Below are 563,876 nucleotides of genomic sequence, written 5' to 3' on the forward strand. Positions count from 1 at the left end.
ACGGTCGATAAATAAGTATGTACCAAAATAGACTCTCAATGTAATTCTCAATAGGATGATAATTTATTTGAACTTTTGTATTTTTTTCTATAAATCTTCGACGACATTGCATTTCGCCAAAAAGAGACACTAAAGCGATAACATAAAATCATTTGAAAAAAGAAGACATCAACCCTCATGGATGCGGTATCTTAATCAAAAATCACCGAGTAAGGGTGCATTTTTACTGTTAACTCTCTATTGGAATGCAAATCCTTGACATTTGTTCAATTTTTACTTAGGGTATTTTTTGTATTCTTATTCAGATCAGGTACTCCTAATCTTTCTCTAAATTCATCCAAATTATGCACGTGAAAGTCAATTTGTAAGAATTTCCACTCACACTCACGTCGAAAGATTTTACTTTCCGATAATTATTCATTGGGGACAATAAAAATCAACATAATTTTACATGACAAGTGAATAAAAGAGGGAACAGCCACCAATAAACTTGAGTCTTATCAAGGTTTATTACATAATTTTTATCGCTCAGTAATTCATTGTAATCCCATGTAAAGTTTTAAAAAAGCTGAAAAGCAGTGAATACAGTATCTGCAATTTACTTTCACTGCCCAAACATGAAAAACGGACAATGAAATCAACAAAATAAACTCCCTGGAAAAATAAAAATGTGTCTAAATATTCGAGAATTCACAAAAGTTGTTCTTATTGATCAAGAAAAAGTTCATTTTGGCAGATTGACAACCGCATACGAATTGATTTTCCGCCTTTTGTATTTATTGCATTTCCACAAATTTTCAAGCAGAAGAGTATTGGAATGTTTCATTCGAATTAAATAAAAAAAAAAATACGAGAAGAAATGTGGAATGCACATTATAAGTTCAACAACAAAAAGTATTCGTTTATAATAGGAAACAATTAACGGAAAATGTATCTCTTTCATCAGACAGCAATACAGACATGAAGAAGAATAAGAAAAATGGGGAAAGTGATTCCATTATTAAAAAAGTTTCATAAAAACAATTTTTATATCTACTACTGATTGAATGAAAACTAAATTTTATTTAATACTAAACGATTTATTTTTGTCTAATTGAAGCTTATATTAATTAGTTAGGTACCTAATTTACTTTCATGTTTTAATAAAATATCAAACTTGTAATAAAAATAAAACGATTTTAAATTAAATGATTGAATGTCGTTTAAATAATAACCAAGCAAAAAATCCAAGGGATAATTCAATTTAATAAAACTACGCTTATTCAACTGAATTCATCGAATTATAATACAAGCGAACCAAATCATTTTAATTTTGATGAAGGTTCTTCGTGGTCTTAATGTGGTCTTTTTTTTCAATTTATATTTCAAATCTTATTTTTTTTTAATCGACCGTTGATAATTTTTCTAAAATTGGCTGCTAAATTTATTTTTAAAGGAACTCTACTTATAATGTAGTGTAAGAAATAATGCTTTTTTAAAGTGAAAATGACTGTAACAAAATTTTATAGCTCAGAGAATAATGAGAAACAGATCTAAGTAGGTTATCAAAGATATCTAATTGTATTCCTTTTGACAGCAGTCATTATGACACAGCACCGATGTCGATTCCGCAAAGAAAATGAAAAATCTTTCGAAGAAGTTCTTCCGTTTTCCACATTATTTCAAAAAATACATCGCATTTATCGTAAATTGACAGTTATATCTATTCAGCATCCAAAGACACAGAAATTCTTCAAATCCAGAAAAGCTGTGAATCAAGAGCGAAAACGACAAATTATAAAGTATTCTTTCTTTACAATCCATCCCATGTCCATCTTCCGAAAATATTGGGATATTCTATTATTCATATGTTTGATGTACATTATGATTGTTGTTCCATATGTGGTGGAATTTTTTGGCGAAATGTCTACTGATGATTGGGACACTCTTATAATAGTAGACATGATTTTTTGCGCTGGATTGTACATCGAAATTGCACTTAAGTTTTGTACTGGATACATCGGAACCGATGTTGGTGAAGTCGTGCTAAACAAAAAATCCATATTCAAAAAATATATGCGAGGAATGTTCTTTGTGGATTTTATTGGATCTCTACCCTACGCTTTGATTGTATCATTTTCCAAGTTCGATGCACATGTGGAATGCCTAGACGACGGCCAGAGTTGTTACTATATCTTAGCCCAACAGAAATGGCGTTTAATTTCTATCTTTTACCTTGTGAATGCTGTGCGATACAATCAACTAAATCAATACTTTGATGTTATACCTAAAATTCTTAATTGGTCAGAGAAAACAGGGATTTTTGTTCGTCTAGCATTCACTTCTTTTCTCTTTCTGCACTGGTTGGCCTGCTTTAGACTATACTTTCCTGATTTATGTTACATTCTTAACGACTCCGGTCTATACACAGCTGAAACTTCCATCACACCAGATTCAGTTCAAATTACTGTACGATCACTCATGCAACGATTGAGCGAAATTCAAGATAGAAACCAAACAATTTGTGAAATGTACATTCGCAGTTTCGCGATTACAACCAAAATGGCTCTAACGTGTGGCTTTGGCGCCGAAACTGATGATACAGATGTTGAGATGGCGATATCTGTAATCATAATTATTCTAGGCTACATATATTTTCGCTATTGTTTTGTTACTGTTATGCGTATGATCATTTCTACAGATGCATCGGAGAATCAGTATGAGATTTTATACAATGAAATTGGAGTATACTCTCGAGCGAAGCAAATTCCAGCGTATTTGAAAAAGAAGATATTATTATACTATTCAAACAAATACAAATACAACTATTTCAATGAAGAATTAATAATCAATACACTTTCAAAAAGATTAAAGGATGAAATTTTGACTCATACTTGCAAGGCACTCATCACAAATGTCTACCTTTTTCACGGTCTTCCGCACAATCTAATTCAAGACATTGTCAAGTCGCTTACACTGGAGATTTTTTTGCCACATGAAGTAATAATAGCTGCTGAAACAGAAGGACATTCCATGTTTTTCATGGCATCGGGCACGGCTGCTGTATTTTCACTTCAAGGAAAAGAAATTTGTCACTTGAAGGATGGCGATCATTTTGGTGAAATTTGTCTTCTTGAGCAAAATCGTAGACGCACGGCTGCCATAATTGCAATAGAAACTTGTGAAATTTACAAACTGGATCAAAAGGATTTTGCGAGAGTCATTAAACCACACACAGATTTGTATGAACGAATGCAAAGAGTGGCAAGCGAAAGAATGGGAAAACGATCCAGGAACAGAGAATCATTTAAAATAATCAAAAGTTTTATTAATTGAATATTATGATGAAATACACGTTGTTCCCGTGTTAGTTTTTGCTTGCAGGCACTGGTGTAGGGAGTTGTGAAGTTTTGTTCTTGTTCTTGAAATGAATGAATAAGAAAGTCACCAGGCCAATTAGTAACAATCCTCCAACAACAGATCCTACAACGATTGGAACTAATTGACTTGGTTCTGGTTCCTCCGGTTCCTCTGTAAATCAAGATAAAAAGGATAATTGATATTTTGGAGGTTGATTTTTTTTTCGTACGTACCAATTGGCTTTTTGTTTTCTTCTTCCAAGAATTCTCTCAATGGAGCAAAATATTCAAGAATAGCATCCGCTTTGATTTCTTCATCGCCAGTCATTTCTTTTAAGGCTACAGTCCAATGTTCACTCAATCCCAGTTTTAAGCCAGCACGCAACTTTTTACCAGCTTCTTTTGACTCATCAATATCGCAGTGATGTAAGGGAGCTTTTTTAGGATTTTGTGGATCGTATTCACCAGCAGCAATACAAAGTGCTCGATGCATCTGAAACTCTAAAATATGTGCAACAAAATATGCAATGTATTGGGAGTCAGCTGGAATATGGAACTTTGCTGCAGGATCAAAATCATCTTCAGTTCTTTCGACCGGTGGTTGAATTTTTTGATACTTTTTACGTAAGTTCCACCAATGTTCATTCCAATTCTCTTGCTTTACAGCACCACTAAAGACATCCCAACGCCATTTGTCTATCAAATATCCAAAGGGCAAGAAGGCAACACGTTCAAGTGCCATTTGATACAATGAATTAATGTCATTTTCATAGGAATCTTCGTAGTCAGTTAATAAGCCAATCTTTTTCAAATGTTTAGGAGTACTGACACTCAATGCAATTGTGTCTCCTACCGCTTCATGAAAACCTGGATTAGCTCCAGTTCGGAAAACATTGGGCTGTTCCTTATACAGTATAAAGTATTGGATGTGACCCATTTCATGATGAACTGTTATAAAATCTTCCATGTTCACTTTTGTGCACATTTTGATTCGGAAATCTTCGCCATCAGCAAAGTCCCAAGCACTCGCATGACAAGCAACTTCGCGATCCGATGGCTTTTCAATCATGGAATTTCCTGTGTAACTCATCTTATTAGATTCTAAACCCAAATTCTTGAAAAATTCATCAGACATTTCAAACATTTTTTTCGCAGTATAATTTTGCTCAACCATTGCATGTGAAACGTCTATCAAAGCACCATTAGCAAATGGCTTAGTCCTTTCGTACAAATTTCCCCATGATTGTGCCCACATATTACCCAGTAAATGTGCTGGTAAGAGAACATCTTCTGCGTTCATTTTGTCTTTGTATATGCTCATCAGTTTTCGCTGCATATACTTTTGCAGTTCATCATATAAACCTTCAACTTGTGTCCAAAGCTTTTCTATGTTTTCAATAAAGTTTTCGTCTTCATACATCTCACGCCACATTTCTCCATTGTCTGCATAATTGTTAGCCATAGCACCCTTATTCACCAAGTTAACATAATTCTCAAAATCTTTTCGAACACCAGATGATACACCAAATTTAGAATGCCACTGTTCCCATAGCCACTTTTGTTCTTCGTAGTCAGTGGATGTGGCCAATAGCTCTGTAATCTCTGGGTCTAAACTTAGTCCCTCTTCTTCCAAATTACATTCCTGTTTCTTATATGGACATATTTTTGCTGTATTATAGACGTTTTGCATACGATTCTTTGTTTCTGTAAGGTCTTTCAAGTCATTGTCATTTAAAATATCTAGTCCTAATTTTGTCAAATATTTCAATTGACGTTTTGTTTTTGGATTTTCATAGCTATCAATATCAACATTCGCAAAATACTTTTCAAACTTTTTACGAGCAAATTGAGCACTTTCCAATGTAGCTTCTGCTAGTTTTTTTTGTTTCTCAACATTATTGACATCAGTTGCAACATCCCAATCAGCTGTCACGAGTTTGTTCAGCATAATACTTGACTCAATATCATGTTCCTTAAGAATGGACTGCATTTGAGCTTCACGTCCTTTCTTGTTCTCTTGCACAAGGAAATCGTACAAAGGAGCAAAGTACTCCATTAAAGCATCTCCTGTTACTTCCGTTTCGTTTGTCATTGCTTTGAGAGCCTCGGACCAATGTTTACTCAACCCAAGTTCCAATCCGGCACTAAAGTTCAGATCAGTCATATATATTATTAAAAAAAAACTTAAAAAACTTACCGCAATCTCATTCCGGCTTCTTTACTATCATCAATATCACAGTGATGTAAAGGCGCTTCGATAGGATCCTTCGGGTCGTACTGACCCGCTGCAATACACAGGCCACGATGCATTTGGAATTCCAATATGTGTGCAATAAAGTACGCAATATACTGAGAATTTGCGGGGACATGGTACTTTGCTCCAGGATCAAAATATTCTTCGCCACGAGAAACTGGTGGTACTAATTTTTGATATTGCTTAACCAAGTTCCACCAATGTTCATTCCATTTCTGTTGTTCTACAGCACCACTAAAGACATCCCAACGCCATTTATCAATCAAATATCCAAACGGTAAAAATGCAACACGCTCAAGTGCCATCTTAAATAATGCATTGATGTCGTTCTCAAAAGAGGGCTCATATTCCTTAATTAAACCTTTAATTTTACCAAAAATACATGTTGATTTTAATTAAGTTTTACGATGGTTTGAATTGTAAATGTTACCTTCTTTTGTCAAATGTTGCGGAGTGCTAACACTTAAAGCTATAGTATCACCAACAGCTTCATGAAATGCTGGATTTGCTCCATTTCTGAGAACGTTAGGTTGATCTTTGTATAAGATAAAGTATTGAATGTGGCCCATTTCGTGGTGCACTGTAATGAGGTCAACCATGTTAATATTTGTGCACATTTTAATTCTAAAGTCCTTTCCATCACAAAAATCCCATGCACTGAAATATAAAAAAATATAAAGACTCAGACAGAAAAAGACCTTAAAGTTACCTTGCGTGACATTGAATTTCTCGATCTGATGGCTTTTCAATAATCGAAAGACCAGTGTAACTCATCTCATTTGACTCCAAACCTAATCCTTGGAAAAACTTGTCGGACATTTGGAACATTTCGAGCCGTGACATTCCTTGCATAGCCTCTGTAACGTCGATATCTGTGGCATTTTCAAATGGACGTATTTTCTCGTAAAGATTGACCCATGATTGGGCCCACATATTGCCAAGAAGGTGTGCTGGCATTGTATCATCAAGCACACTTACTTCGGAGTAAATTGCGGATAATTTTGTTTTTACATAAAAATGGAGTTCATCGTATAGAGGCTCCACTTGTTTCCACATGCGTTCAAGAGATGCAGTTAAATTATCGTATTCATAAGCTTCTCGCCAAAGTTCTCCATAATCATTGCGCTGATTTTTAGTTGCAGCTGCATTTACTAACTCTACATACTTTCCGTAGTCATCGCGCATAAGCTTACCTGAAGCTTCTCGCCAAGCCTGCCATATATATTTCATTTCATCAGCATCCGTTGATTCTGCTAGAATTTTGTACAAATCTGGATCCAATGATAGTTTTTCCTCTTCTTTGCAATTCGGTATTTTATATGGACATATTTTGGCTTGACCGTACGTCGTAGACATTTTGTCAATTACTTCTGTTAAGTTTTTCAAATCATTTTCATTTAAAGTATCAACTCCTAATGTATTAACTTGCATAATTTGACGCTTTACAGATAGGTCTTCATAGTCATCTGGATTTTGTCCTTTGAAATACCTCTCGTAATACTCTTTTTTAAGCTTTGCGTTTTCAAGCACAGCTTCTTCGTAAATTTTCTTCTTTTCGTCATTTGCTAAATCAGTTGTTTTATCCCAATCGGCATTTTGGACTTTATTGCACATTGCTGTAATCTTAGTATCATATTCTTCAAGAATTTCAGTCATTCGTTCTTCCTTAATTTTCTGATTTTCTTCTTGTAAGAATTTAAACAGTGGCTTGAAATATTCCAAAAGAGCTGAAGCGTTGATTTCGTCTTCGTTTGTCAAAGCTTTCAAAGCTACATGGGGATCATCAGATGAACCTAAGGACAACCCTTTTTTCAATCTGTCACCAGCCTTATGGTTTTTATAAAAGTCACATTTGTGTAACGGCTCTGACATAGGATTATTTGGATCATATTCTCCTGCATCAATACACAATGCTTTATACATTTGGAATTCCAAAAGATGCGCCATGAAATATGCAATGTACTGCGAGTTATTTGGAATATGATATTTAGATCCCGGATCGAAATCGTCTGTTTCACTTTTTACTGGTCGTGTGACCTTTTGATATTTTTCACGTAAATGCCACCAATGTGAGTTCCATTCATTTTCCGTAACAACATTACTGAAAACATCCCATCTCCATTTATCCACAAGAAGTCCGAAAGGTAAGAATGCAAGACGCTCCAAGGCCATACTAAAGAGGGCATTAATATTGTCTTCTTCCGAGTCCTCATAATCTGTTAAAAGTCCAATCGCCTGCAAATGTTTTGGCGAGCTAACACTCATGGCGATTGTATCACCTACAGCTTCGTGGAAAGCTGGAGTAGCGCCCGTTCGCAAAACTAACGGTTGATTTTTGTAGAGAATGTAATACATGATGTGACCCATTTCGTGGTGAACTGTTACAAAGTCTCCCATTGTTATTTCAGTACATTGCTTAATTCGAAAGTCTTCGGCATCGCAAAAATCCCAAGCGGAAGCATGACACACAATTACAACTCCTTCGGGATTCTCGATAACGGCCTTCTCACCATAACTCATGTTGCTCGTTGGAAGTCCGAGACTCATATAAAACTCATCGGACATTTGGAACATTTTTTTGGCAGTATAGCCTTGTTCTTTCATTTTTTGTGTCACATCTACCAAAGATGCATGTTTAAAAGGCTTCAGTTCCTGATATAGATTGCTCCAATCTTGTGCCCACATATTACCGAGTATATGTGCTGGAATCATTGGATCATCCTTATTCAAATGAGTTGAGTACATTTGACCCAATTTATGACGAACATATGTATGTAACTCATTGTATAATGGCTCAATATCATTCCATAAGCGATCAACCGTCTCCACAAGATTTGGATCTTCGTATTTATCTCTCCACATTTCGCCGGCATCAGTAAAATTATTTTCTTCAGCCGCTATATTCATCAAACGGACATACTGCTTGTACTCTTTTAACATGCGTTTGCCACTATTTGAGTGCCATTCATTCCATACATGAAGTAATTCATCATAATCACGTGAATCAGCAAGAATTTTTTCAATATCTAAATAAAGCATATATTTGAATATATTACTAAAATTTTGTGTAAAAGTTTTTTCTTTACCTGGATTCAATGCAAGTCTTTCGTCATCTTCACATACAGGCTTTTCTTTAGGACATATTGTTGCCGAGCTGTAAATTTGTGTCATTTGACCAACGACTTTATTGAACTCATCCAACTGATTTTCAGACAAGATTGATGTTCCAATGTTTTGAAGTTGTTTCAATTGACGTCTGTTCATCTTTCCAAAATTTTCTGGATTTGCATCTTTGAACACCTTTTCGAACCAATCCAATTGAAATTTCGCGTATTCAACATTAGCTGCGTCCTAAAATACAATTTTTGTTAAAAACAAATAAATTCCAATCGCAGCTACTTTCGATAAGATACAATTATTGAAAAATGTAGATTAAAAAACAATGGATTAGACAAAATGATAATTAATTTTAAATTCAATTCAATTTTTGAACTTTTTTATAAGTTTTTGATTTTATGAATTAATTTTTTTTTTCTTAATTTTTATTATGCATATGTATTGTACATACCGCCGCCTTTCGTTTTTCCTCATTTTCAACATCAGTTTGAAAATCCCAATCAGCTTTCACTTGCTTATTGCAATACTTTTGAGAGCTTTTATTGTAATCTTCCAGTACTTTTGTCATCTCATCCTCGGTGAGACAATGACCACGTGCGATCAAAATTAGACCACATATTAGTAATGTAAAGCTCTACGTCAATAAGTAATAAGAATTATGATAAAACTTTCGAGTATAAAAAAATAAATGAACTTGTTATCTTTTAAATTAAAAATACCTTCATATTGAAACTTGATGCATTTGCAATTTTTAAGCTTTTTATCGAAGAGTAGTTCGAACTAAATACTACGCACTGCTAAATATTTGTAATATTAAAAAATAATTTTGAGCACTTCAAATATTTAACATATCCAAATGACACCTGAAACAATATATTTATGCAACCGTGACGGTAGTTATTTATGATAGTTTTTTAACGTTCTTAGTATGAGAGTTGAACTTGAACTGAATCATTATTGGATTATCCGCTTGATATTTATAATGATACACAGACATTTAAAAAATTCATATCAGTCGTTATCAATTGCTATTAAAGATTTTATATATCGAAAAAATATATACATAGCCAAAAGGCACAAGACAAAAAGAAAATATACAAAAATTTTATGAAAATATATCATTGTGAAATAAAAAAAGCTATTGTATATTTATTTATTTTTTTACAATTTTTATATTTTTTAAATTAAGGGGTAAACTTAATTTTCCACAAAGCATGTAGTATGTATGTAAAAATTACATCCAAACATTTATATTGGATGAAATGAAACATGAGTCTTGTACAAGTTATTACCGAACAGCTGTTTCATTTGTTTATTAATTTTTCTTCGGGAATTTTGAATTCTGAAAAAAGTGGATTAACAGCTTTAGTCAAAATGATTTCTCATAAAATCACCAAAGCTTTAAAACAAAATTCACGGCCATTTTTTTCAATGTTCAAAAATAAGTAAGATTCATTATTGTGGTAACTAAAAGATCAATTTCTCAGACGTAACATTTCAGATACGATTTAGGAGAATGCCGCAATCTCATCACAGAGTTAGGTCAAGTCTCGGATGAGCGACCAGTCCCTGATTATATTCCTAAGCCTAGTTATTACTTCACACCAATGACTAAACCTGCCAAAACCCTCGGTCCTGTTGAACGAAAAAATCCTGAACAAATAAATGGAATGCGAGAAAGCTGCCGGCTAGCCGCAAATATTTTGCATTCAGTTCCCTCAATTCTACAGCCTGGCATTACTACTGATGACATTGATGCATTTGTTCACGACAAAATTATAAGTGCTGGAGCTTACCCATCAACGTTACGTTATTTGGGATTTCCTAAATCTATTTGTACAAGTGTTAATAACTGTGCTTGTCATGGAATACCTGATGACAGGAAACTATGTGATGGAGACATTATAAATGTTGATATCACTGTTTTCTTCAAGGGATTTCACGGAGACTGTTCTAAGACTTATCTCATAGGGAATGTTGACGACAGAGGAAAATTTTTGGTAGAGTCAACTGAGGAATGTCTAAATGCAGCAATTGATATATGCAAACCAAATAAAGCAATCAATGCGATAGGAACTGTAATTCAAGATTTGGCTCAAAAAAAGAATCTAAATGTTTTTCCTCATTTTACGGGGCATGGTATTGGTTCGTATTTTCATGGTCCTCCAGAGATTATTCCTGTAAAAAATAGTTACGGAGGCTTTATGCAACCAGGAATGACTTTTACAATTGAGCCAATTTTGACGTTAGGTGACATTGAATGCGAGTTATGGGAAGATGGCTGGACGATCGTTTCTCTTGATGGAGCGAGGAGTGCGCAGTTTGAACATACTATCCTTATAACTGATGAGGGCCATGAAATATTAACATTGCCCAATTAACGGTCGAAATAAAAGACAATAAAAATTAGATCTATAGATTTTATTTCGGTAATATGTTTTTCATTTTTATTAAATCTTATTTAAAATGTAGGACTATTTTAGCTTTAAAAGCTTACTTTAACTCTATGATTTGGAACATTTATTTATTTTTGTTTTGTTGTACCTTTTGAAGGTGGTTTATGTATTTACTATGTTATTATTATTGTATTAGTTTGATATTATTTAGTAACTGTTTCGTTTGTTTATATTTGTTCACATCAAGTTGTTTTTTTTATTAACCTTAAAATTTTTATCCGTAATTCTATAAATTAAATGGTAAGAAAGTCAACCAAAAATTTTTTTCGTCTTGCTTATTTAAAATTCAAAATTCATATTCTAATATGGCCTTTGTGCTTTTATAGTTTTAAATCATTTTCGGATTAAATAACTTTGGTTTTTTTTTTGTTACAAAAAATATATGAAAGTTTTTGATTGCTCTTGTATAATTTGTAATATAAGGAACGTTGAAAGACTTCATGGCATTCTGCTGATTAATTTCATGAAAATAAACTCAATTCGACTGATTCTTAAAAATAAGCTTAATTTCTAATATAGTAGCATGTGAATCTGATTTACTTCCTATTTTCATCATTATAAAAACCACACTTATAAAACATATTTTTTATTTTTAACATTTATACCATTATTAAATGCTCGACTACTTATGACTTAATTTAATTTTGTTTGTTTTTTTCTAATTTAATTTTAATTTTTGCAAATGTATGTAGATAATTTGAAAGAACTGGAATCAAAAGCTCACATATTTAACATGTATAATTGTATAAGTTATGTCATCTTATGGGCTTATACAAATTTATTTTGTATTTAATTCAATCGATTAATGTTATGTCACACAAATAAAATTTGGTAAAAACTTTTTTTTATGACTTTTAAAGTCCTTAACCTAACATATAGATAATATCTTCAAGGAATTTCATCGCTTATTCTAATAGAATTAGTAAATATATATTTATATATATGTATATTATTTCCTTAATTTGTAATATTTTACGCTTAGAATAATTAGAAAGACTTCAATCTTTGTTTTTTGTTTCTGCATTTTAAAAAAACATTTCCGTGTTATAATTAACGAATTGTACCAGTTCAAATTATTTTGAACACATTTTTTCTTTTAATAGACAACCTCATTACTATGCAATCGTTGTTCTTGCTCAACTTGTTCATTTGATGTACTTTGGATAATTGTAACAGGAATCGTTAGCTCATGTCTTCCAATAGTTTGGGAAGTAGATGAAATTAGTACGTCATTTGGTCCACGAATCACATGTATTTGCTGTTGTTGTTGTGATGTGGGAACGGTAGAGATTGAGTGTGGCGGAGATGTTACCAATGACGGCATATGGTGTTGTTGTAATAAGTTGTGCGACGTCCTGATTGTTTCTATCGATGGAATTTGATGAGGATGATGGATTTGTGAGTGTGGCGTGTATTGAATTGTTTGAATGGCATTACTCGCGTGTGTCGTGATTGAATCACTTGTTTGATTATGACTATTATTATCAATATTGTTTGATGAGGTAATAACAGGAATTGATGCGTTCACAACAACGGATGTTTGTTGCATTGGCACTGGTTCTGACTTAATACTAGTGCTTTCTATGCTAGATGTATTTGGTTGAGAAACTAAAGTAAGAAAAAGATATGACTAAAGTAAAAATTAACATAGAAATTACAAATCTTACCTTGTACTTTAATGATATTTGAGTGATGGGTCTTTGGTATGATTGGAAGGGGAATATTCGGATGATGTTTTTTCATATGTCGTATCATGTTGCCTCTTTCGCAAAACTTTTTAGTACATTCGGAGCAATTATAAGGACGTTCTCCAAAATGAGCTCGCCGATGCGACACCAAGTGACCTTATGTGAAAGTAACATGAAAACATCATTTGAAATTTGAAATAAATGAAAATCTTACCTTTACAAATGAAATCCTTTGGACACAAGTCACATCGAAAAGCTCGTTCTGCGTTCACCCCTTTATTGTGGCTTCTTTGGTGGAAAAGTAAGTTACCCTTCAACGGAAATGTTTTGCCACATTCTTCACACTTGAAAGGTCTCTGGCCAGTGTGAGATCGACTCATATGATTTATCAAGTGTTCTTTTCGAGTAAATGGCTTGTTACAAACATTACAACAGTGCTCCGTACTTCCATTATGTTGTTTCATATGATTTGTCAAGTGTTCCTATTAAACAATATTGAAAAGTTAAGTTCGTTCAGTTCAAACATTAATTAAAATCACAAAATCAAAAAGCTCACCTTTCGTGTAAAAGCTTTTCCGCATGTCTCGCATTTATGGGGAGAATCGCCGGTGTGTAAACGAACATGATTGTTCAAATGTTCGCGTCTAGAAAAGGGACCGATATTGAATAAGTACACCAATCCAACACGATTCGGATAACCGAAAGATTATAACAATAAAATTTATCGTTATATTGAATAAATGTATTATTCAAACCAGTATTAGGAAAATTTAATTTACATAAATTTCAAGGTGTTCAAATATCCATTCTTCCTGTTAAAGAATAGTCTTTTATACATATGAACTTAAAATATACTTATGCACTTAAAAATTAATATTGAACGTAACGTAATTATTATATTGTAACGTTTACTACATATGTAATAAATTTTTGAATATTTTCTGGATTACCGAAAATATAAGACTTGTACTGGGTTGAAAAATAATTTTTTTCGGTTATCTGTTTTGGCTCGGTGTAACGAACGGTGTAATATACATATTTACTTTACCTTGTAAACTGTTTCTGACAATACTGGCATTTATGCGGTGAATCGCCTGTATGCTGCCTTTTATGATTGACCAAATGTTCCTTACGAGTGAATTGTTTTTGACAATATTCACACCTAAACAAATAGCAAACATCAAGTTGTGATTAGACTTTTTTAAATGAAAATATCATACTTGAATGGACTTTCTCCCGTGTGTTGCCTGGTGTGGTTGACCAAATGATCCTTTCGAGAGAAGGCCTTGGGACAATACGTGCAGCTAAATGGTGTTTCGCCAGTATGTTGACGACGATGATTTACAAGATGCTCACGTCGCGTAAAAAGCTTTTCACAAAAATCGCATTTATGTGGAGATTCGCCTAGATTAAAATTTTAAAAATTAGCTGCCTTATTATTTGTCTCAAATTGAGCCTACCTGTATGTTGCCTGACATGATTTAATAAATGTTCCTTTCTGGTGAACGTTTTTGAACAAATGTCACAACGATGTGGTGTTTCACCTGTGTGCCAAAGTATGTGATTTGTAAAGTGCTCCTAAAATAAACAACATTTTATTTTAAAGTGACTATAACCAATAAACTTTGATTTTAATACCTTTCGAGTAAAATTTTTGCCGCAAGTTTGGCAGGAGAATGGTGTTTCGTGGGTGTGAATTCTTAAGTGGTTTGCTGCAAAATATTAGTATTTCAAAATATTAGAAACGAGATCATAAAGCACTTTTTAAAACGAACACCTTGAAACCAAAAACTAAAAGTCTTACCTAGATGTTCTTTGCGAGTATATTTCTTGTTGCAAATCGTGCAAATGTGCGGAGTTTGCCCAGAATGCCACATCATATGATTCGAAAAATGCTCCTTCCTCGTAAAAAATTTATTACACTGGGTGCAATGGTGTGGTGTATTTCCTGTGTGCTTTCGTTCGTGATTCACCATATGTTCTTTTCTTGTGAAATTTTTTCCACAAAATCTACACCTAAAATTATATAAACAAAAATTGTTAAGATGACATGATTTCGATTTTCCATCCAAAAGGATTTTACCGAAAAGGACAATCTCCTGTATGAGTCCGCTGATGATTTTCCAAGTGCTCACGACGATTAAAGGTTCTCATGCAAATGTTACAAAGGAACGGTTTATCTGATGAGTGGCGCTTGCTATGCCGTTCAAGGGATGTGTCATTGGGAAAAACGTGAAAGCAAACGTTGCAAATGTACATCTTGGACCCGCCAACATGTTTGCTTTTTCCGTGTAACGTCAATTCGGCCGAATTTTGAAAAGCTAATCCACAAACTTGGCACGTGAATGGTTTGCGTTCGTTGTGATATCGTCTATGGACGATAAGTTGATACTTGTATTGGAATAACTTGCCGCACAAATCACACGCATTATCTGATATGGCTCCAATCGCAGAGCCTGTTGTTGTGCCTAGCGTGTCACTCAAGTGTTGTTGTGTAGTTGTGACCGAAGTACCCGAAGAGGGAGGAACAGGATCAGTTGTCAGTTTCCCGAAGACCTCATGATAATTCAAAAATTGATTAAAATCATCGATATTGACTTTAAGCATTTCCAATGGTTTTGTATTAGTGTCGTTGTCTGCAGTGCTGTTTCGAACATCAATCGAATTCGTTTGCGGCTTTACATCATGTTTCAAGACTTGCAATGATTCAGAATAAGTGTCTGAATATGATTGAGTTGTTATTTGTTGTTGTTGTTGTTGCGTGTTGTGAGATTCATTGTTGGAATGCACATTTGACTCTACGAGCTGTAGGTGGATTGGCAGCGTCTCTTCTCCAATGACAGTGCAACTCGACTCAGATGGACCGACAGCTTGACCATTTAAAATGACATCACCGGCGTCACTTTTGATATTTTGTAGCTTTGGTATCGATGTATATATGTTCGAGCCTTGTTGAAAGAGGTTTGTCAAGACAAAATACTTGCCTAGTTGCGAGACATTGTGGAATGTTACGGGATTGAACCGGATGTCAGGATTGTCAACTGAAGGGGGTTGATTGGGGCCCGATTGTATACTCTGGTGCATCAGCCCTTCCTCTCCATTTACATGACTTACAACTTCAGTTTTGATGTGTATATCGGGATTCATTCCGGCAATTATTTACAAACAATACAGGCGAAAGGTGAAGGTGAAAAGAAGCGGCATTCACAATATCCTCTGATGTCTCTATTAGCCAATTGTAAAAACATTGTCACTTTTCGCACCAACAAAACTTAATGTAAAATTGAGTCTGTGACTCGCGCAATGTCTCCGGAATCCTTTATTTTTTTGAAAAATATGGATGGGGGACTTTGTACCAGCTAAGCGGTATTTTGTAAATTTATCGCAGTTTCACAGGTTTTCAACCAGATGTTGCGTTAAACGCAAGCTTTGCGAGATTTATCACAATTTTGCACTAAAACTACGCGGATTCGTGTAAGTTTACATCGAAAAATGATTTATTTTAACATTGGACGCATTATGTTGTTTGCTGCCTTTGGAAAATGGAATGACAAGAAGGTCCCATCCACTCATGATGCTCATGAAGACATTCAAACCGACGTCATAAATGGATGTCGTCGTAAACAAAAGAAAATAAAACGACGATGATATCACTTTTCTTAGTTTTTCTCGGTTTAGTGCAAATATCGTTGCAGGAATCTTGCCATTATGATACGACTGCTGGGACACTTGAACTGAAGAGCCTGGAGAGTTTTCCATCTTTTCAGAGTTATCAACAGTTCGATGAGCCCTTGAACAAAACTTGGACCACATATTTCTTTCATCCATGTACGGACACAAAGACTCCCGTAGGAAACGAGGGCTGCAAAGAAGGATTTTCCGTAAGATTCTTTAGAAAAACTTTCTATATACCTTTTTATCACATTTGTTTCAACAGCTTTGCAAAAAAGAAACCAACGTTACTGATACGAAAATCGAGTCAACTTATACAATTGTTGGAAAATCGTCCGATGGTGTGTTCAAAGTAGAGGCAAACAATTCGATTTTCCTAAAGTTCAATGAAAACTTAATTCAACTAGTTTGTACGGCTCTATTACCGTTGGAACAATCCAAATTGGTTCTAACGCCAGATAAGGTACTCTATAAATAGACTCGCTCAGAACCCATTGAGAACATTTGTTTTTCAGAATTTGATATTTTACTCATCAGCTGCATGTCTCATGGAACACGCTGAAATATCTCATAGCGTTGGTTCCATCTTGCTTCTCATTTTGGGAATCTTGATGATTGTCTATTTCATTGGCGGCTACTTATTCAAGTACATTATGCAAGGATCTCGGGGCTTTGAAGCCTTTCCTCATTACGAGTTCTGGACGGACTTGCCGTCATTGGTGAGAGATGGAATTCGGTTTTTACAAAACGGATGTCGTCCTGCTGCTGAAACGCAAGATTCGTACGAGTCCATTTAGTGTCTCGAAACAAACAAGTCGCCTGATGCCAAAAAGAAACAAACTTCTTACCCCAGATAAATTTAGTTAATAAATGAAAACCTGACGATTCTGTTTTAGAATTTGATATTTTATTTTTCGGCAGTTCATGTTTAAGAGCGCTCAAGACACTCAATCAATGTAACTTAAAAATTATTTACGAATACAAATACAAAAGCATAAATTAATTGTGTCGTCCAAAAAGATTTAGTAATGTGAAAAGATTAAAGATTTTTTGCCTGAAATGATAAAAAAAACAGAATTTATTACATTAGTTCAAAATATATGTATTTCTATTAACACTTACAGTTCTCCTTTTTCCGGTTTGATCTTGATACAACGGCCAAAATCATCTAAATATTCACCCTCAAAGCACGACGCATCTTCAGCAGGTCTTCTAGTTCTACGAGGACGTCTGGTTGTAGCATCCTCTGATGATTGTGCCACCAAATTATTAGGATTAGGTAGGTTTTGCAACGGTCTTGAAGGTAATCCGATAGCCAAATTTATAGAATCTTGCGGATTCGAAATTTCATCGTCTAATCTGTTGGGTACACCTTCAATAACGAATTCATTCAATACTCGTCTAGGCGCTATGCGATATTTGTGGGGACGCTTATAGACAGCCTTGAGTCTGAATGGAGCTTTTCTATTGTGTTTCTGATTACTTCGTAAAAGTTGGCGCAATATGGGATCCATTAGCGTTTCAAACGGAACTTTTTCATATTCAGTTGTCAGTTCATCTACAACTGTCTTCGTGGTTGTCTCCTCTTTTTGGACGTTATCTGGTTTAGATACCGTTACGATGGGCTTACTGGTAATTTCTACCACTGGAGACTCAGATGTAGTCTCTTTCTGATCTGTGAGACTTAAGAAAGCACCTTGCGGCTTTGCAGTTGTAGTAGTGGTTGTGGTAGTCGACGTAGTCGAAGAAGGGCTTATATCTGCACCAAGCATTGCCAAAATAGGATTAATTGTAAAGTGACTTGGGTCATAGTCATAATCTTCATAGTTGTCGAAAGAATCATCGTCCATTCCAGTATTAAACTCATCGCCGCGCACTGAGAAGAGTTGCACATCTTTTATGTTGAAATGCACGTTATATTTTCCCGTTTGACGTTGATCGTATGAAGTCAATGTATCGGGAGACCTTTCCTTCGCTAAGCCTGTGAGGACCTTCTTGTTGCTCAAAATTGGATCCTCGCCACCTGTTTTCGTTGATGCCAATACAATGCCAACAATTAAGGGCAGAAGTAGCAAATTAATTTTAATCATACCGAATTTCACTTTTGCGCCTATTCAGTTGGAAGAGTAACTCAAGACTGAATGGTATGCATAAAACAGACACGGTCGTGTTCTTCGTTTTCTTCTTTATTTCGCAATCTCTGAAATTCTTCGTATGTAAGAACAGAACAAGATCTCATTATCATCTCGTATTCTTTTCTATTCACATAGGTTTACGTTTTTTTTCTTGTAAATGATGTTTCTAAGATGTTGCAATATAAAATACGTCATAGGGATAACAGAATCCTCGAATTACTTGAGCCGTTAAGTTAGTACAAAACTATGATTTTTCAAAGAAATGAAAAACAAGCGCTCCAAAAATCTATTTCATTAAAAATATATTTTTTTATACGTGTTATTAAGCTCCACAACAAAATAAAAATCGAGATTTTTTCAATTTTATTCTAATTTCTTCTAAATGATGTTGATTTTTTTCGATTTTTTTAGAAATCCCTGTACAACAGATAAAAAAATTTACCAACATCATCCATCCCTAATAAATATAACATCTTGAATGTATTTATATTATGCAACAATAAATACGGATATGTAACTTCTTGTTCTTTCTTAAAGCAGGTTCTGTTGGCTATGTTCCTATTATAGAAAATGATATGTTAATTTATATGCATTCAAGAATTAACTCACGTCCTTGTCTAATAGAGTTATATCTCTTGCATTTTTTTTAAATAAGGCAAAAGAATAATAACAAATTACAACAACAACACAACATAAAAGTTCAATGTACTCTTTAAAAAAAGTTTCGGACGTAATCATGGTATAATTTTTTCTTGATACATATTGGATGTAGCATCACTTCATTTACATACAACATTGATACTTATGGGAATATTCAACGTTCTAATTAAAATCAAGAAGATCTGTCGGTTTCATTACAAGTATATTAGTACCAATGCAATAAAACACGAAATTAAAAAAAAAAAATGGGTATTAAAATATTTACAAGGTACTTTTTTGAATAAGAGTCTTTGTCCTGATCTGGATCGCGGTTTCGACTCGAAAAGCGCCTCTTTTATGAACGAGTTTTATTAGTTTTGCACCTAAGATTTTATTGAAGTGGTTTATACAGTAAGCACAAAAGCCGTTTAGATACCTACGTTCATTGACTTCTTCTATAGTGTTCTAAGGGTTTTCATACATACTTGAGTTTGATAATCGTTTCGTACAAAGCACTTCAAGTATTTTTTTTATAGATATATTCGTTATTAAATTCTAAATGTAAATAATATTTCACTTTTTTATTTCTTGAGTAAAGGCAAAAGTTGACAAATCCAAGTTCTCAATAGAGATTTTCTTGTAAATACCTAGCGAATTAATGCGATAGGTGTTGATGAGTTCACGAAGTGCCACATATCGATGAATCATGTCGGACCCAAAATCCTCCAATGGCCATTCGTCGTCGTGCAAATCCGACATAAAGTCACAAAAAACATAAAGTCCAGCATTATCGCCGTCCTTTAGCTTGTCGTAGCGCGTCGTGCAAATTTGTGATCTTTGCAGCAATGGAATTAAGTCATTTTCATCATCGTAAATACGGGAGCTAATGGGAGCTTGTTCTTTGCTCATAAGTTCGTGATTTTCCTGAAATTCTTTTTTCAATGCAGAAGAACGCTGCAATTCTGGCTCAATTTTTTCTAGCAAAGCCTCCATTTGTTGCAACGTCACTTTAAGTTCACGAAAGCACTTCATGCTTTTCTGTATGTATTCGACTTTATCGTAATAGATTGGATCGAGACTCCTTGCCGTCTCATAACATTCCATTGATTTGTTGAATTCGGACAACAAGAATAGTGCATTACCCATGGCAATTTGATTTTCCGCTACATTAGGCTCATGGTCCAGTGCAGCATTTATCACGACAAACGAATCATTGTAGTTCTTTGATCGCTGTAATATAACTCCGAGGCTTAATAGTGGAATATCTTTGTTTTGTCGCGATGCTAGTGCGATTCCGCGTCTCGCACATTCAATAGCTTCTGCTGCATTTCCCTTGTAACGCCAATAAATTGATCCTAGGCTATGCCATCTCCACGATGTTGGATTTTGCTTTAAATTATTGTGAAGCATACGAGCAAAGGTCGACGCTGATAAACCGATTCCCTGCCAAATTATCTCTTCGGGCTCCATTTTTACACTTTTACGATTCCGTATGGACTCCAAGTGGTCAAAATACATCGAAAAATCCAAATCTAGTACGTTCGAACACTTGGGACTCACGGCTTTATTGGAAGATTTTTCGCCGGATGTGGGTTCCCTCAGTCCTCCGGGCATTAAACGATTCCAGTAAGTGTGTGTCAAGGTAGTGGAAAAGAACTCGGATTCATCGAGGTAGTAGTTTAAAATACACGATGTCTTAGAACTCAAATCAGTCGTGATGGTGTCCAGTTCATTCATGTGTTTCAAGACTTCCTCCTTGATGACTGTGAACTCGTGGACAATTTCATCGATACGCTTTTTGAAATCCGATTGGTTAAGGAAAGCCATCAAGTTGCTGGGTTGTTTCAGGTAGAACGGCGATGTAAACTAATTGAAAAGACAGACATTTAAGGCATGATTGAAGAAAAATAAATTTCAGCATATTTACTTGAGGTTGTATCTTTTTGTTTTCATAATTCACTTTCCAATGAGTCGTGGCGTCCAAACTGCTCCAGAACTTTACGACAAGAAATAACAAAATAATCAACAATTTGTGCATGATCAATATTTAGTTGGAAGCTCTCAAGAGGATTTTATGAATTTAACAATTTTTGTTGCATTTCGCACAACGGTTTGTTATTGTTAAAAGAAATTTAATGGGTTCCAGATCGGAAAACAGTAGGGCATCATTCATATATAGCATCGTCTTAAAAAATACGTTAAAATTTAGAAATCCCATGAATTTTATTTAAATATAATTGAAAATGTTAAATTTATGTCAAATAAAATTAAATAAAAGTCGAGGATGGATTCCATCTTGCAAAATTCATAGGTAATTTACCAAGCACTCCCCCATCTGAAAAATAGTTTTGATGAATAACGCCTCAAAATAATGACAGCAAATTGTCACTTTTAACAAAATCTTTATTTTGATGCAATTACGATGGAAAATATGGAAAATTCAAGTGAAACGTCCAGCGACTTTGAAAGAATTGACAAAATCGATGTTTGTGAGATGAGCAGCAGTGAGAATGGTCGATTAAGCAACCATCCAAGTGAGCCGACAGAGTTAAGCTTTGAAAAACGTAAGTGCATTTATGATGCTTACTAATAAAAAGGAAGTTGACCTCCAGCAACAAATTTCGTCATTTCTATTTATGACTCATGTTTGATAATACTCTACTTAGATCCCGAAAATAAGGAAGAACGAGAAAAACGAGCGAAAATTGAGGAGGCTCTGGAAACGTACGCTGAGCAACCCATCAAAACTTGGCAGAATTTTGCCAAATCTGAATATGGACTCATAAACGACGATTTACGGAAACGCGTTTGGCCTCTCTTAGTAAATGTTGACCCGTGTAAATGTGAACCAGTCCCTTGTCTTGACGATCTACAAACACACCCGGAATACAACCAGGTTGTGTTAGATGTTAATCGGAGTCTGAAACGTTTCCCTCCCGGAATTCCATACGAACAAAGAGTAGCATTACAAGATCAATTGACAGTGCTTATTCTACGCGTCATTATCAAATATCCTCATCTGAAATACTATCAGGGGTATCATGATGTGGCCGTAACATTTTTACTCGTTGTCGGCGAAGAAGTTGCTTTTCATGTTATGGAAAAACTCTCGACGGAACATCTGTACGAATGCATGCAAGAAACAATGGAGCCAACACAAAAACGACTTATGTCCATTTATCCAATTATACGACGAACTAATAAGGCTTTGTGTGAATATCTGGAAAAGTAAGCTACATAATAAGGTCAATATAGCAAATAATGTAGCTAAATTTGAATTTTTCACAGATCGACAGTTGGGACACTTTTTGCATTGCCGTGGTTCCTCACCTGGTTCGGCCACAGTCTGAATAGCTACAGAAGCGTCGTGCGTCTTTACGACTATTTTTTAGCGTCCGAACCATTACTTCCATTATACGTTACAGCAGCCATCGTGCTATATAGAGAAAATGATATTTTTAAAGAAGATTGTGATATAGCAAGTTTACATTGTCTTTTGTCACAAGTAATTTCACATTTGAAATTGTAATTATTTTTATAATTTTATATTTTATATTGAAAATATTTTTAGTTACCGGAAGATTTGCCATTCGAGTACCTTTTGACGTATGCAGATACGTTGTATAAAAAATTTCCTCCAAAGATGATCGAAGCAGATGTAGAAAAGATGATCATAAAAGAGTAAGGAATCTTCTTTTTTGTTCCTATTAAATTACTTATACAATTTTCTCGTGTTACAGGAAACAACAACGTGCCCTTGAAGATGAAAGGATCCGAAAAGCTCAACTTGCTCGACGAATGAAAGGCAATAACAACAATGTACGCCCATTTAAGCATCCCTTCCTCAATTCCCTTATTCCATTTGCTCTCATGTCACGTCGTTCAATGATTGTAACTACCGCATTTTCGATATTTGTTGGCATCTGTGCATATTACTATCGGACACAAGCATTTAATGGCACCATCAGATAGGGACGCGCCATGTACTGGTTTCAAGGATTCACACAGTTGTATCAAAGAAAGTGATTGACCGAGATTTCTTTGATGTGAACGTTAATATTATGTTGATTCCTAATGAAATTAGTGCATATTGATCATGTGTATTTTTAAAGGACCATTTCCTTGTTGCGTTTCTTGTGTATAAAAAATGTGTGGATGTGATGTTTTGAAAAAATTGAATTCTGTTTCGTAGTATTTAAGGTTCGAGTCTCTAAAGTGTAAGTTAAATACCCCCAAATAATATCGTTAATTAAATAATTTAATAGATATATAAGAATGAAAAATATTAATGAAATCAATAAAGTAAATATATGCCATTCATAAACATATAACGGTCGTAAAATTTTTCTGATTTTCATATTCTGCTCTGTTCCCGATACAAACTTATTGTGCTCTCACACATTGCACAGTATTTCACACCCAGTGAAAATAATATTCGCTCGTGAACTTTTGTATTGCTTCGGTATTTTGCGCATTTATAAGATATAGATTCGCTCTTACTGTCTTTAATTACGTCTATCTGTCATGCTTCTTTAAAGTTTTTATTAAAAATATATTTTTTATCCAGGATTTTTCTAAAAATTTCAGAGGGAAAATTAAAAATATTTAGCAAAAAGAAAAATTTTATCATTTTATCACACTTTTTTAACACAAATAAGTCGCGTAAAGTGATTGCAACCATCATTATTTATTTTATGAATTGTAAATATGTTTAGTTTTACATTAAAACTTTAACAAATAATAAAAAAATGACATTTGAGAAACGAAGTTCATGAGTAAGAGACAGAAATGCGCTTAGGGCAAAAAAAAAAAGTATTGAAGGCTTTTCTATGTAATATTTCAATTTCTACAAAAATTATCGTGTTGTCGCAAGAAAAAGAAAATATTAAATTTTTTCGTTTATCCGCAAGTTATTTTTTAGTTTGTTGCTCAAACGAAATACTTAGTCACATTTTGTATTCGGAAGTGAGTTGTAAAGTGAACCACGGAGTGAAAAAGGATACAATAACAAAATATAAGAAGGATGAGCTCACGACCAATTCAAATTGTCGATGCAAGTGGCGATGAAGATCATTCATTTGTCTTAAATGAGGAGGCATTGAGTGAAATCTTGATGCGAAATGACGTCAAAGATCGCTCTATCGTGATAATATCCGTGGCAGGTGCCTTTAGGAAGGGCAAAAGTTTCATTCTGGACTTTTTCCTGCGTTATTTATATGCAAAGGTATGTATACGATACTTTGCTTACGTCGTCATTCGTCTTTGCTTTGTTTAGAGATAGTAATTTTGGGATCCGCGTTCAACTCTAAAATTATATCATCATGAAGATATATATAAATACCTTCTTTTTTACAACTACTTACTTACAGTTCAGCACTACGTCTACAATAATTATATTATTATTTTATTTTTTTATAAATTGTTGCAGATGAGTGCTTGATGTACGCGCTACGAACATTTTTTTGTGTGTATTATTGTGCCAATAATATTTTCTATTTTATGCGAATTTTTCAGTATGTTCACAAGAAGGAAGGACAAGACTGGGTTGGATCTGATGATGAACCACTTGTCGGGTTTTCATGGCGAGGTGGCTCTGAACGTGAGACCACTGGCATTTGGATGTGGTCAGAGCTCTTTTTGCACGACTTACCGAATGGAGAAAAAATTGCAATTGCATTAATGGACACACAGGGTGCTTTTGACAGTCAGAGTACGGTGAAAGAGTGTGCCACTGTTTTTGCACTGAGTACAATGTTGTCGTCCGTGCTCATTTTTAACGTGTCTCAAAACATCCAGGAAGACGACTTGCAACATTTGCAACTTTTTACGGAATACGGAAGACTAGCCTTAGCCGACAGCGGAAAGAAACCTTTTCAACGTTTGCAATTCTTAGTTCGTGATTGGAGTTTCCCCTATGAGGCTGATTATGGAGCGGACGGCGGAAGGAAAATTCTCCGTAATCGATTGGAAGTGTCGGACAAACAACATCCAGAATTGCAGTCTCTACGAAAACACATATCATCATGTTTCGATGAAATTGCGTGCTTTTTGATGCCACATCCTGGCTTAACTGTTGCTACTAACCCCAAATTCGATGGACGCCTGTCAGATGCAACGCCCGAATTCAGGACGGCATTGAAAGACTTGATTCCGATGCTTTTGGCACCCGACAACCTTATCATCAAAAAAATAAATGGACAAACGGTCAAGGCGAGAGATTTGGTCCAGTACTTTATGTCATACATGAACATCTACAAGGGAAACGAATTGCCGGAACCGAAGACGATGCTTGTCGCTACTGCTGAAGCAAATAACTTGACTGCGGTTGCTGGTAAGTTTTATTCGATAAAAAATTTAATGTAAAATCCTTTTATATTTATTCTATTGTCAATGCGAAAACAGCTGCCAAGGAACACTATATGCAACGAATGGAAGAAATTTGTGGAGGAACACAGCCATACTTAAATCAAGGTCACTTGGAGTCGGAACATTTGCGCATCAAGGACAAAGCAATCGAACAATTCAAAGCTAAACGCAAGATGGGCGGAGACGATTTCTCAGAAACGTATCGCGAACAACTCGAACAGGACCTCGAAGAAGCCTTCGTCAATTTCAAGTCTCACAACGAGAGTAAGAATATATTCAAAGCCGCCCGCACACCCGCGGTTTATTTCTCTATTGCCATTGTCGCGTACCTGTTGAGTGGCATTTTTGGCCTCTTTGGAATCTACACGTTTGCCAATTTCTGTAACCTCATTATGGGTATTGCCTTGCTAACATTAACTTTGTGGGCATATATTCGTTATAGCGGAGAGTTACGTGATTTGGGAACGACTCTGGACGATACGGCAAATCTTATTTGGGATCAATTCATAAAGCCCGTATATAAGGTGTTTGTGTCACAAGGCATTCAACATCTCGCCCAAAATCCCGAAATTCTCACCTCACCCATGGCCTCTGCTGCCGGCACTCGTGCCAACGGTAAAGTCAAGTCATCTTGAGAAAAGTTTTATAGTGCAATTCCTACAGCTTTGCTTTTGTTTCGAAAACGATCGTAATTTTGTTAGTGAGTGTTTTTTAATGATATTTTTTTTCTCGACGGTAAGCCAAACGTAGGTCATTGCAATAAAATTAAATTAATGAAATTTAAATATCAATCTCTTTAAAATCCCTGGTGATGGTTAACGGTGAATGACTTGTACAAACTTAAAATAAAGCATTTAATTGGATATCCCGTTTTTATATAAAAAAAAATAATAATAAACTGTACAAAAATAAAATAATTTTACAAAATTTCCCGCCTCATTATCTTACCGTGGTTTTATGTCAGTCTCTTGAAAAGACTGTTAAATATTTCTTGCAACTGTAAATATGTACTTTCAGAAATTGTTAGAAAAATATCGTAGCTCAAAATTGTACATTAAACAAAGAAAAAAGAATTTTATTACATATTAAAAATTATTGAAGACTTGCCAGCAGGATTCCTTTCTACTCTAAATTTTCTTTATTTTAATTAATTTTCATCTTTAATTTGACGCATTTAAAAATTTCCTTAATTATCAACAAAAAACCTTGACCTTAACACCTTTTTAAGTAAATATGTAGAACACATTTAATTAACATTCAATCAGTGAACTGGAACGTAATTTCAAAGATGATGATATAATTTTATTGAGTACTATTGTTTTTTCACATTAGGTAATCAAAATATGTATTTAAGTTTCATCGGAAAGAAGAGTAAAATAGTTAGAAATATGCAATTTTAACATATTATTTTTTTTGTTTTCCTTTTTATTTGAACAGTACAATTAAGAGTATATTAACTTGTTGTATCTTTATTAAAACAAAAAAATAACAAAATTAATAAAAAAGATAGCATTTTTTTTGTAATCTCTGCAAAACTGCGATAATAGGCTTCACATCATTTCTTGTCTTTGCTGTCTGGATAAGTTCCATGCATCACTTTTAAGTAATATCTTGGATTTTGGCAATTTTTTTATTTGAGACCTAATTGATAAGATTTAAAATCAATATCATTTTACATTAAAACAAACATAGTGAATTCAATAAATAATTCAAAAAAAATTGTATCAAAAATATTTGAACATTTTCCCTCTTTGGATATGACAAATCTGGCAACCCTAAAAATGTTAAGTGTCATTGGTTGTCGGTTAAATTCCATAACACCTATTTATTTCTAAACATAAAATGTCTCAATCACAATTCTCTGATTCTAAATACGTATGTAACTTTTGCTTGCGGCACGCTCACGTGAATTTGTACGTGTTTAGCATCAAAAAAACTATTTTATATGACGAATTCAAGAAGAAGAATATTTGCGACGATTGCTTCAAAGCACAATTGACGTCTTTATGGGAACGTCCGGATCCAAAGTACTTGGAACTCCGCGAAGTCGTAATCCGACGTATTCCACAGTTCTCTACAAATTACATCAACAGCACCGGCTCATTGCGTATTATGGGAAAATTGATTAAACTGAGCGAGCACATAGATGCTTCACATGATGGCGGTTCAGCACCGAAGAGGATCAAGTTAGATAGCACAAATGAAAGCGGAAACACTACAACTCTTGAGTCGTGTCGCGGAACTCTGGTTGGAGGAGGTAAAAAAACTTTTTTCTTAACGTTTTCCTGAAAAACCACGAGTTTTTACCCATTTTCAGGACCACCAGCTAAAACAAAACAAGTATTTTCACAACCAAGTGAAAGCGATTCTCAAAGCCAATCTCAGAGCCCATCCAGCTCTCGACTGAATACAAGCCGTGGAAATCGATCACACAACCAGACACCAGTTGCTCCAAATCCATTCGATTTTCCAGATGCAGAAAGTGATTCCAGTGACTATGACGAGGATCTGCCTGCAAGACCTTTACCGGCCTCAAATCAGAACCGGCGGCGCAAACCCGCACCTATTTCAGCTGGAATTGCACCTCGTCAAGTTCCCCGTCAGCGAACTCCACAACTTGATGGTCTACGAACCATTAGTGGTTAACCAAATAGTTCATGTTATTTTTTGCCATTCTCTAATCGAAAAAAGTCAATGTTATGGGAAAAAACAGAGAATCATCTACCAAAGTTACTGAGTAAACTTTCTTAAGATTCATAAATACTCTTTTTTTTTATCAATATTCCAATTTTATTTTACTTTTCTTGCAAAGTCAGTGTTTTTCTTTCTTAAATGAAAACGTTTCCCTCGTTGAGCCAGACAGTATTTGAAATAAAATAAAATGAGTTTTTAAGCTAATATGCAGATGTAAACATTTTTAATCATTTGTTTAAATTAAAATAGAAATTATATATAATAAAAAAAAAGTTTTATTTTTTATTCATATGCTGCGATTGTTTGATATTCAATTAGATCGCCACCCACGTTGTAATTAATGATTTACAATTTATCCAAGTATTGAGACAAGTCTGGCAATCCTTCTTTAAGACCCTTACGTTTACGGATATCTTGGACAACAGCATAAGGTTTGCTTTGTGGCTCAGCTGGATCTCCGGGGAAGATTTGCCAATGGTCAAACACGCATTGTGGGAAAGCTTGTCCACCGGTGTTAGATCTGTAAAATTAAATGATGGATTTTTGATTGGGTTCAAAGTTTTCTCTATGATTAATAACTCACCTCAAATCAGCAGTAAATCCAAATGATTCATTTACAGGTAAGTAAGCCTTGACAACGAACATGGGTGTTCCGGCAACTTGACATTCTTCAATGACATGACCACGACGTCTGTTCAATACACCATATATACCACCAACAGCAACTTCGGGACACTGGATTTCACACAAGTAGATAGGTTCCATAATACGTGGTGAGGCGGTGATGTATGAGGCATACAAGACACGACGAGCTGTTGGAATGATTTGACCACCACCACGATGGATAGCGTCAGCGTGTAAAGTGACGTCGTAGATGTTGAAACGGACACCTGTTATGGAAAACACAAAAAAAATCAATTAGTATTAGAGTTATTAAATTTTGCAAATTGTTTTCTATTTGAGAAACTTTCAGACCTGTTGAGCTTGAAATTGTTCATCAAATGATTTATGAAGTGAAGAATTGAAATCATCATTTTAAATATTTACTTATACCGTTTCAATTTTTTTTTTAATTTTTGTCCCTCATTTAACTTGCAAAATTTTGAAATCAACCGAAAATCAATGTAAAAAAATTTATAATAACAAAAATTAAAAATTTGTCAGTATTTTAAAACCTTTTTCATAAGGTAGTCAAACATTTTTGGGACAAGAAGTTTGAAGAAAAAAAAATGAAGCGGTCTAGATGTGTCAGATAATAAAAATTAAATTTACCTCGCATGTTTTCTTCAGCCATGACACCTTCTTTGACGGCCCATTGGAAACCAGCAACGACAGAGTCCTTAATCTCGTTCAAGTATTGGACACCCTTTGTGCAATCAACAATGATGTTGGGTCCAGTACCATCGGGACCAAAGCACCAGATTTTACGAGCTTCGGTAACGTCATATTCGTACTTTTCTGCCAAGTAACGGGCACGAACTTTGAAGTCGTCACGTGCTGAGACGTCTCCGTTGTCAATATCTTCGGGCAAACCGTCAGGCATGGGACAGGCTTTCAAGAACAAACGATTGTGCTTATTCGGTGATTTAGACAAGCACATTTGATCGGATTCATCGGAGACAGTTTCACGGTACGAGACGACGGGATCGGACTTCTTCAATGGGATACAAGCGTGATCTTCTTCCAAATCTTTCAAGCAAATTTCCAAATGCAATTCACCGGCACCAGCGATAATGTGCTCGCCAGACTCTTCAATGATACATTGGACCATAGGATCTGACTTGGCGAGACGTTTCAAACCTTCTACGAGTTTGGGCAAGTCAGCGGGGTTCTTGGGCTCGACAGCAACACGCACGACAGGTGAGACAGAGAATTTCATGACCTATGTGACACAAAAAAGAAAAATCAAAAAGCTTTATTAGTTTCTGTGTGTGAAGTTTTTCTTATGTCTGGATGCAAGTTTGTGTCAGGAAATCAAGTAACATCAAAATTGTCAGTACAGGTCCGTGATTTAGCAAATCATCATGAGAAACAACTTAGAAAAATGAATAACTATAGTAAAAATGTTGACTTACCTTCATGTTGTGAGCATCTTTGAAGGTGGTAATGGTACCGGTTTTAACCAAGAATTGATCGACACCAACCAATCCGCAAATGTTACCGCATGGAACATCTTCGATGGCTTCAACATAACGACCCATCATCAAGATGGTACGTTGAATAGCTTTTTCGTACAAATCTTCCTTCTTTCCGGGAGTGTAGTTGGGTCCCATGATACGGCACTTTTGTCCAGTGGCAACTTTGCCAGAGAAGACACGTCCGAAAGCGTAGAAACGACCCTTGTCAGTGGTAGGTACCATTTTTGAGACGTACATCATCAATGGACCATCGGGATCGCAATTTTTGACGGCAACTGCAGCTTCATCGTCGTGGGGCCCTTCGTATAACATTTCCATACGGTACTTTTGGGCGACGACGGGGGATGGGAGATGAATGGCTATCATTTGAAGCAAAGCCTCGCCAGCGGGCAACCAAGTACGCATGACGGTCTTCAACAATTTCTTGCCATCCAAATCCTTGTCTTCGTGCTTCAAGACAACGCCAATTTTCTCTAGCAAGACGGGGATCTCCTCCTTCTTGTAGTTCATGATGGCATCGAAGACCTTGTAGATGGGATCTAAGATGTACATGACGAACGAACGTTTGTTGTCGTCGTCCTTTTGCTTTGCCCATTTCTTGGTCTTGGCATTGAAGAAGTTCTCTCCCCACAAACGGTTCATTAGTTTGACAACGTCAATCTTGAATTTGTCGGCGTACATTTCGGAGAATTGTTTGAGGGTGAAAGCCCATCCGTGCAATCCTGAACCGAAACCGACGGAACCCTTTGAGGGATCGACACGAACCTCACCCATGGGACCGGAGTCGTCGTTGTAAGTGGCAATGATAACGTTGACGTTTTCGACGATACGTTGGAAAGTTTGGTACAACTCTTCGGGATCCAATTGCAATTCAAGCAAAGCGCGGTCCATCTTGTTCATGAACAAAACGGGCTTGATACGTTCGGCAATAGCTTGACGCAATACAGTCTCAGTTTGGACGCACACACCGGAGACGCAATCGACGACGACCAAAGCACCATCGGTGACACGCAAGGCAGCCGTTACTTCGGAGGAGAAATCAACGTGACCGGGTGAATCGATCAAGTTGATCAAGAAACCTTTCTCGTCCTTGTTACGTTGATCGGGATTCGTGATGAAGACCAAATCCTTATCCTCCAACTCGAAGTACATAGAGATGGCAGTCGACTTGATGGTAATGCAACGTTCTTGTTCATCCTTACGGGTATCCGTGAAACGTGTTTCTCCGGCCTTGGCACCAGCAATGATACCGGCTTTCGAAACCAAGGAATCGGTGAGCGTTGATTTTCCATGATCGACGTGAGCAATGACGGACATGTTACGGATGTTCCGTTTTTTGTCCATCATGGTACGAATTTCGTCTACCGTAAAGTTAACCTACAAACAGAGAAAAATAATAGAATAAAAAGACCATTAGTATCAGATGTTTCTAAAAATTACACATGCACATGTGTTGAAAGTGGACATGTATAGATGTAGTTATACTACATTTATACATATGCACACAAAGACAATGGCTGAGTACGTATGCACAAAGTGGGTTGAATGAGTTGGCACACGCGTTTTTGACAAAATGCATTAAACCCTCCAATAATTTTACAAAAAACGGAGTAATGCATCCAATTATGCTTGCTAGCACATTTGCTTTGTCTTTTTGTTCATTTTTCAGGGGATTCTTTCCGAGAATTTCCAAAAAATCTCATCAAAAATTGACCGACTGTCTGCAAATGGAAAATGGCGACAAAAATTATTTTTCGTCAATTTTCCATTAACCCACATATTTTTGCGGTCTTTTTCAACGCCAAGCCACTTTATACACTTTAAACTAGATTTTTGAGATGTTTTTCTTAATTTTAAGCAATATTTTTTACCATTTTGATTTAATTATGCTGTAGCCACGTTTCTACTCAAGGGACGTACAAGCGAAAAGAGAACGAGCATGTGAATTCTAGTTCCTTCAGTACCAAGGAGCAAGACAATTGACAATGACCCACGGCGAAAGGTTTCGCGCATACCACAAAGAAAATTTAAAGTACTGATTTGATTAAGTGTTTGAGTGCAAAAAGCTGCGTAAATTTACATTTTATTTCGATGAAATACATTTCGTTCTCCAGTATTTAGTAATTAATCACTGGAAAGTGGTATTTTCGTGTCTTTCACACTGGAAAAATGGCTTTCTCTCTCACTGGAGTCCGGTGAGACGAATGGCAATGATAAACAAACCCCAACGCACAATTGGTGTCTTGGCTCTGCCCCAGTTTGCACAAGACATGAACCGGAAAGCGTTTGTTCGACCGCTAAAATCAAAGTGAAACGAAAAAAGAATTGAAAAAACTCTTGTTTAGCTCAAGTAAATTCAGTGAAAATACAAGATGAGTGGCAAAGACATCTACTACAGTGACAAATATTACGATGATGAGTACGAATACAGGTAAGCTGAACTTGAATTCCTGCATACTTGAATTCCCTTTCTTTTGTGTCCTTTCTTTGAGCATCCAAGCCAGATGTTCTGCGATACTGCGAATGCAAATTCAACATTTTTCTCTCAAATTTCTTTTAGACATGTTGTGCTGCCAAAAGAACTTGTTCGCCTGGTGCCAAAAACACACTTGATGTCGGAGAGTGAATGGCGTGCGATTGGAGTTCAACAGAGTCGAGGATGGGTGCACTACATGATCCACCAGCCAGAGCCACACATTCTGCTATTCAGACGTCCCAAGACAGAACCAGTCCAGTAACGCTTGTTTGTCAACCTGTTTGTCCTCTCATGCCTTGTAAATAATGAACGTGTCTGTAAAGTGTAGACACTTCTTGGATATGAATGATAATTATTTTTCTATGTAATTTTATCACAACTTTATTTTTGCCCTTGTCTTTTAAGATGTTGAATGATTTTGCACAATTAAAATTAAACTACAACTGTATTATTGATTTGATTTAATTTCAACCGAAAAATTTTTTATTCAGTCCTTTTTATTCTATTATTATTCATCAGAACAAACAAAAAAAACCGCTTTAATGCCTTATGTATTAAATTCAAACATTTACATTTGGTCAAGACTTGGAGCACTATCATCACAGTGTTTATTTTTTATTTTTCACTATAACAATTTTTCAATAAAATTGAGCGATTATTTAGATTAGATTAATAAATATTATGTACAAAACTTGTGTTTCCAGTTAGTTAAAATTTTTCATTCAATATATTTTTTTCTTCCGTTTCAATAATATTGACACTCAGAACGAAACCAATTAAAAATTACTGACAACAAAATAACTTTATCATCTCCTTTTGATAATTTACACTTGTTGTCTTTCCCATCATCCTTCGATATTTTCTATAAAATCATTAAGCAGAGAAAATGAAGAATTGAAAAAGTATATGATTGTCATCAATAATTAGAGTAATTATATTTTTTCTTTCTCTATTGATGTCAAAAACATATTTCGAAATAAAATTAAAAGTTTTGACGTTATTTACTTTACTTGATAACAATATGAAATAATGCATGTACTATAAATAAGTAATAACGAAATATCAATACGAGTAGGTACATACAAAGCGAGGAAATTAATAGTTGTCGAAGTTTTCCCTTTTTTACAATTTAATTTCATTCCATTATTATTATTGTTGGGAAATGTGTATTCCTTATTTCGACTAAAGCTCTCTTATAGTATTATGTTCCAACTGTAAAAATAAAGTAATAAATTTTAGTTTTTTTGCAATATTTTACACTGTCAATGCCTGGAAGGGATTTTCCGTATTATGAGCTTAGAATCAGGTAAGTAAACGTACGTGTGGTGAAAACAGATTGAAAAACATGTTTACTTTCATTTTATTATTACAATCCTGTCGATTAAACTGTGTAAAGGAGGGATGTAATATCTTTTTAACATTTATCAGATGCTTTTTTTATTTTTTATAAAATTTAATCGAAATTATTTTAATTAATTTTTCTGTACAAAAAACATTGTTCATTTAGATACCGTTCGAAAGCTTTTGTTTTACTAATATCTATTTTTATTATTCTCTCTGATTTCATAAATTAATACTTGTCCTATTTTTCTTTTTCTGTCCTTCTTTTATTTCATTATTGTTTGCATTAAAGGAACTTCAATAAATAAATCTTTAGAATATCAAACAAAAAAAAAATCAAACATGTAAATTAGCTAAGTAAGTATCTATAATGCAATAATCTTCTAAGTATTTATAACAAGGATACAATTACCGTCTAACAATATGTTTAATTTTTCCAAATCAATTTAAAAGGGTTTAATTAAAGTGTAAAAATAGAAAGGTGATTAACATCAAATAAATTATTTACTAATCGGTTTTTATCAAATTTATCCTTTATTTATTAAAACTTTTTGTTTTTTATGTTTCATGAATATTTTTTTTAAATAAATGATGTAAAAATGTAAATTTTGAGAGTACCTAATTTTTTTTTTACTATTAATGTGCAAAATCACTGAAACACAATATGTACGTAAATTTGAAAACCAATTTCAACAAAAATCATCGCGCACAATAAAATTCTACATTTAAAATATACAAATATGTTTCATTCATTTCGTCGCTTTTCAGAAAACACACATACCTACAACATGAACCTAAATATTATCAGAATTCAAACTTCGAATAAGCATTATGTCACTCTTCATCTGCTATCATTTTTTTATCGCATTTCGGAGAAAAAAAAATGTATTGCCTTGCGATTGACGGTGGTTTGAAAATCTTTCAGAATACGTAATTTGAAGGTTTTTTGAGCACGAGGTTTGAAAATTTTTCTGGTCTCGTGGTTTAAAAAAAAATTACAAAACTTCGTGATTCAAAACTTTAAAACAACTTTAAAAAACAAAATTAGAAACTACCTAAAGCTAACGAAATCAAAATGCGATACCATCGTTGGTTGTTCAAAAAAACAATAACTTTATAGATATTTTTTTTAACTAAAATGTAGAATGGAAATTGAACATCATGACGAGTTTTTGAGTTTTTGTGTATCAGAATCGCTTCCTAAAACATTCAAAGTGGAGATACAAAGATTTGCATCAATTTTTAAAAACATGTTTCAATGGAAGAAGTATTCAATAAAAAAAAATCCTGTAGAAATAATAATCAAAGTAAATGTCAACCGGACTTCGGACAGAAGTACATAACTGACAATTATTTTAAAAGGTTCTATTGTCATGTTTCTTTTTAAAGTTGAAAACTGACTTCAATAACAAAGTCTGTACCATTAGTTTACAAAATGGTGTAAAAAAACGTAGGAGGCTGATGTTATTCTCTTCTTGTATTGCGAATGATTCGACCTTGGTTTAAAATCAAATTGTATGTTTATTGTTTACAAAACAAAGTTTTCAATAAAAAAAAGGAAGAAAAATATAAAATAGAAAAGGGATAAGAAAATACATGTTGCATCTACTTCCTGAAAAAGTCAGGTGCAAAATGGTCTTTTGTTAGATTATGCATTTTTCTTTCTAAAGTAATCAATGTGGAAAGTAGAGTCATGCGGAAAGTACTTTTTTAAATTAGAGTCGTAAAGTAAAGTACAAAGAAAATATATACATATAAAGAAAAAAATCAAAAAGGCAAAATTCATTTTAAATGAAAGTGTGGATGGCAATATTTCACTTTATTTCTTAGAACGTCATTCGATAATCTTATCAACTGTTACATAAATATATTATTCTAATAACGTTCACATCATATAGCATGTTAATACTATTTGCATATTGATTGCATTTTACTTCCTAACACACTATATGTTTGTTCGCAGCCCAATACCATACAAAACATAAATAAACAACAACAAATATTTTGTTTACCAGTGGACTTGGTGGAAGTGCGGTGCTCGAACAAGAGTTTGTAAGTCATGCCAATATATTTTTATGTCAAACAAATAAAACAGTGTACAAGAGTTTAAAAAAAACCTGAAAATTATTACGGAATTTAGTATTTTTTTAAAGGACACACTATATCTTTGAAGTGTTTTCCAAATAAATTAACCACGAAAATACTTCTCTTGAAAACATATTTTACTAGACAAGAATTTTCTTTGAAATTTATATTTTAATGTGCACTATCACTTTATGTAGTACTGCAGTTAGGTAAAAAAAAATATAAAGTATGTTGATATTTAATTACTTCCTTGCGTGAAATTTTAAATACAACGGAAAGGTCAGTTCCCACAGGTGATCATTTAACATGAAAAGTACATTTAAACTCATTTTATTTTATTTTGCAAATCATACTCGATTGTTTCGAAAATGGTAATTTTATGTATTTTTTTCTTTTGTCAGGAGAATAAAATATAAGTTTTATCTTGTCCTTTTCTGATAAATTCCCAACCACAAGCGAGTATTTTTCTTTCGGTCATGATATATTTACGGAGAATTTATTCTCCAAGAATTATAGTTATTTTTTTAAAGTTTTGTTGTAGTTACAAGGAAATCGTTTTATGTGACATCAGTTAGAATTATTAACTTCATAATTTGCATTTGGAAAAAAATTATACAATTGATAGGTTAAGTTTAAAATAAATGCATTTACACGCTGTAAAAGACATATTTGTTACCTCTTTACCAAACAGTGAGTATATTGGTTATAGTGAAGTTCGATTACGTGACAGTTGTATCCGAACGTCCATTAATTAAGAGAATACTTAAATGATAAAATAAACTCATTGAAAATTAAAACTCCTTGTATTATTAGAGAAAATATATAAAAATAACCACAAACACTTTAAATCAATTTTAATTAAGAATAAATGAGATAAATTTTGTCATAATTATTATTATATTTATATTTTTTTCTGAAATACAGCAGGAAATTAAATTAATTAAAACAGGTACTTTTAATTGGAAAAGTACAAAAGCATTGTTTTAATTGTCGAATTGTAATTGTTTAAACACTGCCATGTTTTGCTATATTGTACAATAATATCATGTTTTATAATTATTAACACAATTATCTATGAATTGGATACTGCGTTTTTTTTAGATAGGTAAACACAGTATTGAGTTAATTGATATAATATAATAGCAGTGGATTGAACAAAACGTTACCTTTTCGGTTAAAAATTTTTGATTACAATTGAAAAATTGTATTTACCTAATCTGCCCCATAACAGGTTGCAGGTGCAATCAAATTGAACAATCTAGTCATTCTCATCAATCTCGCTTTTAGATCTCTTTATTCCGTGCAACATATCCGCTTCTGACAAAACATTTGGAAGCCATAAAGGAAATCGTGACAAATTTTATTACATTTCTTGATTTATTCAATGAACATTGATCTCTTTCTATTTTTTTTAGAACCGTGTTTTTCACTCAGGGATGGCTCATCCGTACAAAAAATGCTTGTAACCTTTCAGCTATATATGGCATATTTTTTTTCAATTTCCCATAGGATGTAATATTACACGCACGCAGATGCTGATGATTTAGAAACGAGAAAAGTCATGAATTAGTATCAATGTGAAAAGATACAAATCAAAGATATTACGTTCATAACAATCGAAACAACAAATAACAATAAATTTCACCTGGCTTGAATGTTTCTGCGATTCTTTCTTCCATTTCAATACCTCAACCAACGTCATTGAAAACACACATATCGATAGCATAAAAATCATTGATCGTTAAGTGCTTGAAATGTATATGGAATGTGATGGAAAAAGCAATTTTAAAGAAGAATAAAAAAAAGAATCAGTATACATTTACAATCTAAGCTAGTCAATTGTTCATTGTATGTTTCACAATAAATTTATTTGTCGAACAATTTAAGATATATCTACGACATATAACGAGAAAATGAAATTTTGTGAAAAAGAAAACTAATCATAAACTATATATTTTTTTGAAATACGAAATAAAAAGGAAATTTTGAAAATTTTTTAAAAATGTCAGAAAAAAACATGATTTTGAATTTATATAAATGCAAGTGCAAAACTTGCGCGAGTCATAAGTTTACTGAACAAAAAAAAATAAAAAGCAAAGAATTTCAGAAAATCTCATTTTAATAAGATACTTGAATAGGTTGCTAGCGTGACATGTGTAGGGTATATCTTGTATCCTTCTTAACATTGTTGAAAAAACATTGTTAGTCGCTGTTTACTCTACGTTTTCTCTAGAATACTTGACGACAAAATTTTGAATATGCTACACAGCAAAAAATAGCAAAAGGTTGATGCAGAGAAAGAGATTTTTAATGAAAAATAAATATACATATATATACTTACCAATATGTTAAAATTGTATGTTGAAGACTGCAAAAAGAATGTATTATTAATGCGTAAGTTTGTTTTGATTTTACTTTTAAAAAATACTATTATGCGGCATGATGTTCTTATTATTATTAATCGAATAATTAGTTTTTTTGAGTAAAATTTATTGAATAAAAAATATGTTTGATGAATTTCTTCCAATCTTTATTGTGTATCGATCACATTAAAAACTTTAATATTGAAAATAAACACTGTTTTACAAATCAAATAAGCATTTTATATAATTTTTATATATATATAAATTAACTAATATTATATATATAATTATAATATATATAATATAATAATAATATAATAAATATTTTATATATATATATATATATATATGTATATGTTATACATGTATATTATTATATAGCGGAAGTCACATAGCTCTTTCCATAGAAAAGCTGGTACGGATATTTTTTTTAATGTTTACTTTCAAATAAAATCGGTCTCGTTGATGATAGAAGAGATTTTTGGATTTGTTAAACAGTGTCATGGTTATGTTTATTTAATATTCTTATTTTTTCTTTTCTTGCTCTGACTTAACAGTTGTATGCATTTTTATTTCATTTTATATTCAGAAACACTACTGGTTAACTCGTAAATTAGCTAAATTTCCTCTGGCTTTTTCTCACACCTAACTTTTATTTTTATCATCTTTAACTTCATCTACATACAAAAATCGTGTTTTTTAGATACGTGCTTAGCGTACAGCTACTTTACAATGTGTCGCTTCTAGATAAAACGACTCACCTTTAACCAGTCTACACAGAATGAAACGAAGGGATGTATTAGTGCAGACAGAACGTGCCGCAATTTTTTCACACATTCATCTTTAGTTTAGAGAACTGAATACTGAAAGATACACATAATGGAGAATCAAAACGACACATTGTGCATATTTTTTTGTGTCTCACGATTTTTTATTTTTTTTTTTTAACTGACAACCTCATATATGTACGAATACGCAACATATCTGAAACGTTAATCTAGTTAAGAATTTTTTTAGTTTTCATATGCTCATATTTAGTTTTCATTTTATCTCCTGAGATGCTGTTAGTCTTAAATTCCGATAAATTGCTACACTTGCAAAATTATCTCATCATGATAATAAGATTGAAAAAAAAAGTTTTAAATTTAGTTTACCTCAAATAGTAGTCCATGGCGTATAGAATAGCCTAAATTAAAACTACTCTAACATTTTATGCTCTAAAATAAACATTGTTTTGCATGAAATGTCCAACTGTTACCATTTTATTACCTCTTATTAGAATTTTAATTATTTCTAAAAAATGGTTTTTAATAGATACATATGTAATGATGACAACTTCTCTCATAAATGTAATTAAAATTTCAGTTGGTAGATAGCACGAAATTGGTCCGTTAATATTATTAGCAAAATATTTTCAATTTGTTCAAATATTTATGGCATGATAATAGTATATTTAGATAATACCTACTTATAACGTATCGGTAGCTAGTGTCATTTATGCAGCATTACAAAATGTGTTCTGAAAATTCAATTTTATTTTAAATATCCAAATTTTGTTGTTAAAAATGAGAGGATGACAGAGAAATGTGAGAAGAGCATAAAATACTTTTACTAATTAATACTAAACATAAAATAATGAACTAATTGTAATTATGTCGGGCTTCTATCTTTATAGCATCTGTAGTTTATATCGAAAATATTTTAAATTTCAAATAATGAAAACTATTATATTTTATCTTCATTATGTTTTTGTAAACTCAAATTAGTTTTGTTATATTTAAACAATGTAGCGCAAATGCAGCGAAATTTGATAGTAATTGAGACAAATGCTAATTTAATGTCATAAAGTTTGTCATTTTTGCTCTATAATTAATACAGATGAAGGTATTGTGTTGCTCTTTTTGATCAAAAACATTTCGCTTCAAACAAAAACGATTCAAGTTTCATTTATTTGTTTTTTATGTTAGTAGCTTCCACTTGACATCACCGTCTCGCAAATATATTTTAAAATTATATAAACTTAAGTTCACTCAAATTTCCCTGATGAATATGTACAAAATTCGTATGTGCATGTAGACTTAACAATTGGATTCATTATTGTACTGGCAAGTGACAGGCAAAAAAAATCATGCAGAAAAAACGGATATGCTTCCAATTACAGTCCTTGCAGCACTGCAACTGATGTCATGCTCTACATTTCCTGGAAGTTTCATGCAAATGTATATTGATGTCAAAAACGCTATAGCCGAAACTTTTTATTTTTTTACACTATTATTAAAAAAAACAATCGTTATAACTTCGTTTCCTCTTAATTGTTTTCATCAATATTTTATGAAATGAAGATAAGTTTGTTTACCCATAAAAAAGACACCTTTTTAGAAAAATAAATTTCTAATTTTGAACATTTTTGTTCTCCCCTTAGGACATACTTTTACCACATTTATCTAAATAAAAATTGCATTCGTATTTCCATTTTTGCCATAGTTTTTGCATTACCCGAAAGCATATTTACTTTCTCTATAGACTACCGATATTGCATTTTTGCCTTATTTACCTTTCATAGAAATGAGACTTTGTAAATGTTGATCCTGGAGGGATATAAGTTTTTTAGTTGGCAATTTATTCTTTTCAAAATGTTTTAGGATATGTAAGGCTCCTGATGACTAAACTAAGTACTCAATCTTAAGTAATCAATTTAAAAAAAGAAGGAACATAAATATAAAAATTAAAGCTGTGACAGTAAACTTAACAAATTTATTTTTTTTTTATTTTATTTTTTTCTAAATATTATAAATCATTTTTCATTTGCATTCTAAATTTATACATATTTTATTAATACTTTTCAACAAAAACAACGTCCATAGGATAATCGGCAGCGACATGATCGTATAACGAGATTCAATTAAAAGGCAATCTATTAGTGATAATGAATACCGATTTAATTGCCATAGGAATGTCAATGTACCTACATTGAAATAAATTTGATTAAAATATCATGCTTGACATGATTTCATATTTGCATTTGATTTGTATGAAAACATACGAAACTAATCCAACATGACAATTTTAGAATGGTTCAGAATTACGTTGATATGAAGTTAATAGTAATTATTATACCGAGTTTAGCAAATTATTGCTATATTAATTGAAGACCAAAAGAGATTATTATTTTATTAATATAATGATAGCTAAATGACCTTCGTCATTCAAAATTTGAATTGACCCTAGAGCCTAATTTGGTCGTTGGTCCGTTGAAGAACGTTTTTCATACGGAACTTTATTGTGCCACAATTAAGAAAATCGAAAATATCATCTCGAAATTTCTGAATAAGTAAATCAGACAGACTTAATATAAAATCAATACGGAGCTTAATGATTTTTTTCTTTCTTAGTACTATGGCTAAGATTTTCTTTACTGTCCATATTTTGTATAGAAGAAGATACTGTCAATATAGAACAAAGTAACATGACGGGAAAAAGATTCAAATTCATTGATACGTAAATTGTCTTCCATTATTTGTAATCATCATCTTGATTGTGTATTGTCCGGTTTTCCATACAGATGATAATTTTATTCATGTACATATTTTGAGCCACCAGTATTTTGAATAGAACGACATTGACATGTCTTTAGTAGGGTGACTTGTAGTTGTAACATCGCAACAGACACTGAGGACTCACCCTAAAAATAAGGATTTTAATGCATCGTTTCATTTTATAGTAAAACGTAATCTTTTGCTTCTAATGACAATGCAATTTAATGCAGTTTTCAAGATAAATAATGCACTGTTGCGTATGTTAGTGTAGTATAAGTATGTCCTCATGGGATAATATTTCCGCAACGTGAGCATGCAGTAAGGAGATAATGGGAGCTTTTGTGTAATAAAATGGAAATAGTTCAATGATTGTCATCATTATTTTTAGTATTAGCATTATCATCGCAGAAAATACTTTGTATGAGGCAACATTGATGAATAACAGTTGCTATATGTTATTCAAAGTTATTTATTATTTTTATACTGTTTTTACTAGCTCTTTGTTTTAATACATATTTTAAAAATGACAACGTCTGGTACTTTCTTATTCCTAAGCATTTTTTATTATCAGGTGTGAATTTATTGTTGCTACCTACTTCTGGAATAATTTTCAAATCAAAAAAAAAAACACGACCGTGTATCTCATAATTTACATCAAAAAAGACATCTATTCTGCTTTTCATTTCATATAATGCTGCATTATTCGTATGGTTAAGCCTAATATAATACGTGTAATCCCTGATTTATTATTATTATATAAAAAAGTAATAAAACGAGGAAGACAGTATGTTTTATATGACTAACACACACTTTTCAAGTTGAAAAATTTTCAAATCATGACTAAATCCAAAGCAGTTGAACAGGAAAAAGGATATTTTAACATTCATAAACACTTTCGATCCAGTTTAGTCCTTTTTTGATGATCATATTAGATTGAACCCTATAATTAAGCTATCAGAACCTTATACATTGACATGTTGACACAAAAAATTCTCAAGTCTCAAGTGGTGTTTCCTTAGATTAAAATTAGGAAAAGCCATTCTAGTGTTCCCTTATCCTTTTGACACTATTATGTTCATAGCCGTGTACATTTATAAAAGTGTTTGTTAGAGAAAAACTTTATTTGTTTGAGTGATTTTTCCTCCTTTTAAATGTTTTTGTCTTAACACCGCCCATACCTAATTTCTTTTTCATTATTGAACCACAAGAAAGATTATATTGTAAAATTTTAGAGTTTGAAATTAAAATTTTATTTTAACTAAATTTTAGTTAAGCGCTAGTTAGTTAGTTAATCTTTTCATAAAAACCCGCCGCATTTAGCGAACCTTTTAATTTATGCACTTAAAAGGCATAAATAAAAATGCACTTTTGATAATGATAGAGGAATAAAATTTTTCAACTTAATAAAAAATGAACAAAAAATTTTAAAAAATGTTCGTCAATAGAAGTAAATAAATAGATAGAAAAATTCAAAACAAAAAAAAAACAAAAATAGAAAAAAACAGTTAAGACATCGCATTTCAAAATTTATCCTCCTCCTCTCTTCGTCGTAAATTTGCTCTGTCAAAGCTTGACTGTAAAATAGGTTAAAAACTTTTACGTATAATCGATTTCAAAAGATTAGTCAGACAATTCTCTATCCAATAATAAGGAAACATACACATTAATAAATTGTTTGCATTCTATTAACATTATCAATCATTTTAGGCTTAATTAGGTATATTATAACGTTTGAATAGAAAATCAAAAAAATACATGTTCACCAACTGATCAATTTCAGTGATGAACTTCTATGTTAAAAATAATTGTATAAGCTTAAGAAAGCTATTTTGCCAAATAATATTTTTTAATTTCATTAAAAGTCAAACTCAAATACCAGAATGTTAACTGTGAAGCATCAGATATGCCTTAATATTATGATAATAATAATCTTAACTATTACTATTTCATTACAAAAGCCATAATCGATTATGTGCGACATACGTGCGTAGAAATTCTGTTATGATAATCACCATAATTAAGACAAAATAAATTGTGATACAATTACAATATACATATTTGTCTGTACGTAAGACATACTTTAAATTTAAAATTAAAGTAGCCAGAGTAATCAATCAAAGGCAACTTGATTTTTTGTTCACATATATTTATTTATGTGAAACTTATTTTTACTAAACGAAATGATTTATGTTGCTCCCTTTAGTCTACTTTTGGATTCAAATTAGTGACAATATGTATGTATATCTTAAAATGGGCATTACCATTATAAGAGGTCGTTCCTCTCAAAACGAAACAATTTTGATTTAAAGAATTTATTTTGTTCTATAGATTATTTTAGAAGTTTACGGCGAGAAACCAATTTTTCGAAATGTGTTAAAAATTTATACATATTGCAAAAAATTAAAGTTCTTTTGACGTAATTGATTTGAATTAAAAGTAAATCAGGTATAAATAATAGAAAGAGTGACCCTTTTCTGGAAATAGAATTTGAATTATAGCTGTTAGCAGAGCTACAGATCATAAACTATATTTTAAAGATTTTTTGTTGAATTGTTGTTCTCTAGACATTACAAATGTGGTTCGTGCCATCACGTGTTTGTTACAGTGTACATAGTACATATATGTTGAAAACGGTAAAGCAAAAATAAAATGTTGAAACTATCTCTGATGAATACACTTGACATTCGAAACTGCAGATGCTTGTAAATGCAAATAGATTTAAATTGTTCACCTTTTTATCTGTCTTTATTCTTCTATTCTGCATTAGTGTCTCCACTGTCTAAGATATATACAGAATAAATGTATGTAGGTGTATATGAAGTTAAAAAGAGTAGACATCAAGAAGAAACAAATCGTATTTTAAATAAACTCCCATTACATCAGTGAATTGTATAACATTCCAACCATAAGTTTTAGACAATAAAGCCTAAGCTGATATTTTTTCATGCTTTCATAATATTTAAAATAAAATTTAAAGCTACAAGCGAACATCTGAAATCATTTTGTACATTTAACTACTTTTGCATAAAGGAGCTGGTAAGAGAACGCAAGAAAAAATAATAATAGGATAAACGAGGACTTTTTATGTATTAATACAATGATACTAAAACAACAAACAACTACAAAATAATTTGAAAGTGGCTTTTAACTGCAATAAAAAGTACAAAATTTTAATTAATCAAAAATGAATTGTGCTAAAAATCTGATAATTTAATTTAAAAAATACATATGTTTATATGAAAATCGTTGAAAAAAAAAATTTAAAAAAAAAAGTTAACATGTACTTCTTCCTTAATGAAAAATTAACGTTCCATATTAGTTAATTACAAAAATTCAACTGTTTCAATTTTTTAATGTTTTCAATAAAGAATCTTTTTATATAGCTTGCATAACGGATTCAAATTCATATTTATCATAAGAATATAAAAACAAAAGTATTATAATAACGAGGAGATAAAATGAATTAAATTTTAATAATAAAGTTCTCAACATGTTGTTTGTCAACTTAGCAGGAGTTAGGTATATGTTATTACACCTACATAAGACATAAGAAATTTGAGAGAATGAGAATTGAAAATCATCTTTTTCTTTTCTTTCATCTTGAAAAGTCTTTCTCTTTATTTGTTTGTATTTTTCATCGTCCTGTTTCGAGTTAATTTTTATCTTCGTTGATAAGCCAAAGTCTGGAATTGCTACAATATGATTATACAATAACACATATTTTATGGTTTTTGTATATTTTACTCACTGTATCTATGTGAACAGCGCTTAAAAGAGATATAAATAATTTGAATGAATAATGTGTTCTAGAATGTTGAGAAGATCTCAATTTTTTCGTTATTCAATATTTAGTTTATAATTATGTTTAAAAATATGTAAATCAAAAAAACTTACCAAAACTCGACTTATTATTAAGTGATTGTTTAAAAATTATGATAATAAAATTATTTTTCAATCAAACTTACTAAAAAAACAAATGATTCTTGGAGTGCTCAAAATCATTTTCGTAAGTTTATTGTTCACAAAAGTATCGAATTCATCCGTAGATGAAGTAATATTTATTCCCACATCTCTATTTTCTTTTAAATGCAAATAGAATATCGTTTGGTTGACCAATGTTTATATTCAACTAAAATGCCTTTTTGAATGGGTCAATATATTTTCTACACATTCAAAACGGAAAGGAAGATTTTTTGAGAAATCAAGGAAATATTATTGATTTATGATGTTGAATTTTTATTATATCATTTACAATTTATCAGGATCTGCATTATAATGTGTTTTCAAAAAGGTAAGGAAATTGGACAAGGAAAAGAAATGATTTTTAAAGAAACTATATTTGGCTTGTGTCCAGAAAAATACTAATAATACATTTAGTGACAGAAATATGTTTTTTACGTCTTGTAAAATAATGACCATAATTTGATCCTCTCTTGCAATATCCTCTTATTTTCCATAGCTGTAGGCTAGATAAATACCTCATTTTCGATAAAAAAAATACTAAAGAAATCTTGAAATGGCTTTTTAATATGATTTATTCTATAGAAAACACTCAAAATATTGTTATACAATACATAGAAATAGGTTTTTTTAGAAAACGAAAGATATTCATTGCGATATAACAAGTATTTCTTGCAAATTTATTGATTGGCTTAATTTTATTTAAGTAACCTCTTGTATATTTTCTTTTACGTTTGAACAAAAATCTAACATGCTTCTGTTAAATTTTTGAAGTAGGTACTCAGAGCATATATGACAAAACTAATAATTGATTAGAATAAAAAAATTACCACATTTTGTTTGTTTGTTATTGATGACTTTTTCTCAAGTGTCTAACTAATGTTTAGAAAACTTTGTTAGATATGGAAAAAGTGTAAAACAGCTATTTATTTTTACATTCTTCATTCTTACAATCTATTTTTACATTGGACATTAATATTGAATATACAGTATAATCTCCCAAAATGGGCAGGTAAAAAAAATCTTTAATCGGGTATAACTCTGAAATTGAGCACTCCAATTTTAAGGATGGTTAAACCAAAAATTCAAGTTTTATATATATTTTGAATATTTCAAATAAAAAATCGTTTGAATGTCTCTAAAATGCCATAAAAATAAAGTAAAAGTTTGAATTTTGGGTGCCCATTTTGGGAGATTATACTGTACTTGCTTGAACTTTAAATTAAGTTGTTCTATCCTTGTTAAGCCTTTTTTGTAAAGCATCAACAAAAGGGATTTTTAATTTTTTTTCTTGAAAAACATCATCGTTAAGTTAGAACTTTAAAAAGATATTTTTCAAAACAACACAAAATGTTATTTTTCAAGTAATAACTAAATGTGTACCTACTTGATGGGAAAACCCACATTTTTTACCGCATTTCAATTTTTTTGAAAAAAATGCGGTATTGTGCTCGTGATGTCGTCCGTCCGTCCGTCCGTCTGTCCGTCCGTCCGTCCGTCTGTGTGGTGTGCCACTTTAACTTTGTTTGAATTAGCAGGTTTGGCGAATTCTTTTCAATTGACAGATTTGACAGCATATTTAAAAAAATTATCCGTTGGAAATTTAAATGAGTGTTCATCCGTTGGAAAATGTTGTCGATGAAAATTAGTGGAAAACTTCGGGAAAACTCGGAAAATTTATGGGAAATCGGAAAATCTTGAAAAATTTAAAAATTTTAAAATGTTTAGGGGAATGTCGTGAGTAACATGAAAAGTGAAAATTGATGAAAATTTTCGGGAAAACTCGGAAAATTCATGGAAAATCGGAAAATCTTGAAAATTTTCAAAATTTTAAAATGTTCAGGGGAGTCTCGCGAGTAACATGGAAAGTGAAAAATGATGAAAATTTTCGGGAAAATTCATGGAAAATCGGAAAATCTTGAAAAATTTCAAAATTTTAAAATGTTCAGGGGAGTCTCGTGAGTAACATGGAAAGTGAAAAATGATGAAAATTTTCGGGAAAACTCGGAAAATTCATGGAAAATCGGAAAATCTTGAAAAATTTTAAAATGTTCAGGGGAGTCTCGCGAGTAACATGAAAAGTGAAAATTGATGAAAATTTTCGGGAAAACTCGGAAAATTCATGGAAAATCGGAAAATCTTGTAATTTAAAAATTTTAAAATGTTCAAGGGATACTCGCGAGTAACATGAAAAGTGAAAATTGATAAATATCTTCGGGAAAACTCGAAAAATTTATGAAAAATCATGGAATTGAACACATTGAAATGCGGTCAAGTCATTCGTTTTATACACGAATGCAATTCATTCTCGTTTATTCAATAAGCTCTAAAAGTCGTTTTACCATTCGAAATGTATTAATTTTCCAAATTATTAATTACCTTAAATACCTATTCAATCAAATATAAATTGTCAACTTGTCAGTTAATTAAAAATTAAGAGCGACAGTTCGAATTTTTGATACAAAAAATTTTTTTCAGTCAATTCTTATGATCGATTCTCAAAATATAGATAAAAACAAGCAAAAGTACTGAAGAAACTTAATCTCTATCTAAAAACCATTGCTGAGATATTGGGCTTCAAAGTTGGGAACGCTCAACGTCAAATAATATTCACTTTTTCGAACTTAAAAGCCTTGTTTCAAAAGTCCTATTTTTTCAAATCTAATAATAAAATAAGCTTCAACATATGTTACTGAAATTTTCTCAGCTTTCTAATGGTGCTATCGGTTTTACCGTAACTTTATGTTTTTGCCCCGTTTTGAGGGGTTTTAGCGGTTTTTTGTGATAGGAGTCACAAAATTGTTTATAGCACAACCTCGTTCCTGAAAGTCGATGTAATATATTTTTTAGAAAGTAGAAAGTGTGTACTTTCAAATCCATATAGCGCTTTTTCTGGAGAGGCTTGTTGCCGGGAGATACAAGCCCTTGAAAATGGGCTTCATTTTAACCCATTATGGCTACGAACAGGTGAAGCACTATTTGATCCCAAAGTTTCATTGAGATTGGACAACAAACAAAAGAATTACATAGAGATCATCTTTTTAGGGGGGTCTCTCAGAGCCCAAATTTGAAGCCCCATGTCTCAGCAATGGTTTCAGATAGAGGTCAAGTTTCTTCAACATTGTTTCTTGTTTTTATCTACATTTTAAGAATCAATCATAAGATTTGACTGAAAAGATTTTTTTGTATCAAAAATTCGGACAGTCGCTCTTAAACGATATAGTATTGCTTTATATTCTTTAACTACAAGTCAAAAAAGTTTTTTTTTTATCTTTTTTCACTTTATTACAACTTATTCTAGGCACCGTTAAGCAACTGAATTATACTCTAGTAGTACCTAATATGACATGTTTTTAATCATGCAACGAAATATCCTCAAATGTTCCGATTTTTGCTGAAATAAAGGACACATACAAACAGCTAAATAAACATCAGAAAAAGGCACAACAATCATCTGATATTGTTGAAAGGTAGGTAAGTAGCATATTGACAGGACATTCGAGCATTATGTGAGCGAATTATGATTTTGAGGTCGAAAATGTTATTATTATTTATTCTATGTCATTTTTCATTTTTTCACGTTGCCGACAACATTTTTGTGCTTGACGTGTTATTTTAAAAATGAAAAAACCGTCAAAGAATTTATGCCGATTCGAACGGGTGTTTTCATTCCTGGTTGTTTGTGTATTTTTTTTTATCTCAAATATATCCAATTTTCATCACATGATAATGGTCGTTGATGCGGTAAACAATATATTTTTTAAAATATTTTTGTCACTAAAAATCTGATCAATATAAGGTAACACCTGATATAAAAAATGTGGACTTCTAAAAAAATAATATGATGACAACAATACTGAAAAAGTTTCGGAATATTTGGAATAAATGTTCATTAATGGCTTCTTAAAAGAACATAATATTTAGTTTTACTGAATATTAAAAATTATTCCTATTGTTCCGAAATTAAGTTAGCAAAGCATTCTGCGTCATAAATTTAATAAGCGTTAAATTATATTAATTTAAATAAGTATGTTCAATTTGATTTTCATTATGTGTATTTACAATGTTTGTTTGGGAAAACGCGATAAATATGATGATTATTCACGATCTTATTTCGTTTTATAATGAAGAAAAAAGTGCAAAAATATTTTTCGTTTTTAAAACGGCTGAAATAACAAATGCATTTAAATTAAATTGAAGAAAAACAACAAATATATAAAAATGTTTACTTCATTATCATATTCAAATTCATATTCAGAATTGACAAAAATATTTGCTTGAGTGTCAATTTAACGATTTCGCCTTTTTTGATTCTTGTCCTTCAATACAAGAGTTGCCTTTTTGTTCATAAGTTGGAAATAAATCAAGCTTACGTAAAATACCATTCTTTTACTCGTTAAGAAAAACGTGTATCATCTGACCATTTTCTCTATTCAAAGGTGACTGAATTCATTTTTTTTACGATATATATATCTGTTATTTTGTTCCATTTTAGAAGTGTTACCATCGCTATACAAGCATGCGTAGTTGTAAAAATTGCCTATTTTGAATGATTCTCCCTCTTTAATTTTCATCCCTTCAATTATCAACCCCTACTATGTTCATTTTGGTTTCCCCTCCAACATATATATTTTTGATTATTTTTCATTCAAATAAATAACAAATGTTTTTATTTAGATTAATAATATACATTTTAATTTTAATACATTAATATACAAAGTAAAGAAATATTTCATAAATCATGTAATAACAAAAAATATTAGTAAATAACAAAAAATGTGTTATGTTGTCATTAAAACTACTGACTATGTTGGTATATTAGTAGATAAATAACATTTAAAGAATTTATTTTAAATAAAAACAAATTATAATATTTTTAAGTGAAGTACAAAATAGATTAGATATTTTTTATGCAAATAAATGAAATGAAAAAAAACTCACTTTATTTAAACTTGTTTACACAAAAAGTTAGGTACACATTTTTATATAATATGAAATATGTTTGTGTAAACTAATATTGTATTTAAGTAAGATGAAAAGAGGAGAGATGAAATTTAACTTGATGATGAAAACAGTTTATTTATAAAATAACAAACCTTGCATTTAATTTTATTCTATATTTACCTTTTAACAAAAAACAGCTGCATGTAACTTTAAGAATGAAAAATTAAAATGCATGCTGTGCAAATATCAAAAATATGTTAATAAAAATAAAAAGTAGTTATCGAACAAATTACAAAGTGCTGTAATTAACTACATTACCATTAACATAATTTAATCAACCCGTGATTACATTAATCTAGTCTAAGTCATGAAAGAATTTTTTTCTATATGTTGATTTATTATTTTTTCTCACAATATCTTTTTTCAAGTAAAATGTAGCTATTTTAAGTTTTTCTTGTTTGATCAAGTTGCTTTTCATAATATTTATTTATGCTTCGACCAAGAAAAAAAGCACGACAAAAGAAAATTGACAAGCAACTATTATTAAACTTAAAGGAAAATATAGAAAGTGAGAAGAAGTTTGTGTTGGTAGGCTCAAAATTTATGGTTTTCATTTTAGCAAAACACTAGGTATATTCTGTTGTACAATCCGTGGTAAAACTTATGGATTTCAAGATCATTTATTTTAAGTTGAACTTGTTTTTTTTTATAGATGAATTGCTGTTCACAGACAGACATCAGTTTCATACAAAAACCAAACAGAATGAAAACCACACATGTCTTGGTTTGTAGAAAAGTTTTAGTGTACAATGAAAGATTAAATGCTTTCTATGTATAAACTTTTTATATATATGAAAAAAAAATTTGCTGATTTTGAAAGAATAAGTATAGGTATGTGTGCAGCAGATTTATTAAATGAATACGAGTTTCATTCGAATAAAAAAAGTTGCTCTTTAAGAAAATTCTATCGTTCAATTGAAAATTAAGTGTAAACTAAATATGACATAAAATAATTAGAGATTGTGATATTTTCCCATATGTCTTTGATCATCATAGCCGTTAATTGGATTGGATTATTTGGATTGTTCATCAAACATTATCAACAAGCTGATGAGACACATCAACAAATCGTTATTTTATTTATTTCGTTCAATTATTGTCTCAATTAACAATTTATTTTATTCTAATCAGTAAACATTGTTTAAAAAGCAAGGATAAAAAAGAAAAAGTGATTGTTGTTTGAAGTGCACAGATTTATTTATTTAAGTTTAGGTAGACTTTTTTGAAAAATGTTTTGGCCAGTAACACTGTAAATAATTTTTAAAAAAATGACAATTCGTCAAAAACTAGTAAAAATTTCTAAAAGAAACAAGTTCAGTTAAACTTGTTATTTTTTATGGAAGCATAAAAATTAGAAATAAATTTTGTTAATTGTACGTTAACATTTTTCCATGTGCAGTTCTTGTCAATTTTCAGGTATGTACATAAAAAAATACAATAGCAAAATATCTTTAGTGTCATTCAAGCACACTGAATTTCCTATTGATTTTTCTTCTATATGAAACTAAAAAAAGTTGAGTAAAATAAAATCTAAAAGCGATTATGAATAGATTTAGTTTATCTGTGTTCAAACTGAAACTATACATGCATACTCATAATCCAAAATTAATAGACAGACTACCAAGTATGAGAAAAATGAATTTTATGTATGCAAAACAAAGGTGCAAATTTTGTGCAACATATGGAAAGAAAGTCATTATCATACAAAGCATTAGGTATTTTATTTGATATTTTTTTTTGAAGGCAATCAGGATGTTGATTGGTGATTGAAATTAATTTTTTTTTTTATAAGAAAATTGTTTTGACACTGAAACAAGGTTAACAAAAAGTCAAATGTATCTTAACTTAAACAAAATAAGATGTGAAGTTCTTTCATCATTTACTCCTGCAAAAATATCGTGTTATTCGTTTCGTTATAGAAATAGCTCAGAAAAATTTATAACTACACAGTAAAAAAATCTACGACTCGCGCGGCGTCTCGCGGCGTGACGTGGCGTGAGACGTGGAAAATTAATATTTTTTACTTTTCTGAAGCAACGGTTTGCAGGCATATGTTTTTTTAGGTTTGGCATATGATATACTAAAAGCCAAAAATATCAATTTTCCACGTCTCGCGCACGTCTCGAAATAACTTAAACGGTGGATACAATAAAACGCTAATAAATAGTAATTGTTGGTACTGTGAATAAAATCCAAATAATAAAAAACTGACGACGCACTGATTCCAATTACCTAATTTTAAAATTTATGACATTTTATTTATGTACCTACTTTTTTAAACTTTTTTGTTTGTTTCTTGTTGTCATTTCCACAAACTTCATTCAGTTCCTTCAAACGAAGAAATAGATGAAAATACTGGAAGACATAATTTTTTTTTCCCAAAATGCGATGCTTACTTTGCTATCTCCAAATATGAACAACACTTTAACTTGACACGAAATTCTTATTCAACAGACAAAAGCTAGCAGGATATCATCATAATTTATCATCGTCAAAACGCTACAAAGAACATGACATGTGAGAACGAAGATTTTTTTAAAGCAACAAAAACGATACATGCGATTCTAAACTAAAAATAACTTCATGTCATCGTTTAAGTGCTCTGTCAAAAAACTGGGTTTAAAAGTGTAGGTATATCACAAAGCAAATTAACAAACTGTAAAATTACGTATATGGGATTAAGATAGACTTTTCTCATAAAATGTATATAACGTCATTAGCAGCTAATTTGGCAATTAAAAGTGACTGAAACAATAAAAATTAGTCAAATATCGTTAAACAAACAAATGGCAGAGAAAACAATCGTTCCGAAAAAAGGACGGTAAGTGTGTGAAAAAACATTGCACACAACAAAACTTGAAAAAGTTTATCTTTTGAACATGTGCTCAAATTTGCTTTGCTAATACCACACAAGACAGAGATATTTGTTTGCAACATAAAATGTGTTTTTTTCTCTTTTGTAGATAAAAAAACTCTTTATTTTTTGATTTTTTTAAATTGTCGCAGAATACAGAAAAATTACTTTTCATTGCAATTTAAATTTTAGTTCTCTACGGCATTTACGCAAATAAATATGAATTGTTGTGTTTTATAAAATATTTATGTATTATCAAAATATAGGAATTACATTACGAATCTTTATTAAAATTTACTATAAATTGACGGTAATTTCAACAATTTAAAGCAATAGAACGATTTTTCAACAAACCTCTCTCTAATGTTGAATTTTGTTAAATCAAGTGTTTCATCGTGTTTCTTGTTGAGGTCTAAGTTTTCTTATTTCAAAACCTTTATGTTATATTTTACCGTATTTGACAAGGATGGATAAATAAAGTTTTTCGTGAACTTTTCCTTTTCTTCCTTATAAACGTTATAACAATTTGCTTACTTAGCATTCTATTTGAATTGTGACATATTCAGCGAAAATTTAAAACGCTAATGTTGTTAGAAAACTAACTTTTTGCTATATATAAATGCATCAAAGTTTCACCTTCATTTGCAAAAGAACATTCATGTTAAATAGACGATCAGACGGTAATAAAAGTTTTCTCTATAGTCTTGAATGACATTTTTGTTCCTCATTTTAACATCCACAGCATGTCGTAAATTTAATGCATTTTCAAACAAAAAAAACTTAAGTTTTTTTAAACGAAAACAATTTTAATTTACCCAAATGTAATTTTTATTTTCTAATTGGGTTACCAGATTTTGGCAAAATAGTACTTTCTATATTTATTAAAATCTATATTTCTCGTGGTCAACTGTAAAGTTACTAATATTACCAAATATTTAGTAAAACTGACTCAATAATTGAATTTTAACTATTAAAAATCAGAGTACAGCTTGGAGGGGAGACTATTGGATATGAAAACGAAAGTCGCGGGTTCGAATCTCACTAAAAATCTTTAATTAAAAAAAAAAATTAAAAGTAATAAAAAAAAGTTAAAATTAAAAATGAATTTAATAAATTAAAAAAAAACATTAAAATTTTTTATAGATTATAATTTTCCAAAAAAAAGCTATCATCATTTGGTGATTTTATTTTATTAGTTTAAATATAATTTATAAAAATCATAACTCAATAAACTTAAGCTTAGGCTTAAAATATTATTTTTAAGTTTCTGAAAAAAAAATTCCAATTATTTATTAAACTTTTTTTTAAATGGTTCATCTAGTTTTGAAAATTGTGGCTCTAGTTCAACTGAAGTCAGGGTTAGATAATTGTATTGAAATTTTATGTTACCAGAGAAGAGCGTTTGAATAAGTATGAACTGAGAAAAGACAAACTTGTGTGTATTGTATATTTGACAAATTAGTGTCTGAAGATAACAGATAGAAAATAAAGATATAGGTGAATATAAATGGGTTTTTGTGTATTTAGGCAGTAGAGTAGAATCAGTCCATCGAAAAACTGTTTTTAGACATTGAGTTTATAATATTATGAGATTTTTTTGCATTGTTTGATTTTCCGAGCGAAATTCTCATTTTTTCATATACCTACCTATGAGAAATGTAATAAATATTGTTTCTAACACGTATTACATATTGTAATTTTTCGTTATTAATAACAATCTTTAGTTACAATCAGAATATAAATATACCCGTTTTAATGTTGAAAGTTATTCACTTTATTGTTCTTTTTGAACAAGCTCTTCTAAAAGTAAATTGATAAGAATACCCTCATCAATCAATAAAAGTGCGTAATATGTAAATGGAAAAAAATAATGAAAGATACATGCTAAAAATACTTAAATAACATAATATTTTTCAAGCTTTTGTTTCTTTGTAAATTTCAAGATAAATTTAATCTGCCTACTAGAGTTATATGCCAAAGTTTTATGTCTTACAAGATTTAATTGTGGCTTTTGTGGGTTTTTCATTGCAAATGTAAAATATGAAATATTTATTAGTAATATTTCAAATCTTGAATACCTATTTCTAGAAAAACTTTAATTTTTAATATATAAATTTTATTGAAGAATATTTATCATTCAGTGGGTTCAGTGACTTTTAGTTGCTCCTTAATGCATATTTCAATTTTTTTATCACCCAAAAGTGTTCAGTTCACTTTTAAAAAAGTTTACATTCACAGGAAAAAACGAAAAAATATGTTTCAAACCATTTTCACAAAAAAAATGAGTTGTCTCAAATGTTTTACGGGAATCTATGATTTTATTCAAGGATCGTTTGTTTCACAATAAGAGCCAAATTTGCAAACAAAAAACAAATGTAGTGCGTCTCAAATGTGTGAAGAGTAAAAACCTCCGAGAATAGTAAATCATATTTGTCAGCTTTCATGTGTAGGGTAGATAAATATTATTTGAATGGTACATTGCATGTAAAACTTTAATTTTTTAATCTATTAAAGTTATCCTAATAGAGAAGCTTGAATGGAACATACCAAAAAACCTCAGTCTTGCACATTCTTGTAATTTATTATCTTAATATTTGATTTGAGATGGAAACTAAATTTTAATTAAATCCTATTTTGAGGTAGAGACTTATTCGGTTGTAAATCATTTTTGGTTGAGGGAACATAGTGACATGAATTTTGTTAATGTTAAACACGATGACAATCAAAACTTAAGTGGGAGAGACATTCGTAAATCGAAACATTTTTGGATTTTATTTTTCCGATAAATTGAACATTTTGTAACAAAACTTGTTCGTCTTCTTTCTACATCCAATGGCAAATTGGCAATTGTCATTGTTCTTACGAAATATTTATCATTCTTGACCATTGTTATAATTTGCATTTCGTGCTAAATGTCTCGTTAAGATGTTACATATCCTCTATTTTGCCGAAATTCATTTTAAATACTTCATCTTATTTAAATTTAATTTAATAAAAAATAAAGATACAAAGTAGCTTCAAAGTACCTAGATATTAAAAACAAGGGGCCTTTTTTGTTCCTTTGTAAGAAAATTTACAAAACAATTTTTAATTCGTTTTGAAAAAAAAAATATGTACCTACATTTAAAAAAAGAATAAAAATATTTTTGATTGACATGAAATTTTCGTGTTTGTTTAAAAAAAAGTCAATAGTAGAGGAGAAAATTAATTTTAAAAGTAGAAGTATTTTTTAGTAAAGGAAATAAATACCATATCCAACAAATAAATCAACTTCATAATCATTGATGGACAACCAAACCGTTTTCGTTATTTTACCATCGATCATTTTTTTGTTCTCACTTTTTTTATATGTGACCTAAAAAGTTTATTTTTCTTAAATGAATGGTTACGAATACAAAAGAAGAAGAGAAAACGAAAAAATTTTCATACCTAAAAAAATATCGTTCTTAACATTTTGGTTTTTTTTTCTTATCAACAACTTCACTCCGTATAGGTACCAAATATACATCAGTGGTGTGTTAAATTGATTTCTGATTGTGTAAGATGTGTTTGAGAAAAAAAATACGTGAAACTAGAAGATCGACAGAAAATAGAAAATCAATTGAATTAAACGATGCTGACATAATAATAAAATAATATATATGTACTATACGTGTCTATTTTCCTCTTTTTGTCTTTTGTTTGTGATTTTGGACGTTAAATTATCTAAAAACCGGGTTATTCACCGTACTTTGCTTGTCGATTGCATCGTTGCGTACCGCAAACAATTTCGGACTATTTTAAGACTTCGTTCATTTCATATGAATCATCAATCAAAATAAATAGTGGGGGATTTAATGATGAATAATTATTGTCTAATTTTGAAAACATCCAGAAAACTAATTTGAAAATCATGCAAGTACTTTGATTGCTGAAGAGCATTCTATCTCTTGCAAATAAATACAAAGTGTTAAAAGTATGCCATGGGGGTATTTTCCTTATATTCCGTCATTAAGCGATTATTTCCAAATAATTAATATATTTACATATATATTAGGCCGCTCCAAATGAAACTCAATAGTTTTGTCCGATGCCCCATTTTAAATTCGAAAATCCAATGAGGCAAAATAAAAAAAAGGTAAAAATTTCATCAAAAATTACCGTTTTTTCATAATTTTTCAAGAAATTTTGAAGAAAATCTTTCAATTTTTAGTAATATGTTCATTGAAAATTGTATTTCGACATGAAATTTTCATTTAAAAATAATTTTCATAAAAATTACTGAATTTTTTTTTCAAAACAAATTTTGACCGTTATTTTTTATGATATTCAATTTTTATTTCAATTTGATTTAAATGTTTTTATATCAGTTTTCAATATCTAAATATCAATGTAAAAAACTCAAAAGAACAAAAATATTGATTACCGATCAAATTTTTTTTAAAATTGGCATTTTGTATGAAAAAAAGTATTTCAAAATTATTTATTTTTTTTGCCCCCCCCCCCATTTTTATTTCAAAAATTTTGGACAAAACTATTGAGTTTCATTTGGAACGGCCTTATATTTATAATGTATTATGATGACTGCATACCACCGCAGCTTAGTAATGTTATGAATGGACTGATTTTTATTTTGGAGCAGTTTTAGTACCAAACGGACATCCTATTAAAATTAAGATGGATAAGATTAAGAGGGTAATCAGGAAAGTGTAGAAAATGTTTTCATAAGATTTAATTTTTTTAGTCTAGACAATGCTTTTACGATAATAAACGATTCTCGCTCTACCAAAAGGCTTGATTATAAAGATCGTATAGTTTTTAGCTCATACTTTAGCATGAATATATACAAGCAAAGGAACTTTAGTTCATGCCATGTATAATTTTCACTAAATTTTATTAGAATTCTTTTTACAGGATTTTTTATGAAACTTTTATATTATAATTATATTAGAATCTCTATTATGGCAAAGACTATAAAATCTTTCATAAACTCAAAAGCTTAATACAAAAGTTCAAAAGAAAAAGATGTTGAATAGAAAATACTTTTAATTTAATGTGTCATGATAACGACTCAAACACTCACATAAAATAAAATCATAAAAACTATTCCGCTATGAATTTCAATTAATATTACATTAAAAATTGCATGATATATCTGAACATGTTTTTCATGGATTATATGAAGATTTTGTTGATCTTTAACTTTATTTATAATTAATCATTGCGCCATTTTTTTATTCAAAACAAAACATTAAAAAAATAAAAATATCTTCAAAATTAAAAATAAAGTAAAAAAAATCTGAAATTACCTACTTTGTTATATATCGTATCGACTAATTTTAAATAAAAAATAAAAAAAATAAAATAAAATAAAAAATAGTTGGTGCAGTTATTAATAATATCTTTTTATCTTCTTTATTATTTACCACTAAACGTCAGAGCAAAACTGATTGTTGAAGTAAACAAAGTAGGCTTAGTGACAGAATTTCAAGTCACAGCGAGCTGTTTATTTGCGTGGTCTATAGGACATAAAATGCTTTCAAAATGTAAATCATAGGAAAGATATTGTGGGACATTTTATGTCCTGTTGTTTCATACACCGAATTATTTTGTGCTGTTGAGTCTATTATAAAAAATAAAATAATGATCATGAGTATTGTGTGGTTTGTTTTTCTCTGCGAATAATGTCATGGCAATATTCACGTTAAATGACAGACTATTTATAAAAATTAAATAGAGTGAACGCCAAATGAAGAAAAATTTGTCGATTTTAGATTTCATTAGATATGAATCAACCAATCTTCTGACATTTTATTTCTAGAATGAACATAATAGAAAAAAGTTGATAAAAAGACTAAATAACAACCAAAGTCAATGTTATGATTTATAAAGAAAAACGTTGATGGGGAGATTTAAAATTTGAAAATTTGTTTTAAATACTCTTTTGAGCAAACAAAAAGTAAATTCTAAAAATATTCTTAACTTAAATTTATTTTTACCATGAATTTTAATGTTTGTGTCACAACATATTTGCGCGTGAAACAAATAGTTCTTTAGAGAGAAACATAAATTTTAAAAGCGCAAAAAAGAACAAAAGCCCACGTAACACTTTCAAACAAAAATAAAATAAAACGATAATGTGGCTGGTTTATATTTGGTGGTTAACATGTTGTGTCATCAGCAATGTGTCTATGACTATGAAAACCAGCAACAAACTCATCAACACCAGCCGGTCCTTGGCGATTTCATTTTAAAATTTGTGAAATTTATTATTGAAATAAAATTAGCATAAAATGCTAATTAATTTTATGTTCGCAGTGACGATAGCATGGACAAGGCGGAAAACCATGAAACTGATATAAGAAGAGCAAAAATGAAAAATCTTTGCAATCTACATATTCCGCTAAAAAAAACAATGACGTTGATTAATTTTTCAATTTTCTTCTATTGTTTACGTTTCTTTTTTTAAGTATATTCGCCACTGACTTGCATCTACTCTGACACACAGCAAATGGGAGACAACGACACCAATAACTAAACCAGTAGATTAATGCAAATCTCCGTGTATAATTTTGTTTCACGTTTTATCACTATTTTATTCTATATGAATTATACACTTGAACGGAGGAATAAAAAAGCACAATTTAATTCAAGATAAAGCTTATGAATATTCAGTTATCTTTATTTTTCTCGCCTTTGCCATAGACTACCAGCATTTTCGTCGCATTTGTGTTTTTCATCAAAAATTTACTTTAATTGCACATTTTCATTATAATTGCACATTTGAGATTTTTATTTATTGTATTAATTTATACAAGATTTACATTTTGAAAGCAAACTCAAAAATACTTTGTTATGCTACAAAACATACAACTGACCATATTTTCAATTTTAAACTAGAGAATTGATGTGCAACGGATATTGTTCATGAATCAACGTCTATCTTCTTGTTCTTCTTTTTTCTTCGTTTTATAAAAAAAATCTTCGCTTTTTGTCCGGAATTTTTTCCATTCATGACCGGTTTTCGACTATTAAGCAAGAAAAATTGCAAACATTTCCGACAACATTTCTTTGCTTTGCAAAGCAACTTACTCTTAATACAAATTTCATTCCTGTTATTTAACTCAGATTGTTTGTATGCTTTGCCTTCTTCTCTTCCTTTCTAGAGATGTAGAATAAATAATGCACAATGAAGTTGCTTTAGAGGTACTAATTACAGGCAACAAAGGAAACAAATAACGGCAGTAATAAAAAAATATGCGTAGTATCTACCTGTGAAAAGCAAAGGTATAGAAGGAAGCTAATTAAAATTCCGTAAATAACTGATTTATGAAGTTTTTTCGTAATTTAATATACTTGTTAGCACGTTTACGAGAGGAAAAATTATGAACATTACTACTATAAAAACACTATTTTTTTATTCGATTAAGGTTTAACAATTTTACGCTGTCTTTATTTAATATTACAAGAAATAGTTTTTCTTCCTTTGGCATTAGTTTTCAAATTACTATATCTTATATTACCTAATTTAACGATTCTTTTACAAAAAAAACATGATTTATTTTTCAAACCTTTTTGGATACAAGTGTTGGAAATGTGTTAAGCTAATTCCTGCTCAAAGTTTTCATAACTTTTATTTAAGATAAGTAATGTTTTTTTTTCAATACTTAAGCCAAAAAATAACATTTAAGGTTTAACCTGGAAGTGAATTTATGTTCATGATTCTTGTTCATTTGTGGTTTCATATTGATTAGTTTTCAAGTGGTATACCCACTTGAACTGAAAATATTATTTTATACAAACGTAATTTTTGTATTTTTCATTTTATTCGTAATAAATGTTGGAATGTTCAACCACAGATGTACACTATATTTTTTATTTGTGATGCGCATAAAGCGGGATTATAAGAGATGAGTAAACAATTGCAAAACAACATGGGTTTATCAAATCAGCACATTATTGAGAACAAAGCAATATACTATTTAGCACATATGGAATATGGATTGGAAACCGATATTGTTATTATTGCACATTTGAGTATGTACCAGATTGAAATTATGATCGAAAATATTTGTTTAAAATTGTTAATAATTTTCAATCTTCATGTATGTACATGATACTAAAATATTCATCTACCTTCTTTATTTTGCACAATATATTTCATATTGTAAGTAAATTTAACCTTTAATTAGTGCAGAATATGAGAATTTTGTGGATGGAGAAATACAAAAAATCATATTAATTTGATATGAAAATCTTATAATTACATTTTACATTCAATTACATCATATTTCTATTTCATCTTGAAAAAATTGGATTATTACTATTCATCTAAATATATCCATTCAATTTTTAATAAACGGCAACACTTCCTTTTTTACCATATTACTCATCTCATTTTTATAAATTCTGAATAAAACTACATAGTTTTATTTTAAAAAAATGTTTATGTATTTTGAAAGTGAATTCGTGCAAAGGACAAATTCAACAGAGCGTAAAAGAGAAAACTTTTAAATCGTTTTATAACTCCTGAGACTTTTCAAACAAGGGCCATGACACTTTGGAAACTTTTCTTCTGTAGTATTTGGAACGAACATCATTGTAGTGCAAAAAGAAACCGAAAAACCAAATTGTGATGGAACACCATTGCCATCAGGAAGAAAAAGTATTGTTGTGACAATTTTACAATTCACAACTTTATCCAAGATACATAATACATACACCTTTTGTTATTTAGGGAATTGGTGCATTTTTGTTTTATTATTAGAATTTTCGCTTTAGGAAAAACATACAAAGTTTGTACAACCAATTCGATAAATCAATATATATATATTTTTTTTTCCTACAAAATGTGACATTTTGTGTATTTGTACTGGGTACAATTGAAGAAAAACAATATAAGAACAAAAAGAAATGTACTTAAGATGACTTTGAAGCACGTTCACGAATTAGTATCTATGTTATTGAAAAAGTTTTTCAATAATATTTTATCACGAGTTTTATTTAAGACATGTAGTAATAATTTTGCAAGCAATTTACAAAGTCAATATGCGCATTTTGCTATTTTTATTCTTGGTGTTTATTCCTAGAAACTCATTTGACCAAAAAATTAAATAAATGAAAACTCTGACATAAAAAAGATATATGTACAATTATAATTGTTAATTAATTATTAATTAATAAATCGAGCAAATTTCTAATTTCACTGTCATGTTGGTTTAATATATGTATTTTTCAGTTGAACTTCAGTATTTTGTTACATTTTAGTTCAATAGAAATTCGGTCAGCAATAACAGACTTCAGACATTGTGCGAGTAAGAGTAGAAAATATGATTTTAGACATTTCTATTGTTATTAAAAAAAACATATCCTAAAACTGAAACGACTTAAGATTACCTATATGCAGGTAAAATGAAAGTCAAAAAAATTTTAATCAAACAAATAGATTTTGTCTTCATTCAGATAAAACACTAATTGATAGACACTTGGAATTTCATAAGAAAATAAAGATAAATTTCACTAAATCTTGTAGTCATTTATTGTTTATCCACTCTCTTTATCTATTAGTTTCGAGTACTGCAAATGTTACAATAGACTATTCTCCCTAACAACTGACTAGTAAAACAGCGCGTGACAAGAATTCCATATAACACATATTTTTATTGTCATTACAACGAAGACGGCAAAAATGTTTTCTACTGTTTTTTTGTGTTCCTCTAAGTTGTCACTTTGCAATTCTTTTTTAGTAGATGGACAATAGCTTATATAGCTAAAGAAGAAAAGAAAATCGGCCAGTCATGATTGTCATCCTTGGAGCAGAATTAAAGATGCTCTTTTTTTCCATATGTACAAAAACATTGCCTATCAAATAAAACTTTTCTTATTTGTCACGATTAGCACAACTTAGACACACAAAACACAATTGCGGTATGGAAAACTTTGACTTTTCATCTTGGTTATTTTTTTTCTCTATTTTTAACCATCATCCACTACACTGACAATGTTGATTAGACATGTCATTCATTTCTGTAATTGATTGATGGAAAATGACACACACTTGGTCCGTTTTTCTCATAAGGTCTTTTGTAGGACAAGTTTGGATTATTGTACATAAAATATTAATGTTCATTGTTTTAAACAGATAGCCAGACATTGGTTAGTTACTTTTCACGTTGAAAAGAATTTTTTAGTTGGAACGGTAGGCAAAGTGAGGCTGCTTCGCTAATTATTTATAATAAATTTCTGAGGTTGATTAAATTTCTTATGCAAGACTGCATGTATTTAGTGTGCCATCGAAGCACTATTTAACATGTAGATATCTTGGCATTTGCTATTGATAACTTTTTTTGTACTGAATAACCTGTCTCTTTTATATCTTTTAAATATTAAATTAATAAATTTACTCGCATTTTATATTACACGCAGAAAAAAAAGTTATCAGTTAACTAGTTGATTTCTAGTATTTCATACAAAAATCATCTCAAAATTAGTTAAAAAATAGTTGATTTGGCGTTTACTATTTATTAGTTAAAAACTGATAAATTATTAGTTAAATTCGTTTCGACTATTTGGTTACCAATAAACTAATAATTTTTACCAGTATTATAGTAAATTTAGTTTCTCATACATTTTTTTTTTAATTTTTCATACTTTTTTCGATTCTAGTATTCAAATTATATTTACATTTGAACAGAAAAATTAGATTTTATATATGTGATACATATTTCTAAAGTTGTAAATAAAGCAAACGAAATTTTATTTTTTTTAGTTATTTTTTATTTTAGTTTTTCATGAAATGAATAGATTAGTTTTAAGCACATTTTCACGCATAAAAACATTTTTTTATCAATCTTTATAACTGGAAATATATGTATTATTATTTGTAGGTACCTAATTAAATATGCTTGCTGCAAATGAAAAATCAAGCGATGTAACAAAATCTGAATGAAGTGGAGACGACTAGTACATTATTTAGTTTAATATATGTAATTCTCATAAATATTCAATATATAGAACTATTCAATTAATTAAGCAGTAAGAACACAATATTATATTACAATACATTAATACATATTTATATATTTTTTTTTATTTCCCAACCATTTCCTTAACCGACATAAATAACTACATACAAAAGGACATAAATGAATGGATAAATAAATACTGCAGCCACCTTTATTCATTCTTACATGAACCTAACCCATTAGTATACATACAAATGTTGGTGTATGTTTGTCTGCATCGCAAATAAATATCCATTGTGGAAAGATAAAACGTGAGATACGTACACTCGTACACTTGAATTGTAGAGCAACAACATGAAAAATTGTTACAACTTTACATGTTTTGTTTAACAAATGGCCAACTATTTGTCAAACAAAGTGAAAAGGGAGTCAGGACAGTTGCTATAGTTGACAGTTTGAGACAAAGACCTACATAAGCATCATCTTTGAAAAAATGTTTTCGAATGAAATATATGTATCGGCTTATGTCAATTGAATTGAAATTTTAATACTGACATTTTTTTCTAGTTTGAATGTGAATAACATTCATACAAATTATTGTTGAATTTGTACACCCTATTAATATTTTTTTTATTCGCATGGTGAAAATCTATGTAAATGTGTTTAAATATACAAATGTAACATGACTCAGTTGACAGGAGTTATGTGATGCATGAAAAAGTAAACTGTATGAGACATGGCAAATAAATTGTTGGAATGATGCAACTCGTTTATATGATAGAGTTGAGAGTACACGATCAGATAATTTGTAATACACTTGGAGAACTTCATAGAATGAATCTTTGAATCTCTAATGCCGTGTTGCATCCGTTTAAAAAAGTAAAAGAATATTTTAGTAATTAGGTATAGCTTTAAATCTCTAAATAAATGCTACTTCAATGAACATCATTGATGACCTACTTATATGAATTTTTATTTAAATTTTTGCGTACAACACACTAAATCTATTCTACGTACTCATCAAATTTCCACACATAATAAAAAGTGGAAGATTCTTCATAAAAATTTCATGGCAATCAGTTCTACTTAATTTAAAATGCATTGCTTGACACACAATTCTTTTCAAGTTTGCAAAGTACAGGAACATTGAATGAGGGGTTGTTGTTTCTTCATTTTGATAATATAAATTTGTAAAAATTTTATGTCATTTCCCTTTTTACCTGGCTAGATTTTTTAAAACATAGAACGCACAAAAAAACTCTTTACATTCAAGATATTCATCATTTTCTAAAAGACTAATTTTTAAAACTAGTTCGTATTCTTTGTGTAATAAATTATTTTTTTTGAAAAATCTTGACTGATTGAGTTTGTATAAACATACAAGATTAAGAAAAAAAAGTGGTAGGTAAATGGATAAAGCCTCAAACAGCTCATAAATGAATGAGCTGAAGTGTATACATATATAATAAAAAGAATCCTCATCAAAAGTATATGGCAAAGTAGGTGAGTAAGACCATCCTTCGAAAAGCGGTGATGAAAATCTTTAAATACAGATACATACGAACAATATACACTTAGGCGAATAAATTTAATATTTTCTTTTTTTGTCCTATGAAGACTTTCATGACGGTAAGGGGGAAATTATAAAAAATAAACGTTAAACTTTGATTCCTAACATTGAATTTTTTGTAGTATATGTTCTATATACAACTTTGTATTTACCGCACAAAAAGGGCCCATTTTGTGAAACGCCGGCCTTAAAACATCGAAAAATTGTCAGAATCAAAATTGTCGGAATCAAACGACAGTAATTCGAATTCAGGCATAAAATTTCCCGGCTTGAGCAAAAAAATCTAGAGCCCAAGCCTCAAAGTTGGAAAAAATGGCGAAAAAATTACATTTTTTGGGCAAAAAAATATCCTTATTTTTATAGCTGAGAAATTTTTGAAGAAAATTAAAATTTTTCAAAAAAAAAATTTTTTTTCTGGATTTCAACGGACCAAGGGCGGATCCAGAGAGTTATCAGAAGGCTCTTTTTTGTTAATTTTCTGGTCTTTTATATAATTTTTAGTACATTTTGAGTTGGAAAAGGGGGGACAAATCCCCCTTGTTTCCCCCTCTGGATCCTCACTATGTTTACTTAGCACATAAAGAATGTACAATAATTTCTCATGAACTAAATATCGACTCGTAACACAAAAGGACTTATGTAACAAACATATACTACAATTCGAATTTGCATTGTTAATTCAAGGTACTTTTTTTTTTGAAATATTATTTGTCTACATTTCAATGGGAAACGGCTTATTAAAGTGAATTTCTTTTTTCTAATGATTTTTTGTAAACAGATTTTTTTTCGTCGAATTCATTAATTTTTTATTAAAAAGTTCCAGAAAAAGTTCAAAAATATTAATTTAATTTTTCTTTTCCGCCTTAATTTTTTCAACAAAATCGGAGTGGAGCGATAAAAAATGGATATATTAAATTTATTCAAAATTGTACCAAAAATGTTTAATATAAGTATATTCAAATACATTCACTCATGATTAGGCGTTGACATGGAAATTAATGCACACATAATGATAGTATATGAATGTGTGACATGAAAATGATTTGAAGCTAATCACGAACACCTTTGCAATAAAAATATTATAATTCATATCCCAAAACGTGATTAAACTATGACAACTCTAACTCAAAATGTTCTGAGAAATGATTTTTCTGCTTCGACATTTTAAAGTAAGTATATGGGCAAAATTTGAAAGTATTTTTCAACTGGCAAATTAAAAATAAAAAGAAAATATACAAATACAAATTTTACTCAATTGAACTGCTTTCTTTACCTCTTTAGTTAGTTACTTAACCTATGTGTCAATAATATACGTTAATAAAGGTACTATTTTGAGACGTTCATTATTACATATATATTTAATAGTATCACGTATTTTTACTATAATTATTATGATATTCAATATCGAGAATAGTAATAATGTTGTCAGGATTAAGCTTCGTGTTTGAAATGAAATGTTTCTCTGTATTTATCTCTCAATATATGAATTTATTTAGATATGTATTTATTTCTGTATTATCTCTATGTATATTTTTTTTCGCATTCAAAGTTTGAAAAAATAAAAAAAGGATAACATCTTACTTTCTGAGTGAATTTTAAAGATTTCACTTTATTCATGGGGTTCAAATGTAAAGTGAATTTGAATGCACCTTCAAAGTGAATATTTAATTTCATTGAGTGTTAATTTTTAGCAAATTTAAGAAAATTAAACATAAATTATTGAAATTAGGCTCCCAACATGCAATGAAACTGAACAAACGCAGTACGAATACTGATCGTTTTTCTCTGCTTAAAATTAATTTAATTTAATTAATTTAATTTAATTTAATTAATTTATTGATAACAATTTCTGTTTTTTTTATATTCTGTTTTACATACGGAAAAAAACACATAAACGAAAACTCTTGCTTCGCAGATGTTTTGCTCATCTATAAGGAAATTGAACACAAGTTCAAGTACAAAAAAGATCTTTTGTTGATGTCTTTAAGTACTTTTTATTTGTAATATTTTTATGAAATAATTTAGGTTAGGTTCAAGGATACATCACCGCATGCATCGTATGAAATAATTTAATATGTTGTTTAATAATTTTGAATATTTCTTGAGTTTCTTGGAAAATAAAAGCTCAAAAACGTTAATTTTTTATAAAACGTAAAGCAGGGCTGCCAACTATAGTTTTTGATCTATTTGGCAACCCTATTTGAAAACTTGAACAAGAAACTTGAAACTAAGTAGTGATGTCAAATTCGTCAAAAATGGCCTTTTTACTTGATTTGCAAAGTACTCACTTTTAACATCACTATAAATGTCAGAGCCATTCAAGCTAAAAAGCAGAAACGTAGACAGCACATTTTTGATTTTTGCAGTCTTTGTAAGTCCTTAATCGAGTAATAAAACTTGCAAAATGGCTGAATCAGGAGACTTGACTATTCCGGAAATGCTCAAAACCATCGAACGGTATGAATATTTATATAAATACTCCTGCTTTCGGCTTAACCTCATTGCTCTTTTCAGATACAATCCCGAACATCTAAAAGTCTTTGAAGAGTATGTGGAGGAGCAAGCAAAGTCAAATGACTATGACTTAGAGGCTAATTTGGCTGTTTTGAAGTTGTATCAGTTCAATCCACATCTCTTAAACTTGGATATCACCTATACGATTTTACTGAAAGCCCTCACAAATTTTCCACACACTGACTTTGTCCTGTGCAAATGTTTGTTACTGCCTGCCCAAATGGCCGACGATAATGTCCGTGAGATAATCTACTTGGCCGACATTTTGGAACAATGCGACTTTTCAGTATTCTGGTCGAAGGTGGAGTCGAACCCAGATTTATTCAGAAAAATCACCGGATTTTACGATTCCATCAGAAAGTTCGTTTGTCATGTTGTTGGAATCACTTTTCAGACTATTGAAAAACAGTATTTGGCGGTTTTGCTGGGAAATGTTGATGGTATTTACATATTTGATGTTCATGTTGGAATATAATTAATTTTTTGATTTTTTTTTGTATTTTAGAAAAAACTGTACAAAACTGGGTGAAAAAGAATGGATGGAAAGACGAAAATGGATTAATATTCATCTCGAATCAAGATGACAACATCAAGACTAAAAACATTACTGAAAAAATTGAGTTTGAAAGTCTCGCTGGACTGATGGCCGCTTGTTTGAACTAAGTAGAGATGAGATTGGATCAGAATAAATTTACACTACAAATCTCTATAAAATAACTTAATTTATTTATTACTTTTCGCTTTTTCTCTAAAAAAAAGTTCTCACTACTGTTTCTTGAAACTTTTTAAAATCGGATAAATATTATCGAATGCGTCATAAATTTCTTGTCGAACTTTGGCGCCTGTCAAAACAACCTTTCCCGATACGAAAATCAATAGGACAATCCGAGGCTTGACCATACGATATATCAAACCAGGAAATAGTTCAGGCTCATACGAACTGAACTTTGCGTGTTGAAAAACAAGGCCTTCTAAACGAATTGGAAACTGGACGTCACAGCTACCCACCATATTTTGGATTTTGAAATCAACAAATTTGGCCTAAAATAAAAAAAAAAATACATGTACTGAAATGTGTTTTCCTATTGGGAATCCTAGTACGAATCCTATTACCGTGAATCCTAGTTTTTGGATGATTCGCGCGTATTTTCGTGCTGCCAATCTCGAATTCTCCTCACTTTTTGCGCCAGTGCAAACCATTTTACCTGACGAAAATATTAAAGCTGTAGTACGAGGCTCTCGAATGCGCATAATTACCGCAGCAAAACGCTTGGGATTGTACTCGGCATTTCTCGCATGCAGCGCAATTTTCTTTAAATCCAACTTGCAATTTAGGTTGACGGTCGATACGATGTTTTGTAGTTGCGGCAAAATTCCCGAATCTGCAGGTGTTTGGGGCTGCATTACACTCAAAGGCGTCTGTGGGATGTACGATGGAACCGAGGGAAGATTATCCGATATAGGGGTTTTGGAGCTCGCTGTGGTGTCTTGCATCGGAACCATTGGTGACATTAAACTTTGCTGTTTAAGTAATTTTTTTTTGTAATAAGCAAAAAAAAATAGTTGAATAAAAGTTAAGAAGCTCACCGGTGCTTGCGACATCATTTGCTGCGGTGTACTCGGAGCGTATGATGGGGCATACGTATGCGGTTTCAAAGGAGTTTGCTGCATTCCTGTACCCGTTGCCAAACTTCCATAAGGCGTCAAGTGTGGCATTCCCTGTGGCTGATTATTTGTCTGAGACATCTGTGTTGGAAAGGCATGTTCAAGAATTTGTTGATCAATTTCTGGATGATGGATTGGTGTAAACATGGCATCGCCAGTGGGACTAGGCAGCATTTGATTATCCATATTTGTTTATTTTATTCGCCTTTGTCGTAATAATGTATTGAAACAGCTTCAAAGATATGGTGCTTACGAAAACCTTTTAAAATTAGGTAGGTATTTTTCCATTCAACGTATGGCTACTTCGAGCTTCCTTTTAGGTCAACTATTTTATACGATCAAAAATTGTGCATTCTTTATTTTTATAATACAAATGTGTTTCTTGCCTACCTCGAGAGACCAATTTCTCGAATAGTGTATATTTATTCTCAAAATTCTAAGGCAAAATATGTATTTAAAAAAGAAAACACAATTTTTAAAAACTTTGAATTTCAGGTAAGATAACCAGATGCTCTCATGCTAAATCGGGGACATGTACGGGACACCCTAAATCATCAATTTTATTCGTCTCATACTTGAATTAACGGACCTTGTAAATTTCAATTTTTCCGTAACTTTTTGCCCTTTTTCATCCCTGAAAATTAACATGTTTATGCTTTTAAAAATTCAAATATTCGTATTCGTTTTTAAGTATCGTGTTTTAAGTAACTATCAATGAACACGTCTCATTGGACATTAAATACCTGCTGAGTTGCTGTTGAAGCGAAAAATTAACAGAGGGATTCAGAGCCACATTTTACGACAAAAACAACACAAACTTACAACTACAAAAGACTAAAAGAATAACTCCCGATAGAAGATAATTTTCAGACTTAATAAGAAGCATGATAAGTAAGAGGAGTTAATATTGGTAAAATAAAAGACAATAATCAAGTTTTTTTTCTATTAACTTCTTTATATATTTGATTTTTCTAAATTTTGTTTGTTTCATTTAAATCTTTTTAGTTTTGTTTCACCATTCTTCAGAGAAAATTTTTATGATTTATTATTTTTTTATTAATTGTGCTGGTAAATAGTTTGGAATTGGTTGGATATTTCTGAAATCCATCTTTTTATTTGATAATGTGTTTATTATTCATTTTTAAAACTTTAGATATATTTATCTCATATTATATCTCTGTACGTTAATGATATAGGTACGCTTTTTCGTATATTCTTTCTATGTCCTTTTGTGTAATTAAATAGGTAGTAAATTGTAGATTCTTCTTTTTTTAATTTTAATTATTTATTTTTACGACGAAAGAAATATGTAATAAAATTTGTTCGTGATCTATGTATTTCATTACTTTCATTAGATATTCAATGTGATTCACTATAATTCACATATTTTTTGAAATGATTAAGATATTACACTACACATCATTACGGGTTTTAAAAAATGTGTTAAACTGCTTTACAAAAGGAAAAAATATTTACATCGTTTTAGTTATGCATTAGAACATTTGACCATCGTTTATTTATTCATTTTTTTTACTAAAAATATTTTTTCATAAAAAAACAAATAGAATGGAACATGGTGCATCGATTAATATCTTATATCTGTGTCATGGGACTTTTTGTATACTTATATATATATTTTTTTTTTTCATATAATAAAAGTTTTATATCTTTAACAAACTGTCGTGGATTTTTATATTCGAATATATATCCTTTCTTTACACATTTATTTTTAAAAACTATTTTAGATTATTTGTTTGAGTTTTTTTTTGTTTTGAATTATTTTTTGTATGTTATTTATCAGAAATGTTAACTACACACTGTTTAAACACAGATGTATATTTTTTTGTTTTACGTAAGTTTCAAAAATGGTTTCTTGATCAAAAATATATTTTTGTTCTGTCAAAATAGACATATCTTACAAATATAAAGGTAAAGAGAGAATAAGACTGAGTGTGAATAATCTTGAAATTTTTATCACAAGAGACTAAGTGTTAAATTATGTTTTTCAATATTTTTTAAACATAATCAAATCACAATTCATATTTTTTTTTTGTATTTATTGCTTAAATATTTTACGTGACTATTATTTATAAGATACAATTAAAAGTAGAAGCCGCTAAATAACGGTTGAGCTTCCATCAATACTGATCGGAATATTCACGAGAACAATATTTCTTAAATATTCTCTACTTCGTATACAAAAAATAAACATATGGACTAACATGAAAAATAATGTTATCAATATGTCACAAAATACTTCTCGCAGCTTTCGGTTAATATTAATTTACCTTATTTAAATTATTTAGGATAATATGCAAAATAAATTCGTACAGAAATAATAATATTTTTCGAAAAAAATCATACCTAATTAATTATTTTATATGTATTCTACTATCTTTTGAAATGTGAGCAAAACTCTATCATGGTTATATAGTCTTTATAAATACCATAACATTAGAAATACATATTTTCGATAATGTTTTCTTATTTTTCTTTTTTCTGCTTTTGTTAAATATATTGTCTAAGTAGATACAACTATCTTTTAACTTTCCTTTAATAGAATTTCATTTTTATGAGCTAAGAAAAAAACTCTATTTCGACATTCTTTTCATAGGTATATTGTTAACGATTAAGTGAGCGAATTTTCAAAAATATTGTGTGTTTCTTCGTTATAATATAATAAATATAAATTAGAAAACGAATAAAAAGCAAAAAAAAAATTATATATGTATATATGTAATGTACGTTTCGATAAAGGACGGATGTTAAAAATAATAGAAAAACAAACAAAATGAAAGAACCTTTATGATTTTCTGCACTTTTCCGCTTTCACAAAATTTATATTTTCGTAGTATTGATAAATTGTATGGACTACTCTCAATATTACCTATATATATTATAATTAGGTTTATATATATTAAATTAAACATAAGTTCTACAAATTGAACCAGCCTTCCTTATTATATGTGTAACAATTGAGCGGTTGTTCGTAAGAAATTTGGCCAAAAATATTTAGATCTGAGAGAGAGAAAAGTGTTTCTTTTCCAAGGTGTATGCTAAATTCTTATTTATCATTAAAAATTGGAATCAAGAAGATTATATTTCATGAGTATCCTTTTTTATCTGCTTTCATATCTTGCGTCACAACCGCGCTACTAAGTCTTGCTTTTTCCTAAGTTTTTATAATTATTATTATTATTTTTTTTAATAAATAGGTATCCGTTATAATTTTTTATAATACTTTTTTGTGTGAGTTGCTTTCAGTGATTCCTTTAAACTTTTAAATCTATAATTGTTGTGGGATTAAGGAAATTTTGCCTCTGTGATGTATCCAAATTCGTGGATAGAGTTCGTCCCAATGCAGTGAATTTATCACGTTCATTGTCTTTGCGACAGCAAGCGTTATAAATGCAAACGCGTACCCTATAGACAAGATAACAGATGAAGTGTACGATGAATACAAAAATTAAGCCACCAACACTGATAGCTAGTGCTTTTCCGGGTCTACTCCAGTCCATTGGCTTATAAACAAACGGTTCATCGAGTCTGAAAATTTAAGATGATACGTTAAGCAAAATAACTTTTTATTAAAAAGTCATTAATTCAGATGAGTGAATCGCTCACTTATATTCTTTTTTCATTCATGTATTCTACTTTTAACAAATTATTTCGTCTATTTCATAAATAAGTTGACAGTTAAGTAAAAATATTGCATTGATACTCACCTATTTGTACCATCTAGAATGTAGTATGTTATGGTGAATATCATGTAAATAATACCTAAGCCTATCGTCTGATAAGCATGCTGAATTTTAATAGGATGTCCAACAACTATCAAGTCAATTAACATTAAAACCGAGTTCACAACGTGGCTCATCATATTTACAGCGTTTATTTTGTGGATTTCTGCGAGAAAAAATAAGGATTAACAATATGTAGATAGTATTTATGTGTATTTTTAAATTTATTACACACCAGGATCATATATAACTGTCCAATACATGACCGTAATTATCAAAGAGTAAATTGTGGCAATTGTATAAAAAAACCAATACGTTTTATGAATTATATTCTTTCTCGTTGGGTTATCCAGTTCTGTTGAAAAAAAAGTAAACAAAAATTGAGAAAAATTTTACATTTATATGTTTATTTAGTACACACGGCATGGCATAGACAAATATTTACATACCAAATTCCTCCTCTACAATCATAATCCCTCCAGTTACGATAAACGCTGCTAGCCATGCTTGGATAGCACACGCCAGAATACCCCAATTAGTTAAGTAAATGCACCATTTAGCATAATGATGTTCTGTTATTGGTTCCTATAAAAATATTTTAACTTTGTTAAATCATTGCAACAAAAAATAGAAAAAAAATGTTGACATTTGAATTTAAGTGAATTTTAAGTCATTTGCAATAAAATAAATCAATACTTACGGTTCTACCAATATCAAGGACTGTACAAACAACGATGGCAAGAAAGGATATTGCTACTAACCATCGGTAGAGCAAGTAGAAAAGGCTTACTTGTGTGTTTGTTTGCCACTGTAAAAAGTAAAATAAAGTTTAAAACGTAGGTATTTGAATTCTCAATTTAAATATATTTATTTTTGACTTACTTGACATAGATAAAAGTGATGTTTGTGTGTTTTAACTCTGCTTAAGACTATGTCAGCTGTTTGAACATTAGGATCATCAGATTTACAGGTATTCCACAGTTTGTTCACCATGTTTCTGCAAGAGATAAAGAAATCAAATTAAACTACATGACCGAGTGTTCGTCAATTTACTACAGTTTTGTAGACACTAAGAAAAAAACCCTAAATGTGGAACATTAAAAAAACTTAGAATAACTCTTACACAACAGAGCTATCGTCGGGGACCGGCCAAATACTGAAAAACAAAAATATCAAAAAAACAAAAATCAACACAGAGACACAGATACATATATTATAGACTAAAATGAGGATGTGGAACTCAATAGCAGCGGTGATTGATATTTTAAAGCATCGAGTTTTAATCGAAAAACCAAGCAAATAATTAAAGAACTGTAAATACAATAATTATTATGCATTCATAAAGCATACACATTTTACAGTCATTCAAAAATGATAACAACGGGAGCCTCAAAAAATCTAAAAAAAATCATAAATTTATCTATTTTCACATCACAGTTTCTAAGATTGTCGTTGTTTAAGCGGAAAAATTATTTTATGGTTTATTTATTTAATTAATGTTTTTATGATACAAATGCGTATTTTAATTGATTTTTTAGTAAATGGGTAATATTTTCATTTGATACAGCGAAATGTTCATACGTGAGAAAAAAAGGGAACTATGTATATTCAAAATTCTTCGTACACACATTTCACACACACACACACACACACTACAAAATATGATAAGTGAGAAAAACTAAAGAAGGTTATGTACAAGAATGAAAATATTAGATAAAGTACTTACGTCTCAACAGGACGAGAAGTATTATTTTCTGCATGCCTTGCCATACGAACTCATAAGTATAGACAGAGAGCTTATTTTTATGTTTTTGATGTATTCTTTTGTATATTTTAATACTGTTTTTTCTAACACACACAAACAGACACGAAATTGTAGTGTTGAAAATTACACTAATTTTAGAGTTTTTCTGCAAAAAAGCATCAATTCTGATTGAATCTTAGATGTTGCTTAAGACTGACTTGTGAGTGATACATCTGAAGAAAGAGAAATATGAAAAAAAAATAAAAAAAAGTCGGAACACATACTTTTTTAATCATTATTTACTAGGTTATATCCTAGATATAAAAATAATGAAAGTGATACTTTGAAGTGTAATTTTATTTGTGAGGTGATGTAGAAGAATGTATGTTAAAAAAAATAAGATTGTCTCTCTAATTAAAAGTGTCATCTTTAAAAAATATCTGTATTTATTTAATTGTTTTTGTTTATTTTTCTCGCGAAAACTTGACCTCCTTTTAAAAATTAAAAACAAAATAACAACCATTTGTGAAAACAGTGTGAGAATCTGAATTTTCCTTTCTCGGAAAATTTTTAAAACAAACTAAATTTTTACTCTTTTTTTTATTTTAGTTGTTTGTGTGTGTGTGTGTTTAAGTGAAGAGTAAGACTGGGATGGAAAAATTTACCGCAACTTGGTCATTTACATTTTTAAAAAGTTTCAGCATAAACTAAAAATTTTAGAAGAACGGTTAATTTTAGCCTTAAAACTGACTTTCTCGTTAAAAAACACCAATGCTCCCAAGGGCCAGTCCACCTCTTTTAAAGTGTCGAACAAATAAAAAACAATCTATGATTAAAAAAAAGGAAATAGAAAAAATAAGCATGCTACGAAAAAAATCGTAACAGAACTTCTATATCTAAAATTCAAATTCGTTTCAATCAAAATAGTTTTAATATTAAGTAAAATATGTGAGTTACAATAAATCATATGATATTTTTAAATACATATATTAATATTTTATTAAATAATATACAACCAACCAATAGGATGGAACACACCAACGAAACAAATGATCTAAGTAGTTTACATTGATTTAAAAAGTAATATTTTTATTGATTTTTTTATAGATCTTTTTATTAATTATTAACAAACAAACATGAAAGCATTTTAAACAATATTTTTTTTTATAAAATACAATATGTGACCACAAGACACTAGAATTATTAATATAGTCCCATTAGGAAATATAGGAGTAGTGTCGTTTTTAATCATAATCAAAACCCATAAATAATCAATGGCTGTATGATTCACTTAACACATTGTTATTATTATTTACTGCCTCCTTTCTACATTATAACAACATCACGCGTCCAATAACGTGTCAGTCATTCCGCTAATATAATATTCCAGAGAAAATATTGATTGTTGTGGGATCGGATGCAAATTGAGAAGCATATCCTGATTATATGTACAAAACGTAGCTACGAAATAATTACACAGCGGTATATGTGTCATGTCAAAACCATAATTTACGATTAAGGTGAAAGTACACAAATTTGGGGTTTTCTCAAAATCCATAATTCTTTCTGTCTGGACATGGTTATAGCTTAAAATTTTTACCCGGAAAAAAAGAAGAGTTGGTAAAATAAAAGCTCATTTATCTTTTAGTTAATAAAAACAGACAAATGAAAAATAAAAAATTGCAAACAATATGTCATATTATTCAGCTACTTAGAATTTGGTCTAACCGATCTAATTTAGTCCGTAAATGATAAATTGCCAGATTAATTACTAAATTTAAAAAAAAAAATTATTGAATACTGATAAAACATAGGGTATATGTATTTAAAAACAATGTTTTAAATTAGCTATGCAATATTTTATTGAAGTATATAGTATGTTAACATATAGTTTATTTTGATATGATAATTTGTTGGTTCTTTTTTAAGATTAAAAAAACAAAAATATTCTTTTTTGTTTGGAAAGTAGATTTTTTAAATCATTATGCATTATGCTAAAGTAATCATTATTTGGTATTATTAGTATGTATTATAGTTATGAAAATAGGCTACGTGAAATTTGTTTGTGCTTTAAAGTGCCAAGAAAGTTTATTATGAAATAGCAAAAACTCTTTGCTATGCACAAAAAACATACGTAACATCAAGTCAGTTTTATATACTTTTGATTATTATACATGAAGAAAAAAACACCCAGAAAAGAAGAGTATAATCATACCCTAATGCGCTAAATAAGGCGCCAAATAGTCTGCCTGACGGAATCACGTGAATCAATGGTGCAAACGTCTTCTTGAAGATGTTAGATATTTGTGATGCACGTTTTTGGTGGTCCATATTAATTTAAATATTTTTTTCGGGTGCTATGTAATTTAATTTGTTTCAAACATACAAACTTTATGAATTTCACATTATGAAGTACATGTATGTTTCATTCAATAAAAATATATTTATTAATAATCCAAAAATAATTACATTTTCTTATAAGCATGTAAATTAACCTAGTTTGCGTCAATCACGCAACAAAGAAAGTACAGGTCATTCAATTAAAATGTTTATTCATCCAAAATAAAAATAAAACGAACTAACGAAATTTCTGAAATGGTGATTAAGATTTGAAAAGACCTTTCACTTGGAATCGAACAATATTTAATGGACTTTTAACTTAAAAGTTTTAACGTTTTCAATTTTCTTTAATTTAAACCAAATATTTATAAGAATACACAAAATAACAGGATAACTTGTTCTTAAGATAAGATGACAACATTACATATATCACGAATTATCGATTAAGATATTAGTTGCACCTTGAGGAAACTTATTTTTAGTGTTTTTTTTAAATGTTGGAACGCATAATCGCATAATTAAATAAAAAAATCAGATGCACAAAATTGAAACTTTATTTGAAAGATGTAAATGTAATTAAAGAACTATTTAAAAGGTCAAATATTACATACACCTTCATAGATAAAATATATCGATATTATAGTATTGAAGCGAATAATGTCAAGATGATAGAGATGACAAGTATATTGGATTAGCACAATCAAACTTAATTAAATGGTGAAAATTATGGGTGCCATATACTGTGCTCACCATTTATTTGTTTTGAAATACACATATATTTCGTCCACGTGGAAATGTTAATGAGCTATTAGTCAAATTACAGTGCTTAGTTTAGACAGATATATGTATATAGATATATGTATATGTACATTAAATTTTCCCTAAAACAGTGTTGTCCTAAAACAGTTTGATGATAAATCAAATATTTTTTAAAACCTTTATGGAGATGTTCTTTGTTTTTTGTTAACATAAATTTATTTTTAAATGAAAATTATTAAACCCAACGTATTTGTATTTGAAAATATAGATATAAATAGATAAGGTCAACCAAAAAATGTTTCAATAAAAAAATTTCCACTCGTTAACTTTCAACCACCTTGAAATATTTTGCATCCTCACTTAAATAAAAAGGTCATTGGCGACTCATGACCTAAAAAATAATATACATGTATTTTATCACAATATTAAAAGTATTTTACTGCACAGTTCTTGCTCAAGATTATTTTTAACATTTTCTACAAATACCTAATCACATTAATATTGACTAATATCACTTCAAAATTATTTCGACAAGCATAACAAACATAAAAAGTGCAAAAAATGTTGGACAAAAAAGTGTAAATTTTTCAACATTTATCATGTTTAACAAATCAAGTTTGAATTTTTAGGATGAAGATTGTACACAAAAATTTAAAATATTTCGACACCATAGAAAAAGTAGAAGAAAAAGAGGAACATGCAAAGTCTAATGCATGGATTTATATTTCAACATAACAATCATCTAATAAATATAAAAAATGGTAAGATGTTTTCATCCTAAAGAACAATTAAATTACAAAACTTAAGATATTTAAATAATGTTCTGTGTCATGTATTTTTAGTTGATTTAAATGTGTGTACTTGGTTTTCATTATTTTTTTTAACAAATTATTTAAAAAAATTAATAAAAAGAGATCGCAAAATGATTACTTACCTTTGTTTCCTATGTATTGCAATCAGTGATTTTCAGAATAATTAATTTTTTATTATGGTCGTAAGTATGTAGTTTTTCTGTAGCACTTGCATTTAAAATAGATGAATGGTAATAATGTGACGTCAGAGTTTCACTCAGGTAGACTTTTCATTTGTAACTCCTTTTAACACAAAATAATATCGTTAATGAAATAAATACATGTAAGATATTTCAAATGGTATTAAAAACATCACTTATTATGTTATAATTTTGTTTAGTGATTGTGTGAGCACATTTGTTTTCAGATACTGTAGTTTATTTACTTAGATAAAGAGGAAGTAGTGCTTTTTATATTGAAAGTGTGAATAATGGTTTTCATTATCATTCATTTCTTTTATTCGTTGATTCGTTAAACGAATATATATGGAGATGATATACTATATAATCTTTTTCGAGTATTTTATAATGTTATCCGGGCCATTTAAAGAATAGATTTTTATATATTTCTGAGCAAGGCTAAAAAATGAGAAATTAAATAAATCAGTTCTTAAAAGGACAAAAAGTTTCTCGTGATAATATCGTAATCAAAATAATTTCATTATTGATCTCATATAAAATAAAATAAAGTTGCAAAATATTATAACAAGATGGGATATACTTGTGAATGATTAATGTTTCATCAATGTTATAGTGTGTATGGCTCTCATTTATTTTTAATTTTGCCAACGAAAGTAGTCTCAGGTGATTCCGATGTCATTTCTTCTTTTAATTTTCACACATCATACACACCCAAGGTACTCTCTTTTTCAACAGCACCATAAAAATGCACACATTTATGTTTAAATTATTCACAACTAATTTTTTCGCATTTTTATTCACTTTTTGTAACTAACGTTAATAACAATGAGTGTGATGTAATAAGCTTCTGTACATTCGTACGAGAATTCATTTAAAATTTCACAAAAAAAAAAATATTTTTTATGGGACTACTTAAGAAGAAAAATCACGTATACTTCCTTAAAATTTGTATTTGAGAAACATATTCCCTTATATTGCGAAATCTTTTATTTTTTGCACTAGAGCCGTTATCGACTTTTTATATTATTTATTTTTAATATGAGTGTTGGCAAAAAAAAATTATGACAAAATACCTTCAGCACGACACTAAAATTTGTGATGTTTAAACGGAGACTGCTTGGTACGTTCTGATATTGGTAAAAGTTTTTGAAGCTTTTCATATGCAATGATGATTATGATGACCGAGAATGTGTGTATGCATGCAATAGTAGCTAATATACCGGCAGCATATGCGACGAGGGGATTTTGCGCAAACTGATGAGAACAGAACATATACAAAAGAAAATGAATAAGATATATTCTTGGTGGATCAAAATGCGGCTTCAACTGCTTTATCAAAAGTGGTTCAATCGAGTTGATTTGAGAATTGGTTAACTCCATTAACATTCACTTCTTATTTATATCTGAGAGTCTAAAGTTTTTTTAATAAAAAATTTACGATCGAGTAAACAGTACGGTTCTCCAAATTTACCCTAGCATATCCCATAAACCGCATATGTCTGTTCACACAGAGAGGTGGTATTAAATTCACAGAAATCATACGATCGTTTGTTTTTTGTTGTAGTTTTTCAATTGTTATGTTGAAAAAGTGGCTGTCTCTGTTCTTTTCATAAAAATACTGATTATCGTTTCTTTTTATTCTTCCATCCATAATAATTGGTAGGTATACAAACATAATAATAAGCTTTAATAATACCTAATACATCATCTCGGCCATAACCTTTTCTCTTTTTTCAAAAATTCTTATAAAAATCAAATAAAAAAATCAAGAGGAACTAATTAGAACAGCATTAAGAATGGAATAAACATTTGTTACAAAAAGGCTCACGGAAAAACGTGTAGCATGACCTTCAAAAGGAGCTTTAAGTGAGTTTGCGCAAAACTAATCGGATGAAAATATAGTGGTTTCGGTTTCATCCGAAAAGCATATATACTTCGTTTCTAATGTCAATTAAAAATCCAGTTATAATTTTTTTGGCACACAAAAATTACATAGAAAGATGAACTCTAAAAAAAATTTAGGACTATTTTTTTGTTCAACATTATAAAATTCTTTTATATGTGTTTCTTTTTAATATTAATATAAAAAAAAAACATATTTTCTTACTGTTATTATAATTGATTCTTCTTCTTACTTTTCACTTTCTTACTTTTTTTAAATAATTTTCAAAAACAAAAGTACACTATATTGTTTGTACTTCATATTTACCTGACCTATATACTTTTTAATCACAATAATTAAAATTCAAACAACATTCAAACATTTGACAGACAAAACAGAGAGAATTTATTTTATCATTTCCTAAACGCTCTCGGGAAACAAATATTTTTCCACTCATCATTGTCTCACCGAGAAATACAGTACGCAGCTGATCGTCAAAGTGGACAGAAAGAATTTTTCACACGGAAATTGAATGAAAAAATATATGTCGTAAATCAGTGCGATAATTCGTTCAAGTGAGCTTCAAGTGTTCAAGAAAATGCAAAAATTATTATTTTTTTTAGATTAACGCGTAAAAATTAAATTTATTCACACAAAATATGAAACAGTCCAAAATGGTGGCCATTGGCTTAGTTTTTTTCCTTTTTTGGTTAAAATTACTAAAATGTGGCGTTAACAGTTCAATGGAAGGTGAAATGTGAGTGAAAATGTTGTGTCTCTTCTACATATTAGAATTTTAGATTTTTCAGAGTACTCTGAAGTCATAGAAAAGTTATTTTCAATAGTAAAATAATATGAATTAAAATGTATTTTTCTTGGTGAAAAATCTCTGGGAAAATGAGTGTCCAAGAGTCACTCAGAGAAAATACATGCTTTAATTTATACTCTCGAAAAATGTACCGGCTTTCTCTGTTTACGATTTTTTATTGAACGACCTGTGTGTTCAAATAAATAAATGTAAACAGAGAAAATATATCTCTTAGTGAGTACTCAATGAGTTACAAATTTTAGGATGAGCATTTGGGCTGAAAAGTTCGGCGATGAGCTATGGGATTTGGCAGAAAAAATGACCAAAGCACAAGAGATTCAAAAGGTAAACAGAATTTCATATTAAAAAAACATAAAGTATGGAAGAAAAATGGTGCTTACTTTTTACAGAAATATAAGCAATTGAACGCTCGTGTCGAAAAGAAAGACGGTGAACAGTTACTTGCTGATATTGCTGAAAACGTTGGACGTATGTTGCAGCGAAAAATGGACTCGATTAGGGTTTGAAATTTTCATTATAGTAATTAAATTTTCGCAAAATTTTAATTTTTCTCACCTTTTTAGTGTGTAGTGCAAGAAGCGGAGAACCTTGCTGAACAATTTGAAGCCAACGAGACATTTTCGGAAAATTTCAGCTATTACTCCAGCAAATATTCGCCAATACACGATATCGATGAGACACCAGATTTGCCAGATGGCGTATCTCAGAACAATAAAACTTATAAAACTATGTACTTCTATCAGGACACTCACTTTTTCAATAAATCCGTGAACACGTCACATAGCTCAGTGCAAGTACCATCTAATGTCTACGACCGTGGATTCAAAACGCTTAGTGCCATTCAATGGTCAGAGCAGCTTGACCAAATCTTTATACAAAATTACAATTCAGATCCAGCGTTATCATGGCAATATTTCGGATCAGATACGGGATTCCTCAGGCATTATCCAGCTAGTAATTATTTTTTTAAATTAGTCATTGATATTAATTTTATTAAATTAATTTTTCTTTTAAGTGTCTTGGAAAAGGGGTCCAAAAGAGGTCGACATTTACGATTGTCGAAAGAGGTCATGGTATATTGAGACCGCTACATGCTCCAAAGATGTTGTTATTTTACTGGATAATTCTGGAAGCATGACTGGCTATCGTAATTACATTGCTCAGTTAACGATTAAAAATCTTCTCGATACTTTTTCAAACAATGATTTTGTTAATATATTCAATTTTTCATCGGAAGTTAGCCAAATTGTGCCGTGCTTTGGGGTAAAATTTAAAATTCACCTAAGTATTTTGGGAAAATTTCAAAATTTCCTTCTTCAAAGGAAAAACTAGTGCAGGCAACACCTGAAAACATCAAAGTTTTTAATGAGGCAGTGCGAGAAATTGATCCAGAAGGACATGCCAATGTAGGAAAAGCTCTTACATTCGCTTTTGAACTCTTAGCCAAAGTAATGCGATTTTTTATTAGTTCTCATTTGTAAAAAGGTGTAACAAAATTATTTTATTTACAGTACCGTAAAATTCGAAACTGCCACGCTCAAGGATGCAATCAAGCTATTATGTTAATCACGGATGGCATCCCCTCGAACATGACTCAAATTTTTGATGAATACAACAATTTCGAAAATGGAACCCGAAAGCCTGTACGAATGTTTACATATTTGCTGGGAAAAGAAGTGACAAAAGTAAGAGAAATACAGTGGATGGCATGTCTTAATCGAGGCTTTTATTCTCATATTCAATCTTTGGACCAAGTATCGGAAGAAGTTTTGAAGTACGTTAGTGTAATTGCGATGCCCTTAGTCTTGCAGCAAGAAAAACATCCGCCTACTTGGACACATGCTTTCTTAGATCCTAATTGGAGTCCGGTAAATTAAAACTTTTTTTGTGCTATATTTAATGCTTAAGGGTGTTCCAAAAACGTTTTCTGTTTCGCGTTATATTTTGGAAATAAAAACCATGGGGGATATAGAAATGTTATAAAGATTAATAAAATTGTTCAATTTTGAATTATTTCCTATGATATTGTTTTTAAATTAGCGTTTTGACTTAATTTTTCTTTTCTAAAAATTATTTCTAAAATTAAAATTTTTCTAAAAATCTATATTTCAAAAAATTTAAAATTTTTTGATCGTTATTTTTTCTAAAAAATTAATTCTTGATTTTTTAATCATAAATAACATCTAAAATAGTTTAAAATGTCAAAATGGTTGAAAAGCAACTAAAAATTTGCTAAAAAAAAGCTAGCAAAACGTGATTTCTTAATTCATTTCATTAAATTCTTAATTCATATGAAAAAGTATTTCAAAATCTATATATAGTTTCTATATCCCCCATGGTCATTTTTCATAAAATGATGGGGAAGGAAACGCGAAACAAGACACGTTTTTGGAACACTCTAACAAGACTTTAATTAGGATGACGACTCATCGACGCAAGATCCGCCGCGATTGATGATTGCTGTTGGTGCTCCTGCTTTTGATCGGAAGCTCATGAATGATAACGACACAAAGGCCGCCAGATTACTTGGTGTTGCTGGCACAGATATTGCTGTAGAGGACTTAGATCGTCTAACGTTGCCCTACAAGTTAGGAGTAAATGCATATTCGTTTATCATCAGCAACAATGGCTACGTACTTTTACATCCAGAATTGAAGCCTGTTTACAAAGAGCATTTGAAGGAAAATTACAATAGCATTGATTTAGTTGAAATCGAACAATATAATGACGATAACCACACAGCTCGCAATCCTCATCCAAATATTTTGAATTTGCGACAAAGAATGATTGACTTTGAAACCGGAAAGCTTTTGAACGTACCAGTACGTTTTCATTACGATAATATGCGTCGAATATCACAGGAACGTCAAGATTATTACTTTGCACCGTTACCAAATACGCCATTCTCCCTGGCAATTGCTTTGCCTTCCGATTACGGAAGTACTTGGATAAAAGTTGGTGATGAAGTTAAGAGGAATCAACACATGGGCATCAATGTGTCAGACTTTTTTGTGGGAGAAAATTGGAAAATACATCCAGATTGGTAAGTTTTACAATTTATATTTTATTAAATATGCTCTAAATATCGAAATGTTCTTAGGGTTTATTGCAAGTATCATTATTTGGAGGGACATGAATTCAAAACACCCGAAGATGAATTAAGGCACTTCTTAACTAAATTAGGTGACCCAAACTGGTACTGGGCCGATCAATATGCCGTTGATCCTGATGATAACGACGAATTTGATTCAACTCGTAAGTATCTTACAACCATTTTAATCAAAATTTCTTGCATTTTGAAGGAAAAAAAATTGGACCGTGTTTGTGTTATACATTTATTTATAATTTCAATACTTAAGCTAATTGTGGACGCTCAACACTGGACGAAAACTCTTATTACTGTAACAAGGAACTCGTTCAACTACTAGTTTTCGATGCTAAGGTTACAAACGACAGTTATCAGACTTGGAAGTTTTCTAGTAAAGAAGAGCAATCATTGATTGAACGATACAACGCTAGCTTGCGTTTCGTAGCTACTATGAGCGGTCTAACTAGGTGGCAATTCATCTTTGGCGAAGTTGAGGTCGAAAATGATCGCGAATTCGGTGATTATCACACAAAAGCGATAGATGAGACGTGGTATCGCGCAGCCGTATTACAGCACAAACTCGATCCTCAAAGTTTCTTTTATTCAGTACAACATTCGGAAGACGAAAAAGAAGAAGGGGGCTTGAAAGTTACGGCCTCGATGGCCATATTTCCCAGGGATGGTGGCTTAGAAGCACCAGGCTGTGTAGTTGGTTTCCAATTCTCGCAGCCAACAATGTACGAACGATTTTTAGAAATTACATCCAAGACAAATGTATGTATTTTCAATGTTTCAAATTGTCTAATGCTATACTTATTTTGAATTTTTTCAATAAATTTCCGAATTTTTAAATAATTTTGGATCAAAACAGTAAAAATTTAGTTTAATGATCAAAAATATTTATAAATATATCATTTCTTACGATTTTTTTTTAAAAAAATGTAATCAAAACATTTAATTTTTACACTTATTTGATTTTGGGTGTTTTTAGTATATTCTTTTAGTGCGACAACTGCGTTCGAACCTGTGACGACGAAGAAGTCGACTGCTATGTTATAGATAATAATGGTTACATCATTCTGGCAGACAACGACACAAGCATTGGAGCTTTTTTGGGTGAAATCGAGGGAGAAATTATTCGGCACATGGTTGAAGAAGGTATTTTTAAAAAGATTGAGACCTACGATTTGCAGGCGTTGTGTGTGGAAATGCGAGTTGTCTCTAACGATGGTCCTCTTATGATAACGGTATAAGTAATTAATCGATACATTGTTCCAAAACTAAAATTTTATCACTTCCAGCCATTTAGACTTTTTACCGCCGCAATGCAATTGATTTTAGGAGAGATTATGCACTTTTTAGCCAGATTGCAATTGTTTATCGAAGGTGTTCCTTATGAAGATTTAATAAGTATATACAGTTTTATCGTTTACATTTTAGTTACGATTAATATAATTTTTTATTACATTATAGACAATTTTGATAATGATGATGAAATGGATTATAATAGTCTGGGAAATGGTGCAATTGACAAAAAGCCAAAGAAAGATGAACCATATGATGAAGAAGCCTTCTTCAAAACCAAAAAGCCACTTAAATATGAGCCAGTATATCATGCTTGCGACAATGCCTCCACACTTTATATATTGCAGCAAAACAATCCGAAACTAGGAAAAGGCAACAATTATTATCACAAAACTTCGACTGAGGGATCAAAGTATGCATCAACGGAATTGGGTTTCTGGAATATCTTTCTAAACATTTCCAAATATTTTTCAGGCCATACTTCATGAAACGTATCCCAAGATCAAACTTGCTTCTTGTCGTTGTCAATTCTTCGTACCCAGCTGACGATCCTTATTACAAAGAAACAACAGAACCAGTTACCATAATATATGATACACCATTTCCGTGCCACAAATTAAATCTGAATGATTTGCCTAGACGACGTCTTGAAGAGTGTTTTACGGAACATCCAGACGAAGAAGAATTCGCACGTTGCGGCAAGGGAACCAAAATAGAGTCAATTCAAATAGTAAAAATGATAGGGCTTGTCTTAGCACTCTACTTAGGAGTTACTCATCAACTCCTTTGATGTATTTTACACAAAAAAGACTAATTTAATCTCACAAAACGCACTTATTTTCATTAGTTTCTCAGTGATTATTGTTACATAGTTTAAAAGTGACACTTTTTGTAAATCCCACTCGAACTTGTTCCTTATACATTTTCAATGTCGAATAGACTTAAATTAAAATAAAGACGAAACATGTATCTTTATATTAAACACTAAAATTAGATTAAAAGTTACAAAAATCTCAATAACCACCAGAAAATATTTTACAGATGTTTTATACCAATTTCGATGGAATGTTATAATAGAATATTTAGATTAAAAAAAGAAGGTTATATACCTATAATTTTTTTGATCAATATTTATATAAACTTGTTGAAGAAATGTTTTAATAAAGATAATATCCATTTAAATAGAAAAAATACAGTTTTTTTTATGTTTCTAACAATTTTATTATACGTGTTTATAAATATTACAATAATTTATTAATTTTTGTACTCTTCAATCTTAAAATTTTATTCTAGAATTATTTTCATAAATCACAGACAACGATTCTTTGAAATGTTTAACATTTTTACATATTTCGATTTGCTTTAAAAATATACATTCATTGGATTCAATTCAAATTATATGATGTACTGTACGGTTTATATTATTTTCTTTTTTTTTGTAAAATGGCTGATGTCGTTTCTTATAAATATAGTATCACTGGAAGAAAATTCAATAAAAAACTGCCTAGGCTCATTTCGTATCTGAAAAAACGAGAATAAAGTAATGTTTCAAGGACCAATTTCAAAATTGAACTTACCAAATTCTAATTGTATCTGATGATTCATTTTTATTTTCATCAATTTGACTGAACTCTTCAATTAAATTTGATCTATCTTGATCCTCTTGAGCAAGCAGTGGTAATGGGTGTGATAAATCACTTGTAGCCCACAAATATAAATCTAGTGTTTTCTCTGTACAATCGGCAATAAATCGCATGAAGGGTCGAACATCGCCCTCGTTTGCTGCTTGCAAAAAGGAATAATATTTATGTCTTTGTTGTTTTTGAATAATAATGGGTGGATATCCATTTTTCATGAGAATTAAATTCATCAAGAGCCGAGATGTCCTTCCATTGCCGTCCGTAAATGGATGAATGTGAACTAACTTGTAATGTGCAAGAGCAGCATGACGCACTGGATGCAAGGATAGGGCATACTCAGAGTTGAGCCAATTCTCAAAGCGATCCATCAAAACACGTAGATTTTGGGGAGTAGGTGGTATATGACCGCCAACATACACCTGAGTTTCACGAAATACTCCGCCTTCGATGGGATCAACATGTCCAAGTACTCGTTTATGTATTTCTAAGATATCATTTAATGTTATAAGATCCAGCCTGTAAACAAAATTTATTTATTTTATTGTATAACTTTTTTGGTCAACAGATATATCAAACACTTACTTATTGACCAGTGACGCATTAATATACTTCATGGCCGAATCGAGACCAATGATTTCATTGTGTTCGTCGATACTTTTGCCATCGACTGCCATTTTCGTCTCGAGTACAGAACGCGTCTGAGCTAAAGTCATTGTATTGCCTTCGATTCCAACAGAATGATAGATGTGCTGAATATACGCTTCTTTTTTCGCCCTTCTCAAAGCTGGATTGGTTTCGTGAACCCCTAAAAGAGCATTCCGTTTCTCATCTAACCTCGATAGACGTTTCAAGTCCATCAATTCGACAATTTGTGATGTTCTTTTTCTGTTTTCCAAAGCTCTTTGGTGTCTCGGATCAACAATCAGAGCTTTAAAGTACATCTCATCAGCCGAAATTACATCTTTTTTGGTGTGTTCCAGGAATTCGCCGTACTTTGTAAGAATTTCTGGATGTTTGGGAGCCAGGGCAATAGCATGAAGAAACAGACGACTTGCTTTTTCTTCTTTTCCATCACTTTTCATGTCTAGAGCAACTTTTAGGGAACTCAGAGCTTCCAATTCATTCTTTGATACTAAAATTATTGTTATGTTTCAAAGATAAAGTAAAGTGTTCAACAAAAAAATTAAATTGAGTAAGTGAGACTCACCATCTAACAAATCTTTTTCTGTTTGCTGCAACTTTCGATTCACCACACCACTAAAAGACTCTTCATCGTCTTTGAACAGCATCGGAAATAAAGAAGCATCATCTCGTAATTGTAGAAAATTATTCTCCGCTGCGTGATAATGATTTATTTGAAATTTTCTAAGACTAATAACGAAATTATACAAGGAAAATAAAAATATTGAAAACAAAGCACCCGACACGAACACGAAAAAGAAACCTAAATTTGCGAATTTGGGCTTTGACGAGGACGATTTGTACATTTTTAATTCGAACTAATAAAACACATAGAATCTTCCACAAATTTTTACAGAACACATCAGTAGATTTTCTCGCGATGTGTGAGATAAACACGTAAGTAAATATATTTTAGACTGACCAGACTTTTTCGATGCTCTTAAAAAGTTATCCAGCGTTGTGAAATGTATTTCGTAGAGTTGCCAGCCATTCACTAAAAAAATCTTCTCAGATTTTTTTCTTTATTTCAAAAAATTCAACTAAACAAATTTTCATAATAAAAAAAAAACACTTTTTCACTTGTATCTCACTTAATCAGGGCTTAAACTGCTTCCGACTTTTGCTTTTGCTTTATTGCTATTGCTTTGACTTAAGCAAAAGTTTTTAAAAACAATTGCTTTTGCTTTTAGAAAAGCAATATTGTATTTTGCTTTTCACATTTGCTTTTGCTTAATTCGACTTTTTATTTGACTTTTTCATTTTTTTGCCCAATTTTTGTGTAAAATACCCTTTAATGCGAACAAAGTAAATTATTTTAGATTTCTTTTTCATTTTTTATATCAAAAACCATAAAAACTTTTGGAAAATAATTTGCTTTTATATTGCTTTTTTGTCGTCTTGTCGTCTGTGTGTCAGTGTGTGTGTGTGTTCCGGTGTGCCCCAAAATTTTTTTTTGTAATTCTTAGTTATTTGAGGACCCTGAAGGTCAGTGGGCAGTTCCTTGGGTTGTGAGGTGTACGGAATTGTGAAAGGGTCATGAGGAGTACGAAAATGTGAAATGAGGGGTATGGAAATGTAAAAAAAGGAGTACGAAATTGTAAAATGAGGAGTGCAAAAAAGCGAAGATATGCAACATCGAAATGCGGTTTAGTATGTCGTTCTTCAGACGACTACTTTCTCTATTTTTTGCTTTTGCTTTTGCTCAAGCAAAAGCAGAATTAAAAATTTTGCTTTAATTTTGCTTTAAAAGCAAAAGTCATATAACAATTGCTTTTGCTTGAGAAAAAGTCAAAAGCAAAATGAATTTGACTTTTTACAAAACTTTAGTTAAGTCCTGCACTTAATTTAATAAATTAAGCTGTTTCAGATTTATTTCAAATTTCTTTTTTTACCTTTCAATTTCCTTTTTTCAATTAAACAATAAATCTCAAAATTAATTTCTGCCTATGATTTCTTATTTCTGTACAGAATTTAAACAAAAAACAATTAAGGCCGCTCCAAATCAAACTTAATTGTTTTGTCCGATGCCCCATTTTAAAAGTCGAAAATTCAATGGTACAAAATAAAAAAAAAAATAAAAATTCCTTAAAAAATAAAAAAAAAATAAAAATTCCTTAAAAAATTACCGAATTTCGGTGTATTTTTATTATTTTTCAAGAAATTTCCAAGAAAATTTTCAATTTTCAGTAATTTTTGTATTGAAAATCGTATTTCGAAATTATTTTTTTTTAAATTATTGTTTTTTTTTCAAAAAAAAGTTGACAGTTAATTTTTTATGATTGTTATTTTCAATTTTAACTAAAATGTTCTTAAGTCAATTTCAAATGTACCAATGTAATATATCAATGTAAAAAAACTCAAAACAAAAATAAATTGATCAAAGGTTTTTAAAAATTTGGCATTTTGTATGAAAAAAGTATTTCAATTTTTTTATTTTTTTGACCATTTGAGTTTCATTTGAAGCGGCCTAAATAAATAAAATAAATTAATAAATAAATGTAAATATTTATAATTTTGAATAAAAAAAAGTGAATTACTTCGGAAGAGACAAATCTGGCAGCCCTTTGCCTAAATTTCAACTTGACACACGTCTAAATAAAATTTCGCGCAATTTCAATTTTTGTTGCTGTAACTCGTAAATTTTTGTTAATTTTCATCAATTTTGGTGATACTGTGAAACTATGCCTACTTATTTTGGTTTAGGTATGTAAATAAATTCGAATATCACTACTCAAGTTTCATTCATACTTTATCTTTCAGATGAGGCCGGTGTTAAAGCCTTTCACAAGTTCTACAAATCATTGGGAGATGTAAGTAAGATGACTTTATTTTTTACATATTTATATTTTTATGTCATATACAGATTTTAAACCAAAAGAAATTAGTTAACTCTTCTTTGTTGATCCTCTTGATAGTCCAAATCAACGTTTTCATATTCGTCCTCAGACATCAAATCAGGATTCTCGGGTTCTATTTCTTCAGACTCGTTTACCTGCTGTATGAAAAAATTAATTGTTATAAATAGAAAATTGATATAATTTTTATTGTGACTCACATGATCGTGCGAATATTGAGGATTTTTTGAACTTGCTGATTGTACCATTTCAACTTCATTATCCAAATTTTCTGCATGTTGATCTACGTGTTCATGGTGACTTGACGAGGAACCAAATTGATCATCAATTGATGTCTAAAATTAATTAGTTATTAAGTTCTGTCCCTATATGGGTATCGTGATTTTGTCTTACCAAAGAATGATGTCCTACAGGAACAACACGGCTCTGCGTTCGTTGGTGTTCGTAACGTCTGCGATATTCTGTGTAACCAGGACTATTGCTGTTCACCAGTGAATGTTCCTCTCGGTGCTCAGCTTTTGTTCTGTGACCAGATTCGTATTCATCTTGAGCAGGAATGGTACGACTGGGAAGCTCTATAATAGGCTCTGGAGGAGGCTCATAAGGTCCTATTCCGGGTTCTGTTTCAACATCTTCTTCAAATTCACGAGGCTATAATATTATTCTTCAATTAGTGCACATTTAAGATAAAATTTTAGCATTTTTTACTGGTTGATCTCCTCTGTCTTTGCTAATGACAGTTTTCTTTGGTTTTTCAGTGGTAGTTGTCGTTGTTGGAGGTGGTGGAGAAGGCAGCTCTTCTACTTTTGTTGAACCATAAACTTTTTTATCCAAATCATCCGTATGATGAACATCTGGCGATCCTGCTACTAAATGAGTTAGCTCAGCAGCCATATGTTCGACACCATCCCATGTCCATTGATAAGCACTGCCTCCTCTCATTCTGTCTAGGTCAAATGTCAACAAGTATTCTTCACGTGTGTATCTGTATTCATAAAGTCCACCTAAAAACACATAATAAAAGTTAAAACAAACTAACATTTTTTGTACAACAAACACAAATTCGAACCTCTTTCAATGAAGAATTGTTGGAAGTCGATTTTTTCACTCTCTGTTAATTCTCGTCCAAGATCCAATTTGCTAGCCATACATTGATTATAGTACTCGTTAAATATCCGCCTGTCACTTCTCGTTACAACAAATGAAGGATAGACCCATTGATAATCAGTTTGACCTCTCAATGTTTCATATTGACCTTTTGTGTGTCTGTCGTAGTACTCTACAAACTGCGATTCCTCTTCCTCCGTCAAAAGTCTTCCATAATCTTCAACAAAAACTTGATGCAAATAAAACTCGCGGAACATAGATCTGTCATATTCCGTTCGAAGCCACGAGGGGTAAGACAATCTCATGAACAAGGTCTCTTCCAAAACTTTTCTGGTATTACCACCACGATTTTTGTAATATTCCTCAAAATCTAAAAGTTCCTCGAATGTAAGTTCTCGTCCGTATTCTTCAGCTTTAACATGAAGGCGATAAAATTCTTCAAAAATTACTTTGTCAACTTGGGTAACAATCCACGACGGATAGTTAACTTTGTAGCTCAAATGACTCAAATCCTCGACAACTGCCTCGTGTTTTGTCGTTCCACCATGAGTCTTGTAAAATTCCTCAAATTCTACCATCTCTTCTTCCGTCAATTCTCGTCCGTAATTCTCTCCGGCCACCATTCTGTAATATTCTTCATAAATTGCACGATCTTCCGTTGTAATCACCCAATCGGGATAAGTGATGCGATAACCGGAATTATTAAAAGTCTCTACTTTGTGATCTGTTTGACCACCGTTTTCACTATAAAATATCTCGAATTCAACTTTCTCATCTTTCGTTAACTCGCGTCCATATTCGTTCTCTGGTACGTGGCTAAAGTAGTATTCTTCAAAGATTTTCTTGTCCGACTCCATTACCACCCAACTTGGGTAATGCAAATTATATGTTTTGGCTTTATAGACAGTTTCTTTTTCTTGTATGTTAGCAGCAAGTTTTTCCCTATAAAAGTCTTCGAATTCCTCTAACTCATAAGTCGTCAAGTTTCGAGTGGGTACAGTCATTCCTACGTGAGTAAGATAAAACTCTTCAAATATTTTTTTCTCATCTGTGGACAAAATATATGATGGATACACATAATGTTCCTCTAATGTCTCTTTCAATTCGTCCAACGTAGTGCCGCCTTGTTTTGTGTAGTAGTCATAAAAACGATTTTCCTCAGAGCGCGTCAGGTTTCGTCCATAATCTCGAGGAGTTACTGTTTGACGATAATATTCTTCGTAAATCAAACGATCACTTTGTTTTTGTACCCATGTAGGGAACACTATCCTTTGGAATTCACGATGCTCTTCTTCATTTTTCTTCTCGTATTGCTTGTTATAGTGATGTGTATCTTCATATTCAACTTCTTTAATGACATGTGTTACTGGGCGGTTGTAAACATGATCTTCTTCCTTATTTCGAACGGTGTGGTAGCTAGGAACAATTGGACGATGGAATTTATTTTCTTCGATTTTCTCAGTTTTTTTATAGTTTGTTACTGGTTGAGGTATGGGGACACTGCGTTGTGACGATTCTTCCAATTGATGTTTAGAATAAAATTGCGGGAAATGGTTTGCATGTTGACGATGTCTCTCTGCTTGACTTACGGAAAAATAGGAATTCCTGTGAACAGGGATTTGTTCTGCTGCTTGATGGGACTCGACACGTTGCGTTACATGTTTTTGCATCGGAATAACAACGCGATGCGTATTAGATTTGCGTTCTTCTATTTTCTTTTCCATCTTATATGTTACAGGTGGAGGCTGAATAATATTACGTCGTTCTTCTTCAAACTTCTTTTCGATTTTGTAAGTTACGGGCGGTGGCGGAGGTGCAACGTTTCTCCTTTCTTCTTCAAACTTTTTGGAAAAATGGGTTACAACTGGCGGTGGTTGATGCACTTGTTGCCTGTGTTCCTCCTCAAAGAATCGACTCATATGGCCACCGATTGGAACATGAGTTTCTCCGCGTCGTTCTTCGATTTCCTTGTTGAATCTATATGATGTTTCTGGTACAAGTTGTTGTTGCACATTTCGGCTAGATTCTTCGAATTTTCTCGAACGATGCACAAGAGAAGGTTGTGGAACAACATGTTGACGTTCCTCTACTTTGCGCATTGAGCTTGATTGATGTCCTTGTGTGCAGTCAGCTCCTTGTAAACCACTTGAAGAACTATGGTACTTTTTGTAGTGAGCACGAGTCATTCCACCATTACTGACTGCAGTATGAAATTGGTTACGAAATTGCTCTGCGCGACGTTGCATTTCTTCCCGTTGTTGCTGAATCCAAGTCGAACCACTTTCAGACATTCTACTGGACGTTTGACAATCGCCACAACTAGGTAGTAGAAATAAAAAAATAAAATATAAGGTCAAGATAATTGGGACAACAAGATGAGATTTTAAAATTAATTGGGTTAAACATTAATCAATCTGTAAATAAACAAAATTTAGTATAAAAATTGAGATTACCCGGCACCGCTACCACCACCACTATACGAACGTTGATATTCATACTGACGACGTTGCTCACTCATATGACCTCCTTGCGCGACAGTACTTGCTATCAGCAATGAAATGCAAAAAAGTATTTCTGGTCCAGTGGACCTCATTTTGAAACTGCAATTTAAAAAAGTATAAAAATCAAACATTGTAATAATTAGAACACAATTTACATTTTCAATATTAAGGAGGGTCAGTACAACTTATGTCTCATTTTTTTGAAACCATTATCTTATGAAATGCCTTTCTTGATTTAATGTCAAAATAAAAAATTGTTTTATGAAAAAAAAAACAATTCCAGAATTACCGAAAATTTTCAAGGAACTTCTCCCACAACATTATGACAAAACTTACACAATAATTAAAAGTCAAGAATATGAATAAGTGTATATTTTTCGCAACACTCAAATTTTTATAACAAAATTAAAACGTGAATCACGAGAGAAAATAACACGATTTTGTCACTTTTGATTTCAAGGAAAGATATTTCATGTCATGTCATAACAATTTCAGTGGACAGAAGCGAATGGAAAGACACAAACGCCTCCGCATTGAATCATCAGTTAATAACAACAACATTGATATTAAAGTTCACCTATACGTCAAATCTTAGTTTATTTTTAGTAAATTTTCATATTTATTCTGTTTTTTTTCTCTATCAATCGTCGAATTTATACCAATTTAATGAAAGTGCAAAGGTTATCATACACTTCACTTTAACAGCAAATTTTATACTTATGTTTTTTTTCATAATGTGAACATTAAAAAAATATGTTCTCTCAAATACTTGAATATTTTTTTACCTTCTTTAAGTCTTAATTAATATTTAAATGTAGAAAATTTATGATTAGTTTTTCTTTACTTCCGATCCGACAGAATAACAAACACGAACTGACGAGATAAATTGAACTTAAGTTCTTTTAAATATTTATATTTTCGACTCAAAATTCGCTCATTTCTCTTTTTTTTTCTCAGAAACCGAAAACGACCGTACGATTTTTCGACCGTTCCGAATTCTATACAGTACACGGGGAGGATGCCGAATTTGCCGCTAAAGTTGTTTTCAAGTCGACGGCCGCTCTTAAAAAAGCCGAGATCTCACCGGATGTTCTGCTCACATATGTCACGCTATCTAAAATGAACTTCGAAGAGTTTGCAAGACATTTGTTAATTGTTTTACATCATAGAGTGGAGGTTTATACTTCAAAAGGTGGCGCAAAGAATCAAGAATGGAATTTAGAATATCGTGGATCTCCTGGAAATTTATTACAATTTGAAGATTTGCTTTTTTCAAATCGGGAGATGGTTACCTCTTCATCATTGATATCGGTTTTCTTTAAACAATCAAATAATCAAAAGAACCTCGGAGTCGCCTGTCTAGATAACAACAGGATTTTTCACATAATGGAATTTGTGGACGATGATTTTTTCAGCGAACTTGAGGCAATTGCTGTTTTGTTGTCTCCAAAAGAATGCTTACTCCCTTCAACAGATGGAGATGTAAGTATTTTCTCTTTCTTTATCTAAGTAGTCATGTAAAACATATTTTTTCAGTATGCAAAGATCCAAATGATTCTTGAACGGAATGGGATACTGGTTACTCGTCGCAAAAGTTCAGATTTCAAGTTAGAGACAAATGTATGGACCGATTATATGAACAAATTACTTCATTTTGAAAAAGGACAGCAACAAAGCGTTTTTGCGTTGTCTGAATCTACTTTAAAATTAGCAATGTCCGCTTTGTGTGCCGCTATCATTTACATGGATCTGGTTAATGATACATCAAACCATGGAACATACCGCTTGGAAAAGATAAATTTGAATCGTTTTGTGCATTTAGATGGGGCAGGTGAGAAATTTTCCAATTCACTCGAGGCACGAATATTTTTTATGTGTGTATAAAAATATACATTGTTAGAAATACAGCATAATTTCTGACAAAATCACAATAAATAAGAGTATGATCAAGATTTATTGTGATTTTGTCAGAAATCCGTCAGAAACTACTGTTTTTGACGATGAAATTATGTGAAAAATATGGTTTTGACAAATTATTTTTTTTTGTAATTTTCAGTCAAATCTCTTATACTTTTACATTTGTAACAAATCCAATTTAGAATAATGTTGTATTATTTTAGCTGTCTCGGCTCTTAATCTTACCCCGAAAGTACAAGCCAAATCTTTCACGATGAAAACAAATCGATGGACAAGTGTTTTGGGAGTATTAGATTACTGCAAGACCCCACAAGGGCATCGACTTTTGCTACAATGGCTTAAGCAACCACTGCGTGATTTGAATGCTATTAAGGACAGACATGACATTGTTGAATGTTTTGTAAATGATCCAGTCTCTTGTCAGGATATAAGAGAATCCATTCTAAAGTACATTCCAGACGTTATGGTAAGCTTAATTTTATTTCATTTTTTCTTTAACTTAATGCTCTGTTTGTAGATGCTCGTTACAAAATTGCTTCGCAAAAAGGCGAATCTCGAAGACGTTTACAAACTCTATGTTGTCGCAACTCGGATACCGTCTCTTTTACAAATTCTTAAAGATTTAAGTAATTCAACAATTAATAGTATCTTATATGAGCCACTAAAGGATGTCAAAAACGATTTATCTGGTTTCAAACAAATGGTACTTCAAATCCTAGATATGGACGGTATCGATGAGGGACGGTACAATATTAAGGCAGAATTCGATCCAGAGCTCAAAAGCATGAAAGAAAAAATGGAAGCAATCGAGAATAAAATGCGTCGTTTGCTGTCAAAAGCAATGGATGATTTAGGTTTGCAAGACCAGATCAAACTGGATTTTGTATCACACATTGGTTACCACTTTCGTATTACACTTTCCAATGAAAAAAACCTGCGGAAACAGACACAATATCAAACGATCGATGTCGTTAAAGGCGGTGTACGATTCAAAACCACACGTTTAAGTGAGCTGAATTCTGATTATTGTGAGCTTAAAGAACAATACGAAGAACAACAGAAATCGATTGTAACGGAAGTAGTACGAATTGCTGCTGGATACAGGGTTCCATTTGCAACACTCAACTCTATCATTGCTCAAATCGATACATTTTGTTCATTTGCGAAAGCTGCCGTATCCGCGCCGATTCAATATGTACGTCCAAAAATATGTTCAGAGGGCTCCGGGCGTCTTTATTTAAAAAGAGTCCGTCATCCATGCATCGAAATGCAAGAAGACGTCAACTTTATCCCGAACGATATTGACTTTCAATCCAACGTAACAAACATGCAAATTATTACGGGACCTAATTGCGGCGGCAAAAGCACATATATCAGATCAGCTGGTGTAGCTGTCCTTTTGGCCTTAATCGGATCATTTGTTCCTTGTGATGAAGCTGAAATTCCGATAGTTGACAGTATCATGGCCAGAGTTGGAGCTGATGATAACATTCGAGGTCTCAGTACGTTTATGGTGGAAATGGTTGAAACAACAGGAATCATACGGGTAACATTTTTTTTGCAAAAAAAAAAATAATAATTTTTAAAGTTATCAATATAATTTTAGTCTGCAACCGAGAAATCCTTAGTGATTATTGATGAGCTAGGTCGCGGTACGAGTACATTTGAAGGATGTGGAATTGCTTTTGCCATAGCAGAGCACCTGGCTAAACATGTGAAGTGTATTACCTTATTTGCTACACACTTTCATGAAATTACAGAGTTAGCACAATCCGTTCCCACTGTCAAGAATTTCCATATGTTGGCCGTTACAGAAGATGATAGCTTTACATTGCTATATCAAGTAGCTCCAGGAGTAGTGGAAAAGAGTTTCGGGATTCAAGTAGCCAAATTGGCGGATTTTCCTGCGCAAGTTGTGAAAGATGCACAGACTTTGTATGAAGATATTGACGAAAGAGTCAATTTTACTGTCACTGATGCTGATTTGAAATCTGCTTTAGAAGAGATGCGTGGACAGTTGAGTGAAAATGAAATGGCATTTGTTTTGAAACAATTGTAAATCAAACGAAAGATTTTTGAAAAATGTAAAATATTATTTAAAGTTGATGTCTTTCCCAACAATGAATACATTTTTTTAATTCTAAAAAAATACATATATTGATATGATTTTTATTTCATAATATAAAGAAAATTATTAAACATTTTTCATTTTCTTTTTATACATTGCGATCCGATCTCGTTATCTTTTTTTTTCTTCAAATTTATGATTTATTTAATATTAATCCAGTAGGTTAACATATTTTTAAGGCTTTATTGGATTTTCAATATGTAAAACATAAATCAGAAAATAGCTTTGTAAGTGATTGTACTTACAACTTAATTTACATTAATTCAAGGCCGTTAACATAATCATTGATTGACAAAATCTTAGATTTTATGAAAAAATCATTGTCACTCATATTATAAATAGGCAGCTTAAAATTTTTTCTATTACTTGTATTAAATAGCTATTTTTTTTCTTTGCCTTGCAAATTTCATCTTAATCAACTTTCATAAATTTCAGATTTTTCTAATTGCACATGTACTCCTTCGCCTGTTTCGCTCAAGACACGATTTTTTAATTGCTCTATTTCATTCAGGAGTTCTTTCGTCTCTAGGTCAACAGAATCAACCTCCGATTTAAGTTGATCGTGATCCAGGTCCCATTCCATGGAATCTGGAGTTGATCGACGTGAAGAATTTCCACTTCGAGCCATGGAAATGGCATTAGGATTGACTTTCAGATTTTGATCTACTCGCCGAATCAGATTCGTACGGTTTTTAGCACTTTTATTCGAAAGTGCAGAGTAGTTGGAGGCTGTACCATCGTCACTTAAGTATTCCGAGTCTTTGTTAGGAAGCCTAAAAAGAAAAAAATTACCTGTATTTTCTAAAATGTATATAGACTTAAAATTGCAGCTAACCATTGATCTGTATTACTACCATATTCATGTTCCCATTCTAAATCTAATGAATTACTATAGTTAGACGTGCATTCAGATCCATTCAACTCTTGGCGGTATGCGAAATTTTTATCCTTGGCAATCATCATGAGGGAACGAGCATCTAAGCATTGTAAATTTATGCCAGATCTGTAAGTATACAATGTAATACAGCGCTACATTTTGAAAAATTTTCTATATTTACGAAGATGATGCTTGGTTTGACCGATTCAATCTCGAGTACAAAAGATTCTTTTTATTCCAAAATCTGTTTAGAAAACTGGAATGCCGCTTTGTTTTTATTTTTAATATTCGATAAACAAGTCCGTCTGAATCTCTCTCCTCATTAAACAAATGCTAAAAATATTTATATGTTTAAACTTATATATAATGTTAAAACAAAAAATGTACATACTTCTCTGTCATTTTCTATGCTGTTAAACAATTTTTTATAATAATATTTAATTGAATTTAGTTAATTTATATCAAGGTTTATATACTTACACCGAATCTTTTTTTCCAAAGCAACTGCTAAAGACTTTTCCCATACTAACTTTTTATCAGATTCTTATGATTTTAAAGTTTTGAAAGCTTTTATTGTACATTTCGAACAATTTTTGTCATAATACAAAAGCGCACCAACATTGAAACTTGCACTCAAAAATAAATTTTGAAATTTATCCTTAAAGAAGCTTAGCTGTTGTTTGATTAAAAAAAGTATTTTCTACATTTTAAATATTTTCAAGGATGTATTAATGTGTTGTATTTTTGATGAAAATTTTATTGATGCAGATAGAGGAAAATGTAATTTACATGACATTGACAGATGCGAAATACAGCTGTTTTGTCGAAAGAAAGGAGTGCGCATGTTCGAGTTTTGAATCCTTTGTTTATCAACAAACTGGACGAAATTTTTGTAAACAATGAGTCACGTGTCACTTTGTATAACAGTTTAACAGCATGTTTAATTAAATATTTTAAGATTACCTAAATTTTGAGTTAAAAACATGAAATAATTATGTGAAATAAATCAAGCTTTTCATTACTGTGCTATATGAGGTGATTTTCTTGAAATTTAGATTTTTCTTTTCGTATTTTTTTTTGAATTGCCTGCATAACCTTAATCGAGAAGAATCAGGTATTTACAAGAATCCGAGAGTAAATGTTTCTGCAATATTATTCTGGTTTCAAATGTATGTTTAGAAATAAAGACAATGATTTTATTTTCTGTTCATTCATAGATGAAAACAAAAATGATATTGGAATATGTTTAAAAATAAGAAATACGTGACTAAAATTTAAATAGAAATACATAATATTTAAGGTCATCAATATACATATGATTGCCTTTTTATGAAATATTTAAAGACAGTTTGAATAATATTTAGTTTGTTATATTTTACAAAAAAAAATGAACTAAGTAGTAGTAAAAGTAATTATTAACTTGAAAAAATATTACTTCAAAAATTAATCCTAATATTCTATTAGGCAACATTTATTTATTTAAATAAATAATATTCAATTATAAATATATAAAAAATTATTTCAAAAATATTTAATTAAAAAAAAAATAAAAAAACTAAACAAATGTTTCCAAACTTTATGTAAAAATTCGTAACAAAAAAATATCTTAAAAACTTTATTTTTATAATACTTTGTCATTTTATCAGAAGAAAAAAATTAAATCAATATAATTTTTACCATCACTATCACCAAAAAAGACATATCTTTAATATCACCTTGAAGTTTAACTTTTTCCAATATTTTTGGTTGTCTGTGCATGACGTCGAAGACACACAAGAATGTTGCTAAGTAGTATATAAACCCTACATAAAAATAAGTTACCACCCCACAGAAAAGTATATAAGAAATCGTTTGTATACATATTGAGACTTTACATTGTCTAAGACTTTTTCTCAGTTTTCTTGCTAAAAAAAAAGTGGTGACATCTATTAGTAGCTTGAAATACATTAAAGATTGTACGTGATGAGTCAGGTGCTGGAAAATAATATAGAATAAAAAAAACAAAAAAATAGATAAATCTTGAATATGAGCAAATAATAAATTTTAACACCCACTTCCTCTTAGACGTCTGTATTTTGTCTTTTGATTGGCGGAAAATTTCGAGAGAGAATTTATTTATCGTAATCGTATAAATAAAATTGAGGAAATGTGGAAACCCGTGAGTATGGGCACAGTGAAAAACTGTGTGAGATTTTTGTTCGTTTTATTTTCCCCTTCAGGAAAATTGGGAGAAAACATAAAGAGAGAATGAAAACGGAGAAGAGCGAGAGAGATACACCAAAGCCTACAGAATAAGAGTTAAGCAAAATAAAACCAAAAGAAACAATAATATCCTGAAAACTGATTTTGTACCCCTCTTATCCACAAACACATACAACAAAAAGCATCAATTCCACATGTGCACTCTTAGTGATTCGATAGCTTTACGCATTTATAAACATCGCATATGGCACGGTTCTCCCAAGAAGACGAACAACAAGAACTAAAAAACATTTTCATATGTTTCAAATCGTTGTTTTTCCCTAATCTATATCTGTTGAGGTGTATGTGTGCCTGTATGGACAGCAGCACAGCTGGCTGAAACATACAATTTCGTATACAACAGAAAAACATTTTTAGTACCGATTGGCATGCGGTGCAATGTGGACACACATATTTGAACGAAAAATAATTTTTAAAAAAATCTTAATCAAAACAGTGTTGTGGCATTAAAAATAATATGAATCAAACTTATATTATTTATTTAAAAAATCAAAACATACATTAAATAACAATGTGACTTTTCAAGAAAAATTGAAACAAAATAAAATATTTTATAATAAAGTCTGTGCAAAAACTTTTGTCTGCATTTTTACTCGAAGACTGCTTTAGACAAACAAAATATCGGAGTACGTTAGAATCACGTGTCATTATTGTCGTTGTTGCATATTAAACGTTATGAAAGTGTATATAAAATCTCTATATTTGTATACTGACAATGGAAATAAGAGTGTGAAATTATAAAAAAAGAAAGCATTTTGTCAACATAAATTTTCATTTTGCACTTGCTAGTGTCAATTCATAAAAACTCCAACAATAAATAATTGAAAATCAATTTAATTGGTGAATTTATTTATTTATAAAACAAATGTTTTAATATTATACCAACATAACGTCATTATGTGTGTTAACACGTGTTTCGTGTGTACAACATTATTAATATTATATTATATTATGTGAGATAACTGAGGTTGTGAATTTAAAATTAAACAATTATTTTATTATATAATAGTTGTGCGTGTGTTTATTAAACTGATATCAATAAATAATAAAGACAGTTATGCAAATTATTTAAGAATTGATGAATTGTTTTGATACAGAGAAAAATATATGTGTCAAAATAAGGATACATTTATTGTACTCAATTGAAGTATTATTAAGCTCAAACTGAATTATTAGTTTATTTATTATATGCATAGGTAAGTAGAGAAATGTTACCAACTTCTTAATCATAATTTTAATGTCTCTTCAAAATTCATCTATTTATATTACAGTAAGTTCTCCATAAATGACAAAATAACGTGATCAACATGTCTTCTGCAACAAACTACAGTTTTTACTTATGGGTAACACTAATCACGTTCGTAGTGAGTCTGCTCCAAAATGCTCAAACAACAACGAACACCGGAATTATAAATAATGGTAAGTACTACTACACAAAAAAAAGAATTATATTCAAAATTTATAATTAGAAAATTCAACTTGACGTCAAGTATTTTCAATTATTCTTGATGGCATCGTCTCCAAAAAAACTAGACGACAAAATGTGTAATGCTTTAATGAGAAAAGGTGCTCATTGCATTTAAATTACATGAAGTTTCATGATGTTGCAAAAAGTTGATTGTACAAAAAAGCAGAAATGAAACGCACAGAAATATTTCGGCTCCCTTTACCATACACGGACTTTATTTTGGCACTTGGTCAAGAGATGTGTAAGTGTTTCGTGCATGGAAAAAAAAGAAAAAAAGAGGAAAAGAAATAGGAAAAATACAGCAAAAAATGGGCAACAAATTAATTTTTCCGACTTTTTTTTTTGTTACGAATGTTTCTGCTGCTATAAACATGAACACATGCCGTACAAAAATAATGCATTGCTGTAGAATTATTATATAGTCAGCATGTCTAATGTCTATCTCAATTTCATATCAGTGTAGGTACGATACACTTTTAAATTAATGACTTTTTCTTCAGTTTCTCAGCGAATTAATGAGCTGACAAATTCTTGACAGACAGTGCAGTATTTTTTGGGCTAGGTGATTATGCAAACCCTTGTTTTATAAAACGGAAATTGTCATTATCTACTGCAATTAATTGTCGTTTGTCTTTTTGGAAAGATGTTGCAAGTGATTTTTTACACAAATTTTGATAATAACAGAAAAATAATTTAATTACCGTCAATCCTTGTTAAGTAGGAAAGTTTGTGTTTATACAACTGATGCTTACCTACTTGAGTAATGTCTAAGAATGGCTGATTAAAAGGGATAAAACTTTACAGTTTTGTTTGAATGGGAGAAAAACAGTTTTTTTTGTCATACTTTTACCGTGGCCGACAAACATCTAAAACTCGCAAAAGACCAGAATAAAAAAACAACGTTCCAATCAGATTATCTCGGGATATTTCTAATTTTCTTTATTCAAATAAAAACAAAAACAAAGCCTTCTCAATAATAAAAATGTTATTGTTTTGTTTTCAATCTTCTCTCAATAAGTGTCTTAGAAAAAATTGAATGAGTATTTGTTGTTAGCTCTTTGACAGTTTATCATAAGACTAGTTTTTAAATAAAATTACGAAGCTTCTTGTATAAAGCGATCAATAAAACAAGTGCAATTCAAAAATAATTTTATATTGTTTTAGATTTAAAAATATTAGGAATGTACAAAAAAAAATAGGAAAAAAAATAATTGTCAATCGTTTTTAGTCGATTTTTAGTTTTTATTTGACTCATAAGCTTTAATCAATAATATTTAGAAGAAAATTTATGGTTTTTTGGTCAACCTTTGGACAGTAATAAATTTCAAACAATTTTATTCGAAAGCAACTAAGAAATGATAAATAAAAATAAATTTATTATTAAATAAAATAATTTAAAACATAATATATTTTTTTTTTTGATATTAGAAAAAAAAACTTGGAAAATATTTTTATTCGGTTTCATGAATAATTTTTAAATAATTCTTATTATCATTATAAAATTATAATAAATTATTAAAAACTATTAAAACTAAATTATTAAAACTACAAATTATTAAATGATAAGTCACGTTAAAACGATACATTTTTATAATTTTATAATCATTTGTTCTTTTTTCCTAATTTCAATACTTTTCTACACGATTCTACAAGTTTAACCGAATGACAAGTGTAATTAAATAAAGAGAATATAATGTTGGACACAAATAAGAGAAAACATGTTGTTATTATTATTTCAATGCATTTGTTGACAAATGCAAACTGTAAAACATTTCCTATGTTTTATTATTCTAACCTTCGTATGTTTATGTTTTCCATCTTTTTCTCATTCAATAAAATACAGCGCTTGATGAAAAATGAAACAATTAGTAAATTAAAAATGAACGGTTTTGTTTGTGTTTTAATGAAAAAAACCATATTGTTGTCATAAAAAGTTAGGAAAATTACAAAAGTTATATTTTTAATTTCGTAATCCATAAATTTAATCAGAAAAGAACGCGTGTAACTTTTCGAAAACAAACCATCAAAATCATTAATAATGTGCATCCAATTACGAGCCGATTATCAACCGCATAAACAATCAGCTTACAAAATCATATTAACCTCAAACGCAAATTATTATTTTATTTTGTTTGTTTGGACGGCTATGTTGATATACAAAAGTGAAAATCAATCAACGTGTAAAATATTCGAGGATGGAGTTATAACTTTTCCATGTAGCAAACTTGAATATTTATCTCCTTTCGATTATATTCATTTACTAAACTGATACACAATGTAATGCTCAATAATATCATAATGATTTTGTAACGTCATGTGGAAAATATGAGCGGTTGAAATAAAAAAATAATGAAAACTTGCTTTCGAGTACTAATCTATGGAATACTGTTCATAGTTTATATATTTTTTTATTTTAACATTTACTTTAACTTCTAAAATTCTATGATTGGTTTACAGTTTAAATGCAGATATTTCGTATTTTAATTCAATGATTAATGCAGTGCTAATTTTTCATTTATTTTTATTTCTTGATTGCTCGGTCCTGGAAAAAGTGCGAAAACCTGGGAACCTCGTTCCCGGGAAGTTTACAAAAATCATAAAAAAATATTGAATTTTTAAGAGTAAAATGGGTATATTTTATAATTTAAAAATTAAAATTAGTAGAATTACTTAAAAAAATTTATAAAATTGACTTAATTTATGATTTTTTGCAATATCTTGGGGTAAATATAATTTTGGGAAATGAGATTGGTTCCCGGAAAAAAATAAACTTTTTCAATGTCTGTGATTGCTCAAATTTTAAGAAAATCAGATGTTTTATTACATTTTTACAACAACTGTTAGTTTAACACTTAATAAAAATTCATTTGATGATATGTGATAATTATGTGCGTTGACAAAATATTTCAAAAAGAAAAAAATGTCATCTGGAGACACAAACAAAAGTTGTTAATAAATGAAATGCATCTATAAAACATCAACACATCTAAATAAAATCACTAAGAAAAATATACAAAAAGAAAAGAACGCAAGGAAAACCAGATTTAAAAATTAAGAAAAATAAATAAATTAACAGACGAAACGCACGAGCATCTGCATAAGTTAATGACAGACATTTAACGATGTGACACTTCAAATAAGACGAAAACAAAACAAGTGCAAGTAATAATAATGTATTTTATACTTACATGGTCAGCCATAAATAATTTTTTCTAAAGACTTCTAGAAATTTGTAATATTATACTTTAATAATTTTATTACTTTTTCTGTCTTTTAATGAATCGCTTCAAGTTTTTTTTAAAAGCTTACTATATTGTCGAATCTGAACATTTTTATGTCAAGTACAAGGAAAATTTTTACATTTTTTAAAGTCAACAAGCAATTTCAATTCAAAAACTTCAAACTGTCAGGGAAAAAAGATTAACAAGTTTAACACAAATTCAGATTCTTTCATTGAGGTTGGTATCTACGTTTTTGAAAAAAAAAATGAATAGCATTTCAAAGTCAAGAGGGAATTAAAATTTAATATGTAAACTTACATTTTCGAGTGCATTTTTAACCTCATCTTATGTGTGCTCACCGCAAAATATTAAAGCAACATACGTCAAATAAAAATGTATGTATTGTATATAAATTTAATTTATTTTTCCCCTTTTTTAAATACTGTATGAGCGCATACTTTTCTCTTGTTAAGATAATAACAAGACTGTACTATATTAGTATACGTAGTACTCATATAATGAGCTTGAAAATGTTTCTTTTTGTGTATGCGTCGGTTATAAATTCACTTGTGCATATTGAATGAAACGTCATTCAAAAACACAGTGCTTCTTCTTCTGAATTTTACGCAAAAGAGAGTTAGTTTGATAATTCAGTATATGTATTTTTGAAAATCTTGAATGTACTAAGATTGTTAAAATTGTCAGAAATATGAACAAAAAAATTGTTATCAAAAAAATAGTGAAATCGGGTAAAAAAAAGTTGATGAACAAAAAAATACATATTTAAAATTTTATTATATATAGGTAATACTTTTTTTGTACGGAGATCTTTAAATTTTGAAAAATTCCGAATTTTGAGTTACATCGTTAATTTTCAACAAACTATTTTGAAAATCTTTCCCTTCAAATATCTAACCCCAAAAAAAACTTTCACATGTCTCTGCATAAAAATATGCAAAAATATAATATCCAATATGAGTGCACATTAAAACAACAATACAACATTTCCAAAACAGATGTATTGTACAGATGTTCTTTTGCCTCCTCTTCTTCCACCTCTCCGCATGTTGAACTATGTCTATTTATCATAATATTATGAAACAAGTGTATATTCGCTGTTGTTGTGCGTGAATATGCACAATATTGCTTTCATCATAAATGCATTGCACGTGGTGGTCTCTGCCCGGAGGAAAATATTTTAAAGTATTAATGTGTGTTTGCAATACTAAAAATTTAATGAAAATACGTATGACAAATTACGAAGCAAGAAATTGTTTCGCGTACTATTTTTTACATTTTTGGCTCTAAAAATCGACGATAGATAGGTTATGTACTCCTTGTTCAGCCAGCAGTCAAGTCTAGCCAATAATCTTTCACAGCACTATCGTTTTCTATGTCAGGGGTTATCATGAAAGCAATATGAATAAATCGAGTCTAGAATACATAATTTTTTTCCTCCCTTCATGCAACTACCTATCTGTACATTTGCAACATATTGAAGTAAAAATATTTGATGGTTTGCTTAAGCACTTTAGTTTAGGGGGTAGCACCTTTCTCAAAGCTATGGGGCACTGTTTATACAAACCGAGCATCATTTTATATCCATTAATACGATCGGAAATTGTATTTCGATTTTTTTCAAAAATAAAAACGACAAAATAAAAGTTTAGAATTTTATGAAAAATTACCCTAAGAGTTAAAAAAATAATTTTGAAGAAAGTTTTATGATCATATTTGCTTAAAAATTTTGTGTGCCACATTTTTTTCAATTGACTGAATAAATACTTCAAAATTTTGTTGAGTTGGAGATTCGTTTCGCGGTCTTTGAAGGAGTCCTATTCATACTAATCATTCGCTAGCTTCCTCTGAAAGCGCCGGGTATAGGGTCTCTTATCATTCTAGATAGGCGTCATCAGAATTCACTTAGCTTTTCTTAAAGGTCCCAAAGTTCTAGACTGACTAATTGTATTAGCTGACTAATTGAATATCTTGAATTAACGAAAATATAGATAAAAGGTGAAAAATTTTATCATTTAATATGAAAAATATATCAAATTTTTATTTCATTTTGTTTTTTTTGGAATAAAAACTTCGAAATAAAATTTCAGCGGCCTTATCTTATGAATAAAAAAATATTTGCAAACAAATGCATTCACCCTCAGTTCTTTCACTACGTAAAGTTCTTGCATACCTTCCATTTCATTATATTAATACAGTTTAGATAAAATCGATACTATTGAGAACGTTATGTTCTAAAAAAAGTGACACCTCACATGACAATTTTTTTGAATTTTTTTTGCTATTATTATTCGTTTATATTCTTTTCTCATAGCTTATTCATATTTTAACAATATAATAGTATACCTAAACGACTAATACACACCTTAAACCATTCCATTTTATTTATTTTAGCTAACTTGCGTGGTAGAGCAGTTGAAGGAGTGTGAGTTAGTCAAGTTCCACAAATATTATCGAACATGCACTATGCTTCATGATAAATTGCCTATGTGTGACAATCAGATAGATTAAAGATGTTACAAAAACTTTTCTTGAGAGGTGTTGTCGCTAAAATGTGCCGAGTAATATTCTAGTCGATTAAGGTTTTCCCTACGAATGACGATGATATTACTATGAAATTTTTTGATTTTTTTTTTGCTCAAGGGACGATCAATAAAAATTTTCATGAAATAAAATTGCATCATTAGCGAAGAAAACAACAATTAAATTTAAACATTTTTTATGTAAGCAAACGAACGATTCCTGAGGGGCGTATAAAATGTTAAGTTATATTTGACAAGAAAATCCTTTTTCATCTTACCTACAACAGATTTCCCGCCAGGAAAAATATTCGTAACAATTTTCTATTATTTCGTTCTTTAATTTATACACGCAAAATATACACATCAACATACATAGTTTAAATGTTTTATAATAGGTTTGTGCATGTTTTATATACATATATATGTACGTACCAGAGTGTTTGTATGAAGTTAAGTGTTTTTATGAAAAGCGCAAACAAGTTTTATCATTTTATAGACACATGCAACAGTTTTGAAACTATTAACATATTTATGGTTATTCAGCTTGCTTTTATGTGTCATTATACGTATAGCTCATGAACAAACGAACGAAAATTTATAGGTGACTGACAAGCACACAATATTAGCACGTTTTAGTGAGATTGTTTTGTGTGTTGTTAGCACATACCTATTTGCGGTGATGATGGTGAAGCTCACGCCACAAAATAAAAAATATCTTTGCGGTAAATTCCTCGCGTTTTAAAATGACATTCACTCCGTATACTTATTATAGATCAATAAGTCAATATTCATAAGACTACTTAAAAGAATGTTAATTCTAATAAAAAAACGTCAACAATCGATATTCGGTCTCGCTGTTAACTCGTTAAAGTAAATGTTTAAGACTCCCTTTCAAATTATATTAACGGTTGTCAATAGACATTAAGGAACAAATAATTTTTGTAGGGGTGATTTTGAGGGGGCCGAAAAGCATTATTACGAATGCAAAGCAAAATCTTTCTGCAAATTTTCATACAAAATATTAAAGGGCTAGTAACAAAATGATTTTTATGCAGAAAATAAAATTGTTATGAAAAATAGAGAAAGTAGTCGTCTAAAGAACGACATACTATACCGCATTTCGATGCTACCTGCCTACGCTCTTTTGCACTCCTCATTTTACAATTTCGTACTCCTCATTTCACAATTTCATACTCCACATTTAAGTTTTCCGAACTCTTTATCATTTATAGACTTTTCTATTAAAATTCATATATTTAACTATTTTGTACTCCTCACTTCACATTTTCGTACTCCTCACTTCACATTTTCGTACTCCTCACGACCCTTTCATAATTCCATACACCTCACAACCCAAGGGACTGTCTACAGGCCTTCAGGGTCCTCAAATAATTAAGAATTACAAAAAATAAAATTTTGGGACACACCGGAACACACACACACACATACGGACGATAAGTCGAGTATAATACCGCATTTTTTCCGAAATTCGGTAAAAATGCTTATTTATTTGCGTTTAGGCTACACTGAACAAAATTAAAAATATCGATGAAATTTTTCAAAAATTAAAAAATAATATTTCTATCAAACATATTCGTTCACAGGCGAACTACCGATTATAATAAAGATTTTTCGAAAATTCGTTTTTGGCCATACCCTCTCGCCCTTTTAATATCATAAAGAACGCAAAAAGGACAACACATGTTCAAGATTGTCAATTTATTAGAAAATAAAACAAAAACTTTTATCATACAATTTTATATTAATACTTATTACGACTCTTGTTTTATACTCTTGTAGATCTGTAGACACAAAAACAACATAGATGATCCCTAAACAAAACCAAATTAGACATTATTAGATAAATTTAATTCTAGTCGCATGCTTGTCTTGCATTTAGAAGGTGGCCGAATCCCTTGTACCCTTGAATGAATTTGTGTAAAGAAAAAAAAAAGATTGTACCAAAATAAATAAAAAATGGACGGAGTATCATCAAAAATCAGATATAAAAATCATTTCGAATCAGAGGATTTAAATTTTATGGATGATGTGAACCTCGAAGTACAAAACACGTGCACTAATCTCTATATTTGTTTCCGTCAACCACGTGATGTTTTGAGTAATATAATATGATGAAAAGTTTTTTAGGATTTTCGAATAATTTTTGTATAAATCTCGATAAAAACACCTAATGTTAAAGCTAGGATTATATATTCGAGGTTAGAACTTTTACTGAAACTTTCATTATGTTACAGTACATATCTCAAACTCCCCAATGTCTGTTTCTCTAATGAAAAAGTAAACAAAACTTCAGTCAAAAGCAATGGAATTGAGGTGATCCAAAAGTAATTTAATTTTTTCGTTCATTAAATATCCTCGAGCAATTGATGATGTCTGCAAGTTTATTATATTATTTATGAAACAAGGGTGCTTCAGTTGTGTTTTCGCTTTATGAACCACAGTATTTTTACACAAAACATTGTCGTAAAAAATATGTGAATTTCAAAGTTTTTCGCAAAACTTTATCATTACGAATGCATTAAGATTTTTTTGTATTCACATAAAAACAATTACAAAAGTATTTAATATTTGAATTTAATAATATGTATACCGCACTTTTTATTATTTTTTTAATTGTCGAAGCTAATCAACATATTTTATGAATAAATAAATAGATCAAAGAGTCTTATTTATATAATTCGTAAAAATAACTGGGTAATGCTACCGGCTCCTTTTTATTCTAATCATTTATTTAATAAATTCTGTTTCCGGTTCAACCTTTCTGCACAATTAAAACAAAATGACGCAACTTAAATTACAAGTTTTTCCGACGACTACCAAATAAAAATCGGGATACATTTCCAAATAAAAATCGGGATAAAATATTGCGGGATAAAATCAAAACTGGAAAATTATGTTCTTCCCCTAATCTAAACAGTGTACAGACAAATTTTGACGTTTCTCCAAAATTTTGGCATCATCATCATTATAATGTAACTTTTCCACCACCATCAGTTCGGTATAACAAATTTGTTGGACCGTGGGATGTTTCAAGATACACTGAATAAAATGAATAAAATCATTTTATGTATCCATTATGTTAAAAAGGTATAAATTTTTTTGCGGTAAAATTATCTTCTATTGATAGCATGCAACCGTAAAAAATTGTTATATTATACTGTTCTATGTATGTGAAGTGGGGAGCTTCTACTGAGGGACACTTGCTCCGTTGCTTTATGGCGAATGAAAATTTGTATATTTGCATGAAATTATTCTTTAATATTCATTGAATATTTTTCGAGGTGAGCACGAAACCCGTGACAGTAGTCATTTATCATAAAGTGAGTGACTTTTGTGCCCGAAGTAATTTTTGGTTGGTTTTATGGTTTTAAAGCAAGGTGACTTTTTATCATTTTAACTGTCACAAGCTCTGCTTTTAGATAAACAAAATAAAGTTTTTGTTTGGTTTTAGAGAAATCTATAAAGAGATGAATTGCTCAGAGAAAGAACCATATTTTCTGTTTTTGACTTTTAAAGGAATATTGATATCAAAATCAAAGGTTGAAATAAAAATTCCTTCACAAAAATATAGACAGACAGAGTACTTATTTGTTTTAAACTAAAATTGAAGAGTTATTTGCTAAAGGGAGCAGCAAACATTTTATTTCCAAACATATATTATGCATTGCACGTACAAAGACACTTCTGTTAGAGTTTCTTAAAAAAAAATACAGAAGAAATATCGCAGTAAGACAACACAAGATAGCTTGTATGTGATTTAGAGATAGTTTTGTTCGTAGACGAACTCCTGACTTTTCGATATTTACTCAACTCCTGTGTGTATATTATGAATGTGAAAAAACAGTGTTTGCTCTTGAAACTCAGTTTTTTATTCCCTCAACATTCCAATGAGACTTCTCTTATGTTTTTTTTCTCAAACTTCCTCTTATCTTTCTTTTCTTTAAGTTTTACATAAAAAAATAGCTAAACATAAATTCATGTTTGAATGAGTTTCACGCGTTTAAAAGTACGCTATTCAAGTACTATGCATTACCCATGCATTTTCGCTGGCGTGGTGTTGTCATCATTACTCGCTTCTCAGGTGATGTACTTTTTTTCAAAGAAAAAAAGTGAGCAACGATAAAAAGTTTTACCGTGAAAGCAAGCAAAAGCGGCAGTGCTAAGCAAATCGTTCAATATGATGAAGTAAAATTGAGATTGTTTGACTTTTGTGTGTGTAAAAATTTACAAAATGATTTACTTATATCATGCTTTGAATGAAAGGATCGTATAATGGATTTAAGCATTGCGGATTTTATTCTGGTGTATGCATTCACCATAAACACCACTTGTTAGTGTTTGTTTAGCACTGCAAATATAAATATGAACGAAATTTAAATTTATCATAGTTAAGTTTACGTAAATTTTACATTTTTATATTGCTTTTTTAATTTGATTTGCTATAAATTCGCTACAAAATAAAATAATAGATTTCCAATACTCGTATAACAACATTTTTGTTATTTTAAAATTATTTACATATAGATTTGCTCTTTTAAAAATCAATTTCAGCGCATTTTAAAAAATGAAAAAATTGAAAACTAAGTTCAGAAATTAAATAATTTTGTGAAAAGTAATTTTCGAAAATAGAGAGTATATTTTTACGAAAATTAAAAAACTTTTTTGATACAACATTATAATCGCCGTTTGAATTTTTTGGCTTTCCAAAACAGGTAAAATAATTTGAGCGGCTTTATTTATTTAAAAAAAAATTAAAGAAATTCGTTTCGTCTGTGACTTACAGTGCTTCCGCAATTCAAAGTCAAAATACACATTGTACGTTTAAAATGTTTTAAATGAAAAAAAATCTCAATTTACATTTCAATTCTCACCTGAATTCAATTTAAATTATTTTGCTTTTTCTGTAAGCTTCTATTTTTTCCTTAGTGCACATCAACCGACATTCAATTCATAAACACGTGAACCTTATTCAAAATAACAGTAGTCAGCACAGTAAAAAAAACTTTTACATTTATAATACCATGCTATACATACATAATGCCATACTGTGAAATGATAGTACTGTGCTTTTTTATCCATAATTTTTTTTGTGAAAGCTTCCGTTTACATGAAATTATTTGTATTACAACAAAACGTTTGTTATTATTGCGTTTTTCTCTGATTGATACGCTCTGGATTTAACGCAATCGTCAAATGTCAAGGCAGGCTGATTATTTTGTTCTGATAGAAAGTTGCTTACAAGTTGTGTAATTTAATTTCAAAAGAATTTCTCACTTTTTTGTGTATGTATCTTGCTCTTCTGCAATATAAAAATATTTTTCTGTGGTAACATTTTTTCGTATTTCGATTTCCTTCTGTCACAAGTGTCAAAACTAACTTCCGCTAAAGTTTTGCTAAATAAAAATATTTCAATGCAGAAGAAGGACCTGTATGTATTGTGATTCAATATTTATAAAAAAATATCCACTTTGGTTTTGTATATATGTATTTGTTTGAGAAAGGACATTTTCTGAAAACAAACTATGAAAAGCATTTGCTTGTCAATTTCTTTAACCATCCAATCGATTTTGCGATTTCCGACAAATTTTTAATTTTGGTTGTCGAAAAAAAGTTAATCCTCGTTTTTTTTTGCAATTTGTACCCAAACCGTCAACAAACATTTCTATTCATTGGTAGAAAAACATGTCTCAAAGATTGTATGCTATTTTTATATTATATGTTTTTATTTAGAAAGAAAAATTTAACAGACAGGTGAGATTATTAAATTGCATAAGAAGATTGGAGGAGTATCAATGTTGATTCAAAAAACGGAAAAGTAATAACAAGTAGAGACACATCGTGTGATATGATACAAAGTTGATTGTATTTTTAAGATGAATTACGGAAAATTAGATTGGCAGGTCTATTCATTCGTTTTTATTAGATTTTTCCACTAAAAAAGTCGCATAAATGGCGATTAATGTGATATTTTGAATAGAGATTTCTCAAAACATTTTGTTTTATGTGTGTTTGAAAAAAACGGAAATGATTGGTTGTCCTTTTTCATTGCTCATGCGGCAGTTTAAGCACATACTTGATATGGAAGACCTAAAAACATTGAAAGTTTCCTTTTCAACATAATTACATAGTCAAAAGAAATGTATTGCCGTATGCTTTGAGTGAGAGCATTTTTTACAGTACAGGGAGCTTTTCTTCAATTTTCATGAATAAATTCATGTAGTTGTCGAAAGATGTTTAAAGGTTGCACGTATGACCATATCAATTAACACTCCCTGTATATTTTCCCGATAGCTTCAAAGACAAGTGTGTTATAAGAAATCAAGACTAGAATAGCTAACACATCAGACATTTAGGAATTAAGAGCTAAAAGATGGTACTAATGTACATTGCTACTCCGTATCATATTAGAAAAAAGTAAATATGAAAACACACAGGAAGCATTTTTCCCTTCTTCTATTATATTATTACACTAGTTAGCTGTCTTACACGCTTACGCTAACAGCACATGCTAGTCTTTTATACCTTTTCTCTGTAATTTAATTACGAATACGACAACACACTACGAGAGTGCGAGAGATTCCGTTTGTTTTCTCTGTTTTCCCTTATAACAAAATTAATATAGAGACGTGATCAGAATGTATTTATAACTTTATTTTTACAATTACCTCGCTCTGAATCTAACGCCGACATCTCTTGTTACATACATACACATTCGTAGTAATCGCTCATCATGACGCTTCACACACTAAAATTCGTATGTTAATCAGAAAGCTTAATCAACAACTTTTTTTCTTTTTTAGCTGTCCAGGATGGTCCTGAATTCACAGATATAATTGAAAATATTACAGTTCCAGCCGGGAGAAACATAAAATTGGCTTGTTCAGTGAAGAATCTAGGAGTGTACAAGGTAAATAATTTTCAACCACAAAAATAAATGACTTTAAAAGAGAAAAAAATCATAGATTTAAAACAAAATGTAATGTTTGATTTGAAAAATTACAGGCAACATCAATTTATCATTATTTTCTTCTGAATAAATTAGAATAATTTCGTTTTTTTTTCGTCGCATATAAAATTTTCGAAAAATATTTTATTATTGTTCCTCTTCGAATGTTTTAGGGAAAAAAAATAACGCTAAGGCAGGAAAGAGGAGAGTTTTTAAACTTATTCAAATTGTGAAAATAAACGAACATCAAATGAATAATGAAATAAATTACCACTTTAGCACAATCATTTTAATCAAAATATTCTTGTGCTTGCCAATTTACAAATAAATTGCATCTTTCTGTACACAAGCAATCGATGTGATCGAATTGAAAATATATTACCATAGAGAATAGCGCATATTTAAATAAATGGCTTTAAAATTGTGTAGCGCACATCGAGATTAACAAAATCAAAGATTGACTCTTATATATGTATAGGACCGTGAGTGTAAGACAACAAAATATCTTTGAAGATTGAATAAAAATGGAAAATTTTGCATTGAAAAAGATATAAATGCTGAAAGATGATGATGAAAACTGGGTATTTAACATAAATGAACGAATTTTATATTATGTCGTCCTCCACACTGCTGTGTATATTATAATGAAAATAATTTTCTGATAAAAAAGAGACAAGAAGCAGAAAATGGAATTCAAGAACACGTTTTCCCTTCTATTGTACAAATATGTATGCATGTGCGTTTTGCTGTACCTACCAAGATTGCAGACGATTGTTTGTGATAAGGCATGATTCTGGTAGAAAAGAAAAAAACGTTTCTCGCAGCACTGCGAAGAATGAAAAATAGATGAAAATCCTGAACAATAAATATCTGAGTGATGACGATGTCCTTATCATCTAATAAATATTTTGACATTTAACACAAGTGTTCTTTTTTAATTATTCAAAAATTGAAAGAAATTTGTTAAGGTTTAAGAAAGTATAAAAACTTGAACCACAGTACGATTATTTTTTAAAAGTGAAACCAGGATTTGGTTTTAAACAAGATTTTTTTGCCCAGTTTTGCGGTATCTTCATTACCGTTTGATTGGAAGTAATATCAGCTTCCATCCTATTTATGCATTTAAAGTAAAAATCTGTAGGGCTGTAAGCAAAATATGGAAATTGTATGTATCATACCAGAATCAAGCATTTTTTGGCATGCAAAAACAACAAAATAGAACACAAAGAAGAAATACGTTCATAAAATTGTTTTCATTTTGTATTTCTGTCATAAAATGAAACTACTTGGTCTTTTGGATGATGCATTTTGAATTAGAGTTTTCCATTTTTTATGCGTTTTAAATCCACTGTGTTTTAAATTATCTTGAATTATTTATTTTTATTGTAATATTTTGACGACAACAAGCTCGTCTTATTTTTGCTATTTATAAACTTGTTAATTATTATTTTTTTTTCTATTCAAATAATTCCAAGAAACAACCAATATTCATTAAGATGCCGGTTTGAACAACAAGTTGCTACGACTCATAATGCTATTAAAATAATATGCCTGTTGTACCTACCCTTTCTCGAATTAATATAAAAACATAACATAATAATAATCTTATGAGATGCAACAGGCGTGTTTGATTTTAATATAATGCCATTACGTATACAAGGCATCTTTTTACTACAACACTCGGTCATGTTTTACACTATTCCAGACTAGCACTTGTTTGAAAAAGAAAACCCTACGTATGAAGGGGTAGTATGGCAAAAGACCTTTTTCATATAAAATATTTGGGTAATAAAATTATATCAGCTTAACATTTTACGGCTTCTGTTGAAATTATAGGAAAAAAGTGTTTCTGTGCTAAATTATTAGCATCATATCAAAATTAGTAAATTTAGACGTGGTTCTGATTATAGTTTTAGATTGTGTGAATAAATTAAACAAATCACGTTCAAATAAAATAAAAATGGTAATTATTTCAAAGCTTGATTTTTTTGCTCATAACGATTTCAAAGAACATTCACCAACGAATGCGTAAATTTGGAAATACTTACAAAGAAAATGATGGTAATGTACTGTTACTCCATTTATTCGCAATAATTTTAAATAAATTCAAAAGCGATCCCTATACGCAAGATAATCTACCATGTTTCTAGTGTCAAAGTACAAGAACAAGGAAAGTAATATACACACTTGACATTTGGATGGTATTTAAATTTTAGAAAACAAATAAAATAGGTGTACTACAAGGAGATAATAGAATTGAGAATCATTTAATTCGCTATCTGCGTTTTTGCTATTGTTAAAATAAACGAACTGAAAAGTAAAATAAACTGTGAATATTTTCTCTCTGCATTAAGCATTTAGGTGTACTTTCACGCGTTATCAACTCCGAATCACATTTATTTTATTTTAGCCGACAGTCTTTTTATTGTACAATTTTAACACAGCAAGCAGAAAATATTTGAAGTTTCGGGCTGTGTTATAAAATACTAGGTACATGAAATTACCTACTAAATAAATGAAAATATTGTAAGCCTTGTATGATATTAATTAAAATTTGTTATTTTACTCATATTTATTTTGACTTAAGCTATTTAGTGAAAAAGTAAATATAGATAATCGTCCGTAAAATTTAAAAATCAACTCCTTGTATCCTTCTGGAACTCCCGGGAAAAATCGTCTTAATTTATTTCGTTTTAAATACACTATATATAATATATACAGTGTGAATCGATATAATGTTCCTTCCTTCAAATCGAAAATAATTTCATTTACTTTTGTCGAATTCATTCTGTGAATAGCCCCATAAATTAGGAGCGGAAATACAACAGAGAATTGAATGAATTTGAATCAATTGTATACATTCCGGGTCTTATTAGATTTTCTTTTGATTTTTAAACTTCCGTTTCTAATGTATCGCAAACAATATTTTTCCTGTTTTCAAAATTTTTACCTCTAGAACAGAAGTAGGTTTGTGAAAAACTAGAAAAAAATATTGGCAGATTTTTAACATGAAAATATTATTTTTAAAAAAATTGTTTTAATGCAGCGGAAATGCTGTAGAACTTTCTTCACATGAACGACGAAAAAAATTAAAATTTTTATGAGAGGGTTTTATTTGAAAATTATACAATTTACAAATTTTCTTTAATGCGGATATTTGTTTCAATTGCTGGTCAACTGAATATATTTTGAACATTTCGATTTTTATTACAGATCTCTTTATGTTATTTATCTATAAGTGTATGTGGGTGACAACAAAGCGGCATGAAATTACCATTCAAAGCATGTTTTAAATTGATATTCATCGTGATTGAAAAAATGATTAAAGTGAATAATAAAATGAAATAAAAACGATCGAATTGCCAAATTATTTCCTGTTTATTAAAAAAATTGACTTTTTTACCAATTTTTTTTTTCAGGTTGCATGGATGCATTTCGAACAATCAGCAATACTGACGGTGCATAATCATGTGATCACTCGAAATCCACGTATCAGTGTAACGCATGATAAGCATGATAAACACAAAACATGGTTCTTGCATATTTCCAATGTACAAGAAGAGGATAAGGGTAGATATATGTGCCAAATTAATACGGTGACTGCTAAAACGCAGATTGGTTACCTTCATGTTGTTGGTATGTTTTTGAAATATATTTTATTATTATTATTCGATAAAGTTTGGTGTGTGGACGTTCATCGGATGTTGATGGATTAAACATCATGTTGAATAATACAATCTTTTGTATACAGCCACTCTTTTGTTTTATGTGTATTTTTGGCAAATGAACTTTCCCATCTTGTAATAATAAATTTCAATAGCAGTATCTAAATTTGATCCATCATAGTTGTTGGTTCAGTAAAATGAGAAAAATCTGTCTAAAGGCACGTCTAGCATCTGATATATTCTATCGGTTGAAAATGATATATTTTTGTGGAAAGTATCTAACCAAAGCTGATTTATAGAGATCTGCGTTCTTTTGAAGAAATAATACTTATCACAATATTTTGTAAACTCTGGAACCCTTTTTTAATTATTTCATCATCTTGTCAAAACAGATCCAAAAATTATTTCAATTTTTACAAATTAATGTATCAAACTCAATGAACACCCGAATAAATTAGAGTAAGTTTAAAATAAAAACTATTGCATGTTAGTTTTCAACTTGATTAACCAAACTCGATGTCCATTTTTACTTCATGAATGGCAAAGCTACCTGACTCATAGTTATGCAAATATACTTTATTGACAGATTTTACTTGAAAACCCAGTAATTACATTTTAACAATTTTGTTGTTGCGCTTTATACGTTATTTATCATCGACTACCATGGCATTGCGACTCAACAGACGCTTTTCACATATTCTCAAAACAAGTCTATTGTTATGCGCCTATCCATTATGTGTCAACAATATGCTTGTTTTCACAAAACCATCCGTTGTTAAATGTAGAAGTACCGACATGGATAGAGAATGAGAGACATAAATTGGTTAACGAACGCAGGGATGTAAGCTTCAAAAATTAAAATGACTGCATTCAAAAACAACTTGTTCAAAAGTTAGGTCTAATGCCCCATTTTGGAATAAAGAAACGAGTGGGAAAAATAGTTATAAAATTTTTGAATTAGAATAATTTTATTCATATTTAAAATAAAAAATGGTTTTTACTGTTATTCAATTTTACTTTTATTACAAAAAAGTGATTTTTCAAAAAATACTCACATTTTTTTCTAAAATTTTTACTTTGTTTCCAAAAGTTTTGTACAAAAATAATGTTTTTTTAATCTTTATGATTTACTCAGAAATTCATTTCGTTCAGATACAGATTTGGAACCAGCTATTTTTGAAATATTTTCCACAAAACATATTGAGAATTTTCCAAGCGACATACAGTAGGGTGTTTGTAATGCTGCTCATGTTTGCTCTCTTTTCATTCATCCATTATTGTTATTATTATTACCATAGCGCTCATGGACACACGTGCATAATGGATTCAGAGAATAATTTAATTTGAGTCATATTTTGATCAATTCTCCAATTATAATATGCATGTTTGTGTTGGAAATTCCAACAATACCATCCATGGAATAAATGACCATCAACGATAATAAAGATATCGATATTGTAGGTGCCAAATTAATACTTTCTCACTAATTGTGAACAGTTCTCGAATATCTAATATTAAATCCATCAATTATTTGCTTACACGCAGTGATAAAAACATGGATGTATTGAATACATTATACGGAAAATTGGATTAAACCATTACTATATTGGGTTGTATCTTTTTTTTTAATAATTAAAACTGATGAAGCTCTTATTCCATGAAAATGATGAAAATAAATCCACACACACAATATTTTGTTTCACAACATAATAACGATTTATTCTTTTCGACATAGTGCCACCAAATATTGATGATAATGAAACATCAAGTGATTTGACCGTAGATGATGGAGCTAATGTCACGCTCAAATGCAAAGCTACTGGGAGTCCAGAACCATCAATACGGTGGAAGCGAGACGACAACTCAAAAATTAAATTTAATGGGACATATGGTAAATTGAGATGTTCCTCTTATTCTTAAACACTGCTTTCAATCAATTCGATTTTTTTCAGTGTCGGATGTTGAGGGCGAAGTTCTGGAAATTCGTAAAGTGGGTCGCTTGGATATGGGTGCTTATTTGTGTATTGCCTCAAATGGTATTCCACCAAGTTTATCAAAACGAATTAAACTGGATGTTGATTGTAAGTCATTCTGGCTTTTTCAATTCAATTGAACGTTCCTTTTGTTGTTATTTTGTTGTTTTTTTGTTCAAAGGAGAAGCATACTTGAATAAAGTTTCATAGAATTTCTACTCCTAACCATAATTTCTAATAATTTCTTTATTGTTTACGGAAAAGCGACTAAACAAAAGAAGTTGAAAATAAATCAAAATATTTACACAGCAATTCAAAATTCAGAAATACACAAAGGTTCACGACATACATACCTATTCAGTTTGAAAGAACGTTTGTATTGGTAAATAAATTGAAACAAAAGTAGTTTTTGTTTGATTGTACAATGAAACCAACTGCAAATAAACATTTGTTTGGTACAATATAACTTGTTTTTGTCAAAAATGATATTAAAAAGCATTTGAAATGTACCAAAAAATATACTAATAAATGCAAACTGTAGAAATTTCGCTGTTAAGAATAATAAATTTTGCAAATCATAATAAAAAATAGAAAACATTTTTTTTTATTTGTTGAAAAATATACAAATATTTATGTTTACACTGAAAATGGTTTCAATTTTTTTTTCTAGTTCCGCCTCTTTTATGGGTTCCGCAGGTAAATTTGATTCGCTTTTCCGGTTTATTGTTATCTTACATTAATATGCTCTTTTACACAGCATTTAGTTGGCATTCCAATCAGTTATAACATTACTCTAAATTGTAGTATAGAAATGTATCCTACCTCAATTAATTACTGGGCACGAGAAAATGACTCGGAACATATTGTTGATTCAGAAAAGTATAAGTATGTGTATTTTTCATTATCCGACCTATAAGTGTCATTGTTATTTTGACCTCAATTCTTCTAAAAATTTAATTGTTTATCTAGGACTGAATTTGTTAATAACCTAAGATCATCGTACAAGTTTGAGATGCGACTTACTATATACAATGTACAACCAGAGGATTATGGTTTATACAGATGGTAAATTGATTTATCTATTTTGAGTGGCTCAAGAAACTTACAAATCTTTGTCTTTAATGCAGCTACGTGAAAAATTTAAAGGGTGAAGCAGATGGAGTCATTCGCTTATATTGTGAGTTTTTTTTTTTTTTTGTAAATTTGCACCTATATTTTCCCCCATTTTTTCTACATAAATGTTATAAAATTGTAAATTGAAGACAATATAAATAACCACACGTATGCAGTAAGCACCATCTGTTGATTTTGGAATTTATTGAATTCACTTCTACGCTTTTACATAAACCATGAAAGGGTCTTTTCTTTTTGGCTACTTTACTTGTACCTAGTCCAGTTCATTGATTTTATTTTATGACACATTAATCCCTCAAGTGTAGTTATAAAAATAACATTGAAAATTCAACATGTCATGGAAAATTGAGTTGTCCATATATTATGCGCCTGAATTACTTTAATTCAATAAGAAGGCTTTTAAAAAAAAATTAAATTAAAAAAATTAAAAAAAAAGAAAATTTGAGATATTCCTTAAAAAATTATTTAAAATCGTTTTGTTATATATATATAGAAAAATCATTTTCTTAAATGAAGTCACGATTTAGTCTAAACAATCTTCCTGGAAAAGATTATCCTAAAATAACTTTCCCTTTTACTACTGATATTATTTACACTTTATGTACATTCTACACTGATGAAAACTGAACATACATATTTGTTAAATTTTGATGATCCCTAAGGATATTTTGGTCATTTAATTTTATACAAACCACAAGCATATTATCACAGTTTTTGAACGCTTTTTCTCACGTAGATGGCCAATTTTAGTACAAATTAGGTAGGACATAACAATTTCACATATATATCCATCGGGTATTATTATCACGTAGCGTACCCTCCTCTTACATTCATGCATTGTGTCTTTTCGAATAAAACTGAATGTCCCCAAGGGACCACAATATGTGCATTAAGTATATCAGTTTTGTGGACTTTTTCATCTTATAATGCTTTTTTGTGAGATTCAATATCGAGTTTCTGTCCTTGACAACCTTTTTAGTAAGAGTTAATTACAATAATTTCTTTTTCGTTCAAGCAACATCACCGCCAACTACTCCAGCACCACCGACAACAGTTACCACAACTCGTCAAACGACATCGACAACACTCCGGTTTGATCCTACGATACCATATTTCGGTCAAACAAACAGTCCTACTGTGCACTTATTAGATAAAGGTAAGTTTTATTAAAAAATATTACACTGAGTGAGTTAATTTTACGCACACCCTTTTTTGCAACAGTAAAATATGTACTTTTTCTAATGTTACGAAGTGTTCCAAATTTTTGTCAACTAAATAGCGATCCCTCTGAATGTTTCTTATTTAGATCTTGTAAAAGATTTGTTCCTAATGATGAATTGAATAATGTGACATAAAGTATTAAGCACGTTATATCCTGACAATTTTTCATTTCATGTCGGTCTTTGTTACATTGCAGTAAGAGAAAAATCTTTGACATATCTCTTTTTCTTCTGTGTCTTTATTTTTTTTTTCACTCGCATCATATATCAAAAAATGTTACGAGATTCGAATCTAAACATCGGATGAAGGTTGTGCGTATAATTTGTCCACAACCACATTCACGTGAATTCATATTTCTTTTTTTTTTGCCTTGCAATTACAATCACTATGTATGACTGATTTCATATTGTCTATTCTCCAAAGTAATAAAATACGTGTAAAGCATGGTAAACGAGATCAGAGAAAAATTATTATTATGATTACATACCTACTGTTCGTTTATGTATGTAAAGTATCCTATTAATAATACGCCGAGGTTAATGTCATCTAAATGTGATAACAATACACAAAGTAGTGTCGTGTACATGCAAATCAAAATAAATGAGTTATGTCAAACATTATGTCATGAGTTTAATCAAAATTTCCGTATTTTTTTTCAGGTACAAAATATCAGTCATCAAATTTGAATGAAGTTGATCGATCTGAGCAAAAATCTTCTGGCGAAAGTTCAAAAAGTCTCGATTGGCCTCAAGAGGAACATAAACATAATAGAGGTTTGTTAGATAATAATCATCCACAATTTTTTATTATGCCTTGTTTACACATTCCGTTTCTCTTGGTCTTTCTTTTATGCTGAACTCCTGACATATTTTTATTATTTATTTACTCTCAATGTAAACGCTTATAATAACACAGATTTTTATTACCTTTTTCATTATTTATATTTTATGTCTTTTTTCCTCCGTGTTTTATTTTATTTTAAAATGCTTAAAATACAATAACAAATTATGCGATTACACATATTTCAAGGAGGGCTTATGAATAAATAAAATTCACACTGTTTTTTTCTCTTTACAAGGTTCAACACATTTTCCTTATTTATTACCACTCAATTTGGTTATGATTTGTGCAGTGGTAATGCAAATCAGCCAATGACCCAGTTGTGATTTATTAAATATTATTATTGTTAGATAAAGATTTTTTAAGAGAAATATATTAACTGTATAAAATGATAAATAGTTGTCGAAAATTCGCACATATTATGAACAGAAGGTATGAGTTTATAAGTCAAGACATTTTTATACGTGAAAACGAGCTTGATAAATATGTAACAGAAGATATGCTAAGCCTTTGTGACTTGAATATATCATTCAAATAACAAAAAATGGATAATGCAAAACATTCTGATTCTAACATAAAAATGACAAAATAAATAACAGTGTAATAATGGATATCTTGTTTAATAAAATTAAAATAGATGCACATACATACACCATATAAAACTTAGTTGACTGCACAATAATTATTTTTATGGAAATTACCTGTTAATTACTTATAAAATATCTAAAACACAAACTTCTATCAATATTCATTCGTATCGTACATACCATTTCAAGCTCTGAATAATAAAATTCACTATAGTATAAACATATGCATAACTAATTATTGCATTATTATATAAATATAATAATGATGGAAAAAAATGTTGAAACAATTTAAACCTTGTTGAATCAAAATTATTTGAATACGTCAAAGCTTTACAAGGAAAAGCTATATTAGTAAATAATGTTGAATTCTCTACACATTGATAAAAGTAAATTACTATTGATATCATCAATGATTAGATACTGAATTGCAAATGTAGCTTAAGTTGACAATTGTAAAATATTCAGAATCGTCTAACATACATCAAAAACCATTTATATTTTAAGAGTAGAAAAATCTTCTTCACTTCAGGGCAATTATGTATGTTAATACAAAATCATTTTCCAATTGCAAAAAAAAATATGATCATTTTATTCTAAGACATCCCAGAACCACAAGCATTAAGTAAATTATAAACATACATATTTCATCAAGTATAAATGTTAAATCCGGCATATAATAAAATAAAAAAAGGATGAAAAATCTTCAAGTTTTGATTAAAATTGAAATGCAAGGTGAAAACAATAATAAGATTTTTTTTTGCAATGAGATTTTAAAAACTATGCTGCTCGAAAAGTTCACTCACTTGTTAATGCTTGTGGTTTGTGATATTTAGAATGAAATGATCCTATAATAGAAAATAATAAAAATTGTTGTGCTGATATTAAATAAATACATAGAACAAAAAGATTATTAATGTAAAAACGAATTAAAATAAGTGAAATAAAAAAAGAATTGTACTTTTTGTATTCTTTTTAGCTAACAATTTCTAAGGTTTGTATTTATAAATATGTATAATTAAAAATAGATATACATACAATAATCGATAATTTAAAAAAAACTACAATTTCGTTTCAGAATAAAGTGAAAACCGCAATATTTGCAATGATGAGATGACATTTTTTTATTTATGTGAAGACAAATTACTGACTTCAAAATTACCGCATCCTTTTCATAACAGACAAGAAAAAGACATAACACAACTAATATAAAGTTTCTGTTGTTATTTGTTGAGTGAGACATTGCCGTATGTGTATATAAATCTAAAACATACAAAATTACCTATATACGGAAGTAGCATATTCCTCTAATTTGGTCCATGTCACGTACTTTCCTTCATACTTTGTATTGCACGGGATACGAAGTTGGCTTCGAGCAGCGCTTAAAAGATATTGTGAACAAGATGTGAATACGTATAAGTTTTTCTTCTCATTATATGAGCAATTCTTATATGATTATATTTTTATTTTATATACATATTTAGGCAAGCTTTCAACTACCTACCATTTTTTGCCTGACTCAAAAAAAAAAGAGACAACTCCAGAAAAAAACTTTTTTCTTTTTGTATTCTACTCATGTTTTTACTTTAACGAGACTAGACCTCTTATTATTATATTATTTTATTATGTTCGTTTTCAAGACTCGGTTTGACTTTTAAAGTGCTGTGTACTTACCGGTGTAATTTAATCGTTTTTCGTAACTTTATTGGAAATTTAACTAGTAAAATTATTTGCAACATGGCATTTATACTGTATATTTGTCCAAAGGGCAATACGGTAACTGATGATATCTTTAATAGAGATGACTTTTGTTTAATTAGTTTTCATGTAAAAATTGATGTTTTGCTCCATATCGTTAATAATGATACCATCATCATTTCGGGTAAAATTTAATTGTAATTTTTGATCAACTTTTGAAAGACAATAAAAGATAAGTTTTATCACTGATTTTTATCATTACTGGTAATATTCTTAAATGTATGAATTAGAAATATGTTAAAAGTTAAAATTATATTCTGCCACATTCTTGATATATACTTAATAGTTTTTCTGTTGTTTTATGTCTTATGTTGTACCACTAAAGTTTGTGTAGACAGCAGAGGGTCGTTGCCAAAGTTAAGGAGAAAAAACTTTTGAGCTATTAATATTGTTCTTGTTACAAACGCAACAACATTTGTTTATATTTGATGTAGGTAGGCATCACAAGAGAAGTTATGTCAGATAAGAGTTTTGAATTTAAAACTTCAAATGATAAATTTCTGCTGTTCCAACAAATCTCTTATCAGCGTTTTATATTTAAGTATATTTGAAATGAAACAACACACAAATATATATTGCGTTCAAAAATGTTAGACGTCCCCATGAAAATTATATTTACCTACGCAAAACAAAAAAAAAATGAATAAATAAATGTATAGGTACAAATTTTCAGCACAAACAATGCCAAATTTATTCACTGATAATTGGATAAAACAATTTATTTTTGCTTCTACATAACTGATCAAAGTAAAACTTATTCAAAAATAAACACGGTAACTGCAATTGATATAAATTGTAGTGATTGCACCTCTAGAAATAATATAGAAAAATATGCATATTTTTGCACAAAACGAGATTGTAGATTGTCGGACAGAAAAAAAGTTCAAACTTATTAGTTGTTCTTTTTGCGTAAAAGAGAGTGTGAGAAACTACTGTTACACTTTTGAACATTTTTTGCGTTTTGATGTTATTTCCGTAAAGTGTATTTTTGTTTTGTTAGTATCGAGGAAAGATAAGTGTATGTATACTTTACGGATTGAACAATAAGCCCAGACGATTTATGGCTTTGTTTACGAGAAAAATATTCCATAGTTAGAGTATAGTTTCGTCTTTCTACTCCTTCCTTTTTTTGGCAACTTGTTTTATTTTATGTTTTCACTTTGCTCCCAAAAACGATTCACTTTATTTTTGTCGTCAACGTTGTATGTTTATGTATGTATTTGGCAAACGTTGATGTCACCATATCACAAATTTTTGAATGATATGTGAAAAATTTCAAACGAGAAATGCTATAATTTCAAATATTGAATATTTCAAGATTGTCTCATTGCTTCAGATCAGTTGATATGTAGTGAAAGAATATAAAAGATTTGTAAAAATGAAAAGAATGTATATTCACATTTTTTTAAAAATGCAAGTAATAGATTCATTCTATTTTCGGAGACTGAATCTATGAGATGAAATTTTGTGTTTTATATTTCTTTTTTTTCTAGTAAGTTTGTGTGCACTGTATCCATAATCAAACAATCACGCCGCTCCCTTTTCCAAATAATACATATTTAATAAATATTCATTCAATTTACGTGATCTGATTTTACATAGTTTGAAAAGAACGAATTTTGTATGAACTTAAAATTTTATAGTTTGTTTGCAAATGTGAATTTTATGTTGAAACAACGTATGTTTACGAATTTCCAGATAATTTATGTTTTCTTTTGTATGGCAAAAGATCATCTAAATCGTATCACTTTTTCACCTTGTTGTCAAAAAAAGAAGTAAATCATTCTCTTAAATTCATATAAAAGAAACGGTAGCAAAAAGGTAGCATAAAGATCATAATAAAATTTATTTGATTTACAAAAATATTAACCCCAAAGAAAACACATATTTATTTCAAAACAGATGAAAATTGAATATAAATCAAAAGTAACTTTTCCCTAAGAGTAGACAAAATTGTATAAAAAAATTTGCCATAAACGTTAATAATTTATTAGACCACCTCTTGGTGAAATTTGCAATAGAAAGAAAAGTTCTAGCACAGATTGAAAAGAGAAGTATTATAAAGACATAAAAATTTATCCTTTTCTATTTTATGTGAGGGACATGTGTCGACCAAATAGTAATGTTTTTTTTTTAAAGATTGCTAGTACTTAGTTGTTTATTGTTATTGTTTGAAAAGTTTTTTTAAAGCAAATAAGGGTATTCCAAGACCGTTTTCTGTTTCGCGTTTCCTCCCCCATCAAAAATCACCATGGGGGATATAGAAATTTTATATAGATTTTGAAATACTTTTTCATACTAAATGACTTAAAAAATCAAGTTTTGCTAGCTTTTTTAGCGATAATTTAGCTATTTTTCAACAAGTTTGACATTTTACACTATTTAAGAGGTTATCAATGAACATTTTGATTAAGAAATCAAGAATTAATTTTTTACAAAAAATAATGATCAAAAATTTGAAAATTATTTTTTTAGAAAAATTTTTCAAAATAATTTTTGGAAAGGAAAAATTAAGTCAAAACGCTAATTTTATAACAATATCATAGAAAATAACTCAAAATTGAACAATTTCATTACTTTTCCATTATAAAAGGACTAAAAACGAAAATCTATATAACTTTATTTATTTCTTTATGAAAAAATATAATTACTCAAAGGCAAGGAAGGTAAATAAACAATGAAAAGTGACTTTTTTCATTTCATAATGAGCTCAAACTTGAATATGTTTAAACTAAATTAAAGGTCTGATGTTAATAACGATAATAATAATAAGAAGTATAAAAACAAACTCTTTTATTATTTTCATAATTTAAGGAAAAACATTATTTTTAACGATGATAATAGCACGAGGGGGATTGTTAACAGAAAGGTAGGTCATTATTAAAATTAGTTTAACGCTTTGTATGTACACTTTGTAAACTTTTATTTAATTTTTTTTTTCTAATGAAATTTACTAAAAGCTTCACCTTTTTTAATTTTCATCGCTCCCAAACATGGATGGAAGAAAAAGATAATAATTCATAAAAAAAATTAATGTATACCTTCTGATTTTATCAGACCAACGAGCTTATTCTTTCTTATTATCATTAATTTCTATAAACCAACAAAAACATATAAGGAAACAGTAAGGAAAGGGGACAGTTTTGTCATTATTAAAGAACCGTCATTAAGATTGCATCTTTTATTTTTTAGGTTTTAAACAAGAAACAATAACATGAAACAATAATGCTTCATATTCAAAAATTAAAATCGTAAGATCAATGGGGCCAGCGAAAAGTGGTCGGAACGAACTTTTTTTCATTTCTCGTAAAACAATAAGAACTGCAATGAAGTCAAACACTTGTGAAAATACACCTTGCACACGAACAGAACTCATATGTGTCATTTGCATCATTTGACGTTGAACAAAAAGTGTTTTTTTTTTTGTATTCACACTTTTTTCAAAAATAAGGCATTTTCATTAAAAATACGCAAACATTTTTCATACAAAAAGAGGTAAAATATTGTATGCTTACAAACTTTTTAAATTTATTGATTTGTTTACATTTAAAATGAACAAACGCTCTCTGCTGCAATCGAAGTGCAACTTTTTTCTCTAGGTAGTTAATCATATGAGAGGAACGGCTGTCACATTGTCAAACTTGAAATTTATTTCCACCTCGTTGATATGTTTTTTAAAAGTTCACACTTATTTTGCTAAAAAATCATTTTTCTAATTGAATCAGGAATGGTAATGTAAGGTCTTGTTTTTCGATTATTTGTTTGACATACGCAGTATCAAAACATGTACATATCTAAAATTATAAAAATGCAGCAGTTTTTTTTTTATAAGCAATGCACCATTTTGCTTCAATATTGCAAGTTTTCGGTATATTTTTGTTTTATAGGCACAAATTAAGTTATCAATATTGCTTAATTCTAATTTGATAATTATCGGGGGAAAACGCACAATATAATTTTTATTGATGTAGAAACTTTTTCCTGTTATCTAAAAAATCTGAAATAATCTATAGCTTCAATACAATTTACTATAACTATAAATGACAACGTGACTGCAATATAATAATTTTGGGAAATGCTCTGCCACTCGAAAAAAAAACATAATAATGTTTAAATCAAGTTTGTGCTGCGGTAGGTATGTTCCAGAAATATTTTTACTCTCAGTGCATCAAAATATTGTCGATTTGAACAGAACAAGCATTAGGTTGGTGAGTTATCAATTTTTTAACTGCATCATTTTTTTATGTTGTAGATATATATTTTTTCCCTATTCGTTAAGAAAAATTAAATTAAATGAAAGCGAACCAACAAAATGTGAAATAAAAAATAAACTTAGTTATTTATTGTAGTATAGAAAATTAAGAAAAAAAAATGTTCTTAATGAGCTATCATTGTGCTGCCATATTGTCTGCCTGAAAATTGATACTCTTAGACATATTCTAGAAAATTTCAAATACTTTTTTTCTCATTCAATTACTGTTTTTCACTGGTTGCATTAAAGTACGCGCAGATTTATTGAATGTACAAAAGAACCAACTTCATTCTTTACAAAAGTCAAGTACCTCATTAAAAATTTAAATGTGCAAAGTCACAAGTATATTTTTTAACCTACGTTATTTGATTATTTGGTTTGAATTTGAAAAGTACATACTTCTCTCGTCTTCTTTTGTGGATTTTAGGTTATTGCAGGCACTTTGAACATTATTTTTGACCTGTTTTTAAGTTTATAAACTTCGAGTGACAATAATCATCTTAGTTATTTAAACCATTTTTTTATTTTAAGATATATGGCTTAAATATATTAAATTTACTCTGTTAATGGATATTGGTTTCAGATTTTTCAAATGCAAATACATTATATCTTTTGACAAAAAAAATATTTTTTTTAATAAAAAAAAAACTAAAACGCTAGATGAAACCAAATATACCGTTAAGAACATATTCTATTCACAATAGAGAATTCCCATGAAGAACAAAACCTACTATACAAACGAAAAACGTATTTTTTAAGTATGCAAATTATTTACAAAAACCAGGACAATAGCACTAATTTTATACATCAAATCAGTACAACGAACAAAATATATTTTTATATTTATTTATGAAATATGATTTCGAAAAATTGAAAGTATTGAATTGGATTTGAAAAGAAATTGCTTTAGCATAAGAGGAGAGCGATTACACAATAGACCTCATAATCACATACTTTTCAAACTGGAGCACGACACACAAAAGTAGCTAAACAGATTTTTCCATGTATATGTTAATATTATTTATTTGAATGTAAATTCTAACCCTTATTGTAAAAGGTTATGCCGGTAACTGCAAACAAGATTTTTTTCCAGAAATCAACGTTGTTGAAAAGGTTCTTTTTCTGCTTTTTATAAAGAATATAAATCTAATATGTATAATATTTTCATTCAATATTAAATTGAATATATTACGATCCGTTGAAGAAAAACTGTAAAATTATGTTTTATAATAAAAAGATGCAACAAGCTCTTGCCTGTATTTAAAAAAAAAACATATTTTTTATATCACTCTCATTTTTTTTTATTTAGGTATATATCATTTTATATGATATGGAGTCCATAATTATGCATATTTTTTTAAGAATATTTCTTTTTGTTCAAATGAAATATGGAAAGCCCTGCGATTTTTCATCATAAAAATTTGCATAACCATTTATTTTTGTGCTAAGGTCAAACGAAAATTCTTTACTAAATTTATCATTACTACCGTTACGATCATTAATTTGCATAATGTTTTTCTTTATATTTTAAATCAAATAATCAACTAATGATATATGAAAAATATGATTTGTCTCTAAAAACATAAATCATATTGAGTTTTGGCAAAAGAAAAAATGAAAATATATATTTGCGTTACAATACTTCACTTTAAAATATAGAATATTAAAATGCAATAATTTTTTTTAAACAAAACACGGATGATTACAATATAATTTGAATACAAATAAGATTTTTAATCGAATTTTTTTCACTTCAAATTTAAATAAAAATTAATTTACTTCAAAATCAAAAACACACTTCAAATCATTTTCTATTTTCTTTCAAGCCATTGTAAGTAAGTCAAACCAGAATTCGTAAAATACGTTTTTCTCTCTCCACTTTCACATAAAAATGCGAAATAAATAAAAACAATATAATAAAAAAAAGAACAATAAAATCCTGTTTTGATAAGCAACTTATCATATCTTTCAGCACATATAGAGTGTATCAATATCGGTTTTTATCTATTTTTGTTCTCTGGTTTTTATACTAGCAAACAGCGAACACCACATCATATACAATTAAGACTTCAATCAACCCTCGCATTCCCATTTCTTTCATATATCTAATCCCCGAGTTTTAACATTATGTTATATTTTTGCATTGACAAAGACGTCGATGCTACTTCAATGGCATTGGTAGCCTTGTACTTGATGCTAAAAGTCGTCTGCCAAAAACTATTTGTGTTGTCTGAATATTTGATAGAATTTTAAATCCGACTGTTGGCTATTAAAGTGTATTTGTGTGTGCTAAACTATGCTATTCGAGGCTGAATCATTTTAATGCTTTGATGGTGAATTGGGGTACGCAAACATTATAGCAATAAAAAAATCTTGAGGAAAAAATAAGTGCACACAAATTTGTCTTATGCGCTTCTTTTTAACTTGTACATATTTATTTAATTTAGGAATAAGAGAAAAAAAAAGTTATTTGCTTTTTTACTTTTGAATGTACATTGATGAAAAGTTTACAAAAACTCATCTTATGCTTTGCGAGGTTTTACTTTTTTAAAAATTTAAAAAGAAAACAGAAAAAATGAAAAGAAATTAAACAAAAATGTTAGTGGTGGAAGAATACAGAACTATGGTAACGAACATAGGTACCAAAAAATCGACTGAGGGCAATTTGAAAAAGAAAAGTTTATATTTATCTTTCCTTAAAATTGACGCAGAAACTTTTTATTTTGCTTTATTAATGGCAGCAATCAAAACTTAATGATTTTAACTCGATATTTTCTTCGTTTATCCAAATCCTTTGATAATACATACGTATGATTATTAATTTTCAAAGTTTGAAAAAGGAATTCGCGCGTAATGATCGATATTAGCCTTTTCTCAAACATTTTTTTTTATTATAATAAAAAAATAACAGTAAGTATACAAAGGTTAACAAAAAACAGTAGTAGTACGTAAAGCTTAAATCGTACCCTCACTGAGTAACACCCGCAAATTATATTAACAAACTTTGTTTGTATTGTTCATACACCAAAAAAATCACCTAAGGCTAACCGCAGCAAAATGTTTTATAATAGAGCTTTGTCTTATCTTCATCACTTGATATTTTATGGCAGTCGTATAACATCACCTAGAGCCGCAACGCATTTAACTGGAGAAACCGCACTATTTTCTCTTACAGTAAAATATGATAATTTTTTTTTTGCGAACAAAAATTAAACCAGAAAACATGCTTATGAATTTCATTATGTGTCCGGGTTAATAGGATAGACTGCTTCCTAAATTGCTGTTCATTTTTAAACATTTGTTCTTAGATTAGGCGATCAAATAACGAAAAAAAATCACCAGGTCTTAAATAAAAAGCTTGAAGTAACACTATAAAACCAGCAAGGTCGAAATTGAATCAAAAATTCGCCCGTTTTCAATGAATATATTAAAATCAGCTTAAACAATGTTAATTTAAAATTATTTCCGGTAAATAAAATGTACAAAGCAGAAAACAATACTTCCTCAGAGCCGTACTTTTTGTAAAAAAAAATCCATTGAGAAATTCTTTAAAATCTCATTCAAACATTTGAAAAAGTACATCCTTTAAATTTTATTTCATTTGTTTTTTTTTTCACTCACTCATTTTTTGCTCTGCGCCCCTTAATCTATTTTTCAGTAGCATGTAAACGCTCTTCGTTTTATTTACGTAATAAAAGTAATAATAAAACATTTTGCTTTATCAAAATTTTATGGTATGGAAAATTTTACGTTCCTACGGACAAAGTTCAAACACAAAAATTTGCATATTTCCCATCAATTTTTATGTTTATTTACTTTATTTTTTTTTCTTTTCTTACCTGTGATTTTTCGTTATATTGTGCTTAAGTTTAGTTAAATTTTTTTTATCTATTCTCACCTTTTTTCTGTATAAATTCTCAATCGACGCATTTAGTAATAAAACCCATTGTTATACAAATCAAATAAATCAAATGTAATTTTTCAAAGTCAACTTATGTAACGCCAAGACTTATTTTTTTAATTTATATTTTCATAAGAATGAGACAACCAAAGTTGTAACAAACAATTTTTCAGGTAAATAGGTAAAATCGAAGAAAAATGTATGAATTTTGTGCGAAATAGAGACATTGAAGACAGATCCATTGTAGTCACATTGAATCATTGTCAAGTTAGTCTGCGAAACATATTCAATACCAAATCGAAAAGCGTATCAACAAGTCATTTCCATTTTCGATGTAATGAAACAACAAGCTACAGATGGAGATTACATTTTCCTGTTAGGTATTCGAAAAGATGGAGTTTTTTGAAATATCCAATTATAAAAAATTTTCTATTCCATTACATTCTCTTACTAGCATATTAAATTTGAAAACTTTTGAAAGTTAGCTCTCTTGTCATTTATAATTATCTTGATCACTAGGAATAAACATCTTTAAATGTGAATTAGATTTCACCAATATCTACATCAGAGCGTGCAGTAAAATAAAATTGATTTCAATTTAAAATAAAAATTAAATAATACCATTTAAATATTTTTACCAAATATTTTTTTTTTAAATCGTTAGTTTAATGTTTCTTAATCCCACTGATAATGTTTTTTCATGTGACTTTGATCAAAAGTAAAACTAGTGATCAGTTATCGAGCCGATGAACTGAAGCGCATTTACATTTTAGGTACAGTTTATGGGCTTAAGATTCGGAATGTGCTTTAGAGCATAGTTTTAGATTGTACATTGATTTCAGAAAATGCATTAAGGCAAAAATTTAGGATTTGCATTAGGGTAAAGTTTTAGATGGCTTATTTGTGCAAAGTGTTAAAGACACATCATAAATGTTCAAGAAATAACATAAATTGTTCGAAAGTCACAAGATTCGCTACGGACGAACGGACGGATACGCAACCAAGCACAATAGCGCCTTTCTTTTCTTCGAAAATGTAAAATCGCTAAAAAATAATTTTGGCTGATTTTAACTACTATTATTTGATTTTCATTAAAAATGGTAAATAATGTAAAAAATTAATAAAAAATCATCGATATACAGACAAACCGGCATAACAAACATAGCATGGAACATAGATATTAAACAAATTTTTTTAGTATACATTAAATACACTACTTTAAAATTGTCAGAATCAAAGGCGGTAAGGTGCTAAACGACAGTAAACTTTCCAAAGAATAAACTTTCCCGGCTTGAACAAAAACAAATCTAGAGCCCAGGCCTTAAATTTGGGAAAAAAATGACGAAAAAAATAATTTTTTTAGGCAAAATTTTTTTTTTTATTTTTCAATCAGAGGCGGACTGGGCAAAAAATCAACACCAGCGTTCTGTATTTTTACCGGCTTATTTTATGGTTTTGAAGGATTTTTCGACAAATCGGCCCAGAAATTCATATATTTTGCTGAAAATCCGCATATAGCCAGTCCGCCCAAGATATGAAGAATGAACAAAAACTTTAATATATGTATTTAAATTAGACACCTAAAGTTCACTATTACAATTCGAACTTGCTTTGTTAATTCAAGTTACTTATTTTTTCTTCCCCCTTCGCCTGATGCGTCAAAAAGTTAAATAATTAAATTTACAAGCCTAATTCAACTAATATTTTGCAAATATATTTGCGAACTCAATTTTTATTACATAGGTACTTACGTAAAGAAAATATTATAAAGAAGTATCGATGAGCCCTTACAACTTTCACCCTTGAGTCGAACGAAATATAGCATTGTTCATGTGCTAGCAAAATGATGTGATAAGTGCCAGGCAATATATTTTGAACGATTTTCTGCATGCCTAAATTTGTGTAAACAGATCAGACTCAATCTTACCTTTTTGTTCCTCTGTGTGAATGTCTGTTAAAGAGAAACAAAAAAAATTTAAAGCATTGTTTATATGCGTGAGTTTGTAAACACATGTCTGATATAATCCAGAGTGCGTGTACATAAAATATTAAGGGCTTAGATGTCAAAAAGTTTTTTTTTATTTTTCTTTATCCGTTTTTGTTAGAGTACCTTGAAGACAAATAGGATTCATACCTCATTGGAGATCACGCACGCAAACCATTGACAAAAAGTTGTGTTGTTGGGTGTGAAAAGTTTTATTCAAGAAAAACTGTTTAATTTATAGTGAGAGAAGTAAGTAATCCTTGATATATTCGTGAAAAGTTGATTAATGTTCAGATAGCGGTAGAAAAATATGGCAAAATCAGTTTTCATTATCATTGAGCTTACTCTAAAAAACTTTTCTTTTTTAACCAAAAAAAAGTTTAACCAAAAGTTTTTAAAGATTAGAAAAATGTTAGCGGTACATACATTCTTGTATAAATTCACACAGCAAAATAAATATTAACTTTTCTTCATTTTGAAAATCGCAACTTTGTAACCGATAAAAGTTTAAATACTGCGGACCTATTTTGGTGGAGTCGCCTAATATTTCACATTACAATAAAAGTATTCACATAGAATAAAAATGATATGTAGGTCAAACAGGCACATAAAATACAAAATTAATTTAGAGATGGTACTTAGTATTTTATCAAACATTTTACTTAGAGAAAGGTAAAACCCTTATTCCATTTAAACTGATTTTATCCATAATAAAAAATAAAATCGAAAGAAACTTTCTTTATTGACATCTGCTTACAACATGTATTAGTTTAGTTTTCGATGTTGTAAGAAAATTGATCTTCTTATAATTGATGTATAGTTTATTTTTGGCATTAATATCATTTAAAAAACATTTGTCACCCGAAATAAACTTTTATAATAAACGTTAATGCTAAGACTTTTTGTTGTTTTATATTAGGAGATGTTGAAAATGAGCTTTTTAAACATTATCAGAATGTGGTATACCATTAAGGATGACCAAAAAATTTATCTTTTTTCACGTTTCTTCACCCATTATTTGAATCAACAATTATATGTTATATGTATAAAATTATATTATTTTTTTTTTGTTTTTTTTAAGTTAAAATATAAATTAAATATGTATTTAAAAAAAAAATTAAAAATTGATTACTTTTTGAAGTTGTATCAAAAACGGCAACGGTAAAAATAATTAATTATTAATTATGTAAAAAGCATTTTTAGTTATTATTTAAAAACAATTTTACATATTACATATGAATTGAAATAAAAAATCAAAAACAAAATTTTTATAAATATTTATTCAAATAATAGTTATTTAAACCATATTTGACAAAAACGTGTCCATTGTCATTGTTTACAAATTAGAGACATCGAAGACATCCTTTCATGCCCAAAGTTAGTTTTGTACTAAAAATTCCGTTAAAAATCACATGTTGTTTTGGGTAACGATCATTTTTTGTTTTCACTTTTTATTATACATCCCCATTTTCCTCGAATTGTACTTTTATTTTGACAAGAGCTTTTAATTTTCTCCCTACAACTGTCGTGCCCGCTACGTATCAAACATACATTTTACCCAATCTTAGTTTTCCCCTCATGTGATTGGTCCAAATATCTTTCTCAATGAGCGCAAGCAAAGTGAGAGAGTTTCTCCCACCATAAATTTGAAAACCAGAGAGCTTTTCATACGAAAAATTGTGTGTCTTTTATCACGACACTAGATTTTCATACTCAGTTTTTGCTAAACTACGTTGCGTGTAACTTGAAAAACGAAAAACGAGTGATTTCAATTCAAAAAGTTTCCTTCTTTTTCTTGTGTTATACAATAAATACTAAAACTGCAAGAAAAGAGAAAAATATTTAAAAATTTAAATATTTACTGATATCGTTATAATTAACATAATTAAAGTGAGAATCAATTGCATTTGAATTAAAACTTATTTGCGTATATTTGATCAACAAAGCGGCATGTCGTGGACATGTCACAAAAATATTTATTGAATAAAATAGTGAAAACCAAAGAAATTATCACTTAGTTAAAGAAAAATTAAATAAATTTAATTTGGTGCATGGAAATAATTTTATGATAAAAACAAATAATGGAAAAAAAAATTAATGGATTTTTTTTCATTTGTTTAATATTTAAGTAATGATTTCATGATATTATTATAACTTTTATTGCTTGTGAAAACAAAATAATAAATATTGGATATAATATATTAAAATTTATTTTTAAAAATCAAAATCTCAAAAAAAAAACTAAAACATAGATATTTATTTTCAATACCTTATTAGCGACGGAATGCTTAGCATACATTTTTTGCATTAATTTTCTAATCGATTATTTTAATTAACATTTAACATCATAAAAAAAGTAATAAATATACCTTGAATGATAAAATCAATCAAATACCTTGATGTAATAAAATATTATACATTTTCATTTGAGATGCAAAGGGTTAAACAACTTTATTTAATTATGAACCTATTAAAAAGAGCTATAATAATAATAATAATATTAATTTAAACCAACAAATTGGAAAAATACATTTTAATATTAGGTATTGTTCAAACAAGTCCATAAGTATTTTATAATTATTGATAAACCGCAATTAAAAACAATTAGTAGTGAAAATCACCTTATTATTTAAATCATTTACATTATTACAATTTTTAATGTTAACTAAATGATAATTAAATTTATGTTTTTTTTTGTTTTCATGACAATTTCAGTTACACACAGTAAAAGTACAAATATAAACATTACAAAAAATTTTTAAAGAAGCAACAACCGATTAAATAATACAAAACTCAATCATATAATGAATACAAACCCAAAATATCACAGTTGATGAGCATCCTTCAAGTAATCGGGGCCCTCTTAATGCTTTCTGCATCAACGGGGAGTCCCACAACAACAACAGGAATATTCCAGCCAACAAATGGTAAGTTATCAAAATGGATACATTGATTAAATCTAATTGAAAAGTGTAATTTTTTAAATATATAAATATATGTCCTAAATGTAAATACGTATTTTAATATTTGAAATGTAAAACAAATGTGTAACAAAACTCTTACTTAGCTAAGTTTTATTAGTGCAAAAAATTAAGTCAAGTTGCTTTAAAATTAGTTTGAAAGAAAATTAAGAGCAACCTCAATTCTCCTCTTTTTATCCGTTAGTTTTTTCATTTTATTTAATCAAGACTTCAAAAAAATATAAATACATATGTAGTACCTAATCAAAAAATAATGTTGAAATCAATTTCTCTAAGAAAGATTAGGGATTAAAATTACTTAATGTATAATTTGTATCTAAAGGATGAACCCTAATTTTTACTGAGCCCCCATAAAACAGTCATTTAACCAGCTAAGTAATTTTTATAAGCTTGCGTTAGGCAATTTTTAGTTATGGAAATATTATGTTATATATTATAAACTTTTTATTTGATTAATTCATTTTTAGTTTTTGAAAATGTTTTAACTAAAATTTGAAAACTATTTTCTTTTGTAAAAAATACTCAAATTCATTTAAGAATTACAATTGTTTAAAATAGGTACGCGACAGTTGTTGTCGATTTATTATTACTTTTTGTTGTTCTGTTCATGCTCTTTTTTTCATTTTATTAAAACACTTAACATCACTCTTCTTGTACACAGATATGCAGAATAAAACAGTAAAATTTGGAAAAATACAATTCCCACTTTGCTACAACAACCTTTAAATAGTGTCAGTTCACAAAAGGAAAACTAATTGAATATTCAATGTGTGTTTTCACCTTTTTTGTTGTCATTTTATTTCAAAACCCACTACTTGGGAAGTGTTTTACAACGTGTGAAACGGCCGAAGGTATTATAGAAACTGGAGAACAATGCACCAGTTCAAATAAAAGATCTATTCTAATTATTTATGCAAATTTTGTTCACATTTTTTTGTGGATGACGCATAACATTTTTCATTTTTTTTTTTCGTATAAGGCCATTAAATTTAATTATTTTACTTTATGTCACCCCCCTCCCCTTCCGATTTTGCCGAAAAAATTCAGGGGGAAAAATAAAAATAATTAGAAAAAAGGAAAATTTTTGACATTTTTTGGTACTTTTTGATTGAAAAACGATAATGATGTCCAGTAAACATTAAATTTACATTCGATATGAACTTAACTTGCTTTAAAAACGCATTATATTTAGAAATTTAGATGAAAAATTGTTTGAGTCACGTGACCAATTTTTTTTATTTTTTCTTAAATTTACATTTTGTGAAATTTTATTAAAATTTTGACTTAAAATTTTGAAATAATGCAAATAAAAATTATTTTAATCAACGATTAAAAACGTCAAAAAAGTAGTAAAAAAATTTTTAAATGATAAGTAAAATAATTAAATTTAGTGGCCTAACTAACAATAAAAAGGACGTTTTTTAAAAAGCAAATTGAAAAGTCTAAAGAAAAATTTAAGAATAGAATTTTAGATAGTTTGAAGTCTACATCAAAAACTTTGCATGTAACTTTGTTATTAAAGCGTTTCATGTGTTTCAAAATTTTGTTGAACAATCAAATTTAACAATATGTACGTAGAAAATAAAATTTAATTTCATTAATTTTATTTTCGCTGTACGTCATTCACACAAAAGTTACGTACTTCCACGGATGAAAAATGTATAATAATGCAAATAATAAAATGGTCGCACCCTCACTTACTAGTTTCGTACGCTATAACAAAAATGAATAAATCTGCAGCTATTTATGTATTCAGAACCAGGACCAGCTTTGCGGACATAAAATAGATGAAAATCATAATTTAAAACCACTAATTTTATTGTATTGCCAGCGACGACTACGTGGCGAGCTTTGCACGATGCCTATAATTTAATTTAAAATATATTTTATCCAGTTGTTGCATACTTTGCTCGTTGTTTCGCGAATGTATATTACTGAATAAATTTATAATCAAATAATTCAATAAGTTAAATTCATACTTTATTATCAATTATATAAGTAGATAAAACTTGAAAAAAATATAGTTTTTCTGGTTTCGTGTCTGCTTTTAAAAAATCATCAAAACTATTCTAATTATTTTAAAGATTTTTTAAAGGTTAGACATCATTCAGGTGTTAATTTTTCGTAGTATTTAGACTATCCTTACATCTTTAGAAATGATTTATTACCTTGGGTTGTGTAAACAATAAAAAATGGTTTTTAAGATGTCATAACTTCACTTAACACAAAAGTGATCATAATAATATTTATGACTTTTCTAAAGAGAAAATTTCGCTGTAACATTTCTCAATGATGAATAGAACGTTAATGAGATGGAAAAGTACACGTTGTAAATACGAAGGTGTAACAAAATGCCAAAGTGCACCTTTATGGTCAAACATAAAAATATCTATACAATTCAATTAATTTAAAAAAAAATAATAATGATGCGATAAAATTTATATTTGAACTTCATAATAGTTTGCAATAATTTAATTAAATTATCTCATCTTTATATTTCATACATTGTTATTTTTTTCAGGGGACAAACCTTGTAAAAAAGAATTTCATTTAAATATCTTAATTCTGTTATAAAAAAAAAATTGATTCACAACACCGTTATTCATGTTGTCATAAAGTTTTCATAAAGATGTAGACAGAGTATAATTAATTTGTAATAATAACGTAATTATTAAATTATGAACTCAATTATAGAGTGGCAATCAAATGATGAGGAGGTGTGTAACCAACGTAGACATTGTGATAATTTGTTGAATTAAATAGCAACGTATACGTGCATGCGTAGAGTAAGGGGAGAAAATCATCAACTTGACATTCATTCAATTAACAAGGAATAACTTGGTGTTGAAGAGCACGTTTAACGACATTTCTTGTAAGGTGGAAAAGTGGCGTTTGTTTCAGTATACAAGAGTGTGCTGTTGTCTTAGAATGAAACATGATTTTTTTCTTACTATAAATGGGTACATACAAAATTAGAAAAATAAAAAAAAAACAAAAAAAGAACTTTATTAGGTATTAGGTGTTTCTTATTGTTTCTTGTTAGGAAAATTTTAATTAGCACTTTTATGTATTTTTCTTACAGTGGTTGTAGAAGAACCAGAATTCACAGAAGTAATAGAAAATGTCACTGTACCTGCTGGAAGAAATGTCAAATTAGCTTGCTCTGTAAAAAACTTAGGATCATATAAGGTAAGTAAGAACGTGCAGTATGGGTCAAAATGTTTCCATTCAAAATTGATTTAGGACTTTTTTTGTTAAGGACTTTTAATTAACACCACAAATTTTTACTTGACGTGCAGTGAAATGTTAACCCTTTATAATTTTTTAAATCTTTTATTATACAAGATAACACAATATAAATCAAAAGTAATAGAATTAATTAACATTATTATTACCTTAAGCCGTTTTATCTATGTAATTTATTTTCCGACTGTTAATTAAAATCATTATCCGTGTTTATAATTTCATTTCGTAAAAAAAACTACCTTGGTCGTATTTATTTTTTTATTGAAAGATACTCACTATTGTTTGTTTTAAAAGAAAGAGAAGTATATAAAAAGAAATAAGAAAAACCGTTTTGAATCTATCTGAAAGTATGTGATTCGAAGAAAAAAATTTAATAAAATCAGTGAAAAGACAAACAAACTCAATTATGATTTTCACATTCAATTTATCACAATCACACTCCCTCCAACCATTGTCGTCATGAGACGCGAAATACAAACATATTTGCTCACACAAAACATGATCTCATCTGACGGTGTATAAAAAACGAAAGAAGAAAAGAAAAATTGATATTGTACATATTTACAAAAGATGCTGCTACACATTTTTTATGTATACGAATAGGACACAGAAACAAAATAAAGTGTGACACCGCATGTAATGCAAAATACTTTGAATGACATCGTCTATCGTTTCATCGTATATTTCGCTTTAATATTATTCCCATAAGTTCGATTAGACTAAATGTACTTGAATGCCTTTTTGACGTGTTGACGTCGTGCAGACAAGTTTTTGTTGTTCAAGCATCCCCTAAATCCATAAAAATGTTGAATTAAATTGGATAACACGGTGTAATATTTCAAATTTTTTGAAACAGAAAACTACTACTGTAAAAAAATTAAAATCGTAATTTGTTAAAGGTGCTTCTCTTTAATTTTTAACAGTATTTTGTAAAATTTTTTAGTAGGTGCATGTCGTTGGCAAAAGTTAATTCACATTCTCAATGAACCACCCTGAATAAATCTCGCTTTGTTACGAGATTTTCTACCATTTTTCAAATATTTAACTTTACACGGTAGATTATTGCTGAAACAATTTACAATCTTGTATTCTCTTGTATCATAAGATGTATAAATTACTAACAACAGCATCAGAAAATAAAAAAAGAGAAGCAGACATCGAAAAAAAAACAATTTGATAAGACTTTCTGTGCTGATACACAATGCTTTATCCAATAAAAAATACAACATTCATTGTATCGGAATAGATATCAGAATTCGCGTTGCTCAATACAATATTCTATCACAAATAATATATTTCCGATGTTATTTTCCTCTTTTATTATGTCTCTTTTTATTCCTTTTTTTCATCATTCTTGTTGTTCCTTAGATTTTTTTCTTGTAAATATCCAGATAATATTCTAACCGACTGTTTCTTCTAAATGTACTTGAGTCCTCCGGAATTCTTATTGTTATCTATATGTTTGTGCACAATGTATGTACATGCATGAAGTCAATAATATGTGTAGTTTTTCATAGTATGTCGTGTTTTCACTAGACAGACAGGGGAATAGTATCTGACTCTCAATGAATGAATTAAATTGTTGTTACAAAAAATGAAGAGGCAACTTTTTTGTCGAGAAGCGGAGAGCAAAAAAAGAAGAAAGAAGAAGAAATTACAGTAGCACATGATGTACTATATTAACCTAACCCTGAATTCATGAGTTTCAGTGGAGCGTGTAATTTACCTTTTAATATCATGAATAAGAATGTGGTTTTGGCGGAACCTATGTTTGGTGCGTGATACCATGTTCCCTTAAAAACATGTATAACTTTATTAAAGAAAACAAAAGAATAGACAACTTTACCATTTTTGGCCACGGGGATTATAAAATGTGCGTGGATCTGAATATAAACGAGATGAAAAAATCGATCCAAGAAAAATTATTATTTTTATCATTCGGATAAGCTTTTAAAAAATAAAAATATACATGTATTATCAAATTCAAAATAAGTCTTAAAAGAACTTAAGACTATTAAAAGATGTTATAATGAAATTAATTTATATTTAAGGCTTAAAATTTTTTGAAAACCAAATGAAGGGGCAATACATAAAAAGTTTTGAAAAATATTTTTTTTGGAAAAATTTTTAGAGCAGAAAATTCATATAAAATTTCGTGTTTCAATACAAAATTTCTTAAAAATTGAAAAAAAAATCCTAAATTTCTTCAAAAAATACGAAAAAAGATAAAAAAAAACGATGATATTTTCAACTTTTTTTATTTTGCCCCATTGTATTTTTTACTTTCAAAATAGGGCATGGGACAAAAAGTTCAAAAAAAAAAAATGTGGAGCGGCCCTAATAAATAAGTAAAAATGCAAAAATTAACAAAAAAGTTTAAAAAATAGAGAAAGTAGTCGTCTAAAGAACGACATACTAAACCGCATTTCGATGTTGCATATGTATCATAGCTTTTCGTACTCCTTATTCCAAATTTTCGTACTCCTCATTTCACATTTTGATAGCCCTCATTTAACATTTTTGTCACATTTTTGAACTAATGGGAACTAGTATTGGAAACAAAAAAAAAATTTGGGGCACAGGTGACACACACACGGACGACAAGTCGAGTTTAATACCGCATTTTTTCTTCGAAATGCGGTAAAAATTATTTATTTTTTTTATGGTAAATTTGTTGAAGATTGTCCACATAAAATTATTTCGAATATTTTTTTTAGCTTTTTTGTCCCATTTATTTTTAGAATTTTAAATAAAACACTGGACTTTTAAAGTAAACATTTTTTTGAAGCACGCTTCATAATTTCCAAGCATATAAATTTTAAATTACTTAAGTCTTTTTTTATAAACCAAATCTTTCAAATTTAAGAACCAAAACTAAAAACTACCACAGAAAAACTTGAAAAAAAAATTATTTCGAACTTAGAGCTCCATAATCCTGTTTATGATAGAGCACATAAAAAACGAGGATTATACGAATAAACGAGTCAAAAAAAATGTTAAAAGGCATCAAAAACAGCATAAATATATCGATACAAATCTGTTTGTAGATTAATTATTCAAGCCACCAGTGTTCGTATATCTTAGCCAGAAAAGCATAAATAAATTTATATGCATGTATGTATGAGGATGAAGTGCATGCATTGAATTGATTTACATAGCAAAACGTTTTTTAATTACACTTTTTTGTAACTTTTAATGTTCTCTTTCCGTTAGCCTAGCGAAATAATATTATTATTGTATTTCAAGTATGTGAATTTTGTTGTTGATAGCTATTAAAGCAGTACACACCTACTACTAGAAAAACATCTGAATCAGCTACTGTTGCAATTGTCTCTGTATGGATTAACCCTAAAACATGAATACAATATGAAAATTTTTGCAAAATAACAGCAACAGATATAAATATAACAACATGACTTTTAATAGCAGCGTGTTTATGTGTAATTTTCACCCATTTAACGCCAGTTCTGGTTGGTGCACACAAACATCCACTCCACTATGTGCACACACAAACAATTGTAGAGAGGCGATAAAATGTGTTTGATGTGTGTTTTTATTACAACTACACATATACTGTGATGATGAGTGGATATCATTGATGGTTTGAGGTTTTTTGGTGATTGTTAATTTATCCACCAGTTGAGTTTTTGTTTGAATATTTAATTTATTAAATACATATTGTTCATTTAATGGTTGGTGATTGAATTGTCTGACAGTCGGTTGCTGACTAAAACAGAAACAGTTTGAGAAGTATGGTTTATCCATTGAAATTTCCACTATTGATGTATGTTTGACAAAAGCTATATTTCTTATTCAATACATTTTCTTCATTAATTACCAGTCACTCTTTTTTCTGATTGTATCTAATTATCTTTCCTTTTTCTCCCTAAACCGTAACCCAAAAACAGGTAGCGTGGATGCATTTTGAACAATCAGCAATTCTAACGGTACATAATCATGTGATTACCCGTAATCCACGTATTAGTGTGACGCATGATAAGCATGATAAACACCGAACATGGTTTCTACACATTTCGAATGTCCAGGAAGAAGATAAGGGTAGATATATGTGTCAAATTAATACGGTAACTGCTAAAACACAATTTGGCTACCTTCACGTTGTTGGTAAGAAAATTTCTCTTTTATATATGTTTCTTCTTTTTTTTTGTGGTACATCGATCGTCCTACTCTTGACTCCTCTTGACTTCTGTTTATTATTTATATTTGCGGTAATGATGTACTTGATAAAAATACAAAAGCCTTTTGCAGTAAAAATTTTCAAAAGAAACTTTATTTGTGTAGTTGGTTTGCATTTTGAAGAATTTTGCTTTCAAGTGTGTAAAAGATTTGTAGTACCCTGTTAGTAACTCCTTAAAAAGTTAGCCTTGTTATCTTTTTCTCTCTCGGACTATTATTTGATGAAAAATTGCTATTCAAAACTAGACAACCGTAAAATATTGTGCATAGTATACAGAAAATAAACCACTTATGACATTTAATTTTTCAACGATTGTTAGTAAATAACATTTTTTCCATGGACGAAACCTAAATTGAATTTAATGAAATTCGTTTGTATTGCAGTTCCTCCAAATATCGATGATTCTTTAAGTTCTAGTGATGTAATTGTCAGAGAAGGAACTAATGTTACTTTGCGGTGCAAAGCTACTGGAAGGTGAGTTCGTGAGATGTAAAATGAGGTAGAATGTTAAATTACTAAGCGATGTACAATTCTAGTCCTATGCCAACTGTCAAATGGAAAAGAGATGATAACTCGAAAATAGCAATAAATAAATCACTTAGTGGTAAGTATGTAGACAAATACACATACTCTGAAGCTCACTTTTCAAAATCAAAAGAAGAAATGCATTCACATTGTGCTAGAGAAAACGACTCAAAGTAAACCCAAAAATCATTTATAAATTATTCTTCTTGTATCAAAGGGCAAATTGAACGTTTCATATTTGAATAGAAATAGTGGTTGGTAGGTATCTCTTGTAACACATACCAAACCAGTGAGAAATAAAGTGAGATTCAGTAGATGTGTGTTTGAATTTTAAATTATTTTTGTCGATTTACCAATTCCTAACACATACTGACATTTCTTTTGATCCGTTTCCTTGCAGTTCTAGAGTGGGAAGGGGAAACGTTAGAAGTATCAAGGATATCTCGGTTGGATATGGGTGCTTATTTGTGTATTGGGAGCAACGGTGTGCCACCATCAATAAGCAAGAGGATAAAAGTTAGCGTTGACTGTGAGTATTTGTCACCTTTTTTCTATATATAATGTGAGTTCATCTCACCTGAAACAACGAAAAGTGTCAAATTAAACGAAAATATAGTGTCCCAGATTGAATAGGATTGAAGAAATTCCAGATATTAGCCGTCCTAAAATCAAAAAAGACTATTGAAGCAATTACCATCATATAGCGCCTCGTTTAAATTCATTTTGCATACAACACATTTGCTTTAACCAAAACAAATGGGTCTACTATAAAAATCTTCTCATTTTTTTTTCTTTCGAGGAAACTACACTTGTAATAGCCACACATGAACATAAAAAAATCTATCTACCATATAAAGGATGGAATATAAAAAACAAACAAAAAAACGTCCAATGTTTATACAATTTATACATAAAGCCAACTAAATGATGCAAAAAACTTTTTTATTCACTTTTCAAATCAAGAGGATGATCCCTAAATAATACCATATTGACCAATTTTGTTTAAATGATTTCAATGGTGTACCATGAAAATGGGAGAAAAAATCTCGGCAACAAGCGACATTTGCTCTGTATTTGCTTTTCACACAGCATCGGAATTTATATATATTTGATTAAATAAATCTGAGGGTGAGATTCGTATACGGCCAACATAAGATATGTGAGTTATATTTCAAAATGTATGAATGCGTAAAATGCTTGACATTTTTATGCAGATTGGATAGCTTATGAGAATGAATGAATCAGATTTTTTGTGTTGAATTTTTTATAGCGAGTTCAAGTAGAATGTGAAGCAAAATTAAAGTTCTTCTTAATACAGCGATGTGAAAAACTTTAAAACAAATCAGATTTTATTTTTTTTTTATTTTCAAGATCCGCTCAATATTAAAATGAATTTCGTTTTTTTAAAGACAATAATTTTTATTTTAAAAAATGTGAAAAATAAGTAGGTATAAAAAAAATAAATAAGGCCGTTTCAATTTTTTTTCGATGTTTTTGTCCTAAAAGAATTTTTTCAAAATGGAAAGGGGCAAAATATAAAAATGTTTTGAAATACTTTTTCATACAAAATGTCAAAATTTAAACAATTTTTGTCATTAATTTTGTTGTTTTTATAAAAATATTGTCAAAAATAATTTTTTGAAAATATTTTCAGAGAAGAAAATGAATGTTAAATTTTGTTTTTCAACACAAAAATTCTTGAAAATACTTTTAAAAAAATTGGGAAATTCTGATGAAATTTTCAACTTTTTTTTATTTTGCTCCTTTGTATTTTCAACTTTTGAAATGGGGCTAGGACAAAACATAGATTTGGAGCTTCCTAAGAATGATAAAATTGCACGTCCTGATGATAAAATTTACCTACACTGACTTGAAAAAATAGATTCAATAGATTCAATGTTAGCAAAGCCAAAGCATCATCTCAGAATAAAAGTTTAACTCATCTCGTGTTTGATCAAAGACTGCTTGCAGATAAATGTGTATGGTTTTTTTAAAGGCAAAAAGAATAAAGTGAAGATGAATGAAACAGCAAATCAGCTTATTACTGGCAGGTTGGGGTAGAAAAGATATTTAGAGTAGACAATTATGATGCATAAAAGATGTGACTGTGAGACAATGGCTCAGATAATTTGCCATTAAAAATTATATTGTAACATCGTGTTACAATAGAGGCGGAAGAAAAGTTTTTAAATGGTAAAATTGTGTATGTGTGTGTGTTACTAATGGGAAAAGTTTTAAGATATTAAAAGGCCGACCCTCGTTATTTTTTAGCCGTAAACCACATTTTTTAAAAATACGTTTTTGGCAAAGAACAATAATTTAAAGAAGAAGCAATGACGTTTCGCGCTCGTGTTTATTTCATTTTTGCTGCGTGTTGCTCATAACTCATATACCACATTCCATTCAATAAATTTTTAATCTACAATCCTTTAAAATGTAACTTTTGACATTTTTTCCATTATTATTGCAGAATCGACATGTATGTATGTAGGTATGTTGATTCTCTTCTGTTGGTCACAGATGTTTCATAACTTTTTCCAACAACAATAATCATCACATAATATTAAATTTTGTTGCTACTGCAGAGCAGCTTTGTCAAATTAAAATATATGAAAACAAATGGGACTGAGAGAACAATTGAAAGTGTCAATGGGTAGAGGATAAACGGAAATGGGAAATGTTCTACATACACACACAAAAAGTTTTAACCCGTTTAAATTATAAATATCATAAACAGCAATTATGAAAATGTTTGAAATAAAAAATAAAGGGAAGAAAAAATTAAGTGGATAAGATATTTATTTAAAATTATTTTTTCTATGCCTGCCTTCAATTGAAACTGCAATAAAAGAATTAAGAAAATGCCTCAGGAATGAAACAAAAGAAAGTTCCATTAAACTTTGTGTCTCATACAAATTAAGAGAATTTAGACATCATCATACGGCAAAACAGCTTGATTTTTTTTATTCTTAATCAAATCTAAATATTAAAACAAAAAGAATTGATACCATTTCTAATCAGTAGCCTCGATAGTCTTTCATGAGAAGATATAAATTTTTTCGATTTTTCAAAGCAAGATTTTGAACAAACCGTTTTTCAAATAATAAAGTATTTTATTTTATCTTCTCTTTTACTGCTACTGTGTGTAATTCCATTTGACTACTGCAGATCAACAGTAACTCTAGCATATAAAAAAAAATTAAGGGTTCGAAAGATTTTAGAACTAACATTTTTTTTTCGTGCTGGAATTGAATATTAAATTATAATTTTATGTTTTAGATACAGAGAATTGATTTGCAAAAAAATAAAATATGGAAGAAAATATTTATGAACCCTGTATCAAAGAAGGATATATTCATAATAATAATAATCATACGGTGAAAAGTGTATTTTTTTTACCGCCGCTTACATTTGAAAAGGTATTTTCTAAAAAAAAGAACCCTTCAAATGTTTAACTAAACTTTTCATATTCTCACTCTTTTTTCACCTTTTTATCCTTTTTATTGTTATTTTTTCGTTTTCTTGCTAAATCAAATAAAGCTTTACATGTTGTTACAAAGAACCCTCCTTGTAAAATGTCATGTCTTTTTCATCTCCAACCACAATAAGACGAAGAAGAAAAATACCCGAAACATCTTTCACCTTGATATTTTTCGTTACACACATTTCGAGTAACACATGTATTATTTTTTCAGCAAACATATTTTATCACCTTTTGCGGATTTTTGCTTTTTTTGTTTCATCCAGCAGATGAACGTCTAAATATATTATGTGAAAATGGTTTAACAATGTTATTTTGTGCATAAAGTTGAGACGAAACCGTAAAAGGTGTGAACTGAGCGTAGCTTATATGATAGTCACTTGACAAGTATTTAGCAACAGATTATTTGTAAAAGCTTTTTCTCCTCTGTTTCTGAATCGTTAGTTGCTCTTTTTTTATTGGAATAACGTCATTTTTATTTTAATGTATGTTTTTGCATTTTTAAAACACTTTATAACAAAATATAGGAACCTGAATAATGGAACCTGATAAAATACGAGAAAATTTAAATACACTAATTTAGAGTGTCATGACAAGGCAATTCGCGAAAGGCATTGTCAGAAAAGGAAGAAAAAAAATTCCTAGATACATCGACCAATGTATAAGTAAAACGCAAGCATTTGTACCCGGAACGAACGAGGAAAAGAAGAAAAAGTAAAAGAATAATTCGACACAAACCTATTGTAGGAACATAAACATTCCATTTAAAAATCAAAAGCTATTAAAATTCACTGCAGTGTCTTGTCTTTCGACTTCTATGTCTACGAGTTTTTTTTTATTATATTTTTCATCCTTTATAGGATCCTCTGTACAACGAGACATCACATTTAATACATGTGTCGTACCCTTTTAAATTTCTTTCCAATTTTTGTTCACTCGAAATGAATAATAAACACATTGCAATACGCTTTCCAACAACAGTTGTTAAAATATAAGTTTTTCACTGTGAAAAAGCGTACCACACAACTTATTTTTAGTTTTACTCTGAAAGGATGTAGGTAATAGTAATGTATATCGTTTTTGTTGTTTGCAATTCTGGAAAAGGATGTTGCATTGTAGAATACGAGATAGGTGAATTTCATTATTATTAGACTGCTGCTTCCTTTATATTACAAGACTAGTGAAAAAAGTTCGATGCGTACAATTCAAAATGATACATTGTAATTTCTTCTATCATGATTGTTCCTTGAAATAAATAAAAAAAACACCTTGAATTAGGAAGCAAATTCAATTGAAGTATATTATGTAGCTAGGCGATAACAATAATTCTAAATGCTTTAGGTTTCCTCCCACCTAATTTTTTCTAAAAAACCCATGTGGGATATCGAGTATCTAAAATGTGAGAAAAATTTAAAATTTTAGTATATTTTTGATCTAAATTCATTTGAAAATGATCAGTTGTAAAATGATCGTTGAAATCAGTTGGAAATTCGATATTTTCATACGTTTTCCAATTTTAAGTGAAAAATGATTAAAAAAGATCCCAGTTGCTGAGAAAATAGTGAATGCTGAGAATTTGAGTACTCAAATACTAAAATAGGTCATAATAAAAATAGTTACAATTATATTTTGGGTGTGAAGGATTACATTTACCTAATTTGAAGAATATTAAAATTGGTTTCTTAATATTAAAAATCAAAAATGGGTCAAATTTTGGTATTTTTTGACAATTCGCAAGATTTTTTATTAAAGATAAAAGTAAAGATAACTTTTTAAAGTGTATACTGTTATTGAAAAAAATTCTGTTGATCATTCCAATTTTTTGTGTGGTTAAAACAAAGTTGCATATGGAACATAACACGGTACTTACTTACTTACTACAAAAACGATGCTCAACTTTTATTTATAATGGTTCTGGTAAGAAAAGAATAAAAATACAAATTCTGTAGGTATGCAAGAAATGAGAAATTGTTTTACACAAAACAACTTTGAGTGTATGCCGAAACATTTTAAATTGTTGCATCGGCCTAAGTGACTGTTTTTGTCAAAACAAAAAAAAAATACTGAATTTAATGAAAAATTAAATATGTAGTATACCTACAAAAAACAAAACACAACAATCTATGAGACATCTTTCAGCAAATGCGAATCTTAAGTGGCTTATCACATCTCCATAAAATAAACAACCGTGAGCCGATTGACTTTAAACCTTGAAGGATTAAATCAAATAGGGATAACATGTTTTCCATTTTAAAAAATAAAATGAATTTCCTTGTACTCCATACAAAAGGATCTGTCCAATTCCAATGAAAGACCTGCAGAATAATAATAACTCTATCATTGCCTTCGAACATTTTTTTAGCTTGATACTTTAACAAGCGAAAGTTTTTTTCTTTTATTTCCGGCATAAGCAAAAGAATGCCAAATCATAGACGAACAGATATAGATTTCACAAATTCGTGAGCATGCTGAAAAATATAATTTTGCATTCATGAAGTGGGAATTGGGAATTGTTTCATGATGTTGAACAAACGACCTGCGCTATGGTGTACTCGTATCAAAAGACTATGATTTAAATCAAAGGCACATTATCACCTCGTACACTTAACAAAGGCGAAACGTAAATTTAGATTTAAAGTATTCATTTGGTTATTTCAGTTCCTCCAATGATTTGGGTGCCACATCAGTTACTAGGACTCCCATTTAACACAAATGTTACGTTAGAGTGTTTTACAGAGGCACATCCTACCTCTCTCAATTACTGGACACGTGACGACGGACACATGATTCATGATTCAAAAAAGTATCGGTGAGTAACTATAAAATATGAATGAAAGTGATTGTAATAAATCAATAAATTATTTAGAACTGAATCATTTGTTGGAACACCGAACTATAAGACTCACATGAAATTGCATATTTTTAACGTGCAACGTCCTGATTTTGGTTCCTACAAATGCGTTGCCAAAAATCCAAGGTGAGTAGTTTATTACAAAACAATCCATATGTTTTTCTAATAAAATGAGATCCACAAAAACAATCAGAAACAAAGCTATTTTATTTAAACATATCCGGTATTTAAGTTTTTTCGTATATCTAATGGAAAAAAAAATATTTTCACTTCCATGCAACCAAAAAACCTCATGTCTTCAACATGTCCGCAAATAACAACAACAATAACCATTGTATACCGACCACCACCACCGAACATTTTTTCACATGATGATGATGATATAAAACAACAACACTATAGAGGAGAGACAGATGGTACTATTCGAATTTATGGTAAGTTTATGACATTTATAATTTTGTACTCTCACTATGTTCCTTGTCTACATCTTTTGCAATCTCTGCTGTACCAATCACATGCCGTGCGATGATGGTGGTGAATGCTTGTGGCACATATTGCCGTTATATTAAAGCATTTCATATAAATATAACATAAACATACATGTTTGCTTTAAAACTTGACTTGTGTATACACTTACTAATAATATTATTAGAGTTTGTTTTCCAACCCTCACGAAAATTGCTTACTAGTCCGGTGCTCAGCCACATTCTATTCAAAGAAATATCTGGCTTAATTCATTTTTATGTGTGCTTTATTATTGTTTAGAGGGGAAACTATGAAAAAGGAGGTGCACAAAATACAAAAAGTTATGCAATTCACTGCAGAAAGAGCCACAGAAGGATGTTATGAAATAACTCCCTGCTTGCTTATGGTTATTATTGTAAAATGAAATGTGTTTATTATTCTATGTAATTAATTTTTTTTTTCTTTTCGGATTGTTACGACGTTGCGGAACTAAAATGAAGCAAATATGTGCGTATGACGTGTTGTTGTCATCACCTAGTCTGAGCCCGTGTCAAAATTCTGCGATAATTTAAACATTTTTGACGCGAACTACTTACGGCCTAGCTGTTTCTTTTCCCAAATGTTTACTTTGTGCTAAACATGAATAACTTGGAATTTTCTTACATTCAGCAATTAAGCTATTCTCGGTTTAAATGAATTGTATTTCTTTCACTGTTACGTGCACTGACTATCAATGCCTTTCTCATTTCTTATTCACACCATAGAATAATTGTTCATCATCATCATTATAATTAATAAGGTTGTAGACAGAAAAGGAAATATGTTTGACGTTGTGCCGTTATTGTTTTGTTGAGAGAATCCTTGGGGTTGTTGTTTTGACTTTCAAATAACAGGCGTAAGGGAACATTGTCTGAATTTCAACAAAGGAAACGATATAATCTCATTAATGACTTGTATTTAAAAAAAGAACAATAACACGAAAAGGTGGTAAGACAACATGAAGAGGCATTTAATGACACCACAGAAATTATGTAAAGTTTTTTGTGGCTTTTAATGAGACACTTGTGGTAATAATAGAAGGTGGGAATGTCAATTATGTTTATTATTCCGGTTTTATTGAAGAAAAAAAAAACGAATAATCGTAAATAAAATAATCTAAATTAAAAAGAAAAGACAATAAGCTCATATTTTCAATATAATCTAAACCCACCAAAATTTGCGAACGTAAACCTATCCAATATTCACTTTCTATTTTCGAAAGAAAAAAAGAGAAATCAGTAAAATATTACAGTAAAGAGTCAATTTATGAGCCTGAATAATTTCAGTTCATAAACTCTTAAGTTTGCACTTGAATAAGTAACATTAATTTTTTTTCTTTTTTTATTTAAAATTCCGAGGAGAGGGAGCATCATTGTATGAAATTCAGTAACCACGAAAGGTCATAAACCAAAAAAGGCACAATGAAAAATGATTATTATGAATAATGAATGTTATTGTTATTATGAAGAAAAAGAAAAAAAAAACTTCTTCGTACAAGAACATATTTTTTTTCAGAAAAAAAAACATAATCAATGATATATTTTTTTACTGAGAAAATTGTTGAGGGGAAATATTTTTAGTTAAAAAGAATTTAAATTAAAAGTGACAATAAACTCATCGAAATCAGGCAAAGCCTGAAAATGAAGTAAATTAAATCATTATTACTATTATTACAAACTTTGTAATAAAGTGGTTTTAAATTGTATATCATTTAATCCAGTCCACCTCAATTAAAACTATTAAACTGCAAAACCCAAAATAATCCCATAAAATCACCAAGTACATGAATCTATCTGTAAACTTTTATACTGTGGTCTCTATATAAAGAGAACAAATTCTATATTACAGCAAGTATATCAATACGATTCCGTCTTACCCAAAATGTAAGCCAAAAAAGTGGTTACTAAAACAAGATTTCGAAAATGGTACAACATGTGTATATAATGTTGATTATTATATGATGTGATGTTAAGAAGTTGTAAAGATACAAAGATGCTTGCTCTCTCCACAGTAAATTGCTAATAACCATAAGATGCTTTAACATTCCGCAATATTATGTTGTTATATGTAAGTATACATCTCAGTGTTTTTTCTATGTGTTGGCATATGATGATTTTCGGGTAAAACAATGCTTACACAAATTTTACCACAATGAAGCAACAGTACTTGTCAGACTCGGAACAAAAAAGAAAATATGTTACCAAAATCTACAAGTGTTGTTATTATTGTTATTAAAATACTTGAATTTAATTTTCATTGTGTACGCATCAGTCAGTCAGAGTCTCCCCAGTTCTTTCTTTTTTAACATCGTTCGGGCGGTTTACAAAATTGAACAGAAGATAACATCTTTCATCGAACCTTTTATGAAAATTTTGTTAACGTGCCCCATAATTCCCTTCTTTCTACTCGCCTTTTAAAGTAGATTAATGTCAAATATTTTGTTTACGTGTTATCTATCATATTTCATCATCTTTGGAGGACGTTGCGTGCTAAATGACTGTAAAATGAAATGGAAAATTTTAATATACTTTCTCTGATGATTGGTATTAAATGATAAGGTTAATTTTTGGCACGTCTTTGATTATTTATAAAAAGGGGAACAAATTAAAATATAAACTATTCATTTCACTTTTATCTTACAATAAAAAATATTCGTCTCACTAGGTATTTATTTTTTTTTAATAGAGCTTCCAATTTTTTTTCATCAATTACTAATTCATCATTCATCTACATTATTGAACTTATATCTCATTAACTGGCATTAACAGAAAAAACTGCATATAATTCTTTCTAATTCATCTGACTTTCTTATCCATCCTCACCATATTTATTGGTTCAAAATGTACATATTAAATAAATCATTTTACATAAAAATCAGAATGAACTCTAGTATGATTTTTTAACATATGATGGTTAAAATGGCTTTCAAAAAATCCCGAATGCATCGTTTTTATCATAAATGGAATTATTCGTATATTCGAATACCTTATATGGAATGTTGAAACGTTTGTCATATATGGTATTCATAATTTTTCACGAAAACACATTGAGAAATCGAAAAATGATTATTACTTTCTTCGTCATGCATTACAATATATTTACATTTCCTTCGATGAATTTTTCTCGCGTTCATCTCATTTATTACCCCGCAGCGGCAACAGTGGTGGTAAAATCAAGTGCCATATGTGCTCAAGCCACACCAAGAATAACGAATGAAAATATCATCATCATTATTATTATTATTGGAAAATAAAGTGTGTTAGAAGATGCTAGCTACAGACAAAAGCACTTCTTTTCACATGATATTACAGCAGAAAAACGCTAGCAGAATAAAGCAAAAACCCGATAAATTTCACATTCATTAATTAGTTGACAGTTCAAATTATAAATTTTATTAAAGACCATAAATTAAATGACGTTATAACGTTATTCAGTGAGAATATAATGTGCCACAATAAACACCTGTCATTGATTATGAATAAATTAGAAAACAATGGAGAAAATGATAACTGTGGTGTCGTATTTTCCGCATTTGTGCTCTCTCTATACTAACTATTGTTGTTATTAGAATGGTAGCACACAAAACAATAGAATTATACTTGAATTGAATTGAAACGGGATACGAATTATTGTATGATTCGAAATATAAGGAGCAATGTGACATTAGGATGTGCAAAATTTGTCATTGTTTTATGAATAAATCACCTATTATTGCTGTGGCAAAAGCATATTTTCACCATCTCTAATTCCCTGAATTTCCAATATGAACATAAAGATAACAATGAAAACAGTACAAACAATTATAACGCCAATAACATCTTTTTCGCATTGTCATCTTTCGGTACCATGGTGTAGCTTTAATGGCTTTTTATTCTTCTTATTATGTTCCATTCTGCGGCAATATAATAATCTGTTGTTGTAGTAGAGATTTAAGAGATTTGATAACTGCACACATATTAGTATTTTACAAAACATTCATCTTTTTTTCATTTTGGATTTGGCCTCATAAAAAAAGCTTTCCAAAAACAATTGGAAAATATTTCTTTCTTTTTGTCACTTTTGAGAAACAAAGATTGTACTAAAACTAAACTGATGGAAAAAACACAGTACGAACACCAATTCTAAGTTAGTATTTCAAGCTTTCTATAAGATGGATGCTTGTTCAGGTAATTTATGTAATTTGAGAAGATTACAAGTCAAGATTTAATCTTGGAGGAAAAAAAGAATATTTAAAATTCTTCTCTTGTCCTAAGACAGAGGGAAAAGAATTTTTTGTGCACAAGAAAAAAATCAGATAGCATTATGGAGAATGGTATTTTATTTTTAATTTCTGTATGCTTTTATGCTTAGAAATTAAATTTTTTTCGTCTTGGAATCGGAACAATCTCCGTTAATGTAGGAAAGTGAATAAATACATGATGATAAAAATAATGAAAAATGTATAACCCTCCTCAATCGATAAAAATCTTTGTTCGTGCTCTATGTTTTCTTTATTTTATTCTCTTTTTTTTTAGTTGAAAACGTTTCCAGGCAAAGTATATTTAGTTTAAATGTCCTTAATTTTAAATTTTTGTCTATATTTTATTATCACCTAGCATAAGTTTTGCATATCATTAGATATGATTCAAATATTTGCTAAATTACTCTGTTCAACAAATTTTCGAACTTGCTATAACGATTCTGAAGCGTCTTAAAAATAGTTCCAAAAAGTTTTGGACAAGCATTTTTTGTTTAGCTCTTTCTTTTACCTACGTATTTTTTTATTTGCACATTTGAATGTAAGGAAAAAGGCCATTCACTTGTCATCTTGATTTTAGGATAGAATGTGATTATTTATATTATTAACAATTTTGCTATTCCTGATCCTGTAGAAATTTTTCAAAAATGTGTATTTCAATTCAATTCAATTATGTGTATTTTCAATTTCTGTTGTTTTGTTCAAAAATATCTTTGATAACATTTCAGTCAAAAAATTTTTAAAGAAATATTGAATAAAATTGGGCCGATGTTGTTGGACAGTCTTATTATAAAAACACGCTTAAACATTTTTTAACTGGGTATGAAAACTTATTAGGAATTTCTGCTACCAACTATGTCGCAATATGGTTTGCCTTATTTTACCTGGAGAGTGTTCAATGTACGGCTCTTACAACCAAGACAACATCTTTTTATTATTACATCCTAAAGAAGAGTATAGCAAAGAAATAAATATACATTTTATTTATTTATATCATGGCAGCACAACCTTTAATTTTTTCAAAATTCATTTTAAATGAAATTTTGTTCTTTTTATATTCATGCACACGGTATGGATGGGTAGCAGTAGGTAGTAGTATACAAAAGCAAGAGAGTGTGTCTAGAATATAAATTATCAGTCTACGTACCACTATGTTCTACAACCTTTCTATGTTAAAAGAGACTGTATGTCATCAAGGACCACGTATTACTCTCGTTGCAGTAATGCGGAGGGTGTGAATGTCAAAGCGATAGACAGCAGACAAGTTGTGATGATAATAAAAAATGCGATGTTGAGTGTGTATGTAATATTAACATTGTAAATATTTTTGCATATTCTGAAAATTTATTACAACAAAGTGTCTATTGGAACTGTATTACGGTTTTATATGTAGAAACAAACAAAAACAACTAACATGATGTGTCGTCTCATGAATGTTGAATTCAATAGGAAAATACTTTTGAACAATCGCATCGATCTTATCTCTTAATTTGTTTATCTTTTTCAGAGTCTCCTCAACCAACATCAGCACCCACAACAACTGAGTCTAGTCGGGATGCGTGGTCTGTGAAGAATGACTTGAACAATTCACTTAATGGTCAACAGAACTCTGTGAACACCATTGATAAAAGTAAATTTAATTTATGTCAAGCATTGTCTAATGGCTACTTACTTATTTTTTTGTGTTTGTGTCCTATAACGAGGTCGTCGTTTTTCTGACTATGTCACATGTGAACTTTATGTAACCGAAAAATTTCCGAGACACCCTTGTAAATAACTTCTAGACTACAGATTACACTACACATGTACTTAAATTCTTAGCGCATTACGAAACATATTCACACATTACAAAATGCTTTTATGGTAGCAAGAAAAAACGTTGAAAAACTTTCCTTTTACTTGACAATGTCTTTTTTCGATGTCGGATTTACCACACATACCTAATGTCTCTGATGAAAAGTTACAATTTCTTTTTTCCCTCGTTTTCATCCTTATCTCTTTTTTATACGTTTCTCCCGTAGATACCAAATTGAATGAAATAGATAAATTTGAGCACAAATCTCCGTACGTAAATGCAGATAACACATGGCCGACACATGATAAAAAGGACCAAGAAAATAAAGGTAAGTTGTACGTGTTTTTGCCATTAAAGTCATAAAATACCAATAGGTGAATTGAAAATAATTTAATTTACACAAATTGGCTCATCATCACCCTTGTCCTTTGAGGAACCTCGAATGTTTTTTCTTGCATGACGAGACTTGATGTAGACAGTCCGTAAAAATCTGATGATTGGTGATTCACGGAACAACTTCCGACGAATAATCAATGAATTGACAAAGAATAGTTTCCTAATCAGTATATGAGCTTACACGTTTCAAGAAAAACTTTAAGACGATAATCTTGTTATCAAAGAAAAAAATAAAAAGCTTTTGATTTCTCCATCAAATACCAACCAAATGTTACAAAACTTTTAGAACGAAGGGTTAGGTACATGGACCGAATATTAAACAGCAAGTCTTCTTCATTTATGGTCATTGAAAGCGGTGAAATAAATGTCAATTTTGTCGTTTCTTTTTGTTATTTTGTGTGGAATATATGTAATATCGTCTTTTTTTTGTATAACTTATAGGTCCGATTCTCCGGCACACAACAGTGTTCTTGTCAGCATTTTTTGTAATTAGAGATTTGCTTAAGTTGGTGAATTAAAACGCGAAATGGATGAAATCCATTATATAATTATTTTTAATATATTTAATTAGATCCTAAGTTCGTTATTGTAGCAAAGTTAAGACAAACAAACTATTCATATAAAACTTGTAAAAACTCTAAAAAATATTTAATTTTATGACCAGAATGTTGAATTTGTTTTAGAAAAGTTGTATTTAAAAGTAAAAATAACACGATAATTGACTACATACCTATGTTATTTTATAATAAATATAAACAACAAAAAGCAGGGTTATTTGACATAATGGAAAAATAAACTAATTAATAAAAATTATAGAAAATAAAACATGTAACAATAAATATTGTACTTAAACAATTAGTGCAGTTGTAGTAGTACGTTTCATTTCAAAATACATAATTTCTGAATTTTTAATACTTACCTTAAAAGATATTTTTTTTAAATAGATTTAAGAAAATCTAATTAAAAATGTAACATCATTATATAATCCGTCAAATACAGCAAAAACAGTGAAACATATATAAAGCATAAATGTAATCATAGAGTTAAATAGTGACTTATATCTAGTCAAAAAAAGCTGATTTAGATAATTAATATTACTAAAGAAATGCCACCAAACATATTTTGTAGGTAAAGTTACTACCAATTTTATAAAACAATTTTATTTTATAAATTTTGAGACTATTTGCTATGATTATTGTTGCAAGTAAACAACAAAACTAGGCTTTAATCATACATACCTAAAATACGAGCAAGCCTAGTAGATATAACTCTAACGGTTGACACATAAATTAGAGAGCTAATCATCAATCAACTTGAACACATTCCTAAAATAGTTGTTCAATATACAACACTACATAATAATTATATTTATATAAATCTACATTTGGTAATTAACAATAAATAAAATTGACTTTTGATAGACTCAGTCTTACTCGACTTAGCAAAGGTGCAAAAATATAGACATGCAACATTCTGTTAATTTCCTCTTTTGAGTTAAATTTCTGCTTTCGAAACGATTTCCCTTGTTTATTTTCCAATATGACCTAATCAAACTAATGAGATTCGTGATAAATTTTACGTTTAATGATATTATCACGTAGTTGTCAGTTAATTTTAATGGAATTCTTTACCATTGATGAATATCTTTTTGATTTAAATACATAAAGTAATAATAATAATATTAACAATATTTGATGTCTGTTGTTTGTACAAAAATTTATGAAATGATGATGACTAACAATTTGTGTTATGAACAAATCATTATGTCGATGGTATATTAAAAACGAATTTAATCATTGTTATCATTTACGTAAATAAAAAAAAATATTGGGCAGTATATTGTGTTACAGAGACGAACTTTAGAACGAATATAAAGGTCATAATTCAACAAAATTTATTCTGTTACGAGATATCAATAATCTAAAAAAAACATGCACGAATAAAAAAAAACTTTTAATGCTCAAATGAACCATAAATCAAGTTTGCAAAAATGTTTAAATAAAATAATAAAAAAAAAACAAATTATGAACATTTGTACATCATCATATCATTTACCAAAAAAATAAAAGAAAAACAAAATATTAAAATATTTATAAAAAAAAATAAAAGTAATGATGTAAACTAAACAATAACATGACTGACAAAATATGATATATCTAGAAGTTACTGAATCGTCTAATGTCGCTTTAAATTTAATTTTTCAGATTATTAAATCACTTTAACAATTATTTGCCTTTAGATATCTTAAAACTGCACATATTTATATATTGTTTAATAGATAAATCAAACTAGTTATTCTTTTTTTATGGCTTTTAAAAATAAATTAAAGCAATTATGTAAAAATGGTACATATTACTATATAAAAGTTAAATATTGAATGTTAAAGAAAAAAACACTACGTAAGAATATAGAAATTAAAAATACGCTTTGAATATATAAAAACACATAAGATTTTTTAAAACAATAAACATGTATAAAGGTAAGTGATATACACCTTTCATTTTCAAACCGAAACAGTACAAAATATACGAATTTATTTAAATAAAAATATAGAAAATAATAATAAAATTATACAATTATGTCTTATTTTATTCGATGAAAAACCAAAATTTTAATATATTACATAAAAATGATGCTTTAAGACAAATATCATTTTAGTAAACGATGTGTACCGCAAGTGTGGAATGTAAAGCATGCCTAGCAGGGATGCGCGAATCATATTAGGTATACAAAATTACCCATGTTCTAATATTGCATGAAGCACCATAATTTTTACTTGTACTGAGAGTTGAGTCATGGTGGTTAAAGTAGACAGCACACAAAATAAAGTGTTTGTGGAAAATGCTTACACGTATAAAAAAAACTCAGTCTACAAAAATATAAAATGTGACAAATAATATTTAAAACGCAATAAATCTAAAAGCGATTGACTGAAACTTCTTTGTCGTATCATAAAGGAATAGATTCCGTAGATCTACGAACATATATTCAGACTCCGTTAATGTTTTTTCTTCTATCAAATCTTTAGTTGTTTTTTCAGCTTCACATTTACGATACTCAATCAAATTTTCTTATATGTCCTCACTAACTTCACCGACTACACGGCGCCCAACTATCTCTAAAATAGTATTTTTGTTTTTAACAGAATAGAGGTAAATAGTCGTCACCCGAAAACAAAATATTTTCCTTCTTTGGCATCGGTCTAAAATAATGTTTGTTTGTAACAGATATCAATAAAAATGTTTTGTTGCTTATTTTTATTACAGTAGTATGAAACTATTTTGTGTCGCTATAACGTGTGTGTTATTTTCAGAGGAAAAAAAACATATAGGAAAAGACATCGTAAAATTTACACAAAAAAAAGGGAGACATATTATTTATTTTTAATAAAAATCATATAGGTAATTTTTGTAAATCAGTAAACACCGTTTAAAAAAGCAATCTAATTAAAAAGAGGTTGTCATTTAACTTGTTGAAAAAATGTATCAAAGAGTGACTAAACCACAATAGAACACACGTATCACTTTTATTTGGTTTCTAATATTCATATATCATCAATAATAATCTATAATATCCTTATTGATGAGAAATTTGTATATATGTTTGAAAAACCTGAAAATCACCCTCAGATATATTTTACTAAAAACTTTTGTTATTTTCTATTGTGATGGTTATAGTATGTGTGCCAAATCATTATAAATGTACATCTCAATAGCTTGAATGTTCTGTGTACAATCTTAGAAAAAAGATGAATAAATTTTGATTCATCATGTTCTAATAGAGGATATTTTGAAGGCATCTAAATTTCATGGATCATTTATCTCTTGAACTAAGCTTCCCTTTTGATTTTCACTCGTTCATTGTGAAATAGTAAGACCATGCATTTTGGACAGTTTTATTATATCTACTTGTTAAGAAAATGCAAACCTCGATGATTTCATATTTGTGGAAAAAATAATAAGGAACAAAATCTAGCGGGAATATTTTTATATTTATTTTTATTATATCAACCTATCACAATCAGCAAAGCAATACGTACATACTTATTTATATTATAAATATTTTTTCTCATTTTAATTTTCTTTTCATATTTTATGATGAATCAAAGAAAAAAGTTTTTATTTCAACAACACAAAACAGCATCTTTTATAAAATTTGAAGTACGAAGAACTTAAATTAAAACGTTTCTTCTTCCCACAAATTGGGATAAACTTATGTTTAATGTTTGGTTGTATTGGATAAATACTACGAAAAAAAATACCAACGAGATATAAAAACTTTTGTGAAATGAAAAAACTTAACCGCATTTCAATAACATTCTCGGTAAAAGAAATGATGTTCCAAAATATTATTTTTTTTTATTTCAGAATTGTGTTAAATCATACTTTTAATGGCAATAAACGAAACATTTTCTATTAATAGTGACAGAATAAGACAAGTGCGAAAAGTGAAAACATTTGATTTGAACCAGATTTGAGTTGAATTTGTAAAGCATAAACGTAAGGCGAATCCTTTTAAGCATAACCATCATATTGTATGAGCCCTTTTTATTATTAAAACCCCAAGTTTTGCATTGGATTTACACGTGAGGTCCCTTTTACACCTTTGTCATCATGTCAAAATTATATTTATTTTCAAGAGAAAAAAAAAAGTTTCAATAAATCCTCAAAATTTAATGTTAAGTCTCCCTCTTTGTGAAAACATTTGGTTTTTCTTTCTGTAAATATACAACAGAAAAGTCAACAAATAATTTTCGTTTTAATCTTAATACAATTTTTGGTGGAAAAAGTCTCTCGCGTCCAACTGTGTGGTATTCACCATCAAAATTAATCTTGAATACCCTTTTTTGTGTATCTCAAGTAAATATTTTTCGCTTTTATTTACCTTTTTTTTTGTTGTTACCGCAGCTTGTTTGAAAAAGAAAAGTATATTTGAGTAAGTACCATTTCCCACAACTAATCATTTATTTATAGTCAATCATAATAATCACTACAATAGAGTTCTTGTATTACCATTTAGGTAAAATGAAATGTTCTACGTGAGAAAAATAATGAAAAATATTGTTTCAAAAAACGAAGAAATTGTTTCTTTTGATTTTCCCCTAATTATTTTACTTCCTCTCACAAAGCAGCAAACAACACAAAATAATAATGATAATAGAAGAAAATGTATAAAAAGTATAAAGTCATTTAGGAAACAATAATACACCTCATTTAAGCAAATATTTGTATTTAAATTTCATCTTTTCACACATTTTAAACATACCCAACAACGAACTCACACAACAATACATCTTTGTTCCTACATTAATTAAATAAATATAATATGAACATGGTATGATGCTCATAATATTTTCATATTATATTGGTTTTTATTGTATAGAAGAGTTGATTTCATTTTATTTTTCAACTCTGTGTGTATCGTGCAACAACTGCTGCATTTAAAATAATAAAATTTATTGTGTTATTTTGTGGATGAATGTGTACAAAATAACACTTTTCATTACTTCCTTCCGTTTCTTTTATTATTGTTATTTTCACAGGGATTTTTTGTTAAGAGAAAAATTTCAATGAAACTCTGATATAATCCAATTTTTAAAAGGTTTTCTTGAGCGGGAAAAGAGTTAAGAAAAATTGTGACCAAAAATGGATTTTGAGCACTTTTCTCATAAATTTCACATTCAATTCCACATTCGAATTATTATTTTTTAATTTCAAGCTTTTTGATATGTTTTTTTACTTAAATTTGTTTGCATTGAAATTAAAAATAAACGATACATTTATTTATAAATACATTTTTTGATACATTGTTTACCAAAATTCCTATTTGCTTGAAACACGCTTGATTTTTTTTTATTTGTTTTGAAAAATTGGAGACCTTATTTTTGTGATTCATTTGAAGCGGCCTAATTAATAAAGAAAATTCTTCTTTAATAGACAATTACAGTCAATGCCCCCATATTGGGACAGCACTCAATTCGGACAGGTCCCCATATTCGGACACCAATTACAAGGGAAATTTTAAGTCAAAAAATGAATTTTCCACTAAATTCAACATTTTTCACCTGATTTCATAAAAATATTAAGAAAAACAGGAATTAAACATTATTTTTCTTTATTTGCTTGGTGCCCGGCTTTGGTAACACATGGTTCTCAATTTGGCCGATTTGGTTTTTTCAGCTGCCGAATATGGGGGCATTGACTGTATATAGGTATAATGTTACTTTTAATGTTAGTTATAGTAAACTTTGAAAAATCTGTCTGTTCTGAAAAAAGAAAAATAACTAAATTTGATTTTTTTTATAATATATATTTTTTATAATAATGAGTAAGAAAATCAAGCGTACAAATGTTTCTCTTGTCCAAACTCCTGAGCCACATTACATTCCTGGATACACTGGCTACAGTCCAGGAGCTATTTACCGTTGTGCAGATACTTATGGTGCCCTCACACATTTCTTGTTGTTAGATCCTTGTACAAACCACAGTGAAAAACTAGTAGTATCAAATCGATGTTCTAGCGATTATAATGTCGAAAGACCCATTTTAACTGAAACAGATCTTGTAAAAAAAAGAGAAAATATTGAAAAGAGAACACAACGACTTGTTCCAGGATACACTGCCTTTATTCCTCGAACTAGGGAACGGTTTGGAAACAGATTTTCCGTTTTTGCAGCTGAAGGTTTATCGGAATTTGAACGAATGATGTTAAAAAAACGATATGATCAAAAAAGTTTAATAATTAAAGAGCCATTACGAGAAGTTTCACGAAAATCAAACTATCAATTTCCATTGGAACTATTACGCCCTGATTTATAAAAAAGAACATCTACTGAATTTTACTAAACATTAATTGAAGATAAATGAAATTTAGTTTTTCTTCGTTTATATTGATTAAGAATTTAATATTCATGATCATGCGGACCAAAGTTGTAGGTATAAAAATTAAGAAGTCAATTCACATCCTTGTCATTTCTGCTTCACATCTAAAAAATATGTTTAATCAAAATACCACAATAATCATCGTTAAAACCAAAGAAAAAATATCTATGTAGTTCTATCTTGCATACTAAGTAATGCTAAACATTTTTTTGTTATTGGCCAATGTGCGAAAATCAAGCAATTCAAATTTACCTACATAAGAATTAAGTTTTTCAGATAAAGACAAAAAACACAAGAACGTCTAGAATCTCATTCCAGCTAAAGTCACAAAAAAATCAAATTCTTTTCTATTTTTCCTTTTTTTTACAAGTCCTGTCGATTTAACTTAGGTACAATACGGCACCAAAATCGATTAATCAAAAATCGCATCCGCCTTTGTGCTTTTTGCAAGAAAGCAACATGGAAAAAAGTAGACGAGTTTTGAAATAAAATGCAAATTTTTGCACCATCTGCTGTTCATAATTATTGATTGTTGTGTATATTTTGAGTTGTATCTACGGAGAAACATCGAATAGGAAAGTATAAAAATCATTATAATAACAACGGAAAAATCGGAAAAGTAGAACACTCCGTAGCATCTTTTTTCTCCATCACAAAAAATACGAACCAAAAATTACCATGATCATTGATTAGCTGTCAATAACTTTTCCATACCTTTTACAACTCCATAGTCTCAAAAAATATAAAAATAAAATATTCTCCTCGAGAAACCAAAGATGATGGTGATTTTACATGTTCTGTGTAAAATTTCTTATTTGCATTTTAATAATAATAATATAATATGTTAGAGATTTTTGATACGTCGATACTTAGAGTGGGTAGGACAGTAATTTTTTAATTTATATGCACACAATTTTGCATATTCATTATATAATTCTTTTTTTTTTCTTTGAAATCAATGATGGCTTTTATTTTGATAATTTGATGCAATTCTTTATATTGTAAGCATTTCGCAATTTTCAAAATAGTAAACGGTAGAAATGTGGTTTATCATCTGAAATAATCGGATAAAGTAATGAAATCATGGTTATATCCATGGTAGTCCAATTAATTTCCATTTAGTTTGTGCACTCAGATGTTCAGCCTTCAATTTTTTTTCGATTTTTTTTTTTGTGTAGTTGAGTATTTTTTCCGACGAACGATGAGAGGATATTTTTTGCATTTCATTGACAATGAAACAATTTAACAGTCAAAAAAGTGTAATAGATGGGAACGTTTGGGAATATGTAAAATTTGTTTATGTGAACATGTTTAAATAATAAAGAGCCGTTCATAAATTTAATATTAGAAAATAAATAATTTATGAATATTTTTCTGATTACGACTATTAAGCAATATTTTTGTATTACACTTGCTTGTTCTTGCCTCATTTCCTGGCGTATCAACAATTATGAAAACAAAACATATTCCGCATCAATTTGCGTTCGCATTTTCATAAAAACATGAGCAAACTCATTGTGTGTAAAAAATGAATGAGACAGCAAAAATTAATAATATAGCTTTTGGAAGACAATTTCATAAGAATATCTATCGATATAAGAATATCATATCATAAGAATACCGATAAAATAATGACGTTTTGTTCTTATCTATGAATTTTAAAGCTTTTTTTAGTAACTTTTTATAAAATTTTGTTTGTAACTTGAGCATAACCGTTTTATCTATATGTATTTTTGGAATAAAAAATTTTGTATGTAGCAACACATAGTATTTAAGATGTTTTTAATACAACATGATGTATGCCATAAAATCTCCAAGTTATAATTTAATTTTGCTTTTCATAATCTTGGACATGTTTATTTTGTTGAATGAGAAAATAAAACAAATTATCAGCTTTTATATTCAGTGTTATAATTCTAAAAAATACTAACTAAAACATTCACACAAATCACTTACTCAAAAATGGTCGTAGTCTACTTATTCATCATATTTTAAATAAACATCAGAAAAGGCTCTTTTTCAATCCATAAATCACATTTTCAACAATCACATAATATTTTATCGATCTCACTCTAAATACATTTGCATTCCTGACCACATTGTCCAACCCTTCACACATGAATTTAATTAGTCAAAAAGGAATGCAAACGGACTACTTTAATGGCATATTTGTGCTACATTATTAGTCCTATAATTGTCCTCAAGCTATATTTGCTTTTCAAACGATATTTCTCTAAATTGTATGAAAACTGGTCACAACCAAGACAACGAATATTGAATGTACCACTCTGGACTTGAGGCTGTCACCACTGCTTATTACTTCTAAATGAAAAAAGTCAACAATAGAAACACGGCTAGACAGTTAGGTAGGACTCTCCATAATATTGAAAATTAAATTGATATTCTAATAATAATAAATTGAATGATATCAGTTTGTATTTTCAGTAATATGAGTGTAATTGTTATGCACATGTGTGACAATTTAAACAAAACAAAAATATTTTTCGATGCCTTTATAATAATAATAATTTCTATGATGCAAAACAACATAATTAATGATTTTGTCAAATAGATAGGTGGTATATGTGTGTGTTATACTGTCGCAAGTTTAAAGTAATCAACATTTTTGTTATTCTAAGATGAAATGTTATTCTTATAAATACGATTATTCAAAATTTTCATTATAAATCATGTAATCATAATATTGTTGTATGCAGACAACGTCCTGTAAAACAAAGAAGTTTTTCTCTTCAACACAAATATTTGACTCAAAATATTTTGACAAATTTCGAGAGCATGGACAAAAGAAAAGATCAGACATGATCATATAAAATATTCGGTTATTGATATCACTTTGGAAATAAGTGCCGTCTAAACATCATTGAAATATTTTTTTTAAATCATTTCCTTCGTAACAGGTTTTTGCCCTTTTGAACGTGGTTTCCGTCAAACCCAAATAAAAGCGTGATTTTGTCAAGCACCACTCTAACGGCCGCTGATACCTGCTTCAGCTAAGTATCGCCATGTATATTTGACTGAGGAATATTTTATCTTTCATTGATAACTTTTGTCTACTAAAGAAAAGTAGATTAAGTCAAGTGAAATACGCCACTATATAAATCAGAGTCTAACAAATATTTTCATTCAGTATCATTTCTTATTTTGATTCATTATCTATCAATAATTCGTCCAGATGAAGGGGCAAGCGTTTGTGTTGTTATCGATTTTCTTTTTTGTTGGTGTAGATTCCTTCAAAGTCTTGGGTCGTTTTAATCCACGATATGCATTCAATGAACGCATTGTCGGAGGTTTGTATATTCTTATTTATCCATTATGCAAAATGTTTTTTTTTCTATATTTTTATTGTAGGTGAAGCCGTTGATGTAAAGGACCATCCGCATCAGGTACAGTGAAAGTTCTCAATCGATCGATTTTTAGGATTTCAATACTTTAAAAATATTCTCAATTAAGAATTTTATCAGCTAGAGCAAAGTTTTCTGAATTTTCATTTATTTACGGAATTACAGGTATCTCTTCAAAGCTCATGGCACTTTTGTGGTGGCTCTCTTATATCTAAAGATTACGTTCTCACAGCCGCCCACTGTGCTCAAGGTCAAAATCCAGCTAATTTGAAAGTTCGAGTTGGATCTTCGTTCAATGCCAAGGGTGGAGAGCTAGTTCAAGTTCAGTCACTTTTAGTTCATCCCCAATATGACTCAAATACCATCGATTATGATTTTGCTCTGTTAAAATTAAATAAAAGTTTGGAGTTCAGTGAAACTGTTCAGCCAGTTAAGCTTACAGAACAAGATAAAAGTCCAGCTGCAGGAACTTTGTGTACAGTTAGCGGATGGGGAAACACCCAAAATCCAAATGAATCATCAGATAAATTAAGGGCTGTATCGGTTCCAGTTGTCGATCAAGAAGAATGTGCCCAGAAGTACAACGAATTTTACGGTGTTACACCAAGAATGTTGTGTGCTGGTTTGGAGGAAGGTGGAAAAGACTCATGTAAGACATTAAAAATTGTTGTCTCATTACAAATATATGGTATCATAATGCTTGTTACAGGCCAAGGTGACTCTGGTGGCCCTTTGACCTCTAACGGTGTACTTGTTGGTGTCGTTTCATGGGGAAAAGGTTGTGCCCTTAAAAATTTCCCTGGAGTATATGCCCGAGTAGCGGCTGTCCGTAATTGGGTCAGAGAGAACTCTGGTGTGTAACTAAGAAACATATTTAAAATCGGATATTCATGAAAAATAAGAATAAATTTATTTTATGGATACCTAAATATGACAATAATTTATTATTTTTCATTGTGTCTCCAATATTATCAAGAATCTCTCAATCAACTATTGAGAACTTTCAAGCGCGCTTTTAACTCAATAGCTAGGTTCTCAATCGGAAGCTCCTCTTCGTTCCTTGTTTGAACGTCTCTCAACTTGACAACTCCTCTTTCAAGTTCCGAATCACCTAAAATTACGGCATACGGGATCTTGTTCTCTTCACAATGTTGCAACTGCGCAAGAAGTTTTGGGTTTTGTTTATACGAGTGCTCTGCTTTGATATTTCCATCCCACAGACGCGTCAAGATTTCCAATCGCTTCTCATGAAGACCCTTATGAGCGGACGCAACATAAACATCTACCTCTGTAGTACGAATTTTATAACCATCTTTTGCATATTTGGCTTCCAGAACGGAGAACACACGTTCAACACCAATTGAGACTCCTACACAGGGTACTTGGCGTTTCTTTTGGTCAAACATACCAACCAAATTATCGTATCGGCCGCCGCCAGCAACAGAACCAATAATGCCACATTCTTCATTACCAGAGGCACTCTTAACAGGGACATCGGATTTCAAAACAGCCTCATAAATAACGCCTGTGTAGTAATCTAAGCCACGAGCTAGACTCAAATCAAAGAGGATTTGCTTGTCGACGCCAAAAAGTCCACAATATTTAATCAATAGCCGCATATCTTCCAAACCCTCAACCGCCGATTTGACATTGGCAAGTCGCGAATCTTTCAAAAGTTGCTCGACTAGCTCAATACCACCATTCAAGCAAACAAATTCTCCAATTTTATCGGCCTTTTCTTCTTCAAGGCCTTTCTCATTAATCATCTCAGCTTTTACCTCAGACCAGGGAGATTTGTCTAGCTTATCAACTGATGAACATATTGTTCGGAATTTGTCGCTGGACACACCGCATGCTTCAAATATACCATCAAGCAACTTACGATGATTTAGTTTTATGACAAACTCTCCAATATCAAGAGAAGACAATATTTCCGAGACCACTTTAACACATTCGGCATCTGGTATCATGGGATCGTACACGCCAGCGATATCAAAGTCACATTGATAAAACTCGCGATATCGTCCACGAGTCATTGCCGGATTGTCACGTCGATACACTTTGGCGATGTGGTACCTTTTGATGTTGCTTATTTTTCCGCATGCCAGGAAACGTGCCAATGGTACTGAAAATGAAAACAAATGTTTTAATTCTACATACATTAATTTTACGATTTTTTTCTTGCATTTCACATACCGGTCAAATCGTAACGCAAGGCTAAAATCTCCCCTCCTTGATCCTTTAAGTCGTAAATCAACTTGGAATCTTCTCCGTATTTGCCAGTCAACACATCCTTTAGCTCGAACACTGGAGTGTCAATTGTTTCAGCACCATGCTTCTTGAAAACGTTGATTATTTTCTCCAGTACTCCAAGACGCAAAGCCATTTGTTGAGGATTATAGTCACGAGTACCTTTTGGAGTTTTTAAGACAAACTTTTGAGGAGCTGCTGATGCATTTCCATCCCCCAATTTGGCTTTCAAAGCCAATAATTTGGCAACTTCCTCGTCAATGCGATCTTTGGGGCCTTTGGCAGCTTTTAATTGGCGCACTACGTCGCCTTGCTGCTTTATTTGCTCCATTAAAACTTCTTTCGTGTCACTCATTGTTGAAGACGTTAACTTTGCTGTTGATTCGACAGAGTACTTGTTCACGATTTGCTTCAATACACTCACTGTGGTTACTACACAATTGCTACTACTTTCAATTACAGGTAAAAGTGTTAAAAATCGTTTCCACATCAGCTGAAACAACGTTCAGAATTTTTATAAAAAGTGAAAGGGCTAAGGACTTCTGAAAATAAAAAAATTATAATTTCATTAATACATTTAGTGTATTTCCAAAGGATAACAACATTTTCTAACAGAATCATGGTACTGTTTAGCCAATTTCTAATAATTTACTCCATTTCTCACCTTAATATCGTGATTGTGTTATTTGACAGGTGTTGTGCCAAAAGTCACCACTGAGAGGGCGCTACAAGCACGATGTCAATATCCTGTTTGGAGCCACCAAAGCGGAAATGCGGCATGAATTGGAACTAATTTTGAGACGAATGCAATTGATAAATGATCAGCGCCATCTGTGCTTCAAAATATGACATTTAATATGACCCTAGGCAAAGAGTGGATTTTGAATTGGACGTTGATGAAAATTTAGCGTTGTTCACGTGTAACTCACGTTTTAGAGAAGAAAATGCATTGAAATAAAAAAAAACCATGTTTTATATCTGATTTTGTATCTTTATTTCTCAATGGTTCGTTCAATGGAACCTTTTAATATTTTTGTTGTAATGTTATATTTTTTATAATCGGAAATTTTTAAGTAATTTTCTTTATTTGTACAAAAAATAGATTCTTATTAACTAAATAAATTGAAAAAAATACAGATAATTAAATTAAAAATCGTAAGAAAATAAAGTAATATTTGATCACTGATACAAAATTTAATACACACAGATTAAAACCCAGCAACATATTGTCCTGCATTGTTACTTTCGGGAGATTTATCATTTTTTTTTAGTCGATGATTTCAAGTTTAAAAAAAAACATGGTTGGTAGGTACATAAATTAAAAAGCTACTTTAACTAAAATACAAACGTAATTACAAATTCTTTCTGTTTTTTATCAGTTTATGTTTTCTGTACTTTTTATATTATTTTTTTTTATTTTTTTATTGTAATGATATTTAATACAATAATTTTTATGTATCGTTTATTTTTATTTTAGTATTTTCAATAATATTTAAATCAGTCTTACGTGGCTAATCTCATAAAGATACTTTACTATTACTGCTGTTAAGTTCTCTTCTAATGTAGAATAAAATGTAAGGTTTACATTCTGCAACGGCCTCAGGTGAGACCTCTTTTACACTGTGATCATTAAAATGCATCCAAACTCCGTTATTGATTGCAAATGATGTATAGTGTCCGCAACTGGATCTGTTGCATGTTAAATTGTAAGTAAAGTTTTAAATTCATAAAAAAATAAACGCATTCAGTTATTACCCGTTTCCATGGTGAACTATTACAGCTGCCAAATCATATACGTTGTAACTTGAATTTGAGCGCCTCGTTTCGGGTCCGTTATTCAATACAAATTGTGACATGTCCAACGAGTGGATCGGAAACTTTATTTTTAGATCGATTTTTGTTCTGTAAAGCAAAATATGTTGTACTCAAAAATTAATAATATTTCCAAAAAATAACACCAAACCTGAAAAAGTTGTTCCATCGAAAACGTTTAATGTGTAAGCACAGAACATTAGGGAGGCGTCTTATCCAAAAGCGTTTCGTTGAACGTTGTTTGCACTTGCATGAGTTGCAATAATACAGCTCAGTTTCTGTGAGCTCCTCCACCTAAAAAAATATATTTAAAAAAGTTTAATATAGGTACAAATTAAACATAAGTGCTAACGAGACGCACCTCTGTGAAACTCGATAGACAGTCGGATATGTTACAGACCCGCTGTTTGTCATCCGAATCGTCTTCCTTGTAAAATCGCTCTGGAATGTCCAATGACAAATCGAGGAATGGATCATGTTTCTTGCTTTCCATACCGCAGACCAAACATCGAACTTCGCTTTGCAACGTACCACCAAACACATTTGTAACGATTGAACTTCGATTTTTATTTGAGAATGTCGGAGAGTTTACCATTAATGATTGTGTTTTGCTATCCTTATTACTTGTATTTAGTTCCTGTATTGTTGAAACTTGTTGCAATTCGGTGTGAAGTCTATCTAGCATATATCGGAGGAATTCGTGAGCATCATGTTGACGATGACCCCTAAACTGGGGAACGACTTTCCATATTACGAGAAATAAGCATTCTGGTGAGATGGCTCCTTTGTGCCCATCCCCTCCTTTGCTTAAATTTCGTAAAACCTTTCGCAACTCTTCCACTACAAAAACATCATCGAGATTTTCCTTCATACTTCTCGAGTGATATGCTCGTTTTTGTTTTGTTTCCAATGCAGGCAACGTATTAAAGTAACAACTAAACTCCTCTATGTTACTAAGTGATTGTAAAACTGAATTCATGAAACACGTATTGCCCAAATTTCGCAGGCCAACAACGCGGCGTAGCATCTTTTTTTTCGCGACAGTTCCCAAGTTTTCTGTACTCTCACTGGACGTAGTTCTTTTGCGTGGTCTCAATTTGCGTCCGGTTGGTTCATCGCCCCAACCTGAGTCACTTGATATCGAAGACGAAGTACTTGCCGTTTCTTGGCTGATTGATGACGACTTTGTCGAACTTATTTCTTCCAGAGTCGAAGATGTTTCGGAACATGTGCCATCACTGATGCTATCGTCACGAAGCTCATTACGGATCCACTCAAGAGCATTGTTTGAGGTATCGTTTATTACAAACTCATCACACTTGTAACAGTAAACAGATAAGATGCTCGTGTTAATGCAAATATCATGAGAATCTGTAAATTTTTGTGAATGCTTCAAAGCATGTCCTTGATCGTAGCGTCCACATGCCACATATCCACAATTGAGACACATCCAATTCTCCTTTACTGATCCACAATCTAAAAAAACATATTTGTTAGTTATGAACTTTGTTGAACTGTGCTTGATTCTATTACTACGTTTTTACTTTTTTTTGTTTATATTATTTCATACATGTGATGCCAACTACGTATTTGTACCCCTGGTTGGAGTAAAACAGCACTTGCGCATGATTTCTTATGTCTGCGTCTCGTATTTTTCGTCGTACATTCATAGGGATTGACTCGTTGTGTGAGTGTCTGTACTAGTATTCTAGTCATAATAATGAAAGAAACCCATTGAACAGGTTCTCTATTCAATAACACAATTTTTTTCAGCACCATAAAAGGTTTATTTAATGGCTAAAACAATAGCTTTGCAAATTTTAAATATTCCTTATTCTCTATGATCCTTATCAAAAAAAAAAAATTGCTAATTTTCAAATTTTTAACAGAATCTTTCTTGTATTGCTTTTTTTTCAATTAGGAACACAAATACGATCTCACATTTCCTTTACTTGTGTTTGTATCATTAAAGGGGTTATTGATATTAAAATAAGCATATATTTTGCTATCCATGTGTTCCAGCTTCACACAGAAAGCTACAACGTATGTATCATTTTTATTTTTGCCTTAAAACAATTTAATTTAGAATATTCAAGGACTAGTAACAAAAGACTCACGCAACCGTGGATTAAGCGTAATAAGATGGTCAAGCCCTTTTTCCATAGTACATATTTGCAAATATTTAATACTTATTATATTTATTTTTATGACACAAAAACTTGCAGAAATTCGACTTTTTTATGTTCTGTGTTAATTGATTACACAAAAAGCGTACTCGTATATATGCGTCATCATTGTGGAAAAATCGTAAAAATAAAATTGAGGAATTAGGTGTTTTTTCTTAATTTTTAGTTTGCAGTAGATATGGACGCAGGTTTAGGTGGAAGACGAAGAAGTATTCAACACTTTGTTTCATATTTACATGCAAACATATAAGTCTTTCTTAGTGAACTATCATTATTATTAATATTTTTATAAGTTATACATATTTATGCTTTTTTGTATACATATATTTACTTTTTTGTGCATGTGTGTGATTTTTCTCACATATTACACACATTTTTTTTTAAGTATTACCACCATATCATTTCTTGTCTGTGTGTGCTCAACTAACACTACGGTATGTACACAATTCTGTATCGATTTTTAGAAAATTTGCATAGCTGCCTATTTTTCCAGTACTTAATAAAGGGATTTTTAGAGCATTTACTTCGTTTCGTTCGGTTTTTAGCAAGAATTATTTGAAGGCTCACTGATTTCAAATTATAAGTATACGTACCAGAACACTTCCAGGTTTTATTAGTCTGTGCAACTGTGTTGGATGTCGACGATGATGATGATGATGCTTGATACTCGTTCTTTTTACATTTTACGACTTCTTTTTCGATTTTTATACATTTATTCAAGTGTTTACAATCCATTTTTCCGTGTAGACTTTATGATTTTTTTTAGATAAACGCAAATGGGCTATTTTGTTTAATTTTGAGGGAATATCTCTATAATTCTCAGTGTGTCTTCCTCTTGCGTTCTTTTAGTTATAATTTTTAATGAACTTCTGTTGCACCTATTACCTTTTTGAGAGAGTCGGTGGCAAAACAAAAATTTAAATGGTTTTGAAATATTTAAATGAGATACCCAAATTTACTTCTTTTTACGAGTTAATGCATAATAATTGATTCCGTGCCTTTGATTTTTTAAATGAAATATTGTATAATATTTATAAGAGAGAATAGTTCCCAACTATAAAGAATCGTCATTACCCTAAAATCTCTGAACAAAACAGAAAATAAAATATATTTATAATATAATTTTTATAACATTAAAGACCAATTTTATAACATTAAAAATAGTTTCATTGTTTGATTGTTTTTGTGTTTAAAGAGGATAAATTATAACGTTGAATCAAATTATTTTTTATGTAAATATAAAATGTTGTTAAAAACTGTTTTATTATGGTATCAATTTCAAACTCCTCTTTTCGATTGACACAATACAAAGCTCCTCTGCAAGAGTGCAGTCTACGGCTTTATACGCAATGCCAAAATGTGTTTTTGCAAAAAAAAAAAATTCAATAAGAAATAATTAATTAATTAAAACGAGTACATACACTGAGTTATTGTAAATAATATACAGATAAGGAAAGAAGTCATTGCTGCTGATATTCAGTCGTGTTTTTTATAAAAATTAAAATAAATATAAGTTTTGCCGTATTGCAGAAAATCTTCCGATTTTTTCTTCAAAAGTAACTTGCATCTAGCATAATGATAGATATTTTGAAATGAAATAGATTGTAATCAATACATGGAAACGGGGATGACGAATTAAAACAATCAATAATTTAAAAATTATTCAAAAGCAAGAATACCAAATTATAATAAAAATAGCAACACACAAACGCACGCGACACATATAATTAAGTTACAACAATATAATAAAATCAATGGTGAAATTAGAATAGAGAAACCAACATAAAAAAATATATACATTATATCGAAATACATACAATAACAAACTTGTGTCGAAGCTACATAAATATAACAAGTTGACCATCAGATCTAATATTTGAAAATCAAGCAATGACTAGCATTTGGATCAGTATTCGGAAGTTGTTCGGACGAAAAAATATGAATAAAGCAAGAAATGCTTTTGTGCTTGTGATATCATTCTGTCTCTTTGGAATGTACCTTCTTTGGTCTTCATCTGCCGGTAAGTGGGCATCGACAAATGAAACCGTGTATTGTTCAAAAGTTATTTAAAAAACAAAAAAGTGTTTTTCAATTTTAATGCTCATTTAGTGATACCTAACTTTGTTATCATTTTGACAATTTTTGATAAAAATCAAAATGATGATGTTATAAATAGCCTTTATTATAATTTTATTGATAAATAGCGTGCCGGTACACTAATTACAATGATACTTTTGTACATACATTGTATTTCATATAATTCAAATGGGAATAAATGGTGGGAAAATTAGTTATCAAAATATTACCTAATCTATTTAATAATTATCATGCACGCTTCAAAATAATTATTTTCCATTAAGTTTAATAATAATCTTATTTAGTTTAGTTTTTTATACAAATTACAAGAACATATTAAAGTGCTGACGATTATGTTACATTATAGTGATTATAGTCGAATAGAATGAGATAAATAATCCAAGGATACATAAAATGCATTTTATATTGAAGATTATTCATGTTGGTTCGTTCAATTATTTAATTCATTTAAAGCAAACAAGTGAAACGTTTTTATTTGCGGTTTATCGATTTAATGTTGCTTGGAAGTTGGACACAATGAAAACAATTATAAAGTTTCCAGAACATACGTATTTACCATATACAAAAAAAATAAACTATAAAATATTTTAGATAAAAATACAGTGAATCATTTCGACATGTAGCTAATGATAATTTTTTAAATATTTAATAAAGGTTTTCCAAAAACTTTTTTTTGCGTTCCCTCTTCCAACATTTTCTGAAAAAAAAACGCTGTTGAGGAATATTATATATAGATTTTGAAATACTATTCCTTGTTACATGACTGTTTTTGCTCCTTTTACCGTTTTTTAGCTAAATCGTTGATTTTAAAGAACTCTATTTTCAACTATTTTACTGAGTTAAAGTCAATAAAAGCCGCTCAAAATAAAACTTAATAGTTTTGTCGAGTAAAAAATAAAGTTAAAAAATTGATCTTGTTTTAAAGATTTTTCAAAAATTTATTCATACAAAATTTTAGTTTTTTTAACTAACGACAATTAAAAAATAATATTTGAAAAACACTTTTGGAATAGAAAAATTAAATCAAAATATCATAGAAAAAATTCAAAAACACAATTTTATAATCTTTTGTATAAAAAAGTACCAAATATAAAAAGTTATATTATAATCAGATGTTACATAATTTATATTTACAAATTGTAGTTAAATATATCCTTTAATTTTAGATCGATTTCTCAAGGAGTATACAACGTATCCCGAAGTTAACGACACCATGGTAGTTTGTAGCACACATTTTGAAGAAAAAAGAAAGTATTTCAATGATATAGATTCAAATACTCCTCATATGGATAGCAACAATGTTCCCATAATTTATTTTGTTACTCCTACGTATCCACGTCGAGAACAAATTCCTGAATTAACGAGGCTTGCACAAACATTATTGCATATAAGAAATCTTCATTGGATTGTAGCTGATGACACGGACATTTGTAATAATTTTTTAGATCACATCTTGAATCGGTTTGGTAAGCTGCTCGTTATTTTAATCGATGCAAAAAAGCAGGAGAATTATTTAATATTTTTTAATTTACAGGTATTCCATACACTCATATTGCTAGTCCGATGCCGGATCACTATAGAACAATAAAAGGTCCAGCTCCAAGGGGTGTTGCTAATCGCCGAGCCGCTCTGAATTGGATTAGAAGTAATAATAAACGAAATGGTGTGCTTTATTTTGGGGACGATGACAATACATTTGATTTACGATTGTTCAATGAGATTAGAAGTACTAAATATGTCTCAATGTTTCCTGTTGGTCTAATTGGGCAATACGCAATAAGCTCCCCAATTGTAAAGAAAGTAAGTGTAATGAAAATGAAGTTGCCTTATAATACAAAATGATTAATTTTTTAGGGAAAAATTATTGGATTTTTCGATTCTTGGCCAGCAAAAAGATTGTGGCCTGTGGATATGGCTGGATTTGCTATAAATTTGGATGTTCTCTTCCAAAATCCGAACGCAACGATGCCCTACAAAGCAGGGTATGAGGAAGATGAATTTCTCAAAAGCATAGACTTAAAAATTGAAAATATCGAGCCTAAAGCAAAAAACTGTACAGAAGTCTTGGTGTGGCATACTCAGACTAAAAATTCAAATATCCCTACAATTAAAATAAGTACGAGTGTCTTGGAGACAGATAATACAAGCTTAGGTGTTCTTTTAAGAGAACTTGAGCTAATGGGTGTGAGCCATACTAGTCAAAGTACAGGTATTTAACAAATTTTACATTAATACTAAACAAATTTTAATTTTGTTTTTTCCATCAGGTGTCAAAGCAACAATGACAAAGGACTGTAAAACAAAGTCACTTTCATCATGGTTTTAAAACCTTTTCATTTAATGAAATCTGATAAACAGCACAAAGCGTACTAAATTCAAATACTTCTTTTTACATGATATTATTAATATTGCTAAAGATATTCGTGAAATGATCTAGCCTTTTAAGATTCAGTTGTGATCTCTAAAAATATTTCTGCCTAGAATTATCACCAAATTTATATTATTTCAGAGGACGTGCTGATTCTGTTTTACAAACTTAAGAAAAGGGAATTTTTATATTCTTAAGTTTGTTCATAAAAGATTCATGCACAAACACTCAAAGTTATTTTACTATTTATGAAAACTACGAACAACTATGTAAAATAAAATGTGATAATTAAAAAAATAAACATTAGTGCATTAGGTAAAAATAAAAATGATAAATACAAAAGAAATTTTTAAAATAAATTTGGAAGATATAATTAAGTACTTACGATATTGAGGAATAAAAATATTTTAAATATTTTCAAACTTCAAAAATTCAAATCAATCACGCACTTTGTAATTTACGAATTCACTATATTAAATACAAAAAATAGCCATATGAACACATACTAGGTATTAAAATTATTTTAGTGTTATTTGTTAGGAGACATAAATAAATCGGGAATTTGCCAAAGAAAGACATTCTGGCCTATTATTATAATTATTATTTTATTAAACAATAACAATCGAATGCACAATTTTACAAATCTCTGTACATGTTTTGGTTAATAGAAGAAAATTTGCGCGTCTTCCACTTTTGATGTTTTTTTTAAATTATAACAAAATAAAATTCATTCATTTAACACTTTATGTTTGACCTGGCTGTTAATTTCTAAAATAAATAGATAAATTATATATAATAAAATAAAGAGAATAAAATTATAATTCAATTCCAATTTTTTTATTATGAGAGTGCAGTATTTCAGAGTTTCATTTATTTTGATATAGGTCACAAATATTTGTCCATTTAAGCCTCCATCGTTTATAACCTTATAATATTACGTTTATCGTTGTAATTCCTTTGATAAAAATTGTAACCGAATTTTAGAAAAGATTTTTTTAAATTTTTTTTGCATTGTACAAGTCGAGTTATTATGGGACCGAGTTTCAAGTGCTTCATACAAGTGTGAAGAATGAAAACATCCACGCATGCTGGGTGAAGGTAAATAAGAGACATACGTGTACATTGCTGGAAAAATAACTCATTACTTAAAAATTGCATTTTAATCTTCAAAAAGGCGAATTCAGAGAGACCTTCTGAATAATTAAGCCTGTACATATTTAATGCGTTAAAAAATATATAGTTTTTAAAATGTTCAGTTGGAGAAGCTACTTAACTATAACTTTGCTCCTGTTACTAGGAATAGTTTGTTGTCTTCCCGTTGATCACAAAAAACAGAAAACTCATGATTCTGAGAATGAGATTCCAGATAAGGATGGAAAGCTGGAGGTAAAATAATAATTCATGCTAGATAATTCAAGGCTGTTTACCAGATTTCAAAATTACATGCATACTTAAATTTTAATATAGTAATCAATTCATACTATAAATATACACATTCAAACTCAATCTAGGTAGATTAATATTTTTAATTATTTTTGCTTGTTACAGAACGTATTGGAATATGAACGATATTTAAAGGAGGTTGTAAATCTTTTGGAAAGCGATAAAGATTTTAGAGAAAAACTAGATAAAGCTGATGAAGCTGATATTAGAGTAAGTAAGACCAATTTTTACATTAAATTTTACTCACTAATTATTCATTTGATAGTCAGGCAAAATTGCACAGGAGCTCGAATACGTTAATCACAATGTTCGATCAAAGTTGCACGAATTGAAACGTCAAGAGTTAGAAAGGCTGAGACATCTCGCAATGAAGCAATATGAGTTGTCAAATGGAATAGACAGAGCTCATATTAAAATTCCCGAACACTTGGATCATGCTAATTCTCATACATTTGAAATTGAGGACTTGAAACGACTTATTTTGAAGACATCCCAAGACTTGGCTGAAAGTGATAGAAAGCGTCGCGAAGAATTCAAGGAGTATGAGTTACAGAAGGAATTTGAAAAACAAGAAAAATTGAGAGAAATGGATGAGGAACACAAGAAACAGTATGAGGAGGAACTAAAAAAACAACAAGAGAAGCATAACAAACACGAAAAACTGCATCATCCAGGTTCGAAAGACCAATTAGAGGAAGTTTGGGAGAAACAGGACCACATGGATCAGGAATTCGATCCAAAGACATTTTTCATGGTGAGTATAACTTTAAATAAACATTTTTATATGTATAAATTACCCAGTGTTTTGTTTAAATTTAAGTTACACGATCTGGATGGGAACAACTTTTGGGACGAAAATGAAGTTAAAGCGCTTTTTGTAAAAGAGTTGGATAAAGTCTATCAATCTGGGGTACCAGAAGACGATTTACGTGAAAGAGCTGAGGAGATGGAAAGAATGAGAGAGCATGTTTTCAAAGAAGCCGATGTCAACCACGATGGTCTGATTAGCTACCAAGAATTTTTAGATCAAACTAAACGAGATGAATTTCAACGCGATCCTGGATGGGACACTGTTGACAACGTCCCTCAATATACTCATGAAGAGTATTTGGAATTTGAACGTAGACGTCATTTAGAAATAGAAAGGTTAATTGCCGAAGGAAAAGTAAGTCGAAAGAGTTTCTCTTTAAATAATTTAGTTTTGATTTTTGTTAATTAACACCTGCATGAGTTTGAATTTAATTGTATTATTTTATAGCTACCCGCACATCCAAATATGCCTTATGGTCAAAATGTAAGAATTTTCGCTTTTTACGAATTTATTTTTTTTTTCAACAAATTAATACCTATACATATAGTACGTAAATCTAAATGCTGATATTTTTGAACATTTTTGTATTTTAGGATCCAAATGACATTCCTGAACACCTGAGACATGCACCACCACCTCCACCACATTATCAACAAGGCTATCAAAATCATCCACAACAGGTTAACTTGAACCAAAATCAAGTTTATGAACATCATCCGAATGATCAAGCAAAACAATACAATGCTCCTGCTTCGGTACAAAATCATAAAAATCTGAACCATCATCAAGGAAATCAACAACAACAACAACAACACTTTGAAGAGCATCCAAATCAAAAGAACGATCTGAATCAACACAATCAAGCACAAAACAGTCAACAACAACAACAACAGCAGCATTCCTCGGCTCAAAGTCACCATTCAAATTCGGCACCAATCCATGTGCAAGAGAAACCACAACAGGGACAACATTAATTTTTATAAATTTGTGACGCATTTTATGACTTGTTGATTCTTTCTTTAAGAAGTATGCATAAAGAAGATTATTTACTCACTACTTACAAATTATCCATATTATGTAAATAATAAAACAAGATATAAATTCTATATCCAATTTATCTTTTCTTTTTTTTTTTTTGTATTAATACTTGACAATGACATGAGAAAAATTCAATTCGGTTATCCAACGTCTAACTTAGGATGTTACAAAAACCTCTCTGTTTTGCGTTACTTTTTTAAAATCTAAGTGCTCATTAGTATAGTTTCATTTATTTTACCAATTTTTTACATAAAAATTTTAAAATTATTTACTTTAAATCATTTTAATGTTATTTTACTATTTAATTCATAGGTTTCACTAGTTTTTAACTTTCATCAAAAAAAAAAAAAACATTTTACAAAATTTTTATTTTTTGTTCGTCATTGTTATATAAAACAATTTTCACAACTTCTAAAATAGCTTCAAATTTCTTTTGATTGATTTAGTCATCTATTCAGAAAAACTATTTCAAAGCTCATAAAATTAAGAACAAAGTATTATTTATTCATCAGCCTTAGTATATTTCAATAAAATGCAAATTAAGTAAAATAAAAAAAAATACTAAAAAATTGCTTATTTTTTCTTTAAAAGTCTCTTTTTGTATTTAACATTGCATGTATTTTTTGCTATCTATTGTAAAATTATTCATATTTGTATAATTTTTTTTTATAAAACTTAAAAGAAAAATTATTCTTGGTTGGATTATTAAAATCAAAATAAGGCCGCTCCAAATGAAACTCAATAGTTTTGTCCAAAATTTTTGAAATCAAAATGGGGGGGGGGGCAAAAAAAATAAAAAATTTTGAAATACTTTTTTTCATACAAAATGCCATTTTTTTATTGATTTTTCATCAATATTTTTGTTGTTTAGAGTTTTTTGCACTGATATTTGTGTATTAAAATTGTTTTAAAAAACTTTAATTAAAATTGAAAAAAATGAATTTTAAAAAAATAGCTGTCAAAAATTATTTTTAAAGAAAACTTTATGTCCAAATACGATTTTGAATACAAAAATACACCAAAAATCGTTAATTTTTGAAGAAATTTTTAACTTTTTTTTTATTTTGCCTCATTGGATTTTCAAATTTAAAATGGGGCATTGGACAAAACTATTGAGTTTCATTTGGAGCGGCTTACCAAAAAATATTTCTAATTGAATTTTTATTTTTAGTATTTGGACTTGCCAATATGTTGTGAATATATCTTTCAATTGTGATATCTTTCAATTGTTCGAAAAGTTTCCATCGTTGAAAAGTGTATTACAGTTTAAGCAAGAAGAAGATGCAAATCTTTTTTTGGAATTACTCATACGTGTTATTTTGAGGACTTGCAGAAAAAAAGGTTGACAAACAGTAAAAATTAAATTTAATTTATTGTCCTTTTACTGATCGTATTTACTTGAAACATTAACAAAAATGTTATATTTGCTTTATATTATAGATTTTTGTTTAAATTTTTTTTTACAAATATTTAAAAATTTTTTCAGAATATTTTTTATAGTTTGATTCTAAATGTTTTGAATTTTAAAAGCAAAAAAAATATTTATAAACGGCCCAAAATTGATTAGAAAAATAAAATTTTATAAGAAAAAGTATTTCAAAACCTTTTTTTTATTACGTTCTTCATCACGAAATAAAATCTTGGAACAAAAACTCAAAAAAATGTTTAAAGTTTCTTAAAAATTAATATAAAATAAAAAAAAATTACCCAAAGCTTCAAATCGACTTTTAGCAAAGTATCGATAAGACCTGCAACATGTTCCACATAGTTCTCGTCGAAAAATCCATTCGGATAATGAGACAACTTCAAATATTTCAAATACTTGAGTTGACTGATGAGAAAACCAGTCAAATTGAAGTTCATATCTGGTTTTATTCCAATTATTAATTTTTTGACGGCAGGAATCTTCTTGCATAGCATGTGCAAGTTGTTTTGCGTGAGTTTTGTGATTTTTATGTGAAGTTCAACGTCAATGGCGATCGGAAGGGGTGTCAATATTTTGAATAAATTGTATTCGGAGGAGTCCACTGCCGACCCGTAATCAGAAAAATATACGCGAAACGTTATCAAATGCTGAGCCATGCCTGTTTTCTTCAAAACGTCGTTGACCATCTTCCAAAAATGTTGAAAATCCTTAAGATTCTCGAATGCCGTTAAATGCCGAAGTACCGTTAAATACATCAAAGATTTGCCCTTTGAGCTGTTGGATCGTGAAACGACTGAACTTTTCATCAAAACTTTCGATAAAGTCGAAGTCCTCAAATTGAAAGACAATATTTTGTTGTGCAACATGCGTCAATGGCAACTAGTATGGCCAAGTGTGAAACGTGTCACAATCCGTTGTATATGGAATGAAAAAGAATACAAAGGAATACAATTCGGAATTTCCAAACGTTCAGGAAATCACTCTAAGAGTCGAAAATTTCATCACTAAGCAAGCAAAAGCTTTATTAAAAGCGTGTCCTCAAAAAATCACTGGAACTAAAAGTAGAACTCACCATCAAAACTCCATCAAAGACTTGTACGATGCTCCGATGTCCCTGAAACGCTTAAAATTGCTTAAAAACGTCGTAGATGTGAACTTTTTGCAACGTCAAACTGAAATTATCTCTTACCATATCTACACAGAATTGACTCCTGATATCGTGATTCCTCTTCCGGCATGCATAAATCCATCAAATGTGCATTCGTTGGACGTCTTATTGAAAAATGGCTCGAAATTTGACCTTAAATGGCTTCACGACATGCCAAACTTGAAGAAATTTGGACTTCAGTTCCCATATATTTCAGTTTCATGTGCGGCACAAGTTCCTTCTTTTCTACAGTCTCACGAAGTTCTTCCGAATAAGACCGTGAAAGTGTTGAGCGTCAGCAGAATTGTCAAAACTTGTTTAAATTGCGTACGGAATTTTCTCGAATCTTTCATCCACTTGAAAAATCTTCAAATTCTGTATTGGGACTCCGAGTTTTGTAACTTTTGGAAGACGATTAGTCGAGCTCTCGAAAAAAATGGCGTTTCGAAGCATTTATCAACATTCACGCTGAGTCCTGATTTCTTCGACAACCAGAAATTAAAAGTTAACTACAACTATTTTGAAGCCATGACACCGTTCCCGAATCTCAAGACACTTCAATTAATGTTTTGTCACAAGCGCCTTTCGAAGAACGCTCTCAAAACCTTTTGCAGCAAATGTCCCAATTTAAAGAATTTGGCTTTCGCAGTCGGAAGTCGATTCAAATATGAGATAAGCGGTTTCCTCATTCATCAATTGAAATATTTGACTGCTCTAAGAATACCCAATTCTACGCCAGAAGAGGAAATGCTCGATGAACATTGCAACGAAATTACTGGTATTTATGCCAATGCGGAGACAATTCAATCTTTACTGACAACTCCCCTAAAGCTTTGGGTAAGAAAAGCTCTATAAGGAAATTTATTATTTTTTTTTAATTATTTTTTTTTTCAGTGTTTAGGAATGCCCATACGCTGTGAAATTAATGATTTACTAGAGTTGTTCAAAAAATTTCCAATGTTGAAACATGTGGAAGGTTTAAATCTACCAGAAACAGACGAAGTTAGCCGTGCAGCATTTTTTAATGATTTATAAGACACCGCTTGTTTGATTTTTTTTTGATTCTAAGAAGTTTTTAAAATAAAAACCTATTTTTATTTGATTCTATTTTAAAGGCTAAATTTTAACAAAAAAAAATTATTTTCATGAATTAAAATTTCATATTATTTTTTTGGTTAATTTTTTTTAAATTATTTATTTAAAAAACTCCAAAAAGCTTCAAATGAAAATAAAAAAATCCAAACTTTTTGAAAATTAAATGACCTTCCCCCGAAATTAAAAAATAAATAAATACTGTTTTTATACTATAATTTTTTTACTTTTATTGGCACTTCATCAATATTTTATTGTTTTTTAATTATCTTTTTTGAGATTTAAATTCAAATCAATTCAAGTTAAAAATAAAAAAAAAAAATAATTTCGTCAAAACAATTTTGAGAAAAAAATTTGGGCCGTTAATCTGAATATTTGTTGTGAATATGAATATGTTTTGTGTTTGAGATTTGCCAATAAAAAATCTTTAAGTTAAAAAATAATAAAAGAAAATCAAGAAAAATAATTATTTACGTACCTTATTGTTAAAAAATTTCGGGAAAAATATTTTTGAGAAAAAAATTCATATTTAACTTAATTTTAGTTTATTTACCTAATTGTTTATTTTTTTATAAGTTTAGAAACTTTCTTAAAAAAATTATGAAAAACTTTTTGAATTGTCAACTATTTTTTTAAATATTTTTATGACAAAAAGTATTAAAAAAATTGGATCCACCTTAATAATTTTCGAAAAAAAATTTTTGTTTTTTGCGTGACAAAAATTTAAAAATTATTTTTTTTATTATTTTAGGCTGTTCCAAATGAAAATTAAAAATAAAGTCCAAAAAAAAAAAACAAAATGAGGGGGGGGCAAAATAAAAATAAAAGTTTTGAAATACTTTTTTCATACCAAATGACAAAATTTTATCAGTTTTTGAGCGTTAAATAATATTTTTGATGTTTTTTACTATATATTCACTTTGAAATTTGCTTATTCAAAATAGATTTCAGAAATTTTCATATTAAAAATTAAAGAAAAAAATTTCATAAAAAATAACTGTCAAAAAATTTTGAAAAACAATTTAATAATTTTATGAAAAATATTTTTAAAGAAGAACACTTATGATAAAATATTATTTCCAAAACAAAAATTATAATAATTTGAAAATTTTTCAAAAATTTTATGGAAATTTTCTTGAAAAATTATGAAAATACACCCAAAAATGGTCATTTTTGGTTAAATTTTTAACTTTTTTTTTTATTTTGCCCCATTGGATTTTCGACTTTTAAAATGGGGCATCGGACTTTATTTTTGATTTTCATTTGGAGCGGCCTAAGTTTATTTAATTAGTAGCTTAAACATTATTTCAAAAATTGATTTCTGTTTATTCAAAATTTAAAGTTTCTAAAAATCATGAGAAGTCGCTGTACTAAAAATTTGGTTTTGGTAACCCTATCAAATGAAAATGTATATGTTATCAAAACACATTCAATAAAAGAAAACAAATATATTTAAAATACTAGAAAGAAACTTACGAGAAACTAAAACATGTTAAGAGGAAATTTTGCTCAATTGCGATACCAATGGACATGCAAGGTCATTCGTAAGTACACTTTATTTTCCTTTTCATAAGTAGAATTACTTCTTCATCATTTAATATTTGAAATGTAGAGATTCAGACGTTTTCCACAACACCAAATGTTTTACATAGAGAACCTCCTGCTCCGCCTACTGATAAGGAAGAAAAGTCCGATAGACCAGTGAGTCCTCGAATGGCAGATTTTCAGAAAAAATTACGCGAAAAAACCCCAATTGGAAAATTGGATCAATCACTTGGAACTCATCCGTATCAAGAGAAAGAACCATTGGAACGTTTTCCTAATGATGTAAATCCAAAAACTGGAGAAATCGGAGGTCCCAGAGGTCCAGAACCTACTAGATATGGAGATTGGGAACGCAAAGGAAGAGTATCGGACTTTTAGAAAAATATATTTATTAATAAATGATTTGATTTAGTTTTTGATTGTTTAAACATTTTTATTTAAAATATCATAAATAGAACAGTATTTCAAAACATATCATACTACTTACTATCATATGAATCGGTAAGGAGGCATAATTAGGTGTGCGCTTGTAACTTTTCATTTATTAATTTTTCACTGATATCCCATAAACTTTGGGACAACTCATCACTGTGAGCTAGTATGGATGGCTCACACACAAAACAGTTATTGAAATATAGCCCCGTCAAGCCAGTAATTTCCTCAGCTGTGGCACAATAAACTGTTGTTGCGGCTGCTTGTTGTAAAGACTTTGTGAAGGGGCGAACAAATGCAAAGAGAACCCTAATAAGCCACCAATTTCGACTCAAATTACTTGAAACCAAATTTCCAGGATGTAAAGAAAATACAGAGATTCCTTTATGTTGAAGTCGTTTGGCAAGTTCCTTAGCAAAGAGCACATTACAAAGTTTGGCGTTATTGTATGCCATCATACTCCAGTATTTTGAAGGTGGTGGTGAGATAATTTCTTCTGTCAATCCTCCACATTCAGGGAAATTTGCGAACCGATGACTCTCAGATGAAACAACTATTACACGACTTGTATGATCCAGGAGTGGAACTAAATTTATGGTAACGTAAAAATGCGAAAGATGCGATATTTGGAATGTTGCTTCCAGACCATCTTCTGTTACTGTGTATGGCAAACCAAACACACCGGCATTTAAAATTAAGAAATCAATGTGTTTTACTTCCTTTTTTACAGATTCTATAAACGTCACTACGGATCGCAACGATGCCAAATCAACGTGCATAAACCGACATTTTCCAACAGCACTCGGTCTTTCTTTTTCTATCGCTTGAATAGCATTTTCTGCACTCTCCTTATTACGACACGCAAAAATCACATGGCACTCATGAAATGCCAGTGATTTAGCCGTTTCGAATCCAATGCCACAATTCGCTCCCGTAATAATGCACAATTTACCGCTTAAATCTTTTCCATGTAAAACTTGCAACGCTCTGGAGCTAGCATCAAATCTTTGTCTTATTTGTCCAACAGCAGCAGATGCTTCTTCTGTGGCGAATGCTAGTCGTGGGTCAATATAAGTCTCCTTTCCATTCTCATGATTAATAAAAATTTCTATTCCTGTACTCTCGTCTAGACGTTTTTTCCAACCGTTTGGCAAGTCGCTTGAAACTCGCTTCAATTTTCCGGTTTTCGGATGTGTCCATTGCGTTATTTTCTCTTGATGACTGAAATTAAAAAAAAAGAGCTAAGCAAAATTTGAGAATTCTTCACCTCAACGATTTTCAACGTACTTTACATAAAATACGTAATTATCTTGACTAATTTTCGGTTCCCAAACTTCAGGGAGCTCATCTTCAGAATCAGTTTCAGGTAAATTCATTTATTTTCTTCTTAAATTTAAGAATTGATGAATGAATCTTATCAATTAAATAAATAACTAAATATAAATAAATACTTATGTACATGTAAAGATTGCATTAGCGAGAAGGCAAGGCGAATTGACAAACTTATTTACTCCAGTAGTAAATAAATGTTTGAAACTCAGAGAAAAAAAATATTCATTTATTAAAAGAGTTCTAAAATGGAGTGCTGGGATAATAAATTAGATGAGAACACTATAGGAAAGGGCGATTGTAGAATTTGTGAGAAAAATGTTGGTAAACATGGAGTGTACCTTGAAACGGAGACAGGAGATAATGTCCAAACCTTTGCCGAAATCTATTTGTATTTGTTTGGAATCGAGCCACAATATGGATCGCAAAGACTCTGTTGGAACTGCTCAAAAGCGCTAGTATCAGCCTATCAACTAAGAAAAAAGATAGAAGAACATGAAAAGGCGTTTCGTAAGTACCATGAGAAAACTGGAAGTAATTTGAAAACTTCCGCTAAGTGGAGTCCAATCAAACAAGAACCGGACATAGGAGAAGATCCTATAACAGAGCCGATAGAAGTCAAGTTTGAACCGATTGTACCACTTGAAATGGAAGTTTCTGACGACGAAATAAGTGAATATGAAGTCAAAGAAGGCGAAGACGAAGACGAAGAAGAAGAAGAAGAAGAAGAAGACGAAGACGAAGAAGCAGAGGAAGAAGAAGAATCGGATGAGGAAGAAGTACCAGTAAGAGCCAAGTACAAGTACAAGCCAACGAAAAAGAAAAAAGGAAAACGGCATAAGCCGATCGAAGGCGAAGTAATTCAATGTGTTCTTTGTGATTATAAGAGCACAGTCCGCGATAATTTTCAAAAGCATATACTCAGGATTCATAATAGACAGGAAATGATTTGCGACGGATGTGATGAAACGTTTCATCTGATTTATCATCTGGAAGGTCATCGGCGAGACGTTCACAAATTTACCCATAAATATGTAGTGAATTTGAAGCCATTGCCAGAAGGCAGCTCCGATAAAAAGTCACAAACAGAGGACGAAATGATATATTGTCCGCTCTGTGATTACAAAAGTAATGTCAAAGGCAACTATCAGAAACATGTACTCAGGATTCACAATAGACAGGAAATGAAATGCGATGGATGTGATGAAAAATATCATTTGATTTATCTACTGGAAGACCATCGGCGTGAAGATCATGATTTTACGCATCCATATGTAGTTGACGAGTCACTAAAACTAAAAACGTTCGAAAGAAGAGTTCGTATTAGTTTGAATGGGAAAGACGATTCAATGGATAATGAATTCGCAGAGAATCAGTTTACGTGTCCTCTATGCCCTTATAGCAGTGCGAGGCACTCTCGTTTTGCCGATCACTACCGAAAAATGCATGACAATTTAGAAATGACATGTGACGGCTGCTCCGCAAAATTTCACTTGTTTTACCGTTTGCTAGCACATCGCAAACTCGATCATAAGTTCGAGCACGAGTACAAGGTTCCGGAATCGATCAAGTTTGAGGACCAACATAAAAAGGAGCAACGCCGATTAGAAAAAGGGCAAAATTTTCCTTGTCCTCAGTGCGATCGATGGTTCACCGAGAAACGTAATGTGGCCAAGCACCTTCGTGTTGTACACAAATACATAAAGTATAAGATTCCAAAAATGGAAATCAAGATAGAAGAAGGAGCTGATCCGAAAACGGCAAAGAAAAAGTACATTTACCCCACATACAAAGTGATTTGTAACTTTTGTGGGAAACTCTTCCCAAACAGCTCATTGGAGAATCACATTCGAAACATGCATCCAGAACAACGAGATCCTTATATATGTGCGTACTGCAGCGAGCCATCCAAAACAAAAAGTGTGCTCCTTGTGCACATGTACAGAGCACATCATTTTGACGTTAAAATACCGAAGCAACAACAGAAAGCTGCTAGTGCTTCCAAAGAATCGCGACTTAATGGAGCAATCAAGACTCCTCAGGGAACGGTTGAATATGTGTGTAGATATTGTCCAGAAAGTTTTCCATTCAAAATAAGTCGAAAGAGGCATGAAATTCACATTCACACTTTGGAGTATCCATTTACTTGTGATTTGTGTGACAAAAAGTTTATTGTTAAATTTGAATTCAAACGGCATCTTGAGAGACATATGGAAGGCAAACGATTAAGTTGCTCTAGATGCCAGACTTGTGGACAACATTTTACAAAACGAAAGTTATTGGAAAGGCACGTATGTTCTCAGGCGTATCCCAGTGACTCAATACCAGATCATTTGCAACATTTTGCAGCTTTTCGATAAAATTAATATTACAAAAAAAAAAAAATAAATAAATAAAAAAGGACGAAATACAACAATACCAGTTTTTTAGAAGCAAAAGTCTTGATATATTTTATTCAATCATCGTTTTGCTCATATTTAAGCGCTACCAAGTGAACCAAATTCTTAGCTAAATTATCGGAAAAGCTGGAAACCTCTTGCGTACAATGTGTACTTATGTGATCCGCTAAGATTTGCTTTCTCGAAAAATTTTCTCCACAAATATGACATTTTAACTTGGATTTTTTTAGATTTCCTTTTGCATGAGCTTTCATGTGGGCATCTAAGTGTCTCTTCATGAAGAACTTTTTACCGCAGAGAGTACAATTGAACCTATAGTCAAAGGTGTGGATACGTACTTCGTGAGAAATCCTACGATGTTTTGTTTTGAAAATTTCTGTACAGAATCGACACATTAATGCACATGCGCTGCCATTCACTTTCAAAGCAAGCTTATGAACTGCCTGCATGTGTCGCAACAAAATAGTTTTGCTTTTGAGTTTTTCTCCACAATAATCGCAAACGAACGGATCTCTTTGCTCGGGATGCAAGTGCCTTATATGGTATTCGAGATTTTGATTGGCCACAAATTTTCCACAAAAATTGCAGATGACCTTCTCGCTTGATCGGTCTTTGACATAATTGTGAGCTTCTTTCAAATGATCGTTCAGCATACGAGGGCCACGCAGCATTTGATCGCATTTCGGACACGGAAAATATTGGCCATGCTTTGGTTTTCGCACATACGGTTTCCTTGGACGATCTTTTATTTGCTCGTACGTCACTTTTAGAGACTCGTCGACTACATATTCATGTGAAAAATTGTGCTCTTCTTCACGATGTCTATACAACCGATAAAAGAGATGAAATTTAGCCTCACATCCGTCGCATTGCAACTCCTGCTTATTGTGTTTGACTCGATAGTGGTTGCGAAAATTCGCTTTACCAATGCCAGTGTACGGACAAAGTGGACATTGAATTGGAAGTTTTCTCTCCTTTTTTGGGTATTTGACTTCTCTTTTTTTGTAAACTCTGTTAATTGGTATTCGCCTACCCAAGATATCTAATTTATACTGTTTTTCTTCTGCGTTGCTTTCCACCGTACTTTCTTGTTTAACAGCAATCTTCTCGCCTTCATACTTCGATACGGGAGGCAAAACCCAGTCTGGTTTAAGTTGAGCCACATATTTTTCCACGAAACCGTGTATTTCCTTCCGATGTGCTTCCAATTCATAAATAAATAAAAATTCCTTTTCACATCCATCACATTTTAACTTTTGCTCAGGATGGTGACCAAAAACATGTTTCTTGTAATTTTCTTTGTTTCGAGTGTTGTAAATACAAAGGGCGCATTGAATGAGATTCGGTTTGTTACTTTGACTTGTTTTTTTGTTAGGCGTTCTTTTAACAGTCGATTTGCGAGGCTTTGGGTCTTCTTCATCGCTACTTACTTCGGTACTACTTGACGATTCGGCATCACTAGATGACGAACGCTCCTCATCTTCCACAGAATCAACATTTTCTGTGTCCATTTCATAAAAGTCATCAGGCTCTATTTTTATTACGACCATTTCCATCGATGTTGGTTTTACATCTTCTCGCTCCACTATAATTTTATCGGTCTTTTCTTCCAAAATTTCGGTGTGGTCCTCCTGTAAATTTTCTTTTTCTGTTACTTTCTTCATTATTTTGTGGGCAAATGTCAACTCTTTTGCACATCCCCAGCACAGTGATTTGGGCTCAGCTTTAGGAACAATGCCAGATACATAGTAGTACATTTCCGAAAAGGTTTCCGAGGAGTGTGACGAACTCTTTGAATCTAAGAGAAATCCCTGACCAATTATTCGGTTCCAACAAATTCGACAATCATCTGTTGATGGATTTCTTTTGCCTGAGGACTTTGTTTCCGAAGATTTTTGATTTAAAATTGCCATATCCATGCTGAATTTTGTGAGATAGATTTCTTATTTAATTTATTGTTTATTTATTTACTAAAGTTGAGCTCCGTCAAACTATAAAGTAGAAAAACGTCAAAATTTAGGGTGTTACAACAAAAACCTTTTTCAAGTATTTAAAAATCAATGAATTGGTCTGTGGAATCCAAAACATTCTGAAGAATTGTATTGCCCTAACTGTCAAAAATTTTAGTTATTGGTAAAAAGTAAACATTTGTTTAAATAAAGCGAAAATATGGGTGAAAATACTGAAATGCCCACAAAAAATGCTTGTCGAATTTGTTGGAATACTATCATTGGCGAAGGATTTCATATCAATTCGATAGCTACTAACAACACACTCACATATGCCCATCTGTATATTCATTTATCCAAAATTGAGCCGCAACTAGAATACCAAGATGAGCCAGAATCGCTATGCTGGGGATGTGCAAAAGACTTGGTTTCCGCCTACAAAATAATTCGGAAAGTGGAAGAAAAGGAGAAAATTGATTATCAACCTGAAGTCCATATGAAAATAAAAGTACCATCGAGCGGGTCTCAAAACAATCTTAAAGTCACAGAAGATGTAAAGCCGTCGATATTCGAAATGGTTGTGTGCAAAGTTGAGCCTCAAGACTACTCTGACGTCGAAAATTCGGAGCCCGAGTTTTTCGATGAAAATGATTCGGATTCAGAAGATAGTGATGATAAGCCACCTGAGAAGGTAAAAAGAAAAAAGTCTCGGAAGAAGTACAAAACCTCTTACAAACCTCCACTTGCTGGAAACTTGATTCAATGCGTACTTTGCATTTACAATACTTACAACTCGACGAACTATGAGAATCATGTGCTGAATCATCACAACGAACTTAAACTCAAGTGTGATGGATGTGAGAAAACCTTTCAATTTATCTACGAACTGGATGCACATAGGAAAGATCTGCACCATTTTGTGGAAAAATACGTTGCTAAAGTAGTGCCAAATTCGAAAATTGATAAAATTGAAGAAAAACATGGAACGAAACAAGAAACCACTGGACAAATTGTGTCACAAACTACCGAAGAAACGCAGTACAAGTTAGATTGTTTGGGTCGAAGAATTCCATTGAATCGCAAATACAAAGACCGAGAAATCAAGTGGCCACGTAAAGAGCGCAAACTACCTATCAAATGCCCACTTTGTCCTTACACAGGTATCGGGAAATCAAATTTTCGAAATCACTATCGAGTCAAACACAATAAGCAGGAATTGCAATGCGACGGATGCGATGCTAAATTTCATCTTTTTTATCGTCTTAACAGACATCGCGAAGAAGAGCATAATTTTTCGCACGAATACGTCGTTGACGAATCGTTGAAAGTAAAAGATGAAATCGTTCCACGTGTGCGACAGAAAAAAGAGGATAAAGATTACCAATGTTCACATTGTGATTCGATTCTCAGAGGACCTCGTAAACTGAATGAACATCTAAAAGAAGTTCACAGCATCATAAAAGAACCAACGCGATTTAAAGTCATTTGCAGTTATTGTGGAAAGTTTGTTGTCAACTACAATCTCGAGGCACACATAAGGCATTTGCATCCCGAGCAAAGAGATCCATTCATATGCGACTATTGCGGGGACAAACCAAAAAGTAAAACTGCTTTACTACGACACATGCAATCCGTGCACAAATTAGCTTTGAAAGTAAATGGTACGCCATGTGGGTTAATTTGTCGATTTTGTCCCGAAGTGTTCCGGACAAAGCATCTGAGGATTGCACATGAAGTACGAAGTCACACGTTTGAATATAAATTCAAATGCTCCATTTGTGAAAAAAAGTTCTTGAAGAAGCAGCATATGGTGGAACATATGAAACGTCATGCGAAAGGAAAAATTAAGCAAGCACGATTAAATTGTCACATTTGCGGGGAATTTTTTTCTCGCAAGAAGATACTGGCCGAGCATATTTCCGCTACACATTATGAACACGATACTTCCAATTCATTCCCCGAAAATCTCGCACAAAATCTTACTCATTTATTGGCTCTTAAATATGAACAAAATACTTCTTACAATGAATAATTTCTTGGAAATAAATACAAATAAAAACTCTTTATTTAAACAATTTTTCTTGATTATTCAATTCATAACATATTGATTCATAAAAAATACATCCTGCTTAAAATTAAAAAACATTCTTTTGGAAAATAGTAAATAGCTGCTCCAAATTTATTTTTAACTTTTCGTTCACAGAGGCAAAATAAAATAAGATTTTGAACGGTTAATTTACGATAAAAAAGAAAGTGGGAGTTTATTTAAATAATAAATATATATTTTTTTTTTATGTATTTTTAAGAGTAGCATTTGTTTTAAATTGAATTTTTGTTCACAATTTGAAAATTTTGAAAAAATGACAATTTTAAACTTTAGAGAAAGAAACAAAAAAAAATCTATTAAAAATAACCGTTAAAAATTTTATGTTATTTTATTTATTTTTGAGAAGAAAATCTATGTTCCAAAAATTATTTATATTTAAAACCAAAATGTGGAAAGATGTCCAAGAACTGTTTTTGAAATGATTTTATGATTTTTGATTTTACGAAATTTTTAACTTTTACTGCGACAAAAAATTCAATTGGAGTGGCCTACAAAATTTGACATTTGTCAAAATCTATGCCGAAACTCGGAAAAAAAAATCTATTTACACAAACATTCTTGTCTTATTTATTTGGAAAATTCAAACCTTACAGACAATGGACGAAAAGCAGCTGGTTAAGCTGGACTGTCGAATTTGTGATAAGCCAATTGGAAAACAAGGAGTATACTTCCACAATGAAGCTGCTGGTACTACTCAGACTTTTGCTGAGATTTATCTCAACTTATTTGGAATTGAACCGAAAGATGGACCTCAAGATTTATGTTGGAACTGCTCCAAAGTTCTGATTTCCACATTTCAATTGAGAAAGAGGATCAAGGAAAATGAAAAAATACTCATGACTTTGAATGGCAGAGATTCGAGTGGGTCTATTAGTGCGGACCAAAAAGTGATTAATTTCTCTAAAGTGAAAACGGAAAAGGACAACGAAAAAGAAGTAGATCCAATGATTGAATCAGTCGTAGTAAAAATTGAGCCATCTGTACAGCTTGAAATGGAGGTGTCGGATGACGAGTGTTCGAGTGATGACGAACCCTTACAAAAGTTTGCATCAAAGAAAAAAGGGAAGGGAACTCCTAGACCTAAACGTGTTGAAGATTTTACAATTGAATGTCCATTGTGCGACTTCAAGAGCAACGTTAAGGATACATATCAGAAACACGTCTATCGAGTTCATAATAGGCAGGAAATGAAGTGCGATGGATGTGAAGAGAGTTTTCATTTGATCTACCTGCTGCACCAACATCGTGAAGTCGAGCATAATTTTACGCATGAATATCAAGTCGTCACTAAGCCAATGCCAGAAACCAATAAAAGCGGTCATGGAGATGAAGAAGAAGAAACCATCCATTGTCCACTTTGTGATTATCAAAGTAACGTCAAGAACAACTACCAGAAGCACGTTATTCGTACACACAATAGGCAGGAAATGAAATGTGAGGAGTGCGATGAGAAACATCACCTGATTTACATACTCGAGGAACATAGGCGGGAGAAACATGGATTAACAAGCCCATATGTAGCTGATGAGTCTTTAAAATTGAAAACGTTCGATAAAAGATTTGGAAGTTTCAAAAGACGCTCGAATGGCGAGTGTATGGGCGAAAATGAGGACACTTCCGGGAAGAACTATCCTTGTCCTCTTTGCTCGTATTGCAGCAACAGAGTTACGCGTTTTTCCGACCACTACAAAAATATGCATGATAATATAGAAATGACTTGTGATGGATGCTCAGCAAAATTCCATCTTTATTATCGGCTATTAGAGCACCGTAAACTTGACCACAACTTTGATCATGAATATATTGTTCCCGAGTCCATTATTCTCGAGGATAAAAATCGGAAGGAACAGCGCCGTATCGAGAAAGGTCAACATTTTCCGTGTCCAGAATGTGATCGTTGGTTCACCGAAAGACGGAATGTGGCGAAGCATCTTCGAGTAGTTCACAAATATATGGAATACAAAACGGCAGATCTCAAGATGAAAACTATAGAAGGTCTGGACCCCAACTTATTTGCAAAGAAAAAATATGTCTATCCAAAAGTGGTGTGTAGTTTCTGTGGAAAGTTATATCCAAATAGCTCATTGGAAAACCACATTCGAAATCGTCATCCGGAACAACGGGATCCTTATGTTTGTGATCATTGTGATCACAAAGCAAAGACAAAAACACTCTTGCTGGTGCACATGTTCAAAATACATAATTTTGAGGTGAGACTATCAGAGCATCACAAAGCAAAGGCAAAGTCATCTGCAAAACGACAAACTGACAGTAATGTCATTAAAACACCTCAAGGCACAACCGAATATCTCTGCAGATATTGTCCAGAAAGATACCCCTTCAGAGTTAGTAGAAAGCGTCATGAAGTCTCTACACACACATTTGATTGGCCATATAGCTGTGAATTGTGCGATAAGAAATTTATTTTACAATTTGAGCTGAAAAAACACTTACATCGACACATGGAAGGCAAAAGATTAAGTTGTTCGAGATGCCAGACTTGCGGACAAAACTTTACTAAGAAAAAATTGCTAGAAAAACATCAATGTCCAAATGCAGCGTATCCTGACTCATTGCCAGAACATTTACAACAATTTGCAGCGTTTCGGTAATTTTAAATTTTAGTCCCCAATAGAACCTAAATATAATGATAAATTTAAAATTCATATAAAATAAAACAATACTGTGAATTAAACTTGTTTTTTTAGTGCTAACGTTTCATAATGATTAACGTCACACTAGATGTCTAATCTTTCCATCTTTGATCATAAGATTAATAAGATTCAAACTGCTTACCAGAGGTTTAATAAATAAATAAAACTCTCAAGTCATTACTTCCATTTAATACATTTTAGTATTTATTCATTAACTTCACATTTTAGACCCATATAAGAGAGATTGTGAGTTAAATTTTCTGAAAATGATGGAATACCATTAGAAAAATGCGTAGAAACATGTTCTGCTAGTATTTTTTTCCGAGAGAAAAATTCGCCACAAATATTACAATTTAATCGAGATTGCTTCATTTTCCCTTTTGCATGTCTATTAAGATGCTTCGTGAAATCCGATTTGACAAGAAATTTAGAGTCGCATAGGGAACACTTGAATTTGTATTCGAACGTATGTATTCGAACTTCGTGCGCAACTCTCAGATGTTTGGTACGGAAGACCTCGGGACAGAAACGACAAACTAGACCGCATGGGCTGCCTCGTTGACTCAGAGCTAATTTGTGACTTGATTGCATGTGTCGCATCAAGGTTGTTTTACTTTTTAACTTGTCGCCACAATAGTGACAAATGTATGGATCTCTGTATTCCGAGTGAAGGTGCCTTATGTGATATTCAAGATTAGCTACAAACTTTCCACAATAACTACAAATTTCTTTCACTCGTTCAGGACGTTTCTTTATAATATTATGTACCTCCTTCAAATGATCACTTAACTTACGAGGACCTTTTAGAACTTGATCACATTCCTGACATTGGATCTCTTTGTCGTCCTTCTTGAGTCTCGGCAATCTTTGTATTTCGTGCATTTTTAATTTGAGTGATTCATCAACTACATACTCATGCGAAAAGTTGTGTTCTTCTTCTCGATGCCTAGAGAGGCGGTAGAACAGATGAAATTTGGCCTCACATCCGTCACATTGTAGTTCTTGTTTATTATGTAAGCGACGATAATGGTTACGAAAGTTTGATTTGCCAATGCCGGTATAGGGACAAAGTGGACATTGGATAGGTAATTTCCGCTCTTTTCTTGGCCACTTTACTTCACCTTTTTTATAAGTTCGATTAATAGGAATTTTTCTGCCAATGCAGTCTAGCTTGTATTGTTTTTCTTCACCTCCTCGTACAGAATTTGGCAAAGGAAGGTCAAATATTTCATGTTTCACTATCAATTTTTCATCACTTCCCCGATTTTCAAATACTGCTGGATTGGAGACTACTTGAGCCAAATACTTTTCAGTAGCATTGTGTTCCTCCTTTCTGTGTGTCTCCATATCATAGACAAACTGATACACTTCATTACATGAATCACACTTCAATTTTTGATGAGCATGGTGGCCAAGTACATGTTTTTTGTAATTTTCCTTGTTTCGAGTGTTATAAATACAAAGGGCGCATTGAATGAGGTTTTTGTATTGCGTTGGTGGCAAGTAATTCTTTTTTGGTGTTTTGCGAACCCTTCGTTTTTTTTCATATTCTTCTTCATCTTCTGATTCGGAATCAGAGTCTTCGGACGAAGCGTTATCGAAAGAATTTTCGTCCACAAATTCCAGAGGCTCTATGTCAGAGTTTTCCATATTATCCGAAAAATCCTGTGGTTCTACTTTAACAACTACCATTTCAAATAGCGATGGCTTTTTTTCTTCGTCTACCGGGATAATGTTTGTTTTTTTCCTTTCGATCTTGTGAGGAATTTTCAATGGCTTGGGTTCACTTATGATTTTCTCCCTTTCCTCCACCCTTTTCATCATCCTGTATGCATTAATTAGAATTTTTGAGCATCCCCAGCATAGAGACTCAGGGTCTTGCAGTGCCATTTGTTGAATTTCCGATACGTGCAAAAACATTTGGGCATAAGTTACAGCTGAACGTGGATTTACTTTTGAATTTATGTGAAATCCTTCGCCAATTATCTTGTTCCAACAAATTCGACAAGCATCTTTAGTTGGAGGCTTGCTATCTGACGGCCTTCCAAGAATTTTGAAATCTATCGAGGAGACCTCGTTATCCATTTTTTTTTTAAATCTTAAGTCTAAATAAACAATAATATTTTAACAACATCTGCATTGGTCACTGGGAGTCAATCCCCGAAAACATTTCAAACTACATAGGCCAGCACTATTTATTATTTTGTTTCATGTCGTTCTTCCGGTACAAAATTTGGTTCTAATATGAAATTCGGTTCTAATTCAGAAATCGGCTCAAAGCTAAAGAGCAGACCCTGAGGTTCATTTATCTAAAAAGGGTTAAACAAGTGTTTCCTTTGCAAACAAAGTTAATTTTATTTGAAAGCAACGTAAACGAAGAAGAATTGACCAATCAAAATTTGGATCGTGAAACGATAAATAGAGGAAAGAGTACAGAGAAAGAGAAACAGAGTACAGACAATCAAAAACCATAATGCGATTTCAACGGGTGCTTTAGGACTTTTAGTTTAATTTATAATTTGATGAAACACCGAGAAAATGAACATGGTTTGTGAAATTTGTGCAATGGTTTTCATTACACTGACCAATCTAAAACTACATTTAGCATCGCACTCCGACGAACGCCCTGTCCTGTTTGCTTCTTGAAGGTTAAAGAAACGCTGAGAACGTATTCTTTTTGTTTTAGTATTTAGTCAATCAACAAATGAGGCTTCATATCAAGCGTAATCATAATGATCAAAAGTGCCCTTAAAAGGATAAATGCTGTATGTAACAGAGAAATATTAAGTCAAGTCAGTCCGTCTAAGGTTGGACTAAGTAATCGCCAAAACAATGTTTAATTTATTTGCAGAACAAAGAAAAAAAAATATAAATCATTTCATTACAACTATTTTATTTATATATTTATTACAATGTTCTATTTTCTAAAATGCTAAACATCTCATGGTACAAAACTTATTCTATCGCAGCCGAATTTCCATAGTACTTTCATATAAAAATGCTTTAAAATTAAGTTTTCAATAAATTATTAATAGGTGATATTTAAGATTTATTTAATCCCGCCTACCATTTTTATTTAGTTCCTTGTTCCTCCTATTACTTTAAGCCTTTTCTATTGACTTACAAATATATATTTTGCAGGTTCGACGAAGCATAATTAAATTTGCCACTTACAGATTTTTTTTTATTAATTTAGGTATTATTTATGTTTTTTTTTAATAAATATTTTCATAGAATCACAGTTAAAGGATTGTCTTTTAACAACAAATTCTACCTTCCATATGGAACACGTACATTAATGGAAAATAATATCGTTGCTGAAAGGGAAATCTGAAAACTTAAATTTTTAATTAAATATTAATTAACTATTAGGTATTAATTAACTTTCGAATAAATTAAAATTTTTAAAAAGATAAAAAATTTCTTTTTTGATAAAACTTAATAATCTACATATACAGCACGTAAAATTGAGCAACTTTGTAAATTCGAAGTGAGCACACAAAAAATCAATGTGCACCGACAACAGTTCTTCAATGTGGCTCTCCTACTTTATACCATCTAAAATGACGGATAAACTTTCTGTAGTTGATAGCACACTATTGCGATTACCTAAGCAAGCGTACAATGGCACTGGTTCGTCCTCAGTTATTTTGAGTTCAGTCGAATAATTTGTGTCATCTAGGTTGTGGTCGATAGTTAAACAGCTCTTTAAAGATGTCTTTCTCTGTAAAAACGAACGTATGTCATAATATATTTTAATGTTTAGTATGTATAAATAAATACCTCTGGGGTTTGATCAAATTTTTCATAGTTATCTTCTTCAATAATACTTTGCATTTCACTGTCCCGATTTGCAGTAGTCTCACTTGTCAAATAAATATTTCCCCCATTAGCAAATGATATTGCATGATGAACATTATGTGCTCGTTTGAGGTTATGGTTTAATTTGAGACTAGCTTTGAATGTTGCGAAGAGAATTAGAAGGGCTCCCAAGATATAACAGCCCCAATGACTGAATTTCACGATCCACGGAAGGATGTTTAGGTAGAAAACGAAACGGTTCTGAAGATCCTGTGGAAGACCGGGCATGGAAATTTCAAACCAAAGCATTGGTATGACAAGATGTGAAAAGCGATCTACATTCGCCATGTTTCCAACATCATGCATAGCCATATTAATTTGAAATTTGACTGATATATCGAGGGGCAGACCAGATTGCTGAAAAAGTATATAAAAAAAAAAAATAAATAAAACAAAGTACATATACGGAAGTAAGAATAACTTAAAGACCGTTAAAGAGACCATTCACCTGTCTTAATATACAAAATGAATTGCATGAATAGATATCAATACGACCTTGAAATGAACATAATTTATTTCTCTTTCAGATTTTTGCATCACGTTTTATGAAGTAAACTGTTGAGTTATAACCAACTGCTGTATTAATCAATTTCGATGATTGCCGAAATCGAATATATGCATCGGTGGTGCATCGCGGTTCAAGCATTCATTTTCAGATAAATAAGCGTGGTTAACGAAAAATCGTAGGTAATTTAAAAAATAGGTAATAAAACCTGTTTGAAGTAGCAGAAAAATAAACTAAATGCATATTTTGTTTTCACTCTTATTTATATGCAACTTGGCATATTTTTCATTCAGAATTTATTTGGATTGCAGTTTTTCTTTCAGGACTCAAAAATTTTCTTTTTAGTTTTTATCAAAACATAGTTTAATATTTTATCCTGCAAACGTATTAGTTGAAGTATAGTATAATTTTATTATGGTGTACATAAAACATAAAATACTTGTTAAACAAGTGCTTTACCTTTTATGTCTGGCAGGTTTGTTAGCAAATAGTTTCTAGAAGAGTTTTAATATGTAGTGTAGCATAAAAAAACTCTTATACGGGATTAAGTAATATTGATTGTCATGCGATATTGCTTTAATCAATTTCCAAAACAACTTACCCGGTTGATCATGAAATAACTGTCGTGTTTTTTCAAATCAGGAAACAACCCTTCGGTCATATTTAAGAGTTTTTCGTCGGCATCCAAGAAATGTGGATATGAAAGAGCTATGGGGAATCCGTAGTAACAATGATTAACATCAATTAAGCCTCGAGGAAGACATTGACCTTTAATTGAAACTTTTATAAATTTAAAAGGTCAATTAATTTTATTAAGCTCTAACTTACCATTTTGACAAAAACATTTGTTTTTTTCGTTGATTTCGCCATTATCAAGTGCATTTTTTTCAAACTTGTATTTTGATGCCGCTAAATTGCCGATTACGGAAGTACTTCCTGTTGGGACCTGTTTAAAGAAGAATAATTAAAAAATTAAAAGAACTCACAAAATGATACATTACGCATTATGTATGAGTGAAAGTTGTATTTTATTTTATTTAATTGAGACAGGTCTAGCTTTGTAAGGAAATGATAATCGAAAAAAATGCGGTAAAAAGCCATTGCTCATGTTAAAAAATAATTTTCTTACCAATGTTTGTGCTCTACACATGCTTTTCCTAAAAAACAATAACGTTTCATTCGGCTGAACAAAACTCTTGAATTTCACTCCATCTGACGCATATTGAATGTTACTACATTCTTCGCCATTCCAATGATTCAAATTTGTAGATCCCCTATAAGTGTCATATAATCCAGAAATCTGTGGGTTCGTTGTACCACTAAAAAATGTCTCAAAATCTCCTGAAAAATCATACATTCTATCAATAAGGCCAACTTTGTCAAATTTGATCCAATTCGGTAAAATATTATTTCCCAAAGTTGTCAAGGTAGTTTCATAACCAAACATGAATTCTCGAGCAGTCATTTTCACAATTGGTCGCTCTTTGGCCTGACGTATTACCAAATTTATAGGCAGACGGACAAAGTACGATTTATCGGCTACAACTTGGGCGATACTCTGAAATTTTTTATATGAAATATAAATATTTCTGTTAATATTTATAAAAAAAAAATAGTAAATGTCAATGATTAGCTAAACATACGAGCAAGCAACTTAAACAACTTAGTTTTCAATGCGTGTAAAAAATCTTCAAGATCTAGATCAAATTTGTTAATTATTTAAAGTAACACATTCATATGTGTTTACATAATTCTAACATAACTTTATCTTAGAAGAGGCAGATTTTTTTTTCTATTTTCAAAATCAATACCAAAGTTTAGTGACCAATGTTCATGTATAAATATAGTCTGCACACACACACAACTTAGTTCTCTGGCTTTAAGTCTTAATGTTTTTTTTTGTTATTCAGTTCGTGACAAAATAAAACTAATAGAGCTCTTCACATGCATTTATCCGATATACTCGGCATAAAATCCACATCAGTTTGTGAATATCAGTAAATTATGCTTGTTATATGTAGTTTTTACTTATGAACATTTGTAAATAAATAAATATATTTTTATCATAGAATTATTATGCAACAAGTATTTTTTGCATATTTAGTTTTCAATTGTACACTATTGTACCATTTGATTCAAGTAATTTTCAATGTACATTTTGTTTGTTTATATTTTGATTTGACGTACAAATGTGTTTACCTACTTTTTTGAAAAACTTGTTTTTCTACAGTCGGAGAAGTTTAATATAAAGTATATATTAGCTAATTATTACAGAGCAGACGTTTTGACTACTTACCAGTAGTTTCAGTAATCTCACAAAATTAAAAGTTGAGCTACACGTTATTTGTATATTCTAAAAATTCTTAAAATAAATAGGGGAATATTTTCCAATATATTTTACTATTTGACGTTGGTTACACATGGTAAATGGTTGGTTTCACGTCAAAATAAAGTCCTACTCCCAGTTACGTTTTAAACCCGATTTTCAGAAAACTTTTTTATTGGGTTCTCTAAGCTCCTAATTTTTCAAATTAAATTAGGTTTGAATCTGCAACCGTGTTTTTATAGATCCTTTTTTAGAAGCTAATGTAACAATTTTTCAGTTTTATACACATGTTTTATTTTTAGCTTCTATGGTTTTACTTATCAAATATTTATATAAACGTCAGTTTAGCGGTAGTTCAAGAACACAAACATAAGAATAAAACTCGAAACTTCTGCAAAAGTTAATCGTACTTAAAACCCTTTGAAAATACTTAAGTTTTTGCATAAAACAATAAAATATATATTTACATACATGCTTTATATACATGCTTATGTATACACATGCTTTAAATATCTTTGGGCTCTAATTTCGATAATAAATTAGTCAATTATAGGCACATCACAAATTATGTTGATTCTAGATACAGATTTAGACATAATTTTTTAGTTAGTTAAGTTAACAAAATAAAGATTTATTTTTTTTTTTTTTTTGAGTTTATGATTTTATCATAAACATGCTGTGCAAAAAGAAACTAGCTCAAAATATCTAGATTGATCGACTGCTATTACATAAACAGTGCATACCGGTTTGCAAGCAGGTATTACATAAAGAAAGTACCTACATGATACCAGATTTTGTGTGTGTAACTAAAATTATGATCATATTTGTCATGACAAAATTTGCCGGTTAATACAAAAAACGTGTTCGATTGATAATTGTTGCGTGTGAGTGACTTTTTTGTGTTCATTATGCTCTATAATTTAATGATTGTCATTTTAAGCACAGACTGGTTTTTGAATGCTTGATCTCCGATATAATGTAGTTTGATCTTAATGACTAAACTAGGTTTATTTTGACTTTGATTTCGGTTTCGAAAGCATACAAGAAAATAATGTTAGAAAAAAAATCATAGATAACGATATTTTTGTTCAACTTACCAGCAAAGCAATGTTAGGCAACATGAAAATGTCGTCTTCGCTAAATCCTTCAGACAAATGTGGTTGCCACACAAGTGGATGTCTTGGCGTAGTAGAAACCGTACCATTGTTATTAAATGTAACATTGTCATGAGTAAATAGTTCCTTATACACGTATGGACCTACTTCCTTCAATTTGAGTTTTTCTTTGCCAGCCATGAATTCATCGGCATTTGTAATGTTAAAAAGATATATTTTTGTATAAATATCCGCTGGTGGCTTTCGCCAAAGATCAAATATTTCACCATCTTCTCCATATTGCAATTTCTACATTAGATTTTTGAAAAAATTAGTATGATAATATGTATAATGCTCAAATTTGAAAACGTACCCATTTAAAAATGAGGTCATACGGATCATAAAAAGACATGAAAATGGCAGTACCAATAAGTAATAGTCCTCCAATTATCAAAAAGAAGACAGCTAGAAATATATACATAAATAAAATATATTAGAACCAATCCATACACATTGTAGATAGTCTCAATTTCAACTTTAAAGTGAATCGCAGTATTTTACAAAATCATAAAAAAACTCCTACGTTTTTTAAATTTATCTATAAATATTTATATATTTGCATTTTTTTGCCAATTTTTTGTCAATTTTACTTCTATTTATGGTAGCTGTTTACGGAAATGCTAGATTTTTCGTGTTTAAAATAATGATTCAATACTGACCTTTGATTTTTGAATGTCAAAAAGGCTAATGTTAGTATTTGATCATTTTCATAACTTTTTAAGATCATCAAATGATTAAAAGTACTATTAATAATTAATGACTTTCTCACAAATATTAAAGTATGACTTAACATTTGGAAATCGATTTCAATAAAATCTTTAGACGCATGTGGTTTTACTTGAAAAATGACGTATAAGTAATAATTCTATTCAGTAAGATCTTGAAGTGACTAGTTAGTATCAAGTATCACTCAAGTGTGAGACTGTGATATATACACTATGACTTTCAAAAAAAAAAACATACACTGACATTGCACTAATGATTATTATTATTATTTTTATAAGTATAAATATTTATTAATGTTAGGTGCAATGGTATATAATCAGAAAGTACTTTTCCCGACCTTTTAAAAACTTAGCCCATTGTTTTGTAAAAATTAGAAAGATAACTTAATTGTAATGAAGGATCATGCATATCTGTTAAAATATAAAGTTTAAAGGGTGTGTCATCTATTCAGATAAATACCTATACACATCTAAAATATTTATTTGTAATACAGTTACATTCCGTAACATTGGTAATTAATACTCCATTGAAATGATGATAGTTTTTTTTCTTTGAAAAAATATTTAAAAGAATCTGGAAAATTCCATACAATATATTGCGTATGATAGATTGTAATTAAAACTTCTGTTAATAAAAAAAATGACGATAATCTTCACGATTGATTTTTATTGCAATTTATTATTTTACTCGTTTTTTTATATTGTAAAGTAATTCTTCATTTCTAACTAACTATACATTGTTAGGTATTTTATTTAGTTATTGGAATAAAAATATTATTTTGAAGGTATGTTAAAAGTACATATATGTAGATGGAATAATTTAAACTTAAGGTGCAAACCAAATATTTTTTAATTTTTTTTTTAATTAAATTATAATTATTTTGTCTTTGTCAATTCCTTCAACGACTTTGTGTCACTGGAATGGCAAAAAATAAAGTAACGAAAAAACGTTAGAAAAAATAAATAAAATACAAATACAAAATATTAAAACGATATAGATATGAAGTTGATACTAAATAGATATGAAATAAATATAAAATGCACTCAAAAGAACCTTTAACACTTTGTATTAACTAAGTCATTAAGTGTGTCAAAATTCACATGAATTTGTTTGCAAAAATATTTTCTTTTGTATGTCTTATTTTATTTCATAAAATCATACTTTCCAAAAACGTAAAAAAAAAGATTTGTCATATGTTCAAATTATAAAATTGGTAACCAGGCGGCTCCTTTTTCGTAGAAAATAATGTTAATCTTAATCGTTTTTAAATACTTTTTCTTAATGCTCTAATGAATTAAAAAAAAATCACTTACACCTTGGCCTTGCTCGTTTTCCCGCTTGATGTTTTTGAAATAACGAGTCTACTATTGAAAATCCGCGGTCAAAACCACGAGTTGCCTGTAAACTGCGCCGATGTATTTGTCGTTGTTCTTGGACTAGATCATGTTCGTAAATATTATTATTATTTGGCTGCACAATATTATAATGACGACTGAGTATATTATTGATTAATTCTTTCATTTTTTATTATTTATTTTATCACTTTTATTTAAGTTTATCACTATATTTTGGTAATTTATGAAATTACAACTATATATATTTTTTTAGTTATAGTTTTTATGTAACTTTTTAGTTAAGGTTTGAATCCAATGAAAAAAAAACAATAAACTTGAGTATATTATAGACAACAAACCCTATATTAAATTTTCAATAATTTCTATACTGTTACATATTATTAATATTATTATTTTTATTTTCTATCTAAAATTTGTGCGTCTTGCTTCAAACGAATCTTAACTCAGAATGATTATTACTCCAAACAAACATGTCTCGCCGACTCTACTCTTTATAATACTCTTATTTATTGTGTATCTTGAAAAAACTGTTGATGTATTTAAAAGGAATATGTACAACTACTGTGTACCTACCTTTCGTTTACTAATTAAATGGTAGTTATAATCCAGATAAAAAAAATTTTCATTATAAACCAAATAAGGTTTCCTGTCATTAAAAACCTCTTGAGAAAGATTTTCCTGAATCCTGCGAAAAATACCCGAAAACAGTTTCTGAAATAAATTTTATTCGCTGGGCCACGTAAGCTACACGCATTTGTATACACATTCATTCGAATTGTGTGATGTTTTATTTTTTTCGCATTTGGATTCACTGTAACGTTACATTTTTCAAGCTAAATGATTCATGCAAAATTCTACGTCATAGTTCTAAAGGAAAAACCAGCTATTTCACTTAACAAAGGCGAAAATGAAAATTATTGATTAGCATTAATAAATATAATATCGTTCTTTTTAACAAGCATAAAAATGATAAAAATTGAAGTTTGCGCAACGTTGCGTTTTTAACGAATAACTATTTGCGTTATGAAAAACGCGGAAAAAACTTGTACGGGACGAGAAAAAAGGAAAATCGGAAAACTTGTAACTTAGTTGTAAAATATAGAAAAGTAAAGTTGAAAGATTCGTAAAGCACTAAAAAAAGTTAATATTTTATTTTATTACTTTATAACTCAAGAGAGGCCAATTATTTATTATTATAAAAAAACTTCAAAAACAAATGTATTTTTAAATGTTCAAAGATTGAACAAAGACTAAATGAATTGCAAATAAATTTAGATATCTAAAGGTTAAAAGAAGATCATTCTTTTTTTATGAATTAATTTTAATTCATGATCTGGTAAGAAAAAAAAAGTTTTTATCTTTAGCTTTATGACTCAATGAATAAATATTGGGTGCATTCAAGATCACTCATCGCTTCCATCATGATTTTTTTTTGTGATATTTTTTCGATTATAAATGTGTTTTTTGATGAAAATTTTTAACTTTTATGACATATTCTTATGATTTTTGATATTTCCCGATGAATCGAACAATCCATTTTATAAAACTTGAACGCGTTCGATGAAAAAAATTTTGGAAAAAATCATCGATGTCCATCGATGAGCATTCTTGAATGCACCCATTGACTTAGAATTTATCATACATATATATAAAACATTCTCTAAAACAAGTTTACTTCACTTTCTTTATTAATTTTTTTAAAGTGATTGTATTTTTACGAAAATAATAGAATATTTCTTTTGATACTTTTTAGTGCAATTTTTTAGGGATTTTATTTCTTAAACTAATTTACTAAACAAAAATTAAAGTTTCAATCGTTGTACAAAAAGTTTACGTAATCTTACATCAACTTCTTTTTAGTATTTTACTCATCCGTAATAATTCAATATATAGTTGAATAGATATATGTAGTTTATTTTAACCAATTATTTTGATAAAAATACGCTAAAGCGAATACATGTTGCTTTAGTAAGATGTGTGTGTTGAAGGGAAACTGGTTTGCGAATTTTGATAATAGATTCAAATTAGGTCTGAATGTCACGGTTTTTTGGCCTTTATATTTTAGTTGTATTCAAAGTTAGACTGGAATAGTTAGAATAGTTTACCAAAGAAAATTTTGATGCGAGAAAATTTAAAATTATGAATTAAGAAAAAGAGGAACATGTAATTTAAAAAAAATATGAATAGGTCATTTCGGAAGCAAACCAAATTGTATGCCTGGCTATGGTACTAAAATACAGTAAACCTTTCTTCCTGAAGATCAACAAATACTATCATATTCATACTTAAACATTCAAATTTATGCCAACAGTCTTGATAAACATGGAAGTAATAAAAAAAATTTGAATATGTTTACGGTTTGCATTTGTGTATCCGATTTCGTACAAAAAGATGAATTCATTCGGCATTCTTTTACCGTTACATTTCTCTCATTTTTTCAATGCTCTTCAGATTTTTTGGTTACTTTTTCGGCAAAGGCCATGTACCAGCGCAGTGTTTTACGGGATTTTATCAAGTGAAGACACGATGTTGAGACAGTTGTTACTTCTTGTTTTTATTTTATTTACATTTCAGTATTGTACAGAAGTTAGAACGGAACAATTGAAAGGCATTCTAACAGGAACCAATCGCAAAAAAGGAAATGGAGTGGCCAATCGCGTAAGAAAAGTGATCGACAACTTTCTTCTGTTTGCTTTTGTAAATATATTCTTCTTCTTCTTTCTACACTTTTGTACATTTAATTATGTGGTTATTTTATTAAGTTAAAATAATGATTTTTTTTTGTAATTTAGGACCGAGCGAGAAATGAAGCTGTTATTACAATAAATGATGGAATTCTTAGAGGAAGTAAAAATAGGGGAAATTATTATAGTTTCATTGGAATCCGATATGGAAGACCTCCATATGGTGATAGACGATTTAGAGCAGCTCTTCCGGAGCCTGCTTGGGATGGTGAAAAACGTGCAACAGCTTATGGACCACAGTGCCCTCAAACTCCAATATTAAATGGCGGAAAATTTACAGGAGAAGAAGACTGTTTATTTTTAAATGTGTATTTAAAGGATTTTCCCAAAGCTAATGAAAGCCTGCCTGTAATGGTTTATATTCACGGTGGTGCTTTTAAAGGCGGCTCCGGAGATTTCCTCATCACAGGACCAGAATATCTCATACAAGAAAATATTATTCTTGTAACGTTAAACTATCGATTAGGACCGCTAGGATTTTTAAGTCTTGATTTGCATGAAGCGCCCGGAAATGCCGGCCTTCAAGACCAAATTCTTGCTTTAAAATGGATTCAGAGAAACATTGATGGATTTGGAGGAGACCCAGATAGAGTAACTATTTTTGGACAATCTGCAGGCGCCGTGTCAACCGATGCCCTTATGCTGTCACCAGCCGCAAAGGGTCTCTTTCAACGAGTCATCTCACAAAGTGGCTCGATCCTCAATCCTTGGGCTACAATTTCTAATCCTGTTCAACAGGCTTATCGACTGGGCTATGCTTTAGGATTTAAAGGTGACTCTCCAGAAGAGTTGTTAAGTTATTTAAAAAATGCTACCGTGCGAAGCATAATGGAGAAGGCAAATGAAATGGACGCTCCGTATTCAGAACGAAATATGATGAGCATTTATTTTGCACCAGTTGTTGAAAAATATTTTCCTTGTGATGTCACGAAAGATGCTACATGCCAAATTCCTGTATTGCTGGAAAGACCTTTGGACATTTTAAAAAGGGGAAGTTACAATATTGTTCCATATATTGGAGGTTACACTTCGGGAGAAGGCATTTTACTTTTTAGAAGTATGTTCTCTTACATTAGCTTTAAATTTTCATTTAGCCTTTTATTAAAATATATTATTTTAGATAAACGTGTGGACACCAAAACTTGGCCAAAGTTCAAAACTAGTAACATGTTTTTCGTTCCAGCCAATGTTAATATGCGTGACATGGATGACAGTTCAGCCTCTTCTTTAGCTAATGATATAAGCCATTTGTACATAGGAGGAACATCTGTAGATTCAAAGCATGGCGACAATTTAGTCGAGGTAATTTCATTAAAACAGAGTAAAAATTGCGATTGGAAGAACTGAAACTGTTTTGGAAACTGATCCTCAGTAAATTTTTGTCTCTGAATATTTTCCCTCAAAAAATCTTTTTTATGTATTTATTCTTTTCAGTACACAACTGATGTTCAGTTCATGCATGGTATCACAGAAACATTGCGATATAACGTACGAAACGGAAATAATCACACTTACGCTTATCGTTTTTCCTTTGATGGAGGAATGAATTTTTTCAAAAGGTACATTGGGTACAGGGGAACAGGAGCAGCACATGGTGATGAATTGGGGTATCTGTTTACAGCTCCAAAAATATTTTACTTTGGAGTCGGACTAAACAGGAGAGATTCACCAGAACTTATTATAAAAAACAGAATGGTGAAAATGTGGACAAACTTTGCCAAATATGGTGATCCGACTCCGCTTGGTAAAACAAAATTCAATACAATATGGGAGCCAATAAAATCGGAAAAAGAACTCATGTATTTGGACATAAATTCCAAAATGGAAATGCGAAAAAATTTAAATGCTCAAAGGATCGAATTTTGGGATGAGTTCTTTGAAGAACATAGTCGCGTATGATACTAAAAAAACGTGTTTTACAGCTTTTGTATAAGTAACCTAAGTATGATATTTATAGAAGTTTTTATTTTATTTATTGATTTGTTACAATTTTGACGCATTTACTGATTAATTTTAGTTATTAATAGTGTGTTATCAGCTTATCAGTACTATAACTGTAGGATTAATTCACGTGTTAAATTGTTCATGTTTCTCATACACGTGATTTTAATAAATATTAAATATTCTAGTTGTTACTACCATCAAGAAAATAATATATAGCAATTTAGGCGAATAAATTTAAATAATTTACCGATACTATGTACTTAGTTACCGTTATTGGGTTTTTGCATCCGTTTGTCATATTATTACGCACTACGTAGTTTCCCTGTTATTACTATTAGATATTTGTGAATCATTCTCCATGTATGTATTGAAATTGTCGATTTTTATTCTATTCATTTATTTACAGTATAATATGTCGAATAGTCGTTAGTATATTTTCGATAAAAGTCTACAAAATACTAAATGGTTACTAAAATTTCGTCTGACATAAGTCCCATGAGGTGGACAAAATTGCATAATAGGATATGATCGATTCGGATATGCTGATTTCTCTTCAATTCCAATAAGAAACCAAGGAAACCTATATTTTTCATCGGTTACAATACTGTATATAACATTGAATTTTCCCTCCAAATCGGCAAGGCGTTCTTCAATATTCTTCAGTTTGTTAATGTTATCCTTGTATCGTAAAATAATTTTATTTGATTTGTTGACACTCTTTGAAGACTCTAATTTAAATAGTTTTGGTGAAATTGATTTTTTATCAATCAAATTTATTGACAAGACGTCGTAGTGTGGGTCAAAATCTCTGTCAATTTTGTTAAAAATGGTGTCACTGCTATAATATTTAAATATCTTCCCTTTCATAGTTTTATCTTATTAACAGTTTAAGATTAAGTTAAACAGTTAAGAGTTTACAGATAAAAAAAAACAATTTCGACTAACAACAAAAAAAATCTAGCAACGGTATTAAACGGCATCCTTTGTTCAAATAAAAATTGACTACACAAAATTTAAAGATTGCATGTTATAAAATAATGCATTTTTGATACAATTTTGTTGAAATATGTAAGTGAAGCTTAAGTATCAATTTGAATAATTTTATCTTATTATTTAATTGTTAATAAGCGATACGCTATTAATAAAAACTAATACTTAATCGATTTTTTTGCATATTCGACTAGTTCATACTTATAATGATTAATATGATGATATAACCCTTTTTTAATTACAATGACAATGCAAGGTGCAACTACTTTTTAATTTGCACTAATAATTAAGGAAAAGACGTACTATTATAAAAAATAAATATCAACTGACAGAATGTTAAATTCTTCAAGTTTTTTTTCATTTCATACATTTATAAATTTTTAAATAAAAATTTAAAAATAAATTTTTAAATTTATAAATTTACTTTTTATGTAACAATATCTTTTTTTTTTAAACTGATTTTTTATTGATCTCTTTTTCTTTTTGTGTTGCGACAATTTTGTTGCGCATGAAGTCAAGTACTTTGGGCAGACAATAACCAATTACAAAATCTTACTAAAAAAAACTAAACTTTTATATTTGATACTGATAATGTGAACTTGAAAACTATTAATTTATCTATTAGATTTTTTTATAAATATAAAAATTTAAGTGACCTACAACAGGTTTTTAAAATGTAAAAAAATAATGAAGATATTAAAAAAGTTATAAAGCATTATGCATAGGTATATATTTTATTATATTTTGTTTTGTAGAATAGCAATTTAGATTTTTATTTAGCAATTGTTTTTCAAATCACAAAAAATGAAAAATACACCCTTAAATGTAATCAATGAGGCACTTACCTTTACTTATAACAAAATACATGTTAATAAATAATTATTAGCAACATGAAAATGTTTCTTCTTTAAATTGTTTGAATAAATATTTTATTTGTCCTTAGTTGTTCTGATCCTTTTTTTGGTTTTGGTAGCTATATGGCACATATAAGTGAAAAATAAAACAAAATAATTGACCGCACACACATGTTTTCGAGCTTATGTCTTATATAAAACTAGCATAAAACACGTTAGAACACTTTTATTTCGTCGTCTAAAAATACAGCTTTGGTAATGTAAGTCAAACAACACAAGGACTTTCTATACAAACGTTACAAAGCTTTATATAATAGTTTTGATTTTTTTTTATCGACAAAACGAAAATCTAAATAATAATCAAACTAAGCGACACTGACCTGGGCCAATAATACATATTTTGTTAATTTTCGTTCGTGTTTTGCTTTCACACGCACATGTACACACTAACGGTGTATGTTTTTTTTTTGTTTTGGAAAATTGCCACGATATGAGTAGGTATTTAAGAAAATCACATCGATAGAGGTTTTAATGGTTTAATCATGTTAGAAGTATGCTGCAAGGAAATCATTATGTATTTATTTTTCAGTTCCTCTAATGATTCCTGCGTATCTTTCTTGTCGTGTCGTACACCCAACTAAAATCAATTGAGTCAATTAGATTTTGTTTTAAGCTGAAAAAGTGAGAAACTCTCTTATTTATAGAATTTTGCCCGGGAAAAAAGGATAAATCGCACAACTGCAGTTTTTGACAAAATTGGGTTAAGAATGAGAAAATATGCTTAAAGACGAGTATTTTAAGATAAATTGAAAGATTTACAAAAATTAAAAAGAAAAATAAGTTTTAATTTAATATGCTAGATCACACAATTGCAACAATAAGGATAAATCGCACAGTTGGTATGGCAACTGCTGATAAATCGAATTTCAAAATTGCCCCAAATTATTTTTTGTTTATGTTTTTGTGCTGTTTATACTCTGTTATTGCATAAAAAGTCAGTTTGAACCTAAAAATTTGTAAAAATCTTAAAACCTAATTTTACTTTTATGTGAAATTCGGATCAATTGTGCGATTTATCCTTTTTCTTAATAAAAAATTTCCAGAAATTTTTCTGCACAAAAATTGTTTTTATTGGCCAATTTACTTTTGTGAGCTTTAAAATGAAGAAATAGTTTATACATAAATTTAAATAGCTCAAAAATCGTAAAAAAATTAAATCGTTTTTTCTCAGTTTGTTAAAAACTGCAGTTGTGCGATTTATCTTTTTCGCCCGGAAATTATTCTCTTTTTATTCTACTAAGTAGTAGGTAAGATGCTGATAACGCACAAATAAATCAAATGAAAACTCGTGGATGCATGCACAAAAGTAATGCGAGATTTATTAAAATTTACAATGAATTAGCAATTATAACACTGCGTTATGATTTTAACGACTTACACAAAATTTCTTAAACTTCCATTTTTTTTAAATTGATATTGTACTTACTAGAAAAAAGGTAGTTATGAAATATAAAAATTTTTCATTATTTTGTTTTGAGAAATAAAATTAGATCAATCAATGAACAATAATCAACGTTGATACTCTGCACTGCAAGCTGATCATTTTATGTTGTTGTTTTTGTCAACTACATTAGTTGCAGAAGGTGTAGGAGTGTTCGTATGACCGCAAGGTGAAGACATCACTGGCATTATATTCAATGTTTTAAGCTCAGGCAAGTGAATGTTCAGCTAAAATTTTCAAATACAAAAAAAATAAATAAATAAAAATTGTTTTGAAAATAGGAAAAAAAACACTCACTGAATGCATATTGTTTCCAGTATTAAGACTTTGATCTCCCTCAAAAATTCCATTTACATTATTACTCCAAATAGGATCATATGTAAATGCTATGTTTCTAGTTGGAGGTGTGTCTGGCTTTGGGGGCTCGTAGTAATAACTTTGAATACTTTCAAATCCATTTTTCAGTGAATTTAAGCCAAACATGTCGGAAAAATTGGACATAGTATTATCTAAGTTATGGCGTCTTTCATGTGGAGGAAGCATTGCTTGGTGTGTTGAGCCACTATTTTGTTTAGGTAAATATCCTGGAGGAGGACGAACTGGTGGTGTATTCCAATCACGCCCAATAGGATTGTTGTTATTCATATCTAATTGGAAGTTTTCCATATTTTGACGATCATATGGCATGGTGTATTTTAAACAATTATTCGGTTTGAAACCACCAGCAAGAGCATAACGCTGATTATCCGGAAAAAAAGTACTACGAGGTGTCGTGGAACGTGAAGGGGCAGAAACAAATGCTTGTTCTGCACATGCGATATTTCGAGGCTTAGCTCCAGGTGTCTGGCGATGTTGATTTCCCGCATAAGGTAATGCTTTGGGTTGTAAATGCTCTATTCCGAATGAACGTTTGCTAGTATTCCCCAAATATTGTTTACACTGTTCAATAAATTTATGAAGACCTTTCTGTGTCAAAATGGAATCAGGATGTAAACGAATATCACTTCTTTCGTGAATGTTATTGCCGCTCGGAGATGAAAATATGTCTAAATGTGCTTGAATCAGAGCAGAGAGATTTGGATATCCTAGAATAAAATTAATTAAATTATATTCGCGCATAAGACAAAATAAGATCACTTACCCATTTCGAAACAGTTAGACAGCGACAGATCGAGTGCTGCTTTGATTTCACATATATTTAAATATGTTTCACGTTCCAACAACAATCCGATTCGAATCAGTAATTTCATCAAGGATGTTGTACAAACCATTTTTACTCCATTGATGAACGTGATTTTTACTGCATGTCTCATGTCAAATACTCCCTTCTCCGTTAGTATTTCATTAAAACGCTGAGCATAAGCCTGCACAAAGCTCTTCATTGTCATTTTGTCACTGCCAGTTTCATTTAAAATAATGGCTGCTGCATACGCACGTTGACGAAAATGAGTGTCATCTAAATGGCAAATGATGTAATCTTCTCCATCTTTTTCAAAGACCTACAAAGTATTGTTCGAAAAAATAATAAACTTGTTACTTATCTATGCATGTATATGCATAAAATACGTTATTTACCTCAACAAAGGGTACGTGTTGGCAAGCTTCTGCAATATTTTCGTACCCTAGAGTTTGTGCATTCATTTGGTATCCAAACTTATTTTTGTGCATTTGCAAAATGTCATGTAACTTTACCAAAGTCGTGCATTTCCCGGTGAAATGTTTTATCAAGTCTTGCAGCTGTTCCGAGAAAACTCGCAATGCGACATCTTGACATAGAAAAATTTTACGATCTTCGTCATTGGATCCATTCTCCATTTTGACGACACCGCTTATAGCCTCCAACAACTCAGCAAGTTTCGTAAAACCATAATCACTTAAACGACACTGGTATCCAAAATGGTAATGATATGATCGAACAAACTTCTTGAATGGAATTGAATATTGAGCGGCGTTTCGGAAGAGTTCTACAACTTCTCCGGCAAATATACTCGTCTTTTCCAATTCGATTGGTGTTTGTTGACGTTTAGTTATCGATATTAGAACATCCGTTCCATTGTTGATCGGCTCAATAACTATAGAGTTGTTATTAACGAGTCCATCCAACATGTCTTTTACATCGCAGACGCCATAATCCGTAATGTCAAAAGCGTGATTTTGTGATATGGAGAAAATCTCCGGGAGGTGTGACAAATAAATCGATTTAGTGGGTTGTGATCGCAGTATTTTAAGAAGGTCACTTGTAAAACGACGAATTTGTGTACGATGAGTAAGAGCGATACATCGATTTTCACCATCTCCAATTATCTAAGTAAAATGTGAAAAATAGTAATTAAATATGCATATTCCTAATTATTTGGAAAATTCTTAAAACCAAAAAAAAATAAAAATTGTTTGTAATTTTGTACAAAAAAAATATCAAAAAGTTTTTTGATAAAATAAGGTTATTAGTATAAGTTTTCATATTTTTTTCAAATTCTATGTCAAAAATGTTTAAATTTCTAAACAAAAACATTTTTTGTGAAAAATCATATTCTTAATTTTCAAAATTGATAAAAAAAAAATATGCAACATTTAAGTAACTTTATTGAAAATAGTACTTTGTGTTCTAACGATACTTGATATCCCTTCTCTATCCTAATTTATTGAAGGTCTATAAAATCCAAAACTATTTAGACAGTTTTAACGCCCTTACATAAATAAATTGAACTTAACTTACTTGGACAGTATTTGATAGGGCTTCAAATAGGTCGATTAATCGTGTATATCCGTAATCAGCAACGCGGCATTGTTTTCCAAAGTGATTATGGTAAGCCGGAATAAATCGATTGAATTTCATAATTGCCTTTGGTGACATTTTTACAAGTTCAATAACCTCTCTGGATATCTGGCAAAGTGGATCTGCAGTAATTTTTCCAGTAAATCGTCCAGTTATCGGTCCATTAACTGAGGATGTTTCAGATGCATCACATGCAAGAGTTTCTTGCTCCATCCAACTAACAATCTTGATACCGAAACTATTATTTGTTATTTGAACGCCACGAGCACAAGTAATCAAGCATTCAAGGGGTACACCATTTTCATTGGCATCTAACTTGATTTTCAATTCTGCTTCAATGCAGTGCATTAGAGAAGCCACTGGTATGTCATCTTTGTGAACCTTGAGTAGCGAATACATCAAAGATTCAATTTGAGAGATTGATAGCATAATGTTTGGAAGAGGTTCAATTTCCAATTCAGCCCAGCCTTTATCTTTTTCTTGTTTGAAGTGATAAACGCAGTAGGGAACACTGTGTTGTGACGAATCAATCAAAGGATTATTGGGGACAGCATGAACTAAATCTGGGTGCAAACTGATAAATCGTTCGTCATTTTTATCATGAGATATTATGCATACATCCTGCATGCGATACAAATCTAATATGCTAATAGATGTCTTAAAACGTGATTGAAACAGCTCCCGAAACTTATAAACTTGTAAAGTATTGTTTGGTACATCTTTCAGTAATCCCGTAATTTGGCATTTCAGTGCTGAAGTTTCGGCAGAAGAAGGGTCTTTTAAGTACGATACGAGAATTCTCTTGTGTCCGACTTTTTTTCGATGTAAATGCGTTACAACCTGAAAATTGTTTAACTGCAATAAAGGGATATTCAAAATATTGTTATGGGAAAAGATAGCAAACCTGTTTAGCAAACTCATTTGATGGAACTTTGACTTTTGCAGTGCTGGGCGTCTCCATAATGAGTGACATGACCGGTGTAATCGGCTTCAATTGTGACAAAAGATAGTGGCGAATATTATGCTCTTCAATTGTGGGATCCAAGTTGCTAATTTGTAAAGTCACAGACTCACTGGCTTCATCTGCAATCTCAGTATTCGAAGATGTGGCTTTCAGAGCCTCGCTGTAAGAAAGTCTATACATATCAGATCGTAACCTATTTTCTCGAGACCCGTATTCTGTTTGATTGCGATTTTTAGGCTGCTGTATCGGAACTCGACACTCAAATCCATGTTGAAAACGTCCGGAGCCTGTGTAAGGAGCAAATCGAGAATTACGAGCATATCCGGTGTCTTGTGTCATTAATGGGACAGGAATTGAACGTGGTTTTCCACTGCGATACGAAAGTGCGTTGTAATTATTCCGACCTGTCGAAAAATTACCACGAGGAATTGAAGTACTCATAAGGTCAGGAATGTCTCTGCAAATAAATTGAACATTTTAGCAATTATACATAACCTCCAAAATAAAGCTTTGTTAATAATGCTAACACGTGCTTCATTTCAAGATTCTTTTAAATGTTTTGAAAGAGTGATATATATTATATTTTATTAACTTATTACTAAAAACCTCACCTATGACTTTTAGAATTAGACCTTTGGCTCATTATTACATAAAATTGTACAACACTAAGAAAATTTTTCGTTCCATAAACGTTTGACGAAAAAGTTAATAAACAAAAGCTTGTGTTTTCAGACTAAAAAAAATTTTTGTGTACTCAATTTATCTGAAAAATTCGTTGACAGTATACAATCACAAATTTTTACTATAGTAGAAAAACGTGGAACACCTATTTTTTATGACTTACGCGTTTAGAGGTGGTAAAGAAATAAAATGCAATGACAGAAAATCGCCTAATAATACTTTTATAATTCGCCTTACCATTTCCGGAGTGTCGCAATTGTTGTGTTGGCGGAACTGTCGTATTTTTGTTTTTTCCGTTTGGTAAATAAATAAAATGCTTAAAAAAGTACCTTGGCTTAGCAAAGCAAATTCGAATTGTAGTATATGTTTGTGTTCCGATTCGATGTTTAGTTCACTTAGGCGTAATGGAAAAAGCGGAATTTCAGGGAGAAAAAGCAGTTTTTGATTTTTTAAATTATGTAAAAATAAATTTTTTTGAAACATTTCTGTTAATATTTTTATGCAATTTTAATTCATTTTCATGTTTGTTTAGAGCTCCAAGTTCTTTTAATGGTAAATTATTTAATTTTGATAAAAATGCGCATTTGAAACCATAGAAATTGGCATACCAATAATTGTAAATTTTATGTTTTTTCCGCGAAAAATTTTTTAGTGGGGCGCGCCGTCGGCCAAAAAGGCGCAAGTTTTTAAATCGCCGCACCCAAATTAAAGGGTTGCCCTGGAAAAAAAATTTTTTTTTGAAATATTTTAATTTTTTTCAAAAATTTCTCGGCTATAAAAATAAAGATACTAAAAAATGTATTTTTTTTGGCCATTTTTCCCAACTTTGAGGCCTGGGCTCTAGATTTTTTTGTTCAAGCCGGGAAATTTTATGCCTGAATTCGAATTCTTTGGAAAGTTTGCTGTCTTTTAGCACCTTACCGCCTTTGATTCTGACAATTTTTCGACGTTTTCTCGATAGGGTATCACGAAATGAGACTTTTTTGTGCACCAAAAACAAAGTAGTATATGGAACATATACTACAAAAATATTAAAGTTATTATCGAATATCTGGTTTTGCAAACATTCATTCATATTTTGAGTTGTTTTTGTAAGGAACAAAATCAATGTAGTTTAACTCTCAAATAGGAACTCTAAAAAACTGAAGCAAACATAAATTGGATATTATGGTGGTGGCTAAGTGAGGAATATCCTTTTTTTGGTACAACTCTCCATCGATTATTTAAAAAATATATACTTATCTTGAAATTATTTTTTTTTATTTATTTTTTTATAAAGAAATATTTAAAGATTAACGAAATAAATAAAGTGTCTTATTCAAAATGTAAAAATACTCTCAAATGTATGCAAAATATTATTATTTCGTTTTTGAAACTTAAATTCTCCGCAAGTAAATTTTTAGTAACATTAAGGAGTAAAATTAATATCAATATAAGGCCATAAAATAAAATAAAAATAAATAAAAACCATAATCTGTATTAAGTCAAACAAACCTCAATGATTTTCAAAGACTTTCCTCTCAAAAAATTAGTTTTTAATATGTTTTGTTAAGTTCTAAAGAATGTGAGAAAATGAATACAAATTATTTATTATTTCCTTCTTAATAAGTACATTGACTCATTGAAATGACCTTGACACTAAAATAGTTGCAACTTTTATTTAATTCAACCTGACCAAAGAATACATTTTTATCTACCTTATTGAAATGTCATAGTAACATTCTTTAGTGAGTATTAAGTGTGTACCAAGAATAAACAGTTATCTTCATTTCTTTTCTACAATAAGTAAATTATATAGTGTACAAAAAGCATACTCATGACGTTTGAATCAAGCAGAAAAAATACAGTTTATGGCATTTATGTAGCATTTAATTTTACTCAAGAAGCACAGTTTTGGATGTGAATGTTTTTTTTGACATATATACGAAAAAGTATTCTTTAAATAAAATAGTTAAAAAATATATACATATTTGTGGTAGTTTGGTTTTTGATGATTTGGTTAAATTTTAACGAGCAACCTGGATTAAGATTGTAAAACTCCCAAGAATAAATTGAAATAGGAAGAGAACCAAAGAAGTTCGAAATTTATTGCAAGACACAAAGAAAATCTTTATTACACAACTAATGAGTAAGTAAGAATTTATTGAACATTATTTTATATACAACAATTTGAAGTACGCAAAAGAGAGATAAAAAACAAGCAAAAAACAAGATGTGAAATTACATGATTTTCCAGTTATTTGTAGGTATCATAGACACAGAAAATGATCCATTATTGTGTTATTACTCTTTCCATCAATAGCAATCTGTGAATTTAATTCTTGCAAAAAACGGAGATGAACATAAGATTAAAGTTTTGAACCTAGAGTTCTATTTTTCAATTATGGCCAATATTTTTGCAACTAGATATTTTAATTTAAATTTTGGATTTGTATTTATAAATACAATTTTGCCACACTCAACCCTTGTTTAAAGACCTGTCTTGATACATCTTTTACATCTTTTATATTAAATAAAACAAACTCAGGAAACGTATAGAAACATAAGGTAGAAGACACTTCTAAGACTGTGATTTAGTAAACAAAAAATAAATAAAGTACAGTCAGTGCCAAGTTCATAGAATCGTGTAGATCCAACGTGTTTTGATTATAAATAAAAAAATATTTAACTGACAAATTATGAAAAAAAAATTAAAGGTCTTATAGTGAACGAGATTGATGTTTTTTTTAGTTAGAAAAAGAAAGCTAGATTCCACTTAACTTTATTTAAGCTCACATTTATTGATTCATCAACAGCTGCACTTTTAGAACTACAAAATAACAAATAATATTTATAAAGTTAAGATATGACAGTGTTCCTTTTTATTTTTCTATAATTTAATTAGTTTGATCTTTACTTTGTTGTTACTACTATTTAAAAATGACGATGAGTTAAAACATTAAAAAAAAAGAAACGACAAATAAGTGAACTCATTGCTGGTGTAAGTCTTGCAGTGAAGAGGCACTTATTAAAACGTCTTTCATTTCTTTTTGTGCGTAAGGTTTAACGTAAAATTATCAGATACACGTTTTACTAACGTTTCTTCGTATTAGTGTAGCTCAACTCACAATACCTCAACACAAATACACTGCGAGGGTGTCCAGATTTTACAATTTAAGTTAGACATACTAATTTTTAACATCAGTAAATCAGCAGTGGATCTTAGTATGACTCACCCTATCTATACAAACTAACACGAGTTTATGGTTCTATTACCATCTATATATGGATACACACATTTTGTACACAGAAATATGTACCTGTCTTATATAGAACTTATACGAAAACGGCAGCAATAAAGTGAAAGAATACCAATAACACTCCATTCAAGAGGATTTTGCCGCATTACTTTCGTGCGCGTTAAACCATTCACATCGTTCTCTCTTGACAACGTTCGGCAAAAAGAAAATAAAATTCAAATATTAAATATTAGTTATTATTGAAATAACACAAAAAAACGTAGAACAGAATTACATCAAATAACAGTGTAGTATGTTGGCTCTCATAATAGCAGCTTTTTATTGACGACGAAGAATCGTCCAACATTTTCAATTTTGATACCGTTATTAAATAACAGTTTCGTACAATATACATGTTAGTGTTTCTACATGGAGAAGAAGATGAAGCACTGACTGTCTATATTTTCTTAGTATAATCTATAAACATATTTATTTTTAGTGATGTTCATACTATTCAATAAATAGCAATTCCAATAAATGACTAAAATCTACAAAAACATCTCACAGGATAAGCACAATGTGATGTGAATAATGCCTCAAAAACAAAAAAAGAACATAAATACTGCAAATGAACGTGTTATGGATGGACATCACGCTTGAGTTATTTCCAGTTTGCCAAGAGCTAAGTTAAAGAATTTTTGTGTTAAAGTAAATAAATAATTAAAAAAAATCAAAAGACGACCGACAAGTATAATTTAATTACACAAAGAATGATTTATAAAATATCAAAAATGAACTCTCAGATCCACTAATTAGAGAACCATTATAGCAAAACGGTAAAATACAAGTTTAAAGCGTTTTTCAAGCTTAGTCAATTAGACACATCATCAACTTTAAGTGTATCTGATAACGTATCAAGTAAGAATACTTAGTTAAATTACGAGTTTTCATCGTTGTATCTGCTGGGTATATAAAAATCAAACAAAAGTCAAATAGAATTTACATCAACGTCATTTGTTCTGTAAAGTCATCTCAAGGTACGTTTTCTAAGATTATTATTATTATTATGTAGTGCTACTCTGCTAGAGGGTTTCTTTTTATATAACATGAGAACTTGTTTTCATACATATCAGAGCGCTTTGCTCGAACACCTCTAGTTTTTAACAACAAAAAAAATATATGCTTTAACATAAAAACTATTATAAGTGTTATCTCTGTTTACCAGTATACTGTTTTTTACACACATCTTTTGCGTTAAAAATGTTTTTCAAAAATTATTTTCATTTTGAAAGCAAAAATGATTCTTTGCGACCCGTGTTTCAAAAGTGAGTCATTCAATAATTGTAATATGCAATCATTACTCTTTTTTTTGCAAGATAGGAAGGAAATCATCAATTTGTAACAAAGTTCTAATAGTAAAACCTACTAAGTATAAGTTAATCAATGTAGTTAAAGTTTGTTGTTGTAAAGGTTCTTTTCTTGTTTTCAATTTAAATCTTTTATCTTTTTTTCAATTTTGAAATAAATACACGTGTGTTTGAATATGTTTTCCTTTTGGCGTGTTTTGTCAGGTGCCTGAAACAAAATACTTAATTATTTTTAATCAACACCACGATTTGTCTTAATCAATTATGAAGATTCTATACGCGAAAGAAAAACGTGAGTTAGATGACCAATCTATTGATATCTAACAATTTGTTTGAGTAATGGGGATTTTGTTCTTTCAAAGACACTCGTTCATACAAATTATTTACAATTTAAAAGATGAACAAAGCATAGAGATAAAACAAGTTTCTAAGACAGCTTTTTTGTACGAGAATTGTGTATCTTTTGTTGCTCTTCATTACATTGAGTGTCAATATCATTTATTGGCATTCTTTCACTTAGACTTATTCATATTTAAGATTTATCATGTGTATTTGTGAGAAAAACAATACTGATCAAATAAAAATTAAGTTAATTTGTCTAATCATATTCTAACAATAAATAAAAAATAGACGATTCCATATTATTCCTAGTTTTTTCTCTCATTCTAAGATTAGTACGACAAATTTTTATAATGTAGCACACCAACGCAGTTTATTCGTCAGCTAACAACATTGTTCAAAATGTGAAAGAGTGTTAATATGTGTAAAATCTGCAAGAATAAAAGAAATAATTGACGAAGAAACAGAAAGGAGAAAATAGTGAGAGAGAACAGGTACAACGTGTAATCTGCAATAAAAACAGAAACGATGATGATAGTGACCTAATTTTGATGATTTCACTGTCATACAGAGTTTAAACATGTTTGTATTGGTGAAATTTTATGTGGGTCATCGACAATCACTAAGTTTAGTGTTTTTTTATTTCGGGTTTTCCTCAAAAATTTGAATGCTTATTGAATGCTTAAAAAAATAATAAAAATTTAAACTTAAAAAATACAATAAGAACAATTCTAATGTATGACAAAATATTAGAACTTAAGTAAATATTAAATAAAATTGTATTGTTATATATAATCGAGTTATGTAGGAACATGAAGAATAAATAAGTATTAATGAACAATATAAGAGTCCGGAAAATGATTCTGTAATAGGTATTTTTCTTGTTTACCGCAACTTCCGTATGTTTTCTATTATGAGATTTTTAGCTGGCCGATTCTGTATCTACTAATTGTTTGTAATTGAATAGATAATAAATTATTAATTAATTATTGCTAGGTATTTATAATTACATATTTTCATTTTTAGAAGTATTATAAAGTAGCAAAACTTGCTATAAATAAATATGAACAAAGATAAAAGAAAAATACATGTTATTATATCCGCTTTGATATAAGTATTCTATCTTTTATCAGTTTATCGATATTTTATCAATTTTAAATGATTATAAAAATCTATCGAAATGAATTTAATAGTATAAATGAAAATCAATTTTATTATTTAAAAAAAAAATGTTTAATGGTGTATATTTTCTTTTAAATAAATTTTGAACAAGCGAAATAAGAAGATTATTATTACAGTTACTTTCTCACACGTTTAATTATCATATAGTTCTTACTTTTAAAATATAAATAGGTCATTCACTCTTGTCCACTAAAAATTGTAAAAAAATTATCCATTTATTCAAATTCTGCTACTTATTAAGCACATTTTCTTTATAAGAATATATGTATGTATATTATTTAAATAACGTATATTAATTTTTTTACTTTTAGATGAACATAAACCATGAAATCTCGAGGCAAAAAAAATTGTCGATTGATCTAAAACAATATAATGAAAGTGGTTTACGGAAAACAAAAGGATATACAACAATCTGGCATACTTTATATCAAGGATGTATAAGGAAAAACTTTTTAGTCACTTTGTTATTAATTAGTTTATTTAACATTTTCTCATCAATTAATGTTGTTGATTCACATCAGTTTTCGTCATGTAGGTATATATATTTTTATAATCTTGTGTAAATATACAAACTTTTATGTAAATTATTTAACTTAAATACAAAAAAAAAACAGAACTTACAATTCCGGATTTCATATTAATGTTGAATATTTGCATGACATAGTCATCATCGTACGAGTCTTAAATGAATTTGAAAGTGAAATGCTTTCTAAAAAAAAATACGAGTTTGCGAGTGACAAACAAATGAATAATTTTATTGTATTGACGTCTGAACAAAATATTATGACAAAACCAGGTTAAACGAATGAATAATTTTCGCTTTTGAAGTTTAAGGAAATATTTAAATGATGTCATTGACCTAGTTTTAAGATCATTGAACCTATTGTTTTCCACAATAGGTAGTAAGTAACCTTATTGTTATTCTTATCGGTCCTTAAGTCTTTTCCTATATATTCTCTAATTTATGCATATTTCATTGGCGAATCTTAAATAAATGACCCATGTCTGAATCAAAAATTTAATAATTATCATGTCTCAAAAACTAAAAATTTCATAAATTTATTTATTTATGCTTACCATCCTTAGACATTCCTTTATATGTACACAAAAAATATTCAAATGTGTTATTTGTAAATAGGCGTAATTTCAATACCTAATATTTAATTTCTAACGAAAAACAAAACAAAAGAATTGGAAATACTTGATTTGGATGAGTAAAAAAATTAAAACAAATAATTTTATTATTTTTAATTTTTTCAGTTCAATCTCCTCGAAATATTAGGCATCTTCCATGTGTAGCACGTAAAACAGGACTTAAAGGAACATGCATGTTTGCAATTGACTGCTTAAAAGCGAACGGAACTCACTTAGGAACATGCATCGACAAATTTTATTTTGGATCATGTTGTCAGTTACAAGTTAGATTCTTTCTTTGACTATATTTTACCAAATAAAATAATAGAGTTTGCTTTCTAGGTCCCCGAAGAGGCAATTTACCAGCAAGAGATCGTTGATAACAGTATTGACAACAATGTGGTTTCCAATTTTCAGCACTATTCTTCTCCTCAACTAGTGCCCGTATCAACGATTGCAGCTCCTGTTCATCAACGAAGAAATATAACAGCTTCTGTACAAAGAGTGACTTTGCCAACAACTACAAAGAAAAAGCACACTCAAAATGATGTACGAGTGACAACTGAAAATATAAGACTATCCACTTTTCAGCTAGTACAGGAAGCACGTGTAACAACTCCGACACCTACTAAAATACATACAAAACCTACAAAGGGAGCCACTAAAGCACCTGTTAAAGTGACCAATACTACTACTATAAAAACAACAAGTAAAACAAAACCAACTCAGACACCAACTCACAAACCAACGTCAACGACATTGTCGGTCAAAACTACCCCTAAAAAGAATATTAACAGCAAAATCACCATTACAACAACCGTTGCCCCAACCACAAGCCAACGTAAAAATATTACTACGGTAAATAGCTCTCTGCATGATAAATGGTCAACAACTAGACGTACTCCTACACCTGTGATAAAAATTGAGACATCTACGTTTGCTCCATTAAATCAGCAAACAACAACTACTAAAACTACTCCTAAAAGGACTACAACACAAAAGGTTACAGTTCACAAAAGGCCTTCAATCATAACGGGAAGCACATCACATCCAATAACCATGCCCTATAGAAACTTGACAAATCGAAATCCAACAAAACCAACTTCTCCAACAAACAAAACTAGTGGTGCTTACATGGATGCAAAACCGATATATATCAACGTCACACAAACAAAGGCTCCAAGACCAAAGCCAAAACCAACGTCAGAAATTACGATAGTTCCTGCAACATCGCTCAGTTATATAACACAAGAAACTGAGTTTACTACAATGCAGTATGTATCATCCAGTCGTGTCACTACGACACAACGTCCATTGACCACAACGCTTTCTGAACTTATTCGAAACAGTACTAGTTATGTCACCAATACATCATTTAAACCAACGCAGCGTCCAATGAGTAGTACTACAGAGAGAACAGTCACACAAGTTTCTGAAAGCACTTCTGGAGTAAAAACTAGTAGTGTAAAGCCAACACTATCAACATCGAAAATACCCTCTTCTACAAAAACAACAACAAAACACAGTGCCTTAGATATCTCAAATTCGACAAAAAGTACACAACCTCCGCCAACTAAGATTACAACATCCACTAAAATCCCACCAAAAAACGATATAAAATCAACATTACAGACTACAACAAGAATTTCTGTTCGACCAACTCAGTCTACAAAAGAGCAACAAACTACTCAAAGTATAGATTCAAAAAGGAATATTACAACAGCTAAAACAACTACTCCAAAACCATTGTATTCAACTGTTTCGTCAACACAATTCACTAGCAGTTTTAAGCCTAGCACACATTCAACTGAAAAACCAATATTAGTAACATGGATGGTGCCTTTAGTAAACGCTAGCAAAAATGAAACTACAGAATCAGAAATGCAACCTGTTAATTGGGTTCTTCTTTCATCTACACCAGCTGCGAACAAATCCACAAGTTCTCCACAAACAAGTACTTCAAAAAAACCTATTCAGGCGATCTTGAGTACACAGTCAACTACCACTACAGCTCCCAGGACAACAGAAAAGAGTACAAAAAAAACAACAACTACCACCACCTCCAGAAGGCCAACAACGAGGAGTACAACTACCATGAAGCCCATTACTAAGGCCCCTACAACAGTTTCCACTACAACGAAAAAACCTTTACCAATTATTGATGACACTGGAATTCCTGTGTTACTTATACCAGAGAATAGTGGTAATAATATTTGACTTTACAAAGCATTAATACAGACTTTCTTTTCTTTGTACTTGTTAGATTCTTCAACAACAAACCCTTTGTCATACAGCACTGAAGAGATAATAGGTACAAGTACATCTACTAGCATTGAAATAAAGCCACCTCAAAGCACTCAGTCATCATTTGTAACTTCAAATGTGCAAAATGTTTCTATATCAACACAATCTAGCACATTGGAATACAATGCTACTGATTCGCCGTCGTCCCTATTTGGATCCAATTCAACAGATAACTTCTTCTCATCAACAACTCCAGTGATGCCACAATTAGAAGGTGTCGATTATCGTCAAAGTAAGAAACATTTTTTTTTTGTCTAATGGCGCTAAATATGATTATTTGTTTTCAATGAGCAAAAAAAAACAAAATATTATTATTTATTTTATTGAATTGTATATTCGTACAACCGTATTTTTTAAAGTTTTTAATCGAAAAAAGATGATGTTTAAATTAAATTTATATTTTTTATATAAATTGAAAATTTTTAATTAAAAATCGGTTAAAGTAAAAAACTTTTTATTGGATATATTATAAAAAACAAGTTCATTATTGGGCTTAATTTTCATATAAAGTGCAGGGATTTCAATCAAAAAATACAGAAAATAGTCAACAGTTTTGTTTTACCGTCAAATAACCAAAAAGTCAAATAGTTAAAGTTGGTTGCCTTACTTTTGAATTAATTAAAACTATCAATTCAAGTACTATTTTTCAATACTTTTGATTTAAAAATATTAAAAAATAAAACTCACATGATCCTTAAAAAATATATAAATTGTTATATGATGTTATATGTTCTATGAAACTTATTTGACTTTTTTAAGCTTAAAAAAAACAAGTTTACTTTTGGCTGTAAAAGCTCGATAAAACCCACAAACAATGACTTTAAATTTTACTAGAACTAAATCAAATTTAAACTAGAGGATATAGTTTAACCTTCGAAACAAAATGTTTAATTTTCTGATAACTCAAATTTCATAATACTGTAAAAAGAATGCAGTTGTGCAATTTTTATGCCTTTTTCTTACCAGCTTCTTTTTCTCAGTGAATACTCTGAGAATGCGAAGCAAATAGATATTATAACTATGATAAAACAGTAATGACCTTGAAGTAGGTTACACATAAGTAAGTGGTAAGAAAATTAGTTCATTATACTCTGGGCTGTATGTTATTTCTCTTCAATGTACACAAACAGGTTTATGCAATATATGAGCAAAATGTAACAGACAAGTCTCGCGCGGTATAATTGATGCAATAATTATATTCGCATTGAAAATAATAAATATTGGATAATGCAAACAGAAAATTAATTACAAATGTGTGTTTGCATAGATATTCTGTATGTTTCGTTGGGAAAAGTTCAAAAACCTTTATCACGTATTATAAATAAAGTGATATGGCGCAAATGAAAATTAATGTCATTTAATTTGAACTAAGGATGTTCCTTTTACAGTATTAAGAAAAATTGATTCAAAGAATATAATTATATAACCCAACGTTTTTGTATAACAAACTTTTAATTTAACATGCCTACAACACAAACTTTATTTAAGAAATATTAAAGTTGTCGTAAAACCTAAAAAATAAAATTTTTCGGAATAAGTGAGTGCTACTAAAAAACTGAAATAAGATGCGCTTATATGATATTTTAATTCTTTCAGATTTTTTGAAAATTTTAATTGGAAGGGTAGAATGACCTGCTAAATTTTATTTTTATTCTTCATTCGTAGCGTCTAATGTAGGTATATTCAGAAATACTCTTAATTTGAGTGTTTGTGAAAGAGATTATTCAAATTACTTGAGTTCGATGTTTTATCATATTCCAAGAAAGAATATTAGCAAACAGATTTCAACTTTAGTTGGGATTTTTTATTTAAAATATCAGATTCTACGAAATTGAATGTTTAAAAACGTATTATTTACGTTCATCTGGCGCCAAATTAAAAACAAAAACAAAAGTAGAACTTCGAGACTTAGAGTTTGTTTGTTATTTAAATCCATAATGGGATTTGCACTCAGCATTACAAGCTTAAGTCGCATAAATTAAAAGTAACAAAAATGTTTCTGGTCGGTGCTTGACCCTATCAGTATCTTATTCATCTGTAAGCAAATTTTTTTTTTTATTATTTTTGTGATTTTTGGACATTAATTGGCATAATCATAAAGATTATGAATAAAAGAATTATCTTTTATTTCATTATTTAGAAGACATTTTGCATAATGAGACCATTATTTTTCGTTGCTTATTTATGACTTTTATTTTGATTCGTGAATAAAACCTGACGTCAGATACTATTCTTATCAATTCAAATGATAAATTATTTCTTGACTCGAGGGCAAACATTTTAGTTATGTCTCTTTTCTTGAATGTGTATTAAAAGTTGAATCTATTAAGATTACTAATATTTTGAATATCTTCATGCCTGTTATAACAGTTCTTCTTATGCAAAGCTAAAGCTTACTAAATGATTTGATTTGTAACTAAATTCTCGTAACTCATTTAGAAATAAAATTAAAAGTATTTAAATAAAATAACACACTGTAAAAATGAACAAAAAAACACAAAAAAAAACATTCTTTGTTCGTTTACTTGATGACTGTATTCACATTCCAACCTCATCGACAGAAAAGATCGACAGCAGTCAGTTGCTTTCTGCATTCATACCATACAAGTAGTTGTTGTTAGAATTCCTGGTTAATCACACGCAAATTTATTAAAAAAAAACGAATCCTTAGAGAACATACTAGAAGAACAATACTAGAAAAAAAAGTAAATAAAAAAATGATTGAATGTAAATTAATTGCTATTTCGTACAAAAAAAATCATTGTTAAATCGTGAGCAGTGATAATAAAATAATTAGTTATTAGATAAAAACATTTAATTCAAACAATTAATTAATAAATATTTGAAAAATAAACTAATAAAAAATAACTATAGTGAGCACTATATTGTACATATTTACATACTTGATCATAAATAAGTTTCCTCGTTTATTAAAAATACAAAGTTTAATATGATATTTTAAAACCTGCGTATATCAAGGATCCTATGTGCTTGTGACTTATATATATTTTTTTTTTGATGTATTAGTACTTTTATGTCTACATCATTCAAACGTTAAAGTAGTTTTAGTTGTTTGTCAGTTGAAAATAAATAATAATGGCGATTTCGGCACTTAATTCAACATTACTTGTTTTGGCAGTCTGTGGCAAACGTATGTTCCCTGAACCCAGGATAGTTGGTGGAGCTAAAGCCTCCTTCGGCAGATGGCCTTGGCAAATAAGTTTAAGACAGTGGAGAACTTCGACATATTTACACAAATGCGGAGCGGCGTTATTAAATGAGGTATACAAGTGTACTTATTTTTTATTAATCCTTTGTTGTATTTAAAGATTGTATGGTTTGATTTCAGAATTGGGCAATAACAGCAGCACATTGTGTTGATAAGTAAGTTTCACACATTTTTAGAGACAATGTGTCAACTTTATTTTTTATTTAGAAAGAGATTTAGTTGTTTGATTACAGACACAACATTTAAAATTTATTTGCTCTTTTTAGTGTTCCACCGTCGGATCTTCTACTTCGCTTAGGGGAATACGATTTAGCAGTTGAGGAAGAACCTTATGGATATCAAGAACGCCGTGTTCAAATTGTTGCATCTCATCCTCAATTCGATCCTCGAACATTTGAATATGATTTGGCTTTACTTCGGTAAGAACACTTTTAAGAAAAAAATCACTAGTTTAATCGTTTTCCGAATTTTTTTGATTTCCTTAATAAATTGTTTATTAAAGTGAATCATAGGAATTCAATAACGATATTATAACCCTTCTTAATTTTATACTTTATATTTCTTTCACTTTCGTTTTGATAAAAAACAGTTTTTATGAGCCGGTTATATTTCAACCAAATATCATTCCTGTTTGTGTACCAGATAGCGACGAGAATTTTATAGGTCGAACGGCCTATGTGACTGGCTGGGGACGATTGTATGAAGGTAATTTTGTAATTGTTATTTTTAATTTTTTTTTAAATTATTGATGTTATTTTAGACGGCCCTCTACCAAGCGTTCTTCAAGAAGTTACAGTACCTGTAATAAAAAATGATATTTGCGAAGGAATGTATAGAGCTGCTGGCTACATTGAACATATACCACACATCTTCATTTGTGCCGGATGGAAAAAAGGTGGATACGATTCGTGTGAAGGTAATTTTTTTGTATTAGGCTGCTTTTATAAATGAAATTCAACAGTTTTGTTCGAAATTTTTGAAAAAAGGAGAGGCAAAAAAAATAGAAATACTTTTTTTCATATAAAATGCCAAATTTAAATTTTTAATAAAAAAATAATTTTTTTCTTTCAACTTTGAGTTTAATGTGCATCAATATTTCAGGAGATTCTGGTGGTCCGATGGTGATCCAACGTCATGACAAACGATTTTTACTTGCAGGAGTTATATCATGGGGTAATTTTAACTGTGTAATTTGTAATGTATCAAAAATGTAAACTAATAACATATTTTTAAAGGTATTGGTTGTGCTGAGCCAAATCAACCAGGCGTATACACTCGCATTTCTGAGTTCCGAGATTGGATAAATCAAATTCTGCAATTCTAAGATAAAGTAGTTTTATATGATTGCAAAAAAATATTTGGGCTACAAGCGCCTTATGAGAAGAAATCTTGTATAAATCTCTAGACTAGACCATATATTTTTCCTCTCCTGGGAATCTTTCATGAGTCAACTTTTTTCTGTCTAGCGACCAATATAAGGTAAAATTTGTATCTAGTGATATTTTAATTTATTCATTTATCAAAATATTAAAATGCGATACGCAAAAATGTACATTTCGAAATATTTTTTTCTAATTTATTCATTAAGAGGACCGAACATAATTAGTTGTAATAACATTTTATATTTTTTAGTTTATATAATGTCTTTTATGCAACACAAAACAAGAATCATCGATTTTCGCTCAATTCTTTAATAATGTTTAAAAGAAAAAAGTATATATAAGATTTTAAACATATCAAGAGAATATTAAATAGCAAAAAACATGAAAATTTTCAAAAAAGGCAAGGCGGTAATATTTGTACTGCTCTCGATATTGTTTGCTGGGACCTTGTTTATTCAGAAAGCTGTTCAAAATTTTTGACCGTTAAGTTTATTCAAAAATTTTTGGGTGTTTGAATCTGGAAGATTTCAAAGTGATAAAATTCAAATATTATTTTCCAGTGATTTCATTGTTTTGATGTTTCGACTAAGAATTTGAGCATAGTCATAAATTCAATTTTGTACATAGTTTTTAATTAACATGCGCCTAAATTTTAGAACAATATTAAAAAATGAAGCATTTATTAGATAACGTTTAAAAAATCCATTTTAAGTATGTATTTTTTTTTCATTTAAATTATATTGAATTGACTTATTTATTATTTATTTTTAATTAGGTATATAATAATTCAAACATATTTTTAATAAAAACGCATATGATTAAAAATACATATATTTTTAATTGTAAATAGTCAGACTAAATAGAAGGTGAGAGAATAAAAAACAGCTGCAAAACGAAATCTGTGAAATTTAAATAGATATAGCTCATATGAATAGACATAAATAAAAATAATAATACAATTTAGATGTTTAATTTGTTATTTCATACTTTTTTAAGATTTTATATTCTCTTTAAAAAACTGGTAAGTATGTGTCAATGTGTAAAAAAATGAATAATTCTTATTTTATTAATGATGTTGCCAATAGGGATATATTGAATAATCACATAAATATGTGAAAATATTTAAAACCAAATTTGATGTGCAAAAGTATCGAAAGTCTTCATAATATATTTTACTTAAAACATTTGAATTAGTGTTCTCCTCATATACATGTCGACATGCATGTATGCAGCAATATATGTCGATATGCATATAGCATAAAATTTACATGTCGACATGTAAAATGTGAAAATTAAAATATTTTGAAGAAAATTTGTTTTTTAAAGAAAAAAAAATAAAATATTTTTACTTTGTTAGTTGCTATTAAAGACCGATACAATAAAAGTCAAATGTTTTGGATTAAGTAGCTCTTAAAAACATAACGACACATAGATTTTTCATATTTTTGAACAAAAGTTTTGAGACTTCAAAAAGAGGTAATTCAATAATTTGAAAATCGGTATTCGATATCACTTTCGATATTTATTAATATTTATTAATTTATTTTTTGATCAATTTTGAAAATTATTTTATTCAATTTATAATTCATTTTTTATTTAGTGTGAGAAAAAAAATATTTTTTCTTTTAAAAGCTGAAATTCGGACTATTGAAATTTGTGAGCATGTTGCATGTGCCGAACACTAATTTGAATATTGTGTCGGCCTTACAAAATACATACCTATGTTTATAAAAACTTTTAGAAATATTTATTATCAGTATTGAATTACTTTTAGATAAATACATTTAATTAAAACAATACTTGTTCTGCGGTGTTAAATTTATGATAAAATCTAAGTCAAAACATATGGACCGTATCATTAGTAATTTTAATGGGAGGATTAAGATGCTTAATGGTTTGCTTTAAGCAAATATACAGAGCGGTAACTATTCAAATTAAATATAATTTTGCATTTTCAAAAATAGATGAAGTTTTGTTTTAAGAATTACAAATTTAAATGACCTTGATAATTATTCCTACATTATCTGCATTCTCTCATTCAATTTAAATCTATTACTTACTTTACTTTACTACTTGATAACTTACTTGATAAGTAAGTAAAGTTTACGTTCTTTCGCGAGTTTCGTCGATGAATAATGTGTTATCCAGTTTTTCAAGCTTAAGTAGTTGTCAAACGATCGAAATCTCTTCTCAATTTTTGGTCTCTAGTCATAGACTTGTATCAACTAAATATAAAAAATCATTCCTCAGAAGTCATTATAAAGTAAAACATTTTTTTGTCAAAACTTCAATTTTTAATCAAATTTGCTTTGTAAGAACTAAAACCTTTTATTTGACAATTTTTGTTATAGCCACCATATGTATGAAATCAAGGTATCAAGTCACGTTTTAGCTCATTTTCATAGAAACCTCCAAAGGGGACGCTATAGTCTTGTGGTTAGCGCGTTCGGCTCCTACCTTCAAGGTAGTGGGTTCGATCCCGATAATCGCAAAAATTATTTCGACTCCAAGTGTCTTTTTCGGGCTGAATAATTATTCTAATACATTTAAATAATTATTATAGTCGGATTTGGATGCAAAAAACCACCGGACTCAGCTCCAAACTCCATTGAAAACTTACCGAGAAGGTTTGGATGAAAGAAAAGTTTCAATTGGACAACTCTGAACTCTGACACAAAGAAATTATCCAATAAGGATCGCGGTGACAAAGAGCAGATCACTAATGAAGCAAAAGGAATGGAACGAGCATAAATGCACAAAGTGACAGAGACAAAATAGTACATCTCTCTACGCAGCAATCTGTAGCTTCATATGTATTCATCTATGATTTAAGATATTCAATTACAATTAGAAATGTTCTACTATACCGATAATGTAATTGGAGTTAAAGAGAAAAATTGTTATACGATAATAATAATAATACCAACCTCCGTAACCGATACGGAAAATCTAAGAGTAAGGAATTTCATATTCTGAAATAAAATTGGTCAAACAGTGTAATATGTATAAAGGTATTTTAATATTTCACTCTCATGTTTTTAGATGATCAGTCATTCAAAAAACAATTATTTACTGGATGATCAAGGATTTTACAAAACTTGTTTTATAATAAAATCCATTTGACTCAATGAATTTAAGGTTAATTCATTTAAAGTGCTTAGTAAAGCAGTTAATCTCTTAGTAGACCATTTCTTTTTTTTTACTAAATTTCTTTTATAGTACCTACAAACAGAATTAACACCAAGCACGACATATGTTAATTAATGTTAAACGAAGAAGTATTACAAATATGACGAATCAAATTGGTATTGAATGAGGAGGAATTACTGTTGTTCATAGTGTTTGAAATTTATTTATACGTGCCCATGATATTTTCTTTATCATCTAGAAAACTGTATGTGTGTAATACATTTTTCTCTTTCGAAAGTGGGTATAGAAAGATACACATACCTCTATGAAATAAAATTGCGCGTTTAAAGAAGACTATATCAATATACACGTACTGTAGTATAACTTAAAAGTTGTGAAAGAAGAAAGAATGTATATTTCGGTTAGTTAGTTAGATTCCGGTAACCATTTGATAAAGACGTGCACTTAAGTTACCGTTTTTTATTTTTATTTTCGTCATCTTGTTTAATAATTAATTTTTTTTTTTTTTTAAAAAAGGCATTGTGTTTAAATTTCTCAAAGAATTTTCTTTTTAAAAATAAAGTGTAAATTAGTGTGAGAAATTTGATTTTTCAAAACTATCTAAAATGAAACAATCTAAATTACAGTTTTAGTTTAAAATAAATGTACAAAATAAGAAAAATTAAATGATAAATCACTTTGGTACAAATTTGTGATTTATATAGTTGGAAGCATATTCGCTGTGTTTTCTCTCCAAAAAACTGTCTTAAAAAATTAATATAAGATGACACAGAAAGAAAAAAAATATAACAAGGTTTTTATTTCACTTTTGTAGCACATACGAAGCAACAGTTCATTAAAAGAAAGTAGAATGCAAGTGCATTAAAAATAAGTAAAATATGTGTGACTTCAAAAAAAATGCAAATTTTTATAGATGAAGGCATTGTTTTTAAGCAATATGTAGATAAGACGAAAGTCGATCAGGAAAAGTGTAGCAGTGTTTCTTTCAAGAAGAAAATCAACAAAATATAATTATATGAAGTAAAATTAAGGAAATGTTTCATTACTAACGATATCAAAAAAGAAAGATTGTCATAAAAAATACTTTACTCATATGTGAATCATCAATATATATTAAAAACCTGAACACACATTGAACACTAATCAAACAGCGGCAACGACCTACTTTTGATTTACCAGTTCTTCCAGTAAAAAGTACGACAACGATTAAAACATAACCGATCACAAAGAAGTAAAGAAGAAATTTATTCATAAGTAAAAGAGAAAAATCTCGTTTTTAAATCTCAATACAAATTAACTTTGTTAAGTATACTGAAAATATGAAGCGTGTTATATTAAATTCATTATCATCGACTATATTAGTCGTTTTGGTTGTTTGTTGTTGTGTTCTAGACATCACAGTGGTTGGATTAAGCTCAACAAGGGAAAGAGGTAATTTACTGATTTGCACAGCATCTATAACATTTTGGAGGCATAAGATATTCATTTCATTATAAAACTATTTTTTTTATTATTTATGATTTCATGGTTCAAAATAAGGTATATTTAAATTTGACAATATCATATAATTTTTCTCTTATCAAAGTCACCAATAGTGCATTTCAGTCATTTCAAATACAAACTAGTTTTCAATAAAAGTCTCTTAAGATAATTTTTGTGTTTCTTGTATATCAGACAATACGTTCATGCTCCAAATCCACCATTAATCTACAAGGTTTGTCAATGTGAAAATAGTGTAGGCCTCAAAAAACAATTATAGAAAAGAAAAGTCAATTAGATATGCAATGCACGAAAAATTGCGCTGTCAAAAAAATTTCTACAACTATATTGTGGTTATCAAAACCATCATCGTTATTGGTGTACTTACCTTTGACTATGTTAATATTTGATGTGAAAAGACAAACAGTTTCTCTTTCTATTTTCACCTTGAAAATAAATTGAGAGCGAGCAATGGAGGGTTATCGTCATACTTTTTTTTACTACTTAAGTATTGGCTTTTATTGCACGACGATAACAAATTGATTGTTTTACTCAAATTGCAAATCAAGCTATGGTGTGCTTTTCATAACATTAAGAGGAACAACTAAAAAGAAAGCTAAAGAGTAAAAGAAGAGAACTCTAATTAAATTATTTGATTTTACTTTCTTTTTTACTCAAAAGGATTTTTTTTTCAATTTTTGTCTTTTAATTCAAGAAATAACAGAAATTAACAAAATTAAAGTTTACGTAAAATGTCTTTAAAATGAAAGCATGAAAGGGAAAAGTGACACTTTGTTTTTACAGAGTTTTACAGACATTACATTTCTCTATATTAAGCTTTATTTCCCATTTATTTTAATCATACCATAGTGTCTGTGATAAACTGTGGTAGTGAATTCTTCTTCTATTTATTTTCAAATCAATTAAATTATGTTTTGAATTCATGATATACCGTCGCATACCTTTGAATGAATTAATGCAAAATGGTGGATATCGCTCATATTTGATGCTAACATGACTTTATGAGGCGCACTTGCGATATCAAATCCTTTACTTCGCATCTTCCAGTTTTGTAGAGTAGTTTCTAAGGGTCCTTTACCGATGGCTCACTAACACTACACTATTGTTGCATTAAAATCATAATGCATTTAAGAGTAATTCAAAATATATATGTACCTTATAAAGTTGTTAATTAAACTAAATCTAACATACGTAAATATGTATATGCACATAATAAAAGCGCCAGTGGTTTTAATATAATTATGATTGTTTTCTGAACTAGTTATTTTCATGATTAAGTAAATATTCAGGACACTAACGGATTTACTTATTGAAATATAATACATATTGTGTCTTATTATTTATTCTATTAAGGTAAAATTCCAATATATATACGATTTTGCTATAATGTTTTTTCTCATATGAGACACGTAACTACTTCACTTTCAAATTTTATACAAGTGTGAGAACTAAGAGGATGATCAGAAAGAAAATTCTCAGATAATTAAAGAACAACTGATAACTGTTTACAGATAAAACAAGTTTCACGCGTATCTATAATGAAATGACGAGTGATGATGATCGTTTTTGAACGATATAAACGATGAAAGAGTTATGTCATATCGACTGTTTTATATTATATTTTCTGAAATTTTATAGACATAAAGAATAGGAACTATGATTATTATCAGTAAAAACCGAAGAGTGCAGAGATAAATAGTTTAATATAATTTTATTATATAAGTTTGTACTCTTTTTTATTTATCACTAAGGCCATTAAATTTAATTTTTTCACTTTGTCATCCCCCCACTCCTCCAGGTTTGACGAAAAAATTCATTACCTTAGTTCCCATAGTTCCCTTAGTTCCCATAGTTCCCAAAAGTTCACATAGTTCCCTTAGTTCACAAAAGTTCACATAGTTCCCAATAGTTCCCATATTGGGAAGAAAAAATTTTTGGGCACAGATGACACACACACACACACACGACAAGTCGAGTTTAATATCGCATTTTTTTTCTTCGTAATGCAGTAAAAACTTTGACAGTTTTTGGTACTTTTTGATTAAAAAAAAAAACGATTAACGAAATTTCGATGATTTAGATTTTTAGATTTAGATGATCTACTCTGTTAAGATTCAGAGGAGTTATATATGAATATTTTTTTTCAAATCATTGTTAATAGGTATCAATATACCTCATTCTTTAAGAAGTTTATTTTATCATTTCCTTCAAAGTACAACAGACACAAGAAAATGAAAATTGAAAAGTAAATAAATGTTACAAGGTCAGGTTCAATTACACTTTCATGGTTTGCAATTCACTTTCCTCTAAGAAAAATTAGTATTTTTAATGTTTAATAAAAAAAAACTGAGACTTTAATATTTACTTTGAAAGTGTAAAACAAAATATGCAAACAAAACCTGATTTAACGTCTTTATTCGTGTCGTGTTGAATGCACGTTTTTTAAGAGATGTACGCGAAATAAACGAAAAAACATCAACAGTGAAATTCTTGGACGAACAAATAAATGAAAATTAGGTCATATAATTATGTTGTATTGTTTGCGTCAGTATAAGGTACGGTTAACGATAACCAGGTTTTTTCATGTTCGTTTTCGCAGTTATTTCTAAGTAGTTTGTTAAAAAAAAAAGTTTATGATCAAATTAATACTTTTTTACTTAATTTAGTAAATAATAAATTGAGTTAAAAAATATTTACTAGTTGCTTTTGAAACGCTATAAATTCTTCATATTCGCAAAAATGGCGAAAGTAAACTTTAAAAATATCTAGTACAGTTTATTATTTTCGAATTTTAACTTTCTATGTATATTCTATTCTAGTGCATTAATTTTATCATATTGTAAACTAATAGTACTAATCTACATTTTTAATTTAATATTTTAGAAAACAGAAAATTTTTCGGTGGTTACAGAATAGCTCCAAAATTTTGTAATGCAACAAGACTTCAACCAGGGACTTCAAAGCCCCGAGGACCTACGATCTGCATGTTTAATCACGAATGTTCTCAAAGGAATGGAGAAGTTGTTGGAGCATGTATGGATGGGTAATTTAAAAAAAAAATTATACATACGTAAACAATCATCAAATTAAATAAATCGTTCGAATTGTTTTTCCTTTCAGATTTTTATTTGGTACCTGTTGTCTTTTAAAAGGTCAAGAGCATAATGGACATGAAATGGATGATGATTACATTGAAGAGATGCCACAATCAAATTTAGCGGCTGTTAGTTCATATGAAAGATATGGAAGCGCCCAAGGTGATTCGTATTTAGACAAAAAGAAATATCAAAACGAATATGACTTTCAAATGGACCCAGATATGGTTGAAAAGTATGAAAAGCTAAATGAGGCAACGGGATACTTTTATTCAACGACGAGCATTCCAGAAAGCGAGGCACATACAACAACTATAAACTCTATTGTTGGAAGACAAACAACGACAGAGGCACCTTCTTATCAAGAGGAAACTGTGGCTCCAACAACAAACGTTTATTTGCCCAATATTTCTAGTCATAAATATAGCGAAGAATTGCCGTCAGCTTTGTTGAATAAATTTTCGAATCAAGAAACTATTAATCCCATATCATCAGTTGAAATAACATCATCGACAACTAATGGGATTGACGACATTTTTACCTCCAGCAACGTCCATTATATAGGAAATGTTTTACGAGAAAATGTGGACAGTACGACTAATCGAGAATTTAATGATATCACCTACGAAGACGATTCATATGATACCGAAACTTCCAACTATCCAACGACTACGTTTTATAGAAAATCCACTTCAACAACGGAAAAACCTCAACATAATACGCGTGTCACTTACCCAAAACCTCAATTTAGGCCAAAGCCCACAAAAGAATCTACAAACAATTACATCCTTGTCCAAACGGTTTCTAATGAAAGATACAACGATTCAAAAACCGCAGTTTCAGAACCCAATTTGGAATCGATTGAGTCAATTATTCTAATGTTGAATGATACTAATCCGGGACCATCTTATGATACTGATATATCAACCGAAAGAATCGCTCCTGATAGTACTGAAATGGGATACTATTCCACGTATTCTGATGAATATGATACAACACAATATAGTACAAATCGTTATCGTCCAGTAACGAGAAAGCCAGCATCGCGTCCGTCTTTTTACACAACAACTTTTCAGCCAGACTCTTATCAAGAAGAAACAGAAATGTACAGCAGTCCATACAGTCAAACGAAACGACCGAATATTGAAGCTATTAAGGCCCAAACTACTTATTCGTACTACGATCCATCGTTCCAATCAGGAAGCAGTACACACTATTTTTCGCCAAGCACAAATTCTATCAGTGTATCTAGTTCGAAAAAGCCGTATAGTAAACCCACAACTCAAATAACATATAGCACTGCCGCTCCGACTATTGAGATCATTAAAACAACAGTTGGCTCTAAGCAACCCTCGACTTTTAGTACCAGTGCAGGAACCAAGGTAAATAAAATTAAAACGCCTACTTCAGCATCTTCTCGTCCCTCCTCATCAAGTAGTACAACTTCTACACGACCCATCAGTACAACGCAACGTATTAAGGTGTCATCAACTCAAAAGCAATCAACAACTTCTACTAAAGGAACACGTAAACCACCATCAACAAGCTATGTTTACTCTCCTTATCCCACTAAGCGACCTGGTGCATCAGAAAAAACCTCTACATCTGCGAAACCTACAAAAAAAATTAGCCAATCACAACTAGTCACAGCAGGTACCCGTCTTCCGGGCGAATTTATTGTACAGTCTAAGCCTGTTACGCAGGCTCGTCCAACATCAAGTAACAGCTATTTTTCAGTGCAAGATAGTGTGACAAGCAGTCGGCCAAACCCTACTGTTTACATTACTCCAAAGCCCAACGTGAACTTAATAACGTCAAGTAACTATGGAAATAATCCCGGAGGTAGTTCGACACCGGGTGGAACAAATAAAATTTCAACCGGCAACATGCCACAAGGCGGAATCTCAGTAATATATAATGAAAATCCAGCTGTATTGATTCCGGCACCAGCCGACTTCGATAATGAAGGATACTTTGGAGTCTCGACTACAATGCGTCCTATATCTGACCAACATTTAGTAACACAAACATCGATTTTCACGATTGGCAAAAGACCATCAACAATTCATGTGTTTGCCCCAACAACACCTTCTTCCGTATTACATTATAATGATATAAACGATTACAAAACAGGACAAACATCCATGATTCCAATAAAAGGAGTTACACATGCAGCTACAGATGATCTGATAAACTTTCCTCCAGTCCGAAATCCAAACTTAAATCTTACCAATGGAGTGCCACCAGGAGTTCATACTGGAGTAAACTTCAGTGAAGAGGAGGATACTGCTGAGACAACTCCCGTATTTGTCGAAGACGAAGTGCTGCATAACAAAATGGATTTATTAGTAAGCAAAATTGTTGCATCATTGCAAAATAATTTTGATGATTTGGCTGACATGGTATATGAAAGACGAAACGTGACCATTTTGAAAGATCCATCCGAGGATGCGGCTACATTAAAACCAAGTAGACGTCCTACTACTAGAAAACCAATTACAACTACCAAAAGAGCAAAAGTTACTACGACAAAAAGACCATTGAAAGCAACTAGTAAAAAACCAGCAACTACAAAGAAACCATCAAGTAGCAAAAGACCTAGTACAAAGCGACCTACATCAAAGGTGATACAATGCTCCTACTTTAAGTTAAGGGTATATCATACATATTATTATTATTTTTTAGGTGACAACAAAACCTACTAAGCGCGTTACTACAAGCACAGAAACGGCAACATTAGCTGACGATTACTACGATGAGCCAATAGATGACAATGAAACCGGGGCAGAAGAACAATTACCGTCTTTTGGAAATGCAAGAATACGTAAGGTCACTTTTCATAAATTTTTTGGTAATCTACATATAAAATTTATTTTAGAATGTGGCGTACGTCCCCAAGTAAAGTCCGGTAGAATAGTCGGTGGAAAATCTGCTCGTTTTGGAGAATGGCCATGGCAGGTACTCGTAAAAGAATCAACATGGTTAGGGCTATTTACCAAAAACAAATGTGGTGGTGTTTTGATAAACAATAATTATGTAATGACCGCTGCTCATTGTCAACCAGGGTAAGAAGAAAAAGTAAAATATTCTTTAAAAACTAATATCACATCATAATTATCTCTCAAAGCAGCTTCCTTGCGTCATTAGTTGCGGTATTGGGTGAACATGATATTTCTGGCGAATTGGAAGCAAAACGTTCAATCACAAAAAATGTCAAACAAATCATCGTACATAGGCAGTATGACCCAGCAACATTTGAAAATGATTTGGCATTATTGCAATTAGAGAGCCCTGTGCACTACGATACGCATATTGGTACTAATATTATATTCTTTTAACTAATACACAATTAAAACACAACTAATGACAATAACACAATTTGAATTTCAGTTCCGATATGCTTACCACCAGATAGTGCAGATTTTACTGGCCGCAAAGCTACTATAACAGGATGGGGACGTCTTAAATATAACGGTGGTGTTCCGAGTGTTTTGCAAGAAGTTCAGGTGTGCTCAAACTAAAATGCAATATAAATTACTTTCACTATATTTTGTATATATTAAAGGTCCCCGTTATGGAGAATAGCGTTTGTCAGGAAATGTTTAACACAGCAGGGCATCAAAAGAAAATTTTACCATCATTTTTATGTGCAGGTTATGCCAATGGACAGCGTGACTCTTGTGAAGGTTTGTTTTTTTTCTCCAATTGATTTATTGAATTTTTTTTTTCATTAAAAAATACGAATACAATTTAGGTGATTCGGGTGGACCATTAGTTTTACAGCGCTCAGATGGTAGATTTGAATTAGTAGGAACGGTTTCTCATGGAATCAAATGTGCTGCTCCTTATTTACCAGGTGTCTATATGCGAACAACTTTCTACAAACCTTGGATAAAAAGTGTAGCTGGCATAAAATAACAGAAATAGAATAGAAATAAAAAATAACTTAAAAAAAAAATAGAAAGAAACATTAAATTGTATTTTTTTACTATCAATTTTATTTATAAATTGTTATATTAACATAATTTTTGAAAATATGTATTAGGACAATAAGTTTAAATCATAAATAATGTAGAAAAATTAATTAGTACATCTAAGTTAATTTATTAGATTGAATGGAGGTGAATGATCAAATGTAACATTTTTCTTTAATTTAATTTATTTATTTTGTATTTCCTTTTTAAAAGATAAATTTAATATAAGAAGACGAATTTTAAATTATTTTATGAATAACGCAAAGAGACGAAATATAAATTACAAATAAATCAACAGTTTCAAGCAAATATTTCAAATGCCGTTTTTTAATGTCTTTACCTTAAAATCCAAAATATATGTTTCCTGGCTTAAAATGTTGGCTTAAAATATATGTTTCCAAACTCAAAAGTGTTTATAAATGTAATTTTACCAATCTTGACGCAATCACAAATGTTTACGACTGGTATTTCGAAAGATAATTTGAAATGAAACTAGGATTGTCCAAAATTTTTTGAAAACGAAATTGGGGTCAGAAGTTTTTAAATAGGAATTTGTATTTCGGTAAAAAAAGAATTACTAAAATTAGATTTTATTATTTAAAACAATTGATTCACAATCTCACAATTGGAGTCATTTGGTTCACAATTGGTTCAAAATTTTAGAGGTTTAATGTTTAGGATACTATTTATTTACTGATATATGTATATACTAATATGTACATGTTTACTAATTCAAAGCCATGTTATAAACAGGTGTAGTAACTTAAAAATCAATATGACAATGAAACATTGCATGAACATGCACAGCACAATGTTGTTCGAAAATAAAAGGTCTTATCGCTACTGTTTCATGTAAAAATATTTTTTTCATGTGTGACTTATGAATAATAAAAAAGTTTAGTCCCACGCATCGAGTATAATATTGTATTATTTTTTGGTACCATTGACACTTGTAGTTTGTTCTCTCCATAATTCTAATGCTTTCAGTATGCAATGTATTTCTTTCCATGATAAAATAAATATAGTTAAAATATTAATTTGCATTCTTAAGTAAAAAAATATAACGAAATTCAGTTTCATTGAAAATTTCTATTGATATTTTACGGATTCCATCAGCTTACCTACCTCAACACATTTGTGACGTAAATTTTCCGTATGGCATGTGCTTTGGGTTTTTGTTCACGTTCTAAAATAAAATGTTCTACACGCAAAAAAAGGAAAATAAACTTTCCACCCACACACAAAAGTTGTACCTTACCGTGTTGCGATGGTGCATGTATATTCAAAGAAACACGCTTCCACCAACACCAACTGCATTTACCAAAGTATAATATTTGACCCATTCCTAAAACTACGCATGCGTTCAGAAAAATACCGAAGCGAAAAGCACAAGCTACTACCAATACTACATTCGTACATATTCATTCATTTACATGGCACGAAACACACAAATTACTTCTTAATAAAACTTTTTCCGCAGTACTTTCGGGTTAGTATTCGTGTGAAGCTTCATTTATAAAGTTCAACTTACTCAGATTCCTTGGTTCAATAAAATACTTGTTGTGCAAAAAAAGTTCAATTAGAAAGCCCGTCTGTAAAATTACCTATTTGTACGGAAGAATTTCCAAATTAACTTGTTTCTGCTTAAGTATAAAATTATATTAAAAAAATAAAACACATTTATGTAAGAAATTTATTACTCAAACAATAAAATAAAAGTGATTGTGAAAGAAAAAGTAAATTTTCCGTGAAACAGGTAAGAATTTGCTACAAATATATCTTTTTGAACCTTTTCTGTTTTTACTATTAAAATATAAAGAAATTTAATACATTCACGCGTGTCCAAACAAACTCATAACAATTCCCTCCATTTTAAATAATTATTAGGTACATATTTCTACAATTCAAAATTTCTGAATATTTTCTATTTTTAATTGATTACACAAACTTGAGTATGTATAACAGCTTTTAACATTTTTTCATTAAACATTATAAAACAATAAATTATGGAGGTTTAAGATTGCAAAGATTTATACAAACATTTATTTTAGGTTTTGAAACATTTTAAAAGTTTAAAGAAAATAAAATTTATTGACCTTGAAAACTTTTACAGAGAACAATAATTTTTTAATTCAAAACTATTGAAATGAAACTTAATTCTTTTGAGTTTATGTACTCGTAGTGAAATAATGCAAGTTCGCAGTTCATCTTTAAAAAAATGAGTGAGTTTAAAAAATCATGTACAAAAAAGTAAAGTAAAATTTTATAGTTAAATCTTAATTTATGAATGTACGAAGTCCATTGGGGTCATTCGTTTAGTTTTATTAAAAAACGCGCAATATCAATGGGTGTGGAAAATGATTAATATATGGTCTTTTACTGAATCTTTTTCTTTTACTGAAATTAACATTTGTTACTTCATTAATAATAATTTAAAAGTAGACGAAACAAATCCCAACCATTGTCCAAAATGTTCCTTCAAAAACGATTGTAGTAGCTGCGGCTAGGACCTTCATAAATGTTTATTTGTAAATATGTATTGATTGTATGAAAAGTTCCGACAAATAAAGTTAGGTTATGTTTTTATGTTTAAAAGTAAATGATAATGCATCTCTGAAATGTTCACAACAAACTCTGTGAGAATAGAAAATGTTCTTTTAATTTAACTAATGTGTTTTGCTTTGCGTTTTGTGGAACAAAAATATTATTCTTTTTTTTTTAATTTCTCATAGAAAACTTTTTGAATTGTTGCATCCTTGTCTATGATATTGTTATTTAATTATTGTTTTGAATTGGTTTTTATTTTCAAAATAAAGTTTTCACTTACACTTTTTACACTTTTTTTGATTGTTTATTTAAATTATTCTTTAAATTAATTAAAAATTTAAATTAAAATAAATTAATATTTTTGAAATTTTTTGTTTGAAAAGTAACCCAATTTTCTGTTTACGTTAAAATCATACAAAAATCACAAGAAATTCGCGTTAACAAGATGTTTTATATACATATATATGTATGAAAAATTTTTATAAGTCACGTTTTTTTTTAATTTTTATTTTAAGGGAATTTATTTAAATGTTTTCCACTTTTGAGTTCAAATTGAAAATAATATAAAGTAAAATTAATTAACGTTAAAAATCAACGTTTCAAGTCTAAAAACGTTAAAAAATTAAAAACAAAAATTCAAAAATATATTTTTTTTATTTCCCCCCTCTCTCATAAAAATCCTCATTGGACAAAAAATGAAAATATTAAATTTATTCGCCTTAGTATTAAAGATTTAAATGAATATTTTTAAATATAATTTCAGAAAAATATAAAATAATGAGATCTTCAATAATCTGGATAACCGTTCTTGCAACAACTATTCCACTATTTATATCAGAAACTGACGCATGGGGTGGAGTATTTAATAGGTAACTTAATTTTTATAAATTTTGTTATAGTGTCAAAGGTTTAAAAATATAAATACATATACATAATTTTTGATTTTCACTGTCATATAATAAAAAAAAATGTTTATCATTTTACAAAGCTATTGTAGATTACTATTGTAGACTTAATAAAATCGAAACAAGCAAAAAAAATAAAGTGTAAATCTACGAAAATAAATAAAAGCTCTAGAATAACAAAAATTTGTTTACGATATATATGATGGTGAACGTCGACCAGAATAGTTCGAAAAGTTTTTGCTTGGTTCTAATTTTTTGAATTATCTTCACACACACTCTGAATTACTAAGCAAAGATTTATAATTTTTTAGGTTTTCGCCAGAAATGCTGTCAAACTTAGGATATGGAGCACATGGAAGTGCATATCGTCAACCTTTTTTTCAGGTATTTAAAATATTTCTCAATATGTATCACTAATTTAACTATTTACTTCACATAATGTATATGTTTAGGATGAAAACTACTTAGAAGACGAACAAACCAGTGACGATGAATGCTATGGCAGACGTTGCGTTGCCAATGAGCATTGTTGTCCAGGTACTGTATGTGTGAATGTTGATGGAATTATTGGAAATTGTCTATTTGCATACGGACGAAAGTTGGGTGAATTGTGCAGACGTGATGCTGATTGTGAAAGCGGATTAGTATGTGATGTTGCGGCTTCTAGTGGAGCATCTGTATGTCGCGCTCCGATGGTTTTGGCTAAACAGTATGCTGAAGACTGTCATACATCGACAGATTGTGATATTACACGAGGTTTATGCTGTCAATTACAAAGAAGACACCGACAACAACCACGAAAAGTTTGCTCTTATTTCAAAGATCCACTAGTTTGTATTGGTACTGTTGCTGCTGATCAAGTAAGTTCAAATGGTCATATTTATACATTTTTTTGCATGCCAATAAGGCAGTTCCATTTTTTTTTCCGAAGTTTTGTTTTTATAAAGTCGTTCAAAAATCCAAAAACTAATCAAGAGTTTCTTAAAAAATTCTAAAAAAGAAAACATCAAAATAATGGTATTTTTGCGAAAGTTTCAACTTTTGTTTTTAATTTTATTGACTTTTCAAAGGTGGTAAGAGACAAAAACTTCGAAAAAATTGGAGCGGCCCAAATCACTTTTGTTTTGCAGAATTTTTTAAATAATTCAAATTAAATATATTTCTGTATTGTAGGTGAAAAACGACATTGAACACACAGCTGGTGAGAAACGCATCGCATCATACCGACATGGTATGAATACAATATAAGAAGTAGAAAAATAAAGGCTCTAAATTCTACACTCACTGAAATTGTTAAATTATTTTCTAGATTATATTTAAAACGTATTTATTTGGTAGCTTATACGATAAAAAGTTTGAATCTTTTTCGAGTTATTTTACAAAATATAACACAAATATACGATGTATGAAACTAAATAAAACATATCAAAAATTTAACAAAAATAAAAAAAAAAACATATCAATCGATGTCCTTTTAAAACATATATGATTCTAGAGAAAAGTTTATAAAACGAATATGAAAAACATTATTATTTATACTTAAATATTTTTAATAAACTAATTATATATTTTTTTAGTTTTAATAAGTTATAAAAAATGACATTTGAATCAATAAATCTCTTTCTAATACGACATATTTGGCAAAATATTGAAAGCATTGAGCCTAAAGAGTCAAATTGTTTTATTGTTGAATTTAGAAGTAATTTAAGTATTCCATTTTGAATAAGACTACACAACCGAAACATATCAAATGTAATTGTGAATTAAGCTACTGAAAACATATCTTATAGCGTAAGCATATTATAATATAAATACTAAGTAAAAGAGATATATAATATTGAAAAATATATTACTGGCTGAGGCATAAATTAAATAAAATATATATTACATTATCAAAAAAAAAACAAATTTCAATTGCTTAGTGATAAAAATGAGAAATCAATATATAATGTAAATCGAAAAATAAAGACTATCATAAAAAATCTAAAAACTTATAAATGTACATTAATTTTTTTTATTATATTTTACTTGACAATTATGTTAAAAACTCTAAAGTTTGTTTTAGATTAAAAAAAAAACTGAAATCTTTAAAAAATTTTGTTAAATAAAAAATGTAGAAATTAAATCATACCTACAAATATGTACATATTATTTATTATGAAATACTCAAGAAAGGACTATCGTTTTCTTATAAAATTACGGTATATGACATATATGTTGAATTAATTAAAATAAAAATGAAATAATTATTTCAATACACAAAATGAAAACGTTGATCATCTTTATAAATAATACCTATGTAAATTAAATATTAACATGACATAAAGATTATATATGAAAGAATGTTATAAAATCTCTAGATGTTGCTATATGACTAATTAAGCCCGAAAAGTGGAAAAACTTACAATGATCAGATGGAATTATATATTCGTATAGTTAAAAAATAAAGGTGAAAATAAAGAGACGAAACTTATCATGTTTTGATGCATGAATCCTCTATTTGATTTTAATCCTTTCTATATAGCTGACATAATCCCTTTCCTCTGGGCTGTGTGAAATTTTATAAATACTTCTCTTTACAATTCTTTGAAAACTTAAATTAATGAAATAAAAGGTAAAGTATTTTAATGAAACACATTATTCACAACTAATTAAGTATATTTTTTTCATTGATTCTTACAATAAAATTCCTTTAGAATTTTTGATCAATTTAAATAACAATTTTTTTTTTATACTTTGATAACACCAATGTGCTTTCACATAAATTTCCTTATAATATAAACTTTTTTTTTTCGAATGTTATTCATGAATTTCGTGCAAAACTATATCAAAGCATGTGCAAAAATATCTTAACACTATCCATGTATTGTTTATGTATATGACGAAGACAATATTTTATAATTTGAAAAATTTGTTGAAACACAAATGAAAGATTGTACATAATAGTAAAGATATTATTTTATTTAAATACAAATATTTAACTAAAAGATCCCACAATTATTTGTAAATAATCTTTATTTATCTTTTATAAATACAGATCGGTCACAAAAGGAAAAATAAAATAAAAATAAATTAAAACAAAAATCCAAATTATCAACTAACTGAATGACGTCAAAAAATTGCCATTCATTTTTCTAATAACTAATGCACCTAATTTAACAATTTAGAAAATCTTAATATTCGCTTTTTATATTTTCCCACAACGTTGAATGATATTTTTATTTTCCACAATTTTTAGGTTTGTCATTTGAGTTATGTTATTATGTTATTTTACGTCTCTAAAATATATGTATTGTTTAATCGTTCTATGTAAATGCCTTCGTCATGTTACGCGTTTGTTTAAGTTTCCTTATTTTGTGAAAATGGAATAATTAATTGTATCTTTCTGGCAATACATATGAAATATCGTCCCATGGATGACGATATAATCCTTGTTTCAAACGTTTTTGATCCATATAGTGACCGATGAAGCCAATGCTACGCCCAAGAACAAACAGAGAGTTGATTGCGCCAATGTTAATATATTCTTGAGCTTCCTCACTAAATTAAAAAAAAAAAATATATATATGAATGCATTATTTTAACGATTACATAATATTTACATGCTTATTACCTTGTAAAAGATCCACAATTTCTTAACATATCAACAAATGATGTGGCAATAACTCCATCAACATTTAGAATCAAATTAGGTTTTTTGCTGGTCGTAATTTTCTCTACTTCTAGAGCGTAATCTAGTAAAGGATGTGCAGGGAAATTTTCAATTACAAATTCTTTGATTATTTGTACACGAATATCGGGATTATTGATTGACTTGATACGATGACCTATACCCATGATAAGTTGACCCTAAAAATGCATTTGAGGTAATGATATGCTTTTTTTTACTTTTTTAAATTTATACCTTTTTTCTCATTGCATTTACAAACTCCATTGGATGTAAATTAGAATCATAAGCTTCAGAAAACTGTTTCGCAGCCCCATCTAAAGCACCACCGAATCTATCTCCAATAGTTAAAAGACCTGAAACCAAGGAAGAAACCAAATCCTTGCCAGCGCGTGCACATACTATAGTATTATGGGCACCCGATACTGCAGGACCATGATCAGCAGTGACCATTAAACACATTTCGAAAAATTTGCAAACATAAGCCGGTAAATTTCTAAATGAATGGATAATAAAAAATATGTATTTATAATATGTATTCCTGTTTTGAAGTAATAACTTACTTTTGGAACCACAATAAAGAGATAACACTTCCGATGCCTTGATTTTTGTTTAAAACATCACTGATGGGAACCCCTGCATACAAGAGCTCTTGTCCACGTTCATCGCAGATAGAAGTCATGAAGCTGGCAGGCTTACGGATCAATCCCAATTCCTACGAAGAAATTTAAATTTTATCTTTGAAATACAAAGCTTTTTTTTAGCGAGCTTACTCTTGCCCACGAATAATCCATTGGGACGGTAGGTGGTGGGACTTCCGGAGCGGGAACAATAACTCCACTGTTTACCAAGTCGCCATAAACCTTTCCAATCAAATCTCCAAGAGTATCAAATGAGTTGGGAACGTATGCTCCTGCTTCAGCTAAGGCCTTATTTTTAGCAACAGCAGTTTCTACATCAGAGTTAGCACATGAACCAGCATGGCCAAATTGCACTTCAGAGTTAAACATGCCTGCACAGGTACCAATACACCAGGCAACCAAAGGTTTTGTGATTCGACCGTCTTTAAGGGCAGCACATACATCATATTCCTCAACACCACCAACTTCACCAAGCAAGACGATCATTTTTGCCTCCGGATCGTTTTGGTATCTTAATATGTGATCCATAAAAACAGTTCCAGGATAACGATCACCTCCTATAGCTACTCCTTCAAATACACCATCTGTAGTGTTGGCGATGATGTTGTTCAATTCATTGGACATACCACCAGAACGTGAAACATAAGCAACACTGAAATATATTTAGAATTAGAAACATTTTTAATATTATTATGCATTTATGCACTTTACCTTCCAGGACGGTATAATTTTGAATGCAAAATATTATCCAACATACCACCTGTATTTCCAATTTTGAAGCAACCAGGTTTGACACCGCCAACCGTAGCTGGGCCAATGATAGAGACTCCCTTTGTACGTGCAGCGACATTTAACTTTCGTGTTAAGTTTTCGGGAATACCTTCTGCAATGATTGCTATTGTGCGTATTTGGGGATATTCAAGAACTTCCATGCTACTTTCATAAGCCGAACGTAGAGATGCAAAATTAACTAAAACATCGGCATCTTTGTTCTTTGAAATAGCATCTGACATTTTAGGGAAGACTGGGATCAAAATTTCCTTATGACCCCAGTAAAATTTCTGTTTATGAAAACCAGTGAATGGGTAGACCATCGCAACGACTGATGGTTCCTCACGGCGACAAATAAAATCAAAGTCAAGCATTGATTGAACAGCTCGAGTTTGCATGCCCCAAACTATGGCTTTGGTACAGTTGGTGAACATTTGCTTGTATGATTCCGAACCAACTTCAAGTTTAGAAGGTGACCTGACACAATTATTTGGAGTTTGACCTATTATTTCATTAAAAAAAAATAAAGAAATTATTAGATACAAAAAATAAGATACATTTAAAAAAACTAAAGGTAAAAAAAAACTACAAACATAATAAAATTAGACACTTACTACTTAAATTACCACTTAAATTGCTCATTGATGATGTTGGTGAATTTAATACTAAGTTTAATAAAGCTGATACAAAATAACAAGAAACAACAGGCACAAGATCAACATTACGTTACAATTACGGCAAACAAATTATTTTATGATATTTGATGTGGATATTGTGTGTTTATGTGTGCATGTGAACCATTCATTGAAGATAAGGCAGGATTTATTTCAAAATTAAAATAAAATGCATTAATTAGGATAAATGTAATACCAAAAATAATTTTAAGCAACTACCAAAAGTCATGCATTGTGATAAAACAAACATCATGCTAAAAAAGATTCATTACTTTAATATTTATAACGTATTTCAGTTGCCATTTTATTTATTGGTTTTTAAACTGAAATACATTAAAAAATACGAATAAAAATTTACTAATTTTTTAGCATGCTTTTGATCAGTTTTTTTTGACTTGTCTTTACCTGCTGCACCGTCCATCTGACTAGCTCCTGACTTTTTCTTTTCATCCTCTTGATCCTGCTGACCGCTGGGCAAAAGAAAATTTGCTGTCGCAAAGTGCACATTAGCAGCATGAGGAATTGGTTTTTTCCCTAAGGCCATGCCGCAAATGGCAGTCATATGTGTTTCAGGTCCAAAAACAAATAATGGAATTCCTAAGCTTCCACCTATTTCTCGCATTTTACGTAAGCCTTCTTGGTAGTTCGGGCCTGCACGACGAACGAAAATCGAAATGTTGTGTTCAATCATACGTGTTTGGAACTCGCGCAAAGCCGTAATAATGCCACTGAAAGTAGCGGCAACATTTGTAAAGTTTGCAATTCCACCACCAATTATCAACACTTTGCCCTCTGGGTGCTTTTGCTTTGTCATGAGACTCAAAATTGTTTTTGCATATTCATATGTTTGTTGTTCAGAGGGTGCCCCGCTATATTCACCATAGTTTGCTAGCTCACTAGCACCACCATAATCACAAATCGTATCGGAATATATTACACTGGCACCACCTCCAGCTACCATTGTCCAAATGCGTCCTTCCTTATTTAAAATGGTCAATTTTAGAGAAGCACCACTCTTTGCATCAAGATCTGCTATGTAGGCTTCTTCAGGATAAGCGTCCCGCCCAAACGGAGGTGGATAATCAATTTCACCCCATTTAGATCGGCAGATAAAATCAGCGGTCGCATCCAATTTGGCAGCTAAATCGAGGATATAAATACTGTCATCGGTCACTACCAACGGGTTAATCTCTAAATATGTGAAGTACATGTCAACATATAGCTTGTAAAGGGCATCCACAAAATTAGCAATGCGTCTAGAAAAATAAATGAATGCTTTTGATTTAGAATTGAATTGATATATTTGAATCAACATACTTTTTTTTCTTGTCATTAACCTCTCCCAGTAAAACGCTTGTTATTTGATCTACGCTGACGTTTTGTCCAACAGGAACCTCAAGCTTAACGGCCTTCGCGTCTACATCTCCGATGTCAACGCCACCTTGGTGGTAAAATAAAATTGTATCCGCTGTTCGGTGAGAATAAATACAAACATATGCTTCTTCGTCGTCCTTATGGGGAACAAAGGGCTCAATAATGAAGTTTCTAAGCTTTCCTACAGTACTTCCAATTTTCTGATCTTTGTTCATGCGGGCATTCACCCACTCTTTCACTTCAGCAAAGGTTTTGTTTACAGCAATGAGCCCAAGTTTGCCTCGACGTTTAATCAACTGATCAGGCTTTACCACAAGTTTCTAAAAAGACAACGTGTTAAAATAGATAATATTAACAATAAGTTAATAAGATTTTCTCACGGTCTCTTCTAGCCATGGATTATCAATCACTAACTGTCCCCATTGTGTGTTTTCATTCACAGATGCAAATCTACATTTAGCAGCACCTGAAGTTCCGTCCAACAAGCGATTCAATAAATCTTTTCCACTTGCTTCTCTAATAGCTTTAGCCGACATTTTTCTCTAAATGTTTGTCTAAAAATATAAGAAAAAAAGTAAAACATTTAGTATTAAGTTAGTACGAATTTTTTGCATTCGACACTTAAGTTCGAAAATCTTAACTTTTGTCAAGTGCTAAGATAATACTTATCAACAACTTGAAATTTAAAATGTTCATTATTATGTTAGTTGAAAACAGATTATTCGTTGTGTTTTTGTTCCATAGAAATCAAAGTTTTAGAGCCTTAAGGTCCTACCCTTTTAACTATGTTAAAATAGTAACTTTCAATAAACTCGACAATCAATTCATTCTTGATCAACGATAAAAAAAAAATATCATGAAAAGTCGTGCATCTAAGAATTGTAGAACAAGGTCACGTTAAAACATTATCCTTTCAAAATCTTTTATACATAACACACATTCCATTCTACGTACGATGAATACAATTGAAAGTTTAAAAATAGTATCAAACAATTGATTTATTTACAAAAAAAAAAACGTTTAAGATAAGATACCTCATTTTGGTTTGCTATTTTGAATTTGTATTGCTTCAGATACAGTAGTTTCTTTTTTTTAGAAAACGTGTAATTTTTTTTTGATTATGTAACAAATTATAAAACGAGCCAGGATATATAAGCACACAAAAATAAGGAGAATAGAATATTCATATCATTGATTAGTCAAGTAAAGTCAAAAAGAACGAGACACATTTTTCTGCATTTAAAACAAAAGCTTAAAAAATATTCTTATTGTTCTTTCGCCGTTGTAAACATATATTATTTATTATGAATGGAAAACTGATGACGTCTTTGCGCACTATTCAAATGTTGCAAGCTGAAGAAATTTTTGAATTTCAGTAATTAATTAAATACATAATCAGTGTTTAAAAAAATAAGAAAAACGCGTCTGTGTATGGCAAAATAATCGACTGATGTATCGTTCGATGTTTGCCATGCATTCCTTGTATAAATACCTAATAAAAAAAATACAGTTCATCAAATAAGTTCTACATATGTATGTAGAAAACAAACTGATGTGCATATACATAGAAACAAGATTTGCCTCTGATTACGTAGACAGTCGCATGTTTTCTCTTTTTATTATGCCGATTAAATCGAGTAAAAACTAAGTGCGTTCAAGATTACGTATTCAAAAAGCCGGTAATCTCATGCAAATAATTTTTCAAGGTAATTTGATTAGAATGAATAATGTGCTACTGAATGAATAATACTTTTTCCTATTTAATTTTTTGTACTCAGAAGATACGAAGTTACGTGTAAACATTAAAAAGAATAGGTAGTCGAGCAAAGTTCAAAACTACGAACGGACGTCAAATCTGACATAATGTATCTCAATTGAAGTACAAAAGAATAATGATTTGCGTCACGAATGGAGTAAAGTCGAATGTTCACTCTGGTAAATTTTAAGGCTGTCAATTAATACCAATGTTCCAAGTAAGTTAAAAGTATGGTAAGGACAAATTTATGAAAACCCTTATATTTTACACCGGTGCAGTTGTACCATGATTTGCGATTTTCCTCGTATACATAGAAACAATAATCTTGCATTAATTGTTTACTAAAGGTGTTTCTTTATTGTTGTTGTAATGTAATTAATAAAAATCAAATACTGCCAATATTTATTTACAATTTTTACACAATATATATATATATATATTTTGGAAACACAAATTTAGGTTGTATTTTGTAAAGATATAAAGGTACGACGCACAACACATTCAAAGAATGACAACCTGATTTTTTTTCATTTTTAATACATACAATACACATGGTTGATAATATTTGTGTAAGCGACTGGACTAACTTATTTCTATACAATTTTTAGGAGAAAGTTTTATTTACATTACAAATTCGTTTGGAATCATATGTATATCTTTATTATTTGTTACGTAAATTTGAAACTAAGATATATTCGGAGTATCAAACGTAACAATCAAAATAATAATTCATATAAAATTTTCAAAATCATTAAAAATTGCTTCTTTTATATCACTACCATTTAATGTTTTTTTAACTAATATTTGAAAGAATAGGTAAAGGCAATGTTGTTTAAATTATTCATTAACAAAAAACGTTGTAGTATATGTATTGAATGTGTTTACAAGTGACGTAAATGGTAAATTTGTAAAAAAAACTGTTGTGAATCAATAAAAAAATAAAGTCTCACAATGTATGTATGTTAGACACATTCATAAAACTGTACTTTTCTAAGGAAAAATCTTCCATCGAAAGAAATCGTCGTTTTTTCAGACCCGATTTCAAATTTCTTTTATTGTTTTGATTACAATACAAACTAATAAAAAACTACAGGAAAAAACACAGTAAAAATGTAGTATCTGCAATTTAATTTGGAAGAAGCACCTTTCTATCTTTTTTTTTGTTATTCAACTCAGTACTATCAAAAATTAATACGTGTCAGAAGAATATAATCAAAAAATATGTTGGCAAGTTCAAGGTCAAACACTCACTAGGCAATAAACTTTTTAGACTAAATTTATTATCAAATTTCAAATAAACTCACCTGATTACTTTTAATAAACGAGTACACAGTAATTTGCTGATAAATGTTTTTTTGTGCTTTGAAAAGAACCTACAAATAAAATTTTTAATGCAATTTTTGTGTCACTTTTTTATTGATTTAGGTAAATATATTTTAATTTATTTGTTTGTGGACATGGAGCTGTTGTGATGTAATTTACACGGAATTGATGCAATTTTTCGTCATTGAATAATAAATCGTTAGGAAGTATCGATCGAATTCCAAAATTTAGCGCTTGACTGTGAAACGAGAGTGGAAACTACTGGTGAAAGCTACCGAAAATATTAAACAGGTTTTGCCAAATAAACCAAAAAAAATACGATCGATGTGTCAAAAATGTTTTAAAATAGCAGAAAATTGAAAAGGTCTATCGCTTCATTTTTGTTTTCGTGAAAATATAAGAGAGAAAAAACTAAAATCACTTTCTAAGCTGTTATTTCCCTGAATGAATATGTAAATTTTTAGGATAGCGTTTCAACACACCTGCACAACACAAAGATGACTTCGAAACTGAAAATTTGTTACTCTACCGTCTTACCACGTAAAAATTCCGTGGATGTTGTTCTCGCTCCGCAGAAAAAAAAACCGGGTGAGTTGTAATCGCCGCCCGCGCGTTTAAATTCGCACGAAAACATTACTTTAAAAGTTACAAAGAAGACAAAATGTTCAAAAAATCTGAGTCTGAGAAGCTGCCTCCGTTACCGAAACCTCCTACAGTCGAACAAATAGTAGAAGACATGGAGACATTCAAGGAAGAAGGGCATGAAGTGGAGAAATTCAGGTAATTCTCGTCTTATTCTCGTTTGAAATAAAGAGTTTTCATTGATTTTGAATTTCAGAGAAATAATTGCAGATTCAAAAAATCTGGATAGAGATTGGTGGCGTGTATTTCATACTTTTATGGAAGACAACAAACAGCTGGAGTTAACAGACGAAACAATACAACAATTAAAGTCCTCTTTGATCGATGCCAATACAGAAATATTGAACGCTAAAGCGGACATTCATGCGAAAATTGAGGAGCAAAAGCGTAGACTGGCCAAGATTCGAGAATGCTGGGAGTGCAACGAGCGGGCAAAGAGCATAGAAAAATAGCATCAACTCGAAAATAATGTCTGAGTACCAGGGTTCATTTAAAAATGTATATGTAAATAAAGACACAAAATTATAGTTGCCCAATAACATTGTACTACTATCATACACCTATTAAAAAAAAGTTAAACACATTATACATATTTTATTGAAAATCTAGTTTTTTATTGCTATCATTCAAAAACGCTTTATTAACACGGGGGTTTTCATGTCACTTTTAAATATATGTATATAATTATTTCTAAATATTGTTTATATGTATATTTTTTAAATTAAAACATTAAAACACAAACAAAAATAAATGTTATACAAAAAATGAATTAAATATTAAAAAAAAATATATTGTAGTTTCATTTTACTTAGATACTTCTTCTATTTCAGTTGTTTTCAGACTGTAATCGACATTTAAAAAAGCTTATAAGTTGAATGATCCTTACCCTAAGAAGTGAACACTTAATATTTAAGTTCTATTGATTAATTTTTTGCTAACTTCAAAGCACAATTACAAAATTTCAAGCAAAAAAAAAGTCATGGACTTATTTTTACCCGAGTGAATTACCTTCGGTTTCATCTTCTGGAATATTATGTGGTCCCGGACCTTTGTCTGGTGAAATGATTCAAGATTAATGTAAAAAAAAATATATTGCGGTAGTTTAACAACATTACCTTGAACCTGCTCTTGTACCGCTTTAAATGAATTACGAATACTTTGTAGGGCATCTCCTAGACCAGTTTTAATTAAACCAAACTCTTGTGTGACTAAAGACAAACGACCCAACAAATAGTTCAAGTTGTCATCCACTTCAGACATACGTCCTGTGATGAGAGTAACTTTGCCCTGCATGCTGTCCATCGTAGTGATTGTTCCATTTACGTAAAGCTCTGTTTGCTGTTGAAGTTTATCTAGTGCTACCTTACTAGACGAGATTTCTTGATACATGATTCCAATTTGACGCCAAACTTGGCTAATTTCTGTTTCAATCTTGCTAGAAATGTTTGCCATGATTGTGCCATCAATTTCATCAAATCTAAAAAAAATGTACAATAATTGTAATAATGATAGTAAAACTTTGTTATAATATTTATGAATATTTCTTGCCTTTTACTGATATTAGCACCCAAGTCATTTGAGTTTTCTTTTATCAAGTCATTGACTTCCAACAGGATTTGGTGAACTCCAAATTCCACGCGACGTTTCACATCCAAAACATTTTCTCCAGTTTGAACCATTACTTTCTCAAGTTTTGATAAATTAGCGATTTCCTCTTTCAACAATTCATTTTCTTTGTCAAACTTGGAATAAAAGCTTTCAGCAGTCACACTTGAATCGTCAATGTGTTTTACAATTTCATCTAACTTTGTTTCAATACTTTTAAAACGATTTCCATTTTTGACGAAACCTATTTTGCAAAATGTCCATGTCAATTAATTATTAAAACTAACTAACACCAAATAAATCCAAAAAATCTCGTCTATCATTAACCGGAATAGAAATTTTATTTTAATTTAAAATTTGAGTAGAAAAACCGGTAGGAAAAACGTAATATATTTTTTTTTTGTTAATATTAATCTGTTTTTAAAGTTTTATCAACTTTTTTTGTGAAAACTTGAGTTTTTCCTTCTAAAAAATTAGTCAAAAAAAAAAAAATAAATAAATAAAAAAAATAGTAATAAATAAAATATATAAAATCTATATATGAGAAAATTCGTTATTTTTTGACCAATTTTCTGATAAAATTGGTCTGTTTCAAAATAGACGTGATTCTTTTGGATTTATGACACAGTAATGTCCTAATGAATATAATATATAACGTTATACTTTTATCTGATGCCGTCAGCACTTCAAGTCTCATGTCAGTTATTGCTTCTAAGGTATCATTTGCCAAGCCATGAATGAATTCTTTATCAATGACCATGTCCAATTTTTCATTAATTTTCGCAAGAGTGGATTCCATATTTTCAAAATCACTGCTTGCTTTTCCATTGCCATTTGGACTTGTAACATAGAAATTGGACAATTTATCTTCCAATTTTGAAATAACCTCATCGGTCGATGCAAGTCGGCTTTCAACTAATTTCTCCGCTTTATTCACCAATTGTTTACTATTCTCCTCGGCAAAGGATCGTTCAGCACGCATTTCTGCAAGGGTGATTCGGAGACCACGAACATTCTCGGATAGCTCGTCGATTTTCTTTATAACTTCAGATTCATCTGCAGTAGAGCTTCCTTCAATACCACCACGACCATTATTATTCATAAAAGCGAGAATACCTTCAAGTGCTTCTCTCAACTTTTCTTGGTCGTTTTTAGAATTTTCTTCTTGCTTTTTCATAAAAATAAATAAAATTACATTCATGTCTGCTCCAAATCAAACCCAAACAAATCAAATAATATTGCCAATGTCCCATACCAGAGTCCAAAAAACGAGTAAGACAAAAGATATTTTCAAAAATAGAATGTAGAAAATAGGAAGTCAAATCTTTAAACTGTGACAATAGAAATTTCTGGACAATATTTTTTCACTTGTTTCATTTGGAGCAATCAAATATATAAAAAATACACTGAATAGTTACCGTTAATAACATTGTTTCAATTTGACTAACTCTCTCATCTAAACGTGTAAATGTCCCTTTCATTGGTTCAAACATTCGTTGATTCTTTTGCAATGTTAATAATGCCTTTTTAACAAGTTCGCCTAATGCACGCTCTCTTTGTTCATGACGTTCTAACTTGTTATCTAATAAGCTATATGATTGTACGAGCGACAAAATTGTATCGCGTATCTCTGAGTTTCTGCAGTAGAAATAACAAAAGGATTTATAAAATACTCATTTACAAATTTAAAAATAATATAGACAAAGTACAATGAAAAACAACAGTACTCAATATCACACGCAGAAAAAACAAATATCAGTTAACTAGTTGATTTCTAGTATTTCATGCAAAAATCATCTCAAAATTAGTTAAAAAATAGTTGATTTGGCGTTTACTATTTATTAGTTAAAAACCAATAAATTATTAGTTAAATTCATCTCGACTATTTGATTACCAATAAACTAATAATTTTTACCAGTTTTATAGTAAATTTAGTTTCTCATCCATTTTTTAAATTTTTCATACTCCCTCTCATAGTCTCCCCTCCAAGCTGTACGTGTATCCTTATAACATACAGTTAATTGTGCTATATATACAGAAGCATCGAATTTAACTAATTTTCTGGTTTTTAATAGTTAAAATTCAATTATTGAGTCAGTTTTACTAGATATTTGGTAATATTAGTAACTTTATAGTTGACCACGAGAAATTTATTGAATTTAACTAGTTAGGCAAGTGCAATTTCAAAAAATGTTTCCACCCACCTAACTTTTTCCGAAAATCCAAGGAGGGAATAATGGAATAATGATAATGGTTTTGAAATATTTTTACCTTCAAAACAAACGAAAAATGACAAAAAATCATCAAAAATTGGTTGAAATCTATAAATTTTGTTATATTTTGCAATTTTTCAAAGAGTTAGACTCATTTTCACAGAAAAAAGTTAAAAAATTAATAGTTTGGAATTTCCCAAAAAAATTTAGATTTCAAAAAAGTCGTTAGAAAATTTTTTAAAAATTTTTAAATTTTTTTTTGTTTCGAAAATGGTCCAAATGTTAAAATAAAAGATCTAAAATGTCTGTAAAGCACACAATTTAATATAAAAGCTCTTTAAAAATAGTGAATAAGATGGAAAAATCATCAATATCATTGTTTTCCATTATCATTATTCATTACTCCCACCTCCTTACTTTTTGAGGTCCAAAATAATGTGAAACATTTTTTGAAATTGTACTTGCCTTATTAGTAACTTTTTATTTGTCTCATATAAACTTTACTAATTTTGTAGTTAAATGAAAATTAGTAAATTTAACTAATTAACTGATAATGATTTTTCTCTGCGTGCATTGTGTGAAAACAGTAAAAATATTAATTTTACTTGTCTCGCGTTATTTTGCTGTGCATTTTCCAACCAATCGTATGAACGCATTCGGTCAAATACACTAAGTAATTCTAATCCCATTCTTAATTTAAAAAATCTCGAGAATTTTTTTTTCTTGATCCTGAAAAATGTAAGTTATCATAACTTGATTGTAAATAATTCACTATGATCAGTGTTGTAAAATTGACATGAGTGCTTTCTGCGTTTCTTTTAAAACAAAGTATTGACCCACTTTAACATGAAATTCAAGATCAACAAGAGATAAGAATTAAAATTAAAGAATTTTCTGTTTGTATGCAATTATGATGTTATTTTTTAAAAGTCAACAGAATTATATGTTAAACGATGAATAGGTAGCGGCAATCTTCTTTTTATACTTTTTACCATCTTGAATACGAAAGAAACATGTGTTTCAATACATTTTCACAAAAATAAAAGTAAAATGTAATATAATTTTTAAGGCTACCGTCTCTTTTCTCATCGATAATAGACATTTTTAGTTTCATATTTCATTTTTCGTTTATTTTATTTAGTTATTATTACTTTTTTTTAGATTTCGGATCAAACCAAATGTGTTTTTAAATACTTGACAATACATTATATACATAGATATTCATAAAAATTGACGAGAATGACAAAAAATTAAGCAGAAACATATAACATATGTATAATACACATATTATTAAAGTTATATTATAATTATAATTTATGAATGCATTTTCTACATGGAAGGAAGAATTTTTCCAAGAACCATTTGAATGATGTTGATATGTATAATTAAAAATGTTGATACTTACGATACATCTCTAGTTTGGCTAGATACAAGAACAATGGCACCAAATAATACTAAAGCAAATAAAATTAACTTTTTTAACATCTTTTGTCCCTTTCAAATGTTATCTGTAAACATATAAGACGGTTAAAGTTATTTAATTTTTCAATCTTAATACTAAATATTTGGTATTGTATATTGGTATTTTTTAAATTATGTCCCTGTTTTTAATTGATATTTATTGATTGATGAGCTCTCGTTGACGAATATGAGATTAGAGAGGAAACATTTGATTAATATAGGAATGAAATATTAATGTGACAAACATTTTCGCTTCGAGTCAAAGGTCAAGTAAGTGATTTCTAGTTGATACTAGCTGATATAGTAATATGTACTTATTGTAAAAACTTATCGTTTTAGAGAGCATATTCTCTGATGAGAAGTTATATTTTGTGAAATCTTGTTTTTATTATGTTTCTTACAGAACCTAAAAATTACAAATAAAAAATCATGAACTTTTTTAATGAATCTTTCCTTATGAATGACGATTTTAGAAGTTTTTACAATACAATACAATAATGTTTTATTCGTTCGACATAATTTACATGAGTTGACTATACTTAAGTTACATACATAATTTTATAAACTTTTAAAGGGACTCTCCAAAGGAACAGATTTTAAAAATAAAGGATATCACAATCAGAAGTTTTTAAACTCATTTCTTTAAGCATTCCGGTATTACACAAATGCTTTTTTATTCAGACATTTGAAAATTTAACTTGTTTTGGTGATTCTTAATAAATATTTAAATAATACGTAGACATATAATTTCGCTAAAAACGCATTACACACTCTGAAAACAATGGTCACAAACGTTATTTGGATGAAATGTTTTAATTTCTCTACCAAGAATCTTTTGTTTCATGAACATCGAGATAAGCTTTATTGACACAGAAACACTGAAACAGATAGAGTAAGATGTCGCGCAAAATAATCGAATTATTAATGAAAGATAAGCCGGGTAAGATCGATTAATCTCTCAAATATTTAAAACATAAAACAACACTTTTATTAATTCTATATACGTTATTTTTAAATAAATCACCTCAATGCAATGAAAAAGGAGAATATTTCAATTTCTTCCTGAGATGACGAGTGAAACAAACAAAGAACCAAATGATACTGATTCAAAATATATATTTTTAGAGTAAAATTAAAACGTTAAGTTGAGTATGTACAAACTAAGACATATAAATACAAAAAGCATATGTTTGTATAATTGTAATCAACATAAATAGGAAGAGGCATGCCGGTATGATTGTATTTGACTTTTTACTGCTTAGGGGATCATTCTGTTTTATGATGTACGACTTGCATGAAAATATTTTTGTTATGCGTTCAAACGAAATTTTATTATCCAATTAAATCCTATTATAGATTATTATATATGGTGCATTCCATTCTAAAAAATACCAAAATCCCGGATTTTAAATTTATTTCCAGATTTGATTACCTTTTGATGTCCATCCAAAAAGAAGAAACTTTTGCTTAGGCGACATTTATTTTCGCCTTATTTTAAATTTTTTTATCAATGACTCAAATTTTTTTTAAAATATCACATTTTTAGCCTTTCTGACCAAACGGTTCGTTTCCGACCATATGTTTCATGTTAAAATTTGATGTACTTGAGACGACAAATAATCTTGGTAAACAAAAAATTTTAAATAATAAACTTGAAATTTGATCTTTTTTCGCTACACGGATTTTGCCCATATTTTACGATCAATTTTTTTCAAAACTATCATAAAATTTTTAAAAATAAGGAGCAAAAAGCCAAAGCAAAAGTTTCTTCTTTTTTCATGGACATCACGATAAACTATTCAGTTTTTTTTTTATTTCTTTTACTGGTTTATGGAAAAATCAAAACTGTGATTTTGGTGTTTTTTAGAATGAAATGCACCATATATGTATACTCAATATGATGATGAGTAATGCGTCGTTAAAATTTTAAACAAAGCATCCATTAGTTTAAGAAACAAACAGATGTTGGAAGATCAAATCGACAATCGATCGAATTCCGTTACGAAAATAAATGAGAGTACATGACCGTTCTTTATGAAAAAAATATTGATTACTATAAAATAAAAATTATAATGATGAATAAAGTACAGAATTGTAAAAACATGAAGAAAGTGAAATATGTACATGTAGTATGTATATAATTTTACCTTGGTGTTAATTGAAAAAAAAAAATATAAAACTTTAAAGACCTCTTAGATGATTCTATAAATGTCTTAAATAACGTTAATGTATGTATTTCAAATTGGTGTAAATGTTTCGGCTTAATCTACAGACATAATATAACCGTATGAAGGAAAGAAATCGCTATCGCTAATTTATATGAATAAAATAATAATTATAATAATAATTTTAAAAAAAAAGAGATTTATTTATATTTGAATTATTCTTTAATTTTATTAAATGATTTTTTATACAGGGTTAACATTGGTTTTTATTATTTATATATATATATATGTTTTTTTTTTGAAAATGGTAACAAACTTCAATTATAATATTATTTTAGCAATTTTATTTATTTTAGATTGTACTTTCAATCGGCGTTAATATATAATATATAGTATGAAATTAATATATATTTTTGTAACGTAACAAGTTATTTATTTAAAAAATAATATTTCTGTTTAATTATTAAGTTTTATTTAAAGAATATATGTACACTAGCTTTTTGAATAGGGGTTTTCTTTTAAATTTCTAATCATCATATTACGAATATATTTATTTTAAAAGTTTGAAAAGGACAAAGATTTATGGAGACAAATGTATGTAGAGAATGAATATATATTTATATATATATGGATGTATCTTGTTTCTGAAAAAGTCATTGCTCATTAAGATTAAGAATTCTAAATGGGATAACAAGTTTATTCATTTTTTTTTTAAACTTTTTTGAATAAAGTTTTCTTTTGTTTAGAAGAACCTTACAAAAAAATTTATTCTACAAACAGTTTTTTTTTTTTCAATAAAATGTGCTTTTTTATCATCTGTACGCCAGAAAATAACCTTCAAATTTAGAAAATGCTGACTGATTCATGTTAGGTGTTAACACTAGATTATAGTATATTTTTAATATTACAGATGATCTACAATTTTTTTTTGTTTTATCATTAATTTGTACTCTGAAGTTTGATAATCAGTTTTTAATTCTAGATTTTAACCTTAACCAGAAATTATGTTTTTTCGTTTGATAATATAATTTATAATTACGTCGTATATAGGTTTGAGATGTAACGCTTTTTATGCGTATGAAGCAACTAAAACTTAAGACAAATAATTACTTACCAAGAAATGAAAATCAAAATTTTATTGGAACTTAAAAAAAAAAATAGTAAAAAATTGAAGAAAGAAGCACAGCCAAATATTTTGGAAATATCAATTAAGAAGAAATTGAAAGAGAAAATATAATGAATAAAACATAAAATGAATTTTTAAAATTAAATTTTGTAATTTTTGTTTCTTTATTAATTTACCTGCTTTTTTATTATTACCAGAAAAACTTTTTTCATTTATGCATTACCTTTAAAATTATAAAGTTTTATCAATATTATTTTATATCATTTTTTTTTTGTTTAGCAAAAAAGAACAAGGGATATCGCTTTATCCTTTTACGAGAATGCCACACGTTAATAACTAATATGATCTTCAAGATCAATTAAATGTTTTATTTCTATGAAATATATACTTAATGTACTTTATTAATCATATATTGTTTTAAATATATCATTATATATTATTAATCAAATAACTTACTAATATTACATTATTTTTTAACTAAGCTAATAATAAATATATGCTGTATACTTGTAAACTACGTTATATATATATTAAGATTTTTTGTATTTTTATATGTTTTTGTTAATCTCTTATGCAATTTGGTTTCTCCTGTATTCGACCCAAACTTAAAATTTTGTATATTTTTTAAACCAGCACATTTTTATAAACTTATTATAAGTTAATAAATATTTGTAAATAACATATTAGAAGACTTCTTGTTTGAACTTTACACTAGTGTTAAGCTGTTTGGTGATATTTTTTTATAATGAATTTATCCCTACAAATTATTTTTTCATGAATAATTTGTGCTGGTTGATGTTAATAAATGCAAATATTTTCGTTTTTAAAAAATATCAAGATACAGCATATAAATACATATACTATATATATTTATATATTTGTAAATTGGATAAAATATATTTTAAGTTGCAGAATTTATCTAACAACTGTTGTTTTTCCTTTCATTTGTTTATTTTTTTGAAAAATATATATTACATGTCATTAAGAACTTTTTTAAATTAAATAATAATTATTTGACTTATACTTAATACAAATGACTTTTCAAGTGAATGATCATATTAAGGACAATGTTTTAAATGAATTTATAATAGGTTTAATCGAACTTTTCGATTAATATAGGTACAATAAAAAATTTTAGACTGATAAAATATAAAATAGGTATAATTCAAAAAGATTAAGAGACCACTTGGTGATCAATTTCATTTGTTCTTGGTTATTTTTAATAATTATTTGACAAACAAAAAATGGACGATTTCAAATAAATTTGTCATATTTGTGGTTTTAGAAAACAATGATAAAAATCACAAAAAAGAAGAATAATAAAAAATTTGCCATTTTGTAATATTTTACCCTTTTGAAGGAGGTAAATGTTGGTGGGTGATAATAATTAATAAGTTTTGTACAATTGATAGATATATACAAAGTACTCTTAAAAATTATAAGAAGAAAACTGCAAATCCTTTTTGAGTTCTTTTAAAATGATTCAATTATTAGTGCTGATTAGTATCGCACAACAGCAAATTGCTATCAGTTAACCGTACTTCTAACTAGCTCTGTATTTGTCGTGAGCTTAATTTCAGCGTCTCTTTTGGAAGGCATAATAACAACTGTATCGTCCGTACTATGTTTAATGGTTTTCTTGATAATTTCAACATCTACACTGTTTGAATAACCGTTACGCCTTTCGTTAGAATGGTTTACATGTGAACTTAGTGAGACATCGTGATTATTAAAGTTATTTATTTCTGGCCTTTTTGTCGTTATCACAGAAGGTTCAAGTTTTTTTGTATCTGCATTATCATTTGCAGAAACATTGTTACCAGAACTTAGTTGCTGTCGGTTTTTTGAGACATCATTAAAGGCGTGATCTAATTGTTGCTGAATCGATTCATATTTTTGAAGTAGCTCATCGTATTGATCACATTTTCGTTGTAACTCGATGCGAATAGCTTCATTTTCTTGCCGTGATACCACATTTTCTTGGACCAGCGCTTTGATGACATTTATTAGTTTTTCACGATGATCTGGACGAACATCTTTGAGAAACTCACTTGGAATTTCATAAGGAGTATTACTACTATCCGGCTCACCAGCAATACTTTCGTCATCTGTATCTGTACTTAGCTCTAATTCTGTACCGACCATGGTAGAGACAACGCCATTCATTTTAACAGAAGGAGAATTCGATAAAGATTGAGATCTATGATGCATATTATCTGAGGGGATAGTTGTACCATGTCGTAAACGGCTCATCGTCTCATGATGATGATGGATATGATGCTGATGCATAATATGACCAGCATTTTGTCCAACACCAATTGAATCTCCTGAATTTACGTGAAGATTGTGATGTATCCGATTTTCTTCTTGACTCGCTTGTTCATTGGGAGAAGGACTCAGACTTTCTTGTTTTTTAACGATGGTATTGTTATCATGAGTTAGGGCAGGTACAGGAGAGGTCGAAGATGTAATTTCATTGGAGCCAGATTGCGATAATTCGGGACTCACTACTGGTGTTACATCAGTACTAGACCGGTGATGTGTTGTTGTTCCCGCTGGAGAGTATCGAATATCAGGAGATTGAATCATGTCTGGCGGTGTACTGGGTGGCTCTTGTTTAATTTGTGGTTCGATTTTTATATTTATCGTATGATCCATTGACGGAGTACGACTTCCGTTCATCTCAGTTTTTTCTCGACTGCCATCGTGCATATTTTCTTTAAGTGTGGCCAATTTACGTGGTGCTAATGCTACATTAGGCTGAAGACTAGATTGAAATGTTTGACTGTCTGTCATACGTACAACTTTATCTGGATTTTGGAGAATTGGTGGTTCCGTAAAACCCTCGGGATTCATCGCACCATTAAATGGAAGCATATGAATTCGTCGTTTTGAATTCATGGCACCAGCAGAGCCAATATTCGTAGGTGACTGTGGAGGTGGTTGTTGTGTTCGGGTGGCGGCTGCAAGTTGTTGTTGTAATGTCCAAGGTCTAAATGCAGCAGACATTTGTGGATAGCGCAGTTGTGTGGCCAAGACATGCTGGTGATACATTTCTATAGACGAAAGTTCCTCAGGAGATAACTTTTGCTTTTTAACACATGGAATGTCCTCGGAGTGAAGTGTTGTTGGGGACAAAGCTGATTCATCGATAGGCTAAAAAGATAAAATAATTAATAATTATTTGAACATCCAAAATTGTAAAAATTATAAAAAATCATTGAAAAGAGATATGCATCTAGGAATACATTTATATCCTGTTATTAGGTACATTAGCAACAAAATTATGTTAAACATTAAACAAACAAGCAGCAATAGGCGTGTTACAAAGGTTTTCGGCATCACCACAATTTTTGTGTAATTAGTTTTCATGAACTATTTCAATCCTACTTGTGAATTGGACTCCGAAGTATGAATAAAAAATTGTATTATTTGTCCAAAATTTTTCATTCAGAAATAGAAAAAACGGTCCAACAAATTTTTTCAAAAAATTTTTCCAATTAAAAAATTTGAAAAATTTGACAAAAATCAAAATAACACAAGGAGCAAAATAAACCATTTTTAAAATTCATAAAAAAATAATTTGACCTTCTACAGCCAAACAAAAAAATACGTATCGAATATTTTTAAGTCCTCTATCAACTCCAAAAGGTTTCAGAATTGTTAAGAATTATTTGAAAAAAATTGTTGGACCGTGTAATAGTATTACAGACAAAAAATATATAAGTTATCTCTAATTATTTTGTTATACTTAGATTGTCAAGTCAAATATTACAAGTAAGCTAGACGTTACAATTTGTTTATTTCTTATAACTATATATTTGAAATACTTCAGACATTTAAGTAAATAATCGCTTAGTGATAAGAATTTGAAATTCAACTTTCATATGTATGTAGTAGTTATTTTTTATTTAACTGTATAGCACTGAATTTATTGACTTTGGCACAATAAATAAATATTTATACGTTATTGATGGAGTTTGATTGTTATCTACAAATTGTAACTACTTTGACTATGATGTTTAGTACTTAATGTAGAACTTATTAATTAATAAATTTGGAGATTAAAAATAAGTAAATTTAAATAGTTTTAATTTTTGATAACCTACTCCAATTTAACATCGTTTTTTTATTTTATCTAGATCTGACTTTCAGATTCAAATCTGATAATAGTCTAATGGTGTGATAAGAGATTGAGAGAGAATAATTATTTTATTGTTTAAGTATTTAAATATATTACATTTTTTTTTACTATTTTGACATGTTATTTATTTTTGTATGTACGTTTTGTCTCAAATATTTAAAAATTAAAATACATTTTCTTTGTAGTACTGAAGTGTTTCTGCTTTATATCACTTTGAAACTATAAAAAATCAAATTATGTTGCAATATAAAATTAAGCCAGATGTCATTAATTATTTATATCTAGCTTAGATTTTCACATTTATGATTAACATTTTCTGCTTCAAATGATGAAAGGTAAAACTTATTCATTGAGGATCATAAGAATAAACATCAAAATAAACGAAAAGTTTCTTAATTTTTTTCTTAAATTATCTGTAGAATATTACCGAGTTCTAGATAGTTTTTTTCTACATATTTTTTATTATATGTAGGTACTTGTATCGATGCACGGTGATCCTACCCACCACTTTTATTAACTGTAGATGTATATTTATATAAAACTGCATCAAATTTTATTTTACTATACCTAGTTTATAACAGCTATCATATGTATTTTGTTTGGATTCAATGCCATCGTCGATCACACTACATTAACTAATTCTTATACATTTTTGCATATGAAATGTACGTTAGTTTGTTTGTTGCAATCTCTCGTTTTTAATGTTTTATTTATTTGACTGCAAGACCTTGATATGCACACCACACAAAACAAATGCAACATTCAGCATTGTTTTATTTTACAAAATGGAAGGATGTTGAAAACTTTTGAAGATTTTATGTTCTTTGGTTAAATGGGACTATGATTTTTTGAGATATGTATTTTTACCAATAAACTAATAAATAAAAATGTTAAATTAATTTTACATCAGTTCAGTTCATTTTAACGAAGTCAATTTAAGGTTTATGTTTTTAATTTTAAAGTTCAACTGTCTGTTTCGTTAAAAAGAAAAATTCGAAACGTTTCATTTTATCGAGCATTGCTGTTTTGTAAAGTGTATTATTATTATTTGAAATAAGTGACAAGGCCAAACTAATACCATTATTCCGATCACTTACTATCTACACACTATAGGCAATATTAGGAACGGACTGGTTATACGGGAGTATAGGAAAAGCTCCTATGTGCTGTCGATCATCGGATTTTGAGAGAGAAATCTCTATATTTACAAAAAGAAAATAAATATATATATAAAAGGAGAAAATGTGTCCGCCCGTCCCTGAACAAAACTATGCGTTTGAGTTTGAAAGACGATTCTGATGGTTAAATATTTAGTTATTTCAGTTGCTACCTTTCATAAGTTGTTACTTATGAATTGCATTTAACTTTTTATATTTTGCATGTTTTTTTTAGGTTTTAAACAAAATATAAATCAATTACATTATTACATTATTTTTTATGGACATGCCTTAATTCTATTTTTCAATGCATAAATAAATGATATAAGGAGTTTTAAGTTTTTCAAGTGATAGAAAATCATATTTTAGCAATAATTAATTTTTCAATAATATTTTTTTTTCTTTAAGAAAAAACTCAATAACATTTTTGTTTTTTATTGATGTAAAAATTATTTTTTTTTTCGAACAAAAGATTTTGACCTTTTCATTTTATTGTATATTGATTTCTAACCATGCAAAATTTGTGTCTAACAAAATATCAGATTCAGATTACTCAGGATCCCCAGACTAACAGCGTACTGAAAAGGAAAAAGTTACAGAGAAATTTACCCTGAAGTTTATTTTACGCGTAAAGATAGAACAGCCTACCGATTTTCTGAAATTGTTATTCGTTATGAATGCCAAGTAAGATACATATCTACTGAAGTCAAAATGTTCCATGTTACTTTTTTATTTTGAATTTCGTAAAATAGTCAAACCTTCTCTTTTTCCATCAAAAGTTCGCTAACCTCACAAAAATAACATTGATTTTTTTCATCTCTTTCGCTAAATCATAAACATACCTGTCTATCTATCTATGTATATAAAATTGGACTTGCAAATCCATATATATTTTGATGCGATCACTCAAAATGCTGCTTCATGAACTATAGAGTTTTTTACAATGTGCCAACTATGATTAAGGAAAAATAAATATTACTATAAATTTGTGAAAATAAAATTAATATTAAATGTCCAAATGTAATTAGATACAATGATACTGTACTAAAATTCTCTTGGAAATAATAATTATGCGTGGTTATAAAACAACGAATAACTTCGGTCATAGTGCTATTCTGTTTTCATTTTAATTACTAAATAGACATTGTTATTTTTTAGATTTGTACTATTAAACATATTTAAAAGAAATTTGATTTTTTCGGAAGATTTTTTGATTTTATAATCGTTAATTAATTATTGTTTGAAGGTAAAAAGTCACCTGTATTTATGGTTTTACGAAGAAATTTGAAATTGATAAGTAAGAGTAATCAAAGTAACTGTTAAATCCGTTACCACCTAATAATTTTATTTTTCTATTATGAGACTGACTTAAGCTTGTAGTGTATAATCATTTCAATACAGTTGAATACCAACTGATTTCATCTTATTGCTATATTGATGATAATTCATCAATAATTATTTAAAAAAGTGTGTATTTCTTTCAACTTTTCAACATAATTAATAGATACAAATGTATGATTACAATTATTTATATTAACTTACATGATCTTTTTGTATAATGAAGTAAACAATATGTAGTAGGTATGTATATAAATTGGAGATAGTTATTTATGGTACAGCGAGTTACATATATTTATTTATATGTCCATCGTATCACTAAGAAAACTACATTATTAACAATAATCACACACATGCAAATAAACAGAACTCTCAATCATAAATTGTAGTACTGTGCAGCAAAAAATATATAACGCAAGTTTCAATTGCAAATAAGCAAATTATTTTCAATCAATGTTTTGTTTTTATTACGAAGCATGAAGAATCGCATATACCTATATATATCGCATACATACTAGACATACACATAAATATACATCATATACATATATAATCTTCTGTAAACATAAAAATAATAGATAAAATATGTTAGAAAGGCTGACTGTTACTGCTTTCTTCTGCAAATCGCATTAGAGTTTGTAATATAGATATCAAATGTAATTATATATTAACTTTTTTGCCTACTCTGCACTCTTGTAATCTACATAGATGTAGAGCTACTGTTATTTTCTGATTTAATAATGTTAAATGAAATTAATAATTTTTTTGAGTTGGTTTCAGTTACCCGCAAATTTAAGATAAGTAACTTGTTTTTTTTTTTTAGTATCATTACTTAGATTTTACTACATTTTATTTGGTATTTGCAAAGTACTTGTATTTCGAATGAAATGCAAAAGCAAAAATAATTAAGGGCAAAAATTCAATATTTTAAGTATCAGAAAATCCTCAGTCAAAAAATATTATCACAAATGCTCTTATTCAATACTTGAATCAAATGAAATTGAGTTCAATGGCTTTTTATTTATACCTAAATGTATCTTTTATTCTGTTGTCTGTTCTTACAGCCTTTCTAACTGGTTTACCTTGTATTTCTACCGCATTACACAAAGTATTTTAAAATGTCGATTAAAAGACAGCTTTCGTTTGACTAACAATTAACTAAAAATCCAAAATAGTACTTAGCTATAAAAAATGAAAAGTTTTGCAAAAAATTGTTTTGAGATATTTTCTCAAGAGATAAAAAAATACTTACATAAAAAAGACCTACAGAACATATACTTTCTTAGACCAGAGAAGGCATAGAAGGAACGTCAGACAGAGTTAAGAAAAGTACATATCTAGGTTTATACAAACAAGTATGAGTGAGCATGCGACAGATTGGCGCGTTTTTTCTAGTGTTTTAAAAAATCAATATTTTTTTCTATGAATTCAGTTTATTTAGTTTATGAATATGTTATTCAACCTAATAAAGAAAAGAAATCGCAATAAAATATTACGATTTTGTTCTAAAAATTATTTGAGTTTATTTCTATTAAATACATGGTAATTACTTTCGTTTTTTCTTAAGTTTTCAATGATAAAGTCATATAAATATTAAGCATATGTTTTTAATCCCTCTGTGTACAAATTAAAAGTTATCTAGATATTTTTTATTATATGTAGGTATTTACAATACCTACTATGAAAGTATATAAAATTTTTGTATTATTTATTTATTTATTAAGTAGTATTAACTACTAATTTAATTCAATGAAAATTTCTTCTACCAACAAAAAATATCAATTGATTGAAGTCCTGATTCCTTAAATGTATTTAAAATTCGTTTTGAAGTCTATAACCCTGATAGAGGTATATGATTTGAAACATTTTAAACTCATTTTATCTTTAAAAAATAGTTTTTTTTGTTAAATTCAAACCTGTCGAGACAAAAATTCTTAAATTGAATTACCATATTTAAAATCAGTTTTCAGAAAAGTAAGATGAAAATGTCAAATCTGATGTAATCGGTAATTGAGGTAAATACTTGTTCAATATATATATCGAAAAATCAGGATTATAAATTACATAGATGAAACAATTAATGTTAGGACAGCTTTTAACTTATCATTTATCAGTGACTAGTATTCGAAATTATATAATTGGAAGGCAAAAAATTATATTTTTTCTGTGTTCCAATTTTTTGATAAGATTCATGAAGCACAAAAAAATAAACTACTGATTTTTTGTGCGCACATTTTTTTTACACAGGAATAACACACTACACATATTTATCAACCGTACAAAGACAATCCAGCTACTATGGTAGCTGATGTCTAAAAACACAGACAGACGCCACACCATTCAATATGTATCACCACAAAAACAAGGCTTGCTTATGTACTATAATATTACATACATAAAATATTATACCGTTTGCAGACTGGAGCTGCCCGACTGATGTGGAACGGGTAGTCAAGGAGGTTACATAAATAAATTTCACTCATATATTTACTCTGAGCTATATTGTGTTTTTGCTTCTACAAAAATATCATCAACGATGAATTTAGTTCAGACATTTGGTGGTGATGGTACAGTCTTTTTCCAGTCTTTGGTGGTATGAGGTTATTGGGCTCTCCATGTTTTGGCACGTGTAGACATTTTCCCAATAAAAAGCATGATGATGGTTACATGCTATGTTATACTTTTTTATTCTTCTATATAATACAAGGTATTTATTCATGATAAAAAAAACAATTTCGCCACCCTGCGCGCGTCTGTCGACTATTTAAGGGTAGATACAGAAATTGGTGGAATGGAAAAATAAATAAATTTTCTGAATATACACAAGAAAATTCTTCGACAGCAAAAAATATAAAGACGACGCCTCATATATGTATAATATATGTGTATGTACCTATATATTATAAATGCCGTAGGTACGTCAATTTTCTTTTTTTTTTTTTGTGTACGCAGTTAACGCTTAACACGATACGACTTAGCAACTCTGCCAGACAGCCTTCGAATAAATGTATATATGTATATATATTATATGTATAGATGTACGCATTCGTTCATATTGTTATTCTAGCTGCTACATTTTCATGCTAGTACAGTTATTATCTTTAAAACGATAGAAATTTTGTCAGCCATGCTAGGCTAGGTAAAAATTTATTACGACAGAATACAGGAAACATTTTTTTAGAAAATTCAAATTTGAAAATATCCGTCAAATAAATTCACCGAGAAATAAATTGACAATTATTTTTTGAATATGTATTTATAAACAACTTTCAAAAAGATGTACTTAAGGCCGATACAATAATTCCAAATGTTTCAGGTTTCATAGACCTTCTGAACATTAGGTAGGATAAATATCGAGTATCTTACAGACTAAAAAAGTAAAATTTTCTTAAGGATTTTATATTTTTTTCAATCAATAAAAATTAGGAGGGATGAATATTTTTTTCTCAAAGTTGATAATTTTTCACAAAAAATATTGAAAATGTAAATTGAACTCTAAACTGATTCTAACGGAAATTTTGACTATTTTCAAAAAAAATATGGTCAAAAATGTACTGAAATTTGAAATATTTCTTACATTTTAGATATTCGATACTCGATATCCCACCTGGGATTTTCAGAAAAAATTAGGTGAAAGGAAACATGAAACATTTAAGACTCTTGTTTTGGCCTAAGTGCGATTTTGTATTGAATCGTTCTATGTATTTGCTTTCAAAGGGATGAAAATGACCTTCATAAAAGATGTCAAACGGGGATTTTTTTTTCTTATATATCACACAATGATTGTATTGGTACAAGTGCCATGGAAATTTATACCATCTTTTATGTAGGAAAAACTGAATTTTCTTTGACTGCCGCAATAGGTGGTTGTGGAAATTTAACTTCACGAAATGGCACGTGGAGTCGAGACACTGACGCAACTCATAATATCTATCTACCTTGATTATGTTTACTATATGTTATGTTGTTAAATATTCAGTGTTTTAGGTTATTTTTTGCTGCTCGATCTACAATGAAGATGATAAAATATTCATTGTATTTTCTTATCCTTTATGAATTTATTTTTATGTACCAAAATTGTTTCTTTCGAAAAATTTTTCATTTATATATAAATATTATTTTATATGTTGAACCAATAGTTCTATTTTTAAAGTTTACAGATTGAAGGCTCTAGAAATTTTTCAATATCGTTGGGTCACTATCGTCACAAATTTCACAAATTATATAGATAACAATTTATCAAAGCTGTCTCAGATTCAAATTATGGGCATTTTAATCAATCTATTTTTGTTACTTTCGATCAATCTCTCCAGAAATAGATGTAAAAGAGATGAGAGCTATCAACATGAAAAATTTATTTTTCATAATTGTTTTTGAAAAGAACTGTTGTACGATTAACTTGACATTTCAATTACTACTGTCGTATTTCTAAAAACGCAGAAACTGCTGATTTTTAAAAATTTGTTTAAAAACATTGTTTCTTAAATATTTCAAAATCAAAGTATAAAAATGAAGGAATTTAGAGTTAACTTTTCTTTTTTTTTTAGTAACACAAAAATTGTATGAGTGAGAATAAGTAATATCAAGTTAAGCGTAAAAAGAGTGCTTTACAATGAAAAAAAAAACATGGATAAATATGAGCGCTCTCAAAGGAGATTTCTAAGGCTTTGTGAATAGTTTGTGATGAACCAATTGACTTCTTTTTTGTGGAAAACGTCTTGGCGTACACAAATTTTTCGCGGATCCGAACCGACGGATGGTCGTCTGATTCGTTAGGTACTTACTATTATCATCATGTTTCTCTAGAAAATGAAATAAAAAAGTGAACAGTATCAATAATGAAAAATTATCATTATTTATAATGTGCTGATATCTTTAAAAATATACAAAACCAACGTAGACAGTATATAAATAAAATGTCTGTCGATCGACGGCCATGTTTTAACGAACACTTTTCTGTCTGGAAGATAGACCAAATTGTACGAAGAGTAATAAAATCAGCACACATTTCATATAATTTAATATACATTTATCCACGTTATTTTATTGAAATAAGTTAAAGATAAAACCTTAGATAATTTAAAGTTCGTAAGCTTGTTGAGAAAAACAGTTTTTTGCAACTTTGTTATAGAAAATACAAATCATTCATTCAGTAAAATGTGACAATATTAATAAACACACAATATATAAATACGTTTAAATAATATAATAAAAATGTATGTGATTGTACTTTAGAGGTCAAATTCGTGGGAAGTGAATTCCATGTAGCGTTGTTGTTAGTGAACTGATGTGTAATTGCATTATTTTTTAATCTTGTTTTATTTTACTATTTCTGTTCAATTTACTTTAAAACGTCTTTTGTAATTCTCTAGACGACCAGAGACAATGTATATTTACACAGACATTCAAACAAAACATGTAAATATTTTTTCCATTTACTACATGTGAGTTCAACGAGTGAACGTGTTTCGTCGTCTAAAAAATAACGTTGTCTGTCTTATTGTCTGTTCATTTTGAATATGAGACACTCTAAATAATCTTGTGTATGTCAGTTTAAATTAAACAGTCATCTTTTGTAAAGTCTACTTTTAAGTTTGGCTGTGTGCGTGTGAGTTTTAGTAAGAAAATAAAAGAAAAGTACACTATTTATAGAAAATGATATACTAAAAATATAATTTTCTTGGTGTACCAAACACATTATTTGAAAATGTTTATCTAATAAACTAAGCCGATCCATTGAACTCTCTGTTTATAGTGGAAATGTCCGAAATTTTTTAAGATTGATTCAAAGATAAATATTTTTACCTTTATCAATGGCTTAATGGATTATCGAAAAATGAAGAGAGTTTTTGCGAAAAGTAGTATAGGTGAACAGTAATTTTTACAAGCTTTTTAAAATGAAAATATCATAATTTACATAACATTTTACATTCTTAGTAATTTGTATTTTTTTTTAAATAAAGTTAATAGATTTAAAATATTATATACCCATCATAAAATTGATTTAGAATGTTTGTAATTTCAAATTGAATTTAAAGTCAACGAAAGACACGAAAACATTATTATCCTTCTTTCGGTTTTGCGAATGTTATTATTTTTAACTTAACTGTTGCACACTACTTGTGCTTATGTCGTTATATTTAAATTTAAAAAAATGCGAATGAAAAAATATACATACATAACATAATAATATTTATAAAGAAATACCAGCTATTTACAAAAACAAACGATAGCGTAAAGTTAATGTTGTAACCGTCGGTGTTGTTTTCGTCGTCAGTAGGGTCAATGACCAAATACAACAATGCTTTTGATCGTGTGTTTTTATTATTTTTCATTATTTTTGTTTGTATTACACGTACGAAACTTCGTGCTTCAATAAAAACTTACGACCAACGGAATTCAAAACAAGACTCATCACGTTTTTCGTCCTTTGACATTTGTACATAGTTTTAATATGCTGTTATTTCACTCGGCAGATTTTTCAATGATTTCTGCATTTGAATAATAAACTATCTAAGGAACAAACAATAGATTTAAATCCTGCATCCTGCACAATATTTTTAAAATTCTTAAGTAATAACTAATTGTTATAACAAATAACATTTCTTTTAGTTTTAGGGCCCTTTACATTTATAATTTTCTGATATATTTATCAAAAGCTAAAGTCATTTATACAGAATCCAAAATAGGACTCCTTTGAGACCGCGGTGGGAGCCGACCTGTACCCTAAAGTTTTATGAACACAGCCAAATTGTTTTGATTATTTGAAATCTTCGAAGGTGTATCAGCAAATATATCATTGATCCTTTACTTTAAGTTGATGTAAATTAGATCAAACATGTCGTTTAGCTTTGCAGGATTAAAATTTTTTGTTTAAAATTTTGTCCGAAATATGTATTTATTTCATTTAACAATGATTTTAATGTGTTTGTAATTAATTTAAATTTAGTTTGAAAAAAATTATCATTTTTATATGATATGAAAGATTAATACAATTAATAGGGTTAAAAATATCCTTGGAGTGTTTTTGTAAGTAATATTTCATTTTTTGCATAATATTCACACAAACTCGGAAATCCATGATTCACATGTGCCAGCATTGTATTGAACGATGTAACCTCACAATACAAAAAACATTTTGTTCTATTTTTTTTCTTTGTTCGTTTCCGTGCCTTCCTATTTTCTGAATATTCGTAAACCAGTGTTACAAACTTATCTTTCAATTTATGTAAGTATCTTATCTAAAACACCTTTACAAAGAAAATTTTTCAGTGGAAACCTAAAAAATGCATATGCAAACATTTATTTATAAGTCCTATTATTGAACCATTTTATATTTAAAGAATGATTTTAAAGAATACCCTTTACGTATTTTTCCTAACTATAAAAATAAGATCAACAATTCAAAGTCATTGCTTAATTCTAAAACGCACTTAATGTTAAAATAAAAACTGGTGTTGAGTAACTGAAAACTCAAGATACATGAGTCAAATTAATCACAATTTTTTCGCACGCTTTCTACGGTCTATTTGTTTCATGTAATGTAAAACCGCAAGCTTCGTATATCTAACTGTATAACATTTCCAATATAGAATACTACTATAAAAATCAAATAGAGATACGAAACCAAGGTCAGTATTGTTTTTTATTCTTTCATATTTTAGAAACAAATGATACAAAATTTTACTCAAATAAAGCTAAATAAAGAGATTGATACAATAAAGGTTAATGACAAACTAAAAATACATATTAGTTATTATTTAACCTCTAGATTTAGGTTCTGATAAACACAAATAAGAGCACATGATTTTTTTAAATGAGTCTTTTCGTACCTCAAAATAAAGTTAACAATTTAATAAACATTAAACAATCTAATGAAATTCTACAATGATACAGGAATGTATGCATAACACTTATATAATCTATCGTTAAAAAATTGTATTATATAAATGAAACACAAAAACATCATTCTTTACAATAATTTTTTGTCACATTAAAGAAGCACATTTGTTTGGCTACGTATGATTTTCTTAGTACATTTTTTGACAAAAAAGTTTTGTATACAAAGTCATTATACCAACGTATTTTACGTCACGCGAAAAGGAAGATTTGAGGATGCATCACCTCGGTCCGAAAACCTATTGTGATCGTACACGAAATGTTAATATATTCAAAACTATATACATTATAAATTGGTTATTTGTATTTTGATTATAATGACAGAATCCACAATTTTTTATCGAATTGATTGCTAATGATTTTATTGTAAAAATTGATGTAAATATATACTAAATGTTATAAAATAACTTACAAATGTATTATTATTTCAAAAAAAAAAAACAGAAAATATTTATATAGTTACTTTAGCAACCGGATTATTCGAAATTTGACTTTTTTATTATTTTCATAATTGATTGTTCTTATTTACTTTTATCAAAAAATATTTTGAAGTACGTGCTGTCAAATTTGGCTGGAATCAGATAAGATTATGATGGCCTTGTTAGAATATTTTACGAAAGGCTCTTGTACCTGAGTCTGTTTTTACATATATCTAATAAAATGACGAGCATAATTCAGAATTATGCCTTTTTCAACAATTTTGGGGCCTATTTTGAAGAACTTTGTTCTACATAATTATCGAGGCCTGAGGCTGCAGCCTCATCAGCCTAGCGGTAAATCCACCACTGGTAACACAGACAATAAAAATTATTTTCATATCTGTCAAAAAAAAAAAAAAACTGAAAGATAGGTATATTTCTAAATCTGTAGCATGATGGACAAATAGTATTTTGTCAATTGAATTGTCAAATACTGCACTAAAAAAAAATAATAGGGAAAAATAGGGAAAAGAAAAAAAATAATAACAAAAACATATTAGCCATTAATGAATAATTTTTTAAATTCATCATTTCAAACAACATTTATTTAGTGATATGGACCATTTATGATTTTCAACTATTTTATCAGTGTATAACAATAGTTTGTTTTTTTTTTCTGTTCAAATGCAGAACAGAAAAATGTAAATTGACCTAGTTTTGCCATGACCATGTTATTGCTAGACAGCATGATACATTTTACAGAATTTGGCATCAATATTATATTTGATTCTTGGCTTGAAGGTACTACAGTATAATTCATGAATACCTATACCACACCATAGTTTGTATTTGGCTGCAGTAAAACTATTAAAAATGACGCGTTTTTACATGTATAAAATTTTACTCGTTTTTTTTTTAATTTTCAGTTTTGTTGCCAAGCGCATACAACAATACTTAAAAATGCATTGCGACATTATAGTAAAAGTCTATATTGTATACAAAGGACCAAAAGAGAGTAAGCAGTGCAGTGTAACTTAAATAGTTTTTGAAGTTTGCCTAGACTAGCGTTTTCAAATGCATGTAGCGAGACATCATGTGGATGGAGGAGAAGGCCTGGCATGACTACCTTCTTTTATGTGTCTACCACCCAGTTTAATTCTGCATACGAAACACATCACAGCTCTATCTTGCTCATACGGTGTACCTATATGTGTTTTCTAGATATTGAAAATCTGTATTTTTGCAGAGGGCATTATTACAACATAGAAACAAAGAGTAAATAAAACGAGGAAGGAGAATGTTAGTCACACGCATATTTACTATGCAAGTGCATAAAGTATTGTACGACTATGTAACGTATTATGACAGAATTTGTGCATAATAAAAATAGAATGAGAGTTGCAATACATGGCATGACCCGTTTTATGTATGAAGTAAATGATGATGATGATGCAAAAAACGAATGAACGGGGAAAATTGAAACACATTCGTTTTGTTCTATTTAAATCTTTATTTTAGTTTAACTCAATGATGTAAAAATTAGGATTTTTGGTCAAATTAGAAAAGGACATGGAAATTACCTAACACAAAAATGTTTTTTTTAAAATTTAATCTTAAAGTTTAAGATAACTTTCTAAATAGCTATATTTTCTATGAAATATACTGTTTTATACCGTGTGCACTGTACAATGAGGAGAAAAAAGAACTCAATTTTTTTCAAGTGCTTAGGGAGTTAAATATATCAAACGAAAGGTAATTGCTTAATTGTGACACAACAACATTTTTCAATCATTTTTTTTATGTTTTCTAGAACATATTCCTCGTGTTGACCATTCTTGACAAATACATCGTGGTTAGTATTGTAAAAGTCAATCAATAAAATAGAAAAAGAGTTAAAAGGTGTGCCTAATAAAAAACGCACTTAAAATTTTCATTTTTTAAGGGGAAAATACACAATAAGAAAAAATTGCTCCTACATGTAGGTATGTCAAAAAACAAACTACTAAGCAAAAACACATGTCCTTAATTGCAATTCTAGGTAGACATGTAATAAAACTGAAATAAAACATTACTTGTCTCAAATTTAAACTTAAATCAAAACTTATATGTATATTGAATATTTTTATTTTTTTATTGAATATTAAACATTCTTACCCCATACGTAAAAAGGTTTAAAATCAAGGAAAAAAAAATTAGGTATAAAACTAAGAGAAAAAACAATACAAGGAGTTGCGGGAATCCTTAAATTTCAGTAAACAATAAAAAATCTCAACATCAAAATTAAATATTTGTAAAAAGTAGAAAAATTACATAAATTTTACTGAAACAAGATTTTTCAGTTTAAAATGAAAAAAATTTGGAAAATCAATAACATTTTAGTAAATTTATTTCGAATTCGTCGGATAACATAAAATTTATTTGATTTTTTGAATTATAAACATGAAAATCGAGATTTCAAATTTGAAACCAAATTTGAATTCAAATTCAAATTTGAAATTTCAAATTCAAATTTGAAAAGTTCAACTGCTTATATCTCGAAAAGTATTCAACTTTTTCAAAATATTTTTGCAAATTCTTAAAGTATTTCAAATAACCTTTTCAATGGTATATATCATGCCTCTCAACTCTCTTTAAAAGTCAACGAATTTGAAGTTCGCATCTCGCAAATTCGCGAAAAAACAGCAAATTTGCGAGATGCGAACTGCAAATTCGCTGACTTTTGACAAAAAATGACATTCATGATATATATCATTGGAAAGGTAATTTCAAGTACTTTTAGAATTTGCAAAAATATTTTGAAAAAGTTGAATACTTTTCGAGATACAAGCAGTTGAACTTTTCAAATTTGAATTTGAAACTTCAAATTTGAATTTGAATTCAAATTTGGTTTCAAATTTGAAATTTAAGTTTTCATGTTTAAAATTCAAAAAAATTAAATAAATTTTATGTAATCCGACAAATTCGAAATAAATTTACAAAAATTTATTATTTTTTTCCCAATTTTTTCAATTCGAAATTTGAAAAACATGTTTAAGCATGATATTTGCTAATTTTCTACTTTTTACAAATGTTTTCTTTTGATGTTGCGATTTTTTGTTTTTACCTTAAATTTGAGGATTCCCGCAACTCCCAATAAAAATATAGTAAAGTAGATATCCATTAACAAACCCAACAATTAAAATCAACATACCAATATTGAAAGGAATTATGAATACCATTTGCATATTAGTGCAATTGCACATTAGTTTTATCACTAATTTCATACCCAAAAGTTTATCATTCTTTAATATTGGCTTTGGCTGAGGAGTTTTGAATTTTATATTATTAATTGAAAAGAAAGTTTTCATAGAATTAGTAATCAATTTCAAAATTTGTTAAATGTTAAAAGTCTTATTTGAAGTGTTCATCTTATTGTAAATATTCATATGGAAGAAATGATTTCTGGCAAATTTCGAAAGTATATATCAGCTTATAATGCTATCTAATCAGAATTTATCCTATTTTTTTTTGTAGCAAAATCTAATTATTGTCGGTCATAAAAATACATATAATCGAATGTATCGAAGACTAAATATTGATAACAACAAAATGAAAAAACGAAATGTTTCGAATGCTACCAAAAGCTTGGATAAATTATTGTTCTACAAAAACAGGTACCTATGTAATTTGTCTTTTTGATTTTTGTTTTTTACCTGTAGGTATATTTTATAAAAAATTTATCAACAAGCTTTATTTAAAAATAAAATAAGGCCGCTCCAAATAAAACTCAATCGTCGAGAATCTAATGAGGCAAATAAAAAAAAAAAGTTGAAAATTTCATTAAAAATTACATATTTTTGGTGTATTTTCATAATTTTTAATAAATATTATTATTATTTATATTGTATTGTATATCGTATTTTGACATTAAATTTTCTTTTAAAAATAATCTTCATAAAAATTATTGAATTTTTTTTTCAAAAAAATTTTGACGGTTATTTTTATGATAATTATTTTTTTACCGCATTTCGAAGAAATTTTTTTTTGTTCCCAAAACAACCAAAATATTGATTAACGATCAAAAATTATTTAAAAATTTGGCATTTTGTATGAGAAAAAGTATTTCAAATTATTTTATGTTTTATTTCAAAAATTTCAAAAATTTTGGACAAAACTATTGAGTTTCGTTTTAAGAATTTAATATACGCTTGTTTTTTCATACATTTTTGGTTGAATTTGAAATTTATTTAGTTCAAAATAGTATACACTTTAGTGACTTTTGAAAGTTTATTAACAGTAGAACACCCGAAGAACACCTCCAAAATTCAATTTGTTTGAGCAACATTGCGCACTCGTCCTTGAAAATGTGCTCTTTCACCCATGCCTTTTATAAAATATAATAAATTATAAAAAAGTATAAAATGTGAGCCAACAGCACAACATTATACAATATATGTACACATACATGTAAGGTCAATGTCCGATTGATATATTACGAGTTGAGTGAATGGTTTTGATCGACATATTCATCATCATCATCATCAACTTCATTGTCGTTGTATCAGAGAAAAGCTTTAATAATAATATTGAAATGTATGCATTGTACAGAGACAAAACAAAGCAAGAAAAAACTTTCTGAAAAATAGACTGCGACATAACTGCGATTGTATTTTATACAAGGCAAAAGTACAAGATAATGACGATGATGTGTCATAGACATGAAATCATGAAAATAAAATAAAATATCACACTACTATGAAGCTTGACTAAGTAGCTTCAAATAGAAATGCTTTGTTTGTACGTATATTTGAGCACCATATATATACATATATTTATACATATATATATATATATATATATATATATATTGAGTCATATAGAGATAGAGAAAAGAAAAAAAAATAATAAAAAAGTCAGACAACGTTAAATGGTTGTTGTTGGTATTAAATGTATATGTACTTATAGCCATACTGACTGACGGTCGCTGACCTTGTCGACCATTCACGATTCATGCTTTCGACTGGCATGTGTGTATACGATTGTGCAAGTTCGAGTTCTAAAGTAAAGTAATATTTTCGTGTATTGAACTTGTGAGTATTCTAAACGTATTCTCTTTTCAATGTATGTTTTGTTTTTTAGCGGTAGCTTGAATAATTAAATTTTGAAAAAAAAACATGATCGACGAATATCGTACCTTTCTTTTGAGATGTTCTCGTTTTCGCAAATAAATTTCCAAGTATTCCAATTCTTCGCGTTCACGCTCCTTCAAAGCATCCAAAAGTTTCTCAAACTTTTCCCGATTTTGTTCCTCTACATCTACGTGAATGTAATCACGCCAATTTGACGAATCAAAGCCCCAATGACATGTTTCGTTCTCCTGCCGATGTACATGGCACACAAATCTCTGCGGTGAAAAAAATCCATTACACTCCATACATTGAATGCAGGCCGGCTCCTTCAATGAATACATTTCTGGTGTACAAATGCCCTCACACTTGCCGAAGCACCGATGATATACTTTGAAGGAAAGAAGACCTTTCATGCTTCCTGGTCTTTCTGGAAGGTGAAGTAGTGCACTGCATAGTCTTTCGGCGTTAGTTCGTGTAATGAGTCCACAACTGCTTACGACAGTCGGTATAATTTTGGCATGCTTAAATTCCTGCAACTGCTCCGGCGTACATTGCGAACAGAAAATTCTGAGTTCGTCAAAGACTCTATTTATCTGGTCCATCCCGAAGTCGGTGAGTACATCGTTTAAAAATTGTGCGAGACACAAGCGCATTTCTCCACCTAATTCAAAGCTTCCAATCAACTTGCCCTCGATAAGTGTCTTATGTAGTACGCCTGTACGTGAATCGGGTGCCGTAAGAATCGGATGTGGCAGTATTATTGGGGCAGGAGGTGGTGGCATTGGTGACAGGTGCGACATGTGCTCATCTCCTGATTCTGGCGACTCGATTTCCTTCTTGTGTGGATGGATGAGCGTCAGTCCGGGACCTTGTAGACTTTTTGTTGCACTGTTTTGGTACGTCTTTAAGACCGTACGCAAACGTGGCGTCACAAATTGGTCAGACATGATTTTTGTTTTTTTTTTTCTTTCAAATTATATTTACTTGTGTGTGTATTCTTTATATTACACTATTATATTTATTGGGTATTCAGCTTTATGTATTTATTATTTTCTATGTACAGACTTTTATATGTGTCTAGCACATAAATTTTTGTTAATTATTTTTTTTTTCTTTTTATTTTCTTAGAAACTCATTTCAGGTGTCATCACTCACATATTTGTATTTCTGTATTTATTTTTTTTTTGATGCTCAAACTTTTGGCACTAAATAAATTTTCTTCTTTTGCACTTATTATTATTATTATTATCGATTCATATAATTTCTCAATATTTTTTTCTTCTAAATATTATTGTTATTCTTATTTAGCTTAGGTATATATGTATTCTTAAGATTTTTCATCTTTGTATTTATTTATTGTACGTATTTATATTCACTTACGCAATAAATATAACAAGCAATATAATATTTTTGAATTTGTGTTTTTCTTTCCGTGTAAATACTCGCTAAAATCAGCACGAAAAAAATTCTGCGTCTTTTACAATTTTCATCAATTGTACATATTCACAACAATTATTCAAATTCTTCATTATTTTTTTGAGTGGTTTTGATGATGGCCCCCATTTCTTAAGTTTATTTTTGTCACATATGGGCTGCCACACTGTATATATTTGCACTAAGAATTGCTCTTCGTCGCCAAATATATATATACATAATATATAATTACATTTTACGTATTCCAGGTCGACCACGAGATCCCGTTTCGCGTAAAATGACTCCTTTTCACTTTTAATTAATTTCTCACATCATCAGCAGGATTTTGGGACGCTTATTTTTCTCATATGATTTTTTGGGATCCAGCTGCTTTTTCTCGCCCATAAAGTGAATGGTTTACAACTGAAATATCTTCGGAAATATGTGCAGATATACTTATTTGAATTTTCTTACAAAAAAATCTAAAAATATGAAAAATGTCTGAATTTTTTCAGACACGTCTTTTCAGCGAGAAGGTTGTCTTGAAACTAAAATGTGAGGCGAATGAAAGTGAGAACACTGAGACTTTCTTAAAATACCTTCATGTGTCAAAACATTTTTTTAGTCTTTTACTCAGAACATATTTCTGAAAACGAATATCAGTGGAAAATACTAATTCCATTAAAAAAGGAATAATACACCGCTGATATTCCCTTAAGAAACTATTAACAGTCCGGAAAAAACACTTTTCCCTCATTTTATCTCCAAACTGAGTAATATGTTAGAAGAAAGAGTGTTGTCAAAACGATTCAAGCCTCCTCATTTTTGTTCATAACACTTGTACAAGAAACTTGAAACTTGGATGAGAAATCGGTCCCGTATTAACTCGACTTGTACAAGTAACTTGAAACGTTGTCCCGTTATCACTTTTGTTCGTCTCAGTCGTCTCTATATATAACAGAGTGATCGTGAGGAGTTTGCGAGAAAAACACAAGAAGAAGTAAAAAAGGAAATTTCAAAGCTCAGTAATGGGTGCAGACGGACACAGTCCTTTTGAGCGATTCGCAAACTCTGTGGCGGCTACGTTAGATGGACCAGTTACGTGGTTCCGCAGTAAGTTGACGCCTTATTGCTCTTGAAAGATTATGTAATTTTTGTTTTCGTATCATGCCATTTTAGAGTCCATCGTTGAGCCTAATCAAAAACAATATCCTTGGTATCACCAACAATTTCGCAGAGTGCCCACAATCGACGAGTGCTATACGGATGACCGTGTGTGCCAATTTGAAGCAGACGAGCAATTTAGACGTGACAAGTAAGCAAAACGATATTTTTAATCTTAAATGTAATTCTCAAACATGTCTTATGGTGTTAAATTCATTCAACAGAATGGTCGACAATGAAATTCTCACCATTTTACGACAACGTTTCGAAGATTGCGTCTTTTATGAGGCTCCAGATCATGTGGCCAAATGTCAAGGATTCATGGATTACTTGAAAAGAGCAGAAGAAAACTGGTTTACGAAATGTACGTGTTAACACGAAGGCTTAAAACTAAGTATTTTACACATAAAACGTGAATCAATCAATCAATCAATTACTTTTCAGATGGAGACTTGGGTGCATATGGAAAAGCTAGAGCTGCTTATATGAAACAAAAGCATCGTTTGATTTGGGAGCGCCGTCATGGGCCCGTTGGGAGTGGCATGAAAACTGAAGGTGCTTAAAAATCGACATTTTCCACATTGCATAGAAAAAAAGAAAGAATAAAAATAAATATTTAAATAAATACAAATTCTCAACTGACATTTGAATTTTAGAATACGGTCTGGGAATATAAGGACGCCATGATTCTTTGACAGCTTAGACATTAATCGATGACAGAACGTTCGAATTGATGCACAATGCTCTGATTGGTTGATTTTCTTTGGATAAAATTATCGCAGAAAAATAATCGAAAAATCATTTGTTTTAGCTTTAAACATTTGGACATATTTTAACATTTGGCAACAAAATTCGATATTTGGGACAGAATTTAACAAAATAGTAGGCGGTCTACCCAAATATGCACTGGGAACGAGCGCGACAAAACAACTGTACACTGGACCGATAGTAATCCAGCCAACGGATCACATTCTGAAATACCTGAGAAAAATCCAATAAATTAAAATTGTAACTGAGTACTGCGGAAATTCCAAAATGAGATCGGAATAAACGCTCGGGAGTTCAAAAGGCGCGCCCTTTGGGCCCAAAAATTGGCCTACAAGGACAATTCAACGCAATAATTCGAGACAAAACGCCAGAAAAAAGTTCATACATATAACACATACGTATTCGTAGAAGCGTACAGCATATAGCGCGCGTCATAGAGAATTTTCGAAGAAAAAAATGTCCAAATTATCTTTTCGGGCGAGGGCCCTAGATCCCTCGAAACCAATGCCAATTTACTTGGCCGACGAATTGCCAGACCTTCCAGAATATTCAGCAATCAACAGGGCAGTGCCCCAAATGCCGAGTGGCATGGAAAAAGAGGAAGAATCTGTGAGTATAAAATGTGCAGAATTGCGTATAAAATCGGCCATATTGTATCTGTCACTTGGCGCCAGTTTCAACAATTTGCGAGATTAAAATGTGAATTTAACATTATCAACATCTCGCAAGCACCTAATCTCGTGTGTTTTTCGGAGTTTTGTATTTTTTCGCGTTGATCTAGCAGTATGCCATCCACAAATTCGGCCAAATTAAGAAACCGGCTATATTCTATTCGATATGTTTCTGTAGCACTACTTACTATACAAACATGCACTCATATACATATAGAGTGTGCATATGTGTAAACAATTTGTTTTGTTTATTCCGCAACTTTTTTTATTTTTCAGGAACACCATCTGCAGCGAGCAATTTGTGCAGGTTTATTAATTCCAACACCTGAAGTGAGCACAGTCGACGATGACGCCTTTTATAATAGAGTTTATCCGCCCGACTACAAGATGCCAAGGCAACTTATTCACATGCAACGTACGTGACATCTCACATTTCTCAAATCAGTAGGAATAATTATTACAGTAATATTGTATTTTCTTTTTTTTTAGCTCTCGGCATGGATACAGATATTCCGGACTATGATATGGATGCTGCCGATGAAATTTGGGTGGAATCGCAACAGCGAAGGCTAGATTTGACGCCATTAAAGTTTGAGCAAATGATGGACAAGTTAGAAAAGTCGTCAGGACAAACGGTGGTGACTTTGAATGAGGCTAAAGCTCTTCTGAAGGAAGATGACGACGTTTCTATCGCTGTCTTTGATTACTGGCTCAACAAACGACTGACAACAGTAAGTCAAAAAACATATTGCTCAATTATATGTTTAATGTAATCACGTCTTGATTTTTTTTTGCAGCAAACTCCATTAATTCCATGTGTAAAGACAGAAAATCGAACTGGAATGGCACCCAATAATCCATATTTAGCATTTAGGAGGAGAACCGAGAAAATGCAAACTAGAAAAAATCGTAAAAATGATGAATTTTCATACGAAAAAATGTGTAAACTAAAGTGAGTTTTTGCTCTTCTCTTTTTGTTGTATTCATATAGTTTATTTATTTATTTTTTTTTAGACGAGAATTGAGTCGTGCAGTTACCCTTTTAGAAATGATAAAACGACGAGAAAAGTCCAAACGTGCTCAGTTGCTGTTGACAATTGAAATATTTGAAAAACGCTATGCAGCTCGAGATTTTAATGGACAGCTTGTTCAAGATATAGTCAACAGTATGGCAAGATCTCAAAGGTATTTAATAATCTTCCTAAAATTCTCAAATAAATACATTTGTTAAGACAAAACGAAACATTCATTCACAGACCTGCATGTGCGCCACTGCATTCGAATCAGTATCAATATTCTCCTTTATCTTCATCAAACTTGGCGACTTGGGGAAACAGTGGTTCCGGAACTACGTCAAATTCTCATCTGCTCTACAACAGTAGTTCGCAATACCATTCTACGACATCACAAAAGTCCTCAAATCATTCTACGATGATAAGGGATGCCGATGGGAATATAATAAGAAAAGAAAAACGACAGTACCGCAAACGCAAGCATAAACTGCAAAAGGAGAAGGGACTGCAGTCGAATAGTGGATTGATTAATGTGGGAAATGCAGGAAATACTGCAGTTGGATATTCCTCAACTGGACACCATTTGCATCATTTATCAGGTATTAAAAATATTTACTCTCAAATTCCAGTGAATTAACAAAAATAATTAATTAATTAATCTTTCTAGGAATTCACCATAGCAGTATAGATAACATGTTGTCATCCGATGACGATGAATATAACAATGGAAACAATGCAGCGGGTTCAGAAAGTGAAGATGAAGGTTTATACGCCTTCAAAAGGAATCGAAATTGTAACTATAACCGGGTATGTATATATATCAAGTTAAAAAACGTTTATTTCTAATATCTATAATTTCTAATATCGATAATTTGATAGCCAATCACAGAACAATATGGTGACTGGCCATGGGTGTCAGCAGAGGAGCATGGAAAGGCAGATAAAAAATATAGGTTTACTCTTACATCGATACGACATCCCAAGTATGTACATTTTAATTTATTTACATTTTAAAAATAAATTGATAATTTTTATTTGTATTCTTGTAGACCTCGTTGCATTGGTTTTGCCAGAAGAAGAATGACACGAAATGGACGAATAGCATTAGATAGATGCTCAACGTCGCTTGACGACTTTTGGAAAAGTCTGGATTATACAATATTTGACAGTGAAAAACAAAAATCTGAATCTGCATTACAACAAAAACAACAACAACAAGCAACGTCGGTGATAGAGGACCGTTGTACAGAAGACCGGCTACATTCAGATACTCGGAAAGAAATGGCTGGTCGGATACGAATGTCAAGCGTGGGTGAGAGTTGGAGTGCTTCACCATCTTCGCTGTCCTTCGGGGCCAGCGAATCATTAGAAAATGTGATAAAATCTGAGAGTGTAGAAACACCAACCTCTATTAAAATCAAGGAAGAACAATTAGATGATTACGAACGACTGATTGACAATGTAAATAATGATAGAAATAATAAGCAGATCAGTAATAGTTGTAGTAGTAGCAATAACACATTACGTAATAATATAAATTCTTCTTCGTCGGCGTCGTCGTCATCTGTTCCCGTTGTGACCAGTACGAATCCTAAGAACTCGTCGTTTACCAATGAATTTCTAGATTATGCTGTCAAAAGTGAAAGGACTGGATCAGTATCTTCAACATCATCGGTACAAAATGTACGACTTAACCAGCAACAGCAGCAAACAGATACTTTGCATTTAGTTCATCCTAATTTATCATTAGCATCTGCCACCAATAGTAGTGTCCAGACATCGAATAACAACAATCAACTGTCACACACGCAAGAGTCTCGTGACAGTGGGATATCGATTAAATCCGAATCAATCAATGACAATGATGCTAATTTATTGCATCAGCTACCACAAGAATTATCCGACAGTATTTACGATGAGTTTTTGGATGAAATTGAACGCAGCTGGCTCCATTTTCGACCAAAGACTCCGCTATTGTCACCGTCCTCTTCACCACCGAACACCGAATTCGCAACACCCTTTTATACAAGTGATATGTTAACGTATGAGACAGAATGCATCGATACGCTTAGTAGGCTTACAAATGGACCTTTTAACGTTGAACTACAGGCACTGGATCGTCAGTTACCGCAAAATTTATTTGCCGATAACGAAGATAGTGTTTTTGTAACAACAGATCCCATCGTTCTAGATACTCTTATGAGTGAGTCGTTAATAAATCGGGTTGATAAAGGTAAGATCAAAAATTCTTATTACTTACATTTTGAATATAATAAAATAAAAAACCATTTAAGATTCATCGAAATCCCTAGACCTAGCAAGTGGCAGTCACGACAGTTTGAATGACATTGGATTAAATGAATCTAGCGATGATAATGAAAAGCTGCTCGCTAATATTCTAGAGGAGTGCCAAATGGAAGATGGAAAGGCATTAAATCAAACGAGCAATTTCTGGAATGGCCTTTTGGAAGAAGATGGTAACACATTGCCCGTAGCTCTAGATTTAGACATGTTGGAAAACGGTAGAGCGTCAACCCCAAAGTTCGATCGAAGTTTAGGATACTGTTCCGATGCTTTGTCATTGTATAGTAAGCATCTAACGGATGACGAGCCCACTGATAAAATTGATGACAAGACTAGAGCGATGACGAACAACAGTCAAAAATCAAAGTGCCACATTGAAGTCGGACGAAGCCACTTTAAACTGTCACGTACGAAAAGTGATCAACTATTGCATTTAAAATTGAAAACCGCTCGTTCAGCTACTGCAAAACTTGATATTGATCCCGTTTCACAGATTAAAGTTGAGCCAACGGATGAACTTAATCCTTGCAACTCACGTCCGGAACTCGTTGATCCCTCTGTTGTTTCGTCCACTACTGATCAAGATACCGTTTTGTCAAAGGAACCTATCGTGATAAAGCAAGAACAACCTGTTACTCCCTGTGATGCTACGGCATCGCATGACTATGCTGCACCTGTTCCGTGCGTCGTGTCAAGTGGAGCTGCTACAGTGATCCCAACGATACTTAAATCTACCACGCTAGTTCGAACTTCTGGTATCATTCCAACCTCGGGTCAAAATTGGCAACAACAAAACGTAAACAACTCCCAGGGAGTGACAACAACGACCACCACTACAACAGGCGTAAGAAGGCAAATTAACGGGCCACAAGGTAAGAAGAATTTTATTAATTATTACTTAAACTACACCAAATTTGAAAATAATATTGTGTGAATATAAGCTTTCTGGCTTGACAATTATTGAGGGAAATTCAGGTCGGTTTACAGCATCCGGATATTTTTGTGGCTCCAAACAAAAAGCCCCATGTTTCGTATACAATGCACCACCTTTCCCCTTAAGAGGCTCCTCCTTGTTAAACTCTTTTTGGTGCGTACAAATTAATTCTTCTGTGAGTACTGATGTCATCTCAATGGGCACTGGATCAAGATGCGTTATGCTATCCGTTTTATACGAAAAATTGTTAACTTCTGTAGCATTTGATTTTACCTGAAATTTGAAATAACATTAAATTTAAATTAACATGCTTAAATATTTCAAAACAAAACCTGATCCGGTAATGAGTTTGCAGTGTAAAACTGTAGTCCCGGCTGATCACTATAAACTTCTAAATAACGGCCGGAATTTGGATGTATTGCTCTTGCCATAAAACAGAGTTTTTGATCGGTACCTTTCGTTATGCAAAAATTATCATCAAATCCAAAGTATGTATGAGATATCGATTTGCCAATATTACGAGATACCCTAAAGTCAAATTTGCTTCCTGTGACACTCTGAAACTTTCCTGTTGGTATTGTGTCACAGTCGTTTACTGTAATTTTGTCAGCGTTAATCGTCAAAAAATGTTCATACAACGAGTCTTGTCCACTTTCGTGCCCTCCAAGATTAAAATACGAGTGATTGGTCATATTTATAGGTGTTTCTTCCGAAACAACAGCTTGCATTTTTATATGAAAATTATTATCGTTGTCCAGATAGAATGTAACATGACTTAATACGTCTCCTGGATAGCCACCGTCTCCATCCAAAGATAAGAGGGACATGATAACCATCGTGCCTTCATTTGTTGCTTTCCAATTTCTCTTGCTGAATCCGGACGCTTCACTATGTAAATGATGACCGTCTGCATTTGTTTCCAGAACTATTTCTCTTTCTCCGATAACAAACTTGCCGTTGGAAATTCGATTGGTAACACGACCAATAGTACATCCAATGTTGGGGTTTTTGTTGTTTTCGTATTCTTGTATGTCGTCGAATCCTAAGACTATGTCGGCTAATTTGCCATTCTTGTCCGGAACTAGTATTTTGGTTATAGTTGCGCCATAAGTTATAACCTCTGCTTGCATGTTGTTTTTGTTAATCCATTTGTATTTCTTAACAATAGATGAATCACCATTTTTGGATTGTTCAACAAAACCAAAATTACTGCATTGCAGTAAAATATCATTTTTCCGTACAGCAAATTCAACTTCAGTGCGTGACATTGAATTTTGCCCTAGCTGCTTTCCCGAATCACTACTCATCCTCTTTTTACTAATCACTGATGTTTGATTTAGAAAACACTATTTAAGGCGATTCAAAAAGTACATATGACTAAAAAATGTCAGAGCCTGCTTAAATATACTGATTTAAAACCACAATTTATCAATCATCTTTATAAATACTTTCGTCTATTTCAGGTCTACAAAACTTATTGAGATCAACAAATGCATATGTGAGTTCACAACAACAACAACAACAACAAAAAATACCACAGAATACGATAATAGATGATAACAGGGACAACAAACTCAAACAAGTTAATGATTCCAGTGGTGGAAACACCAATCACAATACAGGTTTGTCGAGTTTGCCTGAGCAGCAACAAGTTAACATAATCCACGGGAATATACCACAACAATTTGCGATAATAGGATCGACAACCGGATCGGGTCCCGGTACACAAAACCGCATTTTTTTGACACCAACGCCGCACCAACAACACCAACAGGTGTCAACTGTAGGTCAAACAGGCGGCAATACAACACTTGCAACCATTCCCTCAACTGCGATCCTCATGAATGACGGCAAGGGCTCCGTCGTTGACGGCAAGGCAATCCAGCAACGTGTAAAACTTAGCGACAATCGAATCTTGTATGCGACTAATCTAAAGAACAACCGTGGTCAATTGGTGACGCAACTTAACCAGAAAGTTCTTAATATTGTACCGATTGGCCATCCCAAAAACAACATTTTGTCCGCAGCTGCATCGGCAACTACCGCAACTAGTGGAGGGCTTTCTGCTGGTCAAACAATAAATGTTGTTTCTGGTGCTCCATTGAGCATAACAAAATCAGGTCATATGATTCAGCGCGTAACCACTATAAATAATAGTCAAAATATTCGAGCTAACAACACGGGGACTACCACGAGTATCGTTGGAAACATCGTCGGTACGCAACAGAAAGTCATTGGACTGGTGAATACTTCGCCAGCTACTGTTGTCGACGTAAACCAAGCCACAAATGCAGTCAAAATCATTCAAACTAATGATAATAATTCTGTATCAGGTATCAATATAAATACGTCTAATAGGTGAGACAAGTTGAACATAATTAAACTAAGAAATTAAGGTAATATATAAAAATTAAAATAAAAAAAAAAAATGAAGAAAGAAAAAAAACAAAAAACTACTAAATGTCCTTTTTAATAAAACAAAAGTAAGGGAATAAACAAAATGTATGAAAATATAAAAAAAAAAACAAATATAAAAATATGAGAAATTGTATTCAAAAATGTTCAATGTAAATTTTATGCGATCGCTTTATAAACAAAATGTCTTTTTTACATTTTTGTATTTGAGACTAAATTGCATTTTTTTTATTTCATTAAATTTTATTTGACTTTCAAAAATCCTAATTTTGGTATTCAAGTAATCAATTACCATTTTTAAAAACTAGGTATATATACCTAATAAAATTCAAAACAACTCGGTGTTGTCGCGTCAATTTGTAAATAGATCATTTCTGCATGATAGAATAAAATTTAAAAAAGTAAATAATTTTTTAACTTATAAATATGAATAATAGAAAATAATTACTCGATAAATTGATAACTTGTCTAGAAATAAGAAAATATAGTATAGCTAGTTTTTCCTTTTAGTTTACAGTGAAGCCGACGAATAAATTTATTTTTAAAATAAGTTGAATAAAATAAATTGTGAGAACGTTTCAAATTATATTTGGTCTTTATTAGAATGCGTAGCGTCAAAGGGAGCATTGTAATTTCTATTTTCAGAACTTGAGACTGAAAAACATTAATTGTTATGGGCAGATTGACTGGCAATGGTGCCTAAGGTTATTAAAAAGGTCCTTTCAATCATTTTGGGCCCTATTTTAAATAATTTACAGAAAGAAAAGGCTGCAGCCTAATTAGCCTACCTGTTAATCAGCCACTGGGTAACCTACCAAAAATGTTCGGTCACCTATGTAGCTGCGGCTCTGTTTTTATAAACATTCTAATATTTTATTAAGGTAAGTACCAAAAACTCCCCTTCATTGAATAAAGAGAGCTTCTAGAGAGAAATAATTGAAAAAAATAAGTAGCGTCAAGTGAAAATAAAAACATCAAATTAGAAGTTAAAGAAAATTAAATCCTGAAAAGATCCCCCCACCTTCATTCTATATTACCTACTAGTGTCGTAAATGAATGGTCCCCAAGAGGAGGCTTCAAAAGAGGAACAGTTGAATGCCACTCATTAATTGATTCACAGTCCCAATGCGCTATTAGGAATTCTTTCAAACATGTAATGATATCAAAAGTGAATACTTAAATATTTAAAACTGCGAGTCTTCGAATTCTCAAGTTGAAACGTCTGAAGGTAAACTATGTTGAAAATTTACGGAATTTAATTAAGTCTTAAATATCGAAAGTCTGGCTAATTTTTTTTACCCAACGTTACTTCAGTAATGAAAGTTAAGTAATGAAATAAAGACCACTTTCCCTTGATAAACCTGAGATTCGAAGTTCTCAACATCGAAAAGTAAATCGAGTACTCGGATTTGTAAAGTATTCACCATTGACATCACTAGAAACATCCGAAGCTCAAAAGTCTTCAGCAGACCTCATTTCCCAGAAGCCCTGTACTCAATCGGCCTTGTTCAAACACAAAATTGTGTGTAATTTCATCAAAATGACCGACATTGAGTAAACGCAGTGTTTTGTAAATAAAAATTACCTATCTAAGAACCATTTGGAGATGTTAAACAAGTATTTACAAACATAAACATTTCGAGTTACGGAGAGGTTGTTGATCAAAAACAAGCAAAAACTTCTACAATCAAAGGTGGAGTGAAAAGATTGATACGCATAAAGAACATCCAAACATTAGCGAATTTCGTGAATGAATGAAGAATAGGATACATTGGTTGTATTGATGCTAATTATTGTTTTTCGGCTATTTTTTTCAATTAGTAGCATTTGGGTGAAAGTAGTTCTTTTTATTACATCAGTGAGAGACATCTGTAACGACTTCTGGAAGTTCTTCAAATCCGAGTGTCCACGAGTCGCACATAAAATGTCGCAAGAAATAAACTTACTGCTGGAACTCGACGAATGTCAGGAATGGATTTTTAGTGTGATTTCAAATCACGACATAAAGCAAATGGGAAACGATAGTTTTAAAAAGATAAAGGCAAAGTTTAGCGAAAATGTTGAAGAATCGTGTGAAAAATGTTCAGAGCGGTTGCAAATTAATCTGTTTTTCTTCGACGAGTCTCAAAATCGTGATTTTAGTGAGGCTTGTGACGACATTGACATAGAAGAGCCACAAGCATGGGAACCAGAATGTATACTGCAACGGCAAGACTCGTACGAAGTTAATCAAATAAAGGAGGAACCACCGATAGACATGGAAGAAGTAGACTTTATCGGTTTCGACGAACACGAAGATGACGAAATGAACGAGACGAGTCAAAAGTTGGATGATGAAACTATAAGAAATATGCTAATTCCAAAGTCTGACGATCCAAAAGATCCGAAACCATTCAAATGTCCAAAGTGTAGTATGGGATTCGTGGCACAAAAAAATGTTAGGAGACATTTGAAAAATAATTCTTGCAGATTCCCTCGTCCATCAGCTACAGGTCAACAACACCTGACGCCGTTAATTACCTCCATGAACCGCACGCTCGATGATGATTTCGATATGTTTGGTGATACAATGAATGAAGACTCGCTGCGTACACTCACAATTCCAAAGTCCGCGGAGGAAGATGACAAAAAGCCGTACAAGTGTCCTAAATGTAAACTCGGATTTGTTGCTCAAAAAAATGTTCGTCGCCACCTGAAAAATAATTCGTGTAAATCTGACGACATTCAGCAAGGACTTCGTCCTTACATGTGCCCCAATTGCAAAATGAGATTTACGACACGAAACAATACAAAAAAACATATCGCTCGTAATGCTTGTGGCGCTCTGGATTCTTCCAATGGCACGGAGCCACTGATGGTAGACGAGTCTGATCCTAAGCCTTTCAAATGTCCCGAATGCCAAATCGGATTTAGTTGTCGAAAGAATGTTTTGCGACATTTGAATGCAAATGCTTGTCAAATGCTTAAAGGAAATGGAAATAAGCGAGCTATAGACAATTGTAAAGCTTACTTACCCAAAGATCTTATCTTACCAGATTTATCCCAAATAAAGGCACCCTACAGCGAAGCATTCGAACAACCAGATGGAACTTTTGCATATGTATCACTGACTTCGAAGCAAGCTGAATTGAGGGTTACAAACTTTGATCCGAATCATCTTACCTGTGAACTATGTCACGAAATTCTAAAAAATACATCCGATTTGATTTCACATCGGAAGCACTTGCACTTTTTTCCAAAAAATCAATTAGAATGTGCAGGTTGTGGCAAATCGTTTGAGAGTAGCAACGAAAAACGTTGGCATTCATTTTACTGTGTCGAAAAATTTAACATTATTGCGGAACAAGAAATGACATGAAAGATCTAAAATTAAAGATTACTTTTAATACAATATGACCACTTCTACATTTCGTATAAACACCTACCTACTTAATTTTTTATGTTTTATTGTACTTGTTAAATATTTAAATCAGAATAAAACTTTTAAATTAGAATATAAAATTCATTTTTCAAAATTCATAGAGTTTAATTATTGTTCTCTTTATTGTTTAAGAATTTGGTAAGTCAAAGATTTATTGAAGCCGAAACCTTTTTAAATCTTGGATTGGAACCAAAATCACATAATCAATTTATTAAAACCACCATCTAGTAATAATAATAAAAAAAATAAAGGTACTTTTTATTATTTTAAAGTTTCATTTTTTTATCATATATTTTTTAACTTATTCCTTGAGTTTACATGGCTATATTTTTTAATTAACTTAACATTTTTAGAGGTGTAAAGGCAATAGTTTGTTCATTAAAAATAATTTTATTTTATGCTGACAAATAACATTATGAAGCATATCAGTAATAAAGATGCTTTTCAATAACGTGTTCACAGAAGATTTTGTTAAATGCTAAAGAAATAGACGACAAAAACTAAAAAAAAATGATAATTGAACATCAAGCAACAAAATTAACATTTTTGTGTTGCTCTTAAAAGACCATAACCACTGTTGTTGACTCTTTTTCATTAATATTTATGTATAACATTTAAATTATTTATCACTATAAGTTTCACGTTTACTTTTTAAATGCTTACTCTACTAATCTTTGTTACATATTTCTTTGTTTCACACAGTCGACATGGTATAATAATTAAGATCACATCAGCTATATTTTTGTTGTTCAATCAAAAACTTTAATGAGGTTTAATTTACAAGTACACAATAATGATTCAATTTGAGCGACCAAACGGTTCTTGTTATGCGTTTAAACTAAAATCATAAACCTAAGTAGGTAAAAAGTATTTTATCGAGTAAAATTAAAATTAAAAATTCGATGAAGTGCGCAGAAATTTAGTGCCTTTGGCGATTCAAAAATTTCTTTCAATAGTAATTGTTTGACTTGAAAAAATAACACATATAAATTTTCTCATATCTATGGACTTTGAAGATTACGGCGACGATTGTCCATTGTCAGACTCCGTTTTTGACGCTTCTTGGAGTATGATCTTAGTTTGCGATCAGTTGCTAAGGACTCACGTACTACTCGAGACTTTTTTGCATCTAAAAAAAGCAGTAAATTAGAAAAAATAATATTTAATAAATTAAAAGCATTGTATTAAAAAGAACGTACTTGGTGTCTTTGATTGTTCATAAGACTTTAACAATTTACTGGCTTCCTTAAGTTTTTTGAGCAGTTGGTCATTCTTCTGTCTTTCATGATTCAGTTCAAGCGTGAGTTGCGCTTTTGATTTGGAATCAATAGGACTTAAAACTCTAAAGTAATATAAACATTTTGTAAAAAAAGAAACAAAAAAAAAATATCTAAGAGTATCTTACGGATGATTGACAATTGTCGTTGCTGATGGTCTGACCTCTGGATTTGGATGCATCATCAATCTAATAAGTTGATTAAGTTCTTTGCTAACGTTTGGCAGATCGGAAAACTCCCCATTTCGCAGTTTATGCCATTCTGGACCATTTTTAGGCAAGGGACCACCTCCTGCTGCTTCATACAAGGTTATTCCAAGTGAAAATATATCAGCTTTTGTCAAGTTTGAGTAGTCTTCTTGCAATATCTCGTTTGGTAGATAACGACAATCTCCTTCTTCAACTTGGGGATCATTAATAGATGTAACAAGGCCCAAGTCTCCGATTTTGTAGGTTACCAAAAAGTCATTGTCTTCCGACTCAAATTGGTCCTCAAAGCCATCGTCTCCATCCGTATGTTTTTTTGGCACTTTTGATATGAATATGTTTCCAGATTTTATGTCCATGTGGACTAAATCGTTGGAATGAATATATTTTAAGCCTTCAGCAATGTGTAATAAAAGGGTTCGAAGCTCCGTTTCAGACAAGGTGCGTTCCTGCAAAACACTTTGGAGGCTTCCTCCATTGCAATACTCATTTTGGATGATCATATGATTGTCTTCGGCCCAAGCAGAATAATATCGAACAACATTATCATGCTTTCCAAGTACAGCATGCGCCCAAACTTCATTAAGCGCTGCTTTTCTGCAATTTAAGAAACGAAAAATATATGTTTGAACACGATGTTTTATTAATAGGTAATACATTTCAATGTACTTACTCAAAGTTGCTTCCTGCAACAGGTTTTCGACTTCGTTTTACAGCATAAGTACATCCATCCAGTCTGTTGATGCACTGATAAACAAGTCCAAATTCACCCGTTCCAATGAGTTCTTGCTCTGCAAACTCTTTTTCATATCGACTTATGTTCGTGTCTTGCAATGCAAGTCGTTTAGGAGCTTGCTTCACTTCTTCGGGATAATCATCGCTGAAGGAGCCGAAACTAGACCGCAGAATAGCCGGCATTGCTGAGTTGCGCAAAAAGTTACGGTTTGCTCCAAAAGTGTAGGCTGGTAATGAATTATTAAGTTCTTCTTCTTGTCTCAAGCGTTTCTTGTTTCGCATCATTAGTGAAGGTGGCGTGAAAGGATTAACGTTGGTCAATCGATTATGCTGAAGAAAGCGTCTAGGTTTGTTATCCAAAAAAACGTCAGACGAAAAGCGTATTAAAGCAGGTGTATTTTCCATAGGAACGGCCAGAGGCTCTCCTTTTTGTGCCGAGTTTCCACAGTTGGTATTTGTCGCTAGGAATTTGAGGTGTTTACTGCTACTGGACATCATAGGTGTTTTAGTTGTCGCTGACTTTTGAATGATTGTCTTTGGTGTAGCTGGAGAATCAAAGAGTCGTAGTGCACGTACTTTTCGGTATGGCGGAGATATGGTTATGTTTGCCGGTTCAGAGGCACATTTTACGAGCATTGCTTCTTTTTTCGGACTTTTTGCACGTGCAAAAATAGCTTCTTGTGGCTCATAATCAAGAGAAAATGACTCAGGTACAATTTTTTTGGTCCTTGTTACGGTCGATTCTGGCTCCGAGTCTTCGCAGTCGTCATAATTGAAGCGCAACTTACGCGGCTGGATTTGGTTGGCCATATCGTCAGAGCTGTCTTCCAAACCAGGACACTTCTGAATAAGTGAACGACGAATGGGCATTTTTGGAGAGTGCTCAAAGCTAGAATTAAGCTCGGGACTCGTTTCCACACCGCTGCTCTCGGTCAATATATTAGAATCCGTCAAATAATCCGAAATATATGATTTCTTTTGCATCTTTTGACACCAATTCAACTTGGTTATATTTACCGCTTTTACAATCGTTTTTGTTGAACATAAATGTTGTCTCTACCACCTTGAAATAATGCAAATGCTCAAGAAGAAAGTGACGCGACACTTTTTCTGAAAATCTGCCGGATACTTATCCGTTCGAGGAACCACTCTTGCAGTTTAGATAACTTTGTGCAAGAAATTGTATATTGATACGTGAATCACTTTGTTTTATGCAGTTTTTATGGCAATTTAAGTGTAAAAAGTATTTTCTTAAAAAGTTCGTTAAAGCGATTTTTATTTATTGAATTAGCGAATATTACGTTTCTATGAATGTGGATTGGGCTTCAACGAGTACGACATAATTTCTTCCTGGGTCACAATTTTGGTTGGATTTTTTTAATATTTTCTAATAATTCCAATTGTTTTATCAACTAATAATTATTTTCAAAAAGGAACACCAAGTAAAGGTAAACGTAAAGCACTTCAAGTTCAACCAAGATTTCAGTATCATTTTTGGGATAGGGATTACATACATGAATGAGCCCATTTCAGAAAACGATTCGAAAACAGACGCATTTCAACTCGGAACAACGTAGAAATCATCCGTGATGGAAAACAACAAAATAGCTGCCTCGAAGCTATTTGTACACACATCTGTGGATTTCAGAGACGAGCTCGAAGAGGTATGTATGCTTCGATTAAGTGGAGAAGGTGCTACAAGGGCTATCGAGACTCTCTTTGATTTTCCAAAGCTACTCCACTAGGCGGACCAGATATTCACACACTCAACCGGGGACATGTGTTCCAGGTCGGGAACCGAAAACATCTGGTCGGCCTACAATAAGCCCCGATTTATAGGAGCCATTCCCGAGAGCTCTTTGTCCCTGGAAGTTGCTAAATTCACAACTTACATTTGTGATAAGTCGCCATGTTTGCTCATTTCACCTGACATAATTTTCTGCACTTTCAGAAATATGAACGCGCATACCACTACTTACAAACCACAACCACGGGACTAAGTGATAAGGAGTTTCATGATACTCTACAAGGTCTCGTGTGCAAACACGATAAACATCATGAGGACATTTCCTTGGGCTTAGTTTATGTGATGTTAACGGAGCCCCTAGCCGCGCCAAAGACATATCGAGACCTTACACTTATCACACGAGACGGCCTAGCCTTTGTAATTAATAATTTGTCAGTACTGGTCGTAGAAAAGTATCAAAAGCTCAGTGATATTGCTAAGAAACAACTGATTTGGCTAGTACGAGAGCTCGTCAAGAATCAAGTACAGACAGTTGATAATTTGGTATGGAACGTTTTGCGACAAGCAAGTGGAGGAGATGTTAGTCCCCGAAATTTGGCACTAATTGAGGGACTCTTGGATATCTTTATTGATCATCGAGCATGGCTGGATAACGTGCCAATAATCATAAGTGCTGTCATCTATACGTATGTTCGGCTATTAGAAGACCATGCGGCACCACAATTAACAGCTTTACGCAATAAAGAAGTAAAGTTTATCATATCATTAATTCGAGAGAGATTCTTGGAGACCATTGCCCTTGGGCGAGATTTTGTTAGGTAAGTTTTCTGTTTTTAGATTCTGCTGTCTTTTCAGATTGATGTTTCATAACAAAATACACTTACATTTATAGATTATTGCAAAATGTGGCGCGAATTCCTGAATTTGATGCATTATGGAGAGATATCCTGTTGTCTCCAAAAACACTTCATCCTCAATTTACTGGAATCTGGCAGATCTTACAAACCCGCACTAGTCGTCGTTTTCTTCAGTGTCGTCTAAATCCGGACATGGAGCGAAAACTAATATTTCTAACAAACAACGTAAAATTTGGAAATCAAAAACGGTATCAAGACTGGTTTCAAGACAGATACTTCGCTACACCGGAGTCTCACAGTCTACGGTCAGACCTTATTCGTTTCATCATAAATGCTATTCATCCAACAAACGACATGCTTTGTTCCGATATAATTCCTCGATGGGCAATCATTGGATGGTTACTCACTTCCTGCACAAATACAGTTGCTTTAGCAAATTCCAAGCTTGCCATTTTCTACGACTGGTTATTTTTTGACCCTCAAAAGGATAATATAATGAATGTGGAGCCTGGAATCCTCGTGATGTTTCACTCGATTCGAAATCATCCAATGGTCAGCACGACATTACTGGATTTTCTCTGTCGTATTATGCGAAATTTCTATCCAAAAGGCGAGGACAGGATACGTGCTGGTGTTTACAACTCCCTAAGGAAAATACTAGAAAAACAAGTGATTCCCAATTTACAGCCATTATTTGAATCACCAAAACTTGACAAAGACCTTAAGCTACTAATACGCGAAAGCTTTCCCGACTTTTTCAACTTTAATTCGATCAATAATATCCCTGATCATTTGCAAGATGCTCCTTCAGATGATCGATCATCTGTAAAAGAAACGTGGAATGAAAGAATTTTTGGACATTCAGATCATATAACTTCTCACTTTGTTGGAAATTCAATCCTGCAAAAGCATGATTCATTCGGAAGCGATGGAAGTATCGAGGCAAAGTTCAGCGACGATGAGGAAGAGCCATCCACTGAAATTGTATCTTTAAAAACAGAAGGAAAATCACTAGAAGATGATACAGACGATGATGATATTCCCTTGTCTAAGGTAACAATCTCACATCCAGCTCTACCTTGAATTATTATATTATTATTCTTTTTTTTGTATGATTTTCAGGTCCGATTAAAAGAAAAACCAGAAAAATTGGAAAAGGTAGACTTACCAAGTTCCATTCAAAAATCCTTTGATCGCTTAATGGCCACAAAAACAATAGCAGATTTTGAATCATTTTTAACAGACTTTCGCACAAGTAATTTTACTATGGATAACGAACAAGAAACATACCTCTTTAACTCGGTAACCGACTTGATGCGTGCCACTTTACCTGTAGAAAAAACTGTATATCCTGAATCGAAAAACGATGAAAAGTTGGCCGAAAGCATAAATTATCCCCTGTTTTCTCTATTCAAAATAATGTACCAGTATGAAGAGAAATGTAAAAAATGTATCTTAGATCTATTGTTGGCCACTCACAATCGAATGCCAAACACAACTGGCTATATGTTATGTTACTTCCTGAAAGTTTATGCCAAACTACAATCGCGTAAAAGTCAAAATTCGAGTCTCGTTTTTAAGACCAACGTGTACAAATTATATTGTGATACAATTAATGAAGAGCTAGCAACGCAACTAACCGCAGATTTGGCTGCACTAGAGCAATATTCAGCACCAATGTTTTTATGGTTACTGCCTGACATTTATAGAGAATTTAAGGATCAGATGATTAACAATTCCGAAGCTCTTCAAACAGTGGTGGGTTGTGTCGACGCAAAAAATCTACGTGATCTTGTATACAGTGTAACACAGGGAAAGTTGGTGATATTTAAGCAAGAAGGGATCTTAAGTGTGGTCAGGGACTCTCTTAGTTATGAAACATATGAACAATTTTGTGTGTGGCAGCTTATACAAGCTCATGATGTGCCTATGGAATACTTACAGGTAATTTTATAGATTCTTATTTGGTATTTTAGTAAAAAGTTTTTTTTTCGTTCATAAGGACCTCATACCCGAACTGGAATCAGCGAATCATGCCGAGGCTCTTACGTCTATGTTGATGCTGCTAAAATACGAAACACCAACTACTGAATTGATACGCTTGTTAATGAGTAGAGAAACAAAGAATCGAGGAGATCCCTTTGTTACATCAGCTTTAAGGTAAACTTAAATATTACAACTTTTACATGCTCACTTATTACTCATGACTATTTCTCACAATTTAGATATTGGTGTATTGAACATGAAGAGACATGCTCTGAGATAATAGCAAGCTTATTAACATCTAAATATCCAATCAATTCACCGAATAAGCGTAAAAGGCCTTTAAAGAGCGCAACAACAAGTGGAAGCTCACCCACATCCGAACAGGTAAATTTCCTAAGAGAAACATCTAGTGAAAACTATTATTAGATAATTTTAAATTTCTGATTCTTTCCAGCTTCTTAATCACTTGGAACATTTTAGACGAAGTTGTCGTCATGGAAATGGTACTGGAACTGGATTATACGTTCAAGACGCGATGCAAAGAGCACTCCAACAGGCTTTTTCTCACAGTACAGAAACTCAAAAAGTAATTTTATACTGTTTTTGTAACCTGTTATGGTTTTATGACAAAAAATATGTATTCATATAAATATATATGTACATTTTTTTAAATTTTTAGAAACAATTTAGTGATCTATTTGGACTTGCAGCCGAAGATGAAACAAGTGGAACTGTTAGTAGACGAGGAACAAGTAGTCGAGGTCGTAAGGCCGCACCTGGGAAAAAAGACTCAAGTGGAACAACAAATTCCAACAGCAAAAAGTCCCAGGAACCTATTAACAATTATTCAAGCGAAGAGTCAAGTGATGTAAGAGTACAATGATTTCAAATCTTGAAAAATAAATTTTATAAAACTGATTCGAATTTTTCTAGGAGGATTGGTCCAAACAAAAACCATCGTCAAAACGCAGAAAAAAAGCTCTAAGCGACTCGGATTGACCAACTCACCAACAGTTAATATCTCACAAGACACAATATCATCACAAATTTGGTACGACTAGACATTCAAGCAGTATTTCCAAAAGTTATTGTAACATTCTCCTGCATCAGGATAACTCGAAAAATACCAATGACGACGCAGTCGTAGAGAAAAATGATGATATCTTGTCATTAAAAACCTTGATTTCGAACCACAATTGAGGATAAAGACTTTTTAATATGAAAATGGGATCACATTTTTTAGTTTTAGGAAAGGAATTTTTTGTTCTTTCTATAGACTGTGCACGTTATACAGTTAAAAGAATCGTGTTATGATAATTATTAGGTGAAACTTTTTTCTTTAAAAAACTGAGAACTTATTAGAAACGGATTCTAAGAGCAAAGATATACTGAGTCCTCAATAAAATTTAGTGATAGTGTACAAAAGTCTAAGAAACAATAGTTAATTAATAATTAATTAGTGATTATATGATTAGTTTTTATTATCAAAATAATAAAACCGAAATTGAAATGAAATTTTCCTCATGTTTTTACATTTATTAATAGCATCAACGAACTTATTTGTCTTTATTAATGTTTAAATTATGTTAAACTAACTTATGATTTCCTTACTTCGTTTTGAAATTATTTTTTGGTTGGTAGTTTTTACAAAATCGAATTAGTTATTTTCTAAATAGTTGAATTGCATTGAATGCTTTTCATGTTTGGACATATTTTGAGCAAAAAACCTTTATTTAAAGTTTATATTTTATTCGATGTCGGATTGATGAATGTCAATTGATAAATTATCTTGTCGTGTATGAACTTACACTCTATGATTTGTGCGCCTATCAGAAGTGTTAAAGAAATAATTTATTGTGTTTCAAATAGCGTAACAGATTTTGAATTTTTATTACATTTTTCTATTCGAATTTTTATAGAGCATAAAGATATTGTGAAATTTTCAAAAAACCAAGAGTGATAAAAATTAGATTAAGAAAAAATATTCTTAAAAATTATAAGATTTGGAAATTTTCATGAGAGGCATTATTTTTATTCATTTATATGTTTATCAGATCACAAAGTACCAACAAATCACATTAATCAAATTGTGGAACTTTCAAACTACTATTATTTCGTTTACAAAAATACAGCGAATTTGAGTCAAAAAAATCATTAAACCAAATTTAAATTAAAACAGTGTCATTAACTATCAATGTCACATAACACATTCCTAACGATCTTTTTTCTCATTAACATGCAGCTGTTAATTGAATTTTGATTATAATTTTTCATTAACTTTGCTTCGGTACAAAACATGTATCTCCATAATTACATGCCTTCAGTAAAAGAAATTTATGAAAATCTATCAATCGTTAGTACCATAGGTACGATAAACAAAAGACCAGTATGAACAGCTAATTAAAAAATATTATTTATAAATAATAATCGACTTCCTCTTGGCCAGGCATCTTATTGATCATCTCAAGCAAATAACTAACATTTTTTAGTCATTAAAAAAGTTCGTTTATTTACATGTACCATTTTTTACAAGAGCACATAAATGAAAAGATATAGAAAAAATTATCACTGTTTATAACATGTCTGTATTAATATTTATATTTTTCTGGGTGACAGTTTTTTAAAAGAAAATTTATTTTTTTTCACTCTAAATAAAAAATCAGTCCAATGATATTTACAAAACTTGTATAAAATTAAATAATAAATAATATGTATTTCAAAAAATATTTTTAGGAATCTATTTCAGATATCAGTACAATTTTTAGCAATCCCTCTAGAAATCTCAAAGCTTGTGTTCGTATTTTTGAAAAATATTAAAAAAATCTATTTGACGTAATGTTTTTAAGAGCTCATTAATCCAAAACATTTTTTATATTTCATTTATTTATTTTTTTTATATTTTTTATTTCTTTAAAAAATAATTTTCTCTAAATATTTTGTTTTCTTTTTTTTTTGCATGTCGACATGTGATTTTTATGCAGCATATATGTCGACATGTATATAGGGAGAACACAAGAAAAAAGCTAAGCTTCATGGAGGTCATGAAGGAAAATGACCAGACGTTTCCAATGTTCATTATTTTCGAAAGTCTCACATCAGTTTGAATTAGCAAAGCTAACGGCTTTTTGTTGAAAATATTCCCAGTACAATTTGCGTGTTTTCACATGTTTCTGATTTTCCTTTCTGCTTTCAATGATAGGCCGAAATAGCGACAATTGAGCCAATTGAGAAATTTTGCGGGTTTTCGTTAACGGCAGACGCGAATTCATCGTTATTGGCTGGTTAGTTGGTGGAACCTTAAGGCGGAGTCGAATTCAAGAAGGCCCGCCTGCGGTTGCTTCTGTAGACCAATCCTACGAATGGTCGGTAAAGCAGGGTAGGGTGGTACTGCGCACTCGCCGTCACAATAATCAGGAAAATTGAATATCAAATGAAATATAAACGCTCTAAAACCAATTGAAGAAGTTGGAATGTTTGTGCTAAATGCTGAGCGCATGACACGAGCACGGCGCTGTCCATGCAGGTACGGCAACAAAACGCTAAATTGAACAGTTGAAATGGAAATGGAAACACCTCTTCTCTTTATTTTTGTTGAGTTTCATTTCGTATTTGAGTGTCTCGTACGACACGTATTCCAGGTACGGCATTTGGTACGATTTGCTGATTCGTTCTTAATATTTTTTAACTTTTTCGGTACGAGACAGATGTACGGGCAGCACGTAAATTGATAGAATTGAAAGAAAAAGAAATACAGAGCCAGTGATATTTATATAAAAATATATTTTATTCGTTTAGATACGGTTTGTCTGCGTTCCTCGTTCGGAATAAATTTCTCTCGTCTCGTGCTAGGTAGTTAAATACGGCGTGTATTGCAAAAAAAAGTCTTAAGGTGATCCATGCAGTGACACATCGTTGCGTCGACTCCAAAAATTATAGCTAACAGTTCTCTGGAGCAGTGTTAAAAAGGAGGAAATATCATAATTTTTCACTCCTATATTTGTACACGGAGACTCTTTCGTACATTTGAAATAAATGAAAATTTTTGCATCCGTACAAACACCACCTACAATTCGTATTCCAAATTGGACTCGCAGCAGCAGCAATTTGAAATGAAATCAAATATTGAAAATTGTACAGACATATTTAAATGAGAGTTGGCATTCGGACAATTGAGACATATATTTATTCAAATAGAATAATTTAAATTAAAGTGGATAAAATAATAATCATAATTAAAGAGTTTGTAATAAATACAAAATAATTCTTTGTTTTGTAAAAATTCGAAAGTAAGAATATTTTTAATCTGAAAACTCTGAATGTTAAGTGAGTGACGCTTAAACGAATTCACATAAATTAACAATTCAAAATGAATTAAAAAAAAAACAAACCAAGTTGAAAATAAAAATTACATTATTTATTTATAAATTTTAACTTCTTTCAATAAGTGTTTAATAACATAACTTTCCTGTGCAAAAAAAAGCGTTGAAACAAAAAAGTGACAAGTTCTTGTGTAATGAGTATAGATTCCGTTATGGATAGTTTATCCACGACAAGCGATCACAGTGTTGCCTCTTCGAACGAATCAATGTCAAATCGTCAACGCAGTCGTTCTCCACCAGATGATCGTCATTCCATTGAACGCAATGGTCACAACTTGTCCATGAGTAAGCGTACTCCAACTCCTGGCAGCCCTTCACGACACCATCATCGGCCAAGCAACAGTAGCCCTTTGACTGGTAGCGGAGCACACATGATGTCAATGCCGCATCCGCTTTCTCCTCCAACTGTTTCTACCCCAAGTAACATGAACCTCGGAGGGATGCCGCCACGTATAGTGCAATCCTTATCACATCTTCCGCCTCACGGTCTGGGCTTACTCAATTCGCTACAAATGATGCATCACGCATCACCCTTGGATCTCATGGCAGCGGCACACCATCACGGTCCACCTCGGTCCTACAACAGTCCTCCGCCCATATCGAGTTCCGATCCAACGGCAAACGAATGCAAATTAGTAGACTATCGCGGCCAAAAGGTAGCCGCATTCATGATCCAAGGTGAAACAATGCTCTGTCTCCCCCAAGCATTTGAACTCTTTTTGAAACATTTGGTCGGAGGATTGCACACAGTTTATACCAAATTGAAGCGTTTAGATATTGTTCCATTGGTTTGTAATGTAGAACAAGTGAGAATTCTGCGGGGTTTGGGAGCGATTCAGCCTGGAGTAAATCGTTGCAAATTACTCGCCTGCAAGGATTTTGATGTTTTATACCGCGATTGCACAACAGCCAGGTACGTGTGACAGTTTTGATACGCGTTTTCCTGATCTGTGTATACTTTTTGTTTTAAATTTTATTTGAAATTCCTTTTATCTAGCTCTTATTTGTTGCATTTATTGTACATAGTTTCATTTTCGAAACAAAGGTTTGTGATAGCCTTTGATAAGTAACACGAACTTAATCAATGTCCCATGTATTCCTTTACAGGTGTGCAAACAGTAATAATAAACATTATTGTGCTTTTATTGCTTTTTAAAAAAAATATTTTCGCCTATAAATACTTCGTTGATAAAAAGTAACGAAGAGTGCAATCAAAGTGCAATAATATTGACACAATCATATCAATATAATTAATAGTGGGGAAAATATCTGATGAAATATTTCTGTAAAAGGGGAGACGTCAACGCTGAAGATAGAAATTTAAAAAAAATACCTAGATACCTACGCACAAAAATCAAAAAGTGGTTCATAAAAAATTAAGTTTTGACAACCAAACCGAACTTTATGGATTAAATTAAGGAGATGTACCTTTATTACTTAGGCGAATAAATTTAATATTTTCTTTTTGTAATTTTTGGGGGAGTAAATAAAAAAAATAAATATTTTTGAATTTTTTGCTTTTAATTTTTCAACGTTTTTAGACGGTTAACGTTGATTAATTTTACTATATATTATTTTCAAATTTAAACTCAAAAGTGGAGAAAAACCAAGCAAAATCTCCCAAAATAAAAATTTTTGAAAAAAAAATTATTTTGGTCAGGTGACTTAAAAAATTTTTTCATCTAAATATGAAAAGGAAACGTCTTATTAACGCAAATTTCTTGTGATTTTTGTATGATTTTATCGTAAATAATATATTTTCTTAATTTTTCAATCAAAAAATGCCAGAAAATGTCAAAATATTTCCATTTTTAATTTTATTTTTGTCCCTGAATTCTTTCGACAAAATCGGAGGGGGGGGGCGAAATTTATTCGCCTTATAATAAAAAATAAACATTTCGTGTATTTTATCGATCATCTCGTTTTCAGTAAAGTGGGGACTTAATAGAAAAATGCACTTTTTTATTATTTCAAACCTAAAAATCCTTTAACAAATAAAATAAGGAAATTATTATTTTACATATACCTATAGTTCGTAATTTAACACAATTTGAATGATTACTTGTGAACCAAACGTGTTTATTATAATATTTAATATAAATTTTTCTTTCTTCCTTAAAATAACTAAAATATAATATTTAAAAAATTACATTATGCAATTTTTGAAAGCAAAAATAACAAAGTTTCTATAAACTACGGAATTTTGAGTACACCTTACTTTGAAAATAACAGAGAATTTTGTAGAAAAATCTTCCATGCCATGGATGATGAAACCTCTGTTGTATTTTGTTAAATATAAAAAGACGAACAAAACATTATTACTTATTCTGCTTCTTGAAATATTGTTTTTTTTTCGATAAATTTTTATCAAATGTTTCTTCCCAATTATTTTTTTTTAAGTGATTAGTCGCTTTAATTTCGGACTCTTTATAGATGAAATTTTTTTTAAAGTTTCAACCACTTTACTTGTTTCAATTTGTTTCTCTAAAAAAAATTATTGAATATTTATTTCACATCCTCAACTTGGAGACCTGGAAGCAAGGATTCAATTTTTCGGCCTTCTCCTTGTCCGACACAACCAAAGTGTACAAGTAGCGGGAGCAGCGAATCTTGAATTTGGTGTTGTTCTCGTCTTTTTTTATTTTGACGACACGGGCATGCTTTCTGCGTGCCTTGATGAGGAATTCCTTGACTTCATTGATTTCTTGAGGCACTTTCACGGTTTTTTTGTGCTGAAATCCAGGAACGAAGAATCCGCGTTTTTAATGGCGACACGAGGCGATTGAAAAAAAAATAACATATCGCAAATATCATATGAATTTACGACTGAATGCAGTAAAGAAGTATAATACACCCGACGAACATACATATTTTTTTACATTATTAATAACATTAAACTAATAACAATGAACAGAACAGAGAGAAGTAAATCGTATCATATGAAGAAATTTTCAAAATAATTCTTCATGTCTTCACATTAGTTATGGAAAATGGTAACATTATTTATTTATATCCCTAATAATATGTAAAAACCACACCTCTTTTATATTTTATTATTGCTTTGTACAAGAAAAATAAATTTTGTGTATGTCATAACAGACGTATTTTATTATGATTATATTATTTCAAATAATGAAGTAGATACAATTTATTTTGCTGCTTCCACATAGACCTAGAAAAGAAGCTAACTTATTTGAAGTACATACCTACATATGAATATTTGAAAAGGCACATTTCGGAATAAATATAATTCTTATATTAAAAAAAAAATAAAAAAAAGACATCCTTTCTGAAAAAAATATATGCATAATGATGCAGAAAAACACTATTCTTTTTTTTTATATATAAATACAATGGGTAAAATTGCTCGATTAAAAAAACCATTTATGTCAATCAAAGTGAAATTCTTAAAATTTGGTAAAAAAGTTAACTGAGATCTACACGATCCCTCACTTCTAAGATACGAGGTACTCGATAAACCTCATAAAAAAATTAAAAGAAAAAACCAAAACATTTTCGACCATTGTATCAGTCAAATTTCGCCATTTCTAAGATTTTTATTTCTTTTGAAAAAATCGATAAGCGATACAGTAAACAGACATATATTTTTAGACACAAGAGTATATAACTAAGGAAAATTATAAATATAAATACATAAAGTAAATTATTCCCAATAATTTTGTTCATGTAGATTAGCAATTATGTACAAAACACATAATACCCTTTTATGTGAACTACACAGCATATTTCTTATCATAAGTCGGTCATGATTTTGTATATTATATACTGACTAAGAGAGACGCATTATTATTATGATCATGATAAAATATAATATTACAACAACAATAATAATTGGTCCTTGAAATTTAATGCAAGGGTACATTTTATATTAAAATTTTCGTCTAGCCATGATGTGTAGCAAACCTCAGTCAAATCTTGTTCGATCATTCATTTATTGCAATGCATCTGAATGATACAAAGCTTTTCTTTCCAATTTGCCTTAGTGATTTTTTACTGAATCTTTAATATTTTTCAATTTACCGACGGTTCTATTTCATTTGAAAAGATGATAATTTAGTACTTAAGTTGAAGCATACCTGTCGATTTTTTTTTAATTTTGTGTTTTATTATTGATTATGATAATCCTGAATATAGATTTATTCTAAATAGATATGTATCTGTTGATTTTAATTAATCGTATTTTTTTCCACTGCTGGCGCTAAATCCTTAAAAAGAGTTATAACTGTAAAAAAGCAACAAAAACACAATATTCTTTTCAATCTTCAAATATAAATAGAAAAGAACATGACTTTGCACCTTTGTTACTACCATTTATTTCAAAAACCTTTTCAGTTTCGTTTAAAATGTTATTTTCGAATTATTATAAATGAAAATAATAATCATTCGATTCACTTATTAAACCTTGACTTGCTTTCTTATGGCAGTAGTTCCTTTTTTCCATTAACTTGATCGGCTTTGTAATAAACCGCAATGATCTACAATAGAAATCCATTTGATTAATTAACACAAAATATTTATTATTATTTATTTCCACGCTTTATTTTCATGGAAAATGATATTTTTTAGTTTAGATCATATTAAATAGATAAAAAAAATAAGAACAAACATTTTAAATTTATCAAATATCATTGAGCTTATTAAGGCAATTTTTATCTTAAAAAAATGGCTCTTAAAAAATGTATCTAATTTATGTGTATTTTCTTCCTATTTTTATATTTGTGTCATCCTTGTTACATATTAAAAAGTGCATTTCCAGAGAAGCAGTTGCATTTTATTATGTACCCTCAATGTAATGGCTCTCTGAGTCGCCGTCTGCAATTGTATGTGTATACAAAGTAATGTGCATTTACGAAAAGTCAGATTTGTCAAAGCGTTTCGATTATATTTATTGCAATGTTAATGGTTTATTATTTAACTGCGTTTTGAGCATGTGTTACGACAATTATATCATAAATATTTGCACCGGGTGCATAGCAAAGACAACGTTGCACAAGATTTTTAATGATTAACGATATGATGGAGTTAATAAAGTTGTTTGTTGATGTTTTGTGTTTGATCTTGTTCGTGTTAATAATGTTCACATGAAAGATGTTTTAATCATAAAAATGATTTAATCTTGATGCTATTTGTCAATATTTAATGCCTAGTTCACAAGAGAGACAAACAGCATTCTTTGGTATTCAACATTCATTTGCATTTTGATTGCCATTTATAATTGTCGTTCTCTCTTTTTCCTATTCACAAAAGGCTCTATAAATATCGTTTAAAATGCGAGAGAAAGGTGTTTCAAACCCTTTATTTAAATATTAGACATCAAAAAACCTTTGAATCATTTTTCTGATAAGATGAACTACAAAAAATGAGAGGGTGTTAAATTGACGCCGCAAGTTTAACTTATTTATGAAAAGAATAAATGTTGTGTGAATAAAAAATTTTAATAAGAGAAATAATGAGATATTTTTGTTGCAAATAAATTGCCTTATTTATTTTTTAATTCATAATAAAAAAACGCACGTATACTCAATCATGACTTGTTTTACAACGATATACTTTCCAGTATTCTTAAAAGTCCAAAAAATTTAGGATTTGAAAAAAATTGTACAGACTATACTTAGTATTTTTTTAACCCTTTCATAAAAAAAAACATTTACCTTCTGCTTTCCAGCTCCACAAATGACACCCTAATGTGTAATACTAACGCCCTGTAGTAGTGTAATAACCTGTGCTTTCTCTTATTTCTCAATGCTTGACACGCTGAACAGATGCTAAAGCAGGAAAAACCAAATAAACAAAAAATGGCTGTAGAAGATAAAAATGTATAAAAAATTTCAATGAGTGTGAAAGGTTGGAAAATGTCATGAATTTTTTAGCATGTAATTTATCCATGGTAAGGATATTTTGCTGAACTTATTGTAAAATATTATGTTGACTATGAGAATGGCGCGAAAACTGTCCCTCAAATAATATTTTTAAGATTTAGGTAAATTTAACTTTTTTTTCAATAATCTTTATACTAACTTATCATTTGATCGAGTTCATAATAAATAATTTTACAACTGTTGCAGTTCAAGGTAATTAAAAATTAAACAATTGCGAAAATTATTGCTGGCATACAAAGTAAATTAAAATATTGCATCAATTGAACTGTAACACGCAATCAATATAATTGCCAATAAATGAGCAAATTTTAAACACGTTTACTATTATTTTTCATTTATAGGTATAGGGCAAAAATAAGGTTTTTTAATTAAAAATTTATACAAACTCTGTAGTTTTTTATATGGTTTTCCATTCAATTGATTGAGTTCATATACCTATGTTTTTAAGCCTTGAATAAATGGGCGAGGAATTATAAATACATTATACAACTATACAATACACTAAAATAGATTTAAGTATTTGATTTATAATTAAAGTAATTTATTTTTTTGTTATTTCTTTTTCAAGAACATTAGGTATATTTGTTGTTTAATTTCTTAGATGCAAGAGGTATATTTCGCATGTATACTACCTAATGAGCAAACCATAAATTGATATATGTTGATATATTTTTTTAATTTTAAGAAAGAATTAAAAAACTCTTCCAATGTCAATTTGATATTGAAACGCCCTTTTTATATTGTTTAAATTAAAAATGTACAATATATGTAAAATTAAAAAATATGAAACATATTTTTTTTAAGTCTACACGCGATTTTTATGTTTTTTTTTGTTTCAGTTACATACGGTTACTTTGTACAATTTTTAATGTTAATTTATGTGTAAAACGAATGTTGCAACATCAAGAATATATTTTGCCTTTTATAAGAATTTTTTCAACATGCTTGGTTTTACAGTGGACACCCTATCTTACACTCTTTTCTAGAAATAATTCTTTTCTGCTCAATCTTATCTCTATTTCACACTTCAACACTTTTGTAGTAAAGCGCCTTAGTTGGTTGCTTACAAATTTATGATAATTTTGAAAAAAAATCGAAACATCCAAATCTAATTTAAAGTTTGATCATTTATGCTTGTTTGTATGTAATTTATTTTTAATAAATTAAAGAGCAAAAATCAACAGATTTCTCAACTTGCCACTCTTCGTTTGTTTACTGACCGGCAAATGAGTTTGTTTATGAAAAACATTTAAAATAAACAAAACTCTTCGACTCGATAATGAAAATAATAATCATTATAATGAAGGGCAAATACAATTAAATATTGTTTCACAACGAGCAGAATGGTCAATTGTGTAGCTCATATTTGAATGTTTATCAAAAATAAATTAAATCATAATTATTATTGTTATTATTGGGGATGCATTTTGAGTTGACCATAGAAAAGCATTAAATGCATCAGTACAAGAAGTAAATATAAAATACACCATGGAGGGCGATTCATAACATTATAAGTGGTATTTTAATATAATGATCGTCACTATCATTGTAAAATTTTGAACCATATTGAACGAGAAATGTCAAGGTATTGCAATATTTCGTTTCATCCTGTGCATTTTACAAACAACCCGAATATGCAAATTTATTGTCCAAATATTGTTTTATGCTCATCGTCCCATCTCTCTCAAACCTACAATACATATATTACAAACTCGTAAGAGACAATCACTGATGACGCCCTTTTTGATGACACAATCAATCCAAAGTGCATATTTTACTAAAAATGCACCGAGCTTCTATTACTTTGGATTTGGACTATACATTTATTAGTCTGTTTTTAGTCGTTAAAGTAAACAATTGGATTAATTTGACTGCACAGGACTTTTTTCAAATTAAATGCACTTCTTACCTAACTTTTATATACGTAAATGTAATTTTATCATTTTAATGAATCATCGATTTTTCAATTATTTAAAAAATATATAACTATGTATGGAAAAATAGTTGAAATATTTTTTGAATAAAATTAAATCAGGAATAAGTTTAAAATTTTCTTAAAAGACTAAATATATAAATACACTCATTATCATTAACTTATTTAAATTATTTTACTTATCTATTTTTAATTAGTATGTACTTAGTATCAGAAAGTACATCAAGCATCAGAAAATAAATCTGCTGTAGAGTCAAATATTTTTTCAAAAATTTCATGAATGAAATAGATTTTTCAAATCATTCATAATATTTAAATTACATTCTGGTAAAGTAAAAAAAAATCATTTTAAAAACGCTTATCAGTTTTTTAGATAAGTCTTAAAAATGAATGAACTACAAATAGTATGAAAAAGGCAAATAATTTGAACAAACACCTGCTCATAAATGCGGCATGCACGCAACATGCAAGATGTTCGTAACTCAAGATAAGACGAGACTTTTTTGAACCAAAAATACAACAGTTTTTATTCAAAATCACATTGGTGTGGGAGAGTAAACAGATGATACGTTACATCTCTACTGACTTTTTTCTTTCCTGTCTTTAATAAATACCTTATCTAAAAGCTAATAAAGCACGTGATTGTCAGTCTAAAATTTAAAAAACGTTGAAAGAAAGTTGTACATAAATAAAACATAACTTTATTTTAAAATGATACTATAGGTATGTAAAGGTAGGTTCTTTCGAAGAATTTATCTGTCCAAAGAATTATTATTTATTTTATACAAAAATCATAAAATAATAATTCAAACGAAATCATTTTTGCAAAGTTATTGCTACATCACTGAGCAATTTCTTTTTTCTTCGAATCACGTCTCGTCACTGATTTTAAATATATGTATGGTATTTCATACATGAATGTTATTTGAAGTTGGATATAAATTCCTAAGTAGTAGGATATTCCAACGTTAAATAATTACAAATGATGAATTATGTCATTTAATTTTTTAAAAATATATTGGTATTGATGATTAAATCGTTTTTTTTTAGAATCAAGAAAGTATAATTATTTGGTCAAAAAGCTTTTTCGTAAGCGCCAGTCTACGGCTATTTAAATAAAAAAAATATAAATACATACAGTACTGCATATATTTTATGCGTATTCATTTTTCATTCTACGCCACCGACATCAAGGTATGAAAAAGAATGAGTATTATAGAAGCGCTGCGGTTTTGTTCAAACAAAAATCAACATCAACTTTGATTTGACTACCATTCATTTCAAGTTATTGTTCTTTTTTTGTATTAATTTTTCATTTTCTTTCATCATAACTTGAACATTATTATTTAACAATTCATCATACATAAGATGATTATTGTTTTTCCCTCTTCATTTACACACAAATTTGATCAACATCAATCGAGTAAAGTCATTTCTTTTATTTTTCTTCTACAAACCTTATACCTTTATTAGTCTTTGTATTGCACGGTTTCTTCTATCTATCTTTAAACTAAATATCATATTAAATTATATAATTTAAATTACTTTCATAATAAAAGAAATCTAATAATTAATATTCAATCATGTCAGTAAGTGTCAAAATGATGGACTGTTATAATGCTAAGTGATCTATGTGTCCTGGTTTTCGATTAATATGCTTTGTGGTACCAATGAAGAATTTTTATGAATCTCTTGTCCTATTGATTAACTATGAAAATTTGAAAAACTTGTTTAGAATTTACAAAAAAAAAATCTTCAAATTTTTTCTTTGAAATTCCTTAAAATCGATATGATATGGTTAGGGTAGGTTGGCATAAAAGAATCCTATTGTGGATATTATATGAAAAATTATATATCTTATATTGATAAGTCTGACAAAATCAGTACAAAGTGCAAAATCATTTTTTTCGATTTCTTGAACGGAACGAACCTAATCAACATTTTTAATTTTAATGTACTTTCTTTTGATTTTTATCCATTTCAACTAACACGCTTACACACATGTCAAATAAGTTGACATTTGTATGCATTTCATAAATTACAAGTTTAAGTTTAGAGCAAAACAAAAATACTATTTTGTTACACTACATGAACAGTGTTTATTTGATCATATGTTATATGTAATAATAATTAAATGTTTAAACTTTACTACAACAACAAAAATTGCAATCAAAACAACAAAAATGGAATATTCGCTTTATGATCCGGAAATGAAAAAAAAGTTCGTTTTTTATATTAATTTCATATGTTATAAGCACTTGTAGAAACATATTTTTAAGTCATGCAAATGAAACTTTTTACTAAGACTTGTTGTTTTGAAAGGAGAACTCTACATGTATGTAAGTACATATACATATAATAATATAAAATATTTACAAAAACAAAACTGAAAACAATGAATTTGAAAAAGAATGAAATTTCTTACATTTTGTTGGTTCAAATAGAAGCAAATATCTAACAAAGTACAAAATAATGTATCGTTGCTACCGATTTATGATTTGTGTACAAATGTTGGTACTTACAAAACTATGTACTTACGGCCGAGTAGCTAATACAATTAATTGAAAAGAAAAAATTCTCTTGCAAAACTGCCAAGAGGCATAGTTGCGAATTTTCTTAATCAGTATTTTGTACTGAGTATAAACAAAGTTAAATAAGAGTTTTAATGTTTCAAAATACTGCTCTTGTAAAACCCCTGCTATTATTATATAGTTGTAAATAGTTTTAAATTTTATATGAACTTCAATGGAAGTACAAAATTGACGAAAATCGGAACTTAATATGTACTTTTGATAACGAGGTATGTTTACTTTGATTTTCTGAGAGTGATGACAGTTTTCAATATCATATCACAAACTGTGTTTCTGATCCTAATAAAAAGAGCAGTCCAAGCTACAATATTATTACTTCATGCTTTAACTTGTGACTATTTCTGATTATTAGATGTTACACAGATAGGGGGAAAACAAAATTTAAAGCAACCCTTGCAATTTTTCTTAGGTTTTCGTTAAAAAATATAATTTATCAGAAAATTGCTGATTCATTTTCAGTTATTTCATTTCTGTAGCAATATTTTTTCGTGTGATTTTTTTCTCCTCTTTATTTTTTATCTAGCTGTTGTTGTTTGTTGATGTAGCAATTTTGATGTATATTTTTAATCGTACCTTAAATTTAAATTCATCATTGAACGAACGGTCCAACGTTTCTTTTTTTTCTTTATTTACAGATGCTTGTCAATCAAGCCACCCGAAAGGTACAAGAAATTCTACTTAACTAAAGCAATAAAAGCCAAATATTTTACGAAGAAAAGCTCAACCTTCACGTGAGTACAATATCATCCTTAAAAAGCAATGTATAGTAAACAAAAACTGGTTCATCGTTTAGTATATTTTATGAGTTGACATGGAGCATAGATCGGGTGTAGTCCACGGACCCATAATTATTTATATATATTTATTTTTATTTACATAAATTAAATATATATGTTTAATTTTTTTTTATTTGTAATTTTTTTTAAATTTGTTTTTATTAAATTTTATGTAAATATGTATTTAAGTTGAAAGTCCTTTCGGGCTGGGCTACACCCACTATGACCCGAAGAGGATGATTTTGTACGGTTTTAGTTTATACTTTATTTTAATCGATTTCATGAATATTCACAGAAAAATATAGAAAAAAAACAAGTTGATTATACGTAAAATTATTTTCGGATATTAAATTCTTAGTAAAATGTTATGATGTTTGCACAAGCGTATGATTTTTTAATGCTCATTCAAAAAACCTACTCGTAATCATATAAATACTTCCACCAATAAGTGTGACTGAAAATAATTAAAAATTGAAAAACAAAAAATTTTTTTTTCTATAAATGCTAAAAAAAAATGCTTATCTTCTATATGAAACTCAAAAGCAAATACTACACAAAAATTTAAAGAAAAGTGGACATCTAAAATTGAAACACCTGAGTTTCTTTTTTTTAAATAACGCTCACCACCCTATTCAATATCATAAAAGACATACACCCTTCTCACTCGGTCGATATTAAATTTCATAATAAAACCAACCATAAATATTTTTACAAGTTCCCTTCTTTGGGAATTAACTGACTAATTAAATTTTTTCTTGTCTTGAATCTAATTTTATTTTTTATATAAATGTACACAGTAGGTACTTTTGTAAGATGCAACACAAAGATGTGCCCAAGTTTTCCAATATTGTATAGGAACAATGACAATAAAACCGTACCTAATAAAAAATTAATCACTGAATTTTTAAAAAAATCTGAAAAACGTAAGATAAAAAACAGTTTTACTGTATAAACGGTCTGTTACAACTTGAATGTTTTGCAGTTTAACCAAACCTTTATAATTATTGAAAAAAATAGAGCGATTTTGATGGAATCTTTTGAGAACACATTTCGTTGCAGCGGTTATATAATTTTGTCAATGGCATCGTTAGGGAATACAGACACAATGGTGGGGTGATTGTAGTACAATAATTTTGCTGGAAAGAAAAATTACAGAATGAACTAAAATTAAATGTCCTAATTAAAAATTCCGAAACATATTGGTCTCATTTTAACAACGCATTTTTTTAGGCACAGTTCCTTCAATTTTTACAATATATTTAATAGAAATTTATTTAATGTAAATGTGAGTTACAAAATAATTATTCTCTTTTTTTTTAAATTGTTGAATAATTAATGTTGAATTGAATTATTGCGGCCGGGAGATACTCTAAAACATAAAAACAAGGGTGTTAATGTTTATCTGTTACATTTTATGAGTCCACTTTTTTTTATTAACGTATGAGACTATAGAAGTGAAAACTGTTGTTGGGGAAAACTTTTTCGCAGTAATTGTCATATAAATCATTACTTCCAAGAGTCTCATATGACGAAGTGAAAACAAAATCTTCTTCATTCTTTTTCATTTTTGTTCTTTCATTTCATTCCCAACTCATAACATACAATGCTAACACAAGCAAAAAATAACGTTTCGTGCATCTTACAATGTTTTGCATTAACACTGATGTCTTACAATAAAATTTATGGCATTCAATTTTGTTTCCTTTTCTATTTCACTCTGTTTTACGGCTCTCTTGTCGTGTGTGCAGATGATAATTGAATTTAAGAATAAAAGATTCCTTACATTTTGTTGAGCAAAGTAATAAAATATCTTTGATCGCATTAATAATCATAAAAGTAATAATAAATAGAAACAAAGAAGATTCAATGGTTGTTCGATTTTGATAGCATGACACTATATTATCAATCAAAATAATCGTGTGTACACATATGAAACAAATGTAATGTTTCCCCAAAATACAAAAAAGCTCTTGAACGACAAAATTTAATTAAAAGAAAGAAAATACAATATAATTTTTTAATTCAAAGCTTAAAAACTTTTATTAACAAAAATTAATAATTACTAGAAATGTTAATGGAACTATGTATAATACAAATAATGATTTAATGTTACAAATATTTTAATAAACAACAACAAAAGTAAAAACCCAAAAAAAAGAAAAGGAAGAAACACACATTACTATTATTACACGGATATTATTTTCATTAAAATCTTTCTATTGTACCCCTCTTACTCTGCGTGTCTGAATCTATCTTGAAATGTGTGTTAATTCCCTTTTTGATAAATCACTCATGTGTTAAATCCTTTATTATTATTATTATTTTTGTGTCATTTTGTTTCATATTATATTAAATATATGTATTGTTGTATAAAAATTTTAGGTAAATGTATGTTACATAATGACTATTTTCAGTAAAAATGTAGAAACTAGATATTTTTGTTTGACACAAATCATTAATGGAAAAATGAACGTATTATAGATACTCTGTCATAGCTCTAAACTCCTTCCTTTTTGCAATTCCAAGCAAAATATTCAGGTGGTGTCATGATAAAAATATTTATGTCGTTGTCAAATAAAATTATGTTATTTCTTATATTTTTCTACGTATCTCTGTGCATAATTTTGGGGAGAATTACTAAACAATAACAAACACAACAGAAGTAAACAACAAATTAGGAAATAAATCTAACTACAATGACACTAATGAAATTTTAGGATCTCACACCTTTTGACTTGCTTCCATGTATCTTGTTCTTACCTCAGTGAAAATAAGAAAATGTTTTTTTCATAAAAAGTTCTTCAAAATTAGGAAAAATAAAGTTTTTGTTCAGTTTTATTCGCAAAATTTATTTTTTGTATTAGACATTATCCTTTAATTGTGTCAAAATTTTCGCTGGGCTTACATTAAAATGTTGATATAAGTAAGAATCCTAAGAAAACCCCTTATATATATATATAAATAGTTATAGTTAGTTGTATTAAAGTTATATAGTTGAATATAGTTGAATTAAAACTTATGCTTAGTCGAAAAACATAGAGTTGAAACACGACTAAGATGTTTATTTACGGATGATTTTATAACTCGTTTTATTATACACTTGCTGCTGTGTTAATTTTTCACTAGTTAAAGATGGACCAGATTTCAAAATGATTAATTAAGTGAAGCACATTTACAATAATTTTTCATTTTATTCGAAATGAATAATCTTCAAAATCCGTTTATTTTATTTTTTTAATTTACCATGAATTTACCGTAGAATTTTAATGGTTTGTTTTGATTATGTTTGACGATACTCATTGTTCACTGTCTGTTTTAACTGTTTTGTTTTGTGTTTTATTTTTTTATTGTTCGAGTTTCAAAACAACGGATTACTCATACGAAATTGGCTCCCGTGTGATTTTTAATGATCAAGTGTTTCGCTTTTTATGAGCATTTGAAAAAATATATACATGTACCTATTTAATTACTTACGAACAGTGCCGCGTGTTACATAACGATGTGTTTTACTTTATTTGAAGCTCGGTGCCATATGATTTAAATTTAGATTATATTTAGGCGCCAGGTTTTAAACAGATGAAGAATTTTTTGGTTCGAATAAAAAAATAAAATTCCCACGTTTGTCTTAATTTTACCTCATTAGAGTCCATTTAAGAAAAAATTATTAAACCAATTTGCAGATAAATATTTCGCTCAGCAGAGTTTCTTCTCTATAAATTCGTATTGAAATGTTCACAAAAAATTGAGTAGTAAAACCATCTTCAATTAGGTATGTTTCAGAAAAGACTAAGTTGAACAAAATATAATGAAAAATTGATGCGCCAAAAACGAAAAGATAAAATTCCTTCAAAATAGATAAGACTATGTAGAATTTATTAAAATTTTATTAATTTTACTTTGGAGTTGTTTATTATTGAATTAGTCTATGTACAAATACAGATGGGATTAAAGGGGAAATGAAGTGGATTTTATTTATTTGCTACAAATTATGAAGCACATCAATATATTTGGCTTGGTGATGACTATCATTAAGTCGTTCTTATTCGTACAATTATTAATATATACAAAAATACTGAAACGAACAAGGATGAAAAGATAATTTCTTGTATAAATATTATTAGATAAAATTACAGAGTGTACCCAACATTGAAAAATGGAACGGGAATCCTTGTAATAATAATTATGAAATTTATTTGTATCAATTACAATCCATTAACTTTTCTTCGTCTCATCTCAGTGTCATGGTAACAAGTGTGACGAAATGATATCATGTTCATTTATTATTATTTTTATTCAAACATATTTAGATGAATAGAAGAAAGCACGCATATGCTTTTGTCGCAAAATAAAGTGAACGTTCTTCTTTTGATACATAATAAATGTATAAATTTTACAAGATAATTTATTTAAAAGAAACATATCGATTTACTATGATGGAAATTCTTTAATTTGAACTAACTTTTGCTCGATATAACGTTATGTCAATACGAACATGTAAACTTTAAATATGTGCCTACATCAAATAAAATATTTTTTGACCAAACAAAATATTTCGATATATTTTGTGGCTACATAGGCAAAAATCGAAAAAAAATAAGTTCGCCCATAAGCATGATTGTTTGTTATAAATATGTATGCTATCGTACATTTTATTGTTTTTGTTTTCATTGTAATTATATTTTTGTGATGATATGACATGAACACAAAAAATGTTTATTGACATGTGAAATATGAATAAAAAACGATGTGGATTATATTATTTCGTAAATATGCGAGCATTTTCTTTGTAAAAGCTTTCAAAACAATTACTGCCTCGACACTTTGATGTTTGTCAAGGGAAACGACAATCCCAAAAAATTGTTGCGTGCTTAAAATGTACAAAAAGAGCAAAAGACAAAACCAACATTTTAACCCATTTCCTTAGCTTTTCCTTTTGTTCAATGCGTTATTATAACATGACAAATACAATTTAAATTGGGGGTCTTTCATTTATTTTGGTGTTTGCCAAAAATTAACTTTGATTGCTTTTTAATTTATTTTTCCTTTTGCCGAAACACATGAAAGACTTGTCCACAAATGTTTCCCTCTCATTTCCTCTTGCCATTTGTGGAAAACTCTTTTGTTATATCGATTGTTGTATCGATTGTTGATATATCGATTTTTGGAAAAGTGACAGTAACAAAAATAATAATATTCAAATATTTTCAATAGCATCATTGTTTATTAATTTTAGATTCGAATTTTGTATTTACATTTGTTAAACAAATTAGCTTTGAAGCTAGTAATAAATAGGTCACGCTAATTTTAATTTGTTATTTCCATGAAATCGTTTTTTCCTTCTTTCTTAAAAACGCAAATACCAGTAAATCCTACTCGCATATAAATGTGAATAAGCTGTAAACAATATTTATAAGACATCGTCATAAGGTGTATTATGTTTTCAGAAGCAGAAAAATTCATATATAAATAGGATTTTCATCGACATCATCTCCCCTTCATCATTTATCCGTCCCAAGATACAGTTTGGCTTTAAAAGGGAATCATGATAAAATAAAAAAAATATATATTTTCTTATCACTACAAAGGCAGTTATTGTCTGATTTGAATGCGTGGTTTTCAGGAATTGCTTTTTCATACGGAAAATTTGGTTTATCATCGTTTGTTTGTTTTGTTGTATTTTCAAGCTTTTTATACTTAAATCATTTTTTAGGGAGAAGTCAAAGAAAAAATGTAAGCCAATTTTTAAGGTGCATTCACTTGGTATAATATTCACTTACTGTTATATATTGAAGAAAAAAATGTACGGTTTCGAGAAAAGGACAAATAAGTATTAGAAATTTTATATATTTTCAACGTATTCAAATTGAGTTGTACAACAATTGTACAATTTTTTAAAAATCTATATATAATTTATAAAATTTATATTTATATATAAATTTATACATTCATTAGAAAGAATATATTTCAATGCATGATTTTTTGGTATTCAAAAAAAATGCAAATATATTTTTAAATCTGTCAAAACAACATAATATGAAGCAACGCTAAAACCTAAAAGGCTCAAAAAAATTATTGAGAGCAATTTTCCACATGAAATGTTAACTGTCAAGGGAGCTTTATCATTCTTTTCACAAATACATTATTCGCTTTTTAAATTCTTATCCCTTAACAATGTTTTATGCCTTTTGAAGAAATGAAATCCTTTTTTTGAAACACACATTTTATTTGCATACATTCAGTTTTGATAAATTAATAAATTAAAAAATACAATCTAATATGTTTTGTAGAGATATGAGAATATAGTCTTATAAAATGACATTTCACATATGCCTATAAAACGAATCATTTAAAGACTTTTGAGAGATCAAAGATGAGCACATTGTTAGGGATTTATGAGTGCTGTTCACATTTCCTCATGTAATGTGAATGCTCTAAACAGTTGGCCACTTGAAAAAAGATTAAAAAATATTTTACGGTTGCAATTTTTTTCTTTTCGGCACAAAGATAAATCAAATGGGTTTTATTGTTGCTATTATATATATTAAAAAATGTGGAGGATTAATTTTTTTTTTTGCGTAATAATACGTAGTTTTAGTTTTTTGTTGATGATTATACATATTTTGTTGTAAAAATATAAGAAGATGATTATTTATTTCAAAAATATATTTGTTATTGTCCTTGTTAATACTCAACTCATGTGAATACATAAATTTAGTAGAAGAATATATACAAAAAAAAAAAAAAACAGTGACATATGGCACATGATAGTTTTTTATGATTACAGATCTCTGTCTAGCAAAATTTTTACATTGGCAATATTAAAAATAAAAAAATATATAGTTTTTGTATACAATCTGTCCTTAAAAAAAAATCTTAAATTATTATAGACACAGTTTTATTATATTCAATTAGTTACAAATGATAATGAATATATGTACATAGTATGCAGTACTACTTAGTAAAAAGGATAGTAAAAAAAAGCTCTAGACAGAGTGGAATTATGAATTTTCTATTTCACCACATCTCGTTTTATTCCATCTTTATTTATTATTCATAAAGATTAAAGAAAATATAATAATGTACACTAATAACATAAAATGTGGTTCAGTGAACAGATGAGACGCACTTTTATTACAAATTATGTTTTTTGTGTTTCTCGAGAGGTAAACGAGAGTTCCTGCTTTCTTCATTTTTTATTTAAGAGTGAAAAATTATCACATACTATAAAGCTTTGCAGAAGATTTTTTCTACCATAAAATAATACCATAGATACCATGACGGTAATATTTTCATAAAGAAAATTTAATAAATAAAACCCGAGTGGAATGAACTCATGCGAAGACTCTAGAATGCTAGAATGCTTTGTGACTTTTAAATTCAAATATTCTTATTAGTAAAAAAAGTTTTTTTTGTCACTTATTATTTTTAATTTGCATTTTTAATTCATTAAGATTTGTCTGATTTTCTTTAGATGTATCCCTTTCGCAATGACCTCTTGTACCTGAAACATGATAAAGTACTTTTTATACATGAGTGCTTAGATCTCGTGTATCAATGAATACAAATAACTTTTAAATGAAATTTTTATGTGCATATATAGTATATTGAATTTGGATCTGATAACTGGTATAAAGATTAGAACAACGAACCATCATGATTCCAGATATTACATATTTTAAGTAGGATAGTAACAAAAGGACGAAAAATTGATGTATCATGATTCGACAATGCGAATAGGTACACACATAAATTGTGTAATCCAGAACAAACAATCACTTCAGTCGTTGGCACTTCTGTTCCGTTTTTTCTTCTTTTGTTATCCATGTTTAACATGATGTATATGTATGAAAACATATGATTGCGAATGATGGTAAATCAGTTCATAGTGTAAAAAATCTTTATTTTAATGGAAAGAAACAACCACCATAATAACACATCCATCTGTCAAGAGATAAGATATTCGATACAACTTTTGCTTTGTTACTTGCAGTTCAAAAAGATGATCATCATAACAATAAACGTGCTTAATGATATTTCTTTCTTTAAAGACATCATTTTTAGATTTTTTTTTAATTTGATGAAATATAATAAAAACAAAAGAAAATACTACCAGTACCTTTTACAAAGCCACCCAGTTGTTTCAAAAACGGAAACTCGAATTTAGATTCAACCATTCAAAGAATATATTTTGTCTAATAATAATAATTGAATTCAATATAGGTTTTCTATATCGATTTTCTTCTCATACCATTTTTTTTGTACGTATAATAAAGAAAGGGTTCTTTAATACCACCAGCAAATGCATTTTCTTCATAATTATGCTATACCTACTTGAATACGAAAATCAAAACGAACGAACTACGCAGTCATACGCAAATATTTAATAATAAATAATAAGCAAGAATCTGTAATTGAAAAAGGGGTTCGATATTGCCCTACGTTTACACGAACGAAGGTGATTTTACAATTTTAATTATAATCATATTTCTTGTCGTACAGAACTTGAAAATAATGTTATGATTATATAAAAAACTTTTTCAACGAACATTTAAAAGTATACTTAAATATATAAAATTGACGCTATAAAATTTTCATGTGATAGAACAAGAGTTTTAAAAGGATACATTCTTCACAATGGAATTATAAGTCTTTAAGAGATGTTAAATATTGTTCAAAAAGGCCAATAAATCTATGAAATAATAAATAGGGTGGCTCACTACCGCAAAAGGTCGAGAAAATCTAGAAAACTTCAATGTTATTCAGAACACTTGATCGACCTAAATTTAGAAAAGTGAAAGTAATAAAATTCATAAACATGTCTCAGTTTTTAGAATAAAGTAAATAAAAATTATTGTGTAATAGTATTGAGTATGCTGTCAAAAATTAAAAAAAAAAATATTCAAAATATACTACTTGAGTAATGTGAGTATCTGAGGAATTTTTGAAGTTAAAAATTTTAGCTTCAAATTTTTAAAAGCTTCAACTTAAAAATGGTGAGACAACTTTTAAATAATACATAAAAAAACAGTATGTATGAACTCAACTACTATATAGTTTCTCTGTAGTAAAAAACGCGTTTTTTACATTATTTTAAGAGTAATTCATCTTGAGTTAAATTTAAAAATAGGTTTGATGTTGAACATTATCCTCTTCATCATTATCATTTCATATTCCTCCCTCAAGAAATACCATTTTGAAGACCTCAACATCGTATCATAGAAAAAATATTTAATATAACGGTCTTTATTACATTGTGCTTTTTTAAGAACTTTTATGATACTAACTTCTTGAAAGCATTTGTTTGAAAAAAGTGAAAATATATAGTACATTTAAAAAAGAAAGGCCAATCTGCACCTGTTATGTTTGTGCTCCATCAGCTAAGCGTATTAAAAACTCAGTTCAAAGATTGGTCTTAATAGATAACATGGTATAACAGGCAAAGATGACATTAAACAGAAGCAATTTATTTCTACATTAGTGAAATATGTTTTCAAGCGTTTTTCTTTTTTATGAGTTTTTCTTGTTTTTAGGTACGTATGCTTTTAAGAAGTTAGAATGAACAATAGTCATAAAATAAGTATTAGATGACATCAGAGATGACATTACATTTGCATAATTACTATTACTGTTCTGTTTTGGTCTGTTTAACACTTAGATAACCAAAATCTTTGCACCTTTTCTAAATGTTATACATTCATAAAAATATGTTTAAATTCCTCAGGAAATCTTGTTTTTTTTGAAACATACAATACATTATGTTCGAAATTGGCTTCTTTATTGTTGATTAAAATTTTTGGTATAGTACATAACAATTGAACAATATTGTTGCCATTTATAATTGTCTTTTTTCTCATTCTCATTCTTTATTTATTCCTAAAAGAATTTTTGGAATCTGAATTTTTTCTACCGTATTACGCCTTTTAGTCGTTTTGTTTCCATAGCTACAAATACAAGCTCATTAATTGAAACATCCAACTAAACTGACTCCATGGAACCTTACAGTTTATATAAACGAATCAGATATAGAAAATATATTCAATAAAATCATGGGATAGCTCTTGAACAAAACAAAAAAGATCAGGCAAAAAAAAATAATAAAAACATTGTTTTAATCGTGCGATTCCTGGTAAAGATTAAACGCGATAGTACATTGTTTTAAATATATAAATGAAGTTGTAAAACGTTTTGTAGCGCCTCTTGTTCTTATTTGATAAAAATCACATTATTTCAACAATAAAATAATACAATGCTATAGAAACATAAGGAGCATTGCGACAATTGTGCATTTTTCTTGTTTTGGTTTATCGTAAGAAAAGCAGTAATACCTTCTGTGTATTTTAATTTTAGTTTTTTTTACTTGATTACGACTTGATTATAAAAAACATACAATTCTGCACAATCAGAAAATAAAGAATTAAATATAAATATTATAAATATAAATATGTTATTTTGCTAAATTAAGTTTATTTATTTGGTAAGTTGTAGAAAAAAAAAATAAAATGTGTTAAATGAAAATTTAAGAATCTTAGGCATTCGATTAATTATCTCAGACATCCCCTTCTATAATTATATTGAAAGAAAAATTTTCTAAAAAACAACATACCTTTTGATATACAGTTAATTAATTTATTTGAAGCAAATCAAATATCCGGATGCGGACTCTGGTATTCTAAAAATTTATTTAATTTTTCCTTTCGTACTTTTTTTTTATTTATTATTTGCATGCCAATTTTTACATGATTTTCCTTTTTATTTTTTCCCCGAATGTATTAAGCTGTCTCCCGCTGATATTTGATGTACATTTTTTTGTCTAAAGCATTTTTGTTATGATATGATAATATACACCACCTCCATCGTCTGAAATTATAAATGAAAATGTATTGATATAGTTCTTTGAAAAAAAAAACAGTAAAAATATTAAACGGCCCCTTGTTTTACGTTCATTCCTATACCGACCAACATTTTTCTTTCTGTTTCTTTCTTTCTAGTAATAGCACCTACCAAAGACCTGGGGCGCGGTAATGTATCAATATTTATAGAAAAAATTGTACAATCTTTTTTGCCTTTTATGTGTCTCACAGATGGGTGAGATTTAAAAATGCTATTTCTTGTTTGAAATATCAAATTGATAAAGTCAACATTGTTTTTATAAATTATCGGTTGATGTTGATTGTATAATGTTTTTCAAAGTTTAATTATGACTTTTGATACATAGAATCTGGATAAATTTAAAAAAAACCTGAATCTACTTTTTATTTTAAATTATTTTTTTATAAAATTCTTTTTAATAGTATTGAAAAACAGTTTTTAAATCTCATTATAATCATCATGTAATCATAATATAGTAAAATGTACATAATATTGAACTAATTCTTGCTAAGGAACTAAAAAATACGGAAAAGAGATCAAATATGAAATTTGGACCTCCGACTTAGATTTTCTCTCTCTAATATATACTATTTTTTTTTATTTTCATTTAATTACGCGTTTAATTAAAAATAAAAATTATAGCAGTAAAACATCATCAAAGACCATTGCAATGTTGTAACAAAATAAGTTTTATTTGCAATCAAAGTGCAGTATAATAAAGTATTTTATAGTTTTTCGTTACGTTGTTTTTTATTAAACTTTTTTTTCTTGGTTTGAATATTAAAATTTGTTTATGTTCGAAAGACGTTCGTATGATAAACAGACATATTATTTTTTTATTTAATTAGAAATGCGAATACTACGGTTGTTTTAATATATGTTCCATAAAAAAGTTTAAGTTTCAAGTTAAACTAGAATCAAATAATAAAACAAAAGAACATTTAGAGTTAAGAATAATAAGAATTAAGAAAGATCACACAGTATGTGAACGTAAAACCAAATTTCAGACATTCGAAATTCATTAATTTAAATTAAAGCGCGAAGAACTTTTGTAAACCGAATCAGTAGCATCCTACACTGGTGAGTTCGTGTGTTATTCATCACAAATCATATTTGGTAATGGACAGACAAAACATGTTAGCTTAAACCTAAGTAGAATTAAATATTTTGTGCATTTGTTTCGATTTGAATTTAAATATACTTTAAGAATAGTTTCTGAATAATCAGTCATGTATTTTTCTTTTATTTGAAAAGATAAATAAATTGCGGTAATAAACTTCTACGAAACGTCATTTATAAATATTTCAAAATGTTATCGATAATAATTTAATTATCAAAAAAGCAGACAACATGGAAAACACCTCTAGAAATCAATTAATACTTGACTTGACGTTACATTTTAGACATTTATCGATCGAAATATTTGACTTCTATGCCTACTAATATTTCATACACGCTACAAACGTGACATTTAAGGTGAAGAAATTCAATTTAGCAATACTTTCACCCCTTTCAAGAAACAAAATTTGAGAAATTTGTTACGTAGTTTGCGTATTTTCCACTACACAATACTTGTGAGCTCAGACAGATATTATTGTAATCATTGGTGCATCAAAGCATGCAATTGGAATCTTGTTTATCTATTTTTGGTTATGTTTGAAAATGTTACCTGAAGGCACTTTATCGTGTTTTATCTCCATGTTGAAGAATAGTCTTCGATCGCTGATTTTAGGGATGTAAAAATTCATCTTGAGTTTTTGTCTTTTACTGAGTAAATTCGCATGGAGCATGGACACTATCCATGTTCAGTTTTTTTGCAAAGCATGTAAAGGTTTGAACAGTGAAATGAGGTGCATTCAATCATACATTGTCTATGGTTCCATGAATTCGATTGCAAAGTACACATACTGTGCTGGTAAACACAAAAATTTACCATTTACCACACAATTATGTTATTTATTCACCGGAAAACACACAACAAATTGAGTGCATTGAGCATTTCTGTGTGTTCTTGTTATTGCTTACATAGGAAGCAAATAAATGAATAAATGATAAAGATATTCAACTTTAACTAATTAACTACACTAAACCATACAAATGCCCACAAAACCGCACAATCGTCACTTGTAATGAAATTTAACACTGCTACTACGTTGTGTCAAGTATTGCTAGCATGATTGTTATTTGAGCCTACAGCATGTACATGATGTAGGACTACGAACAACAGTGACCAATCCAATGGCATTAAATTGTATGACCAACAGCTTTCGGTAATTGTTTTTGATTCATTTACCGCAATGTGCTTTCGTGATAAATGACTTTGTGTTTGTTTTTATGGTAAAAGTATTTATCCGGATTTTCTTTATGTAAACGTAGATATTATAAAACTTTTGGTCTCGGATAAATTAATTTGAAATGATGCAAAATACTTTGCCCTTAATATTGGTCAGTCATATAAAAGATACTTAAATAAGAGATACGCAAATTAATGCTTAATATTTTTTTTCACTTTGTATAACATAATTAACTATTAATTATGTTTAAATTTCTAACTAAACTTAAAAACTAAACTTTTATTTTTACCGCATTTCGAAGAAAAAATGCGGTATTAAACTCGACTTGTCGTCTGTGTGTGTGTGTGTGTGTGTGTGTGTGTGTGTGTGTGTGTGTGTGTGTGTGTGTCACCTGTGCCCCAAATTTTTTTTTTGTTCCCAATAGTGCAAAATAGTTCCCAACAGTGAAAAATAGTTCCCATTAGTTCCCAATAGTAAAAAATAGTTCCCATTAGTTCAAAAATGTGACAAAAATGTTAAATGAGGAGTACGAAAATCTGGAATAAGGAGTACGAAAAGCAATGATACATATGCAACATCGAAATGCGGTTTAGTATGTCGTTCTTTAGACGACTACTTTCTCTATTTTTTTTTTTATTTATTTAAAATTTTAATGTAGGAAAATAAAAATAATTAATAATAAGTAGGTAGGTAATTAAAAATGGATAAATAGAAGTTTATAAAATACATTAGAATTTTTTATTAAATTTCAATTTTTTTTTTAATTTGAAACATTTGAAATATAATTCTTCCGGTTGAGTCCGTTTCAAATTTATTTTAATAATAAAAAAACAGTGAATTGTAATGATGACTATGACTATAACGCCTACCTTTTGATGTTTGTTTCGTACAATATTATTATTATCCTTTACTATTTTTGTAAAAATGCATTATAATGATTTCATATTTGTGAGACACAACATACTCGATCCGAGATACACAGATATTTGATTATAATCCATTTAATTGTATCTTTATGTTTTAATTAGTATTAAAATTATCTTTAATTAATTATGAATTATTTTTAATATTACTGAAGAAAGAATATCATCAACTGAATCTAACTTTTAATTTTATTTGAAAAGAAAAATCTATGTAGTTATTTAGAACAAACGCAAATATGCGTAACTAATAGTAGAAGGTACAAATTTGAAACACGCAATAATTCAATTATTATATCTCATTATTCTCATCATACTCAATAGAAATGTCTAGACTACTGCAATGATTAAGTTGTTTATTAATTTAGTATAGTATATATTTGTAGAATATATATTTAAATTTTGTTTTCAATATTTTTCTTTATAAATATGAAACATTGGTTTGCAATATTTTTTTAAGTTTTTAATGTACAACCGCATACCATATGCTGCGATTAGTTTATGACAGACACTGTAACTAATATTGTTACGGTAACAATCACTGGCGCTTTTGCAGTGGTAGGTCAAATCAATCACTTTTGAACAGCCAAAAATTAAATAAAGAAAGTGATTGACATTTGTACAGCAAGAAGTTAATTATAATTTTCTTATGATATCTTTTTAAGGATTTTATATGTTTTAATAAAAACATACAGTGTCTAACAAATTCATAAAATAATAATACTAAGGAATTATTAGACAAACAACGTACAATCAATAAATATCATTTGAACAAAAAGTCCGTAGGCTAATATTCCGTCATGTATTTTTTCACAATCTCATATTTTGTTATGATATCTGTTACTTTTGCATTTCTATTGTTATTAATGTTATTATTTGTATTAAATGAGTGAATGTATTATACAAATAGACGAGATATGATATTTTGCCTACAATATTATTTTATGTAGTTTCAATTTCTGATGTTTCACATGCAGCTGATAAAAATATAGGCATACCTATTTATTTTTCAGTTCGTCAAAATTTCTCCCTTTTGGATGATATACTATAGATGCGTTTATTTTTTTATTAAATATTTTAATTTGTGTTAAACCAGCGTGCATCCTTGCGTTAAAATATTATTACATGCTTAGTCAGGCATTGAGATGCAGGCAGGCACGCAAAATATTGATACTATTAGGTTAGTATGAAAAAGTTTCGCCATGGTCGTGTGTGATAGGTTATGGTTGTCACGGAACATTGGTTTTATTGTCAAAAGGTACGTAACGAGTAGTGATGGCACTTGTAAGGATGAAATAAAAGTACTTAGATTTATCTAAAAAAAATACTACTAATAAAGTTATTATACAGTTTTATTTCTACATTTTAAGGGTTGGTTAAATTGATTCTAAACAATGCAACAACATACCTATAGAATAAATGATGAACGAAAATCATGTAAAGATAACAATAATCACTATTGTTTGTGAATTCGATTACCATTCTTCCCCAAATAAACATGTACACACATATGTATATGTACAAACAATAACATTATTAGCCCAAAATCTACAAATTACAAAGGAACAATGCAAATCATATCAACATATCACACTAAATCCATTCAACTGTCCAAGTGATGTAAATGTTGATGAAACGAACAATCAAAACGAAAATAAATAGAGGAAGAATCAGTTGGAATAACACCATTATTGTTTGATTTGATTATTATTCGCATAATACTCATTTTGTATGTCTGTGACTCATAACAAAAACCGTGAGCTAACAATAATTAATAGTCGCCAATTTTTTTATTTTTATTTATTTATTTATTTTTTTTTTTTTTTTTAAAGAAAAGTTCGTAATTTTTTATATTTTTGATTTGAAAGAATTATAAATACATTTGTAATGTTTGTAATTTTTAAACAAAAAACAAAAAAAAACATACAAAAAAAATATATATATTAAAAAAATTGCCCACGGCACATTTTCTTTTATTTTTGACTTGATATTTTAAACTGAAATCATCCCTTCATTTTTTAACTATTTTGTTTTATTATTAAATTGTATATACATTTAATAATAAGATGTTGTTTTTTATTATTGAATATTGGAAAAAGAACTCAATTGGAAGTACTTTACAGATGTTCATTTGATCAAACAGATAGACGTTTTAAAAAATAAACTTTCATGTACTAACTCTAAATTTTCGAAATAGTTAGCAATATAATAGTTACTTATAGAGTAAAATGATAAAACCATAAAAGGGGTAACTTTAGGTATAAAAGGGTTATGAATTTCTCATCATAATTACATATATATAACGCAACACACACTTTTTGCGAAGAAATAAAACAAAACGAAAAATTGTTAACTGTAATTCAAGAAGATACAATTACTGCTGAGTCGCACGTGTAACAGGATACAATTACCTACTATACGTTTCCATGTTTTCTGTGCTTTTGAGATCCTTCTTAAATATTCATGAAAATCTTACATTAAAATAGAAATTAGAAACGAGAACAAAAGGGATTAGAGAAATCTTTAATGTCTGTTAACGTAAAATTTGATGAGTTATCATAACGTTTTTAATATCTTTCAACATTCATTTTTAAAATACCATTTCCAAGGTTTTTTTTTGCTTGTTTCAATTAATCAAAAGAGGCAAAACTACTAAAAATACTACTAAATATTCAAATATTGTTATATTGTGGTTTTCCATTGAACAACGAATGAGAACATGACCGGATTTTTTATGCTCATAATAAATTGATGTTTCAAAGGGTCAGTCTATAAATAGATGTAATCCGCATCCGAAAATGTAATTCCAATGTACGAAAAGGGAAAACGAAAAATTATTACAGCAATCTAAAATCATGTTCCATAAAAAATTGAGTTGTTTGAATTTTTTCATAGATACAAACAAAAAGTACAAAAAGAAATCAACGGAATTCTTGAATTTATTTATTTGTTTATTGATATTTTAGTGTATGTGTACGGATATTGACCACTTAGCAGATGTAATAGAAATTTTAGCATATACAACATATATTTTACCAAGAGGGGTAACTTAAACCCGAACAAAACATGAGTAACTGTATGTTTTGTTTTATTATCAGTTTTTTTTAAGTCATACGCCCTTAAAGGCACGGAGTTTTCATTTTTAAAACTTTTGATGATAAGGAAATACATTTTTCCTTTTTACCTAAAATTTTTAATAAGACCAAAAGAAAGGGTGTTTTAACAAAGAACCGACCCAGCGGTAGTAAAACACCAGTTGGATTAGTAATATTGTGGTGTAAAATAATATTTGTATTATAAAAGGAATTAAATATTTTATTGAAACATTTTTTCGCTGTCTTACACAGCATTTGTTTTTGTCTTGCATTAATAATTACTTCTTTTATACCTTCTTTCATCTTCTGTGAAAGCACCTTTTTTTTTTTACATACATTGGTGTTTTAATTAATAAAATAAACGAAGCGTTCTTCTGTATTATTAAAATTATTATGATCATTAATAAATGAAAAGGATACGCGGTTGTTATTTTTTGGTAATAAGAAAAATATAATAAAGGGAAAGAAAGTTTTTTTTTTAAATTGGTTTTTTAAGATTTCAAACCTGTTTGCCAAGAATAGTCCATTTAATTGTCATTTTTCTTTTGTTCATTTATTTTTTTAGAACTTTTAGGGGGGCAGAGGTAGAATTAGCAGTGCAGTAAAATGCAAATATTTCGAAATAACTTCTGATACCTAATAAAAAATCGATCCAGAAGAATCTCATCTTTAATAAAACTAACACCCGTTGTGTCAAGAAAACACATTTCTCGTTGATGGCAATGAAATGTAATTAAATGCCAGAGAACCATAATATTACAACTATAATGTTGTGCTAACTAAATCTATCTTAATCATCAAAAAAGTCATGTACAAAAACAGAGTAAAATCTATGATTTATTTTATTATACAAGTTTAATTGAGTTGGAGAAGCGCAAACACTTTTGAATTTGATACACTATTTTATCTATTTTTAGGGATTTTGTCATCCACACACAAATTAAAAGGTTTCCCTTAAATCTGTCTGACTCCTATATTGCAACGATCCTCTTGGTGGTGGCATGACACAAATTTTCTACATGGTATTTACTTAATTTGAAGGAACCATCACCACCCATATCATTAACCACCAGAAAATATATAAAATAATATTAAGGAACTATGATTCATTTCCACACAAATATAGCATAAACTGTAATAAAAGAGGGTCATCATTATATTACATTTCTGCTCTATCTCCTACAACCGAATGCCACACATCTAATATTTACTTGATTTTATTTTTGCTTTATTTTATTGACCTAATTAAATATTAAATGGCCTTATCTTGCCTTTTATGTAAGATATGAAGGCGTCATTTAATACTAGTTACATAAAATATGTGGAAATGTTTAATCAATACATTGGTTTGGTATGATGAACACCGATCTTATGATGTGTTTTACAACGTAGTAATTAACAATACTGGAAAACGAACATTAAATAATCGATTTTATAATATTTATTTTTGATTTCTTTGTTTTTATAACTTTCTTTGTACATATAGCAAAAAAATATAAATTAATCATAGAAATTCATTTAAAATTGCAACAATAAGAGAACATCCTAATGCGTATCTCTAATTTATTCAAAATATGATAAACCGTTATTGCATTGTCAACTACTCTATTGTATCTGTCATCGCCTCGCACTTGCTCTGGTTTTGATTTTGAAAACACAATAGAAAAATAATAATAAAGCAATGGACACACTTCTGATAAAATATACTTTGTTGTTTGTTGAATGCAATGCAATTTCTATAAATTGTATGAGGTGGTACTGCATTTTCCGTATTAGTATTGCGTAGTACATCAATTTCTATGCCGGCAACAGTAACAACAATAATAATAACATATAAAATAAAATTCATTTTTGAACAAAAGCCTTCGCACACAGTATATCTGTATACTATGTGTATTAATGCACTTCTAATATTCATAAATATATCAAAATTTAAATTGGAAAACCGCATTTCAATGGAAATATGTATGTACGTAAAATATAATAGACATACATATAGTAATAAGAATTAAGAATACTCCCCATACATATTGGACATACAAAGATCTATATGGATGTATGATCTCTCAATTTTACTAAAATACCTAAAGCATTTTTGTGTGCGACAGTGATATTTCTGATGTTACATAAAAACTATTTACAAAAAAAAACAAATATTAATATCATATCACTGCAGTATTTTGTTTCATTCTTTTGATATGTAGTAGTATTTCTTTGATTTATTTTTGAAAAAATTACCACTGCACTGTCTTCATTGCATCAGGACACCCCTTGAAAATATGTACTATGTATGTTAGTAAAATCGTTGATAAAGTAATTATAATAATAATAATTCATGAAACGATAATTGACTAAAAGATTAACTGCTGTTCTGCTGATAATTGGCGTTCATATATTGTATTTTACAACTATACATATCGTACATATATTGTTATGTAATGAAGTATAGAAGAGAATTAAGAACTGCTATTGCATTAAAATTACTTCACCTACGAACAATGACGTTAGCCAATACAGGACCTCCTTCTTTTGTTGATTGTCTGCATATACATTTACTTGAACAAAAGAGTTGGAAGCTTTAGTCTTTCACAGCGATTTACCTACATCAGTTATTGTCAAAAATACGTAAACGCTCTTATAATTTTGATTAACATAAAAGGCTTTTCTTCGATTTTTTTAAAAATTACTTTTAACGTCAGTAACCCTCTGCAATGTTTCAGCTCCAGACCTGGAAGACCACCAAAACGTGGGCCTGTGGGACTTTCATTACCCCCATCAAATTATTCACATCCGTCACAACTTACCAAAAAACATCGATTGGAGAACGGAGATTACGGCAATTATGAAAATGGACATTTAGGTGGTAAGTTTAAATAATTTCATTATTTGTCTTTATTCCAAAAGGAGTTGGAGTCTTAAAATTTCATAATTTTATTAATGATATTTCTAAGAAATCTAATTTCATTATTTACTTCAAAATATTTCTTAGGGATCGCATCTCTCCGTCGCGTCGCAAGAGTGGATCCAGGCGCAAGTTTACGGGGGGGGGCGATTTCATACAAAGACAAAAATTTTCATAATTTGGTTCTCCAATTTTTTAAATTTGTATGGGGTTTTTGGCTGTTACGGGGGTGCGATTGTCCCGCCACCCATCCCTGGATCCACCTTTGCTCCGTCGTGAATAGTCGTAAACAGAAATTTTTTATGACTTTTCTTATGAAAATATTTTTATAAAATTTCTTTTAGCTTTCACTTTTGTCAAAATAAATCAGTTTAAAGAATTAGTATTATCAGAAATATACACTTTTGATTAGTTTAATATTTAAGGCATGGGGAGAATTTGAAAGCTAAGTGCGTAAAGTATTTGTTGTATGACCTAAGTATGCATATTTTTTTCTCATCAATCCTTGCAAATTCTGATGAATTGAATGGAATAAAAACAAATATCGTTTGTTAACTCACACAAAAATGTCAACGGAACTCAATAATAATATTTCATGCATGTTAAATGATTTACGTTTGCCCTGAAATGATTCCCTTCATTTGCAAAAGACATTTTTTGATTGATACAGGATTACATTCACCATTGAAACGGCAGCCAAAATATCATATTATTCTATGGGTTGGCGGTGTTGCGTAAATTATTATCCATTTCCCCCTTGATATACGTGTTTTTTTGTATTCTTTAAATGCCGAATGTTACACAATATTATCGCTTTACTTTTATCTTTTTCACGATTGACTCTATGTATGACAAAGCAGTGAGGACGCACAAAAAAATCAAGAAGGGTTTCACCACATGTTGATTTATCTTTGTCGTTTGGTGTCCTTGTCTTTGAAGCATGTTGGGGGAAGTGGAATTTAATATATTAGCGTTTATTTAGGAGCAAACAGGTGGGATATGGTAATTTTAATTCAGTTCTTCGATATTTTCTGATTACTTACATTTTTTTCTTTATTTCGCGCTGTTTAGTGCTCAAATTTCGAAACATTTTTTTTTTCTTTAGTAATTACTCCACTTGAGAGGTTCATACCACTGTGGGTAACTTCGTAAGAAAAGGCAACATATTGTAAATTGTAATTAAATTTAATTAAATAAAAAATAATAATAATAATATTTATGTAATATTAGTTAAAAATAACCAGTTTACCTCAGTTTTAAGTTTTTAAAAAGAAAAAATAATACGGATATCATTTTACAACACTAAAAATCAGCACATTTAATTAGTTATTATAAGAATATGGTCTAATATAAATGTCTGCAGAATTTAAATCTTCATAAAAAATTTAGCGATTTTGATTGAGCAGCAAAAAAAATTTACATATACACGCAATATATGGCCTTTGGCTTCTCAAAGCAGACATAACTGATTAATATAATAGACGTTTGGTTAAAATAACATATAAATGCACTCGTCCGTTTAACATTGTACAATATGGTATTTTCTTTATTTTTTACCCGATGTTTTTTTCTGAAATACATATATATTTGCATATCAAAATATTTATTGAATTTCTCTTTTATAAAATTGGCACATATTGGCCAACAGATCTTTTTTTTTAAATATGCAGATTAGATACATGCTTAATCTATCTAAAAAAAATTTTTGAATTTTTCTTTCCATAAATTATATTATAATATTTATTATATTTAAATAATTGTATGTATCTTAAAACATCAAGAAAATTCATCGATTTACAGAATACAGTTTACAAAATAATTTTTAAAGACAGAACTTCTTCCAGTCAAAATTATATAAATGCTAAGAACTGTAAACGCCTTATTGAGTTTAATTGTAAATTTGTACTACGCAATTCTCATTCTATTCATCGCTCATCAATCATCTGACATGATTTTTTCTTGTTATATACGTAAAATCGTAATTACATATCATAAGACTTTAAACTGAAACTAAAAAACAGATGGTAAGCTCAATTGGTCTCCACAATGTCTGTTGGATTTTGAGGATCATTACATTTCAAAAGTCTGTTTTTTGTGGCCTTACAGACAATATGGCAGTGATTTCCCAAATAAATTTCATATCATTACTAAGGATGTAAATCACTTACTTGTTGGTTTTGGTATTCTGATTTGGACCAAGAATTAAATGCGTATTTGCATGTCACTAGATAAAAACAGAAAAATACAACTTTAGCCTTTGTTTTACTTGAAACGATAAATTAGGAATTTTAGAACTTTTTTGTTATTTGATGTCACCAAATATTTAAAGAGAAAAACACACATGACATATTATAAGTTATCACTTTACCTATTTTTTGAATTACATGTGAATCAATTTTATATTGATTTGAGTTAAACATTACTATGACAAAGCAATTAAATAAGGACAATAATTGAATGTCCGTTTTATTGTTTGTGTATACATGTTTACCTACAAATATGTATGAAGTAAAAAGTTATTTTATTTTGTTTGTTTTATTTCCTGCTTGGAGTAAGCGCCAATATTGTAATTCAATTTTTTTCTTTGTTTTGATAGTTATCAAAGGGTGCGTCAAAATCAACTTTTATGTGGGATACATAGCTAAAACAAAAAAAAAAGCGAAAGAACTAGAAAATAAGCGTAAATCAGTTTTAATAACAAAATAACATTTTTCAAGAAAAAATATATGTAGATATAAATAGAAAAAAGTTTTTTTTTTTTGCTTTTAACCCTAACTTATTGAAGCACTTATTGAATTGCGCGAAAAGACACAAAGTTCCGAAAGACATAAGTTAGATTGAACAGTAGCTACTGTTGACTACTGTTGACTGTCGTATTATACTTTGTACAAAGTCATCACATTTCAAACATCTACCTACATCTAGTATTCTGAAGGGATAAACTGTCTAAAAAAGATGATTGATGATGTCTAATATACCGAAAATCTCACACACATTTCTGTTTCTGTTCTTTTTTATTATTTATTTATTTCCAAACACTTCTTTATACCTTCGTCATGATATTAGTCCCAATGGTAAACAGTTCAGCTTCCCTATCCATGAGTAGATTTCAACACTTACCAAACAAATGCTAGCCAATTTATTCAATTTTTGTCTAATACAATCAGTCATTCGCATGCCATTTTATTCATTTATTAAAAACCTTATCAATCGTTGGTGTTGAATTTTAAAAATGACTCGTTTTTTAGGGTTGACAAGCATTATTTTTTGTTTCTTTTGTATTGCTCAATTCAATTAATGTAATTTTGATTATTTATATATTTCAAAAAATGATGTATCACTTTTCATATGATTTTCAACGAACTTTTTTTATGCGTAAATATTATTTTTAGTAGAAATATTTTCAACAGCTAATATCATCGTGCAAATTATTTAATAAGTTTTATTTTTTTTTGCCATCTGGACTTTTAGTAAATGAATATTATTTTAAGAAGAAATTTTTGACTGATCTTCGGTAAACTGTTCTCCCTCAAAGCATATTTTCAATCAATATTCATCTAAAAGCACGCAATGTTATGTATATATGACGAAATATTTGATTGACTGGACACACAAGAGTGATATGGAGACGTAGGTGATTGTGAAAAGCATTGTAAAAAAACAAATCAAACGATTAGCGTTTGAATAAATTTATCAGGGCATTTTTACTTTTGGCTTTCGGACCAGCTACATGGCATGTCGTGTCATTTTTATCGTTTAGATATATTGAAGCACATGTTATTAACGCCGTATACGTGCAAAGTAAAAAATGCGGTAAAAAGGTTATTGACTGTGTCAAGTGGGAACATATTGTCTGGGTCTGGACTGTGTCTCGACATGAGAGACGGTAATCGTTTGAACATTTCGTTTCGCACTTTTAACGTATATGATGTTAGGTAAACAATAAAGTAAAATTGATACAAGATTTTCTAATGAAAATATAAAAATGAGATACAGCACGCGAATATGTAAATTTATAGTTAGTGAAACGAAAAGTATTTACTCTTCTTCATATAAATGCACATTAAAAATAGTTTCAATACAAATTTAATTAATTATTTAAATTAAAAAGTTAAAAATTTTAGTTGTTTATTTATACATTTATACAGTAACTCTTTTTTTTCATTTACGTTGAACTTTGGTTTGGTCGAGCCTGAAAAAATATTTTTTTTACACAATTTACCAAAGGAAGAAGTGCACTTTTTTTTGCTTTTTTTTAACCTAATGCTTGTCTATCATACTTAACGTAGAAAATACAACTTTACAGTAAGGGCAGAGGCGGACTGGGAAGAAAAGATTTACCTGGAATATAGGCCCAAAATTGACCCACTTTCAAAAATTTTATAATTTTTATATTTAATTTTTCAATTTTTTTGATTAGAATGTGCTTATTTATACTTCTAATAATTTTAAGTTGTTTTTGATAATTTTTTATAAGAAGTTCGATTTTTATTATGTAATTCAATTAAAACAATTAAAAATTTTGACAAAAATCGAGATGATTTGAGGAGCAAAATAAATTTTCTTCATAATTTTCAAAAATTCATAAAAAAATAATTTGACGTGCTACAGCCAAACAAAAAAATACGTATCTAATATTTTTTAGTCCTCTATCAACTCCAAGAGGTTTCAGAATTGTTAAGAATTTTTTGAAATAATTTGTTGGACCGTGTTATTCAAATATTATTTTTAAAAATATTTCTAAAAAATAATTTTAAAATTTTTTGGTCGTTATTTTTTTTTTTTTGTAAAAAATTACTTCTTGATTTTCTATTCAAAACGTTCATAAATAACCTTAAAATAGTTTCAATTATAATAATATTAGGCCGCTCCAAATTTATTTCTGTGTTTTTGTCCCCTACCCCATTTCAAATGCCGAAAATTCAATGGGGCAAAATAAAAAAAGAGTTAAAAATTTCATCAAAATTGACCAAAATGTCTTTTTCCTTATTTTTTCAAGAAATTTTCAAAAATTTTTTAAAATATTTTCAATTTTCAAGAATTTTTGTATTGCAAAACGAAATTTAACATGAAAGTACCAAATCTTAACGTAAATACCATAAAAACAACTAAATTATTCTTTAATGACCAAAAATTATTTATTTTTTTTCATTTTGTATGAAAAAGTGTTTTGCCCCCCCCCTCCATTTTGAAAAAAAACTTTTGTGACAAAAAGATCGGAAAAAATTTGAAACGGCCTAAATTGTTTAAAAAACACTAAAATATCGCTAAAAAGGAAAATGGTATTTCAAAATCTATATAAAAGTGTTCCATTCCATTGGTCGTTTTTGTTAAAAATCATGGGGGAGGAAACGCGAAACAAGTTAAGTTTTTGGAACATCCTATATTAAAACTAAGTAAATCTTAAAAAGTATCCGAATTATGAAATATCAGATCAGTCTTATTTAACAGATAGGTAATCATTAAAATATTATTCATAAGAAATTGTAGCAAATAAATTGATATTAAATTGCCTCTATACAAATTGTAAGATAATAATTATAAAAGTCTCGTCTCGTCTTTTTGCGTGTGAGTAAAATCTTACTAATGTGAGTAAAAATATAAAGGGTTATGAAAAAAGGTGGCACCATAAGATACTTTGATCGAATTAGATGTCATATGATGATAATTAAATTAATGATACCTATGGTATATATTTCTCTTCAATATCATTACTTTCGCCATGATATAAAAGTTTCAAACGAGAAAATGAATTCTCATGCAACAATAATCAAAAATTACACAGAAAAGGTATTGCAAAACAATAATTGAAATGATACAAGAGCCTTTAAAATTATCGTTTATTGCTTTAAGAAATGGAATCGTACAAATTCAGGCATTCGGATTCGTAATAATCGGTAAGAAAACATAAGAAATCGCTGTGCAATTATGTTCTACTTGAATTATGATCAATTCAATTATTTATATATGTTCTCTACACCATTTACACATATTTTCTGAGTCCGATGTGAAGGTAAAAACAACAAATCAATTGAATTCCTATAATATCTTTTAAGCGTCTGTACACTAACCTACAATTTCACTGTAAACGATGCTCGATTTGAAAGAAAAGATAATTTATAGTGGTTCTGTTTAAATGTTCACATTGCCAAGAAATGTGTTCTTATGATTGCTATTTTCAAAAACAGCCATACAAATTTCTTTGACCCACCTGCTGGCTAATGTTAAAAAAGATAAGAATCCGGAACTGTTAATAATTATTGTAACTGTTTGACATAAGGCTCTAACATTCTAAGCATGTAGATGGACCTTTACCAACAATTTTGCAACATTGTATATTTTACGATTTGAAGATACATTTTATTGTTTTTTTTTAATATCTGAATACGTCAAAAGAACGGTAAGCTATAAAAATTGTCACTTTTTAATTTCGACTTCATAAGAAACTGCTCCCACTATGATGCCTTTTTTGCACAGAAGAATGAAGACAAAGAAGAACGGCATTTCATAAAAAGCAAAGACATAATGCCCTTTATTTGTTGTACTTAATAACATACCTACTAATACAAGATTAACAGTCGTCCAGTGAACACATAAAGAAAAAGAAATAAAACATGATTTAAATCAAATTATACTATATGAATGCCTTTAAAACTCGTCAGACGTTAAATATACAATAAATTTTGGATGAAATTTTAACAAAATGATAATTTGTTAATTCGTTTTTGATCATCATCATCGACAAAATGATACAATTTAATTTAAACGAAAAACATTTAACTAAGGTGATCATTATTTTTAAGAAATAGCATTATTATAGGAAAAAGTTGTTATTTTCAAAATATTTAGATTATAAAAAATCTGAAAAGATGATCTTTAATGTGATAAATGAGGTTTTTGGTAAAATAATATATAATTTTAAATAAAATATTTTCGAGAATTTGTATTTTTCAATGGAAAAACACTAAAGTGTGTGAATTTCACCTGTTTTTATTTAAAAACAACAATCTAAACATAGAATTTATTAAAAATTATTAAGCTTGTTTTACCGCAATAAAAAATGACCAACAAATATGACAAGTTTTTTTCTATAGTCAGAAAATTGATGTGAATCCTACTGAAAATAATTATTTTCCCAGAATTTTTACGTATTCATGCTCGTCAGTTGTGATTTGTTGAGATTTATTTATGCAAAAGCACGAATCTAATTGTTTTATGTACGGTTGCTTTGTTTCATTGTCTCTCACATTTCTCTGTCGCCTCTCGTTGTTTTATGCTATTTTCACAAAGATTATAATGCATATAAATGTAATGGATTACCATCTTCTTTGGGAACACTTCATTTGAAATCCTGACATCAAGAGGATTGATATTGTCACCCGAGAGTTGTTAACTCAACAGTGAGTAATACAGTTCAAATAGAAGGAGAGTGTTGACTGTAATACGATGTGACACAAAATAAATGTATATTGTTATTGTTTTGTTTGATGATGTGATGCCCTTTTTTGATTAGATGCTTTGTGGGTGAGGTAGTGGTGGACGATTGAATACTGTTTTGGATTTTAAAAAGAAATTACATTTGAAACTTTTAAAAGGGGTTAAAAATTAAATTTAAATCAATTTCTGGACTTTATTAAACAAAACAAAGAAACGTACATAGAAAGGGTTCCCAGACAATACTAAAACGTTTCAAGTTCAAAAAAGACTAACAATTAACAAAAAATGTACTTGTATCGAAAGTGCCTAAGTGTCCGTTCCAGTTATTTTTTAGACACTCTTTCATGTCTCAAAAACAAAAACCAACAGTGATGATTGTACACCTACTTTATAAAAAATTAGTAGTTAGGTTATTTAAAATTTTTACTGTTTGTTCAAAGCACCATTAGAAAAATCAAATTGGACAGAATTTTTTGTTAAATAAATAGGAAAAATAAATAAAAGTAAAATACAAGATGCTTTTTTAAATTTAGTCTAGGTAGTGTGAAATATAATTATTATATGGTATAAAATTATATACCCCATTATAGCCCAAATTGAAAGTTTGTGTACTCAGTTGAAACTTAGTTTTTCTGAAATATAGGATATAACTAATTGATAAAAGTTCTATTTTGATCTAAGTACCACTTCGGGGAGCCGAGATAACGAGGTCTGAAGTTTGTATGAAAATGGGTAAATTTTTGATACCCTTTAGCTCCGAGATAAGAGATAATTATAACAATTTCGTTATATCATATTAGTATATTTAGTATTACAAAAATATTTTATTTTTTTATTTTCTATTCTGAAAAATATTATATTTTATATGTTTTTTTTTTCTTTATAGAAATCTCGCGTATGGATAAATCTCCATTGCTTGCTAATGGTTATAATGCCCCACCGACACATTTGAATCATATTCCAGCATTTATGCAGATGAATCACCATCCGGCCAATCCAGCACATGCTCTTATGAGTCCTGTTCCTCCACATGGAATACCCCGGCCTGATGGATCAATCATGAAAGGTCAAAACCTTCCACCTGCAATTGAAGCTATGGCAAGGTAATGCCACGATTTTTTTAATAAATTTTAAAGTGATATACTAACATCAAATGCTTTCAGAACTGGTATGTGGGAAAACTGTCGTGCAGCATATGAAGATATTGTCAAGCATCTTGAAAGGTAAATATATTTTTATTTTTTTGCTATACTCAATACCTTGCATGACATGATTCATTGTGATGAAAATCTATTTTCCCTTCCACGAATCATTTGTTGAATTGTAAAATTCGGTGTGACAATGATTTATGGGATTTAGATTTTACTCTTCAACAATAAATTTGTATGCTAACATCGGTAACCACGATATAAATTTTAAAAACACACAATAGACGCGTTTCGGAATTTCAATCCCAAATTTTTCAACTGATTTCACATTATTTTGACATTGCGGGTGCGTGATAAAATATCCGTTTAAAATCATCATTTCCCTTCTACACATCGAAGATCATCTTTAATCGCTTTCAGTTTTGAATAATTGATCGTATTTGAATATTTTTGCTGTAGCTACGTTGTTGATTTATGTATAAATTTGTATCAATTCAAACAACATGAAACGCACCGTTTTGTTTTTTTATACAATCGACTCCGTAATCCAAAGGTATTAATTGTGTTGCGTCCGTACAATTAATCTAGATAAAATTCACACGTATCCATTTCAAATGTACATATAATCATGTGAGTCACGTAGTATGGACCAGAAGTGGACTGGCACTATTGTACTAATGAAAATTTTTCAAAAACGTTAAAGTTTTTTTTTTAAATGTCAAAATTTTCGCTACTTAACTTTGTTTTCCCTTTGCATCATTTTCGTACAGCTGACTGTTACACTTGTCTAAGTGAAATTCGTAAATAAATATCTTGATCTGACGATATTTAAAGGGGAGTTTAATACACAATGACTCGGATTCAATTATGCAGCTAATAAGATGAGCAAGCAAGAGAAATATTTGTTTTAAAATAAAATTAGAAAGAAAATCTTTCATTCTGAAACATGGATTCAAATAAGACGTGAAGCTAATCAAAAACAAATCAAATCTATTAACTTTTTATAATACACGAAGCAAATGGGAAAGCAAAATAAAAAGATAAATTGATTGTAAAAACAAAGGAAATGGCTTGGGAAACAGAAAAGGAATTTTAATCAATTTGTTATTTTCTTTGCATACTTTTGTTGTTTACTTTCATTTAATACAATTTTGAAAGACGAAAATTATTTTCTTGTTTGTGTACCACATGCAGAGAAAAAATGTTTTCACAGAAAAACAATACGTATTTAGATGAATAAGTAAATAAATTATCCGGTCTATACTTAAACGAGTCCTAAATTGTATATGAGAATAACTCACAAGCTGTTTTACATCTCGTAAAAAAAATTAATTATCATAATGAGCAAAATCAAATTTTATATTAAATGACCCCACAAAAAGAGATGATTTAATTAGTTGTCCATTTAATTCATTTCTTCACTCAATTTAATACATTTCTTTTTTTTATTGCATTCATCTAGTCATATATTTCTTCTTCTTTTGTCTATCACACAAATTCAGCTCAAACAAGTATATAAAACAACCCCGATAACAACACAAAAACACTTAATTTATTTCCCTCTCCACACCTCAGTTGTGTGAACGTATTTCCACTCACAAAGATACTGTGTAAAAGTGACTCTCGCAAAATGAGAAATAACTCAAACGAACGACAAACAAAATGTCCTTTTAAATACAAATTTATTGCAGGGAAGATAGATGTGACACAATTACTGTCGTGTCGTCGTTTATTTTCTGCGAAAACACCCGATGGGTAAGGCAAAAACAAAATAAGAAGAGGAACTATGGGGTAAAATTATGAAATGTGGGAGCAAAATACAATGTACTTTTCTTTCTTTTTACATTACCAGTAGTTTCTACTCATGTACTGTTCTGATTCACTTTCGATGATTGTATTGAAACCGGAATTATAAGATATTTTTTTCCGGAAATGTGTCATATTCTGCTAAACAATACCTGATTTTACAAATTTTGTTCAAATATAATGGATCATTTGCTTGACTTTGAAGTTATTAATTGTCAAACAAAACTAAAGAAAATAATAAATTTGTCTCATGGCTTCTCAAAGTCACTTACAAATGTAAATCAATCTTTGCCACAGACAGAATCACACATTGGACCTCCAACAAAGGTCCAACATCATCATAAAGCGTATTTTAATAGAGAAACAGGAAAAATTGAAGGACTTCCACCGCAAATAAAGATGTCATTGAAAGATGTTGAAAATATATTCCTTATGTAAAATTCTCTTTAGATGATTTTTTTAATTTTTTCATAGAAAATAATGGTGATATGTATCATCAGAAAAAAGAGAGAACAAAAGTTAATCTACCAAACCAAACAAAGCAAGTTAGTTCTTTTCTAGAGCCATTCTCAATAAATGACCCGAGTGACACAATTACCGAAAACATTATCAGACGTCGCAGAAAGTCTATATCCCTTCCTTCCATAAAAACAAATCCGTATACCTACTGAAGGTTTACCTGAGATAAAATCGGAGTAACTTTAATCAACAAATCATCATTAAAATGTAAATTAACTTCAATTAACACAGTTTTAACACGATTTTGGCTTATTAAAGCACTTTTCTAAAGAAATAAAAACGACTCAAACGAAGAAAGGGCAAAATTCATTGTTATTTTGTCATATGAAAGGGAGTGAAAAACATTTAATTTCGTTGGAGCAATAATTGTTTCCTCTTCTACTATAAAATGGTATACTTTTGACAATAGGCTTTGCAAATTAAATTTTCCACACATTGAGTCAAATGACACACTTTTAATTTAAATTTTTATGTTTGTTGCTCATAGTTTTATACTTTTGTGTTCACATTATTTATTTATTAAACTGTACTATTTGCATTAATGATGTGATTCGAGACCTCACATTGAATATATTATTTTTTGAAAATAAAGAGAAAACTTTGTAAAAATCTTAGATTTTTTTATTTTACTCATTGATTTAAATTTCAACATTTATTTTAAAGTAATATACAATCCCAAATAGATTATAGATCCACGCTTTGTTACATATAACTTTTTATGGCTTGTTTTCTTGTATTTTTTGCAAAATAAAACACCCTGGTCCTAAATTAAAAAAAAACACACACATACCGAATAAAAAGGAAAGTCCTGTGTTAATCGTTGTTAAATGACTTATACAATGAAAAACGCAATCATTTATCATTTTTCTGTTCATTCTTACGCCCTCGTCTTCTTTTTAAACACGTACGCCAAACAATATCTGGCAGTCGGTATCAGATTAAAAATCATTTGTTAAAGTTAAAACAGAACCATTTGTAACCCGAGAGTATTGATTTTGTTGACAACTACGATGTGTATCAAGGGGGGTTTATTAAATGATATTGGATGAAGAAACTTGTATGGATATGACAAGACAACGACACTTAAAACTTTTTACAAATCCACCGTTTGGTTATCATGCGCATTTTACTAAATAATAACTCACTACGAAGTGAAACATTTCCTACAATATATTACATTACTTACTACAATTTTGATTTTAAAGTATATCAATAAACAAAATTTTTATAAGTACCTACCGCAGAATCATTGTATTCATTTTTTCATAAAAAATACAAATGATGATGATGATGATGACGCGTTGTATGCATGATAAAATACAAGAAAAAAAATGCAACTGATGGCACGCAAATATATCATTATATTGTTATCATTACTGTACGTGATCTTCCTAACATATTAAAATACAAAAGAACGATATACATAAAAATGTGACATCTGTTTGACCGAGTCTAGAAATCAAACACACAATAAAGGTTTGATGTCACAGTAATATTAAAGCAATATAATTAAAGTTAAAATATTGCTTTCGTCTTAAACACAAATAAATTAACCTTTTGGTGTATGAGTGTAAATTTGCAAACAATTATAGCAGAATTCCAATGTCTACGAAAAACGTTAACGTGCAAATGTGTATGTTTACGTCGTAATTTTTTTTTTGAAACAATTCCAACTACTCAGATATTAATTTTTTCTTTCTCCTTCGCATGAGCGACGGAATTTAATTATGACATTTCACAATTTTCACGTGATGATATTTCGTCAACCCTTTTTTGTTATTCATATTCATTATTATTTGCTAATATTTATTGTTTCAAGCTCTGTTAATGGTACTAGGAGAACATAGAACACACAATTGCCACTTAGCAATTCATTAATTTAGATGAAATGATATATGTTCGCATACAACACATTTTTGTTAAAAACCAAATAGAAAACTGTAGTTATCTCACATTTTCATCATTTTACTTTTCATTTCCATCTTTGCATAAAAAGTTGCATTGTTAAAAGTGTTCACTTGTAAAAGTGATATCTCCCTTACTCTTTTTTTTGCGGACAATTAATATTTAAAAAAAATGTTGAACACTTCTCTTGTTTGTTGATACTTTAGCATGTAGGTTTTACAATTTTTCGAGTCCCGAGTAAATACCACAAAGATTGTAGAGTCAGCACTTTTTGCTTGAATTTATGCATTCAAACATACACGGGAAATGAAAAAAAAAACTGAGTGGGCAAATATGATCTATGAAAGTAAATATGGTAATAAAAGTACAATTAATTTTTGTTTTGTTTACCAGTTCTCTTGAATGGAACGTGCCTGCGAAATACTTTTTTTATGCAAATTCTTTTATTTTACTTTTTTCCAAGTAAAACGCAAAAATAAAGTGATTGTGACAATTATTAATACTCCATTCTTTTATAAAAAATATTTTTTAAAATTCGAATCAAATATTATGTTTTTTCTCTAAATATAAAACCTAAATCGACACCTTGTCATTAAAATTTGCTGTTTTGCATAAATAATAGGCATGAAATTTGTTTTTCTTCAAGCTCTGAAACGTTTTACATTATTATTTTTTTATATATATTTTTCAAGCCACCACGTTTATGCGACAAAATAGCACTTTGTACATGTACATATTTTCATCCCCTAAAAAGTTGAAACCCCACACCAAAACATGTCTTTTATTTCGATCAAAAGTCAATAAAGGTTCGTTTTGTTTTTTTTTTGTCTGAGGCATTTTACATACATTTGCATGCGCTTTTGGCTCTTTATTTTATGAAATATAAAATAAATAAAAAATATGCATGATGAAGAACGGTGACGATAATATACATTTACGTAATATAAATGATTGTTGAATAAGAATAAGACAATTCTCAAATGTGAGGCGGGCCAAGCACACGGAAAAGTAATAATCATAATAAGGTTTGTCATCGATGGATATGACAACAGAACGTGGTGTTCGTTTTTATTTTATCATCATTACTTTTATTATTTGATCATAATTTTTTTGGCATTTGGAGGGGTGGGACGAACTTCTTCGATTTATTTATGCTAATTTTTTTAATGTCTATGTTGATACAAGAATAATCGTTTTTCATTCTTTTTCGAACAATTGTTCTTGAAGTATTGACTTTTTTTCATACGAACATGTGTTCTGTGTGTATTTGTGGTGAATGTTTTGAAAGAAGATGATAAATTGATTTTTTGCAAGAAACGTACATAATTCGATTAGATACTTTTTGTTTTTTTTTGCCTGAAAATTTTATCCTACAAATATATTGGGAAAATTGGCTACAGTGGCTGTCATTTACGTTCATAATATTAAAAATAATATAAAAAGGGACAATAATGAAAAACAAAAAAAAAACAGTATGTATGCTATAATGTAGTTTATGATTGAAAATAGACTTACATGTAAAAATTTAAAAAAAAAGTTCAAGTAGCAATATTTTGCAGTCCTCTTATACCTGAATATATTTTGAATTTGCATTTATAAAAGAAGTCAATACATGCGAAAAAATGTTTGTAGATACAGTACATTAAGTTAAGAAAGCAAAAAAAAAAATCTCACACGAAACACAAACTTCTATCAAATATAATCTTAATGGTCACCTATTTATTTCAACAAAAATATTTAATACATATCGGAAATAGATGAAATCTAATATTTTGATGTATTTTGACAAGTGGATATCAATCAAATTTATTTTTATATAAACACATGTTTCTTCGAGTTTCATCACTTTGTCCTGTTTTTCTGTCTAAACATACAGAATTTGTTGCGTGCGGATTGACCGTCACAAACGATGGCATAAAATAACAATTCAATCAAAAATCCAAGTATAATCACTCAAAGTCCCAAAGCAGGGATTTGGATCTGATTCCCCTAATAATTTTCTGTTTATTTAACACATATCTTACACATATATTTTTTTCTTTATTTGAGCACTTAACTTGAATCAGCTTGGTAGAAAGTGACCGGTAAAACTAAATTTGATATGGGTATTTCATATTCAATTGAGCGCAAAAATCATTTTATGCCTGAACAAATCTCATAAATAAATATTTTTCCACAAATTTTATTTGCCACTAAATTTAAAGGATTTTTTTTAAAGAATATAATTAATTCGACAATTTGTGTCACAAAAAAACGTAGAAAATCCAAAAGCTGTGGAAAAGACAAATTGACCAACTCGGATCATTAAACCGTTTTTGAGTTAAAATTTCAAAATAGCTATGGAAATTTTGGTTCAATACAGGTCATTAATAATATTCTTAAACAAAATTAATCCTACTCTCTCAACAGGATGTCGATTTAATTCTAAATCTAATTTTTGTCAAATGTCATCCTTATTTTAATATATGAACGTAAAGAAGTAATAATAATTAGCTCAAACATTAAGAAACATGAAAATGACTCTTTAGAGTTGTATCTGTTTCTGATGGAAATTTAAATTGGCTTTCATAAAATAATAATATCGAATTAATTGAAATAAGAGAACCCGAATTTACATTAAAGAGGACATAAAACTAATGAAGTGGAGCACAGACAAAAACGAAAAAAGGCAGACAAGGGACATAAAAAATATTTATCTGTGTCATATTTCAATAAAATGAGATTTTACAAGTTCGAGTTGGGTCTGGCAAAAATACTTTTGTTTCAATTTCGCATCAGCATTTCACGTTTAATATTACACTGTTTTCTTTTATTTGTGAAATTTAAAATATCAACTTTAATTAGCCGAGAAATAAAATGAACAACTTTATATTTTAGGATTACTATCAAATTACGATTTTTTGTGAAGTTTTTAGTAAAATCACTCAAATTTTTTTAATACGTTTTTGCTTAATGTACTCTGACACGAAGAAATATAATAGATAAAGTAAATATAAATAGAATGAAATTTTGAATAGAAGCACATAAAGTTTTTATTTATATTTAAATATAATTCATTAATTGTAGAAAATATATGTAGGTACATAATATAAAAACATTTGACTACTATTGTTAAAAAATGTTTCAATTTTCATCCTTACCAAATTTTCCGAAAGTCACAAATGAAAATAAAGTTAAAAATGAACTTTATTCTTGTCCGAATTCGACGAAAAAAATCGAGTAAGAGTATTGTATTTCGTTTTGAGTATTTCATTCATAAAATTATTTTTTAAAAGAGGGTGCGAATCAGTTTTTTCCTCAGTTTTTCATATTTTGATGTCAACAGTCAATGTTTGTTTGGGTCATTAATTTATGATTGAAGACATTTTTTTTTATTTTTATATTTTTTGTGTGGACAAAAGCTTTAAAGTCTTAAGCAATTCGTTGATGCTGAAAAACAAATAAGTATATTTCCAATTATTGTTTTCTTTTGTAGATTGCGAGATGAACGTGGAGATGATCGAATTGAGCGAGATCAAAAATGCCGTGATTCCCACTCGCGCCATGGCTCTTCAAATGGCCACAGCCCAGTTTTAAATTTATCGAAATCTAACGTGGATCAACATAGTGTCGGAGATCATAGTGATCGAAGTGAAGTTCACACTCCAGATATGTCGACTCACGGTGGCGATGATAACATAAGCGAAGTAAATGATGCATTTGATGGTGATGAGCGTCACGAAGAAAAGGATGAAGGTAAGAGTTTAAAAAAATTAAATATGCAAAAAACACTATTATTGATCACGCATTGATTACACGCATTTGTGTATTGTATATCATAAAGTAGATTTTTTATAGTTATTTCTCTTTATTATTTCAGATATTAGTGACGCTGAACATGAAACGGCAACAACGCCACCTCCAACAAGTAATACATTGGGAGAAATAGAAAGTCGTCATTCTGCAATTAATTACGCCCAATTAGCAAGTAATGCTACACAAAATGCAGTCTCCGATCCAAGTTGCTCATCAACTGAAACACTTTTACGAAACATTCAAGGACTCCTAAAAGTGGCTGCTGATAATGCAAGACAGCAAGAAAGACAAATATCCTACGAAAAAGGTATGGACTTTATATTAAACCAAATGGCTTTTTTTGTACTAAAAATAAAATTGTCCAAAAAATTGTCTAAAATAAAAAAGTACTTTGAATTAGCAGAGTAAATTCGAATTGTAGTATATGTTTGTTACATAATTCGTTTGTGTGCAGTTTTGATTTTTAAGGGCATTTGCCCCCCCCCCCTTTTCGACTCAAAATGTCCTAAAAATTACATAAAAGACCAAAAACTGTCGTTTAGCACCTTACCGCCTTTGATTCTGAAAATTTTTCGATGTTTTTAGGCCGGCGTTTCACAAAATAGGCCCTTTTTGTGCGGTAAAAAAACATATACTACAAAAAACTACAGCTAACGCACAAAGTTTTTGATTCTTGAGAACTCGAAATTTATCATTGATCAAGGAAAATAATAAAAGACAGTTCAAAGACTACAAATCTTTGGAATCATATCTTGGAACTCTAGAATTTCTTGGAGTTTATTATGCAAAAAAGCATTGCAATTGTTCATAATTCAATATAATTAAAAATTAAAATCAATAACATAGAAAAATTTTAAAAAATAAAATACATACTAATAATTTTCAAAATACATAAATATGTATTGTTTACACATAATTATGTTAAAATTTAGTTATTTTTTTGTTATATATTTTTTGATTTTGATAATAATTAAATGTAATTTAGTTATTTTAAACAATAATATGTATAGTTGATAAATTACATTAATAATTATCTGAGTTTTATCAATAATTTACCATTCGATGATTTTGTTTACCATTGTTTTTAATGTTGCACGTTTGTAATTAAAACAGCAAGCTAGTAAAATTAATTTTTATCACATTCTATATGCCATATCATCATTTCTCTCCACAATTATCGGTAGTTGATAGATCTATACATATAATCATACTTTTGCTTGTTTTGACGATTATAATGCGATGCTCACTGAGTTAAGTACGGTAACAGTATAATTAAATTATTTATTGCGATAATATTAACAGTGATTAAACTCGCATATTAAGTATGATGGGGAAATAAAACACACCTTGCAATGGTCAATCAAACTAATAAAAGACGTGCAATATTCATAAGAAAAATTCTTCATTCAGCTTCTTTTGCAATTCTTGCAAAACAAGAAACGCAATTCTTACACATATAAAATATTATCAATTATGTTGTCATTACAAATCGCCTTCCTTTTTTTCGTATTTTATTCATCGATTTTTCTTTATTATTATGTTTTGCATGAGTCCAATTTGATATTGCCAATAATTATGTTAAATACAATTTCTCAAGGAAAAATAATAATAACAATATGCGAAAAAGAAGACAAAATGCAGGTTGAGCTTCTTTAGTGGCGTAAAGAGACGATAAAACAAAACAATCAGTAAAACCACCAATACTATGAAGAATTCTTTATGTTTTGCGTGCAATATATTCATGTTTTTACTAAGAGAAAAAAAGAAAAAAAAATAATAATAATAAGTGCAATAATTCATCAATATCAGACAAGAAAAGTATAATAATGTATACCTATATAAATATATATTTTATCTGGTCTGATATAAAAAAGAATGAATTCGAGATTTCATATTTAGTTTTGCTTAAACATATACTGTTTCTTCTTATGACAAACATAAATTGAACATTTATATAGTAAAAGTCAATACTTGTCCAAATCACGTTTTTTGTATCTGTTTTATCTTAACAGAAGTCCAAACATGTAAAGTGATAAAAATTGCATTAATTTAATGCATAGACGCGTCCGCGGACATGTTATTTTCTAGAGTTTTTTTTATATTGTGTGTACATTAAAACCTCTTTAGCTTATCCTACCTTTCTGTTCAACATTATAAATTTACATATATTCGATTCAAAGTGTTTATTGTTTGTCAAAGATTTAGCGCTTTTAAATGTTAGCTCGTTCTTATTGTGAGATTTTTTCAAGCCAAATATTTAAATATAAAATAAAATTGATAACAACAAAGCACGACTCCGCAGGTAGAAAGCATTTAAAATGCAATAAATTTTATTGGAAATAACATGTGTAATCAATAAAAGCCGAGCATCATTGGCGTTTCATTTTATTTTTCTTATGTTTGTTTTATTGAAGCAAAACATGCAAAACTTATGCAACTTGTATCATATACCTATATATTCATTATCCAGCTTAAAAGTTTTTTTCAGAATGTTATTAATTTATTTATTTTTGTTTTAGAATAACTATAATTTTTCATAGATGAACTTAGATAAAAAAAAAAGGAAAAAATCCTTTTTGGAAGATTGTCTCATTCAGTCAATAGTTAAAAGATAATAAAATGTTCATATTAAAAGAAAAACCAAAAGTTGTCAAAACATCCATCAACAAATTTTTACAATCAAATGCAAATAAATCCGCAAGCAAAAACATTTTTACCATTATTTTGTGTACTTATCCATGAAATGTTTAAAGTAAACAAGGTCTTGTCATACCACACACTCCCATTAAGTATAAAAAACGTTTTCCAGTATTTAACAAGATTAATTTCTTTGCGCTTCAATAATTCAATTAATTCGTATGATGCGAAAACTGCCTGAAGGCAAGAAAGGGTTTTCTTCTTATTTTAGGTTGTTGTTTTTACAAATTCACAATAATAATAACTGAAACACTGTAATGTACATTTGAAATGGATTTAAAACTGACAACACGACCCTTTTTGCATGATTTCTATTCCTAAGAAAATAACACAGCCCGACATAGATCAAATTTTCCATTCCATCAAAAACTTCAGTCACGACATCCTTTTTACTACGCTTTGTGGTATATTTGAAAAACAAATCGTACTTACTCATATCTAAAGATGGATGGTAGTGCCACTGACTGATGGATTTTAAATTTAAGTAGATGACAACAAAATGTACAGCTCTTTATTATAAACACTCCAGCACGGTAGATTATAAATTTACTTAACATTATTAAATCTTTATTTGAACTCCTATGTTAACATAAACGTAATAATCATTTCTAAATATATCTTAGGTGTTGCTCATTTTTTCACCATGTTTTTCTAATGCGATATACTACTTTGAGGAAAATAAAATCTTTAGGGTATATTATCCATTTTGAATGTAAATGATTTCATTTTCATCTTGGTTTTGTTAAAACAAAACTTTTTATGATTTCAGATTAAGAGTACTGTTTTCTTAATATTTAAAAAAAAATTTCTTAATGGAGTTTTTCACGAAAGATGATTTGCTTAAAGCAAAGGTGAAAAAACATATGAAAAGGACGCAGATGTCTTACTTTTGTATAAAGCGTATCTTTAATGGATTGGTGCTATGATGAATCATTATTTCCATTCTTTTTTTTACAAAATTTATTTTTTTTTATTAGGATTTAAAAGATATATAATAAAGATAGACTAATCATAAATTTCCCCAGAATGAGTCTTAGTAGTAGGCGAATAAAATAAATTTAAGAAAACAGAATTTCAGCAAGGTGATTTTAAAAAAAATAACAAAAATTTTATAACTCTCGGTTAATTTTGGCTTTAAGATGAATTTCTCAATGAAAAATAAAACATTTCAAATAAAAAAAGAAAATAGGAAGAAAATCTGTTTTGACTCGCCTCACGGGAAAACACACAAAAATAATAACAATAAAAATGTTGATGTATACAAATGAAAATATAAAAATTTGTAATTTTATGCTTTGCGTAATGGTTTTCTGACATGACGAAACGGCGTTTTCTTCACTGTACATGCTTAATAATCCATGGGATTTAGGGGCGATGAAAATTATTATGATATTGTAATAACTTAATAGGATTTCTTTTATTATAACAAAATTGTACAATGGTGCATTCAGGCGATAAAGGAGTTTTTTTTTACCTTTTTGTGACCATTTATAAAAATATACTTATTCTGTTTGTTGTAAGGACGAAAAGAAAAAAAAATATATTTTTGTCATAGCCTTAAGACAGCTCATTTCATCAAGTATTTTGCTCCACTAATATAAATTTTATAAGAATCAAATATCAATTTCTTTCATTATTTTAACAAGTTTTTTTTATTTCAGCTGAACTGAAAATGGACATTTTGCGGGAGCGTGAGTTCAAAGACTCATTAGAAAGACAGCTTACAGAGGAGCGTAAATTACGAGGTAAGTTCATTCGTTTTTTACAGATTTTTTACAGACTCAGACCCAGCTAGACACTTGATTTAACTTATTATATTCACACAAATTAATTGTCTGTACAGCCGTTTTGTATTGAATTACAGTATTAATATTACCCACAACATCCATTTTTGTGCACACGACGACGATTAAAATAAGTGTGCTTCCTGTTTCACAAAATTTTAAATTTATATGTGGACAGTGCAACAAAATTTCAATGTTTTTGCCTTTCTAACCACAAATATGTTCCTTTTTCACTTGTTGTAATATCTCAAGTTTCGTAAAAGTATTGCTTGTTTATTATATATTTTTTAACTCATTGATTGATTGCAAATTTGAAAATTTCTCAAACAATGAAGTTAAATATAAATAATAAATATTTCATTTATTTATTTATGATTTTGGACATTAAAACACACGAAATTCACGCTCAAAATTTCAGTATTTGTCAATAACTACTTTTTTGAAAAAAACCTTTTAAAGTAAATAATTAAAAGTGCTTGTTTTTTATTTATTACAATGATTATTATTATTATTGTTATTCAACAAAATTTTTCCATTCATTTACACTTGCACAAAAATAACACAAATAAAAAGAGGCACCCCCTCGTTCCTCACACTTCATTGATCGCAACATACACTCTTCGTAATATATAATAATCGTAAGGACAGAAAAATAATAATCGGTGAGGTGAAGTGTCACCCCTTTTATTTATCATTATGGAAAATGTTCTACCAACTGAATGTGTTGTTTATTCAAAATCCATTGAAAACCAATTTATTTTAAATTCTTTAATGTAGCCGTATAAAAATTGTTTTTGTAACAAAAATGTTCTCAGTAGTAAGAATTTGCAAAACTGAAAAAATGTTTCGGCAAATCGAAAACATGCTGACATTCTTGGTTAGATATTTTTTGTTCTTTTGATCTATATACAACTACATTCACATTGTCTCAAAACTATTTAAATAAAATAGTAGACTTATAAAAAGGCTCGGAACAAAGGGTATCCCATTTCTTTTGACCACTGTTGTCTTTTCATGTAAATTGATGTGGACCACAAAAAATATTTTTATGTATTTTACATCTACTTCAAGAAGCTCACATTTCAAAGGATAACGCTCTGTTCTAAATATCATATTTTCTTTCAAAGTTTTCTTCTGAATTTTTAAATGTGTAAACATCATCAAACTATTAATATGTAAAATAACCAAAGGCTAATATGTCTCTTTTCATACGTAACTCTCATATATAACCTTTCAGTCCAGCGATAGTCCTTTTTCACACTGACACCTCCTTTTCTGCTTTGAAGATAGTATAATGATTATAGGTATTTAAGGTTATTTTTCACGTCAAATAGTCTTTGACGAAATATAAAAGAGAATATAAAATGCCCCATTTTTCGTCAAACCTTTCTGCAAAACATCCATCAAAGGTATTAATTTATGTGAGTAAATTACAACACCTCATCAAATTATTTCAGAAGGAAAATAATCATTTTTATGTTCTGATAACAATTTCCACAAGTAATAAAATAAAACAATATTTTTAATATTTTTATTTATGAATTTAAAAAACTTGCACGTGGATTCGTCGAATCAAACCTACCGATTTTGTGTAAATATTTTACTTGCACAAGAGATAATTCAAAAACTGTTTTCAGATATTAATCGCTATTCTATCCGCTCATAATAACAAGAATTGTTCATATAATGGACCAAGTTGATTAAAAAGTTGTGTACTTTAGCTACAATTGATATTGTATGTGTATAAGCACAAATGATGCAAATAAAGCGCTTTTATATCTATTTAAAACGGATTTTTTTTTTGTTTCTGTAAGAGAAAAAAATCTTGATAACACACAGTGAATAAAAAGATTTTAAAAAGATTTGAGCTTTGAAATAGGATGGCGCTTCGTTTTGTACATTATCTGTTTGCAGTTTATGGCGGCTGATATTTTTTTGTTTGAATAGTATAATATGCCTCGACTCGTGTTCCATAATAGGTAATAATTAAACTCAGACTGCTGTTTTTCGATAAGAGCTTTCATTTGAATGGACCAAATTATTGGTGATAAAAGTGAATACTATGCAAATCCAGTACCTTGATTTGTTTTCGATTTTGAGCACTTAAATTGTAGATCTATCAAGAGACCTTCAAAAGGATCCGAATCACAACTTGAGTATTCACTTTTGACATACGTAGGAGATTTAAATAGATTGCATATTATCGGGCTGAGGAAGCGACGATACAAAAGAAAAAAGATTGCGATTTCGAGTTTATTCTTTTCCACAATTGAAATTAATATCGTCTTTTAAAACATGCATACCTTTCCAAACATCGAGACATGCAAAAATGTTTACATGATGCAACTTGTTTGATCAAAACGTCGAAAAAAGCCACCCAGGCAAATGAATAAAAAAGGATTCTCGGTTGAATAGGTTTGTTGTGGTTCACATATATTTTTTGTGGCCGTTCAAAAAAATGTTTTAGTCTAAATAATTTTAAACAAATTGCTTATAGTCATTTCATGAGACCTTAATAAAATTTATTTAATATACGCAAATTTAATAATTTATCAGGAAAATTGAACATAATATTTTTACATTTCAAATCAAACTGGATGAAATCCATAGGAAACATGTTAATATTTTAATATTGATTTTTCTCAACTTTTATGGGGTTACAAACAAAGCTTCTATTCCCCTCGTATGTGTTATTTTAATAAATATACAAGATTATCAGATACGTATTTAATTTAAGATTCATGACCTGAAAATTACATGTCGTCGTTCTTGTTATTTTAAAGAAATAAATTTTAAGAACAATAGGCAAAAGCATTTTCTGAATAATCACATTCTTAATGTTGTATCATATGAGCAATAAAATATAAATTTGATGTAGAAATAAGAAAATCCTCATTCCCAAACACATTCATCTAAGAATACCTATTTACGGAAACAGTTAAATTCTTCCTGATTAAAATTTAGGCAGGATCATTTCAAAAGCTACTTAGTACACATTATTTCAGTGTAGCTAAGACACAAAACTGTTCAGGCTAGTAATACTACATCATCTTAATACACTAAGCTTAGAATCTTGATATATGTAAATATTTTTTGTTATGCGTATTAAATAGTATTATAAATTTAATAATAAAATAAAACACAAAATATTCAAGTGCATTTAGATAAATATAGTACAACGATTGTTTCTTTAAGTTTTATTATTATATCTTTATTGTATAAAAAATACCCCTAAAAATCATACTTGTAAATTGATGATCAATGCTACATATTTCAAAATTAATGAAATTCAAAGTATGAAAGTTTACCGTAACGATATTCGTAATAAAGCATAAATATAATAGTCTCACTCCTCTTTGAAACTATGTTTTAATAAATTTAAACTAATTGAGATTGAGAAGCAGAAGAAAACATATAAAATTTGGTAACATGTTTCGGCCAAAATGCTTTGTCTTACCATAAATACTCTTGTAGTCACCGTTGTAACATATTGGTCCAAACTCTTAAAACATATCTGAATATTAATTACTTTTCTATGTGTGTCTTTTGTTTTACTAATATGGTTTGTTCAAACTCAATAAGATTTTCTAATACTTCAGATGTGATATTTTAAAGTTTAAAATTTTAACAAATTGGAGAAAAATCAGATAAGACAAAGTTTTAGTAGCACTACTCAGTAATATCTTATAAAATTCAATAGCATTCGAAAGAAGCTCTCGATGCTAACATAAAAAAATTTATAGTCAATATGAGCAATATCGACCGATTTCCATCGTTGTAAATAATATCAAAATGATTTGCGTTTTTTTTCTGTTTTTGTGAAAGCTGTACCATGTTCTTTTTAAAAGATAGGTGACACACAATTTTACTACCTTGCCTTGACTATTGCCGTTTCTCCAAAAATAACTTTTTTTATTTTTCGATTCTTTTATTCTTTTTTTTTTTATTAAATGGATAAAGTGTGACGAAGTGCAATCTTCCTCTATTTCATTTGCAGTGATAAGACTGTCAATAATGTTTCATACTTATGTCATAAATATTCAATCATGCATCATCATATTCTTTTCAATATTCGTATCAAATCATCAAAAAATAGCTGATGATGATATTAGAATATCGTGTGTGTATATATATCTCCTGTTTTGGTTTGAACTGAAATATTGAAACGTATTTCTCATGGGACGTATTATTTTTTCTTTGGCCAGAATTTTTTTATGTCAAGGATGGAAAATACCGAAAGGGAGCTTGTGAGTCCATTGTTAAAAAGTTGCCTTTTCTGTAAAAGAAAAAAAAAATGATGAAAAAAGTAATAAAAACATCATCATCATGGATATTGAATGACGCTATTAAAGGGAATTATATGGTTGGATTTGTGTTAAATCTCCCGAACTAGAGTGAGAAATTTTCAGCAAAAATGAAAACATATACGGCATATGGAAGATCTGCAAATATAAAATATCTACCCACTCTAACATTCGAAAATCAAAATAATGCAAAAGACAAACAATAGCGAATCAATGATACACACACTCAAACATTTTTATAATTTATTGCTTATTAAAAAATGCGATTTTAAAAAACTCAAAAGTGAAACAGAAAAACGTCTCCCTTTTATCTTTTTTTTACATCTCATCCACTACAGAGCACATTTAATATAAAAAAAGGGAAATATTGTGCTCTTATCTTTTAATACACTACATGAATTTTATTGCTATGCATTATTACCGTCATCCGTACAACGGAGAATTTGTGAATTAGACTAGAAAAATATGTTTTTCGGTGAATATTTTCCGTGCCTTTTTCTGTAAATCTGGCAAAATTGATATTTGATACCATTGTAAAATATATAATAAATACATTTTTCAATTATTGCTTCAACCTACAATACGTTCAAACATACCAGGATTCAATTTTTCTATACGATTTTTCGAGGAAGAATAGAAACTCAGATAAAAAAAGAACATTTAATCAGAGATTTATGAGGTGATTTTATGGTGTAAAGTGCTTTTTTCTGAAATAAAAAAAAGTAAGTATAAGAAATCTAGGGTTTCAACGCTACTTGTGCCTTATCAATCAATCAGTTTTCAATCGAAATTTGTTGTGGTGGATTATTTCTCTAGAAAATTTAAAAACCTACCCTCAAACTTTGTATATAAAATATACCTAATTGAAGTAGAAGAAAGGTTTTGTAGAAAAGTAAATTTTGTTACTGATTTTGTGATGAAATAATGTAGCTCAAATGATTTTATTTTTTTCATTTCCAAGTTAATTTGAATTAAATTAGTTTATTTTTTACGCAAACTCTAAATTGTAATTTTTTTATGATTGTTTTCACTCAAATCGATTTGAACATATCGTACAACCACAAAAATGTCATTTCATTTTTTGTTCAAATTATTATAATTATTAAAATATTTTATAAGACCCGTAGGCGTGAAGTCAAGTTTAAGAAATATATGAACCATAGTAAAAATGTCAATCATAAAATAAAAACTAACAGCGCAAATTTTATTGCGTGAAAAGCTAGAGATATAAATATATTTTAGAGCTTTCCATTGTAACAGTTGAGAGAGGGTCTGCCTAATCAATGTACCATAAAACTGGATTACTTTGAAAGTTTCTGGATTACATTTTTATAATTTGAAGAAAAGAAGGACAGTTCATTTCAAAAAAAAATATATATATATATATTTATATGAAATGATTTTAGTATCCCTCACCATCAGAGTTTTTCCTTACGTTTAACGAAAATATTTACTTTTAATGAGATATGTATTTTATTTATTTATTAGTTTATAAGATACGATTGGTCGTTATGATTATTTGATTTTGAAATATAAATGTAAGGAAGTTGAATATATTCAAAAGAGAATTTAGAGATTTTTTAGTTCAATTTTTTCTACTTTTTTAGTTTCAGTAGGTTTTGTTTCTTTTTTCTTTCATTGAAATATGTATTTTCAAAAGAAATAACACTTTTTTTCGTCCAACCGCCCACTTTCTAAATGAACACCAAGAAAGCCCAAAATCCATTCATTAATTTTTTTCTATCAAGTTTTTACACTCTTTAGTGCGATTATTAATACGTATTACCTTACCGTCAGCTTTTCCAGCTACCTAACGTGTAGCTTCTATTATTCATCAAATCAGGCACAAAGTTTATTGTTATCGCTTTTGTTTGCTTTTTGACTTTATATGCTGGTACATGCATAAGTTTGCTTTTAGACTGTTTGTAATTCAAGATCATTTCGAGTCACCGAGAAAGGCTAAAGATACGACGGCGACGTTGGAAATGCGCAATAGCAGATATTTTTAAAGAAAATCTATACCTCGTCGATTCACTTGATTTTTTTCTGTATTCTTATTAATCAATCTTTGCTTAAGTTATGAATTATAAAATTTATCAGTATCTCAAAATATTTCTGATGTTCACTTTTGAACTGAAAACGTGATTTATCTAGATTTTCACTTACATATGTATTTAAATTAATAAAAAAGATCAATTCCTCCATATTCAAAATTTACACACATTTTATTTGTGAATAAAATACAAGAAACATGATTTAAATTATTTGATTGGATTATATATTTTTTTTCATGATTATCCATTATTGTTTCAAGTTTCTTCCCTTATTCATATTGTTGAGCGCAACCTATAATTGAATCGCAAAAAAAAATAATAACCTGAAAATCGAAATTGGATTGAGAATAATGTATAACGTAAATCATAAATGAGTTATTGGCATTGAGTTATTTTTGTGCTTCACCAGAAAAATAAAACAGCGAAGAGCAAAAAAGAAATTAGAATTTTCGGAAAATTTTTCAAAAATTATTTTTTAGTCACGTAGATTTTTTTATGTATGTATATTTGAATCCTATTTGAGCTCATGTGTGTACAATTTTACCTCAGTTATGATAATGCACTTTGATCCACTCTGATTTTTTCCTCGGTACTTTTTATTATTTACAATTCTCATGGTATCTTTTATATTTTGCATCAAAAATATATGAAAAGTAATCAATTATTAATTGTAAAATGTACAATTTTGTAAGAAATATAATAATGAAAGATGTGTTTTGTGGGCAAAGGGCATGGAAAGAAGAGAATGAATATAGAAATGAAGATAATAAAGATGAGACTTCAAGTCAACGAATGAATGGCGATGAGTTGTTGAAAAAAGTAACCAACCAAAGTATATGTTTATGTTTCGATCAAGAATGGTGGAAAATTATTATTAAATTGCGGTCTACGCAAACTTTTGTTTTTGTTTTGTAGCTCGTTTTTTTTATTTAAAGAGAAAAATTCGATATAGTACGTGAGAAATTACACTTCTAATTATGCATCCAAATGAAATGTTCATGCTTCAAGTACTGCGTGAAAGCCACTTGGAGTGTTGGAAAACATGTTCTAGTATGTTAAAATTTTTGTCCTACTTAGTTAAGCATTGTCACAATCTTGTATCCTGAGTCAAAACTATTATTAAGGCATGATGCGTACAAATATTCACCGACAAAAACGCTACTTTTTATTTCAAGAATCGATCCCTCAAAGCATTTCAGTTAAAGCAATTTTATTGATGCAAATTATACCATTTTTAAGAGAAGAAAAAAGGAATAAGAACACAGTAAATCTTCCATTTATTTTTAATCTTGATGGTATATGATGATTTTATTCGTATTGCATGCAGAACCATCAACAAAAAAAAGTTAATTCGCGTATAGATACCTTGAAGGTACACAAAAAAAATTTTTCATTTTATTTAGACAATAGAATTATTATTATTTTGTCATTTTTTTTATAGAATTTTCTTCTGTAAAACTTTACTTTGCCCAATTTTTATAAAATTTATTAAATGATGAAAAAATTGTAATTCCTTGAATTTAAGCCTGTAAATAAGCACGTTAAGTGAATCAAAACAGATAACTCTAATTTGTATGAATTAAATGTTTGATAATTTAATGAAAAAGCTAAGACATCTTACCTTTTTTTCTATAAAACATAACTTTTTTTTATTGCAAGAGCCCAGCTCTAGCTTTAAAACACGCGTGCGCATGCATCATTTAAGAACAAAAAAAAAATAAATAAAGAGAATGTAAAGTTTTCCTCGTTTTCTTGTTATTTTTTGCTTGAATATTATACCAGGTTTTAGTTAAATATATGAATAAAAAGATTTGCAAAATTTTTTGCTTTAAAATCGTCCGATCCTTTTTTGCTTACATTTGCACCTTTTTCTCTAAAATTTTTCTGTAAGCAGTTTTAAAGCAGAGTGGGTGGAGCCTGTTAATTGCTTACTTCCCCAGCACGCAAAAATTAAATCGTGCCCATGCTCACTGGGGTCGGTACGATTTTTGTGCACTGGGACACATCACTCGTGTCTGATTATTTTAAAAAAACCGTTGAACTATAAATTGAAAGGTGATAAATTAATTCCACAAAACTAAAGTTTATTGTGTCTGTTGAGTCCTGTGCATTTCTGTTTATTGATAAAAAAAATTAAGCTTTTTCTTTTTTTCGTCCCGCGCGTTGCTCGGCCGATAAATTAATCAGAGAGACTTATCCAAGAACCTTGAAATTCATAAAATTCAAATAAACGTTAAAAACGCAGAACGATACGTCTTCTTTGTTTCAGAAAATTATATGAATACAATTATAATTATTAGCTCAGCTAGTTTTTGGTTTAAATTATTATTATGTATTTCCCACAGACGAATAAAACGCGAAAATTATTTAATATTTCTTTTAACATCTAGTGTAATTTTTAGCAATATAAATTTAATAATTAATTTGTTCACTATATTTTTCTTTTAAGGTCTATACCAGAAGCGTTGCAAGAGAGAAAAACGCAACACTTGTCGCTTGCGTGAGCAATTGGAAATGGAAATAAAGAAACGCAATCAAATTGAAGAAGCTCTAAAGGCCTCAGGAGCATCTGCTGAAATTCTACGAATTATTTCAGGTTAGTTCATTTTTTCCTTCATAGATTTTTCTGGGTATAGATTCTCATATGACCGAACACAGGTATAAAATAATAATTATCAAAATGTGGATTAAACTCATTAATGCCCGACTAAGTAAATAACACGACGTGGTAGAAAAAAGGGTTAATATTTTCCACTCTCCTAATTAATTAGAAAAAAGTATCGGTATATTAAGTGTTCATTTATCCGTATGCGACCATAAAAAAATCAATTAGCATCGTTTTTTTATAATCTAAAATGATTTTTATTTTCGTATTTGAACAACAAAAAAAAGATTTTATGGTCATCATTGATTGATCATCTACCTACATAGATTGAAGTAGATGGAAATTACTGCTCCTAATTGATATTAATAGGCCATAATTTTCCTATCTTTTATTCTTTATTTTTTTTTAGAAAACTCAAACAACGAACACCGAGAGCACAGTACATCAGCTACCGATCGTGAGACTCGTTCATCGTCGTCTTCCTCAAAGCAGCCACAGCAATCTCGCGAAGAAAACAGCAACAAATCCGAACATAACAACAATAACGAACCAAAGTCAACAGAGTCTTCTTCATCACGCTCGCGTCCATCAAGCCGTGACACTACGCAACAACAATCAAACAATAGCACTAATTCTAATAATGATAATAAACAGGGAAGCAATTGGAATTATCCTGGGTTACAGGACGTCATGGCAAGTGGTGGGTTTTGGCAAAATTATTCAGGTTGGTGGTATTATTCTTTTACACGATTCTACCTTCAACTATTTGCCATAAGTATTAAATACAAGGATAGAAGCAATCAAATACCTATTTCAAGATTTCATTTTGCATACACTTTTAATATGTCAAAAAATAATAACAATAAAAGCTGATACCCTTGAGAATTAAATGTCATTTGCTCTTATTATTTTTATTATTAATAATAAAACGCGCTGCCATTATTTTGTATTGGCACGAGATATGTGAATTTATGAAAAGAAAAAAATCTTTGACTTTATTTTGTGTTGTCGTGCATGATTGTCTTAAAAGTTTTGTCGATTTTAGCGTATATCACGTAAAGGTGAATAATGCATGTGTAATAAAATGTCTCAAGTGTGTCTTTTTATTATAAACGGTTTGAAACAAAAAAGAACAATGATAATATGTATTCATATAAAAAATAAATCAATACAACCTAGGAGAGCACACAATAATTTCATCCCTTTCCCATAAAAAGAAAATGAAACTAAGTAATATCACAATCATGATGACAGTTCAAAATTTAATAAGTCTTGAAACACGAAAGGGAAAATGGGATTAGCCAATTTAAATTCCTCATTCGTCCCTCTGTATTTTGATTGAATTTTCAACTGAGAATTCAAAATTTAAATCACATCGAAATGCTTTAGTCACTTCTAGAAAAGTCAAAGTCAATTTACAAATTATTTTTTTCTATCAATTTATAATTTTTCGTTACTTAACATATATACATTTATTTAAAATTGTTTTTGTTTTGTTACAGAGTCTCTCGCACAAGATCTTGAACGAAAGGCCAGACACCGTGAAAATAGTGAAGAAACAGGTGATTCCCCTGTAAAAAATTCTCTCTCTGACCGATCCAGCTATTACAAAAACTCGGTGCTGTACAGCAGTGCAACTTAGTCAAATAATAAAAATTAAGCGTTTTTCGAATAAAACAAAATACATATATACATAACATCAATAGTGGTAAGAGTATATTATCAGTAAATAAATATTAATAATTTGCATAAGCTCAGTGTTTAAAAGTAATAAATAAATCAAAACAAGTAAAAAAAAAATGTAGAAAAATATAAACATGAAAAATGTTTTGGTTCATTTTCTTTTTAGACTTATAACAGGTAAAATGAATCAATGTCAAAATATATGAATTAAATTATGGACATTGTCTAATCATAGATAACTATATTAACATAATAATATTAGATAACCATATTGAGGATAACCAATAAAATTATCACGCTGAAAAACTTTAATTTATAAGAATATACATCGCGCAGTAGTATTTTTCTTATTTTATGATGATCTCACATTCGTATTTGTATCAAAAATCAATACTTTAATAAACTAATGATGATGAGTAAGATTTACAAATCACATAGAACGTATAAAATAAAATTATAAATAAATAAAAATTATTCTTCCATGAAGAAAACGTCATTTTAGTATTTAAAATAATAACCACTAAATGATAAAATAAACTTGTAATTATATATGTATAAATAATTTATACAATAATATAAAAAGTAAAATAACATAAAATCAAACACATTTATCTCAAGTTATCATACAATGTAACCTTAAACATAAATATGTCCTCACCAATATGTTCTAATAAGCAAACTATGATTTTTTTAAATGTGCGTTTTTAAGTTTGCAAATCATTTTGCAAAGAAAAAAAATGAAACAAAAATTGAAAAAAGAATGTTTTAAAAACACTTAGCTTGTCTCTACTTCAACACTTAGAAAAACAAGTATATATACTCATAATATATTTATTGTCAATGTTGTATGTAAAAGTATCCTAAATACATATAATTAGATAATAAAATTCATTATAGATATACATATTTAATTTTAAAAATACCAATATTGGTACAATATTATTATGTTTTATTATTCAAATTTAAGTCTGTGCTGTAGTTATAAGTACATATTTAGTTTAATATTAAAAGTAAAGCAGAATAAATGAAATTGCTGGTAACATTGATAAGGAAAAATATAATAATAATAATAGAAATATACAGCATTTCAAAATAAAAATAAATTCAAGTTATCAAAAATACTGTTTCAATTTATTTATCGAATTAAGGCGAATTATGTCAAATGACCATTTTGATAATTGGAATACCGAAAAATGTCAACTTTTCCTTATTTACTAAATATTTTTCAAAGTGAATTTTTAAGGAGAAAACCAATTCTGAGGGGGGGGGGGGGTTAACATGAAATGAAATATTAATCTGATGGCATAGGTAAGATTACTAATCTTTTATTGTCTATCCTGAGTACGAACTTGCAATCTTTTAAATATTTATTAATACAATTACACTTGAGCCCGAGAAGTTTAAATAATTGCTTCATAACTTGAAAACGCGATTATGTAAAACAATTTGTTGTTCAACCTCATTATTGGTAAATAATGATTATCATAAAAATACAGGAAACTCATGTAAAGTCATTACTTAAAGCACTTTTTCATCATTTACATTTTTCTTCAATTTAGGACCGACCATTTGTATTCATTTATTTTGCAAAAAAAAAAATTAGTAGTAATTAGTATATATTTACTTTAAGTATTTCCATATTGAAGTATTGGTAGTTTTTTGCCGTCGGTTACGACAAAAACTCAAAATTGATCGATCCAATCTTAGAACTCTTTTTACCCTTTACCTATGTTCTTCATCTCAATAAATAATTTTTAGTTACAATTAAAGGCTTGTTTCAACAAAAAATAAATAAAATAAATATTTTGTGTTATTTCACCAATTCCTCTAACTAAATATAAACTCTAACTTTATCCCAATTTCACACATCTCACAACGCAACCTCACAATCACCAAAAATTATAAAAAGAAAATTTTGGGCCACAAGTTACACACACGGTCGATTAATCGAGTTTAATTCCTGATTTTCCTTCGAAATAAAGTAGAGATTCGTAGAGGGTTAGTTTTAAAATTGCGTCTTTTACCCATATCAAAACTATACGTAATAGATAAAAAATATGTATAAATGTATATTCACATCAGAAAATTGAATAAAATTGTCACCACGAAGAAACCTGTTTCGTTGAATAATTTCCTGTAAATTATTAAAGCCACCATTTTGTAAAACTAATATTTCAGTCATTGTTTTCTTATTCTTGTTCATCACAATCATCGTCTCGTCATAACCATTATTATTGTTATTATTGAATACTCATTTGCATAACATAAATAATAATAAAAAAAACAACATGAAAACGTTCAATTAAACATCTCTTTTGCATTCACATTCCGTTCATTCTTCAATCCAATCATGCTTCCTTAATATTCAATTGAGCCAAAGCAATGGCAAGAAAATGGTTTGAAGTTTCTCGATGATTGAGTTTAGCCCTGAAGCATAATTTTGTGAACAACAGCAGAAGCCATTAAAACTTATGTACGTGTTATGTATTTTATATACTGTATTTATTGAAATGAATGATTATTATGAATGCAAAGCAAAATATTTATTAAAAATTGTAAAACATGAAGGAAAGAAAAATAGCCACCATATTACATTCGATATCACTTACTAACAAATATGTTTCTGTTTTTTTTTTTTGATTTGGAATTAGCAAGAAGGTTTTATTCGAAGAAGATAGCTATTGGCTGGTAGAGTTCGAATGAAAGAGTGTCTTTATTTCAAACACTCAATTAAGTTATCAATTAGTTGCTTTGGATGCTGACTATTGAGGTTCTTTAGTGATTTTCGTCTTTAGTAATTTGACTGAATTGCTATTTATCTGCTCATTATGATTCACCGTTCCAGCGTTAGATATAGAAAATCGTCAATGTAAATAATAAAAATATAAAATAAAAAGTAAAATACAAAAATAAAACACCTGACACTGAGCTTCGCTCTCATTTTTATATTATTAAGTAGTTTAACTCGCTGTTTACAGAAGTAGTAAAATTGTTCAGTACTTAATTTTCAAATATGACCAATGAAAAATCAGTACAGCCTATGCTTGAGGCTAAAAACAAAAACACTAATTTAAACGCAAACTATAAAGAATTAATAAATATGTACTCAATACCTACAGTAGACTGACTGCACACCTGTATTTTTATTTATTTTTTTATGGTTTGTACAGAAAACCACCTTAAATTCATTGTGCATGTTAATGCCTCGCAACCACTGGACACTTTAAATAGAAAAAAAGTCCAACATTTTTCTATGATTTATACTTACACACTTTTTGATAACAGTGATAAAAATATTTACTACTAACAATAGTAATAATACTACAAAAATTATTTTAAAATTTAAATTTAATTCTTCTAAAGAATATTTTTTTGTTCTAAAAAAACTACACTTAATCGTATAGCCAAGCAAAATTTAAATGGTCTCAATAAACTTCTCGTACTTTGAAGTAAATAAAACTATTTTCCTCGTTTTTTTGGTTCAAACCGTTTACTTATGAGAGCACATCAAAATGCCCTGAAAATCCATTTTAGCTAAATGTCTTATATGCTCTTATGCTAGAGACTTAAAATTTGAACATTCGAGTGTTTTTCAAAAGACTTTAAAGCTAATTTTGAACAAAATGGCGATTAACATACAATTTTCCATATAATAAGAGTTGAATTTTCTAAAATTATTATTATTTTGCTAGTCGACCAGATTTGGCTTTGCGCGAGCCATTATAATGAAAAATAAGCCACTAAGACCTCCTTTAAGGAGAATATGGAGAAATAATATCGCGTTATTGAATTTATCAAATGATACTTCGATGGATTCGGATTGTCAAATCAATTAAAAAAGATTAAATGCTTTTTTAAGTTTTTATGTAAGGCCGCTCCAAATGAAACTCAATAGTTTTGTCCGATGACCCATTTTAAATTCGAAAATCCAATGGGGCAAAATAAAAAAAAAAGTTAAAAATTTCATCAAAAATTATCAATATTTGGTTTATTTTCATAATTTTTCAAGAAAATTTTTCAATTTTTAGTAATTTTTGTTCAATTCAAAATCGTAATTTGAGATGAAATTTTATTTAAAAAATAATTTTCATGATAATCATTGATTTTTTTTTTTCAAAAAAAATTTGACAGTTATTTTTATGGTATTCAATTTTTAATACACAAATATCAATGTAAAAAACTTAAAACAACAATAATATTGATGAACAATCAAAAATTTTCAAAAAATTTGGCATTTTGTTTGAAAAAAAGTATTTCAATTTTTTTAAATTTCCACCCCCCCCCCCCCCCCCCCCTATTTTTATTTCAAAAATTTTTGACAAAATTATTGAGTTTCATTAGTAGCGGCTTAAGTATAAATTCTGAATAAAAAGGGTTTTTGCCCTTGAAATAAGTATAGAAATGTACATGTAACTAAATTCATTATCATTTAAATAACATTTGCTTTATCGTTAATTTTGAGTGTTCTGTCTTTTGTTTGTTTAGTATCAGTGTGAAAGAAGATTAATATTAATTTGATATATATTCTCAAGACGTAAAAATGTGGTAAATTTTAATAAAAATGTAAATCAAAATTTTGAGAAAAAACATTAGGACTAAGGAAAAATCATAAAATACTTAAAACACTGCTTCCTAACTGCATAAAGAATGAAATCCTTTTGACTGATAGTCATTCATTTCCAATTATTGATACTCTATTATTATTAAATGTATTATTATTCAAAAATTTCTTACAACAAATTAGGTTCTCTCATTTTCATTCATAAAATTCTGAACACGTACACTTTTTGATTTCTTTTTTACCTTTGCTCAATCAAACTCCAACTGGTTTTTTTTGCCTTTAAGTTTTTTAAACATATTTATCCTGAAGAAACACTTTTATCTTTCAATATTTATTATAAAAAAAAACTTAATAGGTATTATGAATGTAAAGTGTTAGTTTCATTTTGTGAAAGAAAATGGAGGATTGGCACTTCTTAAATATCATGAATAATATTATTCCTTTTATTTTCAACCAAACAGATAAATATTCGATAGGAACATCGTTATTTATACAATTACATTCATGTAAAGTTTTGAGAATAAACAAATTGTAGTAAACATTGAAACATGTACTTGATTTTTTGTCACATGGAAGACCCCATTGAACAGAGTCAAGTATTGCTATTATTTAAAATAATAGAATTTGTAAGTATTTAAAGCTTTTTTGTGTGTTTTTTTTAAGTATTTCCTTCACAGAGTATTTCTCTAATTTGTATGATAATACACATTATCGGATTTAGTCATATGCAAGAACCACTGCCACATGAATTACTCTTTTGTGGAACTTTCTCTGCTTTTCTGATCATTCCGATTTTCGGTGTTTTAGAGATAATTCTAGATAATCGTATCAATATTATTATAGAATGTATCATAACGGTTCTCGGGTTTCTGACGTATATGATTATTACATTTTTATCAATGCTCATTGCAGAGCAGGATCATCATTTATATTACTTAACGGATAAAGAAGAAAATCAGCATTTTTTCTTTCAAATGTCCAGACTTCAAAGCATTGCTTCACTTGTGGGAATGTTCCAGTTTCTGATGCACTTTACAATCACCATTGACTTAGTTCTAGTAAAGGAATTGCCAGATAAATCTACTTTATCAAGAAATTCAAAACCAAATATGATATCAGTGATCAACATTGCTTTCTTTGATAAAGCGCTCTTGAATGAACCTTTGAAAGTAGAACTCCCAACATGGCTTAAAAATTTGTTTCGCAAACAAAACTAAAATTTCTCCCTCAAGTAAAAGTATGATTAGGTAAATACTATTCCAATTCTTTTAAATCACCAACAAGTATTTTAGGTTAAGAAACATAAACTTATGAGTATCATTACAATTTATGCCACACTTTAAAACTAGATTAACATGGTTTATAATTGAAAACTAAATGATAGACTTGCTTTGTTGATTGATGAATCATTTCAAGAAAACGTTTATAGAAAAAACAAAAAAAAACTAAACATCAATAATAATTTTAATTTGATTACTCATCTACAAGTATGTCTTTCTAACTCCACCAAGAAATTTACTTTTTAAATGAAGGGACTCACATGTTTAATATCTATAATTTGAAAGGGGTCCTATTACAGAATAAATGTAAATATCGCTAAAACTTTAAACTGAATTTTATTTAACCAAAAACAATCTCTCTTGTACTGCTTTCACTAAAAAGTAACACAAGGATATCAAAACATAATCAACGTCGTGATTGATGTGATTTTAATACTATCAGTGTTTGAAGGATATATAAATAGTCAATTTAGAGTTTGTGCGAATAAGTGCGAGTTCTATAATAAATAAAATTCTTGTAAGAAAAATTCTATCGTCGTGTTAAAGTGCAGTTTCAATCAATTTATATGAACATATTTAGAAAACGGTCTCAAATCATGATTACTCTTATGAGAGAACATTTACTATACCTAAGTTTAATTAAAAGAATTCTTACGTATAAAGTCCTTATAACGGACTAGCATCCAACTGAATAGCAATTTAAAACAATTGCTACCACACTAAATTTACATTTTTGCATTCAAATTACCTCAATTTTCTTCTTTGTTAATGTATGTAGGTATATTTTTTACATTTTTTTTATTATTATTATTATTATTACTGTGAAGAAATATGATACCAAAAAGGAAAATCCAGAGGCACTTTATATTAATATAAATATAAAAACTACGATGTGGTCGTACTTAATGGTACAAATTATAGTTATTTTACATATGTTTTACTTTTAATATTTTTTTCATCACATTAAATATTCTACATGTATAAGAATAAAATACAAAAATGTATGAAAGCTCTATTAATATTTACATTACATTATACGCAAACAGACATTTATCAAGACTAAAATTACCTAGTTTACAAAGGTAGATTGGATTTTGAGTTCGTGAAAACAAGCAATAAGAACTTTTTTTAAAAAGCAAAAAAAAATTGAAATAATAAAAAATTGAGTAGAGTGAAAATAATAATTATAATTAAACAATTTTTTTTTTCTATAAAACATAATCCAGAATAAAAAAAAATACCTGGCCAGAAGGCTACAAACAATAAAGGAAGCGAGTATAGATATATTTACATTTCGTTCTTTTTTCTTGAACGTTCATAACATGTACCTGTGATGATAAATTAGCGTAATTTCATTCGTTGAAAGAAAATATATATGTACCTATATTTTTTTTGCATGTAAAATATGTATTCAAAAATTCACCTGCTAAACGAGAATTATATTTCAATTAACCGCAAAAATAATCTAATTGTGAAGTAGTGAACAAAACAGCCGAAAGTGAGATACAAGTTGACTATGGATTGTTGTATTAGTATAAAGGATGTTTTCAAATCCTCATTGAATTTTTTTGAAATTTGAAACAAATTTCAATAGTCCGAGTTTCAGCTTTTTAAAAAAAATATTTTTTTCACACTAGGTAAATAAAAAATGAATTAATAATTGAATATAATAATTTTCAAAATTGATTTGATTTGAAAAATATTATTAGTGATATCGAATACGCATTTTCAAATCAAGACATTTTTTTAAATTAAAACATTTTTCAAATTTCAGTAATTTTTTATCATTACGTAGCTTAATAGATCTAAAAATAACTATTCTAATTCCTAATACCTAGTTTAATTTTTTTGAAATTGAAATTTTTCCATTATTGATAGAAAAATACAGTCAACCTCTTTTTGAAATCTCAAAACTTTTGTTCAAAAATATGAAAAATCTTAAAAAATTCTATGTGTCGTAATGTTTTTAAAACATTTGTCTTGGAGTTTTTTGCAGAGATTTTCCTCCGATAAATTAAAAATGATAAAAATTAGAACTTTCACTGAAATATTAAAGACTAACGTAATTTGTAGAATGCCCCTCGCGATACATTAAGATTAAAAGAAAAATATGTAAAAAAAAAATATAGAACACGCCAATAAAGAAATATTATTATTATTAAAACATTTGTCTTTTATTGTATCGGTCTTTTATAGCTACTAACAAAGTAAAAATATTTTATTATTTTTTTTCTTTAAAAAAAAATTTTCTTCAAAATATTTTACTTTTCACATTTTACATGTCGACATGTAAATTTTATGCTACATACATCTCGACATATGTGCTGCATGCATGCATGTCGACATGTATATAGGGAGACAACTAAAAAATAGCTTTTTTTAATAGAAAAAAATCTATAAAACCTATAAATAAGCCAATAAATTAAATACCAAAGTCATAAAGCATTATTCAAAACTAAATATATTTAAAGATTTTCCATTAAAATCGGTCAAAAAGAAAAATACTATAAAATTTATATATACCTAAGTTAGATTTTGAAAATGTACCGGGAATATTTACTTTTATTTTTATTTGTCTCAAATGTATTATATGTAGTATTATAGTTATTGAGTAAAAAAACATAAAAAAATAAATCGAAATAGAATAAAACATTTTATGCCAGTTTTTTTTTAGGATTTCTACTGCGTAAATTCTTTTTTGTCAATGAACGGAGACCAATTAATCCGATAGGGGAACCTGGAATAACGTCTGGGTTATCGGTGACTTTTTTCGTTGTTTTTGTTTTACTTGCGGATGGTGGAGTTTCTGGAACGATTTCGGGTGCTTTTTTAGTTGATGTACTAGCTATTTTGTTTTTGGGTGCGTTAGGAGTTTTCGGTGTTGATTGTACATTATTGAATGAACGTGTCAATCTTTGTGGAGAATTGCCAGGACTTGCTAAACTAGTTTTATCTGTAGATGCTCTTGTTACATCCTTCTTTTTATCCTTTTCCTTAATTGCCTTTGCCTTCTCAGTTGGTTTTGATACTCGTTTTTGTAAAGGCAGGGAAGAGCGTTCTGAATTCTTCTCAATTGTCTTATCAGACTTTTTTTGCATTACAGAAACTTGTGTATCTTTTTTTGACTTATTTTTTTCCATTGGAGAAAGGCTCATACTATTATTTATAGCCATTTTTCGTGTAATTCGAGTTGTATTTGCTGATGTTGTTTCTACAACGGCACCGCGCTTTTCCATTTTTCTCACTGGTGACGGAATCGATGGTGAATTCGGAGGGTGTTCACGCTTGTTACGTCGTGTTACTACGGTTTTTTTAGGAGTAAATTTGTTAGTCACAGTGGAATCAAAACTCGAGGTTTCATTAGATTCGTTTTGCGTTGATGTCACAAAGAATGTATCCTGCTCTTGAGTTGCAGGCACAAGAATATTAGGCAGTGCATCTTCATTGGTTTTTGAAAAACTTTTCTCTGTTTGGTTTATCAGGATGTCGTCTACTTCCGTAGACGTGGAGTCGACATTCAAACATGTAGATGGAATAAACGTGTCAGTTGGTTTTTGCCTGGCTTCTGGAACCTGTTTCAAAAAAATTAAAGAAAGTAAATTTAAGAAATTCGGCTAGATTAAACCTATGATATTTCTTACCTTGAAAACTGAATTAGTAACTTCCGTTACATTCTGTCCTTCTGAAGAAAGGGATTCTCCTTCGTCCCAGTTATCGTCTGCCACACTCGATGAAGTTTGAGAGTTATGTGTTGAGGACTCGGCAATTGATTTGCTTTTTTCAGTTAATTTGTCTTTAAACTTTAACAAATTCTTAACTATTTTTGGGTCCTTAACATCTTTGAGAAACTCGTCAACGGTTTCTTTAAAGTCATCTCGCAAGTATCCATCACTGATTTCTAACGTGTGTAATTCGCCTGCCAGTAATTTAATAAGCTCAGTGTTAGATTCAGAATCAGATTCGTCCTTGTTTATGTTGAAAAAGTGCATTGCAATTGTATTGTGAATATTTAGACCTGGTGCACTGAATTCTGGTCTAGTGGAATTGATAACAAACTGAACCAGTTTTGTTGTTTCAACATCTTGCAAGGGAGACTCTGCGGGAGCGTCAATGATCTGCTTCAAAGTGGGAAATAATGCTTGTTGAAGCAGTTCTTGCTGGCGACGATTGATCAATTCTTTGAAAAAAGCACCGAGAATTTGTGTTACTCCATTTATAGTAGCAGGATTAAAGAATTTTAGTAACAACTTGGCTACAATATTTGATGCAGTTATCCATTTGTGTAAGATTAAACGACAAAATCCCATAACTGTAGCAAGGATAATGGAATCATCTGCACACTTATCCAGTACACTGAGTAATGAGTTAATTAAATCGGTGTGCTCTATGGAAGTATCTTCATCTTCGGTATCATCGGCATTTGTATTATACAAAGTGCGCCCCGTCTTTTTTGTCGTATTGATCGATGTTACTAATTGGAATTTCTCGAAACCATAAAAGTCCAACAACTCGAAGATACCTTGGATTGCTGTTTGCATAATGGCTATTGAGCTAGTGCTAATTAATTGTTTTCCTAGAGTTCTGTAAACATCAGTTGCCAATGTTTCGTACAACATACTGTAAGTTGTTGCAACACGGAGAGCCAACTTGCGATAGTTAACATCTTGACTTTCTAGGTAGTTACACACAAATTTTCGATACAAGTCACAAACGCTGGGAGTTAAATTTTTTACAGATTTCAAAGCTACCATGTAAAAACAAATGTTCAAACATTTTGAGATGGTTTCGGGAGACAAGCGACGTCGATTATACAATGAATCTGCTAAAGCAATTACACTTGGGTCTTTGCTAGCCTCCAAGATGGGCTTTATTTTCAATTTGTATTCTTCTTGCTTGTTTTCCAATTCTGTCTGGAATTGTAGTGCTTCAGCATGATTGTTTCTTTCCTTTGCCGTATCCCGTTTCTCGATGAGCTCCAACACTTCCAACTTTATTTCTGACAAGTCAGTCATCAAACTAACGTTTGAGCTAGTCTTCAAATGTTCATCGACAATTTTATTTGTCTCTTCAAAATTGAAGGTAAGTGTTTGTTCGGTAACACCACGAATTACATTCACAAGCAATTCCAGACGGTGTTCAGCATTCGGGATAATTTTTTCCAAAATCTCTAAAACAACTTTAATACAGGACTCTTCCAATGATACTTTCTGTAGAATATCCAATAGGATGTTTTGAAGGGCTTGACGACCAATTTCATCATCAAAGTCATACCTTATACATTATAAATAATACATACGATTAATAATAAGTACAAGTTAGGCCTTTCCAAATAAAACTATTGAGTTTCATTTGGGGCGGCCAAATTAACAAATATGTACTACATACCCATTGATAATTTCAAGTAACAAAAGAATCTCGAACTGAAAATACATTTGTTCCAACTTATTGTGGCTTTGCTCCACCATTTGATAGTGTTCTTCAATAAAATTTTTCAAACAATCTGCAATAACACTCATATCTGGCAAAACCGAATCTACATCCTCATCATCATAAGCAATCAAGTATTTGATGACCGCTTGCCATAGCACAAGAATTTCAACACTGTTTTTCACACTATCCAGTTGCACACATTTTTTTGTTTCCTCATGCCGGCTCAAATTGAGAGCTTTGATAAAGTCTTCAGATTTTTTTTGACGAAAAATCTCTTGTAGCGCATTTACCGCGATTTTTTTAAACCTTTCAAGATCTTCTTCCGTTGCATCAATCTTCAAACCACTTATAAAATTGAGGTAATTTCCATCATAAACCTGAATCCAGTTGGGAAGCAAAATTTGCGCAACACATTTTTTCACCAGATTCGATTGGTCCGTCAATCCTTGGTCCAAAATCTGAATCCGTTGAATGACTTTAAAGTTCGTCACTGGGTATTTTGCCATTTGAAGGTAGGCAAGACGACGTACACTTTCGTCAGCATCCCAAAGCCGCGCAATGATGGAGGGAATCGTTCTTTGATTTTTTGCTATGGACGAAATGACTGCTCTACGAACTTTTGCGGATGGATCTGTTTCCATATGGAACATGTATGCCTTGATAACTTTATCGTCTGGATCTGCAGGATCTTGTAGACGTTGTAGTGCCAAGACTGCTTGCTGTCGAACATTCATGTCAATGTCCCGTAGACGCTCTATCATAATTTTTTGGATGTTATCCCAAATAGCGTTGTCCATCTGTGCCTCATCATTGAATGCATTGAAGAATGTATTGACGAACTGACAGATCCGAAAACGCACATAGGAATCGATGCTGGTAGTGTCGAGTAACCATTTAAAGACATCACAAACGACCGGATGAGTGCTATCCTCCTCATTATCCTGCTCGAAAGACACAAACAATTTGGCACAGAATTCCAATGTACAATTTGTCGCAATGTTATCCAATGGTTTAGTTAAAGCGAATTGTACAGTGTGTAACATTACGTTTATGAACTTGTCGTGGGCAAGCAGCTTGTAAAGTTTGTGCATTTGTTGAATGCATTTCTCATGTAAGCTGGCGTTCTTTTGTGCTTCCAAAATAATTTCTCCCATTTTCTGTGCTTCCTTGTCCGCAAATATGTTGTTTTTGTTCTCAACACTCGCATCGTTTTCTTCATTCTCCTCCGTGATGGTCGCTTCAGGAATCCTTATTTTTCTTTTACGTGTCATATTTCCCTACTTAGGCAGCTGCTTTTACGATTTCAGTATTTATTTAATATTTTATGCTTTGTTTGGCTAAAACCGTTGGATAGTAGTGATGCCAAAAGTGACTATGAATCAAAATTGAGTCGGCTGAAAGTGATACTGTTATACACTGTTATGCATGAGGCTCGTGACGACTTGCTGTGGAAATCCATCGTGCCTGAGTGAGACGATGTGAGTCGGCTGAAATTGATACTGTTATACAGCTGTCAGCTAAGTATACCAGTCTGTTATACTTAGCTGACAGCTGTATACCAGTTCACTTTCATTCGTCTCATTTTCGTCACTCGCGTCACTATGGATTTCCTCTGAAAGTCGTCACGAGCCTCAATTATAACACCGTATAACAGTTCACTTTCATTCGTCTCAATCTAACGACTTTTTTTTAGTGCATTTTTGTGTTTTATTTAATCATTTAAATTATCGGTATTACAACAAAAAAAAAATAAGGTAGATATATAGTAATGTACACATTATGTTACAAAAGACTCAAAGAGTTTGAAATTTTTCAGAATGGGAATTTCAGCAAGCAAATGCGGACAAAATGACGAGACAGACTTTCGAAAGGGAGACGATAATACGACACATGAAAGCCCATCCATCTCACCTTTTCAACGTTTAAAATCCCTGAGCAATCGGTATGAGAGATTTTCTGCAAACCACAGTGAAAAGCCCCAAAGTTTGAGCATGAACAATCTGGAAGGTGAATTAACACCGAGAAAAGCTCCTAATTCTGGATTGAAGAACCGTCTCATAAAGGCATTGGGCGGCTACACGAATTTACTTGATCCACGTAGCCCCAGCCAGATAATTGTTAGAACTCCTTTGGTGCTTGATAAACAAATGAGCGATAAAGATTATATGGGACTTTGTAAGAAAAACTTGGTTTTAGAAACAAGTATTAGTTCAAATCACGAGAATTTAGACCAAGAACAGAGTCCATATAGCATTTTTGAGGACAACCTAGACGATCAAGCAGTAGAAAAGAAGGGTATTGTCCAGGAGACCGTCACTTTGAATGCATCTGAGAACTTGGTTGATGTTTTTGATGGTTTGATTATCAATAAAGATCCTCGGTCCCCATCAGATGGAATTGCTCGGACTCCCTTAGCATTTGCTGTAGGTACTCTCCAAACCCCATCTCTTGAAATGCAACAGTCGTTCGTGCAAGAAAGGTCAAAAGTTCCAAATAAACTCAACAATCCGGAACCAAAGTTAGAAAAACCGTCGACGCAGCTCATCAAAACAATTTACAAAGACCTCATTCGACGAGATCCAATTCATACGAATCTTTTGAATGAGGACGAAAATGAAATTGATACAAGTCGTACGACTCCAATGAAAAAAACTAAAGATTCTGGTAATAATAGGACTCCTTTGAGTTGTGTAGCTAACAGAACACGAAATAAACCAATGCAAGCAAAGAAATTGCTTGAACAAGCTTTTGAAGATAATTTTTCACCAAAAATTGATCACGTCGGAGATGAAAATACTCCAATTCAAATGGAACGCAAGTTTGGACGAAAGGCAACCAACTCACTCATAAATAAAGATAACTCAATGTCCAAATCTAAAATTCCTGTGGGTAGAAGCCGAAGATTTCATTAGAAATTTACAGTAAGAATCGACTGAAGGCGCACGAGCGATTTTTCATAATCATTTATTTTTATAACAATTTGGTTTGTACCTATTTGGTTTTAATTAATAAATAAAAATCTACAAAACACATTTTGAACATTCTTGTATCTACTGCAGTGTATCTTCCATTTTTTTGATTCCAATAAATAAATAAATTTTTGATTCTGGCTCAAAACTTTTATTTGTTCTGTATTCCACACAAATTTTCGGCTAAAATTCTAATTCAATTTGCGTTTACATAAACTTCAGTATTTGTACCATTGGTAAGGTGATGAAATTGATTTAAAATACATATTTACCTATATATGCATTGCTTGTGAAATAAGGCTTAAGATTCTAAAATATATTTGTAATTTTTCACTGGGTCGCTCCATAATACAAAATTCTTCACTTTCATTGGCTAAAAAAAATAACATTATCATCATATAAGAAAAAGAGCGCTAAAACAAAATATTGATTATTTACTGCATTTTAAAATTGAAATAAATATCTATTTACTTAAAAAAGAATATAATGCAAGCTGAACAAGGATATGAACTCATCAAACAATTTATGAGAACCACAGAACTCGTTCCACCATTTGACGTAAGAAAAACACTTGTTGTATTCGCCGGCAAATAGCTTTTGTTTCACTCAAATATTTTATGATTTGTTTTTAAGGACGACAAAATTCGAACAATTCTGAAAGAAATTGATTCTACGTATGGGCTGAACCATGAAGATGCGTAAGTTGCAAACCTCAATACGAATATTTTTAATATTTATTTGTTCGTTGAATTTTAGAAAAACATATCAAAACACTAAAGATCAGGCACTTTTACCGATTGTCAATTATCGTCATCTTACGATGACGAGAAATAAAAGATGTGTTCTCGCCTATTTGCACAATCGTTTACAAAGAATTAAGACAATTCGATGGGACGTTGGGCCTGTGATTCCAGCAAGCATGAAAGATAATATGTGTGCTCCTGAAGTTTTGTGGTTCAACAAATACTCAGAGTTACTGTCCAACTATATGATGTCATACAGCGAGGAAAGTGCTATTAGTCTTACAGATTATATGAAGCCACCCAAGTCGTTGTATATTGAGGTAAAATGTCTCGTTGACGACGGAAAATTCGAACTAGAGAATGGAGAGATAATCAATATGCAAAAAAATACGATACATTTTTTACCAAGGGCACAAGCTGAGCCTTTAATTCGAAAGGGCGTTTTACAACACATAAATTAGGAGATATTTGCATTCATTTTACGTCAAAGGGTTAATATTGATTCAAATAATACAAATAAAATATAACTTTATTTATGGAATTACCAATTCAACGATTTCAATTCATGTTAAACATTCAAGAAAAAGATTCCATTCGTATTTTCCTATATTGGTCCTTTTTTTGTTTGAAATTCCCCAAAAGTACTACAGTGTACAGACATACTGCGGAGAGAGGAAATTCCAAAGCCAAAGGAACTTTTACATATTTTACGCAGATGTTGGGATTTTGAAAAGTTTAAGTGAAAATTTTGGGGAAGTTTTCCTTACTAAATAAATTGAGGGAAACAGCTTGATATCGGAATAAAATAAATTTATTAAATAACTTGTCCTTTGATCAAAGATGAAATTTCGAAAAAATTAGGTACATAGAATACAAAATAAATATTTTTTAAAACTATTTGACTAAAAACAAAAATAAAATAAAATCCGAAAAAATACTTGTGATTGTATGCGTCACATTTTAATATTTTGTATATTTAGAAAATAAGGAAGGATGTATTTAAAAATGGAATTCCCACGACTGACAAAAATATCTGGACAACAAATGTTTCTATTGTTTTGGCGCTTAACATATCATTTGAAATTTAGTCCCAAGAAATACATAAAAAATCATAATTATTGTAAAAAAAAAGGAAAATAAAAACAAATTAAGTACTTAATTTTGAATTTACAAGCATTTTCTCTTATGAATTTTGACATACATAAAAAAATACATCCAAACAAAGGTATAGGTATACAGGAAATAAAATCAGGAAGTAATTCAACAGTTTAATAAGATAAAGTAGTAATTCATCAAAAGCAAGTTTCTAAGGCTCTGCAAAAATAAGCAAAGTAAATAAATATTTATTCTTAATTCTATTAAAAGGACAATTTTCGAGAGTGAGCAAGGGAAAACCTGGCATTTTGATAGATTATGGCAAATAAAAGAGGCCTGAAATATTTGAAGCTCCTTTGACAGGTTTTCAAACTTCGGTTTAAGTTAATTTAATAATTTTAAGTCAATGGAATAAAAATTGAGCAAAGACTCATAAAAATGGCAAATAAATGTATAATTTTAAAATATAACAAATAGCTCATCGAGCAACATTCCTATTGGGTTTTCCATATAAATACACAGACAATAAAAAAAAATATATATATATATATATGTCTACGTACTTTTTACAAACACAAAATGAAACAACAAATAATTTTAGTTTTAGTTTGTTGAGTGTAAGTGTGAAGGAAATACACATTGTAAATCCAACATCTGTGTTGATCGAAATCTTAGAGTTTTTTCAAAGCATTGCATCCTTTTTTGAAGGATATTAGAAAAAAGCCGTCAGTTGTAAACAGTCTGTCAGTGAAAATAAAAGGTAGTCCTGAAATTATTTTAAAAATAAAAAAAAAATCGTAAATAAGTGCATTGTGTGACGCAAGAATCATTCATCACGAATCCATTAATGATATTTATATTGCTTATTCATAAAAAAAAAACAAAGAAATATTCATCAAGAATAAAAACAATTTCTTACAACTAGATAGAACTTTAATCGAAAAAATTGTGTGATCGGATAATATAAGTATTGTGCTAGCAATCATCATCACCATGGTAAATTGCCTAATATGGATTTTTAAAATACATTTGTGTAGCTATTTATGTCATCATAAGTAATATGCAGAGCTTTTTACAAACGAAGGAAATAAATATTCTGATCAAAAATAGAATTTTCTGCGGAAAAACGTCTGCAAACTGACTGGGAAAATGACGTACACATCAGAATGTGTTAGTAAGAGAAAGTTAAAAATAGAAGAGAGATTGGAGGGCACATGCGCAACTATAAAATTCGTATAACTTTTCCACTTATTTTGGGAAAGTTTATTTTTAAACACATGGAAAATATTTCTGAATTGTTGCACAACTAAATAAAAAAAATGTTTTCCACATTTAAAAAAAAAAACCCGTCGTTCGTTATGAAACTGTACTAAAGTCAAGGGTGTCTCTGTCTATAAGGAAAGTCCAAAAACTTCAAACGTGTTTCTTTATCATAAACAAATAAATAAAAATAAATGAATACATACCTACTCATATCAATACAATTTCATTCTACAATACAATAAATAAATATTTTGCTTACGCATACTGATGCATCACATACCTAAACATTTTATTTTCGAGCAAATCTATAGAAAGATTTGCTCTTTAGTATAATTTGTGTGCTTGACTCGAAAAGACTGAAATTTATCGGTTGAAACAAAATATTTTAACTAATTAAATAAATTACTTTTTTTTACTCAATAATATAGTTGCCTACAAATTTAGTGCAAAATGTCAGAAAACAATAGATCTACATCGCCAAGCCATTTCCAAAAGAAAGAACAAGAGGAAAGTGTGGACTTGGACTCTGGCTTTGTATCTAGCTACATCGAATCTGGACCAATAAATAGTACATCACTCGACGCTTCCGATTACGAAAAGAAATTGGAAGTTGAGCAAGATCCAAAGCAGGACAAATTAAATCAACAACAAACCAACGAACAAGAAATGGACTCTGCATATATTGATAGTGGATTACTGTCATCAGACATGTCAAAGTTAGAAATCAACCCGCAAATAATACTTCCGAAAGACACAAATAATGAGGTGTATTTTCAGCCCAATGAAGACGGAGATACGTAAGTATAGGCTTTTTTTGAAAATCATTTATTTCGTTTAACACAGTTATTCGTTTGATAAAACAAATATATGAAATTCAATAATGAACTAATTGGGGAATTCCCCTATATTTCTATCATTTTTATTACACATACAGCCTTCTACATCTGGCGATAATTTGGCCCCATGAGACCGTTGCAAAAACATTAATCAAACTAGCACCTGACTCATCTTACTTAAATATCCAAAATGACATATACTTGACGCCAATGCATTTAGCCGTACTAACAGAGCAACCAGAATTAGTGAGGGACCTTGTTATTGGAGGAGCCAAAGTAAGTGAAAAAAAAAAATAATAACTAATCTACCTCAAGTTCAAAACAAAAAAAAAACCTTTTATTCTCCATTTTACCCATGCAATTTATACCTGTCAAATTGATTTTTTTACCTAAAATAGCATAGAACGCGGGATAAAAATCCCTAAGCACATACAAGCATCTCTCCGATTTCAATTATATATGTATTTATTTATTTATTTTTTTAGACTACTATTCGTGATCGACGAGGAAATACTGCTCTGCATTTAGCTTGTCTGAATGGTCACAAGGATTGCGTCAAGCAACTACTAACACCACTAGATTTATTCGAAAAAAATCGTTCTCCAATTTCTGGCACACTGTCTTTTAATTTAGAAACGTGGAATTATGATGGTAAGTTATTTATATGCTATAACCTTATTTCTTACCTTGCGGATATAAGTACTACATGTGCACACAGTTGTGAATTTATGAAAGAAATGTAATTAAAAGGAGTAATTTTTTTAAATAGACATTTTCTCACATTACCGGATATTACCATTTCATTTATTCATTTAATTTTTTAGAGAAATATCTACGAACAAGATCATTCTCGATTCAGAAATACCGCAATTGTTGTTAACAACAACACGAAAATTATATTACGCAAATACATAACTGAAATTTTTTTTTAAATGAATGGAAAAGTTTTAGTTGAAAAATATATTGAACAACGCAGTTCAGAGATGACAAAAAAGAAACTTTCCTTTATTTATTTATAATGATGATTAAACAATATTTATCAAAAATTTATTGGGAATTCCCGGTGAACGTCATTGTACTTTAAACAACCAGGAATTCTTTTAAATGAAAAAAAAAAAAATACAAAGCTACTTAGACATTTTCAATCTACATAGATCTTAATATTTTATCAAATGAAAATTGTTTTCGATAATTAAAATTATATTTTTTCATACTTGTAAAAAAATACTCATTTAAACATACCGATTTATAACAAGTATTACGTTTTGCATTTAATGGAAATCCCAACATATGTACGAGATTATCTGTTACGAAAGTCAGTATTAAATATACTGTAAAACACTCAGTATATAAAAAGCAAAATATTTTGCATGTGTTTGAAAATTATTGTACACAGTGACTAAAACTAATAAATTCCTACATTATATTTAAAATGTAGAAAATAGATATAAATGTATGTATTGTTTTCTTAAATGAATGTTATGTGGAATTATAATTTGTCTACACTTAAGTTTTTTTTAAAGTTCAATATTAACGGAGAGTTTTTCTTTTCCTTTAGGTGAGACTTGCATTCATTTGGCTGCGAAATGTGGAAAACCAGTCAGAATAGAAATCATTAAAATATTAGTCGAATTTGGAGCAGACATAAATGCCAGAGAGGGCAAACAAGGACGAACGATTCTTCATAGGGCTGTAGAAGAAGGAGATGAGTCATTGGTACAGCTTTTATTAAAAGAATGTCCGAAATTAGATGTTAACATATGCACATACGCTGGATTAAGTGCATATCAAATGGCGTTCGCCAATGCTAGTTACAACCAAAAATTTAAAATAATTGCACAAGTCTTACTCAAACGAGGAGCTGACTCGACCCCCATGATAAGTGACGATAGTGAGTCGGAGGATGAATTAATGCCACCTTCAAACCAAAGTAGACTAATGAGCAGTTGTCCGGTTAATGTTGTTTAAAAGCTAATTTGATTTTTATTCATAATAATTTTAACTAATTTTAAAATTTGACTACTTTCATAAAGATGTTGTGTAAATAAAAATTTTAAACCCTTATTGTAAGATAGTTACAGTTAAAATTAAGCATTTATTAAATAAATTTAATTATTTCGATTTATAACTAGCTCTACTACCTATTATTATTGTAATAAACTCCCAGTAACTAATTTAGCATAATAGGTATTTATGTATTCCATTGAATGTGCCTTTAAAATAAAATGAAAGCATTGACAAATTTTATAGTTTTTTGACTTATAAAAATTCTGTGTTGTTGTGAAGACACTTTGATGATCTTACTTTTTGCCATTCATAGAAAAAAAAAATAGTAAAAGAGCTCCTAAAAACATCGACAAAATAAAATGCACAACAGATAAATATGTATTTCATTTCTGTAATCGATATTTTTCGACACATTTTTTACAGGGTAATGTGAAATATTTATTATATCAATTTCATTCGTCTCACCCACAACAGCTGATCTGCACCAGCATGCAAAAAAAAATTCCTGCCCGCCCCAGAGCACATGGGCAGGAATTTTTTTTTGCATGCTGGTGCAGATCAGCTGTTGTGGATGAGACGAATGAAATTGATGTTGTCCCGTTCCGATTCGCATTCCGATCGTTCACTCCTTTAACTCTCTCATTGGTTGATTTTTAAATGAATCGACCAATCACAGAACACAGCCCATTTCACAATTGCAAATTTGTGACAGCCCCGAGACACAGGCGGCACAAATTTCTAAATGTGCGCTGGACTTGTTCATTCCCGAGTTCATTTCCGAGTTCATTTTAAGGCTGAAAGGTGATGTAACAAAACTGTCTTTGTCTCGCACGTGTTCAGAAGTTGCTCGAAAATTCCACTACTCTTCAATTTTAATTGCATTTGTGAGTAGTAGAAGTTGATTGAAAAAATATTAAAACAAAAAACACGTATTTTTGAAATCCTTTTAATTTATTTCAGATTAGGAATATCAAGAATGTTTCGTTTAGCTGGATCGAAAATTATTTTACGTACACCGGCTACAAAATTTGCTCTTGCGCAACGTGCTGGGTATGCGAAAGATGTCAGGTTTGGTCCGGAAGTTCGAGCCCTCATGTTGCAGGGTGTAGATATTCTGGCTGACGCTGTTGCTGTTACAATGGGTCCCAAGGGTCGAAATGTCATTCTCGAACAATCTTGGGGATCACCTAAAATTACAAAAGACGGTGTTACGGTTGCCAAGGGGATTGAGTTGAAGGACAAGTTTCAGAATATTGGAGCGAAATTAGTGCAAGACGTTGCAAACAACACGAACGAAGAAGCTGGAGACGGCACAACAACTGCTACAGTTTTAGCGCGTGCAATCGCAAAAGAGGGATTTGAAAAAATTTCCAAAGGTGCGAATCCAGTTGAGATTAGACGTGGTGTTATGTTAGCTGTTGATGCAGTAAAAGAACATCTTAAGACATTGTCGAAGAATGTTACGACACCGGAGGAGATTGCACAAGTTGCCACCATATCTGCCAATGGAGATAAAGCTATTGGCCAATTGATAAGCGATGCCATGAAGAGAGTGGGCAAGGAAGGTGTTATCACTGTCAAGGACGGCAAGACTCTTATTGATGAGTTAGAAGTAATTGAGGGCATGAAATTCGATCGTGGCTACATCTCACCATATTTTATAAATTCGACCAAAGGTGCTAAAGTTGAATTCCAAGATGCCCTTGTTTTATTCTCCGAAACGAAGATTTCTTCTGTGCAATCAATCTTGCCGGCTCTTGAGCTTGCTAATTCGCAACGCAAGCCCTTAGTTATAATCGCAGAAGACATAGATGGAGAGGCTTTGAGTACACTTGTTGTGAATCGTCTTAAAATTGGACTACAAGTTGCTGCTGTCAAAGCACCAGGTTTCGGTGATAATCGCAAAGCAACCATGGCTGACATGGCAATTGCAACTGGAGGTATTTGTTTCGGAGACGAAGCCAACTTAGTCAAAATAGAAGATGTACAATTGTCTGACTTGGGAAAAGTTGGTGAAGTTGTTATCACAAAAGACGATACGTTATTGTTGAAAGGAAAGGGAAGCAAGGATCATATAGAGCGTCGGTCCGAACAAATACGTGATCAAATCAAAGAAACTACTAGTGAATATGAAAAGGAAAAACTACAAGAACGTCTTGCTCGTTTAAGTGCTGGAGTTGCATTGCTACGCATTGGAGGCTCGTCCGAAGTTGAAGTAAATGAAAAGAAAGATCGTGTTACGGATGCTTTAAATGCAACGCGTGCAGCTGTTGAGGAGGGTATTGTCCCTGGAGGAGGAACAGCTCTGTTGCGCTGCATCCCCACTTTGAAAGGGCTAAAAGGAGAGAATGATGATCAAAATACTGGTATTGGAATAGTAATGCGTGCTTTGCGAATGCCATGCATGACTATCGCTAAGAACGCAGGAATTGATGGATCCGTTGTTGTTGCAAAAGTTGAAGAACAAACCGGAGACTTTGGATATGATGCACTAAACAACGAATATGTAAATTTAATTGAGAAAGGAATTATCGATCCTACCAAAGTTGTTAGAACTGCCTTGACCGATGCATCAGGAGTTGCCTCACTTTTGACCACTGCCGAAGCTGTCGTAACGGAAATGCCAAAGGACGATAAAGAAGGCGGCATGCCAGGTAAAAATATTTAATTCATATGATCACGACTGAGTGCTGTAACTTTTCGATTTTCTATTTTTTCAGGTATGGGTGGCATGGGCGGCATGGGCGGTATGGGTGGAATGGGTGGAATGATGTAAATTATTACACAAAAGTTTCACAATAAGCGTGAATGGCGGAATGTTTCCATCTGACGAGAACAAAATGTTTTTTATATTTTCAGTTATCAAATTATTTGTATAAGGCAGCCTTTTTCCAAAATACTTGTTTATATTTGTTTTCATAAAATAACTTAACGCTCATATTTTGTTTATGGTCATTCATCTCAAATTTTTGTCATTTGCTTGAGAACATGGCCATTTTTCATGGACCGTACAATACTTACTTTGAAGCGCCTCTGTCGACATTAAGGTTTAATTTTAAGCATTGCAAATATATATTAATGCAGGCATTTATCACGAATAAGACGTAGATGTAAAAAATTAGAGAAATATAAATATAGTCTCCTTTAGCTGTAGATTTAAATATTTGAGTTATATAAAATAAAAAAAAGTTTCGTATAATTAATTGAAAATAATTATTTTAACTTGAAGTTTTCATATTCTTAATTTATATTAATTGTCTTAACTTTGAACACAAATCGAATATGTGATGCGATTTTTATCATCCCTCTTAATTTGCAAAATTGTAAGCCAACATTTAAGAAATTCTATGAAAAGTAGAAATGAAATTTTGTACTGCTGATACTCGATATCCCTCTAGCTTTTAAGGTGTATGAAATCAAAAAATATTTGCGGCAGTTGTTATACCTAGATTATAATACCTAAATATTCACTCCAGTACAGCCTTAACTGAATTAGCTTGCACAACCTTGAAGTTAAGATTTTCTTAAAGATTGGAAAAAACTACTGGACAAAAGTTCTACTTTTTTCTTCGTAAGTGTTAGCTGAGCTGAGATATTGAGGTCCGAAATTTGTAAAAAAAATGGGTAGATTTTAGTACCCTTCAGCTTGGAGATACGGCATTAACCCATCCGTTTTTTCTAAATATTTTCCGTTTTACGCAATGTACATTAACAAATTATAGCTAGTTGGAAAGGTTTTTAATTTAATTTTATTTTTTTTTTTGTATAAACTTTTCAAAAAATTCATTTTTTATGATATTTAACGAAAAATTTTAGTTGTAAGCTTAATTAATTCGTGTTTTGAGAAAAAAAGGTCCAAGATTTTTGTTCTCTCATTTTTAAGCCCTATTTTTAATCACGGTAGAATATGTTGTATGAAATTAATTAGCTAATGAACTTTTGTTTTAGATAAGGAAACAACGTAATAAATCATTATTGTAACTCAAGATAAAACAGCAACAAAGTCTAAGTCGTCAATTAAATTTGTTTACAACTAATATTTTTCGTCTAAAATTGAAGTTTGAAAATAATTTATAATAATTTGATTATATATGCCTTACCGTTGGTTCAAATTTATTAATAAAATAATATACTCATCGTTCCACTAACTTTGTATATTTATTTTTCTGCAGCATTACATTATCATCATTTTTTAATCGTTGACAGTTTTCAAATGCACTATTTGTTTAAAAGAAACACATGCATTATGTGTGGATATTTTTATTGTAACGTATAAGGTAACTCTTTTCATGATATTTATCGTTTGTAATTGAATTTTTACATTTTATATAATTCAAGTTAACATCTGTCATTGTAAATTTTATATTTATACAAAGTTCTTATATTGATGAAATACAAAAAGTGATTTTATTTTGTGTCGTTTTATGAGTTTTTTTATTCGAGCAAAGTACGGTCAACGGTCAAATAACTATGATCATTCATAAATGATATTATTTGTTTCCTGATATTTTACCAAAATTCCTATTCTCTTTTTGTGAGACTTTTTTCTAAAGCATGATTGGTTCAAAATCTTTCTTATTTTGAAAGAAAATGAAGCATTCATCATATAAACCCCGAAAAATTCACTAATAGAACGATATGGTTCCATAATATCCCTATTAGAAAATTTTTACGAATATTTCATAAAAAACGAAAATAATGAATTACAGCATATAATTATTAGATTTTTACTCGAGGTTTTTTCAAAAGTAGTTTTCGAATTTATATTATTTTAAAATATAGTACCTATTAGAAATATTTACAAACATTTAATTGAGATCAAGTATTTATACAGGTTCCAATAACATTTATTTACAAGCTTCAATTGAATATTTATATATTTACATTATTTTTTTATTGAGGTGCATTCATTTTATTTTACAATGCTTTGTTATGAATTCCGAAAGGGAATTCTGCTCCATTTTCATTTTGTCAGCTCGATTTGTTTTTTATGTCATGTTTAAATTTGAAAGTTTAACTGTTAAATTAGTATACAACAAAGCATTTGAAAATAAAATTGAATAACCTAAACGTAAGTAAGTCATTAGATTCTCTTCTTGTTATAAACACATAACAAGATAAATTCAGTCTCAACCAGTGAAGGAAAATTCCGTTTTATTATAAATATTTGTAAACGTTTTGTTTTTTTTTATATAAAACTTAAGGATTTAATAAATCATGTACAAATAATAAATTACGCTGCCCGTCGTTTAAGGGTATTTAGTTCTTGTACCAAAGCGCTTTCATTTAAAACGTACCTTTTTTGTTGCACATGTTTAGGACTCTAAAGAAAAAGACAAAAGAGAGACAAGTTGATTTAGTTACTTAAACTAAGGATTACAGTGCAAGTCGTCAAATCGATTCTTCTTTTTTTTAAATTAATATTTAAATATTTACCTTATCAAGATTTTTTTCCAACCTTAAAATGTGTTTTATAGTATCGTAAATCGCACCAGAAGAATGATTACTTTGACTATTATTTTCTTTCTTTGGTTCCGTTATTAATTGCTTTGGTTTTTGAAGTTTTTGCTGCTTTTCGTCAAAAGACAGTTGACGGAAAGGGATTCTTACAGGATTTGCCGGTCTCGGTAAAACAACCTCCTTTTGTCCATCAATTGCTTTAGTTAATGCCTTCATCATAGGTTTTTGTGTAGTTGTAGTTTTTAAAACATTTTTTAATGAAGGCTTAGCCAGCACTGGTTTATCAACATTACTTGTTTTTTCCTGAAATACTTTTTTTGGTATTGTACTTCGTTTTTTATCCCAATTGATCCATTCATCATATTCATCCTCTATTTCTGCTTGTTGATTCGAATTACTATGTAATTTATTGTTCAATGCATAGAGCGTATCATGGTCTCTTCTATGTTTATCTACCAGTTCTTTCAGCTGCTTAACTTCCTTGTCAGAATTGATTTCATCAATGTAGTTTTTATATAAAGGAACAGATACAGCGTCATTTTTTTGATGAGACAAGGAATCGAACCAATTTATGTCTCCCATTCGATCATCGTAATCGTAGTCATAGTTGGAGTTTTCAGATTTGTCTTCAAAATCTTTATTAACATCTATTTTAGGACCACCAAATTGTCGTTGGTAGAGCATCAGATTGTTTAAAAATGCTGCATTAGCTCTTGAAAGAGAATCCGATGTATGACTTGGTGACTCATACCAAATTTCTTGTCCTGTAATGAAATTAGTAGCTGATTATGAAGCAATCAAATAAGAAAACAATTCTTATAATGATTATGTAATACAAGAAATTAATGTATTGTAACTTAAAGTATATTTTTAAAATCGCGTGACCAGAATCTTGTCTCGTTTCAAAAATTTTCAAATCAATTTAAATATGTATAATAAAAATGCTTACCAATGGGACCAAATTCCCTTCGATCCATAGCTTCTTCCTGCATTATTTCTTCGTGCAAATCGTCCATTGGATTCATATTAGAATCTTTATCGTCTAAATAGCTATAACTTGGGCCTTGTGCATAATAAACAGGAGTTGGGTTGTATTCGCCTTCATATGTAGGCAGTCCGAATAATCCACTTTCATGTCTTGGAAAGTAGTATGCATTTTCTAAATTAGGATCGTTGTATACATTGGGAACATTATAATATTGAGCTGCCTGATATTGTGGTGCCCTTTGAAATCGTGTAGTTCCAAATATCGGATATGAGTAAGCGTGACATAAATAAGATGTTAAGCAGCACAATAAGATGAAAAGTGCTTGCATTCTGTTGGTTTTTTTTCCACCAGCCTTACAGGATTAGTAAAGAAGTAAAAATAAATCACTTAGTAAAATTTAAATCACTTATTTTTGCTTTAAAATATTATCATTATGGTAGAGTTATAATATGCATTATACAAATTTACAATAACATGAAATAAGATTTACTTTGTATTCAACAATTGGAAATTTGTGATCCACACCCATACTATAAGTATTGACGTCAATTCAAGTGTTGTCCTTGTATGGAATGGTTTAGCATGGAAAAGATTTCCGCAGGATTTTGAAAAAGTATATTAACTAACATTACGGGAGAAATTTTAATTAATTGTGGAATGATATGTATTGATTAATTGAATTGAAAAGATAACTGAGACATTTCAATACAATTTAAATACTATTCAACATGTACTTTTAAAATTGGCTTGGTTCTATTTTTAGAAATGCTTTTGACCACAAAACAATAGAATGCACGTGAGCCATGTTTTTTTTTTCAAAATAACTAGAATATTATATATGCATACATATGTTCAATTATAATTATATCCAATACTTACCTATAAATCCTTCTTGTAATTAAAATATCAGTCTCTAAGGTGATTTTAAAAGAATCGCAGTTATAAGTACATATATATTCTATGGTTTTTGAATCAAACAGAAAAAAGTTTTTAATTATTTACACAGTATTTGGTTTTAAAATTTTATCGGCGATTTAATATTATTTTTTGAATTTTTTTCTCTAATAATTAGACTCTGTTATATTTTTTTAGGTATAGTTTTTTTTTTATTAAATGTTATCTCTTGAACGATTTTAAAAGGAATGTCTGTGAATGATTGTATTCTGAACATTTTATAGATTCAGTTCGCTTTCTTGTTCGTATATACTTCTAACGCGTCTATCGCCCACACAGTTTTCTGAATGAAATTTTTTCCTTGTAGGTTGATATTAATATATGTTATATATAAGCAATTTAAATAACGTCACAATATCATCTACGGCTGTGTAACTACAGAAAAGGATATGAATTGTAAACATTTACGTCATTTTTCCCCTTATAGCAATAGCTTTCAAACTAGCATCTTATCTTCATTTTGTTCTCAACGATTTTTTGAAAAATTGGCCTTTTACCAAAATTTAAAAAAATAAATATGTTTTGGAATATGTCTGTTAATTCTATTTATTGTATTTAACAACATTCCAAAAATATGTATGCAGTTTATGCAACAAATTTGTTCAAAATGGTCTAAAAATGCCGGAAATTGGTTTTGAATTAAATAAATTATTATTTAAAAAAAACATATTTCACGTTATATTGCATATATGAATATTGTGGCAGTACTGCATTATTTTGACTAATTTTTTCAAGGCTCCAAGCGACTTACCGGGCATCTTCATTATCATGTTAGGGATATTCAGATAGGAAGAAATATGTATTTATAAATCTAATTAGAATTAAATCATACATATATACTAAACAAATGTGTTTTTGTTAAGGATTCGCAGATCAGCATCTCCGGCACATTCATTCATAAAAGAAGATTCGCGCATTTTTGTACTTGTGTTGGTTGGTGCCTGGATGTGTGGGTGAATGTAGTATATATGTATTATATATTTTCTTCCTTATAAAAACCATTTTATGCTAGTGACCTGCGCAAGGTACCGACTTGCCTATGTATTTATAAAAAAAATTGTTTTACGAATTCTAAAAATAGAATACCCATCTACCGTATTCATAAAAATAATTCATCATATATTTTTTTAATCTATGTTATTTAATCATTCATTTCGAATCAAATTTTAGCACATTTTCATTAATTTTCCATAAAATAAAATAAAATTCATTTTGAGTCTATTTGTAGAAAAATTTTATAGCCACTTTTGCATGCTTAATAATTTGTTTGAGATGCAGAAACAATAAAATAAAAGTCGTCTCCATTTAACCTTACCCCATGTATGTATATCTAATGTCTAATATGTAAAATGTAATATATCTAATATGTCTAAATTAAATATGGTGTAAAATAAAAAAAGAGAAAAATATGAGATATTTATACTCATTACTCTTCTCATTAGCACATAAAATAAATTGGGCCCAATATTACATTTGCCATCATAATGGAATTGTTATTTTTTTTTTTTTTACTTTATATTAAAGCTACGGAAAATTTGTACTGAATAGTAATATATGTATCTATAAATATGCGGAACTTTTATATTGTATTGTTTTTTCTAAAATATTTATCCAAGCAAAATAATGCATCTCAGACCATGAATCCATTGACTGTTTTTACAAAGGACAAATGTTTGAATTTTAGTTTTTTAAAGATATTCCTCCAAATGTGGTCGTTCTCTTTATGAAATATAAAAAATAGTATGATTAAGTTCAAAGATGAAAATCATTTATTTCTATAGCAATTAATGCATGTTTACATTGCCAACTTAAAAATAAATCCATTTTACTGTTTTCCTTCCTTAGCTGTTTGTAATGATTGAGTCATGTAGAGTTTAGCCAATGACTGGGAACAGAATTGCGAAATATGTTGGCAATAGGTGTTAATTTGTCCCGAAATAATCATAGGATTCAAACGAGGAGGAACAGGCAAAGGCCGAAACTGTTTAGTGATATCATCTTCGGGCAATGTTGGCTCACCCTTTGAAGCTCGCATGGAATTTTCTTGAGCCAATTTTGCCAACATACGATGTTTTTCTTGTTCCTGACGCACACAAGCCTGTTGATATTTGTTGAACTTTGAAGCTTCTTGATTTAGTTCATCAACACGATCCATTACGCTACGAAGATGCGTTTCTAAGACAGAAGCGGTTCCCAAATCCAAAAAGTGTGTTCCGTGTTCCTCGGGAATCATCTCGCTCATTTCCAGCATCATGATGTTAGTTAATGCGGAATTCTCGATAACAATTGGAATTTCAATAAATAAATTTTCAAATCCAATCTTGAGAGTTCGCAAGGCTTCTGGAGTAAATTCACCTTCTTTGTACATTGTAATTGCCTGCGGAGTCAATCGGTACGCTTTTAGTGTCAAAAATCCACGAGCTGATTTTTGTGTATCGTAAATAACAACGACTGACTCTTCAATACTTGTTTGATAGTGATACTGCGACTCTAGGAGAGGTAATGAAAGAAAATTTCCTACTTCTGCACTTTGATACCATCCGACATGGAAGTGGTCCACATTTACTTTGCGTAACCTACGCATCATTGATATTTGATACTCTTCATCGTCCATGGTCTCGTCATTTTTCGGAAATGGAAAGCAATTCGTTATTTCTAATCTATTGTCCACCACTAAGCCCAAGAGTGCACCTTGAGCTACTTCCATATTTCCAAGAGACTCTTCGTGGCAGTGTTTTACAATCTTCATTGCAGCCTATAATGTAAATGCATGCTTAAAAGTCTTCTGACAAGATCATAAAAATTACTCACCAAGCCTTCACATTGTACAAACTTGATACCAGTGTTCTCTTGTTGAGGTTGTTGTCTGCCTTCTAAAAAGAGTGAAGCATATAACGCATTATTTCTACGTTGTGATCTTTCAATTCAAAAAAAGTAACTTACTGCGGTAGTAATCGTTGTTCTTATGCATTTTTGTGCTATTGAAATGATCCAGAAAAAAGGATAAATTTAATTTAATTGCAGAATGGCCACGCAGTTTGACTACCTAGCGAACATAAGTAAACCATGCACGAGAAACCTATGTCAAATTTTCAAAACGTATTAATAGTAGGGGGACATATTGTGTCCCTTAATATTTATCTGATCTGCAAATAAACACTGATTTATACTGAAAAAATTTAATACTTTAAAAAATAATGTTAAATTAGATTCTTCATTATAATCTATGTCATATAATTTTCAACTTTTTGGTGTTCATGGTAAACCATAAATAATAAAAACCATAATAAATTTTTCATGTCCCCGAGTTTATTTTAGAGATCAGGTTGCCCTAAGTTGTGTGTAAAGCTGGAAGGAGAAATTCAAGGATTAGGTATAAGATTCTCTGGATTTGTAAATAAATTAATTCATTTGAAACTGAGATTTTGTTTCAATTCTTTCAGAAATATAAACAATGGCCACAAACAACATGAGCATTCAGCGCATAAAACGCGAATTCAAGGAGGTTCTCAAAAGTGAGGAAATAACACAATGCTCAATAAAATTAGACATAATAAACGATAATTTTACTGAGTTAAGAGGAGAGATTGCAGGTCCACCTGATACGCCGTACGAAGGTAAGAAAAGCTTTGAAACTTTCTTCAGCTTACTGTTAAATAAATAAAAAATACTTTTTTTATTCATAGGTGGAATATTCAAGTTGGAAATCAAGGTTCCCGAAACGTATCCCTTCAATCCTCCTAAAGTCAAATTTATCACAAAACTTTGGCATCCAAATATTTCGTCTGTTACTGGCGCGATTTGTTTAGACATTTTAAAAGATAATTGGGCAGCAGGTAAATTATATATCTTATTGCATCAAATGATCGATCTTATTTAAATAAATATTACAATATTTTATTCACTAAAACTCAGCGATGACTTTGCGAACAGTTTTGCTGTCCCTTCAAGCCTTATTGGCTGCCGCAGAGCCCGATGATCCACAAGATGCAGTCGTAGCAACACAGTACAAAGAAAACTATCAAATGTTTGAGTCAACAGCAAAACATTGGACTAATGTATATGCGGGTGGTCCACACAAACTAGAAGAGTTCGATCGAAAGGTTCAACGACTTAAGGATATGGGTATTGGAGACTATGAAGCAAGAGCAGCTCTTTCGCGCAATAACTGGAACTTGGAAAGGGCTACAGAACAATTATTTAGTTAGTTTTGAATGTTATCTACTTGTTATAAAAAATTATTCCTCTAAAAATTTTTTGTTAAAGATTCACAGGAACATATTTTTAAAATTGTCAAATCGGGGTAATCTGCATGTGTTTCTAATGACTTTGTTTTTCATTCAAAAGGTTCCTGTTGTTTTTTTCGAGAAGGTTGAATCAATAAAACGCAAATTGAAAAAATGGTCAATACTTATGAAAATTTTTTAATTTATTTAAGAGATAATCTTAGGTTATAATGATTGTATGCATTGTAATAACAAATCTCTTAGTTTTAATCTCATTGTAGGTTTTCCCTTGCATATTAAATGCGTTGAATGTTCGTCTATATTGATTGTTGTATCTTCTGATCCTATTGTTATTATATACGATCCCGGTCGCTTTTGCTCACAATTCAACAAGAGACCTTCTTGTTTCAACTTTTTCAGCAATAGATCAACGTCAATTGAGCCCAATTCGATTTTGGCTCTTGTTCCACTAGATTGTTTAAGAGGTTGCATTTCTTTTGCATTTAGTGCTTTTATTGAATATTTATTATCTTTTACTTCTAGAAGACCTGTAAGTGGTACTGCGTTTATGCCTGGTTGAATTTCTCGAGGTTGTAATGTTTTTGCTATATCGTTACTCAAATTTACTTTCACATTTATATTTTTGAGCGGAAGCTTTATTACACGCTCCCGATTAAAAGTAATGACTTGGCGATCAGTACATTGATCAATAGTTAGTTCAAGTTTCTGTGGCATCATTGGTGGCGGTACTGTGTAGCTTTCCGGAATTATTAATACTCCTGGTTTGAGTTCCTTAATGAGTTTGTTTGCCTGCTGAAAATTCAAAGAAGTATCGATGGGACAATAAACTGCCTTCATTGCAAGAGGTTGAAATGGAGCTAAAGCCTGTATGTAAGGAAAATCTGGCTCAGTAAAAATGATTGTGTGTAAAGGATTTGAGCCCCATAATTCTATGAAATGAACAATGTCTCCGAAACGAAGACTAGGATGTCCACAAAATACAATGCAAGGCTGGCGAAACTCTGAACTAAAGCCATCTGAGTAAATATGCTGAAAGTGTTTTAATCGAGAATTTTTCACCAAACTCGCATGTGGAAAAGGCTCGTCCGGTATATAAACCTTGTTTTGCTTCACCGAACTTAGCCACTCTGCAAGTATGTTGGAGTATGCAAGAGACGAATCTGCTACCGGTGATATGAAAAACATTGGTATTTGTGACAAACCAGCATTGTCCAAGTTTGTTGAGAGGCATTCAAACAAATCGTAAACTACTCCCGATGGATAGCATGGTATTAGTACGCTGCCTCCACTGCGAAGTGTTACAGCCACGTTCATGCAAAGCTCACCTAACATACCATCGGGATTAACATGAGGAGCTTGTGTCAATCCAGTCATTATAGCAACATCTGAATATTTTAAGGCCGTTTGGTTGATCGGGCGTGGATGTGTAGTGAGCGTACTGGAACCAGATATGTAAGATATTTTTTCATGTCCTGAGCATATAATCCAATTAGACGATCCGAGACAATAGCCGGAACTAATTGCTGTAACTTGTAGTGCCCCGTAAATATCAATTTTTTCGTCATAACCTGCCAAATGGACTCGTGATAAACTCTTGTTAACAGCATCCATATTAAACATATGCTTCCAATTTTTGGGTTTGTGTGCATCACACAGAGGAGATGGTAGATTCTGCAAAATTCCTTTCCATTTGTAAGCTGTATTGGCTTTAGGCGATGCCTCAATGTATTCTACCAACTCCTCTAAAAAGAATCGTCCAATTTGCAAAGTGGGCTCTGTGGCATAAACTACTCCCTTAAAGTTGGTTCCTTCGGTTATGTATGGTAACGCAAGCATATTCAAATAATTAGATATTAAAATAATATCAACTTCAGAAAAGTCTACAATGTTTTCCATTGGGCTGAGAAACTCCGGCGCTGAATCAATAAAGACCTTACCGCAACACTCTTTAAGTTCGCCATCTGCTTGATCGTGAGAGTCTCTTGGGAGCCAATTCGGCAACGAGGCAAATTTAGAGCTCTGAACCAAAGACAATGGAAGAAAATTAAGAACTACAAAAAACAAAATTGTGTTAATAATTAATGTTTATAGTATTTATTTGAATCGAAAGTTTACCGGTACTAATGGTTAAACCACAATCCAGCATAATCAACAGCTCTTTGTAGCTTAATATATAACATGGCTTGGCCGGATCGGAACTAAGACAATACAACTTCATGCTTTAACTTATTTGATTTTAACTAAATATTTATTTTTTCAAATTAAAAAATGTAATGTTGCGGATTCGTAAATTACTGAGCTGTATGTGATTTTACTCTGGGTCAGTTGAAAGAGGTGTTCACAAAAGAGGATATGAACATTCAATCGTTACTGCATAAAATGTTATAACATATTTATTTAAATATTTACATAAATAAACTATTTTTTAGATTTTGTTAATATTTTTATAATTATGAAAATAAAATGTATTGAAAGTTGAAATATTTATTGAAAAAAAAACCTTTTAAATTTTTTATTCTTTCTTCCTAAGTTTTATTTCAAGTAATTTCAAGCTTCAATGCATTTCAATATAAAGCTGTTTTTAAATCGGTTAGGGGTTTAAAATAACTTTTAAAATTAAAACCATCAACTTCAATTAATTTTTATTATTTATTTATTTTAACGACTTCTGACTTACATTAACTTACAAAGTATTTCAATACCTAATGTTTTTTTTCAATTGAACTGTTGTTATCTTACTTTATTTTCCAATTTTTTAATAATCCTTATTCTATGTTTAACATTACAAATTTGTCCTTAAAAACTAATTTATACAAATTTTTAATGTTACGTGATTGTGAAAATAATATTAGTTTCTATACAAGTCATTATGGCAAAGTTATTAAAAATATAAACTGTTCTTTTTAAAAGGCTTCTGAGTTATTTAGTTCAAATGTATAACATTTAAACTGTTTGAAAGGCCTAGGTTTTTTTTTAATTTAAGGCTACACATATTCATAAATTCAATTATGGCAAATATCAATCAGATAATATATAATTATATTTATACCTATTTTTTTAAAATAATGTTAACCGAAAAGATGCATGTGTTATTGAATAAAAGGTGGATTAAGTTTACATTTTATAATAATTTTGTTGAAAAATGTTCAAGTTTATACATTTGCAGCATCATCTACAACTTTGTATTTTTGTACATTTGTGGAAGCATTTTGCACGATGATAAACGTATATACAGTTTTATTCACCGTTACTACACAATCTTTTCAGTACCTTCAATCTCTAATTTGAATAGCGTTTTCTTCACTCTAAGTGACGTTAACCGGACTGCAGGATTTGAATGCCAGCACTCTTGCATGATTTTAGATAAAATGACGAGTATATCCTCATCATTCCATCGTGCTGGTATAGGAGGTCGAAAAGCCTTTGCACAAACCACGGCATACATATCATCGAAACTTGGGTCTGATGGAACAACATCGTGATAGGGTAAGGCATAATCTTCACATGTAGTACTTTTAGTGCCACGTAAAGTTGTTATGCACCTACGACTCATTTCCCAAAATACTAAAGCCACCGAGTACATGTCTGCCATTTTAAAACTTTCAAAAGATTTTGAATCGATAGTTTCATCTAGTACTTCAGGCGCCATGTATCGACGTGTACCTACACGAGTATTAGGAGCAATTTGTATTTCATCAGATTCGCTTGAGTATTTTACGGCTAACCCAAAGTCCGCTATGCAACATTGTCCATTGCGTTTTACGAGAATATTTTTACTCTTGATATCTCTATGAGCAATAGCTGGTTTTCCGGGAGTTCCAAAAATTTCAGTATGTAAATGTGCCAAGCCGGATGCCAAGGACAAGGCCAATTTTTTAAGCATTGAAGGGTTTAGAACACGTTTTTGCAGATAATCATGCAAACTTCCTAATTCATGGTAGTCTGTTATGAGTAACATCTGTGTCCATGATCCTGTCCCTTTTATGTCTGCAGCTATGAATCCTAAAATATTTTCATGACGCATTAAGACTGTCTGGTAAATTTCAGTTTCCCGGAACCATGATGCTTCTTCGGTAGTGAAGAAAATTTTCACAGCAACTTTTTCATCGCGCCATTTTGCTAGCCAGACTTCGCCATATCTTCCTTTTCCTATCGATCTTTCCATTTGAATTTGTTTGGCAATCGTCCGTTGCACAAGTAATGGAAGACCAGACCCCGAACCTGAACTTTGTTCCATCAATTCAGACAAAGGAGAGGTTTGAATGATACCTATCGAATCCATTAACCTAGTTTGTCGACGTCTACGTTCACGTTTTTTGAATGTCACGTAAACTATTGTTATCATCACTAAGAACACCGTTGCACACACAAATAAGGACACGACTAGTGCTATCATGTGAATGTTAGGCACTGATTCTGCTGCAGTTTGAGCTGGAGGTTCTGTTGTTCGTGGAATTAGCTCTAACTCATCATCTCGATTACAATAATCTGTATCATCACAGCATTTTACATTGATTCCATGTAGATGAGGTGATGTTTGACACTGAAAATTAAATAAAAAAACAGAATGAGTATTCGGGTTTTTATAAACACATTTTCTAAGCCAATTTACCTGCCAAAATCCTCCGTCACTTGATGGAGACATACATCCATAAAATCGTAATTCATATAGCTCGCCATCTTCATCTTCATCTTGCTGCACTGAACTGAAGCACGATCCACCGATTTGTGTTTTACACGTTCCATTTGGAGAGCCGTCCGGGCACGCATTTTCACAATAACACAAAAGTGCTAAAATAGAAATGATGAAAAAAGATGTATTACAAGTTTCTGCTAGAAAAACTAATGTATTATAGAAAGTTTTGAGGTTACGCAACAGGTACTTCGATTTTAAACCTTAATTTATAAGAACATCTTCTGATTACAATATAAAAAAATATTATATTAATTTAAAATTAACTATGTGTCTTTTTTGCGTACCTTAAAAATTTATTTTCAAAGGTAAAAAAGTTTGATTGCCAATTCTATTAATAGATATCATCACTTGTTCCCTTACTCATCAAGACGCATTCACTATTTTGCCAATCAAAAGCTAACCTACAAAACGATGAAGACTACTTCGAGGAATTAACATGAAACCTATATGTATTATTTATTATCATTAATTATGATAGACGAACAAATTTTATATTTTCATTTTTTTATAGTGGATTTTAATCAGAAGAGGGGGAAATAAAAAATAAATATAGTTTAATCTTTTGTTTGTAACTTTGGATGCCAAACACAGTGGCGGATTTTCTCATATTTTTTTGTCATGGGGGTTATAATACCTTTTTTAACAGTTTTGAGGCATATTTTTAAGAATTTTGTTCTAAAAAAATCTCGGGGCCTAAGGCTGCAGCCTCATCAACCTACCGGTAAATCCATCACTGCCCAAACGTTATTTTCTTAAAATTTAATTGTTTAATTTTATTTTATAGTATTTTCAAATTTGAACTCAAAACCAGAGAGAAATTCAACAAAATCTAAAAAATATAGGTATAGGTATACAAATTTCATTTGGTCACGTAAATTAAAAAAAACGTAAAAAAGTAAATTAACTTCATTCTTTTGTATAATTTAATTGAAAATTAGAATTCTCAGAAAAATGTATTTCTGCCCCTTCTATGCAATGAGTTTATTGAGCCATGTTTGAGCCATGTTCTCTTGAAATTTTCTGCTTTTAAACCTTCTCAAAATTAGGTAATTTTGACAAACTTAAGAAAGAACACATATATTCTTGAAACATGTTTTGAGTTATAGCGAGCATTACTTATAAATATACTTAATGTAAATATTACATATGAAGAACAAATGGACAGTTTTTAAAAACCATAAAACAGTTAAATTAAATTATAAAACTTTAATGCGTAATCAAATTTATTTTGTATGATTTAAATAAATACATTCTAAATGAACAAGAATGGTACGATGTTTTATCATAAATGCTCTACTAAAATCATTATATTATTTACCATGTGTCTGTTTCTCTTTCTTCTGTCTTGATCTCGGCGCCATGTCTGGGTTCTCCTTTTCAATATTTTATTTTACTAATATTAGTATTGTCTATTCACAATTGTATATAAAAGAAAGAGCCCTGGTTTTGTAGCAAATCTTTGTTCCTTAATTATTAGAATTGTTTTTTTGTTATTTTCCTCCTCTTCATTTTAATTAGGATTCGATCGACCACTTTCATTGGTTAGCAAAAAGCTGTTTAATTTTTTTATGTATAATAGTATCCAATTGTTCTGTTTTTTACAAGATTTAATTTACACTGACTACAATATGCATTCAAAATATTTTATTTCTATAAATAACACCTATTATGGCATGTTAATGTATATATTTGTGTGTGTAGGTATTAATATTTATAATTATTTATTTTCATGTTTTATACTGAAAAATATTCATTTTTATGTCTCTTCAAATATGCATGTGTATATATATGTATTTTTCTTTGTATTCAAATAAATAACACATCAGACAAATTTAGAAAACACATGTGTTAAACTTCTGTTCAAATCATGATTCTATATTTAATATTTATAAGAATACGTTTTTTTTTTATTTTTATGATAAAATAAGTTTTAAATTTAAATAAATTTAATTCATTTTAAAAACTATAACTGCATATAAAATATTTCAGAAGACGATGCAAACAAGATTAAATAAGCGTTAAAAACCGATGTATTAACACTTTCACGACACCAACAGCACTGAGAAAGATTTTGAATCTCTGAGTGTTAGTGGGTTCTTTGTGTTCATTCACGAATACCACTTCACACAAATAGGTATTGAATGTTTGTTTGTGTGGGACTCAAACTTATTCTCTTTGAACAGGCTTTTCTTATTATATGATTGTTTAACAAAAAAATAAGGTTGTTCCTAATTGATCTACAATTTTTAGGTTTTTTTCAAATTGTATTTTCTTATATCTTTTATTTTGCGTTTCTGTTTACAAAATATAATTTCAAAAATGAATTAGTTTTTAATTTATGCTAAAGCTGCAACTTGATTTTATTACGATGCATAAGCGCTGTGATTTGAAAACTTGATTAAAAAAAAAAACATTTTTGAAGTTTTCAACTTCTAAAATCATTTTTATATTTTTCAAAAAAAAAATATATATATATATATAAAAAAAACTGTAAAGTATGAAACAAGTATGTTTTGAGGAAAACGAAAAAATAAAGTATGAAACAAGTCAGCCCCGAGGAGAACGGAAAAATAGTTCACCAAAAAATATAAAAATTTGGGCAAAAATTATTGGGTGCATTCAAGAATGCCCATCGATGGACATCAATGATTTTTTCCAAAATTTTTTTCATCGAACGCGTTCAAGTCTTATAAAATGGATTGTTCAATTTATTAAAAAACATCAAAAATCGTTAAAATAAATCATAAAAGTCAAAAATATTCATCAAAAAACACATTTATGATGGAAAACATATTATAGAAAAAAAATCATGATGGACGCGATGAGTGATCTTGAATGCACCCATTGAAATGAAGTTTTTGATTTAAGATAAATAATTAAGATGACATTACTTTAAATGCTTTGGTGAAAAGATAATTATGTTATAAAAAATTTGCCCAAATTTTTATATTTTTTTCGCAAAATCATTATAAAAATGGTAATAAGAGGCTCTGAGTTAATTTTTTTTTAGAGTTCTTCAAATTTTTTTTCGTGAACAACATGCGGCACGTCATAACTAACAATTTTTTTCATAAGACATATGCTCTGAGACGTATAGTTTTCAAGATTACCTCTCAGGAACACATTTTGTAGGGCAAAATAAATAAATAAAATAAAAATGCTAAAAAAGAAAAAGATTTTTTAAGATTAGAATTTTCTGTAGATTTCGGTCTACGTAACCGTCGAATGTTATTTTTGATTTTCAAATCAAAAATCCTCTCTTGAAGTATGTATGCATATTATTCGTACTTTAGTAAAAATAAATTAAATTTTCATATGTATTTCATCGGCATTAAGTTTTGGTTTAAATGTGGGAACTCTGAGACACTTACTTAATTTTCTCGGAATTTCTATGCACTTCGAAACGTTCTATCGACTCTAAAATCTTCTCCAAACGAAAATGAACAAATTCGATCTCTATGACCAAGATATATAGAATAAGAATCATTTTATTATTACAAAATGCATAAAGTTTATTTTTTATAAATTCCTACCATCAGAAATTGGATTTTTATAAAGTACATGACAAATTATCTATTATAAAAAAATTTTTTCAGGAAAAGTGTATAACACGATAGAATTTAGCTTCTACTAAGTCGTTCTTTTTGAGCGTTGAATGGATGAGAGTTGAATAAAAATAATAATATATTTAGTATAAAAAATTTAAATAAGTTTTTTTTTATTTCTTCACACCATTTTTTTTCTTATACAAAAGATCATTCCATTACCTGTACGTACCGCAGGTGCTTAAACGGACGCTTTAAGGTGTCAGATTATGTTCAAATACAATACATTCTGTATCGATGCTACAAATATTTCAGAGCGTCTTTAGAAATACTTCTTGTTTTGTATTTTTTTTATTTTTCTTTGTCTCTCCATTCTTTTCTGTATCATGTTGTGTAAAATACGTTTATTGGCATTAACGATCTTATATGTTGGGCTCGATAATAGAAGCAGCATCAATATACATTATACACAATTTAATGTGAAATATTAATATTATGCAAATATCTAGGCAAAAATGTATTTTAACATAATTTTTGGTATGTATTTTGATAAATTAACTATCATGTTATGTACTGAAATTTTTCTAATGATTACAATAACCTGGGAATGAATTAGCTAACACCAAAGAGATCTCGTCTCAAAAACGAATCAGCACAATACGAAACAAGAAGAAAAGAAAGAGAAGAACAAATCAAGCAAGAATAAATTTTGCTGTATACATTAAACGTGAAATACTGCATTAAGCTTATTCCCTTATGTTGTTATTTTCTTATTAAAAGGAACATTATATGCCTTACAAGTCTCTTCATATATACATGCAAGGTATCGAGGCAAACGATCTTTTTTGTTTCCAAGAATGCTAACTGTGATAATGTATGATGATCTCCATGAACATTTATACCAAAGAATTACAGAAAAAAATCAAGAATGTATATTGTATTCAATTCTTAATTTTATATTATAAAATAAATTCAGTGTGTTGTAGGAATAAATATTGTAATAAACGAATGCTCAGAGTGTTAAAAAGATTCTTCATCCTTTTTTTGTATAATACATGTACTGTATGTTTATTAATTGTATATATGTACATGTAAATATGAAAATTTTCTGTGCTACAATAAAATTAAGAGGAATTGACGATATATGATTTAACAATTGCAAAATTGACTTTTAAAAATTTAATTAAGCTAGTTGTTTGCTGAATTTTAACCTAATTTTTTTTAAGCTGTTTTAATAAATTTTTAATATTTACACGAATGAGAGTTGGATATCTGCGAAAATTGTATTGAAAGCTTATTCTTTCTGTATCTGTCTTTTTTTGTTTTGCGTAATATTCTTGATAACCATTTTCTCCTTATATATTTTTTGATTTTTAGCTCAAGTAAAACTAAAAAATAAAGCCGGTGCACTGTTCCAAAACGTAAGTTGGACAAAAAGACCTTTTTATGTAAATTTGTACTGAAATTAGAAGCTCAAAATGGATATTCTGCGCTGAAAATATTTTCCATAAAATTACTGTACTTTAAAGATTCTATGTTTTTTTCACTCAAGTACCTAAGTGGTAAGATCTTAAATATACTTATAATAAAAGAATTCACAAAAAATCTAGAGTATTTCAGGCTTAATTGGATATACATATATTCAGACATATATTTGAATTAAAGCAAATTGTAAGTCACTCTTTACGACCTGAACTGGCAATTATAGGCGTTGCATTTTTCTAATTTTGTTTTCTAAAATTGTTTCTCAAAAGTCAAAAAAAAAAAATTCAAAACTTCTATTAACCAAAAATTCACGATGAATAGCCCAAGAACTGAAAACTTTGGTCTCTTAGGATTTTTGACAGATGAAACAGGGGTCGAAAAGTCAAGTTTTGGTTTGATTTCATTCAAAATCAGTTAGGATATTTATCATATAAAGCGTTCTTTCAAATAAAATATGTCAGGTTGCTGGCAGACGCAATTTAAATCAAAGAAGGTTATTATCTTTTACCCAAATAAGTATTTAAAAATATTTTTTTTGTTTACTTTCTGGGAAATATCTTTGGGACTGAATATGAAAAATATGAACAATGTCTATTGAACACAAGCTTAGTTATTTGTTTGCTCACTATTTATTGCACTTTTAATTATAGTTGCGTCATCTTCAGCGAAACCCTATGTTTATTTTTTTTTCTTTAGTTTGCTGATATGTATTTATGGTTTTATAAATAATGTCCATGTTCGAACAAATAAGTCTTCCACAGAAATTTATTGTCTACTACTTCAAATTTCTTCTGCAAAGCAAAAATTGTAATCTCCAATGGAATTGAAAAATCGAAAGGAGCAAGAACACAAATAGAAAAACATCTTTTTATAATATGAGTTTTGAAGATGAAATACTCTGGGAAAACGTTTGATGTATTTTGGTTCGAATGTAACAGTTCCTTAACATATTTAGACATATTCACGTATAATCAATAATTTTATGCATGTACTTACCGTTTTTAATTGCTAAAATCCTGACAAAAACTATACAAATGCACAACAAAAATAAAATTACTTTATTATCGAAAGCCATATTAATAATTTTTTGACCAAGTCACATTTGAACCACGATGTAATTACAAAACCTAGAAGGCATTGTGCACGTACTGCTTTGCCCAGTATTCATTGTCAGTGTTCAAACTTTAGTGATAAAGTGTGCTCTGTGAAAATTCTCAAAATTTCCAATAAAACTATCAATCAATATTATCCAAAGTAAGTTAAAGCTAACATTAGGAAAGTAAAGCTTAATGAAAAAAAGAAACTTTCGGGGATTCTTTCAAATAAAGTTTGCTTTGTTAGAATATCTTGAGCGATGCGGGAGGTGGTGCTCGGGAGTTTTTTTTATTGAATCTTTGCAATGGCGACTAATGTCTGAAAATACGAAATCGATATGCTTTATCGCATTGACTATGTACTAAGGAAAATAATATTGAGATATTTTTTACACCATATTTATGCAAGTTTAAATAGAAATTTTTTTTGACAACTCATCCATGAGAAAATCATCTTTATATTACATGGCTTGGTTACATAACCGACTTTAAATGAAAATTTTGTGGAAATATTTGATTTCAAGACTATACCAATAATGTTTAAATGCAAATATATTTAAGATAAATAATTTCTAAAAAAATAGCTTTCTTTCTAGATTTTAATTTAGCTCCAAAAAGTATCTGTATTTAAAATATTTCATGTCAATATACATAGTTGAAAAATTAAATTCCAAACCGGCACTTTGACTAAATTTCCTCATACTTGTATTCTTAGTATTACGAGTTTAAAATGTATTACAATAGAATATTATTTTTAAATTTTTGAATTGAATCACATTATATTATTTAAAAATCTCGTCATAATAGAGTAAATAAAATGGCACCTCCAGCATATTCAGACCTTGGAAAACAAGCACGCGACATCTTTGGAAAAGGTTATCATTTTGGCTTGTGGAAACTTGATTGTAAAACTAAGACAGCCTCTGGCGTTGAATTTAATACATCTGGTCATTCCAACCAAGATTCCGGCAAAGTTTTCGGTTCTCTCGAGACTAAATACAAGTTTAAAGAACATGGAGTGACATTCTCTGAAAAATGGAACACAGACAACACGTTAACATCTGAAGTTGCAGTCGAGGATCAACTCATTAAAGGTTTAAAGTTGGCATTTGATGGTTCATTTGCACCACAAACAGGGTGAATAAAATATTTACGAATGTTTAAGTATGTGAAAAATGACTCCTGTTTTTTTTTCTTCATAGAAACAAAACCGGCAAAGTTAAGACCACTTACTCTCATGACGTCGTGCGTGTTGATGCTGATGTTAACATTGATTTGGCCGGACCTTTAATAAATTTGTCTGGTGTAGCTGCATATCAAGGTTGGTTGGCTGGTTATAAAACCGCTTTTGATACCCAAAAGTCAAAAGTTACTGTTAACAACTTTGCCCTTGGTTACACAACTAAGGACTTTGTCCTTCATACAAACGTGTAAGTTATGCCTTTTGTACATATTGATATTTTGTTTTTTAATATGACTATTTTTAAAAAGAAACGACGGTCGCGAGTTCGGTGGTTTGATCTACCAACGCTGCTCTGATCGTTTAGAAACTGGTGTTGAGTTGTCTTGGGCATCTGGTACCAATGCCACTAAATTCGGAATCGGAGCCAAATATGCATTAGATCGTGACGCATGTGTCCGTGCTAAGGTCAATAATTCATCTCAAATTGGTTTAGGTTATCAACAAAAATTGCGCGATGGTAAATTTTGCATACATTTGTACGTTAAACAAAAATGATTTACACAAATATGCTTTTTAGGTATCACTCTAACATTGTCAACGTTAATTGATGGCAAAAATTTCAATGCTGGAGGCCATAAAATTGGTGTTGCACTTGAACTCGAAGCTTAGAAATCGTCAGTTACAATAACATAAGCACTGCATAAAAGATTGCATACGTGCGAGCAAAGCAAACATATTTGAACCTAATTAAAGCTAATATACGATTACCGTTGAAAGTTACAATTTTAAAACAATTTGCGAAACGTCAGTTATTTAAATAATCTTGAATTTTCATTTAATTTAGTTTTGCTCACGGAATATTTTGAAAACAAGCTCGTATTTTTTTTTTTCGTTTTAATTAAAATAACATTCATTGAAGACAAATTTACTGTATTTGCTTACCTTATTAAGAAAAAAGTTTATTCAACTAGATGGAACTACATAAAAATGAAAAATAAATTAAAGTGACGATTTAGTGAAAATTAAATTCAGGTAGTTTTTATTTCATAGAAAACTTAATTAGAAGGTTCAAAAACGCTCCCATAAAATAAAGAAAGCTTAAAACTATCATGTCCGACAACTATTAAAAATGGCACTTCTACTCTGAATATAACTAGAGGTACAGACCGATTTATGGTAACAGCTGTAGCTAAACCTGCTTCACTTCCTTGTTCATTATAAATTTAATTTTATGTAAAACGTCATTAGCAAACAAATAAGGGTTGGCCAAATTCGTATGACGAACTCTTTTAAGCTCTTCAGACATACCTATTTATTTAACATATCATTCTTTCAAGAAGTATTTTCAGATGTAAACTGTGTTGATCGGTTACTTATATTTTCAATAAACATACCAAACCAGTCGTGTATTTTAGATGAATTTTTAAAAAGAGAAGAGCCTTTAAGTTATTGGATATTGAATATATAAAAGGAATTATATACTTTGATTATATTTCATTGCTGACAATATTTCATCATAAGTAGTACCTATTGCTCTAAAATGAACTAGATTCAAGGACGAGACAATACTGACCGGTGAAATAATTTCACTTTTGTTATTTAGTTTCATTTTGATAATATTGGACACAAGATATACAAGACAAGAAGACAAATTTAGATTCTACTGAGTTTTCTCCCATTTTGCTATAAAAATCAATAATTTAATTCGCTATAATTCGAATCAATTGTATTTCTTCTCAACACTAAGTAAAAAAGAAGTATATGCATGCTCAATTATCAACCCAATTGATAACTTTATTTGCATTGGTGAGTTTTTTGGTACATATTAAAACCATGAAGCTTATTCGTTTTTTCCTCTGAGTAAATAAAACGTATTAACAGATTGCTCCAAAAAACGTTCATCAGATTTTATTGAACTTATATTAACCTTAACTATTTTAGCACTATTGAACTTTTAAATTGTTTTCAACTTTAAACATATTAATTAAATGTAAAACTTTAATAAAGTATGTCGAAAGCTGTCACTCTTAACAGAAACTCTTGTTGATCTTTTCTTTTTAATAATTCGTTGGAATTAAAATCATCAATATAATCAAATATAATACATACATGTAATTGTAATAAAAATTTAGATTTGTTATAAATTGAAAACAATTAATAAGTTACTCTACAGTCAGGCTCAATGCACTATAAAACTACTTAACAATATTTACAAAGTGTTTATTTATATTAATTAGAATAAGTAATAATATAAAATTGACCAAAAAATTATTTTCGATTAAAAGCATACCACTTGCGTGAGTATAAACTAATAAGTAAAAACGAAGTAAGCTTTACCAGTGTTCGCTAAGTACTAGTATTTCATTGCTTTTAGTTAGATGTGTACAAGTCGCAAAGCTCGATAATGATTATTACCACTATTTATTTGTCATTCATTACTTTATTTTTTTGTTGTATTACTATCCTCTATATACCAATATATACTGCTACCTCTATTTAGTTTATAACTTTAAACTTTATGTCAATCTTTTAGGTGCTATAATTTTTTATATGTACATATGTATCACTGGTAAACAAATTAAACAAAAACAAATTGTTGAAAAGTTGCCCCAAACAAAATATTTTTTCATATCGTGGATCTTATAGTGGGGAAAAATATTAAATGTTTGTCTCTTTTCATACTTATCTCCCCTTAGCTACGAGTAATGACTTCCTTACATTTTCTCATATGCACTTCCGTTATACTCATTTCATTTTTTTTAAAATATTTTTTAAGCATAAACTTAAATTTACTTTTTTTCCTTTTTTTATATTTAGATTCGTCTACAAATGATAATTATTTATATTTTGATTAAAATATTGATATCGTAATCTGATTAGGATTGTCATCTTAACTACAACTTTATTTAAGAATTTTCTTTTTTGCCACAATTTTTTTTTTTGTCTCTAAAAGTTAGTTTATCGTGTTCTATGATCAAAATCCCCACAAATTAATCGCAGACTTTTTGTTTACCAATATATTGTCGTGGTTATATTAGTTTTCTCAGTTATAAATTGTAGTAAAGTTATTGATAAGACTATTGTCATAATTAATTATTAATTTTATAAAACTTAATTAATTTTCTAAAACGTTTGTAATTTTAAATATTTTTGATAATTAAAGAAAATATACATTGAAGTATTGTATTTATGCTAAGAATGCAATTTAATTTAAAAGCAAATCATCAAAGATAATCTCAAAAAATATAAAAATAAGTTTTAAAAGTTTTGAATAAAATGTCTGTCAAAAATACATAAAATATGAATGTATAAAGTAAATATTTTCTGTAATTTTCGTTTTTTTCTTTAAATTATTACTGTTGTGTCATGTCCCTGAATGCTAACAGTGATTAAAACTTTTTTGTACCTCTTCTAATCATCAAAACAAACAAAAACAACAGATCAGATGCCTATAAGTTTACTTAGGTATATTGTTTTTTTTTTTATTTTGCTGCGAAAATGTTTAATAAATATATAGTACTTTCAAGTATTTATTTATATTTCTTTCTGATTCCTAGAGGAATACAACTTCAAAATGTTTTATTGAATAATTTGTAAATAAATATGAAAAAAATATATACAAAAAACTGATAATAAAAGAAGTTATCAACTTCAAAAATAGATCATTTATATTCGTCAAAAATAAAAAAAATAGCAACTTTATTTACTTGGCACTTTTATGAACTTTGTTAACACAAGGCTCTTGTTTTATTCCTTTTTAATTCGCTTTTTTGTTATTTTTTATTTTTGTATATATTTTTAAATACATATATTTTTGTTTAAATATTCTTTTTAGTGTTGTTCAATTGATTTTATAAACCTTTTTTCAATCACGGAATTTCCAAAGCTAAAACATGACCCACAAAAAATACATTGTAGTGACCGCCAAGGGTTAAGAACTCTTATATGGGAATTTTTTTGTGCATTGAAATCATGCCTCCATTTTACAAATTGGACCTAAGTTGAGCAAAACAAGTATGACCTGCAGAAGAAATGGATCTTCTATCTCTTAAGGAAAAGGCGTGAGACGTGTACAAAATGAGTTACAAACCCTTCATGACTGAATATAAAGGATTTATAATAATAAAAACGGACTTGCACTTTTTTTTCAAATGCCGTTACAATAATCTAAATTAATTATGTACTTTGGCCTTTAAAAACAAATGATAATAAAATTTTAAATATTAATGAAATATTTTAATCAGTTTTCAAATAAATACTAATAAATTTTGTTAAAAACCACCTAAAATTCTAAATGTACTGTACATTTGAAATGCCATTTTAATCTTGTAAAATTGTTTTCAAATAAAACAGGTCATAGTAATTTCTATCATGTTCTTTCCAAAGGCCGTTACAATAATCAAAATTAATAATTAATTACTTCTCTCTTCAAATATTAATAAAATAAAAAAAAAAAATAAACAAATTTTAATTAAATATTTTGATGTATTTTCAAGTAAATACTTTTTTATATGAAAAAAATTATTATTTTGAAAAACTATTTTGAATATTGTTCTGCCCTATTTCTCTTTTACCTTCGTACTTTTTACCGGCATATGTACTTTCAAATTGCGATAAATTTGCATCTGAGCTGCGTTGGAATCATATCATTTTTCAGTTATAATTGAGACATCACAGTGTTTAGTTTATTTTGGATATATTTATTATTTTAAAGAGATTATGTATTTATTGTAATATTACAATAAATTATAAAAAAATTATTTAAAATTTATATGTATACTTCGGATTTTAAATGTTATTTAAAATAAAATAAGTAATAATTTTACAAACGAACAAATTTTGTGTGATTAATTATAATATTGCAGGTTGAACAAAAAATATTTACAAATTAATCTTTTTCGTTGAATTTTAAAGTAAACAAACAAAAAATAAAAAAGTAGATATTTTTTCAAAGTGCATACAAATTATGCTTATACTGTAAAATATGATAAAAGCAAAAAAGAATGTGAAAAAAGAGGAAGATAAAAAGTTCTTAAAACATAATTGAAAGACCTTGGACTATTTGGAGTTGATGATTTTTATTGTTTTACAGACATATATACAACAAGAGTATTTCCTTTTGTGGCCGTTACTTTAGGTGATTTACATGGTTAATATGTGTCAATTGTTATCCAAAGCAATAAAATACTTATTAAAAGTTTAAAATTAGGTAACAACAATGCTGATTTAGAAAAAAAATCTTGTTATTTTATGAAAAATAAGAAATGTTATGTTTGTACATATAAAATTAACATACTTCGAATTGTATTAAAAAGAAATATTTTTATTTTACTAGAAAAACATTTTCAACACATTTCAAACAACATAATTTGAAGAGTGATATCAAGAAAATAACAAGTTTTGTATTGAATTTGAAAAATGTGCTATTTTGCAACAAAATTTCATAAAAGATATCAATCACGAAGACAAAAAATAAATCATATACTTTTCAAAATTTTTTTCACCATGTTTTATTTGTATTGGTTTAGTTGTTGTGAAACACAATCATTTAGAATACATAATCAAAAACTAGACCACCCTGTGACTGCAATGAATTTAAAGTTAGCTGTGATAAATCGAACCAATTTAGGAACTAATAACACAAGCAATACTGATGATCATCATAATATTAAAAGGTAAAAAAAAACAAAAATTAATTTTATTTATTAATATTTGACTAAATAATTCATAATATTATGAATTGAAAAGTTTCTTGGTTTATAAAATAATTATATTACTTTGGAAATTTTGGAAAATTTTTATCATTTATATCATAGATATAACTATTTTTATATATAGAATTCTAAATATTTTTTAAATAACAGTATTACCATTAAAGAGGAATATAATCAAACGGAAAACAATACAAAAAACGAAAGAATGATAAAAGAGAAGGCACCATTTCATTACAACAACTATCAAAATGAGAGTGATTACTTCAATCAAAATATACTATTTCAAAGAAACGGTCAAGAAGAATTAAAGATTCTGGGAAATATGGCAAGCATTAAAAATGTTTCAAATACAAATCCTCTAAGTGGTAACTTAATTGATAAACATAGCCAATCAAACAATTTTAGACAATCTACTTCTAATATCAATTCCAACACAAGCTATGACACAAATATTTTGTATGTACAAGCAAAATATAAATATGTAAAAAAAATATTTCCGGACAATTCTCATCGATCACGTGTTAACAGCGTTTTTGAATCATCTAGTAAAATGATATATAATTATACAAAAACCAATCTAGACCGATTTAGAAGAAGGGGAACAATTTCATTGCTAGGATTATTTGAGCTGACGACTCAAAACGGTAAACGTGACGATGGTCTAAGTGAAATGCAAGCTGCTAAGTTGGCCGTAAAACATATCAATGCTAAAAATATATTACCTGGATACCAACTAGAGTTGCTGATAAATGATACGAAGGTATCGATATTAAAATCTTGCTTTCACTTTAAAATCTTACTTTTCACACAATTTTACTACATATTATTTTAGTGTGATCCTGGAGTTGGAATTGATCGTTTTTTTCATGCACTTTATACCCGGCACAATACTCGAATTGTGATGCTCTTGGGTTCGGCATGTTCTGAAGTAACAGAAACCTTAGCAAAAATTGTACCTTATTGGAATGTTCTACAGGTAAAATTAACCTGTGTTAACTGAATTAGGTTGTAATTAAGTCTTTTCATTTAAGGTATCATTTGGCTCTACGTCACCTGCTCTTAGTGATCGTGGACAATTTCCTTTATTTTATCGTACATCTACCCCTGATTCTTCACATAATCGTGCTCGTATTGCTTTTATAAGAAAGTTTAATTGGGACACTGTTACGACCTTTTCACAAAACGAAGAAGTTTATTCATTGGCCATAAATGATCTGGTCACAGAATTGGAAAGGGCCAACATTTCGTGCACAGCAACAATTACTTTTGCTGAAACTGATTTCAAAGAACAAATTCGATTGCTGAAGGTATCCTTGTATTTTTTTTTTGAATGTTAAACAATTTTTGACTATTTCATGTCGAAATACTATTTGTTTGAAATCTTAAAATGTAAAAACTGTTAAAATATTTATTATTAATATGTTTTAAAAACGTTCTAGGACTTAGATACGAGGATCATAATAGGAAGTTTTTCCCAAAAACTAGCTCCAATAATTTTTTGTGAAGTAATAAAATTTACAAATACGAAGTACTTGCGTTATTCAATGCTTGTTATTCAATTTCAAGGCATATAAACTGAGTATGTATGGTTCAGATTATGCATGGATGGTACAAGAAGATTTAGGATCATCATGGTGGTTCCAAAGTACGGACGAATGTACAGTCAAACAATTGCAGAATGTGGTTGAAAATATGATCATCGTATCCAGTCACAATAGCATAGTAGGTCAAAAACTGTCATATAGCGGTCTGGTAAGTTTTGTGAACATAATTTGAAAAAAGACCAAATAAATCAATTTTATGTAATTTACAAAGAGCAATACAATGTTTCAACAAGAACTACAAGGGCTGAATGTTTCAAAACATATTTCAAGATACGCGGCTCAGACGTATGACGCTGTTTGGGCTATTTCATTAGCTTTACGTAAAGCTGAAGCATTTTGGCGAAACCGTAACTTAGAACAATTCAAATTAGACAGTTTTGACTACACTCGATATGACATGGCAATGGAGTTTCTTTATCAGTTTAGTCAGCTTAAGTTTCTGGGGGTTTCTGTAAGCTTTTTCTTTATGTACCTAATATATATACATATATATTCATTCTTATTTGAATCTTATTACTTAACTATGACATTATTTATCTCAAAAATGTCACAATTTTGTTTTTCTTACTGAAAATATTTTTTGTATTATTTATGCATACCTGTATTGAGCATAATTATTTAATATCTGAGTAAAAAATTCGATTTGGCTGAAATTTCGTATGTGGATAAGCCTAGTCATCCTGAATCCCAATCGGTCATTTTCGGTTCTGACTCATCATTGGGAGGCTTTTTCGGGGTTTTCGCGCATTTGACGATTTTTTACGCATTAAATTTTTAAATGTGCATATCTTTTTTACTATAAGTCCGATTTTAATAATTGAACAGTCGTTGGAAGCGTCTTTTGTTTGTTGAAAGAAAAAATAATTTTTGATTTGAAATAATAAAGTTATTGGTCAAAAACTAACTTTGAGCCTGCGTAATTCAAAAAGTTACCATTGTTTTTCCATGAAAGTACATTCATTTTAAAATGAGCTTCGCCAAATATGCGTAGCGCTTCTAGTTTTGATGCTATAAGCGAATAAATTTTAGAAGCCTACACAAGACGCTTCTTTTAAAAACGCTTCCAACGACTATTCAATCGTTAAAATCGGACTAATAGTTAAAAAGATACGCACACTTGAAAATTTGACGCGCAAAAAATCGAGAAATGCGTGAAAAAGCCTCCCACGGGTGAATGATAAGTCAGAACCAAAAATGATCGATTGGGATTTGTTCAGGATGACAAGGCTTATCCACATACGAAATTTCAGCCAAATCGATTTTTTTTTTACTCAGATATTAAATAATTATGCCCTATTAGGTAATTTATTACATTCTAAAATAAGCTAAATAAAAAAAAAATAGAAAAAGTAGTCGTCTAAAGAACGACCTACTATACCGCATTTCGAGTGTTCGAGTGGGAACTAAAGGGAAATATTTTGCACTGTTGGGAACTAAGGGAACTATTTTGCACTGTTGGGAACTAAAGGGAACTATTTTGCACTGTTGGGAACTAATGGGAACTATTAAACACTTATAAGAACTATTAGGAACAAAAAAAAATTTGGGGCACACCGGAACACACACACACACTGACACACACACGACAAGTCGAGTTTGATACCGCATTTTTTCTTCGAAATGCGGTAAAAAAATAATAATTATGGCATTGACGATTCTAGTCAAAATTTATTTAGGGTCCTGTGTCATTTGATGGAGCTGATCGTATTGGAAACACAGCACTCTATCAAATACAATCAAGTAAAGTTGTTCAAATATCATTATATTACCCAGAGACTCAGTACTTGGATTTTGCATGTATCAACTGCTCATCAATTAAGTGGTACAAAGGACAAACACCGATTGCAAAAAGAATACTTAAATTTCGTATAGTAACCATTTCACCTGTAGCATTTTACACAATTACTGCTTTTTCTTGTATAGGAGTGTTATTGTCAGCACTATTTCTTTCATTCAACTTATATTTCAGGAAGATAAAGTAATAACATATCAAGTAAAATTTAAGTTATGTGGACATTGTCACACTGGTTTTCATTTAGTGTTTCAAAAAAGTTTTATCGAAAATATTTTTCTACAAAAAAAACTCTGAATAGATACAAAATTCATGCCCACACAATTTAAAATATCTATTAATTAAAATTGCAAAATAAATAAGAAATTTTATTTTTTAAACTATCTTTTCAGAGCTATCAAGATTTCAAGCCCGAAATTAAGCAATATTACTGCTTTAGGTTGTATTTTGGTCTATATGTCAGTTATATTTCTTGGATTAGATCACAGTACACTACCAGCTTACTGGCTTTTTCCTGCTGTTTGCATAGTAAGAAATTTATTTATTTTCATATGAGTAACAAAAGTTTCAAATATTCAAAGATCTTCCAAAATAGGAAGAATAAATCCCTTGAAAATAATTTGAAACGATAAGAGAGTATTTTCCATCTAAACTACTTCATTCTGTTTCCTTTCTAAAATTTGTTTTAAAAATATTTTTATTAAATCATTCAAATCTTCTTCTACCAAGCTTTTTTCTTCTGATAATTTGTCTGTATAGACTGAAGTTAGCTAATATTACAATTCATAATTCTTAATTTGTAATTATTTATTATAAACTGTTGATATACATCTATTTGATTTTTTGTTGTTTTGTCTCTACCGGCCACCACCTATCGTAGGCTATAGAGCTATTGGTGGGATGTCACATACACGGGTGTTGGTTTGTAGCTCTTTACCTGGCTCACGGGATATTCTTCTGCCAGCACGTAATGACTTCTACACGGCGCACTTCTTTATCGACAATTCTTATCTCTCTCTCCTCACTAACCTCATATCGGCATCATACGGGGTGCGCGTTGCATGGAACTCTTGACGGTATTTTTAGGTGACAGAATTATAGAAACATTTCATAGCTGATGTTTCATGCAGTTTGTTGTTTACTTTATTTCGTGCACATACAACCGACAAGGTGAAACAACATTGTATAGTGCTGTTGCTTTGTCCGCTCGTGAAATCGAACCACTGACCATCTAGTTGCAAAGCTGACGCTCTATCGCTAGACTAAAGAAGCGGATTAGATATGTTACACCTTATTACTCCTTAAAAAAACTAAGTAGGCAAGAGAAAACAATCACAATAGATTTTCAGACCGCGGCTATGCATCCTCGTTGAAAGCATTTTGAATAACTGTTCTGACCTATTTAAATAAAACCTATTACACTTACATGTCGTTTAATTTTAAATTTACAAATTTTGTCTTATTTTATTCAAGGCTCGTGTTTCATTGCTATCATCTGGTTTCTCTTTGGCTTTTGGATCCATGTTTGCCAAGACATATCGTGTTCACAGAATTTTGTGTGGTGGAGGCCTCTGTAAAGATCGAATTTTGCAAGACTCCAAACTTATACTACTTATTTGTATTTTATTGCTTATTGATGGATTTGTGGTTCTCCTCTGGATTCTAAAAGATCCCATGGAACGATACTTAAGCAATTTGAATTTAGAAATCAGCACAGAAGATCGTAGCGTTGTATATCAGCCACAGGTATAAAAAAATAAACATTTTTTTTTTTGTCTTTATTGTGTTTATTCATATCTATTATCCAGGTAGAGGTGTGTCAATCACAACACACTTCAAAGTGGCTTGGAATTTTGTACATTTATAAAGGATTGTTACTGGTTGTGGGAGTTTACATGGCGTGGGAGACTCGTCATGTGAAAATATCAGCTCTTAATGACTCGCAATACATTGGAATAAGTGTATACAGTGTCGTGATCACCAGCGCAAGTGTTGTAGTACTGGCAAATTTACTCGCAGAACGAGTTACATTATCATTTATTATTATATCCGTTTTTATATTAATTAGTACGACGGCAACACTATGCTTACTGTTTTTACCAAAAATTCGAGATATTTGGCGAAAAGGTAAATTTATACGTGTATGCCACATGAATATTTTATGAAATTTATCTTTTCTGATGTAATTAAAAGACAACCGTGATCTAGTGGTACATAGCATGGGTTTGAAAATTGAATGTAATACAAGACGATTTGTCATGGATGATAACAGGGAAGTTTATTATAGAGTGGAAGTACAAAACCGAGTCTATAAAAGAGAGATAGCAGCTTTAGATGCAGAAATCCAAAAGTTAGAGAGATTGATTTTAGAGCCACACATCTCGTCAACATCATCTTCTACAATAACAATACAAACTTCAAAGGTAACTATTCATTCTTGAACCTAAGCTACTTACCTAACCGTATCTCAATTGGGGATGGATAATTCATTGGGAAGACAGGTTAAAAATTAGGACCGACTCTGTGATTAAGGAAGATTAGGATTGTACAGCTTGAATTTTCACAAATTCGAAGTTAAAATTCAATTTTATACTGAAACAATATATAGACCGACGGACGAATAAATAAAAATCAATGGCAACTGCATTTTTTTTTTTTTTTTTTTTTTTGAATAAATTAAATACATACTTAAAATTTATTTTTTCATGCATAAATAAAAGATGGAAGTTTGTAAAGTTTCCGAGCACATTGATTTGGAAAAACCGGAGTACGGAACACTTACAAGTGGTTTACCCCTTCTACTACTGTCTGTTCTTCCCTCTGTTCCACGCGCCAGTTGGCCTTCCGCTGAGCACATGTCGGTGCCAATGAGACGTTCCGTTACATTTAATTCAGAACCTCGAATGGATGAGGAAACTTGTCGTTTGCCATCATTTGATTTGATAAACTTAGGTTTAAAGCATCAAAGGTGTATGGAAAATAAAAGTATCTTAGATAAATTAAAAGGTGAGAAAAAGTGAAAAAAAATTATTATTTGTATGGCATGTAAATTTTCAAGAGCATGGAAGACTATTTTCAAAAACAAAAAAGGGAGGAAAAATAGAAAGAAATTTTTAAATAAATGGTTTCTTCGCAAGTCTTCACGTTGAATCTCGTAAACAGGCTATATTAAAATGCGATAAAGCTGACAACTGCATAAAATATTATTTTTCCAATATTTATTAACATACACATAATTTATTTATCTTTGTTCAACGTTGACAAACTAAGGTATTTTTGGTTCACGAGTTCCAAGTCGTAAAACGTCTCTTGCATCTGTAAATGGGCAAGGCATTACCGCGGCTTTTAAATCTCATATGAATTTATTAACTGGATTAGTGCCCGCGGCTCATTCAACTTCTTGTAGCACACTAAACCTACCTGTTGTGGACCCAAAAGTACTTCGGAGACCGTCATTTGCAAAAAGCGGCACATCTATTGAGATAACAGAGCCAGAATTTGTCGAAACTCGCAGGATGTCTTCGGTGACTGTAATAAAAACTCGTGATTTCTCATGTTTGAAAACAGAATTAAATACTTCAGAGTCTAAAGTAAATTTTCTTCTGCCACCAAATAGACGGTCCTCTATTTTTCAATTGGAATCCAAAGTTCCAGAGCGTATCAAAGGCTCTCCTCGTTATCCGCATAAAATAATGCCTACCAGCAGCTTATCATCTCTTGGAGAGCAACGAATTTCTAAAGAAAAAAAAAGTAATACAGCTTTAGATGCAAGTACAAACAACGAAAGGCGATCAAGACCTCCATTCAAGGCAAGATGGAAATCAATGGATGATTCAACGTGTACTACAAACTCTTTTGTGAGGAAAAATACACAAATACGCAGAGTTTTACCAACTTCACCAACCATTTTAGATAAATGAATACTTGTGACAAACAAAAAAATAAGAGAAGCAATAGTTAAGTACCTAAAGTTTTACATATTTTTATCCCATGTAGATATTTGGAAAATTGCTTAATAAAGAAAATTAGTAATACTATTGTTAAAATAATACACATACTTTAGAAAAATCATAAATAACTTTATTGAAACCATGAAACAATCTAAAGCTGGTACCTTCACTATATTTAATATAAAAATGTCGACCTACTATTGTGCTTTCCAAATACCCTTACTCAAATTTTATAAAGAATAATTAATGATTATATTAAGATAACAAAATATTATTATTATTTTTTTTTGTAAAAATAGGAACTTAATAAATTAGGTATTATGGTTTAATAAAAAGAATTTTTCCTTGTTAGTTTTTGCTTTTAAAAATACATCGATTTTTTTTTATATATGTATGTTAACGTGAAAATTTCTTGCTTTACTGACACTTTAATAAAGACTCTTTTTTGTGAGTGAAGTACTCCTCACTTCTATCAGCACCAAGTACAAAAAGAAAACTAGAAATGTTATTTGATTCCCACTAGGATTTTCAATGCTGTTAGTTCCATGTTTTGGCTTGAGCCTGTTCTCATTGCTGCATTAAATTCGACATACTTATGTTTGCTACTGCGCGCAAGTTCTTTCAATACTAACTGTCAAGCCCAAAAATTTTGTGTGATCTTTCTAACTTTTGGATAAAAATGTATGCTTGTAAATGTCCATAAATAAATATATTTCTCAACGACTCAATGATTCATATATGAAAATGAAAATAGTTGTACAAATCACCGCTGGATGGTGCAAAAACACATTTCCGGAAAAGCGACAATGGCGCTGCCCGTCTTATCAATTACATTCGTCTCAAAATTAGTTCCAATTTTTGACGCACATCCGTTTTGGTGGCTCCAACCAGGATATTGACAACGTGCCTGTAGCGCCATCTGGCGACTTATCACTTTCATTCGTCTCGGTTCCATATCGGAAATGGAAAAATCGGTGCCGGAAATGGCAAGATCAGACGCCCTCTGACGTAGCGCAACAGAGGTCAAATAACAATTTTCGATTAACTTCCAGCCTGGTAAGTATTTATATCCTTCCAATTTATATCCGTACTTTATAATATGTATCTTGAAAGCAAAACATAATATTATAAATTGTTTTGCAATGACTTGACTACAAAATTTGTTTTGTCACACATTTTCCTTATTTAGTATTTGTCAAATTGTTTTTCTCATTCTCTGGCAACGAATTTTTAGCTTTCAATAAGCCTGATTTAAGCTGTTTAATATATTGACTAATGAGAGTCCGTAGGTGCTACTTAGGACTTGAGAGAAAAAGAAATCTTAACGTTTATTCATGTATTTATGAGATGCATCGCTAATGACATTTACGAAATATTGTTTTTTTTTTTTTTTAATTTTACATGTACTACAAAACTAGGTACCTACGTTTTTGTTTAAATCCGCAGTTTTTCTTGTAGACACACCCTTTTAACAAATTTTCTTATAGGAAAAAAACATTGAATATCAAGTTGTTGGTACGTCATGTAGAAAAGAAAAAAATAGGTCAAACATATATACTTCAAATTACATTTAAAAAATCAATAGATGTTCTTTTTTCGTACTCTAACACGCCCAATTTTATTTGTCGCATCGTGCTTCACACTGTAATACATTTATATGTATATATATATATAAAATATATATATATATATATATGTGGAAGTTTGTGATATTTTGATGCCATCATTGACCTAAAAAATGCTTCAAGTTGTGTCACTTTTGAATCATACGTGTATTTATGGTAAAATGCTGACCTATTTTCATCATAGGTACATTTTAATTTTAATTGTATAAAAGTACATAATAGCAAGGAAAAACTAATGCCTAATTTTCCAATTCCATTCAAACTTGTGTTTTGATCCGAGTACCTATGTGAATATAAAAGACTAGTGGAAAAAATACAATGTCACATATCGGTGTATTTTTACTGTTAGACTAACATGTAGTAGTAGTTATAATATTCTCTTTGTTATAATATTCAATATACTGCACTAATACTACACCAACAGAGTGATGCCTTTTCGTAGAAGCCATTTTATTCATTTGTATATAATATACTACTTGAGCAATTTCATTTGTGTATACATCTATCTCTTATATACCTATTCGTTTGCTTGACCTAGATTTTTCTTTCTTCATTTCTAAGTTTTTGTTAAAAGTATTTTTAATAATAATAAAGTATCGTGCTTTGAAAAGTTGGTCTTTTTACTGATGTGAATCTTTTTTTATATCGTCGCTAGAATCTTACAATTGCAATTGACTCTTACTAATAAATAAAAGTTGGAACAACTTTGAAGCCAAGTACGCATGATCAAATTAAATTGTATTCATTAGAGAAAAATCCAATTTGTTAGGGAAGAAATAGTAGGTTTTTTTCAAGTTTATCAATAAAAAAATAAATACCTACTGTCATTACTTGTTATTAAAGTAAAAAAAAAAATAATCAGGTTTATATTCATATATTTATTCAAGATATTTTTGTCGTACATATCAGATATGTTTTTTTTATGGTTATTAATTATTAATGTAAATATTATTTTTCTAATTTATTTATTTATTTGTAAAATTAAAAATAAACTGTTGACTGTCCGTTATTTTTATAGGAGAGAGAAAAAGACTGACTGTTATTTTTTTAATGCAAGCCCAAGTCTTTATCTCACTCCCACAATGAGGTAACGGGGTTTTATCGGGGTCAAAGGGAAATAACAGCATTTCCTGAAAAGCTTTGTCAAACTATAAGTAAGGCGAAGATAAACTGTAATGCGTATTTATGTTGAGCTGAACGATATTCATTTATTTACTACGACGAATACCTAAATATAATGCGTTCCAACTAAAGTGGAGCTGAATAGAATTACGTCATCTTTTGAAATAATTAAATGAATAATAAACATGTGTTTGTAAGTTGTGTATGTGTATTGTTCAATCCCTTCTGTCCTTCTGTCTTGATTCAAAGTGGCGTCGTAGAACACGGGTTTTGCTTGTATTTTTTTTACGTGTGCACACTAGTATACTAATAAAAATTACTGACTACGGTTTCTAAGAAATGCTTTTGACTAAAATATAACCGCCAAAATGGAGGACCACATGCGCGTCTCTAAGCATGCAATGGACTCATGCCAATTTTTATTAATTATAGAATTTTGTGAGTTTTAATCTCTGAAAATGTCTAACGATTCAAAAAGTCCAAAGATTAACAAACAACTTTCGAAAATGATTGAACATAATGGCAAAGTCCAAATAAAAGAAAAACATTATATACTAAATTGAATAATAAATAAATAGGTCAAATGTGTGTATCTCTGTAGTCTCATATAAAATCATATAAAATTATTTTATAAATACATTCATTTTGAACAAAACGACGTGTTACGTAATTATTTATATTATATTAAAAGTCGTTGTTTCTACACATTTTTTTCTTTTTCGAGTTTTTATATTGTATTTTTCATTGTTTCCACTTAGTGCCTACGTGCAAGCATATAACTGTACGAAAATTAGGTTTCTAGGTTTGGAAAAAAAATCACGAGCTATGTGGCATGTGAAAATCAGTCGAAACTCTTTCTAATTTGATTACATTTATACTTCTTTTTTTCCAGCACAAATTCTTGTTTTTCATCACTTTTGTTGACACAAATTTTCAATTTTTAACTACATAAAACTTCTTGAATATTTTTTTCTGATGTGTATATAACGTACTTGTATGTGCATTAAACACAAAAAAAAATAAAATAAATTAAAATGAAAAAATCACAGAGAGATCGATCAAAGCCAACCGACCAAGACAAAGGTTGAAACAAAAATGGGAGGTGGCTAATTTTTGTTTTTCATGGCAGATTTTGGCCATTTTCCAGCCCTTTCGGCCGTTAAAAAGCCGATCTTTGCCGAGCGCGACCCGAGCGAACCCGAGCACAATGTGTGCTCGGAAGTACTCGGCAGCACTCGGCTTTTGAGACGACTGAAAGTGATAACGGGACCAGTGGCGGAATTACGTTTTTGGCAATTGGGGCCCTTTTTGAACCATTTCGGGGCCAATTTTTGAAAAATTTTGTCAATCCGCCACTGGTTGCGACATTTTCACTCAACAAATTTAGGTAGTTAACTTGGTATTTTTTTTATATATTGAAGTTGTAGCTTTTAGTTTGCGCGCGCAATCTCTGCATTGAATAAAATACACAAGTTGACCGATTTGCTGTGGGGGAAGTAAAAGGTGATGTCTTTGTGTGCGTGTTTACGGTTTCATGCTTAGTTGAAATAAAAAATGTTTCAAAATTAGGCTTGGCATCATCGCCATTTTTAAAGACATGCGAGCTTCAGTCGCTCCAAATAAAAAAAAATTAGAATAAAATAATATGAAACCTCAAGCAAAAAAAAAAAACTATCGTAAATTTGTCAAATGTATTTATAATTATTACAGTTTCCAACATAACGTAAAATAATTATACATAAGCACATTATACAACGTAGTTGATGTATTGGAAGAAAAATTAGGTCATCGACAACTTAGTAGTACACGCGCACTAATACACTAGCAGTGCAGCAATTTGAGTTTTTGCTGAAACTTGTATTCAAAAAAATAAAATAAAAGAGTATAATAGCCACATCTTTACGTAATGAAAAAAAAAATACGTTAAAATTATTATATTTGTATTTTTTTGATTAAATGAATTTTCGTATTAATATATGTACTTAAATTCGTGTACAAGTGAAATTGTAAACTTATTCCCAAATCTTTTTTTACAACGACACAAATTTTCCGAATATATACATTTCTTTTCTATAAAATTTATATTTTAGAATAAAACTAACTAAATGGAAAAGTAAACTGTTTTTTTTTGTTGTAATTATTATGTTTGTGGAGTTAAAATAATTTCAATGCTTCCTCTTAAACTAACACAACTGAACTGACTGCATAGATCGTACCATATCACTTATGAGCTTCATAAAATGTATGTTCATCAAGAGGAATTCTGTTTAATCTAGTCCCAAGGAAAATCTTTTGTACTCAGTCAACTCTAATTCAATAATATATATATTTATATATATATTATACGTAAACCTTCATACAGGCAAGAACGCTGGTAACTCATTTAATATTTCAGTATTTTTTTTTTCTTTTTCTAACATATACTGCAAAATGAGATAGCACATGTCTTATAAAAAAAACACACTACTACTGTTTAGATATTTATTTCGTTTTATAAATAAGATTTTTCGTATACCTACATACTACATATTTCGTATATTTTGTGTTTTTTAACAACAAGTAAAAACATTTGTGTTCAAAAATTTTACGTAAATTTTTGGCGTTGTTGGTTACTTTTATTTCTCAAATCGAAATTTCACTGTCCTACAATGTAAATATTGTATGTACTTAACAGACAGTTATTTTATTTATAGGTATATAGTTTACGGTGACCCAATTACTTGACAAATCTATTTAACATTATCTGAATTTAGAATATAGAATTTTTGAATATTGATTTAAATAACATTAAATTTACATATATGTACTTAGGTGTATTACATTTAATAGAAGAAGGTCATTGACCAGAGCACATTATCTTGTTTGTTTTTTTTTTTTTAACTGAAAATTTTCTTAGAACTGCGTATTATGCGTGTTGTTATTAAAGTTGTCAGGCAAGAAAGCCTAAATTTTTAATCAGAGCCAATTTTGCCAATTTCGAACTTCATGCATATTTAGATTAAATTTTCATACTACTTAGTGCGTGAGTAACCAACGAAGAAACAAACAGGCGGTTGAACTCATTCTCGTTTATTTACGTCATTGTTGTAAAATGCATTTGTATTGTATGCACACGTGTAAGTTGGAATTTTTGAATTCTTGATACACGTGCGGCGGTACGATATATATAAAGCGAAATGTGTCATAGAAAGGTTCAATGACCTCATTATCCTACTTTTTACATGATACTATTCAATTCCCTATACTATTTAAAAAGTTACAAAAGACCAATAGTAAGATAAATAATAAATGGAATGCTTCGCCTTTTTCTCGGTTTATACTTAAGGTTACAATTAGCTATTAAATTCTATTTATGTATAATAATCTTTGAGATCAATGGCATCATTATATTATTAGTTGTAAAGTTAGTAAAATAATATTGATTTTTAGTTCTAAGTTACATACTTGAATTGAAGCTCGAAATGCAAAAAATCTTTGTAACACATTTTTTTTTTATATAAAATATCGATCAAATGCGCACGCAATTTATTACACAAACTGTTTCTTTTAATATATATTTACTCAAGTAACAAGCTACATACATTATATTTGAATATGTACTACCCTGAATACAAACGGAGTACCCGAACTTAAACCCAATAGAATGTAGGTCATCAAAGAATCCAAAATGTAGTTGCAAATTTAATATTGGAAAATTAAAAATGATTCGTATTATTATTATAGTTTTTTTTCAATGAAGCTCTACCACTTAAACTTAGTTAGGGGACATATTAATTCGACATTAATCGAAAATTTTAATTAATAAATATCATTTTTAACAAATTTGTAACAGACAAAAACATTTTGAAAATGAAACAACTTCATTCAAACACAATTTTCGTTACTTAAGTTCTTAAGAAAACAAATTTCGGAATAATTTCTTTGATACATACATAAATATCATGCGATTAGGAAAACAAATGTTGTCAATCTATTCAAAAAAGAATTACATTATTATTAAAAAAAAATAAAACAAATCATAGTACTCCTTTTAAAATGGTCTTTTCAAGTGTCAATATTTCAAATATTATTTTATGTTCGCCACATTTTAAAATTTATTTAAATATTTCAATAAAATTAACGTAAAATGTTACTTTAAAATGCAATTAATAGTTAGATGTTTGCTATGTAAGAACGAATTCACCTGCGAACAAAATGAAACTACATCATTGATCAATCATGTAAAGCAAGATCACCTCAACAATGTGAATATCGCTTTAGAAGATATCGCTTTTCACATTTTTATTAAACTTTTTAATTAATAGAAATTAAAGAAAATTTCGAGTCCCAGTGTGAAGAGAGCTTCAACGTTAACACAATCAAAAGCTAGTAAGAAATTTCCTCCATGTCTTGAAACTATATAGTTTTTTTTTTAATTCTCGTTAGAAATGCAGAATTTGTCTATCGAAAATACACAGGAAATGTCAAATTTGCAAGAAACATATTTTCTGACGATAGGTAAGTAGGTATTTGATTATTACTGAACAAATTTGTCAAATTCGGAAGCAACAAATTTTAGCCGAGCATCAGCGTCAAGGGATATACAAAGTAAAGTGTCCAAACTGTAGGAAACGAATATGCCCGTATTTGTGCTCTCATAAAGAATCAGTAAGCCATTTAGATTAAAATCTTACATAGATACTATACAATTTTTTTTTATAGATAAAAACTTTTTTGTTTATGAGAAGTTTGATTACCTGCTGGACATCTTGTATTTTTTCATCAATGTTTCCTGCACCAACGAAAGAATATATAAAGTGTTCCAACTGTAATTATTTTTTAGGAGCATACAATCATAAACTGCGAATTATAGATGACCAAATGAAAAAGAATATTAAAACAAATATATAATAAGGAACAAAACAAAATTCTGTCTGCTCTAATCATATTTTCTCACTAAAATTTAATTTAATTCACCAAGAAGAGATTCGTTAATATTATTTTTGTGCGTAATCGTTAAAACAAAGTTCTTGAGCATGCGCCATGAAAATTACCGACCCACTCATTTAGTTTTTCTGAGTAAAATCTCAAAATTTAGTGAGCGTGGGAACGATCAAGAAAATTTGAAACTGTGACAAAGAAAATCTTTTAAAACGAATTCAGTGTGAGTTGAGCCGTGAATTGACGATAATCTTTAAATTAAATCAAATCCAAATAAATAATATTTTTCAAAACACACCTGAAACAATTAACATTGAAAACCAGTGAAATCTAAGAAAAAGAACTAAATTATTTTACTTTTTTGCTAATTCAGTAATATTATTCTAAATATCATGGAATCGTCTGAAAAGTAAGGAAAATAATATTTTCTCTCGATTTTTTTTAAACTGAATATTTTGAAAAAAAACGTAAAAATTAAAAAAGCTACCAGATATTGACTGAATTTTATCATAATTTTTCTTAATATTGTGTGAATGTATGTTCCACACAAACGTAATTATAATTTGTGTATTTTTAATAATCTAAAAATAGAATTTTTCGTAAAAACTAAAAAATTCACACACAGTTCATTTATCCATGTGTGTTGTTTGTATATAAAATTTTGTAAAAATATTGAAACTACCACAAATTTTCATGTTATACAAAATTTCACGGACAATATGCGAAAATATATCATGATGATTTTCTGTTATAAAAGTAAGAAGTCATTTGAATATAGATTTTCATTCCCATGTAGTAATTCAATTTAATGGATTTTTTAAGTATAAAAATTAAGGCTTAATTTATTTGGCAAGTAAGGAGATATTTTTAACACATTCACGTCCTTTTTCACATCAGCTAAGTATTTGAAATGAATTGTGCATGGTTTATTTATTTGTAATATAATACCAGAAAACCAAATGAATTTCTTTCGCCCTTTAGGAGTTAGGTTGTGCAAGGATATCAGTGTTGAACTCTTAAAAGATCATGATCCTTCAAGAAAGTTTTAAAAAATCTTCTTCCATGAGTTATAGTACTCGAGACCCTTCCAACGATACCCCAACTTTGAATGTAGCTTAATCTTTACGGAAGTTACGAGACCCCTCGTTTTTACATTTTTTCCCATTATCTCGGAACTTCCATAGAAAATGAAAACTTCTTCTTTTTTCATGTACTTCATGAATTCACAAAGCCTGAGAAAAATCAAAGGACCTCATTTCCAAGAGTGGTACTACCGCAAATAACTCATAACGAATACTTATTTTAGTTAAAAGTCTAATGTTCATAACATTTTATAAAAATGACATTTCTTCAGTAAATATGTAAAATAATTATTCAATAATTTGTTAATTTGTTTCTGCTCTAAAAATATTCAGGCTTCAATTCTTTTTAAATTTTTTTCGAAAAATATTTTGAAAAATATTATAAATACATACTAATGAACCAACATACTAAATTTAATTAAATTTTAAGGCTCACCTTCTTTTTAAATTGATTAACAGAAATAAATGTATTCTTTATAAATCTATTTAGTCTGTCAATGCGCAATGAATATTTAGATGATCACAAACACATAGACTTTGCAAACGATGATCAGTTTAATTAAAATTTTCAATCCAATTAGTCGTGTCTTATAGATATTTTATCAAACTTTTATTTTTGTGAAAAAACACTGAAAACTCTTTATTATGGCCTCGTCGTTTGCAAATTGTACAAGTTTTAAATCTTTTACGGTTTCTAAATTTCAAGAACCTTATAAACTTTGTTGCGCCATAAATTCGAGCGACAATGTAAAATGTAAAAAATCTAGAGATTTTTTAGATTAAGTTTTAGATTAAGTTTTGATGAAATTAAGTTTTTTAGAAAAATACTTATATCTGTTAGTTTTTAATGCTCATGACATAATCGTTCTTTCACACAAATTTGTTTTATTTTAAAATGACGTCAGACAAAAAAGAACCCCTATTCTCATCGTCGATATTCATCGTAAATTAACTGATTTCTAACAAAATTACGTTGCCACAAAAGAAATACCTAGTTCGTGTAATGTAATCAGTATATGCATAATATCATACTATTTAAATATAGTAAATGGATAAATTTGGCATTTTGCCAATTTTTCTGACTTTTGAGCACATGTTTGAAGGTTTTTGATTATTTACTATGATTATATACTTATTTTTGTATCTACTTCATTTCATTCTATTGTACCAAAATCAATGAAAATTCATTTTACCAGTGTGCCACCATGTTGAATTAAACAAATTGTAACTTCATTGAAAAGCATATTATAATTACAGAAACATGATTGTTTTTATGCGCTTTGTGAATAAATCAAAACCTTAATAAAGCCAATCAGATGAAAAATGATTAACATATTAAGATGTTAACTATGTGGACTTATGTTTTTCAGTGTTTGATGAATTATTCTTAACTGAAATACTATGTAATTTAAAAATTAAATTATTTAATAAGCAAAACATATTACCATTGCTGAATAAAACTTAATCGAATAAGGTGTGAACAAGAAAAATGCAATTAATTGGCGGCAAAATCGGAATAACTGATTATTATTTTTTGTAACTATGAAAAACCCTTAAAGGTCCTGGAATATCTATTTTTATATTTAAATTATGCTTTGAAACAACAGTGATAATAAGTTGCTAAATTGATAAATATTTACCGAAAGACAAATTTTTGAAACGCTCATAAAAAGTTTAATGAGATTTTGTAAAAATGTTCATATTGTCAGAATTTACGTCATCAAATAAAAATGTATTTCCAAAAAATACCTTAAAATCTCAAAACTTTTGGAAAATGCTACTTTATTTATTTATTTAAAAGGAAGAGGGTAATAGTCCTTCCACCTTTCAATTTTTTTCTTGCGACAAAAATAATTGTGACCAAAAACTTATTTCGTTATCCAGAAACTAACAATGATTGTCTTGAGTTCACAATATGCATTAAACATGTGGAAACATACCTATTATATTTATTTTAGCTTCGTTCCTCCACCACCTCCACCACCAAAAGGCCCAATACCAACTAAAAGGCTGGACACACAGATTCCTGCTGAAGCACCCGCTTGTGTACAAAATGCCATGATGACGAAGGATAAAAAACCTTTTACTTACACTCCCGGTGGAATCGACTTATCGCAAATTAAATCTCCAAGAATGGCAAAAAGAGTTCAAAAGAATGCTTTGTCCGAAGGCGTTACGGGTCCACCAAAAGTTTCTCCTTTAGCGAAACAGTGTCCAACACAAGTTGCAAATGCAACGGCTCCTGCTATGTGCATGGCAAAAGATATTGCTGGGATGCCCTTTCAAGTTTTCCCTTCTGGGCCACCAGCACCACCTCCAATGCCAATGAAACAAAGTCCATCACAAAAAAAAGAAGATGAAAGCGATAACAAAGCCCATAAACAATCTTCAATCATGCAACAGCATTTTGAGGCACCACCAATAGGACTTCGACCAGAAATAAAAATACCACAAAATCCAATGGCGAATTTAAAACCTACACCAAGACATCAGCAAATAGATGAATTTTGGACCGACGACAAATGCGATAAATCTGCTGATTCATCAATCAATTTGGTAAAAGCTGACTTAGAATTGGCAAAAGAAGATACACATAAAAATATGTCTTTACATGAAAAAAAGGTAGCAGCTTAGTAGAATTTATTCCATAATCTTTATATAATAACTATGCTTTTTTTATTCCATAATAGGGCCAATTAGGTCAACTTTATATTCCGAAAATAAGTGAAATGGATAGACAACAACTGATGCATCAACAATCACCACCATGGATGTCTTCAAGCAAATATCAAACTTCTGGCTCTACTCCAGAATGGGTTAATTCTAATGAAAGTGATCGTCGTGTTCCTATTGAAGTGGAAAACTCTTCGACAAGAACACCAAGTCTTAAGCCAATGACTCCAAACTTATGCCCTCAACCATTTTATGGTTCTAACAAAAAACACCTTGATGCTGCAACAGTTATCAACGCCTTTGAACCAACATTCACTATTAATAATGGAGATTTACAACATCAAGGTAAATATATTGTGGCTGACTAAATTTGCATTTATGAAAAATGGAATATTTCAGCATACTCTCCTTCTATAACCTGTAACCCAAATCAATTTGTAAATCAAGGATATCAAAATATTGATTTTCAAAAACATCAGTTTTCAAGTCCAAATACTGGTGTATCCCATATTATACCGATAAAACTAGAAGGGTATACGACTCCAATGTCTTCACCAGATTTGCATCGCAACTCAGCTACAAAATCACAAATTGTCGTACAAAGGTACCTACATATAGTCAAGTTAGATTAATTATATTTTTTGAATATTAATAATGGGTGCATTCAAGATTGCTCATCGATGGACATCAATGATTTTTTCCAAAATTTCTTTCATCGAACGCTTTTAAGTCATATAAGATGGATTATTCGATTTATCAAAAAACATCATAAATCGATAAAATATATAAAAGTCAAAAATATTCATCAAAAAACTCAAATATGATGAAAATTATATGTTAGAAAAAAATCATGATGGAAGCGATGAGTGATCTTGAATGCACCCAATGACAAAAAGCTTGAGTAGAAATATTTCTAAATTTTTTAGTTTATTTGAGTTGCTTTTAAAACACGATACTAATGATAAGCACTAATGATGGTTTAAAATATGCTTTAGAGGAAACGTTAAATTTTTCGTTTATGATGTACCGTTGAGAGCACATATTAATTTTATAAAGCAACACTTAAGGTATATTAATTATTTCATTTACTGCAAATAAAATTATGTATAATTGACAACGATTTTTATTGATATTGACATACAATATTAATACATATATTAGTCATATTAATAATATAACAGTCAAACAATATATGTTGTTTTTCATCCTATTTTATTTTAAATACTTTGTGATACAAACATTAAAATGGTATACTTGTTTTCGAACAATTAGTGACCCTCGACAGCAATCGTTACCTACACAGTGGACAAACAACACTGGAGGTACTCCAACACAATCTCGCTCATTTAGGGTATTGCAAAAAATGACGGATGCATATGCGAATCCTGACTTAAATGAATCAGTACCGATTGAATTTCAACAAGAGCAATATTCAAAACCTATGTCCCCAACAGGTGTAGATAGTAACATGAGGCGCATTAAACTCGATGACGGTGATAAATTATTTATGAATCGCGTCAGAAATCAAGGTAACATTTTTTAATATGACGCCATCCACGTGAAATTTATAAAAGTTGGCAGACCAAAGAAAAGTCAAAAACAAACTATATCCCCATTTCCCCCATCTTGAGACTTAAAACTTTTGTTCTGGGACTTTGGATATGGCCTTTTAAAATCTGGAGATACGAGCATTTGAAATTTTCAAAAAACGTGTTTTTTACTGCTCTTCTAAAAAATTTTTAATTTTCACGATAAAAATTTAAAAGTACATCCACAAAACGCGCAAAGCTATGTAGTTTCTAAAAAATATAGGTTCATTGGGGATATCTTGACTAAAACAGGCAAAAAGGGGGGTCAAACTGAAAAATATGAGAAAAATTTTCAAAAAAATTTGACAAAAGTGAGCCAAATGGCATGAAAATGCAGTTGGAATCCCGTAATTCGGTAGCTTGCTCAATTTCAGACTGTGCTCGACATTTTAGATGCGGGGTTTCGTAGATTGGTTCATGTATTCACCATGCCCAGGGGGTTCAAAGTTTCGAAAAATACGAGGATTTTTATCATTTTTTCGCGTTTTTGAACTATAACATTATTTTTATGAACTAAAATGCCAAAACTGATTACAGATTTAGAAAATTCAGGTCTTTTACCTTAAAATTGATATATACCACTCATTGATTGGACTTCGGGAAGTAGGAGTAATGGGAGCTCAAAGATGAGGCTATTTTCTACGCTCAATTTGGTCAATTTGGAAGAGCTGTGGTGCAAATGTAAGGAAAAATTTGCTAAAACCCAACTTTTTTCTAATAATTTGACTCTTAAGTGATCTAAAACATGTATTTTCTGTCTTATTTAGTTGTTTTACACTAAAAAACAATTTACTTTAGTGAAAATAGCTGGTCCAAAACGACTTGGCTCAAAACGGCTCAAACCGAAGAAACCGCTTGCGCCAATCGAAAGCTGAGAAAATTTCATGAAGATCACTCATACATCATATTGCTCTCGGACAACTACAAACGGCTCAAAAATGAGAAAGAAGGTGCAAAAAATGCCCCTACTTCCCGAAGTCCAATCAATGAGTGGTATATACCAATTTTATGGTAAAAGACCTGAATTTTTCAAATCTGTAATCAGTTTTGACATTTTGGTTCATAAAAATAATGTTATAGTTCAAAAACGCAAAAAAATGATAAAAATCCTCGTATTTTTCGAAACTTTGAACCCCCTGGGCATGGTGAATACATGAACCAATCTACGAAACCCCGCATCTAAATTATCGAGCACAGTCTGAAATTGAGCAAGCTACCGAATTACGGGATTCCAACTGCATTTTCATGCCATTTGGCTCACTTTTGTCAATTTTTTTTGAAAATTTTTCTCATATTTTTCAGTTTGACCCCCCTTTTTGCCTGTTTTAGTCAAGATATCCCCAATGAACCTATACTTTTTAGAAACTAAATAGCTTTGCGCATTTTGTGGATGTACTTTTAAATTTTTATCGTGAAAATTAAAAATTTTTTAGAAGAGCAGTAAAAAACACGTTTTTTGAAAATTTCAAATGCTCATATCTCCAGAATTTAAAAGGCCATATCCGAAGTCCCAGAACAAAAGTTTTAAGTCTCAAGATGGGGGACATGGGAATATAGTTTGTTTTTCACTTTTCTTTGGTCTGCCAACTTTTGTAAATTTCACGTGGATGGCGTCATATATAAAATATGATCATGCAAAAACTTATATAATTTTTATTAGTTGATGATGAATTATATCTTCATAAAGAAGAGAATCCAAGATATCGTGGTTCAGCTATACCATCAAAAGCGTTTAAATTACTCCAAACCATGACAAATAGTAATGATTCAGGCGACGAAATGGGTAAGATGTGAATGATGTTTTACTTCGTTTCATCAAATATTCAGAACTTTTAAAGAGAAAATTCTAAAATCAGAAAATTTTAAAATTGCTATTCAGTTTATTAAATGTTTTCTTTTTTTTTCATACAACTAAGTAGAGAAAAAAAGAACATATAAAAAATAAATTATTAAATTATTTAAGGTTCCACATTTCATCAGACTAAACTAGGAAATTCTAAAAGTGAAACTGAAGAAGGTAAATAATAAATTTAATTTGCCAAATAACTTTACTATTATTTTTAAACGTATGTTATTGTCCATAGATTATGATCGTCAAAAACCGTATGTGCATCCTAGTGAGCAACAAGTATTCGAACCTAAAAAATATACAGGAGCTAATATACCAAGTCGTTCATTCAGGCTTTTACAAGCTATGACTCAGGCAGATGCCGGTATGTATGAATAAAAAAATATATATATATATTATATAGAATTGTAAATAAAAAAGGATTCAAAAGAATTAAAACTATGAAAAGGCTTGTGTTGAAAGAAAAGTATATTATATAAGATCAATGAGTGTTAAGAAAATGTCTAAAACCCATTGAGAATAGCTCCAGAAATAATTTTCATGTTTTAACCCATGCATGAGAATTAACGAGCATTGTCGAACAAATATTTCATTTTATATATTCTTGTTGAAAAATAAAACGAAATCATATTTATTCATTTTTTATAGCAAAACATGCAGAGTATTTACAACAGCTTGATAGATTGGACTACACTGACGCCAATAATTCATCATTTATTAATAATATTAATAATAATAATTTTACACGTTTTCCACTACTCCCCATTCCCAATTTTATGCCATATGCTTTTCCACCATTTTCGTCTTTACTAAATTATAATAATGTAATTGATAAAGGTACTCAGTTTTTTCCTCCACTTCACGCCCTTAACCCTGAACTGGTCATGCAAATGAACAAAGACAATCCTATTCCATCCCAATCACAATTAAATTCCGAATCTATAGATGAAAAAAGATTAGAGAACAAAGTAGAAAACATGTCTGACGATTTGATGGCAGACTTAGACCGTTTAAAAGATGTGGAGTTGATTGATTTACTAGATGATACTACAAAAAGTATACTTGAATCATTAAAATCACTCCAATCACATTATGGAATAAATATTGATGGATTAGAAGTTGATAATGATTCTGAATATAGAACACGTGCCGCTGAGCTCCTTCAACCTGATAATAAGCCTGCTTTTTATAGTTCCTTGACTAACATTTTGAAAAGAGAATGTTCTAATGGATCCATTTTAAGTTTAAGTTCTTTGAATGACCGATCATCAGATAACCCATTTGATATGAACGAAGAAAAGGTTAATCTTATTCGATCTTTGTCGAACCTTTTAAAAGCTGAAAGTTGTATAAATGCAACAATACAAGCGCAATCAAGATCACGATTAAGTAGTTTTACAACATCATCTGAGAACAGTGTGCAATCACACAAAAATAAAGAAACAGAAAAGGAAATTGATCATAACACTCATGGTGTATCTAGAGATAGCAGTATCAGCAAGGAAGAAAATACGTCTATGCAAGATGAACCAAAAGAAGATGATGAAATAGACTTTTGGGCGTGTATTAAAAACGAAGAAGATGATTTACCTCCTCGAAAGCCATTTTGGAGTCAATCAACTTCCTTTTCCATGTATGATACAAAAGATGCAAGTGATAATAGCAATGATACAGAACTTATTTTGCAAGATATAGAAAAGGAGGAACTCGATTCAAAAAATTCTATTGAAAATCTTAAGCTTCCTAATACCGACTCAAAAATTTCAGAATCGTTTGAAAACAGTATTCAAAATAAAGAAGATGAAGATCAATGTCAAATAAATGGCAATTTGAACTCTGAAATAGAAAAACATACTTTAGAAGAGCCCGAAAAAGTAAGCCATAATTTTGAAAATAATTATGATAACAGCAAAATGGTAACAAATAGTTGTATTGATTTACACTCTGCACAAACTTCAAACAATGCAAAACATGAAAACTCGTCAGCTAATGAAATCGAGCCACCATTAGATTTTCAAGATAGACAAAATATACAAAACTTTCCTGTAAACAATGCTATTACTGACCAGTCCGAATATCTACTGCAAAATATGTATCACAACTATTATACAAATCCAGCACTACTTTCTAACCCAGTATACTATCATCAGTACATGGCTTATTATCAATACATTCAAAACTTATATTATGAGCTCAATAGACTAACTGAGCAGATAAATAATAATGAGCAGTATCATACTTTATTGAATAACAATAATAAAAATACAAATATAAATTGTGTCGATTTTACCAACTACAACAAAAGTGACTCAAATGATACTATTCATGAAAGTAAATTAGACATTAATGATGAGTTAAAAAATAAAAATTCTGCATTTGATAATATCTACTCTAATGAAGATTCTGATGTTTCTACGCAAAAATCTAATATCTCTAATCAAAATATAGATTTGGTAGTAGAAGATCATACAGAGCTCATTGAGGAAGCTATAGTGGAAGGCAAAATTTTAATAATACCTTCTGAAACAGTAATAGGAGATTCTTCAATCTCACAAGAAGCAGACATTTCAAATCCATGCACTGTTATAGAAAAATCACCACTAGAACAAAGTGGCAAGTCAGAAATATTGGTGTGTGAAATCGATGATAATTCCTATTCAACAGAATATGACCTAATGGATGAGGGCGAGCAAGAAATTAAGTCAACAGAAGAGACAGAAAACTTTGAAGAGTCTGAAGAAGAAACTACAGAAGACTTTGACTGTGATGATATGCCACCTCTAACATATTTCAAGAATAATGTAAATGAACATTTACCTCATCAATTAAGTGTCATATTTGAAGATAATGAATACAGTGAGCGTGCTAGCTTTAGATCTTCTTCAGTAGATTCTGGCTCAGATTACGGTCACCAAATATCGTTTTCAAAAGAAAATAAAGAGTCAAAACTCGATGATTTAGACGTTACATATGATAGTTCTAGTGGAAAATCTTTAAATTATAACATAATAAAGGAAAATGAATCTGATGTGGTAAAGCGATTCTCATCGAAACAGTCTTCGTTAGAAAAAAGTGATCAACTGCTAACTGATTTCGAAGAAAATGATTCAGTTAGAGTTGCATTGTCAATGAAAAAAAACAAGCATTCAAATGTTAATGATGATAAAATTGAAACATCATTAAATAAAAGTGATAAAAACCACTTCAAACAAAGCTCAAACATTTGTGACGAACAATGTTTGTCAGAGTTATCAAATTTAGATCTTATAAGAGTGCAACCTTTTAATAGATCCTCCAGTGTTCCCCCATCGTCTAGTAACTACGATTCTAAATCAGATGAAGCGATTCAAAGACGTTTTCAAGTACTTCGTGACCAGTGGAGTCAACTGGCAAAAATGAATAATGAAGGTGAAAATGAAGATATCAAAAGTTCAGCCTGGAAAATAACATTTTTTGATGCGAATCAAGATTTGTTTAATACACAAAAGAAAGAAAAAGATACACCTGTACGTCCGCAATCATGTTTACCTGTTCCACAAACGACAACAAATTGGCTAACAGTAGATAATTCTTCCACAAATTCTACAGATATTTACACATCCCAAACAATTACACACGATAATAATGATTCACATAAAACTTATATTTGTCAAGAAGATAGTTTAATAGTAAATGATTTGACACGTAGTAAATTATCTAACAATCCTTTAACACAGAAAATTGATTCAATAGCTTCTATAGAAGATAATACCCATCAAACAGACAAAAATATTAAAGAAGAAAATTTTGATTCAAACAGTATAAGTGAAGATGAATGTGAAAGCGAAGAAATAGACCCTTCAACGAGTCATGCTTCATTATCTGAATCAAGTTACAACTCTTGGAAAATGAATAGTTCAAACACACTGAAATGCGAAGCTTCATATTCTAATTCAATTTGTCCGTCTAAAATACAATCTCAATATTCAAAGGAAACCTCACCAAACATCGGTGAAAGAGCTAGAAGTTGCCCTAGACAAAGTGTTCCTTCTGATGTAAATAGTAAACATGTTCATGATGTTCTTCGATCGTCGGTCAGACCCACAAGTTGTACACGTGAAATGGAAACAAAATCGGAAAATATTCGATACATAAGAGCATCTAGTATTACAAGAGAGCCTAGTGTATATCGTCAAAACTCCCAATCGTTTGAGACTGACGTTAGGAGTTCAATTATATCAAGACAAGAATCAACAAAAAATAAATATAATCAATGCATAAATAATGACAGAAATGACAATGTTAAAACTACCTGGGAAGAATACGTCCCTCCAAAAACTGATTGTTTTGATGCATCAGTACGTTCACTTACCGAATTGCAATTTCCGAAGTGTAGTAATGATTCATTATTCAAAAAGAAAATTATTGTAAATCGTCCATCAAGTTGTACACGAGAGTTAGAAACCATACAAAATGAAAAGAAAAGCTCTTCTCTGTATCGAAAACTTAGTATAGGTACAGGAAATGAACCATATTTAAATTCATGTAGTTTTACAACGCATCCCGAACGACCTACAAGTTGTACATTAGAGCTAGAGCTGAATGTACAATCCAGAAATAAAAATATTGTAGAATTCTCTGAAAATAAAGAACAATATTATGAAAACCCATGTGAAGATCATACATGTGGAACAGAAACTTCAGTTGTGTTGCGAAGAAGAGTAAAAAGACAACCACGTCCAGTGAGTTGTGCTGGAGAGTTAGAAAAACAGTCTTATCGTAATTCTTTAGAAGGATCTCGTTTAGAGATACTAAAGGAGAAATCTGAGGTAAGCATGCCAACAGTAATTGAGATACATCATAATCAACCTGCAAGACCCTCAAGTTGTACCAAAGAACTAGAAGGATTTTGGGTTAATAAAAACAAAAATTGTTCAGAACAAAAACCCCAAAAAAGAGCTCACAGTGTTTCTCGTGATATTTTATTGTGTACGTATGCCAATGCGAACGCAAGTACTTCTGGTACTGACGCTAATATTGAAAAGAGTCGCCTATCTGTTCGAGATCGAGTTAATGCAATAGAGGACATGAATATTTTTAATTCTAGTAATAAACACGTAAGCAAAATTTATGAAGATTACAGTGGCATGAAATATTCAATAGAGGAATCTGAGGCGGATGATGATTCTGGAGTACAGAGTAGTAAATACGGTTCTGAGATTGAAACTGACAATGAAGGATTTGCAGAGTTAAGAAAAATGACTCCTTATCAAAGAGCTAATACACAGACAAAACTATGTCAGTATTTACAAGAATGCGTAATCGAAAAAGAAGAGGAATGTAATAAATTGATTGAAACACCTATAAGACAAAAAAAAATTGTACACAATGTATCGGCGACAAGACGTCAGTATCCGGACAAGGTTAAAGATGCCGAGACACCACAAGAACGAAGACAAAGGCTTTCACTTCCATTGATGCATCAACATTCATCAGGAATTGAAAGTGTAGACTCCAATGAGGCATCTCCAGTAAGAGATAAACTAGTCACAGAACTGGTTCAAAGTCTTTTGTTAAAAAAAGATGGTCGACAATTCCGTAATATTCCACTAGAAAAACTTCATGCAGCTGCTCTGAAAATCTTAGAGGAAGAGGAGGAACCTAGTTTGGCACCGTCAACAGTTTATTCTACTCCAGCTCAAACTCCATCAGAGTTTCAGCTTGATTCACCTTGCTCTTATGAAGATTATCATGCCAGTTGGCAACGAGCTTCAGAAGAAGCGAAACCCATTGATGATAATTATGATTATAGTGTTTTTCCATCAAAAACTTTTAAGCGATTGCATGATCAAGTTTGTGGAGGAGGAACAATTGTTCGACGTGCTAGTTCGTCTAAGCCCTCTTTATTAAAATCTCCTTCACATGCAAATCAGTATGGCACAACACGAAACTATTCCCCTCATTCTCATTCGCCTTCTCCATTCGGAACATAATAATGTTAAAATAGGAAAAACTATCGAAAAAAGAACAATTTACTTTATTATTTCCTTTAAACATGAATACCTAACAAGAGATGTAAATATTATACATTACCAAATTTAGGATAAATTAGTGGGGATTGCCAGAAATAAGTTGTAACTTTTATTGATAAAAAAATTGAACTCTTAAACCGAAAAAGGTACCTCATTTTTAAACTTTAATAAAAAAAAAAATAGTTGTTTGTGTGATATTTTGCTTAAAAGTATTGTTCAATAAGCTAGAAAAAATCTAATGTGCTTTGATTACTATCACGCATCAATGGAATTTTAAAACAAAATAAAACATCTCTGCCTCAGTCTAGTAAATCAATCATAATCATGCAGAATTTTTGCAATAATTCACATTTTAATTTGATCTAATATAATTGTTTCCTTTAATTTCAGTTAATTGAAACTGATAATATCTGATAAAAGAGTAAATTCCACCTTTTTGTACAAAAGTTTTCAAAGTTTTTCACCTTTTTCTTCAACACAAGAACATTTTAATAATTTTAATGTTTCCTTTTGATATCCTTAATCATAAAAACAGCATATTTAAAACGTATACATTAATGACAAATATATCTAAAAAGGTGAAATTTTCTCCTACAAAGCTAGCTTGTTGTTGTAATATTTTTATTTTGTGTAGATTTTTTGTTTTGAATCCTATATTAAATATAATTTTTTTAATTTGTCCTTTATTGTTTATATTTTTATAGGTACAGGAGTATCCGATTTATAGATATTGTAAACGCAATTTACAAAAAAAAAATGGAAACAATCTTGTATTGTATTTTGTATTTTGTTTTAGTATGTTAACATAATGATAAGGAACCAAGAGTTAACCTTTTTATACGAACAAAAAGATTTAATGTCTTCTAAATAATTGCATTAATATTAAAGGAAAATATGTATATGTTAAAAATGTGAAAAAAAAACAAAAGAGTTTGCAGAAAAAAATCTTATAATTACTCTTAATGTTTTTTGATTTGCGTTACTTTTCGTCATTTTTCATATATAATCATATAAAACTTGTATTAATATGACTTTTAACAAAAATTCATGTAATTTCAGTTCAACTTTTCGGCTATATTTTTATTTTACATTATTTTTATTTTTATTTTATACCTTATAATTCATTTCATTTTATACTTGTTTAAAACGGAATGACCCTTTTGTATTATATTTTACTATATACAATTAAATACTATATATGTATTAAAATATATAATATGATATACATATTGTTTTTAAATTTAAAAATGTTTATTTTTTCAAAGTTTAGTTTTTTACAAATTAACCATATTTTAAGTTTTCTTTTGCATATTAGTGTGTTTAAGTTAAAAATGAAACAATAAATAAATAAATATAAAAAAAACATAATTACAAACAATAAAACTCTTGTTTCATATTAAAAATTGTAATTGTTGATATAAACTACCGCTATTTCAAGGCTGTTTTTGTTGTTGTTGTTGAAGAGGACAAAAAAGGTTGCTTGATTAACATTTGGAATTCCAGTGGCCAGTTGTTGTCTGAGATTTTCTTGACTTGAGCCTTATACGTGATACGAACATATTTTAAAAGCATAAGGAGTATTATGAAAGTTTAGGACTGTTTCATATTCTCCTACAATTTTTCGTCTAATATGTATTTGGAGGTTCAATATCACTCAACATCTGTACTTTGAAAAGTAAATGTTATATCATCCGCAGAGATGGAGATGGTTATATCATCCGATGGAGTCAAATCGTTTGAACAATAGACCCTTCTTCTACTACACAAACGCTTCGTTTAAATTAACGAAAATGCAAAATAAAAAAAAAAGTTTTGAAATACTGTTTCATACAAAATGCTAAAATTTTAAAAAATTTTGGTCTTTCATGAATATTTTAGATGTTTTTATGGTATTTACATTGAGATTTGATGATTTAAAATTGATCTGAAAGTATTTCAAGTTAAAAGTTTTAATAAAAAAAAATTCATTTAATTCCATCAACCGTCAAAAATTTTTGAAAAATAATTTTATAGAAATATTTTTATAGATGGAAATTCATGTAAAATTTCGATTTTCAACAGAAAAAAATTTCTTGAAAAAGTAAGAAAAATTACCAAAAAATGGTCGATTTTGAGAAATTTTTAACTTTTTTTTTTATTTTGCACCATTGGATTTTCGGCTTTTGAAATGGGGCAGGGGACAAAAACATAAAAAAAAATTTGGAGCGGCCTTACTTAGAATATTCTTTTTCAGTATATTCATTTTCTTCGTCTTTGGCCTTGAAGGTGGCGCTACGCCCAATTTTTCCTAAGACTCCATGGGTTTTCAAAGAATGTTAAAATACCGGTTTTCTTACAGTCTCTTCCAACGGTTTTTTTTTGTTTTCTAGCTACTTCAAATGCTGATTATTTATTGATTGATCATGTGTGTTCGAAGCTCATCGATAGGCTTGAGACTATCAAGAAATATATTCGCTACGATAACCGTCTTTTTTTTATCATTTCCACCAAGCGGTCATAGACATAGAGGTGAAATAACACAGATGGATTTATCAAGGTGATCAGTATGATTATTCCATGTTGTCTAACATCCCATCATGGTGGTTAAATAGAGTGTATGATCTTTAAACTGATCTTCTAGTTGATAATGAATTCAAAAAATGCTCAACCTCAAATTCTAATCTGTAATTTAATCTTTAAATTTATTTTAAAAATTTATATCGGAGCTTTACTTAAATAGATAAGAGATGGCATCATTCGAACAAACGTGAAACAAAAACATATTTAATACTTTACGCTACACGTATATTTTTTTATTGAAGTAGTAAAAGCTTTTTAATAGTTAAGCAGGAATAAGCTAAAAATGATTTTACTTAGATAGAGAAGAGAGTAAATCAAAACTCTGAATAAATAAATAGCAAAACGAGAGAAAATATTTGAAAGGTACAGTTATTTTAAATGTGTGTATCTGCAATGTGTGTTTCCATAGAAAAGTTAAGTTATATTGAAGCTGTTATGTTTAGAAGAGAAACTGCACAAAAAACATTTTCAGTCAATTGTAAACATTAGTGCGTAAAACATCGGATACCAAGTCTTAAATGAAAGCTTTCAGCTGATTTTTTTTTTGTATTATACTGCATTATTATCAATTGTACTATTTAAAGAAAAAACTAAAAAAATATATTCACTTCAAAAATATTTTGTTACAAAAATTAATAAAAGTTGATTTAACATATGTGTATATTAAAAAGATTTATAAGATTTTTTTTAAAATAAATTAAATAATAGGTACACCGCAATTCTCAGTGATTTTAAAACAAATGCAATTTGCTATGGTGCGTTGATAAAGCTCACAGTTCTTAGAAATACTAAAAAAGTTTTCTCGGTGGGAACTCACAATAAACAACAACAATAATAACATTCAATACTTCAATAAAAATAAGGACTCTAGTTAAATATGACAAAAATAGGTAAAACATCGTAATATTATTAATAAATAAAATCAATCGTATAATTAAAATAACATGTATTTTAGAAAATTGTAGGTAAATATATTTTTATTTTAAACATACTATATTTTTAAACACTTACATCATCAAATGAATTTTTGAATAAAATTATGCAATTCAAATATGCTGTTCAAAAGCAAATTATTGATGAATGTATTTGACCAAAGTTGGAAGATCACGATGAGTTTCAAAACAGACTCAGTGCTTACTCAAAATATGTACAAATGTAACTATTCGATCAACGATTACGACCGTGCAAAGAAAACCTAGACAATCATGTGTTAAATATACCATAAATCATTATTTTTATTTTTATCTACATAAATACCTAAAAACCATTTTGAAAATTGAATGAAACATTTTAACGTATCAAGAGCATTAAAAATAAAATAAAACATCAGTATGCTATACACTGTTAAAATAATGTCAATGATTTAAAGTAGTACTTTTTTAAAAGTCAATTTTATAAAAAACATAAAAATTTAATTTAGGCCGATACAATTATTCCAAATGTTTCACGTTTCATAGACCGTCTGAACATTAGGTAGGATGTATATCGAGTATCGAGTATCTTACAGAGTAAAAAAGTAAAATTTTCTTAAGGATTTTATATTTTTTTCAATCAATTTTAAAAATTAGGAGGGATGAATATTTTTTTTCTCAAAATTGATAATTTTTCACAAAAAAATATTAAATTACATGAAAAAATTGAATTCTAAACTGATTCTAACGGAAATTTTGACTTTTTTCAAAAAAATTTAGGTCAAAAATGTACTGAAATTTGAAATATTTCTTACATTTTAGATACTCGATATCCCACCTATGATTTTCAGAAAAAATTAGGTGGGAGGAAACCTGAAACATTTGGAATTATTGTATCGGCCTTACTACTTAAATATAGGTCATAAATAATTTACAAGATTTTCTTGCGTTGAGGACAGCTTTTTAAATTACTTTAGTTTTAAACGAGATTTCTCATATCCATTTTTTGTCTAAAACGGTATTCCTGTAGCTTCTAATAAAAAAAATAGAACGCACATGTTAATAATTCAATAATGTATGAAAAGAAAAAAATAATAACGGCATTCAAACCTGTAAAGCTTTTATATTCACATACAATCCGTTCTCATTCAATCTTCTACCATACAAGTATTTACCACTTTACTTGTTTCAACATGAGAAACAGGTTTGCAGCGATAAATTTATAAAATACATGCAGACTGTTTTTGTGTTCATTTTTTACATACAATATGTAATAGGTACATTCAAAATATAACTGTAACAATATTTTCATACTAGAAAAAATAGAATTATAGAGAAACGCATTATATATAAAATAAAATATAATATGTTAAACAAATTAATGAATCAAATCGGTAAATCAATGTTACAAATAATTTTCAAATACATTACTTTCATTATTGATTTTAAATATTCATCATAATTTAAATGAATATCCACCAAAAATGTTTAGACAACTTATAGGTCCAAATAAATTGATAAAATCGTTGTATGAACAAAGTTCTATATTTATATAATGGTATGTTTTTAATTTCATGATACGCTAAATTTTTCCCCATTAGTTAGTTTCATTTCTCTAGAGAGTGAAAGTGTGACACAAAACTCCATTAATTTTTTTCAACTGATTTTATTTTATTGTTTTGGTTAAAGATTTCATATTTTGTTCACACAATTTTTTTACATGCTGTCTTACATTAACAATAACGAATATCTAATAAAATACAATCGAATTTTCTCATGTATAATAAAATGAATACAAACCTATTTTGACATGAATTATACCTTTTATGTTTTTACCTATTGTACTAGTAGTTACTGCAACCGATTTTTTTTTATCCATGTTGTTTAGATAATATGAGTAAAAAAACTTTTAGACGCAATAATATATTACTTAATGGATTTTTGACTAAAATTAAAATTAAAAATTAGTTAAATTGATATACATATAAGAATAATAATATTCTTTTTTGACGTATTCTATTTTTAATTGATATGTGTATTCTTAGTCTGAGCAAGGTCAACATTCTAATTTATAGTGCTGGATCAGTGGCAGATTAACAAGTAGGCTAAAAAGAAATGACTCATAAATTGTTTTTAGATAGCACCTTATGTGATTTGATTCGCTAAAACAAAAACTAAATAGAAGAAAACAAAAATACATAGCAGTTACAACACTGCTTGAAATATTTGAGGTCTTTAAGATCATATTTTATAAAAGTAGCAGATTATCCAACAATGAGACTGATTTCCCACGTGGACAATTGCATCATAATGCCCAAAAGTCTAAAGATTAATATAATGATTGACATTGTCTTTTAATTTTATTCATTTTTATTATATTAAAAATATCTTTTGAATGACATAATGGTTGAAATACAGAATTAACGTTAATTAAAATTTTATTGTTCATTATGTTTAGGAAAAATAGTTTGTAACTCACACCATTTTCAGAGTAGTTATTTGGTGTACTATATAATAACAATAAATTTGCAAAATATTACGTAAGAGTAAGGTTTTTAAAAAACTTAATCAACTATATACAACGCTTACGTTTTGGCACTACTGAAAAAAATAATCCTTGGTTACAAAGTGTAGGTACATAAGATAAGTTAGCTGTCTTATTTGTATTGTTATTTTTTTTATTTTTCGATTTGGTTTTTATCGTAATAATTTGGTAATTTTTATGAATGTTTATTGAAATTAATACTCTTAGTTCCCATATCAATTATGTATCAAAAGCTATTAATATCCAGAAACATACATATAAATTAATAGAATAAAACAAAAATAAATATATGTATTGTACTTCACGAAAAAATACGTTAGTAATTCGTTTTATTCAATTAAATGGGAAACAGAGCATTTCAACGCACTTTCTTTCGCATTGCAAAAATAGATTTGAATAATGAAAGTTGTGCGAGATTCTAAGCTTTACTTATTCACTGCCTAAAGACTTTCATGGTCCTCAAATAACTAAGAATTGCTAACAAAATTTAATTAATGTTCACACACACGGACGACAAGTCGAGTTTATTACCGCATTCCCTAAAAAGCACAAACAAGTCGCATTGCACGGTTCCTACCATTTATATTTTATAATTCATACGCTCTTTAACAGAAAAATAGTTTAAATTGTAGAAAGAGTAACAATAACAAATTTTTTTACTAAATTAACTATTGAAAAACGAGAAAAAAAAATCTAGTTCAACAAATACGGAATGCAAGCACGAATAATGCCCATAAGTATGGTAATGCATACATGTGCTATATTTATATGAGTTTGACGGTCAAAGCCTCTGTCTAGTATCTTGAATTTTAACGGCATTTTACAAAACCTGATTAAAAATGTAACTAACCTATCTAAATGTGGATCGGATATTTTATTTTTATCGCACATCAAAAGGAGTTGTACATTTAATTAGCACGCTAAAAATACCAAAATTATTTAAAATGTTGTAAGCCAATCGTTTCAAGCCTTTTCCTTTCTGTACTTGCTAACAGAGAGCAACAAATGCGGTAAATTGAACAATTTTACTAAAAATTTATAATAATTACTTACAGTAGGTGTTTCTAAAGCAATTGAAATAAAGAAAACACATGGTTAATTTCGAATATGTCATATTTTACTAATGATGTAGTTTTGCATTTCAAACTCAAAATCCAAATATATAAATTTTGCAAAAACATTTCTCAAATTTTGCTTTCCAACTCTTTTTGTGCATTGTGTCAAATCTAACTAAGAGATTGAGGAACGAAGAATTAGAGCGATTTGTTGATGAATCGTGAAAAATTAAGAAAAATTCATTGCACTTCCATGAAAGTTTTGTTTTGGAGTTTTTGAGTGTCTGTCTCCTTTTAAAACAATGTAATTCGACGTGTGAAACAAAATTTACGATTAACGCTAGTTTATTTATAAAAGAGTCGTATCTTGACTAAATGCTCCGCAGATACGAAAATCATCATTTTTGACAATTGCCCTATATTAAAAAAAGAAACACTTGGTAAAGTTAATTATGCTATAACTAAAGTATTTACCTCAAAAATTGAGGTCCGCCCATTCCTCTTTGCACTAGTTTTCCACATGCTCTTAACGTAAACTGCTTTTCAAATGGACATGGTAGATCAGAACTTTTTTCATTTGATGTTTTTACTTCAATATTTTGTTCTGATTGTAATTTTTTTGCTTCAGTAAACAACTTTAAAATATTTACAGAAATGTCATTTTTTGCTCCATGCACCAATTCAGTCTCATCATGTTTTAGCAATGAAGTTAACACTGCTTTATGCTAATTTTGATTATTAAAAAAATAATTAAAAATCGTAAAAGTTGATAATAACTACTACATATAGTGTAAATTAAAAAAGACATTATCGACTTTTACCTCGTTTTGAAGTTGACTAATGTTAGGTACAAGTTTCATTCTCAAACTTTTAGCTTGTGAAATCAAATACTCAATATTTAGAATTTCATTCAACAATAACGTCCATTTTCCTGTGCAACTTTCTGTTTCAATTTAAAAACATTTTTTCATAAATACACATACACTTTTAAAAAATCCATGTCTCGCAAATTTAAAAATCTGCGAGAACAAAAGCTTTTTTCGTGTTTTCTCAAAATATATTTTACGATATTGAAAAATGTTAATTTTGATCGGTTCTCAGTTTTTCAGTCTTTTTTTTGTGAGAACATTTTCGTTTTGATTCTTCTTTTCGAAATTTTCAATCATAATAAATCTGTCAAAAAAGTTTTTAAATAACTGAAATGTGTTGAAAATTTAAAAAAAATACCTCTCCAAAATTCCATGTTCTCGAAGATGTGTAATTTTGCATGAGACATGGATTTTATGTAGTGTTAAAATTGATCATACCTTTGAAATAATTCATTTCATCGCGTGAAAATTTACAACAATTCTGAATTATTTTTTTATGCATTGTGTTCCAGTCTGGAATTATATCAACTAACTCTCCTGCTTCACATTCAAAGTTCTCTATCACCGCATGAAATAAAGGAGCCGTCGTAAGTTGCACTAACGAACCAATTGACATCATTTCAAAAAAATGAAGTACTTTTTCAGATTCTTTTGTATCATCAAATAAACGTCGTTGACGCCTTGCTGGAACCGGTTTCGCTTGTTCCCACGTTGCTTGCCACATGTTACCAGGTATAAGCATACGTGAGCTCAAAGTCCCTTTACGACCAAAAGTGTCCTGTTCTAATTCTATAAATATTTTGAAATTTAATGTTTAACAAAACGAATTAAAAATCTATTGAGAGCAGTTAAGTTATTTATCTCATCGTTCAGATTCTTTCTCAAAACGTATACTTACCATCACTGTGTTCATCTTCTATCCAATCTCTGGGACTGTACCATCTTATGAAATCCTCTAGTCTTCCTGCGGGATTTGCCGCTTTGAAGCTTTCCATATCAGACAATAAAGATGCACTCATCATTTGAGCTCGCAATTCACTTCCTGGTCCAAGTTTCAACAAAATTTCAGCGTCATCTTCTGTCTGGTCTTCTGTTTTTGGCACTGGCTCTTGTGTTATTGGAATATACAATGGTTCGTTTGAATTGACCAAAAGCATGTTTCCCAACTTTGATAAGCGACCAGTAGGTTGATTCCATGCAGAATGTTTGTTATCTGTTTTAAATTCGTCATCGGCCTCATGGCAATCAAAAAATTCTTCTTCGGAATCGTTTTGTGTGTCTTTTGAATCTAAAGAAGACGTAGTCATGGTAAATGGAAGTCTACCTTCTCGAATGAGTCGTCGCTCTATGCAAATATTAAGCATTTGTAACTTCTGATGAAACAGACATGTACGAAAATCGGGAAAACCCGGTTGAACTCTAAAAAATTAGCAAGGAATTATATCAAAATCAAATTTAAAGTTTTTATCTAAGAAACACAAAAATTTGAATTTTTTTATGTAAGTCGCTCCAAATGAAAATCAAAAATAAGGTCCGATGCCCCATTTTAAAAGTCGAAAATCAATTGGGGCAAAATAAAAAAGAGTTAAAAATTTCATCAAAAATTACTGGTTTTTGGTCTATTTTCATAATTTTTCAAGAAGTTTAAGATTTTCAATTTTAAGTCATTTTTGTACAAAAACTCATATATTAAAATAAATTTTCTAAAAATATTTTTTCATCAAATTACTAAACTGATTTTTCAAATTTGACAAATCTTTTCTTAATTTTTTTAAATTTAAATATTGTAAAATGAATTTTAATCTGCAATAGAGGTTTTCGTGGAGATTTCCCTTTCATAAAGTAAATCAGTTATAAAATTTAAATCTTGATCTGGCAACATTGTAAATTAAATTAGTTTGTTAGAACCTCCCTGGCGTTACAGTAGATTATTTAGTCCGTAACAAAAAAAAAATGTACAAATATGAAGAACTCGACAATAAAATATATTATTATTATTAAAATCAATTTTAAATTAGCAAATTTCAAAGTTGAAGAAACATTAAAAATATTACTTAAAAATTTGTTATTTTGCATGAAAATAGTATTTCAAACATTTTTTTTATTTTGAAAAAATTTGGACACTATTTTTGAGTTTGATTTGGAGCGGCCTTAATTTTATATTTAATATACATATAATATTAAATTTAATACTATTTAATTTATATTTAATATACATGTATATATTTATAAGCTTTTGTTTTGTCGCAAGAGGAATTTTGCGAGCAGACAGCCAATTTTTAATAAATTTCAATCGATTAATCGTGTCTCAAAATGGATAAAACCTTCTTGTTGAATGCCGTTTTCCCGCCCAAAATTTGATATGGAGACTCTTCATGGAGCCCTATATTTTTATGACAAATTAGATCTCTACTTAAGTAGCCTTGAAACTTCTATGGCTTTTAGCTATTCCTTTTAGAGATTCGTATTTTCCAAATTTTTTTTTTCAAGGGCTTGTTCAAGGAACTGTTTCAGCTCAAACTCAGAGAAATTGGTTTTATTCATCTTAACAAATACAAATATACCTATTTATAGGTATACCTATTTAATTATACTTTTATAATAATATAAGCTATCTTCATCATGTTCTTTTTAAAAAAAAGTTATCTAATAAAATTACAAAAAAAAAAAATTACAGAGATTACATTATAAACATAAATATAAAAATAAATTTTCTCCTCTTGTTACAGACGAACTTTTACATTAGTCATCGATTAAAAGCCAATTAATCAATCTCGTGGTGTGCATCCAAATCAGACGCTGCAGTTTTCAATTTTTATTATTTTTTGTCAGTAACCATTCAGCTCAGCAAAAACATAAACACAAAAATTTTTGCTTTTATTCCATTTTTTTTTTAATTTTTAATCAACAAAGTTTGTGTGACAAAGTAAATGAAGATCTAAAGAAAATGAACCCAAAACTAAAAATTACATCAATTAGCATAAATAAAAATATAATAATTTGCTTTTCAATAATAATTTTCATACAACTTATCAATGGGCAGTGTCCGTGGCAAAAAGAGGTACCAGATCTACAACATTCTTGTCTATGTGCCTATAATTTAGCACAAGAATTATCTGTTCAGTGTGATCAGGTAAAATATTAGTCCCTTATTTGTTTTAAATTTATAAAAACCATTTGAGTTTTTTAGGTTGATTTTTCTACTTTAGTTAACGCTCTAGAAAAACATACAATATCAACGTCTCTAGACTTGTTATACATCAATAATTCTACAATAGAGCGTCTACAGAACAATATTTTTATGAATTTACGCTTGTATAACGTTCAATTAAGTAGTTGTAAGATAAAAGTTATAGACGAAAATGCTTTTAAAGGACAAGAACATATTTTGAAAAACCTCAATTTGCAGGACAATTTACTCGAAGAAGTTCCAATAAAGTCTTTGCGACAATTACAAATGTTAAATCTCTTGGATTTGTCCAAAAATCGTATTAGCAGGGTCCCCAATGACGCTTTTCAAGGAATGAACAAATTAACTACGCTAAAATTAAGTGATAACAATCTCACATTAACCCCACATGCATTTCGTGGCTTAGAAGGAAATCTAAAAAACTTAAATTTAAAAGGAACTAGGCTAAAAAGAGTTCCAGAAGCAGTAAGAGGCTTAAAAAATTTGGCATTTTTGGATCTATCACAAAATAGTATAAAGGAATTACCTGGCCCAACTGGAGTTCGTACCTTTGAAGGAATGGATAAATTAACAGCATTGAATTTAGAACGTAATCTTATTCAAAGTCTAGGTGAAAATGCTTTTAGCGGAGTCAGAAAGACTTTAAGCTCTTTGAGTTTGCTAAATAATCTCTTATCAGATTTCCCCGTGGGAGCTATACACTCTTTGAAGGAACTTAGAGTATTAGACATCGGTTTTAATTTATTGACAGCATTGCCAGAGACTGCCTTCAGGGGAACTCCAGGTGTTACTCTTTTGGCATTGGACGGAAACCCTTTGCCAACCGTCTCAGAAAAGGCATTTTCTCATTTAAACAAAACATTAAGGGGACTCTCTTTAGGAGGTCGTTTTCTCCATTGTGACTGTAAATTAAGATGGGTTGCTGAATGGATTCGAAATGGTGATCTTCAGGTGACATCGAGAGAAAGAAATCCTCAGTTTTGTGGTACACCAATCAGGTTCCGAGATAGAGGATTTTACTCAATCACACCCGAAGAATTGTCATGTCCAACGACTGATATAGATCTAAACGGACCTGTTGGAATACACGAATCTGTGCTTATTCCCAATTTGTACGTTATAATATTATATTTATTGTCGATAATAACTTCTTATATTAGTAATTTGTTTTTATTTAACATAGGCAAACATCTCCAAGTAAATTCGAACCAAAAATTCCTTCAACTAGCACGACAAAAAAGATGGAGACATCTTCCACTGAAATATCGACTACTTCTGTTTTCTCTAGTACTGAAACAACAACTATTACTTTTACAAATATTTCTTCCACCTCTAATATTCCAAGCACTAAATGGACTTCAGTTGAAACACCCTCTTCAAGCAATGGTTTAAAGATATATTCAACAACTGCAACAACATCCGCAGCAAAAACTTCAACAAAAAATCCAATTCAGTACAAACAACAGAATGGATCAAGCATAAACAAACAAAAACCTTCTTTAGTTTTAGGATTTCCACCACAAAGAGGAACATTGGATGATTCTAAAGAAGTACAAGTCAAATCAGCATTTAGGTAATCAATAATACCTATTTATAGGTATACCTATTTAATTATACTTTTATAATATTTCAATTTTAGACAGGACAATTCCGTTATTATTCAGTGGGACTCTGATACCTCAAATATTCTAGGCTTTCGTGTAGTATATCGTTTATTTGGTGATAAAAGTTTTAAACAAGGACCTCCTTTAGAATCTAGTGAACGAGAATTCAAAATAAAAAATGTCCCCTCTCAGGAGTGCATGATAGTTTGCGTGATTTCTCTTGAAGAGATCAATATCACACCAGATAATGTGCCTCATCAACAATGCAGAGAAGTTCGAACTGTTATGTCCAACTCTACTAACATGGATAAAATTACGATTGCGGCGAGTGCTGCAATATGTGGAACAATTATCGTTGCTGTCATTGTATTTATAGCAGCTAGCAGGTATGAATCTTCTTTAATTTGTTTTTCTAATTATTCTGAATAATTTGTGCCATAAGCAGACGACGGTCAAAGAATTTACACTCTATTCATCAACAAAAAGGAATGTTGCCGATCGGTGGTTTACCTGTCAACTGCTGTGGACCTACTCCAAGTCCTAATGGGCCATTGGGATCAATGGCAACACTATCAGCATTCAATTCTCACAAGGTAAAATTTGGTAGACGTTTATTTCAAAGCAAAAACAAAGTTATCATTACAAAGGTTTAACCAAAAAGTAAATATTTCCTTACTAACAATAAATCATTAATAAAAAAAAACATTATTTTTTATGTTTCATTGAAAAATTCCATAATTATAAATACAATTAAGTGTCCGTAAATTTTGTTTGCAAACCAAAGCTTTAAAAAGTATTGTTTTCAATTTCATCGAGAAAATCACCCATCAATGATTACCTTAATTATATAAAAAAAATACAATATGAGTTTCTTTTCTTATTTAATAACTTGAAAACCTCTTCAATAACAATTTGTACCAACGATTACTTGACTAACTGAGACTTTATTATATTTTTTTTTACAAATTTACACTCTATTTATCATGTTGTTCGTGAATATACTATAAAACTTCAAAGTTTTTTATGTGAAAATGAAAATAGTCGATAGATAATTTGGTTTTCTTCCAACTTAACGTGTATGTGTGCATGTGTATGAGATAAAGAGAAATGTTTCGCTTAATGTGCGATTCTTATGTTATTTGATTTGAAAAACTGAATTTTTAAAATCAATTTTCAAATTACAGCAACAAGATTGGGATCAAGTATCAGCTTACAGTGGCCGGTCTCTTGGAAGAACAAATCGTGGCTATTCTATGGAAAATCAGACTATGCAAGATGATTTGAGAAGTCATGTATCCCATTTTAGTGCAATGGTGTCCAAAAGCGGGAAGCCTAGGTATAGTTATGGTTGAATGCGTAAAAGAAAAGTTTGAAAAATAAACATCCCTTTCGCAGATCTCTTATAGACACCCAATCGCACCATAGCTTTTCAAATAATTCACAACGTGGATACCTGAATTCAGCATTCCCAAGTAATTTAGTTAATTCAAGACCAGGTAAAATGTTATTTTAAATTATAAGTGTGAAATTGTTAAAAACAAATTTTTACAGAACTAAGACAATCACGTCAATCCTTAGCTGCCCAATCAGATCGAATGTCACGTGCATCTTATGCGGCTTCAATGCATGGAGCTGCTCACAGTATCGCCTCTAGTTCCAGAAGAGGTCGACCAAGATCACGATCTAGAGAACACATTAACGGTGCTCATGTCCATTCACATCGTCCTGGAAGTCGGTTAGTAAACCTTAATTTTTTTTTTAATAAAAATATTTCAGCACATAACAATTGTGATCAAAGTGTTTTCGGTTCTTTACAAGATACTTAACAAGAATGTTATATCAAATCAAAATAAAGTTCATTTGTTAAGAAACTGCATATAATGTTTGTCTTTTACAGATTCTCACATGCTGGTTCTACTCACACTCTAAATAATTACTGTGACACATCAGATAACTGGACTGATCATGATATGGAAGTATATATTGCTAGAAATCCTACAACAAGGAATGGACTAGTACCTCTATGAAATACATTTTACTAATTATTTATTCGTTATTTGACCAGCTCTAGTGTAAAGTTTGTAATATTTATTGCTGGTACTCTTACTATTTGTGTAAACATTACAGGAAGAGGCCATTTTTGTTTTAAACCTGTGCCAAGACAAAATTTATTGATTGTACATCATTTTTGTACAAAGGCAAATGCCGCAAGCAAAAATGTTTCACATCATATTTAAATATTCGGAAAATGTTAAATATAATACAAGTGAATAAAAAACAGTCATATTCTAATATTATAGAAACTTAACATTTATACTGCTTTCGATTTTTTTTATCAGTTCTAGCTAATTTGAAAATCAATGAATTTATTGTGATGTCTCAAATAATTTTAAACATTTTTGCTTATTGTCCACAGGCCAAGGATGAAAAAATATTTTTCATCTATTTTGTCGCATATTGCCAACAAATATTTTCACTTTTTTTTAAATTCAAACGTGAATTTATATTTAAATTTTTAAAAATCGATTTTGATCACATAATATAACGGTCATTGACAATAACCGTTTAGTTCTAATTAGAATCAGATAAATTTTAGGTGTAACTCGTTGTATTGGTCATCTTAATGGAAATTTTTAAGAGACCAATCCAAATAAGTGACTAAAATAAATTTTGTCGGCTGGATACATTTTTAATATTTTCTGAAAACTATTTTGTGGCCATTTTTTCTACGTAAGCTAAAAGTTTGAGAAGATCATTTTTACGTGTCCTACGTACATTTTCATTCTATTATTATTTTACTAAATCAAATCAACTTTTTCTAAAGGTTCATGTGAAAAAAATATTCAAAAATTACGAATGAATAATATTTTATAGTGTTATATACATGTATTGTAATATTAAAAGTAGATAATTTATACAAATATATTAACATATAGATATTTGTATTTTCTCAAAATATTCTAAATTAAATTAAGAACATATTCCAAAGGACAAAAAGTGCAATATAAATTGATTTTTTTTTTGTTACATAAATAATTTTAATACTGCAATCATGAATGATTACATTTTAGTTTCTGCATCTTTAGTAAATATTTATATATTAATGATTTTTCTTCCTATTTTATTTTTCAATATTTTGTCGCATCATGATTTCGGTGTTTTTTTAAAATTAAAAAAAAAAGAGACCTCTGTAGAATCTAGATATATAGATATGAATAAAATTTTTAAGAATTGTTATCAACGTTCCTCACGATACTCAACTCATTTTTTATAATTTTTAATTTTAATGTTTTCCGATTTTCCACAATTTTTTAATGTATTAAAAAAGTTTATGCGTAGATAAAAATAAAAAGCTATTTTCAATCAAAAATTTACTTTAAAAAACCTTTTAAACTGATTGAATTGTATTGGGATCTGCAATTTAACGACAATAAATCTTTTGCTCGTATCAAAAATTTAATATTTTTCTGAAAAAACAACAACTAATACTTACCCAGGAATTCGTATACTATTTTCTACTCGGTACCGCATTTCTTGAACAAACTCTGCCCATAATTGTGCGATAGCTGTTTTTCCACCAAAATTTGCATTAACAAAAGCAAGAAGAACACTCAACCGATGTACCAAGGAATCTTTCGGTGCTGATTTTATTTTTAAAGGATCAAACTATAAAGAGATTTTAAATAAATATATGTAATATAAATGATATAAATGTAGTTTTATTACAATTTCAGAGTCTGGAAATGTATATGTGTTTGCGGTTTCTTCCAAATGGGCATCAGGAAACAGGTAGTATAACATTTTCATAATATTGTTTTCGTTTATTGGTCCCTCGAGTCTTTTGACTTCTTCTTTTGAAACGGACATTCTTTCAGCTGAAACAATTCCTCTAATTGGCAAAACCGACGAGAATTTCAGAACTCTTGACTCCGTGATGCGGTCTAAAGGATTGAGACCAGACGTACTTATAGCGGGTTCGTCAATTAAATTGTGATAATACTCTGTTATAGAGACTCGTGAACTTGCCAGATTTAAATATTCGGAAATACACTCAGTAGTGTAACAAACAGGTGAATAATCATAGTTAATGTTAAGACTCCATTGAGGAGCCAATAAAGGGTCAAAATCTGAATATGATTGCGAATCAATTACGCAATTCTCCGCAACGTTCATCCATGTGCAATTCAACACAATTTCTGAAATTGGGTCTACACTGGTACCACAAAGAATGACTTTCGGAGAAACTGTAATTTCATCTTCGGGCTCGTTGCCAGGCTGTTCATTAAGACAAAACCGCTTGTCTTCAATGTCGCTATTAGACGAAAATTTTCTCAAAGAATATGATAACCGTACGCCAACTGTTACAGGCTGCAAGTAGTCGTATAACACTTTTCCTTTAAACATATCTATTATCCCCGAAAGGTAACGACATGTTTGAGGAATTGTACTGCTATGTATAATGTCAAATGAAGTTCGCGTTGAACCATGTTCACAAACGCCTAAAAAAACATTTTGCTCTTTTCGTAATATTTGAAGGAATATTGGAACCTCACAAGCACTATCAGCCAATGCGATGTGTAATGAGCTCAATAAAATTCGTATTTGGCTTTCATTTTGAATACTTTTTACAGGACGCAAGATGACAAAATTTCGGAGACCATACCATCGTGCTATAGGATGTAAAGGCTCTGGATTTTTCTTTACGTCTCCAGGCAAAAAGTCGTTTTTACTAGACATAAGGTCTAAAAAACATTGGCATATCAAAGTACCATTAATGTGCTTTGACAAATCGTTGTTACTTTGTCCTATATTTGCTTTATAATGCAATATTTCAAAATCAGTATTTGAAAAAGTAATATTGTCCTTTAAAATTTTCCAATTGCACAATAAAAGCTGGTTGGTTTCAAGGTCCTTTTCCAGTTTTGAAGACGGAATTTTCCACTAAAATATATACAACAACACAGTGTGGTTCTATTGATGGATAAAAAAAAAATGTCATTTTACCTCATGAAGTACTTGTTCTAGTTGAGCACTAAAATTTTCCCATTCACTGGCCGTACTGAAATCCTGATGAAAAAAATCTGAGTCGTCTATTTCTTGAGTACACATTTTTTTTTATTAAACAATAATTCCAAATTGTTGACAAATAATTAAAAGTATTCGTTGTTAATATCTTTTGTTTTTGGTATCATTCACAAATATGATGAAATCCGTTTTTTCATTTGCCACTTATTCCAAATTTAAAAAATATACCAGTTTAGTTTCTCGATAGATCTACCCATAGCAAATATTTATTTAATATAAAATGAATTATAAATAAATAATTGAGCATAATAAAACATGTTTATACATGAGTCTAAAAAGTTTTCTTAAAATATTTTTAATTCTGAGCAATTTATAGTTGCTGAAAAACGTCAATAGCCACACATCTTTGTGAATTTTATGTAAATATTAAAAGTGCATGCGCTTTTAAGGAAATGCATAAAGCAATACATATAAACATAAATACATTTTTAATAGAAGAAGCCAAAGAATTATTCACAGTAGACCAAAAACATTGTCACGGTTAAGGCAAGGATATTTTTGGTACTCCTTATTTTCAAAGTGTAAAAATACCTAGAATTTGCACACAACGTAGACTTTGTGTAGTTTATCAACTCGATGCTATATACCTATGATTGTAGTACATATTTATATTCGCAACACACATGCAAAAATGTGTGTAGTGCATACTCACTTAACTCGTGTAGTATCTGGTAACCCATTCTCATTGCATTTTTGATGCATAAAGTTTCATATGCATTGTAAGACAGAAATTGAAAAAAAATATATTGTGAAAGTTATTTAAAACATTAATCGAAGTTTTGCTCAGTGTGCTAATAAAACGAGCAAAATAATTATTTTAAATTCAATTTGTGAAAAATATTGGTGCTTTTCAGGAAAAACACAACGATCATTGACCTGTTCGTCATAAAATGAATGAAATGAAGAGAAAAAACGCGAACAAAAAAAGGTCATTGCAGAAGAGACAAAACTGCAATATTGCATACAGTGTAAAGACGGTAACACTCATACTTTCATTGTATGAAGGTAGTTACTATAAAACGTTCATTTTCTTCAATTGAATAAGTAGAGCAATTAGATTTTGCAGCTAAAAACCAAATAAATTTATACATATCGAAATTCGAAAATGTCATTATTAATAATCGGGATTAAAATTTATTAAATCTAATAAAACCAGTGATTACAAGTTCTAATTTCAATTCAAAGTTTTATAACAATCTTTGTTTTAATATCATATCAAACTCACAAATAGTTTATAGTAGTACGCTCGCATGATATAAAATATTTGATATAAAATAAAATCTATAAAAGAATAAAACAAATTATACTTTACTCATAATACCTATTTCGACCTGCAAAGAAGACGCAAATAGTTAATTATTTTTGATAGGAATTTTAAGAAAAAAATAATCGTTTGTGAATTGAAAAAATCATAAAATTTTTAATTTGGGTCTCAATTTAATATTAGAGGAATAAGGTGGTAGTTTTTCCTTACATACAATAGAAAGAAAATACCATTTATATTTTTCCAGATACATACTTATATATATATATAGGTATATATATATATATATATATATACGTAGATATGTTTCTATAATTTTTGATTCCTGAAGCAGTTTTGCATAATTGTGCGCATGATCAGTAAATCTATGAAAATAGCAAAAAAAAAAAAAACTAGTGTCAAACAGTAAAAAAATCTTTATTTAACTTCTTTTTTGAAAACTTTTACGAATATAAAAAAAACTACACATTTAATAATTGAACAACAAACCAATATACCAATTTAAATTAAAATAAAGATAACTTTAAGCTCATGAGGTAATAAGTTAAGTCATTTAAGTAAGTTTTGGAAAAAAAAGTAATAATAACAATTTGCAAAATTATAACGAGAAAAACTCATAAACATTAATGTAATTTTTGATTTTCGTTTATTATTTTAAATATGTTTAACATTTGCATAACATTGGACTGATATATTCATTATCGAAATAAACTTTGTTTTCAATTTCAGGACACTTGCGACATCATTTACCGGATTTTGTATAAGATTTGAAGTTCATTCAAAAAGTCCATTTATTGAAACCCGTAGTTCCGAACTTGTGCTAATAATATGATCTTACAAGTACGTTTTTATGGGTATCTGTCATTGGACTCTGCACCAGGATTCATATAGGATTCAGCTGCATTATTCATTACATTATTGAAAATAAACAGAATAATAATTGCTGCTCAATCAAACCTGAAAAAATTTGGCCTTTATTTTCTAAATTAAAATAAACAAACAAAAATTTCAAAATTACTTATTCTGTTTTACTATCTTGTAATTATTAAGGATTTGAATGTTCAACTTCATTGGTACATACATACATTAATATAATTGATACACGATATTGGAAATCTTGTTTAATTAAAACAATATAATTAACGAGATCATATTAAATTAATATTGATATGTTTCGATAGATATTTATTAGATGTACCACCATGGAATCTTAAAGTTTTTATTTAATAAGAGCTACAAAATTATTTACTCTTTCAGACATGATCTTTCGTTGTAGTAAAAAAAAACTGACCAATGTTTAGGTATATACAGCTTATTATAAAAGTCGAATCATATAAATAGATTGAAATATTAGAATATTAAATTTTAATTTTTATAGAAAGGAATTAAATTACAATTTTATGCATTGAGGTAGTAGGTTGTATAGTATTGTCATGATATTTCCTATACAATCTTCTAGCTTTATACATAATTGGAGTTTTTCAACGATTATCTAATTTTTAAAAAATACATTGAATTCCGCATTTCGTTTGTAAATGCTGGTTCCCTGAGACCCTAACTTGTGACTTTATTAATGGTTCACAAGTTTTGATCTCTGGTATTGGCTACAAACTTCTTCAATATACCTATTTATCGTAACGTTCATTTCTTTTGAAATAACAAGAAAACAAAATATGAGGCGTAATAAATGTAATCCATGAGAAGAATGGAAATGATCAAAACGGAAAGATGAATTAACAGAGAGAATTTTTTTAATATTTTCGGCGGTCTACTAATACCTATTCAAATCGTTTCATAGGAAATTCCACAACCTAATCCTAAACTTCAAAGTTAGACTACACAAGAAAAACTTTTATTTTGGATAAAACTATTGAGTTTTATTTGAAGCTAATTTTATTTAAACTTTGATTTTCTTTTAATAAAAAATGGGAAAACTTTGTATGTTAAAAATTTAAATTTGTAAAATTAGTCTAAAATGTAAAAATCTAATGTTAAAAATAAATTTGGATCCCGGGAAATAATACACTTTTCTCTGAAATTAATTATTTTGGTCAAAATGTGGGAGTTTTTTAAATTAATTCTTTCTTTTTCTGATAAGATTGCAATAGTTTATTGGCAAAGTTTAGAAAAATAAAGTTAAGGTTGATTGTATTTTAATTTTTTTATTCAATTTTGAATAAATGTTTATTTCATCAAAAAAAAAACGAGACTCACTGTCAGTATTAAAGATTTCTTTTATATCTACTACATATGACCAGAAATTTGGACGGCATTGAATTGTTATTTTAGTCTATAAATTTTAAAAATACAACATTTTTTAGATGAATCTTAGAATATAACATAACGATTTTTTCTAGATGCTGTTTTAAAAAATCTTAAATCTAATTTTAGAATATTTTTCTGGTACAAAACCACTAGTCTAACAAACATTAAAATTTAATTTAAAAAGTGTGAAAGAAAACTATAAAAAAAGTTTTGAACCGAACTTGTATAAAAGAAAAATATCGTCGTTCCGTTGAACATTTATGAAATCATGATATTTTGTCGTATTTACCGCATATCTACAATGTTGAACCTTTGATTAAAGCTGTACCTTCTGTACCATAAATATGATATGAGGAGAACCAGCAAAATGTTTACTTTGATATTTGTGGCTGAGTTGTATATTGAACAGTAAGGGCATTGAGAGCTACCGCAAACTTCACAAATGTTTAATAGATATGTTGGAAGTGCATCAAATATTGTTTCATTAAATCGTTCTAAAAATATAATAATGCGTTTTTAATGTTTTTTTTTTACATTTAGTAAATTTAGTCTGATACAATCATCAAAATCGTGTTCGGTTTCTTCCTAACTATCTTTTAAAGACTTTCCCAGGAGGTATGACTAATATCTAACATGTAAGAAGATATTCAAATTTTTAAACCTTCTAGAAAAAATGTTTTAAGAAAGATTTCAATATTTTCAAAAAATCAAGGTCCTGGAAAAAGTGCGGGAACCCGGGAAATTTACAAAAATCATAAAGAAATATTGAATTTTTAAGAGAAAAATGGAGAGATTTTATAATTTAAAAATTAAAAGTTGTAGAATTATAAAAAAATGTATAAAATTGACTTAATTTATGTTTTTTTTTTAATATCTTGGGTAAATATAAACAAACAAAAAATCCCTTCTAAAGTTCAAAATTTATATTTTAAAACATGTAAAATCATGTTTCTTGAAAATTATAACGAAAATACTCAATACACATCCCATCTAATGTTCAGAAGGTCTATGACACCGAAAACATTTTTGATAATTGTATAAGCTTTAATATCATACCTGGGGCATAGTAATCATACACTCTTATTGGAAGATAACGGGACATATTGGCAACTGGGTACCATCTTTCAATAGTAAAATTCACACATGTTTCTTCTTGATCCAACTGAAAAGTTTAAATAGCATTAAACTATATTAAAGTTCACCAAATTGTTTATAAACTTACAAAGTCGAAATAGAACAAAACTTTTTTGTCATTGAATTTTGCTCTTTGAAGATTTTTTACACGTTTACTGATGACATAAGCATCAAGCTTCTGCTGTTGAATCCAATAACCCGTAGGTATGGTGACATCCAAAACTGCCATTCCAGAACGTATGGATTCATTTACGTTGTTCCATCTGCAAAGTTTTTATATGGTTATTAAATACTCACTTATCTAGCGAGTAAGCTCTTACCTTTGACAAGATATATAATGAATATGAGACTGATTCCTTCCGAAAAATAATGGTTTGACAGTCAAATCGAATGCATTTACCGGTGGCTTTGTTTGAAACTGCTCAATATCTACACTGTATTGAACTGACATTTGTAAAATAGCATAGCCAGCACCTTTAGCTTGTACTTTAACAGTTCCCCATGCATTTGGAATCTATTTATAATTTTGATTAAAATATAAAAGTAAAATAAATAGTAATCTAATAATACCTCAATACTTTGAAGTTGAGCCAAATTCTTTTCGCCTATTTCTAACACTTTTGTTTGACCTGGCAGGGATGTTGCCTCAATCGTCACCGACAAAGTAGATACATCTCTTATTCTTGTGCGTTGCGTATATTCGATCAATGCTTTCATTGCTACTCCAGTATCCTGTGTAGAGGCCCATCCACCATCCGTCAATCTTTGAGCGTTTAACCAACGGACAATCGAGTCAACTAACAGTTCTTGCCGTGATGCATATGTAAGTAATGCGTAAGATGTGGTTTCGATATTCAAAGAATCATATTTATATGGCAGTCTTGGCAATGAAAAATACTTTTGATTTTCTAATTTCGATGGTGGTTGTTCAACGTGTTCATTTCCCCAATATGTATATTCACCTAAATTAGACATAATATTTATTTTATTAACAGCTCGTAACCTATCGATTTGTTCTGTTCGTCAGAATTCTGAGAAAATTATAGGGTTTTAAAAAATTTTAAATTTTCCGATTTTCTAAAATATTACTGAAATTCGGAGAAGTATAAGTATCCTTTATTTGTTGTAAATTCAGCATAAATCACATTTTTGTATAAAAACAAAAAAGGTGCTTATTTTTTAATAGTACATTTTTTTAAAATAAATACTTACCGATTGTTTTAGCATGTTTGAATAAAATATTAAAAGCTTGCTCAGCTTTTGGTGCTTTTGCTAACATTAAAGCATAGGCAACAATGGAAATTTCATATTCTGTTCCGTATTCTTGAATATAAGGCATACTTCTTTCGATATATTGTACAGCTTTGGTCGTTGCTAAAGATACACGTGCTCCAAGACTCTAAAATTTACATAGGAGAAATGTGTAAAACACTAATACAATAAATTTAGATGAACAATAATTTTAACTTACTCCGGAAAGATCTTTAACGGTGACTAATGTAATAAGTACATGTGCCGTTAAAGATATATTTCTTGATCCTTGCTCGTATTTACCGAACCCATCATGACGACTAGATTCATTAAATTTCCTATCAGGTGACCAAGTGACTTCGTAAAAAGATCCTTCAGGAAGTTGATGTTTCAGTAACCACCGAATATTTTTTTGAATTACAACGGGATCAATGTAAATGAAATTTTCCCACTCATAAAATGATGCTTCTTGGAATATTCTTGCACAATATGCAGTAAGCCAAACAGAAGGTGCAGACTGATTCCAATCAGAGCGAAATAGAGTCATAGCTCCATCTGCATTCATATAACTCATTTGTTTTTGATAGCCAATGTTCATATAATGAAATGCTTGTTTTTCTGTGGTTCGGTTTCTTTGACTAATCAAACGCATATACAGAATCGTGTATAAATTAGCGGCGAAACTAAACATATTAGTTTCCGCTGCATCAATAGGAAGATGTATTAAAGAGGTAGCATTTACAGGCATTGTTGGAAAAATCGGTCCAACAACATCACCCACTATACTAATGCGAGCCTTATTTGAGCCAAAAACATAATATCGTTCTACTTCATATGGAATAATTGGCGTTTCTGTCACATTGACATGCATATATTGAAATATGTAAGCACGATTACTCAAGTCTAACAAAATGGATTGATGTCGATACTGTGGCAATCCATCTGCTTCTACTTTCAATGTTCGCTTGATAGTGTCGGTTCCCAACAGAGTAGATACGTGCAATACCACCTCTATTTGTCCTAACCTTGTAGGAACAATAGGAACATAAACTATTGTTGAATCTTGAGGTTCCAAATAAATGAAAAATTGGTGTTCTCCAAATGATGTTTTGGGATTATATGACGCCACGATACCATCTTCACCAACATGAACGAATTTATAATCAACAGACTCATGAAGAACTACGGTAGCTTCTAATTGATTTGTCATGTAGTTAAACACGGTCACACGAATACCTACTTGTTCTCCTTGTCGACATTCAGAAGGCATTTCAACATTAATGTAAAATGGTTGTACACCAACATATTCCAACGGTTTAGTTAACATACCGAATCCCAATGATGGACTTACACTAAATGCCGAAATCATCCATAATGCTGGAGTGTCTGGTACATCTAAATTAAAGATGTAACGTCCATGCGGTCCTATGTTAATGTCTTTCCAAAGCCAAACGTTATCATAGTGTCTTTTTATTCTGTTAAATCTGTACTTTCGGAATTCAGCTAAATGGGTAGAATTCCAGTTTTGACAACCACTTTCGTCGGTACCATCTTCACAATCCAAGAAACCGTCGCAACGTTTATCTAAGCGATAACATCTACCATTAAGACATTCTGCGTATCCATAAGAACTGTTACAAGAATCAAGTCTGCGGGGTAGCGTCCCATCTGTAAAAACGACTAAGCCAGCATACTCAAATGTTCTGTTGGCATCAATACCAAACGTTGATGTTGGATAATAAACTAATTCATCCGGATGTCCTTCATGAAAATGCCATGTATGTGACAAAGTACCATTAGTTTGTTCATCAAAGGTTGACATTTTTGTAATAACAGTGGCATATGACAACTCATTTCCTGCTTGCATTGTGAAAAAGGCATTATCAATGGCTGATAGGCCCACATAAGCACCTGGTTCGCCATAAATTGCTACTTCTACTTTTTCTCCAGTTCTAGCCTTTCGGTTGTTTATGAATACCGTAAAATTGTTTCGAGATATTCCATTGACAGGAAAAGTAAGACTATCTGCAACTATGAGACTATTACGCCCAATATGCCATATGACAATCGTCGCAGTTGGTGCCATTTCAGCACTCAAAGTAATAGCCATAGTTTGAACTCCGGGAATCATATTTTCTTGTCCAGTTAACAGAACAATTCCCTTTGACATGACCATGTAATAGAAGCTTTCCATATAAAAATTGGAGTGGATATGAAATACTATATATTCTCCAACCTTTGGTGCTTGTGTGCTGGTTGTTATTTTAATATGCTGGTTTTGAGGTGAAAAGTGTGATAGTAATAAGAGTTCAGCTGAAATAATATCACCTCGTGTGTCAATAAAATTTGCTTTCAATCGGATGTCAGTGACATCATTAAGGAATTCCCGCCCATTTCGGGATTCATCTAAATTCAGATCATCATGTAGGTTAAGTTTAATCTCCCATATTCCCGGTTTTTCTGACATATCAACATATTTACTTTGCAGTTCTTTTCTTCCTCCAGATTTGCTATTAACACTGCCAGACACCTCCACAGTTGATTGAAATAGTTGTTCGTATGGTAATGGAGAACCATCATGATATTCCGCTACTAAGTACGCCGTTATTGGCATTGTTGGCTTAATAACTTGTGGACTTCCACCAAGGAAATGAACTTTGATTGATGAATTATATATTCGAGCAATGGCGTATCCTTCAACGTGTTCATCATAAAAACGTTCACCTACTCTTGCAGTGATTAGAATTTCAGAACCTAAATGTTTATATGAAAGAATAGGGAAAAAGTTATTATAATATTTAAGCCGCTCCAAATTTTTTTGAACCTCTTGTCCCATGTCCCATTTCAAAAGCCGAAAATCCAATAGAGCAAAAAAATTAAAAAAAAAGTAAAATTTTATCAAAAATTACCGATTTTTCGTCTATTTTCATAATTTTTCAATGATTTTCAAAAAACAATTCAATTTCTTTAAATTATCGTATTAAAAATGTTTTTTTACAAAGATTTTCTTCTCTAATTCATATTTGTTTTCGAAAATCATGTTTAAAAAAAAATTTTATGAAAAATTATTTTTCAATTTTTTATTAGAATTGCTCTGAAATCTTTTTGAAAAAAAGTTTTTGGGACAAAAAGTTTAAAATAAATTAGCAGCGTGAAAAAAAAATCAAATAAAAAAATAATATTTAATAAAAATCTTATACATACCGGCTAAGTTTGAGACCAAGTTTTCTAGTTCTCTCATTGGATATTTAAATTCGAATGTTCCATTGAAAAATCTCAAATATGGTAAACCTCGATACTGTTCACCCCATTTGTTGTATTCATATTGCTCTGGTTTTTCTATCCAGAACGGCCATTCCTCGTCAAAGTTGAAGTGTCTTTCAAAAGAATATGGATCATTATAAGAAGTCGAGCCACTAGACCCTCCATATCTATTATCTGTGAGGGGATCGATTGGCGTATTATATGTATTTCTATTATATGTATCAAACTCATTTTGTTTGCGAGGGCCAAATGGATCAGTGTTCAAGCTGTATCCTTCATGGTTTTCAATATATCCTTTTCTAAAGTATTCGTTGATATTTTTTGGAGTAAAATATCCAATTGGTCTGATTGTTGCTTTCAATGTAAGGTTTCCTTTCACCGGCGCACCACTAGTAAAATTTGCCATTATTTTACCGTAAAGAAAAGGATCTGTATTGAAAAAAAATGCAGGCATCGTCACATTAACCTCAAATCTTGTTTGATAGTACTCCTCAACAACGAACAAATGTTCTTCTACTTGTCCTTGTACCACAACACGAACAGTCCATTCACCGTAAACCGGTTGATCGGACAGCTTATAATCCAAGCTGACTGTTCCTAAATTTGAATGTCTAGACAGCCAACGTCTCAAAATATGACCATTCGGATCAACCATATAAACATCAATAGAATTGTCGAATCCTTTCAGTTCAGTTGTAATTGGTATAACTCTAAATTTTACGTTTTCACCTTGCATATAAACTGGTTTATCAGTTTGAATGAATACTGTCATAGACCTTTGCGAAAATGTTAATTTAGTTTCGTTTACAAAGGCTATGCCCCCACTAATAGAGTTGTATAAACCTTCAATTCTTAGTTTGTAGTCACCAGGCACACTTGTTGTAGGTACTCTCATTAGCAGAGTTTCCATTACATTTTCTCGAACATCTTTTGAGTCATAGGTCATCTCCACACCATCTCTAGAAATGCTCCCGCGTACTGTAAGTGCAGATCCCACATCTTTTATCGACACTGACACTCTATAAATTTGGCCAGGACGTACCATTTTCGAGGCGACAATAAAATAGGTCGCCTCTTGATTGATGTTAAAATTGTCAATTGCATTGCTTCTGATGGGATTGTAACCAAACACAGGCCTGTCTCTGTTTCGACTCGAGACTCCACGATTTTGGCTTACATCATTACCATAAATTGACTCATAGTCTCTTCCTCTAAGCCAATTATTTTCTAATGTATCATTTCGGATACCATCAGATATGAAATTTCGATTCTTTGCGTCGAAATCTTCTTGTGTTTGTGCTAATGATAATAGAAGGACGGTTGTTAACAGCCATGTGAATAAATAGTTGTATCTTCTCATTTTGCTTTAATACATCTGAAAGAGAATAAAAGTTTTTTAGACATGCAATGAAATTTCAATCAAACTTATAAAATTTCCGAAGATATTACTTACGATATGAAATTATTCGAATAGTTTACTAAAAAATTAAGGGCGTTGCTGAATAACCCAACAAAACAATGTTTAAAGATTCGTTACGGTATTTTATTTAGCATTTAATTGTTGTTGTTTCTTGATATTAAAAAATATCCAAATTGATTGTTTGAGTAAATTCGTCAAAACACAAAAATTATCATTAACGAGAACAGTATAAAAAAAATAAATTTAAATTCTCAAAACTAAATTTGGGCGTCAGCCGAGTCCCACTTTGTATTCCCATTACTTGTCAAATTCAAAAATTATATCGAAAATACGTTGAGTGTCTTTTTTTGAATAATATGTATTTACTTAGATAAATATTCATCTTTATTTGCTGTAAATATAATTCTTTCAAATCAGAAAAATGCAATGCAGCTTCTAAGTAATGATAAAGTAAATCATTGCATTGAAAAAATTCATCTACCAAACAAAAAAGCAGTATTTATACTTAATATGCATTGCACATTGGGTTTTATCAATTTTTTAAATGTCTTTTTAAATAAATACTTAATTACTCAAATACTGACTTGTGTATATATTAATTTAAATATTTATATTTAATGTTATATTTATTGTTTTAGGTTTTTTTGTCAGTTCAAAGGTCCTTCAAAAATTCACAAAATGTCCGATTGTAAGGAATATGATGATTTATTTCCTCGAAGTGTAAATGAAGGTAAGGATTTTTACTTAAGTACTTTGCGCAATCAATGGTAGTGACTCTAACATAATCTTTCGTTTTTAAATAATTAGCTGTACGCAATTTCCGATTAAAAGAAGACTTTTCACTTGCTTCCGCATTACAAGAGCACGAATATACGGTAAAAAAAATTATATTATTGAAAAAAAAAACTACACATCTAATTATTCAAGAAAATGGTAATATACCACTCACTTTTCCAAATTTTCGTTTAAGGTGGCTCGAGAAGAAAATCGAATTAAAAATTCATTGCTACGAATCGATTATCCGAAAGCTCTTGACGAACAACAGAAAGAAAATGAAAATGCTCAGCTTGAAGAACAAAAGAAAAAATCTTTAGAACGACGAAGACAAAAAATTGATGAAGAGGTAAGCCAAACATTAAATAGTTTTTTTTTTAATAATAGCATATTGCTATTTTCTTATCTTTTTGTTTTAATTAAAAGTTTATAAGAAAATTAGACATATTTTTAACTATACAATATTAATTCCATTTGTTAGATAGCTCGAGAACTGGCGCAACAACTAAGACATGAAAGAAAATACAAAGAAAAGAAGAAAAATGATGTACAGCATACATTACACTTAGAACAGCATACTCCGATAAAGATCAAACAAGAGCATAATTTTATAAGAGACATCAAATATGGCAACTCATCTGAAAAAGAGATACAAGATAAACACACAGCTCTTGAAGCTTTAAGATTGTTAGATTGCGATGTTGCAGATGCACTTAAGAAACTCGAACAAGAACAAAGTGATCAAGAGTTGGCTTGGAAAATACAGAATTTAGAGATATCTCCCAATTTAACACAAGAAAATATTGATATGAAATTAGCATTAGAGGCACAAGACGAAGGTTTTTATAATGTTTTCCGTTTAACCGTTTCTATATAACGACTTTATTTTTAAATATTTTTAGAAGTTGCACGAATGTTATACAGCAGAGAGAAAGCTAAGTTAAAGAAAGCTCGAGAAAAGGCTCGATTAAAAAAAGAAAAAAATAAGCAAAGCCAAGATTTGATTTACCACGATAATTCTGAAAAGGGAACAAGTCTAACGACAGATACATACAACTTTACCAAAAAGGACAACGTCACTGATGAAAATATTTATTTAGATCCATTTGACATTAAGGACTCTTCAGCATGTATGTCTGAAGTCACGTATGTGTTTCCAAAAGTTTAAATGCTTAGTCAATAATATTAACTTAACGCTTAAATTGTAGCTCTGAAAAAAACGATTCAGGTGCAGACCCAAACATTTTATTTACAAAAGGTATTCTATATTAATTTTAAATATTTATTCATATTATTTTATACTCGCACGTGTTTTTTTTAATATAATCATTCATAAAAGTAAATCATACAACCAAAAAAGATGATGATATTCCGCCATACATGCCAATTCAAGGAAGTCGGAGACAACAAACTGAAATACCAAGAAAAAAAAAGGACAAATGCTCGCAACAATGACAAATTTGTGTACCGATTTACTATTTCAAAAGATGAATAAAAATTATTTAAACTTTATAATTAAATATCTAGATAACTATTATATTATTCCGAAATTTTATCAAAATCTTATAGCTACATATTTATAATTTACCATAATCTTTTTAAGAAGGAGATTCAAGTAAGTAATATCATTGACAATTTAAATTTCCTGAATCCATCAAATAAAAAATTGTACAAAATATTGTATAGACTCTATGAAACGGAGAAAATTCTATTTAAAGAACCTACAAGTAACATACTTTAACAATATATGTACAGTAGCGGTTTAAACGGTTTTACAAAATAAATGTCATAACAGTGCGACGCAAATTATAGATTAATTTTAAAATAAAAATCAAAAACTCAATTTTCGTACCGATTTTGGTAATATCTTGTATATGTACTTTTGATTTGGAGAGTTCCCCTTCAATAGTTTTATGTATATCACAGTATAAACGTCAGTTTTGTGTGATGTTGATTAATTAAAGAGTGTACTCAAAATTATCATTCTGTGGCATTTTAAAATAGTATTTGTTCATCATCAAAGATTAAATTAAAATGATTTCTAATAAGTAAATAAATAAAAAAAAATAATACTAGTTTATGTGCATTAAACACGAGCAAACATTTACTTATTAAGTAAAATTAAACATCTATTAAAATGTCCACCATATCTGTCTGGATCTTGTTATTTTTATCATACGGAGTAAATGCATTCAAAGGTTGTATTTTTTTTTGTTTTCAATATTCACTCATGGTGTTCATACATATTATCTTTCATTATATTTTTTATACACGGGTTATTAGTATCCTTTTTTGGTGATAGCTATATAAGTATGCCATTGCAAGAAGCAAAGCTTTCCACAAATATTCGTTTAAAGTTTAAAACAAGGCAGAATGATGGGTTAATTTTTGCGACATCAGGTCGGGTTGACTCATGTGTTATACAAATGTTTACCGGAACACTGAAATTAAGTATGAACATTGGAAACAATCCTGTAGAGGTATTACATACGTACTGTACGTTATTTTAAAGTTTTTATTAAACAAAACTTTTTGTTTTTTTTTTGTCTAATATAGTTGTACTCACCACCAGAATATTATCTGAATGATGGTCAATGGCACGATGTTTCTTTAGTTCGATATGAAACCAACATAACATTTCAAATTGATAATCATTTTGTTCGACATTTTATTCCTCCAGAAGTTGGAAAACTTAATATTCATTTTGGAATTTATATAGGAGGACTAGGGGACTTTTCAATTACGTCTGTCAAGGACAATTCTTACTTTCGTGGATGCATATCAGATGTAAATCAAACATTGGGTGCATTCAAGAATGCCCATGGATGGACATCAATGATTTTTCCCAAAATTGTTTTCATCGAACGCGTTCAAGTTTTATAAAATGGATTGTTCGATTCATCGGAAAACATCGAAAATCATAAGAATATGTCATAAAAGTTAAAAATTTTCATCTACAAACACATTTATAAACGAAAAATATCACAGAAAAAAATCATGATGGAAGCGATGAGTGATCTTGAATGCACCCATTGATTAATATATATTTACTTTTATTTTTACATTATATATGTAATTTTAGGTATACTATAATAACATAAGTATTTTAAAACGAGCAAAAGATAATGTTGCTCATATTACAACAAGACATATTTCTTGGATATGTGAAGAAGAATTCGACGCCACTGAAAATGATTCAATATCATTTATGGATAAAGATTCTTACTCTTTAATGAGCTATCATAAATATTTGGAAAGCTGTCATTTGGAATTTAAAACATCTCAATCGAAAGCTCCTCTGATGATGGCAATAAACGGACCAAATATTTTATTACTTGAAATAACTAATGGAATAGTAAAATTGACTTTTAAGAACAGTAGCTACCATATAGATATTTTTACAGATACATTAGTATCCGATGGGATGTGGCATCACTTGGAATTGAAACAGAACGAAGTAAGTCAACAATTTTTGTATCTTATTTATTTCTGTTTCTTTATTCAGTTTTATTCGTTTTTCTAATTAAGGAAATGCTCATATAATTTATTTGATTAAATATCTAAAAACTTATAGGCATAAACTTTTGTTTTTCGATTTCTCACGGTAAAAATTATTACCTATATGTTATTTTCAATGCTTTTATCTTCTTGTAAAATAATTTTTGAAATAGACATTTTGAAATAAATTTAAAGCAACCCTAAATACGAATTTATTGTGTGTATTACAGATTTTTATAGATAACAAAATTTATTACACAAATAAAACTTTCATCCTCAACGAAAAGTTGGTCAATTGGTATATTGGTGGTATACCAAAAGGGATTTTAAAAAAGACAAAAGCACTGAAAGACACAACAGACGATTATGCTTTGAAAGGTTGCATTCGAAACATTTTTTTTAATAATGTACAAAAAGGATTTCCTAATTTCCATGTTACAAAAAATATAAAATCAAATTGCATTTGGGAATATCCTTGCTTATCAAAAAAGCCTTGCATTTTGAGTGGTAAATGTATTCAAAAATTTACATCAAAGTTTGCCTGTCAGTGTGATCAACTATACTGTATTCGAGCTGATTTTAAGGAACCGTATTCTGTGAGTGAGCTCTGTAAATAAAAAGGCAAAAAAACAGATTAATTATTTTTTTTTAGCTTTTTTCATCTGTTGAAGAAACTTTGCAAGTGAATCCGGTATCTTTGTCAGAAGACGAATCTATATATTTGACTGATGCAAATATAGCAGTTCAGTTTAACTATGAACATTATGGAATTTCGGAGCATTCAATTTATTTTACTGCTGTCCAACTCCCTAAACATGGCACTTTGGTAAAAATGAGTGGAACGTTAAGAGAACATAGTACTAAAAATTTTAGCTACTATGATATTTTGCAAACAAATGTGAGTAAAAAGCTATAATTTTCAAAAGTCAAAAAATGTACAACTTAAGTCTTTACATATCTATCTACGTAGATTAAATACATTCATAACGGAAAGGAAGATCATATGGATCAAATGACACTTGATATGACTTATCAACATAATTTACTACCCGAATCCCAACGTTTTATTTTGCATTTTAATATCACACCTGTAAATGATCCTCCTCAACTTAGTTTTGTTAAAAACACAGTTTTTAGATTAGTAGAAAATATTGCCGAGTTGTTTAGTTCACAATTTGTACATCTAGAAGATTCTGATAGTTCACCAGAAACACTAATTTATAAAGTCATTGCTCCAAAGAAAAAAACATTAAATGGACACTTCAAAGTAGCTGAAAATATAGTTGATACGTTTTCTCATAGAGACGTTTTAGAAAAAAGGGTTTATTACATAGTTCAAGAACAGGTATTATATATTTACAAATCCATACACTTACCTAAATAATTCATACAATTTCAAGTATTATAAAAATAAAGAATACTTTTTTGACAGGTAATGGATGATACCCGTTTTGAAATATTCTTAGAAGTATCTGACGGCGTGAAAACTAGCCCAATAGTAGCCTTACCAGTTTTAGTAATGCCATTACAATTAAAAATGGTCAATAATACAGGGCTTATAATGGCTCATAGTTTAACAATGAAAATAAGCAATTTTAATCTATCATTTGAAGCGAATTCATTAAATAACAGTTTTGATATACACTACAATATTATTGTACATCCACAATCAGGCGTAATAGAAAAAAAGAGAATGATAGATGGAAGTTGGAACGAAGTTTCGTATTTTACCAATCGACAATTACACACAGGTCAAATACGTTATAGACATTCTAATGGATCTCCTATTCAAGATGAGTTCAAGGTAATTCTATAATTAGCCAATCCTTTTTAAAATAAACTTTTCATTCTTTTTTTAGTTCATAGTCAAATGTTTTTCATACGTCTCCCAAATATATGATTTTAGAATAAAATTTGTTCAATTTATGCTAAAACCAATTAATACAGCACTTCTAAGCATAAAAGGAGAAAAAAGAGTGGTTTTGACATCTCATATATTAAAGTATCAAACCGTACCTGAAAATATTTTACCTGACTACATTGTTTATACAATTATTGTTCCATCAAAATATGGGACTGTTATTACAGCATATGAGGTAAATTTACATTATTTCAAACACAACGTCGATTGTATTTATACATTCCTAATGTAAATATAATTCCAGAACAAACTTAATTTCACTCAAAAAGAGATCGATGATAACAAAGTATCTTATGAACTATTACAAACCACTTACTCAGATTTTGAAGACGAGATTAAATATGTGGTCAACACTCCAAAATGTTCTTCGATTTATGGATCTCTAATGGTACGATATAAAGTAAATAACAGCTTGAAATTATCAATAGTAGATCAAAATCAAGAAAATATACAACTTGTTGAAGGAGGTCGTTCAACAATATCTAGGATAAACCTTCCTATAGTTCTGCCTGATTTTCCGTTTCTTTATTTCAAAGTGACCACTTCTCCGAATCATGGTGTTATTTGCAGATATACACATAAATTTAACGAAGAAAGTATACATAAATTTACTTTGTCAAACTTGAATTCAGGCGAAATACAATACTGTCATGATGACTCAGAATCTCAAACCGACAAATTTCAATTATTAATTTACACAAAAAATGATTTGGATTTTCAATATATTGCAACATTGAAAACTGACATAAAGTTGAAAAACGATAATGAGCCATTTAGAGTTTCGTATAAGCCACTGCTTGTTGTCAGGGGTAATGTTAAAGTTTTATCAAAAGATGTACTGCAGTATAATGATATAGATATAGATACTACCTTTGACATGCTTATATACAAAAATGTGGTAGCATCAAATGGATGGATCTACATTGGAAACGAAGAGTCAAACTATTTTACTCAGGAACAAATCAACTTAAATAAAGTGTACTTTAAACATAACAAAGAATCAACAGATCACGGAAACATAACTTTCGTTATTTCTGATGGATTATATGAAGAAAGTGCTTTTATAGAAATTGAAGCCAATCGTCCATTTATAAACATGAAAGAAACTGACGTATTAGTAAAGGAAGATACCAATATAACATTAGATGATAAGGTCATTAAATTAAATATAAATTTTGACACAAATTCCGACTATATAAAATATGAGGTAATTATTGTTGCTTATATATATATATATATAATATCAACAAATTAATATTGGTATAAATTGAAAAACGATAAGAGATGAAACTATTGATTTCACGTATCACTAATACATTTTTCAAAGGTTATAATAGATCCCATGTTTGGAAAACTTTTTAAAAAAAATCAACAGCAATATACTGAGATGAAACAATTTACTCATACTGATGTCGAAAATAAGGTTTTATATTACATCAATCATAACAAGTCATCTCACGACTCGATTAGGTATGTTTGTCCAATTTTTATTCTGAAACATTTTCATTAATACATTAATACATAATTGATTTCTAAAATTTTCTAGATTATTAATTAAACATAAAGAACTGAAATCGGAAGGTTCCATCAACTTTAGAATATACCCATCAAATTACTGGAATGATTTAAAAGTTAAGGTTAATCACACTATAATTTTCACTACTGAACTTTGATAATCAATGTTTTTGTAATTGTAGCATAACAAAACTTTGCATATGGAAGAATTGAAACAAGTGAATATTACGAGGAAAGAGTTAGAAGTATGACATTTCATAACTAAATAATATATTTAATAAAATTATTTATTATATATTGAAAATTAAAAAAGAGCATACTCTTATTACTTATAATAACATGCATTTTTTTTTTCTTTTAGGTATATCACGAAAGTACAAATGACCCAAAAGAAATTGTCTATGTGCTGAGAAAGCCACCTACTTTCGGTTATTTGAAATTAAATTCAGTAACACTGGATTCAAAAGAATTCAAACATTTTGACCAAAACGACGTGAATCTTCAGCAGCTTAGCTATGTTCAAACCGATACTAATGCAACGAGTGATTATTTTTGTGTGGATGTTACAAATGGAATTACATGGCTAAAAAACTTGAAATTTTCATTTGTTATAGTAAGTTCCAACATTATAATTACAACGAAACCTGTTAAGGTAAAAAAAGGTAAAAATCGTGTTTTAGATCCATAAATAAATCGATAAGACATGATAGAACTAAACTGTTTTTTAGGTGAAACTGCTATCATTTCAAGCAAAAATATATTCCCTCAATCAAAATATTATGAATCGAAAATACTCGAGTATATTGTAACAGACGGGCCTATTTTTGGAAACCTGCTTATGAAAAATCGGTCGAAAGTACAAAAATTTACAAGTGCTCAACTAAAAAATAAAGAAATTATTTATAAGCATTATGGGAAAAATAATGGTTCAGATAGTTTGAGACTTGTTGCCATGACTTCCACAAAAGAAAGTCTTCCATTTTTGTTGGAGTTTGATATAACTACTTCAGATGCTAACAGGCCGATCCTCATTAAAAAAAATAATTTATCATGTGCTAAATATGGGAGGGTAACATTAACAAACGAACACCTGTGTAAGTGAATAAAAATGAATCAAAAATCTTTACCTACTTAAATTATATATATATATTTTTTTAGTGGCAATTGATAAAGAAGGTTCTGACGAAGACCTGATATACATGGTTACATTTTTGGAAGGTGGAAAATTACTTTCGGCGGAAAAGGAAGAAAAACTTTCCTTCACTCAACATGATTTAAACAATAAATTGATTACTTATATTAATTTAAATCCTAGAGTGGAACAAAAGTTTAGGTTTTATATTACAAATGGACAATATAACACGACTGAAGAAGAGTTAAAAATTTTTATATCAACTATGAAAACAAAGAGAATAACCAACGTTCCATTAAGTGTCTCTCCATTAAGTTGGTCAAAAATAACTGCTGATAACATTTATTTCGAATCTTTAACGCCTGACGACTTAGTCTTTTACAAGGTTCGAGTTTATCCGAGCTTTGGTAAACTTATATATAGAACAAATGATGGAAAATTTGAAACATTTTTGAACGAACTGTCTCAATCTGATATAGAAAATTCGAGAATAATGTACTACAATACACATCAACACGAAAGACTAAATTATAATGATTCATTTTCATTCAATGTAATTTCTTTTCAAGGATTTACAATGAATGACCAAAAGTTTACTTTGAAAATTTCTACTATGAATATTTTAGCTTACATAAAATATGAAACTGTAAGAGTCGAAGAAGGTTCCACTATGAGAATTAATGTACAGTTTTCAGGTGCATTAGAATATTTACGTCAAAAGACTGGAATATTATCACAAAATTTTTTTATAAAATGTTACGATCCCCTTTTTGGTAAAATTAAATTACATCCTGACTCTAAATCCAGTATTAATTTTTTGACTCCTGATGATTTTTACAAAAATCATGTGTTTTATGAACATGATCACTCTGATACAACACAAGATCGAATCATTATGTCACTATATTTGACGAATGGGCATACATTTTTGTGTGATTTAACAATACCGGTTTTGATCTCACCTATAAATGACAAAACGTTCAATTTATTAACAAAGTTTCCTGAAATGACGGTTGTAAATGGTGAAAATGGAACAATTACACATGAACATCTTTTGACTCACGATATAGACACGACATCATCAAATATTATTTATGAAATTATAAGTTTTCCGGCTTTTGGCAAAATCTTAAAAAAGATTGACAGTTCAACATGGACGCAAATTAAAAGTTCCAAAAATCATTTTACTCAGAAAGACATAAATGAAGGACATATAATGTATTCGCATATTGGGCCCTCAAAACAAACAAGCTTTGATTTCAAAGTATGTGATAGTAAACATGAGCCAGTAATCGCTACTTTTGTGATTAAAATAATGGCAGTTTTATTAGATTGTAACATAAAACGGAAAGACCTGTATATCACACAAGGTATCACAAAGAAAAACATAGCTTTTGAGAATTTAAACATACATACGAATATTAACAAACATAGATTAAATTTTAATGTTACTTCATCAGCACAGAGTGGATTTTTACTAAAAGAAAATACTACAGTTAGTCATTTTAATTTCGAAGATGTCATTTCGAATCAAATATATTTTGTCCAACACAATTTAACATACTACCATGATGTTTTAAAAATAATTGTGTACGTATCGGATGTAGAAAATGTTTGTCACATTAATGTCAACATCAAAGTAAAACCATTTATTTCGATTGACTCAATTGTACTCCTATCGAATGACGAAAAACGACTTAGTTTGAGAGTAGAGCAAAAATCACATTTACTGAGAACAGATTCTAATGTGCGATTCATTATAAAAGTAAAACCAAAATGGGGTTTTCTAACTAATATATGGATGTCTAAAGAAAGTAAAAATGAAAATACATCTATCAGTTCGTTTACTGCAGAACAAGTTGAAAATGGTTTGATTTACTATAAACTAAATAAAAACCAAGTTTTTCATAACGATACTATCGACGAAATTCATTACTTAGTTAAAACGAATCTATCGGAACACACGGGATTTGATACGGTATATGTCCAAATACCGAAAGTGCAACAAACATTAAATATTACCGATAACAGTAATTCTATAAACGTTAAGTTCAGCAGCTACAGTTTTACTGCAATTATAGTAATATCAGTTGTGGCAATATTTCTTATAATATTATTACTTCTTTCTATCAAAGGCATTCTGCACCACAATAAAAAAAAGTCTAACCTTGTTCATGATGAGCCTCCGACACTGCCATTTCCACCTGGATATTTATACAATAATATAATGTCAAACTATACATCAAACAATAGTTTAACTGTAAGCACTCAAAACGCACCAATGATAAGTGCTCTTCCAAACTGCAAGGTTATCAGTCTAGCTAGTAGTCCTTTTGGTGATTCTCAAATAGATGATTTTGTTAATTATGATGAGGACGAAGATGATATGCCCAAAGATTGGGATTCTTTTAAAGAAAGTTTATCCGAATTAAACCAAACATTGTACCAAAATCCGTTATTAAGAAGAAATCAGTATTGGGTTTAGTTTCAAAATTTATATTAATTAAAACTTTATTTAGTTTTCGAGAGGTCGATGCAAATATGCTAAATAGGAAATACTACTAGATTAATTTTTTCAAAGTTGAATAAAGCTTATTTTTTTAACATTCTATTTAAAAAAATCATGTTTTCTACAATTTCTGCATTAACTAATAATTTTAAGTTTTTTTTTTGCAATTTAGTTAAGGATAATAGACAAATAAAAATTACCTAATACTTAATACAACAGGTTCCAAATAAAATTTTTGTTTTATTTACTCTTTTTTTCAAATTCATTAGAGTGGTCTTATGTTTTTGTATAAACAATTTACAACAAATTTAAATATTTTTGATTTAATTAAAAAAATTAGAGTTTACTCTTAAGAAATAATTTTTATTTATATTTCTAAAATATTTTTACTTTGTACCATAATGCGCTAACAAATTTAATTTTGTCCTCAATGTATATAAATTCTTCTGATTTTACATTTATTAACTGAATATATAATTTTTGTAGTGCTAATATTGCTTTATACATGTAAGACCTGGATGCAACATCTTCTCTCCATAATTTTAATGTTTTCTCAATCGCTCCACTTACTTCTGATCTCAATACTTTTGAGCAGCGATCTAAGTAAGATGGTCTACTGAAGGATTTACAAAACAAAGATATTCCATGTATTCTTGAAGATTTAGGCAGGTTTGACAGTATAAAACTAATAATATTTTGTTTAGTTACTTTCAATTTTGATGGAAATATCACTTTTTCACTGTTATGAGAAAAAAAACTATAATATATTGCAAAAACAATGCTTAGATACTGACCTATTTTGAGTATAAATTATTAAAAGTGGAAATCCTTCCTGACCATAATTTACATTTAAATCATTTTGATCTCCATCGATTCGCAAAAATTCAACGTTTTTAAGACTTTTTAAAGTACTTGATATAGATAGTAAGTAATGTGACATCATATTGCAAAAATTACATTGCGATGAATAAATAAATAGAACAGTTGTCTAAAAAAATAAAACACATATTTAAAATTCAAATTGGTTCTAAGGACAATAAGGTTTAAAAAACGTACCATAGTTGAATTTCGATTTTCGAAAACTATTTTGTTGAAAAGTATGTCAGAAGAAACTTCTTTAATAGATATTTTTAAAGTTGTATTATAGCCAAATTTTGAATAAAAAAATGTCGTCGGAAGCGCTGTTTTTGATCTTTTAAATTTTTGCAATGATCCAAAAGAATACCCTTTTATAAAATCTACTATATTATTTGATGTAATGCTTTTATTCATAACGAAAACCGACTCATTCTGTAAAATGCAATTTAAAAAAAAACAGTTCAAAATCAAATAAATTGTATTTTAAAATGTTTCAAAAAGAAAAAAAATACAAGTAGGTATACAAAAATTACTCAATACAAAAATAACTAATAGAATACTTACCTCATCGTCTAATATCGCCACTGCCGTTTTAAATTGTTTTTTATTAAGATCTATTCCTAATTGTCGTGCAAATACTTCATATGTTATGCTATCTAACACTACAGTAGATGATGTTTTATTACACATACATGATAGACCAGAAATTTCATCCAATACCTGCAAAGTGAAATGAATGTAATGTATTTAATATAAAACACAATATCTTATATATATTTACTTTGAAATTTTCAATTCTAACATTATTTAAAACATTTTGTTCATAATCTAATGTTTTGCACCTTAATAAATTGTTTTGTATGATTAAACTCTTTGGCGATCTTTCATCACGTTCAAGAAATTTTTGGAAGTTGTTTGGATATTCAGCTTCGTTTGAGTTGGAATTGGAATTGTAATTGAAATTTTTACACAATTGTTGCAATTTCAGTGAATTTTTTAAATCCGCTATAATTTGGAAAAAAATAAAACAAAAATGTGTGATTTTTTTAAAGTATTGAAGCGAAGCTAAATATACGAACTTTCATGAAACTTTGAAAAATACTGTCCTGTAAGTTCTTTTACCCAACTATCGTTGTAGCAATTATGGTAAATATGCCCGATTTGACGAACCTTTATGAATGTATTTAAAAAATTAAAATATATTTAACCAACAGTCACATTCAAAAATATTAACCATGTTGTAAAATGAAAAAGCATTTGGAGAATATATTCGTGGTGTAAATACTAAAAGTAATGATGATTTTGAAAAATGTGTGGCTATTGAGTTAGATTTCCCATGCGGCGATAACCACTTCTGAAATTGATGACTGGAAGATTTAATGTATTTGACAATATCTTTTGCTATCCAAATAGGCTCGGTGTATTCCTAATAAAAAAAAAACGTTTGTAAATAATTTGTATATTTTAATGTAAAACATAGATTGTCTTACCAATGTTTCATTCCATAAATGAATACGAATTGTTGGCAAGCCCTTGGTACCAAATGCTTTTGAGCTTTCTCCAGTGCAGACAGCAAAACTTACTTCTCGATATGGATCTACTTCTAAATATTTTAAAGAAGCTTGATAATAAGCTTTAAAATGTCTTAGATCTCGTTCCATATTTATAATAGCCAACACAACAATATTGTGCCGGTTCATCATTAATAACAAATCGTTTAGCGTTGTAATTCTCTTCATAGGAAACATAAGAGAATCTATAAAGTTAAGAAGGCTATTTTCTGATAGATGTCCATTATATTGTATTCCTTTAAAAAACTGCATTAAAGCTTTTATCTCTTTTTTTTAATCAATAATTTACCGAATCCCGTCGAGCGGTAAGACATTATAGTAGGCCAATTCGGTACATTAGAATATTGCTGTCGACATTCGCCTCCTGTAATTATTCAACTAATAATATGGACCTTCCTGGTGAAATAATCATACCTGGCTGCCAACAGTTTATTGATGAAAAATATATACGATTTCCATAAACGTTTGCAACATTCTCATATATTTTTCTAACAATTTTACTTTCTGCACACCATGGAGCTGCATTTTAAACACCTTTCTGGTTACTCTTTGGAATAAACTAAAAGTAAATGTTAGTTCTCACCATAATATAGTACAAATGATACTTCAGAGAATGCGACTTTGTTTTGAGTTGTTAACAGTTGTCCATTAGCAAAATCCTCTATATAAGGCGAAGTTGTAAATCGCACTGGAGGAGCAATCCTAGATATTTTCAAAGGTCTAAAATAAAATATAACAAAGTAAATTTTATTATGAAGATCATTAAGAACTTTTTAATATACATACACACTCTGATAAGTTGCATAAACTGTAAGAAAAAATAATAAATAATATAAAATAATATCACGAGTACATGAAACAATCATTTTCCAATTTAAATGATTTTCATAGCAAGCTGTAAAACTACTCATATGAACCGGAATACTATATTTATCAATTAAATAAAATATAACTGTACAAGAAGTATAATTTCAATTGCATTTGCTGTGAAACATAATATGACTATTAGATATTTTATATTTATTTAACACTTTGAATTCATTATTCAAAGATGTAGAGCTTTAGAATAAGTAAAATAAATATTTACTTTTTGAAAATGATTGCATTGAACCACGTCAAAATATTAATGCCTAAGGGTCAACATAAATTTATATAAAAATATAAATACTTGTATAAAGGACAAAGGTAGAAAAATATGTTGAATTATTATAAGTCCTTATTTACTAATTTAATGAATATTTTATTACGAAAGAAGGAATAAAAATTAGATTAAAATGTATATTAAAAGTATATAAAAATCGTATTTCTTATTTAAACTATACGAATAATTTTACAAGCGTACATGTATTTTCTAAATACATGCTATTAGGGATTATTGTAAGTATTTATAAAACCTATTTATTTGAATAAATAAATATGAGTATCTTATTGTAGTCAATAAAAAAAATAAAATAAAATAGCTACCTAATAAGTACTAAATTTGTTATTTTGAAATCAAATCAGGAAAATATTTAGTTATATTTTCAGATTGCTTAGATAGTTTTGTGTGAAAATAAAATTTATCTTTAATTATTTACAAGTAAGAAAACAATAATGTCGAAGTCACTCACGACTAATGCAGAGCAGTCGCAAAAATTTTTAGAAGCTTTGGAAACCGATTTTCGTATATTAGCTAATGAGTCGAAGAAAAAATATCCGCAAATTAAGGAGGTTTGTCTACAGTCAATCATATTGTTAAAATTATTGACTTAGTCTTATGTATTCAAATTAATGACGTGGATTTTTTCAAATTTACTAAATCTGCTTGATTTCTCTTGTTTTTTATATTTCAGTCATGTGAGGAAGCAATCGCTGTTCTAAAAAGTGCGAATTCAGGATCCCAGCCCATTCATTATGTGGTTAATCAAATTCTATATCCTATTGTACAAGGATGCGAAACAAAGGATCTAAAAATAATAAAGGCAAGGAATAATTTTTAAATTTATATATATACATATTTGTAAATAGAAAGACAATTTCTTGTAATCTCTACAGTTTTGCTTAGGATTGATGCAACGTCTGATAACAAGACAAGTGATTGACCAAAAAGGAGCTCGGTATATTATCGATGCTCTATGGCGGCTCATGGAGACCGAAACGGAAGAAGTTAAAGTATTACAAACAGTTATTCTCCTATTAACAACTAATAATATAGTTCAAGGAGAAACATTGTCCAAGGTTATTCTTCATCTTTAAATGAGAAAATATTTTAAAATTTACATTATAATTATTTTTTTTTACTAAAGGCGATGGTAGTTTGTTTTCGATTACATTTTACCAAAGACTCTACGACGATTAACACTGCTGGCGCTACTGTAAGGCAATTGGTAACATTGGTGTTCGATCGCATGATTACCGATCATGCGGCAAACAGTTCCACAGATCGTACCGTTGACTTGGAACAGTTAAAGGTGTCAAAAGGAACTCCACCAAAGGGCTTGTATTCAACAGCGGTAGATGCTTATTTATTATTCCAGGTAAATTTCGTTTTAGTGGAGCATTAGAGTATGCATTATTAAAGGCCTGATACTTGTATATAGGATTTGGTACAATTAGTTGATGCGGATCAACCATATTGGTTACTCGGCATGACAGAGATGACAAGAACTTTTGGTTTAGAGTTGCTAGAAACAGTACTAACTCAATTTTCAGCCATATTTTTCAAGGTATTTTTTCAGATTTCCGAAAATCAATCAATTTTAAACATACGTTATTTTAGTATCCAGAATTTTCTTTTTTGCTCAAAGAACGGGTCTGTGCTCTAGTAATAAAATTGTTTTCTCCGCACATAAAATATCGGAATACCATCCCATCAAATTTACAACCACCTGGAACAGTAGATAAGCCATATTTTCCCATTTCGATGAGGCTACTTAGAGTTGTGTCAATTTTAATTCAAAAGTATCACCAACTACTAGTAACAGAATGTGAAATTTTTCTGTCGCTAATAGTAAAGTTTCTGGATAACGATAAGCCAGCATGGCAACGAGCTTTGGCTCTAGAAGTCTTACATAAAATTATTTTACAACCCGAATTATTAGTCTGTTTCTGTGAATGTTATGATTCAAAAGATCATGCAACTAATATATTTCAAGATATAGTAAATTCATTAGGTGCATACGTTCAAGATTGCTTCAGTCATTTGTTACAAAATATTGGTAAGACTTTTCACCAAACTAAAATTCAGGAATAAAACTAAAGCCAAAATTATTCCAGCTGTCACTAGTAGCACTGGAAACAGTAACTGTACTGTTCCACCACAGCCAGGATTCTCATATAGAGGGATGTGGATACCACTAGTACAGTCGTTCAACGAAGGGCAATCTAAGCCAGTGTAGTAAGTAATTTGTATAATAATTAAAATACTGTTACATATTAAAGGAAAAATTTTAATTCAGTTTAGAAATGCTTGATAAAATGGAACCTCCGCAAATATCTGAAGGATATGGTTTATCAATTACATACGCTTGCATTTTGGATTTGGTCCGTTCTATTTTAATTGTTATACAGGGAAATACTTTGGTAAATATAATTTGTAATCTATTAAAATTATATATATTAAAATTACACATGTTTAAGCCACCAAACAATGAGTTAATTAAGAACCAAATTCGTTCGGAAGATGCAAGAAATCTTTATGTGCAATTAATCAACTCAAGCTTCTATGGATTGTTAACTGGACTTTATTTGATGTGTGATGCAGCAACTGATGAAACATTAACAGAAACTTGCCTCAAACACATGCAAACATTTACGGCGCTCTGTGGTGCTTTAGACTTACCTGAGCCCCGTGATGCCTTTGTAATCGCATTTTGCAGAGCTTCATTGCCTCCTCATTATGCCCATACAATTTTGAATATGACTTATCAAGAGCTGGGATTTAAAGGTACTTTTATTATGTGCATTTAAATCTAGGTAGCAATATAAAAACTGAAAATCTTTATTTTTAGTCGACACCCATGATATGCTAACTCAATATACTGGGCCTTGTATAGAAAATGATTTTCGCCACCAAGTTGTTGCGGTAAAAACATATTTTTACTTGCTATTTATTCATCTATTTTTATTCTTAATTTTTTTTTATTTTGATTAAAAAAACTTTTAAAATATATAAACTCACTTTGAAAATATCATTTATATTAAGGTCGGAACTCCTTTGCCAACACTATCGATACCAGTAGGAGCTCAATTAGGTCCAGTAATGCTAACAGCCAAGAATTTACAGTGCATGAGATCATTATTACGTCTTTCTCTTACGCATGGGGAAGTTTTAGGAAACTCTTGGTACACTATACTGGTTACACTGCAACACTTAGCATGGATTTTAGGATTAAAGCCACAAACTGGTGGCTCATTGCAAGTAAGTATATCAAATACATATATTTTATTAGTATTATTAGGCAAAAATCAAAGATATCAAAGATATTGTTACGTTAAAACCATGATTTCGTTAATGTTCCTAAATAGCTAGCTCTTAGTCGTTTAAATAATGGCGAAAAGCATAATGAAACGCGGGTAAGACAAATGTATCAAAACTATTTGTAAATTTCTTGCAAGTGTCAGTGAAAATATATTTAGTTGCATGAGCTGGTTTATTTTAAACTTATATACTTAATGTTTTGGTTTTAGAAAAAAAAAATTATTGTTGATTGTTACAAAAATATAAATTAGGAAGTTTTCGGTATTTAATTTTATTGTGAATTAAAAAAAAGAGTATAAAATTATATGTATTCTTCTACCTAAATAAACCTATACTTATAAAATCTTATGATATCCTAGATGCAACCAAAAGCAGCTACTGACACCAATTCAATTACACATATTATGTCAGAATTACCAATTTTGTCTACCATGTTAAGTCAACTGTTTGAATCAAGTCAGCACTTGGACAACAATGCTTTAAATTATTTGATAGATGCTTTGTGTCAATTATCACAAGAAGCGATTGAACTGTCTTATTCAAACCGAGAGCCATCTTTATTTGCTGTTGCGAAATTGCTTGAGACTGGACTCGTAAATTTATTCCGAGTGGAAGTATTTTGGAAAACTCTCACTAGTCATTTACTCGAAGTTAGTTCTCATCCTCATGCACGAATTCGAGAATGGGGTGTTGAAGCTATAACGTATTTAGTAAAAGCCTCATTACAGGTAATAATTTAGGTAATAGACATTATTTTATATAAAAGTCCATTTTTTTCAGTATAAATATGACAAACCTTTAAAAGATAATGCTGTTTTGCAAATTTTACTGTTGAGTCCATTAGCTGAATTGTCTTCTCTAAACCACTCGGACACGCGACAAAAACAACTGGAGTGTGTTTTACAAATTTTGAATGGATCAGGTGAATCACTAACTCATGGGTGGCCCTTAGTTCTTGGAATCATCGGTGCAGTTAATGAACACCATGGGTAAAAAATAATGATGATTATTGATATTTTGTCTTTTAATTAAAATTATTGAATTTTAGTGAAAATTTGATCAGAATAGCCTTTCAATGCTTACAACTGGTTATAACAGATTTTTTGCCTGCAATGCCTTACCGATGTTTGCCGTTATGTATTAACACAGCAACTAAATTTGGACTAAAAGCTCACGAATTAAATATATCCTTAACGGCAATTGGATTAATGGTATGTAACATCTTTTATTTTACATACAAAATAAAAACAAATCAATAAGTAACATTCACTTATCTTTTTTTTACAGTGGAATATATCCGATTTCTTTAACCAAAACCACGAAAAAATGTCAATCACTAACATGGATGAGTCAACCCTGCCAGATATAAGTGGCGTTTCAAATATTTCTAGCTTTGATAAGTTGTGGATGTGTTTGTACTCTCGATTAGGTGAACTTTGTATCGACTCTAGACCCGCAGTAAGAAAGTCATCGGGACAGACATTATTTTCAACAATATCAGCTCATGGAGCACTACTTTCTGAATCAACATGGCAAGTAGTGTTCTGGCAAGTATTATTTCCCTTATTAGACAAAGTTAGACAACAAGCTAGTCAAGCGAGCTCCGATAAAGTGGATACAAGTGGTAACATTCTCATTCATCATTCAAGAAATACAGCACAGAAACAATGGGCTGAGACTCAAGTTTTAACTCTCTCTGGAGTCTCCAAAGTAAACATATAAACATATAACTTATCAAAGCTTATCATTCATCATATGTTACAATTTTTTTTAATTTTCCCCACTAAGGTTTTCAATACAAAAAGGATTATTTTGCAAAATAGTGGAAATTTTAACAGAGCATGGTGTTTTCTGTAAGTAAAATTTATAAATTTATTTTTTTTTTATTTTTAGTAGTATGAACAATTTTTATTAAAATAAATAATCTGTACATTTTTAGTTTGGACGTAATAGAGTTTTCTGCATTACAAAAAAATAACGAAGTCAGCTTAGCAGCACTTAAATCATTCCAAGAACTCTTGTACAACAACAGTAATAAAAGTAGTGATGATACAAACATTTCGTCTAATAGTGACTCTACTTATGGAGAAACCTGGAACGTTAGTATAAATAGTTAATAAAATTTTAATGATTCGGTAACTTTTCTTTACCGTGAAATTGCAGGTGGCTTGGAGGTTTTGGTTAAATATTGGCATAGAAAGCACAAAGCCTCATATTGCAAGTTCTTTAGACAGATGTGATGACACTTACGTACCTAATCAAGCATTTTTAACGTCCTTAGTTCAGATATTTCCAGCAGTTTTCAAACATATCAAACCTAGGTATATCAAACCTGCTTACTAGTTATATTATATTGCTATTCTCAGTTTTTTTTCATATTTAAAACAACCGAGGATGATTTTCTCATAAGCAAAGAAAGCCTCGAGCTTTCGAGATCTAACTACAACATTTGTTTGTTGTACTCAATGAATCTATTAAAAAACTTTTAGGTATTCAAATTCAATTCATTATTTAAAATTGATTTTAGTTTTGGTACAACAGATTTGAAACAATTATGTACTGTTTTAACCAACGCAATCGCAATACCTGTGCACAACGATTCTACACAGTTCATAATGTCAACAATAACAGATAACTCGCTGACACCTCTTCATGAAGCTGTTCTAAATTGTATTGAATTCGTTCACAAAGAAGTTATGACAACTGAATCTCTTAAAAACGGAGAAATGATTATCATTTTGTTACGACAATTAATGCTTTTCAGCAAATATTCTTGTGATCCACCATCCATAATGTAAGTTAAATCTTTTCAAGAAATATAAATACATAAATAACAATAAAATAATTCTTAACACAGGAAAGTTTCTGAATTCAATGAAGGAAAAAATATTTCCACCACGGAGGTAGAATGGGTTAACATGAACTATATTCCTTTCGGTGAAAAATCTATGGTAATGGTCATTAAAATGTACCAAGAAACTGCTGACCTCGAAGTAGTTATCAAACATGACATTTTATATGAATTAATCAAGGTATGTAAAATATTTCTTAATAGTTTTGATTCTTTGATATATTATTTATTTTTCAGACAATTGATTTGGCATTGTCATTAAAATATAAATGTATTTCGTCGTCTACTTGGAAACTTGCAATATCCAGCTTAATGAATATTTTAGAACATGGCTTAAAAGTGGCGAGAAAGCATCCAAATAATTTTAATAATATATGGAAAGTTTTAAGCCAAGCTTTAGATAGCTTTTTATTTCCTAAAAGGTAATCTTACATTATTTTTTTTTCATGGATAAACTCAAATTCTGGCATTTGTTATTATAAAATTTGTATTTTTGACAAATCACTACAATTACAATAATCACGTATTTTATTTTAAATAGTGTTTGCTCTGTAGAAGATAGGGGCTTGGACGAGCTCGTTCTAGATGAATCTATAGACTGTCAAGTAATAGAATTACTAAGAGATAAAATTTTACCATATAGTAACGAGATACCACATGAATTTATATTGGATGTTATCGTATTACTAAACAAGGGATCGATACATTCTTTGAATTATACCCAATTGAGTGCTGAGACAGAAACAAAACTAAGAGAAAGTTTTGCAAAAGTTTGTTTCGAAACACTTTTACAGTTCTCTTTAATAAGTGATCTGCAAAATTCTAACAATAACAATTTAGCAGTTAACTCAAAAGAAGGATCTGTAGCAGGACGATTTGCAGTCACTGCTTTGCTACATAGATTTGAAGAAATCCTTAAAAAATATAATGAAGACGAAAGAAATAGTGGAGCGTGTCCTTTACCAAGGTAACTTTAATTGTGAAAAATTGACAACAAATGAATCTAATCACAAATGTTTAAGTTTTTTAACCTATTTCAATAGAGCATCTTTCTTAGTTCTCTAAATTTACGAAAAAAATTCTAAATAAGGCAAGCGCATTTAAAAAAATGTTTCAATTTTTTCAAAAATTCAAAGAGGTAATACCGAAATAATAATGATAATGATCATTTTAAATAATATTTTAACCTTTAAACATTCTAGTTTAATATTAAAGTTCTTTAAAAATACTGAAAAAGATGTACTCTCACCTCCTTACTTTTTGAGATCTAAAATAATGTAAATTATTTTTTGAAATTGCACTTGCCTAAATTATAATTTCTCGTGCTGCTAAACTAATTTGATATATTAAATTTTTATTGTTGTATTATTGCACTTATTTGTATCATTATAGGTACAGAACATCTGAAATTTCATTTGTCCTGAAATCTATTGCAACATTAATTGCCTCATTAAAAAAAGTATCTTCGGATAAAGGTAAAAATTCTTAGATCATTAAATTTAATTATTTCACTTTATGTCATATGAGGATTTTGATGAAGGGGGGGAGGGAGAAGAAAATATTATTTAATTTTTACATGCTTTTTGACGTTTTTGATTGTTAAACATTGATTTTTTTCACATTAAATTATTTTTGTTTTCATTATTTCAAAGTTTTACCTGAAAATTTTAGAGAAAATAAAAATTTTAGTCACGAGACTCGTTAATTAAAAAGCACCAAAAAATGTCAAAAATTTTTTTCTAAATATTATTATTTTTCCTCCTGATGCTTTGCGACAAAATCGGAGGAAGAGGGACATAATGTGAAACAATTAAATTTAATGGCCTTAAGCAGTAGATCATAACAGTTCAATAAAGGTGTTCCAAAGACTTAAGTCGTTTCGCGTTTCTCCATGAATTTTATCAAAAATTACCATGAGGATATAGAAATTATATAGGTTTTGAAATACTTTTTTAGTTTTAGTCTTTTAGTTTTAGATTCAGCCTTTTAGCCTTTTTAGAGATATTTTAGTTTTTTTTATATTTTGTTTTTAAACAACTTTGACATTTAAAACTAATTTAAAGTTTATTTTTGAATATAAAAACAAGAAGTAATTTATTACCAATTTTTTACAAATAATAACGACCAAAATACATATATAAATAATTTTTGGAAAAGAAAAAAAGTCTATATGCTTATTTATTAACAATATCAAAAATTAAAACAAAATTGAACAATTTTATAATTTATCCATACGAAATACTAAAAAAAATAAATACTAAAAACGAATTAATATAAAATTTCTATCCATCATTCCCAATGATTTTCATTTCAAAATGATAACGCGAAACAGAAAAAGTTTTTGAAACACCCTAAAGAAAATTAAAATTTATAATATTTTCAGTGGGAAGCACAGCATGGAAACAACTTATTAATTTGTATCCTTGTTTGGTAGATTGTATCACAACTTCTTCTTGTGAGGTATCTCGATCGCTAAAAGAAGCTCTTAAAGGATTTAGCGATTTAATACAACCTCCCGAGGGAATAACTCAAGATAAATAAATATTTGGAACTAATTATACGTTTTAAGTTTAAATAAATATATTATTTAAAATGTGATGATTTGCTCTTTTTTAATTTTTATTTCCTCCTGAAATCTGAAAGTAGAATCGAATGAAACACTCAATTTATAAAACATAAAAAAAAACATTTATTATATAACTAATTTATATGGCATGAAAATGATAGAAACGATTAAACCCTCCGTCTTTTTTGTTCAGTATTTACTAGTGGACACATTAGTTGTAGTAACTTTAAAATATGCTTCTTTGAACAGATCTTTGGACTTGTGACCGTAGATTTACCTTAATAGTAAAAATGATAATCATGCAGCGTTGTACTTATTAATAATTAAGGCCGATCCAAATCAAATCAAAAAGTTTGATACCTCCTACCTCCTATCATAAAAACAAGTAAAATTAAAATATAAAAATGTTCAAATCCTCAAAAACCCGATTATTTATATAATTTTTGTTTATATAATAATTTTTTTATTGTATGCATTTCTATTTCCCATTTATCTTAAAAACATTGGGCAAAACTATTTGATTTAACTTGTAAGGGCCTAGATACTTTTAGTTACCGCTAATTTTCGGGATGAAGTCATTTCTTGTGGTACCTAAAATATTTAAATTAATTCTCTTTAAGCCGTTTGAATGAAACTCAATAGTTTTTTCCAAATGGATCATCGGACTAAACTAAAGAGTTCAATTTGAACGTAAGTAAGTAAGTAACAAAAATGTTTTCGATTTTATTAAACTTCGAGTATTTAATTAGTTGTTTGAAATAGTTTTCTTTAGAATTCAAACGATTCTTTTTTGGAATTAAATCCTTTTAGAAATTAAAGAGGAGTGAATATTTTTCATAAAAAATGTTAAATGTATCACTATACTGAATTTCGAATCTGTTTTCAAAAAAGATTTGAAAAAAAAAACAATTTCTAACATTATATATTCTTCTTGAATTTCTTGAAAAATCAGGTGGGAAGATATCGAAAACATTTTTGGTTATTGCTCTGTCTTTCACTTTAAATTAACACGTTATCTATCGATGGGTAAAATCGCCTCGGAATTTACCTGTGAAAAAGTTTGACTGCATTGACTATAGCATATCTAAAAAAATATATATATTTATTATAAACATATATAAACTTTATTTTTATATAAATAGTTACTTCATCCTTTAAAATGGATTCTCTTGACCATTCTCGAGCTAAAGCAGCACAATCTGTTATGCGCAAACTTGCGCATTGAAGCTGTAATTTTGAAAAATAATAAATACAAAATGAGAATGAAAAGCATTTGTGATTCTATGTGTTACAATGCACGATTTTTCACTTTTCAATTTTTGTCATGTTCTTCTGGGAGTCAAGACAAGAATATGTAAACACGTTTAGTAAAGACATAAACCCATAATAAATGTTGAGCTGCATATTATAATTATTCCACAATCCACAATAGGACTCTTTGGAGACCGCGGTGGAAGCCAACAAATACCCTACCCTATAATTATTAAAATACACACGTTGCAGACGGACAGCAGACGAGATTCTTAGCAAATTACCGTATTTTCATGAAAATATGTTTAAATAGTATGTAGAAAAAAAATGTTCTCTTACACCCTCTTTTGTGCAAATACAGCTTGTACACGGAGTAGGAAAAGCTGATTCGCCAACCTTGATATTTCTACCATTAACTTGACACCCTTGTAAATTTTCGCGCCACGCATTTAAATCAATTTGCGGCAATGATTGACAAGGCACGCGTGGATTCCTGAAAATACTTATTGTCATGAAACGTAATTTCTTATAACAAAAAAAAAACGGGTCTTACAAAAAATTACTTGGTAAGTCAAAAGCTGCCCTTTGAATATCACCAGGTTCGTCTAAGTTTTCGCAAATCACTTTTGATAGTGTAATTTTTCGGATTTCAGCCAACTGAGCTTCAGTGAATCTTATATTTGGATCATCAGTCTCATACCAAAATCTATCACACTTTCTAAGTTGTCTGAATTGTATAGCAATTATGCAGGCAAATGTTGGCCCAACAAGCCCACCTTGTAAAGGTCTTTCGGACATACCACCTGGGAACAAATCAATATCATCTACACTTGCATATATTCTTTTCAATCTTGTTATAACTTCTGGAGGAATCTCTCTATTGAGGTCATCCCAGGACTGTGCTCTTTTCAAATTGCATAATGCTCTATAGTTATTATATGATGGTATTCCTAAAAATCATTAAAAAAAAACTAATTATACAGTCAAACATTTTACTAAATGTATAATTGTGTACCATGATCTCTCGCTCTCTGAATGTTTAATGCAATAAGATCTACTCCCGAAAACGGTATTCGTCGATCTTCAAATAAATGGTTAGTAACTTCTCCAGTTATGAATTGATCTAAAGTTTCCATTGGCGTTGCCACTAAGCCTCTGGATATCTCATCCACCATTCCTGGTTGTAATAGCATATCAACTTTGAAAAACCCATCCCTTAATAATATAGGAGGATCAATGGGTTGATGTTGAGGACTTAGTCGTGGTATATGAGGACGAAGTAAAGAGTGACCAATTCTAAAAGCTGCTGAAGCAAATTCTGTTACAATAGCTGGGTTGCAAGAAGGATTGAAGTCTTTGTAGTATCCAGTGGGTAATAATTTTAAGCCATACAAATTAACTGCATTCCATGATAAAACTCTTGGCAAAAACTCATTATATACTATGTGTTGATTGATTGCAACGTTAATTCTCCTCGCATGATCAAATAACTGCTCCCCATTCCAATGAGGGTTGACACCCCTTAATCCTTCCACAATACGATTATGCTCTCGCATAAACAATGTGTGAATAACAGTCAAACCTGGTTGCTCAGATGCTCTTCCATCACCTGCAATGAAACAGTATCCACTTGCAGCCTTGCATTCTGGATGAGTGGGGCTTTGAGGCAATAACTCTTTTCCCCTTACTGGATGAGATGTGGAATTAAGCCTTCCTGAAAATCCTCTTAATTTTCTGCATATACAAGCGTTTTCCCCGTAAACTTGAGATGCATCAACAAATGCTGTGTTTTGATTTATTTGTTCTCTTGGTCCTGAATGATGAAAGCCATTTTATTATCAAATAACAAATTATGAAATGAGATTACCTAATGTTTGTTGACCCGGAAGAGATCTCATAAATGGAAAACAGAATTGACTGCCATCTGTGATGTTCAATTCGGGAAAAAAGAAATCATTTGGTGGTATAGGAATTGGATGACATTCAGGATGAACAGTTTCTGCACTGTTGCATGATCTAGAGTATTTGTGTTAAATACGTATATGTTTTTCGATTGTAAACTGTTAGCATACCTGCAACTAGGAATAGATTCATGAAACCCTTTATGGATTGGTGTCATAGTTAAATCATGATCTAAAAACTGTGCAAATTGCATAGTTATTAAAGAATAACGAGTATGTAGATTTGAGATATCGGGATGAATCAAACTTGATATAGTCCTGGGATTTGGTAAAAGTTGCCCAGTTACTGACGTTGAACGTGGTAAAGATATGCCATCCTCATAAACCGCAGGAAGTAAACGTGCAAAAGTTGTCAATGATCGTCCCAAACTAGGATTTTTTAAGTTGTTACAATGTCCTGTTAATGTCCTGAATGGTGTTTTTGTGTCGCATGGTGCCGAAAAATCTTCACATTGCGGTTCCATTGTTATAGGTGAAATTGAGCCACTTATAGCCGAATTCACATCTATAAATTGTAGATTTGAGGAAAATTCATCAAATGTTTGTCGTTTTCTTCGATTTCTGTAACAAAAACAATTATTAAAATGAATATCATTAAATACATATATAATTTTGTTCTTACCTTCGGACTTGATTTAATATTTCGTTGGAAGCAATCTCATAAAATAATGATGAATTGGCTATAGATAAAGCGTTACGATTTGCCTTACTAAATGATGCCGCAGTACCTTCAGGGGATCTTGCATCTATGCCGCCATCTATTTTTTATAATAAAATTGTATATATTATATATACATATACATTATTAAATAACTTACTGATTAACCACAATTCGTATTCTTTTTTCTTTCTTTCAATTAGTTTGTTTTTCGCAGCTTTAAAGGCAGCATCGAGCTCATTTTCTGTAATGCTTTGTTCTAAGTTGTTTGAAAAATTGTCAATTTTTACTTTTGCATTTCGAGGTTTTTCATGCGCATTGATTTGTGGAATTTGTTCCAAATTCAAATGAACTAGAGAAGTACAAGAAATAGGAGCATTCAAAAACTCATCGGGAGTATAGAAAGACCGTGGCTGTATTTCATCAACTAATCCTGAAGAACAAAGAAGACTTGACAATGTAATATCTTGAATGGATTTCAGAAAATTTAAATCAATGGATGATGGCGGAATATCGTTTTCAAACCAAAATCTGTCACTGTTTCGCATTTTAATAAATTGTTGTGCAAAAATACAAGTTAACGTAGGTCCAAAAACCGTACCCAACTGAGATTTTTCTAAAATGGACCCAACTATGAGGTCAACATCATCATAATCCCTAAAATAGCCAAATGACAATAATTAAATATGACTTTATATTGTCAGATTTTTTTTATTAATATTTACCCATATTGTGTGTTTAATAGTTGAAAGTTGATATCTGATTCAGAAAATTTTTTAAGGAACTGCTGACATGCCTGTTTATATTTATTGTATGGCGCAATTCCATGTTCTCTTGATCTATGTATCATCAATTCTAAGGGATCCCATGTATCTTTAGTTATATTCGTATAGAAGCTAATTGATTGTCTTGGCATAGTTTTAACATGAATATGTTCTGGAATCATATTTTTAAAAATCGGAAAAGCAGATACAGCAGCTTCATTGAATGTGCCTGGTCTATTTGTCCTGGAATATTCATTGAAATATTTCCCTTTCACCGTGGTAAAATTTAACAAGTTTGAAATTTCTTGTCCTAAGAGTATCGGAACAAATTCATTGATAGTAATTTGTTGAATTTCAGCAATTACTATTTTTTTTGTTTGATGAAATATTTCATTATCACTTAGAGACGGATATATATTTGACAACGAATTTGCTACTCGATTATGTTCAAGTATAAGCGCCTTGTACAGCTCACCTAGAGGTGTTTGTTTACACCTAGTATTTATAAAATAGGTAATATCAATCAAATAAAGTGAAAATATAACGTATCTTACTTTTCACATTTTTCTAATGCTACTTTGCCATTGGTAAATGTCCTCATAGAGTTTTCATAGGTAAAGGAGTCGCCATATAACTCAGACCCATCCAAAAAACTAGAACCTCCATTCATTTGCTCACGCACATCTGTTAAAAATAAACTATTTTGTATTGGGTAATTGAATTTAAACAGATATCCCTCATACCAAAGCTGCAAACTTCATTAAGTCGTGCAGGAGCTGTTCTTTTGTAATTTTTGCATTTTCCATTTTGATATGTGTAACAGATGCTTTCGTCAATTGTCTCATTACAACAGTTTTTGTCGTTATCTAGAGCGTAAATTTTAGATAAGTCATCGCCTATTAGTTGTCCCCAAAGAGCAAACAACAATGACAGATCGTCATTTTTCTTTAATGGTAGATCTATTTTTTCCAAAAAATGTACCAGATCCTTTGGAATAGGTAAAGGGTTTATTTCTTCTTTTGATTTTCGCGGCTTAGATTTTTCATCTGAATATTCTGGTGGTAGGATACGCAAAAATGCATCACCTGCGGAGCCCCAACGAGGATTTTGTACATTATTACATGTTCCATCTGGATTTCTAAATTCACTAACGGAACAGGTTAATGATTTAAACGGTGTATTACAATGTTGTGTGTCAACTTGATTTTCTAACAACAAAGCAAATTTAGTTTTTTCGAGAGCATCATCGGGAAGAGAAAATGTCAATTGAATAAGACAAAAGCTAAAAAGAGTATTTTTATTTATATTTTTCTTCCTTTTTTTTTAGAAAAATCATGTATTTACCATAAAAATCTTAATAATGCAATATTCATAATTATTGAACTGATGAAACGATTTATAGTACTTTTCTTCTGAAAGTAAATTTTAAAAAAATGTTTCGTAAAAAATATGTACCGATACAAAAAATAAAATAGATCTTCAATGAAACATGTGTTTAATCCAAAAAATGAATTTCTTCAAAAATATTTTAAAAACAAATTCAATAATTACTGTACTAACTTTATTTTTAAAAGATTATGACAACATTTTTATAAAAAGGAATCTACTACCCACTCTTTTGTGAATTCACACTGTTTATTTATTTATATTCGTTTTTATACATCCGCGATTCATGAGTTAAACACCTAAATTTCTATCGAATATATTTATTTACCTATGTGTATGTATAATATGATAAAATCTTTTTGTTTACATATATGATCGAGGTATTACGAACTATGAATGGACACGGAATCTTATATCATCGTAAAAGTGTTGTACAATCAAGGCCATTACGGCCTGCTCAACTCAAATACAACGTCGGTATTTCAATAAAATACTTTAAACATATAACTTTAAACTTTTCTTTAATATGCAATTAATACCTTTATATCAATGTTTGATTTTTGTTTATTTTATTATTATTATTTTTTAAATTTTTCATTTACTTATTTTTTTTTTAAAAACTTATTTGTCTAATTTTTACCGCTTGGATTATTGCAACTCAACCTGTGTCTAATCACCACGAGAGACGAAAACCAACTGAGGAATAATCGTTTGCGAAATGACTATGTATGTACGTACGAATAGTACCTGTAGAGAAAGTTTATTTTGTTAAGATTGTGAAAGGAATCACGAGTTTTTAATATATGCTTCGTAATACACGTTAATAACGAAACCAAAAGTGTTTCGGTTATTATTGTTGTTCGATCTGTTACTCAGCTAATTTAAACCACGTGAGCTACTAAATACAAATAGGCTATGTATAAGATATATGTGTGATTTACTTTATTTGTTGACTATCATTTGCATATTGATGAAGCGGACAATCAAGTCAAAAAATTCAAATTAATTGATGTTACGTTATTTTAAAATATGAAATATTCGTTAAGTACATGCTTTTTGTATATCATAGTAACTTATAATGTATCCAAAAATTATGTATAATTTGTAGGTGTAGTTCATGTGCAATCTTAGTATATCAACTGAGGTAGTATACCAGACAAGATGGGCAAGTAGATACATTTTTTATGACTAAAAATTTTATATAAAACTTACCTACAAATAAAAAAAATCAAATCAATCGAAACAATTTAAATTATTTTTATTTTATATATTATCTAAAATACTACTATTAGAAAGAAATAGTTTTACATAGATATTAAATATATGTATGAAATTAAGCAATTCAAACAAAAATATCAAAAATTTTCCTTTTTTACTAAATATTTTTATTTGGCCCCTAAATTTTTTTCTACAAAATCGGAGGGGGTGACAAAAAGTAAAAAAATATATTCAATGGAATTTAAATTTACTTATAAATATGCAAATTTGATTGTCTTATCGTAAAATCCATCCAAAAATCAGAAATATTTGCTTTAGTGACATTTTTTTCTCCTCATTTTTATAAATCTTATGAAAGATTAACAATTTCTAAAACGCAAAAATATCACATGTTTAGTCTTCTTGAACAAACAGTTCGTTTTCAACCCTCTGTTTCATATTAAAAGTTGATGTACATAAGACGACAAACAATCCTGGTGAACAAAAACTTGAAATTTGGACCTTTTTTTGCCCATATTTTGCGATAGAAAATTTTGAAAACTATCATAAAATTTTGAAAAACAAGGAGCAAAGAAAAATTTTATTCTTTTCCTAACGATAAACTAATCAGTTTTTCAGTTCAAAGCGAACCGTGATTTTAGTGTTTTTTTTTATTTTAGAATGGAATATATTTAGTTTTTCAGGAATTTTTAAAAATGATTAAAAATGTTGTCATACGATCTTCAACTACTTTGAATAGTAATCATGGGTATAAGTAACTATTAATTCATCGACATGGACAATTGTATATTAAGAAAAGTTTATAAGATTGCCTAGTGAATTTTTGTTTATTTATATTTTACAAGCCTCGTAAAGAATTGCTGGGAGCTATTAGGAAACTTTTAAACTGAAATAATATTTTTCATAATTATTTAACTTTTAGAATATTTTTTTAGTTGGAACTATCATCATTAGGCTTATTCCTCATCTTGTCTAGTTCTTTTTCATGTTCTCTAGCTTTCAACCGCAACGTTGCAATTGATGAAGTTCTTATGTCTTCTGTTTCTTTCGACTGTGACGTTGAAGCTCTTGTTGATTCCGATGGTGAAGGTATTCTTTGTTGCATTCTACTATGGGAAACATATTCTACTGGTGAAATAGCATGTGTTGAATGTTGCGGGACAGTCATATTTGCTAATAGGTTTTGCAAAGATTCTGGTGATGTATAAAATCCTTCAGGTCTATTATGACCGATAGATAATGCATTTGGTGACCTGAAAAATATTTAGTTTAGCTTTAAAATATACATAATATGTAGATTTTTTTTTAAAATTATACCTATGCAAACTATGAAGAAAGTGCGTAGACTCAAAAGAAAGATGTGGATATCTTAAAGCAACTAAAGCTGCTGGATTATACGACTTTCGCATATTAAATGTCAATGAAGAAAATGGACTCGTCTGCATATTATTTACATGAGGTGCACTAAACGAGCTTCCAGCTTGCGCAACCAAATAAGGATTGTACGGATGACTTTGAGGTCCAACTTTTTCTTGTTTGCGCCATTTTGCTCTTCTATTTTGAAACCAAACTTGTATTCTAGCTTCTGTAAGGCCAATTTTCATTGCTAATTCCTCCCTAAAAATATAACGAATCTTAATTTTGTCACTTTAGTTTCATTTTTTTTTCTTCATTTCTAACCGTGTGAAAACATCCTGAAATAAAAGAATGAGATGGTTTTTTTTATTTAATTCTAAAATATTCTGCACAAAACTTACCGGATAATGCGTTCTTGAAAATGCTTTTTCGAGTTCTTCTAGTTGAAAACTTGTGAAGGTAGTTCTATAGCGTCTTTGCTTGCGTTTTTGTGGGTAATCATCACCCTCAGGTTCACTTTGTTGGTCAGACATATCCACGTTTTGAATGAAATAAAACCATTTGCTTTTCGGATGTGTTACACAAATATTTTGCTTTAATATACCCATAGTATTTCAATACTATTCATGACGACACAGTTTTCTGTCAAAAAAAAGAGAGTTAAAGCAGTCTTTAAAACTAAAATTCATCAAATTTACGACGGATTCCGACGAGGGGGGGAGGGGGTAAACAGAAATGTACGACGTCGTAAAAATATGCCATATTCACGATTTCAAAATTTCTCGTTTTGAATTATTTAAAATAATTTTTGAAGTATTTCAGACTTAGTTCAGACTTTTTTTTCAAATTTTCATTTAATTGACTTTTTTTCAAATTTTTCACGAGCTTTTATTGAAATTTTAACTGATACTAAAAAATTCCTTCTCAGTGAGGGGGGCGGGGGTGATTGTGTTAAAAAATACGTCGTAAATTAGGGGGGGTTATTGGATTCCGACGGTTTACGATTATAGGGGGGGTGGGGGTCAAAAAATGCCCTTTTTTTTGCCGACGTCTTTAATGGATGACGCCATATTGAAAAATTGGTTCCTCAGTAAACACATAGATTGTATCTTAGCTTTTAATCTGTCATCTCATGCAGATGGCCTTCATAAGATCATAAAGGGTTTCTATGAGCTGTGGGTAAATTTTAAGCACAATTGGAGTCTCGATGATTTTTGAGTCTCGAAACAAATTTATATTTTGTTTTTTAAAATACAATAAAATTCCTCTTCAATGAAATTCCAATAAAATAACTCTTCTCTTAAAAAGTATGTTAAACTTAATTTTTAACTTAAAATGTTTAAACGATCAAAATTTGTTTGAAATAAGTAAAAGGATAAATCGCACTACTGCTTTTTTTTAAGAAAATAAAAAAAAAGATATTTTAAAGAAAAGACAAGTATTTTAAAATACATTTAAAAAACTACTCAAATTTATAATAAATATGAATTATATGAGCAATGTACCAGACCACATAAATGCAATAATTTACAAAAAAGGATAAATCGCACATAACCACACAAATTGCGGGTAAACCAGATTTCCCCAAAGTATTTTTTAATTTTCCAAAACTCCCCTTAACATACTTTGAATATATCATTTTTTTAAAACTCTTTTATTGCTATTGCTACGACTTAAGCAAAAGTTTCTTAAAACAATTACTTTTGCTTACAGAAAGACAATATTGTATTTTCCTTTCCACATTTGCTTTTGCAAAATTTTTGTTTAAAAGCAAAAATCAATTGCTTGAGCAAAAGTCAAAAGCAAAATATAATTGAAAGTTTTATAAAAAAAAAATATCGCAAAATACACAAAAAAATGTCAAAATTGGGTATTTTTTTTTATTTCAAACTTTTTTTCAGCAGGATTGATCAGTTTTGGATTTCTTATGAGAAATTTCCGAGCCACGAATTTCCGATTTTTAAAAAATAAGATGCAATATCTTTGATTTTTATCAAATTTTCACTTAATAACTTTAATTGTTTTGTTGTTTTTTTTTCGGCTTTCCTATGTCCCTAATTATTTTCTATGTTTTACATTTTATTATTTTTATTGGAATAAAATTATCACATTTTCGAGCCTTCTTTTAGAACAAACATTTTCTAAATCTATAAAATTATTGAATTACTGAATAATTTTTTAAATATTTGCAATGATAAGAATATAAAACGGAAAAATTCAAAATCGAATTGATTCAAAAGTCGAAGGTTCTCAAAAAAAAAATAGACACAACGCCAACTTTCATACCTTTGGAAAATTTATTATTAATTTAATTTTAAGTCTCTAAATATAATTTATAGAGATCCTATTATTTACTTAAATTTAATCAGGCTATGTAATGTAATGATTTTTTTTCTAAAATAAAAAAACAAAATTTATAAATAAAAGAGGACTAACTTGTGAAAACACAATAAAAATTTTACATACACATTTGTCGAAATTCTGTATCAAAAATGAATGTGAACTGTGTAAATCCTCAACAGTTAAATATCCGTATTTCATTTCACCGCGTTACAAATTTATATTTAAAATAATAAATGTTGTATGACTGTGATGATATCCGTCTTTATCGAATAGAGAATTGGAATAAGTGGAAAAAATTTCAAGTATTCGCTATCTTTTGCTAATAAATACGTCTCTCCCTCTCTCTTTTGTGGAAAACCATGATAAATAAAAAACAATAATTCAAGATAAAATCATTATTTTTTCAAAAAAAATTAAATTCCTGAAAATCATGAATCTTGTAAGAAAACTGAAGTAAAAAATTATTGAAAGTTTTGGAAATATCTAGTTTTAACGAATTCTTAATGAATTACTTTGATAAAACTTTTGCCCTCCCAATAATTGCCAGTTTTTTTTGAAGAAGAACAGAAAATTTTTTTAGTTTTATCGTCCCTAAAAAAAACTTATTTGTCCCCTCTTTTCAAATCCATGTACAATATCCTTGTTTTTATTTAAAAAAAGGAGAGAAAAAACGATAAAATGAAGAATAAGTTTTTTATAAATATTTCCCTCTTTAAGAGATCTTTTTATTTATGAACAACTTAAGAAGAATATGGAACAGGTTAGACAGCAAGAAAACCCACAGAAAGCCCTTTTTGTGTTTTTAGGTGGGTTATTGTATAATCGTCTTCAAATAATTTCTGTTACTTGACTTCAAATGGTGGAGTTCCGAACGTTTTGGATTTGGTGTATAAATGGAGCTTATACAAAATCACAACTTATTTTTGTATAAACTATTTTAAAACATGGCTTTATTCCTAATTTTACATCCTTTTTGGGTGATATGAAATTTAAAGCACAAAAGATGGGAGAATATTGAAATTACATATATTTTTTTCTTTTGACTAAAAAATTATTATTTTTAAGTAGTACCTAATTTAAGAAAAAGAAAAAAATAATTTTAAATAATATAAAAATATTCATTAACTGTCAATCAACCTGTTTAAAATTTTAGTATTTTAAACATTGTCTAAATAAATTTAAAATCAACTATATAAATAATACTAATCAGAAAAAGACTTATGTATTACTCATCAAATACTCATCAAAATCCACATGCGACATAAAGTAAAATAATTAAATTTAATGGCCTTATTAACAGGGTATAATTTTAATTTAAATAAATAAAATTAAATTTATTAATATAATTATTCTTCTTACTTCTTCATGTATCATTGGTAGATATCAGTTTGATTAAATATTATTTTTCATTATGATTAGGTAAACACTTATTTTTATATTGTATTTATATTCGAAACACTACTCTTAAATTAAGCTGAGAGACAACTGATAAGCTTTGTTCATTTCTGCTCAGTAAATTCTATTTGAAAACTAAATTAAATGGGTGGGATTAACTTGAAAGAAGAATAAGAAAAAGAAGAAAAAACAAAAACAGTGAAATCTCTTAAAATGGACAAATATTAATTTACATTCTGTTCAAAGTTTCAACCAAAAATTTGACTTTTACGTTTGCTTTAAGTTTGAAAATGCTTTAAAATTATCTAAAATGTCATGATAAAGAACTTATAGTTTTGATGAGTCCTGAGAAACTTAGTTGAGAAAGAAAGTCAATTTTTTTTTTTGCAAAAACGAAATTTTTAGCTGATTCATCAATTTTAGCCAGCGTGGCCAGTTTTGTGTTTTGAGAAAATTTTAAAACCATGGAGCACCATGAAAATTTTGAAAAATCCAAAAATTGATGGGAATTTTTTTTTTAAAATCATTGCCTTTTTTTAAATGTGGACGAAGCAACAAAAAATTAAAAAAAAATGATTTTTTTTTTCTAAAAGTCAAAAAATAAATGGGCAGGATCATAAAAGATTTAGAAAATTTTCGATTTAGCTGTATTTTGGTATGCTGATTCGATTTGGGATCATGAGATTTTGCGCAAAAAACCTTCAAGTGTGCATAACTTTGTGACTATTGATCCGATTTTAGTGATTTAACAACCATTGGAAAGGTCTCAAAAAGACAAATAAATTTGTCTTTTGATAAAATAAATTTTGATTTGAAATAAAAAAGTTATTGGCAAAAAACCGTTAAATTTTAGTCAAATTTGAGCGTGCGTCATTCAAAAAGTCCCATATAGTATGAAATGAGCCTACATTCATTTTAAAGATCTTTCTTTCAGCTTTCATATGATATTTTCAGAACTTGCGTCGCGCTTCTGGTTTTTACGCAATCTTTGATAGAATATCGCTTACACTTTTTTCTGCAAAACTCTTTCGTGAAATCGAAATCTAAAAATAATTTTTTTTCTAAATAGTTTACAAGTTGTAAATATTTCAAGTAGACATTGCAAGCTCGAGCTTTTATGAGTGCTTGCTATGAGCTTGAACCGTCGAGCTTAGAAATTTAAAAAACGTAAATAAATCCACTAAAAAAAAATTTTGTAGCAACTTTTGATTTTTTTTATCTAAAAATATCATTTGCAAATTTGCAATCAAATTTTTCTAAAAATTTTGTCGCTTTTTGTCGACTAAAGAAATGTTTCATTAAAAAATTTTATTTTTTTAAAGTTTATTAAGTATTTTTACAATGAAACATAAAAGTAAAAGAAAACAATTTTTTTTAAATTTTTGTTTCCAAATTATCTTAAGCTTTTTCCAATTTTGAAGCTCGAAGCTCGAGCTCAAGCTTTAAAGCTTTTCGAGCTTCAAGCTCAAAGCTCGAGCTTTCAAAATCCTGGAGATTTTGACTACAATCCTGGAGAGTTTACAATAATCCTGGAGATTCCAGGAAAAAACTGGATATCTGGCCACGCTGATTTTAGCTGATTCATAAAAAGTTTCTCAAAAAATTGATAGGCGCCATCCATTTACTGCGTCGGAAGTTTGAGGGGGGGTGGGGGTCCATGAATTTCCGATGGATTTCAAATTCTCTATATTTAAGATTTTTTGTTTCAATTTGTCAGTAATATTTAAGCGCTTTAAACTTTTTAGGTGCCCAATTTGAGAAATTTTACTGTATTACTGTAAAAGTACTTTTTTTTACAGATTTTTAATGTTTTGCAACTTCAATAAAATATTTTTATATTTTCAAAAATTTTGTGAAGGTATCGACATTTAGGGCATATTTTGAATTTTCTATTAGCTATGATTTATTATTAAACAACATCTTGTTTTACAACAAGAAATATGAGGATTGTTTCTGTTGGTACATTAATTATGGTTTTACAAAAACATTTTCTCTTTTTTTTTAGTACGGAAAGGTATGTATATTACACCGGGAAATTTTCACCAGATATTTAATATCCTCACTATTTCTTTAGCGATTATATAAGTTCACGTGCCTTTTTACATTTAAGTTAATTTTTCTACTTAGAGTTTTTGCAGGATTTCTGAGTTTGCTGATTTCTGATAAGTGATCACGTATACTAAACATAATTCTTATTTTCAAAGGTATAGTTACTTTATTTGCCATTTTTCCGATTTTTATTTCGTTTTATTACTAATTTTTTTTAAAGATTAATTTTTTTAAAGATTCTTTTATTTTAGTCAGTATTTCATTTTAATATGCACTTTTTGTTATTTTTTTTACTTTTAAAGTTTGTTAAATGTAATTATAAAATTTCAAGAACTAAAAACATTACTAAACATAACTTACAAAACAGTTTTGTTAGTTAATTAATTTTATGTATACTATGATATTTTATCTACATACATATATATAATATTGAGTCTATCGCTGTCACTTTCGCCTTTGATTTATAAAAGAAATTATTCAATATGTGCCTATATCGAGCAAAATTAAACTGAATCATTAGATTCCCCAGACCTTACGAAGAAGTCGTACCTTTTTAAGAAGTCGTGGTTTTTAAGAGTTAAAAGCATTAATTAATCCTACTATATATTCTCATTATTATTAAATATTACCTAATCATATTCTTTTTGTTTAGCTGATGTCGTAAGATCCTTTTCTATGTGCCTAACGCCTTAAGTTCAAATTTAAAAAGGCGTCGCCTACTTATAAAGTGAATTCGACATGGGAATACGATTTCAAAAAAAAACCGTAAATACCGGCAAAATAAAGTAAAGTTGAAAATCTTAAAAAAAAGTTTAAAATACTTTCTTATACAAAATGACAAAATTTAAACAAGTTTTGGTCATTAATCAATTTCTTACTTGTTTTTACGGTATCTTAAACGGTTATCTCACTTTATGATTCGTTCACAATACGTAATTGTTATTGTAACTCATTCCCAATAGTTGTGAATTTTTTTAGGTGAACTATATTTTATTCTGTCGTTCTAGAGCAGTCGCATCTTTATTAAGCCTATGTTTCCTATTCATATTTAGATGATTTTTTTTTTATTTTTTTCAATTTTGGGAGGTTTTGCTTGACTTTTCTCTACTTTTGAGTTCAAATTTAAAAATAATAAAAAATAAAATTAATTAACGTTAAGAATCAGTGTTTCACGTCTAAAAACGTTACAAAATTAAATACAAAAAATTCAAAAATATTTTTTTTCCCCCCCCCCCTCTTTCATGAAAATCCTCATAGAACAAAAAATGAAAATATTAAATTTATTCGCCTTAAAAGAAAACATTTTTTCGAACTTGGAAATTTTTTTCAAAAATCATGCTTTAAATTGCAAAGTTTTTCACAACAAAATATCTTATATTGTTATTGTATACTAAATAAAAATGGGTGAAAGTGCATTTTTATTAATTAAAAATTTGAGAACTAAAAAAACATGGTAGGTGCTCCTTTGAACCTAGCTTCCACTTAAATTTCTGTTATTGCAAACCATTTGAGAAGACTGAACGTGATAACATTAAACAAAAGCCTGACTTACTCCTCATGGCAAAAGAAAATTGATCCAATCACAATGTGGAACTCCTCATATGATGACAGCTGTCACCATTTTCGACGCCGAACCGCATTACTTAAGGAAACAATTCACATGGATCGAAAGAAACTGTTTTCACACAATTAAAATAAAAGTAAATTTATAGTTTCACTGATTGTTTTGAAAATAAGATCTAAGTTTCATTCTATACTTACGCAAATTAAACAAAGAGAAATAGTTCGCCAAAATGACGATGCAACTAGTTCAGATTCTAGAAAAAACTGTCTCGTCAGGTACATATTTAGTTACGCTAATTTTGCCTTTCTTATGCTCATAATAAAGAAATGTACAATTAAAATGATTTGACTAAAACTTATGGTCAAAATCATATTCTGTGAATATATTGTAGTGTTTTACTGGAGATTGATGCAACAATTAGTATGTTTGCTAAAATTTTCCATTTTGTCTTTTTACTGTCATCGAAAAGCCGTACTTCAAACAGTAAATTTTTGATTTTTCTTTAAATTTTAGACAAAAATGAGCTGGAAGCGGCAAAAATTTTTCTTGAACAAGCGGCAAACACAAACATTCCTGAGTTTTTGAAGGCTCTGTCTAATGTTTTGGTGGGGTCCGGAAACAGTGTTGTCGCCCGTATGGCCGCTGGCTTGCAACTTAAAAATCAACTCACTAGCAAAGATAATCACATTAAGCTGCAATATCAACAAAGATGGTTAGCATTCCCGGAAGATGTGAGAGAATATGTAAAAAAAAATGTAAGTAGAATGTCAATGGTAAACTGTCAATAATATTCTGATAATATTTTACTTTAAGGTACTCGATGCTCTAGGAAATGAGAATACACGACCGTCTTCAGCTGCCCAATGTGTTGCATATATTGCTGTTGCGGAGCTTCCGGTTGGCCAATGGAACTTTCTCATGCAAACGCTTGTCAATAATGTAGTTTCTGATGGTTCGACAGAGAATGTGAGGGAAGCAACATTAGAAGCAATCGGCTACATTTGTCAAGACATCAATTCTGATGTGCTCGAACAACAATCAAACATAATATTAACTGCTATAATTCATGGTATGCGAAAAAGCGAAACAAGCAACCATGTTAGATTAGCAGCTACAAATGCTCTCCTTAATTCTCTTGAATTTACAAAAGCAAACTTTGATAAGTTATCAGAAAGAAACTACATAATGGAAGTAGTGTGTGAAGCTACTCAGTCATCTGATACGCAAATTTGTGTTGCTGCGTTGCAGTGTTTAGTGAAAATTTTGTCGCTTTATTATCAATACATGGAACCGTATATGGCACAAGCTTTGTTTCCAATTACTTTAGAAGCAATGAAATCGGAGAATGATCAGATTGCACTACAAGGAATAGAATTCTGGTCAAACGTGAGTGATGAAGAAATCGATCTTGCCATAGAAAGTCAAGAAGCAGCAGAAGCAGGAAGACCACCTCCGCGTGTTTCTCGACACTACGCTCGCGGCGCTCTGCAATACCTGGTGCCCATCCTCATGGAAAAGCTTACAAAGCAGGAAGAAGTAGATGATGAGGATGATTGGAACCCCTCTAAATCCGCTGGAGTATGTCTTATGTTGTTAGCTACTTGTTGTGAAAATGAAATTGTCGGACACGTTTTACCATTCATCAAACAAAATATTAAGTCACCGAATTGGCGATACAGAGATGCCGCTCTGATGGTGTTTGGTTCTATTTTGAGTGGATTAGATAAAAGTACTTTGAAACCATTAGTGGAACAAGCAATGGCTACTTTGATTGAACTGATGTATGACGAAAGTGTTATTGTAAGAGATACTGCTGCATGGACTTTTGGTCGTATTTGCGAGGTTCGTATGTTTTAAATTTTCTAACGAACATTTTCAACAAAGAATCTTTTATTTTATGTTTTGCGTTAGTTTTTTTGAAACTAAAACCTGAAATATAGAGTTTTTTTTTATTTTGATTTGACCAACTGAAAACACTTTAAATTTTTTTTTGATTTGTAATTTTATAAATGTTTGTGAACATATATCCAAATTTTTCAACTTAAAAAAAAAATATATGTATTTTGAAATTAGCATATCTGATGTACATAATAGATACTCTAGAAACAAAAAAAATACATATATTGGTTAACAATCAAAATTTGTTAACATTTCAAAACTTTGATTTATTTTTGATCTAATTTTTGAATTGTTTAAAACTACAATTAGTATTTCTACAAAAACAACTAAAGTCAACTAAATTAAGTGATAATTTATATGTTCTTCATAATTATTTTTGATAAAAAATCTGAGAAGAGGAAACGTGAAACAAGATAAACTTTTAAATATAAATATGAAACGTTATGTGCATATTTAAACGTGTATTTAAAAAAAAGACAATATTGATTCTTTATAATATTAACAGGTTATTCCGGAAGCAGCTATAAACGATACTTTTTTGAAACCATTGCTGGAAAGTCTGTTAAACGGATTGAAAGCTGAGCCTAGAGTTGCGGCAAACGTTTGTTGGGCTTTCACTGGTCTGTCTGAAGCCGCGTATGATGCAGCTGATGCATTTAATGATGATACACCAGAAACATATTGCTTATCAAAATACTTTGAATTCATCATACAAAGTTTACTCGAAGCCACTGATAGAGTTGATGGATCACAAGCTAATCTTCGATCAGGTACAAAAATTAAAGTTTTTTAAACGATAAAAATAAGTGCAATAATTTTTTTACAGCGGCATATGAGGCTTTAATGGAAATGATCAAAAACTCACCAAATGATTGTTATATAACTGTTCAAAAAACAACCATGGTTATTTTAGAGCGCCTAAATCAAGTATTACAAATGGAGTCACATATATCAAATCATAATGATAGGCACCAATTCAATGATTTGCAATCACTTCTTTGTGCAACATTGCAATCGGTTTTAAGAAAAGTTGAAGCTAATGATGCTCCACAAATTTCAGATGCTATAATGACCGCTCTTTTAACCATGTTCAATTCAAATTCTGGCAAAGTAGGAGGAGTACAAGAAGATGCATTGATGGCTGTCTCCACTTTGGTTGATCTACTTGGTGAACAATTCATAAAATATATGGATGCCTTCAAGCCCTATTTGTATATGGGATTGAAAAATCATCAAGAATACCAAGTATGTTGTACGGCAGTTGGACTAGCTGGTGACATTTGTCGTGGTCTCAAAATAAAAATTCTGCCATACTGTGATGAAATAATGACACTTTTGTTGGAAAATTTAAATGATCCACAAATACATCGCAGTGTTAAGCCACAAATATTGTCAGTGTTTGGAGATATGGCTTTAAGTATTGGTTCGGAATTCAAAAAGTATCTCAATGTCGTTCTTCAAATGTTAGTTCAAGCGGTTCGCGTTCAAATAGACCCCAAGGATTATGACATGATTGATTATATGAATGAACTTCGTGAAAGCATTTTGGAAGCTTATACGGGAATCATACAAGGTTTAAAAGGAATAGAGGAAACTCCACACCCGGACGTAAAACTAATGGAGCAACATGTCCCTTTTATCATCGAATATATTATCTCCATTGCACAAGATCGTGAAATATCGGACAGCAGCATTGCAATTAGTGCAGGTCTGGTTGGTGATCTATGCTCAGCTTTTGGAGCTCCATTAGCTCCTTTATTAGAAAACGAACAGTTAATAAATTTGCTGCATGAAGGTAAAAAGTCAAGGACTAATCGCACCAAAACTTTATCTAGCTGGGCTTTAAAAGAAATCCGTAAAATCAAAACACTTCAGGGAAATACAAGCTGGTAACAACAAATAATTGCTCTTTAAATTTATAATATTATACGATTAATTTCCTATATTTTTTTAGATCTGATTTAATCAAACATTACATCAATGTTATGCCGGAATGTGACAGACCTTTTTATGACAGTACTCTTCACTTGTGAATTTATCTTATACCTATGTATCTGTTATTCAATTTTAAAGATCATTTCAAAGAAACAAAAAAAAAATTATGAAATTAAATGATTTTTTACATTAACTGCTTAGCCTATAAAAATATTGTTGTACGATTATATTTAGAGTCAAATTTATGGCATGTAATGAATAATTGACTAATAAATATCTTATTGATTCTACATCTATTTTACTTTCAAAATCTTGTCGTTTTCAAGAGCTTTTTAAGTTCATCTTCTTAACTCTAGTGTTTGTAACAAACAATTAAATTGTAAGAAAATATTAAAAACTAAACATAGTTACAAAAAAAAATAAATAAATAAAAACATAGAAACAAAACAAAGACCACATATTTGAAGAGAGTCCTTTTAACCGTTAAAATAATGTAAATTATTGTCCTACTGTGGATTTTAAATAGTTTGAAATGTAAAAATTATTTAAAAACAGCTACTAAAATATCGCTAAAAAAGCTAACAAACCTTGATTTATTAAGGCATGTAATATGAATTATATTTCAAAATCCATATATGAATTCTATAGTTAAAAAAATATGATGGGTTAGGAAGTTAAGTTTTTGTGACACCTTAAAGCAAATTTACTTTGTTTTTTGAATGATTTCTTTGTTCAACAAATGTCCTACGTATAAATACATAAATTAAATTTATACGCCTTATTTTAACACAAATATTTAAGCATAACCAAACATATTTTTTAAAACCTAATGATTTTTGCATCATTTTATTATTATTATTAATGTGTTACATTAATTAAAATGGTAGAGAAGCTAAAAACATATTTTCTATCATTGGTGGTGCAGGAACTAAGTCTTCTAATTTTAAATAAAATATTCTTTGCAGCCCTTGTACGCTCAACGTGCGTAGTTCAGAAAGTTTGCCAAGTAATTTGCTAAAATAATGAGGCTTCTTTTGTGCTAAATTGTTGTAAGTTACATGATCCTTCAAGCTGTTTATGATTTTTTGTTGTAAATTTTCGACTTCTTGGAGATTTTTAAGACCATGTCTCTCTAATACAATGAAAAAAAAAACAAATTATTCTCTTCAATAATTTATATAAATTTTACATTAAATACCTGTAATTAACACTAAAGCACACAAACAGGAAAAGGCAGAAATATCTACTTCCACTTCATGTAAGTTTTTACTAAATTCGTAGATTGCAGACAACCATTCACCAAATGACTTTTCACATTGTTTCTTGTGAAGCACCATACCATTGCAAAATATTAATTTAACATCATTATGTTGTATTCTATAAGCCAGACGTAAAACAAATAATTCTAATGCTGCAGATTGGAATAAAAGGTCTTGATCCTCCTTGTTGATGTTTGCGAAGCCTGGTATTTTATCTGCCATAATCCTGATAACGTCGATACTCGTTACTAAAATCGAATAAAATTGTTGTACCTGCTCGGCTTCATTAAGAAAAATCTCGACTCCGTCATTGTAATTTTTATAATCTAAATTGGTAATGTCGGGGGTTGTGTCAACTAAAGCTCTAACTAAAGCTGTAACGAGCGATATTGGAGGACTTGGAGGAGATTTATGAGGTGACCGTGGCTTCGAAGGTAATCGACCTCGGCGACCTGTAATAAAATATGATGAAAAATATATACAAGTTGGTCATAAGGGTGTTCCAAAAACGTATCTTGTTTCACGATTTCTCCCCCATAATTTTAATGAAAAATTACTATGTATTGGGGATATAGAAATCCTATATAGATTTTGAAGCCCTTTTTTATTAACGACTTAAGAAAATTCAAGTTCTGGTAGCTTTTTTAGCGATATTTTAGTTGTTTGTCAATTTTAAATTTTAACATTTAAAACTATTTTAGAGGTCACTTATGAACATTTCGATTAAACATCAAGAATTAATTTTTTACAAAAAATATTGACCAAAGTATTTGAAAATTATTTTTTAGAAAATTTTTTCAAAAAAAAAAATTTGGAAAAGAAAAAATAAGTCAAAATGCTAATTTAATAACAATATCATAGAAATTTATTCAAAATTGAACAATTTTATAATTTACGAAATAACGAGATGGTACTAAAAATGAAAATCTAAATAGAATTTCTACATCCCTTATCTCCATGGTTTTTATTTTAAAAATGTAACGCGAAACAGAAAACGTTTTTGGAACACCATAAAAGTGTGTTTATAAACCTTTCAAAGAGTCGGTCCTTACAACTTCTTTCACCATCCCTACGAGGAGACACTTTTGAAAACGACAAAACTGGCATCTGTAAGGAAAAAAAAATAGGATTATCTATCTTTTATGAACTGAATTTTTTATACGAAGTTATATAGTTTTATTTTGCCATGGAACCGATAAAAGAACAAAATATTCTAAAAAAAAGTTTTTATTGAAATTTCATGTCAGTGCTTTGTAAAGTGTCAAATAATTGTTTTTTGTACTTAGGCAAGATTTCGAGCATTATGATTCATAAAAGGTCTTCATAATTTTTTTTTATTCGAAACGCGGTATTATCGTTGTTCGTATTAAACGACAACTTTTATAAAACTTTAAAAATAAATAAAAAAAAAAAAAACAATTAAAAACTTATTATAAAAGTAAAACAACAGATTTTTTTAAAACTTATTGCTCACCTATTTCGACGTCGTTTATCAACAGGACAATTTTTATTGCCCAAGCACAAATATGTTGATCCTTTTTGAACGGTTCTTTTGAAAAACCCTTTACAGCCCTCACAGGTTCGAACTCCATAATGCTGACAAGCTGCAATATCTCCACAAACGCAGCACGTTTTCAAAACCTGAACATCTGATGTGATAGTTTCCAGCGAGCTAGTGATAATACTTGAAGCTCCCATATTATTACCGCACGAAGGTTGACTTTCACTACTTGATACTGACATAGACCGGTGCAAAGGCAAATAATAATTTCGCACATTTGTCGCTTCTTCTTTTCTACCTTCCTCAAACTTATAAAACTCAACTTTTTGTTCTAATTCCTTAAAATAGTTCAATGATAATATAAACATATATCGTAAAACAGATGAATCTCAACATACTTTTGGACAGTTAAAGCAACAATCAATGTACGAGTCTTTAGATGCGTCAATTCGGTAATTACCTATGTTTAAAAAAGGAAAAATTGAATACTTCTTATACAGCTGTTATATAGTTTAAAGGAAAATGAGTTGACATTTTCAATTGAAAATAAAAGAAAAATGGTATTCCCAAAACAGTAGTAAAATTCACCAACCGTTAATTTAGCATTTATTCACTTAACAGCCCATAACAAATTGTTTCTTATGATTGAAGCTAGGAACACATTTTTTATTAAAATTGTTTTTTATTACTTTCTTTCATGAAATTATATTTTTGTTGATTTTCAATTTCCTAATAATTTAAAGTATTTTGCTCTTGAAGTCGTATATCGGTCTTTAAATTAAGGGCCAATAATTTAGAAAGTTGTTTTTTAGTTGAAATCATTGAATTTGGATTTTTAGTCTCAGACAGGAACTCTGTACCTTTTTTTTAGGAAAGTTAGACAATCTTCTTGCTCAACCAAGAAGGGCTCGAATGACACGGAAGTTTTTTCTGGGTGAAGGCATTTGATTTGAAAACTGCGCGATTCATATTCAAATTTTTATTTTTGGTGATTCACGGCAAAATTCAATTTAAATGATATTTTATAAATATATAAAAACACTTGTTCTATTTGAAAAGTCAAAAATACAATGGAAAACATGATTTATTTTGCAGTTCAAAAACAATTTTCTTTTCTGAAAATAATTGTTAAGCAAACTTTAAATACCTAGGTAATATAAAAAAACTTTTTAAAATTATCCTTTTATATACATATAAAAAAAATACCTAAATGTTTTTTCAATTGGATTTTTCAACTTCTAAAACAAATTTATATTAAAAAAAAAGTAAAAAAATAAACTATATAAAGCATGAAAAATGTTCCTTATGAGAGGTTGATATTTCTATTATAAAATTCTAGCTGAGCTCGTCAAACTTTTAGGGTCAAGATAAATATATACCGCTGACCAAAATGATAGGGTAGGGTTTACTAGACCTAGTTTAGTATGGCTCACACCGCGGTCTCTAAAGAGTCCTATTGTACTTCATACTGTGAAATCGTAAGCTTTCTCAGTAAGCGCCGAAGAATGGGTCTTAGCTTTAAACCTGTCATCTCAAGCAGGCGCACTCAAAACTCACTCAGCTCTCCCAGAAGGTCCCAAAGGGTTTCTAAAAGATATCAGTAAATTATGAGCACGATTGGAGTCAATCATGGTTTCGAGTCTCGAGTCAGATACATTTTAAATAAATATTAAAACGATCAAAAATTTTGATTTTTAACAATCAGTGAGCATTAAATTATTCATTATTAGGTCACTAAGCAATTAAGATTTAAAATAAGTACTCCATTTTTATTAACTTCGGTAAATACGCATAAACTTTTATTTCATATAATTTACAATACAAGAGTCCCAAAAATTAGTTTAAAAAGGAACGTGAAGGTTCACCATTTCTTTTGAGCAACGTACAAACTTGTTGTTCAGTACATTAGAAATATGTACTCTGTAGGTATGAAACATGTATATTTCAACACAAAATACATAATTATTGAACAAAAAAACAAAAAAGAATATTAAACAAAAAATATAAATAAAGTATTATTCTAATCATGTAAGGTCATAAAGTTTTAAAAATATTATTTTGAGACATAACTTAGCCACGGGGTAAAACATTTTAATTCATTGTATTTTAATGCGCAGGACTATGTTTGCGTCATTCTTATGACATCAATGATAAAAAAAATCAAATAAATGACGTCTTTGTAACGTTATATAAATAAATACTGTTTTCTCACATGACGTCATAGTACGGCATTTTATTGAAGACAGGGAACCTACAAACTTTGTCAAGACTCCTGGATATTTATAAAAGCTACTCTTAAAAAATTGTTACATACATGAAACGGAAGAATCAGGCAAATCCTTGTTGTTGTTCAAATCATCAAACAAAAACTTGTATATATTAAATATTGTAACATTACATTTACAATTATTGGATAAACAAAATTCGCAAAAGGATAGTTCTTCTTTAAAGTTTTGAATTTTATCAATTTTCTCCTGCATAATACTCATAAGTTTCTTTTATTTTCATTCAATTTTTTTTTTTATTTATTTTTCTTCCAATACGAGTTTTTATAAATTTTTATTTTTTAACTCTCACAATAATATCACAAAAAATCATAAAATAAATTTATATTTGCCAATAATTTATTTATTAATAATAACGGCTACACTGTTTTTCACGTGTTTATCTTTCAAAGTATTGTAATATAATAAAGTTGCAATATCGAGTCATATGGCATAAGAGCTACAGATGAAATTGAAGACGAAACACCGCAGACGCAAAATAACGACGTCATATCTAACCAATATGTACAAATTTATAGTATATACCTAGTCCCTACGTCATCATTTTCATTAAGTTCTTTCAACGAGAAACAAAAAAATATTGCTTCCAAAAATGTGTCCGTCTTTTTAGTCTGTATTTTCCACGTTTCTAAAAAAATCTATTGATGCATTCGATAAAAATTTAAACAATTTAAATTGTAAACCAAAAGATTGTTTGTTAAAAGGTTTAATTTATTTTGGCTGAAAATCAGGAAACACAATTTGTGCATATGTGGATTTTGTTGTTGTATCATCTTTCTTGGGATTACAGTTATTCTCTTTACTTTGTTGAGGAAAATATAAATCAATATAGTTTGGTTTGTAATCTTTCATATCTTCATCTTTTTTGTTTTCAAATCCATCACCAGGCAAAAGTGTCGCATAATCTCCTTCGTCGATATGTTGAGTGCTATCGATTACAACATCATTATGTTGATGCTCTTGAGAGTTACTTGTTGTTAACTTCGACTCTAATGGTAGTGACTTCATATCCCACGTTGAATTTTTGTCTAAACTCAAGGGAAACATAGTATTATGACTATCAATTTCGGATGCATAATCAATTTGAGGACTAGAAGTGGTATCATGACTTTGAAATTTATCATTATTCTTTTTTATTACTATTTCAATAGGTTTTGATGAAAACCTATCAGATCGTGCTCCCATCTCAACATAATCAGATTTTTTAGTTTCCTGTACGAATTTCTCAGCATTGTTATTGCTAGGGTGCATGACCATGTACTCTGAAGAATCTGTGGTTTTTGGAGATCCGAAAATGGAACGGTTCAGACTCCCACTTTTATTTTGAAAACTAATATGATCAGCCTGATCACTTATTCCGCTTTTTGGAGTTTTTATTAAAGCGGGTACACTAGTGCACTTATCTGATTGCGGCTTTCTCATTTTTTTCTCTTTCGTATCAATTTTTCCCAAATCATTTAGTCGATTTTTCACCTTTGATCCAACAGAAAATGCACGGATCCTCGTAGAATTCTTATGAGCTAAAATGACATTTGAAATTTAAAATATTTTTTCTTTTTTTCAAACTTTTTAGTACTAACCATCAGTATTGAAACCATCTAAAGTTTTCGTCTTAATATTATCCGGTTTACTTCCTACAGAATAGGTCCTGGTTGGTCTCAAAACGAAATCATTGTTATCCTCGCTAAAATGTGAAAAAGTTTTTTCAAGATGAAACGCCGAAAAACGTGTGTCCGTCGAGGGGGTGCCAGAAGTTACACTTGAAGCAGAGGAACTTAAGCCATCTGGAAGATGGAATCGAGTATTATAACTTGGGATGTCTTCAGCAAAACTTGATGTCCGGCTTCGTACTTCCGTTCTAAAAAGTTTAAAACAAATAGAATTGAAAACAGAAAAAAACATTCTTAATTTATATAAGTAATATGTATTACCTTGTTTTACTTTCAAGTGAAGGTAACATTTCTAAGTATTCCTGTTTCTCTACCAAAGATTCGGAGATTGTTACTGGAGTATTTTCATGCAGCTTTAAGAAAAAATTATTTTTAATTCATTTTCTTTTTTTAATTAAAAGCATTAATAACATACATGTGTTTGTCCTTTTTCAGAAATACTCATATCTTCAGATGTTTCTTCCAAAATAGTCATTTTTGAATGAGAGCAACTGTAACAAACTGTTCATTAATGCGCATTAATTATAAAAATAATAAGATATAAGAAATACCTTAGGTTTTTGAAATTTTTTGATACATCATCTATACAATCCACCTCATCAACAGTGAATGATGAATCGTCGTCACTTTTGCTCGATAAAGTATGAGACATCGGACTTAGTGGACTAGGAGTCGTTGGTGAACGACTGCAAACAGAGTACGGTCTGGTAGCAGATTTGGTTTTGTTTAAAGATATGACATTTGAACTCGGTAAACTATCACATCTTTCTCTATGGCAAGAATCTATATTTTGGTTGTATTATTGATTTGCATAAAATAAAAAAAAAATCCTACCATTGTAAGGCTTTATTTCAGAATTGAGCTCCATGCTACCAATGTTGTACTGCGTTACGGGTTTAGAAGTTTCATTGACTGACAACGATCTATCTCTGTGGTAAACAGCGGTAGATTCCTCTATTACTTTTCCTTGTTTTACATACCTATTTAAAATCAGGCAATGAATTGAATTTAAAGCTTATTAAGCCAAACTGAATTGTAATTACCTCAATATGGTATCATAAAGATTTTGAGCGGTTAATGGATCTGCAGTTGCCAAGTAGAGTTCACCAGGGCCCGTTTTAGACACTCTGCCAATTTCCAAGTAAAAATAACATTGTTGTGCTCCATACCTGTTTTTATTGTTAATAAATATTTAGTATGAAAAAAATATTTCAAGTGTGAATTTATTAACAAAAACCTTCTTATACTGCCCAATGAAATGTCGATGATGTCCAAATTTGTATCTCTGTTTGGAGTGAGATGTATGCCAGCTTTGACAAACGACAAATTTTTCTCACATATACATAGCCTGTATGGCCCATGCAAACCTTTACTTTCTCCAAGTCCCTTTTTCTCAATGTTAACTTCCCAAATATGATCTAATGTACATAAAAATAATTTTTTAACAAGTTCAATTAAATAAAGACCAATTAGACGTTGCAGTAAGTTATTCGATAACTTACCGAATTGTGGACGAGGGGTAGGCTCACTATCGTTTAGTGAAGATCCTTTTTGTAAGCGCAGCAACGCATTTAGCCATTTATGAAGATCTTCTTCAAACTCGAAAATGATAGAAAAACATTCTTCTTTAGTATAAAGTGCAAGCACATTTGGGTGCCTAGTATCCAATCTTCTATTTATATTGAAACACTCCCGTAAGATTATACATTTTTTCGAATTGGGAGTATCACGCTTATTAAGACTTTGCTTAAATTTTTTCTCAGAGTCGTAATACCTTAGATGAGCAAACATATCTCTGGTATCACCAAATAAGACAAAATATTTTTTTTTCGTTGTTTTCAGTTTTTTCATATATCCTTCCAACACTACATTTTTGTCCGTCATTTTTCTCGTCTCAGCTCTTAGCAAAATTACGACTAAATTTTCATTTATTAAGGGTGTTTTTTTTCTTTTTCAAACAAAAAATTGTGATGGTGGTCCTGATAATATGTATTTTTATAACTCTTTAACTCGTTTGCAGTACATTCAGCAAGGGTTTTTGCACATTTTGTTTCGAATATAGTTCGATCTTTTGCACTTGGACGTCTTTGAAAATGCGAAAAGGTGGTTGCTTGAATCGAAAGTTGTCGACGGATGATGAAAATGATTGGTTCCGCCTGTGCCTTGGGTCGGTCCCAAATTTCCAATTGTGCATTGAGCTGTGGTGGAATCGGCTCGTGACCGGAATGCGCGCGTATTCATAGTGACTGAGTGAGGAAAACAGAAAAAAATAATTTTATGCTTTGGAGTATGCTGCTTAAACAATCAATTAATTAAACAATGGCTAATGTAGAAGATGAAGTATTAGGTAAATAAAATTTACGCCTTGAAGCAATAGTTGGTTAAAATATCAATATACTTATTACAGAAAGAATTCAAGTTGACCGAGGAAACGAATCGTGCCTGAAAGTCGAAAACCATATCACAATGGAAACGATGCCAAAAGAAAAATGTCTCTCTAATTTTGATATACATACAAATAATAAAGGTTTACGGCGTAAGAACGTATTTTTAGCCAAAAATAGCAAACAGAATTGTATGAGAATGGAAGGTGCATATGAAAATGTAGCTTTTAATTCTGGAAGCAGTGAAGAAGACGATGCAAAGTCACACACAAGTCTCAAAGTGTCGAGAAATCTAAGAAAAAGACCCAATTTATCAACTTCTGAGAAAAAGACAGTATTTAGAAAAGCCGGAGATTATATAGTTGCGGAATTAGAGAACATGGAAATTGACAAAGCACAAATTTTACTAAATAAAACTCTAAGGTTTTTTGTAGAGCACCGTTACGAAAATTAATTTTCATTTTTTTTTCATGAATAATAAATAGGAATATTTATAAATATAAATTATTTAAAAACAAAGAAAACGATGTATTTTATTTTTATGTATCTAAATTTGTAAAAAATTGTATGTATCCATTAGTTTTATCTATAAAAAGAAGTACTTAGTACTAAATAATTTTCTTACCATCATATTTAAGTATGTTGTTGGAAGTTAATAAAACAAGTTTTTTTTTGGAGATCTATTTATATTACATATGCTCAAAATAATACATAACATACATAGATAGTACTAACAACTTTATATTTATGAAAATCTTGAAATAATATAAGGATATTTTTCTTTATTTTTTTTTATATTTATATATAAATGTATAAGGATACATATTGTTTGCTTTTTCACGATTTTAAAGAAATCAATTGTGAGGATAACAGATTGAAATTCGAATTCAATGATGACTGTTATTATTACAACATACCAAATTGGACTTTTCTACATATAAGAATAATATTTTTTTTTAATAAAACATTAATGATATATCTAATATTTAGTTATTATTATTATTATGTATAAGTAGTTAATATATATATTTATATATATATTGATTTTTTTTTTGTGACGACGATACATTATGGGAAACTAAATAGGTGTTTTCCAATTATCAGCTTTTAGTTTGTGTATTATTTCTTATGACACAAAATCCCAGATACGCAAGCTATCTAAGTTTTAATTACCTTAGAGAATTTAAAATTCAGCAAATTCCTTGGCACATTTCTCAGTGCTGGAAATTCGCAATGCTTCTTCCTCGTAATCGTCAAAATTGCTTGTATCTCCTGGACCCTTACACCTTGGTATGAACGGTGCTTCATTTTTCTTTTGGAAAATTGCAATCCAATCAATAGACGAGAACCACTTGTGTCCCTTAATATCATTTACTCCTGCCTTAAGATTACCATATCTTTTGGTTAAGTCGACTTGGAGGAGATTTCTTAATAGTTCTTTCAGATCCGAACCAAAGTGAGACGGGAAACGAACTTTTCCTGAAACTATTTTTTCGTAAATTTGAATAGGTTGGTCTGCAAAGAATGGTGGATAGCCAGCCGCCATTTCGTAGACAAGAACGCCTAATGCCCACCAATCGACAGCTTTGTTGTAACCCTTGCTCAATATTATTTCTGGTGCTAGGTATTCGGGAGTTCCTACAGTGAAAAAATTGGCATAAAATTATAGAATACACAAAGAACAAAAAAAAAAAAAAAATAATAAAATAAAAAAATATACATATACATATGTATAAATCAATAATATTACCGCATAAAGTCCATGTGCGGCCTTTGACACGTTTTGCAAAACCAAAATCAGTGACTTTCAAATAGCCCTGCGAGTCAATTAGTAAATTTTCAGGCTTAAGGTCGCGATAGATCAAGTCTAAGTAATGCAAGTATTCAAACGCTAGGACAATTTGTGCAGCATAAAACCTTGAATGTGGCTCAGAAAATCTGCCAACCTTTCGCAAATGAGAAAACATTTCTCCTCCTGGCACATATTCTAATACCATGTATAAATTAGAATTGTCCTTGAAATGGTATTTTAAACTGACCAAGAACGGAAATTGAATTGCTTGCAAAATCCGCTTTTCATTCAGTGTATGTTCTACTTGTTTCAATTTAACCACCTTTTGTTTATCTAAAATTTTCATTGCGAAATAATCCTTGGTTGGTTTATGTTGCACAATCATAACCCGGCCAAATGAACCAGTGCCAAGTGTCTTTATTCGGTCAAAGTCATCTAAACAAGCTGTATTAGTTGGATTTCTCTTCCATTTTTCTTCAAATTCTTCTTTGGCTTGTTCCAGAAACTCTTTGACACTTTCAGCAGCGTCTACTTTTTTGTTCGCCGTAACGGCGTTGTTGCCCATTTCTAAATTAATGTTTATTTTAGGTTCCACTTTAGCAATTAGTCCCAAAGAGTCTCTTCTTTTTAAATTTGCTGTGTCAATAATCGAAAACGCACCCAAAACTACTATGTTTCGCTCATTGAATCTATCCCGGAACTAGCTTAAAATATTGATGTCATTTTTTCTTTGCTTTTCCAGTTTTTCACTATAACTCTTTCAAATAATTTTCCCTTATCTCTCAATATGGCGCACGAAGAAAAATCTAGTTTCTTACAGTGAAAAATTTAAAGCTCTGAAAATTCTGTCATTCACCAAGTATTTGTATTTATTTATTATGTTTCAAGTTTCTTGTACCAGTCGAGTAACTTGTATGGGAAACTTGTGTGAAAAAAGTCTTTATCAATTGCATTCGTCTCAAAATTAGTTCCAATTTTTGACGCACATCCGTTTTGGTGGCTCCAACCAGGATATTGACAACGTGCCTGTAGCGCCATCAGGCGACTTATCACTTTCATTCGTCTCGGTTCCATCAATCGGAAATGGAAAAATTGGTGCACTTCCGATCGAGAGTACCACCCTCCTCGCTGTTACTTTTCGATTCTATGATCACTAGTTTGTTTATGTTTTTATGTTGTTTATCCCTATAAGAAAAAACCATGTATATAGATATATCTAATTTTGTGTATAAATCTATACTAAAAGTATGTATATTTAATATGAAGAAAAAAAGGAATTAGATATATCTTTATACATGATTTCATACATGGATTCATAGCTATGGTTTTATACATGGTTATATACATGGTTTTATCTGGATGGTTTTTTGGGCTCCTTTTGCAGGTTTTTTAGGTTTTCATGCAATTTAAATTCGTTTTTACTTTACTTTAGTTCATTTATTTATAAAAATTATTTTCGAACAATTTTTTGAATTATCTGTTGCTGAAATCCTTTCTGTAGATTGGGCTGACTCGTCGTTACAATACAATTCCTCCTAAGTGCTGCCGGCAACTATATTTGTCCTAATACCTAAATTTGCAAAAAAAGAAAAAAAAGTAAAATAAAAATTTCGAAAATATAAAAGTTTACTTACCATACGAGAGCCCGAAGTTTTTCCATTTCAAGTTACCATGTAGAACAGGATCTAATGGAGAAAAAATTTTTTATATCAAACCAAAATATTGCAATTTTTATAAATTCTTACCTTTTATGTTTGTCCTACAAGACAGGAAATTTCATGATCAGGAACAATTTTTTTTAATATTTTCTTTTAATTTTTTTTTTAAACTTTTTTAATCTCACATTTTTTATATTTTTTTAATTTCACATTTTTTTAAATTTTTGTTTCAAAAAAAGCTTGTCCCTTGTACTCTCCCTTTGAAGATTTTCCAAAGATTGCCGGCAAAATGAACAACTCTGTGTATATTACTATAGTAATATATATGGATATATTATACACATTATTGAAGTTTTTTAAAGTTTAAATATCCCCGTGTATAAAACTATATCTAAAATATGTATTTATACACCTCGATATACACGATTACTTTTGGCTCAAAATTACCATGTATAAAACCATATATAAAAACATATTTTAATACATGTACATAATTGAACTATAGATATATCAATGGATTTATACATATATTTATACATGAATAGCGCCTATAGTCACTTATACATGTATTTATACATAGTCCATATTTCCGATAGGGATGCTTTGTTTATCGCTTATTTTTTTTTGTATAAATCGTTTATTAGTTTGTTTCGTCTGTAGTGTTGCCGAGTCAAAGTCTATACACAAAGTGACCGTTGTACGTGCGCTGTCACACACGTACACTACATCTCCTCTTTTCCTTAAAACAACTAAATCGTTCTATTAAATCAATCGTTTATTTCAACTCAACATTTTACGTTCATTTAATCTTTGTGTATTTCAAATTCTTTATTGGAAATAATTCTGTAAATATTTTGGTTTACGGGTGATTCTCTGTGGTCTACGACGTCCTTGATCTTCGCCAACTTCGTCTTCTCCGTTCTCTTTTCTTTCAACAACTTTTTTCAAATGAGATGCGTGACGTCTGTATTTTTTCTTTTTGTCCTCTGACTCAATTATCATATCTGCTCCTTTTTTTGTACTACTGTAAATTTTTCAGTTCCAAAATTTGGTGTGAGGGCAGAATTTTTTGTCTGATTCTTGGTTAACACGAGATCTCCTTCATTAATTTCGTTCGGCTTCGCTTGTCTTTTGTTATCTGCATATTCTTTACGCTTCTTTTTGTTCCGTAAATCTTGTTGGATGATATCTTCGTGAAGCCAATTCGGATTTGACTGCTCTAAACTTGGCAGTTTGTCACGCAACTCTCTTCCGAACATCAGATAAGCCGGAGATACTCCTGTTGTTGAATGAATCATGTTATTATAAGCTAACAAATAATCAGCTAAATCATTTTTCCAATTTGTATCCATGACATGGCTGATTTGGAGCCTCTTCTTGATGTTGCGATTGAATCGCTCTACTTCTCCGTTCATGGCTGGGTAATACGGAGTGGTGGTTTTCAAATGAATATCTTCATTTGCACAGAATTCTTTAAATTCAGACGAGGCGAATTGTGGACCATTGTCTGCGGTGATGCTTTTCGGAAGTCCCGTAACCGCAAACATGAACTTCAAAGCCGTGATTGTTTCCAAAGCCCCAGCTTTCTCCAATTCAGCGACTTGTACGAATCTAGAATAATAATCGATCACCACTAATAGACAATTACCATTTGGCAATGCTTCTTTAAAGTCTATCGCGATGTCTTCCCAAGGAGCATTTGGTATTGGACGAATAGATAACGGATCTGGAGGATCTTGTTTTGATGTGACTGTACAACCTAAACACGCTCGTGCTTTCTCTTCAATGGCCGAATCCATGTCACTGAACCAAACTTTTGCCCGCATTCTTTTTTTCATGCCAACTATGCCGGGATGACCAGTATGCCCCAAATCCAAAATTCGCTCTTGTAATGTTTTTGGAATTACAATTCTTCCTGTTCAGAGTAACAATTCACCCACTTGGCATAGCTCTTGTTTGATTTCGATGAATTTCGGAGAAACGCCTTGCCAATCATCGGTTTGCAGTGCTCTTTTTACCGCTTCGATCTGCTCGTCCATGACGGATTCCTTTTCTAATTCGCTGAGGGGAATTGCTCGTGGCGCAATCTCTTGTACGTACATTATCAATTGTTTCTCACGACTGAAATCGTCGTCTCGTTCCTCTTCATCTCTGATCGCCAATCTTGATAGCGGATCTGCGATATTGGTTTTTCCAGGACGATGCGTAACTTCGAAGTCGTAAGATTGTAAGCGTAGATTTGCGGTCGGTTTGAACCAAGCCTTGAAACAATAATATTGTTCAATACTATTTATTGCCATAATTAAATTATTGTTCTGAAAAATTATGGAAAATAAATAATTGTTGAGAAAAGTTATGGAAAATAAATAATTGTCGAAAAAAATTATGGAAAATAAATAATTGTCGAGAAAAATCATGGGACAATTATGGAAAAAATATTTTGTGTAGTCAATTTTTAAAATTGGTTGAATTTTCTATTAATTTAACACATAATTTCAAAAAAATTCCACTAAAATTATGAGAAATGTTACTAAATTGATGAATTTCTCGGTAAATGTGTAAGGTAGCATTAAAAAAAATACAACTTTGCAAAAAATAAATCATTTCTTCATTATTTTGAAATTAAATTTTAACAATATATTGCAATAAATAATTTTTAATTTGATAATATTATGGAAAATAAATAATTTTCTAAAGAAATTATGGAAAATAAATAATTGTTTAAAAAATTATGGAAAATAAATTATTGACGAAAAAAATTATGGAAAATAAATTATTGACGAAGAAAATTATGGAAAATAAATTATTGTTGAAAATATTTTTACCCCATAAATAAAAAATAATATTGTTCCAAGGCTTGGTTTGAACAACGTTTCCAACGCCTTGCAGTCCGTTATCACTTCAAACTTTGTTCCAAACACGTACAAATGAAACTTCTCTACGCCCCATACCACCCCTAATGCTTCTTTTTCTGTATGATAGTACTTGCGTTCTGCTGGAGACAACGAACGAGATGCGTAGGCGATGATCCGAGTGTTGCCGTATTTATCTACTTGCAATAATATGGCTCCCAAACCCACAGGACTTGCATCTGTGATCACCTAAAAAGAAACACAAAACCAATTCGCAATATAAAATCCCTCCATTCCCTTTTCCCTTCAATTACTTACTTGAATTTTCTCTTTTATCAAAATATCCCAAGTAATCTTCCTTCGCCATCCAATTTTTGATATTCGATAATATTTCTTCATGTTCGTTTTTCCAACAGAAACAACCCTCTGTAGCCAATAGTTTTCTCAGTTTTTCAGTTTGGGTTGCCAGATGCGGAATGAATTTTTGTACGTAGTTGACTAATCCCAACAAGCTTTGTAATTCACCTTTAGTCTTCGGGGCTGTTAATGCCAGGATCGCTTCAACTCTTTCTTTTGTTTGTCGAATTCCTTTATTCGATATCTCGTGTCCCAAAAATTCAATTTTTTCGACATCATATACACATTTATTTTCGTTCAACGGAATTTTGTTCTTTTCGATAACCGTTCTGACAGTTTCTAAATTCTCGTCATGTTCTTTTTGTGACTCTCCATAGATCAGCACATCATCCATATATCTAATAACGCCTTTGATTCCTTTAAATATTAAATCCATACCCCTGGCGAATTCTTCTGGAGCGGATTTAACACCAAAAGTTAGACGTTTGAATCGATAATTCCCGGATTTAACGGCAAACGCTGTGACATTTCGTGACGATTCCTCGAGTTCGAATAAATAATCCCAGCCGCGCTGAGATGGTAAAATTAGTCTAATATTTGGGTTAAATTTGGTCTAATAATTAGTCTAATATAAGTCTAATTCTACCCATAGATTTGTGTGCGCTGTTCGCCGTACAGGATCTCGTATATCCGTACGGAAAAAATGAGTCGATTAAAAATGATTTTTTTTGAAAATGAAACAATTGTTTTTAAATAAAAATTAAAATGTAAATGAAATTAGAGCAAAAAATATTCATCAAATCTGAAGTATACGCGTAAAGAATTTTTGGGAGGTATAAATTTTCATCAAAAGTTAACATTATACTTTCAAAAAATGAATGGGACACCTTAAATGTGCATAAAATTAAGAAAAAATGTAAGAATTTCAAATTCATTGGAACTTTCCATTACCGATGGAAATTAACTCTCAGCTTTGCACGGCTGGGATACGCATTTGACATATCCATTTTTGAGAGTTTGGCTGGTTTTTTGATCGAGAAAATCAAATCATCAATACTTTCGAACGCGTAAAATCCTTTTTTAATCGCCATGTTTGCTTTCCTCATATCTACGCATAAACGGATATCTCAATTTTTCTTCATTACTTGTAAATACTTTAGGCGATAGCCATGTCGGCGGTTGATCTAATTTTTCGATTACGTCCATTTCTAAAAGTTCTTGTACTTTTTCTTCAACTTTCTCGTCAAGGGCAAATGGAATTTTTCGATAATCCCATTGCATTGGAGTTACTGAATGATCAATCTCGAGCTTGATTTGGTATCCTTCGATCTTTGGGAATTTTTCTTTTTCATGTAATCTGTTGACTGTTGCGGTTTTGTTTGTTTCTAATTCCGTGACGTCACCCACGAACAACGCTTTCAGATTTATGGCGTCTTTATATCCAATCAGATCGTCATTCCCGTTTGGAGCTATGTAGATTTTTGTCACAGTTGTTCTATCTATCCAAAACATGATTGATTTTTCACGTTTCTTTGGTCCCAATACTGGATTTTGTCTTTGATTTCATGCCACGTCTTTCCGGAAATTATTGTGATGTCCGCTCCTGAATCAACACGTAATTTTACCTCGCAACTGCCTATTACGAACTTCAACTTAATGTCATTCCCCATATAAAACACGAAATTTCGATCAGGATCTTCCATCAATTGATTGATCATTTGGCAACGCAATTTCTTAGTGTTCGTGTCTTCAGGAGTGACGAGCTTTCGTTTTGGAGCTCTGCAAGTTGCCTCGCCATGACCAATTTTCCCGCAGTTCTCACAAATTTGATTTCGTGCCGGACAGAATTTTGAATACGACAAATGATTTTCGCTTCCGCAGTTAAAGCACGTTTTCTTTGGTCTTGGTTTCGAATAATTTGGTCGAACAATTCTTTGTACCATCACTTCATTTGTTGGGAAACGCTGGTCTTTCGTGTATGATGTTAAATTTTCCCTCATTGCCTCATCTTGACGTCCCAAATTTATGGCTTCATCGACGGAGCGCTCTCTTTCCAAAATTCTTCTGCGAATTTCGACGCTTTTGACCCCTGACAGTAGCTGAAGAATCAACATCAAGTCATATGTCTCTCTGTCAAAGCCGCATCTCTCCAACTGCGCTCTGATTCGTTGCACAAAAGCGTCAAATTTCTCTTCCGGCCGTTGCTCAATCAAACGTAACATGTAGGCTTCGTGTTGTTTGTTCAATCTTGGCGCGTAGAACTCATCTAATAATTGAACGCATTTTAAGTACGGTTGTTCGTACTCTCCTTCTGTTCCTTCAATAGCCCCCGGCAATAAAAAATACGTTGATTGTAGGCTTGGACCTCCCAAATGAAGGAGTAAATCCTTTTTCTGTTGTTGGGACTCGATGCCTTTAGCCCTTGCGTGAATCTCAAATGATCGTTTCCAATTCAACCAATTAGTCCGAGAACTGTCTCTTCCGGGTTGAAAGCGTGATAATTCGTGTTTTTCTCTAAGTAAACATTTCATTTTTTTATTTTTTCTGTTCCCCAATCATTTTCAATCAAGAATCCCCGCAATTCTTCTCTTTTTTAAACCCATTGCACATTCACCTTTCTCTACGGGCCCTCTTTTTTTATCCGGTAGGATCCCGTATCCACCCGTTTCCCGTCTCTGTGTGTGCAATTATTCTTATTTTCATCATTTTTCTCCATATTTATGACCTCCCTTGTCAATTTAGAACTTCCGTTCCCTTCTTCTACTCTTCCCTTAGTAGTTTTTCCTCTCAGAATTCCCACAATTCTCCCTTTTTTCCCTTAACTTCACAAAAATCATTTTCCTACTATGGCGTCCCTTACGCCGCACTATTTTTCGCTTTTTATTTGTGTAAATTTACACCTTTCTTCCCATCTTCAACATTTCGAGGATCCTTGATTGATCCTCTGACTGTTTCTCTTCTTTTTTCATATTTACCTGTATCCATGACCTTCCAAATTAGGCTTTTTTACTCCTCGTCGCCAGAATGTAGTGTTGCCGAGTCAAAGTCTATACACAAAGTGACCGTTGTACGTGCGCTGTCATACACGTACACTACATCGTCAGCTTCATCGTCAAATTCCTCAAAGATAACTTTGCGCACCAGGAGTTTCAGCAAATAAAACCCATCGGCATGGAAGCCTTTTTCAGGAGGAATTCCTATTTCATCCATGAATTCATTAAAAACCCTGTTATCTTCGTTGGGTCGTCTGTATTGGTAGCTTGCCGACCAAGTCTTATGGACCTTATAATCGGGATGTTTCTTGACATCGATTAAGTAACTAAAAAGAGATAAGGCCATTAAATTTGACTATTTCACTTTATGTCGCATGAGGATTTTTCACATTAAATCAATTTTTATTTTCATAAAAGTTTTAAGACAAAATTGATATAAAATTTCACATAATAAAAATTTAATACAATCTTTTTCATCTAAATTTCGATACAAATTTTGTTATTTAAACAAGTTGAGTTCATGTTAGTAAGTTATTTTATTAATAAGTAATAAGTTATTAATTTAAATTTTTTAAATAAGTTATTAATTTTTCTAGTTATTTTTAAACTTTACCTATTTGTTGCTCGTTCTGCAGCGTTATAGATGGAGCCCGGTAAACCTGAATCAGGTGCGCATTCAAGGGTTACTGTCATTCTACGTATGGTTTTGTCCGCACCGATTGTCTTTGCAATATTATAGAAAATCCGATGATACTCCCTACCACCCTTGTGTTCCACATATTCACGACCGGTCAATATCGGATTTCTTGCGATTTCGTGTTGTGCTTGCTCTAAAAAAAATTTGAAATACTTCAAAATTCAAACAATTGCAAATAATTTTTTTTGAAATTTTTTCAGAGAAGAAAATTCATATTAAATTTCGATTTTCACAAAAAATTGAATTTATTTTTTTTCGAAAAATTATGAACAAGAGCAAAAAACGGTCAATTTTGATAAAAATTTTTACTTTTTTTTCCGCCCCATTGGATTTTAGACATTTGAAATGGGGGATCGAACTTTATTTTTGATTTTCATTTGGAGCGGCCTTATTTGAAATGCAGAGAATCGAAATCGTTGATTCGTTGTTTTTTTTACAGGATCCTTTAAATAAATTATATATAAAGTTTCTGCTAAAGAATAGTAAGCAACTATTAAAATTCCGGCGGATTTTAAAAATAAAGATTTTGAACAAACCCCGTTGGACAAAATACAATGTTTTTATCGCATTTCAAATTTTTGAAAAAAATGCGGTATTGTGCTCGTGGTGTCGTCCGTTCGTCCGTCCGTCTGTGTGGTGTGCCACTTTAACTTTGTTTGAGTTAGCAGGTTTGGCGAATTCTTTTCAAATGACAGATTTGATAGCATATTCATAAATCATGGAGCTGAACACATTGAAATACGGTCAAGTCATTCGTTTTATAAACGAATGCAATTTATTCTCGTTTTTTTTTCTTTTAAATAATTTTATTCAAATAAAAATTAGTCGACATTTGTCTCATATTTTTCAAAAGGTGTGTCAAATAATTAATAATTTTGTCGCTGTACTAAAAAAGCATCAAACTTGCTAGATATTTAATTTAAAAAAAATATTGTAGACTACTAATATTGAATAATTTACGACTCAAAATATAGATTTTTTTATTTTAATAGAAAAAAAAACCACTAAAGTTTAATATTTCTGGAATAACAGTTGGAATAACGTTGAGTTCTCGTATTTGAACATTGTAGCGTTAGTATACTAGAAAGTTTTATGTTTCCCCAAAAATTGTGGACATGTGGGCCCAAAATTTTGTCAAGTGATTTTCGGAGTGTTGTGGTGTCACCGAGAATTTTTCTCAGTAGTTTTCACATTACTTAAATTCTCATAAAGTTTTATATATTTCATTATTATTATTATTATTATTACTAAGTTTTATTTCTTCTCTTCCCATGCTTTTATGGACAACAATTTACAAAACAGATAAACTCCTGACTAGGTTAAAAAGTAGAAAAAGTAGTAGTCTAAAGAACCATTTTTCACATTCCACATTCTCAGTAATTATTTTATGTTAATTACATTATACAAAATTACAAAAATATAACTACGAATATAATAATAATTGATAATAAAAATAAAATGATATAAAATATAAAAATAACAATTAATTATTACGAATTATGCTTTTTTACAAATACGGCTGTCTCTTTTTTGATAGATGCACAAATAGGATATCAACTAAGAATCATTTATGTATCTTTTTATCCAAAAAATTATTATTATTTCTTCGATGCCTCAATGTATTCATTAAAAACAACTTCACACTCCAAGCTACTCCGTAACATTTCATTGACTTTCCGATTTTTCTTTATTTTCTTCGAAATGTGGTAAAAAGACGTTCATAAATCAAATATGTATTTAGAAAGAAAATTACAAATTTAGGTAATACATTTTGTTTTCTTTAGCATTACATTTTGGATTTTACTTAAAAGTATAAAAACAAATTTAAGAAATATGATTAATAATGATTACATAACATAACAAAACTTTATTTGTAGGATATTCTCATACAATCAATACATTAATACAATGAAACATTTATATAGGACCTAGCTACTACAATTTTTTTTAAAGAAAAGCAAAAGAAACTTAATCTAACCTAACTAATAACTAGAAGATAATCCTCGGCATTGCTTACATATTTTTCGAAAATTTTCAATTTGTTCTGATTTAATCTTACAATTTTTTGAAACTTCTATAATTTGGATGTTAACAGATCCGATGATTGTTGCGATGTTAACGACTTCGGACAGTTTTGGCTGTATCGCTGATGGCATCATTGGTTGGTAATTGGTAAAGAAATTGTTTATAAATAAATTTTAACAGTTCAAAAACCGTAAAAAACTTTAAATTGATTTTTCTCAGTTTGTCAAAAAGTGCAGTTGTGCGATTTATCCTTTTCGCCCGGGAAATTATTTTGTTGAAAAGTTCTGTTTGATAGAAACCTAAAGTTTCCGCAAGAACAACAGATGGAGAGTTCTCATGATTTTAATTTTTTTTTGTAGAAAACCTAGTCGCCAAAGTCTACTCAGCTTGCTTAGTTCTTAAGTCCTTAGAACATTTTGAAAAATTAAAAAATAATTGACTTTTTACTTAATCTTAAGTAAAAAGCCTATTAAGTCAAAACTTGTTTTTTACTTTTACTCAAGTTAAAGATTAAGCCTTACAAAGTCAAAAGTTTTTTCGACCCTACTTAAAGAGTTGTGTTAAATACATAGATGGCTCCACCGCAGACCTTTAGATCCTATTGTGCATGAACAATACCCGTAATTTGCAACTTCTAGTTGCATAAAGCCGAGAATCATCTTCTTTATTCATATCTACAAGGTTTAAATCACATCAAAATTTACTTTTTTAAATTAAAACAATTGATAAATTTATATGTTATTATTGTAAAATTCACCCAAAAACTTTACAGTTTTCAAAATAAATATTACTGATTTACTTCTACTTCTACTTTTTTTCTTCTACTACTTTTTGAATTGGAAACACAGTTGGATTAATTTTTACAGATTCATTAATATTTTCTGTATTTTCCAGAACAGGATTTTCATACAAAAAATGTTTGTGAGATGCTTAATTAAGAATTGATAATACAATCAAAATTAGCTAAGAAGCAATCGTAAAATGTTTTTAACGAATCTAAATAACAAAATTCAATAATTTTCCATCTTTTTGAATTCATCATTTCTATTTCGATACTTTTAATTTACATTTTTTCGATATATTTCTAAAAAAAAAAAAATACTTGTTTTGAGGGCTGAGCTTGACCCAATTTTTTGTATTTGTCTCCCTCTTTCTTCAGTCTCTTACTCTATCTCTCCTTTTATCGAATGATTATTGTGATTGGATGTTTTAAATAAAGAGGCGGTATTCACTAAAACTCAATGAATGAAAAATCAGGTAAAAAAAGCCTTTATAGGCGTTCCTATTTCTTTACTTCGAATTGGATAGATAATATTTCTTCAGTTCATCTCTTACTGTGTTTGAATACGAGCACGTATCGACAAGCAGACATTTTAGTAGTTCTTTTACTTTGGACATGTTAAGTGTTAGAAACAAATAATCCATTATTTACATAGAAGAAGGCTACACTTTAATGGATTAAATAAAATTATTCAAATGAAAAGTGTATTTTAGAGATATATCCAGACGTAAAAACCAATACGATTGTATAAATTAATAATTTTGTGTCTTAGCCGCTGTGATCATAAAAATAAAAACAACTAAATGAAAAAATAATAGTGTCTTACGTATAATGGCTTTTTTTACCTCTTAATTGAAGTAGAGAAGAAAAATTCTGCTAAAAAATCACAAGCAGTTAAGGTGAGTAAGATAATACGATTTGAAAATTCTCCCGACTATTTTCCAACAATAAGTTAATATATCGAAAATGATACAAAACTAAAAATTTATTCGACACATACCTATTTTTTCCTTTAATCGTCCAATTTTTTTACCGATTTTTAAAAATCCTGAAAAATTCTGTTTTACCCGATTATTCGATTTTTGTCGAGTTTTTCATGTTTTTTGATTGAATTGAGCTTTTATTTTTCAAACTGTGAAATAATTTAATTAATCATCATAATAATTATGTGTATTTTTTGAAAAATATCATTACCCTTTTTTATCATACATATGGAGATTTCCATTCTTAAAAATACCAAATTCTCAGATTTTAAAATTACTTATAGAAATCCAAATCTGATTGTTCAATGTTGATGTCTATCCAAAAATAATGAACTTTTGCTTTGGTGACATTTATATTCGCCTTATTTTTAATTTTTTTATCAGTGATTTTAAACTTTTTAAAACACATAAATCACATTTTTAGATTTTCTGACCAAACGGTTCGTCGGCGCTGGAAAAAGTGCAGGAACCTGGAAACCTCGTTTCCGGGTAATTTATAGAAATCTTAAAAAAACTTTGAATTTTTAGGAGAAAATTTGAAAAATTTTATAATCAATTAAGAAATTAAAATTTGTAGAATTACTTAAAAAATCTATAACTACCAGAATTTTGTAATTCTTGCGAAATGGGAATAAAGCAAATTGTAGAGAGAGACTTAAAAAAATCTATAAAAAATGACTTAATTTAGGATTTTTTTCATCATCTTGGTGAAAATATAATTTTGGGAAATGAATTTGGTTCCCGGTAATAAATAAACTTTTTCCACCTCTGACAAAAAATCCTGGTGAACAAAAATTTTGAAATAATAAACTTGAAATTTCGACATTTTTGTGGCTACACGAATTTTGTCTATGTTTCACGATAACAATTTTTTATCATAAAATTTTAAAAGATAATTAGAAAAAAAATTCGCCAAAACAAAAGTTTCTTCTTCTTTGATGGACATATTGATGAACTATTTAGTTTTTCATTTCTTTGTCTTGTGAAAAAATCAAATAGAGTTTCCAATAGTTTTTACTCTAAATTACAATAGTAATCACTCATTTCCAATATTGATTTTACTTTCTACCTCATTTTAAGTAAAAATATCTCGGAAACGGTGGTGGAAAAAGTGCGGGAACCTGGGAACCAGGTTCCCGGGAAATTTGAAATTTTACTAAATATGTAAAAAATTGGATTGAAAATAAGAAAAAAATGGGAAATTTTATTGAAAAATACCAACACATTTGGGTAAAATTTTAAAATTTTTTGTGAAAAAAAATTTCTTCAGTATAAATAAATTAAGATTTTATCTCGGATTTTATTCAATAGGGAGAAAATTCCAAATTGGGAAATTGATATTTTTTTCTTATAAAATACAAATATTTTAATATTTGGATAAAATTTCAATTTTTCAGGAAAAAATTCATGAAAAAAAAATTTGGGAAATTGTGATTTTTTTATTTATTTTTATAATTATATTTAGAAGCAGTTGTTGAAAGAATGGGTAGCGTTTTAACCTCAGGAAATGAAAAACGGGAAAGCTTGAGTCATGCAAATTAAAATTTCTATTCAAAAAAATTGACAAAGCCCAAAACCGTCTTGGGAAGTAAAAAAAGGTTAATTGATCTAAGTTCAAATATACATTATAAAGGCAAAAATTAACATTTCGCTATTGAAAGTAGTTAGACATTGCAAAATCTCTTTTTGAAAGCCTAAACCTCGAGGATTTTCAAGTTTCAAATTTCAAAATGGGATATATTATAAGAAAATTTAGAACCAAAAATTGTAATTATTTATTTTACGTATAAATTTTATAAATAATTTTTTCATTCAAAATTTATTCATTGTTAAATAGGTAAAAAAGAAATAATTTTTAACGTAAAGTATCTTATAGTCGGCAAAAAACAAAAAAAATGCAAAATATTTAAAAAAAGTTGATTGCAAAACTTATTTTTTAGAACAAAAAATTAAAAGTTGGAAAATATTTGTTTTTATTTTATTATTGAAGGGCCTGAAAGGATAAATCACACTATTTGACAAACGAAGAACAAAAGATTTAAAGTTTTTATTTTGAGCTGTAAAATTTAATTTTTAAATATTTTCTTGATGTTTCAGCTTTGTATGCCAAAAATTTGTCAGCAAAACCTTTTTTTTACAAAAATGCCCTATTTTAACAATTTGCTGCCTAAAAAATGATAAATCGCACAACAAATTTGATTTTTCATTTTTTTTTAATTTCAAAGTTTTTTGAAATGTTTAATTTAAATTGACTTTTCATGCTCTAAGCCGAAAGCTCGAGCAAGCTTGTGTTCGAGATTGCAATGTCTAAAAGTAGTATATATTTTGGTAGTACTGAAGAAGACAAAAAACGAGAAACATTGGGAAATTTCATTTTAAAAATTAAATTCTAAAAAAAAATAAAAAATAAAAACAAAGATAAATAAATTGGATGATTGAATAATTATTTTTTTTAACTATATATTTTAATGCTTTTAGTTGGGAAATAAATAACGTAACTTGGAAATTTGGTTCCCGGGAAAAAAGACACTTTTTCCACGTCTGCTCGGAAATATAACAGAAACATTTTTAAAATTTTTAATGGACGAATGAAAATTCCGTCGGAACCTTCGTATACAAAATCGTATTTATTTTTACAAAACATTATATTTTCAGAATTTAGTTGAACCGTGCAATGGTTTCTTATTATAATCATCCTCTTACAATGTACCAGAAAGGCTCAAATTTATCATATTCACCTTCAACCCCATGGTATCCAAACTACCATCCCTCCAACAGTCAATTTTTACCTAATGGAGAGTCATCTCCACAGCAAGTTTATTATTCACACGTTTTTCATCAACCCAGTCCAGATTGGATAACACATGAAAATTATTCGCCGTCCAGTCAAAACAATTATTTACAACCGTCCTTTAATTTAATGAATCACCACCATGGTATTTTGGAGCATAATAATGAAGCAATACAGAGTATCCCGTCTCCTCCAATAACTGTTTCAGGCAGCGAAATATCGAGTCCTTGCATTCCTGCTTCATCTTCTTCACCACAAACGCCAGCAAGACCAGCTGCAACGAAAAGTCCCTACGAATGGATGAAAAAATCATCATACCAACCTAACCCAGGTAAGTGATGCTTTTTATATGACATAAAAAGAGAATACATTAATGAAATTGAAGCTGATGAAAAAGTCCAAATTAAGTAATAAAAAGCTGTAAAATACACATTCAGAACCTCGTATGAAATCAAATATTACATTTTCTTCGTTTTTTTTTTTAAATTATTCTGTATGCAATGGGTCTATGGATACATATAATACTAAGAATTTTTATTATTCCAAAAATAATAAAGATGGTTTTTTTTATTAATCTTAAAAACAGAATAATATTCTTTTTGTTTATGCAAAGGGTGTCATAAAATGTCGGTTCAAACTTTTAATTTAAGCAATAAATGTATGATTTCTTGCCCTTAAGTAATTTGGATCGTCTGCTACAGGTAAAAATAAGGAAAAACCTTATTGAAGATGACTAAAGTTTGTGTTGTTCAATCCGATCTAATTAAGAACTAAAAGAAGCAGGTTAAATAAACAAACAAAGGTATTCGGATTATCTTTTAGGTGTAACTTTAGCTTTGAACTGTAAACTCAACTTTGAGTAAAAAATTTTTAAGATTTTGTATTGCGTAGCTGTATTAATTTTATAAAGTGTAATTTATTCAATGCAACTCAAAAGAAATTATTAATAAGACGTATACCGTTACATTAATGAATATAGGGTTTTTATAAGCTAGAAAACGCAAAATCAGTCGGTGTCAAATACTAACGCTTTGATTTTGTTATTAACGCTTTTGAGGAAATCTATTTATTTTCTGTTTTACGGCAAATAAATTTTTGAATTATATTTAAGAGATATATTTTACTATAGTCAAAAAAAAATATAATGAAACCCACTAAATTTCCGACGCGTTCCAAATTTTAAAAATTGAATAAAAAAATAGATTTATAAAAAATTAAAACAATCAATCTAGCCGTCTTTCAATGATCTCTTGTTTTTTAGTTTTAAATTTATTTTAGGATATTTCCAGTAAAAACGAATAAAAATACAATCTTCAACACAAAAATTTATCAAAAATGATTCGAAAATGATATTATATGGGCTTAAAATTTTCTTTACACTAGACATATAGTATAGAAATCCATTATTAAGCTAGAAAGTCCAATACCATCTAAAATGATGAAGGTCTGCTTTCCAGCTTAATAATGGATTTCTACTATACGTCTATTTACATGGGTATTTTTAACGACATTTTTATTATTTTTTTTTTTAATTTACCTTATTTGATTTTTGACTTTGACAAAAAGTTGATATAAAGTTTATTGATTAACGTTTAAAATTTATTTCAAGCCAGTTTCAAACGAAAAGTTATTTTTAAGAAAAAAAAAACAGTATCGCGCATTTGAAAATCTCAGCGAAAAACACTTGAACAAAACTTGATATTTTCCATATATATGGCATTGTCAAGTTATTTTCTTATTATAGGAGACTGCTTTAATAATCAACTATAACAAAGAAAAATACCTCGACAAAAAGATATTCCTCGCTGCATCAGATTTTGTTTTTTATTTTTTTTTTTAGTTAGGCCGCTCCAAAATTTTTGTTTTTTTTTTTAATAATAATTTTTAATGATATTTTTAATGATAATTTCAAATTGATCCCTGAGTATTTCAAGCTATAAATTTGAACACAAAATTTTAGTAAAAATAACTGTAAAAAAATTTTAGAAAATAATTTTTTTGAAAATAAAAATTGTTTTTCATTAAAAAAAAACCTTGAAATTTGAAAATATTTTTAAAAATTTCTTGAAAAATTATAGAAAAAGACCAAAAAATAGTCAGTTTTGATGAAATTTTTTTTGCCCCATTTCGGCTTTTGATGTGGGGCAGGGGACAAAAACATAGAAAAAAATTCCTTCTTTGGTTATTGCAAAAAAACCCCAAAAACACGATATTCCTTTGTTTTTTTGATGTGGTTTTGAAATACTAATATTATATGAATTGTTGAAAATCAGCAGTTTTCGTGTTTATCATATCTCCCGTTCTAAAAAGACTACAATAGTGATCAAAACGCAAAAAAACGTAAAAGAGTGTACTTTTCGATTTAAAATAGAAAAAAATATATTTTTCCATTTCGATGGCTCCCATATGAGTTCTCAAAGGAGATCTGTAAAGCTAATTTTCACTAAAATGCCAAATCTCAACGGCCATTAAAACAGTGAATATATTTACAAAGTTCAAGTGTTTCTACGTATATTTTTCAATAGACCGATAGAAAACAACGAGGACCGGGTAGGTTTCTGAGGCTCTGAAAAGTGCTCTTTAAAAAACAGAAAATCGTCAGTTTTCCCGCCATTTTTGAGTTTTTTCGTACAGCACTCCGTTGAAGTGCTTATAAAACTACACTTTCATGTCAAGTTTTAGGCCTCTAGTTTTGAAACTTCTTTGACTTTTGGCCAAAAAGGATTGTTAGGGCACTTATTAAACTAATAACTTTGAAGGGTTCTAGGCGAACCGTTCGAGCTACAATTTCAGGAAAAAGTGGAGTTAACCATTATCGAGGATGGGGAATCGAATGAAATTAGTTAAATTTGAATCTGAGATGGCTTCTGCCGCATCCATTAAAAATTGGTAGTATGATTCGTAAAATCCCTCTTAATTGTAATTTTATCATGATTTAAACTTAAAAGTAATTGAATGTAACAATTGAACGCCAATAAACGTTAAAAATATCAAACAAAAATTAAACAAAATATTTTTTTTATTAGTAATTCATTAATCACTTTTAATTTATATGAGGAATAGAAGTGATAAGGCATAACAACATTATGTATGTAATGCAAATTTTTATTCATTAAAAATGGTATAAAAAGCTTAAAAAATAAAATTTTTAATTTAACTACATTCACTTTTATATGTAATTCAAAACATGCACACAACAAAGTAATATAGAAGATGCTGTTGTGTATAGAATTTATTGATGAAAATAATCCACCCTCCAGTAATATTTTTGTTAAAAAGTTGAACATGTGTAATTCATATTAGAAAATGTACCGGAATTTGAATTGTATTATATTGTCCCCTATAGTTGTTAATTCATACATGCAAATAATTTTTAAAATAATGATTAACCATTTGTGGTTTCCTTAGAAAATCGCTCTCTTGTGTATTAGGCACCATTAGAATGATAAATTCATATTGAAGCATGATAATAATTTTTCCGTTTTTCCTATTCGTCATTTTTGAAACTTTTATTATAAATAATTTTAATTTTTAAACGTTTTTGTTACTGGAGAAAATTAAGTAGAAGATGAATATACTTATATGTAATTTATTTATGCATAACATTAAAACCATGATTCTAATACTAAATTAAGAATTTGTTTTTCAATAGCAATATTAACATCAAATAAACCGAAATTCTTATCATTATTAGGCTAAAACTTTAGTGAACTTAAAAGCAAGATAAGATAAACTCGATTGGTTCTACTTTATCTCTATATAAATATTATACTTTTAAAGATAAAACATTAGCGCTAGTGCGGGTTCTTCAAAATTTTGTCTGCTATAAGGTCAACATTTTTTTTAATATGGGTGAAAAAAATAAAATCATAACTTTAAAATATACGTATTAGGAAAAAAATCATCGATGTTTTTATTTAAAGTTTTTAACATCAATCAATATTTTTTTTTTGTTACAGGAAAAACACGGACAAAAGATAAATACCGCGTTGTGTATTCAGATTTACAACGATTGGAATTGGAAAAAGAATTTCACTATACACGTTACATCACGATAAGGCGAAAATCAGAACTGGCCCAGAATCTTCAACTGTCTGAAAGACAAGTTAAAATTTGGTTTCAAAACCGCAGAGCAAAGGACAGAAAGCAAAAGAAGAAAATGGATGTACCGTCAAACAATTCTTTAACTAATCAAACACCTGCAATGTCAAAACTGTTAGATCCTCACCCAAAATTGGATTCAATGCATTTACATTTGCATCATCAAATAAGCTCTGGTTTTCCTCACAATTTGCATTCGCACCACAATTAGAGAATAGTCCATTTTAAACCCATTTATCATAGTATTGTAAAAATTAATGCACATGTCACATATAAGTTTTAAAATAAAACCAGTTGAAAACATAAACTTCTTTTAATTGTAGAGGTACTTATAACTTTAGAGAGAATTGTTCTGAAATTTCTGGAGATACAATGGAGAGGCCTATTTTGTCGCTTAAGAGATTTTGTTTTTCGTTCTACGTTACCCGTTGATTTTTTTTTCGAAAAAGAAATCCACTCTCTAAACTAGGCAATCAACTTGATGTTCAAAAACAGTCACTCAAAGGTCACTTAGTAATAGAGTTTTTTACTTTACATATATGAATTTTATAAGATGTAAGTAAATATTAAAAATTAAATAAATTCTTGCATTTTAGATGTTTGTTATGTAGCAGTCCTGAAAATTCATAAATTAATTTTTAGTTTAAAATTTAAAACATATTAAAATTGTTAAAATTTATAAAAAAAATTAGAATTTAGCTCAGACTTTTTTTTCAAATTAATTTTTTTATGAAATAAGGAAAGGGGGAAAAAGTTTTTAAAAATTGGACAAGTCTTAATTCATTTCAATAAAAATCATTGTAATACGTTATGTATTTCTATTTCATTTGTTTATTCATTATTTGCATTTAATAATATTTATTTTCTTACAATTATTTTTGGTTAACCTGATTCTTTATTTATCATGTATTTCCTTTTTTGATATTATATATTAGTTTTACTACCAATAGATTAAATATGTATAAATATATTTTATGCTTTTTAAGTATAATACTATATTGGATTATTAATTTATAACTTATCAAGAGCTATTAAGGTGATGTTCGTTTTCTAACTTACGTTCCTTGCAAATCATTAGGAGGTTATTGAACTCTGCTTCTAATAGTTCACGTGCCTAAAAGCAAAATATA

At 29.8% G+C, this 563,876-nt stretch overlaps 77 protein-coding genes and 1 long non-coding RNA gene across 98 annotated transcripts in view; 42 read left to right on the plus strand and 36 right to left on the minus strand.

Annotated features, from left to right (window-relative positions):
* Positions 1-3,285: 3,285 nt before the first annotated feature.
* LOC134832900 (angiotensin-converting enzyme-like) lies at positions 3,286-9,630 on the minus strand. Its single transcript, XM_063847105.1, has 8 exons — positions 9,429-9,630; positions 9,161-9,343; positions 8,679-8,943; positions 6,302-8,618; positions 6,023-6,249; positions 5,536-5,953; positions 3,573-5,482; positions 3,286-3,510 (listed from the first exon to the last, which is right to left on the minus strand). Exons 1-8 carry the CDS (start codon positions 9,432-9,434, stop codon positions 3,347-3,349), a joined length of 5,490 nt encoding a protein of 1,829 aa, XP_063703175.1. The 5' UTR covers positions 9,435-9,630; the 3' UTR covers positions 3,286-3,346.
* A 383-nt stretch (positions 9,631-10,013) lies between these two features.
* On the plus strand, positions 10,014-11,118 carry LOC134830848 (methionine aminopeptidase 1D, mitochondrial). Its single transcript, XM_063844446.1, has 2 exons — positions 10,014-10,154; positions 10,211-11,118. Exons 1-2 carry the CDS (start codon positions 10,084-10,086, stop codon positions 11,088-11,090), a joined length of 951 nt encoding a protein of 316 aa, XP_063700516.1. The 5' UTR covers positions 10,014-10,083; the 3' UTR covers positions 11,091-11,118.
* Positions 11,119-11,890: 772 nt separating this feature from the next.
* On the minus strand, positions 11,891-16,378 carry LOC134830262 (zinc finger protein 665-like). The gene is made up of 10 exons (XM_063843683.1): positions 14,937-16,378; positions 14,658-14,869; positions 14,492-14,565; positions 14,314-14,431; positions 14,074-14,257; positions 13,902-14,015; positions 13,410-13,497; positions 13,068-13,335; positions 12,833-13,009; positions 11,891-12,773 (listed from the first exon to the last, which is right to left on the minus strand). The coding sequence occupies exons 1-10, from the start codon at positions 15,998-16,000 to the stop codon at positions 12,262-12,264; spliced, it is 2,811 nt and encodes a 936-aa protein (XP_063699753.1). The 5' UTR covers positions 16,001-16,378; the 3' UTR covers positions 11,891-12,261.
* A 71-nt stretch (positions 16,379-16,449) lies between these two features.
* On the plus strand, positions 16,450-17,423 carry LOC134830263 (uncharacterized). The gene is made up of 3 exons (XM_063843684.1): positions 16,450-16,734; positions 16,791-16,988; positions 17,041-17,423. Exons 1-3 carry the CDS (start codon positions 16,498-16,500, stop codon positions 17,320-17,322), a joined length of 717 nt encoding a protein of 238 aa, XP_063699754.1. The 5' UTR covers positions 16,450-16,497; the 3' UTR covers positions 17,323-17,423.
* A 2,438-nt stretch (positions 17,424-19,861) lies between these two features.
* Positions 19,862-21,411, minus strand: LOC134830724 (tetratricopeptide repeat protein 17). The gene is made up of 2 exons (XM_063844292.1): positions 21,227-21,411; positions 19,862-21,165 (listed from the first exon to the last, which is right to left on the minus strand). Exons 1-2 carry the CDS (start codon positions 21,335-21,337, stop codon positions 19,873-19,875), a joined length of 1,404 nt encoding a protein of 467 aa, XP_063700362.1. The 5' UTR covers positions 21,338-21,411; the 3' UTR covers positions 19,862-19,872.
* A 273-nt stretch (positions 21,412-21,684) lies between these two features.
* On the plus strand, positions 21,685-23,618 carry LOC134830142 (TBC1 domain family member 20). The gene is made up of 5 exons (XM_063843530.1): positions 21,685-21,863; positions 21,966-22,527; positions 22,588-22,804; positions 22,871-22,980; positions 23,040-23,618. Exons 1-5 carry the CDS (start codon positions 21,722-21,724, stop codon positions 23,269-23,271), a joined length of 1,263 nt encoding a protein of 420 aa, XP_063699600.1. The 5' UTR covers positions 21,685-21,721; the 3' UTR covers positions 23,272-23,618.
* Positions 23,619-24,138: 520 nt separating this feature from the next.
* Positions 24,139-26,450, plus strand: LOC134830504 (atlastin). The gene is made up of 3 exons (XM_063844009.1): positions 24,139-24,523; positions 24,814-25,630; positions 25,702-26,450. Exons 1-3 carry the CDS (start codon positions 24,323-24,325, stop codon positions 26,298-26,300), a joined length of 1,617 nt encoding a protein of 538 aa, XP_063700079.1. The 5' UTR covers positions 24,139-24,322; the 3' UTR covers positions 26,301-26,450.
* A 1,011-nt stretch (positions 26,451-27,461) lies between these two features.
* LOC134832903 (uncharacterized) lies at positions 27,462-28,631 on the plus strand. The gene is made up of 2 exons (XM_063847109.1): positions 27,462-27,922; positions 27,983-28,631. Exons 1-2 carry the CDS (start codon positions 27,508-27,510, stop codon positions 28,309-28,311), a joined length of 744 nt encoding a protein of 247 aa, XP_063703179.1. The 5' UTR covers positions 27,462-27,507; the 3' UTR covers positions 28,312-28,631.
* LOC134832902 (eukaryotic translation elongation factor 2) lies at positions 28,552-32,460 on the minus strand. The gene is made up of 5 exons (XM_063847108.1): positions 32,369-32,460; positions 30,435-31,874; positions 29,632-30,241; positions 28,943-29,249; positions 28,552-28,879 (listed from the first exon to the last, which is right to left on the minus strand). Exons 1-5 carry the CDS (start codon positions 32,369-32,371, stop codon positions 28,705-28,707), a joined length of 2,535 nt encoding a protein of 844 aa, XP_063703178.1. The 5' UTR covers positions 32,372-32,460; the 3' UTR covers positions 28,552-28,704.
* A 306-nt stretch (positions 32,461-32,766) lies between these two features.
* Positions 32,767-33,421, plus strand: LOC134830750 (cyclin-dependent kinases regulatory subunit). Its single transcript, XM_063844322.1, has 2 exons — positions 32,767-32,928; positions 33,058-33,421. The coding sequence occupies exons 1-2, from the start codon at positions 32,870-32,872 to the stop codon at positions 33,233-33,235; spliced, it is 237 nt and encodes a 78-aa protein (XP_063700392.1). The 5' UTR covers positions 32,767-32,869; the 3' UTR covers positions 33,236-33,421.
* Positions 33,422-68,925: 35,504 nt separating this feature from the next.
* Positions 68,926-69,860, plus strand: LOC134829487 (eukaryotic translation initiation factor 3 subunit K). Its single transcript, XM_063842568.1, has 3 exons — positions 68,926-69,086; positions 69,144-69,583; positions 69,649-69,860. The coding sequence occupies exons 1-3, from the start codon at positions 69,034-69,036 to the stop codon at positions 69,804-69,806; spliced, it is 651 nt and encodes a 216-aa protein (XP_063698638.1). The 5' UTR covers positions 68,926-69,033; the 3' UTR covers positions 69,807-69,860.
* LOC134829486 (uncharacterized) lies at positions 69,849-71,310 on the minus strand. 2 transcript variants are annotated; one of them, XM_063842567.1, is made up of 4 exons: positions 71,199-71,310; positions 70,731-71,133; positions 70,257-70,664; positions 69,849-70,184 (listed from the first exon to the last, which is right to left on the minus strand). In XM_063842567.1, exons 2-4 carry the CDS (start codon positions 70,992-70,994, stop codon positions 69,909-69,911), a joined length of 948 nt encoding a protein of 315 aa, XP_063698637.1. In that variant the 5' UTR covers positions 70,995-71,133; positions 71,199-71,310; the 3' UTR covers positions 69,849-69,908. The 2 variants fall into 2 exon arrangements, with proteins under 2 accessions (XP_063698637.1, XP_063698636.1); XM_063842566.1 differs by having other exon boundaries at positions 70,731-71,304.
* A 2,139-nt stretch (positions 71,311-73,449) lies between these two features.
* On the minus strand, positions 73,450-81,493 carry LOC134831501 (protein rolling stone). 4 transcript variants are annotated; one of them, XM_063845239.1, is made up of 10 exons: positions 81,456-81,493; positions 80,326-80,485; positions 76,275-76,525; positions 75,672-75,704; positions 75,431-75,545; positions 75,249-75,356; positions 74,998-75,133; positions 74,784-74,903; positions 74,534-74,714; positions 73,450-74,354 (listed from the first exon to the last, which is right to left on the minus strand). In XM_063845239.1, the coding sequence occupies exons 3-10, from the start codon at positions 76,316-76,318 to the stop codon at positions 74,081-74,083; spliced, it is 1,011 nt and encodes a 336-aa protein (XP_063701309.1). In that variant the 5' UTR covers positions 76,319-76,525; positions 80,326-80,485; positions 81,456-81,493; the 3' UTR covers positions 73,450-74,080. The 4 variants fall into 4 exon arrangements, with proteins under 4 accessions (XP_063701309.1, XP_063701313.1, XP_063701311.1 ...); XM_063845243.1 differs by lacking the exon at positions 76,275-76,525; XM_063845241.1 differs by lacking the exon at positions 75,672-75,704.
* Positions 81,494-82,762: 1,269 nt separating this feature from the next.
* On the plus strand, positions 82,763-88,444 carry LOC134830775 (voltage-dependent calcium channel subunit alpha-2/delta-3). Its single transcript, XM_063844353.1, has 14 exons — positions 82,763-83,021; positions 83,336-83,417; positions 83,483-83,593; positions 83,657-84,047; positions 84,109-84,356; positions 84,416-84,541; positions 84,605-84,961; positions 85,511-86,136; positions 86,194-86,348; positions 86,453-86,955; positions 87,186-87,428; positions 87,483-87,591; positions 87,655-87,898; positions 87,961-88,444. The coding sequence occupies exons 1-14, from the start codon at positions 82,924-82,926 to the stop codon at positions 88,274-88,276; spliced, it is 3,609 nt and encodes a 1,202-aa protein (XP_063700423.1). The 5' UTR covers positions 82,763-82,923; the 3' UTR covers positions 88,277-88,444.
* A 287-nt stretch (positions 88,445-88,731) lies between these two features.
* LOC134830618 (protein adenylyltransferase Fic) lies at positions 88,732-90,708 on the minus strand. Its single transcript, XM_063844159.1, has 4 exons — positions 90,334-90,708; positions 89,709-90,258; positions 89,064-89,642; positions 88,732-89,007 (listed from the first exon to the last, which is right to left on the minus strand). Coding segments are annotated over exons 1-4 (1,410 nt in total). The 5' UTR covers positions 90,614-90,708; the 3' UTR covers positions 88,732-89,006.
* A 1,672-nt stretch (positions 90,709-92,380) lies between these two features.
* On the plus strand, positions 92,381-100,358 carry LOC134832775 (DNA mismatch repair protein spellchecker 1). Its single transcript, XM_063846925.1, has 7 exons — positions 92,381-92,510; positions 92,568-92,617; positions 97,228-97,752; positions 97,807-98,101; positions 98,391-98,653; positions 98,705-99,733; positions 99,794-100,358. The coding sequence occupies exons 1-7, from the start codon at positions 92,489-92,491 to the stop codon at positions 100,244-100,246; spliced, it is 2,637 nt and encodes an 878-aa protein (XP_063702995.1). The 5' UTR covers positions 92,381-92,488; the 3' UTR covers positions 100,247-100,358.
* LOC134832774 (uncharacterized) lies at positions 92,615-97,131 on the minus strand. Of its 2 annotated transcripts, none has more exons than XM_063846923.1 (7): positions 97,056-97,131; positions 96,223-96,369; positions 93,732-96,088; positions 93,371-93,666; positions 93,056-93,313; positions 92,863-92,997; positions 92,615-92,799 (listed from the first exon to the last, which is right to left on the minus strand). In XM_063846923.1, exons 2-7 carry the CDS (start codon positions 96,360-96,362, stop codon positions 92,689-92,691), a joined length of 3,297 nt encoding a protein of 1,098 aa, XP_063702993.1. In that variant the 5' UTR covers positions 96,363-96,369; positions 97,056-97,131; the 3' UTR covers positions 92,615-92,688. The 2 variants fall into 2 exon arrangements, with proteins under 2 accessions (XP_063702993.1, XP_063702992.1); XM_063846922.1 differs by having other exon boundaries at positions 92,615-92,802.
* Positions 100,359-100,558: 200 nt separating the features above from the next.
* LOC134831933 (uncharacterized) lies at positions 100,559-101,872 on the minus strand. The gene is made up of 5 exons (XM_063845773.1): positions 101,673-101,872; positions 101,584-101,602; positions 101,374-101,525; positions 101,151-101,318; positions 100,559-101,088 (listed from the first exon to the last, which is right to left on the minus strand). The coding sequence occupies exons 1-5, from the start codon at positions 101,714-101,716 to the stop codon at positions 100,731-100,733; spliced, it is 741 nt and encodes a 246-aa protein (XP_063701843.1). The 5' UTR covers positions 101,717-101,872; the 3' UTR covers positions 100,559-100,730.
* A 2,626-nt stretch (positions 101,873-104,498) lies between these two features.
* Positions 104,499-127,016, plus strand: LOC134831303 (lachesin-like). The gene is made up of 13 exons (XM_063845002.1): positions 104,499-104,650; positions 104,726-104,873; positions 117,505-117,611; positions 121,070-121,286; positions 123,051-123,206; positions 123,268-123,396; positions 123,959-123,984; positions 124,046-124,173; positions 124,258-124,353; positions 124,416-124,465; positions 125,438-125,578; positions 126,303-126,416; positions 126,722-127,016. Exons 2-13 carry the CDS (start codon positions 104,762-104,764, stop codon positions 126,796-126,798), a joined length of 1,353 nt encoding a protein of 450 aa, XP_063701072.1. The 5' UTR covers positions 104,499-104,650; positions 104,726-104,761; the 3' UTR covers positions 126,799-127,016.
* A 17,883-nt stretch (positions 127,017-144,899) lies between these two features.
* On the plus strand, positions 144,900-163,745 carry LOC134828734 (lachesin-like). Its single transcript, XM_063841720.1, has 12 exons — positions 144,900-144,903; positions 145,026-145,132; positions 149,098-149,314; positions 149,771-149,861; positions 149,924-149,991; positions 150,313-150,441; positions 156,052-156,202; positions 156,260-156,370; positions 156,647-156,678; positions 162,493-162,615; positions 163,007-163,108; positions 163,618-163,745. Exons 1-12 carry the CDS (start codon positions 144,900-144,902, stop codon positions 163,692-163,694), a joined length of 1,212 nt encoding a protein of 403 aa, XP_063697790.1. The 3' UTR covers positions 163,695-163,745.
* Positions 163,746-173,226: 9,481 nt separating this feature from the next.
* On the plus strand, positions 173,227-174,905 carry LOC134832681 (trypsin-1-like). The gene is made up of 4 exons (XM_063846790.1): positions 173,227-173,365; positions 173,427-173,461; positions 173,585-174,068; positions 174,129-174,905. The coding sequence occupies exons 1-4, from the start codon at positions 173,251-173,253 to the stop codon at positions 174,278-174,280; spliced, it is 786 nt and encodes a 261-aa protein (XP_063702860.1). The 5' UTR covers positions 173,227-173,250; the 3' UTR covers positions 174,281-174,905.
* LOC134832680 (histidine--tRNA ligase) lies at positions 174,307-176,159 on the minus strand. Its single transcript, XM_063846789.1, has 2 exons — positions 175,616-176,159; positions 174,307-175,544 (listed from the first exon to the last, which is right to left on the minus strand). Exons 1-2 carry the CDS (start codon positions 176,157-176,159, stop codon positions 174,406-174,408), a joined length of 1,683 nt encoding a protein of 560 aa, XP_063702859.1. The 3' UTR covers positions 174,307-174,405.
* A 537-nt stretch (positions 176,160-176,696) lies between these two features.
* Positions 176,697-180,580, minus strand: LOC134829298 (ubiquitin carboxyl-terminal hydrolase 3-like). The gene is made up of 5 exons (XM_063842327.1): positions 180,261-180,580; positions 177,843-178,957; positions 177,633-177,775; positions 177,425-177,571; positions 176,697-177,358 (listed from the first exon to the last, which is right to left on the minus strand). The coding sequence occupies exons 1-5, from the start codon at positions 180,400-180,402 to the stop codon at positions 177,187-177,189; spliced, it is 1,719 nt and encodes a 572-aa protein (XP_063698397.1). The 5' UTR covers positions 180,403-180,580; the 3' UTR covers positions 176,697-177,186.
* Positions 180,581-181,017: 437 nt separating this feature from the next.
* On the plus strand, positions 181,018-184,889 carry LOC134829837 (galactosylgalactosylxylosylprotein 3-beta-glucuronosyltransferase S). Its single transcript, XM_063843116.1, has 5 exons — positions 181,018-181,687; positions 182,931-183,230; positions 183,299-183,564; positions 183,619-183,973; positions 184,032-184,889. The coding sequence occupies exons 1-5, from the start codon at positions 181,558-181,560 to the stop codon at positions 184,088-184,090; spliced, it is 1,110 nt and encodes a 369-aa protein (XP_063699186.1). The 5' UTR covers positions 181,018-181,557; the 3' UTR covers positions 184,091-184,889.
* Positions 184,890-185,242: 353 nt separating this feature from the next.
* LOC134828735 (uncharacterized) lies at positions 185,243-193,108 on the plus strand. Its single transcript, XM_063841721.1, has 10 exons — positions 185,243-185,518; positions 185,681-185,785; positions 185,841-186,329; positions 186,396-186,740; positions 186,834-186,869; positions 186,980-187,359; positions 189,591-189,732; positions 189,785-190,834; positions 190,892-190,973; positions 192,702-193,108. The coding sequence occupies exons 1-10, from the start codon at positions 185,381-185,383 to the stop codon at positions 193,010-193,012; spliced, it is 3,078 nt and encodes a 1,025-aa protein (XP_063697791.1). The 5' UTR covers positions 185,243-185,380; the 3' UTR covers positions 193,013-193,108.
* Positions 193,048-194,495, minus strand: LOC134828393 (WW domain-containing oxidoreductase). Its single transcript, XM_063841368.1, has 2 exons — positions 194,354-194,495; positions 193,048-194,287 (listed from the first exon to the last, which is right to left on the minus strand). Exons 1-2 carry the CDS (start codon positions 194,440-194,442, stop codon positions 193,150-193,152), a joined length of 1,227 nt encoding a protein of 408 aa, XP_063697438.1. The 5' UTR covers positions 194,443-194,495; the 3' UTR covers positions 193,048-193,149.
* A 133-nt stretch (positions 194,496-194,628) lies between these two features.
* LOC134831934 (oocyte zinc finger protein XlCOF6-like) lies at positions 194,629-196,822 on the plus strand. Its single transcript, XM_063845774.1, has one exon. It carries the CDS (start codon positions 194,644-194,646, stop codon positions 196,753-196,755), a length of 2,112 nt encoding a protein of 703 aa, XP_063701844.1. The 5' UTR covers positions 194,629-194,643; the 3' UTR covers positions 196,756-196,822.
* Positions 196,823-196,850: 28 nt separating this feature from the next.
* Positions 196,851-198,713, minus strand: LOC134828736 (PR domain zinc finger protein 5-like). The gene has a single exon (XM_063841722.1). The coding sequence runs from the start codon at positions 198,711-198,713 to the stop codon at positions 196,851-196,853; it is 1,863 nt and encodes a 620-aa protein (XP_063697792.1).
* A 219-nt stretch (positions 198,714-198,932) lies between these two features.
* On the plus strand, positions 198,933-200,797 carry LOC134830863 (PR domain zinc finger protein 5-like). The gene has a single exon (XM_063844467.1). The coding sequence runs from the start codon at positions 198,964-198,966 to the stop codon at positions 200,773-200,775; it is 1,812 nt and encodes a 603-aa protein (XP_063700537.1). The 5' UTR covers positions 198,933-198,963; the 3' UTR covers positions 200,776-200,797.
* Positions 200,798-201,388: 591 nt separating this feature from the next.
* LOC134830822 (PR domain zinc finger protein 5-like) lies at positions 201,389-203,504 on the plus strand. The gene has a single exon (XM_063844406.1). It carries the CDS (start codon positions 201,447-201,449, stop codon positions 203,460-203,462), a length of 2,016 nt encoding a protein of 671 aa, XP_063700476.1. The 5' UTR covers positions 201,389-201,446; the 3' UTR covers positions 203,463-203,504.
* On the minus strand, positions 203,472-205,589 carry LOC134828737 (PR domain zinc finger protein 5-like). Its single transcript, XM_063841723.1, has 2 exons — positions 203,855-205,589; positions 203,472-203,488 (listed from the first exon to the last, which is right to left on the minus strand). Exons 1-2 carry the CDS (start codon positions 205,587-205,589, stop codon positions 203,472-203,474), a joined length of 1,752 nt encoding a protein of 583 aa, XP_063697793.1.
* An 810-nt stretch (positions 205,590-206,399) lies between these two features.
* LOC134830764 (scavenger receptor class B member 1) lies at positions 206,400-213,507 on the minus strand. Its single transcript, XM_063844340.1, has 9 exons — positions 213,390-213,507; positions 211,664-211,755; positions 211,294-211,599; positions 209,000-209,428; positions 208,699-208,816; positions 208,472-208,638; positions 207,288-207,722; positions 207,128-207,228; positions 206,400-207,062 (listed from the first exon to the last, which is right to left on the minus strand). The coding sequence occupies exons 2-9, from the start codon at positions 211,700-211,702 to the stop codon at positions 207,035-207,037; spliced, it is 1,623 nt and encodes a 540-aa protein (XP_063700410.1). The 5' UTR covers positions 211,703-211,755; positions 213,390-213,507; the 3' UTR covers positions 206,400-207,034.
* A 2,246-nt stretch (positions 213,508-215,753) lies between these two features.
* Positions 215,754-218,549, plus strand: LOC134828738 (putative inactive carboxylesterase 4). Its single transcript, XM_063841724.1, has 5 exons — positions 215,754-215,759; positions 216,224-217,232; positions 217,296-217,477; positions 217,610-217,663; positions 218,526-218,549. The coding sequence occupies exons 1-5, from the start codon at positions 215,754-215,756 to the stop codon at positions 218,547-218,549; spliced, it is 1,275 nt and encodes a 424-aa protein (XP_063697794.1).
* Positions 218,550-221,316: 2,767 nt separating this feature from the next.
* LOC134832702 (meiosis regulator and mRNA stability factor 1) lies at positions 221,317-226,063 on the minus strand. The gene is made up of 7 exons (XM_063846818.1): positions 225,816-226,063; positions 225,145-225,661; positions 224,181-225,080; positions 223,040-223,768; positions 222,606-222,963; positions 221,762-222,549; positions 221,317-221,691 (listed from the first exon to the last, which is right to left on the minus strand). Exons 1-7 carry the CDS (start codon positions 225,845-225,847, stop codon positions 221,563-221,565), a joined length of 3,453 nt encoding a protein of 1,150 aa, XP_063702888.1. The 5' UTR covers positions 225,848-226,063; the 3' UTR covers positions 221,317-221,562.
* A 7,241-nt stretch (positions 226,064-233,304) lies between these two features.
* LOC134828739 (serine proteinase stubble) lies at positions 233,305-240,117 on the plus strand. Its single transcript, XM_063841725.1, has 10 exons — positions 233,305-233,409; positions 233,468-235,328; positions 235,389-235,661; positions 238,569-238,711; positions 238,779-238,813; positions 238,925-239,077; positions 239,248-239,363; positions 239,419-239,574; positions 239,760-239,831; positions 239,894-240,117. Exons 1-10 carry the CDS (start codon positions 233,320-233,322, stop codon positions 239,980-239,982), a joined length of 2,988 nt encoding a protein of 995 aa, XP_063697795.1. The 5' UTR covers positions 233,305-233,319; the 3' UTR covers positions 239,983-240,117.
* Positions 240,118-244,509: 4,392 nt separating this feature from the next.
* On the plus strand, positions 244,510-251,703 carry LOC134828740 (serine protease filzig). Its single transcript, XM_063841726.1, has 9 exons — positions 244,510-244,621; positions 247,574-247,733; positions 247,811-250,409; positions 250,471-250,609; positions 250,664-250,850; positions 250,916-251,100; positions 251,176-251,291; positions 251,351-251,471; positions 251,540-251,703. The coding sequence occupies exons 1-9, from the start codon at positions 244,510-244,512 to the stop codon at positions 251,701-251,703; spliced, it is 3,783 nt and encodes a 1,260-aa protein (XP_063697796.1).
* Positions 251,704-253,225: 1,522 nt separating this feature from the next.
* LOC134831225 (prohormone-3) lies at positions 253,226-256,812 on the plus strand. The gene is made up of 5 exons (XM_063844901.1): positions 253,226-253,515; positions 255,070-255,175; positions 255,523-255,595; positions 255,664-256,071; positions 256,385-256,812. Exons 2-5 carry the CDS (start codon positions 255,084-255,086, stop codon positions 256,457-256,459), a joined length of 648 nt encoding a protein of 215 aa, XP_063700971.1. The 5' UTR covers positions 253,226-253,515; positions 255,070-255,083; the 3' UTR covers positions 256,460-256,812.
* Positions 256,813-257,928: 1,116 nt separating this feature from the next.
* Positions 257,929-265,948, minus strand: LOC134831750 (ATP-citrate synthase). 2 transcript variants are annotated; one of them, XM_063845560.1, is made up of 12 exons: positions 265,900-265,948; positions 265,399-265,467; positions 262,719-262,892; positions 262,282-262,658; positions 261,370-262,220; positions 260,905-260,970; positions 260,231-260,792; positions 259,652-260,171; positions 259,442-259,593; positions 259,116-259,374; positions 258,825-259,060; positions 257,929-258,751 (listed from the first exon to the last, which is right to left on the minus strand). In XM_063845560.1, the coding sequence occupies exons 3-12, from the start codon at positions 262,872-262,874 to the stop codon at positions 258,583-258,585; spliced, it is 3,348 nt and encodes a 1,115-aa protein (XP_063701630.1). In that variant the 5' UTR covers positions 262,875-262,892; positions 265,399-265,467; positions 265,900-265,948; the 3' UTR covers positions 257,929-258,582. The 2 variants fall into 2 exon arrangements, with proteins under 2 accessions (XP_063701630.1, XP_063701631.1); XM_063845561.1 differs by lacking the exon at positions 260,905-260,970 and having other exon boundaries at positions 257,934-258,751; positions 265,900-265,947.
* Positions 265,949-266,078: 130 nt separating this feature from the next.
* On the plus strand, positions 266,079-266,511 carry LOC134828742 (uncharacterized). Its single transcript, XM_063841727.1, has 2 exons — positions 266,079-266,197; positions 266,256-266,511. Exons 1-2 carry the CDS (start codon positions 266,079-266,081, stop codon positions 266,509-266,511), a joined length of 375 nt encoding a protein of 124 aa, XP_063697797.1.
* Positions 266,512-266,671: 160 nt separating this feature from the next.
* On the minus strand, positions 266,672-272,427 carry LOC134831751 (uncharacterized). The gene is made up of 7 exons (XM_063845562.1): positions 272,363-272,427; positions 271,283-271,385; positions 269,083-269,302; positions 268,328-268,832; positions 267,608-267,908; positions 267,175-267,536; positions 266,672-267,112 (listed from the first exon to the last, which is right to left on the minus strand). Exons 2-7 carry the CDS (start codon positions 271,360-271,362, stop codon positions 267,051-267,053), a joined length of 1,530 nt encoding a protein of 509 aa, XP_063701632.1. The 5' UTR covers positions 271,363-271,385; positions 272,363-272,427; the 3' UTR covers positions 266,672-267,050.
* Positions 272,428-275,867: 3,440 nt separating this feature from the next.
* On the minus strand, positions 275,868-296,043 carry LOC134830066 (uncharacterized). Its single transcript, XM_063843426.1, has 2 exons — positions 294,760-296,043; positions 275,868-277,785 (listed from the first exon to the last, which is right to left on the minus strand). Exons 1-2 carry the CDS (start codon positions 295,639-295,641, stop codon positions 276,157-276,159), a joined length of 2,511 nt encoding a protein of 836 aa, XP_063699496.1. The 5' UTR covers positions 295,642-296,043; the 3' UTR covers positions 275,868-276,156.
* A 995-nt stretch (positions 296,044-297,038) lies between these two features.
* Positions 297,039-297,902, plus strand: LOC134831186 (NADH dehydrogenase [ubiquinone] 1 beta subcomplex subunit 10). The gene is made up of 4 exons (XM_063844849.1): positions 297,039-297,220; positions 297,287-297,422; positions 297,496-297,635; positions 297,716-297,902. The coding sequence occupies exons 1-4, from the start codon at positions 297,136-297,138 to the stop codon at positions 297,832-297,834; spliced, it is 480 nt and encodes a 159-aa protein (XP_063700919.1). The 5' UTR covers positions 297,039-297,135; the 3' UTR covers positions 297,835-297,902.
* A 117-nt stretch (positions 297,903-298,019) lies between these two features.
* Positions 298,020-305,601, plus strand: LOC134829400 (uncharacterized). The gene is made up of 11 exons (XM_063842451.1): positions 298,020-298,648; positions 298,987-299,125; positions 299,200-299,441; positions 299,508-299,662; positions 299,725-299,895; positions 299,967-300,322; positions 300,391-300,530; positions 300,603-300,706; positions 300,773-301,956; positions 302,018-302,899; positions 304,425-305,601. The coding sequence occupies exons 1-11, from the start codon at positions 298,496-298,498 to the stop codon at positions 305,321-305,323; spliced, it is 4,425 nt and encodes a 1,474-aa protein (XP_063698521.1). The 5' UTR covers positions 298,020-298,495; the 3' UTR covers positions 305,324-305,601.
* On the minus strand, positions 302,906-304,268 carry LOC134832351 (galactose mutarotase-like). Its single transcript, XM_063846343.1, has 2 exons — positions 303,294-304,268; positions 302,906-303,234 (listed from the first exon to the last, which is right to left on the minus strand). Exons 1-2 carry the CDS (start codon positions 304,266-304,268, stop codon positions 302,926-302,928), a joined length of 1,284 nt encoding a protein of 427 aa, XP_063702413.1. The 3' UTR covers positions 302,906-302,925.
* Positions 305,602-307,300: 1,699 nt separating the features above from the next.
* LOC134828743 (zinc finger protein 771-like) lies at positions 307,301-308,734 on the plus strand. Its single transcript, XM_063841728.1, has one exon. It carries the CDS (start codon positions 307,301-307,303, stop codon positions 308,732-308,734), a length of 1,434 nt encoding a protein of 477 aa, XP_063697798.1.
* Positions 308,735-309,155: 421 nt separating this feature from the next.
* On the minus strand, positions 309,156-312,278 carry LOC134829749 (wee1-like protein kinase). Its single transcript, XM_063842992.1, has 4 exons — positions 310,954-312,278; positions 310,203-310,877; positions 309,997-310,139; positions 309,156-309,926 (listed from the first exon to the last, which is right to left on the minus strand). Exons 1-4 carry the CDS (start codon positions 311,997-311,999, stop codon positions 309,799-309,801), a joined length of 1,992 nt encoding a protein of 663 aa, XP_063699062.1. The 5' UTR covers positions 312,000-312,278; the 3' UTR covers positions 309,156-309,798.
* Positions 312,279-312,382: 104 nt separating this feature from the next.
* On the plus strand, positions 312,383-317,101 carry LOC134831041 (integrator complex subunit 3 homolog). Of its 2 annotated transcripts, XM_063844678.1 has the most exons (10): positions 312,383-312,463; positions 312,519-312,679; positions 312,967-313,580; positions 313,655-314,672; positions 314,742-315,563; positions 315,622-315,779; positions 315,845-315,989; positions 316,060-316,191; positions 316,285-316,473; positions 316,539-317,101. In XM_063844678.1, the coding sequence occupies exons 2-10, from the start codon at positions 312,605-312,607 to the stop codon at positions 316,602-316,604; spliced, it is 3,219 nt and encodes a 1,072-aa protein (XP_063700748.1). In that variant the 5' UTR covers positions 312,383-312,463; positions 312,519-312,604; the 3' UTR covers positions 316,605-317,101. The 2 variants fall into 2 exon arrangements, with proteins under 2 accessions (XP_063700748.1, XP_063700747.1); XM_063844677.1 differs by having other exon boundaries at positions 312,394-312,679.
* Positions 317,102-319,943: 2,842 nt separating this feature from the next.
* Positions 319,944-383,013, plus strand: LOC134829730 (dachshund homolog 2). The gene is made up of 11 exons (XM_063842961.1): positions 319,944-320,897; positions 331,044-331,070; positions 351,083-351,225; positions 359,588-359,804; positions 359,865-359,924; positions 367,555-367,814; positions 367,939-368,181; positions 372,233-372,316; positions 381,163-381,309; positions 381,728-382,042; positions 382,821-383,013. The coding sequence occupies exons 1-11, from the start codon at positions 320,119-320,121 to the stop codon at positions 382,958-382,960; spliced, it is 2,415 nt and encodes an 804-aa protein (XP_063699031.1). The 5' UTR covers positions 319,944-320,118; the 3' UTR covers positions 382,961-383,013.
* Positions 383,014-391,395: 8,382 nt separating this feature from the next.
* Positions 391,396-395,610, minus strand: LOC134831886 (condensin complex subunit 3). Its single transcript, XM_063845715.1, has 3 exons — positions 394,228-395,610; positions 392,484-394,113; positions 391,396-392,414 (listed from the first exon to the last, which is right to left on the minus strand). Exons 1-3 carry the CDS (start codon positions 395,541-395,543, stop codon positions 391,497-391,499), a joined length of 3,864 nt encoding a protein of 1,287 aa, XP_063701785.1. The 5' UTR covers positions 395,544-395,610; the 3' UTR covers positions 391,396-391,496.
* Positions 395,611-395,960: 350 nt separating this feature from the next.
* LOC134830478 (uncharacterized) lies at positions 395,961-397,322 on the plus strand. The gene is made up of 2 exons (XM_063843980.1): positions 395,961-396,026; positions 396,089-397,322. Exon 2 carries the CDS (start codon positions 396,090-396,092, stop codon positions 397,182-397,184), a length of 1,095 nt encoding a protein of 364 aa, XP_063700050.1. The 5' UTR covers positions 395,961-396,026; position 396,089; the 3' UTR covers positions 397,185-397,322.
* A 281-nt stretch (positions 397,323-397,603) lies between these two features.
* On the plus strand, positions 397,604-398,511 carry LOC134830978 (DNA replication complex GINS protein PSF1-like). The gene is made up of 3 exons (XM_063844602.1): positions 397,604-397,799; positions 397,875-397,939; positions 397,998-398,511. Exons 1-3 carry the CDS (start codon positions 397,728-397,730, stop codon positions 398,443-398,445), a joined length of 585 nt encoding a protein of 194 aa, XP_063700672.1. The 5' UTR covers positions 397,604-397,727; the 3' UTR covers positions 398,446-398,511.
* A 1,186-nt stretch (positions 398,512-399,697) lies between these two features.
* LOC134829513 (NF-kappa-B inhibitor cactus) lies at positions 399,698-403,297 on the plus strand. 2 transcript variants are annotated; one of them, XM_063842602.1, is made up of 5 exons: positions 399,698-399,839; positions 400,771-401,139; positions 401,277-401,454; positions 401,664-401,829; positions 402,737-403,297. In XM_063842602.1, the coding sequence occupies exons 2-5, from the start codon at positions 400,793-400,795 to the stop codon at positions 403,144-403,146; spliced, it is 1,101 nt and encodes a 366-aa protein (XP_063698672.1). In that variant the 5' UTR covers positions 399,698-399,839; positions 400,771-400,792; the 3' UTR covers positions 403,147-403,297. The 2 variants fall into 2 exon arrangements, with proteins under 2 accessions (XP_063698672.1, XP_063698673.1); XM_063842603.1 differs by lacking the exon at positions 399,698-399,839 and adding an exon at positions 399,947-400,075.
* A 640-nt stretch (positions 403,298-403,937) lies between these two features.
* On the plus strand, positions 403,938-406,398 carry LOC134829861 (heat shock protein 60A-like). Its single transcript, XM_063843147.1, has 3 exons — positions 403,938-404,069; positions 404,146-405,839; positions 405,906-406,398. The coding sequence occupies exons 2-3, from the start codon at positions 404,162-404,164 to the stop codon at positions 405,959-405,961; spliced, it is 1,734 nt and encodes a 577-aa protein (XP_063699217.1). The 5' UTR covers positions 403,938-404,069; positions 404,146-404,161; the 3' UTR covers positions 405,962-406,398.
* A 1,029-nt stretch (positions 406,399-407,427) lies between these two features.
* On the minus strand, positions 407,428-410,778 carry LOC134830425 (uncharacterized). Of its 2 annotated transcripts, none has more exons than XM_063843907.1 (4): positions 410,513-410,778; positions 409,595-409,985; positions 408,622-409,409; positions 407,428-408,508 (listed from the first exon to the last, which is right to left on the minus strand). In XM_063843907.1, exons 2-4 carry the CDS (start codon positions 409,959-409,961, stop codon positions 408,419-408,421), a joined length of 1,245 nt encoding a protein of 414 aa, XP_063699977.1. In that variant the 5' UTR covers positions 409,962-409,985; positions 410,513-410,778; the 3' UTR covers positions 407,428-408,418. The 2 variants fall into 2 exon arrangements, with proteins under 2 accessions (XP_063699977.1, XP_063699976.1); XM_063843906.1 differs by lacking the exon at positions 410,513-410,778 and adding an exon at positions 410,124-410,461.
* Positions 410,779-412,333: 1,555 nt separating this feature from the next.
* LOC134829862 (eukaryotic translation initiation factor 3 subunit H) lies at positions 412,334-413,673 on the minus strand. The gene is made up of 3 exons (XM_063843148.1): positions 413,531-413,673; positions 413,399-413,460; positions 412,334-413,342 (listed from the first exon to the last, which is right to left on the minus strand). Exons 1-3 carry the CDS (start codon positions 413,556-413,558, stop codon positions 412,413-412,415), a joined length of 1,020 nt encoding a protein of 339 aa, XP_063699218.1. The 5' UTR covers positions 413,559-413,673; the 3' UTR covers positions 412,334-412,412.
* A 218-nt stretch (positions 413,674-413,891) lies between these two features.
* Positions 413,892-415,001, plus strand: LOC134829863 (ubiquitin-conjugating enzyme E2-22 kDa). Its single transcript, XM_063843150.1, has 4 exons — positions 413,892-413,960; positions 414,031-414,204; positions 414,274-414,423; positions 414,503-415,001. The coding sequence occupies exons 2-4, from the start codon at positions 414,042-414,044 to the stop codon at positions 414,793-414,795; spliced, it is 606 nt and encodes a 201-aa protein (XP_063699220.1). The 5' UTR covers positions 413,892-413,960; positions 414,031-414,041; the 3' UTR covers positions 414,796-415,001.
* LOC134829860 (integrator complex subunit 9) lies at positions 414,996-417,214 on the minus strand. The gene is made up of 2 exons (XM_063843146.1): positions 416,950-417,214; positions 414,996-416,885 (listed from the first exon to the last, which is right to left on the minus strand). Exons 1-2 carry the CDS (start codon positions 417,050-417,052, stop codon positions 415,039-415,041), a joined length of 1,950 nt encoding a protein of 649 aa, XP_063699216.1. The 5' UTR covers positions 417,053-417,214; the 3' UTR covers positions 414,996-415,038.
* A 233-nt stretch (positions 417,215-417,447) lies between these two features.
* Positions 417,448-425,686, minus strand: LOC134832127 (bone morphogenetic protein receptor type-1B). 2 transcript variants are annotated; one of them, XM_063846030.1, is made up of 3 exons: positions 420,849-421,254; positions 419,447-419,625; positions 417,448-419,377 (listed from the first exon to the last, which is right to left on the minus strand). In XM_063846030.1, exons 1-3 carry the CDS (start codon positions 420,889-420,891, stop codon positions 418,085-418,087), a joined length of 1,515 nt encoding a protein of 504 aa, XP_063702100.1. In that variant the 5' UTR covers positions 420,892-421,254; the 3' UTR covers positions 417,448-418,084. The 2 variants fall into 2 exon arrangements, with proteins under 2 accessions (XP_063702100.1, XP_063702099.1); XM_063846029.1 differs by lacking the exon at positions 420,849-421,254 and adding an exon at positions 425,557-425,686 and having other exon boundaries at positions 417,450-419,377.
* A 16-nt stretch (positions 425,687-425,702) lies between these two features.
* Positions 425,703-427,864, plus strand: LOC134832128 (voltage-dependent anion-selective channel-like). Its single transcript, XM_063846031.1, has 5 exons — positions 425,703-425,814; positions 426,462-426,791; positions 426,857-427,084; positions 427,146-427,354; positions 427,415-427,864. Exons 2-5 carry the CDS (start codon positions 426,472-426,474, stop codon positions 427,504-427,506), a joined length of 849 nt encoding a protein of 282 aa, XP_063702101.1. The 5' UTR covers positions 425,703-425,814; positions 426,462-426,471; the 3' UTR covers positions 427,507-427,864.
* A 4,077-nt stretch (positions 427,865-431,941) lies between these two features.
* Positions 431,942-439,880, plus strand: LOC134830882 (gamma-aminobutyric acid type B receptor subunit 2). The gene is made up of 15 exons (XM_063844493.1): positions 431,942-432,046; positions 432,366-432,512; positions 432,702-433,311; positions 433,384-433,527; positions 433,583-433,858; positions 433,991-434,056; positions 434,118-434,303; positions 434,367-434,606; positions 435,832-436,133; positions 436,340-436,475; positions 437,421-437,693; positions 437,756-438,074; positions 438,141-438,370; positions 438,668-438,953; positions 439,218-439,880. The coding sequence occupies exons 2-15, from the start codon at positions 432,427-432,429 to the stop codon at positions 439,865-439,867; spliced, it is 3,804 nt and encodes a 1,267-aa protein (XP_063700563.1). The 5' UTR covers positions 431,942-432,046; positions 432,366-432,426; the 3' UTR covers positions 439,868-439,880.
* Positions 439,881-446,950: 7,070 nt separating this feature from the next.
* Positions 446,951-461,753, plus strand: LOC134830281 (uncharacterized). 5 transcript variants are annotated; one of them, XM_063843708.1, is made up of 11 exons: positions 446,951-447,012; positions 447,070-447,141; positions 450,605-451,268; positions 451,337-451,664; positions 451,719-451,923; positions 452,315-452,386; positions 452,592-452,848; positions 454,569-454,691; positions 454,872-454,925; positions 454,993-455,121; positions 461,473-461,753. In XM_063843708.1, the coding sequence occupies exons 3-11, from the start codon at positions 450,705-450,707 to the stop codon at positions 461,493-461,495; spliced, it is 1,755 nt and encodes a 584-aa protein (XP_063699778.1). In that variant the 5' UTR covers positions 446,951-447,012; positions 447,070-447,141; positions 450,605-450,704; the 3' UTR covers positions 461,496-461,753. The 5 variants fall into 5 exon arrangements, with proteins under 5 accessions (XP_063699778.1, XP_063699774.1, XP_063699776.1 ...); XM_063843704.1 differs by lacking the exons at positions 446,951-447,012; positions 447,070-447,141 and adding an exon at positions 447,805-447,973; XM_063843706.1 differs by lacking the exons at positions 446,951-447,012; positions 447,070-447,141 and adding an exon at positions 447,805-447,973 and having other exon boundaries at positions 451,767-451,923.
* On the plus strand, positions 455,642-460,729 carry LOC134832354 (MATH and LRR domain-containing protein PFE0570w-like). Its single transcript, XM_063846347.1, has one exon. The coding sequence runs from the start codon at positions 455,642-455,644 to the stop codon at positions 460,727-460,729; it is 5,088 nt and encodes a 1,695-aa protein (XP_063702417.1).
* Positions 461,754-467,891: 6,138 nt separating the features above from the next.
* Positions 467,892-478,754, minus strand: LOC134831797 (rab3 GTPase-activating protein catalytic subunit). Its single transcript, XM_063845612.1, has 8 exons — positions 478,506-478,754; positions 477,228-478,442; positions 476,995-477,167; positions 469,606-470,126; positions 469,146-469,496; positions 468,660-468,781; positions 468,313-468,563; positions 467,892-468,254 (listed from the first exon to the last, which is right to left on the minus strand). The coding sequence occupies exons 1-8, from the start codon at positions 478,608-478,610 to the stop codon at positions 468,188-468,190; spliced, it is 2,805 nt and encodes a 934-aa protein (XP_063701682.1). The 5' UTR covers positions 478,611-478,754; the 3' UTR covers positions 467,892-468,187.
* Positions 471,943-475,762, plus strand: LOC134830525 (leucine-rich repeat and fibronectin type-III domain-containing protein 5). Its single transcript, XM_063844035.1, has 8 exons — positions 471,943-473,009; positions 473,081-473,470; positions 473,537-473,887; positions 473,947-474,094; positions 474,686-474,837; positions 474,897-474,997; positions 475,053-475,236; positions 475,399-475,762. Exons 1-8 carry the CDS (start codon positions 472,009-472,011, stop codon positions 475,526-475,528), a joined length of 2,457 nt encoding a protein of 818 aa, XP_063700105.1. The 5' UTR covers positions 471,943-472,008; the 3' UTR covers positions 475,529-475,762.
* A 3,308-nt stretch (positions 478,755-482,062) lies between the features above and the next one.
* On the minus strand, positions 482,063-489,467 carry LOC134832854 (CD109 antigen). The gene is made up of 9 exons (XM_063847051.1): positions 489,218-489,467; positions 487,705-489,139; positions 484,721-487,254; positions 484,462-484,648; positions 483,820-484,211; positions 483,570-483,763; positions 483,338-483,512; positions 483,172-483,277; positions 482,063-482,609 (listed from the first exon to the last, which is right to left on the minus strand). The coding sequence occupies exons 2-9, from the start codon at positions 489,122-489,124 to the stop codon at positions 482,401-482,403; spliced, it is 5,217 nt and encodes a 1,738-aa protein (XP_063703121.1). The 5' UTR covers positions 489,125-489,139; positions 489,218-489,467; the 3' UTR covers positions 482,063-482,400.
* A 310-nt stretch (positions 489,468-489,777) lies between these two features.
* On the plus strand, positions 489,778-491,430 carry LOC134832019 (coiled-coil domain-containing protein 50). The gene is made up of 7 exons (XM_063845903.1): positions 489,778-489,914; positions 489,992-490,059; positions 490,155-490,307; positions 490,440-490,797; positions 490,861-491,104; positions 491,167-491,216; positions 491,298-491,430. Exons 1-7 carry the CDS (start codon positions 489,863-489,865, stop codon positions 491,411-491,413), a joined length of 1,041 nt encoding a protein of 346 aa, XP_063701973.1. The 5' UTR covers positions 489,778-489,862; the 3' UTR covers positions 491,414-491,430.
* Positions 491,431-492,059: 629 nt separating this feature from the next.
* On the plus strand, positions 492,060-500,509 carry LOC134828744 (chondroitin sulfate proteoglycan 4). The gene is made up of 16 exons (XM_063841729.1): positions 492,060-492,156; positions 492,242-492,438; positions 492,515-492,745; positions 493,041-493,415; positions 493,687-494,052; positions 494,109-494,354; positions 494,427-494,801; positions 494,889-495,260; positions 495,316-495,552; positions 495,622-496,584; positions 496,705-496,847; positions 496,924-497,014; positions 497,075-497,137; positions 497,254-497,554; positions 497,621-497,986; positions 498,051-500,509. Exons 1-16 carry the CDS (start codon positions 492,096-492,098, stop codon positions 500,507-500,509), a joined length of 6,846 nt encoding a protein of 2,281 aa, XP_063697799.1. The 5' UTR covers positions 492,060-492,095.
* A 300-nt stretch (positions 500,510-500,809) lies between these two features.
* On the minus strand, positions 500,810-504,084 carry LOC134830586 (uncharacterized). Of its 2 annotated transcripts, XM_063844122.1 has the most exons (13): positions 504,050-504,084; positions 503,749-503,770; positions 503,546-503,682; positions 503,377-503,481; positions 503,252-503,326; positions 502,882-503,198; positions 502,626-502,817; positions 502,471-502,561; positions 502,173-502,396; positions 501,956-502,111; positions 501,590-501,823; positions 501,328-501,521; positions 500,810-501,272 (listed from the first exon to the last, which is right to left on the minus strand). In XM_063844122.1, the coding sequence occupies exons 1-13, from the start codon at positions 504,066-504,068 to the stop codon at positions 500,909-500,911; spliced, it is 2,130 nt and encodes a 709-aa protein (XP_063700192.1). In that variant the 5' UTR covers positions 504,069-504,084; the 3' UTR covers positions 500,810-500,908. The 2 variants fall into 2 exon arrangements, with proteins under 2 accessions (XP_063700192.1, XP_063700191.1); XM_063844121.1 differs by lacking the exon at positions 504,050-504,084 and having other exon boundaries at positions 503,749-504,007.
* A 294-nt stretch (positions 504,085-504,378) lies between these two features.
* On the plus strand, positions 504,379-512,864 carry LOC134832593 (protein MON2 homolog). 2 transcript variants are annotated; one of them, XM_063846670.1, is made up of 25 exons: positions 504,379-504,672; positions 504,795-504,923; positions 504,997-505,179; positions 505,248-505,478; positions 505,542-505,667; positions 505,721-506,159; positions 506,218-506,338; positions 506,400-506,523; positions 506,581-506,887; positions 506,952-507,025; positions 507,146-507,361; positions 507,469-507,516; positions 507,781-508,149; positions 508,202-508,410; positions 508,470-508,632; positions 508,709-509,131; positions 509,210-509,274; positions 509,361-509,520; positions 509,585-509,742; positions 509,949-510,215; positions 510,279-510,453; positions 510,510-510,694; positions 510,814-511,239; positions 511,665-511,747; positions 512,656-512,864. In XM_063846670.1, the coding sequence occupies exons 1-25, from the start codon at positions 504,556-504,558 to the stop codon at positions 512,811-512,813; spliced, it is 4,956 nt and encodes a 1,651-aa protein (XP_063702740.1). In that variant the 5' UTR covers positions 504,379-504,555; the 3' UTR covers positions 512,814-512,864. The 2 variants fall into 2 exon arrangements, with proteins under 2 accessions (XP_063702740.1, XP_063702741.1); XM_063846671.1 differs by having other exon boundaries at positions 512,707-512,864.
* Positions 512,865-512,982: 118 nt separating this feature from the next.
* On the minus strand, positions 512,983-519,724 carry LOC134832594 (heme peroxidase 2). 4 transcript variants are annotated; one of them, XM_063846673.1, is made up of 16 exons: positions 519,499-519,724; positions 518,817-518,884; positions 518,216-518,754; positions 518,027-518,156; positions 517,434-517,967; positions 516,869-517,365; positions 516,673-516,808; positions 516,162-516,611; positions 515,957-516,105; positions 515,105-515,902; positions 514,643-515,039; positions 514,429-514,582; positions 513,985-514,065; positions 513,887-513,922; positions 513,394-513,429; positions 512,983-513,115 (listed from the first exon to the last, which is right to left on the minus strand). In XM_063846673.1, the coding sequence occupies exons 2-16, from the start codon at positions 518,843-518,845 to the stop codon at positions 513,065-513,067; spliced, it is 4,017 nt and encodes a 1,338-aa protein (XP_063702743.1). In that variant the 5' UTR covers positions 518,846-518,884; positions 519,499-519,724; the 3' UTR covers positions 512,983-513,064. The 4 variants fall into 4 exon arrangements, with proteins under 4 accessions (XP_063702743.1, XP_063702745.1, XP_063702744.1 ...); XM_063846675.1 differs by having other exon boundaries at positions 519,398-519,724; XM_063846674.1 differs by having other exon boundaries at positions 519,187-519,724.
* A 1,283-nt stretch (positions 519,725-521,007) lies between these two features.
* Positions 521,008-521,965, minus strand: LOC134828745 (homeobox protein aristaless-like). Its single transcript, XM_063841732.1, has 4 exons — positions 521,834-521,965; positions 521,757-521,770; positions 521,394-521,693; positions 521,008-521,329 (listed from the first exon to the last, which is right to left on the minus strand). Exons 1-4 carry the CDS (start codon positions 521,963-521,965, stop codon positions 521,008-521,010), a joined length of 768 nt encoding a protein of 255 aa, XP_063697802.1.
* Positions 521,966-528,842: 6,877 nt separating this feature from the next.
* Positions 528,843-532,903, plus strand: LOC134832782 (importin subunit beta). The gene is made up of 6 exons (XM_063846937.1): positions 528,843-529,058; positions 529,297-529,538; positions 529,597-530,625; positions 531,188-531,452; positions 531,509-532,571; positions 532,637-532,903. Coding segments are annotated over exons 1-6 (2,646 nt in total). The 5' UTR covers positions 528,843-529,012; the 3' UTR covers positions 532,638-532,903.
* Positions 532,904-533,438: 535 nt separating this feature from the next.
* LOC134830170 (probable nuclear hormone receptor HR38) lies at positions 533,439-537,922 on the minus strand. Its single transcript, XM_063843561.1, has 6 exons — positions 537,692-537,922; positions 535,776-535,837; positions 535,351-535,715; positions 534,907-534,983; positions 533,816-534,328; positions 533,439-533,749 (listed from the first exon to the last, which is right to left on the minus strand). The coding sequence occupies exons 1-6, from the start codon at positions 537,864-537,866 to the stop codon at positions 533,493-533,495; spliced, it is 1,449 nt and encodes a 482-aa protein (XP_063699631.1). The 5' UTR covers positions 537,867-537,922; the 3' UTR covers positions 533,439-533,492.
* Positions 537,923-537,994: 72 nt separating this feature from the next.
* LOC134830169 (insulin receptor substrate 1) lies at positions 537,995-541,487 on the minus strand. Its single transcript, XM_063843560.1, has 9 exons — positions 540,835-541,487; positions 540,570-540,750; positions 540,376-540,501; positions 540,167-540,312; positions 539,884-540,115; positions 539,748-539,823; positions 539,594-539,685; positions 539,243-539,520; positions 537,995-539,182 (listed from the first exon to the last, which is right to left on the minus strand). The coding sequence occupies exons 1-9, from the start codon at positions 541,214-541,216 to the stop codon at positions 538,374-538,376; spliced, it is 2,322 nt and encodes a 773-aa protein (XP_063699630.1). The 5' UTR covers positions 541,217-541,487; the 3' UTR covers positions 537,995-538,373.
* A 966-nt stretch (positions 541,488-542,453) lies between these two features.
* LOC134829924 (cAMP-dependent protein kinase catalytic subunit 1) lies at positions 542,454-544,331 on the minus strand. Its single transcript, XM_063843219.1, has 2 exons — positions 543,467-544,331; positions 542,454-543,354 (listed from the first exon to the last, which is right to left on the minus strand). The coding sequence occupies exons 1-2, from the start codon at positions 544,071-544,073 to the stop codon at positions 542,900-542,902; spliced, it is 1,062 nt and encodes a 353-aa protein (XP_063699289.1). The 5' UTR covers positions 544,074-544,331; the 3' UTR covers positions 542,454-542,899.
* A 653-nt stretch (positions 544,332-544,984) lies between these two features.
* Positions 544,985-545,393, minus strand: LOC134832285 (uncharacterized). The gene is made up of 3 exons (XR_010162057.1): positions 545,254-545,393; positions 545,143-545,193; positions 544,985-545,078 (listed from the first exon to the last, which is right to left on the minus strand). It is a non-coding gene; the product is annotated as an uncharacterized LOC134832285 (long non-coding RNA).
* Positions 545,394-555,498: 10,105 nt separating this feature from the next.
* LOC134831232 (homeotic protein caudal) lies at positions 555,499-563,037 on the plus strand. The gene is made up of 3 exons (XM_063844907.1): positions 555,499-555,770; positions 558,510-558,976; positions 562,605-563,037. Exons 2-3 carry the CDS (start codon positions 558,529-558,531, stop codon positions 562,955-562,957), a joined length of 801 nt encoding a protein of 266 aa, XP_063700977.1. The 5' UTR covers positions 555,499-555,770; positions 558,510-558,528; the 3' UTR covers positions 562,958-563,037.
* Positions 563,038-563,570: 533 nt separating this feature from the next.
* Positions 563,571-563,876, minus strand: part of LOC134832763 (liprin-alpha-2) — an 8,789-nt gene continuing 8,483 nt past the window's right edge. For both annotated transcript variants that reach the window (XM_063846902.1, XM_063846901.1), the window contains exon 23: positions 563,571-563,860. In XM_063846902.1, the coding sequence (XP_063702972.1) occupies positions 563,768-563,860 (93 nt within the window). In that variant the 3' untranslated portion in view covers positions 563,571-563,767. The remainder of the gene's footprint in view (positions 563,861-563,876) is intronic.

This window comes from Culicoides brevitarsis, chromosome 2 (genome assembly GCF_036172545.1).
Source record: "Culicoides brevitarsis isolate CSIRO-B50_1 chromosome 2, AGI_CSIRO_Cbre_v1, whole genome shotgun sequence".
Lineage (NCBI taxonomy): Eukaryota > Metazoa > Arthropoda > Insecta > Diptera > Ceratopogonidae > Culicoides > Culicoides brevitarsis.

What these genes read in the sequence shown, in the direction of transcription:
- LOC134828739 (XM_063841725.1), top strand. Translation starts at nt 233,320, where the DNA reads ATGTTTGCAATTGACTGCTTAAAAGCGAACGGAACTCACTTAGGAACA. An exon ending in ACTTATACCAGAGAATAGTG is followed by an intron (nt 235,329 to 235,388) that starts GTAATAATATTT and finishes TGTACTTGTTAG; the next exon opens with ATTCTTCAACAACAAACCCT. An exon ending in TATGATTTGGCTTTACTTCG is followed by an intron (nt 239,078 to 239,247) that starts GTAAGAACACTT and finishes GATAAAAAACAG; the next exon opens with TTTTTATGAGCCGGTTATAT.
- LOC134830978 (XM_063844602.1), top strand. Translation starts at nt 397,728, where the DNA reads ATGCAAGCTGAACAAGGATATGAACTCATCAAACAATTTATGAGAACC. An exon ending in AACTCGTTCCACCATTTGAC is followed by an intron (nt 397,800 to 397,874) that starts GTAAGAAAAACA and finishes TTTGTTTTTAAG; the next exon opens with GACGACAAAATTCGAACAAT. An exon ending in GGGCTGAACCATGAAGATGC is followed by an intron (nt 397,940 to 397,997) that starts GTAAGTTGCAAA and finishes GTTGAATTTTAG; the next exon opens with AAAAACATATCAAAACACTA.
- LOC134832775 (XM_063846925.1), top strand. Translation starts at nt 92,489, where the DNA reads ATGCCTACTTATTTTGGTTTAG. An exon ending in GCCTACTTATTTTGGTTTAG is followed by an intron (nt 92,511 to 92,567) that starts GTATGTAAATAA and finishes TTTATCTTTCAG; the next exon opens with ATGAGGCCGGTGTTAAAGCC. An exon ending in AAACAACAGGAATCATACGG is followed by an intron (nt 99,734 to 99,793) that starts GTAACATTTTTT and finishes ATATAATTTTAG; the next exon opens with TCTGCAACCGAGAAATCCTT.
- LOC134828744 (XM_063841729.1), top strand. Translation starts at nt 492,096, where the DNA reads ATGTCCACCATATCTGTCTGGATCTTGTTATTTTTATCATACGGAGTA. An exon ending in TCATCTCACGACTCGATTAG is followed by an intron (nt 496,848 to 496,923) that starts GTATGTTTGTCC and finishes AAAATTTTCTAG; the next exon opens with ATTATTAATTAAACATAAAG. An exon ending in ATTAACAAACGAACACCTGT is followed by an intron (nt 497,987 to 498,050) that starts GTAAGTGAATAA and finishes ATATTTTTTTAG; the next exon opens with TGGCAATTGATAAAGAAGGT.
- LOC134830142 (XM_063843530.1), top strand. Translation starts at nt 21,722, where the DNA reads ATGGAAAATATGGAAAATTCAAGTGAAACGTCCAGCGACTTTGAAAGA. An exon ending in TTGTGTGAATATCTGGAAAA is followed by an intron (nt 22,528 to 22,587) that starts GTAAGCTACATA and finishes AATTTTTCACAG; the next exon opens with ATCGACAGTTGGGACACTTT. An exon ending in GAAAAGATGATCATAAAAGA is followed by an intron (nt 22,981 to 23,039) that starts GTAAGGAATCTT and finishes CTCGTGTTACAG; the next exon opens with GAAACAACAACGTGCCCTTG.
- LOC134832900 (XM_063847105.1), bottom strand. An exon ending in AAGACTTGCATTGAATCCAG is followed by an intron (nt 8,619 to 8,678) that starts GTAAAGAAAAAA and finishes TGCTTTATTTAG; the next exon opens with ATATTGAAAAAATTCTTGCT. An exon ending in GCAACATTTGACAAAAGAAG is followed by an intron (nt 5,954 to 6,022) that starts GTAACATTTACA and finishes GTAAAATTAAAG; the next exon opens with GTTTAATTAAGGAATATGAG.
- LOC134830263 (XM_063843684.1), top strand. Translation starts at nt 16,498, where the DNA reads ATGATATCACTTTTCTTAGTTTTTCTCGGTTTAGTGCAAATATCGTTG. An exon ending in GCTGCAAAGAAGGATTTTCC is followed by an intron (nt 16,735 to 16,790) that starts GTAAGATTCTTT and finishes TTGTTTCAACAG; the next exon opens with CTTTGCAAAAAAGAAACCAA. An exon ending in TGGTTCTAACGCCAGATAAG is followed by an intron (nt 16,989 to 17,040) that starts GTACTCTATAAA and finishes TTTGTTTTTCAG; the next exon opens with AATTTGATATTTTACTCATC.
- LOC134830750 (XM_063844322.1), top strand. Translation starts at nt 32,870, where the DNA reads ATGAGTGGCAAAGACATCTACTACAGTGACAAATATTACGATGATGAG. An exon ending in GATGATGAGTACGAATACAG is followed by an intron (nt 32,929 to 33,057) that starts GTAAGCTGAACT and finishes AATTTCTTTTAG; the next exon opens with ACATGTTGTGCTGCCAAAAG.
- LOC134832782 (XM_063846937.1), top strand. Translation starts at nt 529,013, where the DNA reads ATGACGATGCAACTAGTTCAGATTCTAGAAAAAACTGTCTCGTCAG. An exon ending in AGAAAAAACTGTCTCGTCAG is followed by an intron (nt 529,059 to 529,296) that starts GTACATATTTAG and finishes TTTAAATTTTAG; the next exon opens with ACAAAAATGAGCTGGAAGCG. An exon ending in CTTTTGGTCGTATTTGCGAG is followed by an intron (nt 530,626 to 531,187) that starts GTTCGTATGTTT and finishes TAATATTAACAG; the next exon opens with GTTATTCCGGAAGCAGCTAT.
- LOC134832351 (XM_063846343.1), bottom strand. Translation starts at nt 304,268, where the DNA reads ATGAGTAGTGATTCGGGAAAGCAGCTAGGGCAAAATTCAATGTCACGC. An exon ending in CAAACTCATTACCGGATCAG is followed by an intron (nt 303,235 to 303,293) that starts GTTTTGTTTTGA and finishes TTCAAATTTCAG; the next exon opens with GTAAAATCAAATGCTACAGA.
- LOC134829487 (XM_063842568.1), top strand. Translation starts at nt 69,034, where the DNA reads ATGGCTGAATCAGGAGACTTGACTATTCCGGAAATGCTCAAAACCATC. An exon ending in ATGCTCAAAACCATCGAACG is followed by an intron (nt 69,087 to 69,143) that starts GTATGAATATTT and finishes TGCTCTTTTCAG; the next exon opens with ATACAATCCCGAACATCTAA. An exon ending in TTTGCTGGGAAATGTTGATG is followed by an intron (nt 69,584 to 69,648) that starts GTATTTACATAT and finishes TTTGTATTTTAG; the next exon opens with AAAAAACTGTACAAAACTGG.
- LOC134831041 (XM_063844678.1), top strand. Translation starts at nt 312,605, where the DNA reads ATGGAAAACAACAAAATAGCTGCCTCGAAGCTATTTGTACACACATCT. An exon ending in TTTGTTACATCAGCTTTAAG is followed by an intron (nt 315,780 to 315,844) that starts GTAAACTTAAAT and finishes CTCACAATTTAG; the next exon opens with ATATTGGTGTATTGAACATG. An exon ending in CAAGCGAAGAGTCAAGTGAT is followed by an intron (nt 316,474 to 316,538) that starts GTAAGAGTACAA and finishes GAATTTTTCTAG; the next exon opens with GAGGATTGGTCCAAACAAAA.
- LOC134829486 (XM_063842567.1), bottom strand. Translation starts at nt 70,994, where the DNA reads ATGGATAATCAAATGCTGCCTAGTCCCACTGGCGATGCCATGTTTACA. An exon ending in AAATGATGTCGCAAGCACCG is followed by an intron (nt 70,665 to 70,730) that starts GTGAGCTTCTTA and finishes TTACTTAAACAG; the next exon opens with CAAAGTTTAATGTCACCAAT. An exon ending in TCCAAAAACTAGGATTCACG is followed by an intron (nt 70,185 to 70,256) that starts GTAATAGGATTC and finishes TTTTTATTTTAG; the next exon opens with GCCAAATTTGTTGATTTCAA.
- LOC134831751 (XM_063845562.1), bottom strand. Translation starts at nt 271,362, where the DNA reads ATGTTAAAAAAGTTAATTTTATTTGCTTTAGTATTATTTGGTGCCATT. An exon ending in AGCCAAACTAGAGATGTATC is followed by an intron (nt 269,303 to 271,282) that starts GTAAGTATCAAC and finishes TTTCTACTGCAG; the next exon opens with AAACTCAGAGATACGCGATA. An exon ending in GCTGACGGCATCAGATAAAA is followed by an intron (nt 267,909 to 268,327) that starts GTATAACGTTAT and finishes TTTGCAAAATAG; the next exon opens with GTTTCGTCAAAAATGGAAAT.
- LOC134831934 (XM_063845774.1), top strand. Translation starts at nt 194,644, where the DNA reads ATGGAGTGCTGGGATAATAAATTAGATGAGAACACTATAGGAAAGGGC.
- LOC134832127 (XM_063846029.1), bottom strand. Translation starts at nt 425,635, where the DNA reads ATGGCTTTCGATAATAAAGTAATTTTATTTTTGTTGTGCATTTGTATA. An exon ending in GATTTTAGCAATTAAAAACG is followed by an intron (nt 419,626 to 425,556) that starts GTAAGTACATGC and finishes TTTCTATTTTAG; the next exon opens with CACTTTTGTGTTATTGTGAA. An exon ending in GTGACGGAGGATTTTGGCAG is followed by an intron (nt 419,378 to 419,446) that starts GTAAATTGGCTT and finishes TTTAATTTTCAG; the next exon opens with TGTCAAACATCACCTCATCT.
- LOC134828745 (XM_063841732.1), bottom strand. Translation starts at nt 521,965, where the DNA reads ATGTCTGACCAACAAAGTGAACCTGAGGGTGATGATTACCCACAAAAA. An exon ending in TTTCTTCATAGTTTGCATAG is followed by an intron (nt 521,330 to 521,393) that starts GTATAATTTTAA and finishes AATATTTTTCAG; the next exon opens with GTCACCAAATGCATTATCTA.
- LOC134830478 (XM_063843980.1), top strand. Translation starts at nt 396,090, where the DNA reads ATGGGAATTTCAGCAAGCAAATGCGGACAAAATGACGAGACAGACTTT.
- LOC134832128 (XM_063846031.1), top strand. Translation starts at nt 426,472, where the DNA reads ATGGCACCTCCAGCATATTCAGACCTTGGAAAACAAGCACGCGACATC. An exon ending in TCATTTGCACCACAAACAGG is followed by an intron (nt 426,792 to 426,856) that starts GTGAATAAAATA and finishes TTTTCTTCATAG; the next exon opens with AAACAAAACCGGCAAAGTTA. An exon ending in TTTGTCCTTCATACAAACGT is followed by an intron (nt 427,085 to 427,145) that starts GTAAGTTATGCC and finishes ATTTTTAAAAAG; the next exon opens with AAACGACGGTCGCGAGTTCG.
- LOC134830882 (XM_063844493.1), top strand. Translation starts at nt 432,427, where the DNA reads ATGAATTTAAAGTTAGCTGTGATAAATCGAACCAATTTAGGAACTAAT. An exon ending in AACTGTCATATAGCGGTCTG is followed by an intron (nt 434,304 to 434,366) that starts GTAAGTTTTGTG and finishes TAATTTACAAAG; the next exon opens with AGCAATACAATGTTTCAACA. An exon ending in TATCTTAGATAAATTAAAAG is followed by an intron (nt 438,954 to 439,217) that starts GTGAGAAAAAGT and finishes TGACAAACTAAG; the next exon opens with GTATTTTTGGTTCACGAGTT.
- LOC134831225 (XM_063844901.1), top strand. Translation starts at nt 255,084, where the DNA reads ATGAGATCTTCAATAATCTGGATAACCGTTCTTGCAACAACTATTCCA. An exon ending in ATCGTCAACCTTTTTTTCAG is followed by an intron (nt 255,596 to 255,663) that starts GTATTTAAAATA and finishes GTATATGTTTAG; the next exon opens with GATGAAAACTACTTAGAAGA. An exon ending in GTACTGTTGCTGCTGATCAA is followed by an intron (nt 256,072 to 256,384) that starts GTAAGTTCAAAT and finishes TCTGTATTGTAG; the next exon opens with GTGAAAAACGACATTGAACA.
- LOC134829861 (XM_063843147.1), top strand. Translation starts at nt 404,162, where the DNA reads ATGTTTCGTTTAGCTGGATCGAAAATTATTTTACGTACACCGGCTACA. An exon ending in TAAAGAAGGCGGCATGCCAG is followed by an intron (nt 405,840 to 405,905) that starts GTAAAAATATTT and finishes CTATTTTTTCAG; the next exon opens with GTATGGGTGGCATGGGCGGC.
- LOC134828743 (XM_063841728.1), top strand. Translation starts at nt 307,301, where the DNA reads ATGTCGCAAGAAATAAACTTACTGCTGGAACTCGACGAATGTCAGGAA.
- LOC134828738 (XM_063841724.1), top strand. An exon ending in AGGCATTTTACTTTTTAGAA is followed by an intron (nt 217,233 to 217,295) that starts GTATGTTCTCTT and finishes ATATTATTTTAG; the next exon opens with ATAAACGTGTGGACACCAAA. An exon ending in ATGGCGACAATTTAGTCGAG is followed by an intron (nt 217,478 to 217,609) that starts GTAATTTCATTA and finishes TATTCTTTTCAG; the next exon opens with TACACAACTGATGTTCAGTT.
- LOC134830281 (XM_063843704.1), top strand. An exon ending in TGTCTTTACATGAAAAAAAG is followed by an intron (nt 451,269 to 451,336) that starts GTAGCAGCTTAG and finishes ATTCCATAATAG; the next exon opens with GGCCAATTAGGTCAACTTTA. An exon ending in TGGAGATTTACAACATCAAG is followed by an intron (nt 451,665 to 451,718) that starts GTAAATATATTG and finishes GGAATATTTCAG; the next exon opens with CATACTCTCCTTCTATAACC.
- LOC134829837 (XM_063843116.1), top strand. Translation starts at nt 181,558, where the DNA reads ATGACTAGCATTTGGATCAGTATTCGGAAGTTGTTCGGACGAAAAAAT. An exon ending in TCACATCTTGAATCGGTTTG is followed by an intron (nt 183,231 to 183,298) that starts GTAAGCTGCTCG and finishes TTTAATTTACAG; the next exon opens with GTATTCCATACACTCATATT. An exon ending in GCTCCCCAATTGTAAAGAAA is followed by an intron (nt 183,565 to 183,618) that starts GTAAGTGTAATG and finishes TTAATTTTTTAG; the next exon opens with GGAAAAATTATTGGATTTTT.
- LOC134830425 (XM_063843906.1), bottom strand. Translation starts at nt 410,162, where the DNA reads ATGGGTGTGGATCACAAATTTCCAATTGTTGAATACAAA. An exon ending in TTCCAATTGTTGAATACAAA is followed by an intron (nt 409,986 to 410,123) that starts GTAAATCTTATT and finishes TAATCCTGTAAG; the next exon opens with GCTGGTGGAAAAAAAACCAA. An exon ending in AAGGGAATTTGGTCCCATTG is followed by an intron (nt 409,410 to 409,594) that starts GTAAGCATTTTT and finishes ATTTCATTACAG; the next exon opens with GACAAGAAATTTGGTATGAG.
- LOC134828393 (XM_063841368.1), bottom strand. Translation starts at nt 194,442, where the DNA reads ATGAATTTACCTGAAACTGATTCTGAAGATGAGCTCCCTGAAGTTTGG. An exon ending in AATTACGTATTTTATGTAAA is followed by an intron (nt 194,288 to 194,353) that starts GTACGTTGAAAA and finishes TTTTAATTTCAG; the next exon opens with TCATCAAGAGAAAATAACGC.
- LOC134832594 (XM_063846673.1), bottom strand. Translation starts at nt 518,845, where the DNA reads ATGAATATTGCATTATTAAGATTTTTATG. An exon ending in ATATTAAATCAAGTCCGAAG is followed by an intron (nt 516,612 to 516,672) that starts GTAAGAACAAAA and finishes TTTTTGTTACAG; the next exon opens with AAATCGAAGAAAACGACAAA. An exon ending in GTATTTGCACAAAAGAGGGT is followed by an intron (nt 514,066 to 514,428) that starts GTAAGAGAACAT and finishes TCAAAATTACAG; the next exon opens with CTTCAATGCGCAAGTTTGCG.
- LOC134829749 (XM_063842992.1), bottom strand. Translation starts at nt 311,999, where the DNA reads ATGCAAAAGAAATCATATATTTCGGATTATTTGACGGATTCTAATATA. An exon ending in ACGACAATTGTCAATCATCC is followed by an intron (nt 310,140 to 310,202) that starts GTAAGATACTCT and finishes ATATTACTTTAG; the next exon opens with AGTTTTAAGTCCTATTGATT. An exon ending in TGAACAATCAAAGACACCAA is followed by an intron (nt 309,927 to 309,996) that starts GTACGTTCTTTT and finishes TGCTTTTTTTAG; the next exon opens with ATGCAAAAAAGTCTCGAGTA.
- LOC134832019 (XM_063845903.1), top strand. Translation starts at nt 489,863, where the DNA reads ATGTCCGATTGTAAGGAATATGATGATTTATTTCCTCGAAGTGTAAAT. An exon ending in TACAAGAGCACGAATATACG is followed by an intron (nt 490,060 to 490,154) that starts GTAAAAAAAATT and finishes TTTTCGTTTAAG; the next exon opens with GTGGCTCGAGAAGAAAATCG. An exon ending in AAACATTTTATTTACAAAAG is followed by an intron (nt 491,217 to 491,297) that starts GTATTCTATATT and finishes CATTCATAAAAG; the next exon opens with TAAATCATACAACCAAAAAA.
- LOC134832702 (XM_063846818.1), bottom strand. Translation starts at nt 225,847, where the DNA reads ATGAGCCAAAGGTCTAATTCTAAAAGTCATAG. An exon ending in CCCTATCAAATACTGTCCAA is followed by an intron (nt 223,769 to 224,180) that starts GTAAGTTAAGTT and finishes CATTTTACTTAG; the next exon opens with ATAATTGGAGATGGTGAAAA. An exon ending in GTCTAACTGTTTCGAAATGG is followed by an intron (nt 222,550 to 222,605) that starts GTAAGTGATCTT and finishes ATTTTATTCTAG; the next exon opens with GATATCCAAATCTCTCTGCT.
- LOC134830586 (XM_063844121.1), bottom strand. Translation starts at nt 503,873, where the DNA reads ATGAGTAGTTTTACAGCTTGCTATGAAAATCATTTAAATTGGAAAATG. An exon ending in TTACCGCTCGACGGGATTCG is followed by an intron (nt 503,199 to 503,251) that starts GTAAATTATTGA and finishes AGTTTTTTAAAG; the next exon opens with GAATACAATATAATGGACAT. An exon ending in TTTTTCAAAGTTTCATGAAA is followed by an intron (nt 502,397 to 502,470) that starts GTTCGTATATTT and finishes TCCAAATTATAG; the next exon opens with CGGATTTAAAAAATTCACTG.
- LOC134831501 (XM_063845239.1), bottom strand. Translation starts at nt 76,318, where the DNA reads ATGGCAAGGCATGCAGAAAATAATACTTCTCGTCCTGTTGAGAC. An exon ending in CCCGACGATAGCTCTGTTGT is followed by an intron (nt 75,546 to 75,671) that starts GTAAGAGTTATT and finishes TATCTCTTGCAG; the next exon opens with AAACATGGTGAACAAACTGT. An exon ending in ATCACTTTTATCTATGTCAA is followed by an intron (nt 75,357 to 75,430) that starts GTAAGTCAAAAA and finishes TACTTTTTACAG; the next exon opens with TGGCAAACAAACACACAAGT.
- LOC134830618 (XM_063844159.1), bottom strand. Translation starts at nt 90,613, where the DNA reads ATGTACAAATCGTCCTCGTCAAAGCCCAAATTCGCAAATTTAGGTTTC. An exon ending in AGAAAAAGATTTGTTAGATG is followed by an intron (nt 90,259 to 90,333) that starts GTGAGTCTCACT and finishes CAATAATTTTAG; the next exon opens with TATCAAAGAATGAATTGGAA. An exon ending in AATGCGTCACTGGTCAATAA is followed by an intron (nt 89,643 to 89,708) that starts GTAAGTGTTTGA and finishes TTTTGTTTACAG; the next exon opens with GCTGGATCTTATAACATTAA.
- LOC134832854 (XM_063847051.1), bottom strand. Translation starts at nt 489,124, where the DNA reads ATGAGAAGATACAACTATTTATTCACATGGCTGTTAACAACCGTCCTT. An exon ending in CTTGGTCTCAAACTTAGCCG is followed by an intron (nt 487,255 to 487,704) that starts GTATGTATAAGA and finishes ATAAACATTTAG; the next exon opens with GTTCTGAAATTCTAATCACT. An exon ending in CAAACATGCTAAAACAATCG is followed by an intron (nt 484,212 to 484,461) that starts GTAAGTATTTAT and finishes TGTCTAATTTAG; the next exon opens with GTGAATATACATATTGGGGA.
- LOC134831933 (XM_063845773.1), bottom strand. Translation starts at nt 101,716, where the DNA reads ATGGGAAAAGTCTTTAGCAGTTGCTTTGGAAAAAAAGATTCGGT. An exon ending in TCAAACCAAGCATCATCTTC is followed by an intron (nt 101,319 to 101,373) that starts GTAAATATAGAA and finishes GTATACTTACAG; the next exon opens with ATCTGGCATAAATTTACAAT. An exon ending in GGTAGTAATACAGATCAATG is followed by an intron (nt 101,089 to 101,150) that starts GTTAGCTGCAAT and finishes TTTTCTTTTTAG; the next exon opens with GCTTCCTAACAAAGACTCGG.
- LOC134829862 (XM_063843148.1), bottom strand. Translation starts at nt 413,558, where the DNA reads ATGCATAAGAACAACGATTACTACCGCA. An exon ending in GAACAACGATTACTACCGCA is followed by an intron (nt 413,461 to 413,530) that starts GTAAGTTACTTT and finishes CACTCTTTTTAG; the next exon opens with AAGGCAGACAACAACCTCAA. An exon ending in TTGTACAATGTGAAGGCTTG is followed by an intron (nt 413,343 to 413,398) that starts GTGAGTAATTTT and finishes TTTACATTATAG; the next exon opens with GCTGCAATGAAGATTGTAAA.
- LOC134831186 (XM_063844849.1), top strand. Translation starts at nt 297,136, where the DNA reads ATGGGTGCAGACGGACACAGTCCTTTTGAGCGATTCGCAAACTCTGTG. An exon ending in GAGCAATTTAGACGTGACAA is followed by an intron (nt 297,423 to 297,495) that starts GTAAGCAAAACG and finishes TTCATTCAACAG; the next exon opens with AATGGTCGACAATGAAATTC. An exon ending in AGAAAACTGGTTTACGAAAT is followed by an intron (nt 297,636 to 297,715) that starts GTACGTGTTAAC and finishes ATTACTTTTCAG; the next exon opens with ATGGAGACTTGGGTGCATAT.
- LOC134832902 (XM_063847108.1), bottom strand. An exon ending in AAGATGCTCACAACATGAAG is followed by an intron (nt 30,242 to 30,434) that starts GTAAGTCAACAT and finishes TGTGTCACATAG; the next exon opens with GTCATGAAATTCTCTGTCTC. An exon ending in GGATTTACTGCTGATTTGAG is followed by an intron (nt 28,880 to 28,942) that starts GTGAGTTATTAA and finishes TTAATTTTACAG; the next exon opens with ATCTAACACCGGTGGACAAG.
- LOC134829924 (XM_063843219.1), bottom strand. Translation starts at nt 544,073, where the DNA reads ATGGGCAACAACGCCGTTACGGCGAACAAAAAAGTAGACGCTGCTGAA. An exon ending in CCGCACATGGACTTTATGCG is followed by an intron (nt 543,355 to 543,466) that starts GTAATATTATTG and finishes TTTTCACTGTAG; the next exon opens with GAACTCCCGAATACCTAGCA.
- LOC134828740 (XM_063841726.1), top strand. Translation starts at nt 244,510, where the DNA reads ATGAAGCGTGTTATATTAAATTCATTATCATCGACTATATTAGTCGTT. An exon ending in CAAAGCGACCTACATCAAAG is followed by an intron (nt 250,410 to 250,470) that starts GTGATACAATGC and finishes ATTATTTTTTAG; the next exon opens with GTGACAACAAAACCTACTAA. An exon ending in ACAGCGTGACTCTTGTGAAG is followed by an intron (nt 251,472 to 251,539) that starts GTTTGTTTTTTT and finishes AATACAATTTAG; the next exon opens with GTGATTCGGGTGGACCATTA.
- LOC134830775 (XM_063844353.1), top strand. Translation starts at nt 82,924, where the DNA reads ATGAAACAGTCCAAAATGGTGGCCATTGGCTTAGTTTTTTTCCTTTTT. An exon ending in CTTTTGAACTCTTAGCCAAA is followed by an intron (nt 84,542 to 84,604) that starts GTAATGCGATTT and finishes TTTTATTTACAG; the next exon opens with TACCGTAAAATTCGAAACTG. An exon ending in CGACGAATTTGATTCAACTC is followed by an intron (nt 86,349 to 86,452) that starts GTAAGTATCTTA and finishes TCAATACTTAAG; the next exon opens with CTAATTGTGGACGCTCAACA.
- LOC134830724 (XM_063844292.1), bottom strand. Translation starts at nt 21,337, where the DNA reads ATGCACAAATTGTTGATTATTTTGTTATTTCTTGTCGTAAAGTTCTGG. An exon ending in ACAAAAAGATACAACCTCAA is followed by an intron (nt 21,166 to 21,226) that starts GTAAATATGCTG and finishes CTTTTCAATTAG; the next exon opens with TTTACATCGCCGTTCTACCT.
- LOC134830262 (XM_063843683.1), bottom strand. Translation starts at nt 16,000, where the DNA reads ATGAATCCCGATATACACATCAAAACTGAAGTTGTAAGTCATGTAAAT. An exon ending in ACAGGAGATTGTCCTTTTCG is followed by an intron (nt 14,870 to 14,936) that starts GTAAAATCCTTT and finishes ATATAATTTTAG; the next exon opens with GTGTAGATTTTGTGGAAAAA. An exon ending in ACGGGAGAAAGTCCATTCAA is followed by an intron (nt 14,016 to 14,073) that starts GTATGATATTTT and finishes CTATTTGTTTAG; the next exon opens with GTGTGAATATTGTCAAAAAC.
- LOC134832354 (XM_063846347.1), top strand. Translation starts at nt 455,642, where the DNA reads ATGCAAATGAACAAAGACAATCCTATTCCATCCCAATCACAATTAAAT.
- LOC134829400 (XM_063842451.1), top strand. Translation starts at nt 298,496, where the DNA reads ATGTCCAAATTATCTTTTCGGGCGAGGGCCCTAGATCCCTCGAAACCA. An exon ending in TGGAAAAAGAGGAAGAATCT is followed by an intron (nt 298,649 to 298,986) that starts GTGAGTATAAAA and finishes TTTATTTTTCAG; the next exon opens with GAACACCATCTGCAGCGAGC. An exon ending in GAAAAAATGTGTAAACTAAA is followed by an intron (nt 299,663 to 299,724) that starts GTGAGTTTTTGC and finishes ATTTTTTTTTAG; the next exon opens with ACGAGAATTGAGTCGTGCAG.
- LOC134828737 (XM_063841723.1), bottom strand. Translation starts at nt 205,589, where the DNA reads ATGGATAACGAGGTCTCCTCGATAGATTTCAAAATTCTTGGAAGGCCG.
- LOC134829863 (XM_063843150.1), top strand. Translation starts at nt 414,042, where the DNA reads ATGGCCACAAACAACATGAGCATTCAGCGCATAAAACGCGAATTCAAG. An exon ending in ACCTGATACGCCGTACGAAG is followed by an intron (nt 414,205 to 414,273) that starts GTAAGAAAAGCT and finishes TTTTATTCATAG; the next exon opens with GTGGAATATTCAAGTTGGAA. An exon ending in AAAAGATAATTGGGCAGCAG is followed by an intron (nt 414,424 to 414,502) that starts GTAAATTATATA and finishes ACTAAAACTCAG; the next exon opens with CGATGACTTTGCGAACAGTT.
- LOC134828736 (XM_063841722.1), bottom strand. Translation starts at nt 198,713, where the DNA reads ATGGATATGGCAATTTTAAATCAAAAATCTTCGGAAACAAAGTCCTCA.
- LOC134832774 (XM_063846922.1), bottom strand. Translation starts at nt 96,362, where the DNA reads ATGAGGTCCACTGGACCAGAAATACTTTTTTGCATTTCATTGCTGATA. An exon ending in ACAATTCTTCATTGAAAGAG is followed by an intron (nt 93,667 to 93,731) that starts GTTCGAATTTGT and finishes ATGTGTTTTTAG; the next exon opens with GTGGACTTTATGAATACAGA. An exon ending in CTCAATATTCGCACGATCAT is followed by an intron (nt 92,803 to 92,862) that starts GTGAGTCACAAT and finishes TTTTTCATACAG; the next exon opens with CAGGTAAACGAGTCTGAAGA.
- LOC134830066 (XM_063843426.1), bottom strand. Translation starts at nt 295,641, where the DNA reads ATGTCTGACCAATTTGTGACGCCACGTTTGCGTACGGTCTTAAAGACG. An exon ending in GAGAACATCTCAAAAGAAAG is followed by an intron (nt 277,786 to 294,759) that starts GTACGATATTCG and finishes TTATCTTTTTAG; the next exon opens with CCTATCGATGAATCAGCTTT.
- LOC134830525 (XM_063844035.1), top strand. Translation starts at nt 472,009, where the DNA reads ATGAATTTACGCTTGTATAACGTTCAATTAAGTAGTTGTAAGATAAAA. An exon ending in GTATTTATAGCAGCTAGCAG is followed by an intron (nt 473,888 to 473,946) that starts GTATGAATCTTC and finishes TGCCATAAGCAG; the next exon opens with ACGACGGTCAAAGAATTTAC. An exon ending in TCCAAAAGCGGGAAGCCTAG is followed by an intron (nt 474,838 to 474,896) that starts GTATAGTTATGG and finishes TCCCTTTCGCAG; the next exon opens with ATCTCTTATAGACACCCAAT.
- LOC134828735 (XM_063841721.1), top strand. Translation starts at nt 185,381, where the DNA reads ATGTTCAGTTGGAGAAGCTACTTAACTATAACTTTGCTCCTGTTACTA. An exon ending in ATAAGGATGGAAAGCTGGAG is followed by an intron (nt 185,519 to 185,680) that starts GTAAAATAATAA and finishes TGCTTGTTACAG; the next exon opens with AACGTATTGGAATATGAACG. An exon ending in GGTTAATTGCCGAAGGAAAA is followed by an intron (nt 186,741 to 186,833) that starts GTAAGTCGAAAG and finishes ATTATTTTATAG; the next exon opens with CTACCCGCACATCCAAATAT.
- LOC134832903 (XM_063847109.1), top strand. Translation starts at nt 27,508, where the DNA reads ATGTCTCAATCACAATTCTCTGATTCTAAATACGTATGTAACTTTTGC. An exon ending in CGGAACTCTGGTTGGAGGAG is followed by an intron (nt 27,923 to 27,982) that starts GTAAAAAAACTT and finishes ACCCATTTTCAG; the next exon opens with GACCACCAGCTAAAACAAAA.
- LOC134831797 (XM_063845612.1), bottom strand. Translation starts at nt 478,610, where the DNA reads ATGTGTACTCAAGAAATAGACGACTCAGATTTTTTTCATCAGGATTTC. An exon ending in TGAAATGAATTATTTCAAAG is followed by an intron (nt 468,782 to 469,145) that starts GTATGATCAATT and finishes AAATTGAAACAG; the next exon opens with AAAGTTGCACAGGAAAATGG. An exon ending in GGCGGACCTCAATTTTTGAG is followed by an intron (nt 468,255 to 468,312) that starts GTAAATACTTTA and finishes TTTTTAATATAG; the next exon opens with GGCAATTGTCAAAAATGATG.
- LOC134829513 (XM_063842602.1), top strand. Translation starts at nt 400,793, where the DNA reads ATGTCAGAAAACAATAGATCTACATCGCCAAGCCATTTCCAAAAGAAA. An exon ending in TTGTTATTGGAGGAGCCAAA is followed by an intron (nt 401,455 to 401,663) that starts GTAAGTGAAAAA and finishes TTATTTTTTTAG; the next exon opens with ACTACTATTCGTGATCGACG. An exon ending in AGAAACGTGGAATTATGATG is followed by an intron (nt 401,830 to 402,736) that starts GTAAGTTATTTA and finishes CTTTTCCTTTAG; the next exon opens with GTGAGACTTGCATTCATTTG.
- LOC134830764 (XM_063844340.1), bottom strand. Translation starts at nt 211,702, where the DNA reads ATGTCTTTTTATGATCCGTATGACCTCATTTTTAAATGG. An exon ending in ATGACCTCATTTTTAAATGG is followed by an intron (nt 211,600 to 211,663) that starts GTACGTTTTCAA and finishes AATCTAATGTAG; the next exon opens with AAATTGCAATATGGAGAAGA. An exon ending in AATTTGATCAAACCCCAGAG is followed by an intron (nt 207,229 to 207,287) that starts GTATTTATTTAT and finishes TCGTTTTTACAG; the next exon opens with AGAAAGACATCTTTAAAGAG.
- LOC134829860 (XM_063843146.1), bottom strand. Translation starts at nt 417,052, where the DNA reads ATGAAGTTGTATTGTCTTAGTTCCGATCCGGCCAAGCCATGTTATATA. An exon ending in TGGTTTAACCATTAGTACCG is followed by an intron (nt 416,886 to 416,949) that starts GTAAACTTTCGA and finishes TGTTTTTTGTAG; the next exon opens with TTCTTAATTTTCTTCCATTG.
- LOC134830170 (XM_063843561.1), bottom strand. Translation starts at nt 537,866, where the DNA reads ATGAGTATTATGCAGGAGAAAATTGATAAAATTCAAAACTTTAAAGAA. An exon ending in AAGGACCGACTCTTTGAAAG is followed by an intron (nt 534,329 to 534,906) that starts GTTTATAAACAC and finishes ATTTTATTACAG; the next exon opens with GTCGCCGAGGTCGATTACCT. An exon ending in TGCTTTAGTGTTAATTACAG is followed by an intron (nt 533,750 to 533,815) that starts GTATTTAATGTA and finishes TCATTGTATTAG; the next exon opens with AGAGACATGGTCTTAAAAAT.
- LOC134831750 (XM_063845560.1), bottom strand. Translation starts at nt 262,874, where the DNA reads ATGTCGGCTAAAGCTATTAGAGAAGCAAGTGGAAAAGATTTATTGAAT. An exon ending in TCAGATGGACGGTGCAGCAG is followed by an intron (nt 260,971 to 261,369) that starts GTAAAGACAAGT and finishes ATTTTGTATCAG; the next exon opens with CTTTATTAAACTTAGTATTA. An exon ending in TGGATTATTCGTGGGCAAGA is followed by an intron (nt 259,594 to 259,651) that starts GTAAGCTCGCTA and finishes ATTTCTTCGTAG; the next exon opens with GAATTGGGATTGATCCGTAA.
- LOC134830863 (XM_063844467.1), top strand. Translation starts at nt 198,964, where the DNA reads ATGGGTGAAAATACTGAAATGCCCACAAAAAATGCTTGTCGAATTTGT.
- LOC134829298 (XM_063842327.1), bottom strand. Translation starts at nt 180,402, where the DNA reads ATGGATTGTAAACACTTGAATAAATGTATAAAAATCGAAAAAGAAGTC. An exon ending in GTCTATCGAGTTTCACAGAG is followed by an intron (nt 177,776 to 177,842) that starts GTGCGTCTCGTT and finishes ATATTTTTTTAG; the next exon opens with GTGGAGGAGCTCACAGAAAC. An exon ending in CGATGGAACAACTTTTTCAG is followed by an intron (nt 177,572 to 177,632) that starts GTTTGGTGTTAT and finishes TTTGCTTTACAG; the next exon opens with AACAAAAATCGATCTAAAAA.
- LOC134832680 (XM_063846789.1), bottom strand. Translation starts at nt 176,159, where the DNA reads ATGTGGAAACGATTTTTAACACTTTTACCTGTAATTGAAAGTAGTAGC. An exon ending in CTTGCGTTACGATTTGACCG is followed by an intron (nt 175,545 to 175,615) that starts GTATGTGAAATG and finishes TTTCATTTTCAG; the next exon opens with TACCATTGGCACGTTTCCTG.
- LOC134828742 (XM_063841727.1), top strand. Translation starts at nt 266,079, where the DNA reads ATGTTCAAAAAATCTGAGTCTGAGAAGCTGCCTCCGTTACCGAAACCT. An exon ending in CATGAAGTGGAGAAATTCAG is followed by an intron (nt 266,198 to 266,255) that starts GTAATTCTCGTC and finishes TTTGAATTTCAG; the next exon opens with AGAAATAATTGCAGATTCAA.
- LOC134830504 (XM_063844009.1), top strand. Translation starts at nt 24,323, where the DNA reads ATGAGCTCACGACCAATTCAAATTGTCGATGCAAGTGGCGATGAAGAT. An exon ending in TGCGTTATTTATATGCAAAG is followed by an intron (nt 24,524 to 24,813) that starts GTATGTATACGA and finishes CGAATTTTTCAG; the next exon opens with TATGTTCACAAGAAGGAAGG. An exon ending in TAACTTGACTGCGGTTGCTG is followed by an intron (nt 25,631 to 25,701) that starts GTAAGTTTTATT and finishes ATGCGAAAACAG; the next exon opens with CTGCCAAGGAACACTATATG.
- LOC134831232 (XM_063844907.1), top strand. Translation starts at nt 558,529, where the DNA reads ATGGTTTCTTATTATAATCATCCTCTTACAATGTACCAGAAAGGCTCA. An exon ending in ATCATACCAACCTAACCCAG is followed by an intron (nt 558,977 to 562,604) that starts GTAAGTGATGCT and finishes TTTTTGTTACAG; the next exon opens with GAAAAACACGGACAAAAGAT.
- LOC134830822 (XM_063844406.1), top strand. Translation starts at nt 201,447, where the DNA reads ATGGACGAAAAGCAGCTGGTTAAGCTGGACTGTCGAATTTGTGATAAG.
- LOC134831886 (XM_063845715.1), bottom strand. Translation starts at nt 395,543, where the DNA reads ATGACACGTAAAAGAAAAATAAGGATTCCTGAAGCGACCATCACGGAG. An exon ending in TTACTTGAAATTATCAATGG is followed by an intron (nt 394,114 to 394,227) that starts GTATGTAGTACA and finishes ATAATGTATAAG; the next exon opens with GTATGACTTTGATGATGAAA. An exon ending in TTACTAATTCAGTTTTCAAG is followed by an intron (nt 392,415 to 392,483) that starts GTAAGAAATATC and finishes TTTTTGAAACAG; the next exon opens with GTTCCAGAAGCCAGGCAAAA.
- LOC134828734 (XM_063841720.1), top strand. An exon ending in AAAACTTAGGATCATATAAG is followed by an intron (nt 145,133 to 149,097) that starts GTAAGTAAGAAC and finishes ACCCAAAAACAG; the next exon opens with GTAGCGTGGATGCATTTTGA. An exon ending in TGCGTTGCCAAAAATCCAAG is followed by an intron (nt 156,371 to 156,646) that starts GTGAGTAGTTTA and finishes ACAACACTATAG; the next exon opens with AGGAGAGACAGATGGTACTA.
- LOC134832681 (XM_063846790.1), top strand. Translation starts at nt 173,251, where the DNA reads ATGAAGGGGCAAGCGTTTGTGTTGTTATCGATTTTCTTTTTTGTTGGT. An exon ending in CAATGAACGCATTGTCGGAG is followed by an intron (nt 173,366 to 173,426) that starts GTTTGTATATTC and finishes TTTTTATTGTAG; the next exon opens with GTGAAGCCGTTGATGTAAAG. An exon ending in GGAAGGTGGAAAAGACTCAT is followed by an intron (nt 174,069 to 174,128) that starts GTAAGACATTAA and finishes TGCTTGTTACAG; the next exon opens with GCCAAGGTGACTCTGGTGGC.
- LOC134832593 (XM_063846670.1), top strand. Translation starts at nt 504,556, where the DNA reads ATGTCGAAGTCACTCACGACTAATGCAGAGCAGTCGCAAAAATTTTTA. An exon ending in TCAAGAGCTGGGATTTAAAG is followed by an intron (nt 506,888 to 506,951) that starts GTACTTTTATTA and finishes CTTTATTTTTAG; the next exon opens with TCGACACCCATGATATGCTA. An exon ending in TTCGCCACCAAGTTGTTGCG is followed by an intron (nt 507,026 to 507,145) that starts GTAAAAACATAT and finishes ATTTATATTAAG; the next exon opens with GTCGGAACTCCTTTGCCAAC.
- LOC134831303 (XM_063845002.1), top strand. Translation starts at nt 104,762, where the DNA reads ATGTCTTCTGCAACAAACTACAGTTTTTACTTATGGGTAACACTAATC. An exon ending in GTTGATTCAGAAAAGTATAA is followed by an intron (nt 124,174 to 124,257) that starts GTATGTGTATTT and finishes TTGTTTATCTAG; the next exon opens with GACTGAATTTGTTAATAACC. An exon ending in GGAACATAAACATAATAGAG is followed by an intron (nt 126,417 to 126,721) that starts GTTTGTTAGATA and finishes TCTCTTTACAAG; the next exon opens with GTTCAACACATTTTCCTTAT.
- LOC134830169 (XM_063843560.1), bottom strand. Translation starts at nt 541,216, where the DNA reads ATGACGGACAAAAATGTAGTGTTGGAAGGATATATGAAAAAACTGAAA. An exon ending in AAAAATTTCAAAAACCTAAG is followed by an intron (nt 539,824 to 539,883) that starts GTATTTCTTATA and finishes AGTTTGTTACAG; the next exon opens with TTGCTCTCATTCAAAAATGA. An exon ending in CTGAAAAAGGACAAACACAT is followed by an intron (nt 539,686 to 539,747) that starts GTATGTTATTAA and finishes TTTTTCTTAAAG; the next exon opens with CTGCATGAAAATACTCCAGT.
- LOC134829730 (XM_063842961.1), top strand. Translation starts at nt 320,119, where the DNA reads ATGAGTATAGATTCCGTTATGGATAGTTTATCCACGACAAGCGATCAC. An exon ending in TCACGAAGAAAAGGATGAAG is followed by an intron (nt 367,815 to 367,938) that starts GTAAGAGTTTAA and finishes TTATTATTTCAG; the next exon opens with ATATTAGTGACGCTGAACAT. An exon ending in ACAAATATCCTACGAAAAAG is followed by an intron (nt 368,182 to 372,232) that starts GTATGGACTTTA and finishes TTTTTATTTCAG; the next exon opens with CTGAACTGAAAATGGACATT.
- LOC134830848 (XM_063844446.1), top strand. Translation starts at nt 10,084, where the DNA reads ATGATTTCTCATAAAATCACCAAAGCTTTAAAACAAAATTCACGGCCA. An exon ending in TTTTCAATGTTCAAAAATAA is followed by an intron (nt 10,155 to 10,210) that starts GTAAGATTCATT and finishes GTAACATTTCAG; the next exon opens with ATACGATTTAGGAGAATGCC.